The sequence below is a fragment of the Pinus tabuliformis genome, chromosome 8, assembly GCF_031772625.1.
Source record: "Pinus tabuliformis cultivar Carrire ecotype Pingquan chromosome 8, CPIR1, whole genome shotgun sequence".
Lineage (NCBI taxonomy): Eukaryota > Viridiplantae > Streptophyta > Pinopsida > Pinales > Pinaceae > Pinus > Pinus tabuliformis.
In genome coordinates this window covers 59,469,636-60,023,313 of record NC_142294.1, presented here as the reverse complement: position 1 = coordinate 60,023,313, position 553,678 = coordinate 59,469,636, and the positions used below count along the sequence as shown (strand labels likewise).

General features: G+C 39.8%; 2 protein-coding genes, 1 non-coding gene and 1 pseudogene across 4 annotated transcripts; 2 read left to right on the top strand and 2 right to left on the bottom strand.

The window, feature by feature from the left end:
* Positions 1–6,339: 6,339 nt before the first annotated feature.
* LOC149234138 (uncharacterized) lies at positions 6,340–7,083 on the top strand. Its single transcript, XM_089368165.1, has one exon. The coding sequence runs from the start codon at positions 6,340–6,342 to the stop codon at positions 7,081–7,083; it is 744 nt and encodes a 247-aa protein (XP_089224291.1).
* A 59,184-nt stretch (positions 7,084–66,267) lies between these two features.
* LOC149234137 (U6 spliceosomal RNA) lies at positions 66,268–66,370 on the bottom strand. The gene has a single exon (XR_016246777.1). It is a non-coding gene; the product is annotated as a U6 spliceosomal RNA (small nuclear RNA).
* A 29,950-nt stretch (positions 66,371–96,320) lies between these two features.
* On the bottom strand, positions 96,321–446,806 carry LOC149234135 (uncharacterized; annotated as a pseudogene). The gene is made up of 16 exons (XR_016246072.1): positions 446,572–446,806; positions 446,377–446,460; positions 309,441–309,581; positions 309,245–309,315; positions 220,436–220,529; positions 197,199–197,276; positions 196,518–196,584; positions 196,189–196,274; positions 195,940–195,990; positions 195,592–195,639; positions 124,339–124,465; positions 123,971–124,151; positions 97,299–97,436; positions 97,050–97,162; positions 96,804–96,866; positions 96,321–96,696 (listed from the first exon to the last, which is right to left on the bottom strand). The product of XR_016246072.1 is annotated as an uncharacterized LOC149234135 (transcript).
* Positions 131,410–139,976, top strand: LOC149234136 (uncharacterized). The gene is made up of 6 exons (XM_089460980.1): positions 131,410–131,460; positions 131,603–131,722; positions 136,593–137,472; positions 137,587–137,728; positions 137,853–138,026; positions 139,508–139,976. The coding sequence occupies exons 1-6, from the start codon at positions 131,410–131,412 to the stop codon at positions 139,974–139,976; spliced, it is 1,836 nt and encodes a 611-aa protein (XP_089317106.1).
* Positions 446,807–553,678: the final 106,872 nt, after the last annotated feature.

Below are 553,678 nucleotides of genomic sequence, written 5' to 3'. Positions count from 1 at the left end.
GCGCAAATTCATTCATTCATAAGATCTCTTATCGGAATTTGTGATCTCATTTATGCCCCATGATCTCACTTGAGTGTATAAATTAGCTGTTCAATGAGGAACTGACCGCATTCAGAAAGTCATCTCTACTTTCAATACAAGCAATCAAATTCCATATTTCATATATAAACAAAATAATTACCCAGAAATGAATGCTCTGCCCCAGAGAGCTATTTCCCATTCACATGACAATTGGGTGTAAAATGGAATTTGATCCTCAAAACAGAGCATATCTTATTTTTCAAACTTGCATTCAACAATGATTTACCATGTTATTTCCTCAAGTCCAACGCCCTTTACTTCAGGGGTCAAATTCAACACTTGCAACTTGATTTTGCATGAGCATATGAAATAAACCATTGCTTAACTTCAGTGCACTTCCAATGGGCGAATGACATCTCATACAATTATATTCTGCAATACTTCCACATAGAATCTAACCTATGGTGGACGCAGTAAAACTCCAATCAATACTGCTACCAAGATTAATATTTAGCCACAAATAAAACCCCATTGCACATGCATAAAGAGTTATTGTCTTGGAAAATTATACAAGAAGCCATCGCCCACATAATCAACACAATGATTTCAAATATGGAATCGCCATCTTCATGATAGACACTCATCATGCTCCGTACCAAAGATTCTAGAACCCTTCTTGCTCTATTCTTGACACAACTTTCGATCCAATGTGGCACTAACATCCTTCTTCAGTGTGGACCTTTGCAAGCCTTCCTCGCAGAGACTTGATTCGACAATTACAATATAGATTCTTCCGATATCCACGAAGATCTTTAAAGACATGGTCTTGATCACGCTGCACATAAATAGCGATTTCCCTTCAACTCTTTGACCTCACCTTGGTTACAACCAACTGTTGGCTGCACATTTTCAGTATTTCTCTCTATGTTTCACACCCTTCAACGATAGATTTCTGAGCAATCATTCATCCAATTTCCAATTGATTGAACACATAATCATTTCTAGATTCAATACAATCTACATCTTCATTAATAAGATACCTGTTACATAAGATTCATGGCCTGATCATACAAAAATAAGCGTGTTCTGCCTTGAACTTTTTTTCCTATATATGCACAAGTTGTAACGTTTGGTCTTATTTTTGCTGATAGTATCAACTACCTTGGCTTTGTGAAACGAGGTTCGTTGCAGGCTTGTAGGCTCAATGAATATTAGAAGGATCAATGAATGTTACAATGAGAGTCCGGTTATAGACCTACATAGGTGCCCTTTCAGCGAATAGAAATTGGTTCGATACCAAACCGACCATTTCCGTTCCGTTGCACCGGTCTGAATCGGTTTAGGGCTAAAAACGGTCGGACCGGTCGGTCCAAACCGGTTCGGTCCGGTCTTGATAACACTGGTTCTGAAACGTGTCAGGAATTCGAGGCACTTTAGCTCCTGCTGATAGTTATGTCAGGTCCTCGCAATCTTGTTGAGATCTTCAAACTAAGTTGGATCCAAATTTTCACACATAATTATTTCCTTAACATTCATCCACTAGTTATGAGTTCATTCCTAAAGGACTTATGATAATTTCAAGTGGATCTTCAAGATATAATTTATGATTAGATGAAAGGTTCTTGTTTGGTTAGTTCTTTTCATGTCAACCCCTTGAGCTAGACTGAGGGTTGGAGAGCACATCTTTCACGGATCCTTATGGTTTCAAGGCCTGTCATTTTGATGATCAAGATAAAGGTCATTTTGGGTTGAAGGATTTTTCTTTGTTAAACTCTTCTGAATCTGATCATCTTATTATCTTTTTTGTGCATATCATGAAGCTAATCATCTCCATGGCACATTTCCTTTTATGGAGTAATTGCAATTGCTTTAATCATTAAGCTGACCAAAACCCTTGTGTTGGTATAAGTATTGGGTTTGATTTGACACACCTTTCTAATCTATTGTTATCTCAGTGTCTTGATTGGTTTCCTGGATCAACAATGTCAACAATCGTTTTGAATGTCCTAGGCTTTCATATTGTTGATTTTGCATGTAATTGGATATAAAGGGAATCATAAAGACTCAAGAACCTTATATGTTAATCGACCAATCTGATCATTATACTGGATATTCTCTTTGTGATTTGAATGTTTTAACCGAGAATTTATCTTCTCATTAGTCTCAGGGTTTTCAAAGTGGTTATTATGAATATCATGATCCAATTGTTGAATGGTTAGAGCAATCTTACGTGGCAAGCTCCACTGCTTATAACAAGTTTCGATCTTTTTTGGTGTTTGCAAGAACTGAAAATACAAATGAATGCGCATTTGCAAGCAACCTGCAAGGTTTGTATGATCAATATTTCAATCAGCAAGGTAAAGCTCAAATCTAGTTAAAATTGGTCAGTATGGAAAATTCTTTTCTTAATAAGCAACACCTTTAGTCAGTTGTGCAAGTTTTTAAAGTTATCTTTTATATTGCACATTGTTTAATATTTCTTTAAATTGCTCGTATCTTTGTGGTCGCAGTTCGGGAATGACGATGGCTACATTGGAAATATCATTACACTTATCCCTAACCTTCTAATTGATTAGTCTAGGAGTAGGCTGAGTTGTATTTAGTTTCCCTTGCATTGCATCCACCCTCTATCCTCCTCTCCATCCAGTCTCCGCATTTGTGTTTTCTTATTATATATTCTACATGTTCGCTTTATTCTCTTGGTTTTGTTTTGTTGTTTGTCATGCATTTTCTTTTGTCATTTTGTTCTTATTTGGCTCAAAGGATGATGTTGCAAAACTTAAAAAGGGCGATTGTGATGAAGAACAATGCTTGACTAATATGTTGCCTCTTCTCTATCTTGGGTTTATATATCTTTAAAGTCAATGATGTTTGAATGGAAAATACGATTTGTTCCAGACAAAAAGCCTTTGGTCAAACCTGACGAAACCTGTATCTTTATTAGGACATTCATTCTGACTCAGCCTTGTATTGAATGGTGTTTCGACCTGTGGACTCGACTGAGTAGAGAAGGGAAAGGAGAAAAAATTTAAAACGAGCATGTATATTTTAAATCCCTTAAAACAAAGAACAACCTCGTCTACTCTTAATAAGTCGGAATCCCTTACCCGCCCAGGTAAATAAATAAGTCCTTACGCACAATTCTGTAAATAAAATAAATAAAGGGTGAAAGAAGAGAAAGGCTTCCTGCGCATAAAGGTGAAGCAAACAATTTCGTCGGGGTATTGTCCAGGCCTACTGGTAGCGAAGTGATGCTTGTGTTCTTATGAGGTGACTCTATCGGGGTAACATTCAGGCTCACTAACAGTGGAGCAACACCAGGGAATGTGCTTAAAAGCTCGATATACTTGCTATCCTTCTCCCCTATCGAAACAATCAAGGCATGACTAGTCTTATATATTAATGTGTTTCAAGTTGAACAAAGAATAAAGGGGATTATATCTTTAATTGGGATAAGTAGCAAAATCGGGGTAATCTATATGGAAAATAAATATTTCCCGATAGACTGAGACCTTACACTTAAAGAATTAAACCTAAACAAAGAAGTTGGAGTTCTCCCAGTGTGTCACCAAGTGTTGACGCTGCGATCAACACCCTTCAAAATTTTTCCCACACTTGAATTTTGGAGCCTACTAGGGATCCTACGATCTGTCGTTCCATGGTTGATTGATGTTTGTTATATGTTTACTTGTCAAAGTCACTTGCTCACACATGCTCAGTTCTTGATAAATTTATAAGCGCGCTTTCCTTATGCAAGCTCGAATAGGCATAGCACCGTCCATCAAGACAATGCTTGTGTGATGTTCAGGCCATGTCGATAATCAGTGTACACTTTTGTTGACAGCCTCCTTCACTTTGGTTGCATTTGTACTTCTATTTCGGTGAGTTTTCTCAACTGTTGCTTTTGGCACACCTTCGCTTTCGCAAGTGTCGTTTTCACATCAACGGTTGTCGCTTTTGCTTGCTTCCACTTTAATAAGTGTCATTTTCATGTGATCGTCACTCTAACATGTGTTGCTTTCAAGGTCGTTCACATTTTGCAAGTGTTGTCTTCATGTTTTCCTCCTGTCGCAGGGGTTACTTTTGTTGCTTTCACTCGTCCGTGTGTCGCACTTTTGCGTATCACCAAAGTTAGTTTTGTTGCACCCTTCTGCATTACATGGGCATGTTGTAAGCGAATTGAAAGAACTCCGATGGGTTTCCATTCCCCATCTTCACGACAAACCCTTAGTATGGGACTCTTTGCAAGCCCTCACGAATGATTTCATGCAACCCAGAGCAAGTAATGCTATTCAGAACAATGTAAATAGTCGTATTAAATATTATTCCGATAGGGACAGGGTTAACATGCATAGGGACAAGATCACTACCGGAATTGTCCAAAGGCACCTTTCTAAATTCGGGGCAATTATAACTTGTGATAATTCCATGATACAAAATAAGAATTATACAAATATAAGATATGATACCGTGTTGGACTACCTGTCCTCCCAACATTATAGTCAAAATCATAATCTTCAGGAGCTCTTCGATTCCATTAAGATTCATGCTCAATTATGGGAGTTGAGGGAGAAACTCTGACATCTTCCTATTCATCTGCCAGTCACCATTATTGTTCTGGATGGGTTTTTATCAAAGACACGAGATAAGGGAACAAACAATGGATTAGCAAGCAATCGATTGAGCACTCTATCGAAATACTATTTGGACACGACCGTACGACTTAGAGCAGTGTACAGACATGACCGTACAACTCAAAGGTCAATAATCCTCATAGAAATTAATAAATAAATAGAAAAGAATTTTAACGAATTATAAAGTTATTATATATAATTATTAGAATTTAACTTAATTAATTATGAAGTTATATTATAGCAATTTTTTATAAAGTTATTTCAAAAAAATTACTTAACTTTTATATATATATATGTTAAAAAAAGGAATCAAAAGGAAATAGGTAAAATTTCAATAACACCGCTTACAAATGTCGCAATGATGTGGGAAAATAAAGAAATTATCAATAAACGAAGAAATTGTCATGTGATTAAGCTTTGAAGACAAATATTTTTGAAGAGTGGGACAATGTTATGAATATATATTATATAAAATAAAATGAATATAAATGAATAAATAGTAAACATAATTATAGTAATTAATGATTAGTTAATGAAGATGCATGTTTCTAAGGGACACATCCATTCATTGAAAGGGAACCTGCGTAGGTATATAAGCGGACCTCATTGTAACATTCATTGAGCCAACAGGAAAGACGCAACAAATTAGCCAAACATTGTTCCTCATCAGAACTACCCTTTTTAAGTTTTGCCACATCGCCCTTTGAGCCAAAGAAGAACAAAATGACAAAAGAAAATACATGACAAAGCAACAAAATAAAACCAAGAGATTCTTTGTGTGATTCAGAGAGCGAACTCTTTCATTTGATTAAGAATTTGCTTGATCATAACATTTCAATTGGTTCGAGGAACATAGGAATTCGAAAAAATGAAGCTTCGTCTGATTTACAATGGGACCACGACTAGGTTTTTCCTCAACACCGACTGTAGAACCACAACTGCACACTACCATCCTCACAGGTGTGGTGTCATCTACATCGTCACATTTGGCGGATTCCATCTTTGATTTTGCTATCAACAAACCAACCTTTTCGCTGTCTTCGGGATTGTCTGCAGAATGTCGGATATGGATGAAGACGTGGTGGATTACTTGGCGGATCCTAACCCCTACGAGCCTATCTGGACGAGCCTTAATGATTTTCTGGAGGTTATGATTGCTCGGTCCCTGGGAATGCCATTTCTGTTGTACTCTGATTTCCCCCCTGCCCGTTTCGACCTCGACCCTTCCATGCCCAGTTTGCCGTTCACCGCACTCTCTATCGACTCTTCGAGCCTTGACTGCCCACCCCTCTCCGACTACACTTCATCTTCTCGCCACCTGCATCTTGACCCCCCCCTCTAATGACTCTTTGCCTCCGTTTCATCGCCCCATCAGGTCTCCAATGCATTCCCCACCTCTGTAGGGTTTGTTTCAGCAGCGGGCATCTCTTCACTCTAGCTGGATTCCCTCCCCTTCACTCACTTCGCGACGGAGCCCGGTCCATCTACCTCCCCTTCTGGTTGTTTCGACACGCCGACGGTAAACCCTCGGGAGAGTAACCCTATACCACAACAGGAGAATCAGGGTTCACAAGATCCCCTACAAGACCACCCGACAACGCCTCGCTCTGGTAAGGTCAAAAAATTGAAGTGTGTAAAGGCCTCCCGAAAGGATCTATCACTCAGTTTTGGAGAGGGGGTACAAATGGGGGAAGTTGTAGATATGACAAGCAAGGTTTTAGTGGGCCGAGTCAGAGGTCGAGCATATTCAGTTGCTCGTCTACGCCTCTGGGTCATGGAAATTTGGGGGAATATCTTCAAGGAACTCCTGGAAGTTACTACCCTAGCTCGGGGTTGGTTTGCGCTCAGCTTTCAAAGGGAGGAATATACCTCTTGGGCACTCTCGAGGTATTGGCATATAGAGATGGCTCCTATATTGCTTAAGCGTTGGAGCCCATTATTGAATCCTGAGTGGGAACAAATTGGAGCAGGACCACTCTGGGTTAGGTTGCTTGGGTTACCCCTCCATTTTTGGTCTGAAGACATCTTCACTTGCATTGGGAATGCGCTTGGCACCTTTCTGGACTACGACAAGACTTACACTACCTCAGGCAATAAATCAATGGCTCGCATTTTGGTATACCTGGATACCAGAGAGGGTTTGGAGGAGAAGATTACACTGCATTGGAAAAGATTCACACGTATACAAATTCTGGACTATGAGGGAGTGCCTTTCAGATGCAGAAGGTGTCATAAGGTTGGACACCTCTATAAAGAATGCCCTCTGGTTCGCCCTGCCACCTCTCCTTCCAAAGAAGCAGAAGAAGTTGATCCTGTTGCACCTTCATCTGTTGAAGGTCAGATACCTCGGTCAAAGGGTCCTTTGACAACGGAGTGCAGATTGACACATGTGCCAACTTCGGCCTCCCCCCATCCTCCCCGCCTATGACAAGATCTAGGGCGACAACTACGGCCACTCGCTCATTGGGTACTCCTCCTCCTTTTTTCTCTGTATCTTCTATTTCTTTAAATTGTACTGCACAACACTTGCATACTGCATATGCATCCATACCTGGCATATCTTCTTCTGCTATTACCTGCCCACTAGATCTCCATCAACCATCTATCTTGACCACTCCACCATCTATCCCTGGATTGGCTCTCTCATCCTCTCCCCCAGATCTTTCGACCACCTCTGGGCACTCACATTCATACAATCTTCGATCCCGAGTGTCACACCCCCTGAGCATGTCGGGATTGGGTTGACCTCCCCACCTCGAATTTCCAAGAACACCAGGGGTCGACACTCACTCATTTCAAAAGCTATCTTGCAGGCTGGGGTGGAAGTGGCTCATGGCAGACAATCCACACTTGACTGGGTTCTTAGAGCATCAAACACCCTTCCTCGGCCACCCCCATGAAGTGGATCTCCTTTAATTGCAGAGGACTGGCTAGCCCTCCCAAAAAACTAGCCCTCAGAAGACTATTAGACTCTGAGCCTATTGATATCATTTTCCTACAAGAAACCCTTGGTTTGGCTGACCAGGTCATCCCTGCCCTGCAATCTCTGAAGTCAAGCTGGACCTTCCATGCACTTGATGTCATTGGTAGATTTGGGGGCATTGCCCTGGGCATTAATCCCTGCACTATCAAACTCAATGCTTCTTGGGGAGGGTCTGGTTTCATTGGTATGGATATCTACTCCTCGGAGCTCTGCATGGACTTCAGAATTATAAATGTATATGCCCCCTATCATAATAGAGCTGAGTTTTGGAACCACCTCCTCAACTTAACTCTATCCAACTCCGACAATCTTATTCTAGGTGGGGACTTGAATTTCTCCATTGGATATGGGGAATCTTGGGGAAGCAATGCTCAATTGGATCCTTTATCAGACACTATGGAACACCTCCTAGAGCAACACCACTTGATTGATATACCCATGAATAAATCACAGCCTACCTAGCGCAACAGAAGAACAGGGGATGCAACTCTGGCTAGGAATTTGGATAGATTCCTCATCAAGGAGCATCTGGTAAGAGCCTTGTCCAATTACAGATAGTGGGTGGGATCTAGTGGCATATCTGATCATTCTCCTATCTTCTTGGAGCTGTCGGGTCCCTTCCAGAAGCCCAGGGCACCTTTCAAATTCAATTCAACTTGGCTGAAGGACCCCAATTACATCAATTTGGTCAATGAATACTGGTGCACCCATCCACCTGCTCAAGGGAGATCCATTGCAGAAGGTTTCTGTCATAACCTTCTTGAAATTAAGAGATTATCTATCAAATGGGCTAAAGATAAGCGTGATTGGGATGAACAGGCTCTCAGTATCATTGAATCCAAGCTGGCAGATTGTTATAGACATTTTTGTGCCTTACAACATTGAGCATGAAATGTCCATAATCCAAGGGATCCAAAGTCCCTAAAAGAGTTGTTCCTGCCCCTAAAGGAACAAGGTCAACCAATGACAGCTTCTCCCAGAAGTTCTCCACCAAAAACAACTCAAAAACAGTCAATTCAGGATCAATTCAAAAGCTCTTCTAGCTACCTGCGTTGCAGTGCACCCTAGTACACTAGCTGGGTGCGTTGCAACGCACCTAAAAGCACTACCAGGGTGCGCTGAGCAGGAAATGACAAATGGCAAACTCATTCAACAAGGTGGAAAGACCCTGGAAGCTTCCAGAATCTTCTCCAATGACACTTGCCTCAATGAATTCGACTAGTGATGAGTAAGAGGCTCTCAACCTCCAAGTGGAAGCAAGAACTGACAGAGAGAAGCCACAAGTCAAAACATAAGCTGACTCATCCTCTCTGCTTACATCTATATATGGATCTCTCACCCAGAGGTTCAGGAGGCTGGAATTTTGTACTTTGCAGAGAATTGTTGTTGGTTTGAGATTGAGATTAGTACATTGGGTGATTTATGCTTTGTTGGAGGAGAGGAAGGGATTCCTTTGCTGGGAGGTAGATGCTGGATTGGAACTCACTTGGTTGTATCTCCTCTTGGACTTTCTTATTCTATCAATAAACTATTTGAGTTTCTCCTACATGCTGTGTACCAATGATGTTTTGTTATGCTTACATGTTTAGCTTAATCTGATCTTGAGCTTTTTATGAATGTATATCTATATCTTCGTGTAGTTTCTCTCTCTTGTGATCTTGCAGGAATTCGGTGAAGCTGGGCCGGTGAAGGAGCAAGGAGCTGGGAACTACTTAAGAGAGGAGCGATTGGATCAACAAACTAGCGGAAGACACTGGTTAGTTACATCCTTCCTCCTCATTTACATTTCGTAAAGAAGAAATACTCAATTAGTTTTCCTTGTTTGTTGCTAAGGCACTATCACACCTTAGAGTGGGATAGGGGCATTCCGAATAGATACTTTTCCCAACAACAAATTGGCGACTCCACTGGGGATCGTATCTTGTTAGTTTATTTGTGTTTCTATTGTTGTTCACCTCATAAACTCAAGAGTGTCGAATCGAACTGCATTTGCCATTTTCAAATGCAAAGTAGAGATTTGCTACTCTAGTCCATTCGCTGGGCCTGTTTATGATCTGAACAACTGATCCACAAGTGCTCTAACAACCCTTTGTGATAGATCTTAGTCCTCCTTTAAATCATCCCTCTAATTGTACCTAATTGATAGCTTTTATCCGGCCAAAAACTGTAGATTAAACTGCAAACCGTGACCCAGAACCCAGAAACAATTCTCGTTTCTGCTTCAGCGCAGACTCTGTGAAGAGGTTCCGCATTTCAACGCAGGTCCCATGAAGGATACCTGCGCTGAAGTTCAGTTTCTCTGTGCTGAGGGTGCGCTGATTAGCCTTTGCCTTGTGCAGCTGTGGTTCCTTGCTTCCTTTTGCTCAGTTTTATCTCTGTTTTTTGCAGCCTGTTATCAGTCAGTGTGCCTATCTGAAACCCCTTTTCTTTGCCTCAATTCCGCCTCAGTTGTATAAAGAAACTGTGTTTGTTCTTTGTGTATTTGTTACATCATTTGCAGTTTCCCATTACAAAAGTAAACTAGTCATACTGTCGCCCTTAGATCTAGACCTGTCGTAAGTGTCGTTTTGATCTTAGGAGTGAGTTTGTTTGCTGTTCACAGTTGATTAAGCTTTTACTTTTGTCGTTTGGTTTGAATTTATGCATTTCTAGTGTCGAAACAAGTAAATCATAAAGTGTCGTAATCGTCTTTTTGATTTCGAAAAAGGAGCTTGTTTATGTTTTTCACTTGAAATCGAATTCAAATTTGTACAACAACTTTCTTTTTAGGCATCAATATTAAGAAAGTGAAAACAAATACATGCATATGTGCATTTGCATTTTGACAGTTTGTATGTTGATTTAGGGAAAAGTGCATTACTGTGTGCTCTATTCTCTTTGAGAAAAGATTGTGTCTTTCTTTTCCCCTTGTAGCTAGGATTTTCATTGTTGAAAAGAGATAAAAGCTTGCTTATCATCTTTAGACTGCATTTAGGAATTGTATATACATCTCGTGGTGATCCAAAAAGGCAAACTTCTAAGAAAGATCAACCTAAAATAAATTGAATGAACTTAACAACGCATTGGAACTTAACACACAACATAAAGGTCTAGGCTAGAGACGTGTTCCGACGTCGTAAAACCTGGTGACTGTCGATCTCACTGATGGTTGGGTGATTCCTCCTGAGAGACGATAAGCACCAGTACAGATTGTGCTCCCACGTATCGTCGAGTATATATTGGGAGACCCCTATAGGCATAAAACCTTTATCCATAGGAAGCCGTGTCGTCCGCCCTACTGATCGCAATGCACTGAACACAGCATTCGGGAAGATTGACCGCCCGTACCTTAAAAAGTATTCTGCGGTTTTGCGAAAAGTTTGGCACACCCTCTACCTAGAACTCCAGAGCAATCCATTTCGTTCCTTTTCAGACTCCTTAACGGAAAAGGTCCATCTGAGCACTTGTCACTTCAGGCTCATTAAAAATCGAAGGAGACTAGAGTCATCTTTTGCTTTTTCTCGACTCTGTAAAATTGAAAAAGAAAGTTGTGTCTAAAGCGTCTAAAATTCATTTAATTCGGAAACACATTTCCCCTTTTGTATTTTAGTTGATCGAGTAATTCGCAATCGTGGAAGAAAGTCAATTGAAACCCCGTCGTTCGTGGAGGCTTACGAGTCAACCGTCTTTGTCTCCGGAATCGAAACCAGTACGGACAAAGCAAACTCGTTTAACCGGTTCCAAATCTCCTATTAAAGTTAGAACAAGTGTTCCAACAACATCCGAGATTCCGGTTACTCCAAACATTTCTCGAAACCCTGCCTCTACAGAAGAAGTTTGACAGCCACAGAGGGACAGTGATACTGATCCTAGTCTGAGAGTAAACACTTGTGTTACTGAACCAGTTCCATCTGCAACCGGTTCGGAGAGTCTTGCTCTTCAAACATCTGTCGCTGTCGATTCAACCCCTTCTTCGGCACCAGAAATATTTTACAGACCTGACGGTCTTCCCCTTCCACCTGGTTTGATTGCGATAGAGGAAATTGTAGAAGATCCGCAAGCAAGTACTCCAACACACTTTGGAGTCGGGGTCACTCTATTTCCTTCTTCGTCAGAAGTTGGTCTACCACCAGCGGAAGTTCCTGTGGAATCACTAGGCAATCTTTTGGATAGACTCCAAATGTCTGAACAACCGTCGACATCCAGGACTGTGTCGTCCGACACAGCAGTGGCACAGCCTCCTACTGCTACTCCAACGATGTTCAATGGTATACCATCTGTCTCGACAAGTTATCAACAACAAGCCGGAGTCCCATTAGGGACTGCTTCGACGACATGGTTAGTTCCTATTTCTTCATCCGGATTATCATCTGGTATTTCTTATGTTGAAACTCAACAAATTGATCCAATGTGTCTTCAAAGGCCAATCTACCCTTTAAGTACTGGATTGCCACCATATGGAGGGCAGTATACCTTTTCATTGTTCCCTCCCGGAGAACAACCATATGGGAGTTTACACAAAGTTCAGGTCAAACTGGAATTACATCCAGCGGTTGGGTACCAATACTGCCTCAGCAACCAAGGGTTGCATATTCAATGCAACCAGTCCACCCTGTGTTGAATATTGCCACTATACCTGGTATGGTGATTGCGTTGCAAGTACAAGCGCTACCTGTTGTATGTCAACCCCAAGTTTCTCAGGTTGCAATACAACAACCTCTTGTCTCGACAACTCAATCACAACCTCAGGTTAGTGCCTCCTTATCTGGAGCGACTCAGGCTCAAACAAGTACTATGACTCCTCATCTTGGTCAATCATCCAGTATTGGACAACAACAAAGGGTCCAACAACCAGAGCTGGTTCAATCTCAACAACCGCAATTCCAGCAATCATATCAAGGACCTGAGCAACAAGTCTTTGTAAGTAATGGGCAACTGCATTTCCAAAGCGGTTATCAACAACCATACTATAATGGTTATGCCCATCAACCTTGTCAAAGTTGCCAGCATCAAATACATTATGCTGGTATGCAAAGATCCATTGCTCAGGCGATTCCATCTTATCCTGGGTATGCTTCGCCTAACTTGAATCAACAGTTGCCCTTTGTAGCAACTCTAGAATTACCAGATCTAAACCGGCTGACGAATGATCCAATTGCTTATGCCCCTTGGTGGCCAGCGATTCCGCATAAACTTCCGTCAGATATTCCTAAATTTAATGGAAATCCGGGTGAAGATCCGTCGAATCATGTGATGACATTTCATCTGTGGTGTTCATCAAACACCCTGAATGATGATTCGATAAGACTTCGCCTTTTTCAGAGGACGTTAACTGGTCCGGCGGCAAAATGGTACATCAAATTGCTTAGAGCTTCGTTTGACAACTTCAGTATCTTAGCCACGACTTTCTTAACCCATTTTCAATTACCGATAAGGTATGAAACGGGAACGAAACTCCTAACCAACTTCAAACAGACAACGGCCACTCACATATCTGATCATATACATGAGTGGCGATGTCGTCGTAGGATGGTAAAAACGTACGTTCCCGATCAACTATTAGTTGAATGGTTTATCAAGTCCTTACTTCCTACAATCACGGAAGATGTGGCAAAGGGGGGAGTCGTAACGGAAGAGCAAGTCATCGCTCGTGCGCAATATCTGGACTTGGTCTATACTCAGTCTGGCACGCTCTACGACAAAATACCTGACGCCCCTAGACCGGAATTCTCAATTCCTCCTCCTCCTAAATCAAACAATGACTCTCACGCCGGCGATGGCGTGATTGGCATGACAAACGTGAAATCGACAAAGGCTACGTCCAAGAAAGCCCGTAAGATTTCAGATCAAAATGCAAAAGACGAACTTCTCGCCTCGGAAGTAAATGCCGACAAGGGCAAACAACTGAAACAACCAGGGGGCAAGAAGAGAAAGAAAGGGAGAAAAAAGAAGCACGATAAAGCTTCTACAAACCCTTCTGGGAAAAGGAAACCCCCTGCGGGGTGTCATATATGCGATGAGGATCATCGGACGAGAGATTGTCCACATAACGCTGAAGTTAAGAAACTCTTTAAGAGTTCAAAAACCTCAGCAGTATTAACTGATCCGTTTCCAAACCCGGGAACCAAATTGGTTGCTAATCAAAATGCTTCTCGATCCCAAGTTCTTATGTTGTCTATCTCAGAGCAGCAAAATGATGCTTTGACGAGGAATAAAGATTACGGGAATCCACAGCTGTCGAATAACAAGGCCAATGAACAACCTGGTAGTTCGACAACAACTTTGACTGAAGTTGTGCCACCCATCATTCCTGAACCAATGATAAAGTCGCCAAAGGGATTAGTACACAAATCAACATTTAATCCTAGTGCAAAAGTAGCACAGAATTATAATATAGTAGAGGACTTGGCCCAATCGCCATCCGCTATGTCGACACTTGAGGTACCGCAAAATTGCCCCTCCCAAAAGCAAGCTTTATTATCAGCAATAGGTGGGATTGGCCCAATGGATTCCAATCTTGTGGCCTTTGATCATAAAGGATATGACCCTCAATTACCAGCTCAACTAGCTTTCCTTATTCAAGTGAAAGCCCTCAACAAAACTGTTCATCGAACAATTATTGATGAGGGGGCATCCACATGTATTATGTCGATGAGTTGCTGGAAAAATTTAGGCTCACCACCCTTGTCGCGATCTTCAACAATGATAAAAGCATTTGATGGACGATCATACACTCCATACGGGATTTTAAGTAACTTGAAAGTTGAACTAGGGGGCAAAACAGTAGAAGTTGATGTTGAAGTAATCGACGGAAACCTCGATTACAACATCCTACTGGGAAGGCCCTGGATATATGCCATGGCCGCAGTTGTGTCGACCTACTTCAGGAAGATTGCATTTCCCTTTCAAGGAAGAATTACAATCATCGACCAACAAACATTTCTCCCCAACAGTTCACAAGTTACGGGAAGCATTCCAATGATCCATGGAAGCGATCATCCGCTTCAAAATATTGGAATAGGCCTCCTAAAAGACCCTGCCTTAATGGGTACTTTTGCCCTACAACCTCCAAGTAATATGGCGAAAGTGGCCACAGTGGAAACCTACAATATGAAATCTTCTATATCTAATGGATTCGGAAGATTCCTAAACATTTTGTCAGCATGGATCATTGCCCTAATAGAAATATTGTAGCAATCAATTTTCTTGGCCTAGGGGGCAAACCAAAATCAACACTCATCGAGTGTTTGGATAGATAGGTCTAAGGAATATGGCACCTCTTCAAATCCTTCATCACTTGTACATTCTACAAATGAAGGAATCATTCAATCAATGGTAATTGACGGGGCGCCATGGACTGATTCCCACCATCGTTCCCTTCTCCCGGATTGTGGAGAAGATACTAAAGATGACCTTTATCATCCTTCGGTTTTCAATTTTCTATCAAATACTGTAAATACAGTGGGCTCCGAGGACGGTTCTTATCTGGTGTCAACCTCGTTAAAAAATGAAATAAGGAGTCATGAGGATAGTTCTTTTACTGTGTCAACCTCATTAAAAAATGAAACAATCCCCTTTCCAAATCTCAAAGGTAAACCTTCATTCCAACCACCAAGTTGAATGCAATGAAGCTTGGGGGTCAGGCACCTTGATTTGCGTTATTATACTGGGGGCATGCAAACTTATCACGAGCAGTATTACTACAGGTTTCAAGCTCGTTAAAAAATAAACCCGCATCGAGCAGTTTTAGCACATAGTTCATGCTCGTTAAAAAAAAAAACATAAGATCGAGCAGTTTTAGCATATAGTTCATGCTCGTTAAAAAATAAACATAAAATCGAGCAGTTTTAGCACATAGTTCATGCTCGTTAAAAAATAAACATAAGATCGAGCAAGTGTTTCAACCCGCGTTTAAGCTCGTTAAAAAATGAACTATCCTCCGGTAAATAACCACCGTGAATGTAACATTATCAGCCATTAAAGCCTTGGTTGTGTTTGCACCGTCACCTCCACTTTTCCGTTGGCCGATCATTCACCTCCATTTGATTGTTTACCCATTTTGAGGAACAGCTGCGAAGAGTGATTTCACTAGCCATTCTTGTGACACTGCCGTGATTGGAAAATTCCAACCCTTACCTGGAATCAGCTGCTAACCCGTTTTATCACTCGTTCCTCAAAAGACGAGTCTTCTTTAAGCTCTTTTCATCTGACTCGTAAAATATGAAAAGATTGCCGAGTTTTGGCCTTCCAGCTCGTTAAAGCGACCGGAAGTGCTATCCCTCCTCTGGATTTTAATCTTTTTGGACCTGAGGGATTATTGCACAAAAAGATCGAGCACTTGTTTTGTTCGGCTCATTAAAACTATCGAAAACTCATCCCTTCTGTATTGTTTTATACTTTTTCGGACTTAAGGGATTAGATGACGAAAAAGGACTTTTGGAGTTAACTTTACGTACCTTTTCAAACTCTCTAAAAATGAAAAGGACCGAGTTATCTTTGTCGTTAGACTCGTTAAAAAACATTAATAGCGACAAACTTGTCTTTAGACGAGAACGAGTTTCACTATCGCTAGGCTCATTAAAACATAGCGATAGGTTTGCCCGAAGGGTAAATTATAGAACAAGCATATGTTATCATCCTCAAGCTTGACAAAAATAAAGAGGTACTGGTCAGCAATGATTGGGGAAAATTGGGAAGAAACTCAAAGAACTTTTATTGGTAGCAAGTCGCTCTTGAACATGACAATTCCACTCCATGCCTGAGTCGGGTTGGGTTGTTTCATTCACCGGTCACATCGCCATGGTCTCGCCATACCATCCATCTTTGGGGTAAATGCTACCAATCCATCACATAAGTGTCACCGATATGTTCAAGAGAAGTCATCCAGAGAAGTCAACCGTGTCCCATCCACTACCATACATTATCCTTCATTCTTTCATGACCGCCACCTTGAACCATATATCATCAGATTGTTTTCACCTCCATCAAAATCATTTGCTCCGTTCCGGGTGACTGATGTGGGATACATTAAGGCCCGCCTTTGACGGATCGCTTCTTGTCAACATCAGCTCATTATCCAAGAAGTTGATCTAGGAACACCCCCTTCAGTACTTTGAAACTTGCATGCCTCAATGGCAAGTTTCTCACTTTCGGCGACAGGTATACATTAATGACCTTCGACCGAAAGATTTTGCGTGGTGTTCGACGCCAAGTCCTTTATTCACACCACGTGAATTGTACTGCAGTACCTTGAGGGTCATTATCATTATCGGTGATTCCTCTCGCGCTTGTTAACAATTTACATCATTGACTGGTAATCAAGCGATGTCTTTCCATGTTCGACTTCATAACATTTCTCACATGGATCGACTTGTACTTAGAGTGAAGATCGGACGAGATTGAAGACCCCGGATCTAGTTTCATCCATCCGGGCTGCGATATATATTCAAGAAAAATAAAGACATTGACATGTACAGCATTGCAGCACAGATAATCATCCTACCAAAAGGATGATGATTTCATCAAAATCATCAGTCTACCATCAGACGATTGTCTGTCCTATGTACAGAAAAATGAATTTATAAAGCTGAGCATGGGAATGTCCACCTCAGCTAGATCATGAAAACAGTATGAAAAATAATGTATTGTATTGTATCTTATTACAGGTCTCCTCCCAGCATTGAAAGAACTTCGGATCCTCCTAATAAAGCATTTCACCCGATAAACGACCTCACACTTTAGGGGGCAACTGTTATAGAAATTTTTGTGCCTTACATCATTGAGCATGAAATGTCCATAATCCAAGGGATCCAAAGTCCCTAAAAGAGTTTTTCCTGCCCCTAAAGGAACAAGGTCAACCAATGACAGCTTCTCCCAGAAGTTCTCCACCAAAAACAACTCAAAAATAGTCAATTCAGGATCAATGCTCTTCTAGCTACCTGCGTTGCAGTGCACCCCAGTACACTAGCTGGGTGCATTGCAACGCACCTAAAAGCACTACCAGGGTGTGCTGAGCGGGAAATGACAAATGGCAAACTCATTCAACGAGGTGGAAAGACCCTGGAAGCTTCCAGAATCTTCTCCAATGACAATTGCCTCAATGAATTCGACTAGTGATGAGTAAGAGGCTCTCAACCTCCAAGTGGAAGCAAGAACTGACAGAGAGAAGCCACAAGTCAAAACATAAGCTGACTCATCCTCTCTGCTTACATCTATATATGGATCTCTCACCCAGAGGTTCAGGAGGCTGGAATTTTGTACTTTGCAGAGAATTGTTGTTGGTTTGAGATTGAGATTAGTACATTGGGTGATTTATGCTTTGTTGGAGGAGAGGAAGGGATTCCTTTGCTGGGAGGTAGATGCTGGATCAGAACTCACTTGGTTGTATCTCCTCTTGGACTTTCTTATTCTATCAATAAACTATTTGAGTTTCTCCTACATGTTGTGTACCAATGATGTTTTGTTATGCTTACATGTTTAGCTTAGTCTGATCTTGAGCTTTTTATGAATGTATATCTATATCTTCGTGTAGTTTCTCTCTCTTGTGATCTTGCAGGAATTCGGTGAAGCTGGGCCGGTGAAGGAGCAAGGAGCTGGGAACTACTGAAGAGAGGAGCGATTGGATCAACAAACTAGCGGAAGACACTGGTTAGTTACATCCTTCCTCCTCATTTACATTTCGTAAAGAAGAAATACTCAATTAGTTTTCCTTGTTTGTTGCTAAGGCACTATCACACCTTAGAGTGGGATAGGGGCATTCCGAATGGATACTTTTCCCAACAACACAGATCTCTTGGATGAGCAGGGAAAAGGGTTTACATCTGAAGAGGCAAAATCATTTCTCATTGACTTGGAAACTTAGAGATCCAAAATCCTCAAATATCGGGAAAAAACTTGGTGCCTCAGGAGTCGGGCTATTTGGCTACAGGCTGGAGGTGAGAACACCAATTTTTTTCACAATTATGCGAAGGGAAGAAGGGCTAGCAACACTATTTGGCACATGCCATCTGAGGACGACCACCTCGCCAAATCCTTTCATCAATTGGCACACTTGGGAAATTCACATTTTCAGAAACTTTTCAAGGCCCCCCCCGGTGCCTCACTTGCCGAAATTGTTCGAATTGCTGGACTCTTCCCTCGGTTTGTTGATCCTGATGAGGCAGAGGAGCTCACAAATCCTGTTACTATGGGAGAATTGGAAAGCACGCTAAAATGGTTCAAAAAAGACAAAAGTCTGGGACCAGACGGTTGGACTATTGAATTTTACTTAGCCTTTTTTGATACCATTGGACATGATCTCCTTAAGGTGGTGGAGTATAGGCTATTTGGGTGTATGTACGAGGCTATCAACTCTACCTTCATCGCACTCATTCCCAAAGTAGACTCTCCTCTCTCATTCAATGATTTCAGACCTATATCTCTCTGTAACTGCCTCTACAAGATCATTGCCAAGATTATTGCCAATCGCCTTAAGCCTATTTTATCAAATCATATCTCGCCTGAACAATTTGCTTTCTTGCATAACCGACAAATTCATGAGGCTATTGGCACAACACAGGAGGCCCTCCATTCCATCAAGATTAAGCAGCTTAAAGGTGCCATCCTCAAAATTGATCTCTCCAAAGCTTTTGACCAGGTTAGCTGGCTTTACCTAAGAATGCTCCTAACCCATTTAGGCTTCCCTCTCCCCTTCATCAATTGGATTATGTGTTGCATCACTACTGTCTCTTTCAATGTCCTGATCAATGGTTCTGCCTCCAACTTTTTTCATGCAGAACGAGGCCTCAGACAAGGATGCCCTCTTTCCCCGCTCCTCTTTCTACTTGTCATGGAAGGACTTAGCAGATTATTAGCCATGGCTAAAAGAGAGGGGCGATTACAGGGACTCAAAATTACAGACCAGTGCATTCTTACCCACCTCCTTTTTGTTGATGACGTGCTTATATTTCTCAATGGAGGCATTCAGGACACCACTGTATTCTATGACATCTTGTTGCTCTTTTCTACAACCACTGGTATGGAACCTAACAGATTGAAATCCACTATCACTCTCTCAGCCTGCACTCCACAGGAAGCTCAGATTGCACATCAGAAATTTCCATTCCAGAGCCTTAATTTGGATGATGGGCTCAAATATCTTGGGTTCTGAATCAAACCCCACTGTTACAAAATTGCGGACTGGATATGGCTTGTGGCCAAGGTGGAAAAGAGACTACACAACTGGAATCATAGGTTTTTATCTAGAGCAGGTTGATTAGTGCTTATTAAATCGGTCTTGGAGGCTACACCGATGTATTGGATGTCTCTGGCATGGATTCCCAAAGGAATTCTCTCTCGGATACAAAAAATTTGCTGCAGATTCCTTTGGAATGGTTACAAGGAAGGGAAACCTTTTTCTTGGGTGGGTTGGAGACACATTGCAATTCCAAAGAAATGGGGAGGATGGGGCTTGAAAGACCTACCCTCTTTCGCTCATGCACTTGTTGCAAAAATGGGGTGGCTTATTCTTACCTCCCATAGTCTTTGGACCGAGGTGATACACTATAAATATATTTGGCCTCTCCATCTTATGGATTGGATCCGCCTACCTACATGGCAAAGATCTGGGATATCCATGATTTGGTGCACAATCTTACATACTCTGCCCACCATCAGAAATGGTCTCACTTGGCGAATTAGAGATGGCTCATCTGTGCGTATTGGCATTGATCCCTGGACGGGATGTGGCAACATGTATCGACTCCCACCCGACCTCACTCAATTTCTCAAGAACATAGATATCCTCATGATCACCAACATTGCTGACCCTAAGAATACCTCCCTATTCGCTCAAGCATGGAAATCCGCTGATCATTTGGGTATACCTGTTTAGTGGCAGCAAGATTGGGATGGATATATCAATGTGCTGTCAGAATCTCATGTACGCATCAAGGAGGGAGCTGATGAACTCATTTGGGCCCCTGTTGGGCATGGTGCATACACTCCCAAAGAAGGATATCCCATCATACATGCTGCCCATATGCCGCTTGTGCTTATGGAATGGTGGCGTAGTCTTTGGAAGCTTAAAGCTCCTCCTCGAACCAAATTGTTCATGTGGAACGTCTTAATGAATAAGACACCATTGGGGGTAACTTGATGAAGCAATCCTTTTTCGGCCCCTCTTGGTGTGTACTTTGTCATCAAGCAGAGGAAACAAATGATCACCTTTTTCTACTTTTCCCTTCGATGATCCACATATGGGAACAAGTTCTAACAACATTATCCATTTCCAATAGATGGCACGGGCATAATGTATTGGAGGCTTGGAATCGATGGAGGGAGGGGTCCTCGAACCAAAAAATTCACTGTCTTCCTCTGATAATATGTTGGACCATCTGGCTAAATAGGAACGGGTTCATATTCAGAGACAGAGTGGCTCGATGGCCAACATCTATTGCCCAAATTGTTTCTGCCTATCATGATATCTCAGAAGATGATCCCACACCTACTGGCCACGTTGTGACACCAGAAGTCATTGACCATAATCTCTCTTGGGCATACTTTGATGGTGCAGCTCAAGAACAAGGATGTTGGGGGGGGGGGTATACTTTTTCATAAATCTGAAAACCATCTCTTTCGAATCCAGATGGGTTTGGGGATTGGTACAAACAATTATGCTGAACTGATCTCTCTTAGACATCTCCATTTTTCTCTTGCACATGCATGCAGACATATTCAGATTTTTGGAGACTCTAAAATAATCATAAACTGGTTCAACAACTCATCTACATGTCATATGCACTCTCTCAGAAACATTTTGGATGAAATCATGCTCTTAAAAGCACAATTTACTTATATCTCTTGTCAACATATTTATAGGGAGCGTAATATGGTTGCCGACCAACTTTCCAAGGCAGCCACAGTCCAGCCCAGAGGACTGTGGATAATACAAGAGCAGCAAGGAGATGAACACTTCCAATATTATCATCGTCCTTATATAGATCAGTTCTACCAGCGGGCCGATAGGCCCTAATTTTTGCAGTATATAGTAATGATTACTATCAGTACTTGGTTTATACATTGTATATATTTTTTCTATGAACAGTTACAGTATACCCTGCGTGGTAAATATGTACATACTTATTTTTTTGATGGCTATGGCCAACTTTACAGCATATGCCATACATGCATCTACTACATGTAATTTTCTATATTAATGGAAAATTGTGATATTTCCTTGGGGGAAAAAAACAAAACAAAACAAAACCAAGAGAATAAAGCGAATGGATGGAGAAAAATGACATGCAGAATATATAATAATACGAAAACACAAATGCGAAGACTAGATGGAGAGCAGGATATAGGGTGGATGCAATGCAAGGGAAACTAAATGCAATTAAGCCTACTCTTAAACTAATCAGCTAGAAGGTCAGGGCTAAGTGTAATGATATTTCCAATGTAGCCATTATCGTTCCCGAATTGCGACCACAAAGATACGAGCAATTAAAAGAAATATAAAACAATGTGCAATATAAAAAATAAGAACTTTGAGAACTTGCACAACTGACTAAAGGTGTTGCTTATTAACAAAATAGTTTGCAATACCAACCAATTTTAACCAGTTTTTAGCTTTACCTTTGCTGATTGAATATCGATCATACAAACCTTGTAGGTTTCTTGCGAATACACATTCATATGTGTCTTTAGTTATTGAAAACACCAGAAAATATCGACACTTGTTATTTGCAGCGAATCTTGCCAGGTAAGATTACTCTAACGATTCAAGAATTGGATGATGATATTCATAATAACCACTTTGAAGACCCTGAGACTGATGAGAAGATAAATTCTCGATTAAAACATTCAAATCACAAAGAGAATCTCCAATATAATGATTAGATTGGTTGATTAACATATAAGGTTCTCGAGTCTTTATGGTTCCCTTTTTATCCAATTACATGCAAAATCAACAATATGAAAGCTTCCAGGAAACCAATCACGACACTGAGATGAAAAGAGATTAGAAAGATATGTAAAACCAAACCAATACTTATACCAACACAAGGGTTTTGGTTAGCTGAATGATTGAAGGAATTACTACTCCATAAAAGGAAATGTGCCATGGAGATGATTAGCTTCATGATACGCACAAAAAATATAATAAGATGATCAGATTCAAAAGATTTTAACAGAGAAAAATCCTTCAACACAAACCGAATTTTATCTCGATCATCAAAATGATAGGTCTTGAAACCATAAGGATCCGTGAAAGATGTGCTCTCCAACCCTCGGTCTAGCTCAAGGGGTTGACATGAAAAGGAACTAACCAAACAAGAACCTTTCATCTGATCATAAATTCTATCTTGAAGATCCACTTGAAAATATCGGAAGTCCTTTAAGAATGAACTTGTAGCCAGTTGATGAATGTTAATGAAATAATTATGCGTGAAAATTTGGATCCAACTTAGTTCAGAGATCTCAACAGGATTGTGAGGACCTGACATAACTAGCAGCAGGAGCTGAAGTGCCTTGACTTCTTGACATGTCTTAGAACCAGTGTTATCAGGACCAGACCAAACTGGTTTGGACTTGTTGGTCCGACCGTTTTCAACCTTAAATTGGTTTGTATCGGTGCAACGGACTAGAAATGTCCAGTTTGGTAGCAAACCAGCCATTTTTTGCCGAACTGGTACCAAACTGGCCAGTTTGGTGCAGATGTGTAACAACTCATGCTTGGGGCCCATTCAAGTGATTTTTTTTAATATATATTTTTTATTTTTTTAATATTTTTCTTAGTTGGGGCCTAAGTGTGTGAACGAAATTGCATTGTTTTTGAGTGAATACACACTAAGAAGAGGAACTGTTTGGAGCAAAAATGGTTAAATTTGATGCCTTATGTTCAATACAACCTTAGGTTGAGGCGAAACTAGTTGCTGAACAAGACACTTGAATCAAGAAACACAAATTTGGATCAATTTGATCCATCATCAAAGTGGGTTATGGAGACCCAGGAACCAACACTTGAAAATGAAGATCTTTCTTGGATGGACTTGGTCCCACTTCCAACTCCACCTTTAGGGCGAGGGGAATCAAGTCAAAATACGACTATAGATAATCAGTCCGCTACTGCTAATTCTGAGGATGAAGATGAGGGGGAGTTGAGGATGTTGATTCTGATTAGTAATTTAGTACTAATTGTATTGTAGTTTGATGTATCAGAGGCCATTTAGAGTTTGTATCTTGATGTATTTTGTTTCAGACATGCATTACACTAAGTGTTAGTTTTGGTATTATCATATTATGCACTCTTAATTGTTATATAAATGAGAAAATTTTCATATTTGTGTATAAATTGTTTGAATTTGTATGGATGCACATGAACATATATGTTTTTCCTTTAAAAGTTGAATATTTTATGTCATCTTTCTCAACCGGTTTTTTGGTCCGGTTTTTTATTGGTTTCCATCTAGTTCTAAATCGGTTCCTGGTCCAAAGAGTCTATCGGTTCGACGACTGGTCCGGTTCTGATAAATATGCTAAGAACTTTTTGATGGTGGATTATCAAATTTGGGTGGCTTAGAAACATCAACAAGTAGACATGCACCACTATCATCTATGTATTAATGAAAAGATTGCCAATGCCATTGGTTTGATCAGATTTATTATTAAGCATATTAGACTCTTGATGGATAGAAAATTGAGATACATTAATTTGAAAAATCCCTCGATCATTCAAAGTCAGAACATATTCCTCCCGATTTATGAAATATTTACATTTGAGTAGATCATGAATAATAGATTCAAACTTTTCATCCTCTGATTGTAGTATCATACCGTATTGTATCTAATTGCAACCATGATCAACCTGATAAAAATTGAAAGGATTTAGGGGGGTTGTTGTTGTGACAAACTTATCAAACATATGAATAATGCGCTAGAGGTGAAGAAGGATTGAAAGGCCCAGGAGGAGGAGCAACGATTGTGCTTAAATTAGATTGAACTTGAAAGAACAATCGATCAACATCATTGTCATTAGTATAATGGTCAAAGATAGGCATACCAATATGACACTCAGATTGGCCAAGATCTTCCAAAGATTCAAAAACCTGACAACTTACCTTTTCATATTTGGCATCTAAATATGTATGAATTAGAGGGGATTCAAGATCATTCTGAATCAAAAGAGCATCCCAATTCACAAATGGAGATTGTAAACTGAGTAACATATTATGAATTAATAACCTGCAAATCCAAGCTCTCAGAAGAGAAGATATCATCCAATTTACTTGGATATTCACCACCATATGTGTTAATGGAAACCTAGATGTCATGGTCATGGTTATCTAAAGTCTCAACTTGAATGCGGGATTCAAAGTCATTTGAAAGGTTTTCAAGATTGTCTGATTCATAATCAACTGAGCGTAAAGGATCAACATTTTGAAAGAGGGAAGAAAGATGGAACATATCTCCGACGCTTTGTTCATATGCATGTGAAATAAAACTACTTTGTTCTTGATTACAACTTGAAACAACAGGTTCAACATCATTATGAGTTGAAGTAGGTGAAACAAGCGGATCATGAAACAAGGAATCATGAAAGATAAGTGATAAAGATTTTAAAGTATCCCTAGAGACAATCAAATTTACATTTGGATTGGATTCAAGATTGGACTTATGTACATTAATATGATCTTGAAAACCCAAGGGATCAACTTTCACTTTGGGCTCCATGCAATTACTGAACCATTCCAAGTTTTCCTCAATAGGATGTGGATCATGAGAAGTGGATGGAGGTTGAATGGACAAATTTATAGTTTGATTTTCAAATTTACCAAGTTTAACATCATCACCAGGGGGCACCAAAATTGGTATTAAAAAAGGAGGACAAGGAACAAAAGGAATAATAGGTTCCTCCTGAGAAAATTGAGGTGTCTCATGGTTTGCAAAAGTAGCGGAGGGAGAATCATTCGTTGCTTCAGATCCAAAAGATTCCAAGGTGAGTAGAGCCAAACTCTGAAATTTTTCCATGATGAAATCTTAGTCAACCATTCCTTTGGGAAATTCATAACAAAGGTGAAGAAACTGATTAAGAAAATCGTTTATAAATTCACCAGGTTCCATTCGAAGCAAATCAATTCTATCACATACATCTTGATAATCATACCTGTCAAAAGCTTCACAAATATCCTTAACATGTTTCTCAAATGAATGGATAGAAGTGTTGAAGAAAGTGTAACTAGGTTCGGTCTTCATTATGACTTGTAATTATGATTTTATGTAAAGAAGAAACAAATATATTTATTGTATTCCTTGCATCATGGGTTTCATGAGCAAGAAGTGTTTGTCATAGGTCGAAGACTTCTTCTTGATGTCTTTAGGATTTTTTGTCTTGCCATAAATATAATAGAGAAGTCATGAAGTGATGTTACACATGTCCAAATTGCATTCCAAGACATTGTCACTATCCCTCTCGCAGTTGGCTAAAAGGAAGACAATATTCTCTTCAAGGAAATGTTGGCTTATATCTAGGATCTCATGTTGGCCTAAATTGCAAACATAAGTCACTATATACATGGAGTGACCTCACCTCATAAACAACAAGTAATATCGGACATCTTTGATCCAACAATGAAGAAGAGGAGTATTATAGTGAGTAAGTAAGTGTGTACATATCTCAAGAATTTCTCGGGCTAAGTCTGTATTATCATCGTCACATTAGCGAAGGATTGAACACTGTCAAAAAACAATGTTATTATAGTTAAGGGTTATATTAACTATTGAACAAAAGACCGAAGTCAGAGAAGCTTTCTTGGACCAGAGGAAGAGACCAGTGGAAGCCGAGGATTGTGTATAGGATTGTGAAGAAAGAGGAGACTGAGAATCTCCAAGTGATAGTGACATAACAATACGAAGGAGAAGGATTGAAGTGATACAATGCGAAGAAGGAAGACTATGATATGAAGGCCAAAGAGTGCATGAGATCGTGACAAGTTTCTTGAAGGTAATCATGTGTCAAGTATCTTTGTCAAGGGACTTGGTATTCTTCAATTAAATATATATAAAAAGAGATTGAAGGGTTTTCCTCTCAAGAGGAGAGTTTTTTCCCTTGCTTGGAGCCTACATCTTGTGTACTTTCATTTTGTTGATCTTCTTGTTTTGATAACCGTTTGATGATTGAAGAACACACTAACATAAAGAAGTTAACTCAAGTAAGAAAAAGACATCACAAGCAGTTACCATAGAAGGAAGAATGATTAATGTTAAACTGCCCTAGATTGTTCAAAAAGAAGCAACAGGTAATGTATAACACGATTTCTTGAATCGACCTTTGTTATGCACTTGACCTGCGAGAAAACCATAATACCAGAAATACGAAAAATATAGCCCGAAACAGAGAAATATCCACATGAAATGAGACAAGTTGCAAATATATTTTATTATTCAGAAGCAAAATACAATGTTCACTTGCCTCTTCGAGGGGGCACCTCCAATAGAGCGGAGCTCAATTACAATAGGACTCGATGATTCTTCCCTTACTATTTAGGACTATATATGGCTTAATGACATCCAAAACCCTAACTTCTAGTGGCCCCTTACATAACACATGTTAACCACTTTATTCTATAATGCGGGTCAACCACTTACAATTATTATTAATGCAAATAACTTCTTATGGGCTTTATTGAATCAACTAGCTAACTATGACTCTGACTAAGCCCTTGGGCTTATTACATAAATAAAGGGGTTAGGGTTGGACCCTAACATGCCCTCCCCCATCAAAAGAAACCTTGTCCTCAAGGCTGAAACTGTGGAAATTGCTGAAGAACATGTCACATCTTTTGGAGAGGTGTCTTTCCACTTGATAAGGACTTCCTTGATCGTGCAACTATGAAGATGTATTTTGCGAGTATCGAGGACATGTTCTGGTCGAAGCCAAAGTGAGCCTTCCTCATCTAGTTTTGGAAAACTTGTTTGAACCCTGCAATTGTTCCCCACAACTTTCTTGAGGCATGCTACATGGAAGACTGAGTGGATTTTTGAAGTAGTTGGCAAGGCCAATTTGTAAGCCACTGCTCCTATATGCTGAAGTAGTTGATAAGGCCCATAGAATTTTGGTGCTAGTTTCTGACAACCCTTTTATTTGAGAGAGGTCTGCTTATACAGTTGGAGTCGCAGAAACACCTAGTCACCTACTTGAAATGAATGCTCGTAACGATGTTGGTCACCCTGTTACTTCATTCTATTTTGAGCTTGATGTAGATTATCTTTGAGATGAGCAATCATGGCGGCATAGTTCTATAGGAGTTGATCAACTTCCTATACTTTGGAACATAGGGGGATATAAGAAGTTGGTGAAGGTGGGAGCTGGACATACATTGTCTCATATGGCATCATATTGGTGGATACATGATAGTTAGTATTATACCACCATTCAACTAAAGGAAAACACTGTACCCATTGATGCTACTTGTCTGAAGAGAAGCACCACATATAGGTCTCCAAACATTTTTTGTCTGCTTTTGTTTGACCATCTGTTTGGGGATGATAAGATGTACTCAGTTGGAGTTGCGTTCCCTGAAGCATGAAAAGTTCTTTCCAAAATTTGCTGGTTAAAGTAGGGTATTGGTCAGACATAATGGAAGTCGACATGCCATGCAGTTTGAAGATTTTGTTCATGAAAACTTGAGTCACTAAGCTTGGGGTAAATGGGTGTGGTAGAGCACAAAAATGAGCATATTTGGAAAGTATGTCAACAACCACCATGATGACTGATTTGTTGCCTGACTTTGGGAGACCTGTAATGAAATCCATGGAAACATCCGTCTAGATGGAAGCAGGGAGTGGAAATGGTTGTAAGGTTCCTAATAGTTGGATTGTTTCCCCTTTGTTGCATTGACATACATCACATTTAGTGATAAAAGTAAGAATGTCGTTCTTCGTGCCGATCCAAAAGAAAGAGCGACATGCTCGTGCATAAGTCTTTTGAAAGCTTGAATGTCCTGCAATCAAAGAGGAGTGCAACTCTTCCAAGATGCAGGTTTTGAGGGTGGAGGTCGGGGATAACACTATTTGATCCTTGTAGTGAAGAACCTCATCCTTCCAAGAGTAGTCTTATGAGGCATTAGAATTTTCTCTTAAGTTATTAATGAGCTGGGACAGAGAGGGGTGGGAGAACCATTCATGGTGGGCCTCTTCAATCCAATCTGGTATGGGTAGAGAGAGTGATAAAAGGGTGCCCTTATCCTCAAATTGGCGTGATAAGGCATCAACCACTACATTGTCATGCCCCTTCTTGTAAATTGTTTCGTAATCATATCCCAACATTTTTGCAAGCCATTTATTTTGTTGTGGCGACGATAGATGCTTCTCTAGAAAATATTTTAGACAATGATGGTTAATGCGGATTTGGAAACGTCACCCTAGTAAGTATGGTTGTCGAGTGTCTACTGCATGTAAGATGGCCATCATTTTTTCTCATATGTAGATTGACCCAGATGCTTTCCACTGAGTTGTTTACTGGTGAAATCTAATGTTCTACCTTCTTGCATTAATACTACACTAATGCTCGTACTCGAAGCATCACATCAATCACAAAAGATTTGGTGAAGTCTGGTAAGACCAATACTGGAGTAGAGCACATGGCTTGTTTGAGAGCCAAAAAGGTTTGCTGAGTTGTGCCAGTCCAGAGAAATGCAATTTTATTAAGAATATTAGTGAGGGGTTTGACAATGCATCCATAATTATAGACAAATTTGCGATAGTAGCCCATGAGACCCAGGAATCCTCGCAAACTCTTTAAGGTTTTTGGTTGGGGCTAATATTGCATTCCTGAATCATTTTCGGATCAACCCTCACTCCGTCACAACCCACAATGTGTCCCAAATACTCTACTTCTTCCATGCCAAAGGATCACTTGGATAATTTGACAAATAATTTGTGAACTTGGACCAATTGCAAAATTTGGTCAACATGTTGAAGCTGTTTGTCCCATGTTATGTTGTAGATGGGAATGTCATTGAAAAAGACCAGGACAAATTTTCTAAGATATGGTCTCAAAAGATGGTTCATGAGACTATAAAAAGTGGATGGAGCATGACAAAAACTAAATGGCATGTCCAAGAATTCATAATGGCATTCATGAGTTCAGAAGGATGTCTTGGGAATGTCAACTTCCTTCATGCGTATTTGGTGATAGCCTAAGCAGAGGTCTAGCTTGGTAAAAAAATCAGCACCATGTAGTTCATGAAGTAGATCATCAACTACTAGAATAGAAAATTAGTCCTTGATAGTAAGCTTGTTAAGGGCACTAAAGTTGGGACACATGCGTTGATCAGGGGCTCAAAATTATGCTAAAAAATCAAAGTGTCAGAATTTTGTTAAACTCAGTTTCAAATCGAAAGAGCTCATCATTCTGATTCCAACGGTGCGAACGACACTCAAATTCGAGCTTGTATGCAGAAGTTATAGCAAGTCAAAGTTTAGGCTTGACTTGATTACATGGTAGGATTGGATGATGTGGCAAGGTCCTTCAAGGAATGAGGAGGAGCCAAGTGGTAGGTCGCAATTGGCCCCCGCATATCACAAATCGCATGTCGCGAGCGGGTCATGTTAAAGAATCGACCCCAAGCAAGGCTAGGGTTGCGATGCGATAAATCACAATCACACTTCGCAACATGGAAGACATTGTAGAAATCGGCCTCGACAGGTATCGGGTTGCGATGCGATCGCAATCATATATCGGTGAAGGAAAGCTTTACGGAAAATCAGCCCCTAGAGTAGTCAAGGTTGTCATGTGATATGTCGCAGTCGCATATCGCACCAGTACCCCGCTGATATATATGTTACAGAGAGACTTCGTCGATGCGATTTTCGGACACGATATCATTTCCGAGTTGTAGTTTATAACTTGTCGTGTTCGCCGTATCGCCAGATCGCATATCACAATGTGTTAAGTCCCGAATATAAGAATCATCCCTGACAAAGCTGATTGCAATTTGCGACAGAGCTGCGGAACCATCGCCTTAACCGCTGGACCTAACCACCATGTGACCACTCGGCCTTAATCGCACGATAGTCAGGGAAGTTGGCGGGACCGCCCATTTTGACAGAATTGCCAGAATTAGCTGCAGATAATGAATTTAACTGGCAGTTAACCATATTTGGAGGAGGAAATTGTGGAAATACTGACATAAGTCATAACTAAGGAAAATTTTCACCAAATTGGATGCAAAAAGAGGATAGATAGGCATTTTGAGTATTCTGAACTCATTGAGACAGGTTTCAGAGGCATTTGAGCATTGTAAACACACTTTTGTTGTAATTTTGAGCATAATAGAGAGGCCCAAGCATTGTGTTGTCACTCACTGCTTCATCAGTGACCTGTCGCTTCCAAAGCCAAACAACAATGATGTTTGATGCCAAATCCTGAGACACAGAATCTATTTGAGCTTGAAGGGACCCTCTCCATCTCCTAGTGCTCGGAAAGAGATTTCCAACGGTATATAGAAGTCTGAAAATTGACTTCCAGAGAAAAAATTAGATCCTATTAAATAATCCCTTTGGAAAGCCCAACAATGAGAAAAAATGGCTTAAACGAGAAAAAATGGCTAAGTGTTGAAGAAAAATCACAGTCGGGGCTTGGGACAGTTCATCGCAATTGCACATCGGCCATCGATGGGATCAAGGTCTCACTCTTAGAGCTTATCGGCGGATGTAAACCTTGATTGCGATTTATCGCTGCAATCACCTGGGTGGGCCGATAAAGGACTAACACAGGAAATGCCTGCAAAACGGGGCCAGGCGGGCCCTTTTCTCTCTCCTCCGGGGGGTAGACGTGTCGATCCATAAGGAATATCTCACATCGGCCATCGACAAAGGCAAAGGGTCCCACTTAAGAGATGTTGGTGGTTCCATCAGCCGATTGCGATTTGCGATTTCTCACTGTTTTACCGGGGGAGGGCCGATGAATGCTGACACAGGGAAGGCATGAAAAAACAGGGTTGGGCGGGCCCTTTTCTCTCTCCTCTAGGAGACCATGTGGCGGCCTCTAATTGATCCGTTGAGCTGACATGGTGGCTGACATCAAAGATGATGTGGTAGGTACGAAGATGACGTGGCAGGAGACACGTGGCACTCATTTTTGGCATTTTCAGGGGTCCTATGGTGTTGTTTTTGGGTGCCACGTGGCACCACCCACGGGGTGACATGTGGAAGTGATGACGTCAGCAGGTTATCGACAATCGACAATCACAAGTGTCAAGGGGTAAATAGCTAAGGCCATAGAGAAGTGCTGATCGCGATATGCGAGATTCCCCCCCGGACGCGATAAAAGATTAAAAGTCAAGTTTATAAAGACCCAACGTTCGGACTATGGGCCTGCTTCGATGGAAAAGGGAAAAGCAGGTTAAAGCGCCGATATGCAGGAAAACGACAATACAAAGGAAAATGTTGCCGAGACACACGGCCGACGACCTTAGCGCTTAAGAGCTCAGTACCCGATCTCTTTTGCCGGTCATATGAGGAAAGCCACAAAAAGGGGTATATTAAAAAGGGTTACGGGGAAAATAAAAAATGCCCGTTTCACTTGTTTTAGAGGAAAAAATCCTACACCTGTGATACTGCGCTGTTACACATGGAATGCAGCTCAACCACCGCGTCAGGGCACTGGAAGTGCAGTACAAAGGTTTAAAGGGCGTGATGGGCTGACAACTATTGTTTTAAGAGGAGAAGGTGGTGCATTCAAGGCACATGATGGGTTGATTCAGAGGAAGATCACTAAGACATAGGTCCGGGAGTCAGCGCTGAATGGAGTAAAGGCAGAAAAGGCAGTGGTCTGTGAAACAATGTAGGAGGCCATACCTTAGCTAGAACAAATCCTGCAAATCGAGATGATCACAGGATGGGCGAGGAGATCTTCATGTATTTTTTCCTTGTGGTTATTTAGTATGCTGTATTGTAATGTGTCTCCAATCCGGAGGCTTTCAACTCTGTAATATTTTTGGGGCCATAGAGCCATTTAAGATTGATACAGCCAATCGACCAGACAACTGAGTAGGGACCTTAGATATTTTGTGTAATAAATGTTCCTACTCCTCTCTCCAGATAAATAGAGGAATGCAAGACTTAGAAAAGGTTAAGAAATTCTAGAGAAAACACTGCATGTTATAATTTCAGACTATATTTCCTTTGCAATATAGATCTTTTCAGAATATCAAGGAAACAATGGTGATTCCCTCTTCAAAGGATTACAATATGTGTTCCCCTTTGTCTAACTCATTTTATGTTCATGCTTCTTCCCTAAATTCATGTAATTATTGTTGCTAGATGTGTTTCAAGCTCCCTCACAGATTCATTAGTATCTATATGTTAATACAAATGCATGTAGCTGTTTCACAGATTCATTTGTCTGAACATTGTTTATGTATATGCCTGTGAGGACTATTGAGATTAGATCTTTAAATCTACAACACATGAATCATAACTTTTAGTTCTCCCTTCATTCATTATTTCTGCTTGTAACCCAAATAAGCATAGAAATCCTTACTGCCCCAAGCTCTGTGTGTTGAATATAGAAGTCTTGAAGCATTATGCTCTATGTGATGGATTACTCTTCTCTCTTATCCTCTCTCACCCACTCTGCAAAATATTATTAAGTTGTAATACCTTGAAGCTCTTGGCCTCCACTATTTTTATGTTTATTTATGAGATCCGAACAGGTGAAGAAGTATCACAAATCTATGTTTCGTTTCTTTGGATTAATGAACCAACCTATTTCCTACGTACATATGTATCCATAGATCATAATTGTTGTCTCCAATTTCCTATAAATCATTTAAGACACACCATTTTAGATGTGCCCAGGAACTGGTCTTGAAGCAATTGAAGGCTGTCTCTAGGAGACACAACATCTTTCTGGCGTCGTTGTCGGGGAATGGATTAGAATATTTTTCCCTGGGTATGACAAAACATTTCATTTCCTCTGTTAGGTGAGCATAGGAAGTGTGGGTTGAAGATCTCTCACCTTGGCGACTCCACTGTCAATTCTATGGTAAACATCCTGGCGACTCCACTGTCCATATCTCTATTTGATCATCCTGGCTTTCAAGCAGCCCCGTACTCACTTTGATGCTACAACAGCTTAAAACTCTCCCTACCTTTGAAGTTGAAATCAATCATATAGGGAGGTTTTCGAGATGGCCATTCCCGCATTTCTGGCCAACAAATTCGCCCCACTAGATCTCTCTTCTATTGCTGGTTCTCCCCATCATGTCCCTTCATTTCATGAGTGGGATAACTATTTTCCTAGATTCAGTGGGAACATAGAGAGAAGGCCCGACCAACACCTAAAAGAGTTTCACGAATGCATGGAGAAACAAGGTATTTTCTTTGAAGATGTACAAATGAAGTTGTTCATGTATTCTTTAGAAGAAGGTGCTAGAGTCTAGTACAAAACACTACCTCATGGCATCATATCTTCCTTGAAATATTTTCATACAACATTCCATCAATATTACAAAAGATTTTACCCCTCAAATGCTTTATTTGAAGATTGTTGCACACCTCTTAATGATGAAGACATTCCCGAGGTTGAAGACCTTGCTGAAGATGTTTGCAGAGCTCCACTCCAAGAAAACATCTACTTGCATCAGGAAGCATCACCCAATGAGCTAGAAAGTGAAGAAGGAGATATCACTGAGCTACCAACAAACCATCAGGGGTATGATTCAGTCGAATTGGATGTTTCTCCTTCCTGTGATAAATACGACTCTGTTGGAGAGTCAAGTGATGCAGAGCCACCACGCTTCCAGTCAGGGGAAGCTGCGCAAGAAGAGGAAGCCCATCAGGAGTCAGCGAAGAGCCTCCAGTTTGCAATGCTCATCTTTCGCCTAGAGAACAAGACCAAGACCCTCCTCCAAAGCATGATTCATATTACCCAGAGGAGGAGGAAATGGTCATGGAGGTTCAGAAGGAGTTGTTTGCCAGCAAGTGGAGAAAAATCTCCCAGCAACAGGCTTTTCTTGAAAAGGTTGAAGTTGAGGAGCTGAATGATGATTGTAGCTGCCTTGGCCAAGAGGATATCGGCCAACAGACTGCTCATGAAAAGGAGGTAGTTACAAATTTTCCTTGTTCATTCCATGACCTTGTGGCTGAGTACATGAGAAGGTTCTTAAGTCAGCAGTAGTGGTTGTGTCCAGAGCATGCTTCAAGCTTTTCATTTGCAGATTTTTCATGTTGCATGCCTGTTTTAACCTTTCTTTTTTAGCAGTATGAAGGCATGTGGTCTAGTACTCTTATGTCGGCCTGGATCTATTGGAGAGTTGAACATACTTAGCTGAATTAAATACTATGCATAAGTAGGATCATACATAAATAAGCTCACCAACTGAGCATTTACTTTTCAGTTGTTAGAATTTTTATTTTTGCAGTTTAGAGTCAGGAGGAAAGTACCATGGAGATTTCGCTGATTATAAGGATGCATTTATTACTGACTCCATGCCCAATGGTGAAGGATACTAGTCTGTAGGTTCTCATCACCTTGCAAGCAAGGCACTGTCCCAAGTAGGAGCCAATGTTGTCACTCACTACTTCATTAGTCACCAGTTGCTTCCAAAGACAAACAACAGTGATGTTTGATGCCAAATACTGAGACACAAAAGCTATTTGAGCTTGAGGGGACCCTCTCCATTGCCTATTTCTCGAAAAGAGCTTTCCAACGGTATATAGAAGTCTGAAAATGGACTTCCGGAGAAAAAGTTAGAGCCTATTGAACAATCCCTTTGGAAAGCCCAACAAACGAGAAAAATGGCTAAGTGTTGAAGAAAAATCATAGTGGAGGCTCGGGATAGTTCATTGCGATCGCATATCGGCCATCGACAGGGTCAAGGTATTACTCTTAGGGCTTATCAACAGATGTGAATGCCGATTGCGATTTATTGCTGCAATCACCGAGGAGGGCTGATAAAGGCCTAACACAGGAAATGCCTGCAAAACAGGGCCAGGCGAGCCCTTTTCTCTCTCCTCCGGGGGGTACATGTGTCGAGCCACAAGAAATATTGCACATCGGCGATTGGCGAAGGCGAAGGGATCCCACTTAAGAGATATCAGTGGTTCCATTAGTTGAATACGATTTGCGATTTCTCATTGTTTTGCCGAGGGAGGGCCGATGAAGGCTGACATGGGAAAGGCATGAAAAAACAATGCCGAGCGGGCCCTTTTATCCCTCCTCTAGGAAACCATGTGGTGGCCTCTGATTGGTTTGCGGAACTGACATGGCAGCTGACTAGATATGATGTGGTAGGTACGAAAGACGACGTGGTAGGCGGACATGTGGCACTCATTTTTGGCATTTTCAGGGGTCCTATGGGGCTGTTTCTGGGTGCCACATGGCACCACCCACGGGGTGACATGTGGTAGTGATGACGTCAGCAGGTTATCGCTAATCGACAATCGCAAGTGTTAAGGGGTAAAGAGCTAAGGCCATAGAGAGGTACCAATTGCAATATGAAGGATTTTCCCTTGGACGTGATAAAATATTAAAAGCCGGGTTTATAAAGACCCCACGTCTGGACTATGGGCCTACTCCGATGGAAAAGGGAAAAGCAGGTTAAAGCACTGATATGCGGGAAAAAGGAAATACAAAGGAAAAGGTCGCCGAGACACATGACTGACGACCTTAGCGCGTAAGGGCTCAGCGTTTGGTCTTAGCGCCCGGTCATATGAGGAAAGCCACCAAAAGAGGTATAGTAAAAGTGGCCAAGGGGAAAATCAAAATTGACTCGTTTTACTTGTTTTAGAGGAAACAACCTGCCATTGTGCGATTACACTGTTAAACAAAGAACACTGCTCAACCACCACGCCGAGGCATTGGAGACATCGTAAAAAGGTTTAAAGGCGAGATGGGTCAACAACTGGGTAGTTTATTGAAGGTATGGGGCACACTCAGGGAAGGACTCAGCTTGTAGCATGCCCCCACAAGTCAATGCCATAAGCATCCAGAGCGGAAGAGACAGTGAGCTGGCTGGGCAGCATGGGCACACTCTGTGGCATAGATAGGCCATGTTCTGAGGCTCTCACAGGGACAACAAAGAACTCTTCCTCCATTCTTCCTTCCATCCCTCTTGAATTTTTGTATTTCTCTATTTTTAAGAAGGGATTCGATCCCTATTGTAACAAGAATGTAGCAGAGCCTTACGGGGGGGACAAGTAGTCTAGTATGGCAGCTGGAGCCTCGACTCTTAGATATTTTGGTAAACTGTAACTCCATCAACCCCCTTTTCCTATAAATAGGGGGATGAAACATAATACAAAGGTTCCGGAATTTCTCACCCGCGAGGGCTGGACTCTGTGATACCATTTTTGGCTCATAAATCTGTAAGTGCATGACTTGTATTTTAGACTGTGTTACTTCACATAGGCAGATCTTTCAGACATAGAAAAGAAATGGTGGTGATTCCCCATTCTAAGTATTACAGTATGTTATCCTCCTGTTAACTCCATTCTGTTTATATTCTTCTTTGAATTCATGTGATTACTGCTGTTAGAAATATCTCAAGACCCCCTCATAGATTCATTGGCATCAACATGTTATGCATGTGCATGTAGTTCCTCACAGATCCATTTGTATCGACATTGTTAATGCTAATGCCTGTCTGGATTATTGAAATCATATCTTTAACAACTGCTCTTCATGAATCACAACATCCAACCTCTCTTCTTCCCATTATATCTGCTTCTGACACAGATAAGTATATGAATTCTTAGAGCTGCAAGATCTATGCGTTATGCATAGGGTTCTTGATGTTGTAAGCTCCCTACGATGAGTTACTCTTCCTCCTCATCCTCTATTATCTATCCAACAAAGCCTATTAAGTTGTAATCCCCTTTGAAGTAATCGACCTCCACTGTTCTATGTGATACTTATGGGAACTGTGTGTGCGAGGGAATACCTGAAGTACATAACTCATACCTTTGGAGGAATGAACCAAACCCCCTCATACCTTTTTCGTGACAATTGGAGTGTTGCAACCCCTCACATACATCCTTACAAGCACTCCTCTATTTAATATGTCCTAGGCACTGGTCTACAATCAACCCATAGGCTGTCTCTAGGGCGTTGTCCTTGCCTCCTGCTGCACTTGTGCTGTATGGTGCAAGATTTAGCGACAACACATTGGAAGTTGGCCCAAAGAGACATAGCCCAGGAAAGGTGAAATCCTCATCAAATCTCTGTGCTGTGTGTTGTATTTTGAGGTTATTTGTTGTTATTTTGATGCTGTTCAACATATGATTTATGTTAAATTGTTTATAACATTTACATAAGAAACTCTCATGGGAATCAGTTAATTAAGCAAATGGTAAATCCTTAAGCACTTGATAAGAAAATGATAAGCATCTTGGGTTTTATTCTGAATGGGGAATTAACACAACATTACTACTCTGCTCCATTTCAGATCAAGTTGGTATCAGAGCATTGGTTTTTGCTTACTAGATTTGCTTCTGCAAATAAGGAGTATTGTTTGCTAGTTTTGTGTCATGCTAACACGGTTAAAACTCAAAAGAGGTGAAGGAAAGCTGGTTGGAAGCCCTGAAGTTGGGTCAAGCGGAAGAAGAGCAAGGTTGCCATAATCTCCAACACTAGTTCAGCCTCAAGTTGCAGTTGAGACTCCATATATCATGTCTCATGAAGAAGAACCTACAAACATGACATAAGATGAGATGACCGTCAGAAATGTTTTCTTTGATATAACCGAGATGGTCATTAGGGGAATTTTGAGGTCTAAAATGGGCCTCCTAAGAAAAATGTACAACCAAAATAGACTTTTATAAGAACCAATAGGATTCAAGATGATGATGTCAACCATGGATGATTCACCATTTATGGAGTAAAAAAGTAAAAAGAATAATTAATAATGAAATAATAAAAAATAATAAAACTATTTTTCAACTTGTATTTTAAACTTATCTCCTTAAGGTTTTACTCAAAATTTTAAGCATGAATACTCATTGGATGCAAAATTTAATTCCTCATCCAAGGAGTACCCATGTTGCATATTTTCGATGGACCCCGATACATGAACAATGAGAAATACATGAAAAAACATGATTGCAATCAGATTTTTCATGTATTTCTCATTATTTGTGTAGCGGGTTCCATCAAAAGTATGAAACATGGGTACTCCTTGGATGAGGAATTAAATTATGTATCCAACGAGTTTTGTCACTCAAAATTTGAGTAAACCCATAGGGAGATAAGCTGAAAATACGAGTTGAAAAAATAGTTTTTTATTTTTTCCCTCTAAAATTTGATGACGTAATGTAATCTTATTTTATTATTTTCCCTATTATTTTATAATTTCCTTAGGAGGCTTATTTTAGACCTCAAAACTCCCCTAATGGAAGGTCCTCTATGAAGAGAGGAATAACAGATTGCAAGGAGAAAGTTCCAAACCTCACAAAGGAGAAGGCTCTTCAGGAGGAGGTAATGGGAATGGAGACAAACCTCCACCCTCTCCACTATCTGCTTCATCTTCTTCCTCACAAGCATCTTCACACTCTTACACTAATACAACCCTTACTCATACTCATCATCATTCTTCAAAAGGAGCTGGAAAATCACCTCTACTTAAAATATATGTTAAATTCGAGTTGCCCATGTATAATGGTGAAGTGAATGCAGAGAAACTTAATAATTGGATTCGTCAGTTGGAGGTATATTGTAGAATTCAGAACCTTCAAGAGGATGATATCAAAATTCAGTTGGATTCATTGAGAATGGATGGTGAAACACTCATTTGGTGGGAAGCAAGGACTCAAGATGAGATAAAAAAACATGGTAAGATCTCTATTACTTGGTCTGATTTCATTGCTGCTATAAAAAGACAATTCTACCCTTTAGGTCATATGAAAAAAGCTATCATGAATTGGCAAAATTTCAGACAGTTAAAAGGTCAAAATGTGCAAGAGTATACTCAGGAGTTTAGGAGAAGAGCTCTTATGCTAGGAGTAGACTTGCAGTCACAAGATGCTTTTCTCAAATACATAGGAGGTTTGCATAGCTATCTTCGACACACCATTCTTATGTTTAATCTCATGAATCTTGATGAGGCCTGTGTTCAAGATACACACCTCGAAGAAAGAGGGAAAAATGTACAAGAAGGTAAGAAGAAGCCATTCCAGAGTGGTGAAAAAGGAAAGAAATCTAAAGGAAAGCAGAAGAAAAATTCTTCTATTAAGAAAGAAGGGGAGAAACCCGTGTGCAATAATTGTTCCAAAGAGGGCCATGATGAAGCGCATTACTGGAAGCTTCATCCTGAATTAAGACTGAAGAAATTTAAAAATAAAGGGAAACATAAGACAAACACTTCTGTACAACAAGACTTGGGTTCTGACTTAGGTGATGAAACAAAGATTGCAGCCATAGTCACTAAAGGAAAAGTAGTGGCAAAAACAAGCAAAGAGGAAGCCGTGGCAAGCACCAATGCAACAAATAACTCCAACAATGCTTCAAATGAAGAAAACATAATTGAGTTGTTCCATATCAGAGTTATTTCCAAACACATCAAGATTGATGCACTGTTTGACAGTGGATCCCAGGCAAATTTAATTTCTACAGACTTGGTCAAGAAGTTGAATCTGGAAACCGTGCCTCATCATAAACTGTAGCTGTTGGGTTGGATAAGCAAGGATGCAAATATTTAAGTCACAAGGAAATGCGTTTTTAGGTTTGCTATTACTGCTAATTTCGCTAATGAAGTCGAATTAGATGTAGTGCCGCTTGATATTTTTGGAATTGTGTTGGGAAGCCTGTATCTATATGACCAAAAAGCCGTTTTCCATAGATTTGAGAACAAATATCATTTGTTCAGAGATGGAGTGGAGTATATTGTGAGAGCCCATTGTATAAAACTTAATTTATCTTTAGCAATCGAAGGGCAAATGAAGCGATCGGTCAATTCCACAAGAATCTCATGCTCCTTATGATCAAGCAGAAGAATGACATGGAGCATGAATCCTTTGTAGGCTGTGACGTGAAATTGAAAGCCGAATTGGTTGATGTGGTCAATCACTATGGAGATGTGTTTCAAGAACCAAAGGGATTGCCACCAAAAAGGGGAATTCAGCACGAAATTTAGCTACAACAAGACTGTCCACTCCCAAATATCGGTATGTATCGAATGTCAATTCTGGAAAGTTTAGAAATTAAGAAACAAGTCCAGGAATTGTTAGATAAAGGTGTAATTTGTCCCTCTACTTCACCATGTGGTTCACCAATTGTTTTGGTACCCAAGAAAGATGGAACCTGGCGCATGTGTGTAGATTATCGAGCTTTGAATAAAATTACCATAAAGAATCGATACCCACTACCCATAATAGATGATTTGCTAGATCAGTTGAAGAATGCAAAATATTTCACTAAATTAGACTTGAGAAGTGGATATCATCAAGTTAGAATAGCTGAGGAGGATATTTGGAAGATTGCTTTTAAAACCAAACATGGATTGTTTGAGTGGCTGGTTATGCCTTTCGGTCTTTGCAACGCTCCAGCTACATTCATGAGAGTTATGAATGATGTTTTAAGATCCTTTCTTGATGAGTTTGTAATTGTCTATTTAAATGATATTTTGATATTCAACAAATCATGAGAATAACATGTCAAGCATGTGAGGAAAGTGTTGGATGTCTTGAAAAAAGAACAATTATTTATGAAGATGTCTAAATGTGAATTTCGGAAAAATTCCTTATTGTATTTGGACCACATAGTTGGAGGAGGTGAGCTGAAGATTTACCCCTCTAAAGTTTTAGTCATTGTGAATTGCCCAATACCCAAATCAGTCACAGAAGTAAGGAGTTTTCTGGGAGCACCGCAATACTAGAGGAAGTTCATTGCCAATTTCTCTCCCATAGTAGCTCTACTACATGCTTTGACTAGTGTGAAGGTTGTCTTCTAGTGGGGAGGGAAACAAAAAAAAATTGGATGCTTTAGAACAAAATATCAGTTCAGCCCCAGTTTTAGCATTGCCGGATTTGAAACAACTATTTGAAATACAAACAGATGAAAGTGACTACACCATGGGTGCAATTCTTTTACAACATGGTAAGCCCATTTCATTTCATTCTAAGATTTTTAATGGCGTTGTTATTAACTATACTACATATGATAAAGAGATTTACACATTGGTGCAAAGTGTGAAGAAATTGAAGTGTTGGGTTGTGTTATATTCTTTCCACGACTAGCCCTTGTAGTTAACCGGGGGTTAGAGGGGGGGAGGTCACAGGGGATTTGAGGGGCACCCGTAGCCCCACTTTATGGGGTCTGGGGCAGCACCTCAGAAAATTTTGGTTTTGGACCCTATGTTAGGTTGGGCGAACCCACCTATGGTTTTGTGCATGATTTTCGCACATGTTTTTTGGACGCGATGGTTTTTCAGTCCATGGTATTGGACGCGATAGTTTTCGGTCCATGGTATTGGATGCTTCGGCATGTATACATATGTATTGTAACATTGAAAGGGACATAATGAAAACAGTCCTGGTTTTGGGATCCAGGGGAAAATCTCTGTGTATATGTGTTTTATGTGTTCTGCTCTCGCATTGTTTATTTTCTGTGTTTTAGAATTTGTATGCAAGTAATTTATGTATGGGGTTAAAACCTACATTTGGTAACAGAGCAGTTTTTGCTTCAAGGGGACGCCTTTGTTGCTGAGGGGGTTTTCTCGGGCCTGTGGTAGACCCTGTTCAGTGGGAAATCTGCGAGATTGATTCTAGTGGTGAAAGAAGATGGCGAGCAGTGGAAAGATAGAGATCGATAAATTTAATGGTCAGAGTTTTGAGTTGTGGAAACTCAAGATGGAGGATCTGTTGGTGGATAAATATCAGTGGATCGCGGTAGATCCATGTACTAAACCAACGGGAGTGTTCGATGAAGAATGGAAGAAGTTGGATCGAAAGTCAAAGAGCACAATACGATTGTGTGTCTTAGATTCAGTATTTTTGAATGTATCAGGGGAAGCTACGACGAAGGCTTTGTGGGACAAGTTAGGGACTTTGTACCAATCTAAGTCTTTGGTGAATAAACTGTTCCTGCGAAAAAAATTGTATAACCTAAGGATGAAAGATGGAGACTCGGTGACAGAGCATCTGAAGGCATTTAATACTGTGGTAAGTCAGTTAGCATCTGTTGATATTAAAATTTCAGATGAAGATAAGTGCATCAGTTTGTTGTGTTCTCTGCCAGATTCGTGGGATAGTCTGGTTATTGCAATAGGTAGCAATTCAACTGCCTTGCAGTTTGATGAAATAGTCTCAGCTTTGCTGATGGAGGAGATGAGACGGAAAAATATGGAGAGCTAGAATGGTGATGCCTTGTCTATACGAGGACGGTCCTAGAACAGAAACAAAAATAAGTCATCGAGTGGGAGATCTAAATCTAGAGGGAGATCTAAATCTCCAGGAAAACCTGTAAAGGTGGTGTATGCAGAAAGGAAGGCCACTTCAAAAGGGACTGTAAATATAAAGCTCTTGACAAAGGAAAGGGATCTGATGAGGCTCCTTCCGCAGAGGTGAAAACCACCTCAGATGAAGGTGGGGATGTGTACTTGGCTTCTTCAAGTACACATGCAGATCATGAGGCATGGTTGATTGATTTAGGTGCATCCTTTCACTTCACTCCCCATAGAGAGTGGTTCTGCAAGTATGAGAAATATGATGGTGGTGATGTCTTCTTGGGGGATGACAGGAAGGCTAAAATCATTGGTTGCGGAAAGGTAAAGTTGAAGTTGCAAGGTGGAAGAGTTAGAACACTTCTGGGTGTTCTACATATTCTTGCATTGGCCAGAAATCTAATTTTTGTAAGCAAGTTGGATGATGCAGGTGTAAAAACAGTGTTCGAGAAGGATACCTGCAAGATGGTTCGGGGAGCACTCGTATTGATGCGGGGAGTTCAAATTGGAACTCTGTAAAAGCTGCAAGGTAGCATGGTTGTTGATGGGTGCAACAGTTCTGTGGTTCCTGAAAGTGGAGCAGAAAATCTAGTGGTCTCTGGAGAGAAGACCATGCTGTGGCATCAAAGGCTTGGACATATTGGAGAGAAAGGCATTCAAATACTCATGGTAAAGGTATGGTAGAAGGTATGAGTAATAGCTCTCTGAATTTTGATTTCTGTGAAAATTGTATATATGGGAAGCAGAATCGGGTGAGTTTCCCCTCTGGTAGTAAGAGGGCGAAACAAATATTAGAACATGTGCACATTGATGTGTTTGGACCTGTGAAGGTTCCATCACTGGGTAAGTCTGTGTACTATGTATCATTTATAGATGACTTCTTAAGGAATACATGGATATATTTCCTTAAGAAGAAATTTGAAGTCTTTGACAGGTTTAAAGAATTTAAGGCTCTAGTGGAAAACTAGACAGAGAAGAAGATAAAGGTGCTGAGGACAGATAACGGTGGAGAGTTTTGCAGTAAGGAATTTGAATAATTTTGTAAGAAGTGTGGTATAACACGACAGAAGACTACTCCATATACACCTCAGCAAAATGGAGTTACAGAAAGAATGAATAAGACGTTGATGGAAAAGGAAAGAAGCATGCTCAACGGTGCCGGGTTGGGACAAGAATTCTGGGCAGAGGCGGTAGATACTGCATGTTACCTGGTCAACAGGTCACCTTCATCAGCGTTGGAGGATAAGACTCCACAAGAGGTATGGACTGGTAAGAAACCCTCTTTTTCACATCTGAGGGTATTTGGATGTGATGCATATGTACATGTTCCAAAGGAGAAACGAACCAAGTTGGATAGTAAATCTGAAAAGTGCATCTTTATTGGGTATAAGGATGGTTTAAAGGGTTATAAGCTTTGGAATTCAGTCACACGGAAGGTTGTGTACAACCGAGATGTGGTATTCAGAGAGGTGAAAGATGTTATTAAACATGAAGTCCAACGAAAGTAACCTGAGAAGATAGAGTTTGAGCTAAAGGACGAAGAATCAGACTCTACAGCAGAGGAGGAATCAGAAGATGAAGAGCCACAAAGTCCGGTTGTGAGAAGATCGGTTCGAGAAAGAAGGCAGCCTGAAAGGTATAGTCCATCTGCTTTCTGTTCAAATTTTGCTTTATCTATTATTGACAATGATCCCAGAACTGTGAAAGAAGCTATAGATTCAGAGGATGGAAAACTCTGGAAAGAGGTCATGGTTGGTGAAATGGCATCTTTGCACAAAAATGAGGCTTGGGATCTGGTGGAGTTGCCGGCTAGGAGGAAAACCATTGGAAACAAATGGGTATTCAAAAAAAAGACAAATGCAGAAGGAAAAGTGGAGAAATACAAAGCTCGGTTGGTAGCAAAAGGTTATTCCCAAGTGCCGGGAATTGATTTTGGTGATATTTTTTCTCTTGTTGCCAAGGTAACTTCTATTAGATTACTTTTATCTGTTGTTGTTGCTTTTGATTTTGAGGTAGAATAGATGGATGTGAAGACAACATTTCTTCACGGGGATTTGGAAGAGGAGATCTACATGAAGAAACCTGAAGGCTTTGCGGTGAAGGGTAAGAAAGAATTAGCATGCAAGTTAAAGAAGTCTTTGTATGGGTTAAAACAGTCACCAAGGATGTGGTATCAGAAATTTGATACATTTATACGGGGACTTGGCTTCACCAGAAGCAAAGTAGATCACTGTGTGTATTTTAAATTAATTGGTGATCGTGTTATTTATCTAGTCTTGTATTTGGATGATATGTTGCTGGTTGGAAATGACAAAGAAATTATCCAGGATTTGAAGAACCAATTGTCCTCCAAATTTGACATGAAAGATCTTGGTGCTGCAAACTATATTTTGGGCATAGAAATTAAAAGAGATCGGGAAAAGAGGAAGCTCTGGTTAAACCAGAGGAAGTATGTCGAGATAATACTGCAGAGGTTTAATATGCAGGATAGTAAACCGGTGAAGGTTCCTATTCTTGTAGGTGTGAGTTTATCTGTTGAGCAGTGTCCCAAGACACAAGAAGAGGAAGAGGACGTGTCCCATGTTCCATATGCAAGTGCAGTCGGTAGCCTGATGTATGCAATGGTCTGTACTAGACCAGACATTGCATATGCAGTGGGAGTATTGAGCAGGTTTATGTCAAAACCAGGGAAGGAGCATTGGATATCAGTGAAACGGGTTTTTAGGTATTTGCGTGGCACTAGTGATTATGGTTTGTGCTACCAAGGAAGATCAGGATTGAAAATAGTGTTGGATATTCGTGGCTTTGTTGATGCAGACTCGGCTGCAGATCTGGATCAGAGAAGATCTACAAGTGGGTATGTGTTTAACCTATTTGGAGGTGCAATTAGTTGGATGAGTAAGAAACAATCTGTAGTGGCACTATCAACTACAGAGGCAGAATACATGGCAGCCACTCATGCAAGCAAGGAAGTAGTTTGGTTGCAGAGATTGTGTTTAAGTATGGGGTTAGTACAAGAAGCTATAAGGATAGACTATGACAGCCAAAGTGCAATTTTCTTGGCAAAGAACCCTGCATATCATTCAAAGACAAAGCACATTGATGTTCAGTATCACTTTGTGAGGGATATGATAGAAGACAAAAAGGTGTTGCTGGTAAAGGTGGACACTTTGAAGAATACTGCAGATGCATTGACAAAATCTGTGAGCTCTGAGAAGTTCTCTTGTTGTAGAGAAACATTGGGTGTTGTAGGGGTGGATAAATGACTAAGCTCTTTTGTGGCCCCCTGTGGAAAGAAAACAACAAGTGGGAGAATGTTGGGTTGTGTTATATTCTTTCCACGACTAGCCCACGTAGTTAACCGGGGGTTAGAGGGGGCGAGGTCACAGGGGGTTTGAGGGGCACCCGTAAAGTTGAAACCAATCCATTATGGTCCATTTAAAATTCTGGAAAATATTGGTAATAATGTTTTCAAGCTTGATTTGCCTTCATATATGCAAATTTATTTTGTTGTTAATGTTGAAAATTTGAGATTGTGTGAGCCTCCTTTGATTGAAGATCAAGGAGAAAGTGTACAAATTCCATCAATTGAAGATTTTTCTCCAAAATTTCTTGATGAGCTTCAGCAAGACACCATACTTGACAGAAGAACGAGGTCATCAAAGAGGGGAAATGTTGATTATCTTCGAGTGGGTCTCAAAGGTACAAATTCATCAAAGGCCAAATGGATTGAAGAGGGGAAGGTGAAGGAACAATACCCTCATCTGTTCAATAACTGAATATAATCTTTTGGGGTCCAAAAGGCTTTCATTAGGGAGGAGTGATCAGGTGCTCAAAATTATGCTCAAAAATCAAAGTGTCATAATTTTGTTAAACTCTGCTTCAAATCGAAGAGCTTGTCATTCTGATTCCAACGACGTGAATGACACTCAAATCTGAGCTCATATGCAGAAGTTATAACAAGTCAAAGTTCAAGTTTGATTTGAGTGCATGGCAAGATTAGATGATGTGGCAAGGTCCTTCAGTGAATGAGGAGGCGCCAAGTGATAGGTTGCCATTGGCCCCTGCATATTACAAATCGCATCTTGTGGGCGGGTTGTGTTAAAGAATCGGCCCCAAGCAAGGGTAGGGTTGGGATGCGATAAATCACAATCACATTTCGCAACAGGGAAGGCATTGCAAACATCGACCTCGACAGGTATCGGGTTGCGATGCGATCACAATTGAATATAGGCGAAGGAAGGCTTTATGGAAAATTGGCCCTCGGAGCAGTCAGGGTTGCGATGCGATATATTGCAATCACATATCGCACCAGTACCCGACCGATATATATGTTACTGAGAGACTTTGTCGATGCGATTTGTGGACGCGATATCATTTTATAGTTGTAATTTATAACTCGTCTGGTTCGAGGTATCGCTAGACCACATATCGCAATGCGTTAAGTCCCGAATATACAAATCACCCCCAGAAAAGCCGATTGTGACTTGCAACAGAGCTGCAGAACCGTCACTTTAACTACCGAACCTAACCACCATGTGACCACTCGACCTTAACCGCGAGATAGTTGGGGAAGTTGGTGGAATTACCCATATCGGCGGAACTACGAAAATTAGCTCCGGATAATGAATTTGACTCGCATTTAGCCAAATTTAGAGGAGGAAATTGTGGAAAGATTGACAGAAATCATAACTAAGACAAATTTTCACCAAATTTGATGCAAAAAGAGGCTAGATATCCATTTTTGAGTATTCTAAACTCATTGAAACAGGTTTCAGAGGCATTTGAGCATTGTAAACACACTTTTGTTTTAATTTTGAGCATAATAAAGAGGCCCAAACATTGGAAGCTAAACGAAGGAGACGTAGCCCAGGAGGGGTGAACTCCTTATAAAATCTCTGTGTTGTGTGTTGTGTTTTGATGTTCTTTGCTGTTATTTTGCTGCTGTTCAGCATATGTTTTATGTGAAATTGTTTATAACATTTACATAAGAAACTCTCATGGGAATCGTTTAATTAAGCAAATGGTGAATCCTTAAGCACTTGATAAGAAAATGATAAGCATATTGGGTTTTATTCTAAATGGGGAATTATCACAACATTACTAATCTACTCCATTTCAGATCATATGCAATTCTCCATCTTTCTTCAGAACCATGACCACTGGAGATGAATAAGAGTTGGTGTTAGGATGAATAACATCGACTTCAAGAATTTCCTTGATGATTTTTTCAATTTAATTCTTTTATGCAAAAGAATATCTACATGGCTGGACATTTGGTGGTTTGGCACTTGGGACCAAAAGGATGCTATGATCATGTTCACCCCGAGAGGGTCAAAGCTCCTTAGGTTTTTCAAAGTTCCATTGGTGGCGATCTAGTACTTATTGCATACCAGGATGACTATGAGGAGGAGTGAATTCAATGGTCTGAATGGCATTAAATTGAGCTCTACCCGATGATGGCCCTTTTTTAAAAGCTTCTCCATTCAATGCGAGCTAATGATAATAGGAGCAACTGCCTGGAGTCCCCTTAATATATAAGTGTGGTCGTTCTCCTTAAAGCTCATATATCACTCCTGGAAATCCATTGTGATAGGTCCCAGTGTGTGGAGCCATTCAACACCAAGGACAATGTCACAACCACCCATTTCAATGGAAAACATGTGGGTTTTGAGGTGATAATCGCCCATATGAAACTTAATATTTTCACAGCTTCCTTCACATTTCATGGTCCACCCATCAGTGATAAGGACTTGGAAATTAGATAATGCCCATACAAAACAATGAACAACTTTTGATACTCTCTTATGGACAAAGTTACGAGTGTTGCCAGTATCAATCAACACCACCACTGGTCAATGCTTAATAAAACCCTTAATTTTGAGAGTCCGAGGCAAAGAAATTCCAACAAAGGAATGTAGTGATATATAACTTGCTCATCTAGTGTAGCTATGAGATCATTGTATGGGTCGGTTTTGGGTTCACCCGTGTCTTCGTTTGACACTTTAGTGGATGGAGCTTCATCGGTTGAGTTGCTTTCAGTAGCATCAATTTGAAATAATTTTTGTTCCTTGCATTTATGTCACGAGGAGTACTTGTCATCACAGTATTAGTAGAGTCCTTGTTTCCTTCTTTTGGCCATTTCTTCTGGTGACACCTTTTGAACCTTAAGTGTTTCGGTGGGGCTCGTAGCTGGGGTGGGACGTGCCTTTGTGACGAAATTTAGATGATTGGACTAGGCATTTAAGGCAACTTCTACATCTAAGGCCTTGCGGCATGTGTCCAACCAAGTAGCTAGGTGATGCATTCGGACATGGGCTTGGATGACTTCCTTTAGGCCACATATGAAACATTCCAAGTAAAAGTCATCTCCTAGTCCGTTAGTTCTGATGGCTAATTGTTCAAAAGCTGCAATGTAGTCCCTTACTGTACCTGTTTTCCTGAGCTTAGTGAGATGACCCAAAAAGTGAGATTCTCGATCAAAGCAGTCACATATGGCTTTTGAGAACATGTTCCAAGTTAACCTCCCTGGATAACATTTGTGATTCTAATGCCACCACTACCATCTCTCTTGATCCAACTAAAGGGCTCCCACCTATAGTTTAGTTCCATCCTCCCAGATATTATTAAGGGTGGAATATTGTTCCATTTTTTCCACCCATACTGCGGGGTTAAAGCCATCAAATTTGTACATCTCCAACTTGGATATTTGGTGGCTCGAAGATTGGTGAGTTACATGGAAATGAATGTGATCATTGGATTCTCCTTCTACGTGCGCATCAACAGTAGGTTCTCTCCTCATGGGATTGCAAGACCTCTTCAGGTTAGCCAATGCTTCAGTGATATGGTTAGGGGATGCCTGGAAGGTCTCGAATTTTTGCTCGAGGTATTCAACTCTCTCCATTGCCTTCTTTGCAACCATAACTTGAGACCTGGTACTATGCATACACCAACCCCGGTCAAATTTTGAGCTTACTTGAGAGTAGTATGGTTGGAAAGAGGGAAAGCTATGAAGTCTAGTGACATGGGTCACTTGAAGGCCACGTCAGGAAAAAATTGGGACCGCTTGAAAATTAGGGGCTTACAAGTGAATGGAACCACTACGACCAACTCATCGACCTGAATCTTATGGGCTAGGTCTCTTGCAAGTTTCCCAAAATGGCCCTAGAATTTTTCTTTTTATTTTTTATACTATTTTTACTCTGAAAAGGAGTTTTACTCCCAATTGATCAATACTGCAGTGGCCAAATTTCAAAAAGCTTGATACTTCCAAATATCTTGTGAAAATTTTCCCTGGACTGTAATAATAAAAACCCCAAGATCTTGGTACTGCATAATGCATTATAACAATCTGATCTGGACTATGGCGGCTGAAACCCTTACTACACAAAGAGTCTGATATGCGCTATGAAAACCCCAACTGCTGAATTTGATTTGTATGATGGTGGTAGAACCCCAATTGCTGGATCTAATTTGGACAACGACAATCGAACCTTGACAATTGGATCTGATATGATCTGATCTGGAAGAAAAATCATGCTACAACAAATACCTAGATATAATCAAAATGACTCCCTATCTTGCGATTTTTGTCATTAATATCACCCTTTAAGCATTAACATAAGATAGAAAAAATGTAGCATGTCAAGTAAATATTTTGTTTGAGTGACGGGTACATTTTTAGTAGGGTCATGATAGAGGAGTTTGACAACCAATGTCACTAACATTAAGGTACATAGAGGTCTTGGTTCTCTTGATTAAATACAAGCTACATAGCCTAGTACATGACAAAATCCAATGGAAACATTGCGATCTTCCCAATCCTAAAATCATGAAAAACTAATAAGTCTACTGAATTTTGAGTGAGATCTAAAATTCTACTTTCTCCATATGAAATCTAATGAGGTCGGAACCACTCTCAAACATCCCAAGTCATTTCATAGTAATGCTAAAAATTTAAGTAAAATGATGAAAATGAAAGATAAAGGAGAATGTCAGTTTTACTTTAAGAATTTAACATTACCATGAATTTCATGTCAATACTATGGCCATAGGTTTGAATATTAGTCTATTATGGAGCTAATATTACCATAATTTTTCTTTCTCCCTCCCACTCTTGATACTCCCACAATAATCCTAAACCTCTATTTTTCCAGCCCACTTGTTTTTTTGCCTCCGTATGGCCAATGTATTGTATAAATAATGATAAGACTCCTTTATTCTCAACTTTTGATAACCTCTTGGTGGTGGAACGTTTCTTGGTGGCGTTAGAGAACCACTTCAATGGGTTTGGTGTTTTAGAGCCCTATTCTCGATGGTTTGCATTTTTGGCATGTTTGTCATTTGGGATGTGCTCCTTGTGGCATTGATGGTCTCCTTTTGGTTTTAGTGTCCTCATACACATTACTAAATTTAATTTTGTCATTTCTTATTGGAATAAAAGAAATTACAATCCTTTTACATTAAAAAAAAGTTTTGCAATATAAAGAATATAGAAAGGGAAACAAAATTATCACATGCTAACAATCAATCAAACACCCTATACATCTATTTTGACATAACATGAATACTAATTTTGCTATATAAAGTATATAAATATGACAAATTTTTTCTTTTAACAATGTACAACATAGTATTGTCTGAGTAAAATTTAGCTTCATAAATTGTAAGGAAGAATAGAAGAAATAAAAACCTATAAAGGACAATTTAGATATCAAATTAAAAAGCCACACTGCATACATGTTCATAACTTGAAAACATTGTTTAGGTACAATTCATATGCACATGTGGTTGATTATGTGGTTCTTGATGATTCAATTTAAGTTCCCAACAAAGAGGCATTTGATAGGTCAAAATGTTTTGAATACAAATATTATATAATTGGGGGGAACCATTCTATAGAGGCTAGAAGAAAATTGATGGAGAAATATCCAATAACTCGCTTTTTGAAACAATAACATGTAACATTTATGTTGGTTTAACAGATATAAAAAACAAAGTTATTGACATGGGATCATAATACAAATAATGAGTATAGGATGTCTATGACTTTCATCCAAAGGGTCAAATTTTTTATAGTGAATTTTAAGAAAAATGTGGTGGGGATAAGACAAATATTGCTCTAAGCTTTCCGAAAGAATGTTGTATGGAAATAGGTTATCAAATTGAGGAAAAAACTAATGCAAAAGGTGGCAAAGTAAATTTATAGGTATGGATAATATTTTCCAGTTGACATTTAGAACTGGGGAAATATGGGATTTGATTGATGAGATTTTAAACATGTGGGAGAATATTGACATAAAAAATTAGAAGGTTAAAAATTCTAAGCCCTTAATATGTACCGACAGTAAGAAAGGTCTTAAAATCAAGAATCTTCCAAATGATATGACTATCACACCTTGGAGAGCAATGCAAGGGGTGAAGGATGATAGACTTGTCAAATAAATATTATCTCGTGTGAAGTTAGGTGAATTATCAATGGACGAAATGTACGAGGAATTTCAAAAGTAAATTTGTTGAATTAGTTTTACTTATTTTGGAACTATAATTTTCTTTTAAATATAACATATTATTGTTGCATTATTTGTTATACATATCACTATATTACACTTTTTTACTTTATTTATTCAGTCATAAGATTTATATGAAAATACAAGAACATATGGTTAAAATGTTGAATTAAGAGAGTTTGGATGATGTTGTATGCAACTACCCAGATTCAAGTTCTACAACAACACTAAAAGATTTTTATCTTGCATTAAAAAATGTATGTTGATTTATACATTCATTGTATTCATATGTAAAGTATTTTTATTTTATTACTTGTACATATATTTGTTTATTTAATTGAAGATGTGGAATAAGGATGTAGATGGAGTACCAAATAATTTCAAAACCTTTATTAAAAAAATTAAGTTGGAAAGGCAGAGAAAACGTCTTAATAATGTTAAACTTGATCCTCATCTTAATCATTATATTTGAAATGGGTTCGACACTATCCAATATCAAATAATACTAGGTGATTGTGAGCACATTGCAAATATGATACCTAAAAAAGAATATTCTCTAGTTATTGCAGATATTCCTCATGGTTTCAATTTTCCAAACATTGGATATGATAATGAACCTTATAGTTCTCAAGCTTTTAATAAAGTGGTCGTGGGATTTCAAGAAGTTGCAAAATCACCACTTTGGAGATTTGTGATATTTTATTCAGACAGAGAATTTGCAATGATATTATAAAGCTTCAGGGGAAAAGAAAAATCAAGGATACAACTTACATGGTAAGGCATTGAAATTGTATGTTTTATTAATGTTAAAAAAATTATTTGTGTACAAATTAATTTAATTTTTACTATTTCATGTTACATTTGAAAGTCAAATCTTATTGGTTACGAAGATCAACCAATTATAAGTGATTGCGAGTTCATTCATGTTGAATCTTGGACAAAAGATGCTGTTGAATCTTGGACAAAAGATGATAGCTATAATTCTATTCTTCTGAATCTATTAGATGGAAAGGGTCATAGCCAAGTACTAACTCATAATGTTGTTGTAAGAAAACTAACATATGAGGATAAAGATGCAAAAGGAGAGATTGTTAACATTTATAAAAATCCATAGACAATGATTAACTATCTTATAGATTTATGTTCAAATGGATGAGATTGGGTTTTTGATTTTTTCTAAGGTTCATGTAAGTTTTATTATATAAAATTGAATTTCAATATTTTCTTTTTAAAGTTTTATGTGTATATACTAATTTACTTAATTAATTCTTTTTTACTTGATGATTAGGTACAACACTAGCATGTTGTTTACAAAAATGAAGAAATTTCATAGCCATTGAAAAAGGCTCACTACAATGCAATGTTTTTCTTTTTACAAGATCAGTTAAGTTTGTATTTCCAAAAAATAAAAAAGGAGCGAGCTCCTGTTACATCCGAAAGAGCTTGGAGTCAAGCTTTAGAAGGGGAATGGGAGCGTAGTCCCTAATACTTGAGTGCTTGAATCCCAAAATTCTTTTAGTGCCTAAGACTGTTCTGGCATATTTCCTTACATATTGACCTAATAACAAAATAAACTTACATAACATATTACTTGAAGTCTATTGTAATACTAAAAGCTGCTTAATATTGGTTTATAGAGTGCTCCTGATGGGATCTCTGCTTTTTGCCTTGATACACTGAGTTTTCTCCCTCCTGGCTTAGAATGGAGTTTTTGATGAATGCCACAACCTCTTCCAGATGTACACATTTGTTTTATAATGCAATGATTCTCCATCTTCATCTCTGATCTGAGATCTTGTATTGTTTCTTTGAGTCTTCTTATCATGAATTTGTTGGCTTTGCAGGTGGCGTAGCTGTCATTCTGAGCAGCTTTCTCCACTGGATTGAATTCCATTTTTGTAGCTTGATTCTCTGTGGTTTTGTGATGCTTCCGGTATTTCCTGTGTGTACTTTGCCTTAGTCTTTTTTTCGCTTCCCTTGAAATGACTCCTCCTCTTTCTTTCCAGTTGTTTGATTTATTTTTCCCCTCTCTTTGTGCTGTTGAAGAGCGCTGTAATAATTCCACACTGCTAGGCTTAGAAGCACTACTAGCTTGGCTTTGAGTTGCCATGAAAACTTCGAGATTGAAAGAGAGCTCTTCCTTAAAATCCTTATCACACAGAGATACAGTGTGATCGAAATGGTTGACTGATAGAGGATTGATGGGAGAGGAGTTCTGATTTTTAGGAGGCGATATTGAGGATTTGGGAGTTCGATGAGACAAATGGGAGACAGAGGCTACAGAGTTTTCATTAGCATAATTGCAGTTGAGTGAGGGAGGGGAAATCTTGTGATTTGAAGAGGGAGGACAATGGGGATGACTGACATCTGATGAATGCTTCTCTAGATCCTTTACACATAATGAACTATCTCTAGTGTATACGCTTAAGGAGGAAGGCTCTTCACAATGGCTAGTTGGATGAGATTTAATGAGGGAGAAACTCAAACTTTTGAGCAAATGAGGAGAGAACGAGACAAAGGTTTCATGAGGTCGATGAGAGGGATGCGAAACAGAGACTTCAGATTTCTCTTTGACAGGGCTGCATTTGAGTAATGAAGGGGTGAGCTCGTGATTTAAAGAAGGGAGGCCAAGGGAATGGCTGTCATGAAAAAAATGATTCGTGCCATCATGCTAGTGAATGAGATGCTTATCTTCCTTGGTCTTTGGGCTGAAATCAGAATTGGATACTCTCAGGATTTTTTGGCATAAATCACATGATTTCCTTGTAGAGTGGGCTGCTAAAATATCTCTGAACTGATTTGTAATTGTCTTTTGAATGATCTTTTTGTTGATCTTCTGCCTTTTTTTGAGGAATGTGTTTTTTACCATGATAATTGATTTGATATAACTAAGGGATTGAATTGTGATAGAAATCCTCATTTTCTTTGATATCTCCTTCCATTCTGAGAATTTCCTTATTAGCATAATGGTTTGTTGTTTTGTTATGCTCTCTTAATATATGCTTAAATGTGACTTTGCCTGCACTGTCCAGGTTGTTCCTTATTCGTTTAAAGATCTTGTTCATGGCTGCATTTGTGGATTTTTTGTTGTTGGCCATTGCTTCAATAATTATAGTTGAGTCCCCCAATATTATTGGGTCTTTGATGGCTCTTTTTTTTAGTATTCGTGAGCCCAGTAGCAAACTGTATGCCTTTGCTTTGTTGTTTGTAGTTTCCCCCAGTCCCCATTCATAGGAGACCAGTGTTTTCCCCTAGGGGTCGATTATAGTTCCTCCAACACCTGCTTTCCCCAGGTTATTTTTAAACGCCCCATCAAAGAACAAGCAAAATCTGTTTTGATTTCCTTTCTAGGTTGTAAATTCTTCTTCATTTAATTTGATCTTCCATTTTTGAGCTATAGGTGTGTTCCTGAGATTTTTATTCCCGTTGTTTTTTATCGTTGCCTTATTGATCCAATCCCTTTCTTCTTGTTGTAGGAGATTGTTATCGATTACTGTAGTGCCATTCATATTTAGGAATTCAGATGTGAGGCCCCATGTTTTTGATAATATTCTCCCCATTTTTGGTGCCTGATCTTTAAAGATGCTCTTGTTCCTTGAGAGCCAAATTTTCCAGCAGAGAACTGCTGGGAGGCAGTCCCAAAACCTTTTAATCGTTGCCTTTTTCTTTGTCGAGTAGGGGTATGTCTTTTTCCATTCTAGAAAGAAATCCAAAAAGGTTTTGGAGAAATTTAGATTGATTTCAAAAGGACTTGATAGTTGTTTCTAACACTCTTTTGTTACCATGCAGTCTAGAAAGAGATGCGGAATAGTCTCTTCTTCCTTTAGGCACATTGGACACTTGGATGGACCAGAGAAACCTTTTTTTTGAGGTTTTCAGTAGTGATAATTTTCCCTTTTAGCAAGGTCCATATGAATATTTTGATTTTAGGGAGGCTTTCAATTTTCCATACTGACTTCCATGGTGCCCAGTCTTGTTAATTTTGTTGTTCTTGTAGTACTGTGTAACCGGTCTTGACTGTGTAGCTTCCTCCCCTTGGGTCCCTTACAAAAGGTGTCTTCTTCCTCAATGCTTGTTGGTGCTGCTCCTCTGAGGTGCTGCCGAAGGTTGTCCCATTGACCTTTCAAATTTGGGGGGATTCTTGAGATGTGCCATTCTTGCCAATTTTGATTTTCCCAGCTGGAGATGGAGTGTAGAGTTTTCAGTCCTCTATCATTCATCCAATTTTGAATGTCTTCATGGCCCGAGAGTAGGTTTAGTGGCTCCTTCCCCATTATTCTATCCTCCCATATCAAGACATTTTTGCCATTGCCTGGTATTTTGGAGATGTGTTTGCTAATTAACGGTATCATTTTATTTACAAGCTTCCAGACTTGCGTACACGGTCTTATTGGAATGTTTTCAGCTAGTAAATTTTTTATTGGGTGGTTAATATATTTTACAGCTAGAATTTTTTTCCACCATCTCTCCTTACTTGTTATCATTCTATATATGATTTTAATTCCTAAGGTAGCATTCATCAGGCCAGGCAGTCTTATAGATAAGCCTCCTTTTTCATATGGCAAAGTTACTTGCTCCCATTTTACCAAACTGAACTTTTTATTCTCTTGCTTCCCTCCCTGCTAGAGGAAGCCTCTTACTATTAATTCCATTTGCTTGTGTGCACTTTTTGGTGCAAAAATTGTAGCATATTGATATATAGGGAGCGCCGTGAGTAAGGCTTTAATTAGAATTATCCTGCCTGCCATGTTTAGCCACATCATTCCCCACTTTTAGATTTTCTCTTTTATTTTTTCAATTTGTTTATTCCATAACTCTATTTTCATATTCTCTTTTGAGATGGGTAGTCCGAGATAAAAGAAGTGGGCCCATCTTTCTTGAATCGGGAACTCAAGAATCTGTGAGATTCTTTGCATGGTTCTGGGAGAGGTATTCCAGCCATAAATTCTACACTTAGTGTTGTTTAAGAGACCGTCGGAAACCTGCAAAATGTTTTCCAAGACTTTTTAAATCTTCAAGCAATTATGCTTGAGGCACCTCCCAACAAGAGAGTGCCATCAGCAAACAAAGAGTGGCTAATTCTTTTGATTCCCTTTGAGATTTTTAGTCCCGTTATGGTTCTTTCTCTCCTATTTTTTTCTTGATCTTTGAAAGAAGTCACTTGGTCTTCCGTTTATAAGTGGCGCTATCCATGGGTCCGTAATGCATGCCTGGATGACCTCTATAATTTCTTTAGAACAACCATGAGGTATGGTAGGATGACTCTATCAAAAGCATTAGCCATGTCCAGTTCTATAATAATTCATTTTTCTTTTCTCTGAACGCTTGAGTGAATGGCTTCCTGGACTATAATAACATTATCGATGATCTGCCTACTTGGGACAAAGCCTCCTTGGTTTTTTGATATTATTTCCGTAAGAACTTTCTTTATTCTATTTTACATGATCTTTGTTACTATCTTGTAAGAATAATTGCTTAGAGAGATTGGCCAAAATCTATTGAAAGTGGAGGGATTGGATTCCTTTGGTATTAATGCCAGATATGAATATTTTGTGTTGCCTCCCATTTTTTTTTGAAGACGTTCCTTACCATTCTTAAGAATTTTTTTATTTTTGTTTTTTTTAGTTTTCCAGTGCTCCCTATAAAAGGCTATTGTGAATCCATCTGGGCCTGGTTCCATATCTGGGTGGGGGCTCCATATTGCTGCCTTTACTTCTTCTACTGAGATTTCTTTCATTATTTCTGCATTCTATCCATCTCTTATCTTTTTTTGGGTGTGCTATAAGAAATTATCATTGTCTGTTGTTTCTTCGTTTGTTGTCAAGAGGTTTTTAAAGTGATTATGTGTTGCTTTTTTTAGTTCCTCCACTCCCTTAATTTCTTGTCCATCCAATTGGATTTTGTCAATTTGGTTTCTTGCTCTTCTTATTTGCATGGAGTTGTGGAAAAATGCTGTGTTTTTTCCCCTGCATTTAGCCAAAGACTTCTTGACTTTAATTCATCTCTTCTTCTTCTTTTATATTTTCTCTGCATATTTCCCCAAAAAGTTCATTTTCTTGTATGTTGGGTGTGGAGCTTGATTATCTTATGTATTCAAAGGTATCGCCACATTGGACCCTTTGAAATGGGGCGACAACGCTGCCCGTAGAATATTCGCCGTAGGTGGGGTCCAGGGGGGTGGGGGGGGGGGGCGACTGCGACCTTTGGGGAGCCCCCCCCCCTTAGCGGGGGGTTTCAGGGGCAGCGCCCCCGAAGCTAAGAATAGATATAAAATTGCCTTGTAAAAGTATAGTAATTTCTAGTCAATCTAGGTCATTCATTAGGCGGAGATCTGACGGTAGAAGTCATGTTTAATTTAGGGTTTTTTTCCCTAGAAGGCAACCCCTTACTATATATGAGGGAATTGTATTGTGTCTATGTAGATCTGTATTTTGAGTGAGAAAGAGAGAGGAGATTGAGAGCAAAGAGGGTGTTATAGCGGATCTGTTGTAGGTTGTCTCTCTTCAGTTTGCTGGATAATATAAAAGGAAGGACTGGTTGTTTCTCCGTGGACGTAGCCCAAACTGGGTGAACCACGTATATCTGTGTCTCTCTTGTTTTATGCGTTTTCTATGTTTATATTTCTGCAATATTTTATGTGTTCCATTGCTTCGTAATATATAATTTTCTAACAACTGGTATCAAAGCCGAAGGTCTATTTGGCTGATAAACTCGCAGGAAAGAAGGGTTCCTCATTCAAGTGGGAGCAATGGCGAAAGATGGTAAGTTTAGGGTCGAGAAATTTAACGGCCAAAACTTCTCGGTGTGGAAGATGCATATGGAAGATTATCTGTATTAGAAAGATTTGTACCTACCGTTGGGTGGAAAAACAAAGATGCCGACGGGTATGACAGATGAAGACTGGAACCTTCTCGATAGAAAGGCACTCGGAACAGTATGGTTGTGCCTCGCAGCATCGGTCGCCTTCAACATTTTGAAGGAAACAACGACAGAGGGTTTGATTAAGGCGTTGGTGAAACTATATGAAAAACCCTCGACCTCAAACAAGGTATTTCTCATGAAACAGTTATTTAATATGAAGATGTCGGAAGGTGGATCTGTTGCGGACCATTTAAATGATTTTAATACTATTACAAGTCAGTTAAGTTCTGTAGGGGTAAACTTCGATGATGAAGTTAGAGCTTTGTTATTCTTGTGCTCATTGCTAGAAAGTTGGAATGGTTTAGTAATGGCCATTAGTAACTCTGTTTCTGGATCTAGTATTTTAAAGTTTGATGATGTTGTTGGTGCTATCCTTAGCGAGGAAATCCGATGGAAAAGCTCCGGTGAGACATCGGGTAATGCTTTGAGTGCAGAGTCTAGGGGAAGAAAAATGGAAAGAGAAAAGAGCTCAGGATATTGCAGTAAATCAAGGAAAGGCAGATCCAAGTTCAGATCAGGGATAGTCTGCTGGAAATGTGGAAAGAAAGGACACTTAAAGAAGGACTGTAGATCTCAGAAGGGAAAAGAAGGAGATGCATAACAAGAAAACAATCATGAAGCAAATGTGACAAGTGAGGTGTTACAAGATGCTTTGATTCTTTCTTTCGAAACTATTACTGATTCTTGGGTGATAGATTCAGGGGCCTCATTCCATGCCACACCTGATAAGAAATATTTTCATGACTATGTTCAAGGAGATTTTGGACAAGTCCGTTTGGGTGATGATAAACCCTGTAAAATTGTTGGAATGGGTAAGGTTCTGGTAAAACAACAGAGTGGAAACCAATGGATACTAAAGGAGGTAAGGCATGTTCCTGATTTGAAGAAAAATCTGATTTCAACAGGGCAGTTAGGCGGTGAAGGTTGTGTGACAATTTTCACAGATAAAGCTTGGAAGGTAACCAAAGGAGCCTTGGTAATAGCAAAAGGTGAAAAGGTTGGTACATTGTATTATGCAATAGTATTTCTAACTCTGTTAATGCTTTAACTTCCAAAGGAGAAGATGCAGCATTATGGCATCATAGGCTCGGACACATGAGTGAGAATGGGATGAAGATCCTTCACTCAAGGAATTTGTTGCTGGGTTTGAAGAATGTTGATTTGGACTTCTGTGAGAATTTCATTTATAGAAAATAGAAGAGAGTCAGATTTCTCAGAGTTGGAAAGAAAATAAGAGCGAAAAATTAGAGCTTGTGCATACAGATGTATGGGGACCTGCTCAAGTATCATCTCTTGGTGGCTCTCGTTATTATGTTGCTTTTATTGATGATGCAACTAGAAAAACTTGGATTTATTGTATTAAGAATAAATCTGATGTATTTGATACTTTCAAGAAATGGAAAACTTTGGTTGAGATTGAGACAGGAAAGAAATTGAAGTGTCTCAGATCAGACAATGGAGGTGAATATTGCAGCAACGAGTTTGATAGCTACTGTTCAGAGCATGGAATTCGCAGAGAGAAGACAGTTCCAAGAACACCACAAAAAAATGGTGTGTCAGAAAGGATGAACAGAACAATCATGGAGCGTGCAAGGTGCATGAGATTGCATGCACGATTGCCTTTACAATTTTGGGCAGATGCTGTAGATACTACTGTTTATCTAATAAACAGAGGGCCTTCAAGTTCCTTGGATGGTGGTATTCCAGAGGAAGCATGTACAGGTAAAAAGCTAAACTACTCATTTTTAAAGCCTTTTGGTTGTGAGGCCTTTGTCCATATTAATAAAGAAAATAGAACAAAACTTGAGGCAAAATCAAAGAAATGTACCTTTATTGGATATGGTGTTAATGATTTTGGTTATCGCTTATATGATTATGAAAATCACAAAATCATTAGGAGCAGAGATGTAATATTCAATGAAAAGGTCTTGTATAAGAATCAGTTGCAGGAAAAGAAACAAGAAAAAAAAACAAGGAATACACAGTTCTTGATGAGATCACTGAAAAAGTAAAGGTGCTTGAAAATAATAATAATCAACAACCACAACAACAACAACCACCACAACAGCAATAGGCACCCCAAATACCTGAAAGTGGTGTTAGAAGATCTACCAGGATAAGTAGACCCCCTGAACGATAATCTCCTTCATTATATTATTTAGTGTTGACTGATTCGGGTGAACTTGAATATTATGAAGAAGCAATGCAGGTTGAAAGCAGGAAGAAGTGGGAGCTAGCCATGGAAGAAGAGATGGACTCCTTAATGCATAACCAGACTTGGGACTTAGTCAGGTTGCCTGCAGGTAAAACTACATTGCAGAATAAATGGGTTTACGGGTTGAAGGAAGAAGATGGAGGAAAACAGAGGTACAAAGCTAGACTTATGGTGAAGGGGTTTGCACAGAAGAAAGGTATTGACTTTGATGAAATATTTTATCCTATTATTAAAATGACTTCAATCAGAACTATTCTAAGTCTAGTAGTAGCTGAAGATTTTCATCTTGAGAAATTAGATGTAAAGACAACCTTTCTCCATGGGGATTTGGAGGAAGAGATATATATGTAGCAACCACAAGGATATGAGGTAAAAGGGAAGGAGAAACTAGTGTGCAGGTTGAAGAAGAGCTTGTATGGATTAAAACAGGCTCCAAGGCAGTGGTATTTAAAATTTGACAAGTTTATGTCTGAACAAGGTTATACTAGATGTCACTCTAATCATTGTGTTTATCTGAAAAAGCAAAATGATGGCAGCTATATTATATTGTTATTGTATGTGGATGAAATGCTTGTTGTAGGGTCTAACATGCAGGAAATAAATGTGCTCAAAAGAAAATTGGCAAATTCATTTGCGATGAAGGATTTGGGCATTGCAAAACAAATCCTTGGTATGAGAATAACTAGAGACAGAAAAAATCACAAATTAACATTGTCTCAGAATGAGTACATATAAAAGGTGTTGAAAAGATTTAATATGCACAATGCAAAACCAGTCAGTACACCTTTTGCTAGCCATTTTAAACTTAGTAAGGAAATGTGCCCAAAGACCCAAGAAGAAATGGATTATATGTCTAAAGTTCCATTTGCATCAGCAGTTGGAAGCTTAATGTATGCAATGGTCTACACAAGGTCTGATATTGCACATGCAGTGGGAGTTGTAAGCAGATACATGAACAATCTAGGAAAGGAACATTGGATGGCAGTGAATGGATTCTCAGATATTTGAAAGGTACCACAAATCAAGCATTATGCTTTGGTGGTTCAAACATTTCTATACAGGGATATGTTGATGCAGATATGGCAGGTGACAAAGATAACGAGAGGAGCACTACCGGATATGTATTTACTGTAGGTGGAACAACTGCCAGTTGGGTTTCAAAATCCAAAGTGTTGTTGCACTTTCAACAATAGAAGCAGAGTATGTTGCTGCTACAGAGGCTAGTAAAGAAATGATTTGGTTACAAAGGTTTATGGGTGAATTGGGTAAGAAGCATGATGTGGGCACGTTATACAGTGATAGCCAAAGTGCCATTCATCTTGAAAAGAACTCAGCATTTCATAGGACTATACACATACAGCTCAAGTACCATTTCATACGATCAGTGTTGGAAGATGGAGAGTTGAAGTTGGAAAAGATACACACTAGCCAGAATCCTGCAGATATGCTAACAAAAGTTGTAACCAGGGAGAAACTGAGAATATGCTCAGTTTCAATTGGTCTTCAAGTGTGATGAAGAAGATGAGAAACAACCAGGTCTAAAGAGGAGTCATTGTCCAACAAATGAAGCAGCGGTGGAGTTGCTATAATCAGTCTCCAAGTGGGAGATTGTTGGGTGTGGAGCCTGATTATCTTTTCTATTCAAAGGTATCGCCACATTGGACCCCAGTTCAAAATGGGGTGGCAACGCCGCTCATAAAATATTCGCTGCAGGGGGGTCCAGGGGTAGACGGTTGCGACCTTTGGGGAGCCCCCCCTGGCGGGGGGTTTCGGGGGCAACGCCCCCGAAGCTAAGAATAGATGTAAAATTGCCTTATAAAAGTATAGTAATTTCTAGTCAATCTAGGCCGTTCATTAGGCGGAGATCTGACAGTAGAAGTTATGTTTAATTTAGGGTTTTTTGCCCTAGAAGGCAACCCCTCACTATATATGAGGGAATTGTATTGCGTCTATGTAGATCTGTATTTTGAGTGAGAAAGAGAGAGGAGATTGAGAGTGAGGAGGGTGTTACAGCGAATCAGCTGTAGGTTGTATCTCTTCAGTTTGCTGGATAATATAAAATGAAGGACTGGTTGTTTCTCCGTGGACATATCCCAAACTGGGTGAACCACATATATTTGTGTCTCTCTTGTTTTATGTGTTTTCTGTGTTTATATTTCTGCAATATTTTATGTGTTCCATTGCTCCATAATATATAATTTTCTAACATTGTAAATAGTCTTGTTTATCGTCCTCTTTATTTTCCTTTGCCTCTTGTAAGCTATCCATTTTTTTAGTCAGTTGAGGTCTTCTTTTTTTGTTTTTCTTTTCATTTTCCCTTGCCCAAGTTTTCACTTCTTTTCTCAAATTTTTTAATTTGGTTTCCCACACAAAGTGAGGCGAACCTGTGACCTTCTGTGCCCACACTTCTGAAATTAATTTTTTTAATTCTTCAATGCTGTCCCATATTGGGTAGTATTTAAAAGGTAGAGGCCCTTGGTTATCCATTTTGCCCAAAATGATTTCCACCGGTTTGTGATTAGATGTCGTGGTGTGGATAATTTTTGATCTTGCTAAATTAAAACTTGAGATGATGTTTTCTTGAACCAATATACAGTCCAATCTCTCTTTTATTTTGTTTTTTCCCACCCTTTTATTATTCCACGTGTACTGCCCATTGCTTGGTGGGATATCGAATAACTTGTTCTGTTCCATAATTGTTTCAAGAGCCTCCCTGGATGGATCTCTATGGTAGGATCCTCCAAATTTCTCCTCAATATTTAGTACCAAGTTGAGGTCCCCTCCCAAGATCACTTTTCTACTTTTGTTTCATTTAGAGTTTCTTTCACTGTGCTCCAGCATTGTTCTTTTCCCTTGTAGTGGTTTGGGGCATATATGTTGATAAATTTGTATTGCTCCTAGGTGTTTATTTCCTTTAAATCTGTTCGGTCCAATGTTGTTCATTTTTTCGCTGAATCATTTCCCATTTTCCTTTATTCCATAGTGTACAAATTCCTCCTGAGGCCCCTATGGCCTGTACTGCTGTTCCTTCATAGTTTTTAAATTTTTTTTATCATATTTTCTGATTCTTGGTTGCTTGTTTTGGTCTCCTCGAGCATGAATATATCTGGGGTTTCTTTTGCTATAATATCTCTTGCTGCATTCACTTTGAAGGGTGTTCTCAGTCCACGACAATTCCAGGAGACCATGATCATTACTTGTTTGTTTGGTGAGATGAGGGACCTTTACCTCTATGTTAGTTTTGGTTTTTCTCATTATTTCTAGAGCTTTTCCCAAAGGAGTCCATAGGTTGCTGAGTGCCTAGTGCCATCTCCTTAGCTGCCGCTTCATGTCTCAGCTCCCTGTTGGATTTTCTTCCTGCTTTTTTTTTGGTGTTCAAAGGTTTGGAGGGACTCCTTGGATTGGTTTCTAGTTAATATTCAATCCATTGATGGGAGAGGAGGAGTGCGGAGGTTTATAGGGATTGAAGGCATGATATGGGAGCTAGGTGGATGAGGGGTGGAGCGGGGAGAGGGGGTAGATGAGGGCTCTTCCAAGGGACCAAAGGGGTTGGGGTTTATGAGGGATAAGGGGATTTCAGCATTGGGTGAGGATGGGGAAGGTTTAGTGGATGCTTGTGGTTGTGATGAGGATGGAAGAGTCTGTGTGTTGGATAATTTCTTCCACTTAACTTGCTCCCATTTGTTTTCGGGCTTTTCTGCGTTTTCATTTTCTTTCTTTTTTGGACATCTATTTTCAAAATGACCGTATTCATGACATGCCTTGCACTTGAAGGGGATTTGTTTGTAGTCCAGCTGTTGTATATGCGTCCATTGGTCAACTTTGATCTTTATTGCTTCCAGGAGGCGTTTCCCTAGATCCTGGTGCACGCATGCATGTTATCCTTTGATTCACATCTATCAATGTATTTCCCCACAACATTCCCAATTGCGTTTACTGATTCATCGCCCCAATAATGAAAAGGAAGATGTGATAGTCTAACCCATACTCGCACAACACTTGGAACATCCATTTCAGGGTCAAAATCAGGGGTCCATCGATTCAAATATAGTCCTCTCATGTCCATGAAGTATGGGACGTTCCTAAAGATTAAATCACGGTCTTCTTTGGTTTCAAACTGGAAGGTACAATACCCTCTTCCACAAAACGTTATGAACATTTTCCCATTAATTGATGATGTCCAGTTTCTTTCTACCCATTTCTGAACAGATTTGGGTGATGGCCATAAACTTGTGAACTGGCCAACCAGACCACGTTCTGCAAAGGACAACGCTGCTCATTGAGGGAGAGTCGGTGGGAGGGATATCTCAGGAGTATCATCCAGTTTCTTTACAAACTTGGTTAATGATGGCCTATTTTTTGGAGGTCCCATAGCAGAGATGAGGGATGCAAATGCATTTGATGTATCTTCATGTTCCTATTAATGGTCTGATGATGGATCTCCATCTTCTGGAGAGTCCCCTTGCTCTATTGATGCGACAGAGGGCCGCTGGTAGGTGGCTGTAAGCAGCGTGAGCCCAGGTTAGGTCACGTGTTCAGTAGCAACGGAGGAGAGCGATTTTTTTTTTTTAAATATGGGGAATCACCTAAAAATTTGGACCATTTTTCGATTTGTGCGTGTCATCCTTGCACAGGGTCCATGCTAATCTTCTCTCTAGCGTTCCAATTTTATTGGATGTCTCCATAGAGACTACAATGCAGTGTTATTCAACAAAGAATTAATGTTATTCAATTTATTATAGATGCAATGCAAGAATTTGGTTTGAGGAAAGGGGATTTTAATGAATCACGTGTGGCAAAAAAAACAAAGGAACCTCAACCACCGTTAGATGGAATGATTGGAAAATGATACTTTGGGAGATTTGCAGACATCAAAGATCCATTAGAAGAGGAAAATGACCAAACTGAAGCACATAATACTATGGAAGAAGACAATAATGAAACTCTAGAAGATGATGAACATGGATTATATGATATTGTTGATTAAATTTAATTTATGCTTGCAAATCAAGCTCAATTTTGAGAACTATTCATTAGTTATACTTGTAATGTTTTGACTTTGAGATTTTATGATAAGAAAAAGTATTCAATTATTGTTGTTATATGTTTAATATTTGTATTATCTGATTTTCACTTTAATTTTTATGTGAATCATTATTTTTTGAAAAACAAAATGCAATTATTATTAATTTTTGACATAAAATTCATAAAAAATGTTATTTTTTCTTAAAAATTTCCCATAAAAATAATTTATCTGCCATGTGATTTCTAGCAAAAAAATCTCAAATTGTGTATTTTTTATTATATCTATATTTAAAATGTGTACTTTTTGTCAAATGTTTAAAATTATTGTTTTTTTAGTGACAATGATTTGATGTACATTGAAATATTAATTAATGATACACAAATATATAGAAATTCTAACTTTAAAATATTGACCTTTTTTTAACTATGCAAAACAACAAATATTTTCATTACAAAAAAGAATTGAAAAGAAAAACAAAAAACACAAACCTGAAAAATACTTAAAAATTAAATATATCAGGGAAGAAGAAGAGGATGACTACTTTAAAAATTGTTAAATTTAAAAAATAATTATCCACACTTAATACTTTAGAAAATTTGAAGTGTCAAAAGTAAGGCCCACACCCCCAAAAAAAAAGGGGTTGATGTTGCATCAATGCTTTTCGAAATCAGCATGAAAATCACTAACATTTAAAAGAAAATGCTCATACTTGCTACATAAGAAACTTTAAAATGTAAAAAATACTCTCCTAAAAAAATGTGTATTCTGAATCAACAATTTTCAAAATTGGATGATTTTTTGCTACCTCTAAAAAGTTAGAACTTGATATAATTCTCGTTCGATTGGAAAAATTGTTTTGGATGCTTGCTTTTGTTCCACAATTATGTTCCTTTCAACTCACAGATGGTTAGTATTCTTTGGAGGATTGATATGTTGTGATAGCATGGGTGGAAACCTTTTGATAGGTGACACTGGCTGATTATGGGGCTATTCCAAGTACAAATTTAAAAGTAGTAGGTTTGGAGAACTTATAAATGGGGTTGATAGGTGTCAGTGAAAACACTTTCATAACAAAGAGGAAGTGTTAGCTTTCAATTTACTCTAAAAGTGTTTACACTGATAAATTTACATAGTGGAAATAGCTTTCTTAGTTATTGCTTGACCTCAAGTGCGTGCTTGCTTGGAATTATTATCTAGGGTATTAGAGTTATTTTGTTTGGTTGGTGGACACCCTTCATTATGGACATATGAAGAGATCCACTTATTTGGAGAACACCCTAGTTATGAGGAGGATCATTGTGCATCTTGGAGGGCATAAGGTCCTAGATAATATAGGGTAGCTTGCTCAGAGACACTTGGGCTGTAGCAATGTTTTTGTCAGGTTAGTTGACCCAATGGAATACATGGCTTAGGAATGGTGATGGAGTTTGTGTGGGCTTGGGATGGAGAGATGTGAATACACTTTGATTAGTTGCACATCTTAGAGATCATATTATGTATGACATAGCTATGGAATATGACATGCGTGCCATTGAATTATAGCACTTCACTTGTGTAGGCCTACATGATCTTATTGAAATTTGCTAGTAATGAATTGGGAACACATTGTGTAATTGGCCTTTCTTATCTCTCATATATAAAAGAAGGAGAAAGTCCCCATTCATATTTGTGTTGCTCATTCTTATTCACTTGTATATATAAATGTCACCTAGAAGATGATCATACCACTTCTCTCTCTCTCTCTCTCTTTCTCTCTCAAAGTCATTAGATTTAAAGTCTTCTTGGAGAAAATTTTAATCTAAGGTTAGGGTTTATTCCTTAGAGGTTGTTACACAACAAAAATCCAAATAGCTTAAAACTAGAAATAAAAGAATCATATTGAAGGGGAAACCTTATTTTACAATAGTACAAATGTATAAAAGATGAGATTCTTATACAAATGAATATCTATTATTATAAATAGGAGATAGAGTGGAAATGATGTATCATTGGGGCATTAACAACATAACTCAATATTTAGGGCTTGACATAGTTTTGAAATTAAGTTTTTGTGATAAAATTCTGGGGTATATTTGGTGAATAATAATAAGAGAAGATTATTTGGGTAAATAGTGTATTCGATACAGGAAGAACACCTTTAGTAACCACTCACACAACCAGATCAAATATCACGATGTTAATATTTTTACGTGGTCAAAACCCTCTAAGAGGGAAATGGTCCATGGCCCCAGTTAACCCAACCACTTGGGGTAATTTTACTAATGCAAAAGAAAATATTTTACATAAAATTGAAGGATTTACAAAGGGGACACAATAGAAGGAAGGAGGAATTAGATCCTATCCTCCATTAATGAAAAATTCCTAAACTCCTAACATAGATCGAAGTTTAGAAAAATCCACTTATATAAGATACTTTGTGAAAATGTCTGCAACTTGATCATATGTAGGGAAAAATAGCACTTCAATAACTTGATCATGAATGAACTTTCTGATGAAGTACATTTGTAGCTCAATGTTTTTGTTGCACTAATGATGAATTGGATATCTGATGATCTTGATGGCACTCTGATTGTCGCACCAAAGGGAGGTTGGATGCTACTGTTGGAATCCAAATTCTAAAGGAATCTGTCAAAGCCATATGAATTTTTGAATTGCATTAACTACTACTCAATACTTTGCTCAAAGAAAGAGCAATAACTTGCTACCTTTTACAAGCCTAAGTGACCAATCCAAAACCAAGACTAAAAAGATAGCCTATAATTGACTTCCAATCATCAAGGTCATTATCCCAATATAAGTCAATGAAACCAACCAATAAAGGATTTCCCCCTAAAGTGTAAGTTATCCCAAATTGATTTTTACCCCAAATATATCAAAGTATCCTTTTTCATTCTTTCTAATGACTTTCATGTGGTGTTTTCATATACCAAGAACAATACTAACAACAAAGGGAATATTAGGATGAGTATGAGTCAAATATAAGAGGCTACCAACTAACGAACAATACAAAGTGTCATTAACTTTAGGTGTAGTGTGGGTGGTAGTGAGTTTTACTCCAAATTGAAAGGGATAAGGGGTTGGTTTACAATCTTCCATGTGAAAACAATGAAAAAAGTCAAATTCATACTTAGATTGGGAAAATTTTAGGGTCACTACTAGTGAGGATAAGGCTATCAACATAAAAAACAAGGATTACGAGATGGCTTCCTACTTTCTTGATGTACAACTTAGAGTTACAAATGACATCAAAAGAAGTAGGTGTCAAGAAGAAAGCTATCCATTTTTGCATACCAAGCTTGAGGAGCTTTTCGAAGACCATATAGAGTTTTCTTAAGGAAGAAAACAAGGCTAGGATCACTCTGAAAATAGCTAGGAGGTTGTTTCATGTATATTTCTTCTGTTAGATCCCCATGCAAGAAAACATATTTAACATCCAATTGATGGACCTCCCATCCATTTGAGGCAGTAGGGTATGAAAAAATCACATGGAATTCATTTTAGAAACATTGGAAAAGGTTTCATTATAGTCAATTCCTTCAACTTAAGAGAATCCTTTAGCAACTAACTAGGCCTTATATCTTTCAACACCTCCATCTGGTGCATATTGTTGAGAAGTGTGGCTTGGTAGGTACTTCCACAACCCCTGGGGTACTAGGTTTGTGAGGATTTGACCCACAAAAAATGTGGTTTTGTGGGAAATGTACCCAAGAAGTGGGCTTTGGACCCAAGGTTGTAGGTTAAAGACCCAAGTGAAATTCATTTTTTATTCTATTGGGTGCATGAGGGGCACCCTTAATGGGCTAAGGGGTGTTAGCACCCTATATTTGAACCTCTAGGTTGAGAAAAGGTTTACAATGGTAACCACAAACCTCTTTTGGCTAGAAAAATGGCCTTTTCCAACCAGAGGGGGCTCCCTCACTTGAAATAAGGTCAAATTGTATAAACAATAATGCTTAAGGACATCCGACAGAGGCCATATCTGTAAAGGTAAAATAGGATTTAATGATGATGGTTGATAGACTTGAGAGGGAGGGCCACTGGGCATGGGACCATGATTCATATTTTTACACAAAATTATTAGAGCTTACATGAGACACTTATGAAAACAGAGGCAAGGCAGGTATTATTTCAAGTCATAACATCTGTCATAACATAGTGGGTGAGTTTTGAAAGTAACTTGAAAATACACAAAGATATCCAATCACATGTAACAAAGCATGAAATGAATTATGCAACATATATCTTATGATCAAATATCGAGAAGAATACCATAAAGGAGCACCTAACTAAGGGTGAATTCCATCATAGTTTAGAAAGGAAAACAATCATTCAGAGCATCAACATAGATGAATTCTGAAAACTGTTTTAGAGCCAATTTAAAAGTGAAAATTTAACAAAGACATAGAGACTAACATGCACATAAGAAGAGTCATAGAAACTTGAAATCCATACCACAAGAATCTCTGGTCAAGTGGAAAATTCTCTGCACTGATAATTTTATTTCAGCAAAATAAAACACATACACAAGCCTTCTCCCCAAATCCGAACCCTCTTTTCATGTCTTGTTCAGTTTAAATACATTTAGGTAGAATGAAAAATCATAAACTAGATACAATGTATCTTTCATCCACTAAGAGGATCAAAACAACTCAACTTAGAAACATCAAGTCTTAAAGCTGAAACTAGGATAAGGCTAAGATAAAAACTACAACATTATTTTTAAGAAAAGAAACCTTATCTTATCTACCTATTTCATCCCTATTCATTCATCCCTATCCTGGTCACTAGTATAACAATAGAAAGGTCCAAAAGTAAGGTCCAAAAATAATTGAAAAGCAAAACGACTGAGTGATGAGTTGCACAACGGTTGCGTAGTAGACTCCAACTCAACATAGTCATAGACTGTACTGACTGAAACTGAGCTGATGGGTACGATGACAATGCTACTGAGTTGGAGTAGGACCCACCAGATGTTCCTTCCCATGCTTGCAGACCTCAAAAATTCCCAGTCACCACTTGTGCAACAAAATTTCAAATTCCTAGGTTGATTGTAATTTCCTGCCCCAAAATAATGCAATGTCCAACAAGTCATCTCATATACATTATGACTCCCAAAAAGCACCAAAAATCCAAAAACCTTCACAGTTTTCCTAAAAAACAAGTAACCCTTGGTAACTGCAAAATGAGCCATTAACTACACAGATGTTGGCCTTTAGCAAAATGTAACAGAGTATATGATCAAAAATGAGAAATTTCAATCAAGGAACCTGGTCACCTCCTCCTCTTTCATTGGATGATGGTTTGGCCTCTTTACTAGAGGTTGTTTTGACTTCCTCAACTGGTTATACTACTGTAGGCAGGTCACTAGGTGGTTGTTTTGATTGTTTGACCTTCTTGAGTTGTCTCCTAGCCTTTGCCAGTTTCTGCTTCATCACCCTCAATCTTTTCCTCAAAATCATATTTCTCATGTAATAATTCTTTAGTTGTCTGTGTAGGGGAAGAGTCCATTTCATGAATACTTTGGCTTCGTCAACTGCATCCAAAGCTTCTACAACCCAAACATCAGCTTCCGAGATGGTATCATTGATGGCCCTCTTGTAGATTTCAGTATTCTTTGTTATTTGATCAACTTTCCTTTGGCAAACCTCAATCTCGTCAAACAGCCTCTGATACTCCTTCCATTCATCAAATTCTGGCTTCTCTATTGTTTGAAAGGTTTCTTTCATTTGCTCTTTCCATTTAGTTGTTGACCTTGTCATAGGCTTCCTTAGCTGCACACTGGGTTCTCTTACCTCCTCCACATCAATTACTTGTTTTCCTTTTTCCTGAGTTGTGGGTCTAGGAGACTTCTTGGGAATTTCACTTTCTTTCTTTTGGGCTACTTTTTCTACTGTGTGCATAAGCTCGTTGTTTTCTTTATGCAAATAAGCAATTTGAAGATGGGATTTGGCAAGGTTGTCCTGCAATTTTGTGAGTTCAAGATCTTTGTCCTCCATTTGAACATCTTGTTCATCCCCTGCACCTTGTTCTGGCATATCCTCTAAGACATCAACTTAAGGAGTTGGCTCCTCAATCAACTGCTTGGTAGAAAATCTAGTCCTTGACCTATGTATAAACTGTGCTTCTTACACTGGTATCTTGCTTTTTACTTTGCTTATTGTTCTCTTATCCATCCTTGTTTCGTTGACTGCCTCTGCAACTTTAGGTACCTCTGTCTCTTCCACTGTCACTTTGGCTTTAGATGCCTTTGTCTCTTTAGCTTTAGGTTATTCTTCATGTGCTTCCATTAGAGAAATGTCTGCATGAGCCAGCGAACCTGACGCTGACATGAAATTATCCCAAGACATCTTTCTTTTCTCTAACTAATGCAAAACCAATAGTTTGATCAGTGCAAAATGAAATAGACTAGGCAAGTTTTTTTCTCCTTTGGAATGAACCCTTTCTGTCATCTTTCCCAAGCTTTTAAATATATAATATGGTAAATTCAAGCTCATTTTACCAGTGAAATGCATAAGCAATCTAATGTGGTACTGATAAACCTTTCTAAGCGCCCTTCACATGTAAAATATCTCTGGATCACCTTTAACAACTGTCTGTAGTGATTCAACAAAAAAGTCCTTGGAAATGTGGTATCATATTTGTTTTTGAACCGAGGCTTTACAAAATCTTTAAAGTGTGAGGCATCTAATTCCTTCCCTTTGAACCAAATCTCACCATGTAAAGGAATTTATGTAGCTTGAGAAATGGTTTCCTTAGACACTGTAAACTCCATATTACCAATTTTGACCTTATCACCTTTGAAATTTCAGGCAAACATGCTTGCAAGTTGAAAATGATGGCCATGTGTCTGGACTTTCTCACAAAAGGATATGCACCCTGTTCTTTCGAATGCTACTCTAATTGCAGGGTTAGATTTCACCATTTCTAGACTCCTAGGCTCAATACGAACCACTTCTCCTCCTTTTGTTTTGCCTCTGCTTCTTGGGATTTCCATCTAGCTTTTTGAAACCTACAGCGCATAGTTCAACTATGTTTCGTGGCACACCAATTCTGTGGAGGAAAGGTCAACTGACAACACAATGGACAAATTGACAGCGCAATGCAAAGAGGTGACTGATAGGTTTTTTCACAAGAGTTAAATGGATTTTTTGTTGGTGCTCTGACAACCCTTTTTACCATGCAGTGTATATGATGTGTATGGAAGAAAATCATAAAATTCAACTGCCAAGCTTATGGATCAACACACCTTGACTCATATAAATGTCACACAAACCCTAATCATTTAAAATTGACCCAAACTCAAACCAAACTGTAGGTAAGGTTTGTGTAGCAATTGTGAAACAACGCATACAAACTTTATCAATTGATGTCTAACTATTTTTAAAGGAAAATTGTGGCTGGAAAGGGATATCTCCTACCTCAGAAAATAAGAGAACCCGATTTGAAGCGGTGGGAGACCTCTGCAAGGAGCTGGAGGTGGTTGTGCAACAACTGTATAGCTCCAGAATTTGTGCAGCTATAGCATAAAAATTTCCCCATAGTTGAAAAATATTGTCTTCAAACCCTTGTTGGACTACTCTTGGCCTTGTGTTGTGTAACTATCAATTTTTTTCAGAGAAGGGTGCAAACTGTAGAGTGGAGAAAGAATGAGGGTAGTATGAAAAGAAATTTAAAAATGTGCACCTTATGCTTTGTTTGGTCATGGGTATGAACTTAGGATAAAGGGTTACTATGATCATGAAATATAAATGATGGTAATGAGTCGTGGAGGGGTTTAGTAGCAGTAATGAGGAGAGGTGAGTTAAGTAGGGGGTGTGCATATTATTTTAAATGTAAATGTAGGAGGTTTATGTAAGGGAGTACATGAAATGGAAAAATTATATGGTAGAAGTAAATAAAAGGGATCATGAGTTGTCAATGGTGGAACATGGCATGATGAACAATGCTAACAACATACTCAACACAACCTTAACAAATGAACCATACTTGTTTTATTCATTGTTTTGACCAGTGATACATAACCCTTGAACCCTAAATGATTTTATATGAGCAAATTACTTGATGAACTTCTCATAGACTCGAGATCTCTCAAATTTTGTCTTGTTTTTAAGGACCCTCTATAACATGGAATTATAACAATGCCCTTAGATAATGAGTGACCTTAGAAAATTATGTTTTAGAATATGACAAAAATGGTTCATAAGTTAAAATACTACACAAAATCTCAAAATGAATGAAAGAGAAAAAGAAATTTTATCCCTAAACCCTAGGACCCTAACAAGGGGCACCTATGGATACAATCGAGTGGGTGAAAGTAAATGAGAAGAATTTTATTTCTAATGTTAATGGTGTTTGAGCATGTAGGGTCAGGTCGACTTGGGATAAATTATTGATCCTTGGTGGCAAAGTCACTCCACCAAGAACAGTGTAAGTAGAAATAAAGTTGAGCTCATTTGGTATCAAGCATAACATCATATATTAAGAAGTAATTTTTCCAAGAAGTACGAGTTGCCTCAAGAGATCATAGACCTTAGGGAGGCACGAAGTTGGATCTTATATGGTGTTTCTTGTGTTTGAATGAAGGCCAAGTTTTCCCAGATAAGTGGATGCGCTTATGTCTAATTTTCGTGTCTTAAGGAGGTCTATACTAACATATTGGAGGTATTTGCCTTGTGATGTTTTATGCCTAGTTAGGGCTCCTTTTATGCATATACAATCATCTTCGATTTTTCGCTAAAGTTTGGTATATTTGTTTAAATTTTTATGCATGTAAGAGAGCGTCGACACCCTAAGACGGTGAGACAAAGTTTGGGTTATCTCTATGATAAGGGCCACAAAACACCAATACACTAGCATAGGATTAAAGCGGGCTTAAACTAGTCTCAAAGTGTGAACATATGTATGAGCTATTGGATAATAGAGAGAAGGGCTAGTTCAGTGAAGGAGGTGGTGAACATATTCGTTGGAGATAGACGTTGAATTGGTGTGTGGAAGTTTTTTTCACTAAGGTGTGTTGGATAGAGTTTGGAAGATCTTATGTTCAATGAATTTGTCGAAGATAAAACATTGTGAGTTGTTGGTATTGTTAGCACTCCAAGAAACTCTCCTAGGTTGCAGCTCGGAGATGCCTGGTAACATATAATCTTCAATATTGTTCTCTGAACTATTGGAATAAATGATGGTTTGGATCAAGCCAGATAACCATTTCAGCTCTATTCTCACTCAAGACATGCATGAACACTCTCACCAATACAAGGCTTTAGACCACTAATGCTCAATAATTTATAGATTCAATGGATAGATGGAGAATACTGACTGTACCAGTAGATTGCATACATAAACAAAAATGAATGGCTAGCTATAGGCAGCAAAAGAGAATACTGACTGTACCGACAGATGCATATATGACCACATATGAATGGCTTAGCCACAGGCAATAAAGAAGCTTGCAAATCTAATTCATCAAAGCAGAGATAAGATGACAATTATCTGGCCTTAGACACAAAAGAAAACATGAACAAAATGTTCAAGTGCAAGAATAGAACAACAAAGAGAATGGACATTGAACATATAATAGCAAAAGAAGCTTATGTTGCTAGAATGAAGATGAGACGATTGAAGGAACAGAGGAGGAACAATCTCCAGAAGTTCAACCTATATTACATCTTACTTTCAGCTATTTATAGCCTGTTTACAATGCTCCTGAGCTCTAAGAGGTTCAGAGTCTTAATCTGTATGATCTGTCTTGTTAACTGATTGATTCCCTCAATAGGAAAGCATGGCTCGGAGGTTTTCTCCTTCTGATAGAGGAATAACCACCTTCAGGTAGTTTGATGCGATGTCTGGGAGCTCTCTCGTGCTAGAAATGCCCCATGATGCTTTTTTTGATGAGCTGCGTTGTGGCCTTTGATATTTTTGTTTGTTTTGGACAACTGCATTGTCTACTCCATGGCCTCTATATCGGTTTGGGGAGGAGCTGCGCGTGCTGTGTTGCTCTGTGGCCCCTTTTATTCCCTTTCCGGTCTCTATTTTCCGGCAGCCTGCCTCTCGGACTCTGCCATGTAGTGGAATGGGTCTTCGGGCCTCTGTAATCCCTTTAAAGGTTTCCTTTGACTGTTTCATGTATTTACACAGAAAACATTGCAATCACTAATAAATCCCACCTTCTCTATGTATTTTGGACTTTAAAAAGTCCTTAAACATGGCTTTCTATTCTATCGGGTCCGCCCTTGGGTCGTTGTCGCCTGTCGCACTCGGCCTGTCCTATGGTTCCCTTTGTATTTCGTTTAAACGACGAAAACACAAAAATACATTGAAAAATGGGCTTTGGTGGATTTCAAATAATATATATTTTACTTCCCAGACCCTTTCGGGTCCGGGCTTCATCGCAATCGCACTGCCCCAAGGCTCCCTTCGTATTTTCGTTATATAACGAAAATACACGAAATACATTAAAAATGGCCAATCCGCGGACTTCAAATATTATAAAACATCATATATAATGCCGCCAGGTACTGTTATCGGGTCGCCTGTATGTATCTGCAAAGGCCCCGCCCCATGGTTTCTGCCGATAGCGATCCGACGATGTAAGTGGGCCATCGATTTGCGCCCGCAATTGACGGTCCATGTTTAATCGTCGATCACAGTTGCAACTTCCATATTGTCTACGCCGATACCATCGATTTGCCTTCGCTGATTGCGATCCGTCGATATGATCATCGACGATCACTGATCGACGGTGTCTTGTGTTGATTGCCACTGTCTGCGACCGCCGATTTGAGATTTGCTGCTTAGATCTGGGCCGTTGATCGGCCAGATCTAACGGCTATTGTGTATTCTTGAGTTTAAGCCTTTGATACATGGTTTTGTCATGATTTTGAAGTGTTTTAGCCTCCCGATAGTGTATTTTTTCCCTTCCAAGGGCTCTTCTCCCTCGCTTGTTTCGATCTTTGCATGATTTTTAAGCAAATTTTGGAGACTTAGGGATTGTTTTGGATCCATTTTTGGGCCAAACGGCAACAGAGCTAATAGGTATATTGGAGGTTGAGTTTAATAATTTTGTTTACATGTTTATGTTGGAGCCCTTGCTTTGTAGCCTATGTATATTTACCTTGGAGCAAGCAAAGGGACTGTTAGAAGGCATACTTGTGGAGCCCTATGAACAATGTCTTAAAGGAGGCAATCTACTACTAGAGGGAAGATTTGAGGAGCCTATGTTTAGTGACCTTAAAAGAGTAGTATCATTGATAGAAGTCAGTTTGTTGATTTGGTATGTGCAAGAAAATCTAAAGCAACAGAGGGCTTTGTGAGTAGTTGAGGCAGAGGTATTAGAGCAACATATTCTCTACGTGTATAGGTGGTAAAGGACCTACCACGTGTTCAAGACAAGTGAACTGAAAGGGATAGTGTAAGTGCTTTTACAACAAGTAAGTCAAGTTTGTTCTTGTTCTTGTGCAAATTGAGAATCATAAGTTGTTGATCTCAAGTCCTAGTTTTCCTTGTATCAAGGCTAATTATAAGGGCCATGATCCTTGGTATGGCATCTCTATGTTTGTTGTATTAAATTTTTAATACAAGCAAGTTTTGGGTTTGTAAATATATTGTGTACTTCATTAATTAACTGTTGTTACAATTCCACTATGCAAAGTGATTGAAGATTTGTGGAATTTCAGTGAGTTTGTGATCATGCTTTGGACATAGACCTGATTTTGAAGTCCCAAGCAAAAATCAACATGGTATCAGAGCTACTTTGAAGGGACAATTGAATCAGAGTGTGCACAATGAACAACTCAATAGGGAGTTGGTTGCGTTGTTGCTGAAGGACTAGCAACATGGAAAAGTTGGTAATTAGTCAGAGATATGAGGATAGATTGGATGGCATGTCCAACTATACTCCTTGGAAGGAAAGGATCAAGTTAGTCTTTTTGGTGAACAAGATTTGGTAGTTTGCTAACAAGGACATTCAAAAGCCAATATACCCTAAGGAGTTGGATGTGAAGGCTAGGCTCATCATCCTATATGGTGTAAAATATCACTTAGTATCTCACTAATCGGGAATAACATTGTGTGATAGATGTGGAAGTCTCTTCAAGAGTTGTTCTAGAATAAGAACTAGAACTATTTGTTGGTATTTAGTGAGAAGTTGAAGAGCACCAAGATGTTGGATGGAAAAGGTGTGGATTTGTATCTAATGAGACTTTCTCAAGTTTGTGATGAGTTAGCTTCCATTGGAGATAATGTTCTAGAGTCAGATCTAGTGAGGACTGCTTTGAAGGGATTTTCTAAGGAATGGAAGTGTAATGTCCCCAACCGCTTAGGAAGCATAGGATGGGGTTCTACTAGCTTAATAAAGTTCCCGTAGGCCAAGGTAAGAATTTTTTTAATAAGGGAACATGATTCGCCTAGGAAAAAAATATATGCCTAAGAGGTGGAAAGGGGGACATATCATAGGCTAATGAAAAGTCACTTCATTTTATAAAAGTCAAAATTTATTAAAGTGAATTTATAAAATAAACAAAGTAAAATGGCAGCAAAAGTGACCACTAAATTATAAAAGGGGAAAAGTGAAGAGTTTTTCCTAATTTTATCACTTTCATTTTAAGAAAATGAGTTCTTGGAGAGTTTCGGGAGAGAATATTAGGTTTTGGGAAACCCTATCCACCATTGTTAACTTCGGTGTTGAAAATATACACCCTAGTTGGTTTAGAGAGTGAAATCACTTAGACTTCACCATTGAACTACCAAGGAGAAGAAGATTTGTAGAAGATATTGGAGGTGAAAGTGCTATCAATTTATTTTATCTTCTAATATCAAGTTTTTCATATATCGTTTACAAGATGAAGATACCTAAGAAATTACCAAGGAACCAAGCCAAATCTAAACTATATGGAGGTTGTGTTTGTGAATAAACAGGGCCAAAAACCTAGTGTTTGACGGAACCATGAGTTTGCTGGATGAGGGTTGAATCTCACCACCAAGAGAAGGTTGAGTTCATCCATTTAGAGGCATGACTATTTGTTGGACACCTAATCCTATATGGGTTGGTGTGGAATGTGAACAACCACCGGAGTCCAAGAGACCACTTGGAATATGAATCCAAGGGTCACACCAATGTACTATAGATATGTATCATTGTGAATAATAGATGCAATCTCATGCTTTCATATTATGTGTCTTCCATATATGTCTTTAACATGGTATCAGAGATGCAGGGGAATTCTGGCCCTACTCTAATTTGCGCTACTTGTTTTGTGGATTCTCTAAATGTCAGTTATGCCTTCCTTAATTGTCAAGTTGCAGACGTACACCAGACCGTTTCAAAATTTGTGAGATTCTATACCTGCACCACTTTGAGGAATCGGTCAATTTTTCCTCTCTCAAGTTTGTCACTTCGGTCCTGCATTCATGTAACAATTGTTTCTCTGTCCCTCTACTAGATATCTCTACCTGCCACACTTTTTGTCGGTTTCCTACAAGAAAGAGTTGTTTGTCATTGTCATTTTCCGGCCCTAGCAAAAACACCTCTGCATCTCTGTTTGTCTCTCCAAGGTTTTGTGCTTGGATTCCATGTTCCATCGTATTTCTTCACGCTTTTCCCCAGATGCAGACCTGGTAAGCTCTAAAGGAATGGTTGAATAGCCTAATACGTTGGTTTTCACCAAGAGACCGCAGTCATGAAGATTCGGGTCGATTTTGGCAGCCAACACATCTAGATATGAATCATCCGCAAATGTTAGGAGGAGACACGATTTTCCAACTCCAGAATCTCCAATCAAGTAATCATATTCAGGATTCATAGTGGAATTGTATGAAGCCGAGAAAGAGGTCCCACACTGAGATAATCCAAGAGAAATCAGGATGGGCCTTGGGACCGATGATGGGTTACGAGATCAAAGCACGGCATAATGAAATATTCTGTAGGGTCTCTCTAGAGATATTTGTTTGACGGACGAGGAGTTGTAATTGGATTTGTAAGCTCCTCCGGAATCGGGAAAATATAGGGAAATTGTGTAGTCGTAGTACAAACATTTTGTCAAGTAATTTGCCTGTAAATTCAAGCGCTTTGCCGATGATCTTACAATGGTTCTTGCATTTATCTGGGTGTTCGTGTTTGAAGGATTTTGATGCATTTGGTGTCTCAGAAATCAATTTGATATATATGAGAGTTGATTCAATTGCTTGGTTGGTTTGACTCTTTTGTGGTTGAAGGAACTCTAAGAAGCGAATTGTGTTGGATTTGGATTGGCTCAGTGAACACCTTTTGCTGTTGTTGCGTGGAGCCTTCCCGCACAATATTTTGCAGACTTGCAATGAATCTGGTCATGTCATAAATCTTATCAAACTTTCTGTTTGGTTGTTTGTCCCAGAAAGGTTCTAATACTTGGAGGTTCCACCGAGATTCTTCCTCATAAACCAACTCTATCTCTTGCTTCTGTTGGGAAGCCAATGGGTATATATATTGGGAGTGAAAGAGAACGAGATCCTCTTGGGAGAGGTTTAACATATTTCACTCTTTTCTCAGGCTGAGTTCACTCTTCAAAGAGGGTCATGGTTATTCTCCTTGCTAGTCGATTTATTATCAGTCTATTCTTTGTTATGGGCCGAGTTACCTCGCAGTATTTCTAGATGAGAACCTCTGTTTGCTGAGTGGGGGAATTTTTTCTTGATGGTTGAAGATATTATAGTGTTTTTTCTTGAAGGTTGAAGGTATTATAGTCAAGAGGCTGAGTTTGTCACTTGTAAAGGCTAAATCTTTGAGGGGTCGAGTTACAGTCCTGTAGGAGACCGCGCCCCCTCTCTTTGGGCACTCATTTGAGCTGATAAGGGACTATGTTCATCTCTGGCTATATCAATTTTGAGGTACATATTGTCGTGGGCTAATGCAATTTTGTGAAGATAAATATACAGTGGTACTCCAAATGAAAAATATGTTGCCTTCCCCGTAAGCCTCAGTTACCTGAAAGAGTAAACAACATGTTGATGAGGAAAACTGCTGAGAATGTAGAAATGCAAGGACCCGACTATTAATCACACACATAGTTTTTGTTTGAAGTTCGCCCTAGAAAATGTCCAAGATATGAGTTCTCTATATTGCTCATTTCGTTTTTCTTTCATCATCTTTTGACAAATTTTCGGTAAGGGTTATCTCTCCTAGCAAGACAATCCATCCATTAGTGAAAGAGGACAGGATAGCTGGAAGAGAACTATAAGGGTTCTCTGTTGAAACTAGTGGAATAAGGTGATTGTTTGAGACAATGGAGAAATGAACATCATGTGAACTGTATTTTGAAAATCATAGTAGATTGCGAGCTTGAACTCTTCCAATGAATTTTTTGTTTGTTGGCATAGAGTAGAGGAATTTATTTGATAGCTAGACACAAAGGAGAATCATTTTTCAAGGAAAATATTTATTGATTGCAAAGGATTATCAATTGAGTAGATTTCCCTCTTATCATCGGGCACATTTGTACATTTGTGGTCATTTGTTGACCTGAGTTGGTTGAATAATGACAAAAAATCATGGCTTATTAGAGTTACCGAAAACTCTAATTAGGTCCACTGCTGAAAACACAGTTAAAATTAGCAAAGCCTCTCTTTTAGACATTCAGACTTGTCTGCAAAATGCACAAGACAAGATTGATTTTTTGTAGCTTGAATCTCAACTACAACAGGGAGAATTACAACAGTGGAGTCATCATTCTGAACTTGTTTATGTTTAGAACATTGAAACAAACTCCCATAAAAAACAAGTCAATAATGTTATAGTTGATTAAGATCTAGTGCCTAATGAAGCAACAAAGTTACATGCAGATGCATAAATTCAACCTGCACTTCCCAAGTCGGTCATCAGACCTTGAGAAGAGCTTGTCCATAACAAGCATAGAACAGGTATTGGATATGATGAGGAGGTTTCCTTTCACATTCCATATTACTCAAAGCCCATCCAGTTTCAGAGTGCTGGATTTACTTATGACAATTCATCTTCCGTTCCAGATTTTGGTCCTCTTCCACAACAACCACAACAGAATGTTAAATTCCAAAATTGTGAATGAGTTGGTCATATGAAAGATCGTTGTTTTGATCTTCACCCATGAGAGCACTGTCATAAAACCACTCATTCTTCACACAGATTCTCCATAAACAAACCTCATGCAAGAACAACGATTCATCTTGGATGGATCACTTCTTGGCAATGGGCTTCAACAACCAAGAAGATATTTCACTCATACAACAGGATTTTTTCTCGAGTATTGAAAAGTCTTGCATTTGATTTTTCACCATCTTCTCGCCTTGTATCTGACGGGGGGGAATTGATGGTCATATACAAGCTTCAAAGCCACATCAAGCGAGCCTAAGCCACAACTTGCCATACCAAATTCAAAGTTGTAGCCAGAGACAAAGATGCCCTTGAGCATGCCTTCGGTTGATGGTTAGCCTTAAACCATCTATGCGGGGTTGAAACATCTCTTCAAAGAATTGGGGACACTTCTTCTAGCAGAAGACTTCAGCTTCTTACCAGTTTTGGAAGAGTTCTAGGAATTGCATTAAGCATTCCAAAGTTGGTGGTAATCCTTAAACCATTGCAGGTTGTAGAACTCCCTGTTTCAGGTTGAAGGTACCCCTCTCCAAAGCATTAGGGACACTTCCTCTTGTAGAATATTTCAGCTTCTTGCCAGACTTGGAAGAGTTTCGGGAACTTCACTAAGCATTCCAGTGTTGGTGGTCATCCTTAAACCACCCCCTTATACCAACATTTCAGAGAGCACATTCAGCCTAGTGCTGCCATGCATTTTTGCACATTTTGTATTACAACTCTCTTCTTGGACTCATACATAAACCTTCGGATTAAGGGGGGGATGTTGGACACCTAATCCTCTATGGGTTGGTGTGGAATGTGAACAGTCATCGAAGTCCAAGAGACCACTTGGAATATAAATCCACGGGTCACACCAATGTACTATATATATGTATCATTGTGAATAATAGATGCAATCTCATGCTTATCATTCATATTCTGTGTCTTCTATGTATTTCTTTAACAATATTTACGTATGAGTTTTTGGTTTTATATATAAGGACGAGTTTCTCTTCATTGTGGGGTGAGTTTGTGACCATTTCAGGAGCTGAGTTGAAATGATGAGGATATCTGAATATTTACCCTTGTTGTTGGACTTGTTCTGTTGTAGAAGAGTGTGAGTCATACTAATGGAAGAGGACCATAAACACTCCCTTGTTGAGGACCAAACACATCATTCCTAGAAAGCTGAGTTAATTCTACAATGGGTCATTTTTCCTCTGTTGATTGAAGTTGAGTTTCATTCCTTTGTTGGAGGTGAGTATCTATGAACAAATAGGGACAAAGCAGTTGTGGTTTAAAGGTCAAGTTGGTTTCCCAAGGGTTGAGAGAGCTACTCCATCCACTAGTGACAAGAGAATAAACTCCATTGATGATAATATAATTGTTGTATAGATGTTTTTGAATCTGAGATTTAAGTTGTTGCCACCGCTCAAAGAAAACTCCTATTTCAACTGTATTGGAGCTTACATAGGATCTTGTGTCTTTTATGTACATAGTCCCTATATAATTTTATTTGTATGAAATATAAGTCTATTAATTGCTTTCATCAGTAAACTTTGTACTCTTTGGTTATCTTATAATTGAAGTGTTTTTGATTTAACCCATGTTAAAGAGTATTCTTATGGTACTATTTGAAATACATTGAAATAAATATATGAAGAATACCTACAATAGTATGTGTGAAGAAGTTGTTTGATGAAACTTCTTACTGAAAAAATTATTTAAAACTTAGTCATTTGTTGGGGGAATTTCAAGGAAATCGTGAGAGGGTAGCTTACAGGAAGCCATTTATCAAAGGGATTGTTGCTTGAGATATGTTGCCATATTGGAACAAGTTATGGGATGATTTCGTCCAAGAAGAATTGCGAGATGAGGATCTTCATAAGAAGAAGTGTGTTGAAGATAACGTGGCTCTTGCAAGAAAGATGAAGGGAAAAACGAAGGACTTGAGCAAGTTGAAGTGTTTTACATTTGGTGAGTATGGTCATTATGCAAGCAAGTGTCCATGAAAGAAGAAGGGAGATAATAAGAAGAGGAAGGAGATAGGTGGGGCTGCTACAACTTCAAGTGAGTTGGATGACTTCTCAAGAAGGTTGGAGGAGGAATTTTCTCTGGTTTCTAATTTCTTTGAGGGTACTATTGATGAGCATGCATGTTACGTGGAGGATGGAGCATCAAAAAATATTGCAGGTTCACATGAATTTTTTGAGACTCTAACTGAATGGGACTTGGAGTTGTACATGGAGGTTGGAAACAAGAGTCATAAATCCTCCAGAAGGTCAGGATTTGTGCCATCCAGGATGGAGTCAAGTGGGTTGTTACAAGTTCAATAAGTATTGTGGGTATCAGAGCTCAGATACAACATGTTTTTTGTCTCAATGATCGAGGCGAAGGGGTTTGAGGTGATATTCCCCGGAGCTATCATTGGAGTTAAGGAGCATGGTCTATACCAGCTGACGTGCAAGCATATAGTTCAAGGGAAGAAGCAAGTCCTTGAGACTCAAAGGGAGTCAAGTTTGAGTAAGAGTTTGTAGGTTCATATGGAGAATCTGCAATTCAAGAAGAGTGCATGGTCAGTGGGGAGTAAGGAGACTTCTACAACTAGTAAGAAGGAACCACAGAACGGGCTAAAAGTCTATCATGAGAAGAAGAAGTGAGAGGCTTCTGGTGGCAGGGACACTACCTAGGATAGTGTGGTTCATTATATAGGGTATGTTGTAGTGGTGGATGCCAAAGGTTGGGCTAGTGTTGCTGATGAGTTACTTCCAAGTAGTGGAACTACCTCTCTCGCTAAGAGGGAGTGTTGAGAAGGGTAGATTGGGAGGTACTCCCACAACCCATGGGGTATTAGGTTTGTGAGGATTTGACCCACAGAAATGTGGTTTTGTGGGAAATGTACCCAAGCACTAGGCTTTGGACCCAAAGTTGTGGGCTAAAGACCCAAGTGAAAATTCATTTTTTATTCTATTGGATGCATGAGGGACACCCTTGATGGGTTAAGGAGAACCTATGGATACAATGGAGTAGGCGAAAGTAAATGATAATAATTTTATCTCTACTGTTAATGGTGTTTGAGCATGTAGGCCCAGTTCGGCTTGGGCTAAAATGGTGACCCTTGGTGGAAAAGTCACTCCACCAAGAACACTATAAGTAGGAGTAAAGTTGAGCTCATTTACTATCAAGCATAGCATCATATCTCAATAAGAAATTTGTCCAAGAAGTGTGAGTTACCTCAGGAGAGTCGTATATCTTAAGGAGGGAAAAATTTGGAGCTTTTATGGTCTTTCTTGTGTTTGAATGAAAGCCGATTTTATGTCTAATTTTCATCCCTTGAGGAGGTTTGTAATAGCAGATTGGAGTTATTTGTTCTATAACATTTTATGACCTAGTTAGGGTTCTTTCTATGCATATACAATTGTCTTAGATTCTACCCTCAATTTTGGTATATTCACTCTAAGTTATGTGCATGTAAGAGAGGGTCGAGACCCTAAGAAGGTGAGACAAAGTTTGGGTTATCTTTGTGATAAGGGTTGCAGAACGTCAATACACTAGTGCAATATTTTTGTGGTGTTTTATGTTCCTCAAGTGGGATGAAATAGCCTCAAAGTGTGAATAGAGGTGTGAGCTATGTGTTAGAGAGAAAGGTTGGTTCAGTGAAGGAGGTGAGGAGCAAATTAGTTGGAGATAGATGTTGAGTTGGTGTGTGGAAGGTCTGTCCACTAAGGTGTGTTGGAAAAAGTATGGAAGAGATTATGTTTAATGATTTTGTTGAAGACAAAACATTGTGAGTCGTTGGTATATTGGAGGTTGATTTTACAGTAATTATGTTTTCATGTTCACTATGTTGAAGCCCTTGTTTTGTAGCCTATGTACAATTACCTTGGAGAAAGAAAAGGGGTCGTTAGAAGGCAGATTTGTGGAGACCTATGAACGCTGTATTAGAAGAGGAGATCCACTACTAGAGCGTAGATTTGAGGCGCCTATGTTTAGTGACCTTAAAGGAGCAGTGTCATTGATAGAAAGTATTTTGTTGAGCCGGTATGTGCAAGAAAATCTAAAGCAACAAAGGACTTTGTGAGAAGTTGAGGCAGAGGTATTAGAACAACATATTCTCTACATGTATATGTGGCAAAGGATCTACCAAGTGTTCAAGACAAGTGGACTGAAAGGGTTGGGGTAAACACTTTTTCAACAAGTCAAGTTTGTTCTTGTTCTTGGGCAAATTGAGAATTATAAGTTGTTGATATCAAGCCCTAGTTTTCCTTGTATCATGACTAATTGTAAGGGCCATGATCCATGGGATGGGAGCCCTATGTTTTGGGTATTAACGTTGTAATACAAACAAGTTTTGGGTTTGTAAATTTATCGTGTACTTCATTAATTCACTATTGTTACATTTCCACAGTGTAGAGTGCTTGAAGAATAGTGGTATTTCAACGTGTTTGTGATTTTGCTTTAGACATAGACCTGATTATGAAGTGCCAAGGAAAAATCAACACATACTTTTTTTCTAATACCAATTTACATATGATAAAATTTTCTTCCTTTTAGGAGAGGTACAAGTTCCCAAGTATCATTTTCCATCAAGGAATGATATTCTTCATTCATTGTTGTTTCCCAATATAGATGACTTGAAGCTTCTGCAAATGTTTTTGGATCATGAGTATCTGAATCTTGAGCCAAAAGAGAGGAGGTTCACTTGAACTGTGGACAAGTACAACATAGATCTATAGGATCACCAGAAAGGTCACCAACTGCTTCACATGTTGAGCGAGCCAATTTGGGAAGATGTGGTGCTAGGGAAAGTTCATGCTCAATGGACTCATCTAGAGGAATGTGAGTAGGTAGAGGTGGATTTTCATCCTCAATGGAATCATTTGAAGAAGAAACCATAATAGGAAGGGACGGTGGCACAAATTCTGAAGATGGTTCACAAGTTGAGGAGAACACAACCACTGAATTAGACTCGCAAGCCAAGAGATTTTCATCAAATTTAACATCTCTTCTAATGGTTATTTCATTGGAGTGAGCTTGAGGAAGCCTACAACCTTTTTTATATTCAAAATATCCAACAAAAATACACTTCTCACCTTTAGGCTGTAAAGCTTTCCTTTTTTCATCAAGAATGTGAACCCATGTTATACTACCAAAGATATAGAAGTGAATTACATTTCTTTGTATGTTATATTGCTTAAAGATTTTGTGGGAGTATGATTTACCATGTAATTTGCATAATTTATTATTTCCACCCAATAATGAATATTTAATCCCTTAGATTGAATCATACAATTAGCCATCTCCTTTAATGTATGATTCTTTCTTTCAACAACACCATTTTTCTATGATGTATATGGAACAATATTTTTGCATTTGAATTCTTTGTGCACTGCAGTAAGTTGTGAATTTATTATTGACATATTGAACTCCATTATCTATTCTTAACCTTTTCAATTGATGTCCATATTGTTTTTCTACAAGGGTCTTGTAGGCTAAGAACAAGTCAAAACTTCACTGTTGAGTTTTGAGAAATAAACCGAAGTATTGGAGAAGTCATGAATAAAAGTTGAGAAGTACTTGAACCTAGAGAAGGAAGGCAAAGAAAGTGGACCATATAAATCACTATGAAAATTTTTCAAAGGGGTTGAGGCATGCCAAGAGGCACGTTTGTAAAAAAAAATCCAATGATGTTTTCTGAGAACACTACCAACACAAACACCATCTCTATAAGAATCGAGAGGAAGACTAGTGCCCATATTTTTTATAACATATTTGCTACAATGAGTGTTAATTTAGACGACCAAATTTCTTATCCCAAAGTTTGCTCAAGTTATCACTATGAGCAATAAAAACTGAGGAAAATGGCGATGACCCAAAGTTGTCAAACTTGTACAACTGGGTAATATTAACAAATATTCCAATGACAAGGACATATTTAGATCCTTTATATTCTTAATTGCAAGTTGGTGAGGTGAAAGCTCCATTGTTTTATCTTCACTCGAATGAGTGATTTGATATACTAATAGAAGGTTGCTAGAAAAAATTGGAACACATAATACATCATTGAAATGACCATTATCTACTTGAATTGTTCCAGACCCTACAATGCTAAGAGATTATCATCACTAAATATTATTTGTTTGGTTTTACAATCACTAAGAGAAAAAAAAAGTGGCTTTATTCTTAGCCATATGATAAGATTCTCCACAATCAAGATGCCACTCATAAGAAGAAGAAGTAGAGGTTGCATTGAAGGAGAAACTAGAAGTAGAAAGTGCATTTCCAGGAGAAGAAGTGTTAAAAGAATCAAGAATGATGATGTGCTCCCTCGTTGTTGCTTTCAAGGCCTCAATATTTTTAGAACATTTGGACTCTAGATGACCATTTTTTTCCTCAATAGTTGCAATTGCCTGTCGGTCTTCTTACTCTTTGATATTGGTCCTATGTCACCATTAGGAGTAGAGGATAGTTGAAAGGGTTTGGGACCCTTATTTTTCTTGTTGTTGCGAGGATATTTCTTCTTTAGATGCTTGTTTTTATCTTTCTGTTGTGACACTTGGGCCTTGTTAGATGTACCTCCATTGCTAATCACTCCAATATGCAAGAGCTTAGCTCGTTCTCTAATAAGAGAGTCACAAAAGATTCAAGAGAATGTTTTGATAGACAACTCCCAAAGCTTCTTTAGTGGCATAAAAGGTAGATACAAAAACATAATATGTAGAACCAAGCTTGGAAAGAATAATATATATGCAACGTTCATCATTTAATTCGACTTGATAGTATGAAAGTAAATGTCTAAGTGTTTTGAACTTAGATAAATAATATTCAATGCAAGAGAAATAATTAGGACTTAAAGTCATGATCTGATATTCAAGTTGGTGAGACCTAATAATACTAGGTTCACCAAATATTTGTTTCAACTTTTCCTAAGCTACATTCGAATCATCAATTTCTTGAATATGAAATCACGAATCAGGAGAAATGGACATTTTGATTAATTCACGTGTTGTCATTCCTATTATGCCATTTGGCTCTCTTATCATTATAAGTGCCAACCATTTCTTGTCCTGAGGTAATCTAGTACAATTTTCTACTTCTTAGTACATCTTCCATGTGGGATTTCCATGAGAAGTAGTTGGTATTGGTAAGAAAAAGCTCCCCTGGAGTGGCTATATTTTAAAAGATGAAACTCGTTGTCTTGATGGAAAGCTCTTGAAAAATAGACTAATTAAAAAAATAGCATTGAAGACGTATTTCAAATGTGAAAGTTATGCCCTTTGAAAAATACATTAATAGTAGCAAAGAACCATGTGGTAGATATAAGTTGGCCCATGAGGTGATGGATGTTGATGAAAAATAAAAAAGTAATTTTCTTCACTAGCTTTGCATATAAGCTCACTTTTACAAATAAATTACTTTATGAATGAACCCTTTTTTACAAAACAAGTGAGAATTACTTTTACAATGAAGTTACTATGCAAAAAATAACTTTAAAAAGATTAAAATTATTTCATATTGATTTACTCGTATATTACAAGTGAAATACACTTTACCATAAGCAATATGAAATAACTTGAAGTTTGCATGAACTTTTTGAAAAATTAACTTAAACAAATTACCTGAACTCAAGACTTCTTGCTAAATAAAGTAATTTTTAACCAAGTGAACTAATGCAAAATACATAATAATAGTAGTGGAAGAGGGTGGGGTTTTTGTTGTTGTTGCTAAAGCTCTTCTTTAAACTTTGGGCTTACCAAAAAAGACGTGTTCATCCAAATACAACACTAGTTCAAAAAATATTCCAAAACTCAACAACAATGAGGTTAAATCTTGATTAGCTTACTCAAGAAATGCAAGTTTTTTCGTTGTTTTTGATTTGTCAAGATCTCACAAAGCACATAGTAAAGTACAACATACATAGACGAGAAAACATTTTCTGTTATGTTTTTATATTTGCTGAGATCGCATAAAGCACATGACAAAGAGCATACATAGAGCAGAGAGAGTAGCAAACTAGGAATATAAATAGAAAATTGTAATATAAAGTATGTTATTAAAAAGGGGTATACTCAAACTGTATGCCTCTAGATTTGACAAAAAATGTTGTATGTTGGGAAAACAAACATCTTTTCAAATTAAACGAAAGGTGTTCTTAGCTGAAAATCAATGCAAACTTCAAGGTCTCGATCACAAATGGGAGCAATTCTTCAAACGAGCTCTAATACCATGTTCAAGTAAATAGGGTATTCCATGCAAGATGGACACCTCTAGTAACCACTCACACAACCAAATCAAAGATCACAATGATAGTATTTTTACATCGTTAAAACCCTCTTAGAGGGAAACAATCCATAGCCTTAGCCATCGACCACTTGAGGCAATTTTATCAGTGCAAAAGAAAATAATTTGCATAAGGGAGTTCTCACAACTGATCATTAGCCATAACTCTCCATGGTCTTTAAATAGATATCATGGACTAACAGGTTGTTAAGCGACAAATCAGTAGTCATTAGTATTGAGGAGAATGAGTCGTTGGATCACTCTATATCTAGAACATAATGCGATCATCAAATTACAATGCATACTAAAGAAACACACTTTTACCTAATAGACACATATAACCAAGTTGAACTTAACTAACTCCTAAATGTTTAAACATCCTAGCAAAGATGTTGTCTTGCCTTGGAAGACTTGTTGGAATGATTTTTGCTTATTAGAGCTCCTTGATGTGAGCTAGGGATTTTCATTGTTTTGCTAACATTGTTTTGGGGAGTTATGTTAAATTTTTAGCATCAAATTTGATCTATTTTTCTGACAATTATTTATACCCAGAAAATTTAATTTAACCCAAATTAAAAATGAAACTGTGAAAAATAAATATGTTGGTCTTCTCAATTTTTAAACAATAATTTTGAAGGGGAAAAACAAATAAGAAATCACCACAATACAACAAAAATCTAGCCCGATAAATCTCCCTTCACTTTACATTGAAATATGAAAATTTACGGCCTAAACCCATAGAGAAATTACACATAAAATACAACAATACTAGAACCTAGAACAAACCCTAAGATTTTCGGCCCAAGGAAGAATTCAAACCCCCTTGAAATTGTTGCACTGATGGATAATTATGCGCTATAAAATTCTCGGCCTCCACTTATATGACTACACCTTCAGAAAATATCGAAACCCTTCCTTACCTAACACTAGCTAGAAAGTTTGGTCTCTCCTCACAATGTCAACCTACTCTAAAAACTCAACCTTTCTCTTCCAATTCTCAGTCCCCTTCAGAAATTTCAACCCTCTCAAATTATCCTATCAAAAATCTACTACACATTTTTTCTCTTTCTCCTCAATCACTTGAACCTCTCACACAAGAAAAAATTGCTTCCTCGACCATGCAAAAGTATGTCTTCATCCTCTCCCTTAAGTTCTCATTATAATTTCATATTAAGAAAAATCCATAACCCTCAATCTCCAACATGTTAGATGACTAGGATTAAACCTAGCCCACTTAGATCAATGATTGAAATTAGATCTACGTGACTTAAATAATTAAATATTTATCCTTGGAATTTTGTTCAATTAGTCAATATTAATCAATTAAATTAATCAATATGTTTTTCTTAAATCAAAACTTAAGAAAGAAATCATATTAGTTGCTCCTTTTGAACAACCACCCAAAGAGGACTTCTTCTCCTGCATGTTAAGCACAAAAGTTATGTAAAAAACCTTTTGATTCGAACTTATGCTAAAACACAACAACATACAAATATAAACATAAACACAGAGATGCAACATAAATAAATCTTCATTTCATTAATATCAAAGAACTGAAGGATGCTTATATACAAAATGAAAAAAAAAATAGATTGGACAACGGTAGTTTATCTTTGAGAAGAGATGTGGCAGCTACATGCCTTTGATCTGTGCTCCAATGAGGCTCAAGGGCCCTTTTATTATTGAACAACAAAGGGAAACTTTAGACAACCAAAACCCTAACCCTAGGAGATGGAACACCAAGAGTGTGGGCTTCGTTGGGATTAGTTGGACAACCAACTTCCCAAGGTAGTAACTTAGTCATATGATCTCTGTTTGGCGCACACAATACCTTGTTAGAGATATCTCTCCGAGTACTACAATATTTGCGATAGACTCGTGCTCATGAGTACAAGCTTGCTATGGACCTCAAAAAAACACTGTTTAGGGGGTTAAAATAGCTCCTACAGTTCAAAACCCAAAAAATACTAAAATTAGTAAATTGTTCTATAATCAAAGAAACCAATAAAACCCATTGGAGGTTCTAGTGGAATAGGCGAGTGGCCACCAATATCAACCTGGATCACCTTCTAATACCACAAAATCAACAAGCTATCGGTTTGTACTAGCCTTGAGAAAACATTATTGTATATACATGAACTGTATCTTGATCACATTAATGAAATTTTGAATTATCTAGAACTTGTGCAATTGTTTGTGATTAATTTTTAGCCACCTATATTCTTCTTGTAATACTATTTACAACAATTATATGATTTGTTGAGTTAAATGAGGTAAAAGGGAAATTTTGTTGAGTGGTTTGACATCTTCATTAAAGAATTTAAGCGTTGTTCTATTGTTATTTTTGTTTTTCTATTTTTATAAATGTTATAAAACCAAATTTTCAAAGCTAGTTTATGCTTGAAAAGTTACCTTTAAGTGCCGAAACGTATCTCGATAGTTTGATATATTTTCTTTTGAGTTGTTTAGACAATTCTGCTGTTAGAGAGTGAATTTTTTTTTTATCTTTTCTATTATTACATAACAATCCAAAGGTTGAAATTCACGAGATTGAGATCCTAGAAACCTCTATTCAAAGAGACGAAATTTCTTAATTGCATTAAAGTGTACATTTCGTGGGAATTTCAACATTAATGTGGTTCAGTAACTTTAAAAAGGTCATTCAATTTTAACGTTAATCTCCATTAATACATTATTTTTTCTCATTTAAATTGATGTTTGACTTTTTTATAATAAGGTTGTGGGGTTTTTTGGTGCAAATATAGTAATGTCATCTGGTTGTGCAAAGAGACATACTACAACTTAGTATGGGGAGATATTCTACAACCCAGTATGGGAAAGATGTAGTGTTAGTATATGGGTATGAAGATTTAATTATTGGCTCAATATGAGAGAGATATTATAATGTCCATAAAATGAAGTATTAGATATAATAATAATAAAATACAACGTTGGCTCAATTAAAAAAGTAATAAAAATAATAAACTCATTCAATTCAACTTGTATTATAGTAAATTTTGATTTTATTAATAAAATTACTAACAATTTTTTGGGAAAAAAATCATAATATCCATATAACATTAAAATATGTTTTTAGTAATAATGATTCATATTTATAACCATAATATTCCAGAACACATAACTTTTTTGTTATTGTTTGCTAGGTAACGTGAGTCCTGAGATCACTGGCATGCCCAACCTTTGACTTGAGTAGCCACAACCCAAGGGCATCTACGCTGTCGAAATCCCCTGGGGATTACACCCGGCTTGGGCTACACCAACCCTTAGCATGGTTGGATTTTTACCCATGGAGTTTCAACTAGTAACCACATTACAAAGTGCCTTAACATAACACCTTGTCACCATCTGCTCTATGCCTCGTGGGCATTCCAAAACATATAATTAATAAACATATTAAAACTTAATAAATGTATAATTAAAAAGAAAATTATATATATATATATGTGTGTGTGTGTGTGTGTGTGTTTTAATAAAAAAAACTACATATAGAGATGTGAAATTTATAAAAATATAAATAATATTATTAAGAAACAAAATAAATCCATTTTAACTTCAAATCTGCCAAGTATCTAAAGGAATCAAATCTCTCAGGGTGCAAACTTTTTCTCAAGTTTTGCACTAAACAAAAGTTTACAGCGTGAAACATTTGATCCATCATTAAGAAACAACATAGATACATTTTAACTTCAAAACCACCAAGTGTCGAAAGGAATCAAATCTCTCGAAGTACAAACCTTTCCTCAAGTTTTTCACTCGAAAAGAAGTTTACATCTTGATATATTTGATCCCTCTCAACAATGGATAGATCCATAGTTAAAATGGATATATGCTAATATCGTTTTTGGTGATAGTGAAGTGTCAAATGTGTTATTTCATAATATAAATTATGTAAACAATATTTACATTAAGAATGCAATTAATATAGGTGGTGGCACTAATGGTAGTTATTTGCTATCTTTTGCATGATAATCCATGCGATTAATCTAACCAGTCTTAGTGTGACTAGAATTCCTTTTTTCAATACAAGCATTTTCATCATGTATCAAGTGGATTGTGCTCTAGCGATTAATCATTGGTGTTAACTTAAGGAGAACCAACTTTAAATCTACAAAGCTACACAACTGAATCATTGCAGTGACATGTTCCTTGATGTTGATTGTTTGTGTAGTTGTTAATCATTTTTTGAAGTCTTGTACCGTCTCCATGTTAAAAGCGGTACTGAAAAAACAAAACAAATGCCCTCTAATATTTAATAGCATTTCATGAAAGGTTGACATGTATGATGATAATTATATTTTATATTATTATAACTTGTTTTTAGGCATTAACTAGTGTAAATCATGAATTACATATTTTTAAAATTATACAATTTAACTTACAATTAGTCAAGTGAAATTAATTAGATGGTTAGGTTGACTTAGTTAAATCTAATGGAGAGTATATCAACACAAAGATTGTGATACGATGAGACAACTCTTGAATGCTTTGTATTATTTAATCCTATGCCCTCTCCCACACCGGAAGGGAGAGAAGGGCAAGTTTTGAATATAAGGTTGGATTGAAACTCGTGATCAAAATTGTGTTAGCATTTGTGTATCTGATATTTAAACTTGCATAGGCTATATTGTGATATAAGACAATCCATCCTTTCCACACAATGTGTTTTCAGTCTTCTTTTCTTATTTTCAACATGACTAGATAAAATCCAAAACTTTACATTCTATAAATACCAAATTATACAATAACATTTTCAAAATGTAGTATTAAAGCAACCATAAGATTGTCTTCCTACCTTGATACAGTCATCAATATAATATTGACACCAAACTGTGCTAGTAAGCATGACCTCAATGCTTTGTAACTATGGGGAGAGGGCATGTCTGGGTTCAGGGTGCAAAAACAATGAGGTCATCACTATTAGCCAATGGCAACGTTGTAGCTAAGTATTTTTGTCTAGCATAACTAGAATTAAGAGAAAGGTAAATGTGAAAATTTATAATAGGTCAAATAGTGTTAGCAAATTCCCTTTTTCAGAAAAACATGCTATATATCTTGAGAAAACAAAATAGGTCAAATAGTGTTAGCAAATTTCCCTTTTTCAGAAAAAAACATGCTATATAACTTGAGAGAACAAAAGCGAGTACATATAAATTAATGTATTAATTGACCCGGATCAGCCGGGTGTTGGGCTGGACTCAGATCGGAATCGAGCAACGACTCAGTTTATGAACCAGTTCACTAAAACATACATAACATATTAAAATTTTATTATTTTCCTTTTAAATTTTAGGTTTGACTGGCTGAACCGGTCGAACTGGTTCACAACCTGATTTAGGATCCCCAAAGGGTGAACCCGATTCTGGTTCACAGAGTTTTTAAAACACGAACAGATTAAAACTTGTATAGGCAGAAAATTTATACATGTTCATAATACAAAACTGATATCACCAATGCTGCAGTGGCAACAATCTCAATGATGGATACTAGTTATGAAACCAAGTTGGGAAGCGTTATCCTTGTGGGAAGGTAACCGACAAACTTGGAGAACCAATACTTGAATTGTTGCAAAAGTGATGCATATATGCCCCTCATTTTGTAGTGTAACTCCAGTACTTCTACATAAGAAATGCCATAAACATTTCAGTCAACTTGGTATTAGAGGTAACTGACAAATATATCAGCCATATAAAGTCAGGAAGCTCTAAAAATGGCATCAACTTACCTAGACAAAGTCTAAGATAGATATAATCAAATGTAGCTTTTGCAGTAGGCTTCAGACTGAATCCTGCACTCACAAAAAGAAAATAATGAGCTCCGCTGGATCACTTGACAAACAATAAACATTGATCAAATCTTAACATTTGGTAGGCTTTGGTAAAGTCGAGGTATATGTTCCAAATGAAGCAGTTCCTATTCATATCAGCTTGTACATGTAAAAATGTATCAGCATATAGCCAGAAAAACTTACCAGATTCAGAGTTGTACTTTGGCACAAGACCTGCCACAGCATATTTTGCATTTGCCAATAGCCTAATACGTTGTGGAGCACCAAGTTTGCTGATTATAGATCTCAGCAACCCACTGAGACTAAGAATTATCTGCTGTCAAATAAATGTGAAACATGCAGAGGCTCCGCTAGAACAAGATAACAAAACCAAATTTTGACTGCAGTTGCATAAACTAAGGCCAACCAAATAAATAAGAGCTAGGTTCTCACTCGGTTCGAAGGACTGTGAGTAGATCACGAGGCAAGCTTTCCATAAATTGAGAAATATCACCCATTGTGAACTGCCTTACTTCCTGACTTAAACGCTTCCTTTCTTCTATTGGCATACTTTTTCCCAGACCAGATTTACTAAATGAAAATCAACGTACAGTTAGTATCTGCCTGAAACAACTGATAGAAAAATGCAACTCTTTTATTGAAACCTTGCAATAATAAACACTTTCCAACTGATTAGTTCTTATTACTTGCTATTATCATTGATACTAATTCAATAAATATTGACTTGAATGTTTTCTCCATGCCCGCTGTCACACAGTAACTTGATTCTCTAAAGCATATTATATATGACGTATGTACTTGTCTTAGAATAAACATAAACGTTAGTAGTACATGCCAGTCCTAAAAGCATCAGTTTGAAACCACTAAGCATACATTGCAGTTTGTAATAGAAATGTGTGCAGACAAAAAACTAACACACGTATGCCATTTTAGAGTTAGACAAGAAACTGTATATTCATCCATCAATCAAAACATGACCCTTAACACCATTTATCATCCGTTCAGTGAAAACAAATCTATAAGCTGAAAATTGCTCAAGAGCTTGCTCATTTTTAAAGCATTACGTTTTTGTTAGCTCTATCTTTATAAACTATGGCTACTTCCTTTTATTACTTCTGCTCCATTTTTACTTGCTTATATCAGTATGAGGACAACCCTGTGTTGAAGTTTCTAAGTTTACTTAGTTTAGAAACCCTTCATGCCTTTTTTCTGATTTATTCCTACCGACTAGTTATTTTTCTTTAACAAGTTATTTACAAAGTAAATACTGAAAATAAACACCAATGCATGCTCAACATATTGCAGATCAGCAACTAAAAGAAACAAGAACAAACACACCACATGACACCATTGTTTTTGGACCAATGACCCGGAAAAACCCAATGTGAGAAAACTGGTGCAGCTATCTGAGGGTTTTCTTATTAAGCAATATCACAGTACAATTTGGGTGCCAAAACTGGCCTACCCAACAGACAATTTCCTTAGCAGCTATGCCTCACAATTTGAGAGAAATCTCCTCGCTGAAACCCGAGAAAATCCTTCCGGCAGCGCCTTAACACAAAACTGCTCTGCAACACCAGCATCTACCCAACTTGGACTGCGTCAGACCCTCTCTGTCTCACGTTGGCCCTATGTCAGCTTTCTGGGCCTCTGTGTCAGACACGCTGGCCTCTCTAGTGCTCTGCGTAGCACTTGGTTGCCTCTGCGTGGCCCTGTGTGAGCCCTTGTTGGCTTTGCGTCACTCTCCTTGGTTGTTGCACTGCTCTCCCAACACAATCTCTGCCTTCTCTGTTTCTCTGTACTCAATGCCCCTCAACTGCTCTCCCAATCACTGATTCTATCTCTCTTAGCAAACCCCGCTCTAGAGAATAGAATGACTGATCACTCTGGCATGTTCCTCCAAGTGACCCTCAAGCCTCTTCTTATACTTTTCCTATTGACATCTCAACAACCAAGATTATATCTCTAATCAACGGCTAAGATTAGATCTGGCTTGATCCATGTCTTTTGGACCACTCTAACACAGATTCATATTAATACACATTAATATTTAATTTTCCCTACGTTTAGACATAGGGACTCCATTAAAAATATTAATTATTTTAATATCTCCTGATCTGTTTAGAATCTGCCCAAACCCTTTTTGGGTATTGGAGATCTCATGTGCCCCAAACTCTCCACCAAATTTTGTGGCTAGAGCACATCCGATGCTACCCCAAATCAACACTCCCTCTTAGGGAGGACTGTGCTCTAGCAATACTCCTCACTGAGTATTACTTTGATCATCCGGCATCGGTACCTGTGCTGATGTTAAGCCTTCCTAGTCAACATCCTCTGCACTGCTGTATCCTGTACTGCTGCCCATGGTTCTGCCACTACCACTGCTGCATCTGTACGACATCTCCCTCTGCATCTGTGCTGTTGCTGGTCGTTTCTCCTAGCACTGCATCCGCACTGCATCTCCTCTCATCATGCTGCCCACTGCTGCATTGTAGCTTAGTAACTGAGAAGTAAGTAACTGATCTCCCAACTGACCTCCCTGTTGGGCTAAGAACACCCACTGATGTTGAAGCTCCCTCTGCCGCTGACAAGTGCTCCCTCTCTGACCTTTGTGCTGCTGCAACAACTCCCTACATCTCGCACCGTTGCACACCTCTCTGTGCCGTCCTGCATTGGTGCAACACTCCTGTGCTTCTCGCACTGCTGCAACCTACTAGCTCTATGCTGTCTTGGGACTCCTGCATTGTAGCTCTCTCTGCTGCTCCATCCACATCCGTCTCTACCCACTCAGCCAATCTTGCTACTCCTCGTCGGGGCTCCTGTAGCAAGGTCTAATCCAAGAGGCTGGGTACCTCGAGGATCCTGCCCCTCATCGCCTGTAGTCCGCCAGACTACAACTCGATGTCTCTCCACTTCAGCTCAAGTGGTGCGTGTGCGTGTCTGTCAAAACTTCCTTCTCTGCCCGTGCTGGCGCTGCCTTAGTCTCGGAAGACTCTCCCTTACTCTTCTTCTTTGGGCACTGGGTCGCATAATCACCCATCTCCCCATAGTGGAAGCACTTGATCTTGGAGAGATCTTTCTTCTTCCGCTTCTCCTGCTTTTCCTCAGATGCTAGGGCCACATCCTCCTCCTGCTTGACCTTGATCCCTTTGCTGCTGCTACCTTTCTTCGACTGCCGTCTGATCTCTTCCTGGCAAAGAGCTGCCCACATCTTGTCCCAAGGTGGGAGAGTCCCTCTGCCTAGGATACTCTAGACAAACACTTCCCAATCTTCTGAGACAACATTTAGGGCTGTCCTCACCATAAGCTCCTGATCTGGTGTCGCTCCTATAGCAGTCAACTGGTCTCGGATCTCATTCAGTCCTCCGAGGAAGGTGTTAATTGATTGACCCTTCTTCATCTGATACGACCTCATTTGGTTCTCGAGCAACATTCTTCTCTACACAAAAGTATGCTGGTACAAGTTCTTGAGAGCCTCCCACATCTCAACTACCGTTTCCTTCTCAGCTATATGTGGTACCACATGATCCTTGAGCCGTCAAGGATAATGCACTTGGCCCTCGCCATCGTTTCTTTGTACTTGTCGTTATCATTGGGGTCGACTAGGATAGCTATAACCTTCAAGGCGAAGTTCTTGCCACGATTCTTGTCAAGCACTAATAAGATTCTGGCCTTCCAGACTGCGAAGTTCGATACTCTGTCCAGCCTATCCTGGTCTCTTACCCCATATAGTGCCATGACGCTCCTCTACTTCCCTCCTGGAAGTTCTCTGTTCGACAGCTTTGAGTCTCTACTTCCCATCTGGAAGTTCTCTTCTAGACCCCCTCTGAGTCCTGATTTCCCTCCTGGAAATCCTTTTGCCGCTTGTTGAGATGCTCCCTACTCTGATCGTCTTATGCAACTGCACTGCTGATCCAGGTCCCTCGGTTACAAACCCTCGGTAACAACTCCTCTGGCCCTGCTCTGTCAGTTACTGTTCTGACTATAGTACCTCACCAACTCCACTCTGCAATATTTTTGCAGCCTTCTAGACTCCAGCAACTGCCTCTCTGTGAACTGCGTCAGCCCCTCTCTGCCTCACGCTGGCTTTGCGTCAGCCCTTGGATGCCTTGCATCAGCCCTCTAGCCCTCTACGTTAGCAACGCTGGCCTCTTTGATGCTCTGCGCAACTCCCGGCTTCTTCTGCGTGGCTCTGGCTAGCTCTGCGTCACACTTCTTGGCTTTTGCGCTGCTAGAAACAACTTCTGTCACCTCGGGACAACTGTTTTCTGTTGCTATTGCTCCACTCGGCTAATGTCTTTTAGTCCTCCTGTGATCTACAATCACGCTCTGATACCATGTTGAAGCTTCTAAGTTTACTTAGTTTAGAGACCCTTCATGCACTTTTTCTGATTTATTCCTACCTACTTGTTATTTTTCTTTAACAAGTTATTTACAAAGTAAATACTGAAAATAAACACCAGTGCATGCTCAACATATTACAGATCAGCAATTAAAAGAAACGAGAACAAACACACCATATGACACCATTGTTTTTGGACCAATGTCCCCAGAAAAACCCAATTTGGGAAAACTCGTGCAACTATCTAAGGGCTTTCTTATTAAGCAATATCAGAGTAAAATCTGGGTGTCAAAACTGGCCTACCCAGCAAAGAATTCCCTTAGCAGCTATGCCTCACAGTTTGAGAGAAATCTCCTGGCTGAAACCTAGGAAAATCCTTCCGGCAACTCCTCCACACAATACTGCTCTGCAACCCCAGCGTCTGCCCAATTTGGACTGCATCAGCTCCTCTGTCTCACGCTGGCCCTGCGTCAGCCCCAAGAGGCCCTACGTCAACATTCTGGGCCTCTGCGTTAGACACGCTGGCCTCTCTGGTGCTCTGTGCAGCACTTAGCTGCCTCTGCGTGGCCCTGCGTGAGCCCTTGCTAGCCCTGTGTCACTCTCCTTGGCTGTTGCGCTGCTCTCCCGGCACAATCTCTAATTTCTCTGTTTCTCTGTACTCAATGCTCCTCAGCTGCTCTCCCGATCATTGATTCTATCTCTCTTAGCAAACCCTGCTCTAGAGAATAGAATGACTGATCACTTTGGTGTGCTCCAACAAGTGACCCTAAAGTCTCCTCTTATACTTTTCCTATTGATATCTCAACGGCTAAGATTAGATCTGGCTTGATCCATATCTTTTGGACCACTCTAACAGATTCATATTAATACACATTAATATTTAATTTTCCCTAAGTTTAGACATAGGTACTCCATTAAAAATATTAATTATTTTAATATCTCCTGGTCTGTTTAGAATCTGCCCAAACCCTTTCTGGGTATTGGAGATCTCATGTGCCCCAACCTCTCCACCAAATTTCGTGGTTGGAGCACATCCAATGCTACCCCAAATCAACACTCCCTCTTAGGGAGGACTGTGCTCTAACAATACTCCTCACTGAGTATTACTCTGATCATCCGGCATCAGTACCTGTGCTGATGCTAGGCCTTCCTGCTCTGCACTGCTGTATCCTGTACTGCTGCCCATGGTTCTGCCACTATCACTGCTGCATATGTACGACATCTCCCTCTACATCCGTGCTGCTGCTAATCGTTTTTGCCAGCACTGCATCCGCACTGCACCTCCTCTCATCATGCTGCATCGTGCTGCCCACTGTTGCACTGCAGCTCAGTAACTAAGAAGTAAGTAACTGATCTCCCAACTGACCTCCCTTTGGGCTAAAAACACCCACTGATGTTGAAACTCCATCTGCCACTGACAAGTGCTCCCTCGCTGACCTCTGCGCTGCTGCAAACACTCCCTGCATCTCGCACCATTGCACACCTCTCTGTGTCATCCTGCATTGGTGCAACACTCCTGTGCCTCTCGCACTGTTGCAGCCTGCTAGCTCCGCGCTGTCTTGGGACTCCTAGACTGTAGCTCTCTCTGCCGCTCCATCCGCATCCGTCTCTACCCACTCAGCCAGTCCTGCTACTCCTCGTCGGGGCTCCCGTGGCAAGGTCTAATCCAAGAGGCCGGGTACCTCAAGGATCCTGCCCCTCATCGCCTGTAGTCCGCCTAACTACAGCTCGATGTCTCCCCACTTCAGCTCAAGTGGTGAGTGTGCACTCAGGACACAATCATCGTCTGTCAAAACTTCCTTCTCTGCCCGTGTTGGCGCTGCCTTAGTCTCGGAAGACTCTCCCTTACTCTCCTTCCTTGGGCACTGGGTCACATAATGACCCATCTCCCCATAGTGGAAGCACTTGATCTTGGAGAGATCTTTCTTCTTTCGCTTCTCCTGCTTTCCCTCAGATGCTATGGCCACATCCTCCTCCTCCTGCTTGACCTTGATCCCTTTGCTGCTGCTACTTGTCTTCGACTACCGTCTGATCTTTTCCTAGCGAAGAGCTGCCCACATCTCGTCCCAAGGTGGGAGAGTTCCTTTGCCTAGGATACTTTGGACAAACACTTCCCAATCTTCTGAGACAACATTCATGGCTATCCTCACCATAAGCTGCTGATCTGGTGTCGCTCCTATAGCAGTGAACTGGTCTTGGATCTCATTCAGTCCTCTGAGGAAAGTGTCAATCGATTGACCCTTCTTCATCAGATACGACCTCATCTGGTTCTCGAGCAACATTCTTCTTTGCACAGAAGTATGCTAGTACAGGTTCTTGAGAGCCTCCCACATCTCAACTACCGTTTCCTTCTCGGCTATATGTGGTACCACATGATCCTTGACCCCATCAAGGATAATGCACTTGGCCCTCGCCATCGCTTCTTTGTACTTGTCGTTATCATTGGGGTCGACTGGGATAGCTATAACCTTCAAGGCGAAGTTCTTGCCACGATTCCTGTCAAGCACTGATAAGATTCTGGCTTGCCAGAGTGCGAAGTTCGATACTCTGTCCAGCCTATCCTGATCTCTTACCCTGTGTAGTGCTATGACACTCCTCTACTTCCCTCTTGGAAGTTCTCTGTTCGACTCCTCTGAGTCTCTACTTCCCGTCTGGAAGTTCTCTTTTGGACCCCCTCTGAGTCCTGCTTTCCCTCCTGGAAATCCTTTTGCTGCTTGTTGAGATGCCGCCTACTCTGATCGTCTTGTGCAACTGCACTGTTGATCCAGGTTCCTCGGCTAGAAACCCTCGATAACAACTCCTTTGGCCCTGCTCTGTCAGGTACTGTTCTGACTACAGTACCTCACTAGCTCCACTCTGCAATATTTCTGCAGCCTTCTAGACTCCAGCAACTGCCTCTCTGTGAACTGTGTCAGCCTCTCTCTGCTTCACACTGGCTCTCTGTCAGCCCTGGGATGCCCTACGTCAGCCCTCTGGTCCTCTGCATCAGCAACGCTGGCCTCTCTGAGGCTCTGTGCAGCTCTCGACTTCTTCTGCATGGCTCTGGCTGGCTCCGCGTCACACTTCTTGGCTTCTGCGCTGCTAGAAACAACTTTTGTCACCTCGGGACAACTGTTTTCTGTTGCTATTGCTCCACTCGGCTGATGTTTTTTAGTCCTCCTGTGATTTGCAATCACGCTCTGATACCATGTTGAAGTTTCTAAGTTTACTTAGTTTAGAAACCCTTCATGCACTTTTTCTGATTTATTCCTACCTACTCGTTATTTTTCTTTAACAAGTTATTTACAAAGTAAATACTGAAAATAAACACCAGTGCATGTTCAACATATTACAGATCAACAACTAAATGAAACAAGAACAAACACACCACATGACACCATTGTTTTTGGACCAATGTTCCCGGAAAAACCCAATGTGGGAAAACTGGTGCAACTATCTGAGGGTTTTCTTATTAAGCAATATCAGAGTATAATCTGGGTCCTGAAACTGGCCTACCCAACAGAGAATTTACTTAGCAACTATGCCTCACAGTTTGAGAGAAATCTCCTGGCTGAAACCCTGGAAAATCCTTCTGGCAACTACTCAGCACAAAACTGCTTTGCAACCCCATCCTCTGCCCAATCTGGACTGCGTCAGCCCCTATTTGTCTGACGTTGGCCCTGCGTCAGCCCTAGGAGGCCCTGCTTCAGCTTTTTGGGCCTCTCTGTCAGACACGTTGGCCTCTCTGGTGCTCTGCGTGGCACTTGGCTGCCTTTGCGTGGCCCTGCGTGAGCCCTTGCTGGCTCTGCATCACTCTGCTTGGTTATTGTGCTGCTCTCCCGACACAATCTCTGCGTTCTCTGTTTCTCTGTACCCAATGCCCCTCAGTTGCTCTTCCAATCACTGATTCTATCTCTCTTAGCAAACCCTGCTCTAGAGAATAGAATGACTGATCACTCTGGTGTGCTCCTCCAAGTGACCCTCAAGTCTCTTCTTATACTTTTCCTGTTGACATCTCAACGGCCGAGATTAAGTCCCTAATCAACGACTAAGATTAGATTTGGCTTGATCCATGTCTTTTGGACCACTCTAACACAGATTCATATTAATACACATTAATATTTAATTTTCCCTAAGTTTAGACTTAGGGACTCCATTAAAAACATTAATTATTTTAATCTCCTGGTTTGTTTAGAATCTGCCCAAACCCTTTCTGGGTATTGGAGATCTCATGTGCCCTAACATCTCCACCAAATTTCATGGCTAGAGCACATCCGATGCTACCCCAAATCAACACCCTGTTAAAGATGATTGTTCACATATGACAAGGTGAGAACAAGATGGAAAGTGGGATTGCTTTAAAAAATGAAGATAGACTTGCTTAAAAACCATGCAATTCCACAAAGTTGGGGAAAAAACAGTTGATTTATGCAACACAAAATAAGGGCTTTATTACCCATCATTTTGCATAGGGGTTGTGCAGTTGTACTAGTGAATTTCTTCCCATATGCTTTAGCCTCCCATAGCCTATCTTTAGCGTCGTGGACGTTAAAAATTTCTTTCTTTCTTTCCTGTGATTTTCATCACAAAGAGCTTTGGATAATTGGGGCATTCACTTGGTTCCGTGGATTGTTGATGACATGGATGATGATGTGCTACAAATTTGATGATATATTAGTTGATCATATGATCTTCCAGTCTCCACTCCTTACTAGATGGTTGTACATCAAGATGCATAGTTCCCTTGATGGATTCCCAAGCATTTGGGGGCTAATTGGCCATTGCATTGGCTTCATCATGACATTTGGAATCTTCACAACTTCTAAGGCAGTTCACAACTCTCTAGGCACTGTTCACAATGGCCTAGGCAATTTAGGGCCATTCTTCATGCAACTAGACCTCTTATGCCATGTCATATCATAGATCTTGGAACATTTAATCCCTTCATGCATTTGGAGGTATGTGTCACATGCTTTGATGGGAAATCCACCTTGGAGGATACATTACTTACTCATAGGGGCTTCTATTTGGCACATGTGGACCTTCTTGGACTTTCCTTGACTTTAGGAGGTGGCTAGCATGATTTGAGGAGGAGATTACACACTGGAGACCTCACAAATGACCATTAGAGGTGAATTGGGAAGGTGGGGGTTGTCCCTTCTTTTCAAGAGATGGTTAAGTGTTAGTCACACTCAGCGTGTTGATGCTTTATATCATTGATCCACTTGCCAGATTTGAGGATGTGTCTAATTTGATGTTTTCACATTGTATCATGCTTGTAGATGGGACATCTCACCTTGGAGAAAATATAGGAGGGTCCAAACCCTAGATCTAGGGTTGCATTGCATTATGAGGAAAACCCAGCTTTAGGAGCAGTTGTGTTTTGATATGGTGCCTAGAATTCTGTTGGATCAACACCACTAGAAGTAAAATGGCTATGCGATTTCCAAAATGCGGTCATAATAAAAAATCGAAAAATAGTTGACACAACTATGGCACTTTAAAAATATGTCGCAGAAATATTTTTGCTACAATTTTTACCACTCATTAGAGAAACACCTTACATCTTTGGCTTGAGTGTTTTGCTTATTTGGGGAGTTCATTATTGATCTATATCCATGGTGAAAATTTCCCTAGCTCTTGAGGCCACATGGCTGTTAGAAAATCAAAAAGGCAGAAAGATTTTTTTATACTTGATAATTACTTGTGATGTTCTTGACTTCTTATTAGGTTTCTTTATTTCTTCTTTCGTTTAGTTCATCAAGCAATTACCAAAGCATTAGCACATAAAACAATGGACACCAGATGTAGGCTCATAGCCAAGGCAAAACTCCTCTCTAGGGGAAAACCCAGCCAGTAATTCTTCCTTCAATAGTTTTCCGGAGATATTCCAAGACTCTAGACCTTGAGACAAACTTTCCTCCACACCAAGTCAGCCTTTCTCTACTCTTGCAGAGGATCTTACTTGACCTGGTAGCAGCAGCAGTAGTGGAAACACTTTCTTCGACCGAACGACTTTGACCTTGCCTTGGAGACTTCGATTTTCACTAGAGTACTTTGATCATCTCTTAGAAACTTTGATCTTGGCCCAATACAACTTCTAGAGACAGCAACAACAACTTCGACCTACACTTTGATCTAGTAGCAACAACATATGACAATTGGCTATGACATCAACAAGAGAACTTCGATTTTCCAAACCAGGGCATGAGAGAGAGATAGAAGCACCAAAATTTAGATTTTCCTCTTTTCCTTCTAGACCAAACTTGCACTCCTTTTCCTTCCTTCCTCTATTTCACACTTTTTCCCAACTTCAAGAGATATTAAACTTGCTTGTGAATGAATGCTTCAAATGGTATTCGAACTGCTTCATTTATAGTCCTTTGGTGAGGTTGAATAGCCTTCTTGAGGCCGACTTGATCATCTTAAGGTCGACTTGGTGTGGAGACAACATAACTCATATTTGACTCAATACTTAACCTTTTTATATGATTCAAAAGCCCAAGTAGGGTCTCTTTAAAAGTACAATGACTCTATTGACTCGAAATAAATCCTAGAAGTCCTCAATGGGGACTTTGACCTAAAACATGATGACCCAAGCATGAAACCCATGCTTTAATAAGTCATAATAATAATAAAAAAATATTTTCTTTATTCTTTTTATAAGTACATTACATGATGGCTCAAATACATTTAATGAACTCTGAACCTAGTTATATTTTCCAACACTCCCTCTTAACTAAGGAGGTACTCATTATATAGAAGTACATGGAAGATCTCAACTATATGAACCATAAAGAAATTTGGGCACCGCAATGCCATGGACTAGATTCCTGACTAGGGCAATCTATCCAAGTGGGACTAATATGGACTCAAGCTTTCAACCTCTATAGGTACCATCAGGCTTACTTGCTAACCATCAACCCAAGAATCTGGGTGTGTACCCAAAAACAAAGCTCTACAATCAACAACACCTTTCCAACTTCGGGACCTAGACATCAACACAAAGTGTCTGCCAGATGTCCTCCTAGGCAATGCTTCACTCACAAAGCCTCTCCTTGATCCAGCGCATCAAGGGCAACAAATCTCTCTTGATCAAACTGATCAGTAATCAACATGCTATGAAAATCTTTGAGAGATTTACCTGTATAATCAAAACCCCAATCAATAATATACTTTCACATAATCATAAACACAAACCTTTGGGGTTTTCCTAATGTTGCTTCTCAAGACAGTAGGCTTATCAACCAAAACTTTCCTTTTCAACTTCACATTTAGCAACATATCCTTCAAACTTCATTCTCTAATCAAAACTATACTCGCCCTCTTAACCAGGGAGATTCTATCCAAGCTCCCTCTTAATCTCAGGTAGATCTTTTCTTCTTTTCGGCATCGGAGAAACTTTAGTGGCTTCCATCCAACTTATCAGAGTCACCATCACCATTCATATCATGCTTATCACACTAACCTTTCTTTTGATCATCTTCACCACCTAGAAGATTGTATACATGCACAACTTAGACAACAACTACAACCAAAACTATAGAAGCATGAAGTTAGCCATATCAAAATCTTATAATAACAGAAGCATTTTACAGACATAATCAGCAAGAGACTATACTTCAACACTTCAAATTCTTACCCAGGTCTTGTTACAAACCCTAAATCACATTTACAGCTCGTCAAGTTATCCAACTTACTATATCTAGGGTTTCAATGACATGACATGATCTTTCATATAGAAAACCCTGGAGACAAATTAGATATCTAACAACTTTCAAATTTCATATGTTAGATTTCCTACAAGTATTTCATGCAAACCCTAGATATCATAGACAACCAAGAACCAATAACAACCTCAACATGACTAGCATCCACTAGGGTTAGCTACAAACCCTAGATTTTCTCATTTCATCCTAGAATATCAAACTCAAACAAGGACTTATATTAAACCCTAAGACTTATGACCATTAATAATTAGGTCAACACATATATCTAGGAATTCATCAGCATATCATAAGTGCATCATATGTTAGGTAATATTAATGTGTTTAGACATATACCAACCTAGAACAAGCTAGGGTTTCAACCAAATGAACACATACCTAGGATTCTAAATACATATCAAGGGTTTTGCTTATAGACCCAACCAAACCCTAAAGATCTAGGATTTCATAACATAGCAAAGCAAATTCTACTATATCAAAATTTCAAAGGTCTGGGATTTCAGTCAACATCATTTCAACCCCATTAAGTTAGGTTTTCATGATCATACGGAAATCTCAAACATGACATCATCAACAAAAACTTCAACTAACATTTCCTAATAACCCTAAGTAATTTTAGGGTTTTGAAACATTAACATTATCATACAATTAGGTTAGGGTTTTCCAGAGAACCTAACTAGGGTTCTATAGAGTTAATTAAGAATATGAGGAGGGTAGATTTATAAAGTGATGAATCACCCAAGACAAGAATAATTAAGATTCAATATAGCTAAACATAACGATGTTAGTAATAGATTGTCAAATGAATGAACATTTATTATAAATAAATCAATGTTTTGTAGTTTTGATGCATACCTTTGTTTCTTGACAAACCTTGTCTTGGGAGGTTCTCTTTCATATTCCTTGAGGATATAACAGATGTTTCCCAAATCAAGACAATAGAGGGAGAATGGTGATTAATATTTAAGATAATCAACACTTGAATAAGTATACGAAATCAAATATTGAAAGGAAATGAGATACTTATCTTTGGGAGATGTTGGGGGCTCCCTCCAAAGCTTGAGGGATACCTATAAACTCATAAAAAAAAGAAAATTTCTTTTCCAAAAAGATGTTAAAATCCTATAAATTCTAAACATCAAAAATACAAAATAAAATATCTAATACTAGAAGCAAAGGACTTGGTAGTGTAAGTCCCTAATATCAGATTCTTCAGGTTTTGGATTTCTTTAGGTCTTCTTCTTCAGTAACATTGGCTTGATCTCTTTCTCTCTTCTTGTTTCTTGGATTGTCGGGACAATCACTCCTGTAGTGACCCTTCTTATGACATTGATAGCATTCTACTTTGGACATGTTAACCTTCCTTTTTGGTCCTGTCTTGAAGTAATATAATCAACACTTGAATAAGTATATGAAATCAAAAATTGAAAGGAAATGAGATACTTATCTTTGGAAGATGTTGGGGGCTCCCTCCAAAGCTTGAGGGATACCTATAAACTCATTAAAAAAAAGAAATTTTCTTTTCCAAAAATATGTTAAAAACCTATAAATTCTAAACATAAAAAATACAAAATAAAATATCTAATACTAGAAGCAAAGGACTTAGTAGTGTAAGTCCCTAATATCAGATTCTTCAGGTTTTGGATTTCTTTAGGTCTTCTTCTTCAGTAACATTGGCTTGATCTCTTTCTCTCTTCCTGTTTCTTGGATTGTCGGGACAGTCACTCCTGTAGTGACCCTTCTTATGACATTGATAGCATTTTACTTTGGACATGTTAACCTTCCTTTTTGGTCCTCTCTTGAAGTAATATAATCAACACTTGAATAAGTATATGAAATCAAAAATTGAAAGGAAATGAGATACTTATCTTTGGGAGATGTTGGGGGCTCCTTCCAAAGCTTGAGGGATACCTATAAACTCATTAAAAAAATAGAAAATTTCTTTTCCAAAAATATGTTAAAAACCTATAGATTCTAAACATCAAAAATACAAAATAAAATATCTAATACTAGAAGCAAAGGACTTAGTAGTAAGTCCCTAATATCAGATTCTTCAGGTTTTGGCTTTCTTTAGGTCTTTTGTTTCAGTAACATTGGCTTGATCTCTTTCTTTCTTCTTGTTTCTTGGATTGTCGGGACAGTCACTCTTGTAGTGACCCTTCTTATGACATTGATAGCATTCTACTTTGGACATATTAGCCTTCCTTTTTGGTAATCTCTTGAAGTTTCCTTAACATAGGCATTTGACACTCCTTCAGGGTTGGCAACTAATGAAATTCTTAATTCTTCTTGACTGCAAGCAGTCCATAGTTCTTCAAAAGTGGGAGCTTCCTTCCAACTGTTGAGTCCTGCAGCAAATGCACCCCAAGTAGGTGGCAATCCTAGTATAGCAGTGATCACAAGTTCTTTGTCTGGAACAATTTCATCAATGGCCAAAAGATCATCTCTGATTCCTGTTATATTTACAAAGTAGGAGGCCACTGTGTCTTCTTTAGTCATCTTTGTGGTCCTTAGTTCATTCTTCAAACTTGCTACTTGACCAATGTTCATAATGATGAGTAACTTTGACAAAGCCCCGTACATTTCTTGAGCATGGTCAATGTTGGCTATGAATGGGACAAGATTGTCCTTTGTACCTTCTACCATTAGGTTCATAGCCACTAATTCAAAATCTTTGAACTTTGCTTTATCATGATCACTAGAGTTTTCAGTAGGCTTCTTTACCTTTCCTTTCACCAAGAGTACCTTGTTCTTTTCAAGTCTAGAGTCTATGGAATCATGATTAACATTTCTTTTGTTCTCATCATGAGTTTCCTTTACTACCCTTTCACCATTAGTGACCATTTCTTGTAGCAACTTATTCATATTTATCTTCAATTCTTCCATTTCTGTCTTCAAATCTATCTTCAAATCGTCCATCTTAGCTTCCACGTCATTCATCTTAGCTTCTATGCCTTTCTTTAAACAATCCATCTTAGCTTCTACGCCTTTCTTTAAACCATCCATCTTAGTTTCTACATCTTTCTTTAAACCATCCATCTTAGATTCTGTTCCTTTTTGTGCAAGTGACACTTGTTGCACTTGGTCTCGTAATTTTGATATATCATGTTTCATTTCTTTCTCTTCTTCATGAGTCATGCTAAAGCTTTCAGGTTGCCTACTAGGTGTTTGCATTTTCTTTCCTCGGGGCATCAATTACTGATAATAATTCTTTACTATGCCCTTTGAATTCCTTCAAACTAGTTTTTCAAACAAAGCTTGTGCAAAAATTAAAAAAAAACTACACACCTTTTTTCACTTTGTAGGAGCCTGATATTGAATCTGATGTATCTCTGTAATGTCGGATCATCCATTTCTAAAATTGCGACCTGTAGTATCCCTCTGCGTCCTCTTTCCAATGCCACCAGTCTGATCCAAATTGGATTCTCCAAGAAAGAGTTATGCACAATCTCCCACAGTGACCTGATTATAGACTAGTTCAGTAGAGCGAACTTGTATGACGTGCCACGAGTCACTGTTTTGACTTTTGGCTCTGAAAATATATACAAGAAACTACAGTCCATCCTCTTTCTGTACCTTCTTACGAAATTTCAATCCAATGCTCAGAAATAAAGTTATGACGATTTTCCCCAGGTCACTTGTTTGGAATGTAATTCAGGAGTCTGCAAAAAGACCAACTTCCTTAGATCATATCTTTGCAAATATAGCGCGAAAAGCTCTGAAATTTGGACCCGAGATTCAGCGTGATTTCTTCTCAAATGGGTTTTTTTTAGCTTCTGAAACGTCGCAGAAAAAAGTTATAGCGAAAATGCCACGATGATTTGTTTGGAGCAGCGAAACCCTAGAATCCAAAACTCTGATACCAAATGTTATGAAACCAGTTCAAGAAAAAGATAGAAAAGATAGATCAACGCCTTAGAATTCAGCGTCTTCGAGGGGGCAACCTCCTTTACATTACATAAATGAACAATTTTTCGATGATACAAATGACAAAACCTCCTTTCTATATGTAGGAGTCATAATATAACCTAACCGACCTAACAATAATAATATAAAGCCACAAAAATAACAATAGATTCTATGGAGCATAGTAATAAAAATATGGGGACAATAGAGGCAACAATATTAATAAGGGATACAAATACAATAGTAATGGGGTAATCACTAGTATTATAGGGACCTATCAAACACCTTCATAATCTAAGCTGAATTCGGCCATACCTGTACCCATCTTCCTTACATCAGGTAAGGCTTTGAAATGAAGTTGAACAAATCTCCGATGCCATAATTTGGATTAAAGAGAAGTATCATAAAGTCATTGCTCCCAACAGACTTCTTCCAACTTGATAAAGACCTTCAACCCTGAATCCAAGAGTGAATGCATCTCTTGGGTTCCTTTGCCAAACATGAACTTTCCCATTAATGAATGTCACCAAACCTTTTTCTTCAATCGCAGAAATAGAGACCAAGTTATTTTTCAGATCAGGTACATACAAAACTTCTTGTAAGTTGAGGGTTTGACCTTGATTTAAGTGAAGAATAACAGTCCCAATTCCTTTCATGGGATAAGTGGCATTATCCCCAACTCCAAGTATAATCTCCATATCCGTCTTCTTTTCGATCAAGTTTGAGAGAGCCGCTTTGTACCCAGTGAAGTGCCTTGAGGCACCACTATCAATCAACCAATGATCCAATGTATCCGGAGGAGCAGCGGTGGTGAGGGCAGAAATAAGATAAAATTCTTTTTGCTTTACAACATTAACTTCTTCATACTTGGAGTTTTCCGACTTCTTGGGAGGACAACCATTTCAATTTCGAGCAACAAGAGCATTCCTCTTCCTTTGTTATTGAACTTATTGTTCCTTTGATTGTCATTGTCCTTGAAGTTGTTGTTATTGTTGTCATCATCTCTTGGAGTATACTTCTTGTGAGGACACTCTCTAGCGAAGTGGCCAAACCTGTTACAATTGAAGCATCTTCCTTTTCTTCCTTCTTTGAATCTTAGCTTGAACCCTTGACCTTGATTTCTTGGACTAGCATTGTTCTTCTTTTTAGAATGAGTAGAGAAGGTGGTAAGATTGTTTCCATTTGAGGGCTTGTCACTTTCCATCATCCCTATTTCTTCTTGAGTGCATCTAGACAATAATTCATCAAATCCCGGAATCCTGTCATTGTTGAGGATGGTAGTGTTGAACACATCCCATTGTCTTGTAACGCCTCCAAGTGCAATAAAAGTGAGCTCTCTGACACTAATGACTTCTCCAATGGATAGGAGATCATTCTTGATCTCGGTAATCCTCATGAAGTAGGATTGGATGGATTCTCCTCTATCCATCTTAATGTCTTTCAACTTGTTCTTGAGAAAGAGAACTTGATTTGCATTATTTATTTTGAACATCCCAACCAGCTTGTCATACATCTCCTTGGATGTTTCCAAATCAAAAATATAGGTAACCAAAGGCTTGTGAATAAAATCAACAATAATTTTCTTAACTTTAACCTCACCTTTCTTGTACTTCGTTTGCGCAGCAGCATATGCATTTGAAGGAGACTCCACTATTCTTCCTTTGACAAAGTCCACGGCATCATTTTCTTCCAATGTCAAATCTAGAGACATCTTCCATGCATGATAGTCGGATTTGTCCTTAAGCTTGTCCTCAGATTTGAAGTAAGATGTAGTCGTCATTCAGACTAGATCCAAGGCCTTGTCCAACAACTTCCCTTAGTGATTGTTTTTCCTCACTCTTGCTTGGGCTTTGTCTTCACCCGCGCTCTGATACCATGTTAATTTTAGATAATAATGACATTTTCTATGCTTTAGCACAATTTACTTCAATGTTCCTTATCACCCATTGACAATTTCCAATTATATCTAGTAGCAATCACATTAATTTAAACACATTGGCGGTAAATACAGATAGAACATAAAAACATGTGCAGAAGACAAGCGAAGACAAGAGGACATAAGATGTGGCAGATGCCAAAGAAAAACCCCAATGTGGGGAAACCCTTTGATCAAATCTTTTTATTATTCTTTAATGGTTCAACAGAGAGAGAGTACAAATATCAAATTAACTTGCCCAAAACAATCTTGTCAAATCAACAGTCAACTGTAGCCCTAATCAGAAAGTCAATGGTGGTCAAAGTAGCTTTAAAATGTCCTCCAAGCAGCTCGGTCAACAGCAGATAAATTTGGCCTTCCAAGAGGGTCAAAGTCAGTCCAAAACAGATTGGTCAAACTAGTCAAAGGAGAGAGAAAACACTACTGTAAATTTTGCAGCCAAATCTGAAGTCAGAGCTAAAGTCAAATTGGTCAAACTGTCCCAATCACCTCTATTCTTGTGCCAATAAATGCAACCTCCAAAAATCGAACTTCCCGCATCTGAAACGCAGTAAACACTTGGTCAAACAATCCTAGTCAACGTTGGTCAATGCTGCCCTGTAACCCTGAGATTTTCGACCAACAAAACAGTCTAGAAATTTGTCCTCCTTTCACACGTGCGAAGTAGAGAAGGCTACCTCCACGCTGTGTGAACCAATCAAGAGAGGAGAGAAATAGATATGTGATGAGATGAGTGATGTCCAAATGAGGAGAGAGGTCACTCCTATTTATACACTTCGTTGAGGGTGAGGAGACACATCTGTTGGGCTTCTGAGCCTACAATTGACTAAGGCCAACTTTGTCGATTTATGCATGAGAGAGAATAAATTCAAAATTCCATTTCTGCTTGTCAGAATGAGATGATCTTTATATCAAAATTGGACCTCTCGAAAAGAGGAATCCAATGCAATAGTCATCTCCATCATATGAGTTGTCCTAAGGTGGAATTTGGCCCTAGTTGCCAATTTTAACAGTTTTGCTACCTCTTCTTCAACATACTCTAGAATGTCATGTTCCTCAAGAGTAATATCCAATATAGCCTTCCAAGGGAAGGAGTTTTAAGCATCAACTAGCTTCTTTTCATTCTTAAAGTAAGAGGAAGACATCTTGATCTGCTCAAAAATTTCAGTAGTGTTGATTTGGTGTAGCATTGGATGTGCTCTAACCACGAAAATTGGTGGAGAGACTAAAGCACATGAGATCTCCAAGACGCAAAAATGGTTTGGGCAGAATCTAACCAGTTTGGAAGATATTAAAATAATTAATATTTTTAATGGAATCCCTAAGTCTAAACTTAGGGAAAATAAAATATTAATGTGAATTAATATAAAACTGAGTTAGAATGGTCCAAAAGTCATGGATCAAGCCAGATCTAATCTTAGCCGTTGATTAGGGACTTAATCTCGGCCGTTGATGGACCAACGAGAAAAGTATAAGAAGAGACTTGAGGGTCAATTGGAGAATACACTGAGGGAGACCAGTCAGTTCGATTTCTGGAGCGAGGTTAGCTGAGAAATTCGAACTAGTGGTGTGGAGAGCAGTAGGATGCAGCAAGTATGGAGCAAAGAGTCAGGTCAGCAACAGAAGACCAACGCAGAGGCAGGAGAGGTAGACGCTGAGGCAAAAGGAGACTGCACAGTCACTAGAGGGGTTGTGTGGGTGATGCGGGGAGGCCCAGGGCTGACGCAGACAAGCAAGGGCTGATGCAGAGTGTCTGGGAGCTACGTAGAGGTCAATCGGGTTGACGCTGGGACTGGGAGAAGTGCTAGAGAATTTTTTCTCTCTGTTGGGTAAGCCAGTTTGGCACCCGGTTGTACTTAAGAATTGCTGAATAATAAAATCCTCCCTTGCTGCATCGATTTTCCCACATTGAGTTTTTCCGGGGACTGTTGTCCAAAATCTCTGTGTCGATGTGTTGATTCTTGTGCATGTGTTTGTTTCTATATTATGGTGTGATATCTGCAACATAATTTATTTTAATGTTTATTGAAGGAATTTCATAAATAACTTATTGAAAATAAGTAGGCAAAGTAAATCAAATGTTGCAGTGATATAATTTTCACATGGTATTAGAGCAAGTAATCAGAGACTAGAAGGGAAAATCAGTTATGGGTCAAGACCATGATGCAAAGGCATCCATGTCAGGGGATTCACACAGATTTCCAGAAAATTGCACAAGAGATTTTGATTTCTCCATGTTGGCTTCCAAAATGGAAGAAGAAGTGGCTTGTATGACTAGTTCTGCATCATCAGAAGTATGGTATATAGACAGTGGAGCCTCTTGGCATATGACGGGAATCAGGGAATTTTTGTCAAAGTATCGAGAAGAGAAGATGAACTTTCAGATCACCATGGGGAATAAGGCAAAGTGTACTCTAGTAGGGAAGGGTACCTTAGTTTTTCAAATAGAATCAGGACAACGGTTCTGCGCTACAAATGTACTGCATGTACCAGGATTGGGGATGAACTTACTTTCCATGTCGCAACTTCAAGGCAAGGGCTATGACGTCTACTTCATCAAGGAGAAGGTATACAACAAACACCTGAGGTGGAAAAAGAAATTGCAGATCGCGATCAAAAGTAACAGGTTGTACAGATCACAACTAGAATCACCAATGGCACTAATAAGCAGTCATGGAGACAAGGACTTGAACGAACTATGGCACAGAAGAATGGGACATTTGCAACATGGGGCTCTGAGAATTCTCAGGAGCACTATAACAAGAGTTTCAGATCTTAGTACGGAATGGGATGATGTATGCAGAGGATGTGCTCTAGGAAAGTATGCCAAGGCAGCATTTCCTAAGAGTAAACACAGGGCCAAGAGTGTACTTGGATTGATACACTCAGATATCTACGGACCTATGTCCACCAAAGCTCTTAGTGGTGCCGAGTATTTCCTTACCTTCATTGATGACCACTCAAGGAAAACTTGGATTTATTTTCTGAAAACCAAGGACGAGGTTTTTTGTCAATTCAAAGAGTTCAAGGCTCTAGTGGAGAATCTGACTGGGAAGAAAATAAAAGTTTTGCGCTCAGATAATGGAGGAGAGTATGTCGATAAGGACTTCATTGATTTTTGTGCCAAGGAGGGCATTAGGAGAGAGTGGACAGCTCCGTACAATCCGGAGCAGAAGGGAGTAGCGGAAAGGAAGAACAGGACTATTGTAGAAGCAGCGAGGGCCATGATGTATGATCAGGATATGCCAAAATTCCTATGGGTAGAAGCATGCAACACAACAGTCTATGTTCAGAACAGTACTCCTCATCAGGCGTTGGGCAAGATTACTCCAAAGAAAGTTTTCACAGGGAAAACGCCTGAAGTTAGTCATTTCAGGATATTTGGGAGTTTAGCATATTGCTGCATACCAAAGGAAAAGAGGAAAAAGCTGGATCAAACTACGGAAAAGGGATATCTAGTGGGATATAGCGAGAACGCTAAGGCATACAGAATCTATCTTCTAGGGAGTAGGAAGGTAGTGGTTTGATGAGATGTAAAGTTCATGGAGGACAGGGCTTTCAGAAAATCTCGTGAGATGCCTTCCGAGGAGCAGTGAAACGAAGAGTCGTTGGTTAAATCTCTTCAACCAACAGAAGTAAAGAATTCTTCCTCAAATCAGGAAGATTCACATGATGAGGAGCTAACAGAGGCACCTGCTGGTACAGGAAGAACTACCAGGGATCTTCGTCAAATTCTGTGAGATGCAGAGGACTTCATTAATGCGCCAAGAAACAATAAGAGGGAGTGAAAACGACCAAATAAATATCAGGCATTAGTAGCTCAGGATGGGGAGCCTGCCAGTTTGCAGGATGCAGCTCAACATCAAGTTTGGCTAGATGCAATGGTAGAGGAGTACAACTCCATAATGTTGAACGATGTCTAAGAGGTAGTGCCAAGGCCTCAAGACAGATCAATAGTAGGTTCGATATGGATCTACAAGATCAAATATGCTGCAGACGACAGTGTTAAGAAATACAAGGCCAAGTTTGTGGCTAAGGGGTATGCTCAAAAGGAAGGAATTGCCTATGAGGAGACCTTCGCCTCGATAGCCAGGTATACATCTATTAGGACCATAATATCTCTTGCAACTCAAATGGGGTGGGACACTCATCAGATGGATGTCAAAACAACTTTTCTGAACGGGGTAATAGAAGAAGAGGTATACATTGAACAACCAGAGTGCTTTGAGACACATGAGAAGAAGTCTCATGTATGCAAATTGAAGAAAGCCTTGTATCAGCCGAAACAAGCACCTAGAGCATGGTATGGTCAAATCGATGGCTACTTGCAGAAAATGGGATTTGTCAAGAGTGACACGAATCCGAATCTCTACTATCTGGTTATAGAGAATGAGTCGCTAATCTTAGTATTGTATGTGGATGATCTCTTTATGATAGGATCATCCAGGGTCATTGGGGAGTGCAAGAAGAATCTAGCCACAGAATTCGATATGAAGGATTTGGGACTAATGCATTACTTCCTAGGGTTGGAAGTTTGGCAGTAGAAGGGAGAGATCTTCCTTGAGCAAGGGAGGTATGGTACAAAAATCTTGAAAAGATTCAGGATGGAGGACTATAGACCCATGGCTACTCCAATGATCACCAACTGGAAGAAGATTGATGCATTAGAGGACAAGGATGTTGATCCCACCCTATACAGGCAGCTCATAGGGTCCCTGATGTATCTGGTCAATACCAGGCCAAACTTTTGCTATGCTGTCAACACCCTCAGTCAGTTCATGGCGGAACTGAAAAGGGTGCACTGGGCAGCAGCCAAACACGTTCTCAGGTATTTACAGGAAACAGTCGATTGTGGACTCTTGTACACCAGGGGTAAGGATATAAGATTGAGTGGATTTACTAATGCAGATTGGGCAGGAAGTTCAATGGATCAAAAAAGTACCTCTGGGGACTGTTTCAACATTGGATCAGGTATGACTTCCTGGTGCAGTAGGAAACAAAAGTCCGTGGCTCTGAGCTCATCTGACGTAGAATATATGGTGGAGAGCACAGCTTCGTGTGAGGCCATATGGCTTAGAAAACTACTTGTGAACCTATTCAGAAGGAAAATGGAGGCGACCAGGATCATGTGCAATAATCAGAGTTGCATCAAGCTCTCTGAGAATCTAGTGCTTCATGATCGGTCAAAGCATATTGATATTCGGTGTCACTTTGTCAAAAATTGTGTCCAACGAGGAGCTATACAGTTGAGCTACACTCCTACAGGAGATCAGGTGGCAAACATCCTCACCAAGGCCCTTGGAAGGACAAAGTTTGATTACTTCAGGGAATAGATGGGGAAGATAAAGAACCCGTTTCAGTAGCAAAAATGGGAGTGATAGACGGATGGATGCAGAGGGAGTTGCAATGTGCATGCAGTGTTAGGAGAAAAGGACCAGTAGCAGCACGGATGCAGAGGGAGCTGCTGTATAGATACAACAGTGGCAGTAGCAGAGCCATGGGCGGCAGTACAGGATGCAACAATGCAGAGGATGTTGGGCAGAGAGGCTTAGTATCAGCATAGGGACCAATGCCGGATGATCAAGGTGATACTCAGTGAGGAGTATTACTATAGCAAAGTCCTCGCTAAGAGGGAGTGTTGATTTGGGGTAGCATTGGATGTGATCTAGCCACGAAAATTGGTGGAGAGGCTAAAGCACATGAGATCTCCAAGACCCAGAAATGGTTTGGGCAGAATCTAACCAGTTTGGAAGATATTAAAATAATTAATATTTTTAATGGAGTCCCTAAGTCTAAACTTAGGGAAAATAAAATATTAATGTGAATTAATATAAAACTGAGTTAGAATGGTCCAAAAGTCATGGATCAAACCAGATCTAATCTTAGCCATTGATTAGGGACTTAATCTCGACCGTTGATGGACCAACGAGAAAAGTATAAGAAGAGGCTTGAGAGTCAGTTGGAGAATACACTGAGGGAGACCAGTCAGTTCAATTTCTGGAGCACGGTTAGCTAAGAAATTCGAACTAGTGTTCTAGAGAGCAGGAGGAGGTAGCAAGTACAGAGTAGAGAGTCAAGATCAGCAACAAAAGACTAGTGCAGAGGCAGGAGAGGTAGACGTTGAGGTAGCAGGAGACTGCGCAATGACTAGAGGGCCTGCGTGGGTGACGCAGAGAGGCCCAGGACTGACGCAGAGTGTCTGGGCGCTACGCAGAGGTCAGCCAGGCTGACGTTGGGACTGGGAAAAGTACTGGAGAATTTTTTCTCTCTGTTGGGTAAGCCAGTTTAGCACCCGGTTGTACTAAAGAATTGTTGAATAATAAAATCCTCCCTTGCTGCACCAGTTTTCCCACATTGGGTTTTTCCGGGACTATTGTCCAAAATATCTGTGTCGATGTGTTGATTCTTGTGCATGTGTTTGTTTTTGTATTATGGTGTGATATCTGCAGCAGAATTTACTTTAATGTTTATTGAAGGAATTTCATATATAACTTATTGAAAATAGGTAGGCAAAGTAAATCAGAGGTTGCAGTGATAGACTTTTCACAAGTAGAAAATAGAAAGGGACGGCAAGAGATATTTCAACTATAAATGAGATATTTCAACAGTAAAATGGAAGAGAAATTTCAACAGAAAATGTGCAACAAGTAGAGGGAACAACAAAAGATATTTCAACAAAAAGAGAGTTGCGAATGGAGCATAAAAAAAGATATATTTCAATAGAAAGAGAGTTGGAAATGCAGCGGACAACAAGAGATATCCCAGCAAAAGAGAGTTGGAAATGGAGCAGACAACACGAGATATTCTAGTAGAAAGAGAATTGGAAATGAAGCGGACAACAAGAGATATTCCAGCAAAAAGAGAGATATTCCAGCAAAAAGAGAGCTGGAAATGGAGCTTGTCTACTTGAGCTTGTCTTCACCAAAGCTCTGATACCATGTTGAAATTTTGAAGTTCTATGGTACAACAATTACTTATTCCAAAACTTCTTTCTTCCGCAATATTAATTAAGCAATTGTAGATAGAACATACATCATATAAACCATATGCAAAATAGAAGACAGCCAAGAACACAAGTAGACACAAAGAACTTAGGTCCAATGACCAAGGAAAAACCCACAAGGGGAAAACCTAACCAGATTCTTCTTCTATTAGAAATCAATTGTTCAACAGAGATACATAATACAATGAGAGTAAGAAGAAGTTCACCCAAATCTGAAGATCCCCAACCAGATTCTTCTTCTATTAGAAATCAATTGTTCAACAGAGATACATAATACAATGAGAGTAAGAAGAAGTTCACCCAAATCTGAAGATCTCTAATAGCAGTAGTTGATGCAAACTCCAATTTACTTTGGCTCACCAAGATTTGCTCTTGCTCTTCAAGGCTTTCTCCTTCTCTCTCTCTCTCTCTCTCTCTCAATTCTTCTCTAGTCTCTCAAACTCTCTTTCTCAAACTCGTACTCTCCTTTCACAATGCATAAGAGAGTTATAGAGAGGTTGAGAAGCACAAATATATAAGAAGAGCAAGGAGGTCGAATTCATGAGGGAGCAACTCCCATGCCTTGAGGAGGAGTTACATATGACAAAATAGGACTATAACTTATGCCATAAAGGAGGTACGCTTGCTTTAGTAACTCATGCCATCAAGAGGGAGTACACATGCTTTAGAATTCGAGCCATTAAGGAGAAATGTAACATATGCATTAAAGAGGTGTAAGAGGAATCTTTTTATGATGCGTCATTAAAGTGTGTAAGAGAGTGTAATAGGTGTGTAAGATCATTAAAGAGAGGAAGAGAGAGTAACATATCATTGAATGAGAGAGTTTGATTTGCCGTCAAGGAGAGAGAGATGTGAAGTGGCATGATTGAGTGCCAAGTAGGAGAGGGTGACATAGAATTTCATTTTAATAATAATAATATATATATATATATATATATAGATCTATTGATGATTAAATTAAAAATTAAACAATTGAGATTGATTAAGGATAAGTTGAGAGATTTTCCATAATATGTATATGATTACCAATTGAAACAAGGTGACTTGCTAATTTTGGAAATTCATGGTTGCAAAGATAGACACGACTTTCTACTTTTAGAAAGTCATTCTAGAATAGTCAGAAATGAGATTTTATTCAAGAAATTCATCCCTTCGCTCCCAATTTTCAACACTTCTCGACAGCAGTAACAAGTTCAATCCACTAGTAGAAACAAGTAACATGTTGAGGACCAAATCACCTTATTGACTAGATTGATGAGATCCCATACTTCTTCTCAACAGTAGTAACAAGTAGCATGTTGAAAACCAAATAACTTCAGTGACTAGGTCAATGAGTTCCCACAGTTCTTCTTGACCCCCACTTCACCCCTATTGGACGAGTCAACTAGCATCTAGTTAATCCCATCAAGCCATCCCACAAAACAATGGGAGGTCATAGGACCAGACTCACTTTACGTAGCGTACTACTCCCTACATCTGCCCAAGCAACCGCTCTTCCATTTTGAGAATCTTCCCCGTGACTGTGGGGATGAACCTCATCAATCAAGGCTCCCCCATAGGATTTCATAACCAAACCAAGACCCCATAGTTCTAGGCATTCTAGAAATGACATCATCAAGTAGTCCATTGGTCTATTTATAGTGACTAATGACTCGGATCAAGAGCCATCCTCTTCCTCTCCCTATTCTCATTCTGCTTCTAGGCCCAACATGCCTTGACATCTACATTATATGCTCAAGATGGTTTTTGTTTTGGTTTTAAATCTACATCACTTGTGTTTTAAATGGCTAGCTAGTTAGCTCTTTCTCTAAGTTTAGTATAGTTTAGACTCGCTTTTGCACTCCCACTTCGTATTCACACTAGATTTACTTTTGAGTCTCATTGACCAACTTTGTCGTGACTCATTTGGTATTAATCCTATCTTATCTTCATTGACAAAATGTCTTTACAAGTCAGCTACATTTATGCTCTTGAATGGCAATTATTATGTATTAAAAGAAAGGAAGCTTGACATGATAAGTTACTTCAACACGAATAGCGACTTGTCCAACAAGGTTGACTTTAGATGGGAAACTTTTAAAAAGTATTTTTTACATGAATAATGTTATGATCTAAAAAGGAAGTAAAACAATGTAATAAGAAAACAACATCCGAAAATTTGAAGCTATTTGAATTCATGCAATGTTTTACAATTGCAAAAAACATAATTACCTATCAATAGTACGACCTGTAAAAATTACAGGCAAATATTGGTAATACTTGCCAACACCAAGGCGCTCACCCATCTGTTGCATTTCATGTTGATCCAAAAGAATCAGAGCTTTCCATAATTGGCAAAAGTCCACTCTGAATCTTTCATCCAACTCCCTATAGATACCATGATCTAAAAGAACTGTGTATCACAAGTGACAAATGGAACTCACTTACGAAATTCACCATGTAATTTTAATGTTAAAACTTAAAAGCAAGGTGTCATCTTAGAAGAAAATATTCCCACAAAGTTAAAACCAAATATAGGTGTATAACACATTTGGCATCAACTTGTGGAATTAATTAGAAAAGATTAACATACAACATACCTAGGTCAAAGCTATGATTTTTACTGGAACGTGGAAAAACTAATATGTTGCCAGGGTGTGGATCTCCATGCACATGACCATGGACAAATATCATTTCTGCAAACACCTCCACCAAGGTTTGAGCAACCTGCAATTTGATACAGGCCAAAAAAATGTAGTTAGTCTTTATTCAATTTATTATTATTAACAACAACGCTAGACATTTTTAAGTTCCTTCACTTACAAATGACAAACTAATGGATGCCTTCTTGGTACTCCTACTCTAAGGTCAACCAATAGGCTTACAGAAGCTTCTAGAAGACAGCATTCCTTTAGTGAAAACTTGGAGAAACATCAATCTTTTTTCATTTCCTTAGCTGGAAAAGTTAGAACGTTGAAATTTGAACTAGTGTCCATTTTTCTCCACATACACATAGATGATATTCATAGTTTTCCACAGTACATAGATACAACAGAGGACCAAGTGGTATTATGAAAAAAAGTTCATTAATGCAATATAAGAAATAGCAAAAAGGGAAATACAACCGGTCCCAAGCCAATGGTCATGCTCAATAAACATCTTCTTGGATCTCTGCATCTATGTATGTGGGAAACTATCAAGATCAGCTATGGGAATGTGGAGACAGGATACTGATAGTCATGTTCAGTCAACATCTTATTGTCATGAACATAACATATATAATAAATATCAAAATAATAGTAGCAGTAACAACAACAACAACAATAATAAAACTAAAAGACATGACTTGACGGACATGACCATTGACCAGTGTGACTAGTCAATGTGTATACAATCACATGGCATTGTATCAATCTATATCTCATATCTCATTCATTATTTATCAATTGCTATCTTATACTTATTCATTATTTTCGAGAATGGTTATGTCCCCTAGTTAAGTTATGTCTTTTATTATTATTATTAATGCTATTTACATATTTTATCTTTATTACATTGTCTCTTCAAACGTGTGCTGTCCTCAAAGCGTTTTATGGAAAATGCTACATCTTCAATTTGGCCCACAATGCCTTATCATAATTCTCCATTCTTAAAGTTGAAGGCATGAGATAATATGATCTTCATAGCATTGAGTAGAATTATCAAATTGTGCAAGGGTCAAACCACCCTAATTTGATCCTCTATGGAACTCCGCATCTATAGGATCCTTGGATATGAACCTTTTGTATTGTGATACTCAAGATGACTTCTATTTTGAGACCCAAATGTACCAGAATTAATATTCTTCGGAATGCAGTTGGAATATTGTATTTGTTCCAAGTAAGTTGATACACAAATTGATTCATGTATAGGCTCTTGTGCTTAGGATATTGATAAGTGTTCTTGTAACAAGATCTTTTGTTATCATGCTTGCAGTGTTTTCTTGATTTGCTTTTTGTATTGTCTTCTTCATACACTTGTGCCATTCTGTTGATCCTTCTATTTATTAGTAAAGATACTTGGATTTGATAGGTTTTCTATATCTATTGTTTGTACTTCATAATCCAAAGATATCACTACTTAAACTGGTTTTGCATCTTTCTGATGATGATGATTGTTGGATCTGTATTGGTTGCTTTCTCCAATGTTTGGACTTTTACACCTAATGAATCTTCTAATTCAATTGGATCGATCATTGTTTCTTTATCAATCAATGTTTCCTTACTGTTAAGTTGCTCTCGCTTTTACTTTGGTGACTTCTTATCATTTTTTAACTTCTTAATTTGTGTAAATAAGTTTTGATTATGATTCTGTAGGCAAGAAGGGGTGGCAGGAGCAGGGCTATGGTGATCTTTCACCCTGAGAATCAAGAAGAATTCCAATATGCTTGGGGTCTTAGTAATGCCTCTATCAATGTGGCAAAGGCCTATGCTCTCTACCAAGGACTAAAACAAAGTCTAAACCTTAGAATCCAAGAGGTGACTGTCATTGGAGACTCCGAAAACATATTTTATCATCTGTTCTCAGGGACCTTCCCTCCAAACTTAAAATTGAAACAAAATTTTAAACGAATTTTTAGTTGTATCGAGCTATCCCAAAGAAACAATGTTTCCATGTTCTAAGAAGCAATAACATTAAGGTTGACTCAGTGGCAAACTTTGGGTCAAGCTTAACAAGGGTGAAATAAGGTGGTAGGGGAGGAGGGACTTTGATCCACTACCTTAATCTTTAAGCAAGATAGTATAAATTGATTTATATGTTATGAATAAGATATATACAAATAATATAAATAATAATAATAATGAATATTATTAACTAGTAGTGAATGGGCATGTGTCTAAAGCAATGTTGCACGAAGCGGGAGCGAAGCAGAAGCGTTTTTTGGAAGCGGGGACGCCGAAGCGTCATTTTCCAAAAATCTAGGAAGCGAAGCGTCCGCGGAAGCGTCTGCTATATATATATATATATATTTTATATTTTTTGCATTTATACTCAAAACAAACATCCCAAATACCAAATTAATTGTAGAAGACATGAAAACATGCATATTTTTGCATAAATCAAGATAGATATGGCATCCATGATTCCATTGTAGTTACTAGTATGTACAACAATCATCTATATTCTAGCTATTACAAACATACATCAAATTTTTAAGCATATTATAAAACATAAAACATTTAAGCATATTATAAAACATAAAACATAGAGCATATTATGATTTATCTAGCAAGTGAGCAACTGTCAACATTTGTCATGTCCAAAATTCAAATAATAATGTTTACAAAATATGTCACTTGGTCACTGCCAAGCCAAAAAGGTTCAAAATTCAAATTCACAAGTCTACAAGTCTAATGAGTAATCTATGACAAAAAGTAGTAGATTGTGAATATATCTACTAATCTCTCCTCCTTCCACCACGAATAGAACGTGGTGGCGGGCCTCCACGTGGTGGCAATGAAGAAGATGGTGCCTGTGGAAGTCGTGGCACTGAAACTGATGAAGAAGAACCCCCTGCTGTTGGTGTTGAACCATGGAACCTAGGAACCAAGGGACCAGATGGGGGTGGGGGTGGTGCCATATCAACACGGTCATCATCATCCTAGAATCGCTCAAAAAATTCATGCAAAAAAAAAAACACTAGTTAACAAAAAAATTAAAAACATGAATTAGAGAAATGCTTTATAAGGGAAAATTGGAAAATTCATATCACAATGGACATACCTGGATAAGAGCATCCTCTAATTGCTCTAGTCGCAACACTCCATCCTCCAAATTGGGCTCCTCTGGATTCTTGTCCCAAATCAACAAGTCTTTATTAGACTTTGCATCTTCACAGTAATGGGACAACAATCGCAAGTTGTAATGAACATAAACCAAGCTCTCTGCCCGGTCTAAATTCAACCTGTTCCTTTTAACACTGTGGATGAAAGAATAAGCGCTCCAACACCTCTCTGCAAAAGAAGTGTTTACCACCTGTGATAGCACCCGCGATGCCAAACTCTGTAGAAGTGGAGTACCCCCCTCCATGCATGTTCCACCACTCAAGAGCAGAAAAAGTCTCTCGATCTTTAATTGCATGCATGCTCCCAAATGGACCAGTGTTGAGCGTATAGTTGCTCGCCTGTCTCCGTACCAATGCAGCCTCCTCCTCATCAGGGATTAATTTACTCAATGCAGCCATATATTTTTTGTGAACCTCTTGATCTTGGTGTGGTTTTCTCCTACTTCCCCCCCCAGGTGCTGGTGTTGAAAGCCATGATGGATGATAGTATTTAGGTGTCAAAACATATGCTAATGCATGCAATGGAACATTTAGCATTTCCCATCGGTTTTCCACCTCTACACGAATATAATTGTACAAGGTGATATCTCTAGGCTCAACAATGTCTTTAATCTGCCCCAACATGCTATCCATTTGCTCATACACCTCCCCAATTACTGGTCGATCTGAATCTGCAAACTTGATCATGTAATAAATTGGTTTGGTGAATTGCAAAACATATTTAACCTGTCCCCAAAAGTAACTGTCAAGAACAGTGTCCTTGACTGCATTAGCACCATCTATGTCAGTGTTAATTTCATCCCATGTTTCAGCACACACCAGATTAGTTAAAGCTTGTCTCACCTTCACTAGCCGCCTAAAGGTGAGGTAATAACTAGCAAATCTTGTCTTTGCAATTTTAAGCAATTGCAACTTGGAGTAAGTGCCATAGAAGTAGTTTACCCTTGTATGCCCTGTGATGAATTTAATGAGCTGCTTCCCTCTCCTGTAAACCTCAGCAATCCACCCACATTCTTTGTGTTTCACAATATCATGCATCAAAAGGTTCAATGTGTGAACCAGGCACCCAGACCAAAAGATGTGTGGATGAGTACGCTCAATAATTTTTCCTGCTGCCTTACAATTTGCTGCATTATCTGTGATCACTTGAACCACATTATTCGGACCAACATCTTTGATTGATTTCAATAGGAGATCTGCAATGTTTTGTGCAGATGCAGTGATGGAGGAGGAGTCATGACATGCAATAAATACTGCACCACTAGAAGAAACACCAAGAACATTTATCAAATGTTGGTTTCTAATATTTGTCCACCCATCTGATACAATGGATACCCCAGAATCTACCCACTCATTTGTAAAACGTGTCAAAGCTCTTTGAACCTTAGCTTTTTCTCTTTCTAATAACATTGTTCTAGCTTTCTCATAGTTGGGGGCCTTGTATCCTTTTGGGGCTTCATTGATGGCCTTTACCATTTCATGCCAATAGGGAGAGCGAAGCACATTGAATGGTACACCGCAAGCACAAAGAAAACAGACTATCTTTCCATCCACATCATCCCTCCCAGCAACATTAAGGAAATCCCCTATTGTTCTTCTACCTCCAGAGCTTGCAGAAGTACCATGAGGAGATGAGCAACTACCAAATTTAGAGGTTGCACTTGATTCAGAATGAGTTTTTTGTTTCTTGTTTTTTTGTTGTGCAGCCATCTCTATTTGGATGTATTTTCTTTTTTCTTCAGTTGAAATGTTTGGGCAAATTTGTACCCCCACAGAACCCTTTTTTTCATCACTGTCCAGCACCCCACAAAGATGCCTCCTCAGACGGGTATATGAACCACAATATGGTTTTCCTCCATGACAACCATGAGGGCACACAAATTTGTAAGATCCACCACCCTTTCCCCCATCAAGTTTGGTCACATAGTTCCACAAGGGTGTTGATGTAGCTTTCCCATCTTGTGTTTCAGTGTCCCCTTCAAGTTCATCCCCTTCCTCTTCAAACCCTTCCTCCTCATCATACATTGGGTCACTCCTATTAGGACCATCACCAATGTCCTCTTCTGTTTCTTCCCTTCTATTCCTCACCTTTGCCATCATTAAAACCAAGAGTGGAATGATACATAGAAGCCAAAAGAACACCATCTTGGAATATGGATATAGGTGGTGGACAACGGCAACCTGTAAATAAAGGAGCAAGTAGAAACAATGGGAAAGAGTAGGAGAGGGAGGAGAAAAATACAAAAAAATTGTCAAAAAAACAAGGGAGTTTGGGGTTTGAACTTACCTCTTTAGCTCTTGTAGATGAAGTCCTCCAAGCTCCTCCTCCTTCTCCTAGCTCCTCCTTCTTCACTCCTCCAAGCTCTCCTCTCTTCTCCTCTACTTTCCTCTCTTCTCTTCTCCTCTCCTCTCTTCTCTTCTCCAACTCTCATAAACTCAAAGTGAGAAAATGAGGAATGAATGGGGGCTTTATTCTTTTCATTCCTCACCTTAACCTCACTCTAACCTCACCCTAACCCACCCCCTTAATGTTGAGTGAACATCACTTAAAAAAAAAATTAAAAAAAGACTGTTTTTTTTCCCTTGGGCGCGCCCCTTTCCGCCGAAGCGTACAGAAGCGTGCGCGAAGCGGCCGCTTCCTGCTCCGAATCGCCGCGCTTCGGAGGCCCGAAGCGCCGTACGAAGCGCGCTTCGGAGCCATGGAAGCGGCGCTTCCGGCCGGCGCTTCGGAAATTCCAGGAAGCGTTTTAAAATGCTGAAGCGCCGCTTCCATGGATCCGAAGCGCGCTTCGTACGGCGTGTTGTCGCGCGGATTGACACGACAACGCTCAGACCGGGGGCTGTCACTCTGATCCCCGATCCCTCCGTTTAAGCCTGTCTCCCGCGGCTAAGGGGGGTAGTCCCTGTGAGATGATGAGGCCAACTGTCGACCAGTTGGTTGGGAGACACGAGACACGATTAAGATAAGCACTAAAAAAATTTAATTAATTGAGCAGACCAGTGCCTTAAGAGATTGCGGATAAGACGATTACTTGTTAAATGATATAAAAACATGGACCATGAACAGCGATCATCTATCATCAGCTAGAATCAGCTAAATCACAATGCTCTTAGAATGACAAAAATGATATCCAGCAATTGAAAATTTAAAAAGATGAATGCTTTAAACCACCACGAATCATAAACCATTAACCAGATATCAACTTCGCATCTCGACTTGAAAATTCAGATCTCAGCGTGAAAGATAATAATTCCCGAAAAATAACTGGATCTGACAAAGAAAAAATTTTACAAAATTTTTCGAAATTTATTTATATATATATTTTTTTTTTTTTAAAACAAAATTTTAAAAAATGAAATCTAAAAATTAGTCTAAAACTAAACTATTTTAAAAAAATAAACTAAATCTAAATAAATCTTTTTATTTTTTACTTTTCATAAAAACAAAAACTAAATTAAAAGCCAAATAAGATAAAACCTAAACTAAAAAAAATTAAATTAAAATCTAAGTTACATCTACGTTAATTCAAATTAAAAACTAAAATTAAAACTTTAAAACAAAACTATAAAAAATTTTAAATCTAAATCTAAAATCTAAAGAAAATAAACCAAAATCTAAAATCGTAACTATGCAAAAAAAACTAAACTAAATTAAAAAAAATAAATAAATAAATTAAAATCTAAATTACAATCTACAAAAAAGAACTAACTCTAAACTATGGTCACGGATGCATATATATACATTTTTTTTTTTTGATTTTTATTAAAAACAAAACTTTAAACAAAAAAAAAAACCTACGTCTAAATACGTGAAACGCATCAAAACAAAAATGCCGCGAGATGTAACATGGAAACCCTAGCCGTAACAGTTGAATGCTATGACGGAATCGCTTCAGAAGTAATTCAAATGAGGGCACAGACGCAGAGATTTGAGAATCGATTTACTTGATACCGAATGATTGGAGATTACCTGCGGACGTAGCAGAATGGATACCTGGTTTCCACGATTTGGCAGCGGAAATGAATTTTTTTTTTTGCAGGTTATTTTGACGGCGATTGGAAATCATTTACGAATTTGCAGTTACCAGCATTCACGTAAAGCTTCAACGACTTCTGCATTCCTCAGATGCCAACCCACGGAGTTTGACGGCGGCAGACAAGTATGTGCATCGGTTTAAAGCTCACCTGAGCATTTCTGATGGGCAATTTCGACTGAGCTCTACCTGGCACTCGATGGAGAAAAACGGACTTTCAGGAATCTCCTCATGCAAAATCCGTGAGTCACTCGGCCCGCGTGAATTGTTTGAAGATTTGCAGACGGCGGGTAAAGACTTCGAATTTTTGTTTGAAGGGCCACGAAACTTTCCTCACGGCAGCCACTAAATCGAAATTTGTTTTTTGTATAACTGGTATGGGCACCTTGTTTTTGGAAAGCCGCCACAGAGAGGAATAAATTGATTAATACAGCAGACACGCAAAACCCCTGAAGCCACCGGGCAGATTTTTCGAATGGCAGTTTTATGCTATTGCTTCACACGACACTTCTTGTTCTGCAGGGTCAGTCACCAGATATCCTTGATGGCAACGTGTTTTTAGGCTTGTCTTTTGCCACTAGAATCTACTGATCTGGAACCGAGAGCCTGAAAATTTGATTTATCAGTGCACAGAATGTTGAAGCTACAGAAAACTGGTAGAAAGCTTATGATCCCAATAACAATTTAACTTTCCTGCCAACATTGTATCTGCAAGAGGAAAAACAAAACCCGGCAGATAATATGCAAAACCTAAAAGTAAAACCCTTCACAATTAACCTAGAATCACAAAAATTTACAGCTCTGGACAGCCAAATTTAACAATAATTGCAGTAATATTTTCAATATATCAGAAATTTGAACTTTACTGTGAACATAAAGAAAATCTCTCAATGTAAAACACGAAATAAAATTTAAAAGATTAACCCAGGGCACAATCAGCTGGGCTCTGCACAGAAAAGCCTGTGGGAGTTGGCTGGTTCAGCCCAGAACTTCCCCAAACGCCCACAAATATCCTTCACCTAAAGAGTTTTCCTGCACATCTCAAGCAACCATCAGCAAAGAGAGAGAGAATGCTGCTAGATCTCAGGAAATAATGGAGATACCTGCCATTATTTCAGAAACCCTAGCAACACTCAAACCCTAGCAAGTGAACAAGATACCTGTGCTCACAATACTCTAAAAACAAGCTATGATTAATGGCTGAACACTGAAATATGCAGAAAATTAAAGATCTCACAGCAATTCCAGAGAGTAACACCGGCCAGATTTGGACCCCAAAGTCTTTTTTATTAACCAGAAAATCAGATTACAAGAGAGCTTTTTCAGTACAGACTCACAGATCAGATGAGCTCAAATGACTCCCTAAGACCCTACTTAAAGGAAATGATCCCAACGGCTAGTTCGAGTGATCCATGCTGAAATGATCTCGACCGTTGATGAGGATCAAGACATCTCTTGATCTCATCCGTCGATTTATTAACTTAAAATATTATTATTTTATTAGTTAGGGTTTTTGCTCTATTTTATGATTTTTTATTATTTTTTTAATTTTTTTAATTTATTTTTTTTTTTTTTTTTTATTATTATTTTATTTTATTAAATGGATCATCGAACTAAGCCTTCAGAAACATCACCTAGGACCTAGGACTTAGGACTCACGAGGGGATTTAAAACATTTCTCAACCCTCAAGACACATTTCATGATGACTTTTTACAATTTACATCTCAGAGGGATGAACCCACTTAATACAGACCCTCACAAAACACCCAGTTTCTGCGACACAACTATAATCTAGCAGATTAACACACTAGGATTCTCCTAAAGTTCTAATGAAAAAATGCATCCCGGCTTTGGGGTCAGGTTTGAAGGAAAACTCTGCCGATCCGTGGATCGGTGAGACGAAAAACCTTCCGGGACATAGATTACCATTAGAAAGTTAAGTCCACCTAGGCTATCTTACATACACGACTCGCATCTGCTAAGATTATTTACAATTAATACATGCAGACTGGGTTTACAATCAAAATGATCAAGTTGTTGATGATGGCAGGATGGCACGGACATGCTGATCAGGTGCTGCCCCTTTTTGCAAAGAAAAGGGGGGGTACTGCATGGGTAGTTGACCGGGAGTGGTCAACACGGCGCTTCCTAGGCGCTTCCATACGGGGCGCGCTTCGGAGCTTCGATCCGGGGGGGGGGGGCCGCGCTTCGTGCAACACTGGTCTAAAGACATGACCTTTTGTGAAGCAGTTCCTAGGTATATAAACAAGCCTTCACACTCAATTGTAATCATCATCTCATATCTCATCAATTCTTTTATATAGTATTCAATATACAATTACTTGTCCTACAATGTATGCTCTTGTTTTCAAAGTATTCTAAAGATTATTGCTGCATATACGAACTTTGTTCGTAACATTGGTATCAGAGTTGTTCAATCCTCTGGATGCTCAATTGCTGCACAAGGCCACTCTGATCCGTCTTTTGGCCATCAAATCTTCGTCAACGTTGTTTCCATCACAATTGAAGCATTTCACTACATACGTTGGAGATTTTCCATTTTTATCGTTAGGCCCTTGGCCACTTGTAATTTAAAAAGAAAAAAAGTACAAAAAAAAGTCAATAGAAAAAAAGTACAAAAAAAGTCAATATATATTGGAAAAAAATAAAAAATCGGAAACATAAAAAGAAAAGAGAATAAAAAATATTTAAGAAAAAATCAAAAATTAAAAAAAAATTATATATATTAAAAAAAATAAAAATTATATAATAAAAACAAAATATAAAAACATATACAAAAAAATAAAAACCAAGTTACAACAGTCGTGCACTGCCCTGACACAACACTGACGCCGCCTCTGAAACATCACGATTGCCCTGACATAGCACTGATGTCGCCGCTGTTCCAACTGCCTCCTCCGCCTACCTGCTCTTACCACCATTGTCGATGAACCACCATCGCCAGGCAATACAATCTGCAACCCCGTCGTCGGCCACAACATCACACAACCCATAACAGCCACCGTTGCAGTCGCCCTAAAATTACAGTCGCAACCAGCGCTTCGCTTACCGATTTTTCGTAGACCAACATCCCTGTTCGATAGATGCTACGTCTCGACCCCTGCAGTTATCCATTTTCTGAATCGAATCGGCTTGTCAAATGCTACATACACTTCGACATTTGTGTCGTGTCCTGTATGGTCACACATTCGTACAATTGCAATTATTAAAAACAAAAAAAAAATCGGTTCATCAAACCACATTAATTTTTAATCCTAAAATTCAATGTTTTGAAGGTTAACCCATTCATATATGAGAGATTATATTTTTGGAATAACATAATATGGGATAAACATAAGACAAATGTTATATGTTGTAAAATGAAAAAAGGGTAATTAAGGTTCCTTGAAAGAAATTATAAAAAGGTATTTCATAAATGGTGCCATCAAGGTTATAAAAAGCAGTGTTGCACACATCGCGATTTAATCGCGATAAAATCGGAAAATCGCGATTTTTTCAAAATGCCGATTCAAATCGCGATTTTTATCCAAAAAATCGGCGGAAATTTTTTTTAACGATTTTTATCGAAAAAATCGCGATTTTTTAAAAAATCGCGATTTTTTCGAAAAAATCGCGATTTTTAAGGAAAAAATCGCGGGAGGCGCGGGCAGCGGGGGTTTTATATGTAAAATCGATTTTTTGTTTATTCATTCAGCAGTCCGCCGCGGAGGAGAAGGAGGAGAAGGAGAAGAAGGGAGGGAGAGGGTTGCCGTCGCTTGTGGGAGCCGATTTTAGGAGGAATCCAAGCCAAGATCGCGAATTTGTCCATAAACCAGGTATGTAGATTAATTTTTTTTTGTTTTGGTTCTCTAAAAACTTTGTTTTTCATTGTTTTTAAAGAATTTTTAGAAATTTTTCATTGATTTGGGATGGGTTATTTGTTATGACTATGAGAACCAATTTTTGATTTTTATTTTCTCATTTTCTTTAAACATTGTTTATTTTTTTTGATTTTTCATTGTTTTTTGGGTTTAGAAATTCAAATTGGGATTTTGGAAATAATTAGCTTGTAATTTTGCAAATGCTAAATTGTAATTTGTATTTACTATTTACTATTATCATTTATGTAATCCTAAATTCCTATTTCCTAATCCTTATTTTTCCATAGGTTTGCAAATTCAAAATTCAAAAACAAACATGCCAAGGAAATTGGATCCTTTCTGGGAATATGGTGACCCTAAAACTCCGAATGATAGACAAAACTTGATTTGCAAGTTGTGTGGAAAGGAAATATTCGGGGGGGTGTACAGGTTGAAGTTCCACCTTGCACAAATCCCTGGACGTGATGTGGGGCCCTGTCTAAAGACAAATGCTGAAATTATCCAAAAAGCCATGAGAGCATTGGGAGAATTAGAGCACACTAGAGACGCCAAAGAAGAACTCAAAAGGCAACTAAGAAGGTCAGTTGAAGGAAGTGGGCCAAGTGGCACAGGTTCTACTGCAGCGTCAGTCAATCCGTTTGCTGCATCATCATATTTTGTTCCTCGAACCACACCTGGTTCACAACCAACTATCGGTTCAATGATGAAAAGAACTGAAAAAGAAAAAGCTAACAAGTTGATGACAAAATTTCTCCTCTGGAGTGATATTCCTTTCAGCATTATAAGGAATAATCCATTTTTCCAACCTACTCTTGATGCTGTTGCCAGTGTTGGCCCGGGGTACAAACTCCCTTCTCTTCATGATTTCAGAGGCCGGCTTCTTCAAGATGAAAAGCGTGACTGCACCCAAAGATTGGAGGATTTTAGGGCATCATGGGCACAAACAGGATGCACTGTTATGTCAGATGGTTGGACTGACCAAAAGGGGAGAACCCTTATAAACTTCTTGGTTAGTTGTCCCTTGGGGACTATGTTTATCAAATCTGTTGATGCAACTCATCAAATCAAAGATGCAAAAAATTTATGTGATTTGCTGGATGTGTTTATTTTGGAGGTGGGTGCAGAAAATGTTGTCCAAGTCATAACGGACAACGCTGCAAATTATGTTGCTGCTGGTAGATTGCTTATGGACAGGCATCCTACTTTATTTTGGACACCTTGTGCTGCCCATTGTATTGATTTGATGTTAGAGGACATAGGGAAAATTCCCTTTGTCAAAGAGGCTGTTGACTCATCAAAAACCATCACAAAATTTATTTACAATCACACATCTGTGCTTAGCTTGATGAGAAAATGCACCAACAACAAAGAGTTGGTGCGCCCCGCCATTACACGGTTTGCGACGAGTTTCATATCTCTTCAATCCCTCTTGAATTCTATGTGGGATTTGAAGAGAATGTTTGTTTCAGAGGAGTGGCGTTCTTCGCCAATGAGCCGCAAACCAGAAGGAGAGGCCGTCTGCAGACTTGTTTCATACCAAGAAGACTTCTGGGCGGGAGTGCAGGAGGTGTGCGCTGTCACAGAACCTTTGGTAAAGGTTCTTCGGTTGGTAGATGGTGAGAAGCCCGCAATGGGCTATTTGTATGAAGCCATGGATAGGGCCAAAGAAGCCATTCGGTCCTACTATGATGACAAGGGAGATGATGGGTTCCAGAGACAACTCCTTCTATGGAAGGTCATTGATGAGCGATGGAACAACACACTCCATCGTCCCATTCATGCTGCTGGCCTTTTCCTGAACCCTGCATTTTCTTATGCATGTGGGTTTAATTTTGATGTTGAGGTCGTGGAAGGATTATTAACCTGTGTCCAGAAGATGGTGAAAACTCCAGAAGAACGTATGGAGGTCTCTAGACAAATTGAGCAATATAAGTTGTCAGGTGGCACATTTGGCTTTGAGATGGCTATCAATGATAGGACGGTTAAAATCCCAGGTATTTTTTAGTTTGTAGTATGTACTTTGTAACTTTGTTTCAAATTTCATTGTTTCTTCAAATTCCATTTTTTTCTTATGTTTATTTAAAATTTTCTTTGTAATTTTGTTGTAGACGCATGGTGGAAGATGTATGGTGGCAGAGTACCCCTTTTGCAAAATCTTGCCGTGCGCATCCTCAGCCAAACATGCAGCTCCTCGGGATGTGAGCGCAATTGGAGTGTATTTGAAAAAATACACAACAAGAAGCGCAATAGGTTAACACTTAAACATTTAAAATATTGCAAATTTCCAAATAAATTTTTGAATTCATTAAAGTTTTAAACAATATTTTTTTTATAATATTAATTATTAATTTATTATTTCATGAACTTTGTACAGGTTGGAGTCCCATAGACTTAATGACATGGTCTATGTCTACTACAATCTTCGATTGTGGGTGAAACAACTAGAGAAGACACCTGATACGGAAGCCATCTCATTGGATGGGATTGACACCACTGCTGAATGGAGGGTTGAGACCGAGAGGCCTCTCATGGATCCCACCGAGGATTGGTTAGTGCAGGATGAGGGGGAGGAGGAGGGGGAGGAGGAGGAGGAGGAGGAGGAGCAGGAGCAGGAGCAGGAGCAGGAGCAGGAGGAGGAGGAGTTGGAGGAGCAGGAGGAGGAGGTGACACCGCCTACCCGGGCTACCCGGGCTACCACTACCACCAGTAGAGGACGTGGTCTCCGTCCACCTCAGCCTCTTGTAGCTGCTACTACTAGTTCTTCAGCTTCTAGAGCACGTCAGACTCCACTGCCATTTCCACCACCACAGGCACCAGCTTCTACATCTAGAGGGAAAGAGAAAGCTGTGCCATATTCTCGCAAGAGGGGCAGAGGAAATCAATAGGATTAGACTTTCATTTTATTGTATATGACATTATGACATGATGAGATACATTATCATATTTTTTGTTGATATTTTGAGGCTGAGTTGGACTTGGGACTCAGGACTTACTATTCAGGACATGATTCAATGTTATGTGTGATTTTAGCGCTAGAAATGATATTGAACATCTTATATATTAGTTTTTTTATCATATTTATGTGTCAATGTATTTATTTTATGTTGTAGATGGTTTAGATATTAAAAAAATTGAAAAAAAATGAAAAAAAATGAATATTTTTGTGCCAAACGATTTTTTCCGATTTTTTCCCGATTTTTTCCCGATTTTAACGATTTTTCCGATTTTTTCCCGGCGCCGATTAAATCCCGATCGCGATGTGTGCAACATTGATAAAAAGTAAAGTATTATTGGAAGCAAAGGAATTATCAATACTTGTATATTAGAAAAATATAAGGTGAAGGATTTGATTAGGGCTCATAAACAATATAAAAGGGCCAACATATAAAAAGTAATATTACATATAAGGTAAGTTTTTTTTAAAAAGTAGAGTCAAGGTAATTTAAAAAAAAAAAAAGAAAAATTATCATAAAAGTAATTTGAGAAGGGAATTCAAGAAAAGAATAGAAGGTGAGTTCCACACAACAATCATTATTCTGGACTAAATGTCTTTTTTGTAAAACATACATTAAGTATCTTTGGATTCATAAAAATTGTGAATTATGTTGTCGAACATATGGAAAATTATTTAATGCGGAGGAATATCAAGATGATGAACTGATGCAAATGATAGAACGAGAGGAAAAATTTGCAAAACTGGAACAACAATTAACAGAAAATGATGAGGAATTTTTTCGTCTAAAGGACCATAGCCAAAAATTACGTGCAAAGGTCAAGAATTCCAAGGAAAGAAAAAAAATTAGAAGAAGAGAAGCAATGTGTCGAGAAGAAATTCAACGAGAATCTATCAAAGAAGGACGAAGAAAATTTGCACTTCAAAGACCTAAATCAGAGGTTATTAGAACAAATCAAAGATCTAAAAGATGAGAAGCTTAAACGTCAAAACATTGAAAATAAGGTTGATGAATCAGAAACCAAAGAACTCTTACGTCTCAAAAACCATAATCAAAGTCTGCGCACTCAAATTAGGAAACTTAAGGATGATAAGGAATCATTAAAAAACAAGTTAGAAGAACTACTCAAGAATGAAGTATCGACGTCCTTAGATGTAACAGTCCAAGTCGAAGAAAAAGGAACAAACATAAATCCCATTAATCTCACAGTTCAGACAAATCCAAATCCAACTGAAGTGAGGACGTACTCAGAGGATGCAGTTCAAACATCAAAGATTTCAAGTGAAGATTCTATAACCAACTCAACTACATTAGTGCATAAAGTAAATAAGGAAATTACGACACACATGTTAAAGGAAGGTCAAACAACGAGAACTCCTTATCTACATCTGAATCACAAGAATAGACACCTCAATCAATCTATGAATCTATATCATTCAGAACCTAAACAACAAACTTATGTTTCGAAGAACATTGAAGTGTGCACAATTCAGTCTAGTGATAACAATTCATCACAAGTTCCCAGTGATCGAAAGATTCCATAAAATATTGATTTAGGATGGTCAGATCCTTTCTCAGTTTGACAATTTTAATTGTCACTCCAAGGATCTTATCATCTTGTATCAACGAAGATGACAGATCAAAGAATTCCAAAAGATGCCTTGTCAGCAATAAGCTTTGAGGACAAAGCTTTTTAAAGAGGAAGGCAATCTTGTTGTTGTTGGTTTTTTTTTTTTTTTTTTTTCTTCCACAGAAAAAAGACCAACCTCTTATATTAAAAAAGGGATTACATATGAAATGTAAGCAAAACGCAGAGACTGTAACCACCAGCTAAGCGGGGAAAGTCTCAGCCGACTGCCTAGCCAGCTCACTGTTAAACTTAGCAAGCCACCGCATGAAGGAATCCTCCTCCAGGAAACCACACTTCCCAGGAAGCGTAATCACGCAGGAAACAAGCGCATCACGATCATAAAGAAAGACCACGGGAATCCACAGTAAACACTTGAGGGATTCGCGCACTATAGAGAAAAAGAAGGCGAACAGCTTCCCGGGCTTCCACAATTTGGGAAAACAGCCCAAGAAACTGGCAGGAAAATTACAGAAAGAAGAAAAACAAGGAAAAGAGCAGAACCAAACAGATTATTTACAAGGACTGAAGACCTGAGAAGATAAATTAAACAAAAATGGGTTGTTCGACTGATCGAACCACCCCATTTTCAACCTCCGAGACAGACCACGACCCCATCTCAAGCTCAACTCCTGCTTTGGAAAGACGGTCCGCGTCGAAGTTCCTTTCCCGGAAGATGTGACTAAGAGAGATCTCCATGAAATGACTCCTGAGGCGAGAAACTTCTCTAAACAGAGTAAACAGAGTGAGATTGTTGCAGCGCTGAGCCCCATTAAACCACTTCACAACATTCATGGAGTCCCCGAAGATCTGAGCTTCTCTCACATTTCTAAGAATAAGCCAGCTGAGAAGGAGATGTAAGGCTTTCAATTCAGCAAAATTATTGGAGCCTTGTCCCAGACCTATTGAAGCTTTAACAACCTTCTCCTTTGAAAAGTGGATGATCAAGCCTGCCCCGCAACGCCCATTAATATCCGAGGCCCCATCAAAATAAGCCCACGGCATAGAGTATCTAATGAGTTCTTGACAAACAGCTCTGGAATTAGAAAGAGCTTGAGGAATAGGAATACTTTCATAAATGGCTGCGCCCTCTGCGGCAAGTCTTCCAATAGGGAAGACAGAATCCTTGAAAATAACTTGATTTCTAGCTAGCCAAGTCCCCCATGTGATGAGTAACGGAATGGTTCTTTCTCTTTCGTTTGAGGAATCGTTCCACCATCTCTGCCAGGCATCTAAGAGCCCCTGCCCTTCCCATCTATAAGGGACATTTAACATGCTTAGCATTTCGGCCCAAAGGCTGGAATTAAAAGGGCAAAGAAGAAACAGATGCTGAACTATTTCGGCACTGTCTTTACATAGGGGGCATCTGCCAGGACCAATCCTACCTCTTCTTTGAAGGAAATCCCACGTAGGAACTTTCTGGAGTAGGACACACCAGAAGAACAATTTTGATTTAGCTGGTCCTTTTAACTTCCATAACGATTTAGCCCACCAATCCGGATTCTCCCAACCATTTTGAGACATCATCCATTTGTAACCCGCCTTTGGAGAATAAAAGCCATTCTGAGCGAAAACCCATTTTAGCTCATCCGGGGAATCAGATAGCCTGACTGAGGAGTTGAGGAGATCCCTTGTATACCTGTCCCATTCCTCCAATCTATCATCGATCAAATTTAAGTCTCTTCCCTGAAGCCACCCTTGATTCCAAATGGTAGAAGCCCGAGGATCAGCTACCTGATTAAGAGTGTATAGACCCCTATCTTTTAAAGCCGCGACCAATCCCTGCGATAGAGTAAATCCCTCTGAACAGCCTATCCAGGGATCTCGCCCCAAACGGATCTGTGTTCCATCTCCCACACTCCAGGCCAAACCCTTCTCTATGATGTTTACAGATGCAACCACTGCTTTCCAGACCACCGAGGAGTTTTTGGAAGACTTTTGTGGCAGTCTGATCCATTCTAACGTTGTTAATGGATCTATGTATTTCCTTATAGTCACAGCAGTCCACAGATTTTCCGTAGTAATGATCCTCCAAGCTAACTTCGCTGCAAGAGATTGAGAAAAACAAACGAGGTTTTTTATACCCCAGCCTCCCCACTCTTTGGGGCGAGCTATTTTGTCCCAAGCGATCCACGGTGTAACTCTCTCAGACTTGGACCCTGCCCACAGAAAGCTGTTGCATAATTTCTCAATTGAGTTTAGAATTCCTTTGGGCACCCAGGTCAAGCTAGCCCAGTAGACTGGGATTGCCATCAGAACTGATTTAATTAAAACAAGCCTGCCAGCCCTAGAGAGCCACTTGTGGCTCCAATGTTTCAATTTCGATTCCAATTTTGCAAGGATCCAATGCCAATCTTTTATCCTATAATTGTCGGGCTTCAGATAGAACCCCAGATATTTGAAGGAGTCCTCCAACGTTTTAACTTCAAAATTCAGAACCAAAGCCACTCTGCGCACCTCCTCTCTAGCCAGACCTGAGCAAGTGTAGATTTTCTCTCATTTATGCATAGGCCAGTAGATTTCAGAAAGAGGTCCAAGATCCTCTTGAGCGTCCTACAGTCCTCGAGGCTGCCATTGCTGAAGAGGATTATATCATCCACGAAGAGGAGGTGAGTGACCCAGAAATTTTGAGCAACTTCGATTCCTTTCAGAGAACCTTGTCTTTTTGCTTCTTGGATCAAACGACTGATACCGTCTGCTGCCAGCAAAAACAAGAGGGGAGAAAGCGGACAGCCTTGGCGCAGGCCACGCTCAGGGCTAAAGAAACTGGAGGCTGCACCATTAATCAGGACAGCTATGGATGAAGACGAAACACAGCTCATAATCCATCTTACAAATTCGAATCTGAACCCCAGATGAGTTAACAAAAGTCTAAGATATAGCCAGCTAATTCTGTCGTAAGCCTTCGATAAATCTATTTTCACAACGACTCCTTTTTTCTTTCCAACTTTAAGACTGTGGAGCGTTTCTTGGGAAACTCCCACAGCTTCATGAATTTGTCTGCCATCTAAAAAGCCAAACTGCTCCGGAGAAACGTTTTTAGAAAGGAAAGGTTTTAGCCTGACAGCAATGATTTTAGCAATAATTTTGTAAACACATGTACACAAAGAAATAGGCCTGAAATCGCCAAAAGAACCTGGAAGATCAGATTTGGGAATGAGTGCTAGAAATGTAGCATTAAAAGGTTGATAGATAGAACCTGAACGCCTGGAATCTTCCACTACAGCCACTAACTCATCTCCAATGAATTCAAAAAAATGCTGGAAGAATTCGACCGTCCAGCCATCCGGACCGGGGCTTTTGTCCCTTTGCATCGATTTAAGGACGCTTTCAACCTCTTCTTTAGAGATAGGTGCCATGAGAGAGTCATTATCTTCCTCCTCTATAAATCTTGGGAAAATCTGGGCAACCCTTATAACTTCTGCGATAGAGGCTTCATCTGGAGCTTTAAAAAGATTCTTGAAATAATTAACCCCCTCAGTGGCCAACTCTTCAAAAGAAAGCGCTAATTCACCATTGGCTTTCTTCATTTCCCATATTGTATTTGAGTTTTTTCTCCCTTTGGCATAATTCTGAAAAAACTTGGAATTTTCATCCCCTGCCTGCAACCAGATCGCTCTACTTTTAAGACGCCAGCTTTGCTCCCTGAGCTGAAGAATTCTCCTTCTTTCCATCTCCAACTCATGAATTCTCGCTCGAGACTCCCCTGTACCATAGCCAAAACTATCTGGATCTTCAAGGAGGGCGAGTTCTGAGTTAACTGCTTGCATTGATTCTTCTTTTGGAGAGCCCAGAGTTTGGAGGCGGCCTTCATCCTTAATAAATTTTCCATAAAAAGCTGACTTCGATTCTCATTTTCATTGTCAGCAGCTTTCCTCCAAGTTTTATGAAAGAGACTAGTGTATGATGCATCCATAAGCCAAGAGGAGTTAAATTTAAAAGGAATACCTGGCTTGGTTAGATCTCCTTTTACTTCCAGAAAAACCGGTAAGTGATCTGAAAGGCCACCATCCCCAACCCAATGCCTGAACGCCTGTAATTTCTCAGCCAGCAAATCACTTATCAAAAATCGATCTAGTTTCTTCCCGATCCAGTCATCTCCTATTCTGCGGTTCCTCCAAGTGGGTCGCAACTTTGATGGGGCAACATCCACGAGGGGCGACGAGGCCAATTTCTGTTGGAAGAATGCAGAAAGGGGATCAGCTCTGGCGTTGACCCCCCAAGATTCAGTCAGGCCCAGAGAAAAATTGAAGTCTCCACCAATAATAAGATTTGGATGCTCCAAAAAAGACTTAGCGAAAAAAGAGTTCCAGAACTTCTCCCGCTCCAAGATAGGACCATAGATATTAAGGAAAAGAAAGGGGATGCAGAGTTCGTTGGAGAAGAGTTCCACAGCCAAAACATTTTCTGATCCCCAGGAGGAGATTTCACGCACCACCTTCACATTAAACCCCAGCACCACTCCTCCTGAGTGTCCATTTGCATCCATTGCATGAAAACTCCAACCCGGCAGAAGCTTATAAAGACAACCTGTAATTTCTTCTCCTTTCCCAAGAGTTTCTTGAAGAAAAAGAATATCAGGTTTGTTGGACCTGACCAGATCCTTCAGAGCTAGTTTTTTGGGGAGACTAGCTAGACCCCTGCAGTTGTAGGATAAAATGATCATCTAAAATTCTCAGGGGGTGATTGCTTTGCTCTAAGCACCCCTGGCAGGGACATCTGTTTCCCTCCAGCAATATCAATGATAGCCTTCAACTTTGCCTTCGACAAATCTGATTTCCTCCCTCTTAACTTCCTCGGACCTATAGACCCCTCATCCATCTCCAAACCGCCTACAACCAGTCCTTTCCCTTTCCTGGTGGCTAAAGGTCTTAGGTTGTAGTGAGGTTCAAGGCCTCCATCTCCAAGAGGAAGAGTAGAGACGTGAGTAGGAGAAGATGGAACCGTCATTATAACACTATCTGATGGGGCTAGTCCCATCTTCAAGTCTGGCATATCGTTTAAGAGTTGACTGACCTGACCCACCTCACCGCTACAAGAAACATGCATAGCGCTTGAAGAGCGAAGGGGAGAGGATTGAGGAGGGAGGGGACAAGCCTGAATCGATCCATCCGTTACAGGGACTGCTGAGAAGCCGGCTGAAGAGAGCGGAGGTGATATTGAAGCACTAGCTGTCACCTCAGGCTGAACATTTCCAAATCCCCCCACGTGCTCTGGACCCAACTCCTGAACACTTGCCAAAGCTTCGGCCTCCTTTAACTGAGCCTCATCCTTCTGAGAGGTTATCTTCTTTTTTTCCTTTTCCTCTAAATTAATCCCATTTTTCCTCTGCCTTCTACGACGACGATGACCAAGAGGGCATTCCCGAGCCAGATGTCCATAAACATGACATCGATGACATCTAAAAGGAAGGTTTTCGTAGTCCAGGGTCTGGATAAACTCTAGACCACGATACTTCAGGAGCATAGCATCCGCCAGACCTTCTTTGGGGTTTAAACTTACCATAAGGCGGGCAACGCTCCAGTCATGAGTGTGTAAATAAGATTTATCTGAATCGAGGAACTTACCCAGAGTATTCCCGATTGAGGAGAAGGCCGAGTCAGTCCAGAAGTGAATAGGAAGACCCATTAATTTAACCCAGACTAGAAACTCCTCTGTTTTTTCTTTCTGGGCATCGAAAAGCGGCGACCATTTCCTGAATAAGATAGGCCTCTTCCCTAGGCTCCAGTGCTTTGCCAACACCCATTCTACATGCTCCTTTTGCCCAAACCGAATACAGAACCAGCCTCTGTCAAGCATCTTGATCTCTTCTGGTTGACCCGGAGCTTCTTTCCATTCAGCCAGAGCCCATTGCTTGATGAAGGCCACCGAGAACTTCCTTCCACGGACTCTGCCAACTAAAAGGGTTTCCGAAGCTTCCAGCGCCCGGTCTATATGGATATCCACTCCAAAAACACAGCTAGGTCTCTCCACCTTTTTCCGGAAGATTTTGGACTTCTTCCTCTTTCCACCCACTTCCTCCATCTTGTCTTCTCCCTCTACTGCCTCAAACGACTCAGAACGCCTTTCAGGCTGAAGAAAGATGCCTTCATTTTGCTCCTCGGCCATCCTAGAACCCCCACCAGCCGATGCTGAGAACTGGCTTTGGTTTTGTGCCTCTTCTTCTGAATCATTCAACTCCCTTCCCGCCTCTTCTATAGTCGTGGGCCTAGCTGAGCTGGGAAACAATCCTTTCAGCATAATATTTTCCCCAGTTCTCCGTTCAAGGGCATCTCTTTTCCTTACTCCTGCTTCCACTGCCTTTTCCAAGCTTGCTGACTTTCCTGCCTGCTTCAGAAAAAAATGTTGCAGGTTCTCCTCGGACTCATCAAGTCCCCAACATGCAAGGAGGTCTTCGGGCGTCGGTTCTATTTCCAACGACTCCTTTCCAAAATGCCACTCCCGCGTTTCACTGCGACCAGACTCCATTCATACCAAAATGAAAACAAACATCCGAAGACTCCAGCGGCTTCGGGCCCACAACGACCAGCTCCCAAAGCTCAGCCATGGCCTCCAAGGTAAAACGCGCGGGAACCCTGTTCAAAAAATCCCTGTTCTTCCATGGGCGCGGCCCCGTAAACGATCCCACCAAGAGGAAGGCAATGTTATGAATAAAATATATACAAATAATAATAATAATAATTAATTAGTAGTGAATAGGCATGTCTTTAAAGACATGACCTTTTGTGAAGAGGTACCTGCCTAGGCATATAAGCAGGCCTTTACGCTCAATTGTAATCATCATCTCATATCTCATCAATTCTTTTATATAATATTCAATATACAATTACTTGTCCTACAATGGATGTTCTTGTCTTCAAAGTATTATGAAGATTATTGTCGCATATATGAACATTGTTCGCAACATTTGTATCAAAGGATTCCTCTAAGTATACGAACTTTGTTCGTAACATTATAATTGGTGGCCCCCTCTCTTTAGCACGAGAAAGAGAATGATGGCCTCTTCATGCAAGGCCAAAGTTGTTTAAATTTTGTATAGGAGTGAGCCATTCAATTGATCTCACTAGCACTTCAATATCGATTCTTTGAGGTGATTTAGCATGAACCAAAGGGGTATAATCAGTGAAGTAATTGGGACAATGATTGTGCGAGACTTGGAAACTCAAGAGTGGGAATTAAAGATTGCCCTGGAATGTAGTTGGTTTCAGGCTGAGAGATTGTGATGTCATGATCCATCCCACGAGAGTCAGTACACCAAAGTTCAATGACCATGATTAGATAATGATTTCAGACTAGCTATGTTCCATGGAGTTGTCAATCCATTCAGTTAATATAGCTATGAAGGTCGTTGGTTTTTGGAATAAGCTTGGAGTTTCTCATTGTGTTCGAGCAGCGACCTAGTTGGGCTGGTGTAGACGTGCGTTTGAGCGTTTTCTCTTTCTACCACGAGACAAGGGCACGTTGTGCCTCTCGATGCTCTCTGTTGACATATGGTGTTCTCTCATTTGTCTTAATTCCTCACCTTATCACAATCTTGAAATTGGTGGTGTCGATTGGCATTCTCTACGTCTGTGTAAATTGGCCTCATGGTGGTCAATGCTCTCTAAGTTTAGTGTTAAGCCTTTAGTTTTGATCCGGGTCATTATCGTGGATGTTGGGCCCTAGTGTCTTATTTCTGTAGTTTGGGGTGAATATGTTTTTTTGTGTGTGAAACTTCTAAAGTTTGAACAAGAGGATGGTGATTGGACTACTAGAAGGAAGAAATATTTTATTTTTCGTTTCTCTATAACAAGTAAGGGTAAAGCTTTATTTAGTTGGAAAGAGGAGTTCCAGAACTCTCCTTCCAGTGCTCTCTTGTGGGATTGTTTGTATAGCTTTTGCGTCTTGCTCAAGTGTCGCCTTTGGGAGACTAGTTTACTCAGTTTCATCACAAGGGATCAAGGGGGTTCCTTTTCTCCCTATCGATCAATTCTGCTAGGAATGGTAGATATATTTTGCTTTCACTTATGGTCGGTGGTCCTCCATATAGTGATTTCTCCATTGGTTTTCCACCTAAAAACACCAACTTAGGGCCAAATTTTCTGCAAAACACACCAAGGTTCAGTCCCAAAAAAAATTCAGAAATAGGAAAGGGTCAAATTAGGGCCAAAGTGGGAAACGCTAGGCCCAATAAGGCTAGCGTTGGGCAAGAGAGGGCTTAGGAGGCCAAGGAAGAGGCAAAGGAGGCAAGAGAAGGCCAAAAAGACTCGACGTTGGAGCGAGAAAGTCCTCTAAGAGCTAGCGACTAGGGATAGACGCTGAATGACAGCTAGAAAAGGGTCAAAAAGGACAAGAGGGGAGAGTGAAGGGCAGAAGAGGAGGACGCAGAGGAGGACAAAAGAGGATGAGGCCGAAAAAAGGCTTGAAAGGCCTACGACTATCCCTAAAGGCAATCGTCCAAGGTCAAGGAGGGGGGCTGAGGTGCCTAGCCCTACAAAGGCCTATAGTAAAACCCTTAGAGCATGGCTAAGAAAGGAAGTCCGAGAGGCCCAAAAATGTGAAGCAGGGGCTTCTCGGGCTGACACAGGGCCTTAAGAGGCTAACACTAGCCTTGGAGAGGCTAGATCGAGGCCCAAGAGGGCTAAGAAATGAAACTCTTTCTTCACAAAAAATAATTTGCTTCAGAGCTACAATTTTGCTCAATTTCTTCAATGGCTTGCCCTACAAAAAAATTTGGAGACTAGATCTTACCATCAAGGGCCTAGATCTAGCTCTATTCCACCTCTTTCACTTGATTTCACCTGCAAAAATGGAGATAAAAAACACCCAAAACACCAATATATACAGAAGTCTAAAAATCCCAAAACCCCAATTAGAAAAAATAATCCACAAAATTATCATATAAAATTGTTTACAAATATACAATGTCTTTTAAAAGAAATTTTGAGAAATAAATTTTTATGGAGTTCTCTTTGATAAATGGCTAATAATATTTTGGAAAATAAATGTAAGCTACAACTTTAGCAAAGTTAGATAAACCACAACAAATATCTTAAGTCCAAACAATGTCAGTTCATGCCCATAGCTTGTAAACTTCGAGCCCAAGGACTAGGGAACCAACAAACACTATATATTTTTCTCAAGAAAGCTTGCTAGATATATGGCGAATCAGATCACCTAAGATAAACACAAAATCTACTAATAGAATGATCTTATCCCCATCTAATGAGAAACAAACTTTTAAAAATATTAAGAAAAACATAGGAAAGCCCGTACACAGCACACACCACAAATTAGTGAACAATAAACACCATGAACTGCACCCCAAAGTATTTATTATAGTTCAAAAACATTACCAATGGAACAGTATCGTTACATCAGCTTTTCTGCAGAATTTTCTTAGCCAAAACGCAGATGGCTTAAGACTCAAATGACTTTAATTTATTGATAAACCCTGCAAGTGGAAAAATAACGACTAGTTGGCTTGATCCTTGTCAAAATAATCTTGGCCGTCAATAAATCTTGATCAACTTTTAATCTTTGTTGTTGAAATAATTATTTTTGAAGAATTTTCGAATTTCTCATTTAACAATAGTGCTCAATGCACTACCGGAGAAATGGGGCAACTTCACATCAAGTATCTATGGGAAAAAGGAAGCCACTCCATTCAATGAAGTGTGGTCATTATGCAAAATCGAAGAAACCAGGCTGATGTAGGATCAAACAAACAAGCTCAAGCAGTTGTTGCAATGGCCAAGTGAAAAGAGAAGTTTCAGAAGTTTAGTCCTTAGAAAAAGAAGAAAAATATGTCGAAGATCCAATGTTATGGTTGTCATGAATATGGGCACTACAAGAGGGATTGTCCTAATCTCAAGAAGGACAACAACAAAAGAGGGAGGGAAGAAGCCTATATCACTAAAGAAGTGGAAGAAGCTGAAAAGAAGAAATCCAAGAAGGAGGAAGTAAAAGATCTCTACTATGATTGAGATAATCTTCTTCACGTAGTTCTTTCAAGTCTTTGTTTCAAAGTTTTGTAAAGTATTGCTATCATGGTAGAAAAATTTAAAAAATATTAGAAGCATGATAGGATGCATCATGTTAGGGGATGGCATCATAAAATCATATGATTGAAGCAAGATCTTGTGACATCATCATAAGAAGCTTGAAAGATAGCTAAAGTAGAAGTTTACGACAGTCATCAATAGAAGGAAGTAGCTATTGGTAACCTCATTAGAAGCATAAGTAGTACTTATGGATAGAGGAAAGTCATCTAGTATAGAGCTCATCATACTTCATTCAAAAGGAGCATTTGTAGGATGAGGATGATCAAGATCCTCCATTGGAAAATTCGTTGCAAGATTCACCTATTGGAAGAAGCAAGTGACTCACCGAGAATTCCACCTTGTATGGGATTCATGGGAGATGGTATGACGACAAAGAAGTGAAGTCAGTCAAGCTGATTGAAGAACTTTCAATCAAATGAAGTTGCCAAAGGTAGTCTAGATGACAAAAAAAAAGAAATGAGGTATGTATGCATGTATTTGATGCTGATTTGGGATAGCATCAGATGTGCTCTAAGTCTCAAATTTTGCAGGGAGGCTTGGGCACAAGTATTCCAAAGAACCCAGAAAGTGTTTTGGGAAATTCCATCCAGAAGTGGTTTTATTAAAATAATTAATATTTTCAATGGGGTTCCTAAGTCTAAACTTAGGAAAATCAAAATATTAATGGGTATTAATCTAATTAGGGGTGAAGCTTCTAGAAAAAGCCATGGATCAAGCGAAAACAATCTGAGCCTTCGATTATGTTTTAATCTAGGCCGTTGGTTTCCCAACAAGAAGATATAAGAAGGGGCTTGAGAGTCATTTGGAAAATGCACCAGGTAGATACTCAGTTCCCCAAGAGAAATCAATTTTCTCACTAGTCAAAGTTCGGCAAGAGAAAATCGATTCAGAGGGAGAGTTGCAAGTGGAGAAGAGACAGAATGGGTTCAGCATCCTTCAGAGAGCCAAGGACGAAGACATAGAGCAGCAGAAGGAACAACGCTGGGCAAATTGATGCTGGGAGAGGCAGCGCAGGCCTAAGTGACGCGGGCATTGCGCAGGCCAGTCTAGAGGGCAGAGAAAGTGACACTGGGAAAGCCAGAGAGATGCAGAGGTTGAAGGGGCCTCTCTCTCGGGTCAGATACTTGTTCAGGAAAGTCTGTAAATATTTCTCAATTCTATACTACTGGGTGAAATTTTGTACATGTTGATTTTTGCTGAAGAATAATAAAACCCTCATCTGTTGCACCAGTTTTCCCACATTGGGTTTTTCTAGGGACAATTGTTCAAAAATAATTGTCATTGTATTTGTATATGTGTCGGCATTTTACTTACATTTAATTTCTGCAATGTTTTAATTGTGAAGGTTGCGGTAGAATATGTTTCGATATTTGTCATAAGAATACAGTAGATAACTTATCTTTGAAGTAATAAGTAGAAGAAGTCATATTAATCACTGCAGTAGGATTTCCTTTTTAGAAATCTTCACATGGTATCAGAGCTATAGGGAAGCAGAAGAGAAAAGTCGTAAGATCCAAACACTAAGAAAAGAAGCAAGTTCGAAATTCCTGCAAGGGCAAAAATTCGAATCTCCCAGAGGATTGAGTAGTTCAAACCAAAGAGATTGGATTTCGTGGGAAAACTCTCTCCGAGTGAGCCAACAAAGAGGTAAGTCTTTTCCAGTCGCAATTCATCAGTGGTAGAAGGAACAGTGCAACAAATTCAACAAGGAGGATTAATTCAGGTGGGACGCAGTTTTTCCTATAGCAGTCGCTGGGATAGGTTAGCGTCAGAAATTGGCACAATATGGATAAAATATTTCAAATTTATCTACTAGATTAGATGGAGAATTCGCATGCTTAGCTAATTCAGCATCAACGGATGTTTGGTACATTGATAGCGGGGCTTCAGCTCAGATGACTGGAGTACAAGAACATTTCTCGAGCTATCAAGAAGAACATATGGACTTCCAAATAACTATGGGAAACAGAATGAAATGAACTCCAGTAGGGAGAGGCACCATAGCTTTTCAGACGGAAGTAGGGACCAACATCTGAGCCACCAATGTTCTGCATGCGCAAGGATTAGGAATGAATTTAATTTTAGTGTCCATTTTACAAGACAAGAGATATGACATATACTTCACTGGGAAGAAAGTATACGTCAAGCATCTAAGCTGGAAGAGGAAAAAGCAAATTGGGGTTCGAAGCAACAAGTTGTATAGGTTGTAGCTCGAATCGCCAATGGCACTAATATGCAACAACTATAATGGTGAGAAGGAGCGAAATGAATTATGGCACAGGTGATCGGGGCACTTACATCATGGAGCACTGAGGATGCTCAAAGAGACTGTTGCAGGGGTACCATCCCTAAGCAATGAACATGATGACTTATGCAGAGGATGTGTACTAGGAAAGTATGCTACAGTGGCTTTTACTAGAAGTAACAATAGAGAAAAGGATGTATTAGGATTAATACACTCAAATATTTGTGGTCCTAACTCCACAAGGGCTCTTAGTGGTGGCAAATACTTCGTCACTTTTATCGATGCTCCAGAAAAACCTGGATCTATTTCTTAAAGACCAAGGATGAGGTCTTTGATTGTTTCTGAGAGTTCAAGGCTCTTGTTGAAAATATGACAAGGAAAAAGATAAAGGTATTGCGTTCAGATAACGGTGGAGTATATACAAATAAGGACTTCACAGATTTCCGTGCAAAGGAGGGCATCAAAAGAAGGTGGACAACGCCATATAATTCAGAGCAGAATGGAGTAGCAGAACGAAAGAACCAAACTATTGTTGGGGCAGCCAAGGCCATGTTGTATGATCAGGATCTACCTAAGTATCTATGGGCAGAAGCTTGCAACACAATAGTATATATCTAGAATAGCACTCCTCATAAAGCATTAGGGAAGAGAACGCCCGAAGGAGTATTCATAGGGAAGAAGCCAAAAGTCAGTCATCTCAGGATATTCAGAAGCATGGCTTATTACCACATTCCAGACGAGAAGCGCAACAAACTGGATCAAATTGCAGAGAAGGGGTATCTTGTAGGATACAACGAGACCTCAAAGGCATATAGAATCTACATTCTAGGCAGAAGGAAGATTGTAGTAAGATAGGATAGTGGAAGATAGAGCTTTTAGGAAATCTCGTGAAATGCCTGCAGAAGATCAGTCAGGAGATGTTCCGTTAGTCCAAGAGCAACAGGGGCAGCAAGAAGGACGGGCAGGAGAGCATACATCTGGGTCAAGTACAATGACCAATACCAATATTTCCTCAGAGGAGGAAATGCAGATGCTTCTCAATGGACAAAACAACAAGATCAGGAGGAAGAATTGGTTGAGCCTCCCACCACCAGTGGTAGAATGAGTAGAGAAGTGTGACAGACATTGAGGGATGCAGAGGAGTTTGTTGGAGCTCCTAGAGCCGAGAAAAGGCAGCACAGACAACCAGATAGATACCAAGCATTGGTAGCTCAGGTTAGAGAACGCTCTAGCTTTCAGGAAGTTGTTCAACACCGAGCATGGGTGGATGCCATGGTTGAAGAGTACAACTCCATCATGACAAATGTTGTCTAGGGAGTAGTACCTAGACCAGAAAATAGATGGTTGTAGGATCACGACGAATCTACAAGATCAAGTATGTTGCAAACAACAGCATAGAAAAGTACAAGGCAAGGTTCGTGGCAAAGGGGTATGCTCAGAAAGAAGGGATAGACTATGAAGAGACCTTCGCCCCAGTTGCTCGTTACACCTCTATCAGATCTGTTATATCCCTAGCAGCTCAAATGGGATGGGAGATTCACCAGATGGACGTCAAGACAAAATTCTTGAACGCGCTGATAGAAGAAGAGGTGTATATAGAACAGCCCGAAGGCTTCGAAACTCATGAGAAGAAGTCTCAAGTTTGCAGGTTAAAGAAAGCCATGTACAGGCTCAAGCAGGCATCTAGAGCATTGTATGGTCGAATTGATAGTTACTTATAGCAGTTGGGATTTGTCAAGAGTGATGTTGATCCCAATCTCTACTATTTACTGGTAGAGAATGAACCACTTATTCTAGTACTATATGTAGATGACCTGTTTCTAATTGGATCATCTAGGCTCATCCAGGACTGCAAGAAGAATCTTGAAGTCAAATTCGACATGAAGGACTTGGGATTGATGCATTATTTTCTGGGGTTGGAAGTTTGGCAGAAGAATGGGGAGATATTCCTTGGTCAAGGAATGTATGCTATAGAGATTCTAAAGATATTCAAAATGTAGGATTTCCAACTCATGGCTACTCCCATGATCACCAACTGGGAGAAAATAGATGCATCAGAGGATAAAGAAGTAGATCCCACCTTGTACAGACAACTCATTGGGTCGCTTATGTATCTGGTCAACACTAGGCCAGACATTTGTTTTGCAGTCAACACTCTTAGTCAGTTCATGGTAGAACCAAAAAGAGTGCATTGGGCAGCAGCAAGACACATACTTAGGTATGTATGAGGAACAGTCGGATATGGGTTGAAGTACTCTAGAGGGGAGGATATAAGCTTGAATGGGTTCACCGATGCAAATTGGGCAGGTAATTCAGTAGACCGAAAAAGTACCTCTGGGTACTACTTCAATGTTGGATTAGGGATGATATCTTGGCACAGTAGGAAGCAGAAATTGGTTCCACTGAGTTCAGCAGAAGCAAAATATATGGCAGCTAGCACAGCTACGTGCAAAGCCATATGGCTTAGAAAATTGCTTGTGAGCCTATTAATAAAAAGGATGGAAGCGGCCAAGGTTTACTGCAATAATCAGAGTTGCATCAAACTCTTTAAGAATCTAGTATTTCATGATCGATCGAAACATATAGATATTCGTTGTCACTTTATCAGAGATTGTGTTCAACGTGGGGCAGTACAGCTATAGTATGTTCCCATAGGAGAGCATGTGGCCAATATACTCACAAAGGCTCTTGGAAGAGCTAAGTTTACTCAGTTCAGAGAGTAGTTGGGTATGGTTGAAAATCTGTTTCAGTAGCAGGAGCAGGATGCAGTGCAGAGATGCTTGGCAAGAAGTAGTGCCAACCACAGCACAGATGCAGCAATTCAGAGGGAGTTGTAGAGGGAGTTGTAGTACAGATGTAGCATTGACAATGGCAATGTTAAAGGTAGCAGTACAGTTGCAACAGCAACACAGTAGTTGGTGGACAGTATGTCAGACATCAGCAGCGCAAAGGACGATGCTTCAGAGTCAGAGCAGTATGCAGTAGCAGTGTATTACTAGAGCACATTCCTCGCTAAGAGGGAGTGTTGATTTGGGGTAGCATCGAATGTGCTCTAAGCCTCAGATTTTGTAGGGAGGCTTGGGCACAGGTATTTAAAAGAACCCAGAAAGTGTTTTGGAAAATTCCACCCAGAAGTGATTTTATTAATATAATTAATATTTTTAATGGAGTTCCTAAGTCTAAACTTAGGAAAATTAAAATATTAATGCCTATTAATCTAATCAGGTGTGAAACTTCTAGAAAAAGCCACGGATCAAGCCAAAACCATCTGAGCCTTTGATTATGTTTTAATCTAGGCCATTGGTTGCCCAACAAGAACATATAAGAAGGGGCTTGTGTTGGTTTTTTGGATAGCATCATATGTGCTCTAGCTCCGGAATTTTGTGGAGGGGCTAGAACACATGAGATATCTAAGACCCAGGAATCGTTTGGTGAAATTCCACCTGGATTGTATTTTATTAAAATAATTAATATTTTTAATGGGGTTCCTAAGTCTAAACTTACGAAAATTAAAATATTAATGGGTATTAATGAAAATATGGGTGAGAAGCTTCTATGAGACGAGGATCAAGTCTAATTTAATTTTAGTTGTTGATTAGAGATTAGATCACGATCGTTGATATCTCAACAGGAAAAGTATAAAGGAAGACTTGAGAGTACTTAGTAACCTAAGGGAAATCGATTCTCAAGGAGTAAAAGTTCGATTTCAGAGGGAGAGTTGCAGAGTGAAGGAAGAGGAGGGCAACAGCATCAATCAAAGACTAAGGAGGAGGTGACGCAGTGCATCAGAGGGACAACTCTGAGAGGCAGCGTAGTAAGGGATGCAGTCCTCATGCAGAGATGACGCAAAGGTGACGCAGTGAAGGCCGGAGTGTCTCTAAGGTGTCATAATTTCTCCAAAGGAAGGAGGAAAATTATCTCAGGTGTTTTCTCAAAGGTTTCTCTATGTTCTGCAAAATCATTCCTTGTAAAGAGATTTTTGTTCAAGAATAATAAATAAACCCTCATCAGTTGCACGGGTTTTCACGCATTGGGTTTTTTCGGGAACTATTGTCCAAAAATAACTGTGTTGATGTGACTAATTCTTGTGCTTGTATTTTCACTGTTCTTCTCTATGCTATTATGTGACAACTGCGTAGAATTTATTTTGATGTTTACTGAAGGGTTTTGTAAATAACTTATTGTGGAAGATAGGTAGGAGAAATAAACCAGTTACTGCAGTAGAATTTCGTGTTATAAATTTTCACAGCTTGAGGGTCATTTGGAAAATGCACCAGGTAGATACTCAGTTGCCCAACAGAAATCGATTTTCTCACTAGTCAAAATTCGGTAAGAGAAAATCGATTCAGAGGGAGAGTTGCAAGTGGAGGAGAGACAAAGAGGGTTCAACATCAGTCAGAGAGACAGGGACAAAGACACAAAGTAGCAGAAGGAACAGCGTTGGGCAGATTGACGCTGGGAGAGGTAGCGCTGGCCTGAGTGACGCAAGCATTGCGCAAGCCAGTCTAGAGGCCAGAGAAAGTGACGTTGGGCAAGCCAGAGAGACATAGAGGGTGAAGGAACCTCTCTCTCGGGTCAGATACTTGTTCAGGAACGTCTGTAAATATTTCTTAGTTCTATACTGCTGGGTGAAATTTTGTACATGTTGATTTTTGCTGAAGAATAATAAAACCCTCATCTGCTGCACCGGTTTTCCCACATTGGGTTTTTCCGGGGACAATTGTCCAAAAATAATTGTCATTGTGTTTGTATATGTGCCGACATTTTACTTACATTTAATTTTTGCAATGTTTTAATGGTGAAGGCTGCAATATAATATGTTTCGATATTTGCCGTAAGAATACAGTAGACAACTTATCTTTGAAGTAATAAGTAGAAGAAGTCATTAATCACTGCAGTAGGATTTCCTTTTCAGAAATTTTCACATTTGATAAAATTGAGTCATGTCATATAGTTGCAGATAGAATGGATAAATGTTTTACCTCATGAGCATGATCAAGAGAAAGGGATCTCCTCCTTTGGAAGGATGCATGAAGGCTTGATTCACATATTGACTAGATGAAATCAACATAATAAATCCTCATATGGAATATAAGGTGGTTGACAAAATGAAGGAACTATGGATGGAAGTTCCTAGAGAGAAATATGTGAAGAAAGGAGAGATCATGAAAGATGCAACTATGGTCACATGGAGAAGGAAATCAACATCCGATAACTAGAAGAATTGACCATGACATCTCCATGAAAAAGTTATGAAGACTCTGATGGAGTCTGGAAAAGAAGACCCTTGACATTGTATATCTTGGAGATGTGTCATTATGTATGCAGGATATTGATGTTGCAACAAGCAGGTGTCATTATGTAAGGGCATCACAAAGGTAATGTTAATTTGATGTTCATTTTTTATTTTTGAACAATATTTGGATGGGCTAATACAGGGCTACCGAAGGAAGAGTTGAGGATGTCACCTACAACTAGTACTCATGTGTTGGGATGAAAGATCCTAAAGGAAACATGATGTGAAGAAGGTAGTTGTATGAAGGAAAACTAGATATGGACTAATGGATCACTTTCCAATGAAAGAAAGGATGGCATGATTCATGAATGAAAGTGATGGATGATTGCTGCCCTACAAAGAAGTCTCAAAAGATGAAGCCTCCGCAAAGAAGATGAAATTCATGACATTGAAAGAGGGAGCCCTACAAGCAGATGATTGTCCCATGATCTCCACCTAGAGCAGAAAGTTGCTGAAAGCAAGTCCCTGGTTAAGAGGGAGCTCGAGTACATGTGAAAATCCCTGAATCTAACACATCAGAAACCCCTACTGCAATTACTGGTTTAGAATCTCCTACTTGTTCTTTACATTAACAAGTTATTTAATTGCATAAACATCGAAGTAAACACTATTGCAACCTTCACAAATATAAAGATCATGCACTGAAATAAAATGAGACAATAACACAAGGGACACCGTTATTTTTGGACAATTGTCCCCGGAAAAACCCAATTCGGGAAAACTGGTACAGCATATAGAGGGTTTGTATTATTAAGTAGATTTCGTGAATACAACTAGGGTGCCAGAAATGGCTCACCCAACAGAGCATATCCTCAGTAGTAGTACCTCTATCCGGAGACAGATATTCTAGCAAATCAGCAACCAGATGATCAAACCCCACATTGACTCCGGTTGTTCCCTATGCCGAACAAAGAAAGCTACTCCAAGCACTACTCAAGAAATGCGTCACTCCTCCAAGAGTTGTGTCACACTCTCCTGGCTCAAAATCTGCTGATCTGTGCCTAGTCTGCCCCACAGAATCTCCCCAACGATGCCTCTAAGGCCCAGCGTCAGCCTCTACATCTTCTGCATCAGGCTTCTGCATCCTATGCGTCAGCTCTACAGCCTCTGCATCAGCCCCTCTAGGGCATGCATTGTCTCTCCCGACATTGTGTTGCCTCTTTGCTATGTATTCTTCATCCTCGGATGAAAATCCCTTGCTGAATTGCCCCTCGCTACAACTCCGATCACTAACTCGATTTCCTCAGCAAACCCTGCCCCAGAAAATTGGATTCTTGATCCCTCTTGGTGTGTCTCCAACTGACCCTTAAGCCCCCTCTTATAATTTTCCTATTGACGATTCAACGACAGAGATTAAGTCCCTAATCAACAGCTAAGACTAGAACTGGCTTGATCCTCATCACGTAGAACTTTCTCACCCTTTTTATATTAATACACATTAATATTTTTATTTTCCTAAGTTTAGACTTAGGAACCCATTAAAAATATTAATTATTTTAATATCTCTCCATCCGGGTGGAATTTCTCCAAATGATTTCTGGGTCCTGGAGATATCATGTTCCTTAGCCTCTCCACCAAATTTCATGGCTAGAGCACATCTGATGCTACCCAAAATCAACAATCCCTCGTAGCGAGGAATGTGCTCTAGCAATGTTTCACCATAAAAGCATCACACTGATCCTCCGCATTGGTCCTGTTGTTGCACAGATTGACACGACAACGCTCAGCCCAGGGGCTGTCACTCTGATCCCTGATCTCTCCGTTTAAGCCTGTCTCCCGCGGCTAAGGGGGGTAGACCCTATGAGGTGATGAAGACCAACTGTCGACCAGTTGGGTTGGATGACACGAAGAAACAAGCACTAAATTGATTTTGTTAAGTTAAAAGACCAGTGCCTTGTGGGTTTGATGTTTAAACGATTATTTACTAGATGTTGCAAAGATGTAAACCATGTACAGCAATCATTTATCATCAAATAACTTGAATGATGCAAGATATTCCAATAAAACCAAAATGTTCTTATAATGATTAAAGCTCAATAACAATATCCAGTGATTAAAAATTTCGAAAGATAAATGTTTTAAACAACCACGCGATTATGAACATTAACCAGATATCATATTCATGCAGCTAATCTTCAAAATGATCATTCATGTGCAGACTCGCATAAAATGATAAACATTCATTCCACATCAAAAATTGTAGCCTTAGCATAAAAGATAAAATGTGATAAAAGCCCCGAGCCGAGACTAAATCTGGCAAAATATTTCCAAAAAAAAAAAATTATGTTTTTCTTTTAGATAAAAATTTAAAACAAAAATTAGAGCTGAATGAACCTAAAAAGAAAAATCTAAAAATAATCTAAATGACATTAAATCTAAACTAAATCAAAATCTAAATTAAAACTTAAAACAAAACTTGTATTATAAAATCAAATCTAAAATAAAAAGGAACCTATGCACATTATATTTTTTATCAAGATTTTATTTTTTATAAAATTTTTATGATTTTAAAATCTTAAATTTAAAATGAAAAATTTACCAAATAAAATCTAATTTAACACACAAATTTATTTTTGATATTTTTTATAAATATTCAGAATAAAAAAGGAAAAGTAAAACTAAGATCTAAACTCAAACTAAATCTAAACTAAAAAAGAAATCTATTAAAAATGATACCCACTTTCTTCTTTTTTTAATTTTTTATAACCCTAAATCAAACCCCGAAAAAAAAGAAATACCTGCGCTATGACATAAAATTGAAATAAATAAAAGACTAAACCTATGCTAAAATCACCTGATTACGCTGAAACCAAAAAGGGTTGCTTCCTACGCAAAGCATAAATAAAACGATTTGATCGACGCTCTCTGCTGTAAACGCATGGATCGGGATTCTTACCTGGCATCCACGGGAGAAAAACCTGATCCTTGCCCAGTCTCTGAGAGATTCAACGATTTTCTGCTTGGACAGGTGCGGGCCACGACAATTTCGATGGAGATGATATGCGGTGAAAGGCGTAGCCGCAGGGATTGATGGATACGTTTTCCTTTAACGCCTTAAAAGAAATCAAATTTAAGTTATATGTGTGTGCAGGTGATGGAAATATGCAAGCGGCTGAGCAAGTGGAGGCTGGAGCTGCGTGAAGAGCAGCGAACGCAGGAATAGCGTGGGTAGAAGGCGATATGCGTGAACAGGCAAGCGAGGGGTGACGGGTTTGGAGCAGAAATGCAACACGTTGGTGGGCAGTGAATTATCTGCGAGCAGCTTGATGTAAACCCGATGGTGGATAGAATTTGCAGCGTGAAGGATCAATGAAGAGAGCAGTAGGGACAACGTATGCAGTCGACAGCAGATAAGGGATCGCAGGAATAGAGGGTTGCCAAATAAATCACGTGGAGAACAGGAGGTTGTGCAGAAATGAAACAACCTGCTCTCATAAAAATCTTTCTTCCTGCAAATAACTCTTGAGCAGCAAAATAATTACAACGAACCACCAAATCCCTTCAGAAATCTAGAAAATACGATAAAGATTTTCCCTGTCGGAAACCCTGAAAACAAAAGTAAACTTTGAAGATCTATACCTGTGATCTGAAATGCAAAAAACACCCAGAAGTGAGACCTACCAGAAACAAATGAAACTCTAAATTAGCTAAAAAATTTACAATTGTCAACTCTTAAACAACCAGATCCATCAGTAATCAGCAGTAATATTATCGAAATTTTCAGATTTTACTATGAAGAACTTCAGAAAATCTCTCATGCAATTTAGAAAAATAAACTGAATGATAAACCCAGGATCAAAACTCGCTGGGCTCTGCAAGAAATGCTTGTGGGAGTTGGCTGGTTCAACCGAGAACTTCCCCAAACGCCCACTGGTCTTCTTTAATAAGGGTTTCCTGCACAGCTCATTTCAACTGTCAATAAAGAGAGAAAAAACAATACTAGATCTCAACAGCAATGGAGATACCTGCCATTACTTCAGAAAACCTAATACCATTCAAACCCTAGCATGTGAACAAGATACCTGTGCTCAACAATACTCTATAATAAGCTGTTACTAATGGCTGAAAATCAAAATATGCAGAGAATAAAATAGCTCACAGCACTTCCAGAGAGTAACACCAGCCAAATTTGAACCCCAAAGTCTTTCTTTATTAGCACCAGAAAAGTTTACAAGAGAGAGCTTCTTCAGCACAAGACTCCAAGATCGAATGATCTCAAATGACCCCTGTTGACCACTACTGGTCAACTTCCCATGCAGTGCACCCCGTCTTTTCTTGACAGAAAGAAGCAGCACCTGATCAGCATGTCCGTGCCATCCTGCCATCAGCAGCAGCTTGATCTTTTTGATTGTAAACCCAGTCTGCATGTATTAATTGTAAATAATCTTAGCAGACATGAAGTCATGTATGTAATTTGCCTAGGTGGACCTAACTTTCTGATGATAATCTACGTCCCGGAAGGTTTTTTGTCTCACCGATCCACGGATCGGCAGAGTTTTCCTTCAAACCTGACCCCAAAGCCGAGATTGATTTTGTCATTAGAACTTTAGGAGAATCCTAGTGTGTTGATCTGCTAGATTATCGTTGTGTCGCAGAGCTGGGTGTTTTGTGAGGGTCTGTATCAAGTGGGTTCATCCCTTTGAGATGTAAATTGTAAAAATCATGATGAAATGTGTCTTGAGGGTTGAAAATGTTGTAAATCCCCTCATGAGTCCTAGGTCCTAGGTCCTAGGTGATGTTTCCGAAGGTTTAGTTCAGTGATCCATTTTAAAATGAATTAAAAAATTAAAAAATGAATAAAAATAATAAAATAATGAAAAATAATTAAAAAATTAAAAAAATCAAGCAAAAACCCTAACTAATAAAATAATAATATTTTAATGTTAATAAATCGACGGATGAGATCAAGAGATGTCTTGATCCTCATCAACGGTCGAGATCATTTCTACATGGATCACTTGAACTAGCCGTTAGGATCATTTCCTTTATATAGGGTCTTAGGGGGTCATTTCAAAGGATCTGATCTGTGAGTCTGTACTGAAAGCTCTCTTGTAAACTGATTTCTGATTAATAAAAAGACTTTGGGGTCCAAATCGTGCTGGTGTTACTCTCTGGGATTGCTGTGAGATCTTTAATTTCTGCATATTTCAGTTTTTAGCTTGTTTTTTTTTTAGAGTAGTGTGAGCACAGGTATCTTGTTCACCTGCTAGGGTTTGAGGGCTGCTAGGGTTTCTGAAATAATGGCAGGTATCTCCATTATTTTCTGAGATCTAGCAACACTCTTTCTCTCTGTGCTGATGGTTGCTTGAGGTGTGCAGGAAAACCTTTCTGAAGGAAATTGTGGGCGTTTGGGGAAGTTCTAGGCTGAACCAGCCGACTCCCGCAAGCACTTTCTGTGCAGAGCCTAGCTGATTGTGCCCTGGGTTAATCTTTTAAATTTTATTTCGTGTTTTACATGGAGAGATTTTCTTTATGATTCACAGTGAAGTTCAAGTTTTTCTGATATTTCGAAAATATTCTGCTCTTATTGCCAAATCTGGCCATTAAAGGGCCAAATCTGTACATTAATAAACTGTTCTAGGGTTTTAATTTTTCTGATTTAGGGTTTCAGATTTTTTTACAGTTTTCTTTTTATTAGGGTTTTGTCCGTTTTGGCAATTGCAGGACTGCTGTCAGGGTTAACACACCGACACACTGTGCATGAACAGCAGTTTTCAAAGAGAGGCATTTTTGGTTGCTGGTTTATTATATGCGTGAGATTGCGTCCTACCTACAACCCTCAGATCTTGGATCTGTCACCACTAATTCAAGCAGCAGCTCCAGCCACGTTTACACATTTCTGATACGCCTGTCTGCAAAATCGATTTAAAGCTGCATCTCAGGATTATATTGCCAGAGTATCTGATCCCATTTTTCAAAACGATTTCAGAAATCACGCCCAAGCAACAGCATTTGGTCACATAACAGGAGAAACTGATTCCAAACAACGTTTCTCAATCCTCAGTGTGAAAGAGTCATTGTGGGTTGAAACCATTCGGATTAGTGGCGCAAAACGTTGAGACCGTAGCTGAGATTTTCGTGGGCCTGCAGCCATCATCGAAATGCCTTTGGTTAACGAACGAAAAAGTGCTCAGTTTCCCTTCACCTAAACGAGCAGCAGTTTCCAGCATCGAATCCATCAATTCGCACACGCAAGTGACTCGGTTTCCCTTTCGGCGGCTGAGGTAGCGTCTCTTTCCCTTCATTACGCAGATGATCGACGCTCAGTTTGGTCATAATCACGCAGATCAGGGTAGCGTTTCCACCTCTATGCGTTCGATTTTTTGAAATCCGCAGGTAATCGTTCACTGTTTTACGCATTAGTTAGGGCAGTCGTATTTTGATTTTTTTTATTTTATATAGTTTTGTAAATGATTATGTATATATTGGTTGCATAGTTTAGAGTCTAGACTTAGGTTATTTGATTTCTTTTTCGTTTTGTTTTTAAAATATATGAAAATGCAAAAAAAAAGGTACGTAGGGTTTCGTTAGATTTTTTTTAATTAAACTTTCTTTATATATATTTATTATTTTAGGTTTAAGTTTCCATATAGTTTTGTTTAGATTTTAATCTTAGCTTTAGGTTTAGCTTTAAATTTGTATAGTTTTATGTTATTTTTTAGATTTAACGTAGGTTTGGTTGAGCTTTATAAAAAATCAAAAAAGCAAAGGAAATGCATTTTTAGATTTAGTTTGTAAATAATTCTATTTAGTTTAGAAATGAATTTTTGTTAAGTTACATTTAGATTTTAGTTAGATTTTACATTTTTGATATCTAGAGTTTTGGGTTGTGTTAGATTAATTTTAGTTTAAATTTCTTTAACTTTGGTTATATTTAGCTTTTAAAATAGTTTTAAAATTTTGTTATAGACAAAAAAAAAAAAAAAAAAAAAAAAAAAAAAAAAAAAATTTAAAAAAAAATTTTTTTGTGGAAAATCATTTTGCCAATCTCAGTGGTTTTTATGTATATCTTCCATGCTGGGATCTAAGTTTTCAAGCCGAGATGCGAAATTGATATCTGGATTAATGGTTTATAATTCTCGTGGTATTTTAAGGAATTTATCTGTTCAAATTTTCAGTTGCCGGGTATCGTTTTGGTCATATGATTCAGCTGATGCTAGATGGTTGCTGTTCATGGTCCATGTTTCTTTATCATTTAAAAAGTAATCATTTAAGCATTGACTCCACAAGGCACTGGTCTGCTAAATTAACCAAATCATCGCGTGCTTTTTTACATCGTGTCTCGTGTCTCCCAACCAACTGGTCGGCAGTTGGTCTTCACTATCTCGCAGGGTCTACCCCCCTTAGCCGCGGGAGACAGGCTTAAACGGAGAGACCAGGGATCAGAGTGACAGCCCCCGGTCTGAGCGTTGTCGTGCCAGTTTGCGCGACAACATTTTTTGGCGCCGTTGCCGGGGACAGAGTTTTTCTGTTCTTGGGGTTTCATCGACATTCAGCTTCTCATCTTCTCACCTCTCATTTGAGCTGGCAGATTCAATATTCTGGCATCTTTTCATCATATATCAGCAGCATCTCTTCGGTTTTGTTTCTTGTTTGGGTGGCGACTCCACTTTTCTCATTTTTCCCAGACAAGAATCTTCCCTCGTATCTGCTTGTGGTTTCCTCTTGGATCTTAGAATCAGTTTTATTGTTCAAGTGGCGACTCCACTTCTTTCATCTTTTGATTTTCTTGAGCAAAGAGCTAGTTCTATCATCCATCTGATCCCTTATTGTTCATCATGGATTATTCATTTAAACCATGTCGTTTTACTCACCGTCTCCATGATCTTCCGGAGGAGGCCACTCCTAAATTACCTATTTTTTCAGGTGGTGATCCAATCGCTGTTAGAAGGCATCTAGGCTTGTTTGATCGCATCATGATCATATATTGCAGATCCCCTCAGTTTAATCATGAAGATATCAAAATGCGTTTATTTGTCCTTACTTTAGAAGATGATGCTTTAAATTGGTTTAACAGTTTTCCTAAGGATTCTTTCACTTCTTTAGAAGACATTGTTGATGCTTTTAAAGATAGATATGGTTATCCAAACAGATTGCCTTCTAAAATTGTTGATCAGAAAGAAAGTAATTCAGCTGTTGAAGAAAGATTTCAAGATCAGAATGTGTCATCAACCGGAAATATTGCAGATCATCATAGTGGAAAATCAGGGACAAATAATAGTGAAAAGGAAGAACAAAAGCAAATTATACAAGATCTAATGATGCTGGTAAGAAATATGGAAAGCAATCAAACTAGTCTTATCAATGATGTCAAAACTTTATGCACCCACCTAGAAAAACGTAATAGGGAGTTGGAGGTCACGCAAAATCAGCATGCTAAGGAAATTGAGGCCATAAAAACTAATTATGAAACAGAAATTAGAATCATGCATAACAAGATGTCAGTCTTAGAGGAAAATATGGTGACCATGAAAACTGATCATGATAGGGAAATTGACTCTATGCAAAATAAGCTATTAACCATGGATGAAGAAATGACCATCATGACTTTCAATCATAATAATCAAGTGGCTGACATACAAGCAAATCATAAAGAAGAAGCAAATTTTATGCAGCATTGCTTGATGGACATAAAGGAAGTGAATCATAAAGTAATAAAAGACATGCAAGAGCACCATGCCAGACAAATCAGTGTTGTAAAGGTTGAACACTCTAGTCAGATAGATGCATTTAGAATACAAGTTCAAAGGTTTCAGCAATTGGAAGATGAAAGAAACCAGGTGACATCAATAGATTAGGAGCCTTCTCATGTGCTGCAACAAGATCCATCTTATTATGAGGAGGTTGTTGATTTGATTGAAAGATGGTTAATTGAAGGTGATCCGGACAGACTTAAGAATGATAAAGATCAGATGCGGGCTAAAGAAGGACATATCATGCGTACTTCATCTGATAGTGTTGAAACAGAAAGTTCCAGGTCATCAATAATTCCACCTGCCAGAAAGAAAAAACGTAAGAGAAAGAAGATGAGACGAAGATTTGATACATCAGACGGCCGTGAGCAGCTTGATTTTCGGATAGGAAAAAGTCCTACCATATGCAAAATTGGACATGGCACATCCGACAAGCAGCCCACAGATTTGCCTGAAAGCAGGCAAATGCTTAGTATGCACTATATTGAACACATCTGATGTCGTAGGGCATCCTTTTGTATCGTATTGCTAACCCTACTCCTTGTTTTTCCGCATTTTCATTTCTGCTTTAAATAGTTAATAAATGAAGAGCTTTTATCTTTATTGTGCTTAATGTTATATGATGATTTTTGGATGGACGCTACTTATTTTTGTGTTGTATGGATGCAGATTCTGGATTCTCACATTCCTGCAAGCAGCAACGTGTCCCCAAGAGGAGCCAGATGTTGACCACTACTGGTCAACTTCCCATGCAGTGCACCCCATCTTTTCTTGACAGAAAGAAGCAGCACCTGATCAGCATGTCCGTGCCATCCTGCCATCAGCAGCAGCTTGATCTTTTTGATTGTAAACCCAGTCTGCATGTATTAATTGTAAATAATCTTAGCAGACATGAAGTCATGTATGTAATTTGCCTAGGTGGACCTAACTTTCTGATGATAATCTACGTCCCGGAAGGTTTTTTGTCTCACCGATCCATGGATCGGCAGAGTTTTCCTTCAAACCTGACCCCAAAGCCGGGATTGATTTTGTCATTAGAACTTTAGGAGAATCCTAGTGTGTTGATCTGCTAGATTATCGTTGTGTCGCAGAGCTGGGTGTTTTGTGAGGGTCTGTATCAAGTGGGTTCATCCCTTTGAGATGTAAATTGTAAAAATCATGATGAAATGTGTCTTGAGGGTTGAAAATGTTGTAAATCCCCTCATGAGTCCTAGGTCCTAGGTCCTAGGTGATGTTTCCGAAGGTTTAGTTCAGTGATCCATTTTAAAATGAATTAAAAAATTAAAAAATGAATAAAAATAATAAAATAATGAAAAATAATTAAAAAATTAAAAAAATCAAGCAAAAACCCTAACTAATAAAATAATAATATTTTAATGTTAATAAATCGACGGATGAGATCAAGAGATGTCTTGATCCTCATCAACGGTCGAGATCATTTCTACATGGATCACTTGAACTAGCCGTTAGGATCATTTCCTTTATATAGGGTCTTAGGGGGTCATTTCAAAGGATCTGATCTGTGAGTCTGTACTGAAAGCTCTCTTGTAAACTGATTTCTGATTAATAAAAAGACTTTGGGGTCCAAATCGTGCTGGTGTTACTCTCTGGGATTGCTGTGAGATCTTTAATTTTCTGCATATTTCAGTTTTTAGCTTGTTTTTTTTTTAGAGTAGTGTGAGCACAGGTATCTTGTTCACCTGCTAGGGTTTGAGGGCTGCTAGGGTTTCTGAAATAATGGCAGGTATCTCCATTATTTTCTGAGATCTAGCAACACTCTTTCTCTCTGTGCTGATGGTTGCTTGAGGTGTGCAGGAAAACCTTTCTGAAGGAAATTGTGGGCGTTTGGGGAAGTTCTAGGCTGAACCAGCCGACTTCCGCAAGCACTTTCTGTGCAGAGCCCAGCTGATTGTGCCCTGGGTTAATCTTTTAAATTTTATTTCTTGTTTTACATGGAGAGATTTTCTTTATGATTCACAGTGAAGTTCAAGTTTTTCTGATATTTCGAAAATATTCTGCTCTTATTGCCAAATCTGGCCATTAAAGGGCCAAATCTGTACATTAATAAACTGTTCTAGGGTTTTAATTTTTCTGATTTAGGGTTTCAGATTTTTTTACAGTTTTCTTTTTATTAGGGTTTTGTCCGTTTTGGCAATTGCAGGACTGCTGTCAGGGTTAACACACCGACACACTGTGCATGAACAGCAGTTTTCAAAGAGAGGCATTTTTGGTTGCTGGTCTATTATATGCGTGAGATTGCGTCCTACCTACAACCCTCAGATCTTGGATCTGTCACCACTAATTCAAGCAGCAGCTCCAGCCACGTTTACACATTTCTGATACGCCTGTCTGCAAAATCGATTTAAAGCTGCATCTCAGGATTATATTGCCAGAGTATCTGATCCCATTTTTCAAAACGATTTCAGAAATCACGCCCAAGCAACAGCATTTGGTCACATAACAGGAGAAACTGATTCCAAACAACGTTTCTCAATCCTCAGTGTGAAAGAGTCATTGTGGGTTGAAACCATTCGGATCAGTGGCGCAAAACGTTGAGACCGTAGCTGAGATTTTCGTGGGCCTGCAGTCATCATCGAAATGCCTTTGGTTAACGAACGAAAAAGTGCTCAGTTTCCCTTCACCTAAACGAGCAGCAGTTTCCAGCATCGAATCCATCAATTCGCACACGCAAGTGACTCGGTTTCCCTTTCGGCGGCTGAGGTAGCGTCTCTTTCCCTTCATTACGCAGATGATCGACGCTCAGTTTGGTCATAATCACGCAGATCAGGGTAGCGTTTCCACCTCTATGCGTTCGATTTTTTGAAATCCGCAGGTAATCGTTCACTGTTTTACGCATTAGTTAGGGCAGTCGTATTTTGATTTTTTTTATTTTATATAGTTTTGTAAATGATTATGTATATATTGGTTGCATAGTTTAGACTTAGGTTATTTGATTTCTTTTTCGTTTTGTTTTTAAAATATATGAAAATGCAAAAAAAAAGGTACGTAGGGTTTCGTTAGATTTTTTTTAATTAAACTTTCTTTATATATATTTATTATTTTAGGTTTAAGTTTCCATATAGTTTTGTTTAGATTTTAATCTTAGCTTTAGGTTTAGCTTTAAATTTGTATAGTTTTATGTTATTTTTAGATTTAACGTAGGTTTGGTTGAGCTTTATAAAAAATCAAAAAAGCAAAGGAAATGCATTTTTAGATTTAGTTTGTAAATAATTCTATTTAGTTTAGAAATGAATTTTTGTTAAGTTACATTTAGATTTTAGTTAGATTTTACATTTTTGATATCTAGAGTTTTGGGTTGTGTTAGATTAATTTTAGTTTAAATTTCTTTAACTTTGGTTATATTTAGCTTTTAAAATAGTTTTAAAATTTTGTTATAAAAAAAAAAAAAAAAAAAAAAAATTTAAAAAATAAAAATTTTGTGGAAAATCATTTTGCCAATCTCAGTGGTTTTTATGTATATCTTCCATGCTGGGATCTAAGTTTTCAAGCCGAGATGCGAAATTGATATCTGGATTAATGGTTTATAATTCTCGTGGTATTTTAAGGAATTTATCTGTTCAAATTTTCAGTTGCCGGGTATCGTTTTGGTCATATGATTCAGCTGATGCTAGATGGTTGCTGTTCATGGTCCATGTTTCTTTATCATTTAAAAAGTAATCATTTAAGCATTGACTCCACAAGGCACTGGTCTGCTAAATTAACCAAATCATCGCGTGCTTTTTTACATCGTGTCTCGTGTCTCCCAACCAACTGGTCGGCAGTTGGTCTTCACTATCTCGCAGGGTCTACCCCCCTTAGCCGCGGGAGACAGGCTTAAACGGAGAGACCAGGGATCAGAGTGACAGCCCCCGGTCTGAGCGTTGTCGTGCCAGTTTGCGCGACAACAACCCCTAGCACCCTATTTAAAGGAAAGATCCCAACAGCTAGTTCAAGTGATCCATGTCAAAATGAACTTGACCGTCGATGAGGATCAAGATATCTCTTGATCTCATCCGTCGAATTTTTAATGTATTAAAAAATTGAAATTATGCATTTATTTACTCAAAATATTATTATTTTATTATTTTTAGGTTTTTTACTTTATCATATATATTTTTTTTTTTTTTTTTATAATTTTTTTTATTTTTCAGTTATTTATTTATTTATTTTTTTATTTTTTCAATTTTTTCAAATTTTTATTTATTTTTAAATGGATCCTTGAACCTAGCCTTTGGAAAAATCACCTAGGACCTAGGATTAGGACTTATGAGGGGATTAAAACATTTTCTAACCCTCAAGACACTTTACATCATGACTTTTACAATTTTACATCTTAAGGGGGAAAACCCATTTGACATAGACCCTCATAAACCACCCAGTTCTACGACACAACTATAATCTAGCAGATTAACACACTAGGATTCTCCTAAGATTCTAATGACAAAATCCATTCCGGCTTTGGAGTTAGGTTGAAGGAAAACTCTGCCGATCATGGATCGGTGAGACGAAAAACCTTCCGGAACATAGATTATCACTTAGAAAATTAGGTCCACCTAGGCAATTATAGAGATGACTCACATCTGCTAAGATTATTTACAATTTATACATGCAGACTGGGTTTACAACATAAATTGATCAAGCTGTTGATGACTGCAGAATGGCACGGACATGTCGATCAAGCGCTACCCCCTTTTGCAAAGAAAAGGGGGTGTACTGCTATGGGCAGTTGACCAGTAGCAGTCAACATCTGGCTCTACTTGGGGACACGTTGTTGCACTGTAGGAATGTGAGAATCCAGAATCTGCATCCACGCAACACAGATAAAAATAAGTAGCGTCCATCCAAAAATCATCATATACATTAAGCACGGGAAAGATAAAAGCTCTTCATTTATTAACCATCTAGTAACATGAAAAGTAAATCTAATCCTAAAACAGAAATGAAATGCTGAAAAGACAAGGAGTAGGGATAGAAATACAATAAAAGGATGCATCAGATATCATCTTTGAAGAACAGCTTGAGCATTTGGCCATTTGCAGGTAGATCAAGTGGTTCGCCATCCAATCTGCTCAAGTGGAATGAGTTTGGTCCAGCTATGTCTCGAATGATGTACGGTCCCAGCCACAAACTGTCAAACTTCTTATGTTTTCCTGGTTTCTCATTCTTGTGGTCCCAAAGAAATACCATATCTCCCACCTGCAGAGATCTAGATCGAGAGAATTTATCAAAGCTTTTCTTAATGTTAGATTGATTTTTACATATAGCATCAAAAGCTGTCCTACGAGCTTCATCTAACTCCACAATCTGATCTATTCTATTATGAACAACATCTTTATTAGTAGAAAAATTCTGGAGGAGCTGATAAGCTAGCAATTTGAGGTGCAGAAGAAAAGTTACATCCAAGCCATAAACTAATTCAAAGGGAGATTTACCAGTAGCTTTCTTCTTAGTGATTCTATCTGCCCATAAAGCATACTTGATTTTGCTGTCCCATGATCTCTTATTATCTCCTACTATCTTCTTGATAATGGTTATGAGATTCTTGTTACTTGATTCAACTAGACCATTACCCTGAGGATAGTAATTTGACGCATGAGATAAGACAATGCCATACTTGAAACAAAAAGAAGAAAACTCTAAAGAACTAAAAGCTTTGGCATTGTCAGTAGTGATCTTAGCGGGGACACCAAATCTAGTGATGATGTTATTTTCAATGAAATCCATAATAACCTTTTCAGTGGCATTCTTAGCAGGAATGGCTTCAACCCATTTAGGAAAATAATCCGTAGCAGTCAAAATCCATGAGTAGCCATTGCTAGAATTTTCATGGAACTTCCCATGAAGTCCAGACCCCAATGCTGAAAAGGTGCCTCTACAATGACAGGTTGTTGTAGAGGCAGGGCAGCAAGCTTCTGTTTCCCAGTGAATAGTTGACAGGCTTGACAGGCTCTAACAAACTTGTGCACATCAGAAAAGATTGAAGGCCAATAATAGCCAGCTCTCAGGATTTTGTGGGCGGTAGTTCTAGCAGCATAATGACCACCACAAAATCCTGAATGAAACTCAGAGATTAATTTCTTGGACTCAACGTCGTCAACACACCTAAGCATTATGCCCTCAGAATTTCTCCACCCAAGGCCATCCTTCATAAGGCAATACTTAGTGGCTTTTAGTCTAAGAGCCCTTCTCTTATGAGCGACTAAATGGTTAGGACATGCAAGATTCATCAAGTAATAAACTATGTCCTTGTACCACTCATGCTCTCCTAATCTTTGCAACTTCGGTGAAGACAGATCGCTAAGACAGAACAAACCAAGAGTCTTTTTATTACCTTCAGTTAACATCTGAGCTAAACCTTGGCCTTTGACCAGCTTGGTGGGTCTGATCTCTAAATCATATTCCTGTATTTTAGTAACCCACCTAGCACGCGTCCCTAAGCAATCAGTTTGAGTTAATATATCCTTGACAGCAGAATGTGGGACAAAAGCAATGATTTTAGAATATCCCACATAAGTTTTAAAGTGCTTAAGAGACTTCACTAGGGCATAAGCCTGCTTTTCCATGGTATTGTACTTCAATTCAGAATTTTGAAGTGCTCTACTCATGAAAGCAATAGGTTGCTCGTGACCATCTTTATTCTTTTGAAGCATGACACCAACAATGGTATCTTCGGAAGCGAAAGAAAAAACCATGAAATCCTTGGAATAATCGGGACTAACTAAGACAGGAGCTCTTGCGATAGCACATTTGATTTCTTGGAAAGCCTTTTTGCCATCTTCTTGCCAAACAAATTTTGCATCTTTCTTTAGAATATTTTGAATAGGCTTAGCTATTTCTGCGTAATTTGGAATAAACCTTCTAATAAAATTTATCTTTCCGAGGAAAGACTAAAGGGATTTAAGATTATGAGGGAGAGGAATCTTTTGGATTGCTTCAATCCTTTCAGGATCCATTTTGATTCCTTCCTTAGAAATGATATGGCCGAGTAATTTCCCTTCCGTTACTCCAAAAACAGACTTAGCTGGATTCAAAGAAATCCCGTATTCTCTACATCTATCGAAAACCTGCCTAAGATGATTTAATCACTGATACCATCTTTAGAAAAAACAGTAAGATCATCTTGGTAAATTTCAATAAATTTCCCGATTAACCCTTTGAAGGCATAATCCATAGCCCTTTGGAATGTAGCCCCAGCGTTTGTTAATCCAAAAGGCATTATGATGTATTCAAAGGTACCCCATGGTGTGGTGAACGTGGTTTTATGACGATCTTCCTTCTTAACCCATACCTGATTGTACCCAGAAAAACCATCTAGCAGCGACATCATTTCAGAACCGGTTACTCTTTGCAATAAAATCTCCATGTTTAGCAAAGGGTAATTATCTTTCTTGCATGCTAGATTGAGCTTTCGAAAATCGACACACAGCCTTATCGTACCATTCTTTTTCCTAACAATCACCAGATTCGAACACCATGTTGAATGCCCTGTTTGGGCGATAATTCCTGCTGCAAGCATTTTCACAAGTTCTTTCTGAACCAAGGGGGCTAATTTAGGATTAATTTGCCTAAGTTTCTGACAAAAGGGTTTAGCATTTTCATCCTTTAAGGGGATAGTTTGTTCTATGACATCTTCCCTATAGCCCTTTAATTCGTCATAAGAAAAGGCTAAAATATCTCGATATTCGCGAAGTAAATCAATTAACCTTTTTCTTTCCTCCACACTAGTACCTCTACCAATTTTAACGATCTTTGTGTTTTCAGAAGTACCAATGTTTATCTCGAGATATTCGCCTGGATCCATCTTATTTTCTTCTGTCAACTTCGTGGCATCATGCCGATCAAAATGTTGCTCTAAGGCAACCACATTCCTAGGAGTAGGATTTATGCTATGCTCATGATTTAAAGATCCATCCTCCTCAGAAACTATCCGGAAATCCTCAAACTCATCCAAACTATTAAGAAAACGAATGACTTGCTTTTCATGACTTGCTTTTCATCATTGAAGACCTGCCAATGCTCTGAGTTATCTGGAACAGATGGTCTGAATATTACTTCCATTTTGATCTTATCTTTAATTAGCTCATCAGATAACTGGAAAGTAGTAGCAGCTACGGCAAGTTCATCTGCCAAACTATTTTTCTCTCTTGGAATTGCTTCGAGGTCAAGGGCATCAAAATGCTCCATAGTATCCCACACAGCATTTCGATAATTTCTTAATCTTTGATTTCTGCATGTGAATTTATTTTTAAGCTGCATGATAACCAAATCAGAATCCCCTTTAATGCTAAGCAATTTAACCTTCAAGGAACTGGCCAACTCAAGCCCCAACAATATAGCCTCATATTCAGCGACATTGTTGGTTGCCTCAAATTCTAATCGATAGGCAAACTTGAAAATGTGACCAAGGGGAGATTTAAGCACTATTCCAACACCTTTACCATGCCTAGACGACGCACCATCGAAGTACATATACCAAACCTTATCCTTGAAATCCCTAATCTCATCATCGGGAGGAATTATAAAATTAGACATGATGGCATAATTCCCAATGTCAGATTGCTCTTTGATTATTTCGTTGTGAGGTCTCTTAGGATCTTCAACATGAAATTTTCTTTCGGGCTCTCTATTTAGTCTTACAAAACCATCACCCCTAGGAGAATGAATCATGGCATATGACCAATTCATTTGAATACTTCCTCCTAGATCAGAGGCCCACTTTCTAGATAACAGCATACCCCAAGCATCAGGCACATCCACAATAACAATATCCATGACAACCATGATGTCTGGGTAAACTGAAAGGTGAACTTGCAAATCTTTGATTAAACCATGCACTTTGATTTTCTTAGAATCCATGGCGCATATGTTATAATAGGGTCTAGAAACTCTTAAGTTAAACTGTTCCATGACCCTTTTAGTCATTACACAAGCGGATGCACCAGAATCCAACATGCAATTATTCAATTTATACCCATTAACTAATAAGGTGATAAAGAAAGGCTGGTGATCTTTGTTCTCAGCATTTAAGCTTTGCAGATATATGGGAGCATCATGATAGTCAACTTCCCGAGTCTTCTGTTGAGAAGTATTGACTTGAGGACCTTGAATCTGTTAGGATATTCCGACACATAGGAAATAGTTAAGTTCAACTTGGTCTAGTATAGAGTTAGGTAAAGTGTGTTTCTTTACCGTTGTACATTTTGTAACTTACAATCCGACGGTCACGATATGTAGTGATCCGATGGTTCACTCTCTCCTAGGTATTATCGACACTTGATCTGTGGCTTGACACCCGATTGGTCCATGAATTCTATTTAAAGCGCATGGAGGGTCATTGTTTGGGTAATCCGTGCATGAGAGAAGCTTATGTAAATTTTCATTCTTTGATTAATAAATTGCCTGTAGTAGCCACGTTGGCGCAGGCCGTGGACTGTTTCCCTCTTTGAGGGTTTTAACCACGTCAAAAATACTGGTGTATTGATCTGTGATCTGGTTGTGAGCGGTGTCCTTTTGGCGTTCTTTCTAAGGAACTTACCCTGTAAATTCCTACATGGTATCAGAGCTATTTGAGGGCCGCGTCCGTTGGTGATCCAAATCTGAAGCCGGTAGAACTGCATCCGACTGCCGTTTCCTAGATCTGCTGTTTCTGACTGCTTTCGGGCCGAGAGGACTGCTCTGTTGTGTTCGGAGCATCTGTTCCAGTGAGGAACCCCTTTCGTTTCACGCGAAAAGGTTTCCGATAGCCCTAGTTGCGTCATTTTTCAGATCGGGAGGTATACAGTGTTTATTTGCAGTTTACTGTTATTTTCTCTCTGCTTATTTCAGTTTCGGTTTATTTAGCTTTTTTTTAACCGGATCTATACCTTTCATTTCTGCGTATGCTCTTTGCCCTGCGACTCTGTGCGATCTGGGCAAATCAGAAACAGAAAGGAAGGATTTTTCTCATGCGTATGCTCTTTTCCCTGCACCTTAGTGTGATCTCGGAAAATCAGAAACATTGAGAAAAATATTTAGTTTTTCGGCTAAAGCTAACTTTGAGCCGCAAGGTTCATTTTTTAAAATATCTAGTTTTTTGGCTAAAGCTAACTTCGAGCCATAAGGTTCGTTTTCTTTGCATGTCCGTGTTGGGTTTTGTGTTTTGTGTTTTGTAGGGAAAAAGAGCTTTCTCAAGGCAAGCACGCAAACCAAGCCCCCCCCCCCCCCCTCTCTCTCTCTCTCTCTCAAATTTTTTGTATAGATCAATTGGTTCAAAGCTATTTTAAGAGAGTAGATGTCTTGGGTTCAAGTCTCCATTTTGTGGGGGCGGATTTTTTCATTTCCGCACATTCGCGCACTTTGCCGGCAACTTCAACAATTTTTTTTCAAAAAGCCATAACTTCTTCATCCGGAAGCCTTTTTCAGAGCCGTTTTTCTAAAACCGCCTAATTTTTTGAGATCTATCCATTGGAACACTTACTTTCAGCATCTTCAGCTTCAGTTTTTTTTAAAATGGAAAGTCCATGCCAAGTCATTCTTGACAGCACTAACTACTTCCAATGGATAGCCTACATGGAAGATTTACTTAGAAGTAAAGGTCTCTACAGAATAGCCACAGGCCAAGAGAAGAAACTAAAAGATGAAGACAAGGCTGCAAAATGGGAAAATAGACAAGATCAAGCACGTGGTTTGATAGGGATGTCTATTTCTCCTGACGTTAGATTCCATATTGCAGAACTTGGGACTCCTCATGAAGCATTGGAACAAATCACTAAAGTTTTTGTGATTAAAAATGAAATTAGAGCCCATCAACTTGAAAATGAGTTGCTTACATTGGATCCTAATAATTTTTCTTGCATTGAAGATTTCTTGTCCAAATTCAAGACCCTTAGATATCTCTTGGAAGGTGTTAAGGTTAAGAAAGAAGATAGTAACCTTATTTATTCCATCCTTACTAAGTTTGGGACCAGCCTACTCTGTATTTGTTTCCACCTTCCATTCTACAAGGGAAGCTTTCATTTGTCAAGAAAAAGACTACAAGGCCCCTTCCTTTGACTCTTTTTGTGATTCTTTAATAAGAGAACAAGAAAAACTCTTACACCTTGGTCTTCTTAATCTTGGAAACTCTTCCAAGAAAGCGTTAGCCGCCCAACAGCAACCAAATTCAAAGAATCCTAAGAAGTCATATCCTAAAAAGAATGATCCTAAACCAAACAAGGGTCCTAAGCAAACTCAGCCTCAAAATGAAAGATCATTTCAGCAAAATGATAGGACCAATAAAAACAAATGGAAGAAGACTGATAGACATTGTAACTTTTGTAATCGAGATGGCCACTTAGAATCTAAATGCTTTAAGAAGATGGAAGCCTTGGAAGCCGCAATGAAGAAACATAACATCCATGTGGAGCATTCTTCAACTTCAACTTCAACTTCATCTTCAGGAATGGCACTTTCTGCATGTCATTGTCAATCATCTCAGTCTGGTTATGCATTAAATGTATCTTCTTCTTCTCATTCTCATGAGTGGCTCATTGATTCTGGAGCCTCTTATCACATGGCCAAAAACAAAGCCATGTTTTCTTCTTTAAATGATTGTAACACCAAAAATATATATGTTGGTGATGATAGATCTCTTAATGTTGTAGGGACTGGAACTGTTCATCTAGACAATGGTCAGTTTAATGATGTATTACGTGTTCCAACCTTATCCTGCAACCTTCTATCTGTATATCAGATAACTCATTCAGGTGAAGGTAAAATTGTTGAATTTTCACCTCATGATGTTGTAATCAAGGATCTAAGAGATCCTAAACAGATTCTAGCTACTGGTATTGCTGATGATTCCACAAGGTTGTATAAGTTTCACAACTTTGGGTCATCAAATCTTCCCTCAGTATTTGTTGCTCATCATGATGAAGTGAGCAAACTTTGGCATGAGCGATTTGGTCACTTAAATTATCGCTCCCTTCAGCATCTATGTAAAGAAAATATGGTGACAGGTCTTCCTATGGTATCTTGCAGAGATGGTGTTTGTTCCGGATGTGTACTCGGAAAACATCATCGGGACAGTTTTGAAAAACGTGCCTCTTGGCACGCCTCAGCCCCTTTACAGCTTGTGCACAGTGATTTATGTGGTCCACTTCCTGTTGCTTCATTCTCTGGCTGCAAGTATTTCTTAACTTTCATTGATGATTTCTCCAGACGCACTTGGGTATACTTGTTAAAACTCAAGAGCGAAGTATTTAACACATTTTTGGCCTTCAAAGCCTTTGTTGAAAAACAATCTGGACATCAAATTCTTAAGCTAAGAACTGATAATGGTGGAGAATATGTTAAAAACACATTCATCAACTTTTGCACCGAAAATGGAATTCAAATGCAACATACTGTTCCATACACTCCACAACAAAATGGTGTAGCTGAAAGGAAAAATCGCACCTTAAAGGAAATGGCTAATTGTATGCTGCAATCTAAAGGACTCAGTCTTAGTTTTTGGGCCGAAGCAATTAATTGTGCAAATTATATAATCAATCGCACTCCTACTAAGGTTCTAAAGAATATCACTCCAGAAGAAGCTTGGAGTTCCATTAAACCAGATGTAAGTCACTTTCGTGTTTTTGGAAGTGAAGCATGGGCCCATATCCCAGATGAAAAGCATAAAGCTTTAGAACCTAAGAGTGAGAAATGTACTTTTGTTGGATATTCTGAAGATGTAAAAGGTTATAGACTTATTCCATTTAAGTCCAAAAATGTTATCATTAGAAGAGATGTAAAATTTGATGAAAATAAATCGGCCTGCGAGCCTAGTCCGGCGGATGTGCCACCTCTTCCTATCTCTTCTACTTTTGAAAACATTTCTTCTTCAGATGATGAAAGTGAGGATGACAATCCTCCCCCACCTTCTCAGGATCCTCAACTTCCAAGATGGGTCCGTGCTACTCGGGATGCAGCAGGTGATCTTGCCGGTGATCCTACAGATCAGCGATGTACACGTTCTCAGTTTGAAAGAGCCTCTTCTTTACTGGCTCAAGCTCCAGTAAATCATGATCCTGACACTTTTGCAGAAGCTTCAGGCCATCCACATTGGGAAGCAGCTATGAATGAAGAATATCATTCATTGTTGGCAAATGATACATGGGATCTTGTTCCTCTACCAAAGGGACGCAAACTTGTTAGATGTAAATGGGTTTACAGAACCAAGTATGGACCAGATGGGAAAGTAGATAAACATAAAGCTCGTCTTGTTGCTAAGGGCTTTTCACAGGTTGAAGGCATTGACTACACTGAAACCTTCTCCCCTGTTGCCAAAATGAACTCTATCCGCCTTGTTCTTTCCCTTGCTGCCTCTTTAAAATGGGAAGTCCATCAGATGGATGTTAAATCTGCCTTCTTGCATGGGGACTTGCATGAAGAAATCTATATGGAACAACCTATTGGCTTCATCCAAACAGACTCCAGCCTTGTATGTCGACTTAAGAAATCCCTTTATGGTCTCAAGCAAGCTCCTCGGGCTTGGTATGCCAAAATGGATAGCTTTCTTTTAGAATCTGGCTTTTCTAGGTGTTATTCTGACAATACTGTCTACACCAAGAAAGTGGGCAACTCTCTTATCATCCTTGTTCTTTATGTTGATGATCTTATTCTTACTGGTAGTGATCCCAACCTTATAAACCATGTGAAGTCCAGCCTTAAAAAGAAATTTGAAATGACAGACTTAGGACACTTACACTATTTTCTCGGTCTTCAAGTCTTGCAATCCAAGGAGGGTATTTCCCTTTCCCAGTCCAAGTATGCTTGTGATATTCTTCGTCATTTTCACATGGAAGACTGTAAGCCAGCCCCTTCTCCCTTTCAGTCTGGAGTCAAACTTTCAGTCTCTTGTACTTCTCCTGAAGTTGATGCTACCTTATACCGTCAACTTGTAGGAAAACTCTTGTATTTAACTCATACTCGTCCTGACCTTTCCTTTGTTGTTGGCCTTGTTGCTCGTTTTATGCAAAACCCCCGTGAAAGTCATTGGAAAGCAGCTAAAAGAATACTTCGTTATGTTCGAGGTACAGTACAGTTTGGGATTCATTACAGTGCTAAAGCAGCTCCTCTATTAGTTGGTTTCACTGATTCTGATTGGGCTGGTGACCCTGATGATCGGAACTTGGAAGTCTACTGCCGGTTATGTATTTACTCTTGGTTCAGGACCTATTACATGGGCTTGTAAGAAACAGGCTGCCATTTCTCTTTCGTCAGCAGAAGCAGAGTATCGTGGTGCCGTGGAAGCTAGTAAGGAAGCCTTGTGGCTTCGTCAGATCCTATCAGAGTTTGGCTTTGAGCAGCAGCATCCAACCACACTTTGGTGTGATAATCAAAGTGCCATTCAGCTATGCAAAGATCCAGTCCAGCATCAGCGCAGCAAACACATTGATATACACATGCACTTCATCAGAAAGCTCATTCATGACCATGTTCTTGAAGTGCAATATTGTTCAACAGATGATCAGGTTGCAGACATCTTCACAAAGGCTCTCACAGAGGCGAAGTTCACTAAACTTCGATATATGCTTGGAGTTCAAGAAGTTGTCACTAAGGGGGGATAGGCTCTAGTGCCTCCTTCCTTCTCCTATTGTGTCATATTTGTAAATCCTTCAATCCTATCCCAAGTTGTTCTTAAGGGGGGATGTTAGGATATTCCGACACATAGGAAATAGTTAAGTTCAACTTGGTCTAGTATAGAGTTAGGTAAAGTGTGTTTCTTTACCGTTGTACATTTTGTAACTTACAATCCGACGGTCACGATATGTAGTGATCCGATGGTTCACTCTCTCCTCGGTATTATCGACACTTGATCCGTGGCTTGACACCCGATTGGCCCATGAATTCTATTTAAAGCGCATGGAGGGTCATTGTTCGGGTAATCAGTGCATGAGAGAAGCTTATGTAAATTTTCATTCTTTGATTAATAAATTGCCTGTAGTAGCCACATTGGCGCAGGCCGTGGACTGTTTCTCTCTTTGAGGGTTTTAACCACGTCAAAAATACTGGTGTATTGATCTGTGATCTGGTTGTGAGCGGTGTCCTTTTGGCGTTCTTTCTGAGGAACTTACCCTGTAAATTCCTACAGAATCGCTTTTAGGAACTTGTCTCTTTGGGAAGGGATTTTAGCAATCTCGGAGACAGGAACCCAGATTTTTGCATTGTTATACCAACTTCCCAAATCAACATCTATTCCAGAGTTTACACTAGGGCTAAAAGTTCGAAGGGGAATTTGATTCCCGCTTTGATCTTTATCCCTTCTTTGATAGGTCAAACCCTTATCTCTAGCAATTTCCAAGATTTGCTCGGGAGAGGGTTTTTCACCATATAACTTAGCCAAAATATCATCTTCATTTTCAAGGTTATTTATACTAAAAGCTGATGAAGGATTCACAACATCACGACTGTTTTCCTTGAAATGAAAAATGAAGATCTAAAATTATTAGGAACCTATGCGACACAACTATAATCTAGCAGATTAACACACTAGGATTCTCCTAAGATTCTAATGACAAAATCCATTCCGGCTTTGGGGTTAGGTTGAAGGAAAACTCTGCCGATCATGGATCGGTGAGACGAAAAACCTTCCGGAACGTAGATTATCACTTAGAAAATTAGGTCCACCTAGGCAATTTACAGACATGACTCACATCTGCTAATATTATTTACAATTTATACATGCAGACTGGGTTTACAACATAAATTGATCAAGCTATTGATGACTGCAGAATGGCACGGACATGTCGATCAAGCGCTACCCCCTTTTGCAAAGAAAAGGGGGTGTACTGCTATGGGCAGTTGACCAGTAGTGGTCAATAGGTCCTCTGTGCTGATGATTGGCTTGCTACCCTTCATCCACTGCGCTATTGCTTCCTGTACTGTTGCCCATGACACTGCCACTGCCACTGCTACATCTGTACTGCAACTCCCTCTCAACATGCTCCCATGCTGCCCATAGCACTGCCACTGCTAACTGCTGCACTACAACTCAGTTACCGAGAAGTAAGTAACTGATCTCACCCAAATACTAACATCCTGGTCAGTCTGGAAGCCTCGTGATGCTGAAGTTACCTTTGCTGCTATCTTGTGCTCCCTTTGCTGCCACTGTGCTACTGCAACCTTCTTTGTGCCTCTCGCACTGCTGCAATCTCCACTGCACTGCTACAGACTTCTGAACTCTAGCACTGCTTTGTCGCTTCATCACACCTTGCTCCACTCGACACCTGTCATCATGCTATTGTCTTTAAGGGCTCCTGTAGCTGTATGTGATCCAAGATTTTGGGCACCTCAAGGATCCTTCTCCTGTTTTGTAGTCCTCTTGACTACAGCTCTATGTCTCCCCACCTCTTCTCTAGAGGTGCATGAGCACTCATGGCACAATCGTCATCAGTCTCGACATCCTTCTCCACCTTTGTTGGAGTAGCCTTTGAGTCGGAAGCTTCTCCATTGCCTTTGTTCCTAGGGCACTAAGAGGCATAATGTCCCAGCTCCGCACAGTTGAAGCACTTGACCTTGGAGATGTCTTTCTTCTTCCTCTATTGTATCCCCTGTTGTCCCACTAATGCAAGAGCTGCATCCTCCTCCTCCTCCTTCTTGATTCGAACTCCCTTACTGCTACTCCCCATCTTGGTCAATCTCCTGAGCTTTTTTTGTCGAAGAGCTGCCCACATCTCCTCCCAACTGGGGAGTGTCGCTTAGCCCAATGGACAAATGTCTCCCACTCCTCGAGACTGCATTGAGGGCAGTCCTAACCATGAACTCTAGATCCGGTGTAGACCCCACGGAAGTAAGCTGCTCTCGAATCCCTTGTAACCTGAGAAGGAAGGGATCTATTTCCTCTCCTTTCTGCATTTGATATGACCTCAATTGATTCTCCAATAACATCTTCCGCTGCACGGAAGAGCCCTAGTATAAGGTGGTCAAGGTCTGCCACATCTCCCTTGCTATGTTTTTCTCAGTAATATGTGGTATTACATGATCCTTGACCCCGTCTAGGATCATGCATTTCGCCTTCACCCGGGCCTCCTCATACTTCTCATTTGCATTAGGGTCAACTAGGACAGCTACTATTCTCAAGGCATAGTCATTAATGCAATGTTTATCTAGGATTGCTAGGATCCTGGCCTTCCAAATGACAAAATTGGAAGCCCTGTCCAATTTGTCATGATCCCTCAATACGTTCACTGCCATCTCTGCTCCTCTTCTCTAGACTCCCTCTGAGCCCTGATTTCCCTCTCGAAAATCCTTTGGCCAACTGTCGAATCGCTCCTCTCCAATCCTCCCTTGTCGCTATGTTAATTTTAGGTAACATTGGTATGTTTTATGCTTAAGAGAAATTTTACTTCAATTTCTTTATTAGCCCAATATCAATATCCAATTTAGCAATCACATCAACATGATAGTAAAATGCAGATAGAACATAAACATAAACAGTAGAAGACAAGCCAAGACAAGAGGACACAAGATGTGGCACCAGCCAGGGACAAACCCCAATGTGTGCAAACCCTTGATCAATTCTTCTTATATTCTTCAATAGTTCAGCAGAGACAGAGATATTACAATTTACAAATCTGATAATTTATGACAACAGCAAAAAAGTCCTAACTAGAAAAGTCAATGTTGGTCAAACAGGGCAGAATTCTTCCTCTATTCAGCTCGGTCAAACCCAGTCAACTTCGCCCTTCAATAGCAAGTCTAATCAACCCAAAACAATCTGAAAAAGTCCAATCAAAACTAGTCAACGAAAGTCAACTCTACGGGTCAGCCCTAGGACAATCAACGCTGGTCAAAGGAGAGGTCAGATTGCCTCGACTTTAGTGCCCAAATCTGCGGCCTACTAGGACAGAGATACCTCACCCTAATTGAAGTCAAAACAGGTCAACACTTGAGGTCAACACAGTCAAACAACCTCCTTGCAGCTCGGTCAACGCAGTCAAACAAAAATTTGTCCTTCTCCCTTTGCACGTGAGAGAGACAGCTGCCCAAATATGCGTACCCAATCACAAGATGAGAGAGAGAGATGTGAGATGAGATGATGGAGAAAATCACTTGAGGTCTCCTCCTTTTATATGCAACATTGAGGATGAGTTGGGGGTTTGAATGCATGTTTTGCTTGCTGGCCAACCTTGACAATTTGTCCATAATATAAATAAATTCATATCTTCATTTGTACATGTCGGAATTGGATGATCTTTAGATGAATCCTACACCTCTCGAAGAGAGGAATCCAAGAAAAATATCAATTGTCATAAATAAGATGACCCATGTGGAGTTTGGCCCTAGTTGCCAATTTTAGCACTCCCTCTCAACTAGGGAGAACTCCATCTGCTAATCCATCTGCCAATTTGTACTATCTCTGTCATCAATGCACTGCTCTACTCTGTTGAACTACGAAGAAGAAGAAGTGATCGAGAATGTATCATACCATTCTCTACTGACCCGAAGTCAGTCCCAAATAAAAGAGAGTGTCCCATACCACTCTTACTGACCCAAAGTCAGTTCCAATCAGAAGAAAGTGTCTCATACCACTCTTACTCACCCGAAGTCACTTCCAATTGATCCTAGATCAATATCAGTCATCCTAGCATAGGGAGTACGGTAGTACACGATGTGTCCATCGGTAGTACTATGGTCCCTATCCTCATTTCCCTACTCATTGGCCAGATGAGAGGTACTTCCCATGAGTCCCAAACTGCATGGGTAGGATGTCTTAGCAGGAGAAGGATGAACCACTTATCCTGCCTACATGACGCCACAAGGTATCACAGGCGAAAGTTGAACCACTCACCCTGTACACAACAAACCACTAGGGGAAGGTTGAACCACTCACCTTATGGTTGCTCATCACTCCAAGAAGTACCCCAAGCCCCCCGGAGCTCCAAGAGCTCAATGTCCATATCATGCAGGAACCTCATAAGAGAGTCTCTCCACGACTCCAAGTCATTCTCAGAAGGCCAAGAACTTGACCTTCCCCAGGGGCTTTGTCAGAATATTGGCGACCTGCTCATCAGTCCCAATGTGATGGAGCCTTATTGCTCCTCGTTGTACCATATCATGAATAAAGTGGTACCTGATATCTATATGCTTAGAGCGATCATGAAACACGGGATTCTCTGATAATCGGATCCCACTATGGTTGTCACAGAGGATCACAGCGGTATCCAACACATGTCCAAACAGCTCACTGAAAAGCTTCCTCAACTAGATAGCTTCACAGGCGGCCATACAAGCAGCTATGTATTCGGCCTCAGCGTGCTCAAGGCAACCGATTTTTGCTTCCTGCTCATCCAAGATATTGGAGCAGAACCCAAAGAAAAACAACATCCAAAAGTGCTCTTGCAGTCCACCACACTACCAACCCAATCAACATTAAAATAACCATGCAGCCTCACATCTCCAGCAGTGTATCTCAGTTCATGAATGATTGTGCCCCGAAGATATCTCAAAAGATTCTTGGCACCAATCCAATGTATATGATGAGGTTCAACCATATATTGACTCAACGTGTTAACTACAAAGCATATGTCCAGATGAGAGTTCACCAAGAACATCAGTGTTCCTATGAGTTGACGATACTTAAAAGAATTTCCCAATTCAGGTCTGGCAACACTACCACATAACTTCTTAACGTTAAGTTCCAGCGGGGTAGTTATAGGCTTGCAGTCCACCATCCCAAATCTTTCCAATATCTTCACAACATATTTTCCTCGAGAAAGGAAAAGTTCTCCTGGCTTTTTCCGGACCTCCAACCCTAGGAAGTAGTGCATCAATCCTAGGTCCTTCATCTCAAATTCAGAAGCCAACTCCCTCTTACATTTGTGAATGAGGGTCTGCACCTATCAGAAAGAGATCGTCCACATAAAGTACCAATATGAGAGGTTTATCATTTTCAACCTTAAAGTAAAGGTTCGGATCAACTTCACTTCTAGTGAATCTCAGCTTCATCAGATAGCTATCAATCCTCTCATACCAAGCCTAGGGTGCTTGCATCAAGCCATAGAGAGCTTTCTTCAACTTGCATACATGAGATTCCTGGTCATGAACCTCAAACCCATCAAGTTGTTCCACATAGACTTCCTCTTTGATCGAACCATGCAAGAAAGCAGTCTTGACAACCATCTGATCTAGGTTCCATCCTTGCGAGGCAGTAAGGGCTATGATCAAGCGGATAGTGGTGTAATGGGCAACAGGTGCAAATATCTCATCGTAATCTACACCTTCCTTCTGAGAGAAGCCTCGAGCAACAAAGCGAGCCTTGAACTTTTTTTCACTTCCATCAACTCCATGCTTGATTTTTAAGAGCCATTTAGAGGTGACAATCGATTTGTCCTGGGGTCTAGGAGCCACATCCCAAACATCATTCTTCATAATTGACTCGTATTCTTCATTCATAGCCTACTTGTTGCTTCACGACTTCTTTGAATGATGAAGGCTCATTTTGAATGATAGTGCTCATGACGGTCAAGTATCCTTGATACCTTGTCGGCTTCTTGCTTTCACGAAAAGTCCCCCTTGGTGTAATATGTCTCTCGGCATCTTCGAGAATCTCCCTAAGCCATGAGGGTCTCCTCTTGGAGGAGGAGGGCTCTTAAGGAGGAGGATCAATAGCATCCATAGGTTCATCAACATTCGGCATCGTTTCATCTTCTTTTGCACCCTGTTTTCCGGTGTCAGCTTCTTTGTCCTTCCTTGGGATAAGAAGTTTGTTGATCTTGCTAAGGGCCATATCTTCGTCAAAGGTGACATCGTGATTTATCTCAACTTCCCTTTGACTAGCCACATAAATTCTATAACCCTTAGAATTTTCACTTTAGCCCACAAAGATTCCTTTCTTCCTTGGTGCACCCAATTTGCTTCTTTTCAGTTTCGACACATGAAAATATATGGGACTTCCAAAAATCCTAAAATGAGAGACATCGGGTTTCTTACCAGTGAACACTTCTTTGGGAGTCTTGAAGTCCAATGCTTGATGAGGGCATCAGTTTTGAACATACATGACGGTATTTGCAGCTTCAGCCCATAGGAACTTCGAAATCCCTTGATCATGAAGCATGGCACGAACAATTTCTACAATAGTACAATTCTTCCTTTCAGCTACACCATTCGGCTCAGGGGTGTATGGAGTTGTAGTCTCCCTCTTAATGCCAGCTTCTCTGCAATAATCATGGAATTCATTGGATTCGTACTCAGACCCATTATCAGACTATCAGTCCTCAATATCTTGATTTTCTTCTCGGATTGGTTTTTGATCATGGTTTTGAAGTGATGGAACCAAGTGAACACTTCATCCTTCTTTTTCAAGAAGTAGATCCAGGTCTTGCGAGAATAGTCATCCGTAAAGGTGAACCGTGAGATAATATAAGTATCCTCCCAAAGAGTTTACGAGCATCATACCAAATATGTCAGAGTGGATCAATTGCAATATATCTGTGGTCTTGCTATTGCTCGAGGGGAATGGTCCCCTTGTAAGTTTTCCTTCGGCACATCTCGGACATACACCTTCATGCTCTACTTTGAACTCGGGCATACCTGTCACCATCTATCTCACATCGAGTAGAGCCTCATAATGAAGATGGGCAAACCTTTGGTGCCATAATTCAGATTGTAGAGATGTGTCGCAAGACATGGCTCCCAATGGACTTCCTCCAACTGGATACAAAGTGTCAACCCTGAACCCAAGAGTAAAAGCATCTTTAAAATTTCTTTTCCAAACACGTACCTTTCCATCAATGAATGCCACCTTGTATCCTTTGCCTTCCATTGCCGAAATGGACACTTGGTTCTTCTTGAGATCAGGTACATATAGTACTTCTTGTAAATGAATAGTGTTACCTTGATTCAGTTGAAGGGTAACATTCCCTACTCCCTTCACAGGATAGGTGGCATCATCTCCAAAGATAATCTCCAAGTTTGTCTCCTTCTCTATCAGATTAGAGAGAGCTTCCTTGTATCTGGTGAAGTGCCTTGAGGCACCACTATCAATTAACCAATTCCCCAAAGTGTCCGGTGGAGAGGTAGTGGAGAGGGACGATATAAGATAGTACTCCTTTTTCTTATTGTTAACAACATTTGATTCTTCACACCTGGAGTTCCTTGCTTTCTTGGAGGGTCGACCATTTCCTTGATGTCCCATATTCCTTTTTCCCTTGCCACAGGGCTTGCCATTCCTTTGATCGTTGTTGTTGAAGCTACCCCTGGAATGATTGTGATCATCATCATGCGATGTGTCCCATCTATTTGGACACTCCCTTACATAGTGCCAAACTTATTGCAAACAAAGCACTTGCCCTTCCTTCCTCCCTTAGATCCAGGCTTTCCATTGAAATGACCTTTAGATCGTGCACTATTTCTCCTTTTGGCATGAGCGGAGAATGCAGTGGGGTTGCTTCTATTAGAAGGCATTCCTTGCTCCACCATTCTTGTTTCTTCTTGAATGCATCTCGACATCAATTCTTCAAACCCTGGAATTCGATCATTATTGAGAATAGTGGTTCTAAATATATACCACTCGGGTGGGAGTCCTCCAAGGGTAGTGATAGTAAGTTCCTTGTCAGGAATGACCTCTCCAATCGAAAGTAGATCATTCTTGATCTTAGTGATCCTTAAGAAGTAGGATTGAATATCCTCGTCCTTTCCCTTCTTAATATCCTTCAACTTATTTGTGAGAAATAAAATTTGATTAGCATCACTAACCTTGAAAATGTTGACCAATCTGCCGTAGATCTCCTTGGAGGCGTTCAAATCGGAGATGTAGGCCACTAGACGCTTGTCAATGGAATCTCTGATAATCTTCTTTGCTTTGACTTCAGCCCTATTGTACTTGGTCTTCGCAGCAACCGGTGCATTTGAAGGAGGCTCAGGGATTTTACTCTTCACATAACCCAACACTTCTTGTTCTTCCAAGGTCAAATCAAGAGACATCTTCCATCCATGATAGTCATGTTTTTCACGAAGCTTGTCTTCAGCCAGGAAGTGGGATGAGGAACCCATTGAACCTTTTGTCCTTGTCCAACTGTCTTTGTTGATTGCTCTCTCACTCTTGCTTGGGGTTTTTCTTACCTCAGCTCTGATACCATGTTAATTTTAGGTAACAATGGATGTTCTAAGCTTAAGATCAATTTTACTTCAATTTCTTTATTAGCCCAATATCAATATCCAACTTAACAATCACATCAACACGCTGCAACCCAGATCTAGATTCCTTGGCTAGAAATCTGTCGAGGTAGTGCTTCCCTCTACCTTGGTTCAGTCTCCTTAGACACTGTTTTGCACTGAAAAAACAGTGCCCCACCAGCTCCTCAAATCGAAATTTGTTGAGCTCCGTTAGCCCCAAAAACTAAAGAATCTGAGCCCTTTTAGCTCTGTGCAATCACAGTGAGAGTTGGATCAACTCCTCTTGGCCACTGCGTCAATCCTTCCTGGCTCCGAAAGATGATTGGGCACTACGTAAGCCTAATATGCCCCCTGCCTCTGCGCTGACCTGGATAGTTGACACAGCTACTGCATGGGCTCCTCCCAGCTACTGCGTCACCTTCACCTGGCTCATAGTGCTGACGCAAGCACTGCGTGAGCCTCTGCGTCACCTTCTCTGCATTGTGTCACTCATCCTTCTGCGTCTCTGGCTCTAGAACAACGCTATCACTCAGGACAACTGCTTTTCTGCTGCAAATTCTCTGGATTTCTTGGCTGGTGTCTTCAGTTGCCTATGATCTGCAATTGCTCTGATACCATGTGAAAATTCCTTAATCTAACACATCAGAAACCCCTACTGCAATTACTGGTTTACAATCTCCTACTTGTTCTTTACATTAATAAGTTATTTAATTGCATAAACATCGAAGAAAACACTATTGTAGCCTTCACAAATATACAGATAGTGCACTAAAATAAACTGAGACAATAACACAAGGGACACTGTTATTTTAGGACAATCATCTCCGGAAAAACCCAATTCGGGAAAACCAGTGCAGCATATAGAGGGTTTGTATTATTAAGCAAATTTTGTGAATACAACTAAGGTGCCAGAAATGGCTCACCCAACAGAGAATATCCTCGACAGTGGTACCTCTATATGGATACAAATATTCCGGCAAATCAACAATCGGATGATCAAACCCCACAGTGACTCTGGCTGTTCCCTATGTTGGATAATGAAAGTTGCTCCAAGCACTGCTCAGGAACTGTGTCACTTCTCCAGGAGTTGCGTCACCCTCTTCCAGCTCAGAATCTGCTGATCAACTCCCAATTTGCCCCACAAAATCTCCCCAGCGCCAGCCTCTACGGCTTCTGTGTCACCTACGTGAACCTTCTGCAGCCACTGCGTCAGCCCCTCTAGGGCCTGCGCTATCTCTCCCGACACTGCATTGCTTCTCTGCTATGTATTCTTCAGCCTCAAATGAAAATCCCTTGCTGAACTGCCCCTCGTTGCAACTCTGATCACTAACTCGATTTCCTCGATAAACCCTGCCCCAGAAAATCGAATTCTTGATCTCTCTTTGTGTGTCTCCAATTGACCCTCAAGCCTCCTCTTATACTTTTCCTGTTGACGATTCAACGGCCGAGATGAAGTCCCTAATCAACGGCTAAGATTAAACTGCCTTGATCCTCATCACTTAGAACTTTTTCACCCATTTTATATTAATACACATTAATATTTTTATTTTCCTAAGTTTAGACTTAGGAACCCATTAAAAATATTAATATTTTAATATCTCTCCATCAGGGTGGAATTTTTGCAAACGATTTTTGGGTCTTGGAGATCTCGTGTGTCTTAGCCTCTCCACCAAATTTCATGGCTATAGCACATCCAATGCTACCCAAAATCAACAATACATTCCTTTTATAGGAATGGGTACGTTCCTGTATAAGAATGGGTATATCCTCCCTAGTTGAGAGGGAGAGATAGACACATCATTCTTGTCTTCACTTTGGGAAGGAAGAATGGAGGATTGGGTAAAGGAAGAATGGAGGATTGGGTAAGCATCTGGCATCCGATATTCTTTGAGGACTGGGAATCCAAGATAAGAATAGTCCTGGAAGGACGTACCTTATAAACACCCAAGTGGGGTATGTTCCTTGAGAGACAACAATGAAGTTGTCTATAAATCATTGGTCTCGCCAACATTGTACTCTCATCTTGTGGAGAGATAGAGTTGTTAGTCAAGGCCTTGCTATGTGACAATGTTGGGTAATATGATGCTAAATAGATGGGTTACCAATCTGACTCTTATTATGAGAATTCTTCAGATTGAAAATGTCCAAGTACCTTGTATGGATTATGAATACCTCCCTAGTTAAGGAGTGTTGAAATATGTAACTAGGTTCGGTCTTCATAATGACATGTAATTATGATTTTATGTATTTGATGTAATGAGAAAAATAAATTTATTATTTTTGATCTTGACGCATGGGTTTCATGCTCAAGGAAATTTATTTTTAGGTCAAGCTCCCATTGTGAGCTTCTAGGGCTTATGAGTCATTGTCATGTATGAATAACCCATTTGTGCATGTTACATGTTGTAAAGAAAAATATTTGAGTCAATGTTGGAGTCTAAAGACCCTCCAAGACCTCGTCACAAGTGATACAACCAATCAACCTTCACATAGGAGCAGTCAGCCTATCAAAAGGACATGTCGGCCTAGAGATGATGTCAAGTCGGCCTAATTGCATGGGTGAAAATCCTATATAAAGGAGGACTCAGCCTCACTTAAGGAGGCATTCATCAAGCATCATCAAGTTCGATCTAAGCAAGAGGAAGTGACCTAAGAGGCTAACAAAGGAAGAGATAATCTCCAAAAGAAGAATCCAAAGTTGGAAGTCTGTTTTAGGGTCAAAGTCTCTCACGTGTGCGAAAAAGATTGGGTACTATCTGTTGTTGCAGTAGCCGAGGTATAACAATCATTTAAGAAGGCCGAAATCAAGAGAAAGTCAAACCACCTTACAAGTCGAGTTGCAAAAGAAGAAGCCCATATCCAAGCGAAGAAGAAACATGGGAAAAATTTGTCTTTCTCCCACACGTGTTGCAACTAGGGTTTCTGAAGTGATCGAAAATTGGAAGCTTGTAATAGGAGGTCGAAAATTGAAGAAAATCCAAAATCAGTGGTGTATTAGTCAGTTTGACCAATGTTGACTTAGAAGGAAGAAGAGTTGTTCAAGGAAGAATTGTGACTTGGTCTTGGATAGGTTCTTGGTCAAGGATCTATGCCTTGGAATTCGCCAACTGAAAATTCTATAAGAAGAATAATTTTGTGGGTTTTCCTCTCAAGATTGGAGAGGTTTTGGCCCTCGCTGATCACCTATATCTTGCGTCCTTTGTCTCATTGTTCTTTATGTTTTTGGTACTTGTTTGATGAAAAGAGCACTAATAACAAAGCAAGTAAAAGAAGCTAATGAAGTAAAGTAAAAAATACATCACAAACAATTATCATAATAACATAAACCACCTACAATTGTTGCCCCTTAGATTTCTCAACAAAATCTTGAGTCCTTCTCTCACATATAAAAGGGCTTTCTTCATTATAACATCGCTCTAATAAAAGGCTAGTTCTTTTGAGGGAGCTTGGAAAATTTTCCCCGGGTATCCCACCTCCTCATTTAGAAGGAGGTCTCTTTCTTGGGTAGATTGATTTTCATCGTTTAGCTTCTAACTCTCATGTTTGGTTCATTTGCATGCTAATCCAATTTGTTCCATGCACGGTTAGTCTCTAGACTTAACACTCACATTTCTCTTCATTTGCAAAGTTGAATTTCTCAAAGTTTGCCATTTTCATTTCCCAAGGTTCTTGTATTATGCAATTTATTGTTGCTTAAGCTACCACACTTGCAACATATCTTTTGATCAACTCATATTATGTGCTTTCAAGTTACAATACATAAGCAAGTACTTTACATTTTCATTGGCAAACTTTGATTTGTTCACCAATCTACTTTACTTGGCAATTGTTTCATAAGCTATTTGGATACATGCTTCATCATTTCATGTCAATTCATGCTTTAAGTCCCATCTTAATTACACTACTCTTTTGACATACTTCTTGGAGCAATTTATTTGAAGCAATTTACATTGAGCAACTTACTTGTCTAATTTCACTTGGCTCATTTGGTTTGCAAGCAATTTGTCAAGTATATGATTCCATGCAATTTTCATTTCAAAGCTTGTGAAGTGACATTGAGCTAGTTTCAATTTAATTTCTTCCTTTGAAGTTTTTGGTACAATTTATCTTGAGCATTATCTCATTTCATTTATTTGGAAGCATTGTTATCAACACTTTTCTTTGGAAGCATTAACACTCAATAACTTTAGTAGGCATTCTAGTATTAGACTTGCATATTTAAAACTTACCTCCAAGCATAAGCTTGGTTGTATAGACATCATAGGACAAAAAATTTCCTGATCTTTCTTCCATCTGGTACAGAGTAAGGTTCCAACACGTGACCTCACAGTTCTCTTGGAGGCTTTGTCCCCTTGTAGGAACGAAGGCACGTGGATTTGTAAGGATTAGGGGAAGGGTATCGTTAACGACAGACTTAATGCCTCCTCAACCCCTCTTCCTTGCAAGTCACCCCAATCTTTACCCTTTGGTAAGAATTTGAAAGGGGAATTTCTCACCTTAGATTAGGCATCTAAAAACCAACCAAGATAACTGCATTTCACATAGTTAGTTTGCATATCATCCTAATCAAATTGTCTTATGAGCATTTTCAATTTTACTTGCAATATTGTTATCTAACCCTTGTACTTGTCATTTTGAGATTTATTGGCTCATGGTTATTTGATGTCATTGTCTATTTCTACTCGAGAATTTCGTTTACAAAGTGAAAGCTCTATTCACTTTTGCAAGTTATATTTCTTGTTGCTCATATTTCATATCTTGATCTAACATTGGTTTTGCAAGATTACTTGTCATTACAACTTGAGCTTTCATTTCTATATTGCAAGTACTTGTTATCTTTATTTGAGAAATTATTTACAAGGCACTGGTTTCTTGAATCTTTATATTGCTCATGCATTTACATACTTGCTAAATATTGAATCAAATTACCCTTGAGAAGTATTTCCATTAACCATAGTCTCCTAGAACCTCAAATTTCACTTACTAACCATTCCTAGGGACCACCCCCGTTAGCTTAACTAGGAGAGAGCTTTGACGGAGAGAGTTAGGAATAGGTGACAGCCCCTTCTCTGAGTTTGCTACCAAGAACACACCTTGTCGGGTTGATGATTTTTCCCACATTAACCTAGGTGTGCAAGCAAGGCGGCAACATGTATCTCTTTTAGGCTCACTAGGGTTCGATGGTATATGTTATGACATTCTCATTGTACTCTTCTATGCATGATTCACTTCTTATAAAGATGTGTTAGCACTCCCAACACTTACTCATTGATGTACTTTTATTGCCCATTGGCCACATGACGCCTATGTCACAAGGTTGGAAGAAATTTAACTTTGAGATTCGAATTTTGGCGAACCTTAAAAAAAATCGAGGTTCGGCGAACTTTATCAAACCTCATAGCTATTGACCAAGTCCATAGATCAAAACTCATAACTTCATGTCACAACTCAAGCTTGTAATTTATCCTTGTAGTTTCCATGTCCATGATAGCATTTTTGATGTTTACTGATGTTGATTTCTTACTATTTTATCTTAATTTGTTTTTTTTTATATATATATATAGGCGAACCTAATCGTGAACCTCATCCGAACATCATAAAAAAATTCGAACTCAAACCGAACCTAATCATTGTCGAACCCGAACTCAAACCCGAACCATGTGACATTGCATGAGGCTACCATTGGAATTTAATGTTTAAATTAAATCATATAGAATTGTTACAAAATAATAGTTATGCAAAATTCATTGAATATTCCATATGATTTGTCAAAGTTCACACATGTGACATTCATTAAATCGTCAAGAATCTGATTATGGTCATTCCACATCTTCCTCCTGTGTACTTGTATTTCCTGTCTAGGGAGCACATTTGACACACACGTCCTCTCTAGAGACTTCTAATACGGATTTCTCTTTGTAGGCTTGATATAGTCATATTACCTTTGTCAATATTGTTATTGTGCAGTACAAAAATATATGACTTTTCTTCAACATTTCCCTATAACAAATATGTTTTCGATGTCTAAAGTCTGAAAACTTAACAACTATACGTATGTACATTTAGCTCTCAAAAATCTTCCTAGAAAAGCAACAAAATTGGAATAAATTTGTTTGTACTTGGCATGTTTGGCCACTGACCTTTCTTGGATTTAGGCCTGATCTCAACAAACAATGCAAATCATCAATCTGCAAAAAAACACATTATTCATCAGTGTATATATGTATTAACTCCAACTCTAAAAGGAAAACAAAAGCCGTACATGTGGATGAAGTTATAGTGTTGACGGTTAGGATCACAAAATCAAGCAGGATTCAAGAATATGATTAATACATATTACATAGTGCTAATTATCCAGCAACTCAATTAACCAGTAAGAGGTGAACATCAAAAGATAAAAGCAAAAGAAAGAATCTGAATACCAATCAAGATAGAGAAAGTTTGGAATGGGGCCTGGTTTTCATGATTAACAAGGAAAAAATCCAAACCTTGCAGCCATGCATAAATTCCATTGTAAGAACTTGCCTTGTGGTTAAATCCTGAAAATCAGCCGTAAAGCAATCATGTTAATAGAATTCAAGTCCAAAATCATAGCCTCAGAACAAAGATACCAAATGGAGGCACAAAAATGCATGGAAGTACATGCAAACTGCAAGCAGCAAAATATAAAGTGGTTGCAGGAAATGATATAGTTATACTAAACTGAACTTCATGGCATAAGTCTTTGGATGATATACCCAGAAGATATGAGGAACCTTAACCGATTTGTGTTTCTTAAAATTTCTTGCAGTTCTTTCTGCATTTTCTGCCTCCTGAAGAAAATCTGGGAAAGCCATAGTAAATTCAGTTGCAATAATTAAAGGCTCCAGGAAAGTAAATACACACCATGAAAAAATTATTCAGTTTTTGTAAAGAGTTTATTATATGCATTTTCTTTATATTAACCTCAATCTCATTCCTTAAAGCAACTTTTATTTAACTTTTGTTCTGGACTGCTGTGGAACTTTTGCAGTGCACTGTTCTAATTAAATCTGGGAACAATGTCATCACAAAAGTCAAAACCTACCAAGTTCCTTAGAAAGTGTCTTTTCAAATTCTGGCACGATCCATTCGAACTGGTAATCAGGAAAAATCTGCAAGCTTGGAAAGATATAATTAGATTTAAGCGGATTGAAAGAGTGTAACTTCTTTCACAATATACGTTCCCATTGTTACTACAGAATGCATCAAAGGGATGAAACTGAGGCTACCCTCCAGTCACAAGATCATCTTCATTAAAAGAGAAACCCGGAATAAACCTCATTGTCACTACTAACCATCCCCAAAGTCACACTATCCTTATAAATAAAGCAGGTAGCCAAACAATTTAAACGCTACTTATACTCCATGAATGAGAGACATGATATGTTTCAAAAATGTGAAGTAAAGCATAATCTCTATTATGGCATTCTACTTCTATAGCATAGAGTATAACTCAATGTTGAAAATAAGACAGAATATTTTAATTTTTTTCTTTAATATGAAATACAATGATTTCAATACTAACCAGTTACAAAAAAGAAAAATGATCAGAATCATATGGACACAAACGTGCAGACATATTCATAAAGGAGCAGTAAAACTATATATGTGTATTTAGACTATTTAATTCTACGCATTTTCACTCACTAACTGATAAATTTATTTTTAATAATCTTACTGACAATATTCTATTGCTGAGTCAACAATTCAAAGTAAGATTAACTACCCATGATATCGCATGTGAAAGAATGGCCATTGTTCTGATGTCTACTCTCAGCCGTTGTTGTAAACCAGGATACTGAACCTGCTACCCAAAACATGTAAAACACAGGCAACATGATGCATCAGTTCAACAAATACATGTTCAGAAAGCATAGGATGGAATCCAAAAGGAGCAAGCAGATGATTTCCAAAACGAATCACAATATTGCCACAGTTTGCTCATTTTAGACGCTTTGTAAAGATCAATAATAAATACCTTAAATAGCTAGCTAGAGTTTCAATACACAAACAAATCACCTTAATGGCAGAGAATTCTCATTCCTATTAATTGCTTAATAACCCAAAATAATGAACAATAGATAACACACATCAATATTACACATCAAAAGCATAATATGAATGATCGAGGAGCATTGCTCCATATTACAAGGGTGGTGAGTTGCATAAGAATACTTAAAATAAAAGAGGATATCTCCAAATACCTGTTGGCTCTCCATTTTTGGTCTTTTTCCACATACATTTTACATCTATCCATCATCATTTTCTATCATATCATGGTCATTTTCCCACATTTTTTCCTCTTATTGCACTTTAAGGTAAAAATAGTTATGTCTTTTGAATTTTAGAAATTTTAATAAAAATTTGGTATTAAAAATTATTTTGACTAGAACAGAATTTCTCGTAATGGCTCCTTTGAAGTTGTATGTGCAAGACACCTGGATGGAAACTGAAACTATATTCGAGAAGCTTGGGAACCAAGGATTAACAGACTCCTATTGGCACAGTCTAATTGAGTCAGAACAGGCTTGGTCAACATTGGTCAAACTTGACCAGCCACCCAGAAATCCCTAACTAAAAGGGGCAGTTTTGTGATTTAGTGGGATTTTGTCATATTTTGTGCAACCAAAAGGCTAAGTTCAACCTAAGTAGATGGATTAGGACTCTTATAGGCTGTTATAGCTATTTTAGCTAAGTTTGTTATATTTTTGGCTTATTTAAGCACAACATTCAGCACTCATGAACATGTATTATGATTATTGAAACTACTTTACTTTTGAAGATAATTTGAGGAGCTTGTTTTCAAATGTATCAAGCAAGGGTGGAGAGCCCCCATTCTGAGCTAAGTACACTGCAGTGTAATTTAATGCATAATTGTGAATATTTTAGATAGTTGTTTTCTTTGCAGTTCTTGTGAATATTTTCTGAATAGATTCATCACATGCCATGTTTATTTATGTTTTTGAATGATTTCATTTCAGTGATTAGTTTAAAAAGGAAGGACAACCAAGGCATCTAAGTTAGATCCTCTTCCTTCTAGAGTAAGAACTAAATTGTAAATTGTGTTTATGCATTTGATCTTTTATTGCTTTGGTTTTTGATATGATTTATGGTGAACTGATCTTGTTGCGATAAGAATGATGATGGAGGACAAACAGGACCTCTAAGTTAGAGCCTCTCCCTCATTTCCTATACTCTAAAAAGACTCATTGCACTCTTGCTTCTAGATTAAATTTTCATAGTTTCTTTTCAAGTAATTTATATTTGTAATATGCATTTCCATTATTCTTATTTGAACAACTACTTCAAGTTCCTACACTAATTAATCTAAGCTCTCATAAACTTTGGTTTTCTTCTAAGTCTACCAACCCAGATTGATAAGAAAATACATGTTTTAATTTACCCAGTAAATTGAACCAACATTTTGGCGCCATTGTTAGGGAAGCATACTTAGATATAACTAATTAGGAAGATTGTTTAGAAAACATTAAAAAAAATGGATTTTTTATTATGGTTATTTATGTCCAGACAAAGAGACGAAAATGGTAAATATACAAAACAAGACCCCCCAACTACTAAACCATTGGTGAGAGCAGGACCACCTACATTCGAATTAACTACACAATTGCTGGAAAACCAACATTAGAGGAATTAGAGGAAAAACAACGTTCAAGACAAAGGATAATTCTTGTTAAAAGACAAACTTTGTTAGCTTATGATGTAAAAAGAAAACAAAAACAAACAGGAACATCTTCCATAGGAAAACAAAGAGAGACAAGAAAACTAATTGATCAGCTTATTCTTGAACAATTAGATCAGCCTATCCTTGAGCAACTAGATCAACCTATCTTTGAACAAACAAAACAAGTTGAAGATACACAATCTCAATTTGTTACTGAAACATTTGAAACTGCTGAAAAAGACATGGCAAAAGAAGGACAAGGATCTAATATCCCATACTAACTCCAAAACAAAGGTTACAATATGAAAGGCAACAAAGAGAATGGCAAAGAAAAAGAGAGGAAGAAATGAGAAGAGAAGCAAAAAAAAAAGAGAAGAAGATGCCAAAATAGAACATGATAATAAGAGAAGACATGATGCAAAAACAGACAATGATCAAGAAGCTACTTTTGGATTCCCAATTTTAGATACTAGAGCAATTCTTGGAGAAGAGGTAAAAATGAAGAATATTCCACCTTCTGTCTTACCAAATTTCTATGGAATGTCTTCCAAAGATCTTGATTCATTCATGTTTGAATTTGATATCTTATGTCGTACTTATGGTTATACTGATGATACACATAAGCTTCGTCTTTTTCCTACTACTCTTAAAGCAGTTGCATTAAAATGGTTTATGGAATTAGGAGAACACACTATTACTTATTGGGAAGATATGAGGAAAATTTTTCTTAAGAAATATCAAGCCTATTGTAGGCCTAGAGATTCGAAGAAAGCTATTTTTAGGATGTCTCAACAAGAAGATAAGAGTTTGGAAGAATACTTAGAATGATTTCTTTACAACTTACAAAAATCCAAACAACATTCTTTAAATCCCGATATCATTCGAACATTTTTTCTCAAAGGAATACGAGATGAGTATCTTGATATTCTCAATGTGATGGGAAAAGGAGACATCTCATATTTGCCATTTGATGAAATTGCATAATTATGTCAAAAGTATTCCAGAGGGAGAACTAAAAGTGGAAAAAGAGATGCAAATTCAAAAGTTACTAAATCAGCAACAAGAAGCATAACAAGAGCTGAATTAGGGAATTTGTTTGAGAATTTTAGCACTGATATCTTGAGCACAATAGGAACACAAATTGATGTATTTAAGGCTAAAAAGAAACAAGATGAACAAGATCAGGGGTTGGAATTTCTAAGTCTAACTGTTAGAAACCCTTCATGTACTTTCTAATATATTTCTACCTACTTGTTCTGATCAATTAACAAGTTATTTACCATGTAAATATTGAAAATAAATACAAGTACATGCTCAACACATTACAGATCATCAACTGAAGGAAACAAAGCAAGCACACAAGTGACACCGTTGTTTTTGGACTAATGTCCCCGGAAAAACCCAATGCACGAAAACCAGTGCAACTATCTAAGGGTTTTAATTATTAAGCAGTTTCATAATACAATCTGGGTGCCAAAACCATATCACCCAACAGAGAAAAATCTCGACAGTACTACCTCTCCTTCGGAGACGGATGCTCTGGCTGAAACCCCGGATAAACACTCCAACAACTACTCAGCGCCAATCTGCCCCACGAAAATCCCAGCGTCAGCCTCTAGGGACTGCGTCAGCCCTTTCTGGCCTACCGTCTGCCCAGCGTCACTCTAGCTTGACCTGTGTCAGCCTCTGAAGGCACTGCGTCAACCCTTAGAGCCTCTGCGTCACCCACACTAGCTATTTGAGGCACTGTGCAGCTCTTGGTTGCCTCTGCGTGAGCCCTAGCTGGCTCTGTGTGAACCTTTGGCTGACTCTGCGTCCTTCTCTCCCGGCTACTGCGTTGATCCTCCCAATACTATCTCTGCCTCTCTGCTTCTGTATTCACTGCCCCTCAGCTGCAACTCTGATCACTCTCTCAACTTCCTCAGCAAACCCTGCCCCAGAAAGTCGAAATCTTGATCAACTTGGTGTGTTCTCCGAATGACCCTCAAGCCTCCTTTTATACTTTTCTCATTGACAATTCAACAGCCGAAATTAAGTCCCTAATCAACGCTTGATCCATGACTTTTGGACACTTCTAACACAATTTTATATTAATTCACATTAATATTTTATTTTCCCTATTAATTATTTTAATATCTCTCAAACTGTTTAGAATCCGCCCAAACCATTTCTGGGTATTGGAGATCTCATGTGCCTTAGCCTCTCCACAAATTTTCGAGACTAGAGCACATCCGATGCTACCCCAAATCAACATCAGGTACTATCACTTTTCTATCCTAAAGGTAGGAAGAAACATCCACTAAGGGAATGTCCTTTAGATGGTATTCAGATTTGTGGACTTTGTACTGAAAATCATCTAACTAATCATTGTCCAAAGTTAAGGGAATTACAGGCAAATTCAATAGAAGAAGGTCAAGGGATTGACTCTCTCTACTATCTGGCACCAAGAAGACCTTGGCAACCACGGTTTATAGGTATGCCTCAAAATTTACCTCAACAAATTCCTCAAAATTATCAATATCCTGCTCAAACTTCATGGAATGCTCCTATGCCATGGCAGGCTTGGCCTCCTCAGCAAAACCAAAACCAAAACCAACCTTCACAAAGTTGGCGAGGATATGCTTATGGAGCCCAACCTCCCCAACAATTTTACCCTCAACAACAATATCAATCTTATCATCAACAGTCATAGCAACAGTCATATCTTCAACAACCATTTCCAGATTAGCAATTCTAGCAACCCCCTCAGTCAAATCCATTTACACAACAATCATTGCCTACACTAACTCAACCTCAGCAATTTCAACTATCTTCAAACGAAATACCACCCAGACCAACTCAATTACTAGCCCAACCGGTAGCAAATCCGAGTAACAAAGTGGAAAGGCCAATCTACAATGAAGGAACTTCATATTTGATTCTTCCTATTCAAAACATCCACTTAAGGTCTGGAAAAATCTTACAAAAAGACTCTTCTATGATTATAGAAGAACAAATTGAGGAGAGAAATCCTGAAAAACTTAATGCAGGACATCAAATTCAAAAGAACAGAATAATAACAACTCAAACACCTCCTTTTCCGGAAAGGTTAGTAGAGCAAAAATCTTTAATCTCTCTTCCTAAATTTGATATTTTAGATGAATTGAAAAATTCTTATGTCAAAATTCCTTTATTGTGCGCTATTAAAGATATTCCTATTTATACAAAGGCAATTAAGCTCTGAAACTGGATTCGTTGAAATAGGCACACGTGTCCCGAATCAGGCGAATCGGACACGATTCATGTCAATTTGTGTCCGGAAATTGGGACAGGACACGATCGTGTCCCAATCGGACACATCGTGTCCTGATTTCTGGACACGAATCCAAAAAAAGTGACTCGTGCAGCCTAAAAAGGCGACTTTACTGTTCTTTTTTATCATTTTCTCCTCTCTTTTGCAATAGGTGTTGATTTGGGGTAGCATCGAATGTGCTCTAGCCATGAAAATTGGTGGAGAGGCTAAAGCACATGAGATCTCCAAGACCCAGAAATGGTTTGGGCAGATTCTAACCGGTTTGGGAGATATTAAAATAATTAATATTTTTAATGGAGATCCTAAGTCTAAACTTAGGAAAAATAAAATATTAATGGGTATTAATATAAAACTAGGTTAGAAGGTTCCAAAAGTCATGGATCAAGCCGAATCTATTCTTAGCCATTGATTAGAGATTTAATCTCAATCGTTGAAAGTCTAAAGACCAACAGAAAAAGTATAAGAAGAGGCTTGAGGGTCAGTTGGAGAATATACTGAGGGAGACTAGTCAGTTCGATTTCTGGAGTGGGATTCGCTGAGAAATTCGAACTAGTGGTCTAGAGAGCATCAGGAGGCAACAAGTATGGAACAGGGAGTCGGGAACAGCACCAGAAGACCAGCGCAGAGGTTGGAGAGGCAGATGCAGAGGCAGCATACTGTGCAGTCACTGGAGGGTCTGCGTGAGTGACGCAGAGAGGCCCAGTGCTGATGCAGAGAGACAAGAGCTAATGCAGAGGATCTGGGAGCTACGCAGAGGTCAGCTAGCCTGACGCTTAGATTGGGAGAAGTGCTGGAGAATTTTTTTCTCTCTGTTGGGTAAGCCAGTTTGGCACCCAGTTGTACTGAAGAAATGCTAAATAATAAAATCCTCCCTTGCTGCACCAGTTTTCCCACATTGGGTTTTTCCGAGGACTATTGCCCAGAATATCTATGTCGATGTGTTGATTCTTGTGCATGTGTTTGTTTCTGTATTATGGTGTGATATCTGCAGCAAAATTTATTTTAATATTTACTGAAGGATTTTCATAAATATCTTATTCGGCAATAAGTAGGTAAAATAAATCAGTTGTTGCAATGATAGAATTTTCACATGGTATCAGAGGAAGTAATCAGAGACGGGAAGGGAAAATCAATTATGGGTCGAGACCATGATGCAGAGGCATCTATGTCAGGAGATTCGCATGGATTTTCAGAAAATTGTACAAGAGAAAGTGATTTCGATTTCTCTATGTTGGCTTCCAGGCGGGATGAAGAGTGGCTTGTGTAACTAGCTCTGCATCATCAGAGGTATGGTATATACTATATAGACAGTGAAGCCTCTTGGCATATGACGGGAATCCAAGAATGTTTCTCAGATTATCGGGAGGAGAAGATAAACTTTCAGATCACCATGGGGAACAAGGCAAAATGTACTCCAATAGGGAGGAGTACCGTAGTTTTTCAAACTGAAACGGGAGAGCGGTTCCATGCTACCAATGTGCCGCATGTACCAGGATTGAGGATGAACTTACTTTCCGTGTTGCAACTTCAAGGCAAAGGCTATGACATTTTCTTCATCAAGGAGAAAGTATACGTCAAACACCCCGAGCTGGAAAAAGAAAGTGCAAATCAGGATCAAAAGTAACAAGTTGTACAGACTACAACTAGAATCACCAATGGCACTAATAGGCAGTCATGAAGACAAGGATTTGAACGAACTATGGCACAGAAGAATGGGACATTTGCACCATAGGGCTCTGAGAATCCTCAGGAGCACTGTAACAGGAGTTCCAGATCTAAGTATGGAACGAGATGATGTATGCAAAGGATGTGCTCTAGGAAGGTATGCCAAAGCAACATTTCCTAGAAGTAAGAACAGGGCCAAGAGTGTACTAGGATTGATACACTCAGATATCTGCCGACCCATGTTCACTACAGCGCTCAATGGCATTGAGTACTTCCTTACCTTCATTGATGACCACTCAAGGAAAACTTAGATTTATTTTTTGCAAACCAAGGACGAGGTTTTCTGTCGATTCAAAGAGTTCAAGGCTCTAGTGGAGAATCTGAATCAGTCTTCATAAATGTAATTTTGATATTTGTATTTATTCAAGAAAAGAGAAATTAAATTTATAGTATTTGTCAATGAGTTTCTTGCTCATTGAAAATAGGTCAAGCACATTTTAAAGTGCTTCTAGAAAATCAAAGTCAAAATGTAATTATAATATGACCCTTTGATGGCATGTTACATCATGAATGTCAATGTACAAGGTCATGGGAACACCTACAAGCATAGTCAAATCCTCTCCTAGCATCAACGAAGTCTCCAGCAGCAAAATAATGAAGAAAAGATTAATTATAGCGAAACTGTCAAGTCGGCCTAATAGATAGTCAAGTGGGCTTGAAGATGAGGGACAGGCCTCTATTTATAGAGGTTGTCCACTCAAAAGCATAACAAATTCTCTCTGAAATCAACGAGGGTATGAGGCAAGGAAAAGAGTACTAAGGAGGACGAAGAGAGCCAAGGTAAAGGGTTAACAAGGGCAACAAGCAAGGAGAAAGAACAGCGAAGAAGAAGACACGTTTTCAATGGTTTCTACAACCACACGTGCAGAGATAAAGGAGGCTTCTTACAATCATTACAGCAATAACAAGTATCTTGGTTTTGGGCTAAGAAACAAGGACCATAAGGCCTCCCCAACTAGCGAAGAAGAAGGAAAAGACAATGTGGAGGACATTGTTTTAGGGTTTATGTCCACACGTGCAATAAGTAAACCCTTGCATATTTGAAGCAGAAGAAGGCAGCAATATTCTATGTGTATCTAGGTCTACGAGGTATCCAAAGGAAAGCGAAGAAGACTCTTTATAACGAAGTAAAGAAGCCCTAATGTAATAGGGTTTCTTAACTTAGACAAGCAGCAGTAGAAAGACGAAGTGCTAAGGAGCAAAGTGTCGGAAGACAGAGATCCATGTGCCGGAAGTTATAGTGCAGAAAGAGGAAGGATTTGACTTGTGCTTGGAGGATATCCTAGTCAAGGGTCTAGGGTTTGGCAGTTGTTCAAATAAGAAGCTTCAATAAGAGAAAAATTACAAAGGGTTTTCCTCTCAAGAGTGGAGAGGTTTTGTCCCTGACAGAGAGGCAAACTTTGTGTTCTTGTTATTTTGTTTTGGTAGTAGTTTGATGAAGTACACACATATGCACTGATACGAAGAAGAAGAAGCATAACCTAACAAGAAAAATAAAAAGACTCCACAAATTGTTATCAAGTAACGAAGAATCACACTACACTACTTTGCCTTAGATTCTTCAACACTTGGAAGGAGCATTATAACATGATTGGCATATATTCGATCTAGTATGGAAGCAATACTCTTGAACGATGAAGGAATGCAAATGGTCAAGTTGTAGTATGAAAGACATAATGCAGATCTTTCTCCTCTTGGGAAAAGAACCCTGTCTTCATCAGGTGTAAAAAGCAAGCTCGTTCAAGAAAGGATGGCTAGATGGTTATATGGAAGCAAAGGTATGCATGTTTTAAGTAACTCTTCTCTAGGGTAAGGTTCATATCTACAAGAATCATGCAAGAAGAGTTGGTTATGAGAATGTGCTCAATAAGCCTTCCATATGGTTACATGATGCTAGAAAGAAGAAATTTAACATGGCTAGAGATCAAGACTCTCTCACAAAGTAGCGTGACATAAGTACAATGATATTGATCAACATCAAGTATGATCTCCGAAAGAAAAAGAGGGAGTTAATAATAACTACTCCTATGAAGATATTGCAGCGTGGTAATCATGTTCGATCCATGGGCATCTTAATCAAAAGTCAATGCATGGGGAAGGATTCTTGTGTGATATGGAGATGAATCGTGCAAAAGGATGTTGATCTCAAAGGACTCAAGTAAACAAATACTTTGATGAAAGGGACATCATGATAAGTTAAGTTTGATATTAATATTTTAATATTTGGTTATCGGATTGACATATTGTTTTGCTACCTAGAAGGATATTGCAGAAATGCATGATGGCAGTTGAAGCAAGTTCAATTGTTAGTGTTGAACTTGATTCAAAGAATATATGGATTGAGTGAATGGTTATGGTAATCCTTAAAGGATTGTGAAGTCAAGATGTTTACATCATCATCTTGGAATTGAAAGGTAGCAGTATAAGAAGATAACTTGAAGTTCATGTTCTGACAACAACAAAAGATCACTTTCATGTTTAGAGGGAGCTATGACTATCTTGAAGTTTGATAAGGCTCAATATAATGCCTTCATTGATGATGACTAGAGGAAAGCGATATGTAAGATTGATGGCCTGAACCTTGTCACAAGATTGAAGGAAAAAGATGGCTCCATAATACTCAGGAAGGAAGAAAGCTCGATATAATGAGATGCAAAGAAAGAAGGAGGCATGCAGCTACTACTTAAAGATTCCCATGAAGAACTAGTAGCAAATACATCTATGAAGACAAACTAAAGAGCTTGTGGCTATGACTTCCCAATTGAAAGGAAGTGAAAGAATCTCCTCTATGCTTTAGAGAGAGTAAAAGTCTCCTTAAACACTTGTGAAGGAGCAAGGATCTACTCTTTGGTTGAGAGGGAGTGATGATGGACATCACATTTGTATTCTCTTCTATCATGTGTCATGCACTAGGCTAAGACTAGCAATCGTACGTGTAAGTGAAGGCCATGGTAGGGAGAACAGAGGATTGGATAAGTATCTGAGATTTATACTCCTTGAGGATCAAAAATCCAAGCTAGGAAGTATTCTAGTTGACCGACACTCTCTGAGGATTAGACAGGTATCCAAGACAAGAGTGGTCGAAGAGGACCGATATTCTTTGAGGATTAGGAATCCAAGATAAGAATAGTCCTAAAAGGACATACCTAGTGAACATCCAGATGGGGTATGTACCTTGAAGAGGTAGTGTGGTATTTCGCGGAAGACCTCCCAGCATTATGCTCTAATATAAGAAATAGCTTGTCAAGTTAAGGCCTTACTACGTTGACAATGTTGGTCATGATGTTGATGCATAAAGATGGCTTACCAATCTGACTCTTCTTATGAGAACTCTTTAGTTTGAGAATATCCTTGTACCGGGCGTACAATTATGAATACCTTCCTAGTTAAGAGGGAAAGTTGGAAAATGTGACTAGTTTTGGTCTTCATAATTGTCAACGTACTCAAGTCGTTATCTATATATTACGTTACAAGAAAAAGAAGAAACAAAAATAGTATTCTTAAGCATGGGATTCATGCTCCATTTTGATGGTCATCTAGGTGAAGCATGTTCTTCATGCTTTTAGGGTTTGTCATATTAAAAGAATATTTTTCTTGAGTCCAGAGAGTCCTTGTCAATTATATAAAACCCTATTGGGCAAGTTGTAACATGTAAAAGATATTAATTATGAGTCTAGAAAGTCCTTTGAACCTCCAAACACAAGTCGGCCCTGTCAGTGACAAGTCGGCCTAAAAGAGGCTATTCAACCTCATGAAAAGGCTATAAACAGAAGCAGCTTCGACCTCATTTGGGACATTCGACCTACAAGCAAGAAAGAAGTTCGATCTGAGGCAAGGAACAAGAAGGAAGCTAGAGTGGAGATCAAGGAAGCACGACGAAGTCAAGAACATTTGTTTTTGGGCCTTATTCTCTCACACTTGCAAAGGTTAGGGTTTCTGCAGCTATTGGGAGGCCAAGAATTGCAAGTCTGAATTGTAGATCCAAGTTGTAGGAGGACCGAATATTCTAATTCAATTTGACTCTCATTGACTTTGGAGACATTGACTTGCTTAAAGGAAGAACTCTTGAAGGGTTGGCATGTGCTAGAAATTAGGATTTTTGTAGCTACTAAAGGGTTGAAGATTGCAAGTTGAAGTTGCAAGTTCAAAGCTGGGGATTGAATTTGAAGCTGGAAGCTAGTTGAAGCAAGATTAACCCTTGTTGACTTGGTTGATCTCTAACCTAATTGGAAGGGTTTCTTGGAGGGCCACCTTGGTGCTTGGAGGACTTGGTCTAGGGTTTTGGGTTTTGATTTTATCATTTGAAGCAGATTCTATAAGAAGAGGAGATTCTTTCTAGTTTTTCCCCTTGGAGGGTTTTTCCCTGGCTTGGAGCCTACTTCCTGTGTCCATTGTCTTTATTGTTTTTGCTCTTGATAATTGTTTGATGAAAATATCTAATAAAGAAACATAAGAAGATAACTAAAGTTCACAAGCAATTATTAAGGTTAAGGAGAATTTGTTTTAATAGGTTCCCTACTGCATTCTCCAACGCACTCAACATTAGAGCTCTATATAAATAGACTAGCATGTGAGGAGACAAATTATCCACATAGCAAGATCATTGAATCTTTTCTAATGGAGGATAAGTTTGGCTAAGGAGAAATATGTTGTTGGAGATCATCTTTTATCTTCTAGTCATCATTTCTATCTCTCTCTTGGAGGTCGCTTATGTGAGAAGGACGAGTTTGACCAAGTCGCCTTCACGAGATTTTACCACAAATCGACTAGCCTTAACCACAATCGCATGTGGAGAGCTTACTATAGTTTGACCAAATTTGACCGCAGCCACACGTGTGAACAGTTGACCATAGAGCCAAGTTGACTATAGGGTCGAGTTGACCACAAGTTGAAAGTTTGACTAGCACTGACTTTTATTTTTTGACTGGTTTGACCAACATTGACTAGCAAATGTTTAAGAGGGTTTAACTAATGTTTTGACTTGTATATTAGCACATATTTCTAGACAAATTTATGATTTGTAAACCTTGTTGAAAAGACAATTTCTCCTCAAGAAACGATTGTTGGGTTTTCTCCCAAGGTTGGGTTTCCCAAGGTAAAAATCGTGTGCCTATAGTGCATGGTTGTCTTTCTATGATCTTTATTATTTCCATTGCATTTACAGTTGAAAATTTTTGTGTAATTATTCAATGATATCAGTGGCATAATAAATATTGTTTGAAAACTCATTAGGAAGTAATTATCAAATCAAACAATTGTAAACTATTGTACATGCTATAGAATTTCAACAAGAAAGTCACTTGAAAGTGAGTCTTCTATGAAGTATTTTTGTGCCCCTAACATTAGATATGGCCTACTATGATGTTCTAATGGTTTTTGTCCCTAATGATCTTGATCTCACTTAATAAGTTGATCTTGAGAGGATTGTCTCAAGTGGTCTTCTCATAGCAACATAGATCCCTTGAGTGATGGGTTTGACTTCTTCAATTGCCCCTTCAGAGGTCATTGTACCCCATTCCAAGAGCAGTCCTAACCTTCAGGATGCAACATTGCCTCTCCAGAGCAGAGCGATGGGCTATCAGATGATTCCACATGGTACTTGGCCCCCATATGTACCTCCAAGTCCTACAACGCCGCCAACAAGCTTGGGCATTGGGTTAGTCAATGATGTGCCCAAATGGACGCCCCTAGGTTGCCTTTGATACTATTTGATGGACGTTGCTTGATTTGGAATCTGGATGATGGTTGGTTATCATTGAGATGACATTGGAGGTCTTGCACATTAATTTTGAACCCCACTACATTAGTATTAGGGTGCCACATCATCTCTTTTAGCTTCGGAAGGGTGACGTAGGGCACCTTTTGGATGACATCATGCTTGAGGAGGCATTTTGTGGAGGTGCACCCATGCACTTTGAGCTTTTCTTAGAGTGAGGAGCATTGATGACCCATTTTATAACTTGCTTGATGCACTTAGAACATTTATGGAGGATGACATCATGGTGATGATCCCTTTTTCCCACACGTGTAGAATATTTTTGGCATTTATATTATGTTTTTGAGCTATCTTGATGTTGACTTGGGACCTCACACTTGTTAGACTCTTAAGCCAACTAATTTTAGGGATTTTACTTGTATTAGTGTAAAATTGAGTCTTGGTTGTCGTCATATAAATAGAGGGAAGACTCAATTCATTTTTGTCATCATCATTCATCACGTCTTCTTCTCCAAAAGGAGTGCACACTACCTCTTGTGTGCTTTCCTCTTGGTCGCTATGTGATACATGGATGCAAATTGTGTTAGGAGTGATCTTGTCAGATGAGGAGACTTCTTTATGGATTGATGAAGAGATTCTTGTGAAATTGGGTATGTTTATTGTTCATTTTCTTCCATTTTGCATGTTATAATTATGAATTAGGGTTTCTTGTGCTCCAATATAGAAATTGTTATATTTTCTTCCATGAAATCTTAATATAATATTGTATGTGAAATTTGTTCCCAAGGATCCTCAAGAGGACCTAATTATTTTTCCTCTTGAATTTAAACCTCCTAGAGAGGAAGTCACTAGGGTTACAAGTAGGGCTTCTAATGCTCTCACCCTCTTTGTCCAAGTCTCTTGTCGTAGAACTTGCTCTTATACTCCATGGTCAAAGTGTTTTAATGCACTAGTCTAGTTGATGATGATCACCTTTCTCTTTTCTATAAATTTCTCCTTTTTACTTAATTTCATGGGTATCTAGGGTTAGGGTTAGGGTTTAATTAAGGTTTTATTGTTTTTATGAAATAAATTGCAAAATTTATGGATGACTAATTACTCTTTAAATAGGAATTGTCTTTAAATATCCTGGCGTTAATACACTGAAAACCCCATTTCTAAGGATGGTATTATCATATTTATTGTAGTCTGCATGTTTAAACATAAAATTATATTTTCCTCCCATAAACCTCTTTCCTATTGGATAGCCTTATTATTTTTGGTTAATATATCCTTTTAGGCTATTTGTTCTTGTTGCTCTATGCCATTACATGCCTTATTTATTGCAAATCACACAACCCCCATCTTATAGAACCCTTTTTTATTCATTTAAAGGTCTTAGGAAAGTGAACTTGTACATTTTCAATTGGGTTTATCTCAGGTGGCTGGGAGGAATGGTTGGGATCCTCCTCACCTAAGTTCAACTCCCGCAAGTGACTGTGAAAATTTCACCACTAATATTCTATTGCAACAACTAGAATTAATTCTTTTAATTGATAAATTAATTATTCAGTTTATTGTTATGGCAACAAAAAACTAATCACACTGCAATCTTCACAAATAAAATACTGCGGAAGATAATCTGGAAAATGAGAAAATATGGGCGCACACACAAAATAATATAACACCATTATTTTTGGACAAAAGTCCCTAGAAAAAACCAACTCGGGAAAACCAATGTAGCAGCGGAGGGTTTTTATTATTAAGCAGCAGTGAGAAAAATATGAGTACAATAAATGGCACCAAACAGGAGAATCTATCCAAGAGAAATACTAGCAAAAATTTCCTGAGGATTTTACCCTCTCTGAGCAATCCCGACACTGCCTGACCTTTGAAAAGCTAGTTGTCCAAGTGGTCTATGTAGGCCTTGCGTCACCCTAGCGCTGCCTGCCACACGCACTGCCTGAATCGACTACCAATCTAGTTGTACTGCCTACTGCTAACTGGGAAAATACTTCTCCGACCCTATGGAAAATCTCCCTGGCCTCTAGAACTAAAATCATCTTCCTCTTCGGCTGGATTGAATTTCTCTTCTGAAGCAACTATGTAGTTCCTTCTCCACTTCTTGGAGAAAATCTCGACCTCCTCTTTTTGACTCTCCAGAACTGGAAAACTTCCTCCGGACTCACTATCTTTGCCCCTATCCATCTCTACTTTCCTTCTCTGCCTCGAACTCTTCTGGCTGCTACTCTCTGGAAAGTCAAACTGCCCAAGGAAATCAATCTCAAGTGTATATCTCCATCTACCCATCAACTTCTTATAATCTCACTGTGGGACTCCAACGGCCAAGATTAAATCTTAATCAATGGCTGCGATTATTTCCTAGTCGATCCATGTTAGTTTCCAGAGAAATCTCATCTTCCTCAATTAATTCTTGTTAATTAACCATTTTTCCTAAGTTAGACTTATGAAAAATTTAATTACTAATTAATTAACTTAATTAAGGCATCTCTAGGGAGATTTCCCTGAAACATTTTTTGGGTTATGGAGTCCTAGTGTTTCATAGCTTCTCTGACAACTATCGAGACTAGAACACCATCTGATGCTACAAAAACTAACACTCCCTCTTAGCAAGGAAGGTGTTCTAGTTCTAAACTACTCCAACAACCTATCCCTGCATCACCCTCCACATTTTGTTGATATTTGGCCACTGTGTCTACATGCCACTGCCCACCAACCACTATGCAACTTTGATGTTGCATCTGTGTTGACGCTGACACTATTATACTACTGCCAACTTCGCATTTGCATTGCAACTCCCTCTCAACCGTTGTTGCTACTACTGCAACTATTGCAACTAAGAAGCATCTGAAATACTGAATCAATTGTCTCTGTGTTGCATATGTCGCCTAAGCATCTGACTGCTACTAGCCTCTGCACTGTCCACTGGGGAATCTGCGATGTTGCTAACTCTGCTACTGAACCTCCTACTCGGCTATCAACACTGCTCTGCGCTCCTCAGCACCTGACCGCAACTAGTCTGCAACTATCACTTTGGAATCTAACTGCATCACTGACACTGATCCATCTTGCTATTGAATATTGTGGACCCCTGTAGGAAGGTAATGATCCATGAGGAAGACACCTCAATGGACCCTACCCAAACCTCTGCGCAACTCTAAGACTATAGCTCCATATCGCCCCACCTCACTTCTGGAGGTATAGCTACAAACATGGCGAAGTCTTCCTCCAACCTGGAGGACAATTTTTCTATATCTGCGATGTTGTCACTTGGTCTTGCTTCTCTTGCTTGTCCTTCTTCCTTTGAGGACACTGAGTACTGTAGTGGCCAAACTCACCACACTGAAGCACTTGACCTTAGATAGGTCCTTCTTTTTCTTCTTCTCCCCCTATCCCTGACTGGGACCCTTTGATGCAAGGGCCACATTTTCTTCCTCCTTCTCACCCTTCAACCCTTGTTGTTGCTGCCACTGATGGAGCTCTTTACTAGAGCTCACCTCATCTCCTCCTGTTGTAGGTCTGACCATACCCTATCCCACCCTGGTAATGTGTCTCGTCCCAAAATGCCTTGGACGAAGACCTCCCATTCCTCTGAGACACTGTTTAGGGCCAAACACACAAGCTCTATAAGTTGAGGCACTTCCCCAACGGCTGCAAGTTGCTCCCAGATTTCCTAAATTCTGGTGAGGAAGGGATCTATACCTTCACCCTTCTGTAACCTGATGTTTCTCAACTTCTCCTTCAAGAACATTTGTCGTTGCTCGGAAGGATTCTGAAACAAACCTGCGAGACCATCCCACATTTATTTGGTAGTGTTCTTGCCAAATATATGCAAGACTATATGGTCCTGAACTCCATCTAGAATCATCCACTTCGCCTTGGTCATTTCTTCCCTATTCTTCAAGCCAAATTCATCTACTAGGAAGGACATCCTGGTCTTTTAGATGACATAGTTGAAGGCTCCCTCCAACCTATCATGATCTTTAAGCCCAGTTGTGGTCATCTCTGAACTGGAACGGAAAACTCCCTCTTTCACCTACTCGACTACTGAATCTACTATTCGCACTCCCTTTTGGAGTGAGAAAAATCTGCTTGTAGTTATTGTCGGCTGCAACTGGAAATTTGGATTTCTAGGCTAGAAACCCTTTGAGAGGAATTTCCCTCTATGTGTGCACCTTTCTCTTCCACCCAGCATTGATTCTACTCTAGCAGTTGCTACAAAATCCTTTGTGCTCGGACCAAGACTTTGCTTTGCAAAAATCTGAGCTACTCACCTCTGCATGTGTCTGCACTCGCAGCTTTTCTATTTGTACTCGCGTGCCTCGCGACTGTACAGAGAATTCACGCGCGGTTGTTCTCAGTGATCTCACGCGAATCTCGCGGCTCAACTGAGTGAACCTGTGTGGCCCTTCGAAAAATCCTTTTCTGCACCTCCCATTGAGCTGTGAATTTTTCCCTTCACTTCTGAGCTCCCTATCCGATCAAACACCCTTTGATACTATGTGAAAATGTTAGATCCTTATACTACTACTGTAACCCGTTATTGTTATTAGTACAACCCCCTTATTATATTGTTGTGCCCATGTAGTCCCCATATTGTTATTATTGTGGCCCATAGAAGCCCACCATTGTTATTATTGTGCCCTTACATTATTATTGTTATGTCGGCCCTGATTATATTATGAACCCTTAGACGCCTATATATAGAAAGGAGGTCTTGTCATTTGTATCATCCAAGAATTGTTCATTTGTGTAATGTAAAGGAGGTTGCCCCCTCGAAGAAGCTTATTTCTAAGGCGTTTATCTATCTTTTCTATCTTTTTGTGCGCTGGTTTCATAACATTTGGTATCAGAGATTTGGATTCTAGGGTTTCGCTACTCCAGACAAGTCATCGTGGAATTTTCTCTATAACGTTTTTTCTGCGACGTTTCAGAAGCTAAAACAAAAACCCATTTGAGACGAAATCTCGCTGAACCTCGGGTCTGAATTCCAGATCTTGTCTCGCTATATTTGCGGAGCTATGATCTGAGGAAGTTAGGGTTTTTGGAAGCTCTAGAATTTCATCTAAAACAGGTCATTGTGGAATTTTCAACATAACGTTTTCACTATGAAGTTTCAAAAGCTAAAAGAAAAACCCATTTGAGAAGAAATTGGTCTTAACCTCGGGTCCTAATTTCAGATCTTGTCTCGCTGTATTTTCAGATATATGATTTGAGGAAGCTAGGGTTATTGCAGACTCCCAAATTACATTCTAAACAAGTGACTTGGGGAAAATCACCATAACTATCTCTCTGAGCATCAGATTGAAAATTTGTAATTAGTTACTGAAAGAGGACGGACTGTAGTTTTCTGTGTATCATTTTCAAATCCGAAGATCAAAATAGTGGCATGTGGCACTTCGTACAAGTTTGCTCTTCTGAAAATGTCTATAATCAGGTCATCGTGGGAGATTTGACCTAACTCTTTCTTGCAGAATCCAATCTTGATCAGACTTGCGGGGTTAGAAATAGGACTCATAGGGCTACTGCAAGAAGTAATTTCAGAAATGGGAGACCTGAAATTACAGAGTTACAACCGTTTCAAGATCGAGCTCCTAAAATCAAGAAAAAGCAAGATGAGGAGGTTTGATGGCAAGGATCCGGTAAATTGGATACTACAGATGGAGAAATATTTCGATCTACATGGTGTACCACTGTTACAAAAGGTATGTATTGCATTTAATTATTTAGAACCGAATCAATTTTTATGGTATAAAGGGCTTTGTTCTCATAAACCACTTGTTACATGGTCAATTTCACGAAGGAAATGATATCACATTATGAAGATACAAAGAACAACACCTTATGTAGCCAATTGATATAACTCAAACAAAAGTGTTCAATGGCAGAGCACATTCAGGACTTTCAAAAATTAAATATAAGGGAAAATGGTATTCCCGAGAAGCAGAGGATTGATGTCTCCATAGGGACTTTAAAGGATAACATTCAACATGAGGTTCGTCTTTGGGAACCTGATTCACTGGAAAAGGTATTCAGGTTAGCAAGAAAAGTGGAAAGCAAAATTATGGCAACAAAGAAGTCTACCCCGCACAACTATAAAGATGGAAGTGTTGTTTCTCCTAGTCCTCCACAACCTACAAGGGTGACACGACAACAATTGGAAGAAAAAAGAGAAAAAGGGCTTTGTTACAATTGTGATAGAAAATACACTAAAGGTCATAAGTGCGCTGAGAAGAAATTATTTTATATAGATTATGAAGAGGAGGAAGAAAAGGATCAAGAAACATCAAAAGAAGAGGCTATACACCACGAACCAACCCTCGAGAAAGAAGAAATGAATCCGACCATATTTTGTAATGCATTGGCCGGTATTACCACTCCTCAAACTATCAAGATAGGACATATCAAGAAGAAAAATGTTCAAGAAGTGAAAGATCACATCAAGCATCAAGAAATGAATCAAACCATATCTTGTAATGCATTGGAAGAAATTACGACTCCTCAAACTCTCAAGATAGAAGGACATATCAAGAAGAAAAAGATTCAAACAGTGAAAAATCACATCAAGCATCAACAACAAGTTCTCCAACTTTTAAAGGATAATGCCACTTTGGTGCATAATCGAATGAAACAACAGGCAGATCAACATCGAAGTAAAAGAAGTTTTGATGTAGGCGATTGGGTATTTTTACAGCTACATCTTAAGCTAGCTATTTATGAAAAGGAAATGTTGGCCATATTACATGCACTTAAGAAATGGCGACCTTACCTAATGGGAAAACACTTCAAGGTAAAAATGGATCATGATAGTCTTAAATACTTTTTAGAACAAAGATTATCTTTAGAAGAACAGAAAAAATGGGTCACAAATATGTTGGTTTATGACTTTGAAATCATCTACAAAAAAGGGAAGAAAAATGTTGTTGCAGATGCACTCTCAAAAAAGGATGAGGATGTGGAAGCATTGTTTTGTACTATTTCTATTATCCAACCAAATTGGATAAACAAAGAAAGGGATGAATGGAAGAAGGACAAAGAAGTGTGGCCACTCATTCAAAAGTTGCAGAAGATCCCAGTTCAAACAATATTGCCAGAACTTGATGAGGAAGGAAAAATCATATTGGAGCATGGAGCAGTGATAGAAACAAGAACCCGACAGCTACGAAATTGACCAATTTCAGAGAATCTCATCAAGTGGAAGAATTTACCCGCTGAAGAGTCCACATGGGAGGACAAGAATTTTATACAGAAGCATCAAGAACTACTCAAGCGTTCAGGACAACACTTTTTGAAGAAGAGGGGCATGTTAGGTCCCTATACTACCAGTGTAACCCATTATTGTTATTAGTACAACCCCCTTATTATATTGTTGTGCCCATGTAGTCCGCATATTGTTATTATTGTGGCCCATAGAAGCCCACTATTGTTATTATTGTGCCCTTACATTATTATTGTTATGTCGGCTCTGATTATATTATGACCCCTTAGACGCCTATATATAGAAAGGAGGTCTTGTCATTTCTATCATCCAAGAATTGTTCATTTGTGTAATGTAAAGGAGGTTGCCCCCTCGAAGAGGCTTATTTCTAAGGCCTTTATCTATCTTTTCTATCTTCTTGTGCGCTGGTTTCCTAATAGAAAAATTCACCACTGAAATTCTATTGCAACAACTAGAATTAATTCTTCTAACTGATAAATTAAGTATTCAGTTTATTGCTACGGCAACAACAAATTAATCACACTGCAATCTTCACAAATCAAAATACTGCGAAAGATAAATTGGAAATTGAGGAAATATAGGCACATAAAAAAAAAATAACGCCGTTATTTTTGGACAAAAGTCCATGGAAAAAACACACATGGGAAAACTAGTGCAGCAGCTGAGGGCTTTTATTATTAAGCAGCAATGAGAAAATTCCGAATACAATAAATGTCACCAAACGGGCAAATATATCCAAGAGAAATACTAGCAAAAAATTTCTGAGGGATTTTACTTTATGTCTGAGCAATCCCAGCATTGTCTCACCTCTGAAAAGCTAGTCATCTAAGTGGCCTGCGCAAGCCCTGCGTCACCCTAGTGCTACTTGCCACACGCATTGCCCGAATCGACTACCAAGCTAGTCGTCCTGCCTATTGTTCACTGGGAAAATGCTTCTTCGGCCCAGTGGAAAATCTTCCTGGCCTCTGGAACTGAAAACGTCTTCCTCTTCAACTGGATCAAACTAGTCTTCTGAAGCAACTGCATAGTTCCTACGCCGCTTCCTAGAGAAAATATTGGCTTCCTCTTTCTGACTCTCCGGAACTAGAAAACCTCCTCTGGACTCACCGTCTCTTCCTCTCTTCGTCTATGCTTCCCTTCTTTGGCTCAAACTCTTCCGGTTGCTACTCTCTCGAAAGTTGAAATGCCCAAGGAAATTGATCTCAAGTATATATCTCCATCTACCCATCGACTTCTTATAATCTCATTGTGGGACTCCAACGGCCAAGATTAAATCTTAGTCAATGGCTTAAATTATTTCCAAATTGATCCATGTGAGTTTCTAGAGAAATCTCACCTTCCTCAATTAATTCCTGTTAATTAATCATTTTTCCTAAGTTACTTAGGAAAAATTTAATCACTGATTAATTAACTTAATTAGGGCATCTCTAAGTGCATTTTCGGATTTTCCTGAAAACTTTCTGGGTAATGGAGTCCTAGTGTTTCTTAGCCTCTCTGACAACTGTCGAAACTAGAACACCATCTGATCCCACAAAAACTAACAGTGACATGATGAACTTTGATGTAATAGATGGAATATGTATATTCCTTATATGGAATATATGGATATTTGTATGTTAAAATAAAAAGTGAGCATGTAGTTTGGCCAACTCACATCTCAACCTTTCAAGGTTTGGCCTGTCCTTATCTTCACCTTTCCTTCACCCTAAGCCCTCATCCGTCGAATATGTCTTGGGAGATTTCTCTTGCAAACCCTAGGGAGTCGTTTGGCTTATCTCCTAGTCATATAACCCTTAGGATTTGCCTTTAGGGAAGCCTCCCTTGGGATAATTTATCTACCACTAAAGAGCAGAAGACACACCATCAAGGTGACAGTGGGTGGCTGTCTTTTGTTGCCCATTACCTAGGTTGCCTAGTGAGGCTTTGCAGTAGGCCTGCTAGATTTTGTGGTAACAGGAACCACAAAACAGTAGGTTATGAGTTTCTATGATTGAGGCAACGGATGTGGCCTAGTAAGGGTACAAAACATGGGGTAAACTTCTTAGGAAACCACGAGAAAGAAGTTTCTAGAAACAGAAAGAAAACTTTGCAGTGGAAACAGAAAGAAATAACTAGAATTACTCTGCAATGAAAATGACCCTTCTCTTCTATGACAATACCCTTATATGTTCACTGTTGATTTTGCCCTTTGCTTCTCATGAAATCATTTATTCTGTTCATTTTCATCTTGTGGAATTTGAGATTCATAACTCTAAGATTAGTGCAGTCAGCAGCGTGATAAAACCCCTTTTTTGTGGATTTTGTATTTTTATTATATTAAAATAAAACTCAAGGAACCACAGACAATTTTTGAAAGTCTTTTAGAAGCCATAAATGGCCTCAGCAGTTCACAAAAATGTTAGTAAACCATTGAGCTATTTCCAACCAACTGGAAACATTTTAAAAGTCATTTCTGGCACAATGCCATTTTTAGTACGGGAAACATGTCTTGGACTAGCCAAATACAGTTTCTGAGATACACAAGTTACTCCATTTTTACTTACTATCATCCTGTTGACACTCCTACCTGCAGCTTCATCCATCAACTGAAGCTGAAGCAGGTGCCAACAGAAACTGACCAAAGTACATTACCATTACCCTCTTTAATCATACTTTTGATGCTGCTATTCCTGAGCATAAACCATCCACCAAATGGGATGGTTGCACCATTAAACTTATTCCACAGAAAATAAACGAGACGAGATTTCCTCTTAAATCAGGCTCACTTGATTCAAAAATCTACAAAAGGAAGGTAACTCTGGAAGTAAAGCAATCGTCTTGCACTAAAATGCAAAACTACACCATAGCCACCGAAATGGATATATTTAATAGGCTTAACTTTGGATGGATGGGGAATAGAACATCCAAACGAGTATCTATCTTCAAGCTACAAGAAAAAATATTTGCTTCTAATATAAAAAACAATGGAAGGAAATAATTCTAAAATGTTCTAAGTTAAGTGACAAGCAAGCAAATATTTTAAGCATCCCAAGAATACGTTGGCAAATATTTACTTGTAAACGAAAATTTCATATTAAGGTAATAGTTTCAACATAACTAGATATATATAAATTTTATTTCCAACTTATATTAACTAGTTGTTGATACATTCCTCTAAATATTAATACCCATTCTTCCACGAGGTCAAAATTACAGGAAACATCAGACAATGGCTTACCTCATCAATGAATTTTTCTCCATCAAAATGAATAACAATAAAAGCAACGAAACATTTTTCACATAAGTAGCCATTAAAATGTAAAATTCAATGGTGCATAAAAGGAACAAACCTTAACAGCTACCTCTTGGCCATCAGCCAATCTTGCGCGATGTACTTGTGCAATTGAAGCCGAAGCAATTGGTTGCTCATCAAACGATGCATATCTGAACAATGTTGCAAAATCAATACCAGCCATGCTTAAACTTCTTTTCCATTGTCATGATGACATTTGGTTATCCCTAGCAATATTCTAATTGGATTATCATCCATGTAGAATATTATTAATATAAGAAATGCTCTTGCAAGGCACAGCTAGAAAGTAGTAACTTCATGGTTCATTTTAACCCCATGAATGATAGAAAGAGATAACGAAAGTATGAGGAGAGCATACACCAAAACTACTAGAAAACAAATGTAATTGCAAAAAAGATAATTTCGAAGCAATAGTGAGTAGAAAATATCTACTTATATTTCCTAGGAAGAACTACTCATGCAGGCTTTCATCCATATGTCTCTACCTCTCATGCACTTTATTATCAATTTTAATTTTAATTTTAATGTCCGCTAGTAGCGAAAGTTGGACAATGGGACTACAAAAACTATAAAGATGAGTGAGCCAATGAGATGTTTCTTTGAGAAAGCTACAAAATAATATAGTAGAAAAGGTATAAAAGGATCCAATGTAAATTTCTAAATCAGGCAATTAATACGGCTTTAGAAATTTCACCTCAATCCTGAGGTTTCCCAAAGCTATTCCCTGTGAACTTTCAGTGTTAGGGATGATCTGAATTAGGATATTTCAGTAGTAATATTTTGTTTCCTTTCAACCCAATTTCACCAGGCTACCCAAGAGAATAACTACCATATGAGTGTACCACAATACCACAATGTTACAGCCCTCAGGGTACACTTTTCAAGGCATATAGCATACCTGATTTGTCTTATTACAGTAGAATATAACAGCTGTAATTGCTCTCTTTTATCTTCAAAATATGTGTCAAATCACTCAACCAATTCAATTATATGATATGTAAAATTAACAACAAGGGCTGAAATCTACTCAATCATGAAGAACATAAACTGCAAATCAAATCTGCAAGTACACAATATTTAGACCACAGGAAACCTCTTATGTGTGTGTATGGGAGCGGATGAATGTACAAGTATGTAGCACAACGTTAATGCTAAGGTGGTACAAGTCAAGCTCTCCAAGCCCTAGCTAGGTAAACCATAAGAAAACCCTAGCCACCAACTCCTAGCTAGGGATCACTCCCAGCCAAAATTGGTCACTCCAAAGATTTCCAACATGTTAGCATCAACTACAGTGAGTCCTCCATGGCACATACACAAAACTTGCATTACACAAGCTCTCCACACTAGCACTCTTTTCTTCCTTACGATTCAGAGATCCTAACCATGTTGTACAAAATGGCAAGATAACTATAGTGCTACTATCCAATTCTATATGTTCATCCTAGGAATTAGGTCCTCAAACACTAGGTCTTTAATTCTTGAATCATTATAAACACCAAGACCTCCATGGAGCATCAAGAATACAATCAAGGGCTCTTCCAAACAAAGCATCACACCAAACTCAAGACTCATCAAGCTAGAGTCTCCACAATCTTGTACTAACCTCCATGCATCCTACAACAATAAGGCTACAACACCATGCAAGGTGTCAGATCTACTCTCCATGTCTTCTATTAGGGTAGACACCCTTGCACTACAACAAGAGCTATGAGATCCATCATCTCCTCCAAGGTCATGTTCTTCTCTAGGGTTTACTTGCATAGCACAAACCCTCACATCTCACAAGAGCAAACCTTAGTATCACACAAACGCAATCTCTCTAAGAACAACTAAAAACGTCTCTCTCTCTCTCTCTCTCTCTCTCTCTCTCTCTCTTCGTCTTCTTCTAGGGTTTCCTCATGAACCCTAGCATCTCACTTCCTATAAGACGTATCCACAACTATTAAAAGAATAGAGTACAATGATGATAATGATGGCAAACCTCTCTCCTCCCTTTCTATGTACAATTGGTAGGGAGGATAACATAAAGTAAGGACATGTGTCCATACAAGTAACCAACAAGGCAACCCCACATGTAGCATTCTACGGTATAAAGATGTACAACTATCATTCTAGGGTTTATTCGATCCCCAAGATGAAATGCCTTCCAAGTACGAATCTCCTAGGGCTCAATGCTACTCCTCCAACATGGTTCACTCAACAAGAAGTTGTTCGTTCAATGTTGCTCTCCCATAGTGGTATCCAAGTGTTCCCTTGCAAGGTGTTCCTCCTCCAATTGTGCCACATGTCATTTATTTTTCTCAATGTTACTTTCATGTTTGCTAATGTGATCATTAAGTTCCAATGCTCCTTGTCAAGCCAGGTTTGTGTAACTCCGAATGAATTGTGATTTGCATTAAGAGATTATATATATGTATATTGAGAGGGAGACTCTTGGAATTCAAATTCCAGTGTCTCTTTGCCTTCTCTATTTTCCTATTTACAATATTTACTAGAATTTCCTAATCCCAGAGATTATGTGTTAACATTCCACCCCTTAATCTGAACGGATATTGGTGAGTCCAAGCATCATTCTAAAACTTTCAAACTTTTATCTTCCAAGCGCTTTGCTGAAGATGTCTGCAATCTACTCGTTTGTGGAGCAATGGAGTAGGTGAATATCTTGGCCTCAACATGATGTCGAATCAAATGATACTTTGTATTGAAATGTTTGGTTTGATCATGGAACTTTGGATTCTTAGCCAACTTTTTGCATAAGTGTTGTCAATCAAAAGAGGAGTATAATGCACTTGCTTCTCTTGCAAATCTTCTAGAATTTTCCAAAGCCACACAATTTCTTTCGCTGCTTCTGCAGCTGCCACATATTCTGCCTTAGTTGTGGAATCTACTAGAACTGATTATTTGCATGACCTCCAGGAGACAGCTCCTAATCTAAGACTCATAACATAGCCTGAAGTATATACTCCATTTCTTTATCTCCATCAAAATCTGAATCAGAGTATGCAATCAAGTTGAAGTCATCCACCTGTGTATACTTGAGTCCAAAGTCTTGAGTTCCCTTCAAGTACTTTAGAACTCTTTTTGCAGGAGACCAATGACCCTCACAAGGCTTTTGCATAAACCTGGAGAGGATTCCAACTGCAAATGAAATGCTCGGTCTGGTAGTAGTCAAGTAGTTGAGAGTCGAGACTTCCTACGAGTCGTTTATACTTTGTTGCATCCTCAAATTCATTTCCTTCTGTGGATGTGAGTTTTAAATTTTGTTCCATTGGAGTGGTTAAAGGATTGCACTCAGCCACGCCAAATTTGTTCAACAAATCTCCAATGTACTTATTTTGAGAGAGGAATAAAAACTTTAGATGTTGGGTTAATTCAATACCAAGATATTAGTGAAAATATCCCAAATCTGTCATTTCAAAATCTTTCCTTTATTTATGGATGCAATGTAATTTTCATTGTTCCCTGTCATCAGAAGATAATATACATACACCACAAGATATACAATTGTTTTGCCAACTTTCTTGACAAACAAAGTTTGAAACTTAGTTTTAGAAGATGATCAATCAATTTCTCATACCAGGTTCGCGGTGCTTGTTTCAGGCCATACAAGGATTTGGCAAGTTTACATACTTTCTGCTCTTATCCATTCACAACAAATCCTTCCGATTGGGACATAAAAACATTCTCTTTCAGATCTCCATTCAAGAAAGCAATTTTTACATCCATTTGATGGACTTTCCAACTGTTCTGCGCTGCCAAGGCAAAGAGAATACGGATGGTAGCCCATTTTGCTGTGGGGAAAAGTCTCCTCATAATCGACCCCTTCATTCTGTGCAAAACCTTTTGCCACGAGCCTAGATTTATGCTTTTCAAGTGAGCCATATACTTTATACTTGTTCTTGAAGACCTACTTGCAACCTATCGGTTTGGTTCCCAATGGAGGATCAACTACCTTCAAAGCGCCATTCTTTATCAGAGCATCATACTCTTTCTATATTGCTTCTTTCCATTCATCATGAGAAGCAGCTTCTTTGAAGGAATTTGGTTCAAATTTGTAGACAAATTTAATTCACAATCATAAGAAACATCTGTATCAGCGAGTGAATCGTAATCGTCTACATCGCCTCCATTCTGTCTAGTAGAGCTTCTTGTTTCTGCCTTCCCAACCTCATCAGGACGAACACTTTCAAGTGTCTTTGTGAGCCATTTTGGAGGACCTTTATGTGATGGCACAGGTTGTTCAATTGACTGGATGGGGTTGAATCAAGGTTTAGCCTTCCAATTCTCTCAATCACATCACTCATAGTGTATTTTTGATCAGTAGTTGGAGCTTCATGAGGGGGAGAGAGTACTTCAAAAGGAGATTCCACATATTGATCTAAGATAGGGATCCCCCCCTTCAAGATGTGGAGTCTCATTACCAAATTCTTGAAAAGACTTTGCATGCCTGAATTTGTCCAAACGATCAAGTTGTCGCTCAACAACATTGTCAGTCTTGAAAGATTCAAGAAAAATTACATCTCTATATATTACAAACTTCTTATTTACTTCATCATAGAGACGATATGCTTTGGAGGTATCCGAGTAACCCAAGAAGATACATTTCCGACTCCTTGCATTGAATTTCTTTCTTTGTTCCTTAGGTATAAAGGCATAACAAGTGGAACCAAAAACCATGAAATGCCTCACCCAAGGAATGTGGCCATAACACATTTCTTAGGGTGTCTTGTTTTTGAGAGCATGAGATGGACACCTATTCTTAATATACACAGCACATAGAACTCAGCTTTACATTTTTTTAAAACATCATTGAACATACCATATTTAAAATTGTCATATTCATTCTTTCAGCGACATCGTTCTGATGAGGATTATAAGGCACTGTTGTTTGATGTTTGATCCCATGCTAGTGAAGATACTTTTCAAATTCATTTGAAGTATATTATTTTCCCTTAATAATACGAATAAAGCCAATGTGAGATTGTGTATCATTTTCAATCCATGCATGAAATTTTTTGAAAGTTTCAAAAGCTTCAAAATTGTTCTTCAATAGTTAATCCCAACACATTCCGATGTAGCCATCAATAAAAGTCATCATGTATTTATTACCAATTGCAAAAGGAACAAGCTTAGGGCCACACAAGTCAAAATGAATGAGTTCAAGCTTTCCATGTGCTTTGGAATGAGAATCATGAAAAGACTGTTGTGCTTTCCTAAAATACAAGCATCACAATGCATAAGCTTCCTAGGACTAGAGGGCAAACCAGTAACACCAATTCTCTTCAATAAGCGCAGGCTATCATAGTTTAGATGTCCAAATCTAGCATGCCATAAGACACTGGATGGTATTGTACCTTCATCAAATTGAGAACTGTATGCAAAAATTTGTGCTCGAGCAGAGGTTCCTGGCAGCTTCAGGAGTCTTTCTTCTTTTATCCCAGTCATGCCAAGTGAGTTGTCTGATGCTTTTCTGACCTCAACCTTGCCATTAAACATGTGAATGGAGTGTCCTTGTTGGCGGATGTGGACCAAGGACAGCAAGTTTCTCCACAACTCCAGGAGGTAGAGAACATCATGTAGAAGAAATTCTGGAAGACCAAGCAATTTGAGCATGATTGTGCCAAGGCCTAAAGGCTTGAGTTTTGACTTATCTGCAAAGTAGATTGTTCCATCAACATTATCAGTGAATTGTTCAAAGAAATATTTGCTAAAGGTCATGTGGAAAGTTGCTCTTGAATCAAGCAACCATGCATCTTTCCACAAAGCAAGTGAAGCATTACATAAGTCTTCAATTACTCCAATATTGCAGTTTGCCACAACATAATGAGCAGATTTGGGTGCTTTACCTTTCCCTTGATCTGGTGATTTTCCTTTCTTTTCATCCCTTTCCTGTCTGATCCTATCCCATGAGAGCTTACATGTGGAAGCATCATGTCCATTTATGTTGCATCGAATACAGGGAAGATCAAGTCTTCCTCCTTGGTACTGTCTGCCCCTCTTACCTCTATTATTCTTCCTTCCATGTCCTCTTCAACCACCTCTTCCTCTAGAAGAATCATGTGCCTGATTCTTCTCTTTCTGTGCAAGGCACACAGCTTCTTCAAGAGACTGAGCAGCTATCTTCTTCTTCCCAAAAGCTTTCTCTCTTTCAAAAAACTTCTCTAGAAGAGAGTCAAAAGAAATCTCCTTAAGTTTGCCACTAGCTTGTAATGACTCAAGGTAATGACAATAAGTAGGATACGTTGCCTTAACGAAAGTTGTGAGAGGAACATCCATTTTAACATTGGTGGCTTCTATATCATGCATAATGGCTCTTATTTCATAAGCTAAGGCAAGGGGATCGTCGTCTTTCAATTATAATTGAACAGCTTGATCATTAATTGTACTACTTCAAGCTCAGAGTGTGAGTCATATAAATCTTTTAGCTTCTTTAAGGCTTCAAAGGCATTTGTAAATGGTATAATATGACGACTCACCTATTCATTGACTGATGTTGCAATCAAGGCATAGGCCTTGTTGTTCTTGTTCTCCCATATGGCAAGATCTTTGTCTGAAGTGGGTTTTTAAGGAGGATTGACTCCTTCTCCTTCACAAACTCCTTTCCACAACTCATTAAAAATCAGGGTATGTTTTATCTTCCTAGACCATTCATGGTAGTTCTCTTTCCAAAGAGAACTACTCCAACTATGGAGACGAGTGAATGCATTTTTGCAAAACTTTTGAGCTGAAACTTCAATAGATAAAATTCTTGCTAAAAATCTCTTAACAGAGATTCATCATTACTTGTATCTCCTTTAAAAATTAACCAAAAAGAGTTCAATTCAAAACTCAACTCTGTATATATATAAAATTTAAACCAATGTTGCAGATATGAACCAATTCAACCAACATCTCAAAAATTTCAGCACACAATGTGTATACAATTCAACTCACCAACCATAATATATGTCATCACATATATAAACCATCTCCCACCGTTTATAAAGTTTCCAACTAACATAAAGCTTAAAGCATGCCTCAATACTCATACAATATATACCATCCAACATATAAATGGATCATTGTATATCATATACCATACGGTCCCTTTTAAAAAAGAGCTTAATGCACATATAAAATCAACGCAACATGGAACTCGACCTTCAAAAACACATACCATAATACACCACAAGGCTTAAAAAAGGGCTCAACACAGCATACTATACTTCACATCAGCAACACGTCTTTACTTACATTCAACCCAAAGAGCTCATATATGCACATACCAGCATTCAAATAAACACACCATTCAATGTAGTTCACTCAAATAAACACACCATTTAAAATAGTTCATGGTATTCAACAAAGTTTAATGCACCTCCATTTCAACACAGGTTCCAAAAGTTGTATTCATAAGTCTTCAACACATCATTCACCATCATACAAAGGCATACGATGTAATAACAAGAGCCAGCGCAAGAGTTACGCACACCAGCATATAATTACAACTTGCAGAGCTCAATGTACAGCATACCAGCCACCATTTCACTGCACCATATGCATATAATTTTCAGGACAACATTCAACGTACATAGCAGCATACACCAAAGAGCAACACCAAACAGACCATATGCATAGAAATCACGATATTTGAATGGAATGAATGCACTAAATTTTGCAAAGAACGGAGATTGAATTTTAATGAATGAATTGACCAGAGGGCGAGAGGATAACTGTAGGGAATAGCGGGAGTTACAGGCTAAATTGGGACCTGTCGCTCTGATACAATGTCAGGCCAGGTTTGTGTAACTCCGAATGAATTGTGATTTTCATTAAGAGATTATTGATATATACATTGAAAGGGAGACTCTTGGAATTCAAATTCCAATGTCTCTTTACCTTCTCTATTTTCCTATTTACAATATTTACAGGAATTTCCTAATCCCAAAGATTAGGTGTCAACACTCCTCAACATATGTGTCCAGGTCCACAACCATCCTTCTTGAAGTATGCTCCTCAACCCAAGCATTCTCAAGTCAAATGACCAATCTCCAAGGTGTATCAATATATCACATGATCCCAAGCTCCCAAGATTAAGTGCCCTCCTCGTAGGTAGGTACCTCTCCTAATCGACTAACAAACTCCATTATGTGTGCCCAATGGATTAGTCATCATGCCAATTGAAGTAACAAACTCCTAGGTAAGGGCACTGTCACACACCCATGTAACCCTCAATAGATATATTTTATGCTATTGTTTCAGCATGCCAACCAACAACCCTATGATGATCCACAGATAGCAAGCCTTAGATGTGTTGAAAATTGTAACTAGGTCCAGTCTTCATAATGACCTAATTGTAATCATGACATTGTATATTCTTTATAAAGAAAGAAAGAGATTATATGTTTCATACTCAAGTTTGAGTAAAAAACATGTTCTTCGTGCTTTTAGGCTTTCTAGGTCTTTCTAGGATAAAGAATAATATTGGTCATGTGTCATAGTTCCATTTGGACTCATTGTAATAAAGAAAAATATTTATGATATCAAGAAAAAGCAATTTTGTATCCCAAGACCAAGTCGGCCCAAGAACAATATCAAGTCAACGTAAGGGAGGGTTATTCGACCCCTCAAAGAGGATATAAATACAAGGAGCTCGACCTCATTTGTAAACTCATCCAAGGCAAGTTCTAACTACAATAGTGAAGGAGAAGAAGAGCTAGAAGGACGAGGAAAAAAAGGAAGAATCGAAGTTTCTTGGGCTCTCTCTCTCTCTCTCTCTCCCCCCATGTGCGAAGTTAGGGTTTTTGTGAAGTTGTAGTTGCAGGAGGCCGAAATTGTAGGACCGAAAATCTGAGAAGTAGTTGTAGGGCCGAAATTATGGGACAAAGTTGCGGTAGCTCAAAGTTTGGAAGCTGCCTTGGAGAAGATCTTGCTCGGGGCTGACTTGGTGTTTGGTAGGGTTGTTGGCTTTGGTCTTTGGGTCTTGGAAGTCTCTTTGTAAGCAGATTCTATAGAAGAAGAGAAGCATTTTTCTGGGTTTTACCCTTGGAGGGCTTTTCCCTGGCTTAGAGCCTATATCTTGTGTACATTGTCTTGTGATCTTCATTCTTTTGGTAATTGCTTGATGAACAAGATCGAATAATGTAATAAAGGCCAACACATATCACAAGTAATTATCAAGTTAAGGAAAATCTTCTATAATACACAAGTCTCATTATTTTCCAACAAGATGCCTTGTAATGTCCCTTTTTTTGGGCGTTGGGAATGGAGAGCATCTCAATAGCCTAGGCTACAGATTAATATTAATTGTTGGCTATGAGGGAATTAATTAATTAAAAGTGACTAAAAAAAGAGAATATTAAAAACAAATCACTTTATTTAATAAAGGAAAAGTAATGCATGGTATTGTCCATGGTATTTCGATATACCATCATAATAAAAAGAGAAGCATGAGCTCACAAGAGACATTATTAAATGATTTGGTGAATTGATTTTGTGGCTCTCTGAGCATTGTGTGAGGGTTTTCAACTCTGAGTGTGGAGCATCTTCAGGGTTGAGACTATCCACTCTAGGGATCTAATTGTTCACTAGTTCAATGGTGAAAAACCCATTGAGTTTGCACCCAAGAATATCCTCCCTAGGGATCTAACTGTTCACTAGTTTTGATTGTGAAACACCCACCCTAGCTAGTCAAGAGGAAGAACCACTTCAGGTTCTTTAGTGGTGCTTACCGATGAAGGGTGATATTTTAGAGTAGTTGTTAGAAGGTTGAAGCAGCGTACATTGTAGACAGAGTAGTCCAACTAGAGAAGGATTCTGAAGACGACCGAGTTATTCCAGCTTATCTATTTGTCAAGTTTCTTATTAAACTCAATGTAATTTCCTTCTCAATATTAAATAAATAAAGTAGTTGGGTTTTGCAGTTATATTGTGTTGATGATTTTGCAACACCGGGTAGACATTCTCCCACGGGGTCATGTTGATTTGACTAGTAAGGGTATCATACATTGCTTGGCCCATGATGCTCACATTGCTTGCTCCGGGACAGAGTGATCTATTTTTTTATAGAGCGAGTTCGATCTGTTTATCTAATGGGGTTTTCACCCATTAGTGGAATAAACAATTCTAGTCTCATGTTGAGTTGTGATTTAGGCTCCATTAGCGAAGGGATTTCTTGTGATGAGGTTCCCCTTCATGTGTCTTCACTCTACATTAGAGCACTATATAAATAGACAAGCATGTGCGGAGACAAATCATCAACATAGCAAGCTCATTCAATCTTTTATAGTGAGGGAGAAATTTAGCCAAGGAGAAATCTATTCATCTTCATTTTTTCATCACTCTATCTTTCTCTTGGAGGTCGCATGTGTGGGAGAGCTGGCCGAATTTGACGTGGCCGCATTGACTATCGTTTGACCGAGATTGACCAACGTTGAGCACCGTTGTTTGACCGAGTTTCACTGTGGTTATTTGACTAAATTAGACCGCAACTTGTACAGATCCACACACGCAAGTTAATCACAGGGTGCACGTGCAATTTAACCACAGAGTTTCACTGCAAGGTCAAGTTGACCAATGTTGACTTCTGATTTTTTATTGGTTTGACCAAAATTGCCACTGTTTGACCAAATTTGAATAGTATTTTGACTTGTAAAGTTGGCATAGATTTCTAGACAATTTCTAATTTGTAAACTCTGCTGAAAAGACAATTTCTCCTAAAGAAAAGGCTGTTGGGTTTTCTACCAAGGTTGGGTTTCCTAGGGTAAAAATTATTGTGTCTATTATGCATGGTTGTCTTTCTATGATCTTTATTGTTTCCGTTGCATTTACAATTTAGATTTTCTATGTGTAATTATTCAATGATAACAGTGACATGAAGAATATTTGTTAAGTTATGGTATGTTCTATGCTTATAACAGTTTATTTCTTTTTCTTATTATATTCCACGGATTAGCAATCACATGTACATAAAGTAAAGTGCAGATAGAACATTAAATGATCGACAGAAAACAAGCCAAGACAAGAGACACAAGATGTGGCGGCTAGCCAAGGGCAAACCCCACAATGTGTGGGGAACCCTTTGATCAAATCTTCTTTTATCTTCAATAATTCAACAGAGAGAATAGTACAATAAATCTGATTTATATCAGCAGTTGCAAACAGCATCAGCATTAGCGGCTTCATCATCAAAACTAGGGCAGTCGATATCTCACAAACCGACCGTCAGATTGGATTGATTCCACCACCAAAAGTTGCAACCTTCAGAGGAGGTTCAGATGAACCTACAGCGCAGTTCAGAAGAGGAGGTTTGATGGTCCACGCTGGTCAAACTTTGGATCTGCAGTTGCAGCTTCAATTTCAGCAGCTTCCTTCCACGTGTGAGAGAGAGACTCTTTTCTGCGCAGTAGAGAAGACCCTCTTTTCTGCGCAGGAGAGAGAGAGAGAGAGATGAGATGAGATGAGTGAGTGCAAATGAGGAAAAGTCCTCTTGTATTTATACACAACTGATGATGTTTGAATAGATGCGATTGTTGGGCTTTTGAGCCTACATGAGTTGTAGGTTGGCTTGATAATAATTCCATAATCAAAATAAATTCATGTCTCCATAAATACTTATCGGAATCGAATGATCTTTAGATCAATCCTACACCTCTCGATGAGAGGAATCTAATAAAAATATTATCAGCCATGAATAAGATGACCCACATGAAGTTTGGCACTAGTTGCCAATTTTAACACTCCCTCTCAGTTAGGGAGAACTTCATCTGCAATCTGTCTGTCGGTCGCTACTATTCATCCATCAAATACACTGCCCTGTACAGCCTGACCCTTGCCCTGCTCTGCTCTATTCTGCATGTTCTGCTTTGTCTTATTCTGCCCTGTATCGATCTGTACTGCTCTACTCCGATCTGTTTTGCTTTGCTTTGTTCTGTTTTGCACTGCTTTTGTCTGAATTATGAAGAAGAAGAAATGATCAAGGATGTATCATACTGACTCAAAGTTAGTCTCAGAGTATGTACCACTGGTCCCAGACCAGTCTCAACCAACCCGAAGTCAGTGTCATAGTGAGTACAACTCCTACCACTAGTCCCAGACCAGTATCATCCTCCACTGACTCAAAGTCAGTCTTAGAGTGCGTACCGCTGGTCCTAGACTAGTCTCAACCGACCCAAAGTCAGTGTCATAGTAGGTACCACTCCTACCACTGGTCCCAGACTAGTGTCATTGATCCCAGATCAATGGAGGTCATCCTAGCGTAGGGAGTACGGTAGATACAGCGATGCGTCCATTGGTAATACTATGGTCCTTAACTTCATTTCCCTGCTCATTGATCAGATGAGAGGTACTTCCCATGAGTCCCAGACTGCATGGGTAGGATGCCTCGACAGGAGAACTTAATCAATCCCGTCCTCACAGGAGAACACATCAATCCTGCTACAATTGCCATGGAGAACACATCAATCCAGGCCTCATAGGAGAACACATCAATCCTGCTACAATCGCCATGGAGAACACATCAATCCAGGCCTCACAGGGGAACACATCAATCCCGCTACAATTGCCATGGAGAACACATCAATCCAGGCCTCACAGGAGAACACATCAATCCTGCTACAATCGCCATGGAGAACACATCAATCCAAACCTCACAGGAGAACACATCAATCCTGCTACAATCGCCATGAAGAACACATCAATCCAGGCCTCACAGGAGAACACATCAATCCTGCTACACAGGAAAGCGAATCATCCTATTCCACAAGAGAGTGAATCATCTTGTCCCACAAGAGAGCGAATCATCTTGTTCCAATGCGCACCACCAGGGGAGGGTGAGTCACCTTGTGGTCGTATGTTGCTCTAGTAAGAACCGCAAGCCCTCAAAGCTCCCAGAGCTCAATGTATGCAACATGCAAGACCCTTGTACAAGGGTTTCTTGACGACTCCAAGTCATTTGGGAAAATCACAGATTAGATCTTTCCTCGGGGCCTTGACAAGGTGTATCGACCTGTACATCATCTTAATGCGATGGAGCTTCCTTGCTCATCGACTTACCATATCCCAAATGATGTTTATCTGCTAGAGCAATCGACGAATACGGGATTCCTCAATAATCGAATCCCACCTCTAGTTGTTACAGAGAATCATAGTGGTATGTGTTCAAACAGCTCACTGAAGAGCTTCCCCAACCAGGCAGCTTCATATGAGATCACACTCATAGATATGTATCCTACTATCCGGTCTCGGCAGTGCTTATGGCAACTGACTTCTGCTTCCTGCTCATCCATTATATCGGAGCAGAATCCAAAGAGAAACAACACTAAAAAGTGCTCCAGTGATCCTCCACACTACCTGCCTAATCAGCATTAGAATAATCATGCAGTTTCATATTTCCGAAAGTGTATCTCAATCCATGAGAGATTGTGTCCTAAAGACATCTCATAAGATTCTTAGCACCAATCTAGTGAGGCTCAACCAAATATGAGCTCACAATGCTAACTGCAAAACATATGTTCAGACAGAGGTTCACCAAGAACATCCACGTGAATGAGTTTTTAAAACTCAGAGGCATTTCCCAAATTTGGTCCGACATCACTACCATATAACTTCTTAAAGTTAAGATCCTCGAGGTAGTCATGGGCTTGCAGTCCACCATACCAAATCTTTTCAGAATCTTCACCACATATTTTCCTTGAGATACAAAAATTTCCCTTGGCTTCTTCCACACTTCAAGTCCTTAGTTCTTCATTTCAAATTCAGAAGCCAACTCCCTCTTACATTTGTGAATGAGAGAGTATGCACCTGTTAGAAAGAGGTCATCCACATACAACACCAGTATGAGAGGCTTGTCATCTTCAACCTTAAAGTAAAGGTTAGGATCGGTTGCACTCCTAGTGAATCCCAACTTCATCAAGTAGCTATCGATCCTCTCATACCATGCTCGGGGTGCTTGCTTCAGCCCATAGATAGCCTTCTTTAACCTGCATACATGAGATTTTCAATCATAAATCTCAAATCCTTCGAGTTGCTCCACATAGACCTCTTCTTTGATCGAACCATGCAAGAACGCAGTTTTGACATCCATCTGATGTAGGTTCCACCCTTGTGAAGCCACAAGGGCTATGATCAAGCGGATGGTCGTATATCTGGCAATAGGTGCAAATATCACATCATAGTCTATACCTTCCTTCTGGGAGAAACCACGAGCAACAAAACGAGCCTTATACTATTTCGTACTTCCATCTGCTGCAGCTTTATCTTGTAAAGCCATTTTGAAGTAACAATTGTCTTGTCTTGGGGTCTGGGAACTACTTCGCAGACATCATTCTCCATAATGGTCATAGCATCCTTCTATACTTGATGCTTAACGGCATCTGAGAATGATGAAGGCTCATTTTATATGATTGTGCTCATACTGGTCAGGTATCCCTGATACCTATTGGGTTTCTTACTTTCACGGAAGGTTCCTCGGGGTGCAGCATGTCTTTTAGGATCATCAAGTATCCCCCTAAGCCGTGAAGGCCTCTTCCTGGAAGAGGAAGGCTCAAGTGGATAAATAGGATCCATCGGTTCTTCCACATCAGGCATTGTTACATCATCTACCCATAGAGATAGCTTCCACAATCGTATGGTGCCACACCATTCTGCTCTGGAGTATGTGGTGTAGTAGTCTCCCTCTTAATGCCAACCTCAAGTATGCCTGAGTGAACCAACTATAATGTATCAGAGGTCTTGCTTAGGCTTGAGGGGAATGGTCCCCTTTCGAGCTTTCCTTCTGCACATCCCGAACATACACCTTCTTTTTCTACTCGGAATTCGGGCATCCCTATTACCATATGTCTTACATCGGGTAGATCTTTGTAGTGAAGGTGGGCAAACCTCCAATGCCAAAGTTCGGACTGAAGAGGTGTCATAAGACATGACACCTACCTGACTTTCATCGACCTGATATAATGAATCAACACGAAACCCAAGAGTAAAGGCATATTTAACATTATTTTTCGATACACGTACCTTGCCATCGCTGAAGGTTACCTTGTAGCCTTTGTCTTCCATTGCCGAGATGGACACCAGGTTCTTTGGGAGGTCAGGTGCATTTAATACACCCTGGAATTTCTAGCCTTCTTGAATGGTGGTCCTCTTCCTTGATTTCCAGCATTCCTTTTACCTTTGCTATTGAATTTTCCATCCCTTCGATTACCATGTGAGGGATTTTCATCATCGTCACGGTGAGAGTCCTTTCTATCAGGGCATTCCCTTGCATAGTGACCTGTTTTATTGCAAATGTAACATCGTCCTTTTCTTCCACCCTTAGGTCCAGCCTTTCTTTTCGATTTAGACTCGGAATTATTTATTTTCTTAGCATGAGAAGAAAAGGCAGCAAGAGGACCTTTAGGCAAGGGCATTTCTTGCTCTTCTACCCTTGTTTCTTCTAGAATGCATCTAGCCATTAACTCCTTGAAACCAGGAATTACATGATTGTTCAGAAGAGTAGTCCTTGATACGTACCATTCGAATGGTAATCCTCCAAGAGTCGTGAGTGCCATTTCCCTATCAGTAATAGTCTCCCCAATAGATAGGAGATCGTTCTTGATCTCAGTGATTCTTAAGAAGTATGCTTGCATACTCTCATCTTTACCCTTCTTGATTTCACTCAGCTTATTTCTAAGAAACAGAACTTGATTTGCATCATTAACCTTAAATAAACTGACTAGTCTATCATAGATTTCCTTGGAGGTGTTCAGGTCAAAGATGTAGGCCACTAAGTGCTTGTCGATAGAGTCCCGAATGATCTTCTTTGTTTTGACTTCTCCGGTTTTCCATTTGTACCTGGCAGCAGCGGATGCATTTGATGGAGGCTCAACAATATTGCCTCTCCCATGGTCCAACACTCCTTGTTCTTCTAGGATAGCCTTGCCTATCTTCTCTTCGATGATTGCTCTTGCTCTTGCTCGGGCTTTGCCTTCACCTCAGCTCTAATACCATGTTAAGTTATGGTATGTTCTATGCTTATAACAATTTACTTCTTTTTCTTATTATATTCCACAGATTAGCAATCACATGTACATAACGTAAAGTGCAGATAGAACATTAAACAATCGATAGAAAACAAACCAAGACAAGAGACACAAGATGTGGCGGCTAGCCAGGGACAAGCCCCACAATGTGTGGAGAAACCCTTTGATCAAATCTTCTTTTATCTTCAATAATTCAGCAGAGAGAAATAGTACAATAAATCTGATTTATATCAGCAGTAGCAAACCCTAGATCAGCAGCATCAGCATTAGCAGCTTCATCATCAAAACTAGGGCATTCGATATCTCACAAACCGACTGTCGGATCGGCTTGATTCCACCACCAAAAGTCGCAGCCTTCAAAGGAGGTTCAGATGAACCTATGGCGCAGTTCAGAAGAGGAGGTTTGATGGTCCACGCTGGTCAAACTTTGGATCTACAGTTGCAGCTTTCGTTTCAGCAACTTCCTTCCATGTGTGAGAAAGAGACTCTTTTCCGCGCAGTAGAGAAGACCCTCTTCCCTGCGCAGTAGAGAAGACCCTCTTTTCTGCACAGGAGAGAGAGAGAGAGAGAGAGAGAGAGACAGAGAGATGAGATGAGATGAGTGAGTGCAAATGAGGAAAAGTCCTCTTGTATTTATACACAATTGATGATGTTTGATGCGACTGTTGGGCTTGTGAGCCTACATGAGTTGTAGGTCGGCTTGATAATAATTCCATAATCAAAATAAATTCATATCTCCATAAATACTTATCGGAATCGGATGATCTTTAGATCAATCCTACACCTCTCGACGAGAGGAATCTAATAACAATATTATCAGCCATGAATAAGATGACCCACATGAAGTTTCGCCCTAGTTGCCAATTTTAATAATATTGTTTGAAAATCATTAGGAATTAATTAGCAGATCAAAAAATTGTTTTCTACTACACATGCTGTAGAATTTCAACACGGTATCAAAGCTTTGTTAAAGATCAGTGATTGATTTCAGCCTAAGATTTCAGTATTCAACAACCCATAAAGTTTTCAAATCTCTTGTCAAGATGGTGCCCAACCTAAGAGTAGAAGACAGGTTGGATGGTGCTACAAATTTCAGATCTTAGAAGACCAAGATACTCCTCATCTTGGATGAGAATGAGATTCAAAATTATGTGAAGCAAAGTTTCTCAAAACCATAAGATGCTGAGGAGAAATCCAAGCAATAGAAGAACGAAGCAAAGGCTAAGAGGATCTTGATAGATTCCATAATGGACCACTTGATTCCACATGTCGTTGAGTTGAAGTCTGCCAAAGAAATGTATGATGCCTTGGTGGGATTGTTCGAGAGCAACAACACTAGCAGGAAACTAGCCTTCAAGCATCAGCTATGTAGTATCACGATGTCCAAATAGATTCAATTGCCATTTATCTCATTAGAGTCTCCCAGTTAAGAGATCAACTTAGAGCCATTGGAGATACCATTGATGATGCAAAGCTTGTTATAGTGACTCGTAATGAATTTCCATCTTCATGGGATCCATTTGTACAAGGTATTTGTGCAGGAGTTGCACTGCCCAAGTTTGATCAGCTTTGGATTGATTGTGTCCAAGAGGCCAGATTGTTGTCCAACAACAGCCTGCAAAGACCTCAGGATGAAAAAACTCAAGCCCTTGCAGTTCATGCAAGGAAAGGAAAAGGAAGAAGGAACGTTGATAAGAAAAATATGGGTGGAAGATTAGCTCCAGTTCAAGATCAGAAGAAGAAGGATCTTTCAAAATCAGGTGCTTCAAAGGTCATACATTTGTTCATTATGACTCCCAGTGTCCTCAAAAGAAAAGGAAAGGAAAGCAGCATGCATCAACAGTCAATGTTGAACATCCACTACAGAAGAAGACAAAGGAATCTAAACTTAATTAGATTGCAGCAGAACTTCGAAAAGAATATTTCTTTGTCTTCACTCTTAAAGGGACTATTATAGACAGTAGTGATATTTGGTTGGTGGATAGTGGTGCTTCTAGGCACATGACAAGATCATGAGATTCTCTCATAGATTTGACAGAGAACGATTCAGCAATGCGGGTGGAACTTGGAGGTAATGCCAAGTATGCAGTGAAAGGAGTTGGGACAGCATTGTTTCAGCTGGAGTTGGAAGATTCTCTACACATGAGAGATGTATTGTTTGTACAATGATTGAACAAAAACCTGCTCCCTATCTCAACATTAGAGGACAGAGATTACAAAGTTGCATTTGTAGATGGTCAGGTTCTTGTATGGCCTAAGATCTTGAGCATAGATTCAACAGAAGTGATTAGTGTTCAAGAGGTAGGATTATACAGATTGTTAGGATGTTTGGACCAGGCATTAGTACATGACAGTATCATTTTATGTGAGTTATGGCATCAAAGATTTGCTCACTTGCATTATAGGGCTTTGCCAGCATTGAGGAAGATGGTTATAGGTCTTCCAAAGTTCCAGGCATAGCATGAGGGTGTTTGCAAGTGTTGTGCACTTGGCAAGAATGCCAAGGAATCTTTTCCAAGAAGTGATAGTAGGTCCAAGGGGATCTTGGATCTAGACATTCAGATCTATGCAGACCAATGATAGTATCATCTTTGAGTGGTTTCTTGTATGATGTGACATTCATTGATGATTTCTCCCGGAAGACATGGATCTACTTCATGAAGACCATGGATGAGTTCTTTAGTAGGTTCCAAGGGTTTGGGGCTCAGGTAGAGAACTTGATAGGGAAGAAGATCAAGGTTTTGAGGTTGGATAAAGGAGGAGAGTATACATCCAAGGACTTCAGTGATTTTTGCAAGGAGGAAGGAATTAAGAGGGAGTCGGTAGTTCCTTACAACTCTCAGCAAAATGGGTTGCAAAAAGGAAGAACAAGTCCATTGTGGAGGTTGTCAAGGTAATGATTCATGATTAGGATTTACCCATGTTCTTATGTGCAGAGGCATCCATCACAAGAATTTATGTCCAGAACAGTGGTCCTCACCACATATTGGAGGAGAAGACTCTAGAGGAGGCATTCACAAGAGTGAAGCTAGAGGTCAATCATTTGAGGATCTTTGGTTGTTTAGTATACATCCACATGCCCGAGGAGAAGAGGTAGAAGTTAGAACCTTCTAGGAAAAAGGGTACTTTTGTGGGATACTATGAGACATCTAAGGCCTACAAAATCTACATTCCAATAAAACGTCCAATTGAGGTTAGCCTTGATGTTAATTTTGATGAGGAGGTCTAGGGAATCTCATATGCAAATTGATAATGAGAAGCAGGAAGCTCTGAAGGATGTGGATCCCTCTAGTCCAGTTGCTCATTCTTCAGATTGTCAAGAGGATTCAAGAGAGCCACTAGAGCTCGTGGACCCACCTAGAGATGTTGCAGGGACTCGGAAGAGACCAACATGGCTTTGTGATACTTTGCAGGATGTAGAGACGCATGCAACTCCCAGGAGTACTTTCAAGGAGAGAAAACAACCACAAAGTTCTCGAGATATATGGCAGTGATTAGCCACATCATTGATTTTGAACCTTCCAATTATGTGGAGGCAGCAAGCCAATAGGTTTGAAAGGATGCCATGATGAGGATAATCAATCCATCATGAAGAATGATGTGTGTGAGATAGTTCTGAGGCCAAAGGGGAAGTCAATAGTGACTTCCAAGTAGATCTATAAAAACAAGCATGTAGCAAATGGCAGCATCGAGAAGTACAAAGCGAGGTTTGTGGCAAGAGGGCTCATCGAGAAAGGGGGAGAGGACTATGAGGAGACTTTTGCTCCAGTTGCCAAGTATACTTCCATCAACACCATTATTTATCTTACTTCAGTTATGGGTTGGAGGTTACATCAAATGGATGTAAATACCATGTTTCTCAAAGGTGTGATTGGGAAGGAAGTGTACATAGAACAACCTCAGGGCTTTGTGATACATGGGAAGGAGTCCCATGTCTGCAGATTGAAGAAGGCTTTGTACGGACTCAAGCAAGCACCCAGGGCATGGTATTCCATGATTAATGGATAATTGATGAGTTTGGGCTTCACCAAAAGTGATGCGGAAACTAACCTTTACTTCATGGTTGTTTATGGTGATCCTTTGATCTTGGTGTTGTATGTTGATGATTTGTTCCTTACTAAGGCAAAAAGACTCATTGTCAGGAGCAAGAGGGAGTTGGCCTCGGAGTTGAGATGAAAGATATTGGTTTGATGCATTATTTTATGGGATTGGAGGTGTGGCAAAGACCTAGTGAGTTCTTCCTTTGACAAGGGAAGTACACAGTTCAGATTTTGAGGAGATTCAATATGATGAACTGCAAGTCCATGGCTACACTTAGGGTGAATGATCTAAAGAAGTTGAGTGATTCCAAGTCAAATTCAGAATTGGTGTATCCCACTATGTACAAGTTGTTGATTGGTACTTAATGTACCTAGTTAACACTAGGCCAAATATTTGCTTTGCATTGAGCACCCTGAGCTAGTTTATGGTTGAGCCGAGGCATGTATATTAGGTTGCAGCGAAGCATATGCTGAGGTAACTGCGTGATATATTAGATATGGTCTGAGATATAACATAGGTCGTGAAGTGAGGTTACAGGGATATGTTGATTCTGAATGCACTGGGAGTGTAGTGGGAAGAAAAAGCACCTCGAGGTACTACTTCAACTTGGGATTAGCTATGATATCCTAGTTTAGCAAGAAGTAGACTTCTGTCACACTCAATACAATAGAAGCGAAATATATTGCAACCAGTGTCGAAAGTTAGAAAGTAATGTGGCTTTGGAATTTGCATGCAGGGCTATTTGATCAAGCACTAGAGACAACCTTGATATATTGTGATAATCAAAGTTGTGTCAAGCTTTCGCAGAATCTGGTCTAATGTGGAGTTGTGATGAGGTGCCCCTTGATGGGTCTCCACTCAACATTAGAGCATTATATAAATACACAAGCATGTGAGGAGACAAATCATCGACATGGCAAACTCATTCAATCTTTTCCAGAGGAGGATAAATTCAGGCAAGAAGAAATTTGTTCATCTTCATTTTTTTCATCATTCTATCTTTCTCTTGGAGGCCACACATGTGGGAGAGTAGTCTAAATTCAACCATGAAGCATTGACTATTGTTTGACCGAGTTTTGACCAGTGTTGATCTTGGTTGTTTCACCGAGCTTGACTGCTCTTGGTTGACTAAGTTTCACCATAGTCCATACAGATCTGCACATGCGAGTTGACTGTAGGTTGCGCGTGTAGTTTGACCACAGGGCCGAGTTGACCCATGTTAACTCCTGATTTTTTTACTGCATTGACCAACGTTGACTTGCAGTGGTTTGACCAGGTTTGATTGGGACTTGTGTTGAAATTTGGTACCGGAGGACAGGTGGTTCCCTTAGGCTTTGATCTTTGGCCTAGGGGAAAGTGTCCAAAAGAATTTAATTTTTCTCCTAAAGTGACTTTATAATTTTATAAAGTTAAATCTAATTTAAAAGTGACTTTAAGTGATAAAGTTACTAAGTCTAATTTTAAAGTAAATGAAAAATTAGAAAGGAAAAGTGACTTTGAAAATAAATGACTAAGTGGGTCTTTATTAAAGTGTGGTGAATTAAAAAATAGAAAGTGAGATTTAAATGAGCATTTAATCTCAACCATTGATCTAAATCTATTTCAGCCATTGGATTTAGATATCACCCAAAAGTCACTTGGATCACCCAAAAGTCACTTGGAGTTATATTAAAGGAGGAAAAGGTCATTCATTCTTTCATGAGCAGATTGGGAGAAGGAGAGCAAGAGAGATTTCTGAGCAGGGAGGAGGAGACAGCAGCTTGGCACACATTCCAAGGCAGCAGTTGAGCAGATTTGTACAGCTGATTCAGCACATAGTGAAAGGCAGATTTTTGCACAAAAATCGAAGAGCAGTTTGCTGATTTTTCTGCACACAAAACGGAGGCCGTACATCATTTATTGCTGTCCTGTTTGCTGTAATTTCCAGATTGCTGTGAGGCACGGGAAAGGAGATAAGTTGTAAATTTGCTTGCTGATTTTTTGCTGAATAATTCTCACTGTAAAAAAGCAATTTTCAAAAATAAAGAAGAGCTCTCAAACTGGTTTTCCCCAAGAGTTATAGGGGGTTTTTCCAGGGTCAAGTTGACCAAAAATATCAGTGTTTTAATGTTTCTTAATGGCTATTTTTGATTGCTGATTTTTAATTCTGCAATTTCCAGCATTCTGAAAAATTTCCAGAATTTGTGTTTTCAGCAATATTTATTTTTTTCAGTCTGTTAAATGTATGGTTATGGGAATGGGCATTTAACTACATGGGAGAAATAAGGAGAAACTGAAAACCGGGGTGGGAAAACAGAAATTTTTACATGGTATCGGAGCTTGAGTGCTGAAGGGCAGTTTGGGACAGCAAAAGGAAAAATTACAGTTGCTGATTTTTCACTCAGAAAATTCCAGCAAGCTGATTTTTTCATAAACAGCAGTTTTATCTTTACTACAGCAGTGCTATTTTTCAGTTTTAGGACAGCAGGATGTCATTGGGATTGAGGGTGGAGGATAGGTTGGATGGGCATACAAATTACAGTGTTTGGAAGGAGAGAATGCAGAGTACCTTTGAGGAGGCAGAAGTCTGGGATATCATGGTGCATACCGCACAGAACCCTGTTGTTGTGCCCACTGATGTTACACAGTTGGCTGAGTATAAAAAGAAGAACAATAAGGGTAAGAGGCTGATTCTAGACGGAATCAAAGACCATTGCATTCCTCATATGAGAGGAAAGAGCAATGCCCATGAGATGTGGACAGCATTGTCCAATTTCTACCAGAGTACCAATGAGAACCGGAAGATGGTCCTGAAGGAGAAGCTGAAGAACATTAAGATGGGGAATGATAGTGCAGCTGGATATCTCACAAAAATTACCAATGTGAGAGACGAGTTGGCAGCGATTGGAGAGGCCATTCCATCCACTGAGTTGGTGCGTATTGCAGTGAATGGCCTCCCCCGTTCATGGTTGAACTTTGCTGATGGGGTTTGTGCACGTGAGACCCTTCCCACATGGGAGAGGTTTTGGGATGATTGCATTCAGACAGAGATCAGGAAAGGTCAGCTTGGGGCAACCAAGCCAGTTGAGCAGGATGAGGACGTAGCACTGGTGGCAGGAGGCAAGAAAGGCAAAGGGAAGAAGCAGGCTTCCACAAGCAGTGGTGGGGGCAAAGGCAAAGGTAAAGGTAAACAGGGGAAGACACAGAAGGACTATTCCAAGGTTAAGTGTTGGAATTGTCAAAAGATGGGACACTATGCAGTTGTGTGTCCGGAGAAGAAGAAGAAGAAGGGGAAGAACCAGGACGTGGCAGCTTCAGCAGAGATTGAGGACTTTGCAGGTCGTTTTGACCGGGAGTTTGCGTTCACTACGTGTGAGTCCTCTAGTGCAGGATCACCTGCCACACAGGTTCAGAGGGAGCATGCTTTTCCCTCGATTAGCGGAGCATCTTCAGGTATCTGGTATGTGGACAGTGGGGCTTCACGTCATATGACAGGAGTCCGTGAGTACTTCTCAGAGCTTTCAGAGAGTGGCACTGATATCGAGGTAGTACTCGGTGATGACAGAGTTGTTAGAGCAGTCGGGGTGGGGACAGTGACATTTCAGAGGGAGTCCAAACCTCCCTTGAAGGTGTCAGAGGTTCTTTATGTGCCAGGGATGAGGAAGAACCTCATATCCGTCTCAGCTTTGGAGGACAGAGGATATGAGGTACTGTTCAGGGGAGGACAGGTGTTGATGTATCCCAGGGGCGCTTCAGCTGATTCAGCTAGAGTGATAGGTGTACGCCATGCAAAAGTGTACAAGTTTGCATTTCAGCCCCTTTTGGCATTGAGCAGTGGTACCGACAGCAGAGCTAGCAGTTCTGAGCTGTGTGAGATTTGGCACCGCAGGATGGGACATATGTATCATGGAGCCTTGAGGACATTGCGGGAGATCACTATAGGTGTGCCAGATTTCAGTACTGATCACTTTGATACTTGCAGCGGTTGTGCGATGGGCAAGTTTGCCAAATCCCCTTTTCCCAGCAGTGACAACAGAGCGACTGGGATACTTGATTTGATTCATTCCGATGTGAGCGGTCGGATGTCTCATGTTTCCTTGAGTGGATATGAGTACTATGTCTTATTCATTGATGATCACTCCAGGAGGACCTGGATTTATTTTTTGAAGACCAAGAGTGAGGTCTTCAAGCGGTTTCAGGAGTTCGGAGCTCTTGTGGAGACTCAGACAGGTCGAAAGATCAAGTCCTTGAGGTCGGACAATGGAGGAGAGTACACCCTTGGAGAGTTTGTTGACTATTGTGCGGAGGCAGGCATTAGGAGGGAGTTCACTGTTCCTTACAACCCCCAGCAGAACGGAGTTGCAGAGAGGAAGAACAGATCCATCATAGGGGCTGCCAAAGCCATGATACATGATCAGGGGTTGCCATTGTTCTTGTGGGCAGAGGCCTACAACACAGCTGTTTACTTGCAGAACAGGAGTCCGCATCGTGCCTTGGGGCACATGACTCCGGAGGAGGCTTTCTCTGGGAAGAAGCCTGATATTGGTCATCTTCATATCTTTGGATGCATAACATACTCCTATATACCCAAGGAGAAAAGGACCAAACTAGAGGCCACCGCAGAGAAGGGTATCTTTGTGGGCTACAGTGAGACCTCAAAGGCCTTTCGGATTTACATTCCTGCACAGAGGAGAGTTGTTGTCAGACGGGATGTGAAGTTCGAGGAGGACAGGGCCTTTAGGAGGTCACGGGAGTTAGAGTATCTGGATCAGCCAGACCCTCAACAGCAGTTGAGTCAGTCGCAGGGATCCAGTGGGCAGGGATCAGAAGGATCAGGAGGTACATCTATGAGGATGTCAGGTCCGTCAGTGAGCAGTGGCTCATCGAGCCAGAGGAGTTGTGCTCCGGGCAGCATGCAGAGCAGTTCACAGAGCAGTTCACTAGGGAGAGCAGTTCACTAGGGAGTCCACTGATGGACAGTTCACACGGTACCTCAGCTTCTACAGGTTCAGGTGCAGGCAGGAGGACAGCAGACAGACAGTCAGGAGTTCAGGCTACTGATGGTGATGAGGAGTTTCATTCTCCTATGGGAGAAGCATGCTCAGGGAAGAGGAAGCCCAAGTGGCTTCAGGACACCTTGAGAGATGCCACATCTGTTGCTCAGCCGAAGAGGCCGGTCAGAGAGAGTAGACCACCTGAGAGGTTTTGTAGCTATATGGCGATGGTTACCAGCATCCTTGACTCTGAGCCTTCTAGCTATGAGGAGGCAGCTAGCCAGCAGGTCTGGAGAGAGGCCATGCAGGAGGAGTATTCTTCTATCATGAAGAATGATGTTTGGGAGGTGGTGCCGAGGCCTGAGGGCAAATCCGTGGTTACTTCCAGATGGCTTTACAAGGTAAAGCATGCTGCAGATGGCAGCATTGAGAAATTCAAAGCGAGGTTTGTGGCTAGAGGGTTCTCCCAGGTAGAGGGAGTTGATTATGAGGAGACCTTCGCTCCCGTGGCTCGATATACTTCGATCCGCTCCATTATATCGATAGCAGCAGAGATGGGTTGGAAGATCCACCAGATGGATGTGAAGACCGCATTTCTCAATGGCTTCATACATGAGGAGGTGTACATTGAGCAGCCACAGGGCTTTGAGGTGCATGGGAAGGAGTCCCATGTGTGCACATTGAAGAAGGCCCTTTATGGCCTGAAGCAAGCTCCCAAAGCTTGGTACTCCAGGATAGATGCATACTTGCAGGGGATGGGTTTCACAAAGAGTGAGGCAGATCCGAACCTTTACTTTATTGTGATTGGTGAGGAGCCTCTCATTCTAGTGCTGTATGTGGATGACTTGATCATTACAAGTGCAGAGAGACTCATAGAGCACTACAAGAGAGATCTTGCGGCGGGGTTTGAGATGAAGGACATCGGTTTGATGCATTCCTTTTTGGGTTTGGAGGTGTGGCAGGAGGAGGGGATTTCTTCCTGGGGCAGGGGAAGTATATTGTGGACATCCTTAGCAGATTCCACATGGAGGATTGTAGACCCATGTCGACACCAATGATCACCAACTGGAAGAAGCTTCATGCTTCGGATTCCGAGTTGGTGGATCCCACATTGTACAGGCAGCTGATTGGTTCCTTGATGTATTTGGTCAACACTAGACCAAATATCTGTTTTGCAGTCAACACGATGAGTCAGTTTATGTGTGAGCCTAGGAAGGTTCACTGGGTGGCTGCAAAACACATTTTGCGGTACTTGCAGGGGACAGTGGATTATGGTCTGGACTACAGGCAGGGAGATGGAGTGAGATTGGCAGGGTACACTGATTCTGATTGGGCAGGTTGTGCTTCTGATAGGAAGAGCACTTCAGGGTATTGTTTTGGGTTGGGTTCAGCAGTAGTGTCATGGTTCAGCCGGAAGCAGCAGTCAGTAGCACTGAGTTCAGCGGAAGCAGAGTATATAGCAGCCAGTCTAGCTAGTTGTGAGGCTATCTGGCTTCGCAAGATGTTGTTTGGCTTATTTGGTCAGCCGTTGAGACCTTCAGTGATTTACTGTGATAATCAGAGTTGCATTAAACTCACGGAGAATCCAGTATTTCATGACAGGTCAAAGCATATCGGGATCAGATATCATTTCATCAGAGACTATGTTCAGAAGGGAGCTGTGAAGCTTGAGTATATTTCCACTGATAAGCAGGTTGCAGATATCCTTACCAAAGCCTTACCACGGGGCAAGCATGTCTACTTCAGAGACAAGATGGGTGTGGTGAGGAACACCTTCCTCGGTAAGAGGGAGTGTTGAAATTTGGTACCGGAGGACAGGTGGTTCCCTTAGGCTTTGATCTTTGGCCTAGGGAAAAGTGTCCAAAAGAATTTAATTTTTCTCCTAAAGTGACTTTATAATTTTATAAAGTTAAATCTAATTTAAAAATGACTTTAAGTGATAAAGTTACTAAGTCTAATTTTAAAGTAAATGAAAAATTAGAAAGGAAAAGTGACTTTGAAAATAAATGACTAAGTGGGTCTTTATTAAAGTGGGGTGAATTAAAAAATAGAAAGTGAGATTTAAATGAGCATTTAATCTCAACCATTGATCTAAATCTATTTCAGCCATTGGATTTAGAGATCACCCAAAAGTCACTTGGAGTTATATTAAAGGAGGAAAAGGAGGAAAAGGTCATTCATTCTTTCATGAGCAGATTGGGAGAAGGAGAGCAAGAGAGCAAGAGAGATTTCTGAGCAGGGAGGAGGAAACAGCAGCTTGGCACACATTCCAAGGCAGCAGTTGAGCAGATTTGTACAGTTGATTCAGCACATAGTGAAAGGCAGATTTTTGCACAAAAATCGAAGAGCAGTTTGCTGATTTTTCTGCACACAAAACGGAGGCCGTACAGCATTTATTGCTGCCCTGTTTGCTGTAATTTCCAGATTGCTGTGAGGCACGGGAAAGGAGATAAGTTGTAAATTTGCTTGCTGATTTTTTGCTGAATAATTCTCACTGTAAAAAGGCAATTTTCAGAAATAAAGAAGAGCTCTCAAACTGGTTTTCCCCAAGAGTTGTAGGGGGTTTTTCCAGGGTCAAGTTGACCAAAAATATCAGTGTTTTAATGTTTCTTAATGGCTGTTTTTTATTGTTGATTTTTAATTCTGCAATTTCCAGCATTCTGAAAAATTTCCAGAATTTGTGTTTTCAGCAATATTTATTTTTTTCAGTCTGTTAAATGTATGATTATGGGAATGGGCATTTAACTACATGGGAGAAATAAGGAGAAACTGAAAACCGGGGTGGGAAAACAGAAATTTTTACAACTTGTAAAGTTGGCATAGATTTCTAGAAAAAATTATAATCTGTAAACCTTATTGTAAAGACAATTTCTCCTAAAGAAGATATTGTTGGGTTTTCTTCCCAGGGTAAAATTATTGTCATCATTGTGCATGGTTGTCTTTCTATGATATTTATTTTTTCAGTTGCATTTACAGTTCATATTTTATGTGTAATTATTCAATGATAACAATGGCATGAAGAATATTGTTTGAAAATCATTAGTAAGTAATTATCAGATCAAAAAATTGTTTTCCATTGCACATGCTATAGAATTTCAACATATTGCCAACAAGCTCTGTGAATTTCTTTGTCAAATTTTATTGGCAAATTATGGACTGTATCTTTTGAAGAAATATTGTCAAAAAATTTCTGGAAATTTTTAATCAAATAAATAAAGGCATATTACAGTGGTGTCAAAGTTGGTTTTCCTACTAGCATGAAGGGTTTTATTCAAGTTTTATTGCAGCGCTTGTTGAGATGTTGTCACAGTCAAAGTCAGACAGATGAGAGGTTGTCATTGATGTCAAGCCAAATTGGCTCAGCAAGGAGCGAATGTGTTGAAGAGTCAAGGTAAAAAGCAAGAAAATCCCTAAGAAAGAGAAGCCTTGCAGTGAGAGATCAACATAATTGGATTGACTCAATGATATTTGTTTAGATCAGCCTTTTTTCTGGACAATTTGAGAAATATCGCACAGTTCTCAACCAGTTTGGATGGCTATTCTTCTTTCATACAAGCCTAGCATTCACGAGGTTTGGGACTTGATTCCTGCTAAAATTGGTAACTAGGGCCAAATTTCATGTGTGTCAGCTTATTTATGGCAGCTGATATTTTTATTGGATCCCTCTCATCAAGAGGTGTAGGACTACTCTAAATACCATCCGATTCCAATAAGTATTTATGGAGATATGAATTTATTTTGATTATGGAATTATTATCAAGCCGACCAGCAACTTGAGTAGGCTCAGAAGCCCAATAGACATGCCTATTCATCATCTACGTTTTAGTATAAATTGGCAAGGACTTGAAGTCATTTGAACACATTCTTGATGTGATCTCCTCTCCACATCTTGTTTCTGGAGAAGGAGAGACACAAAAAGAATATGCTGGCCTAGTTTGATGATGCCCTAATCCAACGCAGTTTTTTGAGACCTTATACGTTATACATTGTACAAGGATTACACGCAGTTCATGAAGACATAACGTGATGCCCTAATCTGCTACCTTGTCATATGGAACAGCTGCAGTCACAACCGCAGTCTAGCATGGAAGATGAGCCGCATTAAGCCGCAGTCAAAGAAGGAAGGTGAGTCGCAGTAAATGCAGTCAATGGAGGCCCTAAAACGTTGTCCCAACAGCCCTAAAATGATGGCCCTAATACGATGTTCCCAGCAGTCCTAAACACAGTCAAATGAAGGCCCTAATACACTGTTCCCAGCAACCCTAAACGCAGTCAAATGAAGGCCCTAATACGTTGTTCCCAGCAACCCTAAACGCAGTCAAATGAAGGCCCTAATACGCTGTTCCCAGCAACCCTAAATGCAGTCAAATGAAGGCCCTAATACGTTGTTCCTAGAACGCAGTCAAATGGAGCCCTAATACGTTGTTCCCAGCAGCCCTAAACGAAGTCAATGGAGGCCCTAATACGTTGTACCAACAGCCCTAGGAGATGATCTTAACGCAGTCATCAAAAAGGGTCTAACTCAGTCATGAAGGAGGACAGCCCTAATGCACATATACTCTGTCTATGAATGCTCCAAAAGGACGCAGTCCTAATGTGAAGATATGTTGCGGTCAAGGATGAATATAGCCTTCAGTCAAAGCAAAGGAATCCTAGCAGCAGCAATATTAAACACTGTCGTTCTCAAGCATGGGTTATGTATGTTTGATAGCAGCTCTCTCTATATTATAGGACTGAGGGAGAAACTGTTTAGGAGTGTGCAACTATAGCCTAGCTGCTCTGCTAGGCTACAAGCCATAGCAAGCAGCTAAGGCTGATATGCATGTGGCTGTAACGAGAAGTTATAACAATAGCATGATGGGCACATTAGCAAAGGCAGCATAATGATAAATGAGATCATGGGCAGCATAATGATAAACGAGATCATGGGCAGCATCATGATGAATGAGATCATGAGCATGAGCAGCATAATGGTGCATGATGATATGAGCATGGCCAGCATGATGATGAATGAGATCATGAGCATGGGCAGCATAATGATGCATGATGATATGAGCATGGGCAGCATGATGATGAATGAGATCATGAGCATGGGCAGCTTGGTGATGAATAACACCATGGAAGATGCAGCGTGATGAGTAGCATGAATATGACAGCAGCTCAATCATCAAGGTTCAACACATGTGACAGTACAGTTAAGTGTCACACGGTAATGTGCAACAAATGAACGAGAGGCAGCACTATGATAGGTGAAGGAGTCACCTTAGAGAATCAGTTGAAGCAATATGTCTTCAACTGATCTCTGTCAATATCAAAAGTCAAAGTGTTGACTTCTATTGTAAATGTACTCACTCTCTCACTTTCTCTGCTGAACTTTGAAGAACATAAAAGAAGAATTGATCAAGGGTTTCCCCACATTGTGGGGTTTGTCCCTGGCTAGCGCCACATCCTATGTCCTCTTGTCTTGGCTTGTCTTCTGCTATTTATATTTATGTTCTATTTGCAGTTTACTTTAATGTTGATGTGATTGCCAATGTAGAAAAGATAATGAGCTAACTGTGAAAATTGAAATAAATTGCTCTAGCATAGAACATAGCTAAAATTAACATGGTATTGGAGCTGAGGTGAAGACAATGCCCAAGCAAGAGTGAAAGAGCAATCACCAAAGACGGTTGGGACAAGACAAAAGGATCAATGGCTTCCTCATAATTCACCCAGGGTGAAGTCGAAGCAGAGAATATTATCATAATGGCGCAATGGAAGGTTCTGATAAAGATCACTTCATTGGGAAGTTCGAATCTAAGGGTGGAAGGAAAGATAGATGCCTTGGTTACAATAAGTTCGGCCATTATGCGAAGGAGTGTCTGAATGGCAGAGACACTTCTCTTGATGAAGATAAACAAATCATTCCAGGGTCAAGGGAATGACAGGTAATACAGTTCATCAAGGAGAAATGGTCGACTCTTCAAAGAAAGCAAGGAACCCCAGGCACTTCATCGGATAGATAATCGTGGGATTATACTTGGAGCCAATACCACCTATCCCAAAAAGGGTGCAGGGAATGTTACCCCTCAATTGAATGAGGGTAACTTGATTCATTTACAGAATCTCTTTTATGTACCTAATCACAAGAAGAACCTGGTGTCCATGTCAGCAATGGAAGTCAAAGGTTACAGGGTGGCACTCATCAATGGAAAGGTACGTGCTTCAAAATACATCTTTCAAAGATGGTTTTGAGTTTAGGGTTGTATCAAGTTGCAGGAAGTCCACTGGGAACCATGTCCATTGACACAGCACCAGAGGTCTGTGAGTCAGATGGTAACAGGGATGTCTGAATCCAAAAAGAGCATGAAGGTACATATCTGAGGTGTACCGAAGGAAAATCTTATAAGGGGACCATTCCCCTCATGCCACAGGTCCATAGGTTTGGAATAACCCGAGGAGTTTGAGATTCATGATCGGGAATCTCATGTATGCAAGTGGTAGAAAGCCCTCTATGGCTTGAAGCAAATCAGCCCAAGCATAGTATGAGAGGATAAACAACTGTCTGATGAAGCTGAGATTCACTAGGAGTGAAATCAATCCAAACCATTACTCGAAGGTTGTAGATAATAGACCTCTCATACCGGCACCTATGTCTGACAGGTGCAAACCCTCTCATTTGTAGGAGACAGAGGGAGTTGGATTCTGAATGTGGAAAGATAAACTGCAAGCCTGTGACTACCTCAAGGATCTTAACTTTCAAGAAGTTATATGGTAGTGATGTCAGACCAGATTTGGGAAATGCCTCTTATTGACCCTGCCGCCTACACCTACCTACAAGTCAGTGAGAAAAGCCTTCAACCCCACAAGGTGTGGTTGGTGGCAGGGAACTTAGAGAAGGGGTTGTCACACTAATCCCGACTCTCTCCATTTGAGCTATCTCCTAGGTTAGCTAAGGGGGATGGTCCCTAATGAAAAGTTAAGTTAAAAGATGTGAATTTCTAGGAGAGTGTTATAGTGAAAATTAATTACTTTTAAGGATTTATGGGCAAATATGAAGTGAGCAACTTGAAATAACAATGCCAATCATTAATATGATTAAAAACCATAAAACCAGTGCTTTATAAGGAATTTGCTCAACAATTTAAAGATATATTTGCTCAAAGTAAAATGCAATGCTCTCAAAAGAGAAAACAAAGTAACCCTGAAATGTAAATAAGAATTGTTAGCACAAGATATGTAAGATACAAAATGCTTTTGAGATAATCAACTTTATAAATCAAAACATGTGAAACATATCTTGCCAAAACCCAAAAATTAGTAATTAACTTGGAAATGTAAAAGAAAGGAAGTGTTAAACCAAGACATCAATATGCAATTAGACTTGAAACATGAAAAGAAAACACTTGTTTGAAATGATTACAATACTTGTTTTTGGAATAAACTTTCCATATGAAAACTCAAACCATCAAGAAACAAGTAAAGTAAATGTAATGGAAAGTGCTCTTGTTAATTTTATTAATTAGCTCTACAACAAGATTACAATTTAACTCTTCAATCCTCAGACCTCACCCTCACCCAATGATATGGATCTCACAGTGAGGAGTCAATAAAGGAGTAAAGGATCCCTAAGATACCTACTTCAACCAACTTATGTTGGAGGTAAAATTTTAATGAGGCTTGAGGCCTTCCTATACTAAAATGCCTCTATGAAATGCAAATTGTGTCAAGTCCCCAAATTAAACTAATGATACAAGTAATTTGCTTGAAAGTAAAGTTTGTTTCAAATAGACAATGACAATAAATTGCTCCAATATTAAAGATAACAATGTAGCATAAAATTGAAGCATATATTCAATTGCTCATAAAAAAATTTACCAAGGTAAATGGAAACAAATCAAAGTTTGTTAGGAATATAAAATGCTTGCATGTAAAGGATGAATTGCCCAAAGTAAAGTGTAAGCTTGTAGCTCCAAGCAACAATGAATAAAAAAATGCAAAGCTCAAATGAAATTGTAACAAACGTTAACTTAATGAAATGTGATAGTGAAGCTGTGTTAATTCCCAATTACAGCATGCATGTAAGTGAATGAAATATGAAAGCTTAAACCATGCAAATGTCAATCCACCCAAGAGAAGCTTCCCTCTAAATGGGGAGATAGGATACCATGGGAGAAATCCCAAGCTCCCACGAGAAAGTTAGATATTTTATTAATATTACAATGAGAAGAGGGCCCTTCAAAGTTCTCAACTATACCTCAAGGAGAGTCCTCACAATAATTACTTGAAACTTTGACACTAGACCTCCTTTCTTGAAGAAAGTAGTGACAAGATCTCACAAAACTTATGCAAGGGAAACAAGGTGTGAGTTTCCTCCAAATGCCCAGGCTTAAAGAGGAAAATGAACAGCCCTCTAGTGAACTTGACTTGGCCACAATAAGCCTCAAAAGGGCTCACAAAATCCTTGGAAATCGAACCCCCAACACTTGCCAAAGGTCCTGCAAACCCTTGTTAGATGTTGTGGGAAGTTGCTCTACAAAATCTGCCACACAAGAGTTAGCAAACAATCCAAAGTTCAAACAATGGCTGCAAAATAAGTTAAGTATTAATGGAAAAATCAGCAAGATAAAATGTATATATACAAATATAATTTACAAAAGGCTAAGCTAAAGAGTGAGAGTAAACTCTCGTCTTTGCTTAGCCTTCAAGCTCTTAGATAGCAAATGAAAGAAATGAAGTACAATGTTTTTTTTAAAGAGATTTAAATTTAGAAGTTCTTGGTTTGTGTACAAGCAATGTGCCGAAATCCCTGCAAAACCACTATGTAAGATAAGACTATGAAGTTTCAAAGAACAAATGAGAGCTCCTTTAAGAATGTGTCAAGAGCGGGTTGGTCTTTCCAAACACTTCCCCTCATGCTTGATTCTGTAATCCCAACAAGATGTTCCCTCTACAAAACTTCAATCAAGAATTAGTTCCATATAGATTTAGCAATAAACAATGATAAGAAACTCTAAAGATTTATTTAAAACCAACTAGAGCATTCTATACCTAGAGCATACTTCTAAATCAAATTCCAATGCAAGATAGCTCTACATTAACAAATCTACAAGAACATATGGAAGCAAATTAGATCAAAGCATGAGTAAAAGGAATTATACCTATGCTCAACAATTCATCACACTCGAAAAGGAGGAACATCTCATGAATGAAACCCCAAAGTCTTTATTGATATTTCTGAAAGTGTACAAGGCAGCTGTGCTTCCGCAAGCACAATAGCTAGTAACAATATTATTCCATGTGAGAGCCCATGGCTTTATTATATAGAGAGTTGGGAGCAAATCCCAATGAAGAATGACAATGACAAATGGCATTGGGTGAGAGTCCCAAAGAGAAATTCGAATTTGTTGAATGGAGCTCCAATGCCAAGTGTAAAAATCGAATTCTGGCAAGTGGACATCATTTTCTTCTTCCTTTATGTGTCAAATTCGAATTTTACAATAGAATGACAAATGTATATGGGTGGTAACCCATGTGGGGACAATTTTCCTCAAAAATCTCCACCAAATATTCTCCTAAATCCTCCCAAATGTGCATTAACTTCACAAATTCGAATTTTCAAGTAGCTTTTTCATTTAATGCCAGAAATTCGATTTTATTTGAGCACATGTCCTTTCCTTGATTTTAGGAGTCCACATCACTTTGAGATTTCACTTTAACTCCCCCATAATTTTCCACCTCATTTCCACAACATTTAACATGTGTGGATATTTATTTTTCTCCATTTATTTAATTTCTAGCTTAATTAATTGCTAGATTTCCCACTAAACTTAGGAAAAGTGGGTTTGAGGGTCCAAAACACATTATTAACCCCTCAAAGTGAGTCATATGTAGAAATTTCTCATTTCCCACCCCGGTTTTCAGTTTCACCTTATTTCTCCAAAATAGTTAAATGTCCTTTTCCATATCCATACATTCAACAACTAGAAAATAAATTTTGCTGAAAACACAAATTCTGGAAAAATTACAGAATGCTGGAAAACGCAGAAATATAAAAATCAGCACATACAAACAGCCATTCAACACATTTAAACACAGTGATTTTTGGTCAAGGTGACCCTGGAAAAACCCCCTACAACTCTTGGGGAAAACCAGTTTGAAAGCTCCTTCTTATTTCTGGAAAATGCTTTTTACAGTGAAATATTCAGCAAAAAATAAGCAAGCAAACTTTTACAACTTATCTCGTTTTCCGTGCCTCACAGCCAACTGGAAAAACTTGCGAACAACAAAACAGAACAGCAATAAATGTTGTACGGCCTCCTCGATTTTTGTGCCCAAATTTCAGCCTTAAATGCTACTACGGCCTGCCTAGAAAAGCGTGCAAGCTGCCATAAATACGCTATACAGATTTCCTCGATTTGCGTGCCAAAAAAACCAGCAATATAGCTGTACGGATTTGCCTCGATTTGTGTGCCAAGGTACAGCCACTTGTACAGATTTCTGCTCCTAGATTTCTGTGCACTTGCTGTACGGATTTCTAGAAAATCGTGCCCAATCTCTGCCTTTCACTATGTGCTAACTCAGCAGTACGGATTTGCTAAAATGCTGCCTTGGAATGTGTGCCAAGCTGCTGCCTCCTTCTCTTCCCTGTCCAGAAATCTCCCTTGCTCTCTTGCTCTCCTTCTCTCAATTTGCTCATGAAAGAATGACCTTTTCATTTTTTTCCTCCTTTAATCTAACCCTAAGTGACTTTTGAGAAATCCCTAAATCCCTAAATCCAATGGCTGAAATAGATTGAAATCTAGGGCTGATATTAAATACTCATTTAAATCTCACTTTCTATTTTTTAATTCACCCCACTTTAATAAAAACCCACTTAGTCATTTATTTCCAAAGTCACTTTTCCTTTCTAATTTTACATTGACTTCATTAAAGTCACTTTAAAATTAGACTTTAGTAACTTTATCAACTAAAGTCACTTTTAAATTAGAAGTGACTTTATAAAAATTATAAAGTCACTTTAGGAGAAAAATTAAATTCTTTTGGACACTTTTCCCTAGGCCAAAGATCAAAGCCTTAAGGAACCACCTGTCTTCCGGTACCAAATTTCAACATCATAGTAGAAAGTTGAGGGTGAGAGGTGTAATTTTGATTACTCATACCCCATACAACTTCTCTATACTACACTTATTACAATTTAAATACAATTTTATTTGCAATTTTTGACTTGCAAAAAATATAAAAAATTAAAAAATGACTACCTAGACCTAACCAACTTCCACGAAATATTTTGTGTGATCTAGTATGGTAATATACATAGACTCTAGACACTAAAATGTGTTAGGGGCTCAACCTTCAAACCATCACCCCGTCTTTGGGGGAAAACGTGAGTGAAAAAACCTAGAAAAGTATCTGCCTCTGTAAAAGAAGCGATAATTAACCAGATAAAAAAACACTCCAAGGTGTACTCGTTTGTTGATCGATTCCCAACATCTTAGGCCTGTTACAGACTCAAAACTCATCATTACTAGTATCACTTATTACAATTCCCCATAGGGTGTGGAATCTGAGTACAAGAAAGATGATGAGAAGATAGAAGTAGAATTAAAAAAGCTCTATTGACTGACGATATCTGATGGTACAAGTGTCTTCTGGATCATCCTTGGGCATGGAGTATTCATATAATCATCAGGTGCCACTCCAATGGTCAACATTTGGCTCCATATGGGGATGCATACTAGATATGAAATGATAGTGTGCAAGAACCTGGAATCTACATCCACCGTCAAAAGACATATATCAACAGTATCCATTCAAAATATCATCAAATGAAATAAAGTACAGAAACGAAGAAATGGAAATTTATTCTAAGAGCATAAATGACAATTTATTCATGAAATAAAACTACTTAAACAAAAATGGCACGAGATAAGGTTAGATATATGATACAAAAAGATGCCCCATGGCATCAGATGTCTTCGGTGAAATCCATCATGAGAACCTGCCTACTCAAAGGCTGGTCCATAGGTTCTTTTTTTTTTTTGCCTTGCCCAATTCTGACTATCTTGGGATTATGACTTACTCCAATTTTAACATGTTTGTGGCCATCAGATATACCAAACCTCTTCCTTTTCCTTTTCCGACTATTGATGCGTTGAGGGTTGATCCTGCTCAAAACTGATGGCTCATTTTTTATATCTTTTTTCTTTTTTCGCTTTTTTCTTTTCTTCTTGGTTAGTTGTGATGGTGATGATGATGCATTTATTTCCAATCCTACTGCTTTGTCTTGAAAATGCTCTAATGGAAAATTTGAAGTACCCAATCTTTTTGAGCTATGCCTCATCTCTTCATTTTGAATCTGTTCTATTAAGGGGGGAAGGAAATTTGTCAACATTGCATCACTACCTGTCTGGCATGATCTATAGATAATCTCATTGTTGCGTTTCTTTGGATCTTCAACATGATATCTTTTCTCTAACTCTCGATCAAGTCTGACAAAGGTATTATCAGGCAAGGGGATGGTGGCATATGTTAAGTCCATTTGAAGGTTGCCACCTAGATCTGATGCCCATTTTCTTGATAGGAGAATTTTCCATGAATTTGGAACATCTATCACAACAATATCCATAGTCATTATTCTATCTGTGTATGCAGCTAGGAAAACCTGTAAATCTTTAATTATCCCACACACTTCAATTATTTTAGAATCCATTGAACATATGTTGTGATAAGGCCTAGAAACCCTTAAATTCACTTGCTCCATGACTTTCTTGGTCATGACATTTAATGAAGCCCCTGAATCAAACATGCAGTTGTGTAAAAGACAATCATTCACTATCAAAGAAACATAAAATGGTAGATGATCTTCATTCCCCACATAACAGTTCATACTTTTCAATACAATTTCCTCATCTTCCGGTTCGTCACTAGGCTTTTCTTCCCTTTGAGTAACTTCAATGGCACTTAGTAACTTGGCCCTTTGAGATGGTATCTTTAAAAGTTTTGTCACTGGAATAGAAACCTTTGCATTATTCACCCAATTGCCCAAGTCAAAATTCAATTCTGAAGTAGGAGGAGAAAAATTTCTATGATTATTCTGGTCTTGGATATCCCTTCTCTGATAAGTCATCCCTTTGTGTTTTTCCATAGCAAGAATCTATCCAGATGTAGGTTTTTCCCCAAAAATCTTAGTGACCTCGTCAAAATCTGCAATCATATTGTAAACCCCAAGATTATTAGGCCTATGGTCAATCTCTTGATTTCTCTCAAAGGTGTATATCTGATCTTCCATGGAGAACATATTGATTTGACCACTTGTCCCTCCTAACATGCCACTTTCCATGATTCTCTTCACATATGGGCATGTGGCTTCTTCATGGAACTCATTACATGGCCTACAAAAAGGGGGAATCTGATCTACCATGTTGGTGGATTACAATGGATTTGGAGGCCTATGCTCCTATTGAGGGCCTTTATTATTTTGCATCTATCATTTGGCCTAGTTTGGAATCTTTGCACTTGTGATCTCTCCATGGACACCAACCTATTTTGCATGGTTTGCATTTCTTTGATGTGATATGCTTCCATGCTCTTGTAAAAATTTTCTGTTTCCCACCCCGGTTTTCAGTTTCACCTTATTTCTCCCATATAGTTAAATGCCCATTCCCATAGCCATACATTTAACAGACTGAAAAAATAAATATTGCTGAAAACACAAATTCTGGAAATTTTTTCAGAGTGCTGGAAATTGCAGAAATAAAAAATCAGCAATTAAAACAGCCATTAAAACACATTTAAACTCAGTGATTTTTGGTCAACTTGACCCTGGAAAAACCCCCTACAACTCTTGGGGAAAACCAGTTTGAGAGCTCTTCTTTATTTCTGGAAAATGCCTTTTACAGAGAAAATTTTTCAGCAAAAAATCAGCAAAACAGAAATTTTCCAGCAAGCAAAACTTATCTGTTTTCAGCCCAAACGACAATCTGAAAAATGCTGGAAGAGCTGTACGGACCGTACGGATGTACGGACTGTACGGACGTACGGATGTACGGACCGTACGGACTGTACGGACTGTACGGACGGCCGTACGGACTTGTACGGACAGCCCTCGGGAAAAGTGCAGAAAATCGCCTCCTCGATATTCGTGCTGAAAAATAATTTTTTTCACTGTTTTGCTCACTAAATCTGCCTTTTTCTGCTTGTTCTTTATGCTGTTCGGATTTGCTGAAGTGCTGCCTTGGTGTGTGTGCCAAACTGCTGCCTCTTTCTCCTCCTTGTCCAGAAATCTCCCTTGCTCTCTTGCTCTCCTTCTCCCAATCTGCTCATGAAAGAATGAATGATCTTTTTCCACCTTTTCCTCCCTTAACCCAACCCTAAATGACTTTTGGGTGATCCCTAAATCCAATGGCTGAAATAGATTTAGATCAATGGCTGAGATTAAATGCTCATTTAAATCTCACTTTCTATTTTTTAATTCACCCCACTTTAATAAAGACCCACTTAGTCATTTATTTCCAAAGTCACTTTTCCATTCTAATTTTTCATTGACTTTATAAAGTCACTTTAAAATTAGACTTAGTAACTTTATCACTTAAAGTCACTTTCAAATTAGATTTAACTTTATAAAAATTATAAAGTTACTTTAGGAGAAAAATTAAATTCTTTTGGACACTTTTCCCTAGGCCAAAGATCAAAGCCTTAGGGAACCACCTGTCCTCCGGTACCAAATTTCAACACTCCCTCTTACCGAGGAAGGTGTTCCTCACCACACCCATCTTGTCTCTGAAGTAGACATGCTTGCCCCGTGGTAAGGCTTTGGTAAGAATATCTGCAACCTGCTCATCAGTGGAAATATACTCAAGCTTTACAGCTCCCTTCTGAACATGGTCTCTGATGAAATGATATCTGATCCCGATATGCTTTGACCTGTCATGAAATACTGGATTCTCCGTGAGTTTAATGCAACTCTGATTATCACAGTAAATCACTGAAGGTCTCAACGGCTGACCAAATAAGCCAAACAACATCTTGCGAAGCCAGATGGCCTCACAACTAGCTAGACTGGCTGCCATATACTCTGCTTCCGCTGAACTCAGTGCTACTGACTGCTGCTTCCGGCTGAACCATGACACTACTGCTGAACCCAACCCAAAACAACACCCTGAAGTGCTCTTCCTATCAGAAGCACAACCTGCCCAATCAGAATCAGTGTATCCTGCCAATCTCACTCCATCTCCCTGCCTGTAGTCCAGACCATAATCCACTGTCCCCTGCAAGTACCGCAAAATGTGTTTTGCAGCCACCCAGTGAACCTTCCTAGGCTCACACATAAACTGACTCATCGTGTTGACTGCAAAACAGATATCTGGTCTGGTGTTGACCAAATACATCAAGGAACCAATCAGCTGCCTGTACAATGTGGGATCCACCAACTCGGAATCCGAAGCATGAAGCTTCTTCCAGTTGGTGATCATCGGTGTCGACATGGGTCTACAATCCTCCATGTGGAATCTGCTAAGGATGTCCACAATATACTTCCCCTGCCCCAGGAAGAAATGCCCCTCCTCCTGCCACACCTCCAAACCCAAAAAGTAATGCATCAAGCCGATGTCCTTCATCTCAAACTCCGCTGCAAGATCTCTCTTACAGTGCTCTATGAGTCTCTCTGCACCTGTAATGATCAAGTCATCCACATACAGCACCAGAATGAGAGGCTCCTCACCAATCACAATAAAGTAAAGGTTCGGATCTGCCTCACTCTTTGTGAAACCCATCCCCTGCAAGTATGCATCTATCCTGGAGTACCAAGCTCTGGGAGCTTGCTTCAGGCCATAAAGGGCCTTCTTCAATCTGCACACATGGGACTCCTTCCCATGCACCTCAAAGCCCTGTGGCTGCTCAATGTACACCTCCTCCTGTATGAAGCCATTGAGAAATGCGGTCTTCACATCCATCTGGTGGATCTTCCAACCCATCTCTGCTGCTATCGATATAATGGAGCGGATCGAAGTATATCGAGCCACGGGAGCGAAGGTCTCCTCATAATCAACTCCCTCTACCTGGGAGAACCCTCTAGCCACAAACCTTGCTTTGAATTTCTCAATGCTGCCATCTGCAGCATGCTTTACCTTGTAAAGCCATCTGGAAGTAACCACGGATTTGCCCTCAGGCCTCGGCACCACCTCCCAAACATCATTCTTCATGATAGAAGAATACTCCTCCTGCATGGCCTCTCTCCAGACCTGCTGGCTAGCTGCCTCCTCATAGCTAGAAGGCTCAGAGTCAAGGATGCTGGTAACCATCGCCATATAGCTACAAAATCTCTCAGGTGGTCTACTCTCTCTGACCGGCCTCTTCGGCTCAGCAACAGATGTGGCATCTCTCAAGGTGTCCTGAAGCCACTTGGGCTTCCTCTTCCCTGAGCATGCTTCTCCCATAGGAGAATGAAACTCCTCCTCCTCATCCCCATCAGTAGCCTGAACTCCTGACTGTCTGTCTGCTGTCCTCCTGCCTGCACCTGAACCTGTAGAAGCTGAGGTACCGTGTGAACTGTCCATCAGTGGACTCCCTAGTGAACTGCTCTGTGAACTGCTCTGCATGCTGCCCGGAGCACCACCCCTCTGGCTCGATGAGCCACTGCTCACTGACGGACCTGACATCCTCATAGATGTACCTCCGGATCCTCCTGATCCCTGCCCACTGGATCCCTGCGACTGACTCAACTGCTGCTGAGGGTCTGGCTGATCCAGATACTCTAACTCCCGTGACCTCCTAAAGGCCCTGTCCTCCTCGAACTTCACATCCCGTCTGACAACAACTTTCCTCTGTGCAGGAATGTAAATCCGAAAGGCCTTTGAGGTCTCACTGTAGCCCACAAAGATACCCTTCTCTGCGGTGGGCTCTAGTTTGGTCCTCTCCTCCTTGGGTATATAGGAGTATGTAATGCATCCAAGGATATGAAGATGACCAAGATCAGGCTTCTTCCCAAAGAAAGCCTCCTCCGGAGTCATGTGCCCCAAGGCACGATGCGGACTCCTGTTCTGCAAGTAAACAGCTGTGTTGCAGGCCTCTGCCCACAAGAACAATGGCAACCCCTGATCATATAACATGGCTTTGGCAGCCCCTATGATGGATCTGTTCTTCCTCTCCGCAACCCCGTTCTGCTGGGGGTTGTAAGGAACAGTGAACTCCCTCCTAATGCCTGCCTCTGCACAATAGTCAACAAACTCTCCAAGGGTGTACTCTCCTCCATTGTCCGACCTCAGGGACTTGATCTTTCGACCTGTCTGAGTCTCCACAAGAGCTCTGAACTCCTGAAACCGCTTGAAGACCTCACTCTTGGTCTTCAAGAAATAAATCCAGGTCCTCCTGGAGTGATCATCAATGAATAAGACATAGTACTCATATCCACTCAAGGAAACATGAGACATCCGACCGCTCACATCGGAATGAATCAAATCAAGTATCCCCGTCGCTCTGCTGTCACTGCTGGGAAAAGGGGATTTGGCAAACTTGCCCATCGCACAACCTCTGCAAGTATCATGGTGATCAGTACTGAAATCTGGCACACCTGTAGTGATCTCCCGCAATGTCCTCAAGGCTCCATGAGACATGTGCCCCATCCTGCGGTGCCAAATCTCACATAGCTCAGAACTGCTAGCTCTGCTGTCGGTACTACAGCTCAATGCCAAAGGGGGCTGGAATGCAAACTTGTACACCTTTGCATGGCGTACACCTATCACTCTAGCTGAATCAGCTGGAGAGCCCCTGGGATACATCAACACCTGTCCTTCCCTGAACAGTACCTCATATCCTCTGTCCTCCAACGCTGAGACGGATATGAGGTTCTTCCTCATCCCTGGCACATAAAGAACCTCTGACACCTTCAAGGGAGGTTTGGACTCCCTCTGAAATGTCACTGTCCCCACCCCGACTACTCTAACAACTCTGTCATCACCGAGTACTACCTCAATATCAGTGCCACTCTCTGAAAGCTCTGAGAAGTACTCCCGGACTCCTGTCATGTGACGTGAAGCCCCACTGTCCACATACCAGATACCTGTAGATGCTCCGCTAATCGAGGGAAAAGCATGCTCCCTCTGAACCTGTGTGGCAGGTGATCCTGCACTAGAGGACTCACATGTAGTGAACGCAAACTCCCGGTCAAAACGACCTGCAAAGTCCTCAATCTCAGCTGACGCTGCCACATCCTGGGTCTTCCCCTTCTTCTTCTTCTTCTCCGGACACACAACTGCATAGTGTCCCATCTTCTGACAATTCCAACACTTCACTTTGGAATAGTCCTTTTGTGAGTTACCTGTTTACCTTTACCTTTGCCTTTGCCTCCACCACCGCTTGTGGAAGCCTGCTTCTTCCCTTTGCCTTTCTTGCCTCCTGCCACCAGTGCTACGTCCTCATCCTGCTCAACTGGCTTGGCTGCCCCAAGCTGTCCTTTCCTGATCTCTGTCTGTATACAATCATCCCAAAACCTCTCCCATGTGGGAAGGGTCTCACGTGCACAAACCCCATCAGCAAAGTTCAACCATGAACGGGGGAGGCCATTCACTGCAATACGCACCAACTCAGTGGATGGAATGGCCTCTCCAATCGCTGCCAACTCATCTCTCACATTGGTAATCTTTGTGAGATATCCAGCTGCACTATCATTCCCCATCTTAATGTTCTTCAGCTTCTCCTTCAGGACCATCTTCCGGTTCTCATTGGTACTCTGGTAGAGATTGGACAATGCTGTCCACATCTCATGGGCATTGCTCTTTCCTCTCACATGAGGAATGCAATGGTCTTTGATTCCGTCTAGAATCAGCCTCTTACCCTTGTTGTTCTTTCTATTATAAGCTGCCAACTGAGTAGCATCAGTAGGCACAACAACAGGGTGCTGTGCTGTATGCACCATGATATCCCAGACTTCTGCCTCCTCAAAGATACTCTGCATTCTCTCCTTCCAAACGCTGTAATTTGTATGCCCATCCAACCTATCCTCCACCCTCAATCCCAATGACATCTTGCTGTCCTAAAACTGAAAAATAGCACTGCTGTGGTAAAAATAAAACTGCTGTTTATGAAAAATCAGCTTGCTGGAATTTTCTGAGTGAAAAAATCAGCAGCTGTATTTTTTCTCTTTTGCTGTCCCAAACTGCCCTTCAGCACTCAAGCTCTGATACCATGTAAAAATTTTCTGTTTCCCACCCCGGTTTTCAGTTTCACCTTATTTCTCCCATATAGTTAAATGCCCATTCCCATAGCCATACATTTAACAGACTGAAAAAATAAATATTGCTGAAAACACAAATTCTGGAAATTTTTTCAGAGTGCTGGAAATTGCAGAAATAAAAAATCAGCAATTAAAACAGCCATTAAAACACATTTAAACTCAGTGATTTTTGGTCAACTTGACCCTGGAAAAACCCCCTACAACTCTTGGGGAAAACCAGTTTGAGAGCTCTTCTTTATTTCTGGAAAATGCCTTTTACAGAGAAAATTTTTCAGCAAAAAATCAGCAAAACAGAAATTTTCCAGCAAGCAAAACTTATCTGTTTTCAGCCCAAACGACAATCTGAAAAACGCTGGAAACGCTGTACGGACCGTACGGATGTACGGACTGTACGGACGTACGGATGTACGGACCGTACGGACTGTACGGACTGTACGGACGGCCGTACGGACTTGTACGGACAGCCCTCGGGAAAAGTGCAGAAAATCGCCTCCTCGATATTCGTGCTGAAAAATAATTTTTTTCACTGTTTTGCTCACTAAATCTGCCTTTTTCTGCTTGTTCTTTATGCTGTTCGGATTTGCTGAAGTGCTGCCTTGGTGTGTGTGCCAAACTGCTGCCTCTTTCTCCTCCTTGTCCAGAAATCTCCCTTGCTCTCTTGCTCTCCTTCTCCCAATCTGCTCATGAAAGAATGAATGATCTTTTTCCACCTTTTCCTCCCTTAACCCAACCCTAAATGACTTTTGGGTGATCCCTAAATCCAATGGCTGAAATAGATTTAGATCAATGGCTGAGATTAAATGCTCATTTAAATCTCACTTTCTATTTTTTAATTCACCCCACTTTAATAAAGACCCACTTAGTCATTTATTTCCAAAGTCACTTTTCCTTTCTAATTTTTCATTGACTTTATAAAGTCACTTTAAAATTAGACTTAGTAACTTTATCACTTAAAGTCACTTTCAAATTAGATTTAACTTTATAAAAATTATAAAGTTACTTTAGGAGAAAAATTAAATTCTTTTGGACACTTTTCCCTAGTCCAAAGATCAAAGCCTTAGGGAACCACCTGTCCTCCGGTACCAAATTTCAACAGCTCTTGATGAGTTGAGTTAATTCTTTAATAGGATCATGTGTAGTCTCTTCCTTGGCATTGCCTTTGTAATCATTGGATTTTGATGGCCCTCTATTGAAACCAGGAATTTCAGATTTTCCTGACTGCTTTCTAGCCCTTTCTATCTTCAAGGCTTCAGATTGAACTACACTTAGATTCGTAGGCTCCTTCCTCCTCAACTCATAGGCAGTGTCAACCCCAAAAGCATCTAGATATGAGCATAAAAGAAATTCATCAGGAGGTTTAACAGTAGCGGGCATGCTTTTTACTAATTCATTGAATCTCTTGTTAAAGTCCTCCATGGTCTCATTCTCATTTTTCTTCATGTTGCTAATGGCATTGATCAAATGCATATTTTCCTTCTTCTCTCCAAACTTATCTAAAAATGCAGTCAGAATGGCTTGCAAAGAGTTATATGAGTTAGTAGGTTGCTCAGTGAGCCAATCAAGAGCATCCTCTTCTAAAGATAAAACAAAAAAACTCATCTTCACATCCTCATAATTAGCAGTGTTACACCATTTAAAGATACAAACATTAAAGTTTTTCACATGTGATGTAGCATCACTAATGGCATTGTTACCTTGAAAGGAAGACAACTTTTCAATAGCCTTGTTAGGGATATTGTGAGGATAGGCATTTATGTTAGTGAAGTCACAAGGAGCAAAAAGATCATTCATGATGCTAGGCTCTACTTGTTGTTGAAAAAGCAAATGAATATCAGAAATAGCCTCTTGCCCAAAACTAGCAAGAGCTCTACTACGAGAAAGTCTATTCAACCTCTCTCTAAAAACCCTTTCAGGATCAAGAGAGGGGCTAACTAGACCACTTGAATTTCTCCTAGTAGAGACTCTTGCAAAATTTGGATTGAGTGGAGTCGCCACTTGAGCAAGAATCTAAATCTAAAGTTCAAAATGCTAAAACCAAAAGGTTAGTCGATTTTCCCAAGTACAAGAAAGCTTGTCCCTGGCAACGGCGCCAAAGATGTTGACCCTGCCGCCTACACCTACCTACAAGTTAGTGAGAAAAGCCTTCAACCCCACAAGGTGTGGTTGGTGGCAAGGAACTTAGAGAAGGGGCTGTCACACTAATCTCGACTCTCTCCGTTTGAGTTATCTCCTAGGTTAGCTAAGGGGGGTGGTCCCTAATGAAAAGTTAAGTTAAAAGATGTGAGTTTCTAGGAGAGTGTTATAGTGAAAATTGATTACTTTTAAGGATTTATGGGCAAATATGAAGTGAGCAACTTGAAATAACAATGCCAATCATTAATATGATTAAAAACCATAAAACCAGTGCCTTATAAGGAATTTACTCAACAATTTAAAGATATATTTGCTCAAAGTAAAATGCAATGCTCTCAAAAGAGAAAACAAAGTAAACATGAAATGTAAATAAGAATTGTTAGCACAAGATATGCAAGATACAAAATGCTTTTGAGATAATCAACTTTATAAATCAAAACATGTGAAACATATCTTGCCAAAATCCAAAAATTAGTAATTAACTTGGAAATGTAAAAGAAAGGAAGTGTTAAACCAAGACATCAATATGCAATTAGACTTGAAACATGAAAAGAAAACACTTGTTTGAAATGATTACAATACTTGCTTTTGGAATAGACTTTGCATATGAAAACTCAAACCATCAAGAGACAAGTAAAGTAAATGTAATGGAAAGTGCTCTTGGTTAATTTTATTAATTAGCTCTACAACAAGATTACAATTTAACTCTTCAATCCTCAGACCTCACCATCGCCCAATGATATGGATCTCACGGTGAGGAGTCAATAGAGGAGTAGAGGATCCCTAAGATGCCTACTTCAACCAACTTATGTTGGAAGTAAAATTTTAATGAGGCTTGGGGCCTTCTTATACTAAAATGCTTATATGAAATGCAAAATGTGTTAATTCCCCAAATTAAAATAATGATACAAGTAATTTGTTTGAAAGTAAAATTGGTTTCAAATAGACAATGACAATAAATTGCTCCAATATTAAAGATAACAATATAGCATAAAATTGAAGCATATATTCAATTGCTCATGAAACAATTTACCAAGGTAAATGAAAACGAATCAAAGTTTGTTAAGAATATAAAATGCTTGCATGTAAAGGATGAATTGCCCAAAGTAAATTGTAAGCTTGTAGCTCCAAGCAACAATGAAAAAGAAAATGCAAAGCTCAAATGAAATTGTAACAAACCTTAACTTAATGAAATGTGATAGTGAAGCTGTGTTAATTCTCAATTAAAGCATGCATGTAAGTTAATGAAGTATGAAAGCTTAAACCATGCAAATGTCAATCCACCCAAGAGAAGCCTCCCTCTAAATGGGGAGATAGGATAGCATGGGAGAAATCCCAAGATCCCATAAGAAAGTTAGATCTTTTATTAATATTGCAATGAGAAGAGGGCCCTTCAAAGTTCTCAACTATACTTCAAGGAGAGTCCTCAAAATAATTACATGAAACTTGGCCACTAGACCTCCTTTCTTGAAGAAAGTAGTGACAAGATCTCACAAAACTTATGCAAGGGAAACAAAGTGTGAGTTTCCTCCAAATGCCCACGCTTAAAGAAGAAAATGGGCAGCCCTCTAGTGAACTCGACTTGGCCACAATAAGCCTCAAAAGGGCTAACGACATCCTTGGAAATCGAACCTCCAACACTTGCCAAAGGTCCTACAAACCCTTGTTAGAGTTGTGGGAAGTTGCTCTTCAAAATCTGCCACACAAGAGTTAGCAAACAATCCAAAGTTCAAACAATGGCTGCAAAATAAGTTAAGTATTAATGGAAAAATCAGCAAGATAAAATGTATATGTACAATTATAATTTACAAAAGGCTAAGCTAAGGAGTGAGAGTAAACTCTCGTCTTTGCTTAGCCATCTTCAAGCTCTTAGATAGCAAATGAAAGAAATGAAGTACAATGGTTTTTTTTTAAAGAGATTTAAATTTAGATGTTCTCGGCTTGTGTACAAGCAATGTGCTTAAATCCCTGCAAAACCACTTTGTAAGATAAGACTATGAAGTTTCAAAAAACAAATGAGAGCTCCTTTAAGAATGTATCAAGAGTGGGTTGGTCTCTCCAAAGACTTTCCCTCACGCTTGATTTTATAATCCCAACAAGATGTTCCCTCTACAAAACTTCAATCAAGAATTAGTTCCATATAGATTTAGCAATAAACAATGATAAGAAACTCTAAAGATTTATTTAAAACCAACTAGAGAATTCTATACCTAGAACATATTTCTAAATCAAATCTCAATGCAAGATAGCTCTACATTAACAAATCTACAAAAGCATATGGAAGCAAGTTATATCAAAGCATAAGTAAAAGGAATTATACCAATGCTCAACAATTCATCACACTCGAAAAGGAGGAACACCTCATGAATGAAACCCCAAAGTCTCTATTGATATTTCTGAAACTGTACAAGGCAGCAGCGCTTCCGCAAGCACAATAGCTAGTAACAATATTATTCCATGTGAGAGCCCATGGCTCTATTATATAGAGAGTTGGGAGCAAATCCCAATGAAGAATGACAATGACAAACGGCATTGGGTGACAATCCCAAAGAGAAATTTGAACTTGTTGAATGGAGCTCCAATGCCAAGTGTAAAAATCGAATTCTGGCAAGTGGACATCATTTTCTTCTTCCCTTATGTGCCAAATTCAAATTTTATGGTGGAATGACAAGTGTATATGGGTAGTAACCCATGTGGGAACAATTTCCCACAAAAATCTCCACCAAATATTCTCCTAAATCCTACCACATGTGCATTAACTTCACAAATTCAAATTTCCAAGTAGCTTTTTCATTTAATGCCAGAAATTCAATTTTATTTGAGCACGTGTCATTTCCTTGATTTTAGGAGTCAACATCACCTTGAGACTTCACTTTAACTCCCCCAAAATTTTCCACCTCATTTCCACAACATTTAGCATGTGTGGATATTTATGTTTCTCCATTTATTTAATTTTTGGCTTAATTAATTGCTAGATTTCCCACTAAACTTGGGAAAAATGGGTTTTGAGGGTCCAAAACACATTATTAACCCCTCAAAGTGTGTCATAGTAAAAAGTTGAGGGTGAGAAGTGTAATTTTGATTACTCATACCCCATAAAACTTCTCTATACTACACTTATTACAATTTTATTTGCAATTTTTGACTTGCGGGAAATCTAAAAAATTAAAAAATGACTACCTAGACCTAACCAAATTCCACGAAATCTTTTGTGTGATTTAGTATGGTAATATACATCGACTCTAGACACTAAGATGTGTCAGGGGCTCAACCTTCAAATCGTCACCCCAGCTTTGGGGTAAAACTTGAGTGAAAAAACCTAGAAAAGTATCTGCCTTTGTAAAAGAAACGATAATTAACCAGATAAAAAAAACACTCCAAGGTGTACTCGTTTGCTGATCAAGTCCCAACATCCTAGGCCTGTTAGAAACTCAAAACTCATCATCGCTAGTATCACTTATTAAAATTCCCCGTAGGGTGTGGAATCTAGGTACAAGAATGATGATGAGAAGATAGAAGTAGAGTTAAAAAACTCTGTTGACTAACAATATCTGATAGTACAAGTGTCTTCTGGATCATCCTTGGGCATGGAGTCTTCATATAATCATCAGGTGCCACTCCAGTGGTCAACACCTTTGAGTTTCATAAACTCGTTCGCGTTAATGTTCTTGGAGAACCTCTGTCGAGACATATGTGTTGCAGTTAGCATGGTGAGCTCATATTTGGTTGAGCTTCACTAGATTGGTGCTTGCAATCTTCTGAGATATCTTCAAGGCACAATCTCTCATGGATTGAGATACACTGCCTGGAATATTTCAAATGCTGAGTGGGCAGGCAGTGTGAAGGATCACTAGAGCACTTCTCAATGCTTGTTCTCCTTGGGATCTGCTTCGATATCCTGGATGAGCAAGAACCAGAAGTCAGTGGCTTCGAACACCGCCGAGGCAGAGTATATTGTTGCTAGAATGGCTACCTGAGAGGCAATCTTGTTACGAAAGCTCTCCAGTGAGCTATTTGGATACCACTATGTAGCAGGATGATTAGTTCTCCTGTGAGGTCTGGATGATGTGTTCTCCATGACGACTATGTAGCAGGATGATTAGTTCTCCTGTGAGGTCTGGATGATGTGTTCTCCATGACGACTATGTAGCAGGATGATTAGTTCTCCTGTGAGGTCTGGATGATGTTTTCTCCATGACGATTGTGTAGCAGGATAATTAGCTCTCTTATGAGGCCTGGATGATGTGTTCTCCATGGCGATTGTGTAGCAGGATGATAAGTTCTCCTGTGAGGACAGGATTGATTAGTTCTCCTCTCGAGGCATCCTACCCATGCAATCTGGGACTCATGGGAAGTACCTCTCATCTGATCAATGAGTAGGGAAATGAGGATAGGGACCATAGTAGTACCAATGGACGCATTGTTGTATCTACCATACTCCCTATGCTAGGATGACCTTCATTGATCTAGGATCAATGGTATTGGTCTAGGACCAGTTGTAGGAGTTGTACCTACTATGACGCTGACTTCGGGTCGGTTGAGACTGGTCTGGGACCAGTGGTACATACTCTGAGACTGACCGGGTCAGTGTAGGACTGGTCTGGGACCAGTTGTACCTACTATGACGCTGACTTCGGGTCAATTGAGACTGGTCTGGGACCAAGGGTACATACTCTGAGACTGACTTCGGGTCAGTGTAGGACTGGTCTGGGACCAGTGAGAGTGGTACATACTATGATGCTAACTTCGAGTCGGTTGAGACTAGTCTGGGACCAGTGGTACTGGTACACACTCTGAGACTAATGATACTGGTCTGGGACCAGTGGTAGGAGTGGTACCCCCTATGACGTTGACTTTGGGTCGGTTGAGACTCGTCTGGGACCAGTGGTACGCAGTCCGAGACTGACTTCGGGTCAGTGGAGAATGGTATGAGACATTCTCGATCAATTCTTCTTCTTCATGGTTCAGCAGAGCCAAGCTGAGCAAAGCAGAGCCAGCAGAGCTGAGCAGAGCCAGCATAGCTAGCGGAGCTGAGTAGAGTTGAGCCGAGCTAAGCAGAGCTGAGCAGAGCAGTGCAGGGCACTGATGGCAAAGACAGTACAGTCGGACATATGGATCAGTGGATGGAGTTCTCCCTAGTTGAGAGGGAGTGTTAAAATTGGCAACTAGGGCCAAACTCCATGTGGGTCAGCTTATTTATAGCAGTTGATATTTTTATTGGATCCCTCTCATCGAGAGGTGTAGGATTGATCTAAAGATCATCCGATTCCGATAATTATTTATGGAGATATGAATTTATTTTGATTATGGAATTATTGTCTAGAAATCTTCGGCAAAATCACATAATCAACCTTTTGTCGACGCGTTTCGAACCAACCAGTGTGGTTCATCGTCAGGACAAGTTGAAGAACCAATCTGGCTTAGCTCGAATAAATATAGTGTGCAGAGACTCCAACGGCTAAAATATGGAATTATTATCAAGCCGACCAGCAACTTGAGTAGGCTTAGAAGCTCAATAGACATGCCTATTCATCATCTACGTTTTAGTATAAATTGGCAAGGATTTGAAGTCATTTGAACACATTCTTGATGTGATCTCCTCTCCACGTCTTGTTTTTGGAGAGACACAAAAAGAATACACTAGCCTAGTTTGATGATGCCCTAATCCAATGCAGTTTTTGGAGACCTTATACGCTATACGTTGTTAAAATTGGCAACCAGGGAAAAACTTCATGTGGGTCATCTTATTCATGGCTGATAATATTTTTATTAGATTACTCTCGTCGAGAGGTGTAGGATTGATATAAAGATCATCCGATTCCGATAAGTATTCATGGAGATATGAATTTATTTTGATTATGGAATTATTATCAAGCCGACCTACAAATCATGTAGGCTCAGAAGCCCAACAGTCGCATCTATTCAATCACCAACGTTGTGTATAAATATAAGAGGACTTTTCCTCATTTGCACTCACTCTTCTCATCACATCTCTCTCTCTCTCTACTGCGCAGAAATGAGTCTCTTCTCTACTAAGCAGAAATGGGTCTCTCTCACACATGTGAAGCCGGAAGCTGTTGAACCTGAAGCTGCAACTGCAGATCCAAAGATTGACTTGTGTGGCCTAGAATATCTCCTCTTTGGAACTGCGCTATAGGTCCATCTGGATCTCCTCTGAAAGCCGCAACTTTTGGTGGTGGAATGAAGTCAATCCGACAAATGGTTTGCAAGATATCGACTGCCCTAATTTGAAGCCGAAAATCGCTGAAATTGAAGCTGCAACTGCAGAAGTAAAGATTGACATGCGTGGCCTATATTTCCTCATCTGAACTGCACTGTAGGTTCATCTGAACCTCCTCTGGAAACCGCAACTCTGAGTGGTGGAATGAAGTCAATCCGACGAACAGTTTGCAAGATATCGACTGCCCTAGTTTGAAGCTGGAAACTGCTGAAACTGAAGCTGCAACTGCAGAAGTAAAGATTGACCTGTGTGGCCTAGAAGATCTCCTCATCTGAACTGTGTTGTAGGTTCATCTGAACCTCATCTGGAAGCCGCAACTTTTGGTGGTGGAATGAAGTCAATCCGACGGTTGGTTTGTGAAATATTGTCTGCACTAGTTTGATGATGAAGCCACTAACGCTGATGTTGCTGATCTAGGGTTTGCCACTGCTGATATAAATCAGATTTCTTGTACTGTTTCTCTCTGCTGAATTATTGAAGATAAAAGAAGATTTGATCAAAGGGTTCCCCACACATTGTGGGGTTTGTCCCTGGCTAGCCGTCACATCTTGTGTCTCTTGTCTCGGCTTGTTTTCTTTCGATCGTTTATTGTTCTATCTACACTTTACTTTATGTATATGTGATTGCTAATCTGTGGAATATAATAAGAAAAAGAAGTAAATTGTTATAAGCATAGAACATACCATAATTTAACATGGTATCAGAGCTGAGGTGAAGACATAGCCCGAGCAAGAGCAAGAGCAATCACCGAAGAGAAGATTGGCAAGGCTATCCTAAAAGAACGATGGGGTCCTCAACACTCTTTGCTACCGAAGACAAGCTCCATGAGAAAGATGACTATCACGCATGGAAGATGTCTATCGATCTAACCCTAGAAAATCCAGGAGTGTTGGACCATGTAAGAGGCAATATTGTTGAGCCTCCATCAAATGCATCCGTTGCTGCATGGAACAAATGAAAAACCGAAGAAGTCAAAATAGAAGATCATTCGGGACTCTATCAACAAGCACTTGGTGGCCTACATCTCTGAACTGGACACCTCCAAGGAAATCTACGATAAAATGGGAAATGGCACTCATGACTCTTGGAGGAGTACCATCCGAATGGTACGTGTTCAGGACTACTCTTCTGAACTATAATGCAATTCCTGGTTTCGAGGAATTAATGGCTCGATGCATTCAAGAAGAAACAAGGATAGAAGAGCAAGAAATGCCCATGCTTAAAGGTCCTCCTGCTGCCTTTTCTTCTCATGCTAAGAAAAGAAATAATTCCGAGACTAAATCAAAAGGAAAGGCTAGACCTAAGGGTGGAAGAAAAGGACGATGTTACATTTGCAATAAAGTAGGTCACTATGCAAGGGAGTGCCCTAATAGAAAGGACTCCCACTGGGACGATGATCAAAAATCCCTGTGATGGCAATCAAAGGAATGACAAATTCAACAGCAAAGGTAAGAGGAGAGCTGGGGACCGAGGAAGAGGGCAACCATTCAAGAAGGCTAGAAAGTCCAGGATGTATTAAATGCACCTTACCTCAAAAAGAACCTAGTGTCCATTTCGACAATGGAAGACAAAGGCTACAAGGTAACCTTCAGCAATGGCAAGGTATGTATATGGAAAAATAATGTTAAAGATGCCTTTACTCTTGGGTTTAGTGTTGATTCATTATATCAGGTCGATGGAAGTCCACTAGGTGTCATGTCTTGTGACACAACTCTTCAATCCGAACTTTGGCATCGGAGGTTTGCCCACCTTCATTACAAAGCTCTACCCGATGTAAGACAGATGGTAACAGGGATGCTCGAATTCCAAGTAGAGAAAGAAGGTGTATGTCCGGGATGTGCCGAAGGAAAGCTCAAAAGGGAAGCATTCCCCTCAAGCCAAAGCAAGACCTCTGATATATTACAGTTGGTTCACTCAGGCATATCTGAGGCTAGCATTAAGAGGGAGACTACTACACCACGTACTCCTGAGCAGAATAGTGTGGCGGGAAGGAAGAACCGCACGATTGTGGAAACTGTCCAGCCCATGCTACATGATCAAAGACTTCCTAAGTTTCTATGGGCTGAAACTACAAATACTGTCGTATATGTACAAAATCGATGCCCTCATCAAGCATTGGGTTCCAAGACTCCTGAAGAAAAGTTCACCGGTAAGAAACCTGGTGTTTCTCATTTTAGAATTTTTGGAAGCCCTGTATATTTTCATGTGCAGAAAGAGAAAAGAAATAAATTGGGTGCATCTGGAAAGAAGGGAATTTTCGTGGGCTATGGTGAAAATACTAAAGGCTATAGAATCCATGTAGCCGGTCAAAGGGAAGTCGTAATTAGTCATGATGTCACCTTTGACGAAGATATGGCTCTCAGCAAGGTGAACAATCTTCCGAATTTGAGGAGCTCTCAAGAAACCGACACCAGGGAACCGAAAGAAAAGGATGATGAATCAATTCCTGATGTAGAAGAACCCATGGATCCGATTGATCCTCCTCCACATGAGCCTTCCTCTTCTAGGAAGAGGCCTTCATGGCTTAGGGGGCTACTTGATGATGCTGAAGGACATGCTGCACCCCGAGGAACCTTTCGTGGAAGTAAGAAACCTGTTAGGTATCAGGGATACCTGACCATCATGAGCACGATCATACAAAATAAGCCTTCATCATTCTCAGACGTCGTCAAGCATCAAGTATGGAAGGATGCTATGACCGAATAATATGAGTCTATCATATGAAGAATGATGTCTGGGAAGTAGTTCCTAGACCCCAGGACAAGATAGTTGTTACTTCCAAATGGCTTTACAAGATAAAGCATGCAGCAAATGGAAGTACAGAAAAGTACAAGGCTCGTTTTGTTGCTCATGGTTTCTCCCAGAAGGAAGGTATAGACTATGATGTGATATTTGCACCTGTTGCCAGATATACGACCATCCGCTCGATCATAGCCCTTGCCACTTCACAAGGATGGAACCTACATCAGATGGATGTCAAGACTGCGTTCTTACATGGCTCGATCAAAGAAGAGGTCTACATGGAGCAACCCGAAGGATTTGAAATTTATGATCGAAAATCTCATGTATGCAAGTTGAAGAAAGCTCTCTATGGGCTGAAGCAAGCACCCTAAGCATGGTATGAGAGGATCGACGGCTACTTGATGAAGTTGGGGTTCACTAGGAGTGAAGTCGATCCTAACCTTTACTTTAGGTTGAAGATGACAAGCCTCTCATACTAGTGTTGTATGTGGATGACCTCTTTCTAACAGGTGCAAACCCTCTCATTCACAAATGTAAGAGGGAGTTGGCTTCTGAATTTGAAATGAAGGACCAAGGGCTTGAAGTATGGCAGAAGCCAAGGGAAATTTTCCTATCTCAAGGAAAATATGTGGTAAAGATATTGGAAATATTTGGTATGATGGACTGCAAGCCTGTGACTACCTCGAGGATCTTAACATTTAGAAGTTATATGGTAGTGATGTCGGACCAGATTTGGGAAATGCCTCTGAGTTTCAAAAACTCATTCGAGTTGATGTTCTTGGTGAACCTCCGTCCGAACATATGTTTTGCAGTTAGCAGTGTGAGCTCATATTTGGTTGAGCCTCACTGCATTGATGCCAAGAATCTTCTAAGATATCTTCATGGCACAATTACTAATGGATTGAGATACACTACCGGAAATATGAAACTGCATGATTATTCGAATGTTGATTAGGTAGGTAGTGTGGAGGATCACTGGAGCACTTTTTAGTGTTGTTTCTCTTTGGATTCTGCTTCGATATAATGGATAAGCAGGAAGCAGAAGTCAGTTGCCATAAGCACCACCGAGACCGGATACATATCTACGAGTATGATCTCGTATGAAGCTGCCTGGTTGGGGAAACTCTTCAGTGAGCTGTTTGAACACATACCATTGTGATTATCTGTAACAACCAGAGGTGGGATTCGATTATTGAGGAATCCTGTATTCATCGATTGCTCCAGCAGATAGACATCATCTGGGATATGGTAAGTCAATGAGCAAGGAGGCTCCATCGCATTAAGATGATGTACAGGTCGATACACCTTGTCAAAGCCCTGAGGAAGGATCTAATCTGTGATTTTCCCAAACGACTTGGAGTCATCAAGAAACCCTTGTACAAGGGTCTTGTATGTTGCATACATTGAGCTCTGGGAGCTCTGAGGGCTTGCGGTTCTTACTGGAGCAACATACGACCACAGGGTGACTCACCCTCCCCTGGTGGTGTGCACTGGAACAAGATGACTCGCTCTCTTGTGGGACAAGATGATTCGCTCTCTTGTGGAACAGGATGATCCGCTCTCCTGTGTAGCAAGATTGATGTGTTCTCCTGTGAAGCGTGGATTGATGTGTTCTCCATGGCGATTGTAGCAGGATTGGTGTGTTCTCCTATGAGGCCTGGATTGAAGTGTTCTCCATGCGACCTGGATTGATGTGTTCTCCATGGCGATTGTAGCAGGATTGATGTGTTCTCCTGTGAGGACAGGATTGATTAGTTCTCCTGTCGAGGCATCCTACCCATGTAGTCTGGGACTCATGGGAAGTACCTCTCATCTGATCAATGAGCAGGGAAATGAAGTTAGGGACCATAGTAGCACCGATGGACGCCTCGTTGTATCTACCATACTCCCTACGCTAGGATGACCTCCATTGATCTGGGATCAATGATACTAGTCTGGGACTAGTGGTAGGAGTTGTACCATACTATCACGATGACTTCGAGTCGGTTGACACTGGTCTGGGACCAGTGGTACATACTCCGAGACTGACTTCGTGTCAGTGCAGTACTGGACTGGGACCAGTGAGAGTGGTACATACTATGACGCTAACTTCGGGTCGGTTGAGACTGGTCTGGGACCAGTGGTACACTCTCTGAGGCTATGATACTGGTCTAGGACCAGTGGTAGGAGTTGTACCGTACTATGACGCTGACTTCGAGTCGGTTGAGACTGGTCTGGGACCAGTGGTACATACTCCGAGACTGACTTCGTGTTAGTGCAGTACTGGTCTGGGACCAGTGAGAGTGGTACATACTATGACGCTGACTTCGGGTTGGTTGAGACTGGTCTTGGACCAGTGGTACACTCTTTGAGACTGCGATACTGGTCTGGGACCAGTGGTAGGAGTGGTACTTACTATGAAGCTGACTTCGGGTCGGTTGAGACTGGTCTAGGACCAGTGAGAGTGGTACATACTATGACGCTGACTTCGGGTTGGTTGAGACTGGTCTTGGACCAGTGGTACACTCTTTGAGACTGCGATACTGGTCTGGGACCAGTGGTAGGAGTAGTACTTACTATGAAGCTGACTTCGGGTCGGTTGAGACTGGTCTAGGACCAGTAGTACGCGCTCTGAGACTAACTTTGAGTCAGTGGAGGATGATACTGGTCTGGGACCAGTGGAGTTGTACTCACTATGACGCTGACTTCGGGTTGGTTAAGACTGGTCTGAGACCAGTGGTACATACTCTGAGACTGACTTTTGAGTCAGTATGATACATCCTCAATCAATTCTTCTTCTTCATAATTCGAACAAAAGCAAAGCAGAACAGAACAATGCAAGAGCAGAGCAGAACAATACAGATCAGTACAGGGCAAAACAAGACAAAGCAGAACAGGTAAAATAGAGCATAGCAGGGCAAGGGCCAGGCTGTACAAGGGCAGTGCATTTGATGGACAAATAGTAACGACCGATAGACAGATTGCAGATGAAGTTCTCCCTAGTTGAGAGGGAGTGTTAAAATTGGCAACCACGGAAAAACTTCATGTGGGTCATCTTATTCATCGTTGATAATATTTTTATTGGATTCCTCTTGTCGAGAGGTGTAGGATTGATATAAAGATCATCCGATTCTGATAAGTATTCATGGAGATATGAATTTATTTTGATTATGGAATTATTATCAAGCCAACCTACAACTCATGTAGGCTCAGAAGCCCAACAGTCGCATCTATTCAATCCCCAACGTTGTGTATAAATATAAGAGGACTTTTCCTCATTTGCACTCACTCTTCTCATCACATCTCTCTCTCTCTAATGCGCAGAAATTAGTCTCTTCTCTACTGCGTAGAAATGGGTCTCTCTCTCACACATGTGAAGCCGGACGCTGTTGAACCTGAAGTTGCAACTGCAGATCCAAAGATTGACCTATGTGGCCTAGAAGATCTCCTCTTTGGAATTGCGCTATAGGTCCATCTGGATCTCCTCTGAAAGCCGCAACTTTTGGTGGTGGAATGAAGTCAATCCGACGAATGGTTTGCAAGATATCGACTGCTCTAGTTTGAGGCCGGGAACTGCTGAAACTGAAGCTGCAACTGCAGAAGTAAAGATTGACCTGCGTCGCCTAGAATATCTCCTCATCTAAACTGCGTTGTAGGTTCATCTGAACCTCCTCTGGAAGCCGCAACTTTTGGTGGTGGAATGAAGTCAATCCGACGAACGGTTTGCAAGATATCGACTGCCCTAGTTTGAAGCCGGAAACTGCTGAAACTGAAGCTGCAACTGCAGAAGTAAAGATTGACCTGTGTGGCCTAGAAGATCTCCTCATCTGAACTGCATTGTAGGTTCATCTGAACCTCCTCTGGAAGCCGCAACTTTTGGTGGTGGAATGAAGTCAATTCGACGATCGGTTTGTGAGATATCGTCTGCCCTAGTTTGATGATGAAGCCGCTAACGCTGATGCCGCTGATCTAGGGTTTGCTACTGCTGATATCAATCAAATTTATTGTACTGTTCCTCTCAGCTGAATTATTGAAGATAAAAGAAGATTTGATCAAAGGGTTTCCCCACACATTGTGGGGTTTGTCCCTGGCTAGCCGCCACATCTTGTGTCTCTTGTCTTGGCTTGTTTTCTGTCGATCGTTTATTGTTCTATTTGCACTTTACTTTATGTATATGTGATTGCTAATCTGTGGAATATAATAAGAAAAAGAAGTAAATTGTTATAAGCATAGAACTTACCATAATTTAACATACGTTGTGCATGGATTACACGCAGTTCATGAAGACATAACGTGATGCCCTAATCTGCTACCCGGTCATATGGAATAGCTGCAGTCACAACCGCAGTCTAGCATGGAAGATGAGCCACAGTAAGCCGCAGTCAAAGAAGGAAGGTGAGCCGCAATAAACACAGTCAATGGAGGCCCTATAACGTTGTCCCAACAGCCCTAAAATGACGGCCCTAATACGTTGTTCCCAGCAGCCCTAAACGTAGTCAAATGAAGGCCTTAATACGTTGTTCCCAGCAGTGCTCAACGTAGTCAAATGAAGGCCCTAATACGATGTTCCCAGCAGCCCTAAACGCAATCAAATGAAGGCCCTAATACATTGTTCCCAGAACGCAGTCAAATGGAGGCCCTAATACGTTGTTCCCAGTAGCCCTAAACGCAGTCAATGGAGGCCCTAATATGCTATACCAACAGGCCTAGGAGATGATCTTAACGCAGTCATCAAAAAGGGTCTAACTCAGTCATGAAGGAGGACAGCCCTAATGCATGTATACTCTGTCTATGAATGCTCCAAAAGGACGCAGTCCTAATGTGAAGATATGCTGCAGTCAAGGATGAATATAGCCTTCAGTCAAAGCAAAGGAATCCTAGTAGCAGCAATATTAAAGACTGTTGTTCTCAAGCATGGGTTATGTATGTTTGATAGCAGCTCTCTCTATATTAGAGGACTAAGGGAGAAGATGTTTAGAAGGAGTGTGCAACTATAGCCTCGCTGCTCTGCTAGGCTGCAAGCCATAGCAAGCAGCTAAGGCTGATATGCATGTGGCTGCAACGAGAAGATATAACAACAGCATGATGGGCACATTAGCAAAGGCAGCATAATGATAAATGAGATGATGGGCAGCATCATGATGAATGAGATCATGAGCATGAGCAGCATAATGATGCATGATGATATGAGCATGGGTAGCATGATGATGAATGAGATCATGAGCATGGGCAACTTGATGATGAATAAGACCATGGAAGATGCAGCATGATGAGTAGCATGAATATGAGAGCAGCTCAGTCATCAAGGTTCAACACATGTGACAGTACAACTAAGTGTCACATGGTAATGCGCAACAAATGAACGAGCAGCAGCATTATGATAGGTGAAGGAGTCACCTCAGAGAATCAGCTGAAGCAATATGTCTTCAACTGATCTCTGCCGATATCAAAAGTCAAAGTGTTGACTTCTATTGTAAATGTACTATCTCTCTCACTTTGTTTGCTGAACTTTGAAGAACATAAAAGAAGAATTGATCGAGGGTTTCCCCACATTGTGGGGTTTGTCCCTGGCTAGCGCCACATCCTGTGTCCTCTTGTCTTGGCTTGTCTTCTGCGATTTATATTTATGTTCTATCTGCAGTTTACTTTAATGTTGATGTGATTGCTAATCTGGAAAAGATAATGAGCTAACTGTGAAAATTGAAATAAATTGCTCTAGCATAGAACACACCTAAAATTAACAAATCCCCTTCATCTCTCAACTTTATTCTCGAACATAACCAAACAGTGAACAAATCATATCTTCCATCTTTTTGCTCAGACTTAGCCAAATAGTGGGAAAATCAATTACTTTATGCAACATAAGTTTTAAAATGGCAGCAGAGCTCCCCCATTGGTTGCAGGAATATCTCCACTGTTCAAATAGAGTTTATGTATAAATCCTGCGAATCCTCCTCATTGTCTCACAGGTCGATTGTGATACTTCGATTATTGAGTCGACCATTGGAGGTTCAAACATATCAGTTGGCTCCCATTAAAAGGTAACACGTTGGCTCGAAGTAAAACTTACTAATTGACTCTAAAATAAAAATTAAAAATAAACATGTCTGACTTGTATAAATAAATGTTTGATTTGTCATTTGATGGATAACTTGGATTATAGGTTCTTTATGGTTTGAAACAAGTCTTCTGAGGTAACAGGCAAAGATTCTGAGGCAAGTAGGCATGTCTTAAGAAGTATCTTATGAAGTTTTTTTTGAGGTATTATGTGGCAAAAATTTTGGTGCAAACCCCAGTGAATTTTTTGAGCCAATAAAACGAAGTTTTGAAGTCCGAATTCCAAACAAGGCGAGGAGTCATGATATCTATGTTTTGACTTTAATTGCAAAACTAACAATGTTTGATAGTAGGGACTGAAAAATGTCATCATGACTGGCATCTGAGTTGGAATACACCATATATGCACACCTGTAACAGGTGTTGTCACTGACGAGTGTGCGACTGGGAGGTGCTAGAAGCGTTGCAACTCAAAGGTGCAATGAATGTTGTGAACGAATGAAAGCAAGACTTGCGATGATTATCCAACCAAGAGTTATGCCAAGGTCATGACAAAAGTTGCAACCAAGACTTTGGTTGACCGAAAGTTGCATAGGCTAGAGTGGACTGATAGGTCGATGGCTTATGAAGTTAAATTGATGTGATGTTATGCTTTATGTTGAGGAGTTTTGTTGATACAATTTCGATTAACAGTATTGCATATGGATCGGAGTCATCAGACACTTCTAACATTGTAGATGTTGTTAGTTGGCTCGAATTGGCATAAGTATGAGGTCATCCTACAGACAAAGCAAAGGGTTTTTTGGGGATAAGGCAAGGTGTGCCCTGATTGGTCAGTTGAAGAGAAAGAAGTTGCAGTGTTCAAATCAAGTGGTTGTAATCAGAGTTGAGAGCAAAAATTTGTTGATTGCATGGTGAAGTGATAAACATCTAAGAAAGAAGCAATTGACGACAAATCCAAAATACAACTTGATGTTGAGTTGGAGCTTGGCTAGGGGATTGGAGTTTCTTGTGGGTTGGTGCCCACGAATTCACAGAGCTGGTGCTCAGTTGAGGGATTGGTGTCTCTTATATTTCCAACAATTAGTATCGGAGCAGGTTCCTTCAGTCGCAACCTGACAGCTGGAAGGAAGATCCCAAAAAAACAAATGGCAAGGTGAAGAAAATAGTTCTCCAAGCATTCAAAGGAAGTCCCTTCCAATGATATGTTGTCAAAATCTTCTAATGATATTGAAGAAAGTTTCTTTTTCCTAGCTCCTTCGTTTGATGGAACAAAGTATGATTTGTGAAGAGTCAAATGAAGCACTATTTGATGAGTCTTGGTTGTGAGGAATGGGAATCAGTTGTTACTGGAAGCACAGCTACAAAGGAGTCAAAAGCATACAATACAAAAGCAATGAAATGATCTTGAGTAGCCTATATAATTCTATAAAAGTCAAGGTGGGTCAATGTTCTTCATCCAAACGTCTTTGGGAAAAACTACAAAAACTTTATGTAAAAATCTTTCCTTGTATATGTTGAGCCATAACCAGAGTATGAGGAACAAGAACAAAAAAATGATCAAGAATCGGAGGAGAAAGGTGAAGGCAAAATTGAAAATACCAAAAGCATGGAAGCCTATGAAGATGAAGAAGACTCTAAAGTAGAGGTTGAAGTAGACCTTAAAGCGAAGCTTTTTGGCTGCGCTAAAAGAAATAAATAGATTGAGAAAATTAAATAAAGAACTTAAGAAGCAAATGCAAGACGTTAAAGAGAAGAATCATGACATTGATTGTAAAAAAGAAGTTGTCCTCCTAAGACTCCAAATAGAGGATGCAAAAAGGAGAGAATAAATTCTAATAAGCAATCTTCAAAAAAGATCTAAGGATTTTAACAAGCTTGAAACAAAGTTTGGTCAACAAGAAAGGAGACATGAAGAAGTCATCTCCCTGAAAACTCAGCTAGAAGAAGCAAAAACAGCTGAAGAAGTAATGAAGATCTAGTTTATGAAGAAAACAAGGACATTGCAAGAAGCTTGAAGAAAAGATTGTTTCATTCAGGCAGATTCAAGTGTCGCTTTTCAGAATGTGAATTGGATTCTTGTAAGTAGGTTGAAATTCATGAAAGCACCAAAGTCCATAAAAAATAAACCAGACCTCATTTGCTTAATCTTTGAAAAGGAATGGGTTGCTTTGCAGAAGGATCTCTCGAAGCATTTAGAAGGCTCTAATGAAATAGCAGCAGAAGGTACAAACCAAGAAGGCCCACCCGTAGTAGGAGATATCAAATGTGGGAATTGCTATTGTGAATTTCCATTTGAAAAGATGGTACAGGGTGTTGGATTTTCCTTATATCCCAAGTCAGGTCTATGTCTAAACTAGATCATAAACACACTAAAGATACTCAACTACAATCACTTTGCACAGTGGAAATATAACAGCAGTGAAATCAATTAAGTACACTAATTTATATGGCCCAAATATCAACCTTTATTAATCCATTAATAAAGAATCATTATGGCTCTCGTACCGGTGATCATGGCCTTTTGGAAAACCTGATACAACTAGTATACAAAACTTAAGACTTGAGATCTATTCCATCAGATCTACAATCTGCCCAAAAATCAAATGCATACATACATGAGCTAGTGCCTTCAGCTCAAGGTCCTTGGATTGTTGTTGTCCTTGGCAACCAGTCCTTCTACAACCAAGCTACAGCTTTTCAATCTGCTAGATTTGCTTCTTCAAATGACAAATCTTGTTGATTTTTCTAGTAGAGATAGACTAGAAGAATTTCCTTCAACGATAACTACTTCAAATGATTTATTAGTATCAATTCCATATAACATTTAATATCATCAAGCAGTTATACATAAGAAAATTTCAACCACTAATCACAGTAGAGTAGTAAAAATAACAATAAGGCAATGAAACAAGAGACATAAAGAATTAGGTCCTTGGTCTGGGCAAAACCCACAAGGGGAAAACACAGCAAATTTTTCCTTATGAGAGAGTGTCAAATTCAATCAAATTGTACATCAGTCAGAATAGCATATCTTTGACAAAACATATAGACAAGAACTGACAAGCATGATGACCTCCCACAAGTGCTAAGCCAACCTTCTAACATCCAATACAATGAACCCTTCAAATCTTTGCTTTAGCCACAGAAAACAAATGCCTCAGATAGCTCACAGAATACAGAGAAATATTGTCTCAAAAAGCTTGCATATCAGAGAGAAATAGCACCTTAGTAAGCTCGCATAACACAGAGAAATAGTGCCTCAATAAGCTCTCATATGCGCCTGTGCCAACTTCCAACAAGTTCATAGTCATGAATTGGATAAATCTCAACTGTTGATCTCAAGTGAAGTTGAAATTTAATATCAACTGTCAATCACTTCGGAAATTTGGGCTGTGGATTTAGTCATAACTCAAACTTATAAAAAGAAAGTTGGGTTAAGGGAGAAGGCACATTAATGAGCACGAGGCATAGTGAGATAGTGAGGATCTCAATAATTAGGTGAAGAAAGACATTCATCCAAGTGTGCAAGATACCAGAGGACAAGTGCAAGCAGGTGGCAGCAAAAGGAAGGAATCTCAAGAGCCAAAAGTTGAAAGACTGATTTTTTGGGTAGCAGAGCAGTGGGTGCAGCAGCATCCACATAGACTGCACAATGATAGTCGCGTGAACATATGTAGGAACAAAACTGTAGAGCAGTCGTACAGCGCAATTGTATAGACATGTGGCCATACAATAGACAACAGCACAGGCGGACGATTATGCAGCAGATAGTCGCGTGGTTTTGTACAACAACATTGTACAACGTGTCAGCAAACAAAGGGATTTGTCCAGAATTTTTTGAGGGCCATACAAGTCGTACAGTTACCCTATTTATTTCATAAAATATTGCTATCATTTCTATTTTCCTCAGCAGGCCATTTTCCCAGTAAGGGAGCCCTTGTATGTTGTGAAGTTAATTGAATGAATAGTAGATTTGAAGGGCAGAATTTATGTGTATAAAATTGCTTGTTTTCATTTTCATTGTTTTATTTATTTTCTGATTAAAATCCAAGACATGCTTTTTATTTAGTAAGGCTAAAGTTTAATTTGAAATCAGCAAAAAAAATTATTAGGAAATAATTAGTCATTTATTGGGGTTAGAAAATTAACATGGTATCAGAGCATCTCTGAAGAGAAGGAGATCAATTTTCTAATTAGTATAGCAGAAAACCAACAATAAATTCTTGTGGGTGCTAGAAGGAATTAGCACATGACAATTTATTTGTTCATATCTAGAAATGGCAGCTACCGGTCTCAGGTTTGAAGACAAGTTGGATGGGGTTTCTAACTTCCTATGCTATAAGGCAAGGGTTACCTTGCTGATGAACGAGAATGATCTCTAGAAGATTGTTGTTCAAGGAATGTTCAAGGCTCTAGTGAATTTATTCTAGAGCAATAATGTGAACAGGAAGATAATTTTAAAGAATAAACTAAGATCCATCCGGATGTCAAGATCAGAGAATGTGACTGATCACTCAAATACATGGTCAGCTTGCAGCCATTGGGAAGACAATAGAGGATGTAGAGTTGGTTAATGTGGCACTTAATGGATTCACCAAGTCATGAGAACCATTTTTCATGGGCATGTACGCTCGAGAGCACCTTCCCAATTGGGAGAGGCCTTGAGATGATTGCATCCAAGGAAAGGATTGAGATGAATCTAAGGCCAGCAAGCTAGGAGCTGGAGAGGAGAAACTAATCTGGGTCAGTCAGGCCAAGAAAGGAAAAGGAAACAGTTTTGTCAAAAAGATCAAGGTTTATGGGTCAACCTCACAGCCAAGCAAGAAGGACTTGAATAAAATCAAGTGCTTCATTTGCCACATGAATGGGCACTATGCATTACAGTGTCCAGAGAAGAAGAAGGGCAAAGGGAAGATGTAGCAGACAGTGGCATCAACACAGGTTGATGAGTTTGTAGTAAAGTTTGAGAAGGACTTCTCATGGTCTCCTATCTATCTACCAACACCACCACCAGGAGTGCTTGGTACTTTGATAGTGGTGCATCATGCCACATGATAGCGGCACCAGAGCTCTTCCATAGTTTGACAAAAAAGGACTCAAATCTACATGTGGAGCTTGGTAATGATACCAGGTATGCAGCAAGGAGAGTTGGAACTATCATGTTCCAACTTGAGTTTGGAGGGTCATTGGAGGCTAAGAAGGAGTTATGTGTGCAAAGTTTGAGGCAAAACTTCCTCTCAGATTCAAGTAAGGAGGACAGAGGTTTTGTTATCATGTTTCAGAAGGGGAAAGTACTCATATGTCCAGAGTGAGCTAGTCCTAACACACTAGGGGTCATTAGAATTGGAAAGGAAAATCTTAACAGGTTGCAGGGGAAGTCAATACAAGTCTTGGTATATAGCATGACAATCTGTGTGAGCTATAGCAAGAGAGGATGGGACACTTGCACTATAAGGCATTATCGATGATGAGGGAGATTGTCATTGGTCTCCCAGGATCAGTATTGTGCAGCACGGCCTTTGCAAAGGGTATGCACTTCACAAGAGTGCCAAGGCCATTTTTTCCATGCAATGACAGCAGGTCTAAAGGAACTTTGGATCTTGTTCATTCAGATTGTGAAAATTCCTTGAACACGGGAATTCCTACTGCAGCACTGATGATATTTCTTCTACTTGTTAGATTTACATGAACAATTTATTTGCAGTTTCCTATGGCAAACATCGAAATACATACAATGCAGCCTACACCATAAATTATATGCCGAAACAAGAAACTGAACAATAGAGAAAGATACAACACAAATGACAGTAATTTTTGGACAGACATCCCCGGAAAAACCCAATGCAGGAAAACCAGTGCAGCAGATCTGAGGTTTTTTATTATTAAGTTGAAATATTTCTAAATACAACTACTGGATGTCCTCCCGGCAATCCAGTTACAGATAAAATCACTTAGTAGAAGAAACTGGTGCGATTACCTCACTCTACACTGCAAGTCCCGACTGATCTAGCAGCTGAACTAACGAGTTCCCCGACTACTTCTGCGATGCCCCTACGTCAGCCTTTAAAGCCCAACGTCAGCTCAACTGAGAATCGATTTGCCCTCAGAAGCCTTTTTCAACCCTCCCGGCTAAGAAACGTCTGCCTCCTCAGCAAACTCGGACTTCTACGCTGGAGGCCTCTGCGTTGCTCTGTGTGGGGCCTACGTGAGCCCTTCCTGGCTCTGCGTCACCCTCTCTACCCTCTGCATTGCCTCCTTTGTGTGTCTCTCTACCTCTCCGTTGAGTATTCTTGGCTCCAGAGAATATCCTCCAGCCAAAACTCCTTCCGCCCCACTTTGCGTGATCACTACAAATCACTGCATTGCCTCTAGCTCCAGCAATTCGATCTAACTAAACAACTCTCTCTGTGTCTTCCAAATGACCCTCAAGCCTCCTTAAATAATCTTCTCGTTGACATTCAACGGCCCAAATTAGAAGATAATCAATGACTAAGATCATTTTTGCTTGACCCTTTTCTTCTTTTAGAAGTTACACCCACAGTTAGATTAATACCTGTTGTCACACAGATTGTCACGACAACGCTCAGATTGGGGGCTATCACCCTGATCCCCGATCTCTCCGTTAAAGCCTGTCTCCCGCGGCTAAGGGGGGTAGACCCTATAGGAAAATGGATGACCAACTGTGAATCGGTTGGTTTGGGAGACACGAAAGGAAACCAGCACTAAATAGATTTTATTGATTTAATGGACCAGTGCCTTATGGGGTTAATGTTTAAATGATTACTTACTGAATGTTGCAGAAATGTAAACCATATGGAGCAATCATTTATCATCAAATAACTCAAACAAAGATTTTATCAAATGCGAAAAAATGCTTAAATGATACTCCAGCAATTTAAAACTTCGAAAGATAAAGCTTCGATACACAACCATCTAATTTTAAACACTAACCAGATATCTCATTTATGTAGCTAATCTTCAAAATGATCATTCAAGCATGTTAAATCACAAAAAAATGATAAACATTAGTTCCATATCGAAATTTTAGCCTCAACAGAAAAGATAAAACGTGATAAATCCCTGAGCCAAGACTGAATCTGGCAAAATATTTCCAAAATATTTTTATTTTTATTTTTTTTTAAACGAAAATGAAACTTTAAATCCAACAAATGAACTAAAAAGGAAATTTTTTTAGTCAATTTTTTTTTATTATTCGCTTCTAACAAAACTAAATCTAAACTGAAATAATTCAAAACCTAAACTATAAGAAAATTTTTATATCTTTTATAATTTTTTATGATTTTTTAAAAGCTTTATAATTTTTATGAATTTTAATTTTTAAAAATGAAACAAAGCCTAAAAAAAAAAAAAAAAAAAAAAAAAAAATCTAAATTAATTTAATCTAAAACTATATAAAAAATCAAATCTAAATTAAAATGAAACTTAAGCTTAAAATAAACAAAGCTAATTTAAATTCTAAACTAAAAAAAAAAATCAAATCTAATTAACTTTAAAATTTAAAACTAAAAATAATCTAATTATGAACCAAATCTATAAAAAAAAACTTTTGCCAACGACTTACCATACGCATCATAAAATACCTACGCTAAACCTAATGTGCAAAGATGAAATCGTGTTTCAAATGTGCAGCTGCAGGTGGAATAGAACTTGACGGCGGAAAAGAGCCATCGTTGATTCTGCTTGCAAGTAAGGGGAGTACGCAGGGTTTGGCAGCTCAGAACCACACGCAGAGGACGCAGATAGGGTATCGATTAGGTGACTGTAGGTTGCAGGTCCAGACAGTAAAGCGTGAGGAGCAGCGTGGTTTTTTCCCTTTTTTTTGTTATTGTTTGCAGGTGCTGAAGCTGCGTTTGCTGGCAAAATAGCGTACAGGCAGCGATGATAGCTCAATGAACAGCAAAAATAGGGAAGGCCGAGTGTTAATGAGAAAATTTGACAACAAAAAGAGCACGTGGGAGGCTAAGGGATATGGACGTTGTGTGGAGCAGCAGAAGCGTGGACGTAGGGATATGGATTGTGGATTTTTTGCAGGTAAGGGAGAAGAAAGGAGCAGATTTGTTAAGCTGGGCAGCGATAGGTTTAATGCAACGTGGAGAGATGGGGTCCGACGGCTATATGGAATGTGATGGTAAAGGGATGACGGTAAAGAGGTGTAGCAAAATGCAAGAAAATGGACGTAGATCGATGAACGAGCAGTACGCTGCTACGGATTTGAGGCTTTCTGGCAGCGTCAGAGTATGGCCAACAGTGTTTTCCAGCCTGCTTTAAAAAGAAAAAAATTGAAAAATTTTTCCTGCTGAAACCCTAAGTAACAAAGAAACTGAAACTGCAAAATCTCCAGAGAATCGTAAATCACCCTGCTTCAGATTTGCTTAATGAAAACCCCAAAAAAAAAATTGAAACCTGTACCAGCAACCTGCAATAACAGAAAACCCAGAAATAAAATATGCCAGAGACAAAACCTAAAAAAACCCTAAAACCAATTTAGTAATTACAATAATTACAGCTTAAAGGCTCTAAAATAGCCAGATTTGTCAATAATCCACAGTAATATTATCAGAACTTAATTTTAATGTAAGACGCTTCAGAAAACCCTGCATGCATTCATAAAAATATTTCGAATGATAAGCCCAGGATCAAGAACTGGCTGGGCTCTTTCAGAAAACAAAACCCGGGAGTTGGCTGGTTCAGCCGAGAACTTCCCCTAACGCCCGGTAATCTGAAAAAAGGATTTCCTGCACAACTTAAAATCAACCATTAACATAGAGGGAGAAAACAATAGTGAAACCCAAATCAAATGGAGATACCTGCCACTATATTTCAGAATCTAAACCATCATTCAAACCCCAAAGATCAGACAAGATACCTGTGCCTAGATCAATCTTCATTAAGCTATCCTCAATGGCTGAAAATAAAATTATGCAGAAAAATAAAACAATCTTACAGCATTTCCAGAAGAATAAACCTAGCAAGATTTTTAACCCCAAAGTCTTCTTTATTGCACAAAAAATGACTACTAGAGAGCTTTCTTTAGCACCAGACTCTCAGATCAAATCTCTGATCTCAAATGACCCCTAGCACCCTATTTAAAGGAAAAATTCCCAACGGCTAGTTCGAGTGATCCACCTCAAAATGATCTCGACCGTCGATGAGGATCAAGACATCTCTTAATCTCATCTGTCGAATTTTTGAATGCATTAAAAATTGAAATTCTGCATTTATTTACTCAAAAATATTATTATTTTATTATTTTTAGGTTTTTACATTATTTTATTATTTTTATTTTTTATTTAAATTTTTATTTTTTTTATTTATTTTATAAATTTTTTTATTTTTTTACTTTTTAAAATTTTTATTTTTTCAGTTATTTTTTTATTTTTTTTATTTTTTAATTTATTTTCTAAATGGATTCTCGAACTTAGCCTTTGGAAAAATCACCTAAGACCTAGGACCTTTATGAGGCGATTAGAACATTTTCTAGCCCTCAAGACACTTTACATCATGACTTTTACAACTTTACATCTCAAGGGGGAAAACCCATTTGACATACTCTCATAAACCACCCAGTTCTGCGACACAATTATAATCTAGCAGATTAATACACTAGGATTCTCCTAAGATTCTAATGACAAAATCCATTCCGGCTTTGGGGTTAGGCTGAAGGAAAACTCTGCCGATCATGGATCGGTGAGACAAAAAACCTTCCGAAACGTAGATTATCACTAGAAAATTAGGTCCACCTAGGCAATATACATACATGACTCATATCTGCTAAGATTATTTACAATTCACACATGCAGACTGGGTTTACAACATAATATGATCAAGTCAACGATGACTGTCGAATGGCACGGACATGTCGATCAAGCGCTATCCCTTTTTGCGAAGAAAAGGGGGTATACTGCTATGGGAAGTTGACACATAGTGGTCAACAATACCCATTAATTATTTTAATTTCTTAAGTTTAGACTTCGGGTCCCATTAAAAATAATTAATCATTTTAATAAAATTGTCTCCGGGTGGAATTTCCCAAAACGCTTTCTAGGTTCTTTGGAATACATGTGCCCAAACCTCCCTGCAAAATTTGAGACTTAGAGCACATCCGATGCTATCAAAAATCAACACATATGTGTGTGGATTGATGTCAATAGCATCAATATAGAGGTCTCTATATCATATCATGTTCATAAATGACTATTCTAGGAAAACCTGGATCTTCTTCATGTAGAATAGGGCTAAGGTCTTCTATTGGTTCCAAGAGTTCAAGGCCCAAGTGGAAAACTAGACAAAGAGGAGGATCAATGTCTTGAGCTCAGATAATGTGGGTGAGTACACCTGTTGATGTTTGTAGGTTAGACAAGTACTTCCACACAAGGTTAAGTGTCTAGACATGTGGAAGTCATCTAATTGACTCTTAACCTTAGCAATTAATTTAATTATTAAAGTAATTTCTTTTTATAAGATAATTGAGTTTAATTAATGAAATGCAAAGGTTATTTGCATTAGTGAATTAGATAAATCTCAACCATTGATCTCAAGTGAAGTTGAGATTTAATCTCAACCGTCAATCACTTTGGGGATTAGGGTTGTGGATTTTGTCATAAGTCACTTATAAAAAGAAGGTTGGGCTTAGGGAGAAGACACATTAGTGAGCACAAGAAAAATGAGATAGTGAGGACCTCAGTGATTGGATGAAGACGGGCATTCATCCTAGTGTCAACGATGTTGAAATATGTAACTAGGTTCAGTCTTCACAATGACAGATGTAATCATGATTTTATGTATTTAATGAAAAGAGAAAAATAAATTTATTATTGTGAGTCTTGAGGTATGGGTTTCAAAGCACCCATTGAGTGCTTATAGGTTTGTCATAAAGTCAAGGAGTCATTGTCATGTATGAATGACCCATTTGAGCATGTTACATATTGTAAAAAGAAATTATTTGAGTCAAAGTCAAGTAAAATAACCCTCCTATTTTGAGGGCTCATGAAGAGCTATATAAAAAGAGGAACTCAGCCTCACTAAAGTTCATCCATCCATTCATCAAGAAGAGTTTGATCAAGGAGAAGAAGAAAGCCTAATACCTAGCAAAGGAAGAGGAAAGGAGAAAAACATTTCTGATCTGTTTTGGGCCAAAATTCCTCCACACGTGCGAAGATTAGGGCATCATTTTGAAGCAGCAAGAACCGAAAAGTGCAGTCACTCAAGGGAGTCGAAGTTGGGTCAAAGAAGGTCAAATTAGCAAGCCAAATTGTCAAGGAAAGGAGTCAAGGTCAAGCGAAGTTAAAGGAGGAAAATCTGTCCATATTCCAGCCACACGTGTGACCTAGGGTTTCTGCAGAAGAGGCCGAAATTGCAGGTCTGCAACAGCTAGCCGAAATTCTGAGTTAGGGCTGAAATCTGAAGCTGTGGTACAAGTTTGACCAGTGTTGACTTGGAAAAGAAGAAGTTCATCTAGAAGAAGCATTGACTTGGTCTTGGAGAGGTTATTGGTCAAGGGTCTAGGTCTTGGAATTCGTCAATTGAAGATTCTATAAGAAGAATAATTTTGTGGGTTTTCCTCTCAAGATTGGAGAGGTTTTGGCCCCAGCTGATCGCCTATATCTTGCATCCTTTGTCTCATTGTTTTTTATGTTTTTGGTAGCTGTTTGATGAAGAGAACACATAATAATAATAATCAAGAAACAAAGAAGTGAATGAAGTAAAATAAAAAGACATCACAAACAGTTATCAAGCAAGAGAAATCATCTTATCTCACTGCCCTAGATTTCTCAACACAAGGTACTGAAAGACAAGTGCAAGCAAGCAGCAGCAAAAGGGCAAAAACCCAACAGCCAAAATAAAAGGAGTGACTTTCTGGGTAGCAGAGAAGCATGTACAACAGCATCCTCATAGATCACACAGAGACAGTCGAATGATCTTACAGAGGTACAAAACTACAGAGCAGTCATACAGCGCGGTCATACAACAGACAACGGGACAGACATGCGACTGTGCAGCAGATAGCCCTATGGTTTCATATAGCAAGCCCATACAACAGATCAGTAGGCAAAGGGTTTTATCCAGAATTTTTTGAGGATCTTACAAGTCATAGAGGTGTAGAATTTATTTTTGAAAATATTGTTGTGGTTTGTATTTTCCTTGGTGGGCCATTTTCGTAGTAAGGGATCCCTTATATGTTGTGAAATTAATTGAATAAACAGCAAATTTGAAGGGCAGAAATTATGTGTGTGCATATCAATAAAATTGGTTGTTTTCATTTCCACTATTTTATTTATTCATCAGTTAAAATCTTATCCAGTACAGCTGAAATCTGATTTAAAATCAGCAAGGAAATTTACCAGGAAACAATTAGTCGTTTACTGGGTAAGAAAATTAACATCTTTTTCCTCCTCATTATGATGTTACTCCTATAGTGATTGGGCAGACACATGTCGATGATGAGAACCTTGTTGATGGTTTGCATGGATCCCAGATTCTAAATGACTTTTCTAATCAATCAAGGGCCACATTCACCATTTTATGGAATAGTACTAGTGTGAGAGATATGACGTTCAAAGGGGATACTAGGGGTACCATGTAATGTCTTATCTATGTGACCCTTGTTCCACATTAAGGGGGGATCTCAATCTTCTATTCTAATGCCTTCTCTCCAAGGCACATTATTTAGATTAAGCAGAGATACTGATAATAATGGTGATTCGTCATATTTTGGTCATGATCGATATTATATTGTATTGTGTATCCATCAACCCGCTCTCATTCATATTTTCATTTCGTTTGTATTGAGGTTGGTATCCCTAATCCCATTCTCAGGTGTTATTGAGCTAAGTATCCATAAACCCACACTCTATTTTGACCATGAGCTTAGTATACATAAACCCAATCTCATCCATATTTGAGCCATAATTTTATTAAATTTCTGTCGTATAGTGTGGCCATAGTACATAGTACATACAGACATGTGGCCATACAATAGACAGCAAGATAGTTGCGTGGTATGTGGTTTCATATAGCAAGGTCGTACCAACAAATTAGTAGGCCAAAGGGTTTTATCCTGAATTTTTTGAGGGTCGTACAAGTCATACAGGTGCCCAATTTATTTTAGAAAATATTGTAGTAGTTTGTATTTTCCTCAATGGTCCATTTGCCCAATAAGGGAGTCCTTATATGTTGTAAAATTATTTGAATAAACAGCAGATTTGAAGGAGAGAAATTATGTGTGCACATGTGTATAAAATTGGTTGTTCTCATTGAAGAATTTCAACCCCCACTCCAGTTATCAGTTTTCCTTGTCACTCCATGCATTTAGTTTTAAATCCAAGCATGATAAATATTCACCATAATGCCCCAGACTTCTCGATGCTGCCATCTGCAGCATGCTTTATCTTGTAGAGCCATCTGGAAGTAACAACTGATTTACCTTTAGGCCTCGGCACTACCTCCCAAACATCGTTCTTCATAATAGAAGAATACTTTGCCATCATGGCCTCTCTCCAGACCTGCTGGCTGGCTGCCTCCTCATAACTAGAAGGCTCGGAGTCAACAATGCTTGTTACCAATGCCATGTAACTACAGAACCGCTCAAGTGGTTTACTCTCTCTAACCTATCTCTTTGGCCCAGCAACTGATGTGGCCTCGCGCAAGGTATCTTGAAGCCACTTGGGCTTCCTCTTCCCTGAGCATACTTCTCCCACCGGAGTGAAAGAATCCTCATCATCATCAGAACCCTAAACTCCTAAAGGCCAGCCAATTGACCTCATGCCTGAATCTGTGCCTGTAGACGCTGAAGTACTGTGTGAATTGTCCATTAGTGGACTACTCTGTGAACTGCTCTGCGGACTTCCCTGCATGCTGCCCGAAGAACCACCCACCTGACTCTGAGAGCCACTACTCATTGATGGACCTAACACTGTAATCGATGTACCCCCTGATCCCTGACCACTAGATCCCTGTGACTGACTCCGCTGCTCCTGAGGGTCTGGTGACTCTGGATACTCTAACTCCCATCACCTCCTAAAAGCTCTCTCCTCCTCAAACTTCACATCCCGCCTAACAACCACTTTCCTCTGCGCAGGAATATAAATCTGATAACCTTTCGAGGTCTCGCTATAACCCACAAAGATGCCCTTGTCTGTAGTGGGCTCTAGCTTGGTCTTGTTCTCCTTGGGGACATAGGAATATGTAAAGCACCCAAAGATACGAAAGTGCCCAACATCAGGGTTCTTCCCAGAAAAAGCCTCCTCTGAAGTCACATTCCCCAAGGCACGATGTGGAATCTTGTTCTGCAAGTACACAGCAGTGTTGCAGGCCTCTGCCCACAAAAATAAAGGTAACCCCTGATCATGAACCATGGCTTTGGCAGCTCCTATAATGGAACTATTCTTCCTCTCCACAACCCCATTCTGCTAGGGGTTGTAAGGAACTGTGAACTCCCTTCTAATGCCTGCCTCAGCACAAAAATCAACAAACTCACCAAGGGTATACTCCCCTCCATTGTCCGACCTGAGGACCTTGATCTTCCTACCTGTCTGGGTCTCCACAAGAGCTTTGAACTCTTGAAACCGCTTGAAGACCTCACTCTTGGTCTTCAAGAAATAAATCCAGGTCTTCCTGGAGTGGTCATCAAAGAATAAAACATAGTACTCATAGCCACTCAAAGATACATGAGACATCCAACCACTCACATCGGTGTGAATCAAGTCAAGGATCCCAGTCGCTCTGTTGTCACTACTGGGAAAAGGGGTTCTAGCAAACTTCCCAATAGCACATCCTCTGCATCCATCAAAGTGATCAAAACTAAAATTTGGCACACTAGTGGTGATCTCCCGCAATGTACTCAAGGCCCCATGATACATGTGCCCCATCCTACAGTGCCAAATCTCACACAACTCTGAAATGCTAGATCTGTTGTCGGTCCTGTCTCAAGTGCAGCTACTCAATGCCATCAGGGGCTGGAATGAGAACTTGCACACCTTGAAATGGCGCACACCAATCACTCTAGCTGAAGAAGCTGGAGTCCCTAAGATATATAAGCACCTGCCCTCTCCTGAACAACACATCATACCCTCTGTCCTCAAGTGTTGAGACAGATATCAGGTTCTTCTTCATTCCAACCACATATAGAACATCTGACACTTTCAAGGGAGGTTTGGTCCCCTATCAAATGTCAATGTCCCCACACCAACTACTCTAACCATGTTGTCATCACCAAGTGCTACCTCCATATCAGTATCATCCTCTGAAAGCTCTAAGAAGTACTCTCTGACTCCTGTCATGTGGCGGGAAGCGCCACTGTCAACATACCAAATGCTAGAAGATGCTATGCTAGTAGTGGAGGGTGCACACTCCCTCTGAACCTGTATGGCAGGTAATCCTGCACTAGTGGCCTCACAAGCTGTGAACCCAAACTCCCAATCAAATCTTTCTGAGAAGCTCTTTATCTCTGCAGAAGCTACCATGAGTTTGTCTTTCCCTTTCTTGTTCTTCTTCTCCAGACACACAACAGCATAGTGTCCCAACTTTTGACAGTTCCAACATTTGACTTTGGAATAGTCCTTCTCCTTGTTTTGTTGCTTTCCTTTACCTTTGCCTTTGCCTCCACTGTTGGAAGCTTGCTTCTTTACACTGCCCTTCTTACCTCTTGCTAATAATGCCACATTGTCATCCTGCTCCACCTATTTCGCTGGCCCAAGATGGTTCTTTCTGATCTCATTCTGAATGCTATCATCCCACAACCTCTCCCATCCGGGAAGGCTTTCTCGTACAACAATGTCATCCACAAAATTCTCCCAAGTCTTGGGAAGACCATTCAGAGCAATCCTCACCAACTCAGTGGGTGCAATGATCTCACCTACGGTTGCCAACTCATCTCTCACTGAAGTGATCTTTGTGAGGTATGTTGTAGCACTGTCAGTCTTAGCCATTTTAATGGCCTTCAGTTTCTCCTTTAGGACCATTTTTCTGTTTTCATTTGAGCTCTGGTAAAGACTGGTCAAGGTTGTCCACATCTCATGTGCATAAGTCTTTCCTCTCACATGAAGAATGACATAATCTTTGACTCCTTCCAGAATCAATCTTTTTGTCTTAGCATTCTTTTTGTTAAACTCTGCCAACTGTACAGGGTCAGCAGGTACTGCTACTGGGTTCTGTGTGGTATTTACCATAATGCCCCAGACTTCTGCTTCCTCAAAGATGCTCTAGATTCTCTCCTTCCATGCATTGTAGTTGTTCTACCCATCCACTCTGTGTTCAACTCTCAAACCCAAAGACATGTTTCATTGTCCTATCAAACTGAAATTTTCAAATCTCTGGTAAAGGTTTTTTTTTTTGTAAAAATCAACTTGCTGTAATTTTCACTTTGCTATCCCAAGCTGCACTTTTCAGCCAACCAAGTTCTGATACCATGAAGAATTTCAACCCCCACTCCAGTTATCAGTTTTCCTTATCACTCCATGCATTTAGTTTTAAATCCAAGCATGATAAAAATTCTAAAATCTGGAAATGGCAATATTTTCTGAAAACACAAATTTAGAGATTTCACAACTACTGAAATTGCAAAAATAAAACACAGCAAAATTATGACAGCCACACAGAAAATAACACAATGATTTTTCGTCAGTGTGACCCATGGAAAAAACCCTCTACAACTCTTGGGGAAAACCAGTGTGAGAGCTCTTCCTTATTTTTGAAAATGCTTTTACAGAGAAACTGAAATACACAATAAAAATTCCAGCAACCAAAAATTACAACTTATCTCGATTTTCGTGCTTGAACTCCGCCTCAAAAATCATGCCAATCAGCAAACTACCATAACAAAAAAATTTCCAGCGATAAAACAACATTAAATGTTGTATGGCCTGCCTCGAAAATCATGCCCGAAACCTGCTATACAGACTGTACGGATTTCAGCAATATGTCTGCCACGAAAATCATGCCCAAAACCTGCCTCGAAATTCGTGACCTTGTTGCTGTTCCTCGTGCCTTTATCCTACTTTACGGTATTTCCTTGGGATGCGTGCCAATAAATGTTGCTACCTAGATTTGTTGAAATGTCTTCTTTCTGCTCTCCTTCACTTCCTCACTGCTCAGAAATTTTCTCCTTGCTCTCTCTTCTCTTTCTCTCAAATGCTCATGAAAGAATGAATTAATATTTTTCTCTTCTCTTCTCTTTTTAGTCTCTAAATGACCTTTTTGGTTACCTAAGATCTAATGGTTGAGATTCATTTAGATCTAGGGATGAGAATAAATGTGCATTTAATTCTCAGTTTCTATTTTTTTACTCACCCACTTAAATAAAAAGCCACTTAGCCTTTTATTTCCATAGTCACATTTTCACTTTCTAATTCTTCATTGACTTTAATAAAGTCACCTTTAAATTAGAATGTAATTTTACCACTTATAAATTCACTTTTAAATTAAATTGACTTTACCACTTATAAAGTCACTTTAGGAGAAAAGTACAAATAAATTTGGACACTTTTCCCTAGGCCAAAGTTCAAAGCCTTAGGGAAACACTTGTCCTCTGGTACCCAAATTTTAACACTCATTTCCACTATTTTATTTATTTATTAGTTGAAATCCCAGTGGTGTTTTTTATTCAGTAAAACTAAAATCTAATTTAAAATCAGCGAGGAAATTTACTAGGAAACAATTAGTCATTTACTGGGGTTAGAAAAATAACATTTTTTTCCTTTATAATATGATGTTACTCCTATATTGATTGGGCCAACACATGTCGATGATGAGTACCTTGTTGATGGCTTGCATTGATCACACCATGTAAATGACTTCTCTAATCAATCAAGGGCCACCTTCACCATCTTATGTAATAGTACTAGTGTAAGAGATATAGTGTTCAAATGGGATACTAGGGGTATCATGTAATGTCTTCTCTATGTGGCCCTTGTTCCACATTAAGGGGGGGTCTAAATCTTCTATTCTAATGCCTTCTCTCCAAGGCATACTATTCAGATTAAGCGAAGAAATTGATAACAAGGGTGATTCTTCACATTTTGGTCATGACCAATATTATATTCGCATTGTGTTTCCATAAACCCACTCTCATTCGTATTTGCACTTTATTTGTAATGAGGTCAGTATCCATAAACCCATTCTCGTGTGTATTGAGCTAAGTATCCATAAACCCACACTCTATTTCGACCATGAGCTTAGTATACATAAACCCACTCTCACCTATATTTGTGCCTCAATTTTATGTTGAAAATTGGTAGCTCAAAGATGAATTTCCTTAAATAAAATCTAATTTCTAACAATTCTAGAGTGACTTTCTAAAAATAGAAAGTCATGTCTAGCATCTCAAGTATGACTTTCCAGAATTATTAAATCACCTTGCTATTGGTAATCAAGTATAGTTGAAGGAAAATCCTTAACTTATCATTAATCAATCCTAATAGTTCAATCTCAACTTAATCATCAATATTATTAATATTATTATTATTATCCTTTATGATACTATGATATTATTATTAAAAGGAATTACAAGTCACCTTACCTTCATCACCTCAATCACTTCACACCTCTCTCCTTGATGACTCACATGGCACTACATAACTCTCTCTCTCTCTCTCTCTCTTAATGATACGTTACACTCTCTCTTATGCACTCATTAAAGACATGGCATATTCCTCTTACACTCATTAAAGGCATGTCATAAAAGATTCCTCTTACGCTCTCTTTAATGCATATGTTACACTCTCCTTAACTAAGGCATGCGTACCTCTCTTAATGGCATAAGTTACTAAGGCATGTGTTTCTCTCCTTAATGGCATGAGTTACGCTCCCCTAAATAGCATATGTTACTATTCCCCGAGGCATGTATATTGCTCCTTTATGACAAGAATTCGTTGCTCCTCCTATATATGCGTCTCATGTCTTCTCTCCTGACAACTACTACTTGTGCATTATGAAAGAAGAATTCGAACTTGAGAGAAAGAGTTGGAGAGACTTGAAGAAGATTGTGAGAGAGAGAGACTTGGAGAGTAAGAGCAAAACTTGGTGAGCCAAGGTTGATTCTGTGCTTCAATATTTCAGTGGTGATTTAGTTGAAGGGAAAATTGATTCAGTGTTTGTATATGTTGTTGCTACCAGTGATCTTCATGCTATAGCTTGTTCAGCTTTGGCCGAACTTACTCATTCTCTTGATCTCTCATTGTACTTTCTATCTCTGTTCAACAATTGATATGTAATAAAAGAAGAATATGGTTAAGTCTTCCCCTTGTGGGTTTTGCCCTGGTCATTAAACCTAAATTCTCTATGTCTCATTCTGTTCTTGGTTGTCTTCTATTGTGCATTTTGTTTATGTTCTATCTACAATTGCTTAACTAATATTGCAGCAGCAAAAAAAAAATAATAATAATAATAATAAATAAATAAATGAAAAACAAGAGGGGAGCGGTGATCAAAATTGACCTCTCAAAGGCCTATGACAGGATAAACTGGACATATATCCGCATGATCCTAACGCACCTTGGATTCAAAGTGGACTTCATCAGATGGATCATGGGGTGTATAACAGATGTCAACTATGCTATCCTCATCAACGGAGCTGCTACCTCTTTCTTCAAAGGACAGAGAGGGCTGAGGCAAGGCTGGCCTTTGTCCCCTTTGTTATTCCTTCTAGTGGCTGAAGGTCTAAACCAGCTGATTCATAAAATCAAAAGGGAAGGTAAGATTAATGGTATTGAGGCAGCAGTAAACTTGTTCATATCTCACCTACTTTTTGTAGACGATATCCTGGTTTTTACTAATGGCTCCTCCAATGAACTTAAGGAGTTAAAAATTATCTTTGATCTCTTTCTGAAAGCCACCGGAATGCAGATCAATCCCAGGAAATCTCAAATCATTGAAGAAGGGTTAAACAGACTCGAAAAGGAGCAGTTCAGTTCATTCTTTCCATATGAAATGCGCAACATGGGCTCCCCTTTCAAGTATCTGGGGTTATGGCTGAAGCCAAATGATATAGGAAGGAGGATTGGTCTTGGCTAATCGCTAAGATTGAAGCAAGAATCAGTCACTGGAGTTTCAAATGGCTCTCCAGAGCAGGGAGACTGACCTTAATAAAAGCTGTGCTTCTAGCCATCCCAGTTTATTGGGCAGCTCTAACATGGGTCCCAAAAGGAGTTCTGGAGAAAATTAGGAGAATATGCAGCAGATTTCTGTGGGCAGGGTCCAAAGAAAACTCGGTTCTCCCTTGGGTTGCATGGGAGAAAGTGGCGAGACCAAAGGACTGGGGCGGTTGGGGGATAAAAAGCCTCCCAGATTTCAGACTTTCATTGGCAGCCAAATCAAGGTGGCGTCTTATTAAGATGGAAAACCTCTGGACAAGAACGGTAAAAAGAAAATATATAGATCCAACTCCTATGGAAGATTGGATCAGGAACCCAATTAAGAGCCAAAAGAATGTTTCTGCTATTTGGAAAGCCACTTTGGAGTCTTTTAAGGTGATCGAACAAGGATTAGCTTGGAAGATTGGGAATGGTGAAAAGGTAAAGATTGGGAAGGATCCCTGGGTCGGTTGTAATGGCAACTATGCCCTCTCCCGTGACCTGGTGCAGCAGCTGGAAGTAAAAGGCCTCCTCTTCCTCAGCCAAGTGGAGAAACCAGGTTTCTCATCCATCTGGGGGCAAGCCTGGAAGAATGGAGAAGAGTTGGAATTGGAGCAAAGATGGTGGAACGACTGGAATGTTTTCACTCAGGAACTCTTCAGATCCAATGTAAGGCTGAGCGACAGGCAAGATGAGCTAATCTGGGCTCATGCAGACTCCGGGGAATACGGCCCAAAGAATGGTTATAACTTCCTTATGTCAAGGAAAGGATGGGGAGACCCGGAGTGGTGGTCGAAACAGCTTTGGAAACTTAAGAGCCCTCCAAAGTCAAAAATCCTTTTCTGGTGCATCTTAAGGAGCAAAATCCCAACTTGGGACATTCTGCAGACCAGATTCATGCACGGGCCTGGGAGATGCACCTTATGCAAAGCTGAAGTAGAATCCATAAACCACCTTTTTCTTAAATGCCCAGAATCCCTAAAGATATGGTGTGAGACTGGAAACTTATTGAACAAAAAGCTCGTCTGGGAAGGCAACAATATTCAAGAAGCCTGGCAGAAGTGGTGGAATGAGCACCCGAATGGGAACCTGCGCAACCTCCCCCTAATCATCAGCTGGGGGATATGGATAGCTAGGAACAGGAGCATCTTCCAGGACAAGGATACCCCTGTAGCAGTCACCGCAATCCAGGGCGCTGCCATTTTTTCTAGCATTCCTGAACCTAAGGAATCCTCCTCCCAAAGATATGTCCCTGAAGTGCAGATCTCAGAAGGAATCCCCTGGGCGTTCTTCGACGGAGCATCTCAAAATAATAAAGCAGGAGCAGGAATTGTCATCCATGAAAACCCATCTCATTCTCTAAAAGCTTCCGTGGGGCTAGGAACAGGCTCCAATAACTTTGCAGAACTGCTTGCCCTCAAACTCCTTTTATGCTGGCTCATCCAAAGGCACACCCTCACTATTCAAATCTTTGGGGATTCCCAAAATGTGATCAAATGGGTAAATGGTCAAAGTACATGCAGCAATCAAGTCTTAAAACAAATTCTGGGAGAAGTTCAAAGACTAAAATCAATGTTTAATAGTTTCTCTATATGTCACATTTTCAGGGAAAGAAATGACATGGCGGATAAGCTTTCTAAAGATGGTCTTCAACAGGATTTGGGCAGCTGGCAAATAGTAGAAGATGATCAACGCCAAATCAGAAGGTCGGATCAGCCACCTTACAATTAACTTTTCTGATATTCTGGCAGAAATTTTTTGTTTACTTTCCCTCAACAAAATTTTGTATTATATATAAAACCTCAAAACTACCACAGCTACGATAATGCGGCCTATTAAAACTTCTCTGGAATAGTGACGGGTTGTTTTCCTCAATTCTGAGGAGACCCGGTTTTGATGATATTCCTCATGGTCAGTCCATAGTCTCTGTGTAAGATTACCGGCTCAAAAGAACCACAGTTCAGCGCAAATCAGAGACAGCTACAGCACTTAAATGGAACTGTTTTCAGGTATAAGGCAGAAAATTTTGTAAATCCAGACTTGACAGTAATTCAGAATGAACAGTGATGCATCGGCATATGCAATGTAAACTTTTTATAATCTTAAAATAAAGTTTCGTTTTTCCTTTGGAAAAAATAATAAATAAATAAATAAAATAAATAAATAAATAAAATAAAATAAAATAAATAAATAAATAAATAAATAAATAAATAATAATAAAATTGGGATAAGTAATTGTTGCAGCATAGCACATCAGAATTTCAACATTTTTTGTGTTGTTTATCTATACAATCACTCTCATTTGCGTTTGGGTCATGAATGCCCCATATGGAGTTGGATATCTATAAACCTACTCTCATTTGTATTAATCATTTTTCTCCATGGCCTCTTGTCGACCACTCCATGTCAATTACTCCATAGTTGTACATTTTTTCACGCATGCATTTCCATCATGTCTGAGCATTCAGATCATCCACAGATTCATCATTATCATCTATATGTACACTAGAGTTTTGTAAACCCATTATGCATTTTGTAATGTAAATGATCCTAGTAAGACAAATGTATGTAACAACCTAGGTAAATTTATTTTTTCTGATGATGATTTCTATCCTAGGAGGTTTTTAGTCTCACCAATTCATGTGTGTTTCTAAACACGGATGATCGACAGAGTTTTTCCCTCCAGCCTCACCCCAAAGCTAGGGTGGATTTTGTCGTCAAGATTTTAAATGAGTCCTAGCGTTATTTATCAAGTCTCTGTAAAAGTGATTTGGAAATAATGCTAACTATTTGTTTAAATTATTTTATTACAAGTCACTTAGTCTACTAGATCATATTTTGTGTCGCATATATTAGGTAATTTTTGAAGGTCTATAACAAACGGGTGTTCCCGCTTCATGGGTTAGCATTGTAATATTTCATGTAAAAAATATTTAGTGCATGGTCCCTCAAAGTTAGACACCATGGTTAAATAGTAGAGGGTTGGAAAAAATAATAATTTCCTCATTAAGTCAATTAATTAAAATTTATGGCTAAAATAAAGTAAAATGCTAAAGCCAGAAATTTAATTAATTTAGGTCCTAGGAAAAATTAAATTCTCCAACATTTAAAATTCGTGGGTTTTAAAGTTTCTAATTTTTGGAAGTCCCGGCCAAGGGAATATTGAAAATTTCAAGATATTTTGAACCCTTGGGCCATAGTAGTTAAGTCAAAGCCAATTTTTTGTGGCAATTAACTCAAAATAATTATTTTTCAGTTAATTAAAAGTGAAATTCGAATTTCCTCAAAAAGTGACTTTATTTCAACAAAGATAATTAAAAGATCATTTGATCTTTATCAACGGTTGAGATTGCCTTGACGGGGATCAAGCCAACTAGCCGTTGGAGAATTTTTCTATAAATGAGAGGCTTCTCTCATTTATTTCATCCGATTTTCTAAATCGTGTACTTGCTATAAGAAAGCTCTTGTAACTTTCTAGTTAATAAAACGCAAAGACTTTGGGGTTTCAGATCGTGGTGTTCCTCTTTTAGATTTATATGGTAATATTGTTCTTAATACTTTGCTGTTTTTATTTGCATTTGCTGGTTAATAGCCTTTGAAGATTGATCTGTGTACAGGTATCTTGCACAGATTTCTGGGTTTTTAGAATATCATTTTGATTTGATAGAAGTAGCAGGTATCTCTATTTCTTGATGATTTTATGATCATTTTTAAATCTCTATTAATCTAACAATCAAATCTAAGTGTGCAGAAGTTATCATTCAAGATTTGGGCATTTGGGGAAGTCCTCAGTTGGACCAACTGACTCTCAGTTTGCAAAATCTAAAAGAGCCCACTGTCTTTTTAATTTCTGAAGTTATTTTATAGAATATCTTACTTACAGGGTTTTTCTTGGGCTTGTGCCTCTTTAAAATTTCAAATTTATTTCTAAATATTGTGCAAAATTTGTTTAAATCTGGTTAATAGAGGGCTTTGATCTGCAGATCTGCTAGATCTGTAGAATATTATTGTAGATTTGTAAATAGAAAATTTCTAATTCATTGGGGTTCTGGGTATTTCATATTTTTGTATATACATGCTTTGGGGTTTTCTGTCTTTTATTTGTGCAGGAAAATATCTGAAAATTGCAAGTGATTTTTGTGGATTCCAGAGAGAGATCTGAGCCCCAGAGGACATCTCCATTTTGTTTGCAGGTCGAGGAGAAATTTCAAAAGGATCGTGGGCAATTATTTTTAGGGCCTTGAGCCCTAGCGTTGGCCATCTCCAGCCTCATTCTCGACCTCTATCATTCCACCCTCAAGCGTCTCATCTTTGCAACCTTCTTCACCATACTTTTCTCACTAAATTTTTCCTAAAATTTCCCAAAAAATTTTAACAAAATTTTCTCAAAATTTTTGAGTTTGGCATTTGCATTGGAGAATTTTCAGTGACTTGGGCAGTGCATCTTCAAGTGTCTTCAAGCCCCTAGGGGCTGACTGGTGCACATCTTCTCAACCCTTACCTCTTTCATTGATCTAATTGAAAGCAAGATTAACACTGGCATAAAATTTTAGTTATCTGAGATTTAGCAGCAAATTAGTTTGCATCTTTCACTGCCTTACATTTCATAGATATAATTACTTTCAGAAACTTTTGCATACTATTTTCAGAATATTATTTCACTGTTTTTTCAGTAATTTTCCGAGTTTTTAGATCAAATACATCGATAGATCAAAAATAATTAAACTCATTAAATTTCTGAATTTAGCAGCGGATTTAATTTACATTTTTACTGTTATATAATCGCTGAAATAGAAGTTAGTTTTAGTAACTTTTGCAAACAAATTTCTGAAAATTGTTTCGCTGTTGTTCGGTAGTATATTTCTAAGTTTTTAGATCAAATAAATTAATAAATCAGAAAGAATTAAACTTAGAAATTTTATGAATTTAGCAACAGATTTAATTTACATTGTTATTGTTTTTTAATTGTAAAAATAGAAGTTAGTTTCAGTAACTTTTGCAAATAAGTTTATGAAAATTGTTTTACTGTTGTTCAGTAGTTTATTTTTGAATTTTTTAGATCAAATACATCAATAAATCAGAAGAATTAAACTTAGAAATTTTCTTAATTGTAATTATCAATTTGTTAATTAAAATTTTCTGTTGTTATACATAGAAATTTCTTAATATTGCATGGTTACTGGACTGCTAATTTAAAATATATCGTTGGTATGAACACTTGTTTTAAGAGCAGATTTCTAGACTGATGTTTCATTGATGTAATCTGAGTTTAAACACTTAGTTTAATTTTGGAAATATATTTGTTTTTTTTACATGCTCATGCAAGTTTGACTTATGCATCTAATAATCTTTGATTGAGTATTTCATACAAATGAATTTTTGAATTTAAAAGTGTTTTATTCCAGCATTTTACATTTCAGTCCATTGTGCATTTTGCGATGCTAGTTTAAGTACCTGCTTTCACATTTAGATCACCACCTTTCTGAGCCTCAAGTTAAATAACATTTAAGACATATTTCAGAAATAATTTTAGGCCCTCATTTAACTAAAATTAACCAAGGCCCTGCATTTCACATAGTTTTAAATTTTGCATTTGCATATGAGACAGCCGGGTCTTTTCAGAAACAGTTTCTCATCCTTTACTTGAACCTTATTTACTTTGCAAGATAGTTGACTCCACAAGGCATTGGTATCACTTTCTTCAAATCATTTTGAATCCTTAAAATCTTGCTCAATTTAAAACAAGTATTGGTTGCTTAGATGTGTCTCCCAAGTTGGTTTGTTTCCAACTAATCTTTCATTTTTCCATTTACATAAGGTCTACCCTCCTTAGTCTGCTATTGGGAGACAACTCAAACAGAGTGATTGGGGATCAGTGTGACAGCCCCCAATCTAAATCATTGTCGCAGTGCCTAGACATTCTGTGCGACAACACCTCCTATTCAACTTAAGGGGAGATGTTGAGCATTGTGTAAGCTTCACTTTCAGTGATAATCGACCTCACAATGTAATCACTATTATTGTATTTCTAGATTGGTTAAGGCTGATCTAGTCAACTCAACATAGGCTCATAACCTCTCCTGCGGAAAGCACCCTACCTCAGAAGTTATGTATATATACAAAACTACCATTTGAAAACTATCATTTGTACTTTACACAACTTGAGATCATTCACTCAAGTGTGACCATTCACTCATTCTTTATATAAATGTTTTTGGCCTGTGGACAGCATAAATTATTCAAGCCTCTTGTGCTTGGGTAATTCTGCCTCTAGCATGCCTATGCTAGGGTTGAATTCTCTCTCTAGACCTGTGCCTCTTCTGGCTGCCCTAGCACTGCTCATCTTATTGCAAAATTAGCACTTTGCTTCATTATTTTTCCCTAGTGTTGGTTTGTCGCTCTAGTGCTGGGTCATTTACTCTTTATCCAGAATCAGGGTTCGCTGGTTGGTTTTATTTAATCCTCTCTCTATATATCATGTCAATCTCAACAAAATCACTCTATGCAAAATAAATCAGCCATGAACAAAACCTATGTGTTCACATCTGACAATCCTCATGGCCACGTTGCAGGTGCAAAGGGCAACAGCCTTGGCCAAAATCTTATAAGAAACACTAAAACATTTACTAAAGTTCAAAGAAATTTGGCCCCTTTTTCTTTCATAGTTAAAAGAATTAAAAAACTTCTTTATGACCTGATGCATTTTCTTTACTACGAGTGTATAACCCTATATGCACCAAACTTAGCCTTCTTCAGTCTCATCTTGCTTTGCCTTCTTCATTCTCTGTTGCTTTAATCAAGTGTTTCTTTTTCATGATGACTTTACATTTGTATGTCTTTATTGACGTTCTCATAATTGTTGGCACTGAATCGCTTTAGTACCACATTAGGATTTTTAGAGCATACACATTTATGTACAAAAGGCGGAGACAGAAACTGAAATATTTATTTCACATAGATGATCGATCTGTACAAACTCCCACATACAGATGATCTCTCACATTACACATTTATAATCTTCCTAAGATAGTTAGGTGGTTCAACCACCTAACTAACATCTAACATCATGGGATCGCATCCTAACATATAGCGAAACATCACATACCATCAAGTTATTATCCTAACACTGCTCCCTATATTAGGCAACTGTGGTATTTTGGGGGCTCTAAAGTCGTGTTGTTGGAGATGCGCCCTAATTCACCCATTTGCATTGTTATACCATATAAAACACATTTTATACAACAGATTGAACATTCCAGATTTTAATATTCATCAGCCGGAAGAATTGGGTAAATTACAATGCACCACAGTCAATTAAGAAAAGCAGGTAACACCTCATCTCGTTGACATAACTTGATTAAATTAAAAATATAATAACTTACATGTCAGAGAGATCCTTGCCAAAATTTTCCACAAATACTTGCTTTATGGCTTTGATGTGACAAGGCACTGCCTGAGATAAAAAATAAAAAAAGGAGTTAGGATTGAATATAATGCTTACCAATTTAGTAACATGCCAAAGGCAACCGGAAATACATGAAATAAGGTAGAGAAATCAACAGAAAATATTATTGATACCTTGTCCTGTAATGATGAAAGTGTTGAGGTAAATTCTTTGGGCACATGTTGCACAGATGCCATGAATTGGCCTGCTTTGATATAGAAACCCTTATTTGACTCACACAGCTTCAAGATCCGCTTAGCTGCACGAAGATGTACCTGTAAGCCACCAATTGTTTGTGAAGAAATCCCTCATAGGGGAAGAATAAGATGCCCAATAAATATACAACAAAATAATAATTAGATGATAGTTTACAGTATTAATGAGATGTTTACATATTGCCAAAACAGATTGTGATGATAGCCATGCCTTCTATACAGTAATCTATTTAACGTTTAAACATAAATCCATGATTTGGGATATAACAAAACTCAGGATCAGCAACCACTCAGCAGACCCAAAATGGAGAGTCAACTCAGCAATTCAGCAAAACATGGAATAAAATGAAACAATTCAGCTATATATATATATATATATATATATATATATATATATATAAGAAGAAAACAAGAATCTTCCATTTCATAATGACCCATAAAATTATATTGTACAACATAGAGAGAATCTCATGTAAATACTAAATAACTTCAATTTTCATAAAATACATGAACATTGAACAAATGCTCCATAATCCAAAAAATATGTATAAACAGTTTAAAGTTCAAATGTGCAAAGTCCAGAATTCAGATTCTATGGATGATGGATATAGCAAAAAATGATAGATCATGAATCACCAAATAACATAAATCTCCCAAGCTCATGAACAGGAGGACCCTTCCCCTTCATTAAACTATGTGAGATCCTCATTTGGGAAAGCTGGATCCCTAAGTGTCTCTTTACAAAAAACTGAACACACAAGGAAATGAATAGCATAAGAGAATTTGGAAGAGATAAAAACATGGAGACAGCACATGTACCTTTACAATAAAGGAATGACATAGCAATAAGTGCATGGCCCCTAAAATGGCTTGAATACAACACTAAAATATGAATTAGACTTGGTCAATGATTGATTTTATTAACATGCCTAAGCCTATAGTTTAGGTGACCATTGTCAGGCCAGGGTAACTCCAGAAATTAATGAGCGCAAGAAAGAACTGATTGATTTTATTCATTAGCCAACTATTATTTATACATACATAAAACGGATCAGTTCATCTTCTAGATGACTGTCCAGTTCACCCATCCGTTTCGGATTAGGTGTCAACATTCCCCCCTTTAATCTGAAGGGATGTTGGTGAGTCCAAGCATCGTTCTGAATCTTTCAAGCTTTTCTCTTCCAAGCGCTTTGGTGAAGATGTCTGCAATTTGCTCGTTTGTGGAACAATGACGGAGATGGATTGTTTTGGCCTCAACATGATGTCGGATCAGATGATATTTAGTATTGATGTGCTTAGTACGATCATGGAACTTTGGGTTCTTGGCCAACTTTATTGCAGAGGTGTTATCAATCATGAGTGGAGTTGATTGTATTTGTTTTACCTGCAAGTCTTCAAGAATTTTCCTGAGCCACACAATTTCTTTCGTTGCTTCAGCTGCTGCCACATTTTCTGCTTCTGTTGTGGAATCTGCTGGTACTGATTGTTTGCGTGATCTCCAGGAGACAGCTCCTGATCCAAGACTCATAGCATATCCTAAAGTAGATACCCCAGTTTCTTTGTCTCCATCGAAGTCTGAATCAGAGTATCCAATCAAGTTGAAGTCGTCCACCTGTGTATACTTGATTCCAAGGTCTTGAGTTCCCTTCAAGTACCTTAGAACTCTTTTTGCAGCAGACCAATGTCCCTCACAAGGCTTTTGCATAAACCTGGAGAGGATTCCAACAGCAAATGAAATGTCTGGTCTGGTAATAGTGAGGTAGATGAGACTTCCTACAAGCTGTCTATACTTTGTTGCATCCTCAAATTCCTTTCCTTCAATAGATGTGAGCTTCAAGTTTTGTTCCATTGGAGTACAAAGGGGATTGCACTCTGTCATGCCAAATTTGTTTAACAAATCTCCAATGTATTTCTTTTGAGAAAGAAATATGGACTTTGGATGTTGGGTTACTTCAATGCCAAGATAGTAATGAACATAGCCCAAATCAGTCATTTCAAAAAAATTTCCTAATTCTTTCTTTATGGATGCAATATAGCTTTCATTGTTCCCTGTCATTAAAAGATCATCTACATGTACCACAAGATATACAACTGTTTTGCCAACTTTCTTGACAAATAAAGTTGCATCATCAAGATCAAAATGTTTGAAGTTGAGTTTCAGAAGATGCTCAGTTAGTTTTTCATACCAGGCTCGTGGTGCTTGTTTGAGGCCATACAAGGACTTCACAAGTTTGCATACTTTGTGTTCATGTCCTTTCACAGCAAATCCTTCAGGCTGGGACATAAAAACATTCTCTTTTAGGTCTCCATTCAAGAATGCAGTTTTTACGTCCATTTGATGGACTTTCCAACCGTTCTGAGCTGCTAGTGCAAAGAGTGTCCGGATGGTGGCCCATTTTGCTGTGGGAGCAAAAGTTTCCTCATAATCGACCCCTTCCTTCTGTGCAAAACCTTTTGCCACAAGCCTAGCTTTGTGCTTGTCAAGTGAGCCATCAGCGTTGTACTTGTTCTTGTAGACCCACTTGCAGCCAATTGGTTTGGTTCCAAATGGAGGATCAACCAGCTTCCAAGTGCCATTCTTTATGAGGGCATCATACTCCTTCTGCATCGCTTCTTTCCATTCATCATGAGAAGCAGCTTCTTTGAAGGAAGTTGGTTCAAAATCTGTAGACAAATTCAATTCACAATCATAAGTAACATCCATATCAACAGGTGAATTAGAGTTATCTACATCACCTCCATCTTGTCGGTTTGTATTTCTGGTTCCTGTTTTTCCAATTTCATCAGGATGAACACTTTCAAGTGTCTTTGTCAGCCACTTTGGGGGACCTTTCTGAGATGGTCCAAGCTGCTCTGTTGATTGAGTTGGGTCTGAATCAAGATTGAGTCTCCAAATTCTATCAATTACATCACTTAAAGCATCATCCGTTGTTGGAGTGTCATGCAGGGGAGATTGTTCTTCAGAAGAAGATTCCACATGTTGATCTAGTATAGGAATCCCCCCTTCAAGATGTGGAATCTGATTATCAAACTCTTGAAATGATTTCGGTTTTGTGAATTTATCCAAGCGATCAAGTTGCCGCTCAACAACACTGTCAGATTTGGATGATTCAAGAAAAATGACATCTCTAGATAAAACAAACTTTTTATTTACTTCATCATAAAGGCGGTATGTTTTAGATGTGTTTGAATACCCAAGGAAGATACACTTACGACTTCTAGCACCAAGTTTGTTTCTATGTACCTTTGGTATTAAAGCATAACAGGTGGAACCAAATATCCTGAGATGTTTTACCGAAGGAACATGTCCATACCACAATTCATAAGGAGTCTTGTTTCTTATAGCACTAGATGGACATCTATTCTTTATATATGCAGCACATAGAACAGCATCAGCCCAAAACATTGTCTTTACATTTTTGAAGAAAAGCATGGATCGTACCATATTCAAAATTGTTCTGTTCATTCTTTCAGCTACACCATTCTGTTGAGGATTATAAGGCACAGTTGTTTGATGTTTAATCCCATGTTGGCGAAGATAGTGTTCAAATTCATTTGATGTATATTCTTTTCCATTATCAGTACGAATAGACCCAATATGAAATTGTGCATCATTTTCAATCCATTTATGAAAGTTCTTGAATGTTTGAAAAGCATCAGATTTGTTCTTCAGTAAGTAAACCCAACACATTCTGGTGTAATCATCAATAAATGTCATGATATATTTATTTCCATTTGCAGAAGGAACAGGCATTGGACCACATAAGTCTGAATGAATAAGTTCAAGCTTCCTATGTGCTCTTGAACGTGAATCATGAAAAGACTGTTTGCTATGCTTTCCTAGAATGCAAGCATCACATTGCTTATGTTTTCTAGGAATTGTAGGCAAACCAGCAACACCATTTTTCTTCAACAAGCGGAGACTATCATAGTTTAAATGCCCAAATCTAGCATGCCATAATAAACTTGATGGAAGTGTACCTTCTTCATGATGAGAAATATATGAGAAATGTGCATGAGCAGAAGTTCCTTGCAGTTTAAGAAGTCTTTCTTCTTCTATACCCCTCATGACAAGTGAGTGGTCAGATGCCTTTCTTACCTCAAGCTTGCCATCAAACATGCGAATGGAGTGACCTTGCTGGCGGATGTGGACCAGGGACAGCAAGTTTCTCTTGAGCTGTGGGAGATATAGAACATGATCCAGAAGAAAGTCTGGAAGACCAGGCAGTTTGAGCCTGATTGTGCCAAGCCCTGATGGCTTGATTTTTGACTGATCTGCAAAGTATACTGCTCCATCAACATTGTGAGTGAAATCTTCAAAAAAATCTTTCCTATGAGTCATATGACAGGTTGCTCCTGAATCAAGCAACCAGTCATTTTTCGAAGAAGCAAGTGAAGTATTAAACAAATCTTCATTTACTCCAATGTTACATTGTGCCTCAATATAGTGAGCGGATTCAGGTGCTTTACCTTTGTCTGTGTCATCAGTTTTACCTTTCTGCTGATTTCTTCTCTGCTCAACTTTGTCCCATGGTAGCTTGCATGTAGAAGCATCATGTGATCCATTTCATTTGCAGCGAATGCAATGCAGATCTGCCTTTTCTGCTTGAGAATGTCTGCCCCCCCTGCCTCTGAAGTATCTTCCTCTTCCTCTTCGTCCACCTCTTCCTCTTGTAGAATCTTGAGCAGGATGCTTTTCTTTATGAGCAAGGCAAACAGTCTCTTCAGAAGATTCAGGGACTGTTTTCTTTCCAAAGGCTTTCTCTCTTTCAGAAAACTTTTTCACAAGAGACTCAAAGGTTATGTCTTTAAGATTTCCATTTGCTTGTAAAGACTCAAGATAATTAGAGTAGGTAGGATAGAGTGCTTTGAGAAACGCAATAAGAGAGATATCCAGCTCAACCTTAGTGGATTTAATATCATGCATTATAGACTTTATTTCAGATGCAAGAGCAAGGGGGTCATTATTTTTCAGTTCAAGAGTGAAGAGTTTAATCATGAGCTGAACAACTTCAAGTGCAGAGTGTGAATCATAGAGTTCTTTCAGCTTTTGTAAAGCTTCAAAGGCAGTGGAATAGGATGAAATATGACGACTTACTTCTTCATTTACAGATGCTGCAATCAATGCATAGACTTTGATGTTCTTGTTTCCCAGATGACAAGTTCTTTATCTGATGTAGGCTGCACAGGGTCTTTGTCTTCTTCTCCGACACACACTCCTTTCCACAGCTCATTGTAGATGAGGGTGTGTTTTACCATCCGAGACCATTCTGAATAGTTCTCCTTGCCAGTGAGAACTATTCCTACCATAGAAATGATTGAATGCATTTTGTAAAAAAAAAACTTCTGCTGATAAAAAAATATTCTGCTGATATACAGTGAAACTGTACTCAAAAGGGCATTCTTAAAAATTTCAAATCTCTTCCAATAAATGCCTCAATACTTCAAGCTGCAACATATTTTCTCCAAATTTATTTCTTTAAATCCCTCCAAAAGCATCCAGTATTACAAATATTAAGTATCACTTCAAAATGTAGTAAATGCCCATAAAATATTACATATTACATCAACCTTTTAAATGCACTACAAGTCAGATTAACAAACTATGTAGGAGCTTGATGTCAATGCTCTCACAAAAAAATCGAAACATGAATTCTTTCACCTTCAAACGCAGAATATGGAAACATGTTCACCATCTCTCCTTTTCACCACCCAATTGTCGTACTTTGCAACCCCCAAGGTAGCCGCTTCTTGTCCTCCAACGAGAACAATGTTACAAACCAGTGGAAGTGCTGGCTCTTCGACTTCACACGACAACCGATAGCGCACCTGGGCAACGAGTTCTCCTTTTGCAGAAGGAGAATAGACAGTTTATCTCAAACGCAAAAATCTCAAAATCTCAAACGCACCATACAGGCCACGGACAGCAAAATCTCAAATGCACCATACATAGTCTTTGAAGTCACATACAGTTCAAACACATGTAGCAGTTTAAAATGCACCAGGTCACGACCTTAAAAGACATTCAACGCATTACATATAACACAACACAATCTCCCCTGGCAGACGCACCAAATGAGATGGCGGCTTTAAAATGGTGTAAAATATAAATTTCAATATCGCTTGTTCAGGTCTCACCCCAACCATTACTGTCTCGAGCACCCGTTTGGTAAGCGAGCTCCACAGCTCTTATACAGTCCTCTTCTGCAATGCGAATCCTTCTCCATTGCAGCCCCTCTCAATCTCGGTCTTCCACAGGTCTTGCAGCAACACTCAATTGAGATTTGAAAAAAAAAACGGTGGTGGGTATTTTAGAGACCGCAGACATGGCTGCCATGACCGAATACGAAGTCCAGGCAAAGCGTCCTCAAGGAGCGTTAGGATGGGTGAACTATTGTGTAATCAAAGCGAAAAGAGAGAAGACTGAAGATGGAGGTGATGTAGGAATTCTAATGACTGTAAGCGCCGACGACAGAAACAAAATTCCTCCGCAGACTCACGGTTTCAAAAGGGACACATTACGCTTTCTTCGCCCTTAGTAGACAAAACAGCAGCAAGACCTGGGCGTATGGAAAAAACGGAATTTCACACAGTCAGGATGCGCAGAGAATGAAACGTTCAGGCATGGCCAGGCATTGATTCTTTCTGCGCCAGGCAGAGGCAGAGCAGCGCAGGACAGACAGGACAGAGTGGCGCAGGACAGAGCAGCACAGTGCTCAGGGCAGGAGTTACAACCTATTTTGGGACCTGTGCTCTGATACCATGTCAGGCCAGGGTAACTCCAGAAATTAATGAGCGCAAGAAAGAACTGATTGATTTTATTCATTAGCCAACTATTATTTATACATACATAAAACGGATCAGTTCATCTTCTAGATGACTGTCCAGTTCACCCATCCGTTTCGGATTAGGTGTCAACATAAACCTGTCAGGCCAGGAGTAACTCCAGTTTGGCAGAAAACTTAGAAAAATGATTCGTGTATATTCCATAGGTAACCCATTATTATATACAATAGGGAGTGATTGTTCAGTTCATCTCCCGATGACTGTTCACCTTCCCAATTTATTTATTTACATAAAATTCCCAATCATGAAGATTAGGTGTCAACATTCCCCCCCTTAATCTGAAGGAATGTTGGTGAGTCCAAGCATCATTCTGAATCGTTCAAGATTTTCCCTTCCAAGTGCTTTGGTGAAGATGTCTGCAATTTGTTCATTTGTGGAACAATGACGGAGATGGATTGTTTTGGCCTCAACATGATGTCAAATCAAATGATATTTAGTATTGATATGCTTTGTTAGATCATGGAACTTTGGGTTCTTGGCCAACTTTATTGCAGAGGTGTTATCAATCATGAGTGGAGTTGATTGTACTTGTTTTACCTCCAAATCTTCAAGAATTTTCCTGAGCCACAAATTTCTTTCGTTGCTTCAGCTGCTGCCACGTATTCTGCTTCTGTTGTGGAATCTGCTGGAACTGATTGTTTGCGTGATCTCCAGGAGACAGCTCCTGATCCAAGACTCATAGCATATCCTGAAGTAGATACCCCAGTTTCTTTGTCTCCATCGAAGTTTGAATTTGAGTATCCAATCAAGCTGAAGTCGTCCACCTGTGTATACTTGATTCCAAGGTCTTGAGTTCCCTTCAAGTACCTTAGAACTCTTTTTGCAGTAGACCAATGTCCCTCACAAGGCTTTTGCATGAACCTGGAGAGGATTCCAACAGTAAATGAAATGTCTGGTCTGGTAGTAGTGAGGTAGATGAGACTTCCTACAAGCTGTCTATACTTTGTTGCATCCTCAAATTCCTTTCCTTCAACAGATGTGAGCTTTAAGTTTTGTTCCATTGGAGTAGAAAGAGGATTGCACTCTGTCATGCCAAATCTGTTTAACAAATCTCCAATGTATTTCTTTTGAGAAAGAAATATGGATTTTGGATGTTGGGTTACTTCAATGCCAAGATAGTAATGAACATAGCCCAAATCAGTCATTTCAAAACTTTTCCCCAATTCCTTCTTTATGGATGCAATGTAGCTTTCATTGTTCCCTGTCATTAAAAGACCATCTACATATACCACAAGATACACAACTGTTTTGCCAACTTTCTTCACAAATAAAGTTGCATCATCAAGATCAAAATGATTGAAGTTAAGTTTCAGAAGATGCTCAGTTAGTTTTTCATACCAGGCTCGTGGTGCTTGTTTGAGGCCATACAAGGACTTCACAAGTTTGCATACTTTATGTTCACGTCCTTTCACAGCAAATCCTTCAGGCTGGGACATAAAAACATTCTCTTTTAGATCTCCATTCAAGAAGGCAGTTTTTACATCCATTTGATGGACTTTCCAACCGTTCTGAGCTGCTAGTGCAAAGAGTGTCCGGATGGTGGCCCATTTTGCTGTGGGGGCAAAAGTTTCCTCATAATCGACCCCTTCCTTCTGTGCAAAACCTTTTGCCACAAGCCTAGCTTTGTGCTTGTCAAGTGAGCCATCAGCTTTGTACTTGTTCTTGTAGACCCACTTGCAGCCAATTGGTTTGGTTCCAAATGGAGGATCAACCAGCTTCCAAGTGCCATTCTTTATGAGAGCAACATACTCCTTTTGCATCGCTTCTTTCCATTCATCATGAGAAGCAGCTTCTTTGAAGGAAGTTGGTTCAAAATATGTAAACAAGTTCAATTCACAATCATAAGTAACATCCATATCAACAGGTGAATTAGAGTCATCTACATCACCTCCATTTTGTCGGTTTGAATTTCTGGTTCCTGTTTTTCCAATTTCATCAGGATGAACACTTTCAAGTGTCTTTGTCAGCCACTTTGGGGGACCTTTCTGAGATGGTCCAGGCTGCTTTGTTGATTGAGTTGGGACTGAATCAAGATTGAGTCTCCCAATTCTATCAATTACATCACTTAAAGCATCATCCGTTGTTGGAGTTTCATGCAAGGGAGATTGTTCTTCAGAAGAAGATTCCACATGTTGATCTAGTATAGGAATCCCCCCTTCAAGATGTGGAATCTGATTATCAAATTCTTGAAATGATTTCGTTTTTGCGAATCTATCCAAGCGATCAAGTTGCCGCTCAACAACATTGTCAGATTTGGATGATTCAAGAAAAATGACATCTCTAGATACAACAAACTTTTTATTTACTTCATCATAGAGGCGGTATGCTTTAGAGGTGTTTGAATACCCCAGGAAGATACACTTACGACTTCTAGCACCAAGTTTGTTTCTATGTACCTTTGGTATCAAAGCATAATAGGTGGAACCAAAGATCCTGAGATGTTTTACCGAAGGAACATGTCCATACCACAATTCATAAGGAGTCTTGTTTCTTATAGCATTTGATGGACATCTATTCTTTATATATGCAGGCACATAGAACAGCATCAGCCCAAAACATTATCTTTACATTTTTGAAGAAAAGCATGGATCGTACCATATTCAAGATTGTTCTATTCATTCTTTCTGCTACACCATTCTGTTGGGGATTATAAGGCACAGTTGTTTGATGTTTGATCCCATGTTGGCGAAGATAGTTTTCAAATTCATTTGATGTATATTCTTTTCCATTATCAGTGAGAATAGACCCAATATGAGTTTGTGCATCATTTTCAACCCATTTATGAAAATTCTTGAATGTTTGAAAAGCATCAGATTTGTTCTTCAATAAATAAACCCAACACATTCTGGTGTAATCATCAATAAAAGTCATGATATATTTATTTCCATTTGCAAAAGGAACAGGCATTGGACCACATAGATCTGAATGAATGAGTTCAAGCTTCCTATGTGCTCTTGAATGTGAATCATGAAAAGACTGTTTGCTATGCTTTCCTAGAATGCAAGCATCACATTGCTTATGTTTCCTAGGAATTGTAGGCAAACCAGCAACACCATTTTTCTTCAATAAGCAGAGGCTTTCATAGTTTAAATGTCCAAATCTAGCATGCCATAATAAACTTGATGGAAGTTTACCTTCTTCATGATGAGAAATATATGAGAAATGTTGTGCATGAGCAGAGGTTCCTTGCAGTTTGAGAAGTCTTTCTTCTTCTATTCCCCTCATGACAAGTGAGTGGTCAGATGCTTTTCTTACCTCAAGCTTGCCATCAAACATATGAATGGAGTGACCTTGCTGGCGGATGTGAACCAAGGACAGCAAGTTTCTCTTGAGCTGTGGGAGATATAGAACATGATCCAAAAGAAAGTCTGGAAGACCAGGCAGTTTAAGCCTGATTGTGCCAAGCCCTGATGGCTTGATTTTTTACTAATCTGCAAAGTATACTGCTCCATCAACATTGTCAGTGAAATCTTCAAAAAAAATCTTTCCTATGAGTCATATGATAGGTTGCTCCTGAATCAAGCAACCAATCATTTTTCGAAGAAGCAAGTGAAGCATTAAACAAATCTTCATTTACTCCAATGTTACATTGTGCCTCAATATAGTGAGCGGATTCAGGTGCTTTACCTTTGTCTGTATCATCAGTTTTACCTTTCCGCTGGTTTCTTTTCTGCTCAATTTTGTCCCATGGTAGCTTGCATGTAGAAGCATCATGTGATCCATTTCGTTTGCAGCGAATGCAATGCAGATCTGCCTTTTCTCCTTGAAAACGTCTGCCCCCCCCTGCCTCTGAAGTATCTTCCTCTTCCTCTTTGTCCACCTCTTCCTCTTGTAGAATCTTGAGCAGGATGCTTTTCTTTATGAGCAAGGCACACAGTCTCTTCAGAAGATTCAGGCGCTGTCTTCTTTCCAAAGGCTTTTTCTCTTTCAACAAACTTTTTCACAAGAGAGTCAAAGGTTATATCTTTAAGATTTCCATTTGCTTGTAAAGACTCAAGATAATTGGAGTAGGTAGGATAGAGTGCCTTGAGAAAAGCAATAAAAGGGATATCCAGCTCAACCTTAGTGGATTTAATATCATGCATTATAGACTTTACTTCAGATGCAAGAGCAAGAGGATCATTATTTTTCATTTCAAGAGTGAAGAGTTTAATCATGAGCTGAACAACTTCAAGTGCAGAATGTGAGTCATAGAGTTCTTTCAGCTTTTGTAAAGCTTCAAAGGCAGTTGAATATGATGAAATATGACGACTTACTTCTTCATTTACAGATGTTGCGATTAATGCATAGGCTTTGTTGTTCATGTTTTCCCAAATGACGAGCTCTTTGTCTGATGTAGGCTGCATTGGGTCATTGTCTCCTTCTCCTACACACACTCCTTTCCACAACTCATTGAAGATGAGGGTGTGTTTTATCATCCGGGACCATTCAGGATAGCTCTCCTTGCCAGTGAGAACTATTCCTACCATAGAGATGATTGAATGCATTCTGTAAAAAATACTTCTGCTGATAAAAAAACTTCTGCTGATAAATAATTTCTGTTGATAAAAAAAAAAACTTCCTTATGTTACAGCCTTATGCACTATATTTTCTACAAATCCCTCTAATGTTTGATAGAAGCATCAGCATTTCATTGAAATATTATGTACATATCACTTCAATATTACATATCACTTTATGCTTCAACGCAGCATTACCATTCAAATGAAAAAAAAACTTTGCAATACTACAATGTCACCTCCGCAAATGCTTTGAATGACAAAACTGTGCAATACCACAAATGCTTTGAATGATATTTTTTTTTTTAACAAAACTGCGCAATACTATTCAAACTCAACACGTATCCGCGGACATTCACGTGGACTACCAAGACAGTGATGAGGATACCATGTCGCTAATCCCATAAGAAAGAAATACGGAATCCCATAAGAAAGAAACCAGTATTTTTAGTACTCTTAACAGAAAAACACCAAAGAGATCATGCAAGATGAAGGGAGATTATCTCGCGGAGTTTAAGACCGGGGATGAGGATACCATGTCGCTAATCGAACTCACGACATGAGGATACCACGTTAACATCCATCAGACATTCGAATCAAAAACATGCTTGAAAGAGTGTTGAGCCATCCACGATGCTCTGTTCATTCCCATGTTTGCAAAAGTGTATACAGTCACTCCCAAGCGGGATCCAGGCTCAGGAGGAGCGGGCGCCAAGCTTGAATATACGTTCTGCAACTGCGGATGCCAGAGAGGATATCTTCCGAGAGTATGCGATTCACCAAATATGACAATCTCAGAAAATCTATGAGATTGGATGAAGGCTATGTGATTGAGACTGAATCTCAATGTTACGAGGATTTTCCAGGAAGTCCAGAGGTCGGCATCATTCAGTTCTTGGGGCCGAAGCAAATATCAGTACTTTAAGGGAAGACTCAATGTAGGAAAGTTTAACAGTAACGTGAATTTGCAGACAAACATAAGAAGAAGCCCACTGAACCTGAATCTTGTGAAACGAAGGAACCCAAATTGAAAATCAAAGTTAAGAAGAGGAGCTCCTGGTTGCCCGACCGATCTTGTCGATGGCGTTTTCGCTGCGCATGGAATCCCTCAGAACGGTGAGAGCGTTGGGTGAGAGAACGGTGAGAGCGTTGGGTGAAGGGAACAGTGAGAGCGAAATGAGGCACCAACGCATCTCTGGGCATGTCAGGCCATCGACAGAGGCGGAGCAGCGCTCAGCACTGAGGCAGTGGCAGACTGTTTCAGGACAGAGGCAGTGGTAGAGATGAAGGGAGTTACGACTATTTTTAGGACTGGCTCTGATACCATGTCAGGCCAGGAGCAACTCCAGTTTGGCAGAAAACTCAGAAAACTGATTCGTGTATATTCCATAGGTAACCCATTATTATATACAATAGGGAGTGATTGTTCAGTTCATCTCCCGATGACTGTTCACCTTCCCAATTTATTTATTTACATAAAATTCCCAATCATGAAGATTAGGTGTCAACAAAACCAAAGCCCCCTCAAACTCTACCTAGGTGCTGAGCAGACAACATCTAATGCCAAAACAATACCTACCATAGAGTGAAGTCCTTTAAACATCTCACCAACCACTTGCCTGTGTTGGAAATACTAAGAGGGGAGGATGAATCAGTATTTCATAAATTTCAACAATATAAATTTTTTTTTCACGTGTGGTTCACGGACACTCGCGGTCACTGGGTGGTCGCTACGTCCACATAAATATCTGAGCTTGATCAAGGGTATCAAGCCCCACGGCCAATAGCTAGGCCTAACCCCAAGGGCTTCGGGGAGAATTGACCCTATGACCTCCTGAATGGCGAGGCACTTATTTGACCAGATGAGCTAACCCTTGGGGCTATTTCAACAATATAGAATCATGAAGCATTAACCAATAACATCACATCAAGGAACACAAGATATATATATATATATATATATATATATATATATATATATATAAACAATTTATTTATTTCTTCAGGGAAGCTACAACTTCCAGTTTACCAGCTACAATTGGAAGGGTTACAGCCCCTGATTATTTACCAGCCACTACCGGAAGGAGCTACAACCCTTGGTTTACTAGCATCCACTAGAAGGAGGCAACAACCTCCTGAAGAAAACTACAACTTCCTTGCCTAGCACCACCATGCCACACATAACAATAAAATATAGAACAAGAATCTTGGGCTCCTATACCAGGGACAATGGCCCACTTACCACAATGCTCAGTCCTCTTCGACAACTCACTATCTGTAATTGTTGCTTGCATTCATTCATAACTCTATTGTCACTACAACTTTTGTTCTTAAACTACTTCCACAGGCACAAATGTGCCACAGGTCTTCCCTATGACCTCTTGTTCTTGTCTCAACTTTGATCTTAGAAAACATAGACACATCACACTGTCACCTTCAACATAAGTTTTGCTCCTTAAATTGATATGTCACTATGTATGCTATTGTAACTGTCAAACTCCAATCAGCTACTTAAATGATCCTTAACTCAGTCTTCAATCAGCAATGTCTCATACCATAGATCAATTGAAGGAGGTCTGGTCTTGGACAGGTTGTCACTGTGCTCTCCATTCAAAACACCTTCTTATAGGCCTGCTTTTGATGCCCTAGAGTAGACCTATCTCTTGCAGCGTCCACAGTGCAATTGTGGTCCAGATAGCTGTTGAAATATATTGTAGCTTCAGTCGGCATTTTTCATTGCATACACAAAGGAGAAATTGATTATTGGTCACCTACAAGTTGGGTCAAATAAGCTCTACAAGTCAGCTCCTTTATGGTCATCATGTCAGCCCCATTAGGGCTAATAAGCCCTCACATGATGCCTATTTATATGAGGTCATTGGCATTCATTTCATCCATTGTCAAGCACAAACAATTCGGTCTGCAATTACAAGTTAGGTCTTCTATTACAAAGTATATCCACAAGTGCGAAGAGGACAAAGAGGGTTCTTTTGACTGCGGTTTGGATCTCCTTCAAAGGCTCGTTGACTATGTTGATTTTTGGTAGCATCGGATGTGCTCTAGCCATGAAAATTGGTGGAGAGACTAAGGCACATGAGATCTCCATGACCCACAAATCATTTGGAGAAATTCCACCTGGATGGAGAGATATTAAAATAATTAATATTTTAATGGGGTTCCTAAGTCTAAACTTAGGAAAATTAAAATATTAATGTGTATTAATATAATATGGGTGAGAAAGTTCTAAATAACAAAGATCAAGATAGATCTAATCTTAGTCGTTGATTAGGGACTTAATCTCGGTCGTTAAATCGTCAATAGGAAAAGTATAAGAGGAGGCTTGAGGGTCAATTGGAGATACACCAAGTTGATCAGTCAATTTGATTTTTTGGGGGCAGAGTTTGCTGAGAAATTGAGTTAGTGATCGTTGCAGCGAGGGGCAGTTCAGGAAAAGGCTGAGAATACATAGCAAAGAGGCAAAGATAGTATCGGAGAGACAGCGCAAAGGCAGCCTGGGCTGGCGCAGACGCAGCCTGGGATGGCGCAGAGGCAACCTGGGCTGGCGCAGAGGCAACCAGAGCTGACGCAGAGGTTTGGAGGGCCAGCGTTGGTGACGCAGGAGGCCAAGAAACTGACGCAGAGCTAACGCAAGCAGACGCAGAGGCTAGCAAAGTTGACGATAGGCAGAAAGAGCTGTGTTGTGGTGTTTTCGTGGGGCAAACTGAGAGCTGAGAGGCAGACGCAGAGCCATCGAGGGTGACGCAGTTCCAAAGAGAAGCTTGGAGCAACTTTCGTTGTCCAACTGAGGAACAGTCGAAGTCACCGTAGGATTGTTCATCCGGTCGCTGATCAGCCGGAATATCTGTCTCCGGAGAAAGGTATTTCTGCCAAGGAAAATCTCTGAAATGTGAGCCATTTCTGGCACCCTAGTTGTATTCAGAAAACTGCATAATAATTAAACCCTCATATTTGTTGCACCGGTTTTCCCACATTGGGTTTTTCTGGGAACGATTGTCCAAAAATAACGGTGTCCCTTGTGTTGTCTTAGTTTATTTCAGTTGCAAATCTGTATATTTGTGAAGGTTGCAATTGTGTTTATTTCGATATTTATGCATATAAATAACTTGTTAATATAAATAACAAGCTAGAGATAATAAACCAGATATTGCAGTAGGAGTTTCTGATGTTCTAGATTCAGAAATTTTCACATGGTATCAGAGGGATTGCAGATCACAAGAGGACTAGAGACACTAGCAAAAGTCTGAAATTTGTAGCAGAAGCAGTTGTCCCAAGGGACAACGTTGTTCCAGAGCAGAAGCAGCAAGAGAAGAAGTGACGCAGAGCCTGTGTCATCATTTCAAGCCAAGGGAAGGGCCGCCGCAGAGGCAGAGTGAGGCAAAGAGGCTCACGAAGAGCCACGTCATCTTGCTCAGCCAAGTAGGATTGACGCAATTGGTCGAAGGAGTACATTCAACCTTTGTCGGGATTGCGCAGAGCTTGAAAGGCTCAGTTTCTTCAGTTGTCAGGGCTTAGGGAGTTGTGGGCAGATTGTGATTTGAGGAGCTGGTGGGACGTTGTTTCTGTTGATACAGAAGAGTGTCTAAGGAGACGGAACCAAGGTAGACGGAATCACTACCTCGACGGATTTCTAGCCAAGGAAACCAGATCCGAGTTGTAGTTTGCAAGGAGGATTGGAAAGGAGCGGTTCAACAACTGGCCAAAGGATTTCCAGGAGGGAAACCAGGACTCAAAGGGAGATTTCTAGAAGAGAAGTCGAGACTCAGAGGGAGTTCAGAAGAGGAGCTGAAATGGCAGTGAACGGACTGAAGGATCAAGACAGTTTGGACGGGGCTTCCAACTATGTCATCTGGAAGGCCAAGATCCTGGCAGTGTTGGATCGGCATCGCATCAAGAACTTTGCCTTGAAAGTAGTGGCTATCCCAGTTGACCCGGCTGAGAATGAGAAGTATGAAGAGGCGATGTCGAGGGAAAAGTGCATGATTCTAAACGGGGTCAAAGATCATGTCATACCACATATTTTTGAGAAGAACACAGCAAAGGAGATGTGGGACACCCTGACCACCTTATACCAGAGCTCTTCCCTGTAGCAGAAGATGCTATTGGAGAATCAGCTGAGGTCATATCAGATGCATAAGGGAGAGCAGATAGATCCATTCCTCCTCAAGTTACAAGAAATTTGGGACCAGCTTAATTCCGTGGGATCTGTTGACCACTGGAGTGACACCTAATGATTATATGAAGACTCCATGCCCAAGGATGATCTAGAGGACACTTGTACCATCAGATATCGTCAGTCAACGGAATTTTTTAACTCTACTTCTATCTTCTCATCATCTTTCTTGTACCCAGATTCCACACCCTACGAAGAATTGTAATAAATGATACTAGTAATGATGAGTTTTGAGTCTGTAACATGCCTAGGATGTTGGGACTCGATCAGCAAACGAGTACACCTTGGAGTGTTTTTTTTATCTGGTTAATTATCCCTTCTTTTTCAGAGGCGGATAATTTTCTAGGTTTTTTCACTCACGTTTTACCCCAAAGCCAGGGTGACGGTTTGAAGATTGAGCCCCTAACACATCTTAGTGTCTAGAGTCGATGTTTATTACCATACGAGATCACACACAAAATTTCGTGGAATTTAGTTACGTCTAGGTAGTCATTTTTTAATTTTTTAGATTTCCTGCAAGTCAAAAATTGCAAATAAAATTGTATTTAAACTGTAATAAGTGTAGTCTAGAGAAGTTGTATGGGGTATGACTAATCAAAATTAAACCTCTCACCCTCAACTTTCTACTATGACACACTTTGAAAGGTTAATAATGTGTTTTGGACCCTCAAAACCCACTTTTCCTAAGTTTAGTGGGAAATCTGGCAATTAATTAAGCTAGAAATTAAATAAATGGAGAAAAATAAATATCCACACATGCTAAATGTTGTGGAAATGAGGTGGAAAATTATGGGGGAGTTAAAGTGAAGTCCCAAGGTGATGTGGACTCCTAAAATCAAGGAAAGGACATGTGCTCAAATAAAATCGAATTTCTAGCATTAAATGAAAAAGCTGCTTGGAAATTCGAATTTGTGAAGTTAATGCACATTTGGGAGGATTTGGGAGAATATTTGGTGGAGATTTTTGTGGGAAATTGTCCCCACATGGGTTACCACCCATATACACTTGTCATTCCACCATAAAATTCGAATTTGGCACATAAGAGAAGAAGAAAATGATGTCCACTTGCCAGAATTCGATTTTTACACTTGGCATTGGAGCTCCATTCAACAAATTCGAATTTCTCTTTGGGATTGTCACCCAATGCCATTTGCCATTGTCATTCTCCATTGGGATTTGCTCCCAACTCTCTATATAATAGAGCCATGGGCTCTCACATTGTATAATATTGTTACTAGCTATTGTGCTTGCGGAAGTGCTGCTGCCTTGTACACTTTCAGAAATATCAATAAAGACTTTGGGGTTTCATTCATGAGTTGTTCCTCCTTTTCGAGTGTGATGAATTGTTGAGCATTGGTATAATTCCTTTTACTCGTGCATTGATCTAATTTGCTTCCATATGCTCTTGTAGATTTGTTAATGTAAAGCTATCTTGCATTGACATTTGATTTAGAAGTATGCTCTAGGTATAGAATACTCTAGTTGGTTTTAAATATATCTCTAGAGTTTCTTATCATTGTTAATTGTTAAATCTATATGGAACTAATTATTGATTGAAGTTTTGTAGAGGGAACATCTTGTTGGGATTACAGAATCAAGCGTGAGGGGAAGTCTTTGGAGAGACCAACCCACTCTTGATACATTCTTAAAAGAGCTCTCATTTGTTCTTTGAGCCTTCATAGTCTTATCTTACAAAGTGGTTTTGCAGGGATTTTGGCACATAGCTTGTACACAAACCGAGAACTTCTAAATTTAAATCTCTTTTAAAAAAACATTGTACTTCATTTCTTTCATTTGCTATCTAAGAGCTTGAAGATGGCTAAGAAAAGACGAGAATTTACTCTCACTCTTTAGCTTAGCCATTTGTAAATTATAATTGTACATATACATTTTATCTTGCTGATTTTTCCATTAATACTTAACTTATTTTGCAGCCATTGTTTGGATTGTTTGCTAACTCTTGTGTGGCAAATTTTGAAGAGCAACTTCCCGCAACATCTAACAAGTGTTTGCAGGACCTTTGGCAAGTGTTGGGGGTTTTCCTTGCATAAGTTTTATGAGATCTTGTCACTATTTTCTCAAGAAAGCAGGTCTAGTGTCCAAGTTTCAAGCAATTATTGTGAAGACTCTCCTTGAAGTATAGTTGATAACTTTGAAGGGCCCTCTTCCCATTGTAATATTAATAAAAGATCTAACTTGCTTGTGGGAGCTTAGGATTTCTCCCATGGTATCCTATCTCCCCATTTAGAGGGAGGCTTCTCTTGGGTGGATTGACAATTGCATGGTTTAAGCTTTCATACTTCATTCACTTACATGCATGCTTTAATTGAGAATTAACACAATCTCACTATCACATTTCATTAAGTTAAAGTTTGTTACAATTTCACTTGAGCTTTGCATTTTCTTTCTCATTGTTGCTAGAAGCTAGAAGCGTACACTTTACTTTGGGCAATTCATCCTTTACATGCAAGCATTTTATATTCTTAACAAACTTTGATTCGTTTCCATTTACCTTCGTAAATTGTTTCAAGAGCACTTGAATACATGCTTCAATTTTATGCTACATTGTTATCTTAAATATTGGAGCAATTTATTGTCATTGTCTATTTGAAACAAATTTTACTTTCAAACAAATTACTTGTATCATTTTAATTCATTGATGAAACACATGCAACACTTGTAAGATAATTTTATTCCTCCAGTTGAAGTTATAATTGCAACTTATGTTGAACACTATTTCATTCTTAAGCATTACAAATCAATCTCTTTGAAACATTTGCATGTATCATTATTTTAATTTGGGGAATTAACACAATTTACATTTCATCTAGGAATTTTAGTGTAGGAAGGCCCCAAGCCTCATTAAAATTTTACCTCCAACATAAGTTGGTTGAAGTAAATATCTTAGGGATCCTCTACTCCTCTATTGACTCCTCACTGTGAGATCCATATCATTGTGCGAGAGTGAGCCCTGAGGATTGAAAAGTTAAATTGTAATCTTGTTGTAGAGCTAATTAATAAAATTAACCAAGAGCACTTTCCATTACATTTACTTTACTTGTCTCTTGATGGTTTGAGTTTTCATATGCAAAGTCTATTCCAAAAGCAAGTATTGTAATCATTTCAAACAAGTGTTTTCTTTTCATGTTTCAAGTCTAATTGCATATTGATGTTTTGGTTTAGCACTTCATTTCTTTTATATTTCCAAGTTAATTACTAAATTTTGGGTTTTGTCGAGATATGTTTCACATGTTTTGATTTATAAAGATGATTATCTCAAAAGCATTTTGTATCTTTTATATCTTGTGCTAACAATTCTTATTTACATTTCAGGGTTACTTTGTTTTCTCTTTTGAGAGCATTGCATTTTACTTTGAGCAAATATATCTTTAAATTGTTCAGCAAATTCCTTATAAGGCACTGGTTTTATGGGTTTTAATCATATTAGATTGGCATTGTCATTTCAAGTTGCTCACTTCATATTTACCCATAAATCCTTAAAAGTAATCCATTTTCACTATAACACTTTCCTAGAAACTCACATTTTTTAACTTAACTTTTCATTAGGGACCACCTCCCTTAGCTAACCTGGGAGATAGCTCAAACAGAGAGAGTCGAGATTAGTGTGACAGCCCCTTCTTTGAGTTCCCTGCCGCCAAACACACCTTGTGGGGTTGAAGGCTTTTCTCACTGACTTGTAGGTAGGTGTAGGTGGCAGGGTCAACAGGGCCTACACCGGATCTAGAGTTTATGGTCAAGACTGCCCTAAATGCAGTCTCTGAAGAGTGGGAGACATTTGTCCAAAATATTTTGGGCAGGGCTACTCTTCCCGGTATGGAGGAGATGTGGGCAGCTCTTCGACAGGAAAAGATCAGGAGAATGACCAGGGCGGGGAGTAGTGGTAAGGGAGTTCCAGTCAATAAAGAGGAGGAGGAGGATATCTCGAAGGTCAGGTGCTTCAATTGTGGAGAGTTGGGACATTATGCATCTCGGTGCCCCAGGAAAAAAGGCAAGGGAGAAGCTTCTGATTCAAAGGCAGCTCCAGCTAAGGCGGAGAAAGAGGTCGAAACTTATGACGATTGTCCATGAGGGCTAATGTGCCTCTAAAGAAGAGGTGGGGAGACATCGAGTTGTAGTCGGGAGGACTACATGCTAGGGGCAGGATCCTTGAGGTGCCCAAACTCTTGGTTCACATACAGATACGAGAGCCCTTAACGACAGTAGCATGATGACAGGTGTCCGGTGGAGCAAAGTGTGATGGAGCAACAAGGCAGGGCTAAAGTGCAGAAGTTTGTAGCAACAGAGGTTGCAACAGTGCGAGAAGCATAGAGGTGTTTGCAGCAGCGCAGTGGCAGCAGAGGGAGCATAGGATAGCAGTAGAGGTGGCTTCAACATCTCAAGGGTTCCAGACTGATCGGATGTTAGTATTTGGGACAAGTCAGTTACTTCTCGGTAACTGAGTTTCAGTGCAACAGTTAGCAGTGGCAGTGCTATGGGCAGCTTGTTGAGAGGGAGTTGTAGTACAGATGTGGCAGTGGCAGTGGCAGTGTCATGGGCAGCAGTGCAGTGGATGTGAGGCAGCAGGGCAAGCATCAGCACGGGTACCGATGCGGAGGATCAGTGTGATGTTTCTGTGGTGAAGCATTACTAGAGCACATTCCTCGCTAAGAGGGAGTGTTGATTTTTGGTAGCATCAGATGTGCTCTAGCCATGAAAATTGGTGGAGAGGATAAGGCACATGAGATCTCCAGGACACACAAATCGTTTGGGGAAATTCCACCCAGATGGAGAGATATTAAAATAATTAATATTTTTAATGGGGTTCATAAGTCTAAACTTAGGAAAATTAAAATATTAATGTGTATTAATATAATATGGGTGAGAAAGTTCTAAAGAACGAGGATCAAGCCAGATCTAATCTTAGTCGTTGATTAGGGACTTAATCTCGGCCATTGAATCGTCAAGAGGAAAAGTATAAGAGGAGACTTGAGGGTCAGTTGGAGATACACCAAGTTGATCAATCAATTCAATTTTTTGGGGCAGGGTTTGCTAAGAAATCAAGTTAGTGATCTGTTGCAGCGAGGGGCAGTTCAGCAGAAGGTCGAGAATACATAGCAGAGAGGCAGAGATAGTGTCGGAGAGACAGCCAGAGCTGACGCGGAGGTTTGGAGGGCCAGCGCTGGTGATGTGGGAGGCCAAGAACTGATGCAGCGTTGACGCAGGCAGACGTAGAGGCTAACAGAGTTGATGCTGGGCAGAAAGCGATGTGTTGTGTTATTTTCGTGGGGCAGACTGAGAGATGAGAGGCAGACGCAGAGCCATAGAGGGTGACGCAGTCCCTGGACGGTGACGCAGTTCCAAAGAGAAGCTTGGAGCAGCTTTCGTTGTCCAGCTGAGGAACAGTTGAAGTCACCGTAGGAATGTTCATCCAGTTGTTGATCAGCGGAAATATCTGTCTTCGGAGCAAGGTATTTCTACCAAGGAAAATCTCTGAAGGGTGAGCCATTTCTAGCACCCTAGTTGTATTCAGAAAACTGCATGATAATAAAACCCTCATATCTGCTGCACCGATTTTCTCGCATTGGGTTTTTCCGAGGACGATTGTCCAAAAATAACAGTGTCCCTTGTGTTGTCTCTGTTTGTTTCAGATGTTGATCTGTATATTTGTTTGCAGTAGGGGTTTCTGATGTGTTAGAGTCAAAAATTTTCACAGACTACAGTGACTTGGGATCATCTCTACTTCTGTTTTGTTGATTCTTTTGTGGCCAAAAATTGCAGTGAAGTTTGCTCTCCTTTATGTGACATATTTCTAATGTTGGCCAAGGATTTTGGGCTTAAGTTTTGGACAGTTCGTTAGTGATTACAGTGGGAACTTCAGCCTCCTATCACAGTTATTTCAGGCCTATATTTTGGCCTCCTTGTGCAGACTTTACTCGTTGGGCAGAAGTGAAATTTCTCTCCTTTGTGCAGACTTTACTCGTTGGGCAGAAGTGAAATTTCTCTCCTTCTTTGTGCAAACTTTGATTGGGTATTTTATTGTTGACTATTTTGGAATTATTGGAACATTTTTAAGTACTATTGATGGACAGAATCTCTCTCATAAGGAAAGAATTTTTAGGTTTTCCCCTTGTGGATTTTGCCCTGGCTGTGTGCCTAATCTTGGTGTCTCTTGTCTCTTGATTATTGTTTATTGTTCATTGACTATTGTGATCTCCATTTACTGCTCTTGTTGAAGATTTAATGGTTGAAGTTTTTCATATATAGCTACTTGTTGATTAAAGGATAAAGAAGGAACTGTTTGTAACAATAGAAGTATTATCAATTGTGAAAAATTATTCTAGTCACTGCATCACTAGAATTTCAACATGTTATCGAAGCCTTGCTGAAGGAAAAGGAGCAGAGAGATCACCTTGAGAGCACTTGCAGAACATTTGAAAAACATATTGAAGAGCATTGAAAGGTTTTTGGATCTGTCCTATATTTTCACCATGAATTCTTCATTCATGAAGACTGAAAGCAAGCTTCAAGGAGCCACTAACTACAGAGCATAGAAGGCAAGAATTGAGATCATTCTTGAAAGGAACAAAGTCTTGGGAATTGTCACAGGTAAAGTCACTGAAACATATGATCAAGAAGGAAAGGAGAAGTTTCATGAAGATGATACTTTGGCAAGAAGCATTTTATTGGATTTTATTAGGTATCATTTGATTCCTTATATTGTTGAACATAAGAATGCTAAAGCTATGTATGATGCCATCGTTGGATTATATACCATAAATAATGTGAATCAATCCATCAATTTGAGAGGACAACTTCATAACATGAAGATGACAAAGAATGACACAGCGACATCATAATTTGCCAAGATATCTCAAATTAAAGGCCAACAACTCAAAGCCATTGATGAAGTATCTGATAAGGAATTGGTAGTTGTTTCTTTGGGTGGTCTCCCTAGATCTTGGGACTCATATGCTTCAGGTATTAGCGTAAGAGAGAATGCTCTAACCTTTGACAAGTTATGGGCATCATGTTAGTTTTTAGTAGCATTAGATGTGTTCTAGCCTAGAAATTTCGTGGAGAGGCTAAAATACCTGAGATCTCCAAAACCTAGAAATCGTTTTTGGAAATTCCACCTAGAAGTGTTTCAATTAAATTATAGCTGTTTTTTTTAATATTTCCTAAGACTAAACTTAGGGAATATGGTTAATTAATCAATATTAATTGAGATAAGGTGAGAATCATCTAGAAACTCACACAGATAGATCCAGAAATGATCTGAGCTGTCGATTAAGATTTAATCTTGGCCGTTGGAATCCCAACAGGAAGATATAAGAAGGGATCAATGTGGTGATGGAGAATACACCAGTGCAAATACTCAGTGGCTTGGGCAATTCAATTTTCTGGGTGGCAAAGATTCATTAAAGAAGATAGAGCCAGAGGGTGAGTAGCAGGTGGTAGAGGAGGTTAGCAGCATCAAAGGAGGAAATATTCTAGTCTCAGGAAGACGCAATGAGGGGAAGGCCGAAATCCCTAAAGGTTCTGCACAGAGGGTGACGCAGAAGGTTCAGCGTGTGGCTATAGAGGCAGTTTCAATGGCAGAAATTAGTTGTGGGGTGAGATAAAGTTCTCACAATAATTTTGCCAGTATTTTTCCTCATATTAGATTGCCATTAGAGCATCTAAATTATTGTACTCAAAATTGTTGCTGAAGAATAATAATAAAACCCAAATCTGCTTCACCAATTTTCCCACATTGGGTTTTTCGAGGACAATTGTCCAAAAATAACTGTGTCAAAATTCTTATGTGTGCTAGAATTTCTCAATTTCCAATATTTTATTTTGTTGTACTATTTTTTATGGTGAAAATTACAATTGTGATTTTATTCATTGTTTGTCGTAACAAATAAACTGCATAATTTAATTTACAGTTAGGAGAATAATTTCCAGTTGCTGCAATATATGAAATTTTCACATGGTAGCAAAACTAGTTTAGCAGATTGGTAGCTCAAATCAAAGAAGTAGGAATTGTGAAAATTTTTGAATCTACACATGAAAAATCCTACTGCAATCACTGGTTTATCATCTCCTACTTGTCCTTTACATTTAACAAGTTATTTAATTACTTAAACAGCGATGAAAACACTATTGCAGCCTACACATACATATAGATCATGAATTGAAATAAACTGAGACAATCACACAAGGGACATTGTTATTTTTGGACAATCGTCCCCGGAAAAACCCAGTGCGGGAAAATCAGTGCATCATATAGAGGGTTTGTATTATCAAGCAAATTTATGAATACAACTAGGGTGCCAACTCCGGCTCACCCAACAGAGAATCAACCTGGCAGAAGTACCTCTATCCGAAGATAGATATTTTGACAATTCCAGCAACTGGATGATCAAACCCCACAGATGACAATGTTGTTCCCAGTGCTGGGCAGCGATGGTTACTCCAAGCTCTGTGCTAGAATTGTGCCACCTCTAGGAGCTGTGTCACCCTCCCAGTGAGCCTCCCTTGCTCAGAAGTCAATATGTTGAACTATTGCTCTCTCTGCCCCACAGAAAACCCTAGCGCTACCTCTAAGGGACTACATCAACCCCTCTAACTTCTTCATCACCCTCTTTGGAGTTGCATTGTCTCTCATGTTGCTGCTTTCCCTCTCTACTATGTATCCTCGGCCTTGGACTGAAGTCCCTTTGCGGAACTGCCCCTCTCACTGCAACTCAGATCACTTAGCTCGACTTTCTCAACAAACTATGCCCCAGAAAAATCAAACTCTTTGATCTCTTGGTGTATCTCCAACTGACCCTCAAGCCTCCTCTTATACTTTTCTTGTTGATGAATCAACGGTGGTGATCTAATCTCTAATCAACAGCTAAGATTAAAACAAGATTGATTCTCGTCACTTAGAACCTTCTCACCCATATTCTTATTAATACACATTAATATTTTTATTTTCGTAATTTTATACTTAGGAACCCATTAAAATATTAATTATTTTAATAACTCCTCATCCAGGTGGAATTTCTCCAAACGATTTATGGGTTCTGGAGATCTCATGTGTTCTAACCCCTCCACAAAATTTTGAAGCTAGAGCACATCCGATGCTACCCAAAATCAACACTCCCTCTTAGCGAGAAATGTGTTGTAGCAATACTTCCCCATAGATGCATTACATTGATCCACTACATCGGTCCTTTGTGCTATTGATGCTTGGCTTGTTTGCCTTCATCCACTGCTACATTTGTACTACAACTCCCTCTCAAAATGTTGCCTCATGCTGCCCATAGCACTACCACTGCTAATTGTTGCACTGCAACTCAGTTGCTGAGAAGCAACTGAAACTTCACCCAAAAACTAACATCCTGGTCAGTATGGATGTCTCGTGATCCTGAAGCTACCTCTACTGCTAATCTGCGCTGACCCTTTGCTTCCACTGTGCTATTGCAAACTACTCTGTGCCTCTCGCACTACTACAACATCCACTGTGCTGCCTCAGACTTTGGCACTTTAGCTCTGCCACTGTCACTCCATCACACCTCGCTCCAACCGACACCTGTCATTTTGCTTCTGTCATTAAGGGCTCCCGTAGCCGTACGTGATCCAAGAGTTTGGGCACCTCAAGGATCCTGCCCCCAATGTAGTCCTCTCGACTACAACTTGAAGTCGCCCCACCTCTTCTCCAAAGGCGTATGAGCACTCATGGCACAATCGTCATCCTCACCTTCCTTGTCAGCTTTCGCTGGAGCAACCTTTGATTCAAAAGCTTCCACTTGCCCTTCTTTTGGGGGCATTGAGTGACATAATGTCCCAGTTCCCCACAATTGAAGCATCTGACCTCGGTTATGTCCTTTCTCTTCTACTGCCCTTACTATCTCGACGATGCCAGAGTTGCATCCTCCTCCTCCTCCTTCTTGACACGAGCTCCCTTGTCGTTACTCCCTGTCTTAGTCATCCTCCTAAGCTCTTCTTGTTGAAGAGTTACCCACATCTCCTCCCAACTGGGGAGAGTCGCTCTACCCAAGATACTTTGGACAAAAGTCTCCCAGTCCTCAGTGACTGCATTTACGGCAGTCCTCACCCTGAACTCTGGATCTGATGTAGACCCCACGGAAGTCAACTGGTCGCGAATCCCTTGCAACCTGAGAAGGAAGGGATCGATCTCCTCTCCTTTCTGCATCTGGTACTGTCTCAGCTGATTTTCTAATAGCATCTTCCGTTGGACGAAAGATCCCTGATACAAGGTGGTCAACGCCTCCCACATCTCCCTTGTTGTGTTCTTCTCAGCAATGTGTGGTACTACATGATCTTTGACCCCGTCTAGGATCATGCACTTGGCCTTAGCCTGGGCCTCCTCGTACTTCTTCAATGGATCAATGTCGACCGGCTCAACAACTACTTTCAGGGCGTAGTCCTTGATGCAATGTTTTTCTAGGATTGGCAGGATCTTAGCCTTCCAGATGACAAAATTGGATGCTCCATCCAATCTATCCTAATCCCTCAACCCATTCACTACCATCTCTACTAAAAAAATAGGACAGGTTCTCTTCTCTCTCTCTTGTTGTCAATCTAGCAAGACTTGGATCTGGATTTCTTTGGCGCAAGAAACCCTCTAAGGAACAAGCTACTCTAAACTCCCTCTGAGTCCTGATTTCCTTCACAAAAATCCTCTCGCCAACTGTCGAATCACTTCCTCTCCAATCCTCCTTTGCTGCTCTAACCCGAATATAGATTTCTTTGGCTAGAAATCTGTCAAGGCAGTGACTCCCTCTACCTCAGCTCTGTCTCCACAGACACTGTTCTGCACCAACAGAAACAGCGTCCCACCAGCTCCTCAAATCGAATCTGCTCTGCTCCTCCAACCACGGCAACTAACTATTTCGAACCTCTTAGGCTCTGTGCTGGCCTAGAGAGCTAACGCAGTCACTGCATGGGCTCCTCTCTGGCTCTGTGTCACCCTCTGCAGGCTCGAAATGCTGATGCAGGCACTGTGTGAGCCTCTGCGTCACTCCTCTGGCTCTGCGTCACTCCTGCAGTTGCTCCTCTGCCTCTGAAACAGCGTTGTCACTCGAGACAGCTACTTCTCTGTAGCAAATTCTCTGGATTTCTCAGTTGGTGTCTTCAGTCTCCTATGATCTGCAATGCTTTGATACCATGTGAAAATTTCTGAATCTACACATCAGAAATCCTACTGCAATCACTGGTTTATCATCTCCTACTTGTTCTTTACATTTAACAAGTTATTTAATTACTTAAACAGCGATGAAAACACTATTGCAACCTACACATACATACAGATCATGAACTGAAATAAATTGAGACAATCACACAAGGGACATCGTTATTTTTGGACAATCGTCCCCGGAAAAACCCAATGCGAGAAAATTGGTGCAGCATATAGAGGGTTTGTATTGTTAAGCAGATTTATGAATACAACTAGGGTGCCAAATCTGGCTCACCCAACAAAGAATCAACCTGGCAGAAGTACCTCTATCCGGAGATAGATATTTTGACAATTCTAGCAACTGGATGATCAAACCCCACAGATGACAATGTTGTTCCTAGTGCTGGGCAATGATGGCTGCTCCAAGCTCTATGTTGGAACTGTGTCACCTCCTCTAGGAGCTGTGTCACCCTGCTAGTGAGCCTCCCTTGCTCAAAAGTTGATATGTTGAAATACTGCTCTCTCTACCCCACAGAAAACCCCATCGTTGCCTCTAAGGGACTGCGTCAGCCCCTCTAGCCTCTGTGTCACCCTCTCTGGAGTTGCGTTGTCTCTCCTGTTGTTGCTCTGGCTGTCTGCTATGTATCCTCGACCTTGGACTGAAGTCTCTCTGCCGAACTGCCCCTCTCACTGCAACTCAGATCACTTAGCTCGACTTTCTTAGCGAACCATGCCCTAGAAAAATCAAACTCTTTGATCTCTTGGTGTATCTCCAACTGACCCTCAAGCCGCCTCTTATACTTTTCCTGTTGATGAATCAACGGTCATGATCTAATCTCTAATCAACGGCTAAGATTAAAACAAGCTTGATCCTCGTCACTTAGAACCTTCTCATCCATATTCTTTTTTTTTTCTCTGCAAGGACTAATTCTATTAAAAGGAAGAATGGTACAATAAGAAGTTACAGCCAAGAGAGGCAAGAACACAGGTTGTCGGAAAGGATAGGCTATTCACCTCGGCCCCTAGAAAGGAAAAGAGAAGAGAGTTGCGCTGAGCAAGAAGAGACAAGAAGAACAGAGGAGCAAGAGCAGAACAAAGGATTCTACCCAACATGTGTAGAATCAGTTATTCGGCACTTTTTTCCTTTCTTTTTACCAACTTTGACCCAGTCAAGAGGACTTTGCTGAACCGGCATGATTTGCAGATTGGGCTGTGCTGACGGGGAGGACTCCTTGTCTGAATCCGAGGGGGAGGATTCATGATTCCTTTTCTGTGAGATTGGTGGGACAGACGAATCCTCAGGATCGGTCAAGGGAGGGTCCTGTGCCAGCTTTGCTTCCATTCCTTCCTCAACCTGTTCCTCTTCATCCGAGCTGAAATCAAAGTCGTCCATGGGGGGAGGATCATGAGGCTTCCAGCTCTTGGATTTCTGCTTAGGACTGACTTTCTTCTTTTGGGCAGGTATCGTGGGACAAGAGCCCTTAAGGTGCCCTGTGTGATGGCAGTTACGGCATCGAAAGGCTGTGTTCTCATAGTCCAGGGTCTGAGTCCAATGGAAGTCTCCAATTTTGAGATTGATCTGGTCAGGGAGACCTTTGCTCATGTCTATTTCTGCACAGATTCTGGCAAAGGTGTAAATTCCCTTTTCCCCTCTAGAGACGTCTGTGTCTAGAAAGCGGCCTAGAGAATTTTCGATCCCTTGGAATACTGCAAAATGCCATAGGTGTGCTGGGAGATTTGGAAGCCTGACCCAGATGGGGAGCTTGGTGATGACTGTTGTAGTGGGATCGAAATCTGGGAACCAAGGGGTGAGGAATAAACCTGTTGATCCCCAGAACCATGGGCCTGCAGTTAAAGCTTTCTGGTAGTCCTCATCTAGAACGAAGACTACTATGAAGAAGCCCTTTGAGCATAACAGCACCTTGCAATTGTTGGTCCAGTTGGAGTGAATCCATTGGTAGAGGTCGGCAGTGCTCGGCCATAGCCCATTGAACCTGCAAATAATGGCTTGTTCTGCAAACGTTTGGGTTTGCTCATCCAGCGATGGATGCATGATTTCAATAGAGGGGGTTTCCTCAAGTTTGTCCACCAGAAAAGGCTTGGGTGCCTGAACCGGTGGAGCTGTCTTCTTAGGCAACTGAGCATGGACAACGTCTTTATATGAAAACGTCTTAGCAGAGGAGGACTGTCCAACAACTCCCCCTCTCAAGCGAAGAGTAAGAGTAATGGATGCATTTCTCTTAATGCTATAAAAAGACAGGGGGAGAGAATCCTCAAGTTGTTTACCTTCATGGAGAAGTCGTTGAGCTGCAGAGGGTATCCCCAACTTGAGATCCAGAGCATTCTTGAGGTTCTGCACTAGATCCGACGAGTTCACCCAATGTAGCTGAGTTTTGCCGGAGATAAGCCTGATCTGGATCTGAAACGCGGCAGAAGGATCAGGGTTCTGCTTTCCTTTGCAGATCCAAGTCGAGAGGCGGCTGGAGCATTGAAGGGCCTTCTTCCCCTGAACTTGTCGTAGGGGTTTGTGAGGAGAAGAGGAGAGGGTCCAAAGACCATTGAATCTGTCAATGCAATCCACCCAGAAGAGCTTCCAGACAATTCGTCCAGGTAGATCCAGGACACGTAAAAAAATCTGAAGATCTAGAGCAGAGAAATGGCTATTTTGGGGGGACAGAGAGGGCAATGGAAGGAATGAGCAGCCTTCCAGAGTAGAGACTTTCTTCCCAAGAGCCTCCGCCTGAGGAGAGACGATAGAATATTCGGCGCGCTCATCCTTGGCCTCTGCGTTTGCATTCTGATGGAGGCGGCTGGTAAGAGATGCGGCAGCCGAGGTCCAAGATCTCGCAGATGCAATGCCGGGAGCAGAGCAAAAGAGGGATAGGGTAGCTTTCAGAAAGTGATCGAAAACTTGCGTATCAGAAAACAAAAAAAAAAAAAAAAGGAGAAAGGAAATGATAATCCCGTAATCCTGGACTAAAACGCGCGTCTCTTGCCTCGATATGGCAAAACAGAGGCCAGACGGCGGCCGAGGGCGAGGCAGCGATGGCTGTAATGTTAGGGTTCATCTTGAGCACCTCTTTCTCTCATCCATATTCTTATTAATACACATTAATATTTTTATTTTCCTAAGTTTAGACTTAGGAACCCATTAAAAATATTAATTATTTTAATAACTCCTCATCCAGGTGGAATTTCCCCAAACGATTTATGGGTTATGGAGATCCCATGTGTTCTAGCCCCTCCACAAAATTTCGGAGCTAGAGCACATCTGATGCTACCCAAAATCAACAGGAACTTCATTGGGAGCGACAATAGAAAATTCACAGAGGTTGCGCCGATTACCAAGCCAGTCAGTATGAATTGCTTGGGAAATTCGATTTTCAGTTGCAAGTAGCAGAAAAAGATCGATTTCCAGATATTAGTAATTCCAGCAAGCAAAGGGAGCAGCAGCAGAGTTATTTTCAAGAGCAGATTATTGATCTGTGGCACAAAGGGTTTTGCAGTAGTTTGCAGTAGCAAAATCAGTGCCGAGGGGAAGAGGAATAGCACACAGTATAGCTATGGATCAATTTGATATTCTGGGAGCTTCAGAGTTGTCTTCCAGATTGGAGGACAAATTTGCTTGTTTATCAGGGTCAGCTTCACAGGGTATCTGGTATATAGATAGTGGAGCGTCAGCTCATATGACAGGGGTTAGAGAATATTTCTCTAGCTACAAGGAGGAGCAGATGGACTTCCAAATTACGATGGGAAATAGAACAAAGCGTACTCCATTAGGGAGAGGTACCATCGATTTCCAGAGGGAGCTAGGAGCAACACCGGCACTACAGATATACTGCATGTCCTAGGATTGGGTATGAACCTAATTTCAATATCTCAGTTAGAGGATAAGGGATATGATATTCACTTCGTAGGGAAGAGAGTGTTTATTAAACACTCAAGCTAGAAGAAGGTAAGACAGATTGGAGTCTGAAGCAACAGATTGTACAGGTTGCAGCTTTACTCTCCAATGGCACTGATAGGCAGTGACAATAGTGACGGGAAGGATCTAAATGAGTTATTGCATAGGAGAATGGGCCACCGACACCATGGAGTACTCAAGATGCTCAAGGAAACAATAACAGGGGTTCCAGAACTTGGCACGGAACACGATGATGTGTGCAGAGGATGCGTACTTGGGAAGTATGCTAAGGCAACATTCCCAAGAAGTGACAACAGAGCAGATGGCATGTTAGGACTTATACATTCAGATATTTGTGGCCCAATGTCCACTAGAGCTCTCAGTGGTGTTGAATGCTTCGTCACCTTTATTGATGACCATTCTAGGAAAACCTAGATCTACTTCTTGAAGACCAAAGATGAGGTCTTCGATTATTTTAAAGAGTTTAAGGCTCTCATGGAGAATGCGACAAGGAAGAAGATCAAGGTGCTTTGCTTAGATAATGGTGGAGAATATATTGATAAGGACTTCACAGATTTTTGTGCGAAGGAAGGCATCAGAAGAGAATGGACAGCCTCGTATAATCCACAGCAAAATGGGGTAGCGGAGCAAAAAAACAAAACCATAGTTGGGGTTGCAAAGGCTATGTTATATGACCAGGATTTGCCCAGGTTTCTATGGGCATAGGCATGTAACACAGCAATGTATATTCAAAACAGAACTCCTCATAGAGCATTGGGGAAGAAAATGCCAGAAGGGGTCTTCACAAGGAAGAAGCCAGAAGCTAGTTACGTCAGGATCTTTCGAAGTGTTGTTTATTGCCACGTGCCAAATGAAAAGCGTACCAAATTGGATCAGATTGCAGAGAAGGGGTTTCTCGTTAGGTATAGCAAAACCTCAAAGGCATACAGATCTATATTCCTAGCAGTAGGAAGATTGTGGTGAGACGAGACGTGAAGTTCATGGAGGCCCAAGCTTTCAGGAGATCTCGTGAGATGCCTGCAGATGATCAGAATCAATCAGCAGAAGCTCCTTTGGTCCAGCCACAGGGGCAGCGAGAGGGACCGGTAGGAGGACAATCACAAGGATCAAGTACATTGACTAGTACCAATATTTCCTCAAGTATAGGAGATCCAGGGAGTTGTCAGCAAATGGAGCAGCAGAGGCAGGATGAGGAGGAGTTAGTTGAACCTCCCACCACTAGTCGTCGAGCCAGTAGAGAGGCTTGTCAAACATTTAGAGATGCAGAGGAGTTTATTAAAACTCCTAGGACGAACAAAAGGCAGCGCAGACAGCCTGACAAGTACCAAGCATTGGTAGCTCAGGTTACAGAACCTTCCAGCTTTTAGGAGGTCGCACAACATTAGGTGTGGGTAGATGTTGTTGCACATGATTTGTCAAAGTTCCAAGGAAGTTGAAGGACCAAATTTTTCGAAGGATCGGATCATCTAACAACAGTCTACATGTCATTTGTAAACGCATTTTGCAAGTTATGTAATGTAAATGATCCTAGTAAGATCGTGAAAGTATGTAACAACCAAGGTAAGCCTGCTATTTTGGCAAAAAGTTTCATCCTAGGAGGTTTTTCATCTCACTAACTCACGTGTGTTTCTAAACACAAATGGTCCGCGGAGTTTTTCCCTCCAGCCTCACCCCAAAGCTAGGGTGGAACTCTTTGCCAAAGTCTTAAATGAGTCCTGGTGTTTTAGTCGAGTCTAATGTAAAAGTGATTTGGGAATAATTTAAGCTAGTTGGCTAAATTATTTTATTACAGATCACTTGGTCTACTAGATCAAACTGTGTCGCAGAATTGGCTATGTGTCTTGAGGGTCTAACCAAATGTGTATTCCCCCTTTAAGGGTTGTAAATGTAAAATCTTATGTATTAGAGGGTGGAAAATAAATTAAATCCCCTAGTGTAAATTAATTAATTTTTCTGGCAAAATTAAATTAAATCCTAAGTCAGAAAATTAATTAATTAGAGTCAAAATTAAGTTGTCTTAGCAAAATTAATTCTCCAAGTGGAAAAATTCGTGGGTCTTAAAGGAATCAATTTTTAATGGTCCTCCACCAAGGGAATATTGTATATTTCAAGAAAATTTGGACCCTTGGACTTTGTTGGTTAAGTCAAAGTCAAAATTTTTAGGAAATTAGCTCAAAAAAATTAATTTTGAGCTAATAAAAAAGAGATCAAAAGAAAAAATTCAAATCTTCCTCAAAAATTAATTATTTCAACGGCTAAGATTAAACGATGATCTAGTATTTGACGGCCAAGATTAATTTGACAAGGATCAAAGAAACTAGCCGTTATTTTTTCACTTGGAGGATTTAGCTATAAATTAGGGAGTCGGTTGAGTCTCTAGCCATCTAATTTCTAGTTAGGAAATTGTTGTTGAAGCATGTGTAAACTATTGTCCCGCTAGGAACTATTTTTTCTTCCATAATAAAGACTTCGGGGTGCAACTCGGGGTGTACTTATTCATTGATTTGTGGTATTTACTGACTACAGGCTTCCTATGTTGTGCTTATATATGATTATTTTGAGATAATACATAGTGTTTGCAGGTACTTCAGTCCTTGGTCTCCAAGTTCACAAACTGTGGGCAATGATCATTTTGCTTGGATCCTAAGTATTTGTATGGTGGATTAAATCTTCGCTAAGGATATAGTGTGCATGGGATTTCTGAAGCATTTTTAGCCATTTATAAAAGGAAAAAACCATAAAATATTTTTCTCAAAAAAATTTCAAATTTTAAAACCCTTGTATATTTTGTAATTTTGTAAAATAAATTTTTAAATTTAATTTGTAAATTGTTTTTGCTAACTTGGGTTGGGGTTTTAAGAATTTTGTATATATTTGGGGTTTGGGTGTTGTATTTTCATTTTTGCGGGTTGAATCAAGAGAAAAGGCTGAAGTAGAGCTAGATCTAGGCCCTTGAGGGTAAGATCTACTCTCTAGGAATTTTTGCAGGGCCAGCCATGGAAGAGTTTTCATAAAATTGAAGAGTTAAAGCATAAAAAAATTTGGAGCAAGTTTTCCAAGGTTTTTAGGACTCCTAGCCCTAGTTTTCTCCTCCAAACCCTTAGTGTCACCCTTTTAGCCTCCTGCGTTTCGATTTTAGGCCTCTTAGAGACTAGCCGTGAGCCCTAGGGACTACGGTCTCCCCTCCTAAACCTTGTCGCAGGCCCTAAGGGCCTTTCCTCCCTCTCCTCGGCGTTCCTCAACCCTCCGTCCCCCTTTGTGGCCTCTTCTCCTCCTTCCTCTGCCTTCGTCCTCCATCCTCGGCCTCCAAGCCCTCTTCTTTCACCTTTGTCCTCCCTCGGCCCCTCCATTTACCCTCGACTCCCTTCTCCCTTAAGTCGTGTTAGAAAATCAAAAAGGCAAAAAGATTTTCTTATACTTGATAATTACTTGTGATGTTCTTGACTTCTTATTAGGTTTTCTTTATATCTTCTTTCTTTTAGTTCATCAAGCAATTACCAAAGCAAAAGCACATAAAACAGTGGACACCAAAAATAGGCACTATGCCAGGGCAAAACCCCCCTCGAGGGGAAAACCCAGTCAAATTCTCTTCTTTCAATAGCAGTGTTGATAATATCGGTATCAGCAAAATATCGTCGAGGGTCCAGAAAACATCTTATCGGCAATATCGGTGGAAATATCGACAAATATTGGCAAGCATAAAACATGCATAATATATTCATTTTTCTCTGATTTTTAAACATATAATGCAATAACAACATGAAATAAACATATTGGCACATAAATATGAAGAAAGCACTGATATATATGATGTCAAATAGAAATGATACATCAAAGGCGATACCAAATCCTATTGATACCTGATAATTGTCCAATCAAGGACTCAAATGTGGAGAACCAATACAAAATAACATCACATATATAAAAATATCTCATCATCATGAGTTATATTTAGCAAAACAAATAAACTAGCAACTATCTATCTAAAATCAATGCCCTCTCCCTTTTTTACGGGAAAACATGATGGGTTGTTTGCCAGGCCTGCCCCTAGTAGTAGAAGGCCCTAGCCGTGCCCCTACACCTAATGTCAAATAATGAGTGCTAGGTATGGAGCTGTGCGCTCCTATATCTATAGCAGATGGTGTTGATGCTGATGCTGCCACAGTCTCCTCCTCCTCCTCCTCCTCCTCTGACTCCTGCTCCTCCTCCTCGTGCTACTCCTCCTCCGAGTCCTCCTCCTCTTGCTGCCCCTGTTCTAATGGATCAACTGGCTCTAACCATGAAGGTGACTCCTCCAAGATGGGCTTCTCAGACTCCACCCTCCACTGAGACAATACATCAATATTGTCTAAGGAAATGGCATATGGATCCATTGGTGCTTCTATTTGCTTCACTCGAAGTCAAATATTGTGATGCACATACACTAAATCATTGAGGCGTGCAAACTCCAACCTATAAGATTGTCAAAAAAACTAATGAGTCTTGAGTCTTGACACTTGAAGGTCATAAATTAAAAATTAAAAATTACAATAAGTGTAATTGCTCAATTGAACGCTGCAGCTCAAAGTTATAGTTGTTGCGCTTTTTTGCATGTATTTTCTCAACTACACTCCAATTGCGCTCACACCCTGAAGAGCTACATGTTTGACTCAAGATTCTTATGGCCAATTTCTGCAAATTTGGTGCCCTTGTATCATAGCTTCGCCACCAAATATCTACAACAAACAAAGAAATAAAAAATTCAAAAACTTAAAACATAATTAAACTTTCAAATAAAAGTTACATAATTGAATTTTAAAAATCTAGAATTATAAGTAAGGAAATTCTAAATTGAAAATTCTAATTTCTAATGAGTGATGACTTGTCACTTATGTGGCATGAAGAGGGTCCTTTCCCTAATAGCATCATCAAGGCCAAATAGGCCAACATAATCCCGATAAAATTGTATCTCGCGATTGATTTTGCTACTAAGCTCAGGATCAGGTACCATCCTATGAATACAAGAATGGAGCCCTTCCATCACCTCGCCATCAAAATCAAAGCCGCATTTGTATGAAAATGCGAGGTTGAGGAGCAGTGTTGTTGCATGAATGGGTCAATGAAGCATCTCTGTCCATCGACTATCAATCATATCCCATAACATCATATGCCTATCAAGCCCAGCAGAACCCTTGTCTGCATAATAAGAACGAATGGCCTCCTTGGCCCTATCCATGGCCTCATACAAATAAGCCATTGCAGGCTTCTCCCCATCTACCAATCTCAGAACCTTTACTATAGGTTCACTAACTGAGCATGCTTCTTCTACTCCCTGCCAAAACGTGTCAAAGTACACCATTTTTGCAATGGCTCTCCCGTCCTGTCTCCTGTTGTATCTACAATCACGCCACTCATCAGAAACAAACATTTGCTTCAACTCGAACTGACATTGAAGCAAAGACTAAAGAGTAATAAAGTTTGTGACAAAACATGTGATTGCAGGACGCCACAACTCCTTGTTTCTAGTGAACCTCCTCGTGAAGCTAAGAACAAAAGCATGGTTATAAATAAACTTGGGGACACTCCTAGCCATATCAACCACCTCCTTGATGAAGGAGAGTTTCCCCATATCCTCAAGCAGCAAATTGATACAATGTGCTGCACACGAAGTCCAGAACAATGTGTGATGGCTCTCCATAAGCATCTTGTCGGCAGACACATAATTAGTTGCATTGTCTGTTATGACTTGCACCACATTCTGCATACCAATCTCTCAAATGAACCCATCTAACAACTCACATATCGTTGTTGCATCTTTGATGTGCTGATGCATCCACTAATTTAATAAACATGGTACCTTTAGGACAATGTACCAAGAAATTTAGAAGGGTCCTACCTTTCCTATCTGTCCAACTATCAGATATCACTGTGCATCCAGAAAATTCCCATGTTTCTTTCAACTCCGCCAATCTAGATTTGATGTACTGCTTTTCTGCTTGAAGAATTGGCCCCCGCAACTCCTCATATGTAGCACTTTTGTACCCTGGGCCCACAACAACAATAGCATCACACATTGGCTACCAAAATGGATTGGTTTTGGTGATGCTGAGAGGTAAGTCGCTCCAGAAAAGACACCTCCCCATGACTCTATCTGTCTCTTGCTTCTCCTTTTTTTAACAATTGATTTTATGCCAGGTTGTGCTCCATGTCCTGTTCGTGGAACAAAAAATGATGACTTCGCACTAGCAGTAGCAGGTGATGTTATGGAGCCCCTCCCACTACCCTCAGCATCAAAATCAGAAGAAGATATCCCGAAAGATCTACCTGCATGTTCAGCCTTGTTTCTTTCTGCCTCTTCCTTCTTTCTGTCTTTTTCATCAATTGCTTCAAGAGCTTTTTGTATAAGCTCCAGACTAGAAACTGTACAAATCCCAACATCATGTCCAGTGAGTCTAGCCAGATGGTATTTCAATCGCGTAACCCCTCCTATCATCTTGGTCCCACACAATTTGCATGATAGATATGCCCGATTTGTCCCACCATCAGGCTCCCCATACTCCCAAAATGGGTTCGAGGCTTTTGGCATATTAGAATTTTGTAGTGAGCTAACTCAAACCTAGGGCACCAAAAAAAAATGGAATTAATAAGTAATAACCACCTCATTTTACAAAATAATTTTTTTCTACATTATTTGCAATGTGAATTCAATGAAAAATGACAATAAGAGGGCGCATTTGAAAGTTAAAAGAAAATGGAGTTTGTTGTTGAAATATGGAGAAAACCCTTGCATTTGCTCATGGGCATGAAAATCATAGCAAATGGAAAGAAAAAAAAACAAGCAAAATGTTTGTAGGCAAAGAGGCAAGCAAGAATAACCCTAAATCTATCAAAAAAATCATTAACATAGGGGTTTATTAGAACATACATGTTAATGGAAGAAATGAAGATTGTCTCATTGTTCTTCAATCTTTGATCAACAAAATATTCGTTGTTGGTGGCGATAATGGCTATTCAACCCTCGATTCCTCCTTGACAACAAGCACAATGCTCTCCCCTTCCTTCTCCAACAATCAAAAAACAAAAATGAGGAAAAAAAATGAATTTGGCCTTTTCTAGCCACGGCATCGCATTTTTTTACCCACCCAGAGATATATTAGGTCATAGCGCGATATTTTCCCAAAATATCGCCGATATTTCAAAAATATCACGATATTTTCGGGGAGACAAAATATCGCAATATTTTCAAGGAGACGAAAAGTCGTGATATTTCCTCAACAATATTTCGTCTCCCCGAAAATATTGCGATATTTGCGAATATCTGCGATATTGTCTTCAATGTTCAATAGTATTCTTTGAGACTCTTCACCCTAGACAAAGACCAGACCTTCCCTCCACACCAAGTCAGCCTCCAAGATCTTCGACCTCTCTTCCAGGAACTTTGACTATGTAGCAGCTTCTGGCATCAGGTAGCTTTCGACATCCACAAAACTTGGAGGACTTTGATCTCCCAAACTAGGGCATGAAACAAAGAGAGAGAGGCCCCAAAATTTCGTTTTTCTTCTTCTCCTTAGACTCCACCCAACTCGCACTTCCTTCCCCTTCTTCTTCTACTTCGCACTTCTTCCGACGTCAAGAGATATTGAACTTTCTTAGGAGAGAGTGTGTTTCAAATGAATTCGACTGGCTTCTATTTATAGGCTTCAAGGGAGGTCGAATTGATGTCCTTAGGCCGACTTGATCTCTTCTAGGCCGACTTGATGTGGAGGAGACATAAATTACATTTGACTCAATAATTAACTTTTTACATGATTCAAAAGCCCATGAAGGGTCTCTTTAAAAGTACAATGCTTCTATTGACTCAGAATAAACCCTAGAAGTCCTCAATGGGGACTTTGACCTAAAACAGGGTGACCCAAGCATGAAACCCATGCTTTAATAAGTCACAGTAATAATAATAATAATTCTTTTCTTTATTCTTTTGACAAGTACATTACAAGATGACTCAAATACATTAAGTGAAGACCGAAACTAGTTACAGTTTCCAACACTCCCTCTTAACTAGGGAGGTATTCATCATATACAAGTACAAGGAAGATCTCAACTATATGAACCATGAAGAACTTTAGGCACCGCAATGCCATGGACTAGATTTCTGACCAGGGCAATCTATCCATTGGTCTCTCAACAATTTAGGCACTGCAATGCCACGGACTAGATTTCTGACCAGGGCAATCTATCCAAGTGGGAATAAGGTGGACTCAAGCTTTCAGCCCCTCGAGGTACCATCAGGCGTACTTGCTAACCACCAACCCAAAGATCCACGTGTGTATCAAAAACAGAGCTCTATAACCAACACCACCTTTTCCAACTTCAGTACCTAGACACCAACACAAAGTGTCGACCAGATGTCCTCCCAGGCAATGCTTCACTCACAAAGCCTCAACACTCCTAGATCCAGCAAATCAATGATAACCAATCTCTCCCAATCAAACTGATTGGTAACCAGTATGCTATCAACACCTTTGAGAGATTCACCTATACAAACACAACCCTAATCAATAATATGCTTTCATATGTACATAATCAAATACAAACCTTTAGGGTCTAGATGTTGTTTCTTAACTTTTCATAGTAGGACTATCAACCAAATCTCTGACAGAAGATTCCTCAATCATACACTTTCCTTTCCTACTTCTCATGCAGCAACATATCCTCCGAAATTCATTCTTCAATCAAAACCAAGTTATGCCCTCCCTCTCAACCAGGGAGCATCTCTTTATCTAGACTCCATCTTAATCATAGGGAGATCTCTTCTATTCAAGCTTCTTCAGGGAGTTCAACGTCTTTTTTCGTCATCGGGGAATCTTTCATGGCTTCCAACCATTTCATCAGAGTTATCATCATCCTCATCATGCTTATCACATCAACAAGCATCTTCACCATATTGAAGATTGTGTACCTACACAACTTAGATAACAAGTACAACCAAATCTATAGAAGCATGAAGTTAGTCATATCAGAATCACGGAAGAATTTCAACTTTATACATATCAGATACCCAAACTTAATTACAAACAAGAGACATATACTCTTCAACATCTTGCTAGGGACTTTGTCATAAACCCTAGACTACTTCATAACAACTTTCATTCCATCTAGGGTTTCAATGTTTCTTTCAAAGGTGTAACATACCCTACTACAACATATAGCAAACCCTAGAAACAATTCAAACAAATATAGATCTACAAGGCATCTAACAACTTTCAGAATTCATATGTTATATTTTCCACTAGGGTTTCATACAAATCCTAGATTTCATACAAGAGAATCAATCAAAACCAATCACAGCGTAGTCATTAACATGACCAACTTCCACTAGGGTTAGTTGCAAACCCTAGATTTTCAATCAAACATCAATCCCAACAAAAACTCAGATTTCAACAATCTTACACAAATATCAAATTGTTATATAGTCATCATTCATCAAATATTTTCACTTCTACTAAGGTTTAACTTCAAAACCCTAGAATTTCACAAATATTATCATCCTAGAAAGACAAACTTTGACTAGAGCTTGTTTCCAAACCCTAGGATTCATGACCACAGACAAACAGGTCAACTAATACATCTAGGACTTCATCATGCATAGGTATTTCATATCATGTGTTAGTCAAACCCAACGTCACAAAGATCAATAAGAGTTAGACATACAACAAACTTGATTAGACTAGGGTTTGATCAGAAAAACACACACATACCAAGGAAATCATTTCTAAGACATTATAAGGGTCTTGCTTACACATTCCACCAAACCCTAATCAGTTAAGGTTTCAATATAGGAACATAGCAAAACCCAAGATTTACCAATATTCCACGGGTTCAGGATTTTAGACTTTATCATTCAACCCTAACAAGTTAGGTTTTCTTGATCATACCAAAATCTTAAACATGACATCATCAACAAAAACTTCAAATAGGATTTCTCAATAACCCTAAGCAGTTTAGGGTTTCACACATTCCTATTAGCATACCCTTAGATTAGGGTCTTCCAGAGAACCTGTCTAGGGTTCTATAAAATCAATTTAGAAGAGGAGTGCGGTAGATTTATCAAGTGATGAATCTCCCAGGATAAGAATCAATATGATTCACTATAACTAGTCACAACAATGTTAGTAATAGATTGTCAAATGAATAAACATTTATTATAAAGAAATCAATTTTTTAAAGCATACCTTCGTTCCTTGACAAACCTTGTCCTCTTTCATACTCCTTGAGAATATAGCAGATGTTTTTCCTAATCAAGGCAATAGAGGGAGAATGATGATTAGTATTTAATATAATCAAAGCTAAATGAGTACAGGAAACCAAAAACTGAAAGGAAATGAGATACTTATATTTGGGAGTTGTTGGGGCACCCTCCAAAGCTTAAGGGATACCTATAAACTTATAAAACAAAAGAAAATGTCCTTTCCAAAAACATGTTAAAACCTATAAATATCAAAAATACAAAATAGAATAACCAAGACTAAAAGCAAAGGACTTAGTAGTGAAAGTCCCTTATGTCAAATTCTTCGGGTTTGACTTTCTTTGGATCTTCTTCTTCAGCGACATTGGCTTGATCTCTCTCTCTTCTTGTTTCTTGGATTGTCGGGACAGTCACTCCTGTAGTGACCCTTCTTATGACATTGATAGCATTCTACCTTGGACATGTCAACTTTCTTCCTTGGTCCTTTCGATTTCTTTCCTTTATGTTGTGCAATGTAGGCATTTGAAACATCTTCAGAATTGGAAATTGGCAACTAATGAGATCTTCAATTCTTCCTGACTGCGGGCAGTCCATAGTTCTTCAAAAGTGGGAGCTTCCTTCCAACTGTTAATACCTGCAAATGCACCCCAAGTAGGTGGCAATCCTAATAGAGCAATGATCATGAGTTCTTTGTCTAGAACAATTTCATCAATGGCCAAAAGATAATCTCTAATTCTTGCTATCTTCACAAAGGAGGTCATTATATCTTCTTTAGTCATCTTTGTGGTCCTTAGTTCATTCTTGAAGCTTGCCACTTGACCAATGTTCTTAATAGTGAATAACTTTGACAAGGCTTCATACATTCCCTAAGCATGATTAACATTGGCTATAAATGGGACAAGATTGTCCTTTATACCTTTTGCCATTAGAGTCATGGCCACCGATTCTAATTCTCTGAATTTTACTTTGCTAGTGTCACTAGAGTCATTTGTAGGCTTCTTTACTTTTCCTTTTACCAAGCCTAGTACCTTGTTCTTTTCAAGGATGAGGTCAATCCTCTTCTTCTGAGACCTGTAGTTTGAGGCTCCTTCAAGTTTGTTCTGTCCCTTGATTGTGTTAGACATCTTCCTTGAATATAGTAGACTCCTTCCCTGAGATAATCCTTTTGAATGGTTCCTTGATCAAAGCTCGAGACTGCCTTTTTCTTCTTTCTTCACCAAAGCTCTGATACCATGTTAGAAAATCAGAAAGGCAAAAAGATTTTCTTATACTTGATAATTACTTGTGATGTTCTTGACTTCTTATTTGGTTTTCTTTATATCTTCTTTCTTTTAGTTCATCAAGCAATTACCAAAGCAAAAGCACATAAAGCAGTGGACACCAGATATAGGCACTATGCCAGGGAAAAACCCCCCTCGAGGGGAAAACCCAGTCAAAATTTTCTTCCTTTCAATAGTATTCTTTGAGACTCTTCACCCTAGACAAAGACTAGCCCTTCCCTCCACACCAAGTCAACCTCCCAGTTCTTCGACCTCTCTTCCAACAACTTCTATTATGTAGCAGCTTCCAGCATCAACGAAACTTGGTGGACTTCGATCTCCCAAACTAGTGCATAAAACAAAGAGAGAGAGAGAGACACCAAAATTTTGTTTTTCTTCTTCTCCTTAGACTCCACCCATCTCGCACTTCCTTCCCCTTCTTCTACTTTGCACTTCTTCTGGCTTCAAGAGATATCGAACTTTCTTGTGAGAGAGTGTGTTCCAAATGATTTTGACTGGCCTCTATTTATAGGCTTCAAGGGAGGTCAAATTGATGTCCTTAGGCTGACTTGATGTGGAGGATACATAAATTACAATTGACTCAATACTTAACCTTTTTACATGATTCAAAAGCCCAAGAAGGCTCTTTAAAAGTACAATGATTCGATTGACTCAGAATAAACCCTAGAAGTCCTCGATGGGGACTCTGACCTAAAACAAGGTGACCCAAGCATGAAACCCATAATAAGTCACAATAATAATAATAATTATTATTTATTTATTCTTTTGACAGGTACATTACAAGATGACTCAAATACATTAAATGAAGACCGAACCTAGTTACATTTTCCAACAAGTCGCAACCCTAAAAGAGCTTGCAACTCCCTCTCTTGTACCATAAACCCACGAGGTGCAATCAAGACCTTCACCGAAAATGCCTGCGGCTTCCTCATGACTTGACTGTAGTTTCGTTACCCTTACTTCGGCTCCATTATCATGACTGCGGCTCTCAGCATTCCTCACTGTGGCTACAGCAACTTTTAAGGTGTTTCCATATCTGCGTATAACGTATCATTGTCTCCATGAACAGCGTATAAAGGCCTCTTTATTGACTGTGTTTTGTTTCCGCTTACTGCGGCTCATCTTCCACCTTTGACTGCGGCTTAGGGTAGCAGATTAGGGCATCACGTTATGTCTTCATGAACTGCGTGTAATCCATGTACAGCGTATAGCGTATAAGGTCTACAAAAACTGCGTTGGATTAGGGCATCATCAAACTAGGCCAGCGTATTCCTTTTGTGTCTCTCCTTCTCCAAAAACCCAAGACGTGGAGAGGAGATCACATCAAGAATATCTTCAAATGACTTCAAGTCCTTGCCAATTTATACTAAAACGTAGAGGATGAATAGGCATGTCTATTGGACTTTTGAGCCTACTCAAGTTGCTGGTCGGCTTGATAATAATTCCATAATCAAAGTAAATTCATATCTCCGTAAATACTTATCGGAATCGGATGATGTTTAGATCAATCCTACACCTCTCAAGGAGAGGGATCCAATAAAAATATCAGCTGCCATAAATAAGTGACCCACATGGAGTTTGGCCCTAGTTGCCAATTTTAACACCTCGGCCTGCCTCCTTAACCCATGTCGTGGCATCTTTTGGCCTTGGTAGGTCTGGCCATGGCCTCTCAACCTCCCTCATTCTTCCTGTCGCGGGCTTGAAAAGGCCTTCCTTTCCCTCTGTCTCCCTTTCTTCCTCCTTGTCATGGGCTTTAAGCCTCTGAACCTCCCCTTGTGACCTTGTTGCGGGCCCTAAAAGGCCTCCTCCTCTCGGCCCTCTCTCCTAACCCTTCTCCCTCCTCCATCTGCCTTTCCCTTGCTTGTTGCTATCCTTTCTCTCCCTCTCCTGCCCCTCTTCCTCCTTTACTGCCTTACAGAAGCCTCATCTTGCCTCTCGGCCCTCCCTCAAGCCAAGCTGCAGCCCTCTTGGGCCTGTCGTGAGCCCCTTATGGCTCCTTCCCTTGTGCCGCATGCCTGTCTAGGCCTTTTGGCCTTAGCCGCAGCCTCTAGGAGGATTGTTGCCCCCTCATCCATCCTCTTCCTTGCCTCATTTTCCCTTTCCCCATCTCTGATTGATCATTTGATTTATGGACTGAATTTTGGTACGTTTTGCAAAGTAATTTGGCACAAGAATTGGTGTTTGCAGGTGTTCCAGCCATTGAAGAAAATCTGGACAAGTTGGGAAAGAGATCTTCAAGGCCTAGCGCCTTTGGTTTGACCTCTAAAGCCTTGCTCATTTCACTGTTATACGTCAGCAAGTTAACTAATCCATAACAGTGATAAAAGACATTTCAATGTGGCATAAAAATCATATCTAAGACACCTCACACATTGTCAAGTCACTTAAGCAACTTGGGCATTAATTTCTTGGCATATATCTAGTTGTTTTAATGATTGTTATCTCTGCATATATGGAATGATCAGATCTGATATAAAAGCGAAAAGTGCAGCATAAGAGAGCTAAAGTAATCAAGATCTTGTGTTGGCAAAGTTTATTTGGCATTTGAGCTTCTACTGCTTACATTGGGCATCTTATTTTGTATCTAGGAATGCTCTGAACATAATTAACGTACTGCTGCCATAAATCTATTTACATAAGTGCTCTCACTGCTTTACATTCTAATTGGTTACTTGTTTTCATGGTTCTAAGTGCTATTGTGAAGAAGGTTGCTAAGCATCGGAACCTAACATATGCTTGTCTCTTGTAAGCTCTTGCATACTCTCTAAAAATCTTTCTCTTTGCACTAAATCAAGAATTGGATATCATTGTGGATTTCGCTATTCTTAGCTTGAAGCACATCTCGTAATAATTGAATATCACTTGGATAATTGGTTCTAAGTAATATTGTCATATTTTGAGGATTGATAATCATTGGCATCTTGTACTGAGAATCATTGGCTAATTGTTCTCAATGGATAAGTACTCTAATAATCATTAATAGTTCATATTTTAAGTGGATATCTATTGTGAACTCTATTGGTGAATCATTGTTAAGAGCATCTTTCTTATACTTGAACAAATGTAAGCTTAAACACTTATCTTGTGGTTGAGATTACCTTTCATAATCATTGCTAAGTACTTAATATCTTAACTCGAAGTAAATCGTAACTAAGTACTTAAGGAAACATTTAAGTAATCTCACCTTAAGAATCGCTCATAATCTTGCAATAAGTGTTGAAAAATGTGTAACTAGGTTCAGTCTTCATAAATATGAAATGTACTTTTGATTTTTGTATATTGTAAAATGAAAGAAAATTATTATTATTATTTTGGAGCATGGGTTTCATGCTCAAGGTCTTTTATTTTTTAGGTCAAGCACCCATTGAGTGCTTCTAGGGTTTGTCCTAGGTCAAGAAGTCAAAAGAGTCATTTTCATAAGTTGAAGATCCCATCGGGCACATTGTAACCTGTAAAGAAAATTGTTTTTGTCATCAAAAATGTCAAAATACCCTTCAAGACCAAGTTGGCCTGGCAACTGGGAAGTCAGCCTATTTTGAGGAGTCACGTCCACTTTGAAGAGCCTATATAAAGGAGGGAACTCGACATCCTTGAGATACATTCATCACTCACTCATTCAAGTGAAGGAGAAGAGAAAGAAAGCAAGCGAAGAAGGAAGAGGACGAAGCAAGATTGTTTTTGGGCTAATTCTCTCACACATGCAAAGAAGAGAAGCTAGGGTTTGCAGCTTCAAGGTCAAAACTCTCTATCTGCTAGAAGAAGATCAAATCTGTTGGAAGAAGGGTCTACTAAATCACCTAGTAGCCCTATACAAGGAAGCAAGGCAAAAGAAGTTGTTGGGAGGCCTTGGAAGGCTAATTTCGCTCACACATTTGGATGCAATAGAGGTCGAAATTCTGAAGTTGGGGTCGAAGTTGTGTCACTGGAAGAGATTTGACTGGGTTTGACTTGGACAAGGGAAGCACATCACTCAGAGAAGTTGGACTTAGTCTTCGAGGGTATTGGTCATGGTCTAGAGGTCTTGGAATTCTTCAATTGAAGAATCTATAAGAAGAGAAGAGATTTTATGGGTTTTCCTCCCAAGAGGAGAGGTTTTGGCCCTGTTTTGTAGCCTACATTCTATGTTCTTGTGTACTATTGTTCTCCTTGTTTTGGTAGTTGTTTGATGATACACAAACATAATAATAAGTGAAGAAGCAAATACGTAAGAAAAAGTAAAAAGAAATCACAAGTAGTTATCAAGAAAAGGGAAATCACTCTAATCATTGCCCTATAGATTTCTCAAAATGGTATCAGAGCTAAGATTGGCAAAGGGCATTATGAAGAGCTCTACTACATTGAGAAGTTTCTAAAGAAGTGTTCAAAGGTGGCAAGTCATCTCAAGAAAGGCATCAAAGAATTATGGAATCTCCTATTTACCCCAAAGAAGGAAGTGACCAAGACAAAGGACGAAGGACTCTTCTCAGCACTCACTGGCACATTTCAAGATGAGAGCATTTGGGTGATCGATAGTGGAGCATCAAGACACATGACCGGTCATCACAAGCAACTAAAAACATTGTCAAAAGGAAAGTCTTCTTACTCCGTAGAGCTTGGTGATAATAAGAGTTATCCTGTGAGAGGAATTGGATCAACCTCAATAAAGCTGGAGAATGGAGGCAATATTCATCTCAACAACATCCTATTTGTTCCAGGTTTACATAAGAACTTACTCTCCATTTCAAGTCTAGAAGATAAAGATGATAGAGTGGCTTTCATTGATGGAAGAGTGGTAGTATGGGGTAAAAACTCAATCATATAAAATGCTAGAGTGATTGGGATTCGTGAAGGAAGACTTTCCAGGGTGCTATCTCCTCTTGCTCAAGCTTTAGTTCACATTGAAATCAACCCATGTGAACTTTGGCATAGAAGATTCAGTCATCTCCATTTCAAAATCCTTCCAACTCTAAATTCAATAGTAGATGGAATCCCTGAACTGAAAGAAGATCACGAAGAAGTATGCAAGGGGTGTGCATTGGGTAAGAACACCAAGAGTCCATTTAGAAGCAGTGCTTCACATCAAAAGAAATCTTGGATCTTATTCATTCCGATGTTTGTGGTCCTATGACTCCTAAATCACTTGGAGGTCATCTATATTATGTCACAATTATAGATGACCATTCAAGGAAAACTTGGGTTTACCTAATGAAATCCAAGGATGAAGTATTTACCAAGTTTCAAGAATTCAAAGCTAAAGTAGAGAACCTTAGAGAAAGAAGAATCAAGATATTAGGATCCGATAATGGAGGAGAATACACATCTAAGGAAATCATGGCTTTCTGTAAGGAGTCTAGGATTAAGAGAGAGTTGATCGTCCCATATAATCCCGAACAAACTGGATTTGCAGAACAAAAGAATCAATCCATTGAAGAAAGTGTAAAAGCAATGCTACATGATCAAGAGTTACCGAAATTACTGTGGTGAAGCTACAAAGGCAGTTGTATACATACAAAATCGAAATCCCCACGTGTCACTAGATAACAACACTCCCGACAATGTGTTCACTGGAAAGAAACCAATCGTAGATCATCTTTGAATCTTTGGTAGTCCTGTCTATATACATATACCTAAGGACAAAAGAAAGAAGTTAGATCCATCAGGCATGAAGGGAACATTTGTTGGCTACAGTAACTCTTCTAAGGCCTATAGGATCTACATAAAGGGAGGACACCGAATAGAAGTTAATCGAGATGTGATATTTGACTAAAGTATTGCTTTCAAGAAATCAAAGGATCTCCCTATGGACTCTGATGATGAAGAACTTTCGGTAATTGAAGAAGTTACTAGGGAAGAAGAATCAAATCATGAAGATGAAGGTCCCTATTGTCACACCCCTACACCTACGGTAGTCTTCCAACCGCTTGTAGCAAGGTGCGGCACCACCGAACGCTTTCCTTTCACCAATATTAACATTCGTGGACTACGCCTACTTTCACTTTAACATTACTTAGCTTGTGTTTCGCAACCAAGTAAACTTGCAATTATCCTTTATACTTAATGAAGCCCATACTCATTCATTATCATCATGCAATTATACCAAGAACAACAACAATTGCAACAAGTATAAAGGGGAGGGGCAACTCCCTGTAATGTGAGTCTGCCCGACAATTATATTAAGAATATCAGTTTTACAATATACAAGTGTGCCTTGCCAAACCAGGTCTCACACTTAGCCAAATATTACAAAGAGAGGCAACCCTGCCTTTTTACAATACACGTGCACCTCTTGCACGAAGGGTGGTGCTCACCCTAGCCACCTAGATACCCCTGCCAAGTCCTGCACAAATCTGCACATCCACCGCACCCCGGGCACACCTTGCCCACTCTTCGACCGACTCAAGACAACCTCCAAGTGCACCTTCAAGTGGAGCGCATGAGATATGCGCAGCTCCACTTATTTCTGCACACTTCTAGTTTACCCCTTGACTCTTATGCGTAGAAGAGACGAGAGAATGTGATGTTCAAATGAGCTCTAAGGCTCACACATATATATCCATCCTAGCGTGGGTTTACATGGGGTGTGCAGCCCCTTGGCCGACCCCCAAAGCCACCAACAAGCACCCACAAGACTCTTCTTCAAGTCGGCTTGTAAGCTCTTACATCCATCGTATAAGTTTCGCTCCACACTTAGCCATATTTCTAAGTGTCGTGCCTTTCGTCGCATTTTGTTCACGGTATCGTCGCATTTCTTCCGCAGCACCGTCGCACTTGTGTTTGTCGCGCGCCCATCGTGCGCCCGTCGTGCGCCCGCGCGCCCGCCCGCGCCCTCGTGCACGACGACTTCGCCCGGTGCCCGTCACACAATTGCTCGGAGGCCTTACATCCTCCTCCACCTGAAATCGTTGTCATCCTCGACAACATACCATCCCGGTAGCCACCCACCAAGATCATCATCATCCATGATGTCGACCTCTCCACATAAGGCAAACATCCCTGCAACATATGTAGAGTCTCATCTCCATCATATCTCGACTTAGTGACCAACTGCCACCAAGTTCACCATCTCAACGGTATGCTCTCCATCAGATATCATCTCGATGCATGATCATCGACTCCTCTGCCACAATCTCCACTGCAACATCCCGTGTCGACCTCATCATGTCTCATCATGTGAACCTCTGTCATGATACTCCAACAAAATGCTAACACATCTCTGCACACTTCGCGACCCCATGTCTGAACTAGTTGGGTAGCTAATCCAACTGTCACGCTCAAACCATGAGAGTGAACATCCTCATGCCATCATCATTCCTCAAAACATCCTGCCACATTCTTGACTCATCAAGAATCTACCTCCATATCCATGCTCGGTCCATGGAATCTCCATCCATCTCATCTGTCATGATGCTTGATGCCAAGCCATCCCTGCACCATCAGTCATACCTGCTCCAACATGTCTTAAGGACTCACTGCCATGAGCAACTAACAATGAGCCCCATCTTCTCCATCCATCTAAGAAGATGTAGAGGGAGTAGAGCCTGAAGGCTCTCCCTCACTAATCAACTCAATCCATCTGTCAGGATCCTCAATCTCCATCCTTTGTAGATAAGCAACCCGGTCTTCCTTCTGGACATCCAGCCTCACATATACCTCCTCATCATCATCATCATCTTCAACCAACTCTAGCCTTCTTGACAAATCCAAGATGCTATCTGAAAGTGATCTAATGACCAATGACTGCTCGGTAAGCTTTGCCTCAACAATAGACAATCGCTTACTCATGTTTCCCATTCTCTTCTCATCCTCCATTTGCATCACTCCTAGTTTACAATCAGGCCTTGTCACACCAATGGTTGGAACACCAATGGGTACATCTTCCCTTCCATCATAAATGTAGAGCTTCTTCAAATGTGGAACAATCATAGCATCAAATTGTTTCATGAATTCCATCCCCAATACAGCTTCATAGTCATCAATCCGCACTATAGTGAAGTCCACCTTCCCGGTCCATTCACCAAGTGTAGTGTCCACCCTCTCAGCTATACCAAGAATCTCAATAGGAGGAGAATTCACTGTCTTCATTTGTGCCTTTGCCGGTACAAATTTCAGCCTAATTCTTCTCGCAGTATCTTCACCCATGAAGTTGTGAGAAGCCCCACTATCCACCATAGTCAGCACATCAGCACCTCCAACCTTCATCCGAACATACTCCAACTTGTTCCTTTCAGGATCCCTCCTAGAGGCCACTTCCGTAGTAGCAGAAGCAACAAGTATCTGCATCATCCCCAAAGAAGCATCTTCATTCTTTCCATCAGACTCAACCTTCTTCTTCAAGGCTTTGAGATGCCTTACCTCAAGAGCTAGGCAATCCCACTTTTTCTGATTCAATTTCTGTCTTATCTCTAGTTCCTTGAGTTCTGCTTCAAGCAAGTCCACTTCCTTTGCAAGTCGATAGGCTTCCTCCTTATTTCTATCAGAGACCCCTTCCTTGACCAAGGCATGAAGAGCATCCTTTGTTTCAAACAACATTTTTCCACATTCTGCAAATCCTTGTTTTACTTCCTTTGACTCTTCAAGTAGACTTCCTTCAAATTCTTCGAAGGTTGTAGAACCCAATTTTCACAAGATAGACATCTTTACCAAGTCACCTGCAACCTGAACCGACCCTTGTTCCACTTCATGTGAAACGACTTCCTTCACCTGCAAGTACCTGTCACGAGCAACCCTACTCAACAGCTTCACCTTTCAATATCCGGATCAGCTGCTCTGATACCACCTGTCACACCCCTACACCTGCGGTAGTCTTCCAACCACTTGTAGCAAGGTGCAGCACCACCGAACGCTTTCTTTTCACCAATACTAACATTCGTGGACTACGCCTACTTCCACATTAACATTACTTAGCTTGTGTTTCACAACCAAGTAAACATGAAATTATCCTTTATACTTAATGAAGCCCATACTCATTCATTATCATCATGCAATTATACCAAGAACAACAACAATTGCAACAAGTATAAAGGGGAGGGGCAACTCCCCGTAATGTGAGTCTGCCCGACAATTATATTAAGAATATCAGTTTTACAATATACAAGCGTGCCTTGCCAAACCAAGTCTCACACTTAGCCAAATATTACAAAGAGAGGCAACCCTGCCTTTTTACAATACATGTGCACAAATCGCCACCTAGATACCCCTGCCAAGTCCTACACAAATCGCCACATCCACCGCACCCCGGGCACACCTTGCCCACTCTTCGACCGACTCAAGACAACCTCCAAGTGCACCTTCAAGTGGAGCGCATGAGATATGCGCAGCTCCACTTATTTCTGCGCACTTCTAGTTTACCCCTTGACTCTTATGCATAGAAGAGATGAGAGAATGTGATGTTCAAATGAGCTCTAAGGCTCACACATATATATCCATCCTAGCGTGGGTTTACATGGGGTGTGCAGCCCCTTGGCCGACCCCTAAAGCCATCAACAAGCCCCCACAAGACTCTTCTTCAAGTCGGCTTGTAAGCTCTTACATCCATCGTATAAGTTTCGCTCCACACTTAGCCATATTTCTAAGTGTCATGCCTTTCGTCGCATTTTGTTCACGGTATCGTCGCATTTCTTCCGCAACACCGTCGCACTTGCGTTTGTCACGCGCCCATCGTTCGCCCGTCATGCACCCGCGCGCCCGCCCGCGCCCTCGTGCACGGCGACTTCGCCCGTCGCACAATCGCCCGGAGGCCTTACACCTATGAACCTATACAACCTACAGTAATTCTCGAAACTAGAAAAAAACCTAACTAGTTGAAGTCTACACTTCTAGATGTAGAAGGTCATGGAGCAGCTCAAGGTACATTCATAGAAACCAAGAAGCCCAAACGATATTCTGGGTATGCAGCCTACATGACAAAACTAATAGAAGCAAAGCCATCCACTTTTGAAGAAGTTGTCAATCACCAAGAATGGAAGGATGCCATGAATGAAGAATATCAATCTATAATGAAGAATGGAGTTTGGGAGATCGTACCTAGGCCTGAAGACAAATCTATGGTAACTTCCAAATGGCTCTACAAGATCAAACATTCAACAGATGGAAGTGTTGATAAATATAAGGCAAGATTAGTGGCTAGGGGCTTCTCTCAACAGGAAGGCATCGGCTATGAACAGACATTTACTCCAACAACAAGGTATACTACTATTTGTTCGATGGTCTCTTTGGCAACATCGATGGGATGGAAAATCCACCAAATGGATGTCAAGACTGCATTCCTGAATGGCACAATTAATGAGGAAGTCTATTAGAACAACCCTTGGAATTTGAAGTTAAAGACAGAAAGGCATATGTTTGCAGATTGAAGAAGGCATTATATGGCCTCAGGCAAGCACCAAGAGCATGGTATATGCTAGGATGGATGCATACCTACAGAGATTAGGCTTCACAAAGAGATATGTTGATTTGAACCTTTATATGAAGGTTGTGAAAGGAGAGTCGGTAATCATTCTTCTGTATGTGGATGATCTTCTCTTCAAAGGTGTGGAAAGTTGAATTGAAAAATTTAAGAAGCAACTAGCAGCAAAATTTGACATGAAGGATCTAGGGTTGATGCACTACTATTTGGGACTGGAAGTCTAGCAAGGACTTGATGAAATCTATCTAGGTCAAGGAAAGTATGTGGTCAAGATGTTGAAGAGGTTTGACATCATGGATTGCAAACCAATGACAACACCAGTGATCACAAAACTTAAAAAGACTAAGGAGTTATGAATCAAGCCATGTGGATCCTTCCAAGTATAGACAATTGATTGGCTCATTGATGTACTTGGTAAACACTCGACCAAACATATGTTTTGTAGTAAAAGTTCTCATTCAATTCCAAGTGGAGCCGAGGCATGATTATTGGATAGCAGCAAAACATATATTGAGATATCTGCAAGGAACCATCCACTATTGTCTACAACATAATGGAAGAAATGATGTTCACTTGATTGGATATACAGATTCTCACTGGGGAAGCAATGAGCAGAATGGAAGGAGCACTACCGAAGAATGTTTTAGTTTGGGATCCTCCATGATCTCATGGATGAGCAGAAAGCAAGAAACTGTTTCATTTAGCGTTGAGGCTGAGTATATCGTAGCTTGTGAAGTAAGCAGAGAAGTTGTATGGTTAAGGAAGCTACTATCCGACCTATTTGAAGGACCAATGAACCCTATAGTGATACATTGCGATAACACTAGTTGTATAAGATTGTCTGAAGACCCAGTATTTCATGGAAAGACAAAGCATATCAACAACAAGTATCACTACATTCGGAAGCTAGTACAAGATGGTGTTCTATAGCTACAATACATCTCCACCGATGAGCAGGTTATTTCATGGAAAGACAAAGCATATTAACAACAAGTATCACTACATTCGGAAGCTAGTACAAGACGATGTGTTGCAGCAACAATACATCACCGATGAGCAGGTAGCTGACATATTGACAAAATCTCTTCACAATAAGAAGCTTGTGTATTTGAGAGACAAGCTTGGCTTGGTTGATGTATCCTCCCTGGTTAAGAGGGAGAGATAGGCACATCATTCTTGTCTTCCCTTGCGAAGACAGAATGAAGGATTGGGTAAGCATCTAGCATCTGATACTCTTTGAGGATGAAGTAAGGCATCCAAGACAAGAGTAGTCATGGATCGATATTCTTTGAGGACTAGCTATCTAAGATAAGAATAGTCTAAGGAAGGTCCTACTCTATGAACACCCGGGTGGGGTATGTACCTTGAGAGACAATGACAATGGTGTCTATAAATCATTGGCCTTGCCAGCATTGTGCTTTGATCTTATGGAGAGATAGAGCGGTTAGTCAAGGCCTTGCTATATGAAAATGTTGGTTGATATGATGCTAAACAGAGGGGCTGTTGAAAAAGGTGTAACTAGGTTCGGTCTTCATAAATATGAAATGTACTTTTGATTCTTGTATATTGTAAAATGAAAGAAAATTATTATTATTATTTTTGGAACATGGGTTTCATGTTCAAGGTCTTTTATTTTATAGGTCAAGCACCCATTGAGTGCTTCTAGGGTTTGTCCTAGATCAAGAAGTCAAAAGAGTCATTGTCATAAGTTGAAGACCCCATTGGCACATTGTAACTTGTAAAGAAAATTATTTTTGTCAATAAAAATGTCAAAATATCCTTCAAGACCAAGTTAGCCTGGCAATTGGGAATTCGGCCTTTTTTGAGGAGCCACGTCCACCTTGAAGAACATATATAAAGGAGGGAACTCAACCTCCTTGAGATACATTCATCACTCACTCATTCAAGCGAAGGAGAAGAGCAAGAAGGCAAGAGAAGAAGGAAGAGGACGAAGAAAGATTGTTTTTGGGCTAATTCTCTCTCACACGTGTGAAGAAGAGAAGCTAGGGTTTGCAGCTTCAAGGTCGAAATTCTCTATCTGCTAGAAGAGGATCAAATATGTTGGAAGAAGGGTCTACTAGGTCACCTACTAGCCCTAGACAAGGAAGCAAGGCAAACGAAGTTGTTGGGAGGCCTTGGAAGGCTAATTTCGCTCACATGTGTGGATGTAGTAGCAGTTGCAAGGGAGCAAAATTTTCATACCTGCAGTAGAGGCCGAAATTATGAAGTTGGGGGTCAAGGTTGTGTTGTTGGAAGAGATTTGACAGGGTTTGACTTGGACAAGGGAAGAAAATAACTCAGAAAGGTAGGACTTGGTCTTGGAGGGTATAGGTCTTGGTCTAGAGGTCTTGGAATTCGTCAATTGAAGAATCTATAAGAAGAGGAGATTTTACAGGTTTTCCTCTCAAGTGGAGAGGTATTGGCCCTGGCTTGTAGCCTTCATTCTATGTTATTGTGTACTATTGTTCTCCTTGTTTTTATAGTTGTTTGATGATACACAAACATAATAATAAGTGAAGAAACTAATAAGTAAGAAAAAGTAAAAAGACATCACAAGCGGTTATCAAGAAAACATAAATCACTCTAATCATTGCCCTATAGATTTCTCAACATTAAGCATCATAATTTAGTCTTGCATTAATAACTTACCTCCAAGCAAAGATTGGTTGATAGAAAGTAGGACCACCTTTCTCATCTAGCTTGAGGAGTCTAGCACCTCTTTAGTGATTAACACAGTGACTTTGCAGTCTTCAAAGCCACAATGTCTGCAACACCGAAGTTGCAGTCTTCAGAGCCACAGTCTCTGCAACACCGAAGGCATCAAGTGGTTAGAGCCTAACAGAAGGTATCATTAATCAAGCCATTGCTTGCTTCCTATTGTACCCTTTCCCACAACCTACTCTAAAGACTAGCTTCAAAATAGTTAAGGGACAGGATACATCTAAAATAGGCATTTAATTAAAAGCAACCAAGATTCTTGCATCATACCTAAGTCTTAGGATTTGCATAGCATATAGGATAGATAAGCATTCAAGCAACAATTGTTCATCCGGTTACTTGGCATTTAATTAGTAATAAGCAAGAAGTTGACTCCATAAGGCACTGGTCTCACATTCAAATCTAATCTAATCATTAAATTTTGTGGAAATTAAGCAAGTAGCTAGGCCATTCAATCGTGTCTCCCAGACTTATTGGTTGCCAACTTGTCTTCCGTTTTCGCATTTTCATAGGGACTACCCCCCATAGCCTATTGTTGGGATACAGGTAGAACGGAGAGGTTGGGGATCGGAGTGACAGTCCCCGACCTGAGTCATTGTCCCAGTGCATGTACAATCTGAGCAACAACATTTTTTCGCGCCGTTGTCTGGGACCAATTTATTGGGCCTTGGTGTTGCGACGTTCTTCTTAATCATCCTCTCCTTCTCATTATCTCATCATTCCTTATCCTGTCAACGCCACATTTTCTAGCGCCATTGTCGAGGATAGATTTTTTCTGTCCTTGGTTCTCACAACATTTTCTGGCACCGTTGTCGAGAAGCAATTGTTGATCCTTGGTTTTCACGAGACATGTTTTCAATCTTTCATCTCCATCATTCATCTTTGATCTTTTCATTTAGCCGACAACTCCACAACATTTCTACCACCGTTGTGATCCCTTCATATTTTCATCACCTTATCTTTTCTCCTCTCACTAATCTTTTCATCCTATCTATCTGCACCTTTAGCATCTGGACATTCGGTTGGTTTCCTGTTTGGGTGGCGGCTCCACTTATTCATCCATTCACAAGAGCTTACTCTAGAAAAAATCTTGGTAGCTTGGTTAACCCCGCTCTTGATTCTAAAAAGGCTTTAAGAGCTCAGTTAAACAAATTACATTCTAGAGAGCGTTTAATCTTTCTCGAAGAGGAAGCCCTCCCTAATATCCACTTGCTTTTCATCAATCTCACCAATCAAGATTCCATGGCTTATTACGGTCCGTGTAGCTTTACCAACATTCAAGGGTATCCTCACGATCTTCCAAATGCTGCTATGGAAAAGCTTCCACTGATCCAAGGGAATAATGCAGTCAATGCTAAGGCGCACATCAAAAAATTCACAACTTTTCTACACAAATATGTTGATGGAACTGCATCCAATCATGAGGATGTTAGAATGAAGTTATTTGTCCTTTCACCATAAGATTTTGCAATGGATTGGTTCCGTGACAGGCCTCATAATGCCTTTGATTCTTTGCGAGCCCTTACTGATGCTTTCAAGGATAAATTTGGCGATAAAAGAGAAGGAAAACATATGGTTAAGGAACTTAACTCTATTAAGAAAAGAGAAAATGAGACAGTTGAGGACTTTAATCAAAGATTTAATGGTCTTCTAAAAGATATGACTCAAGATTATAAGCCGCCAAACAAGACAATATTAGAGCAATATCTTGAAGCCTTTGGTGTTGACACTCAATATGAGATTAGACGTACCAAGCCTGCCCATTTAGTTGCTGCCCAGAATACCACTGAGGAATTAGAAAAGGATAAGAAAGCTTAAGGTAAATCAGAAATCCCTGGTTTTGAAAGAGGTTCGGTCAAGTCTAAAGGAAAAGAAGTTAAGGAAGAAGAGCGTGACTCAGTTAAAGAATTAACTCAAATAATTAAGGAAATGAGAATTGAGCATGCTAGAACGATAAGTGATATGCAGTCTAGGCTAATTCAGATGGAAAGAAATCAAGTACAGAATATGCAGCCTAGAAATAACAATAATAATAGAGGAAACAATAAGGCGTGACCAAGAAGGAATCCTCCAAATGATCCGAGACCTCCTACTCCTCTTGAATCTGCCAATGTTGTTGATTAGCCTATCCCATTTTGCAGACGATGTGAAAGTTTCCATGAAGAACGTGCATGTGTTATTGCTAGAAAAATCTTGGATGAAGTAGCAAATGAACAGATAAATAATGTAAGTCAGAATTCTTCCAAAGAAGGTCGTTGCACAAACATGATTTCTTCATCCTTCCCCAACAATAACTTCAATAATAAAAAGGATCCCATCACGCAGGCATAGATTGAAAAGCCATCTCAGGAACAAATTCTAGAAATTGCTAGAAGGGTTATACTTATCAAAGGAAAGGTAAAGAGCAAAGTCAAAATAAGCAAGTTGCATCTGACAAGTATAAGTCAGGTTTAAAATTTCATTGGGCCACAAGGATTAATAGTATTAAGATGTCAATCCCAGTCCTAGAACTTTTGAAGATCCCGTGACAGAGAGCTTCATTCTTCAAAGCTTTAGGCATTGCTCAACAGGAAAAAATTGACACACATCTTGTGAAAATTCTATAACTACAGCGACTGATTTACTTCTCCTACTTATTTCATCATAAGTTATTCAGGAAATTACTTCAACAAACATTAAAATAAATATTGCTGCAAATATCACGCCGTAATACAGAAACAAAGATATGCACACATTGACACAGTTATGTTGGACTAATGTCCCCAGAAAAACCCAATGTGGGAAAACCGGTGCAACAAGGGAGGATTTTATTATTCAGCAATTTTCCTGTACAACAGGGTGCCAAACTACCTTACCCACAGATAGATAAACTTCCAACACTTTTATAAACCCAGCGTAGGCCCTACTGACCTCTATTACAGCCTGAAACACTATGCGTCAACCTAAAACCCTCTGCGTCAGCCTACTGAGGCTCTGCGCAGCCTCTCCGGGCTTCTGTGTCACCCCTGCAGCCTCTACATGGATGACACAGGCCCTTCTGGCTCTGCGTAGTCTTTGCTGCCTCTGCGTGGCGTCCTCTGGCTCTGCGTCTGCCTCTTCTACGCTGATCTCCCGTCTCTCTGTTCCGTACTTGCTACCTCCTGACTGCTCTCCAGACCATTGGTTCAATTTCTCAGCAAACCCCGCTCCAGAAATTGAACTGACTGGTCTCCCTCAATATGTTCTCCAAGTGCCCCTCAAGCCTCCTCTTATACTTTTTCTATTGACATCTCAACAGTCAAGATTAAGTCACTAATCAACAGCTAAGATTAGATCTAGCTTGATCCATGTCTTTTGGACCATTCTAACACAGATTCATATTAATAAAAATTAATATTTTATTTTCCCTAAGTTTAGACTTAGGGACTCCATTAAAAATATTAATTATTTTAATATCTCTTGGTCTGTTTAGAATCTGCCCAAACCCTTTCTGGGTATTGGAGATCTTATGTGCCCCAACCTCTCCACCAAATTTTGTGGCTGGAGCACATCCGTTGCTACCCCAAATCAACACACCCTCTTAGTGAGAACTATGCTCTAGCAATACTCCTCACTGAGTATTACGCTGATCATCCGGCATCGATACTTGTGCTGATGCTACGCCTTCCTGTCTAACATCCTTTGCATTGTTGCCTCCCGTACTGCTGCCCATGGCTCTGCTACTACCACTGATGCATCTATACGACAACTCCCTCTGCATACGTGCTGTTGCTGGTCCTTTCTCCCAACACTGCGTCTGCACTAGAACTCCCTCTTCATTCGTGCTGCTAACACCCTACTTCCGAAAGGGGTTCTTTACCATCCCCATCTTTTCCCTGAAGTAGTCAAATTTTGACTTTCCAAGGGCCTTGGTGAGGATATCTGCCACTTGTTCCCCCATGGGAGTGTAGCTCAAATGTACAGCGCCTTGTTGGACACAATCTTTGACAAAGTGACACCGAATATCAATATGCTTTGACCTATCATGAAATACTAGATTCTCGAAGAGTTTGATGCAACTCTGATTATCACAAATGATCCTAGTCGCCTCCATATTTCTTCTGAATAGATTTACCAGCAGTTTTCTAAGCCATATGGCCTCACACGACGTTGTGCTTGCTACCATATATTCTGCCTCAGACGAACACAGAGGCACGGACTTCTGTTTCCTATTGCACCAGGAGGTTATTCCTGATCCAATGTTGAAATAGTACCAAGAGGTACTTTTCCGATCCACTGAACTTCTTGCCCAATCTACATTAGTAAATCCACTCAACCTGATATCCTTCCCCTTGTTGTACAAGAGCCCATAATCAATTGTTCCCTGTAAATACCTAAGAACGTGCTTGGTTGTTGCCCAGTGAGCCCTCTTTGGTTCCACCATGAATTGACTGAGGGTGTTGACAGCGTAGCAAATATCTAGCCTGGTATTGACTAGATACATCAGGGACCTGTTGTGCTGTACAACAACCCCCCATTTCTAAAAAACTTTTACACAAAATTTTTAATAAGAAATGGGTCCCTTTTTAAATAAACTTAGTTAGATTTGTGAGTTGATAAATAAAACTAGTATTGACCTGTTTATAAGAAAAATCTTTATCAAAAGCCCGATGTAAATGATTCATTTTGTAAAGCTTTTTTGAAAAGCACAAAGTGTTCCTTTAAAAAACATTATAAATAATTTTATATTGCGATAAAGCGATCCGAGATCGCATATCGCAATGACAAAGGGACATACACAAACAGGGCCTCAACAAATCCTCCGATCCGATAAAGGAAATCGCAATCGGCAATTGGAGATAGCAAGTGACCAAGGGACACACAAAAAAATAAGGCCTCATCAAATCCTCTGATCCAATAAAGGTGATCGCAATCGGCAATCGGAAATATCACATGACAAAGAGATAAAAGCGCAAACCAAACCCCCGATTGCGATCAATTAATAGGGCACGCATCTCAAGAGGAAAACATACACTTAAACAATTTGCATGCATGATACTCCGCTTTATTATAATATTACTTTATCGGCAATTGGAGATATGCATTGCAAGTGATAAAGCCTCTCCCTTTGAAACTCTCGATTGAGATTTGCGATTTATCATCGATCGCCGATCAGGAAAATCCGAAGACACGCTTGAGATAATCATTTAATATATGGCCGATGAGATGGGCATTTATGGTATTAATTCATCATGATTGGTGGCTCGAACGGCTATTAAATTTTACAGTTAAGAGTACGTCCTTCAAAAGACTTCATTCGTGGTAATTCTTAACTACATCTGATTTATCATACGACAATCACCTTAATTCTGTTCATTTTCATATTAGCTTTCAGCGGCATATCTCTGTATTACGGTTTGAAATTGTTTGTGCAGAGTTTCTCAAAACTCATGAATCCAGAGAAGATGGGGAAGAAATCTAAGAAGGCCAAAGCAACCCCTGTAGCCAAAGCAACCCCTGTGGCCAAAGAACCAGGACCGAGCAAGAAGGGATTAATTTCAGATACAACATGTCTTGGTCTGGGAAATGCGAGCTGGGAAAGCATTTATAATTTGATAGAAGTAGAGGAGCCCGAAAAATTATCAGAAGAAGCCACAGCCGATTCAACCAACAAGTCAGAGGGGACCCTCAAAGAATTGGCATGTTCATACCTTCACAGGATAGCAGCGCGGGCCAAAATTTTGCCATACACTGATGTGGTTAGATGGGTTGCCGAAAAAATCCCAACTTCAGATAGAACATTTTCCACGGCTGATGGAAGGATATTCGGGTCATTCAAACCCGCAGATCTCAGGCAAATGTATCATCTACCTCCGCCCAAGAAGCGTTATAACAAGGCATTCTTGGAAGCATTTGCAAAGGAAAACGACTTGGAATCAGACCCGATCAAGGATGTAGAAATAATCCCCGAAAATCCCTCCGATGAAATTGTTTTGCATGTAGAAGAAATAACACCACTGGATGTCTTCTACAGCCCTAAGCATAGGGCTGTAGTCAAAAGACAAAGGAAAAAGAAGAAAGTTGATCAATCTCCTCTTTTGACTTCACAAATGGAAATAACAAATATGGTATGGAGAGAATAAGTTAACCTTTCTGAAGATCTCACTAAATTTTCTCAGTATGCTGGAGCATACACAGCGGCCACAATAGAGAAAGCATCGGAGGTCAGTAACTTGCTCAAAGAAAAAGACCAAGCAATCATTTTGTTGGAAACACAGGCACAAGAGAAACAACAAAAGATAGAGCAGTTGAAACAACAGTTATTAGTCTAGAGATAGTTAAATGACCAATTGAACGAGCAATTGCTCAAAAAAAAACAAAGGATTGATCAACATGCAATTCAAAAGCAACAGGAATTATCCCAAGCATTGAGCAAGTTGCAATCAATAAACGAACAGTTGAGAAAATCAAAGGAAGAACAGATTGCTCAACTATCACTCCAGATAGAAAGATTCAAAGAATATCCCCAAGTGGGAGAATTCAGATCAGAAGCTCTACAAATTACCAAGGCATTGTCTAAACAGTTGAACCTATTGTGTTATAATATCTCACTCGCTCTTCCTCTATGTGAAATTTCTTCATCCATGATTGATAAATCAGTTGATGCGAGACTAAACTTTGAGCAAGCACATGAAAGATTAACAAATTTTCTCTCTTGGCAAAAAACCGAAGAAGGAAAAGCTGCTAATCTACCTGAAATTCTGGAATCGCATAAAGAAATCCTATTCACTGAATGGCAATCTCAACTAATGAAGGCAGAAAGAGCGACATCAAGATGCAGATCGGCAACAAACATTCTGGTTGAATTGATTAATGATACTCTTTATTTATCAAATTTAATTACAGAGTGTTCCCCAGGTAAACTTCCATCAGTTAAAACATTAGAACAGACATGGAAACAAGAAATGGAGCAGAGGGAAAGATTGATTGCAGGTATTCAAACTTTAATATGGGAAACCCTTTGGTTTTTCCTTGTTAAACCACACAGTCAGCGGACAGCGATGAAATGCCTCACCAATGCAATCGGCCATATGATTCCCAAACTAACAGATGCCACATACACTGCTCAGTTACATTCACGCATGAGTCATCCACCAGAACTTCAACCGATGCTTGCCATTTGTCAGCTCAAGTCACAAGATAAGCAGCCAATATAATGAACCATTCTGACCGACTGCAGCATGCCTATTTTGAGAAGATTTTCATATATTTGTGATTTGGTTATACCAGCACATAGCATTTTTATTTCATAGTTTGTTAATTTAGATAGTATTTATAGACCCTTTCATGTTTTTAGAAAGGGTCCTCAAATTTTTGTATTAAGACTTGGATTGAAAGTTGCACCACTGTACTTCTAATATATTTATTTTTATAAAAACTGGACCTGAATTTTGAGTTTTGATGAAGAATACTTTTATGTGATATGCACTATTGCTTCTTGTGAAAGTATTTCCAAGTTGAAAGGTGGGATCTGAATGCAATTCATATTGGAGGAGACTCAAACACATATGGTACTACTATCTATGTTTTTGCTTCATGCTTTTATATGAACTAGCATTTATTTATTTGCTATTATTGATATATGTATATGTTTTCACAGCAATTCTTTCACTTATCACTATTGAATGTTTAAGAGTTGTTATTTTTCATATGTATGTGTATCAGTAATATATAAAGATTAGTGTGATAACATTTTAATCATTACTTTGTTCAACTACTTGAACAAAGTAATTATCATATGAATAAATATTTTTGTTTATAAGTAGAGTCATCTATGTGTCTACTTGTCAATAAGAATCATTAAAAATTGCACTAAGAGAAAGACTTCTCGGGATAGATTAGTTATTTATAGTGTTGCATTTTAGAATAAATCATCCATCATTCCCATTAGATACTAGAAAATCAATCACTTATCCATCCCATTTATAAATCATTGGGAAATTGATCCCATTATATCTAGTCAGAGCCACCACACCAAATGGAAAAAGAGTTGCTTTCAAGGTCCGGACCGGGTGGTTTTCCCCGATTTTGGTGTAGCAATTTTTGAGACATCAACATTTTTGGCACTAGAAGGAGGGCATAAACTATGAAAGGCGAAAAAACCCAAATCTACAATCCATTCTAAGAGTAAATCTCCCTCCACCTCACCTCCAACTTCTCCCTTGCATGCTAAAACTCCAGTTTTCAAGCGAGAAGTTGAGGAAACAACAACCACTGCTCAATCCCAAAACATCTCAGATAAGTCAACTCTAGAATCTCCTAAAGTACAGTCTCTAATCCACCAACTTCAAGGATTCTCGATATCACCACAGAAATCTGAGTCATCTCAAGGTAGTGTACTTCGAAATTTTTTCCTTCTCACCCCCTCACCAGACTTCAGAGTGAAAAGCTTGATATTGAACCTACTGAGTTACCTTTGCCTAAAAGGAAAATAGCAAGGAAGACATTGAAGGATCTGATAGTGAAACTTTCTCATCATCATCATCCATTTCATCTTCTCCATTGCGAAGTCAACCATCCACTCCTCCACTCCAGAATGTTGTTCAACAGGGAACTGTAACTTCAACATCTGTTTCCCAGCCATCTCAAATTTCAATATCTGTTTCCCAACCATCTGGAACTTCATCTACGCTATCATCCATTGGTAGCTCGAAAATGGCACAGAACCCATGGAGCAGCCCTGGTGCAGTTGCAATGCCTGCACCTTTCAACGCATTGCCAACTCATCCTGAAAAATGGTTGCCAAAATTCAATCCAGATGCAGGCATACAAGCAGACGAACACATAAACAACTTTATGTTGTCAGTCAACTTAAAAGGAGTTACTGAAAAAGATGTAGTTGTCAATTTCCCTTATACCCTACAAGGATCAGCTGGATCTTGGTACTTTTCCCTACCATCAGGATCCATTACTAGTTGGAATATTTTTCAAGAACAGTTCTTAACTAAATACGGTGATGACAGATCTGTGGCCACGTTAATCAATGATCTTTCAAATCTTAAAGCAGAATCTAGAGAACCTATAAAAGAGTTCAATTCACGATTTAATAAACTCTTAAATAAGATTCCTACTGCCTCTAAACCTACTGAACAAGTTAGAAGTGAATGGTATATAACAACGTTACCTTTAAACATAGCTATCTATGTAGATAGAGTTGGAAAACCTACTCTAGCAAAAAATATGAAAGAGACAATTGCTGTGGAAAAATGTATCATCGCCTTAGAAAAGAAAGCTGCTCTTGAAGATAGAAAATCTAAAAAAGTCTCCTTCAAAGATGATTCAAAGAAGAAAATGGCTAAAGATCCATATGATATGGAAGGTCTCCAAAAAGTTCTAAAGACTATGTCAAATGAAATGATAGAAATCAAGAAACAAGTAGCTGAGACTTCAACTAAAAAGCCATTTAGAAACTTTAAGAAACCAGAATCAAAACCCCCTAATGCTATATCCAACGCAGAGTCGGACCCCGAAAACGATGAAAAAGAAGATACAGTGTTATCATCTGAAGAAATTGAAGAAGAGGTAACTATAGAATGTCATGGAATGTGGGACTTCATTTTGCCCAATTCTGATATTGAAAATGAACAGGAAGCTTTCCCAGTAAGTACCAGGAGTAAAGGCACTCCAGAACCTGTTCAAGTAACTCAGAAGAAAAGGAACATGGGTACTACTACTAAGGAAAAGACTCCCACAAAGAAGTCTACAATAACACCTACTCAAAATCAGCCATCAGCTTCCAATCCACCTTCAACATCTAAAACATTAGTAGTTACAGACTCTATGGATTACAACATCATTGAAGACATGAAGAAAACGAAAGCAAATATCACTATGTTTGAGCTTAGTAAACTCAAACATCAACAAAAATTGCTGCTCAAGGAATTAGATGCAATACCTTCTTCTCCGCTTCCAAATGTTGTATTGTCCAAAGCTGCTAATGAGGCAGGTAAACCACCACCTGGTAGAGTAGAAGCTATTGATGCTGTTCTAATCGGAGATAGATCAAATTCCCATACTCCTCCTTTTCTCTTGACCTACGAGATTTATAATAGAAATCTGCACAATTGCTTGATAGACTCAGGGGCTTCATTGAATATAATGTTGGCCTCGGTTTGTTCTAAACTGAATATTGAGCCCCAAAAGTCTGCAGTGCATATTGTCCAGTTGGATAGAACTAAGGTCCAAGTATTAGGAGAAATCAACTTAGTTACCATTAGGTTATCAGCTGATCCAAGAGTGGTTCAGAGAATTGACATATTAATTGTTGATATTCCTGAGTTCTATGGTTTGATTTTAAGTAGAGACTGGTCTGAGAAACTTCATGGTTATATTTCTACCGATTGGTCCCACATGTGGCTGCCCGATAAAGGAAAGCCAAATCAGATTAAGATTGATTGAGAGAAGCATATGACTCATGCTATAACAGAATTTGAACAAGAAAACCAGCCTATAACATTCAACAATAACATTCTTGGTAACTACTCATCTAAATCATTTTTTGGTAATTTTACTGCTCAATCATCACCTTTCTCAGTTAATAATTTCACATTTCAAATTGAAAAATTTCCCCCAACAGATACATCAAGATGTGTTAAAATTGCTGAGGAAATTGTAAATAAAACTGTAGATAAACCTTTATTTTGGTCATTATATTTTGATGGGTCTAAATCTAATGACGGTGCAGGAGCAGGATGTATTTTAGTTAGTCCTGAGGGAGAAAAGACCATGCTATCATGTAGATTAGAATTTGAGTGCACAAACAATACTGCTGAATATGAAGCCTTGATTCAAGGACTTTATAAAGCAATTGGTCTTAAGGTACAATATTTGAAAGTGTTTGGTGACTCTGAAATTGTTATAAAACAAGTCAGAAATACTATACATTGTCTTTCTAGTCACCTTAAACATTATCAATCCTTGGTGCAAGACCTTGTATCTCATTTTCTAGCATTTAATATTTCTCTCATTCCTAGATCTCAGAATGCAGCAGCAAATTTACTAGCCAATGTTGCTTCTAAGCTCCTTCCATCTGAAGATTACAGTCCCGATAGATTTTCAGTAGAGTTAATTTTCAGACCATCGGTTCTCGATAATGTCACTAACTGGCGAGTATTCAATCATGACGATGACATTTTAAATTTCTTAACTTCTGATAAGTCCTATGATGATCAAATTATTGATGAAAGTGAGCATGATCTTCAAATGAAGGAAAATATTGAAAAAAATTCAATACCAAAACCAATAGTTAAACTTGAAGACCTTTATGACATCAAAGATAAGTTTAAATAGGTTACTAATTCAAAGCTTCAAAGTTCAACTTTGAGATTTGAATTAGTAAATCTTGGGACAGAGGACAAGCCACAAAATATCAATCTAGGATTAGGACTTACTTCAGAAGAAAGATTTACATTTATCAGATTATTGAATAGATATAAAAATGTCTTCGCTTGGAATTATGATGACTTGAAAACATATGATACTTCTATCATACAGCATACAATTCCAATGATATCTGAAGAAAAACCAGTCCAACAGAAATTAAGGAAAATTCATCCCAACCTCGAAAGTCAAATAAAAGCCAAGTTAAACAAACTCTTGAAGGCTAAGATAATTTTCCCTGTTAGACATTCAAAATGGGTATCCAACATGGTGCCTGTGAGAAAAAAGAATGGTGACATTCGAATTTGCATTGATTTCAGAAATCTAAATAAGGCGAGTCAAAAGGATAACTTCCCACTACCAACAATGGAGCAAACTCTGCATTCAGTAGCTGGTTCTGAATTAATGTCTTTCTTAGATGGTTTTTCAGGGTATAACCAAATCTTGGTACACCCCGATGACAGACTCAAGACTACTTTCAGAACTAAGTGGGGAACTTATGCCTATCAAAAAATGTCTTTCGATTTAATTAACGTTGGAGCTACCTTCCAAAGAGCAATGGATATAGCATTCAAAGGTCTGATTAACAAATCAGTAGTTGTCTATCTGGATGACATTACTGTCTTCTCTAGGAAAAGAGCAAATCATTTACATGATTTGAAGCAAATATTTGAACGTTGTAAAAGGTATGGTATTTCACTCAATCCTAAGAAGTCATTTTTTGCTCTTGACCAAGGTAAACTCTTGGGATTCATTGTTTCAAAAGATGGTATTTATATTGATCCTGATAGAATCAAAGAGATTTCTGATATTCCATTTCCACATAATAAAAAATCAATGCAATCATTCTTAGGTCAAATAAATTTTGTAAAAAGATTTGTTCCAGATTTTTCACAGATTGTTTTACCATTACAAGTAATGATAAAAAAAAAATTAGTGTTTAAATGGGGGCCTATAGAAAGAGAGGCTTTTGATTCAATCAAGCAGTCAATCATACATGCTCCTACTTTAAACACTCCCAATTTTTCAAATCATTTCATTTTATATACTCTTGCATCTGATTCATCTTACACAGCAGTGTTGACACAAATCAATGATCAAAACTTGGAAGCACCCATTTCATTTTATAGTTCAAATCTTCAAAGTGTTGAGCTTAATTACTCTGAAGTTGAAAAACAAGCATTTGTTGTATTCAAAGCTATCAAACACTTTAGGCCCTTTCTCTTAAAGGCTCACACAAAAGTTATAGTCCATTTTTCAGCAGTAAGACAATTATTAGTTCAAAGGGAATTGGGAGAAAAAAAGACAAACTGGGTCACGACATTACAAGAGTATGATTTAGACATTAGACCAGCAAAGATTGTCAAAGACCAAGGTTTTTGCAAGTTGTTAGCAGGAGCTTTCAATATTCAGGAAAATGAAGGTACAAACAATATCGAAGAAATCAATGAGATAAGTACCACCAATCCTAAATCATTTCAATATGCAGATTTGATATTCTATTTGAAGAATGAATATGCTCCTAATCTTTCCTATAAAAATAAACGTGCCATAAGACTGAAAGCAAAAAACTTCATGATTGTTGATGATGTGTTGTTTAAACGGAATTATGATTCAATTTTGTTAAGATGCTTAGAAAAACCTGAAGCGCAAAAGGTCTTGCAGGAATTACATGATGGTCCAGCAGGAGGACATTTTGGAGCTGATACAACAGCCCACAAAATTATTCATGTTGGATATTATTGGCCCACCTTATTTAAAGACACTCATGAATATGTAAGGAAATGCAGAACATGTCAAACTACCAGTGGAAGACAAAGGAAGCCAGATTTTCCTTTGCAACCAGTTAACATTGAACAACCCTTTAAAAAATGGGGATTGGATATTATTGGAGAAATTATTCCACATTCATCCAAACAGCATAAATATATCCTTACAGCTACCGACTATTTTACTAAGTGGGTAGAAGCAATTCCTTTGAAAACAGCAAACTCTGAGTCAATCATTGAATTCACAAATCAATTCATCATTACCAGGTTTGGTGTCCCAAACGCTCTTATTTTTTATAATGCATCTTATTTCTCTAGTAATTCTCTACTTGAATTTGCTATCAAAAGAGGGTTCAAATTGAAATATTCTGCAAACTACTACCCTCAGGGTAATGGTTTAGCAGAATCCACCAATAAAAATCTTATCAAAATCATTAAAAGAACTATTGATCAGAATCATAAGAATTGGCACAAGTCTTTGATATTTGCATTATGGGCAAACCGTATAACACAGAAGACCTCAATAGGCACTTCTCCATTTAATCTAGTGTATGGAAAGGAGACTGTCATACTAGCAAACTTAATACTTCCATCACTAGCCTTAGTGCAGTTTATTGAAGAAAATCCCTCATTTTCTATTCAATTGAGACATAATCAGATTTTGAAACTAGAGGAAGAAAGGGAAAAGCCAGAATAACATATGCGAAGCATCAACAAATTATTAAGTCATCTTTTGATATAACTTCAAACGGCCCAAAACATTTACAAGTTGGTGATTTTGTTTTGAAATGGAACAAAGTCCACGAGGATAAAGGAAAACAAACTAAATTTCAGAAAATGTGGCTCGGTCCATTTCAAATCAGCGAGAAAATAGACCCATCAACATTCATATTGCAAGATCTATCAGGAAAGAAAGATTATCTTCCTGTCAATGGGCTTATTTTGAAAAAATTCTTCAATTGACGAGGTAACCCCTTCTCCCTTTGTAAATATTCAATTTTCAGCTATATTTGTGTGAATAATTAGTTTATTTTCTTTCTTAGAAAATAAAATTGTAAATAGTCTTCTATTGGTCTTTACTATTTTGAAAAAGTTACTTAAAAGAAAATAGACTTAATATTTACTTTTGATAGATAGAAGCCTTGAAAGAAAAAGAAAATTCTAGGAAATTAGGTAAAAGTAAACTTTGAAAACCCTTTTTATTTTTGTGAAAATCTTCTCAAAACTTGAAAATATTGTAAATCGTTCTAAGTTTTAGAAACCTATAAAAGGTTATCAATAGAAAGCAAACACTGATCCAATCTTAACATCTTCAACTCTCAAAACTGTCATCCATGTTCTCTTAAGGAGAAAATTATTCATCCTATCCATCAAAGTTTATGATTTTTCAGAGTGTAATTCTAAAATATATTTGATATAAAAGATAAGAGGTCTCATCACGAGCCTGCTTACCATAATCATAGGGGAATAGTTCAACTGACATTACCAACACTGCATACCAAAACAGGGTAATGGCTTATAATTATAAGACAAGGGGTCTCATCACGAGCCAGCTTGTTCAGTTAAATTACAACCAGTGAATGGCATTGTCAATAGCTGGCCACCAAACTAGGACAATGGCTTTTTATCTTACAAAATAAAGAAATAAGGAAAAAAATGCAATACAAAAAATGTGGAAACATATCTTTTGGATTCATTCTTTTAAATTATACTCTGAAATGGATGGGACAATGAATGATCAAATGGTTAAAAGGTAACCCTGCCGAGACTATGAACGTTTGTTGGCAGCAGCGGCTCTACCTATGACAAAAGAGTCATTATACAAGCTAAGTTGGAAAAGTCTCTTGTTTTATCATCATCAACCAATTAAAGTTTACTTAAACTTAGAATGTATTTAATTTTGAGATAAGAAAGAAATAACAAAAATAGTTTTCATTATATTCAGAATTTATGATTACCTAGTTATATTAGATTTTCTCTATCCACTAAGGTTTTCAGATTAAGAAGGTTAAAATATTATATTATTTTCTCAGAGATAATTGTTTCTCCCAGTGAATCGCCAATTGTTGTGTTGTACAACAACCCCCCATTTCTAAAAAACTTTTACATAAAATTTTTAATAAGAAATGGGTCTCTTTTTAAATAAACTTAGTTAGATTTGTGAGTTGATAAATAAAACTAGTATTGACCTCTTTACAAGAAAAATCTTTATCAAAAGCCTGATGTAAATGATTCATTTTGTAAAGCCTTTTTGAAAAGTACAAAGTGTTCCTTTAAAAAACATTATAAATAATTCTACATTGCGATAAAGCGATCGGAGATCGCATATTGCAATGACAAAGGGACATACACAAACAAGGCCTCAACAAATCCTCCGATCCGATAAAGGAAATCGCAATCGACAATCAGAGATAGCAAGTGACAAAGGGACACAAAAAAATAAGGCCTCATCTAATCCTTTGATCCGATAAAGGTAATCGCAATCGGCAATCGGAGATATCACATGACAAAGAGATAAAAGCGCAAACCAAACCCCCGATTGCGATCAATTAATAGGGCGCGCATCTCAAGAAGAAAACATACACTTAAACGATTTGCATGCATGATACTCCGCTTTATTATAATATTACTTTATCGGCAATCGGAGATATTCGTTGCAAGTGATAAAGCCTCTCCCTTTGAAACTCCCGATTGCGATTTGCGATTTATCGCCGATTGTCGATCGGGGAAATCTGAAGACACGCTTGAGATAATCATTTAATATATGATCGATGAGATGGGCATTTATGGTATTAATTCATCACGATTGGTGGCTCGAACGGCTATTAAATTTCACAGTTAAGAGTACGTCCTTCAAAAGATTTCGTTCTTGGTAATTCTTAACTACATATGATTTATCATACGACAATCGCCTTAATTCTGTTCATTTTCATGTTAGCTTTCAGCGACATATCTCTGTTTACGGTTTGAAATTATCTGTGCAGAGTTTCTCAGAACTCATGAATCCAGAGAAGATGGGGAAGAAATCTAAGAAGGCCAAAGCAACCCCTGTAGCAAAAGCAACCCCTGTGGCCAAAGAACCAAGACCGAGCAAGAAGGGATTACTTTCAGATACAACATGTCTCGGTTTGGGAAATGCGAGCTGGGAAAGCATTTATAATTTGATAGAAGCAGAAGAGCCCAAAGAATTATCAGAAGAAGCCACAGCTGATTCAACCAACAAGTCAGAGGGGACTCTCAAAGAATTGGGCTTTTCATACCTTCACGGGATAGCAACGCGGGCCAAAATTTTGCCATACACTGATGTGGTTAGCTGGGTTGTCGAGAAAATCCCAACTTCAGATGGAACATTTTCCACGGCTGATGGAAGAATATTCGGGTCATTCACACCCGAAGATCTCAGGCAAATGTACCATCTACCTCCACCCGAGAAGCGTTATAACAAGGCATTCCTGGAAGCATTTGCAAAGGAAAATGACTTGGAATCAGACCCGATCAAGTACTAGAGGCATTTCCCGGAAAAACATAAACATGATTCATCGGGTAAGTATTATGTCGACTCACTAGCTTCTCCTTATTGCTATGCTAGAACTATGATGTGTAGACTGTGGGGACAACATGATTCTGCAAAATTTTCTATAGATATGGCCCCGTTAATGGAAGCAGCGATTAATGGTTATGTTATGGATTGGGCAAATATTTTGTTTGATAGACTAGCCACTAAGATATTAGAATACAAAAGGAAATCATTTACAACTTCCCAGATCATTCCTTCTTTCTACTACAGTGCATATATTTTGGATATTATTTGTTTTAATTCTGAATTCTCGATACTCGGATGGAAATGGACTTCTCAAGATCCTAACCCTATTCATATCTATCACAAGCAGTTGTGGAAGGCACACTATAAAAATCACCTATACAGAATTTGCAATGGTTTTGTTTCACCTGTATATTATTTAATTTTCAATAAGCTTGCCCCCAGGATATCTCAAAAAGCAACGATTGACCTGACAGCAGTAGGTAGCTAGTTCGGAGAGGAGAAACTTACCTATGTGAGGCTTTTTTAAAGTCTCACTAAACCCCATGTTCTTCCTCTATATGTTCCTGATAAATTGTTAGCCAGAGAATTGGCATATCAGAAAACAGTTGCAGGAACATTAAGAACCCTTAAGGATTTCAAGAAACAAATGTGGCCTATATTCCCCCTACAATGTGGCATTTTTACCTTGCATGATTACAAGCATGCAGAGAAAGAAGCAGAGAAGATTCAGATGCTGAATCTTGCCACCATTCCGAATAGGCAATATGACCCAAGGAAGGTTGCCTATAACGTTACCTCTCAAGCTAAACTTGCCAAATTCGATCATGAAGCAGATGTATTTGATGATTTATTTGCTTCAGCCGAAATATTTTTTCAGGTTAAAGGATTGGCTAGGATCAAGTATGGAGAAGAGGGGTTAGAAACATTCAATAGGCTCAGAGCCCAGAGGTTGCAAACTCTGCCTTTGGACCTATTAGCTACAGCCCCAACAAATCAGCCACAGAGTCAAAGTGAACAGAAAGCTGCCGACAAGACTCCTGTAGTGGAGAAGATTCCTGAAAAAGAAAAATTGCCAGAGCAGGAGCAGGGAGAAGGAAAAAGTAGTGAACTCATTGATTCAAGCATTTATGTTGATCCTAAACTGATCAAGGAATGGCAGCAATTTGATTCTATTATTAGCAATACTGAGAGCCTTCAAGGATTCAGCACACCTGAGGTGACAACTAGTCAAAAATCAGTAATCAATACAATTCCGACTGAAGGAACTAGCGGCCCACCCATAACTCACAAGGACGTAGAAATAATCCCCGAAAGTCCCTCCGCTGAAATTGTTTTCCATGTAGAAAAAATACCACCATTGGATGTCTTTTACAGCCCTAAGCATAGGGTTGTAGTCAAAAGACAAAGGAAAAAGAGGAAAGTTGATCAATCTCTTCTTTTGAGTTCACAAATGGAGATAACAAATGTGGTATGGAGAGAAGAAGTTAACCCTTCTGAAGATCTCACTAAACTTTCTCAGTATGCCGGAGCATACACAGCGGCCACAATAGACAAAGCATCGGAGACAGTGACTTGCTCAAAGAAAAAGACCAAGCAATCATTTTGGTGAAAACACAGGCACAAGAGAAACAACAAAAAATAGAGCAGTTGGAATAACAGTTAGTAGTCCAGAGACAGTTAAATGACCAATTGAACGAGCAATTGCTCAAAGAAAAACAAAGGATTGATCAACATGCAATTCAGAAGCAACAGGAATTATCCCAAGCATTGAGCAAGTTGCAATCAATAAACGAACAGTTGAGAAAATCAAAAGAAGAACAGATCGCTCAACTATCACTCCAAATAGAAAGATTCAAATAATATCCCCAAGTGGGAGAATTCAGATCAGAAGCTCTACAAATTACCAAGGCATTGTCTAAACAGTGGAGACTATTGTGTCATAATATCTCACTCGATCTTCCTCTATGTGAAATTTCCTCATCCATGATTGATAAATCAGTTGATGCGAGACTAAACTTGGAGCAAGCAGATGAAAGATTAACAAATTTTCTCTCTTGGCAAAAAACCGAAGAAAGAAAAGCTGCTAATCTACCTCAAATTCTGGAATCGCATAAAGAAATCCTATTCATTGAATGGCAATCTCAACTAATGAAGGCAAAAAGAGCGACATCAAGATGCAGATTGGCAACAAACAATCTGGTTGAATTGATTAATGATACTCTTTATTTATCAAATTTAATTACAGAGTGTTCCCCAAGGAAACTTCCATCAGTTAAAACATTAGAACAGACATGGAAACAAGAATTGGAGCAGAGGGAAAGATTGATTGCAGGTATTCAAATTTCAACATGGGAAACCCTTTGGTTTTTCCTTGTTAAACCACACAGTCAGCGAACAGCAATGAAATGCCTCACCGATGCAATCGGCCATATGATTCCCGAACTAACGGATGCCACATACACTGCTCAGTTACATTCACGCATGAGTCATCCACCAAAACTTCAACTGATGCTTGCAATTTGTCAACTCAAGTCACAAGATAAGCAGCCAATACAGTGAACCATTTTGACCGACTGCAGTGTGCCTATTTCAAGAAGATTTTCATATATTTGTAATTTGGTTATACCAGCACATAGCATTTTTATTTCATAGTTTGTTAATTTAGATAGTATTTATAGACCCTTTCAAGTTTTTAGAAAGGGTCGTCAAATTTGTGTATTAAGACTTGGATTGGAAGTTGCACTACTGTACTTCTAATATATTTATTTTTATAAAAACTGGACCTGAATTCTGAATTTTGACGAAGAATAATTTTATGTGATATGCACTATTGCTTCTTGTGAAAGTATTTCCAAGTTGAAAAGTGGGATCTGAACGCAATTCATATTGGAGGAGACTCAAACACATGGTACTACTATCTATGTTTTTGTTTCATGCTTTTATGTGAACTAGCATTTATTTATTTTGCTATTATTGATATATGTATATGTTTTCACAGCAATTCTTTCACTTATCACTATTGAATGTTTAAGAGTTGTTATTTTTCATATGTATGTGTATCAGTGATATATAAAGATTAGTGTGATAACGTTTTAATCATTACTTTGTTCAACTACTTGAACAAAGTAATTATCATATGAATAAATATTTTTGTTTATAAGTAGAGTCCTCTATATGCCTACTTGTCAATAAGAATCATCAAAAATTGCATTAAGAGAGACTTCCCGGGATAGATTAGTTATTTATATTGTTGCATTTTAGAATAAATCATTCATCATTCCTATTAGATATTATAAAATCGATCACTTATCCATCCAATTTATAAATCATTGGGAAACCAGTCCCATTATATCCAGTCGGAGGCACCACACCAAACGGAAAAGAAGCTGCTTTCAAGGTCCGGACCGGGTGGTTTTCCCCGATGTTAATGCAGCGATTTTCGAGGCATCAACAAGACCCTATGAGCTGTCGGTATAGGGTGGGATAGACATCCTTGTCTTCTGATGCATCAATCTTCTTCCAGTTGGTGATCATTGGCATAGCCATAGGTCTACAGTTTCCCACCCCGAACCTTTTCAGGATTTCTATAGCATACCTTCCTTGCCCAAGAAAGATTTCTCCTTTCTGCTGCCAAACTTCCAACCCTAGGAAATAGTGCATTCGTCCCAAATCCTTCATATCGAACTCTGTGGCTAGATTCTTCTTGTAGTCTTCAATGAGTCTGCATGATCCTGTCAAGAAGAGATCATCCACATATAATACTAAGATAAGTGGCTCGCTTTCTACGACCAGATAGTAGAGATTTGGATCCGCGTCACTCTTAACAAACCCCATCTTCTGCAAGTAGCCATCTATTCGACCATACCACGCTCTTGGTGCCTGCCTCAGCACATACAAAGCTTTCTTCAATCTGCATACATGAGACTTCTTCTCATGAGTTTCAAAGCCCTCTAGTTGTTCAATGTATACTTCTTCTTCTATTACCCCGTTCAAAAATGTCGTCTTGACATCCATCTGATGGATCTCCCATCCCATCTGGGCTATAAGAGATATCACAATCCTAATAGATGTATACCTGGCTATCGCGGCGAAGGTTTCCTCATAGTCAATCCCTTCCTTTTGAGCATACCCCTTAGCCACAAACTTGGCCTTGTATTTTTCAATACTGTTGTCCGCAGCAATATTTGATCTTGTAGATCCATCTTTGATCTGATAATCACCCTATGAGTGACCTCAGTTAAAGATTTATTGAATGAAGGTATTACAGACTCATGTGCTAATATGTATGTCCATGTTATTTAGGCAACGGATCGATCAGATTGCAAATACACAGACACTTGAAATGGAAAGACAACAGAGAAATACAGCAAGCAAATACAAGAACACAAGAAATTAATAAGGAGTTCACCCTATCCTCAAGGGCTACATCTCCGATCCAGCTCTCAATGGTGGCCTTATTTTATTGTGTCTTAAGAAAGAATTACAATGCAGGAGCTCAATATGAGTCTCCTGAAACAGATTTGCTTGGCAGGGTGGTTCTTGGATTCCCCAAGCCACTGGAGTGCACAAACTCTTTTCCTACCAGCTATTTGACGTCTCTGGTATGACAGATCCTCTCCTGGATGGCTTGAATCTCTCAAGCTCTCTGGTGCTCGACACTGCCTCTCGTTAGCTCGACCCTCTGTCTTCTTTCTGCTTTTTCTTCACCGTCTTCTTCACTTCTCGATCTTCTGTCTTCCTCTCCCCTATGTCTTTTGTTCTCTATTCATGGCTTGAAGGCCATTAGAGCTCATGGTCGTTCGGCTCTTCCACCTCCGTCGAATCGCCTGCTGCAGCTGCGCTTGGAGTTCCCTGTTCGGCGTCATCATCAGGCTCACAGGAAGTGGCCACATGTCCTCTTGTAAACGGCGCCAGCCTGCTTCGTCAATTCAATTCTTCGATTACGTCGTGGAATGAGTCTTCCTCCACCGTGGCAGTCAAAGCAGACCTCAAATCCTTCTAAATCGCGGCTTATTCCCTTGTTAAATCCGATCTTGCCATCGAGCGCAATGTCAACCGTCCAATCTGGATCCAACGCCATCCGCTCATTTCGCACGATTGACTTGCTCGACCGTTAGCGTGCGATGAGTGGTGGTTTTCTCTCTCCCCCGCTTGCCACGCGTCGGCCACTGAGTGGAATCGCTTCGATTTCACCAAAACTACTTACTGCCCAAGGAGCCCCCAATCAATACCGCTAGTTTCGGAGCAGGTCCCGCCTTTTAGCTTTTAGCCTTTTCGCCTTTTGTCCTTTGGTTCTCCGGCTCTCCATGCGACCAAGCACTCGGGGCTTCTCCATTTCAAGGGTTTTCGCCCAACGATGCGCAATTAGCGATCAAAAACCTCCTCTGTTTCCCGATCTGGACCTCCCAGGGGCTAATTTCGCCTCCTGCACAGTCTCCATGGGCCTCGGTCAGCGCGCTTTGACCGAGGTCCTCGTCGTTCCACGTTGGCTGCCACTACCACAGGTTTAGAGGTGTTTTTGATCGTTGTCTTGAATTCTTTGATGTTTGTCCCGGTCTGATATAGCCATGGTTCTTTTGATTATTCTTCATGGATCCAATTCGGATCAATCTTGAACCTACCACAGATCTCTCCTGAGACCTTGAAACCACCTCCCAGACATCGTTTACCATTATGGAGTTATACTCCTCCACCATTGCATCTAGCCAGACCTGATGCTGAGCTGGCAGGCTCTCCATCCTGAGCTACTAACACATGATACCTGTTTGGTTGTTTTCGCTCCTTTTCACTGTTCCTTGGCTCTCCGATGAAGTTCTCTGCATCACGCAGAATCTGACGAAGTTCCCTGTTGGTTCTTCCTCTGCCAAGAGGTGCTTCTGTTCGCTCCTCTTCCTCATCCTGAGAATCTTCCTGACCTAAGGAAGGATTCTTCACTTTTGTTGGTTGAAGAGGCATGACCAACGAATCCACTTTCGACTGCTCCTTAAAAGGCATTTCGCGAGATCTTCTGAAAGCTCTGTCCTTCATGAACTTTACATCTCGTCGTACTACTACCTTCCTGCTCCCTCGAAGATAGATCCTATATGTCTCAGCGTTCTTGCTATATCATGCCAGATACCCCTTTTTTGCAGTCTGATCCAGCGTCTTCCTCTTTTCTTCGGGTATGTGACAATATGCCAAACTCCCAAATATCCTGAAATCACTGACTTCAGGTGTCTTCCCAGTGAAGACTTTTTCTGGAGTAATCTTGCCCAATGCCCGATGAGGAGTCCTGTTCTGAACGTAGACAGTTGTGTTGCATGCTTCTGCCCACAGGAATTTTGGCATATCCTGATCATACAGCATGGCCCTAACTACTTCTACAATAGTCCTATTTTTCCTTTCTGCCTCTCCATTCTACTCCGGATTGTAGGGAGTTGTCCACTCTCTTCTGATGCCCTCTTTAGCGCAATAATCAGTGAAGTCTTTATCGACATATTCTCCACCATTTTCTAAGCGCAAGACTTTTATTTTCTTACCTGTCAGATTCTCCACTAGAGCCTTGAACTGCTTGAATCGACAAAAAACCTCGTCCTTGGTTTTCAGTAAATAAATCCAAGTTTTCCTCGAGTGGTCATCAATGAAGGTAAGGAAGTACTCGGCACCGCTGAGAGCTTTGACGGACATAGGTCCGCAGATGTCTGAGTTTATTAATCCTAGTACACTCTTGGCCCTATGGTTGCTCCTAGGAAATGCCACCTTGGCATACTTTCCTAGAGTGCATCCCCTGCATACATCATCTCGTTCCGTACTCAGATCCGAAACTCCTGTTACAGTGCTCCTAAGAATTCTCAAAGCTCCATGGTGCATGTGACCCATCCTTCTGTGCCATAGTTCGTTCAAGTCTTTGTCCCCATGACTGCCTATTAGTGCCATTAGGGATTCTAGTTGTAATATGTACAATTAATTACTTTTGATCCCAATCTGCACTTTATTTTTCCAGCTTGGGTGTTTGACGTATACCTTTTCCTTGATGAAGTAGACGTCATAGCCCTTGCCTTGTAATTGTAACACGGAGAGTAAGTTCATCCCCAATCCTGGCACATGCAACACATTTGTGGCACAAAACCACTCTCCCGATTATGTCTGAAAAATTATGGTACCCTTTCCTACTGGAGTGCACATTGCCTTGTTCCCCATGATGATTTGAAAGTTCATCTCTCTTCTCGATATTCTGAGAAACACTCCCTGATTCCCGTCATATGCCACGAGGCTCCACTATCTATATACCATACTTCTAATGATGCAGCACTAGTCATGCACGCCACTTCTTCTTCCAACCTGGAAGCCAACATAGAGAAATCGAAATCTCTCTCTTGTGCAAACTTCTGAAAACCTGCGTGAGTCCCCTGAGGTGGATGTCTCTGCATCGTGGTCTCAACCCATAACTGATTTTCTCTTTCTGTCTCTGATTACTTGCTCTGATACCATGTGAAAATTCTATCACTGCAACAACTGATTTACTTCTCCTACTTATTTCATCATAAGTTATTCATGAAATTACTTCAACAAACATTAAAATAAATATTGCTACGGATATCACATCGTAATACAAAAACAAACATATGCACACATTGGCACAGTTATTTTGGACTAATGTCCCCGGAAAAACCCAATGTGGGAAAACCGATGCAGCAAGGGAGGATTTTATTATTCAGCAATTTTCTTGTACAGCAAGGTGCCAAACTGGCTTACCCACAGATAGATAAACTTCCAACACTTTTCTAAACCCAGCGTAAGCCCTACTGACCTCTGCTACAGCCTGAAACCCTCTGCGTCAGCCTACTAAGGCTCTGCGTAGCCTCTTTGGGCTTTTGTGTCACTCCTGCAGCCTCTGTGTGGATGGCGCAGTCTCTGCTGCCTCTGCATGGCTTCCTCTGGCTCTGTGTCTACCTCTTCTGCACTGATCTCCCGTCTCTCTATTCCGTACTTGTTGCCTCCTGACTGCTCTCCAGACCACTAATTCAATTTCTCAGCTAACCCCACTCCAAAAATTGAACTGATTGGTCTCCCTCAGTAAATTCTCCAAGTGCCCCTCAAGCCTCCTCTTATACTTTTTATGTTGACATCTCAACGGCCGAGATTAAGTCCCTAATCAACGGCTAAGATTAGATATGGCTTGATCCATGTCTTTTGGACCATTCTAACACAAATTCATATTAATATACATTAATATTTTATTTTCCCTAGGTTTAGACTTAGGGACTCCATTAAAAATATTAATTATTTTAATATCTCCTGATCTGTTTAAAATCTACCCAAACCCTTTCTGGGTATTGGAGATATTATGTGCCCCAACCTCTCCACCAAATTTCGTGGCTAGAGCACATCCAATGCTACCCCAAATCAACACATCTTAAAGACGAAGAGATCAAGTTAAGGGATCTAAATTGCTACATGACTAATGAGGATCATCAATCTTTCTTCCTGACCTTGGATATTACTGACTGTTTGCTTCATAATTGTATGTTGATTCTGGCTTCAACAAATGTCATGACTAAGAAAGCCATGGACGAGCTAAATCTTAGAATCTCAAGATCATATCATAACATGTGCTCAATGTGAAAAATCGATTACCCGATTCCTACTGCAGCAAACTGATTATATTTCACCTACTTATTAAGTTAATTGAACTAGTTACTTGCAGTTTTCTACGGCAAACACTGAAATACATACACTACAGCGTACACCAAAATAAAACTGCGGAAACTAAATATAACGCAGGAGAGAAATAAACATCACACACATCTAAACAGTGATTTTTGGACAAAAGTCCCCAGAAAAACCCAATGCGAGAAAACTGGTGCAGCAGTTGAGGGTTTTATTATTATGCAGTAGTAATTCTGAGTACAATTCATTGGATGCCCAAATGGCTATCCAATACAGAGAGAAACTGGACAAAACGAAATAGTGAGATGGTCTCACCCTGTCACTGGAAGATCCGGCTCTGATATGCTAGAAGTGAGCCTCTGCGTCCCTTCTGCATAGAATTGCGTCAACCCCAAACAGTCTCTACGTCACCTTTGTTGGGGATTGTGCTGCTCTTCTTTCTGACCCTCTGCTGGCTGGAAATTTCACCTCTCAACCTCTTGGTCTCACACACAGGCTCTCGGCTTCTGAAACTCGATTTCCTCAGCAGGAACTCGATCTCCCTTCAGGCTCTGTGTTGCCTTTGTGTGGCCCAGTGTCAGCGTTTCTGGACGTCGTTCTGCCCTCTTTGCCTTGTACTCTCCTGGCCTAAAAAAACTCCCCACCAAATACTATCCCTACCCCTCACAACAAAAGATCACTTTGCATTTCTCTCCTAGCAACTGTTGTGCTTCAAAAATTCGATCTTCTGATCTCCACTTGACGTGTCTTCCAAATGCCCATCAAGCCTCCTCTTATAATCTTTTTGTTGATAACCAACGACTCGGATTAGATCATAATCAATGGCTCATATCATTTTGGCTTGATCCTCGTCTTCTTCTAGAAGTTTCACCCACATTCAAGTTTCACCCACATTTAGATTAATACCCTTTAATTATTTTAATTTCCTAAGTTTAGACTTAGGCACCCATTAAAAATAATTAATTATTTTAATAAAATTTATTCTGGGGATAACCTTCAACCACATCGTTAATATTACCAAAACATAGAATGCTAAATGGCAACGGGGACTGAAAACCTAGGAGAAGTTGAAATGAAATCTGCAATTTCTACGCCATGCGCTGCCTGTAAACTGCTGCGAAGACGCTGTACAAATGAATGTGTTTTTGCTCCTTACTTCCCTCCAGACGATCCCCACAATTTGCGTGGATCCATAGAGTATTTGGGGCCAGCAATATCAATAAAATGTTGCAGATGTGGAAAAAGAATTTGGCTCTGCTAGGGGTGGATTCGTTGATGGATTCAAAGCCGCGAGCGATGTTGGACGAAGAGGATTCAGACGGCGACGGTGCACTGAACGAAAATGAGTTCTGTATTATGAAGATTAGATTGAGCCCTTCTTTCATGGCGGAGGCCGAAAAATGGCTTCACAAGGCCCTGCTTTCCATGGCGATTTCTGGGTACAGCGCTGTCACATGGTGGAGCAGTGGAGGGTGCCACTCAATGAGAGCTTCCGTTCCTGCCGAGAAAATGGAGCGAACACCGGTACTGGGTTGGAATTTACCGGAAGTTTGGAAGCCTCGGCCCAATCTGCCGTAGTGCCTAGCTCTCTCCGAGAGAGACTCTTTCACCTCAGCAACAAGCCTGCAGCAGATCTGCCTCTCGAACCTGCTAGATCTGCATGTAGAGGTACCAATGCTGGCAATACACCTCGACTGGGTAGCAGAGTTGAAACGGCAGGTTAGCAAGCCTATGCACAGGGCTTTCTTTGGCATAGATGGTGTCGTCGTCATCTCTGCCATAAGCAAGCAGCGGATCAGCGCCTTGAACTCGCCAGACATGCATGCAGAGAAGAAATCCTCTCCCTTTCATCGCCATGGCAAATTTGCTCTCGGACGCACAAGAGGCCCTGGCATTATGGCTAGGCAATTCTTTGACTACTTTCAAATCCAAATTTCTCAATCCACAGGCAGAACCATCCTGAAATGGGTCAGTTCTTCAGATCTGGTGCTGGATCTCAAACTAGATCTAGAACGGCGGATTGGGATCCCTTCAGGCCTTCAAATACTTCTCTTTCAAGGTAAACAACTTGAAGATCTTCTTCCCCTCTCTTCTTACAGCATTACCAGAAATAGCGCTTTGGTGTTATCCCTTCGCTTGAGAGGAGGTGCAGCGGGACAGTCATCCTCTACTCCTCCTTTCTCTTACAAAGATGCAATACACTCTGAGAACCCCAAATCCCCGGCAGCCCTTAAACCCAAGCCTTTTTTGGTTGACAAGATAGAGGAAGTTCCCTCTGTTGAAATCACCCATGAAGGTCTAGCAATCCAATTTCAAGATTTTGCAGAAAGAGCCATCATTTGCAGATTTAACGGACTGTGGCCGCGATCTCGGGATCTCTATGCATGGATCCATGCAAACTGGACTCAACATTGTAAGATCAATTTTTGTTCAAAAGGATACTTCATTGTTCTATTTGATGACAGTAAGCATTATAAAAAGGCTTTAAAAGAAGGCCCTTGGTTCATGGGAACTGCAGGGCTCTTCCTGACTCCTTGGTTCCCAGATTTTGATCCAGCAACTGCAGTCATTACCAAGACACATGTTTGGATCAGGCTTCCAAACTTACCTGCCCATTTATGGCATACTGCAGTCTATAAAGCTATAGGCAACACCTTAGGCAGTTTCTTTATGGGAGATTACTGGCGAAAAAATAAAGGCCTCTACACATATGCCAGAATATGTGCGGAGTTAGATTTGAGCAAAGGACTTCCAGACCAAATCAATCTCAAGATAAACGACTTTGTCTGGACCCAGACACTGGATTACGAAAACACTGCATTCCGTCGTCGCCATTGCCACCAATCAGGGCATCTGCAGAACACCTGCCCATCCCTCCCGGCAAAAAAGAACAAGGATAACCTCTCCAAGCCCAAGTCCAAACATTGGGCTCCTTGCTCTCTGTTGTCGCGTAGATTGACACGACAACGCTCAAACCGGGGGCTGTCACCCTGATCCTCGATCTCTCCGTTTAAGCTTGTCTCCCGCGGCTAAGGGGGGTAGACCCTATGAAATGAAGGAGACCAATTGTCGACCAGTTGGTTTGGGAGACACGAAGCACTAAAATGATTTTATTAAGTTAAAAGACCAGTGCCTTGTGGAGTTAATGTTTAAACGATTAATTATCAGATGTTGCAGAAATATAAACCATGAAGAGCAATCACTTATCATGAAAAGCTTAACTTTTGCCAGATACAAGATAACCATAAAGGCTCAATAGCTCAGCAACTTAAAAGAGTAAATGCTTTAAACAGTGACGTAAAACACTAACAAGAGAGCACATTCATGCAGTTAATCCTCAGATGAACATTGAATCATATTAAACACTAATTCCCACGTCAAAGTTTTTAGCCTCAGCATAAAAGATGAAACCTAAGAAATTCCCGAGCCAAGACTAAAATTGCAATTTTTTTTATTTTTATTTTTTTAACCCCAAAGTCTTCTTTATTGCACAAAAAAAATGAACTACAAGAGAGCTTCTTCAGCACAAGACTCACAGATCCAATCTGATCTCAAATGACCCCTAGCACCCTACTTAAAGGAAATGATCCCAACGGCTAGTTCGAGTGATCCATGTCGAAATGATCTCGACCATCGATGAGGATCAAGACATCTCTTAATCTCATCCGTCGAATTTGTTAATTTATTAAAAAATGATATTTTGCATGTATTTACTCAAAATATTATTATTTTATTATTTTTTAGGGTTTTTGCTTTATTTTATAATTTTTTATTATTTTTTTATTTATAATTTATTTCTTAAATGGATCCTCGAACTCAGCCTTTGGAAAAAATTCCCTAGGACCTAGGACTTAGGACTTATGAGGGATTAAAACATTTCCTAACCCTCAAGACACTTTACATCATGACTTTAACAATTTACATCTTAAGGGGAAAAACCCATTTAACACAGACCCTCATAAACCACCCAGTTCTGCGACACAATTATAATCTAGCAGATTAACACACTAGGATTCTCCTAAAATTCTAATGAAAAAATCCATCCCGGCTTTGGGGTCAGGCTGAAGGAAAACTCTGCCGATCATGGATCGGTGAGACAAAAAACCTTCCGGGACGTAGATTACCATTATAAAGTTAGGTCCACCTAGGCAATTTACATACACGACTCATGTCTGCTAAGATTATTTACAATTCATACATGCAGACTGGGTTTACAATTAAATCGATCAAGCTGCTGATGACTGCAGGATGGCACGGACACGTTGATCAGGTGCTACCCCTTTTTGCAAAGAAAAAAAGGGGGTGTACTGCATGGGTAGTTGACCGGTAGTGGTCAACACCCTCGACCTCCTGTCGTAGATTCTGATTCCTCTAGCTCTGAAGATGAAGGCAGCGATGCAGAATTAGATGAAGATCCTCGTTTCGCGGTCCCTTCCACCGATGATCCGGCGCATTCCTCCGATCCAGCCATTGCCTAGAAACGCGTCCATATGACCTCCTCTGATTCAGAAAAGGAGGGCCCCCCTGTGGAGAACCCCAATCTTCAAGTTGTTATTGCTCATTCATCCCAGGACGGTTGGGTCGAAGTCAAAAAAAGGAAAGGGAAAAAGCTTCGTGTTGAGGCTTCTGCCCATTCTGGGTAGAAGTTAGTCTTTTTGCTTCCAACCATTTGTTGTAGCTTCTTGTTTGTTTCACTCCTTCTCCGGAACCGAGGTTGATAGTCCTATCATTTCCGGTTGCCGGTTTTCTGTCTCTCTTGATTGTACCATCTTGTACCATATTTTTGATTAATAGAATTAGTCCAATTCAAAAAAAATAAAATAAATAAATAAATTATTCTGAGTGGTATTTCCCAAAACGATTTATGGGTATGTGTCCAAGCCTCCCTGCAAATTTTGAGGCTTAGAGCACATCCGATGCTACCAGAAATCAACACTCCTTAGCGAGGAATGTGCTCTAGTAATGCAACCTGCTAAAGCATCACCCTGCTCTGCACCCTCTGCGCTACTGATGTCTGACATCGTTGCCCACCAACTACTACGCAAATGTTGCATCTGTACTATTGCTAACATTGCCACTGCCAACACTACATATGTACTGCAACTCCCTCTCAAATTTCGCATTCGTGTTGCTGTTGGCACTGCCACTGCCAACACTACATATGCACTGCAATCTTCTCCAATTGTTGTTGCTACTGCATCAGCAACAGAAAAGCATCCAAAATTATTGCACTGGTGTTTAGCATGATGCATCTGTTGTTGGAGTTCTAACTATTGCTAGTCTCTGCGCTGATCCTTTGAAGCCTTTGCGATGCTGCTTACTCTGCTCTGTACCAACTACATTGTTGCCAACTCTAGCTCTGCGCTGCTTAGTCTCTCACTCCTAGCCACTACAACTGTCACTCTGACACTCCTCTACACCAACTGACACTGGTCCATCCTGCTACTACTGATTTGGGCTCCCATAGCAAGGTATTGATATGAGAGGTGGACTCCTCAAGGATCATGCCCATCTGCAGTTCTTTCGAACTACAGTTCTATATCACCCCACCTCCGGCAATCATGGCGAACTCCTCCTCCTCGATCTGTGCAGATGCAGCCTTCGGATAATGCTTCTCGTCCTTGTCCTTCTTGAGAGGACATTGTGTAGTGTAATGACCAAGTTCGCCACACCGGAAGCACCTGATCTTCGAAACATCTTTCTTTTTCTTCCGCTACAACTACTGCCCCTTAGATGTGAGCATTGCATTCTCATCCTCCTCCTTCAGCTTCGCCCCACTATTGTTGCTGCTACTGTCAAGTTTGCACTTGACTAAGTCTCTCCTCATCTCTTTCTGCTGAAGAGTGGCCCACATTCCTTCCCAGGCTGGCAATTTCTCCCTGCCCAGGGTGCTCTGGACAAATATTTGCCACTCTTCTGAAACTGAGTTTAGGGCCAGCCTCACCATCTTGGTAGGCTGAGGTGTTGACCCCACAACTGCCAACTCATCTCGGGTTTGTTGAAGCTTTGCAAGGAACGGATAAAAGTGTTCCCCCTTCTGCATTTGCATGGATCTCATCTTCTGCTCCACGTACATCTTTCGCTGCTCGGAAGATCCCTGATATAGCGTAGACAAGGCATCCCACATCTCCTTGGCATGCCTGAGATGTGACATACTACATGATCCTTCACTCCGTCAAGGATCATCCACTTGGCCTTCACCATCTCTCCCTTGTACTTCTTGAGCAGATTTGGATCTGCGAACTCAACTACCACACTGTCAACGTAGATCTTGAGAAAATGTTCATCTAGAAGGCATGACATCCTTGCCTTCCAAATCACATAGTTGGATGCACCATCCAACCGATCTTGATCTCGCAATCCACTAGCTGCCATCTCTGCCAATCGAAAAAGTCGAATGACCTCCTCTCTCCTTTGCGTTGTTGTTGGGCTAGCCTACGCACTCCCTGCTGGAGTCCGTAGATCTGCCCCTTGTTGTTGCTCAGCAAATGAGAATTTGAATTCCCTGGCTAGGAATTCTCTGTGAAAGAAATTCCCTCGAGTGTCTCTCTCTCTCCCACTGACGCTATTCTGCCAGCAACTGCTACAAAATATCTGCGTCCCAGCTGAAGATTTGCTCTACAAGGAAAAATATGTTGCTCCCTTTTGCCTCTGGAAAGCTCTGATCTGGAGATCAAATTTCTCTATCGACTCACTCTGAGAAACTGAATTCTCCTCAAAACTTTGACCTCCTTGGCCCACAAATTGCGCTGCCTCTGGGGTTTCGAATTACTGCCTCTGCAGTGAATTCAAACTCTTCTTCCTTTCTGCTTCTGAGCTATTATGCTCACGATCTGTGTTACGATACCATGTGAAAAATCGATTACCCGATTCCTACTGCAGCAAATTGATTATATTTCACCTACTTGTTAAATTAATTGAACAAGTTACTTGCAATTTTCTACAACAAATATTGAAATGCATACACTACAGCCTACACCAAAATAAAACTGTGAAAACTAAATACAGCACAAGAGAGAAATAAACATCACACACATCTACACAGTTATTTTTGGACAAAAGTCCTCGGAAAAACCCAATGCGGGAAAACCGGCGCAGCAACTGAGGGTTTTATTATTATGCAGTAGTAATTCTCAATTCGTTGGATGCTCAACTCGCTATCTGATATAGAGAGAAACTAGACAAAACGAAATAGTGAGATGATCTCACCCTGTCACTGGAAGATCCGACTCTAATCTGCTCGAAGTGAGCCTCTGCGTCCCTTCTGCGTCAGTCTCTGCGCAGAACTGTGTCAACCCCACGCAGTCTTTGCATCACCTCTACTAAGGATTGCGCTGCTCTTCCTTCTGAACCCCTGCTAGTTGGAAATTTCAGCTCGCAGCCTCCTGGTCTCACACCCTGGCTCTCGGCTTCTGAAACTCGATTTCCTCATCAGGAATTCGATCTCCGTTCAAGCTCTGTGTTGCCTCTGCGTCAGCTCTGTGTGGCCCAACGTCAGCCTTTCTGGACGTCATTCTACCCTCTCTGCCTTGTACTCTCCCGGCCCAGGAAAACTCCCCACCGGATACTATCCCTGCCCCTCACTACAAAAGATCCCTTCGAATGTCTCTCCCGGCAACTGTTGTGCTTCAGAAATTCGTTCTTCTGATCTCCACTCGATGTGTCTTCCAGTGCCCATCAAGCCTCCTCTTATAATTCTTATGTTGATAACCAACGGCCCAAATTAGATCCTAATCAATGGCTCAAATCATTTTGGCTTGATCCTCGTCTTCTTTTAGAAGTTTCACCCACAATTAAATTAATACCCTTTAATTATTTTAATTTCCTAAGTTTAGACTTAGGCACCCATTAAAAATAATTAATTATTTTAATAAAAACTGATTCGATTGGAATTTCCCAAAACGATTTATGGGTGTGTGTCCAAGCCTCCCTGCAAATTTTGAGGCTAAGAGCACATTTGATGCTACCAGAAATCAACACTCAATGGATTCGAAAAAGATTGAAGTCCGTGGTGTGGTCAAAGATCTACAGGTTTCTTTGGATATAGCTATCATTGATGTTCCAAATGTGTGGGTAATGCTTCTCTCAAAGAAGTTTGCAGTTGATTTAGGAGGGATGTATTCTAATGGATATTTCATATGTTACTACTCCTGCAGCAGCTGGTGGTATGGTCAGATTGTATAGAGAAGTGGAAAGAAGGTACCAAGTTGAAGTTCCAAAAAAGCTGGAAAATGGTGAATAGATTGAACCGCAAGGTCATCCACTTCAGTATGAGACTGAGTTCATTCAGTGGGTTTATCACTTTTCTCATATCCCATCATATTTTTCGAGCAGAAAAAGAAGCAATTTTCAGTTTCATAGAAATACGCAGCACAGTGATGAACAGTTACACCAACCAAAGAGGGTCAAGTTTCATCAAGGGGCATCTGACAAGCAACTTATTGATCTACCTGTCAGCGATCAGATGTTTCAGATTATGCCACACAGATGACAATTGATGCCATAGGGCATCTAATGGAAGTGTTGAAAAATACAAGGCTAGATTCGTGGCTTGTGGATTCTCCTAAAAAGAGGGAGAGGATTATGAAGACACATTTGCTCCCATTGCCAGGTCTGCATCTATTAGATCCATTATTGCTCTTGCATCCATTGCAATTGGAAGCTAAGTCACCTAACATGGGGACACAAGACATGCAGGACATGCAAATTTGAGTGTCCGACACGAGGCACATAGACCCCTTGGAACAGGGCATGTAGGACATGTTATATTATATATATATATATATATAGACCCCCTGGAACAAGACACGTAGGACACGTTATATATATATATATATATATATATATATATATATATATATATATAATACTAAATAGATATTTCAATGATTTCATATTACACAAATTCTCATTCATGATACAAATTCAAACATAGATCTAGATTCTACATTGTAAATTTGTAAGTTGTAACATTATGCATACATATTACAAATACAATCGTGACAGATTCATCAATGATCCAATAGGAGAAAGACAAGAAACTACAGTTTTCTCATTAAGTCATCTCTTATGACATACTTCCACAAGGGATATTTACTTTCTTGAGCATGTTGTCTTTCTAAATTTATTTTGCCCTCAACATTTGAAGTTGTTGTTGCAACCCCACTTCCAACATAGAGAACACTTGCAGATATTGATGAAACTGGAACAGGAGGGGCATCACCAATGGGGACATTCTTCCCCTTCTTTTGCCCCTTCCCTGCTGCCCTTGATTGAGCCATGAATGTTGTAAAAAAAATGCACTAGCATGTAAACAAAATGGACAAGCAAATTGTTGTAACAAAAAAGGAAAAAAATGGAAGTAAAATACACTTACTGGTTGCTTGAATCACCTCCAAAACACTCCTAAACCCTTTTCTACTCGCTCCCAGACACCCACAACAAGAGAGAGACAAGAATGAGGAGAAAGCAGCCCAAATCGAGCTTCAAAAGACCCACGACATGATTTTCTAGAGGGACACGTGTCCCAAAATCAAGACATGCTCGAACACGCAAATCCCACGTGTTCGAGGTCAAGCCACGAATCGAACACAAGTCCCTCGAGAATTGTGTCTGACACATGGGATTCAGGACAGGGGGGACGAATCTGGTTTCTTAGGTTGGAAGTTGCATCAAATGGATGTCAAAACAGCATTTCTAAATGGGGTCATCAAAGAAGAGGTCAACATTAAACAACTTCAAGGTTTTGAGGTCCACAATAGAGAGACACGTGTTTGCAAATTGAAGAAGGCCTTGTATGGCTTGAAGCAGGCCCCTCGTGCATGGCACTCCTGTATTGATGGTTATTTGTTGAGTTTGGGCGTCAAGAAAAGCGAAGTTGATCCGAATATATACTTCAAAGTTGTTGATGGTGAACCCCTGATATTATTATTATATGTAGATAATTTGTTTCTAACAGGTGCCGAAGTATTGATTGTTCAGTGCAAGAGGGAGTTGGTTTCCGAATTTGAGATGAAAGACCTTGGCCTCATGCATTACTATTTGGGATTGGAAATTTGGAAAAAACCTGAGGGGATCTTCGTGGGCCAAGGCAAGTACATTGTTTCGATCCTTCAGAGGTTTGACATGATGGCTTGCAAGTCGATGGACACTCCTATGATGACGAACTTGAAGAAGTTTTGGGAGAGTGACTCCAAGTTGTTTGATCCTACTATGTATCACAGATTGATTGGGTCGTTAAACTATCTTGTGAATACCAAGTCAAATATTTGTTATGCAGTTAATACATTGAGTCAATTCTTGGTGGTGCCTCATTGTGTATACTGGGTTGCAGCAAAACACATATTGAGGAACTTGCGAGGTACCGTTGAGTATGGTTTGATGTATGTTTCTAATGGTGAATGGAAACTATATGGTTTCACTGATGTTGATTGGGCTGGTAGCTCTAATGATAGAAAGATCACCTTTGGATATCGTTTTAGCCTGGGCTCTGCTATGGTTTCATGGTTTAGCAAACAAACCTCTATTGCTCTCAGGACAGCTGAAGCTAAATACATTGTTGCTAATGTTGCCTGCTGCAAGGCTATATGGTTTCAAAAATTGTTCTTTGACTCGCTTGATCAAATGTTAGAGCCAACTATTATCTATTGTGATAAACAAAATTGTGTGAAGCTATTTGAGAACTCGATGCTCCATTGACAAATTAAAGCATATTAAAATCAAGTATCACTACATCCTACTGATCAGCAGGTTGTTGATGTATTGATGAAGTCGTTGTCCCGGATGAAGTTTAGCTATTTCAAAGAAAAACTTTGAATTGTCAAGAACCCCTCTTTGAGTGAGAGGGAGCACTGATTACATAGCATCATGATTAGACCATCTCCCATAGGTTGTGTGTCGTGAGACAATGTGGTCCAGGAAATGGATTCCTCCCAAACGCTCTGTGTCATGAGACTGTTGTCCAGGGGATGTATTGATGATTCCTCTTGTAGGCTATGTGTCATGAGACATTGTTGTCCGGGAGATGTATTGATAATTCCTCCTTTATGTTGTGAGCCATCAGACATTGTTGTCCGGGAGATGTATTGATGATTCCTCCTATAGGTTGTGTGACGTGAGACATTGTTGTCCAAGAGATGTATTGATGATTCCTACCGTAAGCTGTGTGTCGTGAGACATTGTTGTCCGAGAGATGTATAGATGATTCCTCCCGTAGGCTGTGTGTCGTGAGACATTGTTGTCTAGGAGATGTATTGATGATTCCTCTTGTAGGTTGTGTGTCATTAGATATTGTTGTCCGGGAGAAGTGTTGATGATTGTTCCTGTAGGCTGTGTGGTGTGAGACCATGTGGTCCTAGAGATGTTGTGTTGGTTCCTCCCTTAGGTTGTGTGCCATGAGACCTCGTGGTCGGGGACATGCTCTAAGATGGATGCTATGTATCTTTCCCTATGATGAGTTTGAGAGAGAGAAACTTGGATTGAGTTCTCTTCCTTAGGTTGTGGGTCGTGAGACCTATGGATTGGTCGAGAAGATGGCTCTTGAGAGAGAATGAAAAACTACCTCCCTTGCTAAGAGGGAGTGTTGAAATATATTGTGGCTTCAGTCGGCATTTTTCATTGCATACACAAAGAAGAAATCGATTATTGGTCACCTACAATTCGGCTCAAATAAGCCCTACAAGTCAGCTCCTTGATTGTCATCATGTCGGCCCAACCAGGGCTAATTAGCCCTCACATGACAGCTATTTATATGAGGTCATTGGCATTCATTTCATCCACCATCAAGCACAAACAGTTCAATCTGCAATTACAACAAGTTCGGTCTTCTATTACAAAGTATATCCACACATGCGAAGAGGACAAAGAGGGTTCTTTTAACTGCGGTTGGGATCTCCTTCAAAGGCTTGTTGACTACATGACTTGGGATCATCTATACTTTTGTTTTGTTGATTCTTTTGTGGCCGAAAATGTAGAGAAGCTCGCTCTCCTTTATGTGACATATTTTTAATGTTGGATGAGGGCTTTGGGCTTAAGTTTTGAACAGTTCGTTGGTGATTAAAGTGGGAACTTCGGCCTCTTATCACAGTGACTTTAGGCCTATATTTAGGCTTCTTGTGCAGACTTTACTCGCTGGACAAAAGTGAAATTTCTCTCCTTCTTTGTGCAGACTTTGATTGGGTATTTCATTGTTGACTATTTTGGAATTATTGGAACATTTTGATGTACTATTGATGGACAGAATCTCTCTCTCATAAGGAAAGAATTTTTGGGTTTTCCCCTTGTGGGTTTTTCCCTGGTTGTGAGCCTAATCTTGGTGTCTCTTGTCTCTTGCTTATTGTCTATTGTTCATTGTCTACTTTGATCTCCATTTACTGCTCTTGTTGAAGATTTAATGGTTGAATTTTTTCACATATAGCTGCTTGTTGATTAAAGGATAAAGAAGGAATTGTTTGTATCAACAAAAGTAGTTATCAATTCTAAAAAGCCATTATAGTCATTGCATCACTAAAATTCCAACAATAACAGAGCAAATTTGACCTTTGAACATACCTCAAAAGAGAGTTACCACCAAAATTGATCAAATGCATTGAAGGTGCCTTAGAGAGGAACGAGTTGCCTTGAATTAATTTGACCCAAACTCTCGTCTGATGGTTACCCAGTGCTATATTTCAAGGATTTGTCCAACTATACTTCAGAAGATGACCAAATGATCTCAGAACTGAAACTAAACATTCTCATAATAGGGTTCCAATGCTCAACCAAAGACGTTTGAATTTCAACCTCATAAACTAACTCATATTTGCTTCTAAACTAACTTGGTTCAACCTCAAGTATACCTCAGACTAAGGCTTCTATATGCTTCTAAAAGGAGCCTTAGAATAGGCCTTAATCAAATTGGCATAGGCCTAAAGTCTATCTCAGAAGGCTAACTCAGAAGGTCGAAGGTCATGTCTCAGGGAGCTGCTTCAGAAAAAACGAATTGTGCCACAAATAAGCCCAATAATTGCTCAGAGATGTGCACCCAAACACCTTCACACAGCTTCTCAAACAATCCTTGTCAACAAAAAACTATACAAAGAAATGCTTCCAAACTCGCTCCAAAAGAGGTGCTTCAAAAGTTGTTATCTTCAGATCTTCACCTATAGCTCCAGCCTCAAACTTCTTGATGATCTTTCTTAGTTCAGATCCATGAACTTGATTGGCTTAAAATGTCACAACTCGAGTGTATATATAGAGTTTGGAGCAGGGGCAGTGTTGAAATTTCTAAGTATTACCTGTTAGAATTTTTTTGTATTCTCTGGTTTATTTCGCCTACTTGTTTAATTACTAACAAGATATTTAACCATATAAATACTGAAATAAACACAATACAGTCTCAACCATCTACGAATCAACTAAATGAAATGAGCAAACACACAAGGGACACCGTTATTTTTGGACAATCATCCTCGGAAAAGCCCAACTTGGGAAAATCAGTGCAGCAATTCTGAGGGTTATATTATTATGCAATCTTTCTGAGTACAACTGGGTGCCAAACCGGCTCACCCGACAGAGAAAATAATCCGGCAGCAATACCTCTCTATTCGGAAGCAGATACTTGAAAAGTCTGCCCCATGAAACCCTCTCCAACACAATTTGAAGCTCAGCGCCAGCCCTCTTGGCCTTTGCGTCAGCCCTTTGAGGCTCTATGCAGCCTCTACGGCCCTTTGCGTCACTCCTGCAACCTCTGCGTGGATGAGGTAAGCCCTTCTGGCCTCTGCGCAGTCCCTTCTGCCTCTACATGGCTCCCTCTAGCTCAGCGTCTGCCTCTCTCTGCTTCTGCGCTGGTCTCTCGGCACTATCTCTGCCTCTCTGCCCCGTACTCACTGCCCCTCGCTACAACTGATCACTGATTCGATTTGTCTTAGCAAACCCCGCTCTAGAAAATCGAATGGCTAATCATTCTGTTGTGTTCTCTAACTGACCCTCAACCCTCTTCTTATAGTTTTCTTGTTGGTCCTTCAACAACTGAGATTACATCTCTAACCAACGGCTAAGATTAGATTTGGCTTGATCCAAGTCATTTGGAACCTTCTAACCCAATTTTATATTAATACCCATTAATATTTTATTTTTCCTAAGTTTAGACTTAGGAACTCCATTAAAAAAAATAACTATTTTAATATCTCCTATAAACCGGTTAGAATCTACCCAAACCATTTCTAGGTCTTGGAGATCTCATGTGCTTTAGCCTCTCCACCAATTTTCATGGCTAGAGCACATCTGATGCTACCCAAAATCAACACTCCCTCTTAGCGAAGACAGTTCTCTAGTGATACTCCACACTGAGCATCACCCTGATTATACGGCATTGGTACCTGTGCTGATGCTAGGCCTCCCCGCCCAAGATCCTCTGCATTGTTGCATCCTGTACTGCTACCCATGGCTCTGCCACTGCCACTGCTACATCCGTATGGTAGCTCCCTCTGCATCTGCGTTGTTGCTGGTCCTTTCTCCCAACACTGCATCTGCACTGCAACCCCTTCTCATCATGCTGCATTGCGCTACTCCATTGCAACTCAGTTACTGAGAAGTAAGTAACTTATCCACCCAACCATTGACATCCTTGTCAGTCTAGAAACGCTACCGGTGTTGAAGCTCTCTTTGTCGCTGTCTCATGCTCCCTCTATTGCCTCTGCGTTGTTGCAACAACTCCCTGCCTCTCGCACTGCTGCAAACCTCCCTGTGCTATCCTGCACTGCTGCAACCTCCTATGTGCCTCTCGCATTGCTGCAACCCTCTCTGCGCTGCTCGGGACTACTGCACTGTAGCACTATCTACCGCTTCATCCGCATCTATTTCTACTGACATCCACCATCCTGCTACTTCTCACTTTGGGGCTCCGTAGCAAGGTATGATCCAAGAGTTTGGGTACCTCAAGGATCATGCCCCTCATCACCTGTAGTCTTCCTCACTACAGCTCGATGTCTCCCCACCTCTCCTCTAGAGGTACATGAGCACTCATGGCACAATCGTCATCCTCCTCTACCTCCTTTTCCGCCTTCGCTAGCACTGCCTTAAAGTCAAACGCCTCTCCCTTATTCTTCTTCCTCGGACACTGGTTCGCATAATGCCCCAGTTCCCCATAGTTGAAGCAATTTATCTTGAAGAGGTCCTTTTTCTTCCTCTTCTCCTACTTCCTCACAGATGCTAGAGTTGTAGCCTCTTCCTCCTCTTTCTTGATCCAGACTCCTTTGCTGCTACTTCCTGTCTTGGACAGTCGTCCGATCTCTTATTGGCGAAGAGCTTCCCATAATTCTTCCCAATCTGGAAGATTCGCCCTACCCAGAATGCTCTGGACAAATGTCTCCCACTCCTCGGAGACTCCGTTTAGGGCAGTCCTCACCATCAACCCCTGATTTGGCGTGGCCCCTATGGAAGTCAATTGGTCCTGGATCTCCTTCAATCTGCAGAGGAAGTGATCTATCTGCTCCCCCTTCTGCATTTGGTATGACCGCAGTTAATTCTCTAGTAACATCTTCCTCTGCACGGAAGTATGTTGATACAACGTCTTCAAGGTGTCCCACATTTCCTTTGTCATCTCCTTCTTAGCAATATGTTGGACCACATGATCCTTGACCCCATCAAGGATTATGCATTTTGCCTTGGCCATTGCTTCCTCGTACTTTTCATTGTCAGTTGGGTCAACTGGGATAGCCATTGTTCTCAAGGTGAAGGCCTTGATGCGATGTCTATCTAGACTGGACAGGATCCTGGCCTTCCAGACTACAAAGTTGGACGCCCCATCTAGCCTGTCCTAATCCCTCAGTCCATTCATGGCCATCTCTGCGCACTTCCTTTCGACTCTTCCGAGTCTCTACTTCCCTTCTAGGAGTTCTCCCTTCGACTCCCTCTGAGTCGCTACTTCCCTCTTGGAAGTTCTCTGCTAGACTCGCTCTAAGTCTCGATTTCCCTCCTGGAAATCCGCCTGCCAACTGTCGAGTCACACCTCTCCGATCTCCTATGCACCTAGAACACTGATCTGGATTCCTTGGCTGGAAATCCGCCTATGCAACGACTCCCTCTACCTTGGTTTTGCCCTATTATGTATTATTCTGTCTCGACAGCAACAGCACTCCACCAGCTTCACTTCCCGCAAACTGCCCACAGCTTCCTAAGCCCCAACAACCGAAGGATTGAGCCTCTAAGCTCTACGCAATCGCGGCACTGGCTGAAATGCTCCACTAGCCAACTGCGTCAACCCTCCTGGGCTCTGCATGGCTCTTCGTGAGCCTTTTTTCCCTCCTCAGCCTCTGCGTTGGCCTCCCTCTAGCTCGAACTGATGATGCAGTCCCTCTACGTCAACCCTTCTCAACCGCTTTCTGCTAGGAACAGCTTCTGTCACTCGGGACAATTGTTTCTGTTGCAAATGCTCTGAATCAGCAAGTGCCTTCAACTCTCTTGTGATCTGCAACGCTCTGATACCATGCTGAAATTTCTAAGTATTACCCGTTAGAAATTTTTATGTATTCTCTAGTTTATTTCGCCTACTTATTTAGCTACTAACAAGATATTTAACCATATAAATACTGAAATAAACACAATACAATCTCAACCATCTACAGATCAACAACTAAAAGAAATGGACAAAAACACAAGGGACACCGTTATTTTTGGACAATCGTCCCCAAAAAAACCCAACTTGGGAAAACCGGTGCAGCGATTCTGAGGGTTATATTATTATGCAGTCTTTCTGAGTACAATTGGGTGCCAAACCGGCTCACCCGACAGAGAAAATAATCTGGCAGTAATACCTCTCTATTCGGAAGCAGATATTCGGAAAGTCTGCCCCACGAAACCCTCTCTAGCACAATCTGAAGCTCAGCATCAGCCCTCCTGGCCTTTGCGTCAACCCGAAACTCACTGTGTCAGCCCTCTAAGGCTCTGTGTAACCTCTACGGCCCTCTGCGTCACTCCTACAGCCTCTGCGTGGATGAAGCAGGCCCTTTTCGCCTCTGCGTAGTCCCTTCGGCCTCTGCGTGGCTCCCTCTGGCTTAGCATTTGTCTCTCTCTGCTTCTGTGCTAGTCTCTCGACACTATCTCTACCTCTCTACCTCGTACTCACTGCCCCTCGCTGCAACTGATCACTGATTCGATTTCTCTTAGCAAACCCCGCTCTAGAAAATCGAATGATTGATCACTCTAGTGTGTTCTCCAACTGACCCTCAATGCTTTTCTTATACTTTTCCTGTTGGTCCTTCAACGGTCGAGATTACATCTCTAATCAACGGCTAAGATTAGATTTGGCTTGATCCATGTCATTTGGAACCTTCTAACCCAGTTTTATATTAATACCCATTTATATTTTATTTTTCCTAAGTTTAGACTTAAGAACTCCATTAAAAATATTAATTATTTTAATATCTCCTAAATCGGTTAGAATCTGCCCAAACCATTTCTGGGTCTTGGAGATCTCATGTGCTTTAGCCTCTCCACCAATTTTCATGGCTAGAGCACATCTGATGCTACCCCAAATCAACAGGAAGATATAGGGTCGACCTGCCTTTAAGAAAACAAATTTCACCATTCTTTATCAGGACAACTTGAACAAGAAGTATTGGTCAAATTTAAAAAATTAATTTGTCTTCCATAGTATCTCCTTTCAAGACTAATTTGGACACATTAATTTAGACCAAATTAAATTATAATTTTGACCTTCTTTTAGGGGCGACAATGAAGTATTAAGGTCATAAATTTGTGGGGCAAGAGCTAGTGAAAAACCCATCCATTTGGGGCACCAAACTTCAACCTTCAATATCTCTTCAACCAAGAGGACCCAAGCGAAATGGCATGACAAGGGCTACCAATCTAGAGTGTCCTTGCATCCAAATTCACTAACTTGTGCATGCATATCATCAAACAATTGCTAGCTCATTCACCCGTTGACATCAATGACAATTTCTTCCAATAGGCTACAAGGATACTGCCCTAGGTGACCCCATCAATCAGACCAATTTTTCCCTTATCCTTGGGCACTAGACACACATCCTATAGACTTAGTTGACAACTACTTTTTTAATATGCCTAAATCTATAGTCTAGATGGCTTATATCACATAAACCAAAGGCCCCTCAAACTCTACCTACGTTTAGCAGTCAACATCTAATGCAAAAACAATACCTACCATAGAGCGAAGCCATCTAAACATCTCACCAACCACTTCACTGTAAGGAGATTACCTTGGAATGGCCACATCAATTAGACCACGCCTTCCCTTGTCGCACTAAACACACATTCTATAGACTTAGTTGACAATTGATTTTATCTATATGCCTAAATCTATAGTCTAGATGACCATTGTATCAAATAAACCAAAGGCCCTGTTACTCCTCATCTCAAAAGGGGTAATTATCATTAAATTTCTAATACCGACCAGATTTATTTTCTCACGACAATTTAATTTATCCCCATTTTATTATTTATTAACCCAAATAATAATTCAATCACCAAAAAAAGAAAATCGCGAATATCTTTAACTTCTAGAATTAAAGATATGCAGTGGAAATAAATCAAAGAGATCAATCACACATTGCAAAATTAATTAACCCTTAAACAATTCTTCATCATTTCATTATCTGGAAAATATGGGTTTTTCGATCCACAAAGATACAAGGAAAAATATGATATGGAACTTGTAACTTGGCTCCCTCAGAATGAATTCAACCCAAGCAAATCGACCTCAAGGAAATCTACCTCCAAATGAAATCGCTCTGAAAGAATTGGCCTCCAACAATTAGATCTGCGTCCTCCAACAACTCGATATGTGCCTTGCCACTAATGCACATTGGAAAAACCCCAGCATTCCAGCAACTCAGCCTCATCTAGACAAACATGATCTCCTTCTGGTAACTCAGCCCTGCAATCTCCTCCAACTCGACCCTCTTGGATTCGCTCAAACCTACTCACACTTCTTCCTTATCTGTGCATTGGTCACTAAGCCAATCACACTGCAGAGAGAATCACTTTCTCTCATTATGACTTGCTCACACACTTGTGCTCTTCATTGTGTCTTCTCCTCCATCGCTCGCCTTCATTCATAATCTTCATTGAGTCCAAATCTCTAACCCAATTTTCTCTCTAGCAACATCTTAAAGATTCCTTTTAGAAACATCTTGAACCTTCCTTCTAGAAACATCTTGAAGATTCCTTCTAGAAACATCTTGAAGATCAACAATTGAGATTATTTCTAAGTCACTTAAATAATTAAATTATTTATCCATAGAAAATAACCCAATAGTCCACAATAATTAATTGACTTTAATTATTGTACTTTTCCTCAGCTAAACTTAGGAAAGAAGGCATAAATCACTAGAAGAGGAAAATAATGTCTTCCACATGCTAAGCCACCAAGCAATTGTAGAGTACCTTTCGATGATACTCACATCAACACTCCCTCCTAGCAAGGAAGGGATTCTCTACCACCCCTAGCTTATCCTGGTACTTCACAAACTTTCCCTTCACTAGAGGTTTAGTGAGAACATCTACCACCTACTCCTCTGTAGAAATGTACTGCAAAATCACAACAACCCTTTGGACCCTATCTCTGATGAAGTGATAGTTGATCTCGATATGCTTGGACTAATCATGAAACACAGGATTCTCATAGAGCTTAATGCAACTCTGATTATCACAGTGTATTACCATTTGTCCCATCTACAGATCAAATAATCCTACAAGCATCTTGTGAAGCCACATTGCTTCACAACTCATTGCCATGTACTCTGCCTCAACTAAATTGAGTGCCACTGACTATTGCTTCCTGTTGAGCCATGAGATCATGGTTGATCCCAAGCTTAAACAACATCCATTTGTGGACTTTTTGTCCATCACACTCCCTTCCCAGTCAAAATTTGTGTGCCCCTACAACTCCACTCCTCCAGCTTTGACATATCTCAGTACAAAGTCTATTGTCCAATGCAGGTATCTCAGCACATGCTTCGCAACCACCTAATGAACCTGTCTCAGCACCATCATGAATAGCTGAGTGTATTCATAGTAAAACATAAATCAAAATGCAACAAGTCTAGCACACCCTTAGACCCAACCTCACTATGAGGATACGCATTCTTGGCCTGCTTGCCAAGCACACACTATCTCGCTCCACTCCCATCATCGCACCATTACATCGATTGACCATATCACAATCCCATAGAGCCAAGTCAATGCGCATTTGCACTAACACGAATTCAAAATTAAGGAAACAATGCGTTGAGCAATTTATCGCCATATGCAATAGTCAAGACCCTGTAACAATATGATCTCCACTACTATGCAAACAAATCTTTAATAACACACTCGACCTCAAAATTTCAGAGTCAGCGAGAAGATTCCTCAGATTTGGTCATGAACAACCATCACAAAAAGTCCAAAGCAATAAGCCCAATAGAACCTCAAACTCGGCCTTCAAGATGATTCATTCTACCCTAGCCACATGACTTCAAAGATGTAGATGTTTTCTTGAATTATTTCATATCCTTCTTGAGATATCTGAGTTCCCTTTTATAGAGATGAAGGGGGCTTCTAGAGTAGGGTTGACTTGGCGTTATTTCTTGCAGGTTGGCCTCACAAAAATAAATTTGAATTTCCAAATTTTGAAAATTAATCAGTCAGATCTTAAAGACCCTTTGAGGCCAACTTAATGATGATAAAGGAGTGTCATCCATGGATCCAACCGAGCCATTAAAAATTGTGCAAGGGCCGACTTAACATAATTTAATTTAATTTTCAAAAGGTTTTCAACCATGGCCAATTTGACCACTTGCCTTCAAATTTATTATTTTATTTCACTCCTTAATCTAGAACCTTTAATCGGCATGAATTTATTATTTTATTTCACTCCTTATTTCATTTATTATTTTATTTCATCCTCAAATTCTTCAACAAGTTTGGGGCAATATGACCAAGCATTTGAGCTTCTAGGACATCATATCCATTGATGCTTCCAATCAATGTGATCTACAGACATATAGTAAAAGTATTCAAGGACCGATGTTTGCGTCAATAACAACACCATTCAACAATGGTGACCACCACCTCCATCTCCAATCCCCATCTGACCTGTTGGAAGTACTCCACCATACTTCTCTGTATGATACCTCCACAATGATGGATGTGAACCAATCCTACCTTCTGCCTCTTCATCGAGACTCTCCTACTCTAGGTCATAAAACCAACCTCCTCCTAAGTCATCTGTGGTTGAACCAATCTCCTCCTTGGCCCGCCTGTACCAAGGCACATCTCCCTAGCCACACTTCTAGATCATAGGTGCCACCCTCATGTCCTCACTAGTAACATCAAGCATTAATCCATCCTCCTCCAAATGATCTACTCCCGACTCCAAGCTCTCAATCTTATCAGTCAAGATTGTCATAATTTTGCATGCTACTAGAGAAGAGAACCCATTACATCCATCTTATGAACACCACTACCCAATTATTGATCTACCTGTCAGACATCCAAATAGAAGTCATCCAAACAGTCAAACCTATAGCTCCCTTAGAGTCTTTACTATAATCGAATCTTGTCCTAATAGAATGAACAAACATCCCATGTGTGGAACTAACACTGATCTATCTACAATCAAGAACTCATGTCCCAACGCAAACTGACAGTCATCCAGATGCACAATGGTGAAACTCACCTTTCACCACCAATCTCTAATATGAATGGGAACATCCTTGTTAAAATTGGCAACTAGGGCCAAACTCCATGTGGATCACCTTATTTATGGCTTCTGATATTTTTCCTAGATTTCCTCTTATCGAGAGGTGTAGGATTGATCTAAAGATCATCCGATTCCAATAAGTATTTAAGGAGATATGAATTTATTTTGATTATGGACAAATTGTCAAGGTCGGCCAGCAAACTTATGTAGGCTCAGAAGTCCAACAATCATGTCTATTCAACCTCAACGTTTCATATAAATACAAGGAGCATTCTCCTCATTTGGACAATTCAATTCACTCATCTTCTCTCTCTCTCTTCCTCTCCTACGCATAAAAGGAGCCTCTCTCTCTCTCACACGTGTGGCTAAAAGGAAGACGTCCTAGGGCAAGGATGACGCAAAAAGGACGCTAGGGCAGCAGGTCATCTCTCTGACTAGCATTGAACAAGCATTGACCTTCCAGAAGTGCGGTTTGGGTGTGGTTGCCTCTCCTAGGCAGGCCGCAATTTTTGGCACGAAAATTGAGGTGCTCTGACCTCTAGTTTGACTGGTGTTGACTGCCCCTAGTTTAGGGCTGCAAGTTGACTTCAAAAATCTGCAAATTGACTGAACTTTTGGGGTTGTTCAAGCGTTGTTTCTTCAAGCTGTTTGAGGACAAGTTGACCGGAAATTGACCAAGTATTTTAGAGGTCAATTTCAGCTAGTTTGACCAAGTTTGACTTTGCTGATCTAGGGTTTGTTGCTGCTGATATAAAATTACAAAATTCAGATTTTGTACTATTTCTCTCTGCTGAACTATTGAAGATAAAAGAATATTTGATCAAAGGGTTCCCCCGCATTGGAATTTGTCCCTGGCTAGCCGCCACATGTTGTGTCTCTTGTTTTGGCTTGTTTTCTGTTGATCATTTAATGTTCTATCTGCATTTTACTTAATGTATATGTGATTGCTAATTTGTGGCTAATAAGAAGAAAAATAAGTAAACTGCTCTAAGCATAGAACATACCATAATTTAACATGGCATCGGAGCTGAGGTGAAGACAAAGCCCAAGCAAGAGCAATCACCGAAGAGAAGGTTGGCAAGGCTATCTTAAAAAGAAATCATGGGGTCCTCAACACACTTCCCTGCTGAAGACAAACTCCGTGAGAAGTTTGACTATCATAGATGGAAGATGTCTCTCGCTCTAACATTAGAAGAGCTGGAAGTGTTGCACCATGTGAGAGGCGAGATTGTTGAGCCTCCATCAAATGCATCTGTTACTGCTAGGAACAAATGGACCAAGGGAGAAGTCAAAGCAAGGAAGATCATCCGGGACTCTATTGACAAGCACTTGGTGGCCTATGTTTCCGAGCTGAACACCTCCAAGGAAATCTACTATAGACTGGTGAGTTTATTTAAAGTTAATGATGCAAATCAAGTCTTGTTTCTTAGAAATAAGCTGAAGGAAATTAAGAAGGGCAAAGATGAGAGTATGCAAGCATATTTCTTAAGGATCACCGAGATCAAGAACGATCTCCTATCTATTGGGGAAGTAATTCCTGACAGGGAAATGACACTCACAACTCTTGGAGGACTGCCATCTGAATGGTATATATTGAGGACTGCCATCTAAATGGTATATATTCAGGACTATTCTTCTCAACAATAACGTAATTCCTAGATTTGAGGAATTAATGGCCAGATGCATTCAAGAAGAAACGAGGATGGAAGAGCAAGAAATGTCCATACTTGAAGGTCATCCCTCTGCCTTTTCTTCTCATACTAAAGGAAGAAACAATTCCGAGGCTAAATTCAAAGGAAAGGCTGGACCAAAGGGTGGAAGAAAAGGACGATGTTACAATTGCAATAAAACGGGTCACTATGCAAGGGAGTGCCCTAATAAAAGGGACTCACACCGGGACGATGATCAAAATCCCTCTCAAGGCAATCAAAGGAATGGCAAGTCAAATGGCAGAGGTAAAAGAAGTGTCGGAAATCACTGAAGAGGACAACCATTCAAGAAGGCAAGTAATTCCAGGTATGAATCTAACACTGTTAACAATAAGCAAGATGAATATTATCTACCAGCAGCTCTATCTACTACTACTCCCCCGACACGCTGGAAAATTGGCTTATTGATAGTGGTGCCTCAAGGCACTTCACTAGTTATAAAGAAGCTCTCTATAATCTGATAGAGAAGGAAACCAACCTGGAAATTGTTCTTGGAGATAATTCAAAATATCCCGTGAAAAGCGTAGGAAATGTCACTCTTCAATTGAATCAGGGTAATACCATCCACTTACAAGATGTATTATATGTACCTGATCTCAAAAAGAACCTGGTGTCCATTTCGGCAATGGAAGACAAAGGCTACAAGGTGGCCTTCAGCGATGGCAAGGTACGTGTATGGAAAAAGAACTTCAAAGATACTTTTACTCTTGGGTTTCGAGTTGATTCATTATATCAGGTCGGTGGAAGTCTGCTGGGTGTCATGTCTTGTGACACGTCTCTACAGTCCGAACTATAGCATCGGAGATTCGCTCACCTTCATTATAAAGCTCTACCCGATGTAAAAAAAATGGTGACCGAGATGCCCAAGTTCAGATTAGAGCAAGAAGGTGTATGTCCAGGATGTGCCGAAGGGAAGCTCAAAAGGGGACCATTCCCCTCAAGCCAAAGCAAGACCTCCGATATATTGCAGTTGGTTCACTCAAACATATCCGGTATGATGCCTGTGAACTCCTTGGGAGGATATTTATGTTACCTCACTTTTACAGATGATTATTCTCCCAAGACTTGGATATACTTCTTGAAAAAGAAGGATGAAGTGTTCTCTTGGTTTCGGCACTTCAAAGCCTTGATCGCGAATCAAACCGAAAAGAAAATCAAGATCTTAAGGACTGATAATGGGACTGAATATCAATCCAATGAGTTTCATGACTTTTGCAAAGAGGCTGGCATTAAGAGGGAGACTACTACACCATACACTCCTGAACAGAATGGTGTGGCGGAAAGGAAGAATCATACAATTGTGGACGTTGTCCGTGCTATGCTCCATGATCAAAGACTTCCGAAGTTTCTATGGGCCGAAGCTGCAAATACTGCCATATATGTACAAAACCGATGCCCTCATCAAGCATTGGGTTCCAAGACTCCCGAAGAAATGTTCACCGGTAAGAAACCTGACGTATCTCATTTTAGAATTTTTGGAAGCCCTGTATATTTTCATGTGCCTAAAGAAAAAAGGAATAAATTGGGTGCATCTGGAAAGAAAGGAATCTTCGTGGGCTATAGCGAAAATACTAAGGGCTATAGAATCTATGTAGCTGGTCAAAGGGAAGTCGAGATTAGTCATGATGTCACCTTTGACGAAGATATGGCTCTTAGCAAGGTAGACAATCTTCCTACTTTAAGGGGATCTAAAGAAGCTGACACCGGGGAACCGAAGGAAAAAGAAGATGAGACGATGCCCGATGTGGAAGAACCTATGGATCCTATTGATCCTCCTCCGCAAGAGCCTTCCTCTTCTAGGAAGAGACCTTCATGGCTTAGGGGGACACTTGATGATGCTGAAGGACACATTGCACCCCGAGGAACCTCCCTGAAAGTAAGAAGCCGAACAGGTATCAGGGATACCTGACCATCATAAGCATGATCATCCAAAATGAGCCTTCGTCATTCACAGATGCCGTCAAGCATCAAGTATGGAAGGATGCTATGACCGAGGAATATGAGTCCATTATGAAAAATGATGTTTGGGATGTGGTCCCCAGACCCCAGGACAAAGCAGTTGTCACTTCAAAATGGCTTTACAAGATAAAGCATGCAGTTGATGGAAGTGCGGAAAGTATAAGGCTCGTTTTGTCGCTCGTGGCTTCTCCCGGAAGGAAGGTATAGACTCTGACGAGATATTTGCACCTGTTGCCCGATATACTACCATCCGCTCGATCATAGCCCTTGCTGCTTTGCAAGGATGGAACCTACATCACATGGATGTCAAGACTGCGTTCTTACATGGTTCGATCAAAGAGGAGGTCTATGCGGAGCAACCCGAAGGATTTGAGATTTATGATCGAGAATCTCATGTGTGCAGGTTGAAGAAGGCCCTCTATGGGCTAAAGCAAGCACCCCGAGCATGGCATGAGAGGATCGATAGCTACTTGATGAAGCTGGGATTCACTAGGAGTGAAGTCGACCCTAACCTTTACTTTAAAGTTATAGATGACAAGCCTCTCATACTAGTGCTGCTATATGTTGACGACCTCTTTCTAACAGGTGCAGACCCTCTCATTCACGAATGTAAGAGGGAGCTGGCTTTTGAGTTCGAGATGAAAGACCTAGGACTTATGCACTATTTCCTAGGACTAGAAGTTTGGCAGAAACCAGGGGAGATTTTCCTATGTCAAGGAAAATATGTGGTAAAGATATTGGAGAGATTCGGCATGGTGGACTGTAAGCCCGTAACTACCCCGATGGAGCTTGACTTCAAGAAGTTAAGCGGTAGTGCTGCCGAACCTATTTTACAAAATGCTACTGAGTATCGTCAACTCGTCGGAGCATTAATGTTCTTGGTGAACTCCCGTCCGGATATATGCTTTGCAGTCAACACATTGAGTCAACATATGGTTGAGCCTCACCACTCACATTGGATTGGTGCCAAGAATTTGTTGGGATATCTTCATGGCACAATCACTCATGGGTTGAGATACACTGCCAGAGATGTGAGACTACTTGGGTACACTGATGTTGATTGGGCAAGCAATGTGGTGGACCAAAAGAGCACTTCCGGGTGTTGTTTCTCTTTGGGATCTCCCTCAATATCCTGGATGAGCAAGACGCAGAAGTCGATGGCTTTGAGCACCGCCGAGGCAAAGTACATTGCTGCTAGCATGGCCTCCTATGAGGGAATCTGGTTGCGAAAGCTCTTCACTGAGTTGTTTGGATTTACATTGGATACCGCCATGATTCTGTGTGACAACCAAAGCAGGATCCGTTTATCAAAGAATCTTGTATTTCATGATCGCTCCAAGCATATCGATATCAGGTACCACTATATTCGAGATATGGTGCAGCGAGGAGCAATAAGGCTCCAACATATTGGTACAGATGAATAGGTCGCCGACATTTTGACAAAGCCCTTAGGAAAGGTCAATTTCTTGACTTTCCGAGAACGACTTGGTGTCGTTCAGAGACCCTCTTATGAGGGTTGAGTATGATGTATTGAGCTCTGGGAGCTCCAGGGAGGCACGGGGTACTTCTTGGAGCAACATGTGACCACAGGGCGACTCACCATCCCCTGGTGGTGCACTATGTACAGGGTAAAGGTTCAACCTTCCCCTGTGACACCCCATGGTGACTGTGGAACAGGATGATTAGTTCTCCTGTGGGCCAGGATGATTCGTTCTCCGTGGAGACTGTGGAGCAGGATGATTAGTTCTCCTGTAGGCCAGGATGATTAGTTCTCTGTGGCATCCACTGGACAGGATGATTCGTTCTCCTGTGGACAGGATGATTAGTTCTCCTGTTGAGGCATCCTACCCATGCAGTCTGGGACTCATGGGAAGTACCTCTCATCTGATCAATGAGCAGGGAAATGAGGATAGGGACCATAGTAGTACTATCGATGGACGCATCGCTATATCTACCGTACTCCCTATGCTAGGATGACCTCCATTGATCTGGGATCAATGATACTAATCTGGGATCAGTGAGAGTGGTTCACACTCTGAGACTGACTTCGAGTTAGTGGAGGATGGTATGATACATCCTCGATCATTTCTTCTTCTTCATAGTTCGAGCAAAGCAGAGCAGAGCAAAGTGGGGTCAAGCTGTACAGGACAGTGCATTTGATGGATGGATAACAGCGACGGTCTGACAGATTGCAGATGAAGTTCTCCCTAGTTGAGAGGGAGTGTTAAAATTGGCAACTAGGGCCAAACTCCATGTGGATCACCTTATTTATGGCTTCTGATATTTTTCCTAGATTCCTCTCATCGAGAGGTGTAGGATTGATCTAAAGATCATCTGATTCCGATAAGTATTTATGGAGATATGAATTTATTTTGATTATGGACAAACTGTCAAGGTCGGTCAACAAACTTATGTAGGTTCAGAAGCCCAACAGTCATGTCTATTCAACCTCAACATTTGCATATAAATACAAGGAGCATTCTCCTCATTTGGACAATTCAATTCACTCATCTTCTCTCTCTCTCTCCTACGCATAAAAGGAGCCTCTCTCTCTCTCACACGTGTGGCTGAAAGGAAGACGTCCTAGGGCAAGGAAGACACAGAAAGAAGGACACTAGGGCAGCAGGTCATCTCTTTGACCAGCGTTGACCAAGCGTTGACCTTCCAGAAGTGCAGTTTGGGTGTGATTGCCTCTCCTAGGCAGGCCGTAATTTTTGGCACGAAAATCGAGGTGATCTGACCTTTGGTTTGACCGATGTCGACTGCCCTAGTTTAGGGCTGCAAGTTGACTTCAGAAATCTGCAAATTGACTGAATTTTTGGGGCTGTTCAAGGGTTGTTTCTTCAGGCTGTTCGACGACAAGTTGACCAGAAATTGACCAAGTATTTTAGAGGTCAATTTCAGCTAGTTTGACCAAGTTTGACTTCGCTGATCTAGGGTTTGCAGTTGCTGATATAAAATTACAGAATTCAGATTTTGTACTATTTCTCTCTGCTGAACTATTGAAGATAAAAGAAGATTTGATCAAAGGGTTTGCAGTTGCTAATATAAAATTACAGAATTCAGATTTTGTACTATTTCTCTCTGCTGAACTATTGAAGATAAAAGAAGATTTGATCAAAGGGTTTCCCCGCATTGGGGTTTGTCCCTGGCTAGCCGCCACATCTTGTGTCTCTTGTCTTGGCTTGTTTTATGTTGATCATTTAATGTTCTATCTGCACTTTACTTAATGTATATGTGATTGCTAATTTGTGGCTCATAAGAAGAAAAATAACTGCTCTAAACATAGAGCATACCATAATTTAACAATCCTCAACCATCCCAATCACATGCATCTCTCATGATTTAATCTCCTTGAAGGATGCCTAGGCAAACTGTTGATTTGGGGTAGCATCGGATGTGCTCTAGCCACGAAATTTGGTGGAGAGGTTGGGGCACATGAGATATCCAATACCCAAAAAGGGTTTGGGCAAATTCTAAACAGATCAGGAGATATTAAAATAATTAATATTTTTAATGGAGTCCCTACGTCTAAACTTAGGGAAAATAAAATATTAAAGTGTATTAATATGAATTTGTGTTAGAATGGTTCAAAAGACATGGATCAAGCCAGATTTAATCTTAGCCGTTGATTAGGGACTTAATCTCGGTCGTTAAGATGTCAACAGTAAAAGTATAAGACGAGGCTTGAGGGTCACTTGGAGAGTACCCCAGATGATCAGTCATTCTATTCTCTAGCGCAGGGTTTGCTAAGAGAGATAGAATCAGTGATCGAGAGAGCAGCTGAGGGGCATTGAGTACAGAGAAACAGAGAAGGCAGAGATTGTGTTGGGAGAGCAGCGCAATAGCCAAGGAGGGTGACACAGAGCCAGCAAGGGCTCATGCAGGGCCACGCAGAGGCAGCCAAGTGTTGCACAGAGCACCAGAGGGGCCAGCGTGGCTGACGCGGAGGCTCCCACAGCTGACACAGGGCCTCCTGGCGCTGACGCAGGCCAAGGAAGGCTGATGCAAGGCCAGCGCTGGGCTAGGAGAGGCTGACGCAATCCAGATTGGGCAAACGCTGGGGTTGCAAAGCAGTTTTGTGCTAAGGAACTGCCGGAAGAGTTTTCCGGGGTTTCAACGAGGAGATTTCTCTCAAACTGTGAGGTATAGCTGCTAAGGAAATTCTTTGTTGGGTAGGCTAGTTTTAGCACCCAGATTGTACTCTAATATTGCTTAATAAGAAAACCTTCAGATAGTTGCACCAGTTTTTTTCGCATTGGGTTTTTCCGGGGACATTGGTCCAAAAATAATGGTGTCATGTGGTGTGTTTGTTCTTGTTTCTTTTAGTTGTTGATCTGTAATATGTTGAGCATGCACTAGTGTTTATTTTCAGTATTTACTTCGTAAATAACTTGTTAAAGGAAAAATAACAAGTAGGTAGGAATAAATCATAAAAAGTGCATGAAGTGTTTCTAAACGAAGTAAACTTAGAAACTTCAACATGGTATCAGAGCGTGATTGCAGATCACAAGAGGACTAAAAGACGTCAGGCGAGCAAAGCAATAGCAGCAGAAAACAACTGTCTCGAGGTGACAAAAGCTGTTTTTAGCAACGCAGAGGCCAAAAAGTGTGACGCAAAGCTAACCAGAGCGACACAAAAGTAGCCGGGAGCTACGCAAAGCCTCAGAGAGGCCAGCATTACTGACGCAGGGCATCCCAGGGCTGACGAAGTGCAAGTGTGAGGCAGCAAGGGGCTGACGCAGTTCACAGAGAGACAGTTGCTGGAGTCTAGAAGGTTGCAGAAATATTGCAGAGTGGAGCTGGTGAGGTACTGTAGTCAAAACAGTACCTGACAGAGCAGGGCCAAAGGAGTTGTTACCGAGGGGTTTTAGCCGAGGAACCTGGATCAGTAGTGCAATTGCGCAAGACGATCAGAGTAGGGGGCATCTCGACAAGCGGCAGAAGAATTTCCAGGAGGGAAATCAGGACTCAGAGGGAGTCCAGAAGAGAACTTCCAGACGAGATGTATAGACTCAAAGGATTCGAACAGAGAACTTCCAAGAGGGAAGTAGAGGAGCGTCATGGCACTACACGGGGTAAGAGACCAAGATAGACTGGACGGAGCATCAAATTTCACAGTCTGGAAGGCCAGAATCTTATCAGTGCTTGACAGGAATCATGTCAAGAACTTCGCCTTGAAGTTTATAGTTATCCCAGTCGACCCCAATGATAACGACAAGTACCAAGAGGCGATGGCGAAGGCCAAGTGCATTATCCTTGACGGGGTCAAGGATCACGTGGTACCACATATAGCCGAGAAGGAAACAGCAATTGAGATGTGGAAGGCTCTCAAGAACCTGTACCAGCATACTTTTGTGCAGAGAAGAATGCTACTCGAGAACCAGATGAGGTCATATCAGATGAAGAATGGTCAATCGATTGACACCTTCCTCGGAGGACTGAATGAGATTCGAGACTAGTTGACTGCTATAGGAGCGACACCGGATCAGGAGCTTATGGTGAGGACAGCCCTGAATGCTGTCTCAGAATATTGGGAAGTGTTTGTCCAAAGTATCCTGGGAAGAGGGACTCTCCTACCTTGGGACGAGATGTGGGCAGTTCTTCGCCAGGAAGAGATCAAACAGCAGTCGAAGACAGGTAGCAGCAGCAAAGGGATCAAGGTCAAGGAGGAGGAGGAGGATGTGGCCCTAGCATCTGAGGGAAAGTAAGAGATGCGGAAGAAGAAATATCTCTCTAAAATCAAGTGCTTCCACTGTGGGGAGATGGTTCATTATGCGACCCAATGCCCAAGGAAGAAGAGTAAGGGAGAGTCTTTCGAGACTAAGGCAGCACCAGCACGGGCAGAGAAAGAAGTTTTGACAGACGATGACTGTGCCATGAGTGCACACGCACCACTTGAATGGAAGTGGGGAGACATCAAGCTGTAGTCAGGCGAACTACAAGCGATGAGGGGCAGAATCCTTGAGGTACCCAGCCTCTTGGATTAGACCTTGCTACGGGAGCCCCGAAGAGGAGTAGCAGGACTGGCTGGATGGGTAGAGACCAATGTTTTACAACTCCGACTCCGACTCGGACTCGGCCGAGGATCGACTCCGACTCCGACTCCGACTCGGTAATGACTCGGCCGGCTCGATTTCAATGACTCGGTCGTTATAAAAAATACATTAAATATTTATTTTTTTTATAAAAAAACATAATTTTAAATATTTTAAACATAATTTTAAAGATTTTCATTCATGTTTCCAAACACACAGCATTATAATATAGATGGAAGACAACATATGATCAAAGTAGGCTCATGAACCAATCCATTATATCAAAATGGTACCCAATGGCAATACATAGTCAACTGTAGTCTATCATACATGATCAAAGACTCAAGAGTCAAAACAAAATACGAATAACCAAGGAGGCTAGTAGCTACTGCCAGAGGAGCCAAGATCATCTCGACCAATCTCTGGATCATCATCATCAGAGTCAGACAAGGGGCCCCATGGCTCCTCCTCATCATCATCGTCTCCAACTGCAACTGTAGAAGTGGTGCCAGTACCACTAGGCTGTGCAGCAGATGCAAGCTGAGATAGAGTAACCTTTGTTGCTTGAAGGATTATTTATACCAGTGGAGTGCTATTGTTAGAGATAATAATTTTAGGTGGAGTTGGTTTGCCTACATCATCAAAGGGACTTAGCACACAACAGTTGACAGATAAATAGCAATGAGTCCTTCACATACTAATATGATAGGAGAAAAAGAGAAAAGCAAAGGAGACCAATCTGGTAAGAGCACTAGAGCACTTTTAGTCCAAAGTTCACGGAGAATTGTTAATGCAAAGAGTACTAGCTCTATGCTCAAGATTACCATAAAATGCAGAGTGTTATCTTACATTGTAAGCAGAAGGGCCTCTTGCATTTTGCATGGTGTGGGTATGAAGTATTTCATGGGCCGATATTCTATGTAGCAATTTGATATGCAGCCTTTTGACTGCAACAATTTGATTTTGCAGTGTTTCATGTGCAGGTCTGATCTATGTTTCTTATACCCAAAATTTTTGTTGTGTTAAATTCTTAATTGTGATTGTGTGATCAATTTTGAATTCCAACCAAGATAATTCATTTCAAACAATCTCATTTGCAGGCCTGATGTGCATTTTAACTTTTAAATTTTCACATGCCCAGAAATCTGATTTGCAGGTCATTTTCCATGATTTTTGTCTTATTTATGTTGATATAGAAATCTGTTTTACAATTTTTCATGTAAGAATTGGTTTTATAGGACTAATTTTTGGCCAGCAATCCGATTTACAGGTCTAAGGTCTGATTTTATGCCTAGCAGGTGTTTCTAGGGTTTGTTTTTATGCTTAGAAGATGTTTTAATGGAATTATTTTCTGTCCAGCAATTGTAACAGGGGTCTGATCGTGCCCAGTAATCATTACAAACATCTGATTTTGTGAACCAGCAGTTTGTGCAGATGTTTGGTTTTTTTGAAATAATATTTTATATAGAAAAGCATACAACTATAACAGACTTGTTAATCTTATTGCTGATAAAATCGCAATGAGATGAAAAAAAGACCTAGCAGAGATATTCTTAGCACTGGTCAGGCTGTCTGTTAGTGGTTGGGAGGAGGTGCTGCCTTTAAAATGGCCCAGGATCAGACCCTGGTGGGTGTAGAACCTTTATGCATGTGATTGAAGGTGTTTGACCTCTTAGAGTTACTTAGAGTTAGTTTCCCTCCATCATCAAAGGGGCTTAACACTAGTCCAACAAGCCAGATTGGTTCAGGTGGATAGCATGAGGGTAACCCTTGTGATTTCCATCACAAAATATAAATTGTAACATGGTACTCATGGAATTTTTTAGGATTGGGAGTACATAACTTACTTTGATTGCAAATGGTGCTTTTCTTGGTATTTTCAGCTGCAACTTCACTCAAATGCATAAGACTGCTGTGAGTGAATGAGAGCATTTGGCTGTCTTAAATAGGGTTTGGGAGGGGGAAATGGACCCCAAAAGCACTTAACAATTTACCTAAACCCTTTGGAATCCATAAACTGATTTTAACTTTACCACAAATCCAAAAAAAAAGTGAATAAAATTTATTTTTTATGCTGCCCAGCCGTTTTCCAATGACTAGGCCTGGTCAATACGGACTCACCCTGGTTGACCGAGTCATTGATGACTAGGCCGAGTCATTGGATGACTCGGCCTGGTCATCAATGACTCGGTCAACTTAGCCGGTTTAAAGGCCTGGTCACACATTTTTTTACCGGCTCGGTTTGACTCGGCCGTTTCCGAGTTGAGCCGGCCTGGTTGTAAAACAATGGTAGAGACAAATGCGGATGGAGCAGCAGAGAGAGCTACAGTGCAGCAGTCCCGAGACAGCGCAGAGCTAGCAGGCTACAGTAGTGCGAGAGGCACAGGAGTGTTGCACCAGTGCAGGAAGGCACAAAGAGGTCTGCAACGGTGCGAGATGCAGGGAGTTGTTGCAGCAGTGCAGAGGTCAGGGAGGGAGCACTTGTCAGCGACAGAGGGAGCTTCAGCATCAGTGGGTGTCTCTAGCCCAACAGAGAGGTCAGTTGGGAGATCAGTTACTTACTTCTCAGTAACTGAATTGCAGTGCATTAGTGGGCGGCAAGATGTAACTTGATGAGAAGAGGTACAATGCAGATGCAGTGTTGGGAGAAAGGACCAGCAGCGGCACGAATGTAGAGGGAGTTGTTGTACAGATGCAGCAATGGCAGTCGCAGAACCATGGGCAGCAGTACAAGAGGCAATAGTGCAGAGGATGTTGGGCAGGAAGGCCTAGCATCAGCACAGGTATCGATGCCGGATGACCAGAGTAGTACTCAGTGAGGAGTATTGCTAGAGCACAGTCCTTGCTAAGAGGAAGTGTTGATTTGGGGTAGCATCGGATGTGCTCTAGCCATGAAATTTGGTGGAGATATTGGGGCACATGAGATCTCCAATACCCAGAAAGGGTTTGCACAGATTCTAAACAGATCAGGAGATATTAAAATAATTAATATTTTTAATGGAGTCCCTAAATCTAAACTTAGGGAAAATAAAATATTAATGTGTACTAATATGAATCTGTGTTAAAATGGTCCAAAAGACATGGATCAAGCCAGATCTAATCTTAGTCGTTGATTAAAAACTTAATCTCGGCCATTGAGATGTCAACAGGAAAAGTATAAGAGGAGGCTTGAGGGTCACTTGGAGAGCACACCAGATGATCAGTCGTTCTATTCTCTAAAGCGATGTTTGCTAAGAGAGATAGAATCAGTGATCGGGAGAGCAGCTGAGGGGCATTGAGTACAGAGAAACAGAGAAGGCAGAGATTGTGTCGGGAGAGTAGCGCAGCAGCCAAGGAGGGTGACGCAGAGCCAGCAAGGGCTCACGCAGGGCCACGCAGAGGCAGCCAAGTGTTGCGCAAAGCACCAAAGGGGCCAGCGTGGCTGACTCAGAGGCTCCCAGAGCTAACGCAGGGCCTCCTAGGGCTGACACAGGCCAAGGAAGGCTAACGCAGGGCCAGCGCTGGGCTAGGAGAGGCTGACGCAGTCCAGATTAGGCAAACGCTGGGGTTGCATAGCAGTTTTGTGCTGAGGAACTGTTGGAAGGGTTTTCCGAGGTTTCATCCAAGAGATTTCTCTCAAACTGTGAGGTATAGCTGCTAAGGAAATTCTCTGTTGGGTAGGCCAGTTTCGGCACCCAGATTGTACTCTGATATTGCTTAATAAGAAAACCCTCAGATAGTTGCATCGGTTTTCCCGCATTGGGTTTTTCCGGGGACATTGGTCCAAAAATAATGGTGTCATGTGGTGTGTTTGTTCTTGTTTCTTTTAGTTGCTGATCTATAATATGTTGAGCATGCACTGGTGTTTATTTTCAGCATTTCTTTGTAAATAACTTGTTAAAGGAAAAATAACAAGTAGGTAGGAATAAATCAGAAAAAGTGCATGAAGGGTTTCTAAACTAAGTAAACTTAGAAACTTCAACACAAGCTTGAATTTCAATCTAAGCTCTCTAGCGACATCCTCCCTCATAAAGTTATGCATAGCCCCACTATCAATCATAGCCACCATCTGAACACCATTAATATCCATACTCACAAAGTCAAGGCAAGTCCTCTCCTAATCCTATTTTGCGGTAGCTTCCTCATAGAAGTTGCTCCCAAAACTTGCAGCACTCCAACTGTTGGCACTTCCTCTTGCTCCAAAGCAACCACCTTCTACTTCAACAGACAATTCTTTGCCAAATGCTCCTTTGCACCTATGTAACATGAAAAAGGCTTCTTCTCCCTTGTAGTACATGCATGCTTCAATTCATCCTCCTTAGAAGACTTCTTCCCTTGGTCCTCCTTCTTCTTTCCCTTGTCACCACAACCTCCTTCTTGCTCCTTACTTTCAAACTTCCCTTTTTGCCAAAAATCCAAAAGTTTATCTATTGAAGTGATAGACTCTACAAGAGTCAGAACATTCTGTCTCCTCAACTCAATTTATGCCCATGGTTGTAATCCATTTATGAAAAGGTACAACCAATCTTCATCCAACATCTCTCTAATATCCAACATAAGGCTGGAGAACTCTTTCCTATATGCCTAAATCCTTCTAGTATGCTTTTGTCCAAAGGTAAATCCTCGCGATCCATGCTTGATTCCCTCGACCAAACTTCACATACAAAGTTGCCTTCATCTCTGCCCATGTAGAATTCCTCTCTGTGATACAACCAGATGCCAAATCGTCTACTCTGGTTCTCCACCACATCACTATCCATGTAAAATACATGGAAATAGCATTCACCTTAGCCTCGTCTGAGTACCAACTCATTTGATCCAAGTATTGCTCCAAATTCCAACAAAAATTTCCACGCATCTTCGCATTTCTAGTCCCATCATACCGTTTTGGTTTCTTAATCTTCACTCTCACTTAAGTATTGGAGGATCCCTGTCCTACTATCTTCTTCAACACTGCAATTGTGTCTACCTACACTCGGGTTAAGGCTACAAGAGAAACCACCCCATCCCTCTAGGTGCTTGAAACAATCTCCCCATGCATCATCCCTGGCTTGCTCCACTGCCTATGCAATTACCTCAAGATCCTTAATGCCATGAAGGAAAGCTTCCCTCAAAGTCCCCATGTCCCGCCTTATCTCTTCGAAGTCATTCCCATGAGCCTGCATAACATCCATCATCTGGACCATATGTTCTTCCATAGCAACAACTCTCTCAACCAATCTAGACTCTAGAGCCATCATGACTGCCACCTGATCTGGAGTTCGCCATCTCAATCTCAACTGCATTGCACCTCTGTGGTAATCTACACATGATATATGCTCCAATGCCACCTATCTCGGATAGTGGTGAAGAGCACTCCACTATCGTTTGACTTTGATACCACCTCAATGGTGATCTGCGCTTACACCACCTATCACGACCTAAAGACTTCGCATGGTTTTAGGTAGCCTATGATCTTCAATCATGCAGCACCAACGTGTTTCACATCAATGGCCCAACCAACTCGGCAATACTTCACCCGAACTACACCTTACAAATCAACACTTACTTTAAAACATCTTAGACAAGTTATATAGCGAAATATCAAACTCAATCTAAAACCAAGTGTATCTTTGTCTTCCATAATAACATCCACATAAATGTGCATTCATAGATTAATTTACAACATTAACCTAATCACAATATGTATGTCAGCATTATCACAAAATACATGTAAAATCATCACATAAGAGTACACAATATTTGTGAGGAGTGTCAAGCAGCGTAACTCCAAAGACAATATAATAATCTGCAATTCATATACTTTACAATAGTTTAGTTCAGGTCTCCAATCGAGTCACCCGACCAACAGCAAAACACCAAATTTACCACATCCGGTCACTAGCACCTGACTCCACACTCGGCATAGCTCGTGCGCACAACAACAGCAAGTCAAACTGTCTGACAGACCTGTCAATTCGCATTCCAACTATCCCTCGTTGGAAGAGCGACCCCATCCCCAAGAGACACCCCAATCCTCCAACTAGTTCTCCTTCGTCTCACTATGGTATGACTCCCCTCGTCATTGTGCGAACTTCAGTTCTATGGTTATGTCTTCAGTTTTGTGGTTGTGTGGTGTGTATTGTTGTTCTCCTCTCGACTCACCACCATCTCACGAATATACATGTTGAGGGGGAATGCAAAGGGGTGTGACACTCGTCGTTCTACCAACCATCACAAGCATTCATCCCAATCCAATTCATCATACAGTACAAGTTGTCCCACACAATCATTCCACATGTCAACTTGTTCCACCGATTGGGTGTGTGTGCGCCTTGTTGCATCCAACATGCCAAGTCATCTCAACACACATGTCTTGATTGGGTGTGCGCCCTCCACCACACCCAATCGTCTCAAGCCATCTCGACCAACTCGTCTCAGTGCGCCCAAGCCACTAAGCTCACTCATACTCGCGGAAACCCAAAACTTCCTACAAATGTCGCAAGGAATGTTGCACTTCTTGTGATGGAGATGTTGTCACACCCACATTGTCTCAGTTATGTGTGAACTCGCCTTAAGGGCCTGGCAAAAATGATTGGTTGTATAAGCACCAAGTTTGAATATTGGGTTGAAGGAAGTGCCTAGTTCAAAACACTGTGAGGAGTGAATGCATGAAGTTGAAGTACATAGTTGCAATACAAAGCAGGCTAGTAACCATTGCAAGACAGCTTATAGGTTATGCCAGTAATTGTTGTGGGACAGCTTACAGAGCAAGCTAGTGACCATTGTAAGACAGCTTACAGAGCAGGCCAGTCACCATTGTAGGACAAGATACAAAACAAGCTAGTAACCATTGCAAGAAAGCTCACATAGTAAACAAGTGACTGTTGCATAACAAAATACAAACTAGACCAATTTAGCCTTGACGAACAAGTTACTAAGTAGATCGCAAAGGGGATTGGTGTCTCTAGTAGATTGGAGCCTCAAAAATTTTCTTAAGGGATTGGTGTCTCCTGTAGGTTAGTGCCTACAAATCTTGCAGCAATGGGATTGGAATTTCCTGTAAGTTGGTGCCTACAAGGTTTGTAACAGTAGGCCAATGCCTACAAAGTTTGTAATAGTAGGTTAGTGCCTTAAAAGTTTGTTACAACAGGTTGGTGCCTACAAAATTTGTATGAATAGGTTGATGCCGACAAAGATTTGTTACAATGAAGTTTCCACTTATATCTCATGTTTTGCTTATGACATTGATGTCATATGGTTCTTGAATGATTAAATAAATAAAAATTGTTTGATATTGATTCACCCCCCCCCCCAAAGTATAAGTGTGAATCCAACAAAGCTAGGAAGAGCCCTTCTAGATTTTGTTTCGGTGTGGGCACATGTATGATTTCTCAATTCAACAGAAAGCAAGTGGTAGTTGCACTAATTCAGCAAAGGTAGAGTACATTACAGCTTCAACTACTAGTTATGAGGCCATATGGCTTTGCAATTGATAGCAAAGTTGTTAAAATTGGCAACTAGGGCCAAATTCCACATTGAGACAGCTCATTTGATGGAGATGATGATTGCATTGGATTCCTCTTTTCAAGAGGTCCAAGATTGATATAAATATCATCTCATTCGGATAACCAGAAGTGTGATTTTAAATTTATGCCCACTCATGTGCAAATTGATTAGGTCGGCTTCATCATTATGTAGGCTCAAGAAGCCCAATGGATGTGTCTCTTCACCCACAATGAATTGTATAAATACAAGAGACCTCACACCTCATTTGGATATTCATCACTCACACATTCTTCTCTCTCTCTTCATCAGATTGGTTCGTACAACTATTGGGCAGCCTCTCTCTCTCACACGTGTGGCTAGGAGGACAGATTTTTTGGGCAGAATTACAGGCCAAATTTCAGACTTTAGGGACAGGTTTGACCAGCATTGACCAAGTTGTTTTTGACTAAGTTTGACTTCAGTTTTTGGGTCAAAATTTCGATTTTCTCAAGCCGATTGTTGGGCACAAAAACTGAGAATTTATGGGTTGGTTGACTTATGTTGACTTCAAGGTTGACAGTTGTTTGACTACAGAAAAATTACAGCAGTTTCCTCTCTCCTTTGACCGAGTTTGATCGAGATGTTTTGGGCTGAAATTGACCTCCTTATCAAACCGAGTTTGACCAAGGAAGACCAAGCTGCCTCAAGGAAGAATTGTTGTTTTTTTTACCAACGTTGACTTTCTAGTTAAGGCTAAAGTTTGACTGCAGTTGACTGCAAAAATTTAATGGGTTGTTTTGACTTTGTATTGGGCAAGTCTATTTGACCTTTGTACTCTCTCTGCTGAACTTTTGATTTAATAATAAGAAGAATTGATCAAAGGGTTTTCCCCACATTGGGGTTTTTCCCTAGCATCCGCCAAATCTGGTGTCCTCTTCTCTTGGCTTGTCTTTTGTAGTTTGTTTTATGTTCTATCTGCTTTTACTATCAATGTGATTATTGTGATTGCTATTCGAAATTGGAAATTGTTATTGGGTTGCTTAGTAACATTGAAGTAAATTGTGCAAAGCATAGAACATACCATTGTTAACTAAAATTAACAAAAGTTCACCAAATAGATGTTGAAGGCCATTATTTTTTATTGTAACAGTCAAAGTTGCATCAAGGTTTCTAGGAATCCAAGGTTTCATGATTGCTCCAAGCACATTGAAATTTAGTACCTTTCCTCAAAGACAGTACAGAAGGGAGTTGTGATTCTTGAGTATGTTCCTTCATGTTTGAAAGCAACAAGCATTTTGACCAAGCCCCTAGCAAAGGGAAAGTGTTAGATGTTAAGGGGGGTACTTGATTTGGTAGAAAACACCTTCCTCAAAAAAAGGGGGTGCTAATTTTACCTCGTTGCTTCATAGGAAATTTCCCTTCAATAGATTGTCGTGCTTTAGCAAATCCTGTAGAGTCCATTCACCATCATTTCTGCGCAAATAGAAAGTTGTTGGAGTGAAGATGCAACAATAGAGAATTTATGAGCAAAGTGCAACATCAGCAACGGCATAGTAGTCGTTATTTTTAGTCATGTGGTTTGAGGTGCATGCATGCCGATGTGCTTGCTTGCAATATGTCTACACCATCTTTAACTTGTACATATTTAGAATGTGCTTTTCAAATTTGGGAAGGCATGTCCCTTTTCCATGTTTATAAGCACTTTCTTATCTTTTGTTAAGCAAAATTCTTAATTTAGGACATGGCACATGCTAAAGGAGGTTTCCAGATTTAGTTCGGAACTTGGGGCATAGATTCCAAGGAGGAAGGCTCTCCAATCTAGGAAACTCAAGCATGCAGGTTGGGAACATTCTTCTAAAGAGCCTAGGATTAGGGTTTTGCATCTTCTAGAGAAGGCACACCAATGAAGGAGTCAACATCATTGTAAACACTAGTTTTCTCCTACTCTATAGAATGTAGAAATTTCAGTTTTCCCACCCCGGTTTTCAGTTTCTCCTTATTTCTCCCATGTAGTTAAATGCCCATTCCCATAACCATACGTTGAACAGACTGAAAAAAAATAAATATTGCTGAAAACACAAATTCTGGAAATTTTTCAGAATGCTGGAAATTGCAGAATTAAAAATCAGTAATCAAAAACAGCCATTAAAACACATTAAAACACTGATATTTTTGGTCAACTTGACCCTGGAAAAACCCCCTACAACTCTTGGGGAAAACCAGTTTGAGAGCTCTTCTTTATTTCTGAAAATTGTCTTTTTACAGTGATAATTATTCAGCAAAAAATCAGCAAGCAAATTTACAACTTATCTCCTTTCCCGTGCCTCACAGCAATCTGGAAATTACAGCAAATAGGACAGCAATAAATGTTGTACGGCCTCCGTTTTGTGTGCAGAAAAATCAGCAAACTGCTCCTCAATTTTTGTGCAAAAATCTGCCTTTCACTGTGTTGAATCAGCTGTACAAATCTGCTCAACTGCTGCCTTGGAATGTGTGCCAAGCTGCTGTCTCCTTCTCCTCCCTGCTCAGAAATCTCTCTTGCTCTCTTGCTCTCCTTCTCCCAATCTGCTCATGAAAGAATGAATGACCTTTTCCTCTTTTTCCTCCTTTAATATAACTCCAAGTGACTTTTGGGTGATCCAAGTGACTTTTGGGTGATCTCTAAATCCAATGGCTGAAATAGATTTAGATCAAGGACTGAGATTAAATGCTCATTTAAATCTCACTTTCTATTTTTTAATTCACCCCACTTTAATAAAGACCCACTTAGTCATTTATTTCCAAAGTCACTTTTCCTTTCTAATTTTTCATTGACTTTATAAAAGTTACTTTAAAATTAGACTTAGTAACTTTATCACTTAAAGTCACTTTTAAATTAGATTTAACTTTATAAAATTATAAAGTCACTTTAGGAGAAAAATTAAATTCTTTTGGACACTTTTCCCTAGGCCAAAGATCAAAGCCTAAGGGAACCACCTGTCCTCCGGTACCAAATTTCAACACTCCCTCTTACCGAGGAAGGTGTTCCTCACCACACCCATCTTGTCTCTGAAGTAGACATGCTTGCCCCGTGGTAAGGCTTTGGTAAGGATATCTGCAACCTGCTCATCAGTGGAAATATACTCAAGCTTCACAGCTCCCTTCTGAACATAGTCTCTGATGAAATGATATCTGATCCCGATATGCTTTGACCTGTCATGAAATACTGGATTCTCCGTGAGTTTAATGCAACTCTGATTATCACAGTAAATCACTGAAGGTCTCAACGGCTGACCAAATAAGCCAAACAACATCTTGCGAAGCCAGATGGCCTCACAACTAGCTAGACTGGCTGCCATATACTCTGCTTCCGCTGAACTCAGTGCTACTGACTGCTGCTTCCGGCTGAACCATGACACTACTGCTGAACCCAACCCAAAACAACACCCTGAAGTGCTCTTCCTATCAGAAGCACAACCTGCCCAATCAGAATCAGTGTATCCTGCCAATCTCACTCCATCTCCCTGCCTGTAGTCCAGACCATAATCCACTGTCCCCTGCAAGTACCGCAAAATGTGTTTTGCAGCCACCCAGTGAACCTTCCTAGGCTCACACATAAACTGACTCATCGTGTTGACTGCAAAACAGATATCTGGTCTAGTGTTGACCAAATACATCAAGGAACCAATCAGCTGCCTGTACAATGTGGGATCCACCAACTCGGAATCCGAAGCATGAAGCTTCTTCCAGTTGGTGATCATCGGTGTCGACATGGGTCTACAATCCTCCATGTGGAATCTGCTAAGGATGTCCACAATATACTTCCCTTGCCCCAGGAAGAAATGCCCCTCCTCCTGCCACACCTCCAAACCCAAAAAGTAATGCATCAAGCCGATGTCCTTCATCTCAAACTCCGCCGCAAGATCTCTCTTGCAATGCTCTATGAGTCTCTCTGCACCTGTAATGATCAAGTCATCCACATACAGCACCAGAATGAGAGGCTCCTCACCAATCATAATAAAGTAAAGGTTCGGATCTGCCTCACTCTTTGTGAAACCCATCCCCTGCAAGTATGTATCTATCCTAGAGTACCAAGCTCTGGGAGCTTGCTTCAGGCCATAAAGGGCCTTCTTCAGTCTGCACACATGGGACTCCTTCCCATGCACCTCAAAGCCCTGTGGCTGCTCAATGTACACCTCCTCCTGTATGAATCCATTGAGAAATGCGGTCTTCACATCCATCTGGTGGATCTTCCAACCCATCTCTGCTGCTATCGATATAATGGAGCGGATCGAAGTATATCGAGCCACGGGAGCGAAGGTCTCCTCATAATCAACTCCCTCTACCTGGGAGAACCCTCTAGCCACAAACCTCGCTTTGAATTTCTCAATGCTGCCATCTGCAGCATGCTTTACCTTGTAAAGCCATCTGGAAGTAACCACGGATTTGCCCTCAGGCCTCGGCACCACCTCCCAAACATCATTCTTCATGATAGAAGAATACTCCTCCTGCATGGCCTCTCTCCAGACCTGCTGGCTAGCTGCCTCCTCATAGCTAGAAGGCTCAGAGTCAAGGATGCTGGTAACCATCGCCATATAGCTACAAAACCTCTCAGGTGGTCTACTCTCTCTGACCGGCCTCTTCGGCTCAGCAACAGATGTGGCATCTCTCAAGGTGTCTTGAAGCCACTTGGGCTTCCTCTTCCCTGAGCGCACTTCTCCCACCGGAGAATGAAACTCCTCCTCCTCATCATCATCAGTAGCCTGAACTCCTCACTGTCTGTCTGCTGTCCTCCTGCCTGCACCTGAACCTGTAGAAGCTGAGGTACCGTGTGAACTATCCATCAGTGGACTCCCTAGTGAACTGCTCTGTGAACTGCTCTGCATGCTGCCCGGAGAACCACCCCTCTGGCTCGATGAGCCACTGCTCACTGACGGACCTGACATACTCATAGATGTACCTCCGGATCCTCCTGATCCCTGCGACTGACTCAACTGCTGCTGAGGGTCTGGCTGATCCAGATACTCTAACTCCCATGACCTCCTAAAGGCCCTGTCCTCCTCAAACTTCACATCCCGTCTGACAACAACTCTCCTCTGTGCAGGAATGTAAATCTGAAAGGCCTTTGAGGTCTCACTGTAGCCCACAAAGATACCCTTCTCTGCGGTGGGCTCTAGTTTGGTCCTCTTCTCCTTGGGTATATAGGAGTATGTTATGCATCCAAAGATATGAAGATGACCAATATCAGGCTTCTTCCCAGAGAAAGCCTCCTCCGGAGTCATGTGCCCCAAGGCACGATGCGGACTCCTGTTCTGCAAGTAAACAGCTGTGTTGCAGGCCTCTACCCACAAGAACAATGGCAACCCCTGACCATGTATCATGGCTTTGGCAGCCCCTATGATGGATCTGTTCTTCCTCACCGCAACCCCGTTCTGCTGGGGGTTGTAAGGAACAGTGAACTCCCTCCTAATGCCTGCCTCCGCACAATAGTCAACAAACTCTCCAAGGGTGTACTCTCCTCCATTGTCCAACCTCAAGGACTTGATCTTTCGACCTGTCTGAGTCTCTCCACAAGAGCTCTGAACTCCTGAAACCGCTTGAAGACCTCACTCTTGGTCTTCAAAAAATAAATCCAGGTCCTCCTGGAGTGATCATCAATGAATAAAACATAGTACTCATATCCACTCAAGGAAACATGAGACATCCGACCGCTCACATCGGAATGAATCAAATCAAGTATCCCCGTCGCTCTACTGTCACTGCTGGGAAAAGGGGATTTGGCAAACTTGCCCATCGCACAACCTCTGCAAGTATCAAAGTGATCAGTACTGAAATCTAGCACACCTATAGTGATCTCCCGCAATGTCCTCAAGGCTCCATGATACATATGTCCCATCCTGCGGTGCCAAATCTCACACAGCTCAGAACTGCTAGCTCTGCTGTCGGTACTACTGCTCAATGCCAAAAGGGGTTGGAATGCAAACTTGTACACCTTTGCATGGCGTACACCTATCACTCTAGCTGAATCAGCTGGAGTGCCCCTGGGATACATCAACACCTGTCCTCCCCTGAACAGTACCTCATATCCTATGTCCTCCAAAGCTGAGACGGATATGAGGTTCTTCCTCATCCCTGGCACATAAAGAACCTCTGACACCTTCAAGGGAGGTTTGGACTCCCTCTGAAATGTCACTGTCCCCACCCCGACTGCTCTAACAACTCTGTCATCACCGAGTACTACCTCAATATCAGTGCCACTCTCTGAAAGCTCTGAGAAGTACTCACGGACTCCTGTCATGTGACGTGAAGCCCCACTATCCACATACCAGATACCTGAAGATGCTCCGCTAATCGAGGGAAAAGCATGCTCCCTCTGAACCTGTGTGGCAGGTGATCCTGCACTAGAGGACTCACATGTAGTGAACGCAAACTCCCGGTCAAAACGACCTGCAAAGTCCTCAATCTCTGCTGAAGCTGCCACGTCCTGGTTCTTCCCCTTCTTCTTCTTCTTCTCCGGACACACAACTGCATAGTGTCCCATCTTTTGACAATTCCAACACTTCACCTTGGAATAGTCCTTCTGTGTGTTCCCATGTTTACCTTTACCTTTGCCTTTGCCCCCACCACTGCTTGTGGAAGCCTGCTTCTTTCTTTTGCCTTTCTTGCCTCCTGCCACCAGTGCTACATCCTCATCCTGCTCAACTGGCTTGGCTGCCCCAAGCTGACCTTTCCTGATCTCTGTCTGAATACAATCATCCCAAAACCTCTCCCATGTGGGAAGGGTCTCACGTGCACAAACCCCATCAGCAAAGTTCAACCATGAACGGGGGAGGCCATTCACTGCAATCCGCACCAACTCAATGGGTGGAATGGCCTCTCCAATCGCTGCCAACTCATCTCTCACATTAGTAATCTTTGTGAGATATCCAGCTGCACTATCATTACCCATCTTAATGTTCTTCAGCTTCTCCTTCAGGACCATCTTCCGGTTCTCATTGGTACTCTGGTAGAGATTGGACAATGCTGTCCACATCTCATGGGCATTGCTCTTTCCTCTCACATGAGGAATGCAATGGTCTTTGATTCCGTCTAGAATCAGCCTCTTACCCTTATTGTTGTTCTTTTTATACTCAGCCAACTGAGTAACATCAGTGGGCACAACAACAGGGTTCTGTGCGGTATGCACCATGATATCCCAGACTTCTGCCTCCTCAAAGATACTTTGCATTCTCTCCTTCCAAACGCTGTAATTTATATGCCCATCCAGCCTATCCTCCACCCTCAATCCCAATGACATCCTGCTGTCCTAAAACTGAAAAATAGCACTGCTGTAGTAAAGATAAAACTGTTGTTTATGAAAAAATCAGCTTGCTGGAATTTTCTGAGTGAAAAATCAGCAACTGTAATTTTTCCTTTTGCTGTCCCAAACTGCCCTTCAGCACTCGAGCTCTGATACCATGTAGAAATTTCTGTTTTCCCACCCCGGTTTTCAGTTTCTCCTTATTTCTCCCATGTAGTTAAATGCCCATTCCCATAACCATACATTGAACAGACTGAAAAAAATAAATATTGCTGAAAACACAAATTCTGGAAATTTTTCAGAATGCTGGAAATTGCAGAATTAAAAATCAGCAATCAAAAACAGCCATTAAAACACATTAAAACACTGATATTTTTGGTCAACTTGACCCTGGAAAAACCCCCTACAACTCTTGGGGAAAACCAGTTTGAGAGCTCTTCTTTATTTCTGAAAAATTGCCTTTTTACAGTGATAATTATTCAGCAAAAAATCAGCAAGCAAATTTACAACTTATCTCATTTCCCGTGCCTCACAGCAATCTGGAAATTACAGCAAACAGGACAGCAATAAATGCTGTACGGCCTCCGTTTTGTGTGCAGAAAAATCAGCAAACTACTCCTCGATTTTTGTGCAAAAATCTGCCTTTCACTATGTGCTGAATCAGCTGTACAAATCTGCTCAACTGCTGCCTTGGAATGTGTGCCAAGCTGCTGTCTCCTTCTCCTCCCTGCTCAGAAATCTCTCTTGCTCTCTTGCTCTCCTTCTCCCAATCTGCTCATTAAAGAATGAATGACCTTTTCCTCTTTTTCCTCCTTTAATATAACTCCAAGTGACTTTTGGGTGATCCAAGTGACTTTTGGGTGATCTCTAAATCCAATGGCTGAAATAGATTTAGATCAATGGCAGAGATTAAATGCTCATTTAAATCTCACTTTCTATTTTTTAATTCACCCCACTTTAATAAAGCCCACTTAGTCATTTATTTCCAAAGTCACTTTTCCTTTCTAATTTTTCATTGACTTTATAAAAGTTACTTTAAAATTAGACTTAGTAACTTTATCACTTAAAGTCACTTTTAAATTAGATTTAACTTTATAAAATTATAAAGTCACTTTAGGAGAAAAATTAAATTCTTTTGGACACTTTTCCCTAGGCCAAAGATCAAAGCCTAAGGGAACCACCTGTCTTCGGGTACCAAATTTCAACATAGAAGAGACATATGGTGCACCATTTGGTTGGTTACATAGTTAGAATTTTGACCTATTTACTTTGTGGTTCTTTCTTTTCAGAGTGATAAAGAGATGTGATTGAGTGTTGTAATTTTCTCTTCATTATTTGTATTTTCAGACTATGGTGTTTGCAGATCTAGGATTCCTTATCCATTGTTTTGATAGGTTCATCAGTTATCAAATTCCTAGATTACGGTTTAGTTTTTTGATGTGACCAATATGCATACCATATACTGAAAATTAAAATTGGTCACACTTCTTTCCATTGTAGAGGGAACAATGGTCCTCTTGATTACTTTCCAAAAGATACGTTGCTCAAAAGGAAGTCTTCGAACCTTGTGGCCACTCTTCTTTCCATGGTAAAGGGTGTTGTAAAATGTAACTAGGTTCGGTCTTCATAATGACATGTAATTATGATCTTTGTAAATGATGAAATGAAGAGAATAAAAATATTTTTGTAATGCCTTGCTTCATGGGTTTCATGAGCAAGAGGTTTATTTTAGATGGTTCCCATTGAGAACCTTGGGATTTGTCAACGAGTCAATGTCATGTATAAAGATATGTCAAATGTATTCTAGCAAAATAGCCCTCCAAAGACAAGCACAGTCCTCCTCTTCCTATGTCGGCCTGCAAGATGAAAGAATGGCTCACGTCAGCTCACTCAAGGAGACACATATATTCGATGCTCAAGTCAGCTCATAATTATATGAACGAATTACTATATATAGGAGGCTAGGCTCTTCGCATTAGGATAGTACAGACTTTGCATATCTTTGAGATTTCGCAGAAGAGAAGTTTAGATGATGGCAGAGAGAAGTTTGGATAGGTCTATAATTTCGGGTGAATAGTAGCAACAAAAGGTTCGGATTATCTTTAAGTTTAGAGTGACTATTTCGGTGCCATAAACACAATCACACAATTTGAGGAAAGGCTACAATTCAGACCTCCTTGGAGTACGAATATTATCACAATAAAAAGGAATTCGGATCTATCTGAATTCAGTGACAGAATGCAGAGATTGTTTCAGTGTAGAGGCTTGGTCTAGGAGACAACATAACAGAGGCAAGTTCGAGGGTCTCTCTATCGTAGATTAGAGATACAATGTTGATGACATAACAGTTCGTTACAACCACAGTTCGTTGATGATGATAGTAAGAAAGTTTCACAAGAAGAAATCTCAATAAGATCTCAATGGTGACAATGTCTCAATGCTCAAAAGATCGAAGAGGAAGAGGAGTCAAGAAGAAGAGAAGACAGTCAAGAGAATCAGTGTCTCGGTCCTGGAGTGGCTAATAGGTCAAGAGTCTTGATCTTGATATTCATCAATTGGAATCTCTATAAGAAGAATTTATGCGAGTTTTCCTCTCAAAGAGTGAGAGGTTTTGGCCCTGGCTCATAGCCTACATGTTGTGTGTCTTGTCTATTTATGTTCTTGCATTGGTCACTGTTTGATGAAGAAGAACACTAATAATCTAACATGAAGAAGATCCTAATCTAAACAAGTAAAAAGCATTCACAAGCAGACACTAATAGAAGAGAAATCACCTAATGCTAATGCCCTAGATTTCTCAACATGGTATCAGAGCTAAGGTGTCAAAGTCAAGAAAAGGGCATTCAATCTAAGAGACACTCAAGGATCGAGTTTCAAGGAAGGCATCAAAGCAAGTTGCAAGATATCAAAGCGAAAGTTCAAAATCTCATTGAGGAATCAAACCCTAGATCGACAAGATCGAAGAAGTAATCTACACTAGCAAAAGTTTTGGATCCTCTAAGTCATCATTAAAAGACCACGAAGACCCTCATCAAGTTATCCACAAAGCGCAGTAGCTCGAAGTACTTTAAAGACTAAGATCACATCATCTTGGAGATCCTAGAAGTATTTTTGACCTACATTCATTCACTACCAATGAAGTCAAAGTATCTTGAAGGTGAGAAGGCATTATCATCTGAAAAAGCTATAAGGCAAGCTCCCTATCATTGCAACAAGGATCCCCTCCTTATCATTGAAGAAGATCATCAGAGGAAGCATCAAATCCATCCGCATCAATCACCATCAACAAAGGAAGCTAGATCTAAAGGTGTTGACATCATGAAAGAAGCAATCTCCTTTCATTAAAGAAGGGATCTTCATTTGGAAAAAGATCATCCAAAAGAAGCACTAATGATCTTCTTCTACCACCATCAAAGTGATCAAGTTGAAGATTTCCTCTTCACTTGTCAAGTAAGTATCTTTCAATCTATATTCAAATTTGGTAAAATGACTTCATTTTGCAAGGAGATCTATAAGCTAGTTGGGTTATCGAATTTCCTTGCATGGAAAAGAAAGATAGACATAATTCTAAAAGAAAATGAGGTCATTAGACATATCAATGGAAAGGTCTCCTCTGAATACATGGAAAGGGATTCTTATGAAAGGTCCCCTCATATAGCAGTATTGGAGACATCAAAGAGTATATATGATAGGCTGGTAGAGTTATTCTTTGAAGATGCAATAAAGCAGGCCACATCACTTAGAGCTGATCAACACAAATTGAAGGATGTCTGATAATCAACTATGAAGGATATAGCTCTTGGTGACCTCATTGAAAGATCAAAGGAAAAAGTCATCTAGGACAAATCTGATCATACATCAGTCAAAAGGGAAACATCTGTTGAATAAGGATATGTAAGATCCTCAAGATTCTCTGATGGAATCCTCATCGAAGGATTCATCGATCTAGAGTGGAAGCAAATGTTCCATCAAGAACTCCAATTTGTGGAATTCAGGGATGATGGTATGATCAGTGTTTTTAAAACCGGAACCGGTGACCGGACCGGTCCACCTAATGAACCGGTTTACCGACCGGAACCGGTCTAACCGGGACTGGTTTGGTCTAAACGAACCGGTTTTAAAAAAATACATTAAATAATTAATTTTTAATGAAACAAAACTATTTTTAAGATGTAAAACCATGATTCCAAGCCAATAGAGACAAAATATGCAAAGTTTGCTCATTTATATACCATGCAAAAGTGATTATATCAAAATGGCACCGAGTGCAATACATATCATCGACAAAATAGCAAAATACATAAGAAATGAGGCTCTAAATGGCCTATAAAGTCCAAAAACAATGCTGCAAGCTATGAGGCCATTGGCCTACTACAAGTCTACAGTGTACACATGATCAATCATCAAGTCCATCACCACTACTAGACACAGGATCATCATCAGGAGCTACATAGACATCATCTGGTTCAGAGTCTGAGGATGCCTCAGCCTGATCTGCAACCTCAGTATCAATGCCACCAATGACATCAAGGAGAGTACACAAGAATTTGCTCAACAATAAGCTCAGTTATGTATGATGTACATCCAACATTTAGCAGGTAAACTTGGAAGGTAGTACAAGACTCCCCAAGTCTAAAGATATGCAAACTAAGTCTGCAGGGGTCTTCAGTTTCCTTTACAATCAATCAATTCACACATTCATTGCTGCTCTATGACTGCTGCCTACTGCTATTCTCACTGCATCTTCCTTTTGCACTTCCTGCTCCCTCTATGCAACTTTTCACTGCTCCCACTGATCCAACTGTCCACTAACACTGCTGTCACTTGCTTACTCGTAATACCAGGTTACTGCCATCGAGAGGATTACTGTGTCATTGCCACTTTCACTGTCCATAGATCATAGCCATACCTCTCTGTCATGCTGCAGTCATCACTGTTGCACTGTTTGTGAAGTCACTGTCATGAGTCAAGCCATACAATCCTGTCATGACTCACTTGTGCTCATCACATTTTGTAATATTATAATATTTCTTTGTGACTTTGTCTTGTTGTGACATTGTAAGTTGTAACTTCTAGTACAATTTGTCGTCTAGTATAGTGTTTATCATTTAGATTCTCCAGCTGTATGCATGACTCCTATTTATATATTAAATTGGTATGTTGGGGAGTTACATAAGGTGTCAAATTTATGATAGGGTTCCTTTTCTATCTAAGGACCCTCGCTTCACTTTTAATGGATAAGCTATGTTCTCCAAGTTAATAAAATTGAAGTGCTTTTGCTTCCCATCTTGCTCCCACCTTTAGCTTATACCTATTTTGGCATCAGAGCCTAAAGATTAGGTCTCTTTCACTCCAGTTGGTCTATGTTTAGATAAGTGCTACAGTTTACTATATCCACATTTCTCATCCCGTCACTTGTTTTGTAGAACTTGGGTATTTGTTGGTGCCACATATCTGTGTATTTATCTACCATATTTGTAAATTTTCATCATGGGCATGAGCACACTGAATGTAGTACCGACTCTGATCACAGGCCACAAGTTGTGCCTAAAACCGGCCGGTTTAGGACAAAACCGGCCGGTTTGTTACAAACCGGCCGGTTTTGTCCTAAACCGGCCGGTTTTTACCGGTTAGGTCAAAAAATCGGGCAAGTGATGGGTTAAACCGGGTTTTTAGGCCGGTTCCGACCGGCCGGTTTGACCGGTTACCGGTTTTTCAAAACGGTTTTTAAAACTATGGGTATGATGACATAAGAGATGAAGCAGATCAAGGGGTTGAAGATCTTGTCAAACAAGGAAGCTGCTGAAAGAAGCCTAGATGACCTAAAGGTAAATGAGGTATGTATGCTTATATTTGATTTTATAAAGTCATGTTGTATGGTTGCAGGTAACATGGATCACTGCTCGATCTTGAGAAGCATGATCAAAGGAAAGGAATCTCCTCCTATGAAAGACTACCAGAAGGCATGGGTCACACTAGATGAAATCAACATAATATGTCCTCATATGAAGTAGGAGATGACTAACTACAATTGAGAAACTCTGATTGAAAGCTCCTGGGAATGAAATAGGTGAAAGAAGAGATCGTGAGATATGCAACCATGGTAAAAGCAATCAACATTCGAAAGACCAAGAATATTTGACTAGAAATTTCCCAGAAAGATATGAAGACTCTAATGGAAGTCTGAAAAAGATGAAGACCCTTGACAATGGATATCTTTGGGAGATATGTCAAGACTCAACATGTATGCAGGATGCTGATGCACACTGGAAGATGTCATGATGAAAGACCGTCACAAAGGTAATTTTGATTTAAGTGTTCAGTTCTTTATTTTTTAACAAATAACTGGATGGGCTTATTCAAGACTGCCAAAGGAAGAACTGTGGATGTCTTCCCCAAGGACCATATAGCAGTATGTAAGATCCTTTCAAAATAAATGAAGAAGGCAGCATGACATGAAGCAAAGCCAGATGAAGTAACAACATGACTGACCCATAGATGAAAGTGATGGATGGTTTGTGCCCTATGAAGAAGCTACGGAAGATGAAGACTCCTGGTTTGTTGTGGGTCCCTAATGAAGAGAGAGCCTAAAATTCCTAAGCCAAGAGGGAGCATAGGTACATTCCTTGTGTAGGAATGAGTAAATTCCTTTAATGAAATAAATATGTCCTCCCTAATTGAGAAGGAGAGATAGACACATCATTTTGGTCTTCACCTAGGAAGACAGAATGAGAGGATTGGGTAATCATTTGGCATCCGATACTCCTTGAGGATGAGATAGGGCATCCAATAGAAGAGTAGTCATGGTGGACCAATATTCTTTGAGCATTAGCTACCCAAAATAAGAATAGTACAATGGAAGGTCATACTCTGTGAACACCCGGGTGGAGTATGTACCTTGAGAGACAATGATTTTGGTGTCTATGGATCATTGATCTCGCCAGCATTGTGCTCTGATCATGTGGATAGAGTTATTAGTCAAGGCCTTGCTATGTAACAATGTTGGTTGATATGATGCTAAACAAATGGGTTACCAATCTGAATCTTCTTATGAGAAATTTTTCAAATTGAGAATGACCAAGTACCATTATGAATACCTCCCTAGTTAAGAGGGAGTGTTGTAAAATGTAACTAGGTTTGATCTTCATAATGACATGTAATTATGATCTTTGTAAATGATGAAATGAAGAGAATAAAATTATTTTTGTAGTGCCTTGCTTCATGAGTTTCATGAGCAAGAGGTTTATTTTAGATGGTTCCCATTAAGAGCCTTAGGATTTATCAAAGAGTCAATGCCATGTATAAAGATATGTCAAATGTATTCTAGTAAAATAGCCCTCCAAAGACGAGCACAGTCCTCCTCTTCCTATTTTGGCCTGCAAGATGAAAGAATGGCTCACGTCAGCTCACTCAAGGAGACACATCTATTCGATGCTCAAGTCAACTCATAATTATATGAACAAATTACTATATATAGGAGGCTAGGCTCTTCGCATTAGGATAGTACAGACTTTGCATATCTTTGAGATTTCGCAGAATAGAAGTTCGGATGATGGCAGGGTGAACAGTAGCAACAAAAGGTTCGGATTATCTTTAAGTTTAGAGTGACTATTTCGGTGCCCTAAACACAGTCACACAGTTTCAGGAAAGGCTACAATTTGGACCTCCTTGAAGTACGAATATAATCACAGTAAAAAGGAATTCGAATGTATCTGAATTCAGTGACAGAATGCAAAGATTATTTCGGTGCAAAGGCTTGGTCTAGGAGACAAGATAACATAGTCAACTTCAAGGGTCTCTCTATCTTAGATCAGAGATATAGCCTTGATGACATAACAGTTCGGTACAACCACAGTTCGTTGATGATGACAGTAAGAAGGTTTCACAGGAAGAAATCTCGATAAGATCTCAATGATGACAATATCTCAATGCTCAGAAGATCGAAGAGGAAGAGGAGTCAAGAGAATCAGTGTCTTGGTCATGGAGTGGCTAATAGGTCAAGAGTCTTGGTCTTGGTATTCGTCAATTGGAATCTCTATAAGAAGAATTTGTCTGGGTTTTCCTCTCAAAGAGTGAGAGGTTTTGGCCCTGGCTCATAGCCTACATGTTGTGTCTCTTGTCTAGTTATGTTCATGCATTGGTCATTGTTTGATAAAGAAGAACACTAATAATCTAACATGAAGAAGATCCTAATCTAAACAAGTAAAAAGCATTCACTAACAGTCACTAATAGAAGAGAAATCGCCTAATGCTAATGCCCTAGATTTCTCAACAAAGGGAACATGTGGTCTTCCCAATTTCTTCTCGGAACATAGTTGCTCAAAAAGAAGTATTACACCTCGTGGTTGTTTTTCTTTCCATGGTAGAGGGAACAAACATAGGTTCAATGTTAAGCAATTAAAAGCATAAAAAGGTTGACTTATTAGATGTGCATCAATGGTAGAAGACTTTCTGTGGAGTTACTGTTTTCACATGTATAATTTTTACCAAATTAAAATATCTAAAAACATTAGTTCTATGAAACCTCAGAATATGTGTTTCTCGTACCGTAACCATTTCTCGTACAATGTCACCCAAAATTTGCACCTGGCCTCATCCACACCCACCCTAAGGGTTTTGAACGTCGATTTCGAAATGAATACAAGCCGGATCACCTCACTGTTTGCAACTAGACCACACTCCCATGGGCAACACCCCAAATCTTTATTCACAAACCTGAAACCAACTTGCTGTCATGCATCTATGGAGGTTGATGTAACCTGACCTGGGCAGAGGAGGAGAAACCCACCCTTCGGGTACCAGGCGACATTATCACCACAGGCCCTTGTTTAGCTTCTCTCAACGGATTTCAGAGAATTGATTATTTGCACAACCTAAAGAAGCTACAGCCTGGGTGGGGGTGCGATATCCATCATCAGTCCATGCATATGAGTGCATGGATTTAATTGAATATAGAAATTGGCAGAGACTTATCTAAGCCCAGGTTTGATATTCACCTAAAATTTGCGAAACCGGAGGATGCATTTACATTGTTAATTATTGGAATTCCACAAACTCGAGGTGCATATCCAGTGATATCTCCATAGATATTATTTGCCAGAAGCTCAAATATTAATGCCTTTACCTCGGAGCGAACTTTGAAATACTCCTCTGACTTGTAGTCATGGCCTCGCAAGGAATACTTGTAGTCAAGGCTGTTTACAGAGAACTGCAGACAAAACATATGACAATGAACTCAAAAACCCTATAGAAGCCCAGCGCGAATATGGATGTGATATATACTCGTAACGCATATTGGTATTTAGATCGTAATACTCACTGTGTATACTGCACGAGACGACCGCACAATGCCTTCGAACACGTTTGTTAAACCTTCAAGTGAGCCATACATAAACCGACCCACATTGGACTCAACCCATAATTCCTGTACATATGAAGTCTTCGAGAGACCCAATGTAACGGCCGCTGCACCCAATGTATAATGTTGACCCCATCTCCCATATGGCGCCATTGTCCTATTCTTCCGCCCGCTCCTTCATCTCACATTTTTAATATTTATAGACAACTCCCTGCACGAAACGTATAGAAGCCTCGTCGGAAGGTCAATGCAACCGTGAAACGTTTAAGCTCTTGCCAAAGTTATACCGTATGCATTTTTTTTTGGGTTCAGAGTGGAAATAAAAAGGCATTTTATTTTAGAAGGTGAGGCTTTTAAATACAATTGGAAAATTATGCTTGATAGTAGCTAGCTTTTGGGATAATTTTTTTAGTTAGGGGTTTGTCGAGATGCTCGGAGCATTTATTGTGAAGCTTCCCAGAAAAAAGACCGAATACATCAAGCAGAAATGAAATGAAATGATATTTTAACGTCTAAGAGACTAAAAATTGTCTATGGGACTATCAGTGCCCTCCTTTTCGTCTTTTGCAATTCAATCATTTTCTTGTTCAAATTGATGATGAGCTAGCCCGATTTTCCAACAATCCCCTCACTTAAAAGACAATGCCAAGAAACTGATGCTAGCATATTCCCATAACTTTCTCTGATGTCTTTGAACGCATCACATTCCAAAATGAGATGTTTTTCTGATTCAACTACCCTAGACGTGCAAAATGTACACAGTCGTTCTTCCCAAACTTCTTTAGGCCTTTTCCACCTTGTTTCACACTGAAGTTGATGCGAGTTGGTTCTTAATTGAGCAATAAAAACCTTTGCCCTCTGCGGAATGCTAGCTCCAATGAACTCTTTTTGTCGTAGATCACACGTAGGGTTGAATTCCTCAATGTAGTATTTCCTCTTTCTACCCAACTCCTTTCCCCATACCCATTTACGAAACTTTTCCATAACAAAATCCTTTAGCTCCTTGCTATTTGTGGGACAAGCATTGAGGTAGATATTCCATTTTTGCATCCATATGTAGTTTTGGTTCATCCATGTTTTCTTTATTTCACTCATGCCTTCATTGAAGATAACATTAGGCCATCTACCTACTCCCATTTGCTCAATTCTTTTTAGATATCTTATGAGCCACACCATAGTAATTGTTTCGATAGGAGTTGCTTTTGTTTCACTCAACATTATCTCATAAGATATGAAAAAAATTATTTTAAACTTGCTCATGATCAAGCGTTTTTGGATTTTCTCAATTTGTTTCCATTTTGAGACAGGGGTGCTGCTAACCCACAATTCACACCCACATAGCATCACTGGACAAACTAGGAGTCCAAAAAGCTTTTTGGTCATTTTCCAATCCCATAACTTTGTCTCTTTACATCTGTTTTGAAGAGCATATAATGCTTTCCACCCTCCTGAAATTCTCTTCTTTCTGCAATCCTCCCAATTAAGTTTGTTATTGAAATCAATCCTAAGGTACTTGTACTCATTTACTTCTTCAAGAATGTTGTCTTCAAAGAAGAACGTATGTTGGCTCTGCTTCCTTTTATTAGAAAAAATCATTATTTTGGTCTTGCTAGTATTGACTTGCATCCCCACTTCTCTACAAAGATGCTCAAGGGCATATAGGTGCATTTGCAATCCATGCGCTGATTTAGAAATTAATACAAGATCATCCACATATAAAAGAAGCTTTATCACAAATTCCCCCAACTGAACACCATCTCCACCTTGCAGATTTATCCACTCTTCGAGTTTATCAATATATAAGCCAAAAAGAGTAGGAGATAGAGGGCAACCTTGCTTGACTCCAATGTCACTTCTAAAGTTTTCTGAAATACCAGCGACTCTATAATGCAAAAGAATTTCAAGTTCTTCCATTTTAGGCCACAACTTATCTCTAGGGATTGTGTCAAATGCCTTTTTGAAGACAACAAAGTAGCAGAATGCTTCTTCTTTGTCCTCCCAAACCTTTTCAACAATGTGTATCAACGTGATACCATGATCCACTGTAGAATGCTTCAGCCTAAAACTCACTTGTCCTCTTGCCCTCTTTTCTTTTACTTATGCCCACTTATTGATTCTATTTTCTACCATGCTACCAAAAAGCTTTGTAAACAAAGGATTAATCATAATGGTTCTATAATTGGAAGGATTATTAATGTCTCCACTTTTAAAAAGGGATATTGTTAAACTAGTTGTCGAGTCCCTTGGGAATCATTGTTGAATGATGTTGTTAAATATTTCCATGATGTGCGGTGCAAGAGTGTTCATTCTCCATTTTAGATACTATGCTTGAAGCTCAACCAAGACCTTTGCCTTTCATGTTTTCAACTTCTTAATTCCAATCTCCACCTCTTGTAACGTAAAGAGCTTTGTAGTTGTGTTAATTCTGGAGGGTGACTCCGCCTTTGATTCCTTCTCATAGAGTTGCTTTGCATATTCAAGCCATTGTTGGGCTGTAATATTATTTTCGATTTGCTTCTTCCTTGGTTGAAGTTCTCGCCATAAAAGCTTTGGGTTAATCTTGCTTAGATATATCAACTATTCTCGCCTTGTTTGCATGAACTCATGTTTTTTCCTTTTTAATATCTTCTTATATAACTTTACATTCATCTTCTCCTTGCCTGCCTTTTTCAAGGTTCTCCTTGCCATTTTGCATTCCTCATCAAACCAAACATTTATAGGAAAACAATTTGATTCTGATTTCCGATTGTTTGCACTTCTCAAGTGCACTTTGGATTATATTTGTTAACTCGTGACTATTGAAACTTTTGAAACCAGCTTTTTCCTTCTGAATTAATCTCTCTAACATTGCCTTGAAGATAGTACAATTTTCTTGTGTTAGAAGAATTTTTCCCCTTGATAGTGATTGCCAAGAGCATTGGGTTTTTCTCCCATTCTATCTTTCTTCTAACCATAATAACTTTATATAAATTGGGTTATGGTATGATTTTAAGTCCCAAATATGCTCTCCAATCTTAACTTCATCTATCTTTTCTATCAAGCTTTGTGAACACATCACATAGTCAACGACACTTGCCCCATTGTATGTGTTGCAAGTGAAGTTCCCATACCTTTTCCATCTATCTAGACCATTGCAAATAATTAAGTTGAAAGCCCCACACAACATAAGCAACTCCTCTCCAAAATGATTGCTAACTTTATCATCTTCTGAACACCTCACCCATTGGGGATTCTCCTCTTTAGTGAGCCAAATAGGTTTGTGATCCTCTCTACAACAAAGAATACTAGCTTGATGGTTTGATGTTCTATCATTGAAATCTCCCACTAAAAGAACTTCTCCCTTCTCAGAGTACACGACAATATCTTGCTTTAAAGTTGCATACGGATCCTTGCCGTCTAGCCCCTTATTTTTGTAATTTTTTGAGACTTGAGGGGCAAAACAACATGTTGCAATTCTTATGTGATTCTCATTCTCTAATATTTTGAACCATAAATATTGTTTATTTGCATCTTCTTTAATTAACTAATGTGATGGACTTCTTTTTCTTTCACTGAAAGTAGTATTCTCCCGTACCCTTTCCCATTTTCTGCTACCTTGTTCCAAACTGCTAACTTCAAATAATCGTCAAACACAAGAGTTTTGCAGTCATCATGTTCATGAGTTTTCATGAGACAAATTATGTATCTACCTTCCGCAATAGGCCCTAACCCAGGTCCCCTCCTCCAAGGGTAACCTCGACAATTCCAACAAACTAAACTTAGGTAGACCTAGGTAGGATTTCACTGCTACGTAGTTTCACACATAAGACTCAAATTTGAGTCTGTAGAAAATTTCTACAAATCTAACTCTGATACCATGTAGAAAATCTGAAGGTAGGTTAACCCGACAATGAAATATAAATCAAAGCAAAATACTATAACCTACATCTACTATCAATTTGCGGAAGCTTAAAGATCGAGCTAATATAACCAGAAGAAGAAGAATCAATGCACAATACACATGAAAATACGTTTGGGGAAAGACTTAGCTAAAAACCCCACACTATTGTATTATCATACATGGTGGAAATACATAGGAATTATACAAAGCCTTACCTCTCACAACTAGCCAACTCTCAGTACAATCCTCACAGATGCACACAGGCAATCTTGGCTTCTCTTTGGCCTTCCTCTTTGCCCTCCAAGCTTCTATTTCCTTGCGATGTTCCTATGGGATGATTCTCCTGTTACCAAGTGGATGATCTCCTTCCAAAACTGCACAATCCTCAAGGATTAAATCCTTGACTGCATGCATGAGTTTTCTCCATAAGAAAACACATGCAGCTGATAGTACATTGTCCTTGACTTTAATCTCAACTAGGTCTTTCTCATAATAGACATGCATGAGTTTCTGATGAAGGAATCTTCAGTTAACTGGAGTAGCACTAGCTGAGTGCATGCATGCATCAACTGACTGTTAACTCACTGTTAGTTCCTCAAACAATTTGGAACTAATTTAACTGGACTTAACTCAGTAAACTGAGTTAACTAATTTCAACTCAAATATAACTCAATCTTATCTCCTTAATTTAAGGGATAACTCTTGCATGACTTCAGAAAGACTTCTAACTTGAATTTCTCCAACTAATTAATTTAAAGTAAATTAATTAATTATTTCCAAGTAGCTGTTAAGACTAAATTCGATTTTAATTCACAATTTAATTCAAGGACAATTTAAATTGGAATATTCTTGTTGCCATATTTCAACACTCCCTCTCAACAAGAAAGGGATTTTTTTCCACCCCGATCTCGTCTCTATGAAACTCGAATTTACACTTTGACAATGCCTTTGTCAAAATGTCAGCATCTTGGTCCTCTGTCGAAATATACTACAGCAACATGATCCTCCTTGCTACATAGTCTCTGAGATGATAATATCAGATGTCGATGTGCTTGGACCTATCATGAAATACTGGATTCTCAGAGAGTTTGATACAACTCTTATTATCACAATAGATCACAGTTGGATCCATCCTCTGATCAAACAAACCAACTAGGATTTTCCACATCCAGATGGCCTCACATGCTTCCTAACTTGCAGCCATGTATTCTGCCTCTGCCGAGCTGAGTGCAATCGACCTCTGTTTCCTGTTGTACTAAGAAACTGCCATTGACCCAAGGTTGAAAATCCCTCCTGATGTACTCTTCCGATTTGATGGACTCCCTGCCCAATCTGCATCAGTGAAGCCCTGTATCTTCACTCCCTCTGTCCGTCTGTACCATAATCCATATTGAGATGTGCCTCTGAGGTATCTCAATACATGTTTCATCGCCTTCCAAAACATCTTGGTAGGCTGAACCATCGCTTGACTCAGCTGGTTCACCACATAGCACAAATCTAGTTGTGTGTTCACTAAGTACATCAGTGAACCCACACACTGCCTGTACACAGTAGCCTCTACCACTTCTCTTGAAGTAGCAACCTCCTTCCTCTAGTTACCTGTTAGAGGAGTCTGCATGGGCTTGCACTTCTGCATGTGGAATATCTTGAGTATCTCGTCGGCATACTTGCCCTGAGACACAAACAATTCCCCATCCTTCTGCCAAACTTCCATGCCAAGGAAGTAATGCATGAGACCCATGTCTTTCATCTTGAATTCTCTTGCAAGGTCCTCCTTCCAAGACATGATCAACTGATCATCACCAATCAATATGATCAACAACTTGCCTTTCACCACGATGTGGTACAGGTTCGCATCTGCTTCACTCTTTGTGAAGCCCAACTCGGTGAAGTAGTTGTCTATACTGGTGTACCAAGCACAAAGAGTGAAGCCCAACCCAGTGAAGTAGTTGTCTATCCTGGTGTACCAAGCACGAGGTGCTTACTTCAGCCCGTACAACGCTCTCTTGAGTCGGCACACATGCGACTCATGATCGAAGGTCTCAAAACCTTCTAGCTACTCTATGTACACCTCTTCCTCAATTTGGCCATTGAGGAATGCAATCTTCATATCCATCTGATGGATCTTCAAACCCATTTGTGTTGATACTGCCAACATAGATCTGATAGATGAGTACCTTGCGACAGGAGCAAAAGTCTCATCATAGTCAATCCCCTCGACCTGTGAAAAGCCATGGGCAACAAATCTTGCCTTATGCTTCTCCACACTACCATCAATAGCTTGCTTTACCTTGTAAAGCCAACTGGAACTCACAACTGACTTGTTCTCCAGTCTTAAAACCATGTCCCAAACACTATTACGAACTATGGAGTAATACTCCTCCACCATAACATCAACCCAAATCAGTTGTTGCACTGCTTCCTCAAAGGAAGATGGCTCGGTCTCAACATATTCCCCAGCAAGGGCTACGTATCCAATGTACCTCTCAAGTGACCTCCTCTGTCTGTGCTGAGAAGATGGTGCTCCCACATTCTCTCTCACATCCTCCAACAATATGTTAGCTTCTTTTGTGCGCTTTCGTCCATCTCTGGAAGACTCTGCTTGAGTGGATGTCTCCACTCCTAGAACCTCTGCATGCGACTGCTCTGCATCAGTTTGAGGCTCCTCCTCCTTAGGAACCAACAGTTCCTCCACAACCTGTAGTTGGAGCTCCCTCTCAAGGGAAACTCGCATGGCCTTCTGCTCATCAAACTTGAGATCTCTGCGAACCACTGTCCTCCGACTGGTAAGCAAGTACACCCGATAGTTGTGAGGTGTATCAGTGTACCCCACAAATATCCCCAACTCTGCTGTCAGCTCAAGCTTCTTCCGTGCATCCTTTGTCACATCGCAATATATCGATGAGCCAAAGATCCTAAAGTGACCCACATCTGTTCTCTTATCGAAGAAAGCTTCCTCTAGTGTCTTCATCCCAAGTATGCGATGCGAGCTTCAATTCTACAAATATACTGTTATGTTGCATGCCTCAGCCCACAAGTGAAGTGGTAGGCCTTGGTCATGTAGTATTGCCCATGCCGCCCCTACAATAGTTCTGTTCTTCCTCTCGGCCACCCCATTCTGTTGTGGGTTATGAGGTGTTGTCAGCTCTCGTTTAATTCCTTCCACTGCACAGAAGTCCTTAAACTCTTCAGAGACATATTCTCCACCGTTGTCGCTTCTCAAGGCCTTGATCTTCTTCCCTGACTCTTTCTCGACCAAAGCTTTGAACTCACAAAACTTTGTGAAAGTTTGGTCCTTCTTCTGCATGAAATAAATCCAACGTTTACAAGAATAGTCATCAATAAAAATCACATAATACCTTTGCTTCGTTGTGGATGCCGTAAGGAATGGTCCACACATCAGTATGAACTCACTCTAAGATAGCCTCTACTCGACTGTCTCGATCATGAAAGGAAGACTTGGTGTACTTTCCCAAGGCACAACCTTTGCATGTGACAACTTGCTCAAGTTTACCTTTGGGAAGTCTTATAGATATCTGCTACATTATCTTCAAATCCCCATGATGCAAATGGCCCAACCGCCTGTGCCACAACTCGCCAATGTCTTGGCTTTGCACCAATTCTGATTTCGTACTCAATGCTGCACTATCATCTACCTCTAGTTTATAGAGATTCTTCACCCGAATCCCTATCCTCTCGGTCTGACCAGTGGTTATGTGTTTTAGGAACGCCTTTCCTTTATTGAAGACAACATCGTAGCCTTTGTCCTCCAACATCACGACCGATACCAAGTTCTTCTTCAGTCCAAGCACATACTTCCCATTTATCAAGGTGAGAGGAGCTCCATGCTCCCTATGAAAAGCAACCGTGCCCACTCCTATAACACTATACCTTCTGTCGTCACCCATCTCTATGCGCATCTTAAGGTCTTTCTCCTCCAAGGCACTAAATAAACTTTTATCACCAGTCATGTGGAATGAGGCTCCACTGTCAAGATACCAAACACAACCCATCATTGATGACACCGTGCATGCGATGAGGGTAAAGTCCATTTCGAATTGAAAGGCTAATGCCTCACCTTCCGATCCTTCCAAGGATCCCTTCTTGGACTTCTTCGATGGGCAATTAGTCGCATAATGTCCCATCTTGTGACAGTTAAAGCATCTTACTTTAGACAATGTCACCCTTCTTCCCTCCATGAGAAGAATTCGATTTGAAACGGGAAGCCTTCCCCTTCCATTTCCTTGCCTTACTTGCTAAGGCCGGATTTTCTTCATCATCATTCTTGGATGAAGAACCATCTCGTGTGCTCCTCTTGATCTCCTCCTGCATAAGATCCGACCACAGTCGTTCCCAATCCCACAGTTTCTCCCTTCCATTCATAGAGTCCTCATAGCTATTCCAACTCTTTGGAAGGCCAAGGAGAGCGAGGCTCACCATATCATCACTGGCAGTAGTTATTCCTACACTGCCAAGCTCATCTCTGCAGGTGGTGAGCTTGCTCAGATATGTGGAAATAGTATTGCCCTCCTCCATATTGATTCTTCGAAGCTTATCCTTGAGCGCCAATTTCCTCTGGTCGCTACTGTTATGGCAAAGGTCCTTCAATGTCTTCCACATTGAAAATGGAGTATCCTTCCCATGGAGACTTGATACAATATGGTCTCAAACTCCCTCAAGGATGATCCGTCTCGCCTTTGCCACACACTTCTTCCACTCAATCAACTCTTGTGCATTAGTTGAAGCTGGCTTTGGGATTTCTTGATCAATGAATTCCTTCAAGCCATTGTCTTCTAATACAATCTCCATTCTATCTTTCCATGCTATGTAATTCGAGCTACCTTCCAAGGCATACTCGAGTCTCAAGCCATAGAACACCATTGGCCAACCTTGAAGTATGATATGAATTCGATTTCAAACTTCAAACTTCGAATTTTCTTCTCAGTATACTGTTCACAGCTCCGATACCATGTAGAAAATTTCCACAAATCTAGCTCTGATACCATGTAGAAAATCTGAAGGTAGGTTAACCAAATAATGCAATATAAATCAAAGCATAATACTATAATCTACTTCTACTATCAATTTGCGGAAGCTTAAAGATCGAGCTGAACAATATAACCAGAAGAAGAAGAATCAATGCACAATACACATGAAAATACTTTTGGGGAAAGCCTTAGCTAAAAACCCCACACTATTGTATTATCATACATGGTGGAAATACACAAGAATTATACAAAGCCTTACCTCTCACAGCTAGCCATCTCTCAATACAATCCTCACAGATGCTCACAGGCAATCTTGGCTTCTCTCCAGCCTTCCTCTCTGCCCTCCAAGCTCCTATTTCCTTGTGTTGTTCCTCTGGGATGATTCTCCTATTACCAAGTGGATGATCTCCTTCCAAAACTGCGCAATCCTCAAGGATTAAATCCTTGATTGCATGCATGAGTTTTCTCCATGAGAAAACATATGCAATTGATAGTACATTGTCCTTGACATTAATCTCAACTGGGTCTTTCTCAGAATAGACATGCATGAGTTTTTGATGAGGGAATCTTCAGTTAACTGGAGTAGCACTAATTGAGTGCATGCATGCATCAAGTGACTGTTAACTCACTATTATTTCCTCAAACAGTTTGGAACTAATTTAACTGGACTTAACTCAATAAACTGAGTTAACTAATTACAACTCAAATATAACTCAATCTTATCTCCTTAATTTAAGGGATAACTCTTGCATGACTTCAGAAAGACTTCTAACTTGAATTTCTCAAACTAATTAATTTAAAATAGATTAATTAATTATTTCCAAGCAGCTGTTAAGACTAAATTCGATTTTTATTCACAATTTAATTCAAGGACAAATTAAATTGGAATATTCTTGTTACCATATTTCAACAGAGTCTTCACCCCTTTTCATCCATGTTGATCTTGTTGTTTCGCTCCCTATCACCGAATTCTCTGCTTTTTCTTTTTTGCCAACTTGTTGTCCTGTTTTGCCCAGAGGCCTAAACACTGCAATAACTGCTTTACCATTGTACAACCATGCTCTTTTCCCTTCATTTCTTGTTGCTCTCATTTTCTCCACTTCTTCCCTTCTCTCCTCTTGTTATTTGCTGGTTAAATCTTCATCTAGGAAGAAGTGTGAGCCTTTCAAGAGTTTCTTTTTGCCCAAGAGTTTGTGTCTGTCTTGCACGTTTGCCATGGTGACTTTTATCGGTTGAGGCCTCTCTTCACATATCTTCTCCACCCTCCTTGCTTGACAAATTTACCCTTTCTAGTTTAGTTTCTCTTTCAGAAAGTCTCTTGTCAAATCGAGAGTACTTTCATTCTTCCCATAATCTCATATTCCCCTGATAATAAACTTTGTTTCCTTGTCCTTTCTTTCTTTGTGTTCTCTTTCCTGTGCTCTACGAGCACTTGCATCTTCTTCTTCCTTTGTCCTTATGTAACCATTAGCGTCTTCATCTCTAACTTTGATTTTTGTTGCACCGTTTTTCCTATTGTTCTTTTTTTCCCTCTCTTTTGGAAGGTCTGTTTGCTGAGATACTTGTGTATCTACCTAAGTTGCTTTAGCAATTATCACATCTTTGTTTGCTACTATTGATTCTTTCATGGTTTGCCACTTTGTCTTCATGATTTTCCATTCTTGTTTTCCTGTCTCAAGGGCCTTTTGTAACATTGTTACTTGCTCTTTTAAAATTCTATTACCTTCCATTAAACACCGATTTGCAACTGTGATCTCTAAGATTTTGTGGTCATTTTCCTGTTCTTTGGCTTCCAAAATCTCCAGCCTTATCTTGGCCTTCATCAGTTCTCGGACACAGAGATCCGATGACCAAGTAAGAGGTGTAGATGTGGGACTGTAAATGATTAATTCTTCTTTATTTTTGCTACTCTTATTTATTTTATTTCTCTGGAACGGTTTTCTTCTTCTTTGTTCCCATTTAAGGCGAGTAAGCCTACGCCTTAAAATGCCTCAATATTGCTTTGCATTTACCCAAATTCACTTTCCTGTTTTCTTTGTTGAAGCAATTTTGACTTGACCCAACTGATTTGTTTCCACAAAACCCTCCTTCTCTCCAGCTTTTGTGTCCTGGCCTACCATTTTATGCTTGAGAATCGCCCCCTTGTCGAGAATCTTCATAGCCACGCTCTCTCTAGTTTCTGTATTCTAATTAAATTTAACCTTCGCAAAGGTACCTTCACCAATGGTTCTCCTGATCTCATATTTTATTACCTTGTTCATAACCGTCTTCCTCGACCTTGTCATACTTCCAATCGACCTATATGCCTTTGAATGCGTTTGAATGGAGGATTGTACATGCCCTTGTTTTGCTCGTCCATCGTTTGTTCAATGCACAATGTTTTATGTCGGCCTGAGATGATCATTCACGACAAAAGAAAAAAACATACCTACATTCCACACTACCGAGATGAGGTTGATTGCATATGGGAGTAGACCTTGGATGCCTATTGAATGTAATCGTGTATATATTTCGACATTCAAATCTAGAGGATTCCTTTAGGTTATCTTTAGCCTCGTGGATGTTAAAATAATTTCTTTCTTTTTTTCTTTCTACATAGAAAGAAAGTTTGTGTGGAACGGAACTCGGAATTTATTTGTGAGCATGGAAAGAGAGTTTAAAGTGGAATGGAATCTAGAGATTAAATATTACTCATCTTAGTATGTGATTGTGAAAGGTTAACCTCTTAAGGTACTTCCATAATGAGTAAAGAGTTTAATATCTACTTAGTTTAGTACGAGATTGAGGAAGGATGAGGATTTGTAATGTAAAATCATAATTAAAATAAATATGTTAAAATTTTATTTAGAATAAAAAAGTAACTATGATCAATCTAAATATTAATTTTAAATTACAAATTTTCTTTTACTAACTATTTTATATCAGTGATGTATTTTTTTATATCTATGTTAACTGTACAATTTTGTTTATTATGAATCAACTAGTATAGATCCATCTTAACCTCTAATCTATTAAAGGTTGAGAGGGATCAAATTTATCAAGATGTAAACTTTTTTTAGTGCAAAAATTTCCTCAAGTTTTGCACCTCTAGAGATTTGATTCTCTCGACTCTTGGTAGATATATAGTTAAGATGGTTCTGAAGATTATTTTTGTTATTAATACATTTTAAAATGTTACATGTCAACTCCATATTAAACATTAAATGAACTACGAATCTCTATCATACTTTGAATTAGAAAGAATTTGTTAATGGAATAAGATAACACACTTTCTCTTTTGCTATTTTAAATATTAATATAAACTACATATTAAAAATGGAATAACTTATACATCTCCCAAATGCGAAAATATAAGAAACAATTTAATTTAAATTATGTTATTCATAGCTAATAGTAAATATTTGTTTTATTAACATATTTTTGTTTTAAACTTTAGATGTCAATTGAATATAGAATGAATTACAATTCATGTAATATCAATAATATTACTTTTACATGTCATTTGTCAACTTCATATTAAGTAGTGAAGGAATTACATATCTCCCTCCTAATAAAATGTAAATTTTTGTTTATTTATTTATTTTTTAATTTAATTTAATTTTTATTTTATTATTATTATTATTATTTGTAAAATTAAGGTGGAGATTGAAGTTTTTTTGTTTATTGTCGATATTGAATTTTTTTGTTATTAGTACTTTTTTAATTCGTTAATGTAAGTATTATTGTATTATTTTTAAATGTGGCGTCACGTGATAACATCTCCCTTATACTAGGCTATAGAGTGTCTCTCATCACAATTAATTTGTTAATGTACGTGTTATTGTATTATTTTTAAATGTAATGTTACGTGATAACATCTCCCTCATACTGGGTTGTAGAGTGGCCCTCAGCACAATAAGTAGATTTTATGATTATGCCACATTGAATTGTATGCATATGACTAAAGTTCTAATGCAACAACAATAATCACTTAGCATATCACCAATCATGACATAATGTGCTAATGAAAAGCCATGTGGTCTTATAACAAAAGCAAGGATCAAAATTTAGTCTCTCAATGTTCACATGTATTCATGGACCAAAAATCATCCTTCAATAACACATCAAGGCATCAATCATTGTGCTTTAGATTTGTATGCATATGTATTTATGCACCACTTGTACCCTCTAATCTTAGCTTAAACACAAAATCTTTGGCTCCTAGATCGACCACCTAGAATATTGGGCTAATTAGGCAACGTTACAAATCAGTTTTTAAGAGATAATTTAGAAACAATGCATCTACCACCAATGAAACTTCTACCTCTTTAAAGTTGGTGTTTTCCCACTACAAGGTGGGTGTTCCTAAATGTAATCAAATTTATCATTAGAGATCTTATACTCTAAATATTGTAGTAGAGCTTAAAAAGACACAGATGTTCATTAATTAAATGTTTTGAATATTTGGTTACACTACTTTAGATAGTGTTATATTCCTTGGGATATGGAGATAACGTTTTTAATAGTAGTAAAGCCTACTTAAATGGGAGGTGGAACACTTCCTTAAAGTAATTTAACACGTAATAAACATCAACAAGGCAATCAAATGGTAAAAGACTCATGTTGAATACATTTCAAACTTCAAACCATAAATCTACATGAAAATCAAATGTAGGTAGAATCATCACTAACATAAGCATGAAAGCAAAGACATGAGTAACATGATCAACCAATAATTCCATTAAGCATATCTATATCAAAGTAACAAAATCTCGATAAGGATTTTCCCAAATTCTTCTAATTACAAAGAAAACTCGCATTGTTATAGAACCACAACTTATTTCTTACTAGCTCCTTCTCCTTGGAGATAGAAATTGATTAAGTCCTTTCGTTACAATGATTTCAAACTTACAGACTTTAGTGTGAAATATAACACAAGGGGAGACAAAAATCCACACTTGCATTAAAAGTTAACCATTACCAAGAATTATAAACCCTTTCTTATTCTCTTTTATTGCCTTCATGATGCAGACTTATGCAGGAAAGAAACAGAATACAGATATAAACATAAACACAGAGATGCAACATAAATAAATCCTCATTTCATTAATATCAAAGAACTGAAAAATGCTTACATACAAAATGGAAATAAACTAGCTCGGGAAATGGCAGTTATCTCTGAGAAGAGATGTGGCGGCTACATGCCTTTGAACTCTGTTACAATGAGGCTCAAAGGCCTTTTTATTATTGAACAATAAAGGGAAATCCTAAACAACCAAAACCTAAACCCTAGGAGATGGAACACCAAGAGTTTGTGGGCCTCGTTAGGGTTAGTTGGGCAGCCAACTTCTCGGGGTCGTAACTTGGTCATATGACCTTTGTTTGGCGTGTACGATACCTCGTTAGAAAGCTCTACTGAGTACTATAAGATTTGTGAATGGCTTCGAGCTTGTTGTAGACCTCAAAAAACGTCATTTAGGGGGTCAAAACAACTCTGAAAGTTTAGGACCCAAAAAAATACTAAAAAATGTAAATTGTGTTATAGACAAGGAAATTGATGAAACCGACTAGAGGTCTAGGTGGAATAGGCGGATGACCACCAATATCCACCTAAATCACTTCAATAGTTCCGAGCCATGAAACTTATATGTTGGAATGGGAGGCAATATTAATAACTATCCATGAACTATGTTGAGAGAAATGACTTCATTTAATATTGCCCATAACTTGCTTGTTTCTCAAGAAGACATTGGATGGCTTGCAATTTACTATTTATGAGAAAAATAACTATCTTGATCATTGCTCTTAACATTGAGAGACATGAGCAACATTATTCAATCTGCACTTCTATGTTTATTTCTCCAAAGAAAGATGAAAGCAACAATATTCTCCTCTATTTATTTTTCATGGGGTAATCTATCAATCACTTGTTTCAGACCATGCTCAACATTACTTCCAAGCCATCAATTGGAATTAAAATCAAACCATAAACTAATAGGAGGCATGTTGATCATCCTCAATTGGGCCATTATCATTCATTGCTTTCGCATTACATGATGACATAATTAAAAATTAGTTGATAGTAACTTTTCTTGGGTGAGACCCACTTCCATGTGTCAATTATTAGTTGCCTAATGTGCCACTTCGTTGGAGTTTACTCGGATCTCTTGCAACCCTGATATTGACAGGGGACACCAATTGGGCTGTCTTCCATGTTGATACTTTCCTCTTATGGTTTAACCTTGTGTCTCTACTTCTTATTTCCCTAGTTGTAAATTCTCGATCCCTCTTTATTCTCGATATCATTAAGCTTCTCACTAGACCATGATTTCTCGTTAGTTCTTTTAAATTATTTTTTTCACTTTAACTCTAGAACGACCAAGGTGTCCTTTCTTACCAAGCATGTTTTTACCCCTTGACAAATCCACTCCATATCCTTGACTTCCTTAGTAAAATTTGTTAGCCTTTCTTAGTTCTTACATCATACTCTTCTTTTTCCATTTAGTTTTTCTCATTCCTTTTTCAATCACTTTCTCTTTCCCAAATGAATCCTATCTCCTTCTTTGCGGTTGTTTTTCTAGTGTCTCTTGAGTTTTTCTCATTAGGGACTCCATGACTTGTCTAGTGCTCAATATTCTTGATCCCCTTTCTAGTTCCATATTTCATCATGGTTTCTTCATCCTTGGGTTTTATTTATTGGTCTTTTTTTTATGTTAAGTTAAGTCCTTGAGAACAATTGACACGACCATCACCATGGATTTTCTAGCTTCTATCTTTCTACATAACACTTGGTCAAATTATGCACTTCCAGCTAACCGCAAACTACTAAAGTAAATCTTAGCCCCAAGGTGCTTGGTATTTCCTCCCCCAGTTAACCCTAAGTGATCGGGTGATGACCAGCTGCTTATGCTTGAAGTGGGGCCTCAAAATTCTATAGTTGCACTCAACTAAGTGGGATCTATAGCGGATGTGGATTGTGGGGGACCTCCCCTTACGACGTCAGTTGAGCGGCGAGGGGGCAACGAGATAAACGACTACAAATCATTGATCAAACCAATGGGGGAGAATAAATATGCGGGGGGCAACCCTTTATGTCAACAAAGGAGGGGGTGTCATTGAAAGTTGTGCTAGGGCACCCATGTTAAACTCCACCAACTTTCTTCGAATGAGATGTTTTGTTGATTCGATAGGGTTTCAATCCATGGACCTAGTTCACTATAAGGCCTCTTCGTTTTGCAAAAGTTTAACCAAGGGGAGGAGGTCCAAAAATGGATTCCACCCTCGAGCTAAAAACCACTGATCTCTCTCATCACTATCTGAAACTGCCTCTTTGCTTGGCCCAATAATTTCAATGGTAGGTTTGTTTAGATTACGATGGGATAGTTTGACTTTCAACCATAGGGGAATTCCTCGTTGTCATGACCCCAACGGTCTTATGATTCTACAAAATTCTTCTCAACATTGCTAATTTATGTGCAGGTTAATTATATGAGTAGGGTGATGCTTCACAATCGGACCACATGGGAAACCATTTAATGATAGAGCTACACCCCTTCAAGACTTATGTCAATCCTAACTTGGGATTCAATGTCTTACTTGAGATTGTACTTTGTGTGTAGGTGCTCAAGCATTCGACCTCCTCTATATGAAATATGCTCTCTCTCGTATTTAACTATCGAACCTTCCCCTATCCAGGATGATTATTAAAACATGCACTCTTACTATGCCATGAATATCACTCATGCACTCATTCTCACAAGGCATTCATAACGCTACAAAGGAAATCATACCACACACAACATATATGCAAACACAATTTAAAATTGTTCTATTATTACTCGAACATGATATATTTATAGAGGATTACATAGTTTATGGTCATGCTTTGTAGGGGCTCTCATCCTCCTCCTCGAGTTTCCCTCTTTCTCTAAGCTCCTATTTTGAGCTCTAACTGTACATACATGTATAACTTCCTATTAGCTAGAAAATATCTTAACAGAACAAAGGTAACTCAGATTTTAGGTTTCTGCGATCTTCAGGTTTGTGTACATCTTCTTTCGGATTCATCTCGCATTAGGTTTGTAGTTGTAATCGACGTTTCGAACCATCAATGGTGGTTCATCATCAGGATGAGAAAATCTTTCTCATCCTGATGATGAACCACCATTGATGGTTCGAAATGTCGATTACAACTACAAACCTAATGCAAGATGAATCCGGAAGAAGATGTACACAGAACAAAAGTAAATTGGATATTTTTCCCAACTCTCGATAACAACCTAACACCTCAATCCGTTATTTGTCCCTTTTACAAAGGCCCACTTGACCAAAAGAATAGCTCATTAAAACAACCTATTTAATTGTCGAACCTTCCCCTATCCAGGATGATTATTAAAATAGGCACTCTTACTATGCCATGAATATCATTCATGCACTTCTTCTCACAGGGCATTGATAAGGCTACAAAGGAAATCAGACCACACACAACATATATGCAAACACCATTTAAAATCATTCTATTATTACTCAGAACATGGTATATTGATAGAGGATTACATGGTCTGTGGTCATGCTTTGTAGGGGCTCTCATGATCCTCCTCAATTTTCCCTCTCTCTAAGCTCCTATTTTGAGCTCTAACTATACATACATGTATAACTTCCTACTGGCTAGAAAATATCTTAATAGAACAAAGATAAATTGGATATTTGTCCCAACTCTCAACAACAACCTAATACCTCAATCTATTATTTGTCCCTTTTACAAAGGCCCACTTGACCAAAAAACTAGCTCATTAAAACAACCTAATGACCTAGATTCTTCTAGAATTATGGCACATGTAATCACATTAAAACTCACTATTCCAAATTTATACGAATTACATTTGAGGAAATTTAATGGCTGCCTTGGGTCTAATAAAAAATCGTTGACTAGGGATTTCTGTTCCTACATCAAACTCCCTAGGTCGAGTTTATTTTTGACCTTCTGGGCATATGATCTTCAATTTGTTAAGTCCTCGTGGATCCTAAACTTAATGTTGTTGTTGTCCTTATCCTTCTAGGATCCCATGTTTTATTTTTTTGTCGCATTCTCTTATTCCATTGATGCAGTCTCTTACAATCAATCATGTTATATAGCTTACTGCTTCCTCCTTTTCACTGTACCATTTCTTAGGGACTTTCAACCTCCACAATTTCCTGATTTTGTTTCCGTCTTATTTCCTTGTTGTACCAAACTCTTTGTACCACTCACTCTAATGTCTTAACAAAATTCCATGGATTAAATGGCCATCTTGTTATTCTGATGACTTCTCTACTCCCATTCTTGATTAAATTAGTTTGACATCCTTCCCCATGGCTACCCTATTGAAGATACACTTTCTTCCTTTGCACATGAAATAGATTTATTACAACAATCCTTATATTCATTAATTGGTGGTTCTCCTCCATTGCTTCCTTAAATAAAATATGCAATTTCACTTTTGGCAGGCTACTAGTTTTTCTTTGAAACATTGTTCTGCTTTATATTTCGATATTGAAAATTAAATAAGATTTCACTTGCATGAGACAAACTTGCCTCATCTTCCCATTTCTCCCCTTCTCCTGACAATATTTGTTGTCCTTTTTTATCTTACTTAACTATAATCCTAGTAGTCTTCACATCATGCAATTTATCAAAATATACATATGCTTTAAACATCTCAGCCTCTTCCTACTTCTTTGTTGTTCTTTATGCAATTTTCCTTAATCCCAGGACTATCCAACCAATCCTCTCCATATTGCAATTCCTTTTCATATTATGACGACATTATGTTCAAACGTTCTCCCTTCTCCTTTAGGAGGTTGTCCTTGTGTCTTCTCTCTTGAATTTCTTCTTCCTTCATGTTGCATCTAGATAAGTTTTCTAATTTTGGCTTCCTACAACTTTGTACAACCTTCTGCTCTATCTCAATTATGGGATTGCATTGTTTCCTCCATATTTCTCCTTCATCATGCCCTTCATCCTCTTGACTTTACAAAAGATACTTGATTCCATCAAGGGCACATTTAGGATTGTGCATGCTAAGCTTCTCTGCTTTCATAGTTGAATCTCTAAAAACAACAATGGCAGATTGCATAGTCCTCTCCACATGTATAATTTTGGGACTACACACCATGCTTGGATGCTTCTTCCACTGCCACTTAGATATTAAATTTCCATCCTCAAAATCTAGGTTTATGCCTTGTTTTTCTTACAAGGCAATTTCCTCATGCACCAATGGTGTGCATGGCTATCGAATTACTTCAAACTACTCATCATATGAATTCTTCACTTGTTTTTGAAACTTCCTCAAATAAAAGTTGTGTTCTTCATTGTTAAATACCTTACACTCACTTGTGCTTCTTTGAGATTATCTATATCTTCCTCGTTGGAGTAATCCTTATCCATATCATTTCCTCATAGAATTCGATTGACCTTTTTCTCCTCACCTGTCAACACATATTCACATTTATTTAGCAAAATTCCATCTATTAAATATAATCATGTTACCTTATGATCTATAGCTTCCTTCCTCGCATGTTCATTATGATCCATATTCCCCTTCATTGTCACAAGTATGCTACTGTTTAATTCATTTGTTGAATTCTCCTTGTCTTTGTATCTTAGATATAACTTTTCTTTCTCTTCCTCCATGACAACTTTTGATGGTTTTCCATCTTCATAATCTGCAAGACTTGCATTCACACAAACTTTGTTAGATTTAAAATCACAAGCCTCTCTAGCCTCATCCTCCATGAGACCCTCAATAAATCTTTCTTCATAATATCCATCATCATCTTCTCCAAGGAATGTCCCTTTCTCTAGTTCACAATAGTGAACTCTCTCTTCCTCACACTCATACCCAGTTGTTCTGAGTTTTTTTTCCTTCAACTGAGCACTCAACATGTGCCTCAATTTCTTTCTCAGCTTCCTGGCATACAACTGTCTAACATACCATAGTATATTTTTCTTCAGATCCAATTCCCATCTATGGTCTTCACTCTCCATCTCTTGTAGCAACATTTTCATCACAACGAGTCTTTCATTTGACTCAACCATCTCTTAATCAATTTCATCTTGGCTCATATTTCTTTTCCCGTGGCCATCTACTTTGGAATCTTCCTCCATTATCTTTTGGCTTTCACCCAAAACCTTGCCATGACCATCGTTGGTCATATCTTTCTCCTTCTCCATGAGTTTCTCCATGCTCACTATGTGTTGCAAACAAGCCTCCACAAGACACCTCACCAATATTCTCTCCTCTATGCTTGTCCTTTTTGTATCATAGGCTATCCTCCTCTGGAACCTCTCTAGCCTCCTCTACTCTTCTAATTGTTGCACTCTGCTCACCTTCCTCGAGAAATTATCCTATGCGCTTCTCTTCTCCTAAGGACTTCCTCTATCCTCTCCACTTTCCAACCTCAACTAAACCAACTCCTTGTCGCTAGGGTTGTTTGCCACAATTCTCTTCCCCCTATTGTTACCTACAATTATCAACTTCTTCAATAGATCAAAATAAAACCATAAGACCCAGTTTAACTACCATGTCTGAGATCTTCACAATCTCTCCATTCCTTTCTTCAAGGTGTCAGGATTGTTAATCCCATAGTTCTACTTCTTGGATGGAAATTTCTCCAGTTTTATCTAAATCATCTACTTATTCTTCCCTAGATATCTTCTTCAAGCACACTCCCTTCAATCTTATGCGCCACTAATCTTTATCGTCTCACCAAGTTTCCCTAATTCTTTCACTTTTTCTCTCCTCCATGAGCACTCTCTTTAGTTTTCTTCACTCGTTGGCTACAAATCTCCTATATAACACTTTCCTTCAGTTTTCTTCAATGTACAGAGTGTGCCCTATGCTAATATGATATAGACGACAATGCTACCTCTTGTTCAACAAGGTTACACAATCTTTAAATTCCACATCCTACATAATCCACAGGGCCATGTCTCTCTTCATTATTCTGTCAATTAATAACTCTATATCATTTCATAATGCACAAGGATGGGATTGTCTCAGTAATCATAAAGAAGGTGAAACTAAAAGAAATAACTTTCACTGTGGAACCTGTTAGTGTCAGTCTTTCCAGCCTTCCTCCAGTGATCAAATATGCTCTTACAAAGTGGTCTCAGAGTGTCAAGGTCAAATTTTGTCATTTCAGTGAGTCTTCAAGCAAAATTTGGTCACTAGGCATTAGGTCTAGGGTTTGCTTTCACTCCTTTCAAAATTGCCCAAATGTCAGTCCATGTCATCATGCAGCTGAGCCTATCATCATTCATAGGGTTGTCCTCATCATGTCATGTTCCATTGGGTCATTTTACACCTTGTTCATGCTTCAGTTGCGCCTAGGCAAGGTCATTTCCCTCTCCTAGGGTTTTGAAGGCAATTTCTCTTGGATGGTCAAATCATCGGCAAAACTTGTATCGTGATGTTCATACACCTTTCCCTATCCTTAAAGTACCTTATCAAATGCTTCCCATCACTGAGATCCCCCAAATTCCTCATTTTCGCACAAACCCTAGTTTCTTGCCACAACTTGGCAATTTTCTAGGTTGGGCCTGTGTTTTGCCCTTTTGGACCCCTTTCCCTCACTCGATCTCCGCAATTCCACTTTCCCCTGCTTCCTAACATCCCTCCCTACTTCCCAAAATTTCCCCAAGAATTTACAAGCCCCTCATCCCCTTCATTTCGCTTCATTTCCACAAAATTCCTTGTTTCACACATCGGGATAAGTTTCACTCAAAAGATGTTTCAAAGCAATCAAAAATGAATTTGGGAAAACTGAGAGAGGTTTTTGTCCAAAACATGCCAAGGAGAAAAAAACTACTTCACTTTTTACACAGGTGTCATGTTTTTATAGAAATGTCAAAAATACCGTTGCCTCAGGAGAATCGAATGCACCTCTGAAGTGACCTTGGGAAAATCAAGTTTTCTCCTAGCTTGGTTGGCCAAATGACTTTCTTGATGAGTCAAATGATAACTAGACACAAATATATTTCCAATGAGCTATCATGAGCTCAATTTGGAGTTGAGGAAGGCATTCAAAAGTTGACTGCAACAACACTCTTCCTTGAGGCAGCCTGATTTGGCACATTTTGACCAGTCTTGGGAGATTTGACTTCTGACAAAGAAAATGAACTCCAAATTGAAAATTCCAGTTGTTTTGAAAATTAGACTCAAATACCTTTCCAACGAGCTATCCTACGCCCGATTTCGACACCGGGAAGGCCTCCAAAAACCTCCTACAAAATGCACTATGTAGCTGGGTGCGCGCTACGCGTCAGGGTGGGCGCGCTATGCGTCAGAGGCGCGCTACGCATCAGGAAACATTTCTCAGTGCAATTTTACATGTGCGCTACGCACCAGGGGTGCGCTACGCGTTGGGTGAGGCGCGCTACGCGTTGGGATTTTTGTCCAAAAATTCACCAGAACGCACTCCAACTCCTCTTCTCACGCATCAAATCACAGGTACAATTGAAGAACATGAAGAGGAGGCTTTGGAGGTAGACTTTGCTAATGCATACCTTGGAGGTGGTGCACTTCGTATGGGAAAGGTTTTCAAAATATGAAGGATATGCTTCAGGATTCCGTTTTGCTGGTGACTATGTTGATACAAGGTGTCATGATTTCTGTGGTAGGCGAGAAACAAGGATAGTAGCAATTGATGCATTAGGTCATCCTGGAGAGGGACAATTCAGATATCAAAAACTTATTCGAAATTCATGACTATTCAAATTTCATCGATAAGTTTGGTATTGACACACAACAACAATCTTGGAGCTGAAGAGGATGAAGAATGCTCAGGCAGTGACAAGAATGCTATCAGCAACAGGTTCAGTCAACAAATAGAAATTGTAGATGGTTAAGTGGGTGATCAACTACTTGGAGTAGCGCAAAAAATAGCTGGAAGATGAACAAACACTTTATAAGCTGCGGCAAATCCGGGAAGACCGAGGCTTGGTCCACAAGAGACCCGGTGATTTGACACCTATTGAGCGAGAGTCTATGCTTATCCGGTTGAACACTCATTTAGAGAAATTGTTAGCCAAGGCAAACAGGGACAAAGATATGCTCCACCATATGAAGAATCATTACTGGGCCCGCATGCATGTTTGCAAAGTGAGAATGAAGGTTCTTAAAGGGCGATTGAGCAAGGCATTAAAACGGCGAAAAAGGCCCGATCCACTCCAAATTTTGGCCGAAGCCTCCTTGAAGGAGCATGGTACTTGATGATACACCCCTAGCTCAAAATTCAGAAAATTTGGAGAACTTTTGGTCAATTTTGAAATTTTTGTGTTAAAAACAGGTTTTTGCCCTCAACGCGTAGCGCGCCGCGCGCTACCCTGAAGATGGGGAGGTCCAATTCAAGAAAGGTTTGCATTTTTGGATTTGTCATGATGAAATACATCTTCTTAGCCACTGCCAAGGCATTTCATCAAGTTTTGGGTCCCCAAAAGGTCAAAAAACATGCAAAAAATGACCTTTTGCCCCTTTTTGGACACACAGGAAGCAGTCTTGGGAGAATTCATTTTTGGAGGGGCAAACGGGCACCAAATTGAGAAATTCCACTTGGGTTGGAAAGTAGACATCCAGACCTTCCAACAAGCCCACTTGAGCCTCATTTGGATGCCGGAAAGTTCCCCAAAAGTGGGCTCAAAGGCGCGCTACGCGTTGAGAAATGGCGCGCTACGCATCAGGACATTTTCTCAATTTTTCATCTTCAGCTCAGGAAAACGCAACATTTTACCAGTTTTGACTTTTGGTGGGATTTTTCACCCTCCTTGATGTAATTAATGTAATTTTATGTTGACATGACACTTTTTTACCTATTCTAGAAGATTCATTCATAAAAAGGCAAAAAATTAATGAATGAATTGGTTTCCTAGCTTATAGAGGCAAGTTGTTTTGATTGCCTATATTGTAGTGCTCAGTTTAGAATTGGTTGAAACAGCTCCTAGGATGATGAGCTCGACCCCTAGAGGCAAGGAAATGTGTTAGCTTGCCTATATTATGTATCTTCTTAGTCATTTTCATGGTTGGACTCTTGAGGGATAAGCTTAGACTGTATTACTCTTTGTATCTGTGCAATTTTGGCAAAGGAAAGACCAGGGTTTTGCAGCACTATTTGGGATTCCTGTGGTGATTTGTGTTGATGGTGTGTTTCTCTCATTTACTTGTAAGTTTGTTATGTGTATCATTTTCCTACTCTTCTCTTCTGCAAATTAAGTAAATGAAGTGTTTAGGTAGAATTCATGGTTTCTGTGCTCTGCCTTTAAGTTTGCTTAATATCTATGTTTTCATCTGTTTAAGGAGAACTCCTGATGGTTTCTTGCTCTCCTTAGCTCCTCACCAGTCATACCTATCCATTCACTTCCTTCAAAGGCATCAAGACAATCTCCTACCTTGCCCAAAAAAAACCTCTGCAAAAACTGTGTTTCATCCCCGCACCCAAAATTGCCGTGCTCAGTTTTCCAACAAAACCCTAAAAATTTAAAATCAAACTTTCCCTATCAGTTTACTAGCCTAAAATCAGTGTTCTTTATTGGTCATCTCAGCCCTTTGAAGACCTTTTGCCGAGATAGACCCGGAGAGAGCCCTCTCCTGTCCCCGTAGGGCTAGCTACGAGGCTAAGTGGTTTGATGTTGCCTTGGATTTTTTCTTTTTCAGCCTGAGGCCAAATTCAAGCGCTAACATATTGGCGACCATACTGGGGAAGAAAAAATGGTTTGCTTGTTGATGTCATTTGTTTTATAAACTACAGACGGAGCCTGGAGTTATGCCAGGAAGCCTTCAAAACGCTTTTGCTTTGCATTAGCGAAAGTAGATAAACGCTGCTTCAGTCAATCTCCGGTCTAGCTTGTAATCGTGACATCTAACTTCTTAATTGCCCCAGTACATGTATCAAGTTCAGATATGATGGTTGATGGTGGACAACGATCAGACACTTGAAAGGCTGAAATCATTCACCTGGCGACTCTAAATCAGTTTCGAGATCAGATCCAAAGACTCCACTGGAGGATGATCCCGACCAGCAAAAACATGAGAGGACAACATGGACAGATCAGGTACTCAAGTTGGAATTTCATCCAAGACATTTTGTTCTTTGTCATAAATTATTTCTTCTCTTTTCCCAAGAATGTCAAGAAGGCTTTGCAAAGTATATTGTATTTGAGAAGAGATCCTTGGCCTGCAGTTGATTCTTTCCCTTTGAAAACTGTGAATACCAAAGATTTGTATGCCTTTGAGCTTGATCAAGACCTTTCTTCTAAATCTTGTGATGACCATCTTCAGATTGATGAACCTCAAAAGACCAAGACTGATTCTATACCTGCTGTACATACCCCTACACCTTGTAAAATTCCAGATCGGTATAAACCTCTTATTTTACCTTCTGTTCTCCATGCTTTCCCCAAAAACTATGATCTATACTTGCCGAGGTTTGATGGTGAAAGTAAGAATGTCAACGCTGAGCAACATGTGCAGAATTTTGAGAATTTTCTAGATCTTTTTGAAGTTGATGAAGAAGATGTTAGTATTAGGCTTTTTGCTCTTTCTTTGCAAGCTAAAGTGAAGAGTTGGTTCAAAGCCCTGCCTGATGCGAGCATCTCAGATTTCCAGCAGTTCGTCAAAGTTTTTCTCAACAGGTGGATGATCGGACAGAACCTCTTCCTTATTGTAGAAGAGTATAACCAGCTGAAAAGATTGCCAGGGGAGACAGTACAACAGTTTTCGGCCAGATTTAATCGAGTTTATTTTTCGATGCCAGTTGATATAAGACCTACTCCTAGATCTGCTCTCTTGCACTATCCGGGTGCCTTTGATCCGGAAATGGAGTTTCAGCTGAGAGAAAGGAATATTGCAACACTTCACGAGATGCAAAACAGTGCAGTAAATGTAGAGGCTCATCTGTTGATCCGAAGGGCAAGGATGAAGGAAGAAGAGATGAAAAACATAGATCCGAAAAAATCAACATCTCTAGAGGTGAAGCTTGAGATTTTGGTAAGTGGAGTGGAAAAGATGATGGACAAGATCAACGCGAGAAATGATTATGATGTTCAAGGTCATGGCGTGCTGATTGAAGAAGAACAAGTCGCTGATCCAAAACATTTTGTTTCTTATCCTAGTTGTCATAGATCTGATAATGATTGTTTTATAGATCACCTTGGCGAAGAAAGAACTGTTGATATGACCTGCATGCTTGATGATATGTTTTATACCGATGACTTACCTCAGTTTGATCAGTATGATGATGATTATGTTCTCCAAACAGAAGCTAATCTTGCAATCAAACAAGTAGCTAGTTTGTGGGAGGAAAAAGTTCATTTTCAGCAGCTTGAATACAATGTTCAGCCATCACATATCAGCTATGACATTGACGAGGAAAGTGCATCAAAGTTTGAAGTAAGTGAAGGATCTTTGCCTTTTTGTTTTGATTCGTTTCAGTTCATCAGAGATAACTACCATGCAATCTGAAATCAAATGTCAACAAGTCTTGATTTGAAGCATCTTGAGAGCAAAGAAAATTTTGTTCAAGACTTCTCATATTCAGATTTGCAACCCCCGAAAGCCATTGATTGTCAAGTTGCAGCTGAAAACTTGGAAATGGACGCACATGATTTAATGTTTCAAGGAGACTCCGTACCATTCTGTTTTGAATCATTTCAGTTTTTGAAGGGTAGATTGCATAGTAAATCTTCAAATGAACAGCCTATAACAAATCAACAATCTCTCAGTGTTAATGTTGAGGATGAGACAAATAACAAAATTCTTGAGCCTGTAGCATCAGATTTGCAGCCAGCAAATGAAATTGAAGGGCAGATTACAGATGAAGATGTGGAAGACGAAATACATGATTTGATGATGCAGGAAGATTCTATACCCTTTTGTTTCGAAGCATTTCAGTTTATAAGGCAGAATCTTTGTAAAATCTCTCAAGAAAAAGATGAACAGCTAGAAGGATGTCATGCATTTTCAATGGATACATTACAGCAGTCTTTTGAAGTTTTTCATGATCCAATAGCTGATGTTTTGGATGAGGTTTGCAGTCAAAGTCTTTCTCGATTGACTACATGTGAGCTTGAAACATGTGCTGACATGAACTTGATCCGGCAGCCAGTTTCTTTGTCATTTTTAGCAGAGGTCTCATCACAAGGCTCAGATCAAAGTTTTCATTCATGGTATGAGGAAACGAGAAGTAATCCATTAGATGAGCTAGGTTCCAGTGTGCTTGAATTTCAAGATCCTTATGCAGTGTTTTTGGAGGTGGAGAGAGAATTCATATCATTCTACGGATCTGTTTCCAAGTTGTCATGGGAGTGTCCTTTGAGTAGTTATCTCTTGTTTTTCATAAGTGAGCACTTGCGGAGAATTCGAACAGCAGATGGAATACTTACTTGGTTGCATTCGTTGTTTCATTTCACTTGATCAGGTGATGAATGAAACTGTTAGAGTAGGTTTTGATGAATAAGCTCCACTTTGAGCATCATTTTCAGTTGGTCGATTGTGTTTAAGTATCGAGTCAGTTTTTAGTTGAGTCATGAGTCCTTTGTGAGTCAATTTTCAGTCTTGTTGTTAAGTTAGTTTGTGTCGGTTTTCAGTCATGCATTGTAGTTTGAGTTTTTGACTCCATTGCCCAATGGATAAGGCGCTGGTCTGCTATCCCAAAGATCTGCCGTTCTTGGCACCTCCAAGGAGCTACCATCCCCATTGGAGCCAATGTTAGTGTCAGTCTTTCCAGCCTTCCTCCAGTGATCAAATATGCTCTTACAAAGTGGTCTCAGAGTGTCAAGGTCAAATTTTGTCATTTCAGTGATTCTTCAAGCAAAATTTGGTCACTAGGCATTAGGTCTAGGGTTTGCTTTCACTCCTTTCAAAATTGCCCAAATGTTGGTCCATGTCATCATGCAGCTGAGCCTATCATCATTCATAGGGTTGTCCTCATCATGTCATGTTCCATTGGGTCATTTTACACCTTGTTCATGGTTCAGTTGCGCCTAGGCAAGGTCACTTCCCTCTCCTAGGGTTTTGAAGGCAATTTCTCTTGGATGGTCAAATCATCGGAAAAACTTGTATCCTGATGTTCATACACCTTCCCCTATCCTTAAAGTACCTTATCAAATGCTTCCCATCACTGAGATCCCCCAAATTCCTCATTTTCGCACAAACCCTAGTTTCTTGCCACAACTTGGCAATTTTCTAGGTTGGGCCTGTGTTTTGCCCTTTTGGACCCCTTTCCCTCACTCGATCTCTATGATTCCACTTTCTCCTACTTCCTAACATCCCTCCCTACTTCCCAAAATTTCCCCAAGAATTTACAGGCCCCTCATCCGCTTCATTTCGCTTCATTTCCACAAAATTCCTTGTTTCACACATCGGGATAAGTTTCACTCAAAAGATGTTTCAGAGCAATCAAAAATGAATTTGGGAAAACTAAGAGAGGTTTTTGTCCAAAACATGCCAAGGAGGAAAGACCTCGTTCACTTTTTACACAGGTGTCATGTTTTTAGAGAAATGTCAAAAATACCGTTGCCTCAGGAGAATCGAATGCACCTCTGAAGTGACCTTGGGAAAATAAAGTTTTCTCCTAGATTGGTTGGTAAAATGACTTTCTTGATGAGTCAAATGATAACTAGACACAAATATATTTCCAATGAGCTATCATGAGCTCAATTTGGAGTTGAGGAAGGCATTCAAAAGTTGACTGCAACATCACTCTTCCTTGAGGCAGCCTCATTTGGCACATTTTGACCAGTCTTGGAAGATTTGATTTTTGACAAGGCAAATGAACTCCAAATTGAAAAATTATAGTTTTTTTTGAAATTAGACTCAAATCCCTTTCCAACGAGTTATCCTGTTCCCGATTTCGACACCAGGAAGGCCTCCAAAAGCCTCCTGTAAAATGCACTATGTAGCTGGGTGCGCGCTACACATCAGGGTGGGCGCGCTACGCGTCAGAGGCGCGCTACGCATCAGGAAACATTTCTCAGTGCAATTTTACATGTGCGCTACGCACCAGGGGCGTGCTACGCGTTGGGTGAGGCACGCTACGCGTTGGGATTTTTGTCCAAAAATTCACCAGAACGCACTCCAACTCCTCTTCTCACGCATCAAATCACAGGTACAATTGAAGAACATGAAGAGGAGGCTTTGGAGGTAGACTTTGCTAATGCATACCTTGGAGGTGGTGCACTTAGTATGGGAAAGGTTTTCAAAATATGAAGGATATGCTTCAGGATTCCGTTTTGCTGGTGACTATGTTGATACAAGGTGTCATGATTTCTGTGGTAGGCGAGAAACAAGGATAGTAGCAATTGATGCATTAGGTCATCCTGGGGAGGGACAATTCAGATATCAAAAACTTATTCGAAATTCATGGCTATTCAAATTTCATCGATAAGTTTGGTATTGACACACAGTAACAATCTTGGAGCTGAAGAGGATGAAGAATGCTCAGGCAGTGACAAGAATGCTATCAGCAACAGGTTCAGTCAACAAATAGAAATTGTAGATGGTTAAGTGGGTGATCAACTACTTGGAGCAGCGCAACAAACAGCTGGAAGATGAACACACACTTTATAAGCTGCGGCAAATCCGGGAAAACCGAGGCTTGGCCCGCAAGAGACCCGGTGATTTGACATCTATTGAGCGAGAGTCTATGCTTATCCGGGTTAACACTCATTTAGAGAAATTGTTAGCCAAGGAAAACAGGGACAAAGATATGCTCCACCATATGAAGAATCATTACTGGGCCCGCATGCATGTTTGCAAAGCGAGAATGAAGGTTCTTAAAGGGCGATTGAGCAAGGCATTAAAACGGCGAAAAAGGCCCGATCCACTCCAAATTTTGGCCGAAGCCTCCTTGAAGGAGCATGGTACTTGATGATACACCCCCAACTCAAAATTCAGAAAATTTGGAGAACTTTTGGTCAATTTGGAAATTTTTGTGTTAAAAACAGGTTTGTGCCCTCAACGCGTAGCGCGCCGCGCGCTACCCTGAATATGGGGAGGTCCAATTCAAGAAAGGTTTGCATTTTTGGATTTGTCATGATGAAATACATCTGCTCAGCCACTGCCAAGGCATTTCATCAAGTTTTGGGTCCCCAAAATGTCAAAAAACATGCAAAAAATGACCTTCTGCCCCTTTTTGAACACACAGGAAGTAGTCTTGGGAGAATTCATTTTTGGAGGGGCAAATGGGCACCAAATTGAGAAATTCCACTTGGGTTGGAAAGTATACATCCAGACCTTTCCAACAAGCCCACTTGAGCCTCATTTGGATGCCGGGAAGTGCCCCAAAACTGGGCTCAAAGGCGCGTTACGCGTTGAGAAATGGCGCACTACGCATCAGGACATTTTCTCAATTTTTCATCTTCAGCTCAGGAAAAAGCAGCATTTTACCAGTTTTGACTTTTGGTGGGATTTTTCACCCTCCTTGATGTAATTAATGTAATTTTATGTTGACATGACACTTTTTTACCTATTCTAGAAGATTCATTCATAAAATGGCAAAAAAATAATGAATGAATTGTTTTCCTAGCTTATAGAGGCAAGTTGTTTTGATTGCCTAGATTGTAGTGCTCAGTTTAGAATTGGTTGAAACAGCTCCTAGGATGATGAGCTCGACCCCTAGAGGCAAGGAAATGTGTTAGCTTGCCTATATTATGTATCTTCTTAGTCATTTTCATGGTTGGACTCTTGAGGGATAATCTTAGACTGTATTACTCTTTGTATCTGTGCAATTTTGGCAAAGGAAAGACCAGGGTTTTGCAGCACTATTTGGGATTCCTGTGGTGATTTGTGTTGATGGTGTGTTTCTCTCATGTACTTGTAAGTTTGTTATGTGTATCATTTTCCTACTCTTCTCTTCTGCAAATTAAGTAAATGAAGTGTTAAGGTAGAATTCATGGTTTCTATGCTCTGCCTTTAAGTTTGCTTAATATCTATGTTTTCATCTATTTAAGGAGAACTCCTGATGGTTTCTTGCTCTCCTTAGCTCCTCACCAGTCATACCTATCCATTCACTTCCTTCAAAGGCATCAAGACAATCTCCTACCTTGCCCCAAAAAGACCTCTGCAAAAACTGTGTCTCATCCCCGCACCCAAAATTGCCGTGCTCAGTTTTCCAACAAAACCCTAAAAATTTAAAATCAAACTTTCCCTATCAATTTACTAGCCTAAAATCAGTGTTCTTTATTGGTCATCTCAACCCTTTGAAGACCTTTTGCCGAGATAGACCCGGAGAGAGCCCTCTCCTGTCCCCGTAGGGCTAGCTACGAGGCTAAGTGGTTTGATGTTGCCTTGGATTTTGTCTTTTTCAGCCTGAGGCCAAATTCAAGCGCTAACAGAACCCAAAGGCACAAGAACAACTTTGATTATGGAACCAAAATAAAGGAAGGAGCCACAACTTTATATGTTGATGCTTCCGACAAAACTAAGCTTCCTTATTTATTTAAATATTGAGAACTCTCGAGCACGTACAAAGATGAGAGAGGGAGATAAACATTCACCAACCTTAGTGATCAATACATTGAAGATGTTATTACAAATTCCAATGACTAAATATTCCAACTTCGTAATGTGGCAGTTGTATCAACAATATTCCCTTACTCTAATGTGATTCAATGACTCATTAAGCACATACATATGGAAACAACGAAAAAATTCTTCAACATTGGCAGGTGTAGAGCATCAGATGGAGATAGCAACCTCAACATGTATTACAAATTTTTGAGAGTTGAGCAATACATGATTAATAGTTAGGCCCTATAGTACTTTTGAGGAGCACAACTACTACAACATTACAAAAGGACAGTTGTAGGAACAAAAAGTGGTTTATATCTAGGGAGACTGAATGGTATACTTCCATCAACCTAAGAGATCTAACCTAGGATATAAAAATTATGGTCAATAGGCTCTATGGAGATGAATATGCCTCACACTTTAAAGAATCAAAGGTCCCATTACTATATCAAGTACTTGTGGAGGGGACATTTTTCAATTGGGAAACCATCTCCTTGCACACACAAATTGATGCCATGAGGAATGCGAAGTCTACTCCAAAAGGTGTAAAGTAAAAAATCTACATGGTTTCCTATCTATTGGACATCATAAGTTTAACCAATTCATTCGCAAGAATGGGTTGTAATTGGAACAACTCTTTCCATCTCATCCATGTATACTACAAGGAACTATGGGAGGATAAATATGCTCCAAAATATAGTATAATCTATGATCACTTCTCAATCTTGTTATATGGATGGATTTTTGGAAGAAAGATCCCAAGGTTACCTAAAGATGCAATCAAAGCCTAACAATTATAGCATATTAGTACATGGATGAGATAGTGACTAATATTAGAGTCCATGGAGCTACCAAAGTAATCCATGTCTTACCCAAGTACATCCTAGATAGATTAATGATCAAGAAGATCACCTATTGAATGACTCTCTTTGGGTTTATTGAAACCTTGCTCATAAAACCAAAGAAATGTTTCCCAATATTACTCAATTGTTATATGAGCATACAACCTACAAAACTGAATTTACACACTAACAGAAGCAAGGAAGATAAAATTATATATATTTTTACGTGGAAGCTTCAAGAAGCACATTTGGGAAAAGATCGTCACAAACCCTAGGTTTTTTTTACCCATTTAATGGCCCTATTCAAATGAAGAATTATAAGAATGAGAGGTCAAGAGGATAGTCTTGAACTATGAGGATGTCTTTTGGATTTGAGGACCAAGAAAACACAAAGTAATTAGAAATGTACGTATGAAGATACCATAGTAGATGAAAGTTCAAAAGACCAAGTTAGACACCACTAGATCATCACAAGGAGGCACAAACTTTGAGATTCCTCTAGGAAATCCCCAAGTGGAGATCAATACATACAAAAAGAAAGATTTCCTCTTTGTAACCAACATATTTTCATATGACAACTATAATAGGAACAAGGGTAGTTTCTAAAAGTGGTGGAGAACACATAATTAAGCATCCAACACCTAAAGATCAACAAACAAAAACTCACTCAAGACTATGAACTGTGGAGGGCGTTTACACTCCAAGTTAGTTTGAGATTCTAACATTGCATTAAGGAAGCATAATTATCAAGATATGAAGTGTCATAATTGAAATTATTTACATTTGACAAAAAGAAAAAGCATATCCTTCAGTCAATGCATAAGAGAATGAAAATAACTATGGAGAAAATAGTGATTGAGACCACATAAACCACAACAATGGGCATGAACAATATGGATCCTATAGGAATGGGTCATTACTTTAGTTTCCATGACTAAGGTGAATGAATCAAATGTCATCAAAACCACTAGATAAATAAATCCATGTAAGAAAAAATGTATTCGTCTGAAACATCAAATGGAGTACTACAAGGTTGCAAAATACAATACAAATGATTTCATCAATTATTCACTTGAAATCCATGACAATATGTCAGTATTCCATGAATATTTCTATAAAAAAGTGTTGGATATGTAGGAGATACACAAAGAAGCATCAAATTTATCCACCTACTCAAGGATTGGTTGCGTCATTCATATGGATGGCAAAGATGTTTAGAATCTTTAACCTAATGGAAACATGAATTTATAGAAGCATCTCGCCAATTGCTTTACCTTAATGAAAATAAGAAAATCTATATTGACACAAGACTTAGTTATTTAAGGGAAACAACTAATATATCAAATGAAGACATCATCGAGTTAATGAAAGACTACAATCAATACATAGAATATACAACAATGTTAAATCTTGACATCTAAAACAAAAAACACTTTTGTGCCACAAGGAGACATGATGGAGTAGATATATAACATTTGGAGCCAAAAGAGAGGTTCTTTAGACCTCATGCTTCATATCAACAAGGTAGTAACGAAATATAGTATAGAAACCCCAATCAAGGGGAAGATTATACTTTGTAGTTTTATGTCTAAAGTATAAAAGGGACATAAAAGGCTCTAATATTGGCTTAGTATAATTTGCACCCCTTTTGAAACACCATTTCCCTAGCTCATTAGAGATAGAGAAGACATATAGGTCTTGGAAGGATTATGTATAGAGACTCAAACAATGAGTGACTAAATTTTCAGTTAATAAAAAGAAATCTTCATGAGGACATGTTACATTTCCAAAGATATATAAAAATAAATGTTATGTAAAATATTGTTTTGTCGATTTGTTGGAGAGTGAGATCAACTCACCAGACCAAAAATCTAATTCCTACCAAAGAAATATACAAATGACATTAGAGGATCTTCTAAAGGGATCTAAGATAGTTTATAACAAGCCTATATGTGTTGCTAAGATTTGACCCACCATCTCTATTCAACATGCTATTACTTTTCCCATCTTTGTTTATCCATTTATATGTAAATTTTATTAATGATGATGTGACAATGTTAATTTAGCTAGGTTGTCATTGACTATGTTAGATGCATGTTCTTTTGGATGGATATGCACTAAGATACTTGTCTATCTTAAATATTCATTGCTACATGAACAAGGAATTGCATATACACATTTTTAATGTTAAGGACCTTATAAAATTCACCATCAAAGTCAAAGAGGATGGTACAATTCCATATTTATTAATTCTCTACAGAGCAAGAAGGGGTGCATTAGATTGGCTTATTATGTTTATAGAAATAAAACCCTAGTTACACACAAAGATCATATCGCTAACACATAAAGTCAATGTTATCTAGACACTTGCAACTAGAACAACAAGAATCTACTATACAAATCACATAGGGAAAGAGCTAGATCACCTTGATACCTAGGGGAACACAACAAGAGGTAATGTGAATGAGAATCTTTGATATAGATCACCCAAGGCAAGAGTTGATCATCTTCAAAATTTCTTTAAAGAAAATGGATACCGAGGGGAATATATTATGAAGGAAATAAGAAAAGCACATAAAAAAAGGAATAAATGTCCCAAATCACTCTTCCATACATTAAATGGACAAAAATTCGAGTTGTTAACATTTTAAAATAATGAACATCATAATAGCTTTCTCTCCCCTAGACACTATCAAGGGTTTTCTTAAATATACAAAATATTGGTTGGATCCTAAATAATGAAAAGGTGTGTATGCAATTCCTTTCTTATGCAATAAGGCATTTATAGCAAAGGTAAGTCACTTAGAGTGGATAGATCTGGAAGAACATACAATTGACATAACCAATGAATGCCAAAGAAGAGCACTGTTGTAAAGGAAAATCCCCTCTGTGGAGAGAGGCAATCCCTCTAGCCCAATGCGTGGGTCTAGCAACAAACCAAACAATCTAATACACACTTTCCTAGCTTATGCTTGACAAATGCAGTACTAAGGATGGACCTACCTCGTTCTGATGCTAATCGCTTGATCCTTAGAGACGACTTTGAATCTTTTGCTCCAGGCCTCACTCCCAAGTTGTTCTTCATGTCCAGAAACATGCAAGGAAGATCAAAGTACTATGCAAGACATGAGATCATATATAACATACATCAAGCGTAAACTACTTAACAGATCAAGGAATATTAAGCTAATCGCATAAATATTTACACAATTATGGAAAATGAACATCAGATGTATATATTAAGAAACTAAAAGGGAAGCATACAACCTATGCATATGCCTTGATGTTGGAGTCTTCCTTTGGGTGGATGTCCAGGTCCAAGCAAAGACTCTTCAAGCACTCCCTCTCCAAGTTACAATGCGTAGCATGTAAGCATAATCTCAACATAGGGATGCAACAATCAATGACCAACCATTTGGGAATGGAAGGGGGTGAGTTTATAGGAAGGGAGATGGAGTTAGGGATCCACAAAAGAGGGAGGAAGGTCCACATCTCAAGGGGAAAACACATGATGATAAGATCAAGAGGCCCAAATGAGAGATCTCGGCCTTATCAACAACAACCAATATCCAGCTCGTTATTCCTGAAGGTTCTAGTGAGAGAAGCTTCTCCTCTAGTTTGGGAAAGCTTGCCAAAAGGAATTTAGCATGAGTTTTCCTATGAAAGCCCATGCTGGAAATGCGAGTTTATAACTAAGCAACCTGCCATCAGCACGGGAAGGCAGTGGAGAAAAATGCGTTGATGCCAAAAATTAGGTTTTTTGGCAATTTTCTCCAGAATGATTTTAGGGTGGTATTCCTTCAATTCTTCAGGGAAGGTATTGGTTTGTATATCATGATTGATATTCTACACAATAGTCAATGTTTTGGCACTTTGGGATATGAAACATGAATTAAACAGAAGATATGAAAAAATATTGTGTAACAGATGCCCCCTAAATCATAAAGGCAGAACAGGGAATGATGGATGTGATGCTTTACAAGTTAGTGCAAGGATGAGAACAACACCGTCAGGAGACCTGCAGATCAAGCATATACATATACATATATGATATCTCTAATGATCATGCCTAATGATAAATGAATAAGCATCTAATAATACATGAATCTGCGATATGGACTCAACCATCAGTAAAAAAGGATCATGTGCAAAGATCCTCGGTATGGTCGCAACCATCTGAATAGAAAGGATCATAAATACAGATCATGTTATGGTCACAACCATTCATCCAGAGGAAACATGTATACAATCATGAATGACTCATAATGCCACGCAATCTGGATTCTATTAATCAAAATCCAGGGTCTTGCGCTCCATCTCGACCCAATCAATGTATGAATTCTAACATGTGAATAGATGTGTTAGAGTCGAACATGATAGAAAACCACCTGATTACGAATCAATGATGTTAACTGTTAACAAGCACGAGAGAAAAAACCAATAATGACAATGGATCTCAAGGTATAATTAGCAAAACCAACGAATGTGAATAATGGAACTAAAGTCGAACACCCATGAAGTCATCTGATTGAAGGTCAATGATGTAAACCTGTTGTTGAATGCAAAGAGCCTGTCATTAAGGCATGCAACCTCTAAGGTACTAGAAGGGAGTTCCTAGATCATATTCTCGGATAATGCACTGAAGTTGACGAGAAGCGATATGTCGAAGGAGGGTCATAATGAATCCCACGTCACCGACACAAAACAAAAGGAACATAGTAGCATAAATAAGTAAGATTCAGGAATGTGGCAGAAAGTCAGATAATGTATAGGTGGTAAAGAACTGCAAATAGGACTTCTCTTGAACATATCGGTGACACAACTCTGGAGTTTTCTAGCATTTGACTCAACATAGGATCAGGTCATGATGACGAAGTGGTATAATCAAATGAGAAGCAAAATTGGTTTCCCAAACCCAGGAAGTCAAGTGACAAAGTGAGGATATCCCAAAACCAACACGAGTAACGAATGAGTGTCATGTTCAAGAGTGACATGCTGCCTTTACATGATATAAGAGATGAACACTTTCACCTTTCCCCCACCATTTCTAGTGAGTACCCCATATATTTGTATCACAAGCTTGAAGGGGATAGCATATGCTTTCCATATAAGTTCACCCTTCAGATGAATCCATCCTAGTAAGTTTTACGAGTCTTAGCAAGGATGAAATCGGTCTCGTCATGGTGACAAGCCCTGCGTCGTTTAAGTTTTACGAGTCCGATGGAGGTGAAACTCGACATCTTTTCATGTTTAGAGAGTTTGAAAAAAAAAGCGAAAAAGAAAACTCCAAAGGTCCCATTTCATAAATCGTCTCTTGAACCCGAAAAGGTAGAAAACAATATTCAAGAGAACCTCTCAGCGATGTTCGACTAAGGTATTCCTTTTTCGTACAATAGTCTATCTCAGTCTAGAAAAGGGTTAAACTTATACTGAGTAGATGTTATTTCATTTACTTTTACGTGTTTGAAACGACAAGTAGTCGATGATCTTTTCATTTTTCGAGAACCAGAAAAGAGCTTAAAGATGACTCTCGGGGTTGCTTTTTTGTTTTTTTTTTTTACAAGTCTGAAAAAGTTATTAAATAAAACTCATTGAATCAGTCAAAGTAAATCACCGTTACCAAGAACATATGACCTGTCGCTGCACAAGGAAATGCACATTATCGATTTCGAGGAAAATTATTAAAAAATGAGTGAAATATGCCCTAATTTGGTAAAAACAATATTTAAAAACTATAAATAGGGCAAAAGTAAGTCATTTTTACCATTTTACCAATTTGCAATTGTGAGAGCATTTTTACCTCATTTTACCTTGATTTTCAGGCAAGGAGAATGAGTAATCTAGGACACCATTTGTCGAGTCGCTTGTTATAGGTAATAGATCTGTCCTTTCCCTTCATTTTGGTAGTCATTTTATGCATTTTCATCCGTAGGATAGGCTGTGAGGAATATTTTCAAAAATTACATCGTGGGTGACCAATGCGGGTTTCACCCATCAGACTCACGTTGCTCACCCTGAGGCTAGTTAGGTACTCGCGCTGGTAGCATGAAAAAATTCCCAAATAGATGTGCTCGCGTCGAGGTAAAAAATTTAAAGTGAAATCTTCCATGAAAAATAGTTAATCTTGATTTTTCTCTCGATGGATGCTCATGAAATATTGGTTTATTGATGTTTTGTAGGAAAACCAGTCCAAAATGGTGATTGAATGGAAAGAGAGGGTCATGAAGCTAAAGATCATTAGGCTATGCAGGATGAAGATTGTATTGATGCCCTTCGAGCATGTGGATTGCTCAAGTTCTTCATGATTATCGGGATCAGAGCATAATGGTGGGCTCCAGTATTGCAGCAATAATGCTACAACTCTTGGGACTCCCTTCTTTACTTTTATCAACCCGGTAGTTCGTAACAAACTTGGAAGCAACAGTGCTGTATGCACAAGTACTAGCTCTTGCCGCAGCTGTCACTTGGTCAGCTGGCACAAGTCCGCTAGGGGCTTAAGCCAACTTCTATGAGCTCTTAGAAGAAGCTTTTTAATTGATGGATGGAAGCTAACTCGAAGGAAGCTGATCTACTTGCAGAAAGAAACTGAAAGCCAAAAAGTAACATAAACCCTAGCAAACCCTAATTCTACCAGCTAGTCCTACTGATGCAGAGGAGAGAGTGCAAACTATTGAAAGAGATGCCATTACTTCTATGAAGGTAAAATGCACATGTCTATGCTATCTCTATCTGAAGAACACATCTTTTTGTATTTTTGAATAAGTTATCAGAATTATCATGCATGTGCTTTTAACTGGCTTTCTACTGTGCAGGGGTGGACCAAGGAAGAGGAATGCTTGGAAAAGGTTGGGAAGGTTCAGAGAGGGTCTAAGGAGTCCCTAACACCCTTCCTGAGAGTTTCACAAAGTTTGGCTATCCAGCAACCTCACTTGTGAGCTTCTACAGGAAGTCTGCAGGGGTTCTACAGGATGTTTCAGGGATTTCTACAGGATGTTCAGAAATTTCTACAGGATGTTTGAAAATTGGATTTTGGAGGATGGGTGAGTGAAAGAGGATGCATGAATGGATAGAGAGGTAGGGTAGGGGTCTGAAATGACCCAGTGACTGATGGATGAAGTGATGAGAGGATGTGGAAAGCTAACTTGACTTAAGGAAGGCTAAGGCAATGGAAGAGCAAGAAGGTAGGGTTACGTGGGCAGAAGAGTAGTTGTGAGACGAGGAATCTAACTAGGAGATGGAGCAGCTGGCCTGGACGAAGCTTAGGTGGATGAGAGAGAGATGGATATGCCTTGGACGGTGTGTACTTAACCGAATCAACCAAATCCTGCACACAATCAAAATCTTAGCTAATATATCCTAACTGTCAACGAAACAAATGAACAACAGATTTATTTCCAAAGAGAACCATGTACAGAACTTAATCAAAGAAACATCTAAAAAGGTCTGAACGCATGACTAACTTCTACAAATGAAGACATTACACCAAAGATTGCATGGTCAAGAAAACTAGTGTTTTTTTTGGGCAGCACTGTTTCTGCAATTCCAGCCCCTGATCCAATAAGGGAGAGGTGAAACTGAGAGTGTAGGCAACCCCTTTTTCTGGAGCTTTATCAATTACTATCCTATCAATCTATTCTACACATCTAAAGCGATTCTATTCTTCAACAGTGACCTATTTAACCAACACAACTAAATCTTGCTCAACAAAACTTCGTTTCAAATGCATAAAAGGAAAATCACAGTGCTTAAAGGAAAGATAACAATACAAAGAAGGAGGCCCTAGGCTCTCAGGTTGGGCCCAACCCCGAGAGCTATGGCTCCTATAGAAAACTCAGAGCTAATATCAAATCTGACTGCTTCCCATTATCAAAAAATAATCATAAGTCAAGAGTTATGCCAACAATGGCTACAAAAGAACAAAACAGAGCTAGCAGCACTGTAGTACAAAATATGAAAGAGTTTTTCAAAAGTCCTTTTCGAAGGCTGAGGCCTCAACATTTATACACCACGAGGCCCTAGCTGGCCTCCTAAATCTATGGGACTTGGCTGCCCAAACTGTGAGTGAACAACTCCTTCAAAAAATATGTTTGGTTGTCTTTTAGATCCGGTTTTGGTGGTCTTTGGAGCTCGAAGTTGGGGGTGAAGATCCCGAGGGAGGATATTTAATGCCATAGACAACCCCCCTACGAATCCTCAACCTAAGCTTGGCTGTCTCCTAGCCCATGTCTGCTCGGTTTTGCTCCAACATGTGTCAAAAAATCCTGAAATGAGCACGTGTTAGCCACCTAGGAATAGTAACTACCCTTATTCGTACAAATGACATAAACATACTAAAAAATAATGCATAAGTTATGAAAAATGAAGGATTTAACAAGGGTAATTAGGCAAAATGAGCCCAAAATGTTACCAAATTTGGGGCTCATCATCACCCCCTGCTAAAATGATTGCTCATCCCTGAGCAACTAATCCAGCTCCTCGACTTTCATTGCTTTAATTGCCACTCTCACATCCCAGGCTTCTGAAGTAGTATCCTCCTCACTGTCATGGAATTCAGCTTTCTTCTCCACCTCTTCCCACTGCTTATGCTCTTCTTTTTCTGTGCTTCCTTCTACCAATCCCAAAAGCAAAGGTGGGCTTAGCTTGAGGCCGATCCAGCTGGCCTGGAGGTTCTGCATGGACTTCTTGTAGAGAGGTACCCATACTAGGCCCTCCCTCATTCTAGTTGGAGTGTGATACTCCCTGATTTTGAGGCCGTGGGACAATGTGTTCCTCCTTCGGGTGCGAGCATGAACATAATTGTCCCCTTATAATCGCTCCATATCCTCAAAATGTGCTATAGCCTGAACCTGCTGATCCATGTATTTTAATAAAGCCTGAGGGTTGGTTGCTAGGTGTTGGTGGGCGGATATCAATGCAGTGGGGTCCCCTGGCTCTGCTCTAATTAACAATGGTTCATGTAACTTCTCGGTTCATAACATCTTTGACCTTTGTCGCTCTCTTTTCTTCGTGGTTTAACCATGAGGTAAATGCCATCAGCTGCATATCTCCCACGACTGTGTTGGGGTCCCATGAAGTTACGTTAGGAAGGGCCAAATTATGGAGGTAGAACTCTGATAGCTTGGACTTGTCATCTGTGGAGCTGTTGTTGCATAAATCTGTGAACTGCTGGGGGTTTTGGATCTGGGAGATACCCCTCTGTGCTAATGCATTGATTTGGAATTGCAGCCACTGGTCCCGTAGGTATAAGCCATAAGATTTGGCCGGCTGCCTACATTGTAGAGCATCCATAGCCCAACTGGCCATGTAGGCTAGTTGTGCCTCTTTTTCTTGCAACTGCTGCTTGAGAGCTTGTATCTCTATGTTTGCTTGCAATTCCCTTTCCTGTAGATGCTGGTTTAGTTCCTCAAGACCAACTTGCATTCCTTCTTTGCCTTGAGGTTCTGTTGTAGTGTCCTCTGATGTTGTGCCCCTTTCTTTCCTCTGTTCCTATAGCTGCAGTTTGAGCTTCTCATTCTCTTCCTGTAAAAATACTCGCTGGCAGTTTCCCACGTCTTTTGCCATAGCTAATTCTCTTCTTGCCTCCTTGAGTTGTTCCTCCAAGGGGCCTAAATCTGCCACTCCTTTAGATTTAGCTATCCTCATCCATGTGTGGGTCCGCACTCTTTCTTCCTCCATTGCAAAGAAAAGCGGCACTGTGAATTTATGTGGAATAATTTTCCCAACCTCCAAAAAGTTATAATAAGAGTTCAAGCTGGGCTGGGGGCTAGGCTCCATAATGTGCTCTACCTATTCTTCCCTTTGTGGTGATGTGGCTGCCTCCCCCTCCATTCTTTCGGTCTCCTTGAGCCTGGCTAATGTTTCCTGTAGAACTGCTTCAGCATCCTGTAGAGGGGTTTTTGAAGCTGACCTTTCCATTCTCTCCCTCCAGGTAGTTGTCTTTGGGCTCCCCCGCTCATAAGTGACTGACACTTTGGAGGGGGACTTCTCCTTTGGCGAGGTAGGGGTGTCTTCAATGGTAATTGGGTATTTGGATGGAGGTTGGGGCCTGTCGGTTTTAATTCTTACATTTCTCCTTGCTTTGAAATACAGAGGATTCTCCCTCTTTCATTTATCCTTTGGCTTGGGAGAGGTACTTAGGGTGGCCAACACAGCTGCTGCCTCCCTAGCAAGAATTTTGGTCGTTTTCTCCTTCTGTTTCCTTTCTCAGGACTTCCTGTAGAAAGCTCTGTAGTGGCTGATTTCTGGCTTCCTGTAGAAGCTGTTTTTAACTTTCCTGTAGAAACAGACGGCACCGTTTTAGCCTGCTTGGTTGAGGGTGCTTTTTCTTTCAATTTTGATGAGGTTGCCTTAGAGGTGCCCTCACTGACATGGACTTTTTCAGTCCTTTCCACCCTACTCTGTAGTCGTTTCTCCCTGGGTGTTAGTGTGGTTTTGTCACCCTCTGTTTTGGCAGCTTGGTTTTTCTCTTGTTTTCCCTTCTATTCTTTCTTTAGTGTTTTGGCCATGGTTTCTTGGCCTTTACCTTTATTCTCTGCTTGAATGGTTTCCTTCTCCTCGCTGCTGGAGGAGGTGAGCTCCTCAGCCAACACTCGGATGTCATCATCCTTAGTCAAATTTCGAAAGGTTTCCCAGGAGAGAGGGACGGTGTACGTGTGGAGTGCATCTTCCATGAGGAGCTTAATGAGCCCATGATGGGCTATCTGGTCTGGCGTTCCCTCTCTCAATTTGGTGGCACACTCAGTCATGGACTGCAGGAGGAAGTAAGGAATGCTCAACTTTTTCTCTGAGGGTAGGTCCATTTGGTGCCTAAGTTCTGTGAGCAACCGGAAATGATATCCATACACGATGCTGAATCGCCCCTCGCACGTGATATACTTCATAATTTGGAGGCTAACCTCACTCCAAAACGGCTGTAGGCTAGTCCTTCGAACTCCATTCTTGTCTTCTGAGAATTGTTCCTCTGGCAAAAAGAACTCCTTCTTAGCTTTCTGACCCAGTTTTCTCTCCTCCTTATCCCAAGGTACCCCCATCGGTAGATCAGTGACTCTGCTAATGAACTGTGGGGTGAGTTTCAGGGTCAATCCTCTGAATTTGACAACGGCCAACGTCTTTGACTTTGGCTGCAAGGATCACAGGAATTATTCTGCAACCTCGTCATCGTGACCTTGAAGCTTTTCACAGAATGACATCCATCGTGCACGAGAAAACAGGTCCACCATCTCAGGGGTTTCCCGTAACTTCTTTGAATCTGTAGGCTCTTTTCTAATGAACCCTCCCGGCATGGTAAACACTTGCTGTGTTGGCCTGAGCCTACCTGCTCGTATACAAAAGTGGGTCTTTGGGATTTCCTTAGACAGAGCGCAGAGCTATGCCTCTGTTATGCACACAATTTATAAAATTCATGACTGTCTACAAGTGAGCCTTGGCAGTGGCTCAATTATGAATGAAACCCTGGAGAAAATCCCGCATACACACTACGACGACAATTCTCATGCAGCAATAAGCAGACGCTTGCAAATTCATGCACAGACTGTAATTCACGGTTTCCTACCCCTTTAACACGTCGACTTCACCACCTTTTGAACCAATTGCATGGGAGGACTATGTTCAGGCTTACCTCATTCCAAAATTGCCACCTTCGACATGAACAGTTCAATTTCCTCCGTAACGTTGAGCTTCCTGTAGCGCAGCGTCCTGTAGAAGTCGTGCACGGGTTCTGGGGAGCGCTTCAGTGGTTCTGGCCCTTCTGTGCAGCAACAGGACTTTGGAACAGGCCGAGAACTCAAAGTAACAGCCTTTAGAAAATTTAGGATGCGTACTCGGCTACAAAGCGGTTGAGAATAAATGAGTGCAGTGCGCCATACGTGATCTAGCCGTCGGATTTGAATTTCTGCGGAACTCGTGGCGTGGGGGTGAGCTATCCCCGTCGGCCCGTTGGTCGACATCACCTGCTATCATTCCACTGCATGTCTGCCTGACCGCCGAATCATTCCGTGTATATCTACCGCTGCCATTCCTGTTAGATCACCGCTTCTCTCCGACTGGACGCTTCCCACGTGTCCATTTCCTGTCTCGTCGACACACCCAAAGCTTTTTGGATCGGACGAGGCCGTCGGGCTGGTTGTGGTGGCCAGTTGAATGGCTACCTGACTTGTTCAATCCATTAGTTTTCATATTTACACACATTTTAGAGCATCGTTCATGTAATTTGACGAAACAGGGTGAGGCACTTACCTGTGCGGCCGTGGACGTGATTTTTCTCATGCTTCAGGACAAGGGGTGACGGATCTGCTTGCTGTCGCTTCGTGCACAGGCACGGGAGCTCCGTTTCGTTGACTGCTGCTGGTTACGAGACCGGTTTCCTGGCTGTGGATGGTGAATGCGCCGGCTTCATGAGTTGCAGGTTCCTTCATGGTGTGTGCTCTAGCCGGATCAACTGCTACAGGATTCCTGTAGGACATCCTGTAGCCGTTTCTCCTCCTAGGTTGCATGCCGAAATGGTGGAGTCACGTTCGCAGGTGCAGGGTCCTCGAATCGCCTTGACAGGTAGCGCATTGGGCCTCTGCATGCTTTATTTTCCATTTGAAAATTATTTCTTCTGAGAGTCCAACGTTCTGGTATGACTGCGCAGGTATTTCAATCGTATGGCAGCAATGGTGGTGGAAGGAGGCGACAGCAGTGGGTGATGGAGGGAAAAAAAATTGGTTGCACGCCTCCTTATTGGACTTCGGGCTTCAAATTCTTCTACATAGTCGCTCCTGGCCCGTCCAAAGATTCTACAGGAAGTTTCCTGTAGAAATACAGAACTTCCTGTAGAACGCCCTGTAGCTTCCTGTAGAAGGCTAAACTATGACCAGATTGTGCCCAAACCTTGGAAGAGATGAGTGTTTATGGAGGGAATGCTGGTGAGGTCGCCTGGTATCATGGTAGGGACCCTTTTTCTTGAGTTGAGAGGCCTCCTTTTTGCATGGAATACCTGCAACCTACATTAATTTCCAAAGATTGAGCCTATTTTTCTGTTTCTGCCTCCTTCTTTTTTTCTTTTCCTTTGTTTTTTGTTTTTTTTAGGAGACAACAGGGGCGCCTCAATGAGGTTTTCACCCCTACTATCTGCCTTGGGTGCCTCAGAGAGGTTTTCACCCAAGGGTCTTTTTTATTCCAATTTTTTCAGAGAGACAGCAGGGGCGCCTCAATGAGGTTTTCACCCCTACCATCTGCCTTGGGAGCCTCAGAAAGGTTTTCACCCAAGGATCTTTTTATTATGATATATATATATATATATATATATATATATATATATATATATATATATATATATATATATATATATATATATATATATATATATATATATATATATATATATATATATATATATATATATATATATATATATATATATATATATATATATCTTTATTTATTTATTTTTTTATGATGCTCAGGGTATGCCCAAAACAGAGGCAGAACCCTTCTCTATGACCAGCACTGATTTTTCCACAGTTTTGATGAAATCCTGCCTCGAAAGAGGTTTCTTGTAGATCTTTAGTCGATGCCCATTGACGAGCATGGGGATGGCTTCCTCATCAATGGTATGAATAAGAACATACCCATTATCATTACACTTCTCCACTGCATATGGTCCTAGCCATCTTGTCGTCAGCTTCCCCTTGAAATCCTTATGTTTGGAATCATACAGCAGCGCCCAATCTCCCGGTTGGAATTGCTTGTCATTGAGGTGCCGGTCATGCCATATCTTCCTTTGAAGTTGAGCCACTTCTGAGTGGAGAAGGGCCTGCATTCGGTGTTCATCTAGCCCATTCAGTTGCAATAACCTTTCTTGTTGGGCATGGCTGATATCTAGGTCCAGCTGAGCTTCCATCCTCAATGTGTTGTATTCGAACTCAATTGACAACAAAGCTCTCTTCCCATAGACCAGTTCATAAGGTGTGAAACCGGTTGTGGTCTTCCAAGTGGTGTTGTAAGCCCAGGTGGCCTCAACCAGGCGATCTGCCCAATCCCTCCTGCTGCTGCTCACCACCTTAGTCAAAATCCCTTCTAATGCTCTATTGGTGACTTCCACCTGCCCATTTTCTTGAGGATGATAGGGGGTGGAAGTCCTATGCTTGATCTTGTGATGAGCAAGCAAGTCTTCAATTAAGTTGGAGGTGAACTGGCTTCCTTGATCAGTGACTAACTCTCTTGGGTAGCCAAATTTGTAGAAGATGTTTTCTCTTAAAAACTCGGCCACCTTTTCTTCTGTCACTGCTTTGATTGCCTTGGTTTCTGCCCACTTTGTCAGATAGTCTGTGCACACAATGATGTAAGACCTTTGCCTTGAAGGAGGGTTGATAGGGCCCACAAAATCCATACCCTGCTTCTCAAATGGTTCAAGAGTCACTTGAGGTTGGAGAGGCATTTCATCCCTTGGGGTCGGCTTCCCCATCCTTTGGCATCGGTCACATTGGCTGATATATCTCTTGACATCTTGATGAAGCGTGGGCCAATAGTAGCCTGCCTGTAGAATTTTGAAGGCAGTCCCCTTGGCTGCAAAATGTCCTCCACAAGGCCCATCATGACAGGTTAGGAGGATGTCAAAGACTTTCTCCTCCCTTACACAATGCCTTAAGATCTGATCGGGGCTAAGTTTGAACAGGTTGCCCCAATCCAAGTGAATGAGGCACTCTTCCTCACAATTCTGCTTTTCTCTTTTGAAGATAGATGCAGAGGGAACTGTGCTGAGACCAAATAGTTTGCTATATCAGCAAACCATGGAGAGAGTACTGAGATAGCAAACAGATGTTCATCTGGCATCTGGTCGTCCACTATTCCATCTTCACCTGCAGGTAAATCCAGTCTAGACAAGAAGTCAGCAACAACATTTTCTTTACCTGGTTTGTCAACGATAGTCAAATCAAACTGCTGCAACATAAGTAACCATCTAATAATACGAGCATTAACATCTGGTTTATTCATTAAATATCTAATTGCAGCATGATCAGTATGTACAAATGTTTGATAGCCAGTGATGTAGTGTCGGAACTTGTTCAGGGCATGGACCACGGCCAAGAACTCTTTCTCAGTTACAGTATAATTCAGTTCTGCCTTGGATAAGTTTTTGCTCACAAAGTATATGGCATATGGGAGTTTTTGTTCAACCTGTCCTAAGGCTTCCCCTATGGCTTTGTTCGAGGCATCATTGTGGATGTGGAAAGGTAGGGCCCAGTTTGGACCTCTCAATATCGGGGCGGACACCAACTTATCCTTTAATTCATTGAGAGCCCTTTGACAGTTGTCCGTCCATTTGAACTCAACATCCTTTGCTAAGAGGCCAAACAGTGGCGAGGCTAGCTTACTGAAGTCTTTAATAAATCTTCTATAATATCCTGCTAAGCCTAAGAAACTCCGAACATCTCTTACCTTCTGAGGAGGTGGAACCTTTTTGATGAGAGCAATTTTATTAGGATCCACCTGCAATCCTTGGCGAGAAATGGTATGTCCTAGCACGGTCCCTTCAATCATCAAGAATTCACATTTTTCAGGACTAAGGAACAGGTTCATCTCAATGCACTTGGTTAGAAATTTTCCTAGATTGGACAATGCTTCCTGGAAGTTGGACCTATAGGGAGTGAAGTCATCCATATAGATTTCCACCGAATCATGGAACAGCTCAGAAAAGATGCTCAATACTGCTCTTTGGAAAGTGGCAAGAGCGTTGCATAACCCAAAGGGAAGGACTCGGTAAGCAAAGGTACCCCAGGGACAAGTGAAGGTGGTCTTATCTTGGTCCTCCAGGTTGATTTGGATCTAGTTATACCCGCGGAACCCATCTAGGAAAGAGAAGAACTTCTTCCCCGCCAGTCCATCCAACACTTGATCTATGAAAGGCAGAGGAAAGTGGTCTTTCTTGGTGGCTTTGTTCATTTCTCGGTAGTCCACACAGATTCTCCACTTTCCATTTTTCTTGGGTACCAACACCAGAGGGGACACCCACTCGCTATCCGAGATGGGGTAGATGAATCCTGCATCCAACAGTTTTTGCAATTCTTCTTTGACAATGTCCTTAAGGGCTGGATTCATTCTCCTCTGAGGTTTGCGTGACCGGTTTACAATCTTCTTTGATGTAGATGTGATGGGTACAGACTGAAGGATGGACTCCTTTCATCTCCTTATAGTTCCAAGCGAAAGCATCTAGATGGCTGGCCAATAGACTATACAACTCCTTTTCCTGGGAAGGAGATAGGGAGGAGCTGATCTTTAATGTTCTCTCGGGGCCAAACTCCACATTTTTTACTCTGGGAGAGAGTTGATCAGTCATACACAGGTCCACTAAGGTGCTGGCTTGAGTATCCTCCACCAATTCCTCTAAGGACAATGCACTGGGAGGCGGATTCTGAATCAAGGTCTCAATCAAATCATCCTCGGTTTGAGGAACTCCCCTGGTGGTTTCTAAGGTGCACAAGGGTGCATAGTACACCTCATCCTCTTCCCCTTCTTCCGACCAAAGTGGTAATTCATGTTATAATAGAGGTTGGGCAGGAGGGTATAGGACTAGCTGCTTGGACATAGGACCATTTTTGATGGTCATGTTTCCTGCTCGGCAGCTTATGTAAGCATCTGCAGTGGCTAACTAAGGTCTTCCCAAAATAAGGGGGTATCCAGTAAGCTTTGCCTTTGGTTGAAGAACCAAGAAGTCCGCAGGATACTCCCAAGAGTCAACAGAGACCAAGACATCCTCCACAATCCCTTCGGGAGTCACGGTGGAGCGATCTGCCAACTGCAGGACCGTCGAGGTCTTCCTTAAGGAACCCTGAAGGTTGAGTTTGAGCATGGTATCCCTGGTCATCACATTAATGGCAGCCCCTAAATCAATCAAAGTGTGGGGTATGATGGTGCCATTGATGTGGACATCAACTACAGGACTCCCAGGATCCAAATACCTTGGACATATTACTTGCCCCAACATAAGATCAGATAGTTGTCCTATGGCATTGATGGTTGAGGCATCTCTTTTTCGCCTACCTGGGTGCCTGAAACACTTTTCCTTAACCAATTTGTTGTATATCGGTACATCTTTGATGGCTTGGAGAAGTGGTATTCTCACACACAACTGTTTGAGTTCTCCCAGAAGCTCATTCTCCTCTGGGTCGGGTTGTGTGGTGACTGTTAGTCTCTCAGGAAAGGGTGGAGTAGCCTTGGGTTCACTTTCCTGTTTATCTTCCTCGTCCTCTGGGGGAGGAGGTTGGCGATCCGGGAGAGTCTTCCCGGATCGCAGGTTGATCTCCTGGATCTCCACAGCATAGGTAGGGCATGTTGTTTCCCCAGTATATGCCTGCTGGGCCTATCAGTTGTTGGGATTCGGGTTCGATTGAGCAGGCATTTGGGGTTGTCTTGGAGGAGCAGGAGGTAATGGTTGTGGTGGAGTTGGCGGTGGAGGCAAAATGGCGGGAGGAGTGTTGTACCGGGGCCTCCACCCCGGTTGAGGTGCATTCCACTGAGGCTGTGGCTGGACATGGGAGTGAAACGAATGAGTAGTGGGCTGAGTATGATATTGAGGTGGGTAAGACCATGGAGGAGGCACAAACCAGGAAGGATGAGCAGGGGGACCCCAAGAAGGCATAGGAGCAGATTGGTTGGGGCTATAATAAGCTTGGGATGTCCCTTGCATCCCCTGCTGGTAAGGTCTAGGTCCATGCGGCCTCCTTTGGTTGAGGAAGTAGAGAGGTTCAGTGAGTGCCTTGGTTCCTTGGTACATGGCCTTGAACCCAGGTAAGGTTGGGCATTGGTTTGTGGGGTGATCCTCCTCACAAACGAAACATACCTCTACCGAGTGTAATGGACACTCGTTCTTAGGGTGCTTCCTTGTACACCTAGGACAGAATATGGCCAGAGCCCTCTTAGCTTCCTCTTTCTTTTGCTGGATTCGGAATGTATCAAGTTGCATGGCAATGGTCTGTCTCACCTCACTTTTGAGGTCCTCCAGCTGATTAACAAACTCATGCTTGGAGAAAGTAGTACTAGCTGAAAGGGGGTTTCCCCTACCTCTTTTCCGGGCTGCCCTAGAGTGGTTTCTAAACACAGTCTTTATATCCTCATAAGGTAGTTGGTAAATATCTCCTCCCGCTAGCATGTGAAGGGTATCTAGAAGGTCTTCAGGGAATCCTCGGAGCAGGACCAACTTGAGAGATTCAGGGTCAAGTGTGCACCTTGCCCGCTTATAGCTAAGTTGGAACCTTTCCTCATAATCTTCTAAAGACTCATCATTTCCCATGGTCATCCGAAAGATTTCTCCCTTGGCTTCCTTGGACCTACAGTAGTCCCGGTATTTGGTATTGAAAGCTTGCTGCATCTGAGCCCAAGTGGTCATACTGTTTCCAGGTAAGTCCATGAACCAGCGTAATGCTGCATCCTTGAGGGTAGAGGGAAAGAGTTTCAATTTTTGTTCATCTTCTGTATAGTCATAGGTTCGACAAAGGACAACAAACTCAAACAGGAAGGTATCAGGGTCTTCAGTAGTCAATCCATGGAAGTGAGGTAAAGCGGAGGGGCTTATGTTTTTCATTTTCATGTCTCCATTGATCTCTCAGATGGGAAAGGCACCTTCTATTCTCTCATCTTCTCTTCCATTCTCAGCTTCTCTTCTATTCTCAGCCATGGCTTCAGGTGGAGTGGTTTCTAACTCTTCTTCTGTTATAGGATCTTCGTATATCTCAGGAGGCTCACCTATAGGTTCTTCTGGATCACTGTCACCAAAGAAGAGAGAAGGGTGACTCAGTGAAGTGGTGGGGGTGTTGGGTAAGAATTTGCCGGTTTTATCTCTGTTCCTACGAGGCATGAAATGGAAAGGCTTTTGATTGCTTTTTGCTTTTTCTACTTGCACCTGCAAAACTAAAATAGATTGAACTGCAACTAGCTATCTTACTGAAATGAAAATGCGGAATTGAAATGAAAGCAGGAAAGGACTAAGCTATGTTTCTCAAATGGAATTGCAGAAATGAAATGCTAGTCTACGCTTGCAGAATTGAAATTGCTAATCTACGCTTGCAGAATTCAAATGCTAATCTATGAAAGCAGGAAATATCTATTTTACTTTTGCGGAAATGAAATTGCAGAATGGAAATGAAATAAACTATTTAGCAGAAGGCGCGTGTAGGAAAATAGAAGAAAATCAACAATCACCAATACTCTGACGCTTCCCCGGCAACGACGCCAAAAAGATGGTGGGCTGCAGTATTGCAGCAATAATGCTGCAACTCCTGGGACTCCCTTCTTTACTTTTATCAACCCGGTAGTTCGTAACAAACTTGGAAGCGACGGTGCTGTATGCACAAGTACTAGCTCTTGTCGCAGCTGTCACTTGGTCAGCTGGCACAAGTACGCTAGGGGCGTAAGCCAACTTCTATGAGCTCTTAGAAGAAGCTTTTTAACTGATGGATGAAAGCTAACTCAAAGGAAGCTGATCTACTTGCAGAAAGAAACTGAAAGCCAAAATGTAACATAAACCCTAACAAACCCTAATTCTACCAGCTAGTCCTACTGATGCAGAGGAGAGAGTGCAAAGTATTGAAAGAGATGCCATTACTTCTATGAAGGTAAAATGCACATGTCTATGCTATCTCTATCTGAAGAACACATCTTTTTGTATTTTCAAATAAGTTATCAGAATTATCATGCATGTGCTTTTAACAGGCTTTCTACTGTGCAGGGGTGGACCAAGGAAGAGGAATGCTTGGAAAAGGTTGGGAAGGTTCAAAGAGGGTCTAAGGAGTCCCTGACACCCTTCCTGAGAGTTTCACAAAGTTTGGCTATCCAGCAACCTCACTTGTGAGCTTCTACAAGAAGTCTATAGGGGTTCTACAGGATGTTTCAGGGATTTCGTTCAGAAATTTCTACAGGATGTTTGAAAATTGGATTTTGGAGGATGGGTGAGTGAAAGAGGATGCATGAATGGATAGAGAGGTAGGGTAGGGGTCTGAAATGACCCAGTGACTGATGGATGAAGTGATGAGAGGATGTGGAAAGCTAACTTGACTTAAGGAAGGCTAAGGCAATGGAAGAGCAAGAAGGTAGGGTTACATGGGCAAAAGAGTAGTTGTGAGATGAGGAAGCTAACTAGGAGATGGAGCAGCTGGCCTGGACGAAGCTTAGGTGGATGAGAGAGAGATGGATATGCCCTGCATGGTGTGTACTTAACCGAATCAACCAAATCCTGCACACAATCAAAATCTTAGCTAATCTATCCTAACTGTCAACGAAACAAATGAACAATAGCTTTATTTCCAAAGAGAACCATGTACAACAATTAATCAAAGAAACATCTAAAAAGGTCTAAACGCATGACTAACTTCTACAAACGAAGACATTACACCAAAGATTGCATGGTCAAGCAAACTAGTGTTTTTGTTGGGCAGCACTGTTTCTGCAATTCCAGCCCCTGATCCAATAAGGGAGAGTTGAAACTGAGAGTGCAGGCAACCCCTTTTTCTGGAGCTTTATCAATTACTATCCTGTCAATCTATTCTACACATCTGAAGCGATTCTATTCTTCAACAGTGACCTATTTAACCAACACAACTAAATCTTGCTCAACAAAACTTCGTTTCAAATGCATAAAAGGAAAATCACAGTGCTTAAAGGAAAGATAACAATATAAAGAAGGAGGCCCTAGGCTCTCAGGTTGGGCCCAACCCCGAGAGCTATGGCTCCTATAGAAAACTCAGAGCTGATATCAAATCTGACTGCTTCCCATTATCAAAAAATAATCATAAGTCAAGAGTTATGCCAACAATGGCTACAAAAGAACAAAACAGAGCTAGCAGCACTGTAGTACAGAATATGCAAGAATTTTTCAAAAGTCCTTTTCGAAGGCTGAGGCCTCAACATTTATACACCACGAGGCTCTAGCTGGCCTCCTAAACCTATGGGACTTGGCTGCCCAAACTATGAGTGAACAGCTCCTTCAAAAAATCTGTTTGGCTGCCTTCTAGATCCGGTTTTGGTGGCTTTTGGAGCTCGGAGGTTGGGGTGAAGATCCCAAGCGAGGATATTTAATGCCATAGACAACCCCCCTACGAATCCTCAACCCAAGCTTGGCTGTCTCCTAGCCCATGTCTGCTCGGTTTTGCTCCAACATGTGTCAAAAGATCCTGAAATGAGCACGTGTTAGCCACCTAGGAATAGTGACTACCCTTATTCGTACAAATGACATAAACATACTAAAAAATAATGCATAAGTTATGAAAAATGAAGGATTGAACAAGGGTAATTAGGCCAAATGAGCCCAAAATGTTACCAAATTTGGGGCTCATCACATAACCCGAGTTATTGCAGCACTTAATTAGTTGGTGGGATGTAGATTGCCATCTGTTCATATTCGGGGACCAAGAGGTTGAAATAGAGGTTGCCGACATCTAATTCATTACTGGGTTGTCCAGAAAGGGACAACGGGTACAGTTATCTGGATCACGTACTGGAGGAGAGAGCACGAATATGCTCATTGTAAGGCATTGTTCAGGAGCCAAAAAGGGTAACAACGGGAAGATTGACATAAAAACCATTACCAATCTCCCACTATGAACCATCCTACACATTATGGCCCGAATAGCTGGGGTGCAAGCATTGCATGAGGCGTCAAAGTCTCATTTCCAGTATGTGATCGAATGCCTAAATCCCACAATATTCAACTGGTGTGAAGGTTTATTGGTGTGCATGAAGTGCCAACTAACCAAGTGAAAGAGGGAAATATGAAACAATTTGGTTTCATATCTATTATAGTGACGTTCATCTTGGAACATGTGCCATTATTCCATTATCAGTGGTTGGAAGTGGATCCGCCAGCACCCAAAGATCCACATTTGCTCAGATGGGGAGAGTTGATGTTGCGCCATGGGGGCAATCAACATATGTCATTCCCTCTAGCATTTTTTAGATTGCTGCATCAACAGCTAATCATGGTCAATGATTGGGTGTATGCAGGGATGGATTTTCGAGGAGATCCATATCTTCCACTCCCTCGAGGGGAACGGTGGACTGATTCAGGTAAACAAATATTTTTGAAGTTTCTTGAAGTTTTTATCATTTTTTGTTATATGTGTACTGAGATTTACCTTATAATTTTGGACCAGAGAGACCTCCAGGGGTTTCTCCAATAGCTAGGCGAGTGGCACGCCAAATCAAGGATGCTCCTCCATATGTAGAGGGAGCAGATCCCATCGTCGAGGTAGAGCGCAACCTGGAAAGCTTAACCAGGGGGATTCCAAAGTATGCCTCGATCGATGAGGTGCCATTACGCTATCAGAGGCACATAGTAGGGGTATCCGCCAGACTGCGTCAGCTACTGGGTCGAGTCATTAGGGCTGTATCGTGCTATCATGAGCACCATGTGGGAGAATAATCAACTTCTAGTTTAATTTCTGCACTATGTAGGTTTATAAATCCATGTGTCTCAGAACACAAATTTTGTTATTTTGATGTAGCAAACTCTTTTTTCACACACATGTTTTCCTGTTTACCATATCTGATGTGTGATTTACAAGTTTTGCAAATGTCTATCTAACACATAATTAACCAATGAATCTGTTAATGTGTTCATACGTCTTGTAATGTGATGATAAGTAATAAAATCAAATTCTCATTCTAATAAACCAACTCGTAAATACATTCTCAAAATTTGAGGGTTTCTAACTGAATATTATCCATTAAGATGTAGTACAATGAGTTGTGAATCAAGGTTTACGATTAACTCTCTAATGCCAAGAGTGATAGCTTCTGATAAAAGTACGATGACTGCACTATATTCGACAATGCTATTAGTTGTCTGACTTAAACACATACCTTGAAAATTCACTAACTCACTATTAGGGTCATAGATTGTCCATGCAGCGAAAGATAGATTTTGCATACTATGACAAGCATGATTATCAAAACCGACGTAATGGTTGGATGACATCTGCAAACCAAGTAGAGCACGAGGTAAGTAGAGGAAAAGGTTTGCGAAAGCAAACTAACACACCAAAATCGCACTGCACACTAATGAAAACACACTAATGTACATAAGTATTTACACGAATAATCACACATAATACTTCTTCAGGTAAAGCCCATTTCGGGGTTTAGCCAAATAATTCTCTTCATAGTTCACTAACTTGTAGGCACCTTTTTGTAAAAATTTCTTGACAATGTAAGGCCCATGCCACATTGGTTCGAATTTCCCAGCTCCTAATTGTCATTGGATTTGTCATAAAGCAAGACCAAGTCACCTTCAGCAAAAACACGAGGAGAAACAGTTCTATCGTATTGAGCTTTAACTCTTTTTTTTTTTGGGGCCTGAATTACTAATGCTACGAAGCGGTGAGTTTCATCAATCCTTTCAAGGTAAAGTAAATGATCCTCTTCAGGTGAGGTATAAGGGAGTAATTCGATGGCTAGTTTCAATGAATTTCACACTCAATTAGAAGAGTTTCCTCTAGACAATACACCAACTAAAAGGGTGCAAATCTAGTGGCAGTCTTAGCTGCAGTTGAGTAAGCCCAAAGAGACAAAAAAAACATAATATTCCAATTCGATTTATGCATCTGAATGGTGCGTTGAAGAATAGTAACTATTATCACCCTAATTTTTTTTTTTTGAACTTTGGAAAGTTTGCCTTGTTTCTAGTTATGGTCTTATAATAAGTTTTGAGTCATTGCATGCTTAAAGGGATAAGTGATAGGATTAGAGTCTCAATAGTGTCATTCTCATTTCCAAACCCTTTTTCTAGTCATGGTGTTAAAGGGTCTCTAGGTCATTTCATGCTTAAAGGGTTAGGTCATAGGGTTAGAAGTCTTTAAGGTCATATTTCATTTCCAAACAAAGTTTGACAACCTTATTCCATGTCTTAGAAGTCTCACCTTGTGTTTAGAAGTCATATCTCAAGTCATTTTGAAAAAAAATTGAAATTAGCTACGAATCCACGTTTTCGTAGCGCAGACAGTGTAAAAAACCTGTTTTGCGCTACGAAATCACTGAAGCAGCCTTTTTCAGCAGAAAAAAACTCTGTTTTCTGTTTTAAGTAGTCAACTTCCAAGGGGTTTTTTGAGCAACTGAAAGCATATTTTGGAAAACTGAAAGAGGTTCTTCTTCCTAACATACCTATATACAAAAATCTTTTTCATTTTCTTCAAATTCATTATGAGCTTGGAGAAGTTGATGACTCAACTTGCGCTACAAAATGGCTGAAAGTCATTGAGAGAAACATTCCGCTTTCTGGTTTTAGTAGCCTTTTTCAAGATCCGTTTCTGGCTACATGCGAAAGCATTTTGGAATTCTGAAGGAGGTTTTTCTTCATAAAATATCCAGCTACAATAACCTATCTCACGTTTTTCATAAGTGTTACCAGTTGGGAGATACAAGGCTTTCTTTGAAACCATATTTTTAGAAATTAGAATTTTCGAGTTTACACCTGATATTCAAAGACAGTTTTTGGGTAGTAGGAGAGGTATTGCAAAAAACCAAGAGAGGTTTTTGTTAAGCACGCAGTGATATCCAAAAGCTTCCTTAATTTTTGCAAAATACATTTTTGATGAGGAGACAAAAGCTCTGTCCCAACACCTCTTTTTCAGCTAGAACATAACAGTAAGTTACAATTTCTTGATGCAGCTTTGTTAAGGAGAAGGATTTTATTTCTTGAAAGTATTTCAAAGATGATCTATGTTGACTATTAAAGCCTGTAGATATCATGGAAAAGTGAAAGAAGCTTTGAAGGCTGAAATTTTTGAAAATAGCTGTGTAAAAGACATACACAGCAGTTTCGTAGCGCGCTACGAAACTACTGTAGGTGTAGTTTTTGAGTAGCTAGATTAGCTCTCATTATACTCCTTCAGGGGCTTGATTTTCGTACAGGTGGAAGAGAAAAGTTATATGGAAGTGATAACACATATCGCTTGCCTCAAAAGGTCAATTTGGTCAGCAAATGGATTCAAAAAGCATCAATGAAGGTTAAATCTTAAATGTAGGAAAAAGGTTCCCGGTTTTCAGGACAGATAAGGGATGAGTCAACAGAATCTAACAACAAGGTTAAAGGCTTCATCAAATTCGAATTCATGGAGTTATAGGTGTTAAAGAGAATGTTTGATTCCTAGATAAGGTTGTTTTAGTCATAATAAGGATTTTTTCTCCTAATTGTATTAGGACTCTAAGACAGTAAGTTAATTGCTACTTGTAATTAATAGTCTGTTTTATGGTTAGAATAGGTGTCAAGCTAGGAAATTTGAATTCCCCTCAAGTTGGATCAGGGAATCCAAGATTGTAATGATAACTCTATAAAAGACAAGAGCTGGAATTCCTTAAGGGTTGGAAAATGTTATAGAAAAATACTACTTTTGTAAATGCAGTGGAGGGATTGATATATACAGAAGCAGTTTAACTTTTCTGAATTTGAGATTCTTAGTGTACTTTAGTGAGCTTTATCTTTTATCTTTGATATGTTTTTCTTCCATAGTCTTAATTCTTATTACTCAGAATTCATGGAGGAACATGCTCTGACTTCCTTTAAGTGTTAAACTATGGTGAATTGAGTTCTTGGGTCCTATCTTTGGATGTTTTTCTTCAATGTTTTAATACTTATTACTCAGAATTCATGGTTACTCATGCTCTGACTTCCTTTAAGTATTAAACTCTGATGAATCACTTTTAATACTTTCCTTTTGAATACCTTGATGTGTCATTACTTAGAATTCATGCCCACATGCTCTGACTTCTATTAACTTCAAGTTATTGAGACCTTCATGAATGTGTTACTCTTTCATTGAAGTATATACAAGCCTCAATTTTATAAGAAGAGCTATTTGTTATCTTTATCTCTATCATTGACTCCATAGCCCAATGGTAGCAAGTCTCCATCTTTCAACCTATAAACATATAAAATCACAAACCATAGAGTTATCCATCTATCTATATCTTTAATCAATATCATTAACCCTTTGAGAGAGCCCTCTCAGGCTGAGGAGGCTAAGCCTTAGCTAAAAGATCGCTTTGAAATAGTTACACTGAGATAGTCTGATCAACAGCCTATCAGGGTCCTATTTTGGTGATAACAGTAACCAGGACTTTGTTGATTGCTTCAACTTGGCCATTAGCCAGTGGATAATAAGGAGTTGAGTTGTTGTGACACAAACCCAACCGAGCAGTAAGCTCCGCCATCATGTAATTTAAAAAATGATACCCATGATCAATAACGATGGCTTGAGGGACACCAAATAGAGATATGACATGGTTGAAAAGAAATTGAGTGGCAATTTTACCATCAGCATCACGTGTGTGGGCATCGCCTTGACCCATTTAGTAAACTAATCAATGACGACGATGATATAACCATGCCCCCGACTGAGCGAGGGTTAGATTTCATGAAATAAATCCCCCATTTAGAAAAAGGGTCGACAATAACGACTAGGTTTGGGGGCGTGTGTGGGGCGCGCTGTTTACGGTTGTAAATATGGAAAGTGTGACATTTATGGACTACTAAATTGAAATCCTTGAAGATGGATGGCCAGAAATAACCGGCACGAAGGATTTTCTGAGCAGTAGCATACCCGAACATGTGACTGTCACAAGCCCCAAAGTGGCAGTCGTTGAGAACTCTCTCAACTTCTTCGAGTGTCAAACATCTACGAAGGATAGAATCAACACTAACATGATAATAAGTATCACCAATGATTCGATATGGTTGGAACTGATGTCGAATGCAACAACATTCAGAATTAGACAACTCTGATTGAAAAGTTTGGGTCTAGAGATAGATAATAATATCCTCGTACCATGGGTTAAGAGTGTTGATGAGAAAGAGAGTATCGTCTGGAATGTGCTCACCAAAAGTAGCAGACATGGTGGCAGAGGGAAGGTCACAATCAATTTAGTGAAAACAAGTGATTTCATTGATTTGGCTATAGAAAAATCTAAATCAAATTCTTGAAGGATAACAATCCACTTAGAATATTTACCCCCCGGCAACTAACGAGTTAGAATGTAGGTCATGGGGTTGCAATTGGAAATAAAAGTGGTTTTTCGTAAAAGAATATAGTGTCGAAAGCATTGAACAACGTGAAAAATGGCTAAAGCAAGTTTCTTGATGTGGGAATATCAAGTTTTGGTATCGATAAGATTTCGGCTTAAGTAGTAGATCAAGTGTTCATTTCCATCATCATCGTCTTCACCAATACCATGGAAATAGTGCTATCGACTGTGACCAAGTACAAGAAGTAATCGCAATGATAGTCGGGAGGATGCAACAAAGGAGCACTAATGAGAGTGTTCTTTAATGCATTAAAAGAACTTTGAGTGATTTCATCCCAAATAAATGGGATCCCCTTTTTCAGCAAACAAGTAAATCCCTTGACAAGCTCAGTGTAATTGGGTACAAAACGACGGAGGAAATTAGCTTTCCCTTGCAAGTTGTGCAACTAATGTAAAGACAACCGAGGGGGTAAGTTTACAATGGCTTCAACTTGATCGGATCGATCTGGATTCATTCCTTTGATACTACATGTTAGCGCTCGAATTTGGCCTCAGGCTGAAAAAGACAAAATCCAAGGCAACATCAAACCACTTAGCCTCGTAGCTGGCCCTACGGGGACAGGAGAGGGCTCTCTCCGGGTCTATCTCAGCAAAAGGTCTTCAAAGGGCTGAGATGACCAATAAGGAACACTGATTTTAGGCTAGTAAATTGATAGGGAAAGTTTGATTTCAATTTTTAGGGTTTTGTTGGAAAACTGAGCACAGCAATTTTGGGTGCGGGGATGAGACACAGTTTTTGTAGAGGTCTTTTTGGGGCAAGGTAGGAGATTGTCTTGATGCCTTTGAAGGAAGTGAATGGATAGATATGACTGGTGAGGAGCTAAGGAGAGCAAGAAACCATCAGGAGTTCTCCTTAAACATATGAAAACATAGATATTAAGCAAACTTAAAGGCAGAGCATAGAAACCATGAATTCTACCTTAACACTTCATTTACTTAATTTGCAGAAGAGAAGAGTAGGAAAATGATACACATAACAAACTTACAAGTACATGAGAGAAACACACCATCAACACAAATCACCACAGGAATCCCAAATAGTGCTGCAAAACCCTGGTCTTTCCTTTGCCAAAATTGCAGAGATACAAAGAGTAATACAGTCTAAGCTTATCCCTCAAGAGTCCAACCATGAAAATGACTAAGAAATACATAATATAGGCAAGCTGACACATTCCCTTGCCTCTAGGGGTCGAGCTCATCATCCTAGGAGCTGTTTCAACCAATTCTAAACTGAGCACTACAATCTAGGCAATCAAAACAACTTGCCTCTATAAGCTAGGAAACCAATTCATTCATTAATTTTTTGCCATTTTATGAATGAATCTTCTAGAATAGGTAAATAAGCGTCATTTCAACATGAAATTACATTAATTACATCAAGGAGGGTAAAAAATCCCACCAAAAGTCAAAACTGGTCAAATGCTGCGTTTTCCTGAGCTGAAGATGAAAAATTGAGAAAATGTCCTGATGCGTAGCGCGCCATTTCTCAACGCGTAGTGCACCTTTGAGCCAGCTTTTGAGGCACTTCACGACATCCAAATGAGGCAAAAGTAGGCTTGTTGGAAATTTCTGGATGTCTACTTTCCAACCCAAGTGGAATTTCTCAATTTGGTGTCCATTTGCCCCTCCAAAATTGCAATCTCCCAAGACTGCTTCCTGTGTGTCCAAAAAGTGGCAGAAAGTCATTTTTTGCATGTTTTTTGACCTTCTGAGGGCTCAAAACCTGATGAAATGTCTTGGAAATTGCTGAGCAAGTGTAATTTGTCATGAAAAATCCAAAAATGTTGATTTTTTGAGAAATGGACTTGCCCATCTTCAGGGTAGTGCGCGGTGCGCTACGCGTTATGGGCAAAACCTGTTTTTTGACCAAAAAAAATTCAAAAATGACCAAAATTGCTCCGAATTCTCTGAAATTTGAGCTGAAGGTGTGTCATTTAGTGCCATGCTCCTTCAAGGAATCCTCAGCCAAAATATGAAGGGGATCGGGCCTTTTTCTCCGTTTTAGTGCCTTGGCCAACCGTCCTTTGAGTACCTTCATTCTTGCTTTACACACATGCATTCGAGCCCAATAGTGATTCTTTGTTAGAAAATTATATATTACGGAGCAATGGAACACATAAAATATTGCAGAAATATAAACACAGAAAATGCACAAAACAAGAGAGACACAGATATACGTGGTTCACCCAGTTTGGGCTACGTCCACCCCGAACAGCCAGTCCTTCCTTTCTATTATCCAACAAAATGAAGATACAAAACCTACAGCAAATCCGCTGTAATATCCTCTGTTTTCTCTCACAGTCTCACCTCTCTGTTTCTCGCTCACACACTGAATACACATCTATCACACAACCTCAAATACAATACCCTCATAGAAAGAGAAGGGTTGTCTTCTTGGGCAAAAAAACCCTAAACTAAACATAAGTTCTACCGTCAGATCATCCGCCTAATGAACGGCCCAGATTGACTAGAAATTACTATACTTTTACAAGGCAATTTTACAGTTGTTTTTAGCTTCGGGGGCGCTGCCCCCAAAACCCCCCGCCAGGGGGGGGCGCCCTGGACCCCCCCTGCAGCGAATATTTTACGGGCGGCGTTGCCGCCCCCATTTTGAACTGGGGTCCTATGTGGCGATACCTTTTAATATAGAAGATAATCAGGCTCCACACCCAACAATCTCCCACTTGGAGACTGATTGTAGCAACTCCACTGCTGCTCCATTTGCTGGACAATGACTCCTCTTTGGACCTGGCTGTTTCTCATCTTCATCGTCATCCTTGAAGACCAACTGAGACTGAGCATATTCTCAGTTTCTCCCTGGTTACAACTTTTGTTAGCATATCTGCAGGATTCTGGCTAGTGTGTATCTTTTCCAGCTTCAACTCTCCATCTTCCAACACTTATCGTATGAAATGGTACTTGAGCTGTATGTGTTTAGTCCTGGAATGAAACGCTGAGTTCTTTGCAAGATGAATGGCACTTTGGCTATCACTGTATAACGTGCCCATATCATGCTCCTTACCCAATTCACCCATAAACCTTTGTAACCAAATCATTTCTTTACTAGCCTCTGTAGCAGCAACATACTCTGCTTCTGTTGTTGAAAGTGCAACAACACTTTGGATTTTTGAAACCCAACTGACAGCTGTTCCTCCAACAGTAAATACATATCCTGTAGTGCTCCTCCTGTTATCTCTGTCACCTGCCATATCTGCATCAACATATCCTTGTAGGGAGATGTTTGAACCACCAAAGCATAATGCTTGATTTATGGTACCTTTCAGATATCTGAGAATCCATTTCACTGCCATCCAATGTTCCTTTCCTGGATTGTTCATGTACCTACTTACAACTCCCACTGCATGTGCAATATCAGGCCTTGTGCAGACCATTGCATACATTAAGCTTCCAACTGCTGATGCATATGGAACTTTAGACATATAATCCATGTCTTCTTGGGTCTTTGGGCACATTTCCTTGCTAAGTTTGAAATGGCTAGCAAAAGGTGTACTAACTGGTTTTGCATTGTGCATGTTAAATCTTTTCAACACCTTTTGTATGTACTCATTCTGAGACAATGTTAATTTACGATTTTTCCTATCTCTAGTTATTCTCATACCAAGGATTTGTTTCGCAGCTCCCAAATCCTTCATTGCAAATGAATTTGTCAATTTTCTTTTGAGCACATTTATTTCCTACATGTTAGATCCTGCAACAAGCATGTCATCTACATACAATAACAATATAATATAGCTGCCATCATTTTGCTTTTTCAAATAAACACAATGATCAGAGTGACATCTAGTATAACCTTGTTCAGACATAAACTTGTCAAATTTTAGATACCACTGCCTTGGAGCCTGTTTTAAGCCATACAAGATCTTCTTCAACCTGCACACTAGTTTCTCCTTCCCTTTCACCTCATATCCTTGTGGTTGCTGCATATATATCTCTTCCTCCAAATCCCCATGGAGAAAGGCTGTCTTTACATCTAACTGCTCAAGATGTAAATCTTCAGCTGCTACAAGACTTAAAATAGTTCTGATTGAAGTCATTTTAACAACAGGAGAAAATATTTCATCAAAATCAATACCTTTCTTCTGTGCAAACCCCTTCACCACAAGTCTAGCTTTATACCTCTGTTTTCCTCCATCTTCTTCCTTCAGCCTGTAAACCCATTTATTCTTCAATGTAGTTTTTCCTACAGGCAACCTGACTAAATCCCAAGTCTGGTTATGCATTAAGGAGTCCATCTCTTCTTCCATGGCTACCTCCCACTTCTTCCTGCTTTCAACCTGCATTGCTTCTCCATAACATTCGGGTTCACCGGAATCAGTCAGCAATAAATAATATAATGAAGGAGAGTATCGTTCAGGGGGTCTACTTATCCTGGTAGATCTTCTAACACCACTTTCAAGTGTTTCGGGTGCCTATTGTTGTTGTGGTGGTTGTTGTTGTTGTGGTTGTTGATTATTATTATTTTCAGGCACCTTTACTTTTTCAGTGATTCATCAAAAACTGCGTATTCCTTGTTTTCCTTTTCTTGTTTCTTTTCCTGCAACTGATTCTTATACAAGACCTTTTCATTGAATATTACATCTCTGCTCCTAATGATTTTGTGATTTTCATAATCATATAAGCGATAACCAAAATCATTAACACCATATCCAATAAAGGTACATTTCTTTGACTTTGCCTCAAGCTTTGTTCTATTTTCTTTATCAATATGGACAAAGGCCTCACAACCAAAAGGCTTTAAAATAGAGTAGTTTACCTTTTTACCTGTCCATGCTTCCTCTGGAACACCACCATCCAAGGAACTTGAAGGCCCTCTGTTTATTAGATAAACAACAATATCTACAACATCTGCCCAAAACTGTAAAGGCAATCCTGCATGCAATCTCATGCACCTTGCACGCTCCATGATTGTTCTGTTCATCCTTTCTGACACACCATTTTCTTGTGGTGTTCTTGGAACTGTCTTCTCTCTGCGAATTCCATGCTCTGAACAGTACCTATCAAACTCTTTGCTGCAATATTCACCTCCATTGTCTGATCTAAGACACTTAAATTTCTTTCCTGTCTCAATCTCAACCAAAGCTTTCCATTTCTTGAAAGTATCAAATACATCAGATTTATTCTTAATACAATAAATCCAAGTTTTTCTAGTTGCATCATCAATAAAAGTAACATAATAACGAGAGCCACCAAGAGATGATACCTGAGCAGGTCCCCATACATCTGTATACACAAGCTCTATTTTTTCATTCTTCTTTTCTTTCCCAACTCTGAGAAATCTTACTCTCTTCTGTTTTCCATAAATGCAATTCTCGCAGAAGTCCAAATCAACATTCTTCAAACCCGGCAATAAATTCCTTGAGTGAAGAATCTTCATCCCCTTTTCACTCATGTGTCCGAGCCTATGATGCCATAATGCTGCATCTGCTCCTTTGGAAGTTAAAGCATTAACAGAGTTAGAAATACCATTGCATAAATACAATGTACCAACCTTTTCGCCTTTTGCTATTACCAGGGCTCCTTTGGTGACCTTCCAAGCTTTATCTGTGAAAGTTTTCACACAACCTTCGCCGCCTAACTGCCCTGTTGAAATCAGATTTTTCTTTAGATCTGGAACATGCCTTACCTCCTTTAATAGCCATTGGTTTCCATTCTGCTGTTTTACAAGAACCTTACCCATTCCAACGATTTTACAGGGTTTATCATCACCCAGATGAACTTGTCCAAAATCTCCTTGAACATAGTCATGAAAGTATTTCTTATCAGGTGTGGCATGGAATGAAGCCCCTGAATCTACCACCCAGGAATCAGTAATATTTTCAAAAGAAAGAATCAAAGCATCTTGTAACACCTCACCTGTCACATTTGCTTCATGATTGTTTTCTTGCTGTGCATCTCCTTCTTTTCCCTTCCGAGATCTACAGTCTTTCTTTAGGTGTCCTTTCTTTCCACATTTCCAGCACACTATCCCCGATCTCGACTTGGATCTGCCTTTCCTTGATTTACTGCGATATCCTGACCTCTTTCCTCTTTCCATTTTTCTTCCTCTAGACTCTGCACTCAAAGCATTTCCCGATGTCTCACCGGAGCTTTTCCGTCGCATTTCCTCGCTAAGGATAGCACCGACAACATCATCAAACTTTAAAGTACTAGATCCAGAAACGGAGTTACTAATGGCCATTACCAAACCATTCCAACTTTCTGGTAATGAGCACAAGAATAACAGAGCTCTAACTTCATCATCAAAGTTTACCCCTACAGAACTTAACTGACTTGTAACTGTATTAAAATCATTTAAATGGTTTGCAACAGATCCACCTTCCGACATATTCATATTAAATAACCGTTTCATAAGAAATACCTTGTTTGAGGCCGAGGGTTTTTCATATAGTTTCGACAACGTCTGCATCAAACCCTCTGTCGTGGTTTCCTTCGAAATGTTGAAGGCGACTGACGCAGCAAGGCACAACCGTATTGTTCCGAGTGCCTTTCTATCGAGAAGGTTCCATTCTTCGTCTTTCATACCCGTCGGCATCTTTGTTTTTCCACCCAATGGTAGGTATAGATATTTCTGATACAGATAATCTTCCATCTGCATCTTCCACAGCGAGAAGTTTTGGCCGTTAAATTTTTCGACCCTAAACTTACCATCTTCCGCCATTGCTCCCACTCGAACCAGGAACCCTTCTTTCCTGCGAGTTTATCAGCCAAATAGACCTTCGGCTCTGATACCAGTTGTTAGAAAATTATATATTACGGAGCAATGGAACACATAAAATATTGCAGAAATATAAACACAGAAAATGCACAAAACAAGAGAGACATAGATATACGTGGTTCACCCAGTTTGGGCTACGTCCACCCCGAATAGCCAGTCCTTCCTTTCTATTATCCAGCAAAATGAAGATACACAACCTACAGCAAATCCGCTGTAATATCCTCTGTTTTCTCTCACAGTCTCACCTCTCTCTTTCTCGCTCACACACTGAATACACATCTATCACACAACCTCAAATACAATACCCTCATAGAAAGAGAGGGGTTGCCTTCTAGGGCAAAAAAAACCCTAAACTAAACATAAGTTCTACCGTCAGATCATCTGCCTAATGAACGGCCCAGATTGACTAGAAATTACTATACTTTTACAAGGCAATTTTACAGCTGTTTTTAGCTTCGGGGGCGCTGCCCCCAAAACCCCCCGCGATACCTTTTAATATAGAAGATAATCAGGCTCCACACCCAACATTCTTCATGTGTCGGAGCATGTATTTTTCCATGTTTGCCTTGGCCAGCAACTTCTCCAAATGAGTATTGACCCGGATGAGCATAGCCTCTCGCTCAATGGGTGTCAAATCACCGGGTCTCTTGCGAGCCAAGTTGCGGTCTTCATGGATCCTCCGCAACTCATCAAGAGTGTGCTCAACCTCTAGTTACTTGTTGCGCTGCTCTAAGTAGGTGATTGTCCAATTTTCCATTTCCAACTTCTGTTGCAACAAGCGATTTTCAGCCTTTTGTTGCTGAATGATCTCCTTTAGCTCCGAGCTAAGAGAACTGATGTCAAGGTCAATAATGTCAATGTCTGGATCACCTGACAGTCCCTCCTCAATCATGGGCTGCTTGCCTCTCTCCGGTACCTGTGCTGCTGTCGAAAGCGAGGCCCCTTCCACATGAGGTGGAGATAACACTCGTTGTGCTGATGAAGAAGGCGAGACCCCTTTCACCTGGTGTGAGATAATACTCCTCGTGCGGATGCAAATAAGGCCCTGTGGCCTCTCTGATATGTAACAAATGGAGGGGAGATGACATGCTTGGGCTCTGGATTGTCAAACTGATGTGAAGGCCCTCCCTCATCACGGACAACCTCAGGAGGTGGCTGTGGCACTGTGAACAAGTCACGAGAAATGAAATCCTCCCATGGAATACCCTGTTGTGCCAACTGATGCATGACCACAAGCTTGATCAGTGCATAATGATAGATGCTCTTGTGTTGCTGTGCTGGGCTCTTTCTTTGCACCAAGGGCACCATCCTGTCTATATTTCGGCACATGAAGAATGGAATATTCATCATTCGTACCCGTGTGAAATGCATCAACAAACGGATATGGTACGAATATAAACGTGAAAATCTGCCCTCGCAAGTGAAATAGCGAATGATGATCCTCATCAAAGGTGCATACTCGTCTCTTAAGAATCTGAAGGGAAAAACAGCAGTTAGGTGCCTCATATATACAGGTTTGATATATGGCTGTTACACTAAAAAATGTCACCATGACTATTTACAGTTAGTATGGCTCGATCAACAGTCATGCTACCCTCTTAGGCAAGTCTTATGCCTCTGCTCTCCATGTCAAACTCCAAAAAAGAGAGAAAGTCTTTCTAAATGTATTTATCTCTGGGGACGCAGGTTCTCTCAACCTTACCTGCGGGTACGCATCCAATGTTCACAAAAGCTGCGTCTTTGGACGCTCTGTATGTAAAGGGGCAGGTGCGTCCCCCTGTAAAGGTTAAAGTGCGCAAGTTTCATCTTTAAAAAGTTACTTGTGGTCATTTCTAGAGCATTCTAGAAGGTTGTTCGACGTGTATTGAGCGCCTCCAGATGGTTCATGCACTCCTACCAAAGAGGAACTTATCCCATCAATAAGGGAGCTATCCCATCCAAAGAGGGGATTATCCCATTGATGGTGGACCTGAATAACTTCCTCTTGAGCACTATAAATACAGGCATTGGGCCAGAAGGAGGGGAGGTTGGAAGCTATACATTTCTAAGGGTAGATGCTGCAGGAATTAGGACTCCCATTTAGAAGCTTGTGAGGAGAGATTGCCATCTTTGCTTGTTCTATTTGGAAGTGGGTGAGCTTTGTCAAAGTAAAGGAGAACTCTTGATGGACCCTGGGAGGGACTTGCACAACACCAAGGCTCAGGTTGTATTTGTTCCTTTTGTTACCTATTAATGCAAATGAGTCCATTCTTCTCAATAACTTGTTATTTATGAGTTGTTTCATGTATTCCTTGGTCTATGTGTTAAATATGTTTTATTCTATGAGATTATCAAGTGCTATTTAATCGTTTGATTGTTAGTGTATGCAGGTTTCAAAGTGAAGGAGGAGCTCATCCGGATCAGCGGAGCTGGACTGCTACAACAGCGTTGGACTACAGGTAGGATCTAAACACTTGATTTCCCATATAGTAAATGCATGTTTAGAGAAGGATTGCTCTTGTTTGTCTTGTTTGTCACTAGAGAGTCTTAGGCTCCTAGGGAGGTTGGTTGTGTCCGCACAATCGACTCTTTCCGCCTGACAATGGCTCATAATGAAATCTGTCCAACTGCTGGCGCTTGTTCCACTCTTCTCCAATATTGGGTATCCCTGTTGCTTGAGCAACAATCTCGGGTGACAATGTGAAGTCCACTCCTGCAAGATTCACATGCCCATTGTGCAAATGTAGGACAAACAAGCGGACCAATTCCCTGTGGTGTTGAATTTGGGAGATTCTCTCACAATATTCATAACATGATTGGTATCGGAAACATGTCGCTGCAAGTGGACAAACTTGTAGATAAGCCAAAGAGGTGGGCTCCTCTTTGACATGCTGACCAACTTTACCACCCCTGTGATGCCTCCTTGGCACCTCTACCTCTGGTGTTGATTCACGGTCATCACTTTGCTCATAATCCGTTTCGGTTTCTGACATGGTTTTGGAGGTAAGTGACTGGAAAATAATGCTGACTGTGCACCCAATGAACTGCTGTTTTGACTTGTTTAAATGCTGTTACCAAGGGGACAAACACACATGGGAAATGTTAGGGAAAAGGGAACATTGAGGGGATTAGGGAAAACAAATGTGAAAGGAAATTTTAGGAAAGGAACATGGAACATATACAATCATAATTTGTGGGATTTTAATGGGAAGTAGGGTTTAGGAAATTTACATAGCGTTTTAGGAATTAGTAGGGTTTAGGGATTTTAATGATTTTTAATAGGGAAATCATATGATTGCATGGAAAAATGTCAAGGAAAATGGTGTTGAAAATATGGGAAAAGAGGAATGGAAAATGGGTAACCTTGGGCAACAAATTTCAATGAAACCCTAGCACATTTACATTTTTAAATTTTGACACAGCAAGGTAGGGTTTTTAATCCATATTAGCATGGAATTTTTTGCATGTTCATTGCTCATTCATCTTAGCCAAACCAAAATCACCATGGATTAGAGGCCTACCTGAAAAGATTTTGAGAGAGAAGTAGTTTTGGTGGCTTGCTGGCGATTTCCTGAGCAAGAAACCCTACGCGTAGCGCACCCAGCCTGATGCGTAGCGCGCCTCCAATGCGTAGCGCTTGAGTTAATTTGCACTGGAAAATGCGCACTGATGCGTAGCACGCCCCCAACGCGTAGCGCACCTCCTCTGGTGCGTAGTGCACCGCTGTAATTGCCCAATTCGCCCAATGAACTTTGAAATCGACTTGACAAGTATTCTCTTGAAGTGTTGAGAGGCAAATGAGTTACCAATGAGGAGGGAGGGGCTTTTATAGGCTCACTTTTGAATTTAATTTGCCCAAAACCCACTTTATAATGTTTTTGAAATGACACTTTTTTGAATTAATTGCTGCTGACTTTTGGTTTCCTTTTTTCAAAATAAATTGGTTGAAATGATGATTTCTCTTGAAAATTTTTGCAGGGAGAGCTTCTGAGATGTCTTGGCAAAGGAGACCAAGGCTGCATGCCAACTTTCGGAGAATTTGAACTTTTTACAAATTTTTACAAAAATGAGATAATGACCTTTGTCTTCAAAAACAGGGTTTTTGAAAACAAGGTAAAAATTAGCTGTACAATGATAAGAGTTATTAAAATGATGCTTTATGACAAACATCCCTCTGGCCTGCTGGTCCTTTATGACATCTCAAGACAAAGCTTGACTCAGCCCTAGACCTAAGACCTTGACATTTAAGACAGGGAAATGACCTTGTGAAGATTTTATTTACTCAAGAAAACATGATCCAGCAGTGCCAAACAAGAGGGGAATAAACGACATAAGCTTCTCCACCAGGGTTATGGCATGCCTAACGGGATGCAACATGATCACACTGATGAGACACCTAATTATGAAATGCAAAGAGTTTTGATCTCTGGTGGAGGGCTACTAGAGCGACTCTAACACTACAAACCCTAGGAGATGACTAGATTCAACGCAAAAGACACACTTATGCAGATTTAAACGAATATTGTAGTGTCTACAATGAAGAAAAATCGCTCGTAGGTGGTCAGGATGATCATGACGCTTAGCAAAGCGAGCTGGAAAGTCATCAAGATATGGTTGAACAATGTGTTTGATGTCATGAAAAACATAATACATCGCTCGTTGGAAGGTAGCACCAACATTTTTCAGATCGAAAGGGAGTTTCTTATAGGCAAAGGTTCTCCATGGACAGATAAAACTAGTTTTATGTTGATTGGCGAGAAGAATGTTAATCTGGTTGTAGCAAGAAAAACTGTCCACAAAAGAAAAGATCTTCCTCCCAGCACATTCATCAATGATTTGATCGATAAAAGGAGTTGGATAATTGTCTTTAGGACATGCCCGATTGATATTGCAGTAACCAACACAAACACGGATAATCCCTTGTTTTTTAGTCACAGGGACAATGTTCGAAACCCAATCTGTCAATGGAATGGGGTAGATGAAACCATCCTTCATAATTTTTCAACCTCTTCCTTAATAACTACTGCCTTTCTAGGGTGTACTGGATGTAGTCATTGATAAACAAGCTTCGCATCTAGATAAGTAGGAATTTCGTGCACAACTATACTCAGATCAATGCCAGACATTTCTTCATATGACCAGGCAAAGACATCATGGAATTCCTTAAAAATGGCAGTGTAAATCTTGATCTCACTGGGAGAATAAGAAACCATGACATGGATTTTCTCGCCAATTCCTCGTTTAACAGAAATGTTGACATGCATGGTAGTAGTGATTTTACCAATGTTTCCCTCAGAAAAAACTCCATGCACCAAGATGGGTGTTTGAAGTGGATGGGTAAATGTACATGAAACAAAGCTATCCAGGCACGATGAAATCTAACCAAAACATGGAAGAAATGAGGAACGATGATTAGCATCATTCTAGGGAGTTTCCTCAAGAGACATAACCTCAGTGATACTCTCATTAGTGAGAAATGTCTCGTTCAAGGGATCTAGAGAATCCCAAGAACCAAGCCAAGGAGAATGTGAATGCACGTCTAGATGCATACTAATAGTATGACTTTTAGAAGCAGCCGTCGAAGCCAAAACAACAACTTGATAAGATTGTTCAGCTGGGCTAAGCGGCATAACGTCGCCAAAAAAATAAACCTGATCGGCATAAGCAACGACCCAAGGATCGTAAGAAGTAGAGATCATGTTAACAGAAGCAACATGAGGAGGTGGGAGGGAAAAATTTCCCATAAGAGCAGAGTCTTTAAAAAGACCTGCCCCAACACTCTCATAAGGAATGTTTGTATTCCCCACATATGGAATGTTACCATTCGAAGAACTGCAAGAGAAAAATGCTAATTGATCAATGATGACTATTTTCTCTTCATGAGGAAAATGGAGCACGTGGAACAAAGAAGAAACCACACAAAACATAACATGAGTCCAACTTCGTCCAAGTAGAAGGTTATAATTCAAATTCACATCCACAACTTCTACTTCTAATTCAATAGTTTTCCCTTCCAATGTGATGGGAAAACTTGTGAGAATACTGTAAGGACGAGATCCTCTACCATCAAAGGATTCTAAGGTGTTTGGAGACTCGTTGAGAGGTGAAGAGCCTAACTTTCCAGCATGAAACAAACATGATGCAGGTGGAAGCACCCTCATCAATCACAATCTGATGAATCATCTTCCCTTTAATAATGACTTGGATTAAAAACGCAAGTTGATGGGGAAGACGAGGAACATGATTTTCCAAGTCAAAAGTGATCAAATTTGAATCCATAGGGTCAATTCCTCCTATAGTGGATAGTAATGCTTTCCACTGTGTTGGACAAGTTTGGAGAACTTCCAAGGTAGACATCGCCGAAGGCACTTGAGCTAAATCTTCGACAATATTGTAATGTTGGGCAGCTTGCGCATTCAGATTGTAAGATGATTTCCAAAGAACACCCTTGGGAGGTGGTCAGATAACAGAGTCATTACTAGGTTTCTCAATATGAAGAGGACTGGCACTGGGTTGAGTAGAAATATAAGGTGTATCAGTAACTTCTTCCTCCACAGTCTGGTTTTGAGGAGTTTGATAGTCTTTTGAGCGGGCGACAACAGAAATAGGCACTGTTCCACTCATGTAAACTTGAGAACATGAAGATGTAGAAGATTTCGGTTGTTCTACCAACTGGGTCTGCTGTGATGGGAAAGGTTCTTTTAGTACAATCGGTGTCCCTTGAGTGACTTTTAACAACCGACTAACTTCTGCACAATGGGGACAATCCTTGGTATAGTGATCTTCCTCACAAATGAGGCAAGGATTTGGGCTTACGTTTAGATGCATCATCAACAGATGATTTTGGAGGATCTTATTTCAGGGTATCATATTTTTCTTTTCCTTTACCCTTTTTTTTTATCTTTAGAGGCTTTGTCTGTTGTGGTAGACTAGACAACATTAACCTTAGAGGTTTTACCAGGATTTGGAGAGGGTTTCGAAGGAGGATAGGATGCAGTATTCGAAATGGATTTTTTCTTCGAAGAAGCTTTATTGGAATTTTGAGACCCTGATCCAATAATACCATCGATAGGTGGTATGTTTAGAGGTTTAGAAGACGCTGGATCCGTAGATGGCCTCGAGGCATCAGACAAGATATCATATAACTTGTCAGATTGGGAATACACCAAATCTAAATATTGGGCATGAGAATGGCTTGATCTTTGGTCACACAACCTCCCATCGCTATGTCCGCGACAATTTTGTTGGCGAATGATTTGGTAAACCATTCCGTTAACAACGCATCAGGTATATCAAACTTGATAAGGCGATGTCGAGGTCTCCATTCATGGATATGATCAAATATGTGGGAAACAATATTCTATTTCAAAGATGTAAGCAGATGGGTACCAGTTTCATAATGAACTGGTAACTAGAATTTAGTAAGGAAGGCCATCGCCAAAGAACTGAAGTCTTGATAGGCTCCTCGAGGTAACTCGATGTACCATTTCGTAGCAGCACCCATCAAGGTTTGCTGGAAAAGACGTGGATGAATAGAGTCTTCAACCCATGAATTGGATGAACACCATAAATGTTAAGTCATAACATAGATCTAGGGGTCTTCTCTAGAATTTCCTTCGAATTTCGGAAAAGCACCAGGAATCGTAGTGGGAACCAAAGGCCAATAAGGCAAATGAATTATTGGATCACTAGTGAGCCTTGACACATCCAGCAGTTCCAACGTTGCTAGAAATGGAAATTGTACGTTGAAAGGCATGGGAGGCCTTTGATAAGGCCCAACTTGCAGATTCCATCCTTCCTGGCATGGGTTCTTCCCCCAAAGTGGTGGATTTTGACCATAAGGAGCTTGATATTGCCCCGACTGAGGGGTATTCTGACCATACAAAGGTGGATTTTTCCCCCACAAAGGTGGGTTTTGACCCGGTTAAGATTGATACTGACCTGCCATAGGCCATTGAGAACCACAAGGTGGATAAACAGTTTGCGCAGCATATGGATTATAAGGTTGTTGTTGCAGCTGCTGGCCCTGGTGATAAAATTGTTGGCGCTGGTGTTTCAGGGGTTGACCTTGTGGCTGCAAGGGTTGAACTTGTTGATATAAAGGTTGGTTTTGTTGCTGCAAGGGCTATCCTTGCTACTGCAATGGTCATTGTCAAGTTCCTTATGGAATTTGTTGAGTTTCAAGTTGGTATTGATAAATTCCAGCTTGAATTTGACCAGATGCCCCAAATGAGGGATTTGAACTAGGCTGCATTTGAGGGCTTGCGTGTTGAGTAAACGATGGATTTTGAGGCTGTTGAGAGCCATATGAAGGGTATGGTTGTTGGTATGGTATCTGAGCTGAAAGAGGTTGTTGATATGGGATCTGGCCTAATCCATATGGAATTGATGATCCACTAGGATAAGGTATACTGCCAACATTGTGATTAGCTCCGGCAGCGTGAGTTTGAGGTGCACTCACGTAAGGTCCACCTAAAACAAGAGGTACATAAGGCGGGGGTGGTTGTTTCCCCCCATGTGATGCGATAGGTGGTGGCACATATTGTCCACTTAATGGGGGACCTTGGGAACTTATAGGAACATTAATTGCCCCAACCGTGACTGTTGGTTGTACAGGAACTAACGAAATTGCAGTTGGTACAGGAATTTGGGAGGCCACGTTTGAAACAAACGGACCAGAAGTAGGCATGGTTCCCAATGACCAAATGGAATTGTGATAAAGTGAAGACGCACTTGGGGTACCTGAAACCAATTGAGCCAAAGATTTATAACCAACTGGAAACAAATGATCACTGCTTTTAGGGGGTGGTGGAGGTGCAACACTTCCCACATATGGATAACATTTAGGTGGAAATTCATATTCATAATCATTATCAACAGCAGGACTATGAGTAGGTGAGACTTCTGGAGGACCTTGGGAAGAGGCTGGGAACTCACCTTCTGAAGCAATAGGTGAAAACAGTTGGTGAGGAGGAATCTAAGATGGTAGCGGAGATAACTCCAAAGGTATACCAAGATTTTCGTATAGACTATAAGGTTGTTGAAGAGATATAACCAATGGATCAAAAAGCGGATTTGGAGGGAATAAAACAAACCTCTGTGGACTCTCAGGGGTTTCTGGATAAAATTCTTGAGATGATGATGAATCTCAAGGTGGAGGACGAGAAGCAAGGGGTTGGATACTTGGGATAATTCCAAGTTCAAGACCTTTGGCTTCAAGTGACTGTGAAAACCCAGGATGAACTCCTTGTGATGACCCTTCAGAGTTAGATGATGAAGGGGAAATGTATGTTCAACCCAATGGTTCAGCCATGATGACCTTTTCTCAAAAACAATAAAAGGCGTGGTTTATTTCAGCCTACAATTAAAATTTACTATTAATTAGGAAATATGAGGCCAAGGATAACTGCATGGGTAAGTCATGTTATTGTGGGCAGTTAAATTTTAAGACTTAAAAACAAGAAATGAATAAAACAGGGTGTACTAGGAAAGAGGGTTTACTAAGTATCCATGAGTCGTTATATACACCTTAGCTGAAACCAAGGACTTAACATACGATGATTGATCTCCCCGAACATTGTGTTTGGTGTATCACGTTTCAAGGCCGTTGACTCGGTTAGCTGTGGCTAAAGGATAGCAACCTAATGGGGTCTCCCAATATATACTCGACGGTAGGGGGAGCACAAGTTCGTGTTAGTGTTGTCTAATGCATAACCATTTGATGAGAGCATTTCGATATACTTACCATACTAGAGTGCCTCCGACATACCCTAGATTATTGGAGAACCTCCGATATACTTCCGTACTGGAACGAGATTTCACCCCCGAGATACAATGCAAGCAGTTAACGACAACTGCTAGGTTTATAGACGTCGGAACACATCTATAGCCTAGACATGTAAATGTTTGTGTTAAGTTCCAAATGCTCCTTAGGTTAATTTAGTAAATTTTAAAGTTTTTCTTGAATTAGGTTTCAATTTTGGGCTCAAACGATGTCACCTGAATCCTAGTACGCAACTACGTGAGAGAAAGGAAACCTTTCATTTCAACGAATTCTATATTGATGATGGGAGAGAGTACAAGCAATTAATGCATCAAACAATATGCCTCCACTAACTTTTCCCAAATGCAAAATGCAAGAGAAAAACTAAACTTCACTTGCATAGATGAATATGCAATCTATTGAAAGCAAAAAATGATCTTGATTTCACTAAGATTCACTTTCACTTATATGATGCTCTTTGATTTTGAGATGTTTATATGCAACTAAGCTTCAACTAAAGCAAAAACCGAATATTTTAATCCAAAATACTCCTAAATGGAAACAAGGCATCAATAAAAGTAACATCAAATCCAAAGCACTCAATGAAAATGTCTATCACTTTCTCTTTCAAATAGATAAGCGAATATACTCATTTCAGTTTGCAAACCAAACAATGCAATCTATCTTTGATAAACAACAAAGATGTATTTCAAATGCAAGATGACCTAATACACATGAAAAACAACTTTGCACAAGACAAATCGAAACCAATGTAAGTCAATGTTTCAAGTGATTTTACCAAATGAACAAACCTAATCATTCAACAAACCAGAGACCCAAAGACACTCACAAGCGGCAAGTGACAACCAATCAACCTATAAACCCTAAAATCAATCTAATTGCACTCAAACATTTGAAAGTTAAAAGGAGTAAAAATTTGCTAATAAAACGAGGTAATCAATTAGAACACCAACAAAAACCAGTCATACATGACAAAACAGGATCTTAAGGGCTCAGACACACTGGGGTTTGATAGAGAAACCCTATTTTTTTCCAATCTCAGGGATCAACACGACTGTTAAGACGAAGCATGCACTAAATAGGGGATAAGTGTGACTGTTTTAATCCAAAAATGCGTTGGCGAGGAAAAAAGAAAAAAGAAAAAATAAAAAATTCACAAACTCTTCCAGATTGAGCAATCTAAGACAATAACCAGTGATTGTGCAGACCTATATCGACCCAAACTAACTGAGAACAAGATGGTTGGTCAAACTGATCAAGAGATCAGTTGAGAAAGGAGGATGAACAGGATATAGCTTCCCTAGTGGAGTTGCCATTTTGTTGTGAAGGAAATGCCCTCTACGGACATAGGTGACCCCTTTAGCCCAATGAGTGGGTCTAGCAACAAACCAAACAATCTAATACACACTTTCCTAGCTTATGCTTAACAAATGCAGTAAGATGGAGGGTCCTACCTCGTTCTGATGCTAATTGCTCGATCCTTAGAGACGACTCTGAATCTTTTGCTCCAGACCTCGCTCCTAAGCTGTTCTTCACGTCTAAAAACCTGCAAGGAAGATCAAAGTACTAAGTAAGACACGAGAGCATATATAAAATACATGAAGCATAAACTACTTAACAAATCAAGAAATATTAAGCTAAGTGCATAAATATTTAAACAATTATGGAAAGTGAACATCAGATGTATATATTAAGAAACTAAAAGGGAAGCATACAACCTATGCCTCAGTGTTGGAGCCTTCCTTTGGGTGTATGTCCAAGTCAAAGCAAAGACTCTTCAAACACTCCTTCTCCAAGCTAGAATGGGTAGCATGTAAGCATAGTCTTAGAATAAGGATGCAACAATCGATGACCAACCATTTGGGAATGGAAGGGGGTGAATTTATAGGAAGAGAGAGGGAGTTAGGGATCCACAAAAGAGGGAGGAAGGTCCACATATCAAGGGGAAAACCCATGATGATAAGATTAAGAGGCCAGAATGAGAGAGCTCGACCATATCAACAACAACTAATATCCAGCTCGTTGTTCCTGAAGGTTCTAGTGAGTGAAGCTTCTCTTCCAGTTTGGGAAAGCCTGCCAAAAGGATTTCAACGTGAGTTTTCCTATGAAAACCCATGATGGCAGTGCAAGTGTATAATTGAGCAACCTACCATCAACATAGGCAGGTAGTGGAGCAAAACGCACTGATGCCAAAAATTAGGTTTTTAGGCAATTTTCTCCAGAATGATTTTAGGGCAGTTTTCCTTTGATTCTTCAGGGAGGTTTTGGTCTGTATATCATGATGGATACATAGTAGTCAATGTTTTTGCACTTCGGGATATGGCACATGAAGTAAGCAGGAGACATGACAAAATACTTTGTAACAAGCACTACAAGAAGAGTAGAATGAGGGAAGGTCTAGCGACTATGACAATAACATGTTGAACAAAGATGATGGGTTGAAGCTTAGAAACACACAAATGCTTGCTATAAACCATCTTAATTTACATTATAAAATCCTCCCACCTAATTTGTAAACTTCCATTGGTAGAATTTATTCTTGGGCATGGTGAGCCAACTTTACTCCCCAACAAACCAACAATTTTTTTTTTGACGTAGAGCTTTTAATTATATATATTTGGAAATGTAACATGTCCTAATTGAGATCCCTTTAATGGTGGGCTCACATTAAAGTATTCTAAAAAATCAATTTTAAAAAGTCAACGTAGGTTTCCATGATAATGAATTCTTTGATTTCCATGATTTTTTTTTTTTGACTAGTCACAAATAGATGAAGATTTGAAAAGATGAATCACTTCACCTTCCAATCTCATTTTTTTTACACAAGGTGTAATTGCATTAAAAAATAGGGCTCTCATTTTTAGAAAAACTAATTACCATGTAAATGAGATAGAGGCATTTCTTGTAAATGAAATAATAATGTCGAAGGTGTTGTTTATGAAAGGAGAGTTTTTTTTTCCACTGGAAAAATCAGTAATTTTCATTAAGATAGAAAATTACATATAGTAGATGCCCTTGGCATTGCTGTAATGTTCATAATATCAAAACTTGTCCTGTTAATCAGGAGCTAAAGTCAAATAACTAGCTAATCTAGACTTTCCTACCCTTCTTTTTTTCCACTTTCCGCCAACCTTCATTGTTTGGCGGAGCAGTTACAATAATCATTTGTGTTTCATTTGTGGCAGCCATGATATCCTTTTCTGAATCTGTACTTGTTGGCGAGTAAGCACGCTTGCTGCCTCCAATTTCCTGCCTGGTGTTCTCATCTTGCTGCTGTGGGATACCTGCATTTGTGTCTATTGCTCCTTCTATCAGATATTCGTTATTCTGTAGGTGGTGTGGATAGCTTGCATTGCTGATTTCTGTATTTATCTTTCCGTCCTCATCCTCTTGTATGTTGCTGTTGGTTCCCTCATTCCTTTCCTCTTCTTTTTCCTCTTCTGCATCCTCTGTCCATGTGGCTGAAAATTGCCATCCTTTCGGTTTCGGTGGTTGTCTCCTTTTCCTGTCTTTTTTGTTTTGTGGGCATGTACTCTGGAGATGACCTATTTGTCGACATATGCGGCAACGGAAGGCGGTGTTTTCATAATCCAATGGCTGTGCCCACTGTTTTCCATTGTGAATTAGGATAATGTGCTCTGGTAGACCTTGACTGAGGTCTACCTCCACACATATCCTGGCGAAAGTGTAGATATCCTTAGATAGGCGATCGTGATCTGCTTTTAAAAAGGATCCCAGGGTATTGCCTATTCCTTCCAGTACTTTGTAGTGCCAGAAGTGTATAGGAAGATTAAACAGTTTTACCCATACTGGCATTTTGGTGACCACCATGCTGTTTGGATCGAAATCCGGGAACCAAGATTTCACGAACAGGCCGGCGTTACCCCAGAACCATGGCCCTCCGTTCAAAGCATAATCTTTGTCCTTTATGGTGTCAAATTTGACAATAAAGAATCCCTTTGAACAGAGATGGATATCACAGTTTTCTGTCCATATGGAGTAGATCCATTGACGAAGGGCTTCCGGTTTGGGCCAAAATCCATTGAACCTGCATATCACTGCTTTAGTCAAATAATCAGATTGTATTTCATTTACCTCTGGTATGGAGATTACTAATGCAGGGTTCTGTGTTGTCTGCTCAACAATGTATGCCCCTGGTGCTGTATCTTGCTGTTCTGGTTTCTTTTGTGATTCCATCTTCCCTTTGACTGCATCTTTGAAGGAAACAGGTCCTTTTGAACTTGAGCCAGGGCAGCCTCCGCGCAATCTTGAGCTGAGACAGATTGTAGAGTCTTTTGCTATACCGTAATCCATTAGTTTAAACCCCTCCTGCATTACCTTCCCTGCGTAGAGGAGGAGTTGTTTGCATGGTGGGATTCCCGTCTTTTCATGTATCCTCTGTTTGAGGATTTCTGTTGCCTCCCATAGCCCTATTTCAATGCATATTGTGTGCCCTCCCATAGATCTGATAAAGAGAGGGCTTTTTTTCCCTGAATCTTCTTCCAATGGGTGTGTTTCCAGATTTGATCTGCATTGGGTTAGATCTGCTCTACAGAGGTCCAGATCTGGAAGTTTATGTCCCGATCTGAGTCCGAGTACTGTGTCTCGCAGGGGATCCAAAGCCAATGGCTCGTCCCATGCTTGATCTGCAATCAAATTAATTGTGGGCTGCCATAATGTGATAGATCGGGCTCGCTGCTCTCCGGGAGGGGGTATAGGAACAGCCTGCCAAATATATTTCCCATACCTGAGCATGTATTGCTGCAACGATGTGATATATGCCCAGATCTGCGCTGCAGGGGCCATTAAAGTTTCCATACGCCGTGGTTCCAGGGTCCTACTTCCATCCTCAGCCTGATCTGCATCTTTTCCTTCTAAGAATCGACCTCGGACGACAGATCGAATCCCCAGGATTCCTGGATGGCCCATGAAAGTTAACAGCTGTCCTTTCTTTTCATACTCGCTATCAGATTTTCCATACCTGCACGTTGGCGAATCAAGTCGCGTCAGGGTAAAAACTATTTGTTTTGGGGCCGAACAAAAAATTTCTGAAGCCGCCGTGAGGACTGTCTGCACCCTGAAGGTGGGGGAGCGCAGATTGCTAAGGTTTGATGCGCGTAACTCCTTGCCATCTGCCAATACAATCCAGTACTCAATGGGGACTCCGAACTCAGTGAAACCATCGGCCATTCCTCCATCCGATCCGAGGCAGATCAGAGTTTTCAGATCCGCGGTGGCGCAGAGATAGTTTTCTGAAACCCTAAGACCAAAAACCGCCTCCATCGCTCCTCCTTAAGTATATACAAGCCTTCGTTTATGAAAGGAGAGTTATCTTCATTTTCTTGTGTGACTTCTTTGGTGTTAGGTAGACAAATATTGTCTTGTGGACAAGACAAGATCTCCCTAGACGCAATGACTGAATCTAGTAACAAACAAACAAACTAGTAAATCTTTCCCTCGGTCCATTCTAAATAATCATAAGCAGGAATAATGGGGTATGAAATCCATACCTTTCAAATGAAATGTTTGATGAAGTTCCTTGTTATGGTTTGATGCAACTTCCCAATGCTCAGAATCGAGACCTGCAAACACAATAAAAAAGAAAGGATCAAAGGCATATGATAAATAAATGATTCAATACAACCTATACTAGTGATCAAGGAGACCAGCAACTAATATCATAACCAAAGGACAACGAAAGTAAACATCCAATATATCGCATCCTATGGACAATATAATGAGAAAGAAATATTCTTTTGTATTATAATTGAATGAGAAGGAGAGATACAACCTAACCTTCACATTGACAAATATGCTTCCAGTAGTCTCCAGTCCTCCCCTAAGTGACAAGCTTACAACCTCAAATTGAAAGCATAAGTTTACATCAAAAGTCAACCCCTCCCCCTCTAGTATGTGTTGAATTTATAAGCCAAGAGGTGATGGTTGGAGATCCTCTTTCTAAGGGTCAAATCCACAAACACATCAATTAGGGTTCCATAATGAGAGGGAATATATTCATGAACCATGGGATGAGACCCGGATAGGTAGGGCTCGAGTCCTTCTTGTTTGTATAATATTCCCCAACAAGGCTTCTAGAATTTTATTTTTATTTTTATTTACAGTAAAAAAATTTCACACTTTTTAATGGAAGACAAAGCGCATTCTATAATGATCATAATTTCATTTGCGCATATAATTGATGGGAAAAGTGCGACAATGCTTGAAATTATGTTTTTAAGCAATGCAATCCAAGATTCTTTTTATTTTCAGAATGGTTTTGCTTCCAACATTGTAGGGGATTGATTGCAAAAGATAGTGAGAGATCCAAATTTGCAATCATTTGCCTAATGGTGACAAAATGATGTGTAATAGATCCCCCCTAATGTGCAAAGTCAGAAAAGGTGTTTGAGGACTGAAGCACTTTATCATGCAAAAGTTTGGATTAGAGACCAACTAGTTGGAGAACTAAAACAAATCATCAAGGATTAAAATATAATATCTTCATATAATCATCACTGAGGTAAACATTCCCATACTCATAGTACAAGTGTCGCAAAGAACAAGTATGGAAATGTACAAAGATCCATGTCAATAATAGACTTAGTATGGATGCAACCATCACATATGGATCTATATTACTGTAACACCGTCCTCCCACATCTACCCAAGTAACCGTTCAACTAGGGTAAACATGAGACGAGAGGCCACTATGATATGGTTCAACCTCCTAAGTTACATTAAGGAAGTGGAATTGATGGAAACACACCATACAGACCTTCGACATCAGCATTAGGATCCTCAGGAACCATCCCAACCTTTCTGCCAACCAATGCCTGGGTCCCACTGAGATTTTGGACCACTTGACCCCTGGATGTTCCCATGTTATAGGCCTACCAACATCCAGGAGGCTTTGGATGCTCTCATGACAAGGCATGCCAGCATATAGAGACTATTTTTCTCAGTTTTGTGTCAGTGACCCTGAGGTTTGAGCCACTTTTTCAGGCCCAGAGCCCAGGTCACTGCTTAAAATTAAATGACACCTTCAGAATAGTAAGATAATAGGGAAATGATAGTACAAAGGCAATTACTTGAACAAGACCTTAGCTGGACCCCTACTAGCCATGACAGGAATTTCATCAAACATATCACGAATATGTAATCTACATGTGTAAATAACAAATCTAAGCACATGGGTCTCATACTTAGCTAAGAATTGCTAAGAAGCATTGATGCCTCAACACATTAACTTCCATTTCGTGCATTAGGTCATAGATACATCGTTCATTCATTTACAAGTAGAAACATCATGAGAGGCATACATAGCTACTGTCATAAACCATATACATAACCAACATGATAGCAAAAAAAATACTAAGGAGAAATAACGCCATATTTATGATGCAATCCAAACCCGGGATGGGACTTCAATGTTCCACCCGATCATAGAATGGTTGAGCCAAATATCTCTTTAGCCATTCACCCTTGTGCCATATTCCAAACATGAATGTGGGATCTCATAGAGCACATACATCCAAAACCATCCATGGCTTCCAGAAGCCATCCACCTCAACCCATCAAACAATGATTCCACATCACAGTCAGACATCACAAAACCATAATCAGAAGCCATCCACCTCAACCCATCAAACAATGATTCCACATCACAGTCAGACATCACAAAACCGTCCTCAGTGTTCAACAACACCTATAACCACAAGACTGCTGTAAGCAAAACATACTTTCTATGGAGCTTTATAACTTAGCTTGTTGCAATATTCATAATGTTCAACCCACTGAGAAGCAAACCAACATGAAAACATAACAAACATAATATCGTAAGGAGATGAAACCCACGCCACTTATTGGAGCTTTATAACATAGCTCATGGTGGTATTTACATCCATATACATATGTACATATACCAAACATCACCAAAACATATACCAAAACACCATACCAAAACTGCTTTGCCTCAACTGGAAAACAAAGAAGAATACATAACCCACATCTAATCTGCCATCTCCCATGTAGCTTCATTGGGCCCAAAGTGCTTCCATTGCACTTTAACCTACTCGATTGCTTAGTTCCCGAGCATGAGCACCTTTTTATGCAATATACACTGAGGCTCTGGTTGGAATTCTCCATCTGGCTCCACTTGCAATACAAACCAGTCAAACACATGATCAACATCTTTAACATACTTCTTAAGCAATGACACATGGAAAACATCATGGAATTTCACTGTCAGAGGAAGTGGAAATCAATAATCTACTGACCCAATCCTCTCAATAATACTGAAGGGTCCATAAAATCAGGGTGTCATCTTGGGACATGATTGAATCCATAAGGAGTTCTTCTTCGATTGGATCCGCAAGTAAACCTATTCCCCAACCTGGAACTCCTTGAACAACCTATTCCGATCTGCATTGATCTTATGCCTATCCTTTGTTGCCTTTAGATTTTTCTTGATTACCTACATTTCCTGTTCCATGTTCGCTAACATGTCTGGTCCAATCAACACCCTGTTAATTGTATCACTCCAACTGATAGGAGTATTGCAACTCTGCCCATACAATGCCTCAAACAGACTCATACTCAAAGATTCCCGATACCTGTTGTTGTAAGCAAACTCTACTAGTGGAAGATACACTTCTCACTTTCGATGTTGATGCATCACATACATCCTCAACATGTCCTCCAATATCCTGTTGACCCTCTTTGTCTGTCAATCTTTTTGCGGATGATAAGTTGTACCAAAGGCCAATTTTGTGCCCAAACCTGCAAAAAACACCTTCCAAAACTTGGAAGTGAACTTTGCATCCCTGTCTGACATGATATTCTTCGGAACACCATGCAATATGATCACATCTTTGATGAATACCTATGCCATTTCGCTAGCTAAGAAAGTAGACTTCACTGGAATGATGTGCGTAACCTTTGTCAACCTGTCCACAATAACCATCATGGAATCATGGTGTCTCATTGTCCTCGGAAAAATTGTGATGAAGTCCGTGGAAATGACTTCCCATTTCCATTCTGGAATTACAATCGGCTATAGTAGTCCACCTGAATGCTTACATTCTACCTTCACACGCTGACAATCAAAACACCTAGCCACATACTCTGCTACATCCTTCTTCATATTCAGCCAAAAATAAAGTTTCTTCACTGCTGTCAGTGTCTTCTGATAACATGGGTGACCCGAATATGGTTTTGGATCAAACTCTCTCAAGATCACGTTCTTTAGCTTAGTTATCTGGCACATATATCTTGTCTCTGAATCTAACCAATCCATCTGTTGTAAGGCCATAGTCCACATCTTGTGCACCTGCACCTATACTTGTACTTGTACCACTACCTATACCTGTACTATTAGATGTACATGTACCTATACTATTACATGTACATGTACCTGTACTACTACCTATACATGTACATTTACATGTACTACTACCTATACATGTACATGTACATGTACATGTACATGTACATGTACATGTACCTATACGATTACCTATACCACCACATGTACCTGTGCTTTGCTACAACCTGTGCATAATCTCCATATACTTGACATCCTGCTAACCTGCCTGTAAGATCCTATATTTCCACCCTGTTCTCTTTACCTTTGATATATCTCATCTCGAAATCGAACTCACTGATCGTGGCCAAACACCGAGCTTTCCTACCATTCAGGTTCGATTGGTTAATAGATACCATAACCCACTGTGATCACTCATCAACACAAATCTCCTGCCAGAAGGTAGTGTCTCCACATCTTCAATGCATGTATGATCGCTGCCAACTCAAGATCATGTGTGGGGTAGTTCTGCTCGTGCTCATTTAGTTTTCGTGACTCATAGCATACCACCTGTCCATCCCGCATAAGGAATCCACCAAGTCCTTTCTTGCAAGCATCTGTGCATACTACAAACTCTTTTTCCAGATTTGTAATCTTTAACACTGGTGCATGTTTCAAAAACTTCTTAAGCTGCTCAAAACTGGCCTCACACTCCTCTGTCCATTCAAACTTCTTACCTTTATTTTGCAATGATGTAATAGGATAAGCGATTCGTGAGAAGTTCCTGATGAACCTCCTGTAATAACCTGCCAACCTCATGAAAGACCTCACCTCATCTACATTCCTTGGAGCTACCCACTACATGATGGCCCTTATCTTTTCTGGAGCTACTGCAATGCCCTTCTTGGAGACAACATGCCCCAAGTAATGTACCTTAGTCTGAAAGAAACTACACTTGCTGAGCTTAGAATACAACTGATGCTCTCTCAACAACCTCAACACCGCTGCTAAATGTTCGACACGCTCTTCCTCAATTTTAGAATATACTAATATGTCATTAATGAACGCAATAAAAAACTTATCCAAGTACGAATGCAACACACTATTCATCAATCATGTAAATGTAGTTGGAGCATTAGTCAAACTAAATGGAAATAATACAAACTCATAATGCCCATACCTGGTCCATAAAGTTGTCTTGTAAATGTCCTCCTCTTTGATGCGTACCTAGTGATATCCAGATCTCAAATCAATCTTCGAGAACACTACTGCTCCCTTCAACTGATCGAACAAGTCATCAATCCTTAGCAACAAATACCTGTTCTTGATGGGCACTTTGTTCAATTGCTTGTAGCCAATGCATAATATAAGAGTATCATCTTTCTTCTTCACAAACAATATGGGTGCACCCCATGGTGATACACTTGGCCTAATGTATCCCTTGTCCAACATTTCCTTCAATTGCAACTTCAAAACTACCAACTCAGGGGTGCTCATCCTGTAAGGTGAGTTTGATGTTAGAGCCACCAGTGGCACTAACTCAATAGAAAAGTCTACTTCCCTGTGCGGTGGAAACTCTGTAATGTCCTAAGGAAATACATCCCAAAACTGCTGTAGAACTGGATACCTGCTCAAAATATATGCATCCTCAACTTCCTTACCTTTGTCACTAGAAATGTGCACTGCGAATAACATATACCCTTTCCTGCGACTGTGCTTTGCCTGCATAGTTGTTACCATCCTAACTGATGTGGCTTTCTTCTTTCCCTGTAAGACTCTCAGTTTTCCATTGTCATCCAAGCACTCAATGGCCTTATCATAACAATCCACCTTGGTTCTATGAAGGTACAACCAATCCATGCCCAACAACATATTGTATGATCCCAACGGTAATACATTCAATGTGCTATGATAGGCATACCATTCAAAACAAATGCACAAGCTTTTACCTAATGGTGAACTCGCTTCTTTGTACCTGTAGCCAACTACACTAACCAAGATTCTGCATGCAATTCCTTGCTCAAACCACACTTATCCACCAAGCCATAACTAACATAGCTATAATTAGATCCAGGGTCAATCAAAATAGAAATAACTTGATCACAAAGCTTATCGTCCATCTCAATGATAGATGCCTGATGGTCTGCCTGTTTGTTATCCAATGCTGCATAAATACAAGGAACACTCTGACCAACATCCCCAACAGTCTGTGCCTCATGCGCACTATATATCTGAGGCCTACCACCCTGATTTTGTAGACAATCTCTCCAACGATGATATTTGCCACAAGTCCAACACTCTATAGGCTTCCAGCCTGCATCCTTATTTTGTTCTTTTGATCGAAATCCCAATCCTCTATCAGATGCATTGAACTTCTTTGATGGCGCGACATTCTCCTTATTTCCTATGCCCTGAGGTCTTACTCGCTTCTTGTCCCATTTTCCTTTGTTCTTTTCATTACCTTTCCAGTCTGGTTTAATCTCAAATTTGTGCTTCAATTATTCATAACAATGAATAAGCTTTCAGATGGCCTCCTCTAATTAAGGCTCATCAAACTCAATTCTGTCTTTGAATACCATTGGTAACCCACTAGTGAATCTTTGAATCTTGGCCTCCTCCTTGAGTTAAGGCACATACCTCAGTAGCTCCAAGAACTTGCTAGTGTACTCATCATCTATCATAGATCCCATCTTTAACTCATAGAATTGTTTTTCCCTATCATCAAAGTATCTCTCTGATAGATACGTCTTCTTGAATAGCCACTCAAACTCACTCCAAGTCAAGTATTCTTCATATATACCTTTGACATTCTTCACATCTTCCCACCAAATGTCGTGGCTTTACCTTTGAGACTAAATGTAGCTACTATGGCTTTCATGTTCTCCGAATAGTCATGCAACCTGAAGAACTTCCTCATACAAAGCAACCATGCCTCTGCATCCTACGATTTCTTCACCTCTCCATCAAATGTAGGTGGCTTTTATTTCTTAAAATCATCCGAAAAATACCCCTAATCGCTCCTCTTGTAAGGATGATAACGATATCGATCATCATGCCTATTGTAACCAAAACTAGAATGGTACCTGTGTCTATCCCCTCTCCTATCTGGAGTGTCCAACAATCTACCATCTTTGGCGGTGTCATCTCTATCTGACCTATGACCATCATACGACCTACTGCCATATGCCCCATTAGTTTTTTCCTCTTGGTCATGGCTGATCCGTAGTGGTCCCTATCTCTGCAAATCTAACAAACTCTAAAGTATCACTGCATTTACCTCTGCTAGCTTCTCACATGCATGTATGATTATGTCATTATCTGCCTTACAAATCCTTATTTCTTCCTTTAATATCCTCAGTGTATCTACCAAATTGAAAGAATTCCCAACACCATACTGCTCATCTAATCCATAGGGAGAGTCTTTGTAGTCTACCATCTTCCTAGCCATTTGATATTTCTTCCTACAAGGTATATCGTGTTATCTAAACCAAATCACAATAAACCAATGTACCTTAGTATAGTTCAGGGAGGATACCTCATCTGCAAGATCAAAAAATCAATGTGATACATGTATAACATAGTCATGAAAGCATATAGAAACATAACACATAAGCATATAACCATGTAACCATCATTCTAGCTAGAGTCCAGTCACCGATGCATGACCATGTCAACCACACATACTATGACCTCATTCATGATGACATCAACCGTAACAATGCACGTGGACAATGCACAACCATAAATGTAGCATACATGCAGACAACATACAAGCATAACCATGGTCCACAAACACCCATAGACACATATAAACAAGCATAAACGAACAATATTTGTAACAACTGGTAGAAACATGTAACCAATCATACAAGGACAATACATGTAAGCAACATATAACAACATGTAACTAGTCACACACTCATAATGATGCATTCTACAACAACACTATCAACTTCCACATGACTACATGACTACAACCATGATCAACACCATGAAAATGCAACAAGCACATGGAATACAAGCATAAGAGACACACATGCAACCGACATGAATGCATGAACAACACACCTAGCCCATCTAGTCTGAGGGGTGAACCATGCTCTGATACCACTCTGTAACACCCTCCTCCCACATCTACCCAAGTAACTAGCCAACCGGGGTAAACATGCGATGAGAGGCCACTATGATATGATTCAACCTCCTAAGTTATGTTAAGGAAGTGGAACTGACGAAAACACACCATATAAACCTTCAACATCAACATTAGGACCCTCAAGAACCATCCCAACCTTTCTGCCAACCAGCCCCTGGGTCCCACTGAGATTTTGGACCACTTGACCCCCGGATGCTCCCATGCTATAGGCTTGCCAATGTCCAGGAGGATTTGGATTCTCTCACGATAAAGCATGCCAATGTCCAGGGACTATTTTGCTCAGTGTTGTGCCAGTGTCCCAGGATTTGAGCCACTTTGTTTAGGCCCAAAGCTCAGGTCACTGCCCAAAATTGAATGACACCTTTAGAATAGTAAAATAACATGGCAATGATAGTACAAATACAATTACCTAAACAAGACCTTGACTAGACCGCTACTAGCCATGACAAACATTTCATCAAACATGTCATGAATATGTAATCTATAGGAGTAAATAACAGATCTAAGCATAGGGGTCTCATACTTAGCTGAGAATCACTAAAAAGCATTGATGCCTCAACACATTAACTACCATTTCATTCATTAGGTCATAGATACATTGTTCATTCATTTACAAGTAGAAACATGATGAGAGGCATACACAGCTATTGTCATAAAACATATAAATAACCAGCATGATAGCAATAGAAGTACCAAGGAAATCACAACCATATAATCCACACATAAACCAATATAATACTCATAGAAATACAAGGATAAATAACCTCATATTGATGATGCAAAATCCAAACCAGGATGGGACTTCCACATTCCACCCGACCATAGAATAGTTGAGCCAACTCTCTCTTCAGCCATTCACCCCCATGCCATATTCCAAGCATGAATGTGGGATCTCATAGAACACATCAATCCAAAACCATCGAGGGCTTCCAGAGGCCATCCACCTCAACCCATCAAATAATGATTCCACCTCACGGTTGGACATCAAAAAACTATCATCAGATTGGTCTCTATCCAAGCCTTTTAGGGCTCCAGATAATTTGTCCAACCAAGGCTTCCAGGACTAGTAACTCAACCCACAACTTATTTCGGACTTCCAGAGCGTTTTTCCAACCAGGGCTTCCAATACTACTAACTAAACCCACAAAGGGCTTCCATAACATTTGTTCAACCAAGGCTTCCAAGATTAGTAACTCAACCCAAGCTGTTACAGGGCTTCCAAAGCATTTGTCCAACCAGGTCTTCTAGGACTAGTAAGTCAACCCAAGCTAAGGAAACATGAGAACCAACCAAAACAAAACAAGGAAATAAATCCACAATCACCATGGTTATCTAGGAAATGGAAAGTCTAGGCAAATACACTATCAATCCCAACCATCCTCCATGCCAATGACAGATCATGATCAATAAACCATAGGCATATGCCATGCATACCAAAATTAGTGAGGAAAGCATACATGCAACTCGGTACCTACAAGCCAAATCTATTGGAGCTGCTGATCACGATGTCGTCTTGTGCTTTCCCGCTCTTCCTTTGCCTTCTTGCTCCAAAAATCCAAGTGTACCACACCCTCCAAGAGTGCTCAAAGGAAAAACATATGTATCCAAGAGTATGAGAGAGAGAGAATAATGAGAGAGGTCCAAAACTAAATTGATAAAAGTCCGTGTACTAATCCTCATAAGACTTTTTATGCATGAGGCCTCTATTTTCTTCATTTTCCTCCTCACATGCAACTTGTGACCTTTCACCTCCCTTTTCTCCTAATTTCCATTATTTTCATAAATAAATATGCCAAAAATGCCATTTTTCCCTTCCAAAGCCTTAGTCATTTCCTTTGTCAATTTCCTTAGCCATTAATAACAAAATGAACACCCACACTAGGATGTCTTGCCCAACATTCATCTTGGAATAAGTGTCCCATCAACCATGGTTATTATTTTTCCTTTATTAACTTTTATGACATGGATTTTTCACCAGGGCTGCTACATTTACAATCATGAAAATTTTAAAAACTCCACGCAGCCTAGATGGATGAAAATAGACCTAGGGTCTCGATCTTCATATTTATGTATCCATAGTATGAATATAACCATGTGAGTGAATGTCTTGAAGTCGAACATGATAGAAACCACTTGATTATTGGCCAATGATGTGAACCGTTAACAAATTCAAGAGAGACCACCAATAATTACAATGGTTCTCAAGGTATGTTAGTATAATCTATGAAGTGTGGATAGATGTCTTGAAGTCGAACACTCATAGAATCATCTGATCGAAGGTCAATGATGAGAACCTATTGTCGAAAGCGAGAAACTTGTCATTGAGGCATGCAGACTCCAAGGTACTAAGGGAGGTTCCTAGATCATCTTCTTAGATAATGAGCTGAAGTCGATAAGAAGCAATTTGTCGCAGGACGGCCTATGACACGAAACTCATGTCAAGTTTTAAAGAATAAATTTGGAGTGATTCAGGGCTGACTCAGGGATGACCGACACGATTTAAGGCTATGATTTGCACGGTAGTTTTGTTTAAGGTTGGAAATCTCTTGAAGATATTGGCGACATGACATTTCGACTTGGCATCATTTGACTCAAAGAACCATTCTTAAGACTTTCAATGAGGTATGATCAACTAAGAGATAAACACATTTCCGAACCCAGACACAAAAGTGACATAGTGTCATGTTCAAGAGCGACATACAACCTTTTCACAATATAATAATAAAAGTTTCTTTCCCATTTCCCCGACCATTACTCGCAAGTACCTCTTTATTTTTATGAAAGCTTGAGGAGGATAACATATGCTTGTCCTATAAGCTCATCCTTTGGAGTATTTTTAATGAACCCTAGGAAGGAGTGGTTCGGTCTCATCATGATTAATGAGTCCTATACTGTTTAATTTTATGAGTCCAATATAGGGGTAACTTGACTCCTTTTCATATTTTAAGAGTCTGAAAAGAGGCAACAAGAAAACTCATGTAGTTCTTTTAATGTATAGATTTAACAAGCCTAAAGAAAGTGAAGCTAGGCATTTTTCACGTTTAGGGAGTCAGGAGAAAAACTTAACTCCAAAATGTCATTTTTCATAAATTTAGTCTCTTAAATCCAGAAAAGGGTAAAATAATGCAAGATAGAACTCTTGTATCCATAATCGACTAAAGTATACCATTTTCGTAACTAGTCTACTTGGTAAGAAATATTTCCCTGTTCTTGTCATTTGTGGTTTTTTTGTTGTTGTTTAGTTTAGGGTGTGCCCCTATTGTACCTCTCCTGTGTCCGGAGGTGCAAAAGCCATGCTCTCCCAATACGAGACGAGTGCGATTTTTGCACTTTTCCTTGAGAAGAAGTGCACAAATGCACTCTGTTTCTCAAGGAAAAATGTGCAAGGTGACGAGGGCATCCAAAAAATGGTTAAAACACTCAAAATGGTTTCCCAATTTTTTGGTGCTCGCCATCCAACACATTTACCTCATTCATTTCATACTTTTTCTTGTTAAAATGGAATGGAGAGAGAGATAACATGAAGCCCAATATGTCGAGGCAGTGAATGATCCAACAACAATGCAAGCACTCAAATTGTGGTTTAACAATTTTTTTCTTGATTCCGAGTATGAGGGACCAAATAGATCTACTGACATGGTTAGTGAGAGCTTGGAATGTACAGGAAGAATGCTTTCATATTAGTGATCACACACTAACCATTTATTTCGAGGATATCCATTTTTTAACAAGGCTCTCACACCGAGGAACCAATATTTCACTATTCGGCCCTAGAACAGGCGGTGAACCGACAAATTATTACCTAAGCGAGTATTGTTTCTATGGATCCCAACTTAGTAGTGGAAGAAATTAAATTAAGGACATTAGAGAACTTCCATTGAGGACCATATCATTTATCCTTGCTTCACCTAGCCACAAAAGCACAAATGCAAATTGCACTAGAGTGCACGTAACCTAACAGGTTCAATTGGCGCGTAGGGGTTCTATCCAATTTAAAAGGGTAGCTCACTAGAGAAAAGACAGGATGTTTGAAGCTCTTCAGATATGGTGCTATTGTAGTATCATTTTCCCTGGAGAGGATCCCCATATTATTGCCACAAGTTTCCATGGAGATGACAGGTCAAGAGATCTTTGTATGCTACAATGGGTTTCATTGATGGCTCACCATGGAGGTGGTGGCCTCGTGATTAGATACACTCCTACATTTTTCAGATGGCTCGGCTAGTAACTCCTCATGGTTGAGGATTACCCATACTCAGGTGTAGATTTTAGAGGTGATATAGATATCCCTCTTCCCGAAGGAATGCAATGGGGAGACCTAGGTAAAACTCCTAGTTTGGTTGTTTTGGTCTTTTTCAAGATCTTTTATGTTTTTAAATTCAAGACAAAATTTAACTATGTAAATATTATGCAGATGTGGGACTAGTTAGACTAGTAATGATGTTACGAACAACTAGGTGTAGTGCACAACTAGTTCCTATTGAGCATGATCCTATTGCAGTAGAGACCTTAGCTGAGATCGAGGGGAACCTAGATAGGTTGACTCTAGATAACCCAGACATCAATATTGATGACCTTCCACCTCATTATCAGAGGCATACAATAGGTGTACCTGGGTGGATTGGTCATATTTTACAACAAGTGGCTCGTGTTATCATCTGTTATCATGAGCGCCATAGAGCATAAAGTTAAATTTTGTGTTTTTACTCTTATCAACATATATTTATATGATAAAGATGGCACGCTTCATATATTTTGGACTTCATTTTTTATAAAAACCATTTTTTTTACAAACGTTATAATCTATGGAAATTTCTTCTATTTACTCAAGTTATTTTGTACAATTTTTTAATGATTATTGTTTCTTTTTACAAATGTTTCAAATGTCGATTTAACACATAATTTTCCAATGCATTAGTTAATGTGTTTAAATGTCTTGGAATATGGTAGTATTCATTGTAATCAAATTCTCTTTCCAAGAGATGAACCTGTAAAAACGTCCTTAACATTGAAGAACTTCTAACTGAATAAACACGACTTATGTGTAATACTATGAGTTGAGAATCTAATATGATGATTAAACAATAAAAACCAAATGAGATGGCATTAGATAACAGTTCAATGACGACACTGTATTCGACAATATTGTTCTTTGTGCGACCAAGGCATACCCCATGTAGACTTAATAACTCATCGATAGATGGCCCAAGTAGCGGAAGGAATATTCTGAGAACTACGACTAGCTCCATCAGCATAGCCAATGTAAGTTTGAGGGAGTGTCGAAATCCCTAAAGCAAGTGTAACACAAGATAAGCAAGAGAAATAGAAGGAGTTGTAAAAAAGAAATAAAATTACCACACATGTAAAATATGATACAACAATATACAATGTACTCATGCAGTAATCTAAGCATAGTACTTTTTCAAGTAAAGCCCATTTCTGGGCTTAGACAAAGGAATCTCGTCATTTTACAATATAAGGACGATGCCACATAGATTCTAACTTGCCAACTCCTAACTTGTCATGTTCTTGATCGTAAACCAAGACCAAGTCACCTTTTGAGTACACACGGGGATTTAAATTTTGGTCAAAATGTGCCTTAACATGCTTCTTAGGAGCCTCGCTAGCCAATGCATTATGATGGTGAGTTTCATATAGACGTGCCAAGTATAAAAAATGTTCCTCCTCTGTAGAAGTAGCAGGAAGTAGTTTGAATTCTAGCTTTAGTGATGGAATTTCTCATTCAATAGGTAATACTGCTTCCAGACTATAAACTAATGAAAAGGGTGTAAATATGGTTGCATATTTTGCAGAGGTACGATATGCCCACAATGTGAGAAAAGCATTAGATGCAAATTTCACTTATGGATCCCTATCATTCGTTGAATCATAGTGGTCAAAAATTTGTTCATGGCTTCTACCTAGCCATTGGCTTGCGGGCAATAGGGAGTCGAGCTATCATGATATAAGCCCAACTTCGTTATAAGTTTGGTCATCATAAATTTTTGAAAATGGTTGCCATGGTCAGTGACGATGGCCTGAGGGACACTGAACGAAGCAATCACATAATTGAATATGAAAAGAGCAACGGTTTCACCATCATCCCTAAATGTAGGCATCACCTTGGCCCATTTCGTAAAATAATCCACAACTAGGATAATTTAGACATTCCACCCAACCGAGTGAGGGTTACATCTAATGAAATCAATGACCCATTTTGAAAAGAGACCAAAAACTATGATTAGGTGAAGAGGAGCAGTATGTGTGTGCATTTTGCGATGATAAATTTGACAATTATGACACTTCTGGCCCGCAACAATGCGATCTTTAAACATACAAGGCTAGAAATATCCAGCGTGCAAGATTTTTTGAGCATTGGCAAACACTGACACATGACCACCACATGCCCCATAGTGATAGTTATTCAAATATTTTTTGGCTTCTCACGTGTTAAACATCGTCGAAAAATTGAATAAACACCAAAACGATAATGTGTATTGCCAACAATAGTGTATTGTTGGGATTGGTGCCAGATGCGAGGATAGTTAGTTTGAGATAATCTGGACAAAAATTTTGAGTATGGAGATAAAAAATAATATCTCCATACCAGGGATCTAGTGTATTGATAAGAAAGAGAGATTCATCTAGAAGAGAATCCTCTACCATTATTTTTGTCTCAGAATAGGGAAAGTCACAAATAAGCTCAACAAACACTAGTGATTTCTTTAACTTGGATTTAACAAATTCTAAGTCAAATTCCTGTAGGATAACAATCCATTTGGAATATTTTCCCCCAAGAAATTGTTTGGTAAGAATATAAACCATGGGGTTATAATATGAAACCACTATTGTTTTGCACAATAGAATGTAATGACGAAACCTTGAACAACTGCTACAACCAATTTCTCCACATGTGCATATTTGACTTCATAATTGGTAAGATTCCTACTCAAGTAGTAAACAACATGTTCAATGTTTAATACACCCTCTTGGACTAATACCATACCGATGGCAATGTTTGATGCAACTAAATACAAAAAATAATCTCGGTGATAATAAGGTGAATGCAATAAAGGTGTGTGAGTCAACACATGTTTAAGTGCATCAAAATATTTTTGGGAAGTTTCATCCCAAATAAAAGAGTTGCCTTTTTTCAAAAGCTAGGTGAAACCTTTAGTTAGCTATGCATAATTTGGAATGGATTAACGTAAAAACATTGCTTTCCCTAGTGAAATTTGGAGTTGGCATAAATTACAAGGAGGAGGAAAATTCAAAATAACGTCTACCTTGAGGGGGTCAACACGAATGCCTTCTTTAGACACGAAAAATCCTAGCAAGCGACCAGATGTAACACAAAAATGACATTTATGTGGGTTTAAGCGTATATTATAATGTTGACATCGAAGAAAAGTCACTCGTAGATGCATTGGATGATCTTGGCGTTTTAATGAATGTGTTGGTAGATCATTTAAGTACAATTGTACAATATGCTTAATGTCACGAAAGGTGTAGGAAATAGCCCATTCAAAAGTGACAACAACATTCTTTAGGCCAAATGGAAGCTTCCGATAGGCGAAATTTTCCCATGGACAAATGAATGCAGTTTTATGTTGATCCACATGTAGTATGTTAATTTGATTGTAATAAGAAAATATATCCATAAAAGAAGATATGTCGTTACCGACACAATCATCAATTATTTAATCGATGTAAGGAGTAGGATATAGTTGTCTTTGGGAAAATATTTGTTAATATATCTATAATTGACACATACTCTTATTGTGCCTTGCTTCTTGTTAATAGGAAAGATGTTAGAAACCCAATCGATCAAGGGAATAATATTTATAAAATTAGCCATTAGATGTCTTTCAACTTCAACTTTAATAGCGACATTTTTATTTTATTTTATTTTATTTTTATTTTTTTTATTTTTTATTTTTTTTTAACACTGTTGGATATTGTTTATATTGCAAAAAAAAGAAGGAGCTGGCTCCTAATACATTCAGCAGGAAGAAGGTTCAAGTGTAAAGCAAAAATAGGGAATGCAGTCCCAATATCTACACTTAACACCAAATTTTTGTGGATTTCAAAGACTACCTTGGCATATTGCCTTACAAACTGTCCTAATAGTAATATATATTTGCAATGCATTTAAAAAAAAACAAAATCACCAGAACTGATTGACTAATTCTTCTTGTTGTGGATGACGCTTCTTGCTTTGTTTGGTGGAAGTTTCCCCTTGCTCGCTCTGATTGAGAGATTTGATATATTCGACCACTTCCTCAACATGCTTGCATTTACCTTTAAGCTCTGCTATTTCCACTTTCTGCTTGTCAATATCTCTTTGTTTGTACACATTCTCAGTTTTCATTTCTGTCTTGAGGTCCTTCAAAGCTTGATTGAACCTCCCAATCGTAAACCTATTAGCTCTGCAGGTTGGGCAACTTTCATTCTTTTCAGCTCTTTCTATTGGATTGCAGGCCATTGTGATTCTTTGGGGGATTGTGTACTGTGTATCTTTTTTTCTCCTTTGGTGAGCACCCTTGATGAGGTTCGTTCGCTCTACTCCTCTGGTCTGGTTGTGATAGATCAAACTAGTATATCCTATTGCTTGAGGAGTGTCCAACAACTTGCCTGAAGACCCAAAAATGCACTAAACTTGTGTTATGCCCAGAATGCAAACCAAGTCTTTGTCATGGGCTAGCTGACCAAAAGTGCTGGAACTAAGATGTTGCTGATGGAATGAGTGGGGGGCAACTGCTATTTCACTGAGGACGGTATGAAAAAAGCGATGAGGTAAAGCAGTTGATAGAACGTTAAGAAGGAAATGAGGGGGAGAGAAGAACCTTAGAATACCAGGATGCATAATATTACACAGAGAGCTAGAAGTAACAGAGAGATGGAAGTGAGAAAAAGGAGAGAGCTTTAGATGATGGATTTTTGGATTAGCTAGAGAACTATCATTGAAACAGAGCAGCTGGAGATAAGAAAAAAATGAAAAACCTGACTGATATAAAGCTTCGATGTTTGGAAGAGGCAAAGAACTAGATACTTCTGCCTTCTTATCGGACAAAGCACCGATATTTAAGCTGGTGTTGAGAGTGATGGACCTGTTGATGCTCATTGAAATGCTTGTACTGTTGCTGTGAGAGATCATTTAGATACAATTTTTAAAACCACTGCTTTCTTGTAGCTTAGCATTGAAAAGACATATGCCGGCTCTGCTTAGAGGATGAGAATGCATGTGAACCTTGACTTTCGTGTTTTGGATATTTTTGAATTTTGAATGGATCTTATACTCAGAGTCCTGTAGATAGTGAATGAGTGCATCTGAGAACATATCTTCTTTTTGATTTGGAGTTGTACTCTTTCTGATTGGGATATTTTGTTCACGTTTTTCCCCCAAAATGATCATGCCTTTTTGCATTAATATTTTCTCTTTTCTTCAGGAGAGCGTTGAGAGATGGGGATCACGGGATGCAGAGGCAAAAATTTTCATTATTTTCCTTAACACTTCCAGTTGTTCTTTCAATAGCCTTGTTAGAAAGGGTGTCGGCCTCTTGATTTTGATTTCTCAAAACATGTTTGAAAGTGGTCTTTCCCAATCCTTTTATATTCAATCTGATCCTCTAATATATTCTATTGATGGCTGTGTTGCTAGGATTTTTGTCCTTTACCATTGCTTCTATGACGATTGCAGAATCGCCTATTATTATAGGATCCTTGATTGCATATTTTTTTTAAATCCTTGTGCCTAGAAGTAGGCTATATGCTTCGGCTTTGTTGTTTGTGGATTCTCCTAGGCCCCATTCATATGAAACAATTGTTTTCCCATCCGGATCAAAGATTGCTCCACCTGCACCTGATTTTCCTGGGTTGTTTTTTGAGGCCCCATTGAAAAAAACACTGAATTTTTTTTGGCTTTTCCTCCATTCTTCAAATTCTTTTTCATTCATTCTTAATTTCCAATTCTTTGCTGCGGGTGTTTTCTTTGGTCCTGATGTCCCCTTGTTTTCTAATATTACTTTACCATACCAATATCTCTCTTCTAGCTAAAGATTTTTTTGATCCACTGTTGTCATTCCTTTGGAATTTAAACTTTCAAATATTAAACTCCAAGTTTTTGAGAGGATTTTGCCTATTCTTGGGTTTTGATCTTTAAATATACTTTTGTTTCTGGCTAACCAAATCTGCCAACACAAAACTGAGGGGAGACATTTCCAAATCCTAATTATTGTAGCCTTATTTTTCTTTGAGTAAGGATAACTCTTCTCCCTTTTTTTGTAAAGATATGGAAGCTGGTTTGTGAGGTTTATATTGATTTACAACGGACTTGTGATCTGGTTCCAACATTCTGTAACAAACTTGAAATCCAAGAAAAGGTGTTGAATTGACTCTTCCTCTGTCATACACATGACACATCTAGAAGGGCCTTGCATTCCTTTTTTTTAAAGTTATCAAAGGTTAGAATTTTCCCTTTGAGGAGTGTCCAAGTGAATGCTTTGATTTTAGGAAGGCATTCAGTTTTCCAGATTACCTTCCATAGGCTCCATTCCTGCTGATTTTGCTGATCTTGGAGGACTTTATACCTTGTTTTTATCGTGTAGTCTCCTCCATTTGGATCCCACACGAAGTCATCCTCTTCCTCGCTGCTTATGGGCGCTGCCCCTGTGAGGTGGAGTTTTAATTTCTCCCATTGACCTTTTAAATTTTTTGGGATTAATGGGATTTTCCATTCAACCCAATTGTTTTGGTCCCAAGCTGAGATTGAATATAAAGAATTTAAGCCTCTTTCAGCCATCCAAATCTGTAAGCCTAGAAGGTCCTGTTGAAGTTTTAGGGGCTCTCTTCCCATTATTCTATCATCCCAAATTGCTACTGATTTCCCATTCCTGGTTTTTTAGAAATATGGTGTCTAATAAGAGGGATTATCTTCTTAACAAGTTTCCAAACTTGTGTGCATGGCCTGACAGGAATGGATTCTGTTATTAGCTTTGTTATGGGATGATTTAGATATTTCATGGCAATGAATTTTTCCCACCAGCTTTCCCTTCCACTTATCAATCTCCAAATTATTTTCATCCCTAGGGCAGTATTCATTAAGCCTGGTAAGCGAATTGAAAGGCCTCCCTGTTCATAAGGAAGAGTGACTTGGTCCCATTTTACTAAACTGAATTTTTTATTCTCTTTCTTTCCTCCTTGCCATAAGAATCTTCTTATGATTAGTTCCATTTGTTTATGTGCGCTTGCCGGAGCCATGATAATCACATATTGATATAGAGGGAGAGCTGAAAGGAGTGCCTTGATCATAATCACTCTGCCAGCCAGATTAAGCCACATCATTCCCCACTTTTGAATTTTGTCTTTCATTTTTTCCACTTGTTTGCTCCAGACTTCCGCTTTGACATTCTCCTTGGCTATTGGAAGCCCAAGGTAAGTAAAATGCGTCCATCTTGCTTGTATTGGGATTTCCAAAATTTGAGAGATGTTCTGCATAATTCTTGGGGGAGTATTCCAACCGTATATTCTACATTTTGTATTATTTAGCATCCCTCCGGAGGCCTGAAGGAAATCATCCATAACTTTTTTAAATCTTCTTGCTATTATACTTGACGCCCCTCCCAGAAGGAGAGTGTCATCAACAAAAAGGGAATGGTTTACATTTTTGACTCCTTTTGCTATTTGAATACCTGTAATTTTTTTCCCTTCTTTGATTTTCCAACGTTGCACTTAAAGTTTCAGCCATGATAATATATAGAAAGGGAGATAAAGGGCATCCTTGTCTAAGCCCTCTTGAGCTCTGGAAGAATTTACTAGGCCTACCATTTATTAGGGGAGCTATCCATGGGGTTGAGATGCAAGCCTGTATGGTCTCTATTATATTTGGTGAGAAACCAAACTTTTTTAGAACTGCTGCTAAATATTTGTGGCTTACTCGATCAAAGGCATTTGCCATATCCAACTTTACAATAATTCCTTTCTCTTTCCTTTGAATGCTACTGTGGATGGCTTCCTGGACGATGATCACGTTGTCTATAATTTTCCGTTTGGGGACAAAACCTCCCTGATTTTCCGAAATGATTTCAGGAAGAACTTTCTTAATTCTATTTGCAAGGATTTTTGTAAGAATTTTGTAAGAGGAATTACAAAGAGAAATGGGTCTGAATCTGTTGAAAGTAGTTGGGTTGGCCTCTTTAGGAATAAGTGCCAGATATGAAGATTTTGTATTTCCTCCCTTTTTTTGAAAACATTTCTTGCCATTCTCATGTAATCTTTTTTAATGATATTCCAGTGCTGTCTATAGAAAGCAATTGTAAACCCATCGGGCCTCGGAGCCTTATCCGGGTGAAGACTCCAAATTGCTTCCATCACTTCTTCTTCAGAAATATCTTTATTTATTTCTGCATTTTGCTCATCACTGATTTTTTTTTGTATGTGCTGTAAAAATTCTTCATTGTCTACTTGCTGTTCATTTACTGTTAATAACTCTTTGAAATGATTGTGTGCTACCAATTTTAATTCTTCTACTCCCTTAATCTCTTGCCCATCCACTTGGATATGATCTATCTGATTTCTGGCACGTCTGATTTTCATTGAATTATGAAAAAAAGCAGTGTTTTTGTCCCCTGAGTTCAGCCATAAACATCTGGACTTCATTCTGACCTCTTCTTCTTCCTTTCTATTTTGCCTGTAGATTTCCCAAAATAATTCTTTTTCTTGTAGGTAGTCCTGTTTGTTTTCCTTTTCTTTCTGCATGCTGTCCATTCTTTTTTGCAATTCTATTTTCTTTGCTTTGTTTCGAATGTCATTCTCTCTTGCCCATATTTTTAATTTCAGCCTTAAATTTTTTAACTTTGTTTCCCACACAAAGTGAGGGGATCCTGTAATGCTTTTTGACCATCCCTCTATGATTTGAGTTTTGAAATCTTCATTGCTGTCCCAACTTGAATTATATCTGAAAGGGAGCGGGCCTTGGTTCTCCAAATTTCCCAAACTGATTACTACTGGCTTGTGGTCTGAGGCAGTTGTGTGGATGATCTTGGATTTCACCGAGGAGAAATCAACAACTATATTTTCTTGGACTAAAATTCTGTCCAGCCTTTCCTTGATATTACTCTTGCCTATTCTTTTGTTGCTCCATGTATATTTCCCATTACTTGGAGGAATATCGATTAACTTGTGCTGCTCCATTATTTCTTCCAGAGCTTCTCTTGACGGATCTCCATGAAAAATCCCTCCGAATTTTTCCTCTGAGTTTCTTATCAAATTTAGATCCCCTCCAAGAATTATTCTCCAGTTTTGTCTTTCTGTTAATTCTTCTTTTATCGACTTCCAGCAGTGCTCTTTATCCTTGTAGTGATTTGGGGCATATACATTTATGATGCTGTATATTTCCTTTGTATTGATATTTTTAAAGTCTGTTTTGATCCAGTGTTTGCTGATTTTTTGACTTGTCAGTTCCCATTTTCTTTTTTCCCATAATGTACATATTCCTCCTGATGCTCCTGTTGCCTCTAGCACTATTCCATCATAGTTTCTTAACTTTTGTATCAGTTTTCTATTTTCTTGACTGCTCGTTTTGGTCTCCTGGATCATGAGAATGTCCGACACTTCTTTGGTTAGTATGTCTCTAGCTGCATTTTCTTTAAAGGGAGTGCCAAGGCCGCGACAGTTCCAAGAGACCACTATCATTATTTACTGATTTGATGGTGAGCGATGCCCTTCCCTCTTTGCTGATTTTTCTCTTTATTTCCTGAATTTTTCCCAAGAAATGATTCCATTGGCTGCTGAGTTCCTAAGGCCATCTCTTTGGCCGCTGCCTCATCCCTTATTTCCTTATTAGATTTTATGCCCGATTTTTTTTTGTTGTTCATTGGTTTGAGGGTTTTCTTTAGCTTGATTTCTAGTTAAGATACAATCCACTGATGGGGAGGAAGAGGGGAGTGAGGGATTGAAGGAGAGGGGGAAAGGGCTAAGAGGTTAATGGGTTGAGATGAGGATCTGGGGGATGAAGGGTATTTTTTTTTTTACTTGCTCCCATGTGTGTTTTCTTGTTCCTCAACATTTTCACTTCCTTTTTTTTAGGACATATATTTGCAAAATAATCATACTCATGACATACCTTGCATTTGAATGGGATCTTCTCATAGTCCAACTGTTGTATGTGCGTCCATTGGTCGACCTTTATCTTTATTGCATATGGTAGTCCCTTTCCGAGATCCACTTACACACATATTCTGGCACATGCATGCATGTTATCCTCTTTTTTTTTTTTTTTCGTTTTACTTGCTCCCATGTGTTTTCTTATTCCTCAACATTTTCACTTTTTTTTTTTTTAGGACATATATTTGCAAAATAACCATACTCATGACATACCTTGCATTTGAATGGGATCTACTCATAGTCCAACTGCTGTATGTGCGTCCATTGGTCGACCTTTATCTTTATTGCTTCTGGTAGTCCCTTTCTGAGATACACTTCCACAGATATTCTGGCACATGCATGCATGTCATCCTTCTTTATTTTTTTGCTACCATGTGTTTTCTTGTTCCTCAACATTTTCACTTTCTTTTTTTTTAGGACATATATTTGCAAAATGACCATACTCATGACATACCTTGCATTTGAATGGGATCTTCTCATAGTCCAACTGCTGTATGTGCATCCATTGGTCGACCTTTATCTTTATTGCTTCTGGTAGTCCCTTTTCGAGATCCACTTCCACACATATTTTGGCACATGCATGCATGTTATCCTTTGGTTCACATTTGTCTATATACTTGCCCACTGCATTTCCTATGGCTTTGACAGATTCGTCTCCCCAGCAGTGTAACGGGAGATGGGGGAGTCTGACCCAGACTGGAACTGCACTTGGCACGTCCATTTCTGGATCGAAATCAGGGGTCCAACGGTTTAGATATAGACCTCTGGAGTCCATAAAATATGGACCATTTCTGAAGATCAGATCTCTGTCTTCCTTAGTTTCGAAAAGGAAGGTGAAGTATCCCCTTCCACAGAACCTTATAGCTATTTTCCCATGAATGGTTGTGCTCCAGTTTCTTTCAACCCATTTTTGCACGGATTTGGGAGACGGCCATAAACCCGTAAACTGTCCCACAAGTCCACGATCCGCAAGAGATAAGGCTGCTCTGCGAGGAAGAGCAGGAGGAAGAGAAATCTCTGGAATATCCTCAAGTTTCTTTACAAACTTATTTATTGTTGGCCTGTTCCTTGGAGCTCCTATCGCTGCAATAAGAGAGGCGAAAGCTTCTTCGTTTTCTTCATTTGCTTTGTGCCTGGTTGGTTGAGGATCACCCTCCTCTGAGGGATCCATGCTCAGTGAGAGCCCAACAACATGAGGCTCCTGAGGAAGGACTACATATCAGGGAGCCCGCTAGGTCAAAACGTGTGCGTAGCTCCTCCAGTCTTCTCTTCCAATTAATAGCAACATATTTTCTAGGATGCATTGGATGTAATATTTTTCTGATAGGCTTAGCATATGGGTACGTCTTGATTTCATGAACTACAATACTTGTGTTGATTCCAAACATTTCCTCATAAGACTTGGCAAAAATGTGTCGAAATTCTTGGAATAAGGCATTATAAGTTTTAATTTCATTGAGTGAGCATGAGGCACCTATATGAATGTTCTCAATAATTCCAGGTTTCACTAAGATATTAAGTGGAATTGTCATAGATATATTCCCTAAATTCTTTTCAGATTTAGATTAAAAAATCGATATAGGGAACTTAGGGTCATCTACAATCTCAGGTGAAAACATCATAAGAAAGTTGTTCTCAATCTTTTCGAGGTTGTGAAGAAAAGAGGAAGGATGATGATAATCATCCCAAGGTGTTTCATCTAAAGTCATAACTTCCATTATACTCTCATCTGTTAGAAACATGTTATCGAAAGGGTCATGGAATCATATAGGTTCCAACCAATATGATTGAGAATACTCATCGATGATCACATTCACTCGATCAGTTTCGTTAAGAAGTGATTTTGAAAAAGATTGAATAACCTGATAAGCTAGTTCAAATTGGCTTAGAGGTATTTGGTCAATGTAAGTGGGCATATTGACCTCAACAACATTAAAAGGAGTGTTGGGTGAAGGGAGTGAAAAATTCCCCATCAATGATGAATCCTTAAGCAAACCAACACCAACATTCTCATAAGAAATATTCATTTCCCCACAAAGGGTACATTATTAGTGGAATTTGAATCAGAAGTGTAAAAATCCAACTGGTCTACTTTAACTGTCCTCCCTTGATGAGGGAATAATATCAATCGATAAAGTGAAAAGACCACTGAAGACATTTCATAACTCCAACTTCAACCTAGTAAAAGATTGTAATCAAGTTGAGCATCAACAACTTCTAGTTTGATAACAATTGTTTTACCCTCTAATTCTACTGGTAGGTCATTTAAAATACCATAAGGTTGAAATCCTCTTCCATCAAAAGATTTGAGAGAGGTAGGCTATTGATTGATTGTTGTAGAATGCAAAGCTTTCTAACAAGCAATAGACATAATACAAGTATAAGCTCCATCGTCAATCACTATACGAAAAACTCTTTTGGTTTTAAACAAATCAGAATTTGAAATGCTAGTTGATGTGAGAGTCTAGGTATATGACTTTCAAGATCAAATACTATGAGGTTAGAATCCTATGGATCGATTGCACTAATGGCTGATAATAATAATTTATGTTGTGTTGGACATGTTTGAAGCACTTTGAGAGTCAAAATTTCTGAAGGTGATTGATCCAACTCTCCAACAATGTTATAATTTTGAGCCACTCTGGCATGTGGATTAAAATACAATTTTCAATAACACCTTTAGGAGGAGGACGAATTACTATGTCAGAATTTGGTTTCTCAATCTGTAAAGGTTCAGAAGGAGGCAAAACTGATGTAGAAGGTTGATTGGTATCATTTTCATTCAAAGAAGTTTTAGGTCCATAACCTTTAGACCTCGTTGCTACCAAAACTTGAGAGGAAATCATCATGACATCCATAGATGTGGATGAAGAAGATGAATTGTGAGCAACTGTTTTACTGTCCTAAGAAGGAAAAGGATATTTTGAGGCAGTAGGTATAGAGGAACATTTGAGGAATTTATTTACCTCTACATGATGCAGGCATTCCTTAGTATAATGGTCCTCATTACAAAGAAAACAAGGATACCAAGGTTTATTTTTCTCTTCAGAAGGTTTGTTTTTGGTTGGTTTTTCCTTTTGAGGGGTGGTTTGTTCTGATTTTCCTTTTCCCTTTTTCTTGCTTCCAAGTTGCTGAGGCTTACTAGTACATGATTCTATTGCATTAACCTCAAAAGTAATTTCTGAAGTAGTATTTTCATTGGGTTAATTTTGTGTAGCCACAATAGGAATATTTTTAGAATTACTCTTAGATTATTTACTCTTTGTGTTATGAATATAATTCATAACAAGTAAATAAATAAAATAAATGTAAATATTAAATAATCAAAAATTGATTATGTTAAGTAGTCATTAAGTTAAGTAAAAAGGCATGTGTAAAAGACATGGCTAATCATGAAAGGTCACCCGCTGAGGTATAAAAGCAGGGCCTCATTGTAGCATTCATATCACTTGTACAATTTTATATATATTAATAAATTATTATTTTAAATTCCTCCTGTATTTTTACTTTCAAATCTCCAAGCTATCAGTTTTCTTGCTTCAGTATCAGTTTTTATGCTTCAGTGGTATCAGAGCCATGGTGCACAATATAATGATGTGAGTCTTTGAACGTTGCTCGCAGCATAATGTGCCATTACATTCACGTCTTGAATGCGTTGAGCAATTTAGTAAAAT

Excerpts from the sequence above, each read along its gene's own strand:
- LOC149234138 (XM_089368165.1), top strand. The coding sequence starts at position 6,340 with ATGGGGGAAGTTGTAGATATGACAAGCAAGGTTTTAGTGGGCCGAGTC.
- LOC149234136 (XM_089460980.1), top strand. The coding sequence starts at position 131,410 with ATGGAAACCCTAGCCGTAACAGTTGAATGCTATGACGGAATCGCTTCA. Across the intron at positions 131,461-131,602 it reads ATGACGGAATCGCTTCAGAA|GTTATTTTGACGGCGATTGG; the intron begins GTAATTCAAATG and ends TTTTTTTTGCAG. Across the intron at positions 137,729-137,852 it reads CACAACAAGAAGCGCAATAG|GTTGGAGTCCCATAGACTTA; the intron begins GTTAACACTTAA and ends AACTTTGTACAG.